This window comes from Dermacentor silvarum, chromosome 5 (genome assembly GCF_013339745.2).
Source record: "Dermacentor silvarum isolate Dsil-2018 chromosome 5, BIME_Dsil_1.4, whole genome shotgun sequence".
Taxonomy (NCBI): domain Eukaryota; kingdom Metazoa; phylum Arthropoda; class Arachnida; order Ixodida; family Ixodidae; genus Dermacentor; species Dermacentor silvarum.
In genome coordinates, this window is record NC_051158.1 from 111,840,135 (window position 1) to 112,364,093 (window position 523,959).

Sequence of the window (523,959 nt, forward strand, 5' to 3'; positions counted from 1 at the left end):
ACACAAATAATTGTTATTCCACCTCCTCCTCCTGGAACCTTCATATTGACAACACATGTTCTGCCTTTCAGAAGCTAACTTATCTGCAACACAAACTAAGAAACGCCATCTCAAACGTTAGGCTACTCATTTATCTAACTTATGTCCGGCCAAACTTGAATATTGTCACGTAGTAGTGACGCTGAAGAAAGTCGCAAAACTGTAAATGACGAATCGAACATTTTATTGGGCGAACCTGTGCCCACAAAAGCACGGTGCACTTGATGCACACGATGGGGGCGAACACAGTCGGCGGTCGTCGAAAATCTGATCAGCGGCGAAATGCGTCGGATTTTATACCTGAGTCCATCGAAGGTTCCAGATTAATCCCTGATGCCCGTGGGTCTTCCAGAAAGTTCTAGACAATTCGCGTCGGTCATACAATCAGATAACATAAGCGTCGGTGAAAACAGGCAACGGAAAGAAGCATCGATAACGTTCTGAACACTTCCGATAAGGCACGTCCTGCGCCGAGCGATAACGTTTAACATTTGTTAGCCGGTGGAAAGCGGCCACTAGTAAAAGATAAACATGTATACGCGTCAATACCCTCCCTTAAAAGCATTGTCCCGATGCTACAAACAAATGTGAAAGCGAAAACAAAACACGCGTAACAAAGAAAAAATAACACAGTAACAAGTACCAAAGTTCGTCAGCGGGCGTAGAAAGGCTTAAGACGCACCAGGTGGATGACTTCAGGTCGTGCGCGGCGCCGCTGTGATTGCGAAATGCCGTCTGGCATGACCTCATAGTCCAGTGCGCCAATACGTCGGATGATCTTCTATGGTCCGAAATAGCGACGTAACAGTTTCTCGCTAAGTCCTCGTCGGCGTATCGCAGTCCAGACCCAAACACGGTCGCCGGGCTGGTACTCGACGTACCGTCTTCGAAGATTGTAGTGTCGGCTGTCAGTCCTCTGCTGGTTCTTGATACGCAATCTGGCGAGCTGTCGACCTTCTTCGGCCCGCTGCAAATAGGTGGCAACGTCGAGATTTTCTTCGTCGGTGATGTCCGGTAGCATGGCGTCGTGCGTCGTGGCCCGGTTCCTTCCGTAGACGAGTTGAAGGGCGCCATGTGTGTTGTTTCTTGCACAGCCGTGTTGTATGCGACAGGTCACGTAGGGAAGGATGGATCCCACGTCTTGTGTTCGACGTCGACGTACATTGCCAGCATGTCGGCGATGGTCTTATTTAGGCGTTCGGTGAGGCCATTCGTCTGCGGGTGGTAGGTGGTGGTCCGGCAATGGCTTGTCTGGCTATAATTCGCAGGATGGCTTGAGTTAGTTCTGCCGTAATGGTCGTGCCTCTGTCGATGATGAGGAATTCTGGGGCACCGTGACACAGGAGGATGTTCTCAACGAAGAATCGGGCTACCTCGAAGGCACTGCCTTTGGGCAAGGCTTTTGTTTCGGCGTTTGTGGGTGAGGTAGTCCGTAGCTACGACGATCCATTTATTCCCGGACGTCGACGTCGAAAAAGGCCCCAGTAAGTCCATCCCTATCTGCTGGAACGGTCGGCGAGGTGGTTCGATCGGCTGTAGAAGTCCGGCTTTTCGTGTCGGCGGTGTTTTGCGTGGCTGACAGTCTCGGCATGTCCTTACGTAATGGGCGACGTCGGCAGAGAGGCGAGGCCAGTAGTATTTTTCTTGTATCTCGTGAGCGTGCGGGAAAAACCGAGGTGTCCTGCCGTTGGGTCGTCATGGAGAGCTTGCAGAACCTCTGGACGCAATGCTGAGGGTACCACGAGGAGGTAGTTGGCTCGGAGAGGCGAAAAGTTCTTCTTTAGGCGAATGTCGTCTTGCAAGAAAACGACGCCAATCCTCGCCTGAACACCTTGGGCACAATGACGGTCTTGCCTTCCAGGTAGTCTACAAGGCTCCTTAGTTCCAGGTCGGCTCGCTGTTGTTCGGCGAATTCATCGGCACTTATGGGTCCCAAGAAAGTGTCGTCATCCTGATCGTCCTGTGGTGGCGGTACGACGGGGGCGCGAGACAAGCAATCGGCCGTCAGAGTGCTTTCGCCCGGACTTGCAAACGACGGTAATATCGAATGCTTGAAGTCCTACACTCCATCGTGCGAGACGACCTGGAGGATCCTTCAAGTTAGCTAGCCAACACAAGGCGTGGTGGTCGCTCACAACTTTGAAGGGCTTGCCATAGAGGTAGAGGCGAAACTTTGCTGTAGCCCAGATGATGGCGAGGCACTCCTTTTCGGTTGGTGAATAATTTCTTTCCGCCTTCCATAGCGACCGGCAAGCGTAACTTACAACTCTTTCTATTCCGTCAGTCTTCTGCACAAGCACGGTGCCGAGTCCCACACTGCTTGCGTCGGTGTGCACTTCGATATCGGCATTTTCGTCGATATGTGCAAGTATTGGCGGTGATTGCAGGCGTCGCTTAGTTCTTCAAAAGCTTCGACTTGCGGCGTATCCCGCTTAACTCGAGGTCGGGCCTTCGCGAGGTACATCAGTGGCTCAGCGATCCGTGAAAAATTCTTGACGAAGGGCCTGTAATAGGCGCACAGTCCAAGAAATCTACGCACTGCCTTCTTGTCAGCGGGCGGAGGAAAGTTGGAGATGGCCGCAGTTTTCTGAGGGTCGGGGCGCACTCCAGACTTGTTGATGACGCGGCCCAAAAATAAGAGCTCCTCGTATGCGAAGTGGCACTTTTCTGGCTTTAACGTGAGTCCATGAGTCTTGATTGCTTGAAGAACTGTTTCAAGGCGCCGGAGGTGTTCCTCGAAGCTTGAGGCAAACACAACGACGTCGTCCAAATAGACGAGGCAAGTCTGCCACTACAAGCCTGCCAGTACTGTATCCATGGCACGTTGGAAAGTCACAGGTGCCGAGCAAAGACCACACGGCATGACCTTGAACTCGAACAGTCCGTCTGGTGTTATAAAGGCAGTCTTCTCCCGGTCCCTCTCGTCGACTTCGATCTGCCAGTAGCCGGTTTTGAAGTCCATCGACGAAAAATTGCCCCCCACCTCCCCGAAGGGAATCGTGAGGAAATGCGAAGGCATTTCTTGCGCCGAGAGTACACGGCGTACTAATTTCAATGGCGTAAATTAATGACGAGACGAGGATTTGTACACATTCATCAGCACCTGTTTGTGTTGTCATTGTACCTGACAGCCATAATCACAGCCTTGTGGTCACATTCGAAGGTGACCGAAACTCACGCTCATCGAAGAACGCGCCCGTTGACCAGAGACTCGCGGCACGAGGCACACACCAGGTACGACTTGAACGGCGCCAGACGAGGGTTGTCGTCACAGACGGCGATGATGGTGTCGCCGTGCTCGTCGTCGGGGCCTCCTCTTCCAAACTCGTTCCAAAGAACCCGAAGCGCGTTCAAACGTCCGAGTCCTTCTTGATGTTCCCTATCATGCTCAGATTGTTGTCGAACCACAACCGATCGCAAACCTTGCAGCTGTGACCAAAGCTGTGGTCCTCGAAGTCGCGCTTGAAAACGGGCGTCCGGCTGCGTAAACTACCGAGCACGCGCCGCCGCTTGCGTGGCGCGATCGACAGCGCGGGCGGCAGCGGGATCAGCCTGTCGTCGTTGCCGCTTGGACTCGGCCTCACGCCGCGTCACTCGAGGATCGGCGGCTCGCCGTTGACGTTTCTCCGCCGCTTCTCGAACACGAACTTCAGCGTTCTCGGCTCGCCGTTGACGTCTCACAGCGGCGTATCGAGCACACATTTCCGGATCTTCGGCTCGGCGTTTCGCAGCGGCTTCCCAAGCACGGAGTTCGGTATCGGCAGCTCGCTTCGCTCGCTTGCGTTCGGCATCACGCGCTCTTCGCTTCGCAGCCTTGTCTTCCGCTTCTTGTCCTCCGGTTGAGGATGACGTTGAAGCTACTGCAGTGACGTCACCTCCAGCGAGAGGTGTAATGCTTGGGTTGGATTGTATTACACTTCTTGCTAGGGGTACCGTTGCCGTCAGACATTCGCCTTAACCGACTTCTGCCATCGCCTTGAGAGGCGCCCAGCCAGCGAACGGTCGAGAGAGAGGCGCGCGCTTCACTCCATTTATATATACGTGCGAGCGAGCGAACGGGAGAGTGGGGCGCAGGGAGGAGAGAGAGCGAACGGCGACAGAAGGAGCGGCGAAGCACTGCACCTACCCTCTCCTACACTCTCTCCACACACGCGGGAGCTCCGCCGAGTTCCCGCGATGCGAGCGCCCTCACACGCCAGAGCGCGCTCCTCCTCTCCACTTACTCTCCGCTACTCTGCCCGCAGCACCTGCTCCGGTTGCTAGGGGCAAGGATAAGCGCGCGCGCCCGCAGCTGTTGCTATGGGAGAGGGAGTGAGAGCGGAGAGATAACACCTGCCGGCGCGCGGACACCGACAGACGCCTGACATGCCCCGACTAAGAAATGCATTCGCATTTAAAATACATTGCGTTGTAGATTCGATCCAACGCGTCGGCAATCCGTGGGAGAGGGTATACGTCCTTCTTCGTGATTTTGTTGAGGCGACGATAATCGACGCATAAACGTAGGGTTCCATCCTTCTTCTTCACTAACACCACGGGGGATGCCCACGGACTCTTGGACGGCTGGATGATGTCGTCGCGTAGCATTTCGTCGACTTGTTGCCTTATGGTTTCGCGTTCGCGCGCCGAAACTCGGTAGGGACTCTGACGGAGTGGGCGAACGTATTCGTCGTTTATGATGCGGTGCTTGGCGACAGAGGTTTGTCGAACTTTCGATGACGACGAGAAGCAGCCCTTGTATTGCAGGAGCAGAGCTTTTAGCTGTTCTTTCTTATGCATGGGGTGGTTCTGATTGACGTCGAAAGTAGGTTCAGGTACTACAGTCGTCGTTGCAGGTGCACTAGAATCCGTGAAGGCGAAAGCACTGCTTGCTTGTACTATTTCGTCGATGTAAGCGACCGTGGTGCCTTTGTTAATGTGCTTGTATTCGTGGCTGAAGTTCGTGAGCATCATTCTTGCTTTCCCTTCACGTAGCTCAGCTATGCCTCTAGCGCCGCAAATTTTACGGTCGAGCAGTAAGTGATGATCGCCCCCGATGACGCCCTCCATGTCTGCAGGCACTTCGGTACCGACGGAAATCATTACGCTGGAGCGAGGCGGAATGCTGACTTGTTCTTTTAGCATATTCAAATAATGGTAGCTGATGTTTGTATGCGGTGGTACCGCGTTGTACGTTGAAAGCGTTATCGACTTGGACCTTAAGTCGTTGACTGCACCGTGTTGGTTTAGAAAGTCCATGCCTAGGATGACATCCCTGGAGCAGTTCTGCAGGATTACGAAGCTCGCCGGGTATGTGCGGTTGTTTAGCGTGACTCGCGCTGTGCAGATTCCAGCCGGCGTTATTAGGTGGCCTCCCGCTGTCTGGATATCGGGTCCTTGCCAGCCCGTCTTCACCTTCTTTAACTTGGTGTAGAAAGCGCCATTGAAGACGGAATAGTCGGCGCCAGTGTCGACGAGAGCGGTGACGTTATGACCATCGATGAGCACGTCTAGATCGGTAGACCGGCGTGTGGCGTTGCGGTTAATTCGTGGCGTCGGATCACGGCTGCGCCGGCTTGCTCTGCTGCTGTTACGTCGCGTCGGAAGGTCTTCTTTCGGCGGCGAAGTGCTGTTAAGGCTGCTCCTAGGCGGCGTGCTGATATCTCGTCGTGATGATTCGCGAATCGTCGTCATCGTCGGCGGCGGAGGATCTTCGGCATTGCGTCGTACAGCAGCCGTACCTCCATCGATTGCTGCGTTTAGTTTCCCGGGTAAGGGCTGGGAAATCGGCCCCGGGTGGAACCTGTGTACTGACGGCGATGCGGTGAGTTGTAGCGGCCTGGTGACGGCGAGCGTGAGGGTCGTCGTGGTTGCCACTGGGCTCCGGCGAGGTAGTCAGCGATGTCGCGCGGTCGTTCACCTCGCTGTGGACGTGGCGCGTTGACGGCGAACCCTCGTAGGCCCATATCGCGGTATGGGCATCGGCGGTAGACATCACCAGCTTCCCCGCAGTGATAGCAGAGCGGGCGGTGGTCGGGAACGCGCCAAATGCCCGTCTTTCGCGGGTAGCTGCGCTGGACGACGGACGGGCGTGCTGGCGACAGCGGTGGTGGACGTCGGAACTGCGGCATTACGGGGCCCTGGCGCGAGCGCGGAGGGGCCTTGACGACGGGCGACGGCGGCGTAGGTCAGCGCTTCCGGCTGGGGTTGCGGCGATTGCGGTTGCACATCGGGAACTCCAAATGAGCGCTGAACTTCTTCTTTGATGATGTCGGCGATATAGATGCCACTTGAGGCTGCGACTTGGGGAAGAACTTCTGCAGCTCCTCGCTAAAGATCGCTCTGATGGTCTCGCGCAAGTCGTCGGTGCCAAGTGCTTGAACGTCGATGTTGTTGGCGGCCACCGTTCGGCGGTTATATTGCCTTGTCCGCATGTCGAGCGTCTGTCTTCTCAATGGTTCTGGCCTCGGAAATAAATTCAGCAACAGCCTTGGGCGGCTTGCGTATCAATCCCGCGAAGAGCTCTTGCTTGACACCCCTCATCAAGAATCGAGCTTTTTTCTCTTCTGGCATGTCGGGGTCGGCGTGCTTGAACAGGTGAGTCATCTCCTCCGTGAAAATCGTGATGTTCTCGTTGGGCAGCTGTACCCGGGCTTCTAGGAGAACTTCGGCCCTTTCCTTGCGCACAACACTTGTAACGGTCTGCAGGAAGCCGTGGCGGAACAGGTCCCGATTCTCGAACTACGTCCTGGCAGCACCTTCCAATGAGAAGAAGACGTGGCACAGCTTGTCGTCGCTGTTCCAGTTGTTAAATACAGCGACCCTTTCATACGTCTCCAGCCAGCTTTCCGGATCCTCAAATGTTGGTCCGCGGAACGTCGGTGGCTCCCGGGGGTGCTGTAAAGCCCAGACCACACGTACGCTTGCAAACGCGCGCGAGCTCGCGTCCGCGCGCCCACGCATGCACAGACGGTGCTGCACGGCTCGTACGCGTCGAAACGCGGCGCGATCTCGCTGATCAGCTCCTCTCAGTTATCGCGCGCCTGGGCTGCCTCGCGTCGGCGCGCCTGGCTACGCAGCGACGGCGCGGTACATTCAACTTAAAAGCCCTATATTTATAAAAGTAGCGCCATTCGTAGATCTTGCCGCCACCGCGCTCACCCCGGCGCTTCCTCCTCGCCCTCTCATAGCCGCCTCCTGTCGCCCCAGCCTCCTCCGCTCCCCCATTGGCCAATCCGTGTCACGTGGAAGTTCGCGTCATGCTTTTGTATATTTTATTTTTCTTTCCAGCGTGCTCCGACTGCCATTCTCGGGCCTGTGCGACGAAAGTGCTGTACGCACAAACGGATCAAACGTGTTAGGGACAATAACTTCGTTGTGATGGCATGCTGCTGCGCCTTAAGTTGCCGCAACCGACAAGGCGAGGGCAAAAGGCTTTTTTTTTTTTCTTTTTTTTACCACCCGGCGTGCGCAAACGCTTGCTGCACACTTCATATTTGCGCCGTCTCGCGTCGTCGCGTTGCTACTTCCAAAACGGCATTATTAAGACCAGTTACTGACTGACGAAGCAAAATCGCGCCTCAAAAACGTCTCCGCAGGGCGCGATCGAAGTTTTCCTCGGATTTCCTCGGGTAGCGCGTTAGCTGTCGTCTGCCACGGCAGGCCCGACGCAGGCGGTGCCACTGTCGATATCGCGCCTCGATCGCGCTGGTCGCGCCGAGCGCGATAGTGGAACGGAGGAGGAGGGAAGTGGATGGCGCAACTTTTTATATATAGGGGATTTAATTCAACTCTCAGTTAAGCAGAATTACAGCATGCAATAAAGTGTTTCTTCACTTTTTGTGCTGATCTAAAGGCTCCAAAAAGATAACAATTACGTTTATAAATATCGAAGCATTTTGAAGCACTGCCAACAACGAAATACGAAGTGGCGTCTGCCAAGGTGTAAACAAGTGAGGCCAGTGAGCGCGCGCAGTCGCGCGTATTTGTGGATGCAAACCGCCATACCTCGCTAGGCGCGGCAACCGCAAGGCGCGTAGACGCAGGCTTACGCGCGTCCGCAAGCGTACGTGTGGTCTGGGCTTAACACGATCGGTGTAGGCGCCACTGAGGCTGTCATGGTTGATGCGGTCGTTGTGGCCGTGCACTTCCTGGTCTTCTCGGGAAGAAGTCAGTACTCCGGGGGTTAGTTTTGTAGCCTGAGGTCCGTACTCCGGGGGTTAGTTTTGTAGCTTGAGGCTAGCTCGATGCTCCGGGACAACGTTGGTACTCTCTTCGGGCTTCGGGCTTGGATCACGGCTTTTCGGGGGCGCCCGCTGCATGGACACAAAAGCACCTCCACCAGATGTCACGTAGTAGTGACGCTGAAGAAAACAGTTGCAAAACTCTGAATGACGAAACGGACTTTTTCATTGGGCGTACCTGTGCCCAGAAAAGCAAGGTGCACTTGATGCACAACGATAGCGGCGCACACTGTCGGCGATCGTCGAAATCTGGTCAGCGGTGAAACGCGCCGGCTTTTATACATGAGTCAGTGAATGTTCCAGATTAATATCTGGTACCCGCAGTGTCTTCCAGAAAGTTCTAGACAATTCGCGTCGGTCATACAATGAGATAACATAAGCGTAGGTGAAAACAGGCAACGGAAAAAAAAAGCATCGATAACGTTCGAGAAACTTCCGATACAGGCGCGTCCTGCGCCGAGCGATAACGTTTAACATTTGTTAGCCGGTAGAAAGCGGCCACCGGTGAAAGGTAAACATGCATACGTGTGAATATGATTGCGTGGCATGGGATCCCTATACTAAAGTCAATGTTAACAAATTTGAGAGAATACAGAGAAAATTTGTTCGTTTTATTTACTCCAAGTTCAAAAGCTCGGATTTGCCGTCAGAGTTGATGTTGGCTAACAACACTCCTTCGCTTGAACAAAGAAGACAGAAACACAGGCTAGCTTTTTTACACAATGTAATTAATCACAAATTTACTCTTGACCCTTCAATATATGTAAGTCTTCTCTCCACAAGGTATACACGACACCATCGTCCGGATACACTGACACCTATGCTAAAATCCCTACATAAGAAAAGTACCGCCATCTACTCTTTCCTCCGCCGCCTCCTCTCCTAAAGCGCTTACTTTTTTCTTTACTTTTTGCTTGCGAAAGCCAAGTCGACGGTGGCGCACCTAGAAAGTCCACGTTGAAGCTTTCAGGCCGGGCGCGCGCCGCCGCCGCCGGCGGCGACTACGGCTGCGCAGAGGACTTTCAACATGGCTCTGAGGCGGAAAAAAAGAAAATATAAAGAAGTGAAAAGCGCGCGCTATCATCGTCCAATCGGAGATACGGGAGAGAGAGAAGCGGCGTTTATCAAAGGATGGCGGTACTTTTCTTATATAGGGACTTTAATCGATGCTAGGACAGGACAGACAGCAGTCCAGAGAAAGAAGTTCTTCTTTCCCCGCACTATTTGTGAATGGAATTCGCTGGCCGCTCCTTACAACATGTGACTGCGTTTTATGTAAGTTTTTTTATTGTTTGTTTTGTTTTGTATTTGTTGCTGCATAGAATGTGTTCTTCTTGCTGTTGAATGAGCAAGGCAAGTCGTTCAGTGTGAAACTCCCTTGCCTTTGGTGCGCAATTCCCTTGCCTTTTTGTTTTTTACATCGTTCTGTTAATTTCACCATGGATTGATTAAGGTATTGTGTTTTTATCTTTGCACGAAGTGTTTCTGCGAGCAGTATATCATTGTAATGTCTATATATATATATATACTGTTTTTTATGTATATTTGTTATGAATGTATACGAACGTATCTTGTATATGTTTTGTATTCAATGTCTGCCCGTCCTGCAAGGACCACAATGTGGTCAGCAGTATGTACTAAATAAGTAAATAAACAATTCGAATAAATGAAATAACATTATTATGTTATGCGGAAACTCAAGGAAACCACTTATCCAGCGGCCAGATTTTGGGAAAGCACGCCACGAAAAATCCCTACCAACTAGAGGCTCACAACTTTGCTGTGAAAGTAATTGTGTGATCGTGATGTCCTAAGTTTCCGATGAAACGCAAAGCCTTCTTTTGGAAAATGTGCAGTTGTTCCAAATCACCTTTGGCTGTGGTATGCCATAACAATATTCTCTTACGTAGCCGAGTATTTATCATGAGGTAGTATAGTTGGCACTTAAACAACATCGGAAGCAAAGGTTTTATTCGATTTAACCTGTGAAATATGTTCGATAGAACCGTTTTCAATTTGTTCAGAAATTATGTCCAACGTAAATAATGTCTGAAATATATACCTCCGAACATACAAGAGGTCTCTCGTTCAATCTGTTGATCTTGAAAGACCGATGTTAAATAATTGTCAGCTCATTTATTTTTAGATTTGAGTATTATGTGTTCGATTGTGTCGACGACAAGACCTAATAGTTAATCGGAAAGCCGTAAGCTTAGTTGGGTCAGCCACATATTTGCCGTATGCATGACGTAATTGATGTTGGCCCCCTGAAAGAACCCGTTGGTTTCATCGGCAAACAGCAAGTCAAGTGTGTTAGGTGTTGATGCAATTTAATTTATACGTGCCAAGAGAAGAAAAAAATCTTTAAAAAACACGCACCACTCCACTGCTGCGAAGGAGGATTACGAGCGACGCAGTTCAGCACACGGCATGGATGTGAAACAGAATTTAGAGGAAAGGTATAAGCAAATTCTACTTCTCGTGAGCGGCGACGGCGATTATTCCTAAGAAAGACACACGCACACACACTTTTATTTGGATCGGCGGTTTTGATACATCGGCGGTCTTGATCGGCATACATACGCGTGGAAGACTATCCACTATCCAGGCAGCCCGAGAAATCTAGACACGCGCGACGGGACCGCCGCGTCGCGAGAACGGAAGGGAACAAGCCACGCAAGCGCTTGGAAAAAAGTCAAAAAGAGCGCGGTGCGAGCGTACACATGGCCGACGCGGATCGCACAGCGGCAATTCTTTGAGAAACCCTTAAACCTGAGAGTGTACTCATTTTGAAAATGCTGCCTATTGACAACTAATCTGCTTAAAATGCATATACAAGTGTTGAGATGTGTAAGTTTTGCATAGAATGAAGCGATCTTGCATCAAATTCGGAAGCTCAGTTTTTGCACACGCTCATCTGTTTACGGACACTAAAAATGCAGAGAACCCTAGCCATTGACAGCTTTGCTGTAAAATGTGCCTAAATTCAAATCCTGCGGCACACCATACTGTATAAGACCTATATTCAATTTGTGCTTCCAAGATTTACGAATTGAAAACGGTTGCTTACATAACTTTTATTTATTTGAAGCCCGTAGACACGGATACCGTACTTATGATGTTTTATAGAGAGAATGTCAAGTTTGAGCGATTCTAAAGCTTTTAGAAAACCCAGGGATAAGCCAACAATATAAACTTGGTTTTCAATGGTGCCAACAATGCTTTCTTTAAAGTACCCCTAAACCACCCAGAGGTCGAAATTTAGTTGTGGTGTTGCAGTTGTGCACGAGTCTACAACGAACACGTAGCCGCGAGAATTTTTCGAAATGGAAAAACGACCCTCGCTTGTTTCGCTCTTTCCTTCGCTACGGCTGGTCTCTCCTCCTCGCCGATTGCTGCTCCAAATGTCACGTGACATACGTCATCGCCAACGCGCTTCTCAAAACACTCCCTACTTCCGGTTAAGGCACGTCCACGCTAGCCATGCTAGCAGAACATATGTGGACGACGATACAGCCTCCTGTCTGCCGCGCGAGAGGTGTCTAAAGTAGACGACAGTTCGGCCGGCTCCCCGCCCGCTGCACGATCAACGGGCCAATCGACGACCGCGAAGCTGCGCGCCTCTTCCACCGGCAACGAAAACGTCGACTGCAGCTGAGGGCACTGCTACCTAGAGCACTGCATGGGCCTGATTTTTCGGCCCGAGCCCGGCCCGGGCCCGCTTTACGAGGCCCGAGCCCAGCCCGGGCCCGTAATACAAAGCCCGAGTTCGGCCCGGGCCCGTGTTACTGAGCCCGGGCCAGGCCCGGGCCCGGGCGTTCATTACTAAGCTTAGCTAGGGCCCGCGTGTGCATGACCAGGCCCGGCCTGTAAGAAAAAAATTCCTATTTTTTACTTACAGATTGTACCGTATCTGTCAGCCTCACCTTCTCGAGGTTTAATCAGCTGCAGTATATAAGCAATAAAAGGCCGAAATCTTTGTTTCTCTCACGGGAACATCAGTAAGCAGGCCCATTGCCTGTGTTACTATTTTTCTGGTGGTGCGCATGTACTTACCTTGATTTGTACGATATGGTTCTATGATGTCATTTAGCATGCAAATATACAGGGCGTTTCATTTTAGCTGAACCAAATTTTTAAAGATTGCCTGTGACAGATAGCACAGTTACAATCCTTGATCTAAACTACTCGGTGAGGCGGCCGTTACTTCCCCGAGAAATCAAAACGCCTCATTGAAGAATTAACATAATTACGCTAATTAGCGTTTTAATTAATTATTCCATGGCACATCTTTCAATCCACTAATTATATCCGCCGAGTTCGCAAGGCGTATCCACTTGGAACGAATTCTCAGGACTAGTTTCGAGATAATAATTTTCAAAGTGTCCGACGAAATCAATCAAATCAAATCAATTTATCGTCCAGTTTACATGCTGGACGGTCATTTCGAATTAAAAGCTACATATGTAGCTTGACATGACCCGAAAGACCACACATGCAAAATAATTCACATATATTTCCAGCTATCACTGGAATTCCTCATAGACGAAATAGCTATGAATGGAAAGGCAAAAAATATTTGCGTAACGGCGAGTTAACAGAATTGGAAAAGTTTTAACAGAATGCATTTTAAACAACACTACAATAACAATACTAGCTATACAAAACAACGCAGCACCAGCTATACAACATAGCATGAGACTGAATTTTGCAAGATCAACATTTGCTAAGAAAACGAAACAGGATTTACATTATATACTCAGAACCATACAGAAAGGCAGAATAATAATCACATCAGATACATTACAAGTGACCAAAGTGTCAGCTGATTTCCTTCTTACTGAAAATACCGCCATTTTTGTATCTGTTGTAAGTGAATGGTAGGTCATGTATTAACGACTGATGCTTATAGAGTGTTCTGAAGTATGGAATTGACCATATCTCAGGATTTCTTGTGTTCGCATTAATGCGACGACGCTCTAAGGAGGCTAATTGTTTTTTGTAGTTACAAGCTAATTCTGACATGGATGGCCTAATGGATGGTAAAAACGCCTACTTGAATATTTAACATAATTACGCGAATTAATTTTTAAATTATTTTACTGCACATCTTTCAATCTACGAATTATAGCCGCTGAGTTCGCAAGGCGTATCCACTTGGAACGAATTCTCACGACTGAACCAGTTTCGAGATATTAATTTTCAATATGCCCGACAAAATTCATGGGCGTTCCAATTAACTTTTTGAGGAAAACGCTGTTTTATGCATTGAAGCAAAACGTAACTGGCCTTAGCGCTAAAATAATGCCACATTATCGACACTGGTAATAGATAGTAATAGTTGAGCGGCTCAGTGGGCCAGCGGGCCCAGCGAATGAGCGGAGACGCCAACTGCGCTGCGCGGCCCGCTGGGACATCCAGCGTGTTCACGGAGCGCGCCGCTCGCCCGCTCATTTCGTCTCTTCAGCGGAGCGTGCGCAGCGGACGAGCGTGCGAGCGTTTTCAAGAAGCGGCAGCGAACGCGAACGTTCTTTTCGCATAATATTTCTTTTCTTTTTTTAATATTTTTCTTTTCTTTTTTTTAATATTTCAAATAATATTCTTTTCGCAGTAACTTCAATTTTATTCGGCAGGTAACGCAGCAAAGTCTCTGCTTGATCGAGAGTAATTCAACCTTGTTCAACAGATGGCGCAGCAGTACTATCCGCTGAAACGAGCGGGGCGTCGCTCAGCTATTACTCTTCTTTTCATCTTGCGCTCCGCTGTCCCCTCCGCTCCATCGCTGGGCCCGCTGGCCCGCTGAGCCGCTCAACTATTACTCTCTAATAGTGCGATCGCAAAAGCGGTAACATGGAAATGGTTTGAGGAGTGGTTCTTTGTATAATTTATTTTTCCTTACGCGGAAACAATGTTCGTTTTTGCGGAAAAGGAAAAAACAAATTAGCGTAGCTTGCACTGGCTGCGCAATGCTAAAGAGACAGCGGAGATGATGGGCACCTAGCTAGTCCTGGCTTTTGGACTAGACTAAGCACTACCAAGTCATCCCCAGCATTTCCCGGAATTTATTTATTATTGATTATCGATTAGCTATTGATTCGCTATTGATTGTCTATTGCAAGATATTGTTCACGTATTTGGGATAGGCTAAGCACTGCCAAGTTATCGGAATTTATTTATTATTGATCCATTATCGATTAGCTATTGATTGGCTGCCGATTGGCTATCGTAAGGTATTGGCCACGTATTTGGGCTAGGCTAAGCACTACCAAGTCATCCCTAGCATTTTCAGGAATTTATTGATTATTGATCGATTATGAACTAGCTATTGATTGGCTATCAATTGCCTATCAATAGGCAATTAGTCCCCACTATTCTTAGCTAGACTTATCCAGGCTCAGCTTCGCTAGTTCACAGGTGTATGTGCCATTGCGCTTGGACCCTTTCTGCACTGCTGCCAGGATCGGCCCACATTTTTAGATTCAGCGGACACATTTGGCCCGGCTGAAACAGCTCCGCTATTAAAAATGAGAACTTCATCTGTTTTACTATTTTCTTTGATAAGATATAGTCATCTGATAAGATATACAGTCAAAAGAGCAGTGTGGATCTGAGAACAAACGGGGATAACCGATAATTCTAATTGATATTGAGCGGAAAAAATGGAGCTGGGCAGGCCATGTAATGCGTAGGATGGATAACCGATGGACCATTAGAGCTACAGAATGGATACCAAGAAAAGGGAAGCGCAGTCCAGGACGACAGAAAACTAGGTGGGGTGATGAAGTAAGGATCCCAGGCGCAAATTGGAATCAGCTAGCGCAAGACAAGGTTAATTGGAGATCGCATGGAGAGGCCTTCGTCTTGCAGTGGACATAAATATAGACTGATGATGATGATGATAGTCATCTTGCACGTGTCACTTCAGCTTGGCACAGAATGCATTGAACCATGCAATGCATAACGATCGCGTGTGCTCGAAGGCCTACTTAGGCCCTTCAATAAGCGGGCCCGAGTCTGGCCCGGGCCCGTGGCTTCAAGCCCGAGCCCGGCCCGGGCCCGCGGCTTTAAGCCCGGGCCCGGCCCGAGCCCGCCGACAAAACGATTCGGACGGCCCGGCCCAGGGCGCGGGCCGGGCCGGGCCCGGGCTTTCGGGCCGGCCCGGGCCCGTGCAGTGCTCTACTGCTACCGACGGGAGACGACCGGTTCGGCTGTGGACTGCTCGCATTGTAGCCGACGGCGCCGCTAATATCAGCGTATTTTTCTTCTTTGTGTACAATTATTGCGAAGAGCGATAACAACGATAATAAAATGTTGCGGCTTGTGAGCGTCGGTAATTAATTTCGAAGCGCCGTCCGCTTTAGCTTTGAAGGGAACAGGGAAAGGCCTAGCGACGATATCGGCGTCGTCGAGCGATCAGCGGCGGTGAGGCTACCGCACAAATGAGTCCCGGTCTCATCCTCTCTACGTACGGCAAAGAATTCTCATCGCTCGCGAGCAAAACCGCTGTCGAACGGCGGCCCGCGAATGGCAAACGGCGTGCGGCGAGTTAGCGTGCCGGTAACGTGGACGTGAACTCGGCGCTTCTCGGCTACCCGCTGTTGCTGCGGTGCCGGCGCGTGTTATGCGAAGCGCGCCGCTATAGACCCTGTGTTGTGCGCACGTCTGGAAAGACCAACGTCGCACTCTGTTTGCGCAGCTAATGAGACCGCTAAGCATGACTGTGTTGGAAAACGAGCGATTTGGCACTTGCGTTTCGGGCTGTAATTACCTATGCGCAAGCGCGCACAAGCGAGCAACACGGCGAGGACGAGCAGGGAGCGCGCGTCCCTGCTAGCAGACAAAGCGGAAGTCGTAGGTTCTTGTTCGACCAATGGACATCGTTTCCGCCATTGACATCACCAGATCCCCCTGCTGACATCATGACGACCGCTGGGGTTACCGGAAAGGCGAGGGGAGGAGGACGGCATTGTTTTTCTGGTTTTGTAGCGCGCCCGCGGCGCGTAGCGCTGCAGCGTTTGGCATCGTTGATCGTGAAGGCATTCTGAACTCGATGCGCCTGTTTACTTGCAATGTTCAAAAAATATCTGAGGTGGTTTAGGGGCCCTTTAATGCTCAGGAGAACGTTTTCTACCGTCTCCTTTTTTTGAAACCATACTGGTGTTCCTGTGATAAAGCATTTTAGTTCCAAAATAAGTAACAAGTCTGCTGTTGATAACACGCTCTTATGGGTAGAAGTAATATCGGTAGACAGTTGCCCAGAATATACTTCTCTCCACATATGTGTACAGCGCAGACGCGGGCAATCCTATATTTTTCACGAAATCTGCCATGTTCTATCATGCCGTTGAAAATGTGGTAGAGAGAGATAAAACATTATCCGAGAATGCTTTTACAGGCTTCCCTACGATTACGTCGTAAGCACTTCAAAAATGTATCATCCAAACTTTTGCTGATTGCTTGTACATCCCCTGGAGTTGTCCGTGGCAAACAAAGTTTAGCTGCCTTCTGTTCGATCACTGTTACATTTTCATTGTATTTGTTGGTGATTTTTTTATATTACTTAAGTTTAAAAATGACTGTTAAATTTGTCTGCCAAAATTGCGCTGGAATAGGTCATCTCATCAATTTTAAATTCTTCGGACAGCACACGTTGTTATAGCTCAATAAGAGTCCGGAAAGTAGCTATGTTTTTTTTTAATATCTTAAAAGTTCCAGTAAACTTCGCTATGTAGCATGCAGTATATTGTGTCTTTACATGGCCTGTTCATCTTTTTTCAGATTTTTTATTATTTAGTGGGCATTCCAATGTTTATCATTACTGTACAGGTGTGACAGACCTCATCGCGATTCTTTATCCCTTCTAGCAATTTTTGGTGATGCATAGTTTTCTGACGGTCATGCATACGTTTACGTTACGTTGTGGAAATGACACATTCGAGCTGTCGTGTATTTTGTGCGCATTATTCAGGTTTTTACGTTTATGAAATCTGTCCACGTGACATTGCTTAGGAGGCTACGGAATTCTCCAATGCTATTATCGATAATCAGCTTACTGGAAAAATATAGTCTGTATTTTTTTTCAGCCTGTAATTCGCAAACAGATCAAAACAAAGGCACATGCTTGCTCATTCCTGTCGCCTGTGCACAGTAATCATGTCATAGAACCCGGCAACATACAAAGTCTCAAGAAGTTGGTTAGCCATAGTGTCTGAACAGAGTTGGGTAAGGTAGAAGTCTCCTAAAGTATTTGCTGTAACAACCAGAGAACCAAAGTGTTCAAATAATCGTTCAAAAAAAAAAAGAGCTGAAGAACACGCCATTATATGGTATGGTATGGTATTATAGGTATTATGATATTATATGTACTTTGTGGTATTATATGGCACGAAAAGATGTGTTGATAAATTAGAAGCAGTACAAAGGAAAGAAATTAGATTTGTGTACATGATCGACGCCATGATTCGCCTACTGAATACCTTGCGAGAGCAGTTCTTTTCACAATAAACAAACGTGCAAAGCTCCTACGTCTCAGGTTCGTATTCCATCTCTTAAACAATTAAGTAAACGGAAATAACCGCCGACTCCTATCGTTCTCAGACACCAGGCCCACTAAAACAAATCATAGCAGACATTTCAAAGAGTATAGATTCCACAATGACAAATTTAAGTCCTCATTTTCCCACGGACAATAACAGAATGGAATGCACTACCTGAACCGGTCGTTAGTTGTAGGTGAACTAATATGTTTGTCTCCAGACTAACTAATTATATTTCTCTACTGCCTTAGCTTAAAAAATAAATGTATGTATCGGTGTTTTTCATGTCAGTGATTGTTCGTGATAAGGTTTCTTTTTTTAAATATGTTTACAGTGTTATTATTACTTTGTGTATACGAATTGCACTCATTGACATTACTTATGGGAAAGTATCTGTATTGCCTTTATTCGTTGACCACAATATTTGGAATTTTTATTATTGCTATAGCAATTATATCGGCACGCCAAAGCGGATTTCTGCCGTCGGCGTCGCCGTGAGGTTCCGTGTGACGTCAACGGCGATAAGATCGTCGCCGCGCCCCGGACGCTGTATGTGCGAGTGAAAGGGGGCGAGGGACGCGCGCTTTCACGGGGAGCGAACGCACGTCGGAGAGCAAACGCGGGTTCTGCCCCGTGCTCCCTGAAGGGCTGCAGAATTAGGCATCTCTTTATTCTTTTACAATCACCATATATAGAGAGCAAACGCGACTTTTTCCGTTGCGCGAAAGGCCGTGGGGGGACGGGAGGGAGGGAGGGAGGGAGGGGAGGCGATGTTTAGCTGCGGCACCAAATGCGTATTTATACAAAAAAATTACGCCATCTTCCCGTATGGGAACCCTGAGTAGTATGCGAAAGAGCCATGGGGTCGACTCAAGTTCCCATTAGTTTTCAGATAGGCCTGTCGCCGCTGCCGTTTCGTGACAGTGGCTCGAGCCCTTTTCTCCGCGGCGCTGTCCACGGCGCTGACACTGGCATTGACGCTGGCGCTGTCCGTGGCACTCATAGCGGCGTTGCGGGAGGAGAATGAGAGGACGAAGTGAATGATGATGAGTGGGCGAAGCACCTGGGGATCATTCGGGCAAAACACCGGAAGCGTTCTCCGGAACCAGAAGCGGAACCGCAAGTGGAAGCGGAACCGGAAGCGGAACCGGAAGTCGACGCCGCACGGCGGAGGGAGGGAGGGAGGTAGTGACATAGCCCCGAGCATAAGATGCTTCGCATCTAAAACGTTGCGAGGCGAGAAAGTGGGTAAGATTTCCGACGCAGCTCGACGAGTGTCCCGCTCTGATCTCGTCGAAAACCTCCGAGACGCCCCAGGGGCACCGGCAACAGTCACCAACGCCGCGCGCGTTCGGTGCGAACGCCGGCAAAAACCCCGACGGCGTCAACAACAGTTCTGCGCGTTGCTGGTGTCGCTGCATGTCCAAGTTTATACAGCTGATAAAACTACTATCCTTACTCCGCATAGCTCTCTACTAATTTGCTATCGCAATTGATGCTTCGCCTTTCGTGTGAAACTGCGACATTTTTAACAGAAACTGTGAACCACGTTTGATACCACTTTCACCGTTGTATTTGTGTCCCGACCCTGCTACAGCCTTATATATAAGTCGAGCAGTATGTAATAACTCAATAAATAAATAAAATAAATATTATGGGGGGGGGACGGAAAACCACCGCAACTGTAATTAAGGGTTCGAGATAGCAAAGGGATTCATAGTCATCCGTAAATATCAAGTGCTCACCTAAGACATCATATGAAGTATTCCTTGTGTAAAGTGGCACGCCTCCTCTCGGAAAATTACCGTGACACAAGGATTCGCTATGATAATTATTAAACTGCATCTGCATCAGTGACAATCCGTGCACCAAGTCTTTGTAAAATCCAGAACATCAAATACATGCCCTCACACTAACCAGTAAGAGGCAATGCCTTTTTTTGTTCCGCAAACTACGTGTATTTAGATGGGAAAACAATAACACTCCATGTCCTGTTACTACGTGGTGCGTGGCTCTGTGAAATGAGGAAGTGGCATAGTAACGGCAACTAAAAGATGGTTGATTAATAGTGGTGTAAAAAAATGTGGTTGATCCCTCTTATATAGGAATCGGTATAGAACACGAAAGTGAAACGTGTCTTCACAGAAGTAGTGTAATGTTTATTGCACATTGATATATAATGTCTATTGGTGTTTTGTGGCTAAAGCGCCCTTAGGCGTTGATGCACCCACGCTGACGCCTGGTGGCACGTCTCCTCCAACACGACTACCAACGTCGATGACCATGAGCAACCGTCGTGCATATGGAAGCTGCACTACGCTGCACACGCTAGCACAACGCGAAAGACGAAGCACGTAACTGACACACTAATACAACGCGAAAGACAAAGCACGTAACTGAATCGTCACCGAGTCAAATCAGCGCGTACAGCGCGTCGTAATTGCAGCCTCCGCGATCAACTTCAGAAACATTTTCAGAGCTAATTGCGAAGGCCACGCTCCGCTGTGCTGAGTACGGTGAACGCCACCTAGGTGGCGTTGGTAGTGCTTCTTGATGCCAGCGTCCCTTCGAATGCTGGCATCGAGGCGTCGTAGTGCTGAGACCACCGAAGCGTTCACTGTCGGTGCGCGTTAGTGTCATAATGCAGTACTTCTCTTTTCTGCTCGTAGGCGGCGGCACCGCCCCGAGCAAGAGCGCGGGTATACGGAGGAGTGTTAGATATATAAGGCACGTCTGTGTAGATCTCTGCAAATGCGTTTGTGGCGCAATGGGTTAAACGCTCGGCGATCTATCGTCGCGGACCGAGAGGTCGTGGGTTCTATTTCCAAATTTTGCATGTTTGTGGAACTTTTTCTTCTCGTTTCTTTCTTTGTATTATGTTCTATGACGTATTTCCGTGACGGAAATACGTCAGTGAAGTCTTGGTGGACCCCGGCATAAAACACTTTCGTGTTAAAATCTGCAAGCCTAGGATCAATAAAGCACTTCCTTTGCACATTTTCTTGCATGCCTTCTTCTGTACTTATTCAAACGACATGGCTGCCCTGCTTTTTTTCCTTAACAAATTTTGTCATTCCCTGTCACAAATATTGGCGTGATTTTCTCAGTTGTCCATGGTCAACCACAACCATAATTTGAGCAGTAAGGTTGTCACTGAAGCGAATGTAAGCAAGCTTACTTCGCGAAAGTTCTGTCTGTTGCAACCACTGTTCTTTCGCTGAGTGCGTCTTGAATCTCATTGGAAAATGAGATAATTTCTCTGGTTTAGAAGGCAACCTGTGTGTTGCTAAATATCCGTTGACGTAAACTCAGGCAGATTTAGTTTCCTGGTTACACCATTCACGTGGTCTAAAATTTCTTCGCCCTCATGCTGCTCTATTCCACGTATTTTCAGGTTTTGTCACCAGCTGTACTAACCAGGGTCCCTCAGCTCTCTTTCTATTTTTTTACCACTCTTCCTGTTGTGAAGTCGGCGCTTCTATTTAAAGCTGCTCTTGCCCCACTTTCAGCAATTGCGCAGTGATAAACGTCATCGTGGTACGATATCTTGAGGATAAGAAAACAAACTGGACTGCTTTTGCGACACATTGAACAGTGTGTCTTATAACGCTCAGATCATCAGTATTGTTCAGTAATTGAAGAAATAAAGTTATTTTAGTATTCACGAAGGCGAGTTTTGCCGTGATGTTAGCGTCCTGCTCGGGTTTAGCTTTCGCAGTATTGTGACTGCTCCTTAACTTTGAAACTGCACGTAGAGCATAGCCATGTTTCCTTGGTGTCATGGTTGGTTTGACTGCTATTTCTGCCACTCGTGAACAATTTCCAGTATAATATCCGAAAGCGAATTCAGAACACCTTATAGCAACTGAGCCTTTCGTGACATCCTTGTGATATGATAAGCAGATATCAGCGTTGTCCGACTTGGTGTCTCTTGAAAAAGCAATTCCACAACCACGACCTACTGTACTATTGACCAGCGAGCAGAACGCCAGCGTGCCTGTTCTAGCTCATATTTCCGCCACTACGAGCCTTATGGCGCTACTAGTTACCCCATCTGCGCCGCACGTCTGCTCGCGCCAAGCGGCGATGTTTGCGTGTTTGCGGCGATGTTGCACTTTGTACGACTAAGAAAAGGAGCAAAAGTACGTTGATTGAGCAAAATCAACAATAATGTCGCACTGCTACGTGACTTTGTGTAAATCACGGCAGGGTAAGACGCCTGGCATACACCTTACATTGAGTTCCCGCTTTACGCACCTGGGTGAAAAAATGGATCAAGGCGTGCAATTTCTAGAAAAGGTGAGGCTGCCCTAGTGTTATTTGGCGTGCCGAAAATGCAGCTGTATGCCTTAAATTGTTATACGTAGGTGTTATGTGAATACAGAGATGTGCCCGTACATTTATTGTCACTTAATGGCATTACCCGAATACCTTCGCCACCGGTATCAAATTTGCATTGCGAGCATGCGAGGCAAGGGTTGCAAAATATTTCTGCAACAAAGGCCAGAATATGACATAAAGACGGATGGTAAGATGTACTGCTTTCAATGAATGAATGAACAACTTTATTTGTCAGGATTAAAACCCTGCAGGATCTGCGGGGGTGGGATGGTGACAGAGACATCTACTCGTGGTAGAGCCCCATCACCTCCACGGTGCAGCGCAGGACGTCGTCCTGCAGACCAGGTTCGCAGCTGCCTAGGGCAGCCCCCCCCCCCCCCCCCCCAGCTTCATATACTTTAAGGCGGGGGCAGGGGGCTGGTCGAGGCATTCTAGAAATATGTCGTTGTTACAGTTAGCAAAATGGGCTGCACAAATATCATCAGTAACGGATTCGTAATCCTTTACTGCTTCCAATACTTATATATTCATTGTACCCTAGGTGCATTGTACCCTATAGGTGCCGTACCAAAAGCGAGCCGCATGTAATCAGCAAAAAGGAAGTGAAACGAAGTGCACGTAGACCCGTGAGCAAAAGTATACGAGACCAGGGGTTGCGCGATAAAGCCGATTTTTTTCCTCCGCCTGTGAACGCAACTTGAAATTGAGAACTGCAGTCCAAACTTGGCATTGCGAACTTTTCAGTGTACCCATTAATTCCAGTTTATGGTTATTAATCTACGAAGAAATTCAGTTTTTTCGGCGACCCTGTGGTCCGCATACTTTTGCTCATGGGTGTACGTTATAAAGTCGAATTTTATGCAGTAAATAAAGGGTCCTCGGTCGTATAGGTTACGCGCGTCGCAAAGCCTATCACAGAACGACAAGTTGATTATTGGTAGAAACAGATGCACCACTAATCTTCAATGAGAGTTAGGAGATTGCGGTTGATGGTGCCCACACTTGCACACTGCATGGGCCTTGGAATTGTATCGCAGATTGTAGACTTTCTTGAACAGTACAATGCTCCTTAGACACTCTCCGGGACCCAAAATATCTGTTAAAGAGTCTCGAACAAATCTAGCAACATGAAAACATTCAGCGCCAGCAAAGAAAGAAAAAAAAGAGAAAAATTAAACTGCCTTCCAAGCGACCGCTGGAAATAGTATTTATACAGGAGGGCTCTACTAAGCGCGCATAATATGGTTCGTTAAGCTCGTGCACGACAAATAGGCCCATTTCTCACTTGCACGGTCAACAACACAAAGACAGAAACGTGCGCAACGTCAGTAATTCGCTGAAGAACCGAATAGTACACCAGTCTTGGTGCAGTTGCTTCTTTTGTAAATAAACGCTTTGCAATGTTGGCTGAAGTGCAGATAAACATTCTCACTACCACAAACATTACAATAAATCAAAATATGCCTATAATTGAGCACGTTGCGCGAGTGAAGCACTTGTAGAGCGCGCCCGCGTGTGCTGTAACCATAGCCCGTCGATGCTCGGGTGGGGTAACTCGAGCGCCGCCTTAGCGGCGAACTCTGGAACGAGAACCGGCGCAGTCAGCTCCATAGAGAGCCGCCAGCTGAGCAGGTCAGTATATACAGTAGGTCGTGGCCACAACAAACGCAATATCAGCAGCAACAGTAGCGGACGGAAAGTAACTTAGTATATAGAGGATAAAATGTAGCAAATATGCGGACCAACCTGCGCATGTAAGCGGCGAAGGGTTATTTCAGTCGTTCCATCTGCCACTGCTGTTGCATGCAGTATGATAAGCCAAGTGCATCGTTATCTTATTATATTTTTGCAGCGGGTCCACGTCGCTAGTGACGTTCCAGACTGGTCAAGGGGAATCCCGGTTGTCTCAGCGGGCTGCTCTGCTGAGACAACCGGGATCGAAACCAACTGTCGGACCAACTTGGGTCGCGGGGCATGGGTCACTAGGTACTTGGCGCTCTCGAATGAACCTTTTTTCACGCCAGCGTGGCTCACTCAGAACGACGATGCCGGAGAGTTCTCGTTGCACTTAGGCAAAGAGATCGTTTCCTAGTACAAAGTATGTGCCACTGGTTATGTGCTACTAGGTATGGCACATAAGCAGTGCATCATTTATATCGAGTACACACCAATAACCTGCTAACGGCAATAGCGTCGCCCATCAATTTTAACGGATTCTGTTGTTCTGCTGTTCTGGTGGACGTTGCACTGCTGTTCCAGAGGACACGGGATCCAAGCTCGGCTGTGGCGGCCACATTTCGATGAGGCCGAACTGTACAAATGCCCGTTTACCTAGCATTGGGTGCCCGTAAATGTTTCTTCTTCGAAGAATAGATGGCCGCCGTCATTTTTATTTCAAAGGTTGTGATGGTGGTAGTCAACTAAGTTGGAGGATGAGCTCAGCTCGAGCAACGGGAAGTAGAAGTAGTAAACAATTTTATTTAGGTCCTGAGAAGCTAGGCAGTGAGGCTACTAGGTAAGTCTCTAGCCGTTGGCTAGTCCCATGTCGGAACAGAGATGCCGTGCCTCTCCACTCGTTCACGCGCCGTCTTGACAGCCAGGAGCTGGACGTCTTGTCTGGGGTCTGTGATGGCCTTCGTCCAGTCCTTCTTCTTGGTTAAAATCCGGTAACACAGGCCACTGCCAGAGCATGTGATTTAATGAGCCAAATTCAGTGCCACAATCTGGGCAGAATGGATTAATGTCGGGATGGAGCATGTTCAGAAAGCCCCCGAGACGGTTAGGACCCCGTCTGGAGCTTGCGGGGCGTGCTAGATTGTGATCTGTTGAGCTTATGGTGGGGGAAGGGAAACCTCTGCCTATCCCCTCTGTAATGTGATGTGATTTCGTGAATATTAAGGATCACTGTGGACGAGCTCGCCCGAACTCACCCGAGACACCGTCCCATTGCGCCATATTAAACCTTGCGCACGGTTGTGGGCTATCTCATTGGGGTTCAGGTGACCCGGTACTACGTCTGGTCCCATGTGAGCTGGGAACTAGATTATGTGACGAATAATGTCTGAGGTGGTTTAATGGCTGCCAGGGGGACTGCCCCTATCGATCAGGTGCCCATTAGCGTTCGTACCGGGGATAGGCATATCATCCCTAGAGTAGACTCTATCAAAATCCTAGGGCTTTTGGTGGACTCGAAGGGCTGGAATGCTAAATATATAGCCCCTCTCACCACAAAAACGGAGAATATTCTCAGATTAATTATGAGAGTGTCCAACAACAAAGACAAACGGTTAAGAACGGGCACTGAAATGGCAAACTTCGAAGAATTGGGGTTCATTAAGCGGTTTCAGCTAAGCTTGTGCAGTTGTGCCGCACCCATGCAGTTTCTAGACAAATTTCAGACCGAGAAAGTTCCTAGACAGTTCCAGACAAGCTTTCAGGCATGCGTTCGAGAACAGGGCTGCCCCTGGTCACCCATTGCTCTGGCCACCTTCCATTCGCTGGCACCACCGCAGCGGATGCATGCCGTTGTTAAAGGCATGTGTCGGATTGTGTGGCATTTTTTTCGAATGCGTCGAAATGCCAAACAAGTGTAGTGTGCCGACATGTTCCGTCAATTACGACGAATGGAAAAAGGTGCACTTTTTGTTTTTTTTTCGAAGGACCCAGAGATCCTGCACAAATAAAACCACATAATTCGAATGAATTATTTTACAGTCCTTTAAATGCATACTTCACATTGCATGCGAGATTTTTTATAACTAAAAAGCAAAGATAAAAGAAGTCTTCTCCGGTCGCGTGTTGGGTGCAAACGTCACAGTAGTGAACGCTAGGCAAATGTATCTTATATCTACCGTACCGCTCAGGCACATGATCCTGGTACGCGCAGGTGTGGACGCACTATATTCACTCGTCTTGCCAAACATCTTAACGGGACTCACGAACTCGGAATGGCCTCGAAGTCGCATTCCCAGTACCCGTATCTGCGCCCGCGCAATGCTCCGACAATAAATCCCAGGCTCAAATTGTAAGTTCTGTATAACGGGCATTTCATGTCGATTGCATGCGTATTGTACATTACGCAAGCCCATGCTTGGTAATTTTATAACAAGTGCACGCATCTTACACCGTGCGAGCGTACTTAGGAACATTTCCTCGTCTCGGTGACTTTCACCGCTTTGTGAATCATCAAACGATAATTTTACACAGTGTATCTGCCGAAAGGAGGATAAGGTCAAAAGCAAAGTTTCGCGTATTTGGAGATACATAGCTTTCGCATATATCCGGTTTCAGTATTTTGTGCACTTCTTTTTTTTTTTGCTTGTTTGCCACGCGGAATAACATCATAATGGGGCTAAATATAAGCATGCAAGCCCGTTTCTGAGAAATACTGCAACAGCGACTTATTATTCACTACGCTGTGTGTTTTAGCAAGCAGGTGTCACTTTCTATGAACACGAACATAAATTTATGTTGCACGAGTGCAGCATTTCACCTCTATGGCTTTTTCTTTTTTTCTTTTTTATCAGGTTTGTTGGTCTTTTGGATATAAGGGTACTGTAATTGCAATGTAGAAAGTGCGGCTATTTTTGACCTTCCAGAAGTTTTTGTAAACAACAAATAATTGTATCGCCATATATTCCGACTGTTGGTTGGGGATTTGCAATTCAATATTGTTACAAAGCAGCCCTGTACTGTTTCAGCCAACACTTTAAAATATATTCAAAGGTTGCCTTTAGCAGACACCACAATTCTAGTTCATGAGCCGTTCTAGTCGAAGTGGCGGACATTACTTGCCACAAAAATATTGAAATGCATGATCGAATAACTAACCAAAATTCAATAATTAGGTTTCTAACTAATCACCTCTTCGCCCATATTACAAGTTAAAAATTCTATCCGTAGATTTCGCAAGGCGGATCCACGAGAAACGAATTCTTAGGATCACACCAGTTTCAAGATATTAATTCCCTAACTTTGCGGAGAAAAGCATTGGCGTTCCAGTTCTGTGATACAATCCTTAAAACGACGTTTTGTTAAGGAATTAACTGGAACGCCAGTGCATTTCACCGCAATGTTCGGGAATTACTACCTCGAAACTGGTGTCATCCTGAGAATTCGTTTCATGTGGATCCGCCTTGTGAACTCCAAGTCTATAATTTGTAAATTGCAAATACGGGCCATAAGGTAATTATTTAAAAACTTCATTAGGAAATATTTGTTAATTAGTCAATTATGCATTTCAATTTTTTCTGCAAGTAATGTCCGCCTCTTCGAGTAGACCCGCTAATGTACTAGAATTGTGCGACCTGCCACAGGAACTTTCAAAATTTTTTGAACGTGTTCGCTAAAAGAGCTTGTATATACATCCCGATTTATAAAATATCCAGCCAATGATAAGTAATGGATGCAGTAGCACACTTCCAACTATTGTAAGTACATTAATAACGTCAAGCTTCAATAAACACCAATGTTCGGTCCGAATACACCGATTGTCTTTCCATTATAACAAGCCTATCGGTTGCCGAATGCCGTACATTAAGGCCCGAGAAAAAGTTTGGAGGACGCTTAACCTTAGCCGTTAAGAGTGGAACGCGATAGGATTCAAATATCCCTGACTGCTTCTCACGCTGCATTTATGTAACCGTAATGTTTACAGAGAAACGGAGGTGGCGAACGCTATGCACGAAGGCGAGCTTTCTAGTAAAAACGTAACTTCTGGCGTGGGTCGATCTTCTGGTACTGTTCGACACTTTTATCATGTCATTCTGAGAAGATTTAACATAAAAGGCATGCGTTCTCGGTGTTTTGTTTAATGACATTTGCTTGTGGGCGGTCCTTCTCAAAATTCCGAGGAATAACTTTTTAAAGAATTTAAGACAAGCTATGAGCAACGTTAGCGATAGAATAAGAACCTTAGTGTCGTATAGAAATTGTCGTCTGCCCCTGGCAGAATGTGTCTCTCGTAGCAATATATACGGCAATTTGCGCTCACGGGACACTATAGGGTCATTCCAAGCGAAACGTCCCAGCCCAAAAACCGACCATCGTTGATTTTCTTGAAAAAATTGGGCTGGATGGTTATTGTGTGAATAAGGTTTCACCAAAGTATTTAGATCCAAAAAAATTTTTTTGATCACGTGAGCGCTATTTGAAGTTTCCGTAAAGAAGCAATAGTTGGTTGGAGGTAAATTTTTTTTGTTCAAGTCTGAAACTAGGTGTAATAACAAAGTTTATTTTAGAGCATTCTAGGGGCATCCTTCTTTCATATAATGTGATAACTGAATGCATTTTAGAATTTATCGCGTTTACTTGGCTCACTAAAAAAGCAAGAAATGTTGCGTTCTCAGAATTTTTTTTGCATAAACTGCGCAAAATTTTCAACTATTATATTTTTTCTTCCTTTTTTGCATGTTGCTATAGTGTATGCTAAAAATAATTTGAAATTCTTAAGGCATATATTTTTTTAGAAAAACACCTCCAAAGTTGGCAAAAAGTGGATTTTTTGCGAGATTCATGCCACATTTAAGCCTTAAGGCCATCCAGATAAAAATATGTCAGATGGCTCAATATGACCACCGGCCTCTTAGCTTGTGACTTAGAAATTTTTATTCCAGTAAATTTTGTTTGAAGCGAGAAAAAATTTTTTGAAGTCAACAACCAATATCACCAGTAGGCATTGCGTACGTGCCACCGTTCCACTCGTCGTCTGCTCGTTGTCCGCTGCGCGTCGCCGTCTGCCGCCCAGCAGACGGCGGCTAGTATATGGGGTGATCATTTTTAAGATTTATTGAATTTTTAAAAATCGCCTATAGCAGATATAATTCTGGTCCTTGTGCGGGATTTTTCAGACTTGCACGAGAAATCGACACACATATTGAACTCATTAACAAACAACTGCTATTTAACTTCCTCATTAATTATTTTATGGCGCGTATTGCAATTTACGAATTGTAGCCGCCGAGCTTGAAAGACGCATCCACTTGAAATTAATTTCCACGATGACACCAATGTTGAGGTATTATTTCCTAAAGTGTGGGACGAAATAGGTGGGCTTTTGTGCTTCAATGCATAGATGAGCATTTTGTTAAATAAATCACAGTACGCCCGAAAGTCGAAGCCTTGCTTACGCTTTGCTCCGCTAACATTTCACGCCCACCGCTGGCTGCATGAACTGCGTTGATTTCGCTTATTTGACAAGCGCGTCTTGCAGAGGCATCGGCCACGCGCTCTCAGCGTAGCTGTAAAACGACAAGGGAGTGACAACTTTATTATTCGAAGGGGTGAGGGGTAAGGGAGGCTAAGCTACGTAGGTTGCCAGGCTGTGTGCTTCAGGATGACGTCTTCAGCTCGTGCTAGGACCCGTGTCTGGATGTCTCGGTCGGTGCTGGAGAGAAGTGCCTCCCGTTGTTGCGCTCTTTGGCCATACTTGCCCTTGCGCCATAAAACCCCACATGTCATCATATGGCTCGGACAAATAAAGAAAAAAGCTTTATTGATGAAAATTTGTCGCAGTTTCACCCGAAAGGCGAAGCATCAATTGCGATAGCAAATTAGTAGAGAGCTATGCTGAGTGAGGATAGTAGTTTTATCAGCTGTATAAACTTGGACATGCAGCAGCACCAACAACGTGCAGAACTGTTGTCGACGCCGTCGGCGTTTTGCCCGCGTTCGCACCGAACGCGCGCGGCGTTGGTGACTGTTGCCGGTGCCCCTGGGGGCGGCTCGGAGGTTTTCGAGATCAGAATGGGACACTCGTCGATCAGCGTCGGAAATCTTATCCACCTTGTCGCGTCGCAACGTTTTTATATAAATACGCATTTGGTGCCCCAGCTAAACGTCGCCTCCCTTCCCTCCCTCCTGTCCCCCCACGGCCTTTCACGCGACTGAAGAAGTCGCGTTTGCTCTCTATATATGGTGATTGTAAAGGAGGAAAGGGATGCTTAATTCTGCAGCCCTTCAGGGAGCAGGGGCGATATTCTGCAAGAGTCTACCTAGTGGAATGTCCATTTCGCCATTTCGGCGACCGTTGATTCGCTGCAGCTTGACGTGCAGGAAAGTGCCAGCCAGTCTCCTTCCTGCACGTCAAGCAGCAGCGAATCAACGGTCGCCGAAATGGACAGTACACTAAGTACACTAGGTAGACTGTTACAGAATACCGCCCCAGGCGCAGAACCCGCGTTTTCTCTCCGACATGCGTTCGCTCCCCGTGAAAGCGCGCGTCCTTCGCGCCCTTTAACTCGTACGTACAGCGTCCGGAGCGCGGCGACGATTTCATCGCCGTTGACGTCATATGGAACCTCACGGCGACGGCGACGACGACGCCGACGGCAGAAATCCGCTTTGGGGTGTCCATACAATTGCCATCGCAATAATAAATTGCAACACCATAGAGGCGTGGGCTAGTCAGTACATACTCGATGGGGTAACAGCGCAAAAAAACACAAGAAGGGCTGGTGTGTGTCTCCCTTCTTGTCTTCGTGTCATCTTCTTTTGCGCTGTTCCCCCAACAAGAAAGAAGCTCTCGTCTCAAATTTGTATACGGGCTCTATTCTCCACACACATGATGGCTGCACGGCCGTAATCCGCTATGTTGGCTCTCTGATTGGCTGTCGGGAAGTCACGTTTTTTGAAACTTGCGCGGGAAAGGGAGTCGTGCAAACAACGTTTATGGGCTTTCATTATGATGAAACGTAACGAGGAGCTGTAAACATTTTTGATGAATATATTTTTCCTGTTTCTGGGTCGCTGCATCCAGATGTTAACGCTTCAAAAAGAAAGGGATATTGCCGCAAAGCACCGGCAATTTTGCGTGGTGGCGGTATGAGGTAGCCGTCATATCAGCTTGTCAGTTAGTTAAAGGAACATCCGGCGAGTAGCTTCAAAGGAAGTTTGCTTGGTAACGCCAATTTAACGTAGTCTGTAGTTCCACTGAGCCGCCATTTCGGAAGTTTGCCAACATAAGCAGTCGTGCAAAGTGTGCTAATGAGCGGCCATATGCAATCGCGGACGAGCGAATTCCGTATTGCGGCATTTTCACCATCGTTTGTGGCCATGAAATTATTTTCTTCATGATTCGCCATCATTCCCATTGCATCACTATGGGGAGGTGTTGGATATTCCAAGATGTGATTTGTCTAGTATAAGCGTTTATTTGAAATATTGGTGAAATGTTACAAACCCCTTGCGAGTGACTTCACTTTTGATGGCGATTACTTTGCCCGTCGTTAAAAGCCATGACAGTGCTAGTTTTTGTTTTAGAATTGAAAAAAATACGCAAGGCGGAGTCTTGATGTTTATTGACGAATCATTATTTGGTGCGACCAAGCAGCGATGTGTACAAAGATGATGGTACAGGCGCTTGCGTCGGAAAAACAGCCGACGCAAACCATCATCTTCAATCTTAATGTTAGGTGGTAGTAGTTGTTCTTCCTCCCTCTCAAGAGTAGAGGTATTACTTCTTCACTCGAGAAGCACCGCCAGAGAGGGTCTACGCCAGTGAAGAGTACTGCCGCTAGGGATAGCATCTCATTTCATTGGCTGCCTTCCCATGTTGGAATAGCCGGTAATGAGGCAGCGGATACCCTCGCCAAAACCGCCCACCATCCTGAAGTGCCGCTCACACGAGCAGTCGCTTCCTCAGATTTTTCAAGGCAGCGCCTGAAAAAACTGCTCACAATCGTCCACCCGGATGCCAGAGTGGCAAATGGCAACGGTGCCAGGCCACTTCCAGAGTGTGGCCTTACCAGGAGGGAACGCGCAACGTTGCTTCGACTGCGCACGGGCTGTGTGTGGACGGCGGCGCGGCTGCACGCCAAGGGACGCTCCACATCACCGGCCTGCGAACGTTGTGGCGACCCCGAGACCCTCGAGCACCTTCTCTGTGCATGCCCAGCGCTGGCACAGGACCGCTCAAGGGTCATCACTGCCTACAGACAACAGGGTCTACCTGCTGCGACAACCAGCGACCTCCTGTTCCCGTCGCCTCCCCACCTCCGAGCTCTCCACAGCCTTTTGGAGTTTGTGGAACTGAACGGAATCTCCGCCCATCGCTAAGCGCTCGTCCCTAGCAGGCCATCGCCTCCATCACCAGCCTCCTCCATGATCGGATGAGACTCTTGCTGCTTCTTCTTCTCTTCCCTTCCTTTCAACATCTTTATCTCCTTTTTCCCCTTCCCCTCACGCTGCGCCGTGCTCCCTATTGGGCAGCAGAAATAAGCGTCACTTTCTTCTTCAATAAAATCACTACTACTACTACTACTCGATAAGTTCGTTGGAGGCTTCGGATGGGTGGTAGCAGACACACAGGGAGCTTCAAGACACTTCTATTTACAAGGATATTTTAAAGAAATACGCATAAATAACATGTCGCAGTTTCACCACAAAGGCGAAGCATCAATTGCGATAGCAAATTAGTAGAGAGCTATGCGGAGTAAGGATAGTAGTTTTATCAGCTGTATAAACTTGGACATGCAGCCGCACCAGCAACGCGCAGAACTGTTGTCGACGCCGTTGGGGTTTTTGCCGGCGTTCACACCGAACGCGCGGGGCGTTGGTGACTGTTGCCGGTGCCCCTGGGGGCGGCTCGGAGGTTTTCGACGAGATCAGAGCGGGACACTCGTCGAGCTGCGTCGAAAATCTCACCCACCTTCTCGCCTCGCAACGTTATTATATAAATCCGCATTTGGTGCCGCAGCTAAACGTCGCCTCCCCTCCCTCCCTCCCATCCCCCACGGCCTTTCGCGCGACGGAATAAGTCGCGTTTGCTCTCTCTATATGGTGATTGTAAAGGAGGAAAGGGACGCTTAATTCTGCAGCCCTTCACGGAGTACGGGGCAGAACGCGCATTTGCTATCCGACGTGCGTTCGCTCCCCATGAAAGCTCGCGTCCCATCGCCCCCTTTCACTCGCACATACAGCGTCTGGAGCGCGGCGACGATTTCATCGCAGTTGACGTCATGCGGAATCTCACGGCGACGGCGACGACGATGCCGATGGCAGAAATCCGCTTTGGAGTGTCCATATATTTGCTATCGCAATAAAAGAAGTGGAACTGGAACACCCATATATGGCTACCCTATATCGGCAGAGCCTATGGTGCAGAAAACCTCAAGTTTATACTCGAACGCTTGGTCGGAGTAACGTCGTCACGTTTTGCATCCCTCGGTGCTCCACCCCAAACCTGCAATGGACACTGAATCCACCCCAAGTCCAATCGCCACCGAATGGTTTTGAGGATGGTCCGCCTACACACCAATCGTCAAACGATTGGTGTGCCGGCGGACGATCGTTTTACGATCCTTGACGATCGTCAAACGATTGTCAAGGATAGTTGTGTGGGTGGTCCACGAGCTATTCAAGCATTGACTCTCGTTTACGTCCAATTGCTTTTACCGAAGTTCAAGGTGTTTGCTCTTCTCCCTAAAAGCAACTTACAAAAAACGCAACGAGGGAGGGGGACACAGACGCATAGCAATTGTAGGTTCCGTGAAAGGAAATGCATACGTAGCCTAAAGCAACAGAGCCCAACACAGTGGCAGCAATAAAATACTAAGAAGCAGAAGCACCTGCAAACTAAGTCGGCAGGTTGATTGATGTATTTTTTATGTGTTGTGTCAGCCCCGTCGCACGCTCGTACATGCGTACAACCTCCGGAACATCCGATAGCGTAGCAATTGCGGGCGATACGTCAACGAAAGCTGTCACTGCGGCACTTCGGGCTCGCGTACAGTTGGCGAGTAAGCACTTCCCGGAAGTCCTCATCTGCTCGGCACCAAACGGGTTGGCTGCCCTTAGTCTCAAAAGGGGTTCCCACGACGGTCAAAACAGCGACTGCGCGCGCAGTGAAAAACGGCTACCGCGTACGCGCATTCTGCTCCGATGAGGCACCTGGCCCGCGCGCCTCTGGACCCAGAGGCATACACTAACCTCTTAGCTTTCGCCATCGAAACCGCACAAAAGATGGTAGCGGCGCAGCACCGATTGTCAACATTCTTGAGGACAGACTTGTGCAATAATGGGCGTAGTCACGCGTCCCGGGGCCGTCGGGGTCAACAATGTGCCCCCCTCCCTCCCTCGCGTTTGCTCGGTGCCAGCCCGCTCGCAGGTACATTTGGTTACCAGCAATCGAGTTACTCCGCTCGACTCAACCTGAAAGCGAGCCGCCCAAAGATCTGCGGGACCGTGCGGCGGGGAGGATCAAGGGCAGTAAACGGTTCATGAATTGCTGCTTCTTATGGCCCTCCACGTTGCCGGTAGAATCGGCCAGTGTCATGAGCCCCGTGCCTGTCTCATTTCGCTGCTGTATACTGCGATACGCAACCTGCCGCTGACAACCAATTATCCCAATGTGTTTCGCTCGTCAACCAATGACCATCGGCCACATACCACCCGCAGTCTGTTTACCCTTTTTTGTAGCCGTTCAGCTTGGAAGGAAACGCCGATCTCAAACTTCTCAAGCTAAAATTAAAGAAATATATCGCGCTTTTCCAGCAGCAGGCTTGCAGTGGTCCTTGCGAAGTTGTTCTAACCTCGTGCGCTGTGTCCAATCCACTTCCTTGAATAAGTTTGCTTCTTTTAAAAGACGCAAAATACTCACCGGGAGCACGGTCCGGTGAATAAGTTGCATTGGGAACAACGATCGGTCCGTCTGTGACACGTTTATCACTAGGTTATAGCCGAAACTGTGTAAGCTGCCGCACGTTCGGAAAGGAGTAAGTAACCAAAATTTAGCGCGTTTCCCTCGCTAATTTTTTCGTAATCACCTTAAAAACATCAGACTAAAATTGCTGTTTGACAGCTTGTCCGAGAGAAAACAATTCATCGTCATCAGCCTATTATCTCTACTGCAGGACGAAGGCCTCTCCCTGCGAGTTCCAGTTACCTCTGTCTTGCGCTAGCTGATTCCCATTTCTACCTGCAAATTTCCTAATTTCATCACCCCGTCTACTTTTTCGCGGTCCTCGATTGCGCTTCCCTTCTCTTGGCACCCATTCTGTAACTCTAATAGTCCATCGGTTATCTATCCTACGCACCGCATGGCCTTCCCAGCTCCATGTTTTTCTCTTAATATCGATTAGAATATCGGTTATTCCCGTTTGCTCTCTGATCCACATCGCTCTCTTCCTGACTCTTATTGTTAGGCCTAGCATAGTTCGTTCCATCGCTCTTTGTGCAGTCCTTAACTTGTTCTCGAGCTTCTTTGTTAACCTCCAAGTTTCTGCCCCATATGTTAGCACCGGTAGAATGCAATGATTGTACACTTTTCTTTTCAACGACAGCGGTAAGCTCCAAGTCAGGATTTGGCAATGCCTGCCATATGTGCACCAACCCCATTTTATTGTTCTGTAAATGTCCTTCTCATGATCAGGGTCCCCTGTGAGTAATTGACCTAGATAAACATACTGATTTACAGAATAGAGAGGCTGACTGGCGATTCTGAATTCCTGTTCCCTTGCCAGGCATTGAACATTATCTTTGTCTTCTGCATTATCATTATCTTGCGGCATATTGATTTCTACCCCACTCTTATACTTTATGGATTAAAGTCCTTAATTATTTGTTGAAATTCATCCCCTGAACAGGACAGGGCAGGGCTGAACAGGACAATGTTATCTGAAAACCGAAGGTTGGTGAGATATTCGCCGCTGATCCTCTCCTAACCTTCACAGTCTAATAGCTTGAATACTTCGTCTAAACGTGCACTGAATAGCATTTGAAAGATTGTGTCTCCCTGCCTGACCCCTTTCTTGATGGGTAACATTCTAGTTTTCTTATGGAGATCAAAGGTAGCTGTAAACTCTTTGTAGATATTTGACAAAATATTCACGTATGCCTCCTGTACTCCTTGATTACGCAATGCCTCTATGACTTCTGGTCTATCTACTGAAACAAATGCCTTTTCATAACCTATGAAAGCCATATAGAGAGGTTGATTGTACTCTGCTTATTTCTAGATTACCTGGTTGATGACATGGATGTGAGCCTTTGTAGAATATCCCTTTCTGAAGCCGGCCTGTATTGTGTAAGTAAAGTGCTGCCATGATTTTATTGGAAATTATTTTGGTGAATGTTTTATACAATACTGAAACCAATTACCGCTGAGCAATTCCACAAACGCTGAAGAATAAGAAATACAAAATCGATGATCATCGTTTGGCACGAACGCACTTGCAGCATCTTTTTTTAGGTCGTGGTGAACATGGCGTATTCAACTGTCTGAAAACTTGCTTGCTTTTGATGTCATTCTCATACATTCAGCTTTCGTAACCTGTGATAATTTTTAAAAGACAGTTCGAATCACGTTCGAATAACGTTTTCAAATCCTAGCTTAAAATTAAATAATTGTTCTTTTCTTTCTTTCATTTTCTGGGAGCAGCGGTGGTTGCCGAGGGGCTAACTAAGAGGCAATGCGTCTTAAAGAGAGCCTAAAGCAAAACAATAAATGAACTTAGACTGATAAAGTATCCTTCGAAAACTCTGATGTCGTTAATTACACTGCAATAGGTCAATCATTAAAAGAGAAAATGAAGCTCCAAGTTAATTTTGTTAATTTCGCCCGCAAACCCCAACGTCGGCACTTCAGTGTGACGTCATGATTTCTAAAGTAATTTTTCGTATTTGGGCCACGCTGTCTCAGTAAAAGTTCGCAAAACTTGCCATATTCAATCTTGGGCTCCTTTATAACACAATGTAGCCAACCTTTACCGCTAAATAATTAACTGAGACATAGCAGACGCTGTCAAAATCCACGACGTCACGATGAGCGGTGCGGGAACTTCAAGTTGACGTCGCCACTCGCCTTCTGTGTTTTTCGTGTCTTTCTGGCTTACCAAGCCGCTTCTCGTGGTAAGAGTGCTGTTTTCGGTATTGTGGAAGTGTATCGTAGATACACTTCCACAATACCGTTACCACAAGAAATCTGATACTGATACACTTTCACAATACACTTTCACAAGAAATTCATTTTCTCCTTAATATCCGTTCAGGTTAATTCCATACTGAAAATATACTCGCACGGGCTCCAGCCTAAGCCGGGTCCTTGTGAAAATACTGTTAGTTATTGTAGCGAGGACTCTCCTTGGTTTCTCATCCAACCTTTTTGACACTCTTGTAGGCATGACTGGTTTAAGATCACCCGAAATGAAGATGGACCTTAATGCTTTTTTTTTCGCGTGTAATCGACCAAACCATTCAATAGACTTGTGCGCGTCTTAAAGCTTCTTATATAAAGGTCATTGGAAGCATTTCAATTGCGTTTTGACAGTATATTTAAGGAGAAATCGAAATTTTAGGGCGATTCGTCGTCCACTACGAAAAGATGACACAATGTTTGAAAGAATAGTGTGGCAACAGTTGAGACAACTGTCACCGCGAACCGGTACGTCATTTTACGGTGGTGTCAGCTTGACTACTGACTTGTGAAGTGCCCGCTGTTACATCAGCGGTCAAGAGCGTCTGTCCAAGCAACTAGACATCAATGTCATTCTTTAACTCGTCTGCCGAAGCGTACTCGTTTGTCAAGCGACTATCACTCTTAGCCGGTATTTCGTAGCAAAGCGTTATGCTTTATTCTATACTAGTCTCATCATTCACCGCTCACGGCCGGCTGATCCTGTTGATAACGGGAGAGGACCGTCGCTCTGACCACGGAGTAAGCGCGAAAAGCGCGAAAACGCATTAGCATCGGAAAAGCATCGGTACAAAATCCCGGTCCTGGTGATGTTCGTGCCAAACCACAATCGTTTAACCAGCGACCGTTGTTTGGCACGGACATCACCAGATAACAGCTTAACCAGCGATAGCAGCTTAACCTGACTATAGTGGAGAGCCAGCTAATTGCTCTAATTTGTAAGGCTTGTGCGCGCACGATGGAGGTACCGGGTTCGTCTCCTGATCGAGTTGCCGAGCGCAGTGTGAGAGAGCATTGCGCTCAGGATCAAGAAGGACGGAGCAGCAACTCAAGAGACGGCAGGCCGACCGTGATTCGACCGACGCCGAAGTCGTCGCATCTGTAGATCGCTTTTAAAGTACCGAGCGCGCCGCTGCGCAAACTACGCAGTTGCTACCAGAGTACAAGCCGAACTCCCTCCCCCCGTGCTACCTTCCCTCTTTCTTCCCTCGTGCGCGATTTGGCTCAGCGTTGCAGGCTTTCACTTGCACATACAGCACATGGCACGGGGACGATGTTATCGCCCTTGGACTTTATACGGAACATCGCGGCGGCCACGACGGCAGAAATGCGGTTGGAGTGTCCATATCATTGGTATAGCAAATATATAGACCTTTTCAGTGATTGCAAACATGGGCCCTGCACGGCTTCCAGTTTTGCCCACTGACGTAGCTGCTAAGTGTAACTGGCAAAGAAGCAACCATGCGTTAAAACATAGCAGACTAATAAGGCACGTGACCGGAAGTTTCTTGGGGGCGGCACGGTCGCTGCTGTTATCGCGAGCATGAAACCGTCTATAGAAATATCCGCAGATTGGGAAAATCTTCAGAAAATTACTTATCTGCCCCGAAAAATCTTCGAGTTTTAGCATAAACGATGCTAATGCTTATTTTACCGCTTTTATATTTCACGCTAACTTAGAGTGCATTCCACGGACGAATGGGGTCGCAAAGAAGAGGCGCATGCCATGGTGGAATGAAGCAACGTGAAAATGAGAGTAAGGACCGAAACAAAGCCCAGGGCTTACTATATCAGTCCACAACGGGAGATAACCTCAAAACGTCAAGCACGTGAAATCTCAAGGCGGACGAACGCGACGTGTTGCTAAAAAAGAATGCTGGGAAACATGCGACACAAGCATAAATTCCTATACGCGACAAACGAAAGCATGGAACAAGCCACGAACTTCTTGATCTTGGTCTAAAACAGCCTTCAAGACCAGGCCAACACACTTGTACACCATTTCGAGCACGTTTCTAGCTCTGCAAACTATTCACAGTCATAAGCGTAAGCAGATATCAGAAAGTAAGGCACTTCACCGTAAATGTAGTGGAACTGAACGATATAACCATCCTTTTATCGTTGCCAAGTTGAGAGCGTTGAACTGCTGTGAGAAATATGCACCAGGAACTGACAGAGTCAAGTATGTAATGGTAAAACATCTGTACCTTTAGACGCAGATGGAATTGTTGTCTCTATCTATACCATTCCGACAGGAGACAATGGTACTTTGTCGATGGTGGCTTGGCGTCGCATTTACGAAGCCGTTTTCTTTCCGCATCGGATGGAAGGATAGTGCTACGTGTGACCACTGCGGCAACGAGGAATCTATCGAACACGTTCTTTGTCATTGTCCCCAATACAGCGCACACATGCAGTCACTCGCGACCGCGCTAGCGCGTCTTGACGACCGGACGATTTCGGAGCAGACAGTCCTGGAATGCCGGCCTATACAGTCGTCACACAAATCAATTAAGGCACTCTTGAAGTTATTGCAGTCCAGTGGACTATCTTACGGGCTGTAGTTCTCACGGAAATTTCCAACCTCCACAATTTTACCGCGATAGTGTTAAGGGCCCCATGTCGCAGAAAATCCGGCGTCGGCAATAGGCGTCGGTGTGAAATGTCGGCGGCTGCCGGAGAAAATCGTCCCCAACCACGCAGGCCCTCCGAATATATTTAGGTACAGCCGTCATCTTTATGAAAGGCAACACGCGAGCGCGTGGCAGATAGCCTCGAAACCACATGTGGCGCGGCGCCGCGGCGAGATGTCAAACTAAAAGGAGAGAGGGGTGCCGTTCTTTCCATTTCCTGCACCCGTGATTGCAGGTTTCTTGTTTCTTTTTTTTCACTTTATCTTGTTATGGCAGACGACCGGAGAAGAGCTTTTTGTTCGTAACTGATAGGGTGATCATGCCGTAACAGCTTTGAGAGTAATCGACGAACACTGCGAGGATAGCTGAGCCTGCATAGATAAGTCACATCTGTATCTTGGGTTTTGTGCAGCTGTAAAGGAACGCCGTATAACGTATATATCAAGCTCTATTACGAAAGCATATGGCGGCCATGTTACATTTCCCATATAGCAGCACTCCGAATATAATGCAGGCTGAATTGTAATAAAAGAAAACATGAAATGGCGAACTACTGCTTTAAGCTGTGCCCATCGCTTAGTAAAAAGGCGTTTTTCCCCTTCTCCTTCGTAAAAATTAAGTTTCTAAGACGTGACCTCACCGGCACCCAGTCGCGGGATGCCATATAGCAGATCATCTAGTGGACGAAGTTAGGTGTATTATAGTAATCAGTGCGAACACAATCGCATTAAGAAATATCAAAGGAGCTAATTTATTGTGCAGATCGCTCATAAAAAAATTGGAGGACGCTTAAAGGGCAGCTGAAGCACTTAAAAAAAAAGTAAGCTTTCAACGCATTTGTACAGTTTTTCACGCCCTGAATCGGAAAATCATAGTTTAACAGGCCAGAAGTCTCCACTAGTGTTTTTAATTTCGCATGAACAAACCGCAGTGTCTGCGGGAGACGCCACGGGTCGTTAACGGGCTATGATGGCGAACACGATCGTGACTTCATCTTAGGCATCCGCGAGGAGCGTGATTCGAATAAGGCGCGCACGTGACCACTGTATCGACGTCATCCTCGCGCCCGGTATTTCGCTGCTACGCTCGGCGTGCAAAGGTGGCGGAGCTTCAACGAAAATTTAAACCTCGATCGCGGCACTAGTACGCGCCTAATCGAGAAAAATAACTGCAGGAGTTGAATTGTACTGTGTCAGCCTTCCTAACCCCCGTAAATCTTCCAATTCTAAAACTTCTTCAGTTTACCTTTAAGCTTCGCTCTTACGTGTAGAACGCGATAGCGTTATCGAGGCCCGTTCGCATCGCATTGTTCGCATACGGCAAGTAGTCTTCATTCACCGCAACACTCAACATGGGAGAGCAAGCTTACAAAGACCAAGCTTACACCGATCGCCTTAAAGTCGGTTCACTTTTAAACTGAAATGCATCGCTGGAAAGACGTTTTTCCAGGGGTAATATAAGTGGTCTTATATAAAATGTGAAGGCCCCTAGCACATTTTTTATTATTTCATTAATTGTTTGTTATTGCCCCAACGCGCGCAGGTCTGGTAGAAATGTTGGAAAAGGGGTTTGTGGTTGAGTTTCCTCGTAGCAGAATTAGGTTTTCTCGTACATTCAAATTACAATCCGACGCCGATTGGCAAATAATCCGACGGCGAATCCGACGCTGAATGGTAAGTTTACCGTGTTTCTGACAGATTTCACCGTGAGAAATTCAATTTTTGTTAACCAAAACCTTGCACCATGTGGAGGGTCTGCGCGGTCGATGTGGTTGGATGATTTTCTCCGCCACCCGCGATCTACATGCCGGTTGCCGACGCCGGATTTTCTGTGACACGGGGCCCTAAATGCTATCGCGTTAGATAACAAAACAGGCACCCATGTCTTTGAAAATTACCGATCAGGATGCATTGAATAAAATATGTAAGCACTAGTTTTGTACTAATGAAATCATTCAATGGGCACCACAAGCACAGCTCTTCGCTCGCACAAATATACCTAACAGAAGATCATCTGACGTCAACTCCTTGTAGTAGTTGTTCTATTAACGCATCATACCTCCACTGGACTGAATTACGCACTCCACCCTGGACGGCAGAGAATCATATAAAGCTTCGACGAGGGCATTGTCTTGCTATATAGACGCATCCATTCTTCCTATATTGCTTCCCAGAGTTCATTAGCATCCGCGGCATTGAATGAGCGCTTTGACAGGTTAAACTTAATGAGTCCCCACACATTCTCGATTATATTCAGATCAGCTACCTTTGGCGGCCATTCAAGGCAGTTGACTCCTCGAGCGTCCAGAAGTGTAGTGACTCGTTTGGCTGTGTGGATAGGAGAGAGGTCATGCTGATAATGATAGCAGCCACGGCCCTTCTAAGACGTACGGAATGAATACGTATTCCAATATGTCACAATACGTAGCACTGTTCAACCTCCCCTCTATCCTAACTAGAGGACAAATGCCTCGGAATGAAATTGCACCCCACACATTCACAGCGGTGCGACCACTTGCTGCCACATGCTTCAAATTCTCGAGGTTTAACCGTGTACCCTCAAGTCGCCGCACTCTCGGCTGCTGATCCCAGCGAGTCGAGAATGTCGATTCGTCTGAAAAGACTACCGACTTCCAGTCGCAGACAGTCCAAAGTCGGTGGCCATTCGCAAACCTCAGGCGAGCTATCTTCTTTTGTGCTGACAGTAGCGGCTTTTTGGCGGCGACTCGACTGTGCACTCCAGCATCGTGAAGCCTTCGTCACACCGCAGAATCACTTACACCCAAGCAAATGGTCCGTCGCAGTCTCTTCGCGCTCATGGAGGGTTCGATGTGAGCAACCGCTACGATCGATAAATCCTCACTTGCTGATGTGGCTCGGGGTCTGCTTCTGTGAACAGCATCTTTGGTGCGGCCTTCATCTTGATAGGCTTGAATGACCCTGTTGACCGTCTTGAGTGGACGTCGCACTTCAGCTGCAATTCTTCTCTGGCTGTAACCCTTAAATGAAAGTTTAACTATTTTCATCCTTTAATCATATGAAACTCTGGCCATTATGTTTTGCTATTAAACTGGCAAAAGGCAGTGGGCGTCGTTCCACGGAGATGAAAGCTCGACAAGCGGAGCGTCAGACTTAATATCAGGGAAAGAAAACTAGCCAAAGAGTAGCAATAAACAGCGCAACATTCTTTTCATACCTTTTCCTGTTACGTCGATGTCACGCCCTTCTGCGGATAGCCGACTAGGTGAAGTTACCTTTACGTAGGATGATAAGCGCGCTTATTATGACTTTAGCTTGCATAAACGGCACGCGAGATAATAAATGCAAGTCTGGTCGTGCAAGAATTCATGCTTTTCGTTAGGCTCCGACTGCTTTCGAAGCTGTGATAGCAGCAATTATTATCGCAAATAATCCTTCTTCGCTGAAATGTCCAAACAAAAGATAAATATCAAAAAGAAAGCGTAAAAAAAAGATGACACATTCGTGACGGGAGTGTAGGCAGTAGAAGGAACGGCACCACTCTCCCCTTTTATTTTCAAATGTTGCCACTGTGCCGCGCCACATGTGCGGCACGAGGCTGCCTGCCACGCGCTCGCGTGTTCCCTTTCATAAAGATAACGGCTGTACATGTATATGTCATGCCTTCTTATATGGCATGCGGTATATGCGGGTTATATTGCCACACCATTCTATCATTAATGTTGCTCATACCTTGTCTTGCATTCTTGGCAAAACTATATCGCGAAATTTAGGGAATGACAATCCACAAACAAATGTCATGAAACAAAACACCCACAGCGCATGCATCTTCTCAGACTGAAATATTAAAAGTACGAAACAAAAACGGAAACCTGAAAATTATGCGTTTTTTTTTTTTTGGCGCAGCTGCGCAATATCTCCGGGATCGCCCCAAGAGGCCGCGTTTCTACCAGAAAGCTCGCCTTCGTGCCCAGCGTTCGCTGCCACTGTTTCCCCGTAACCATTACGGTTGCTTAAACTGCAGTTGTCGGGAAGCGTGAGAAGCAGTCGGGGATCTTTGAATGCTATCGCTTTCCACTATTAAAAGCGAAGCTTTAGCGTCCTCTATATTTTTTTAATTCTTTTTATTTTTTTCGGAACTGCTTTTTCTCTCCGGTATTCTTTCCGTCTTTCATTTCCCTGTACCCTTCCCCCGGTGCAGGGTAGCAAATCAGAATCCTTTCGGGTTAACCTTTCTACCTTTGCCACCCTGTTTTTCTCTCTCTCTCTAGCGAGCTAATGGGTGTTTCACTTTTTAACCGAAATCTACTGACCCCAGCAACGCCATTGTGGCCGTGGCAATGGCAACTCATAGAATGTGATGCATTGCTTGTAGAAGTGACAAAATACGCTCCAGAAGCACATATTAGAATGCATTCTCAGAACTCTAGTCCAAGTACTCGTCCTCAGTGTTTTTCATTTACGCTTCAAAGTCGCATGCCGGGATATCTTATGCAGTTCTCGAGTCCATCCTTCTCGCAATCCGATGTACTGCACCCGGAAACAAGTATCTTTACGACTGAGGCCTAAGCACTGTTGTCAGCGGTGAAGCATATAAGGAAATCAAAACTTCAAAAACCTATTATATTTACGGGCTGCCTAAGCGTCATAAAAGCCATAATGTCACACTGTAACGGAAGCTCTATTCTGTTCTGTGTAGAGCGTATATATCTAACCAACATGCCATTACATGCTGGATACCTAGCCAAAGAGGCGTTGAGGGTAATGTGCTAGCGAACCAAACTGCCACATAAATTACATCGCAAGCTAATAAACCTACCGCTGCTGTACCTGCCACAGATCTGAAGCTTTTCTAACGAAAGAAACTGCGAAGCCACTGGCAACGCTTTTGGGACGCTGAAACAAATATGCTTCACCTGACTAAGCAAAAGTTAGGTTTTTGGCACATCACAACAAAACACGATGAACTGACGTGCAATTCTGTCGACTCAGGATAGGACACACCCATGGCACCCGTCAGCCACTAGAAGCCAGAGGTCACTCAGCCTCTAGAATGGGTAATGGAGTATGTTTATCTTGGTCAGAATCAGAATCAGTTTATTCAATACAAAAACGGGGATAATTACCCGAGAAGTATATACAGAAGGAGGTCGCGTAGTTAGAAACTGAAATGGGACCTCACAGGGACCGTGATCTCACAGGGGACCGTGATCATGCGAAGGAAATGTACAGAATAAAAAGTGTCAGCCCTTCATCTGTGGTGGAGATGGAAGACCAGCGAAGCTGTACTATGGTGGGAATTATGTATTTTCAATTATAACTATTAAGGTGTGATGGTGTAATCGTTTATTAGAACTATTAAAGAATAAAATATATATATGATTCGGCAGTTTTCATTTATTTAGTGGCTACAGTGACCATGGCCTTATGTTCGCTATGGTACACTGCCATAGGGTGTACGGCAACGGTAGGCAGGTTCTTCGTAAACACGACGTCTATACACGTCCGGTGTGTTGTAGTTGGTACCGTCAGTTCGTCGACACACGTCAACCCGAAGCGCTCGAGCATAAACGAAGTGAACCACTATACATCCGGGCGTGCAATGTCAGCGTTGAAGTCACCCGTCATTACGGTAGATCTTTCGTCATCGAACATAACCCATCCAAAGAAGTCTATCTGAATGCTTCAATATTTCTCTCTGGCGTCGCGGGTGGAACGTACACTCGGCCACAAAATATTGCGGGGGGCGCGAGCGCGTGGCGAAGCGGTCCTCCTCTCCTTCTAGCGGCGCACCCCTGGTGTCGAGACCGACGCTTGCGCGCATGGGCGTCCTTCCGTGACTGCAAGCGTGCATGTTTCCGCGCTTGTATCTTGCGCGCCGGCGATATCCGAGTGTAGCCGCGAGGTGCGCTGTGGCGACTTCGACAGCCCGCGCGGGTGCGGCCGCTTTTTGTCGAAACACGACAGGGATCACCATTTTTGTAGCGTTAGCTACACTGGCCTAGCCAAGCCCGTTTCGCGCGGCACATCAAGAGCCGTGCTGCGCATGCGCAAGGATCAGTGATGTCACACGGCTTGCGCAACGGAGCCACCGGAGCCGGCACCTCTCGCGCACTCCGCCGCCGCCGCGCGCGACTCACCGCCGCCGGTCTGCGCATTCCAGAGGAGTGACGTCGTAGCCGTGGTAGACGCACTGGCGCCGGCGCGCGCTCGCTGTGCAGTCGCCGTCTGACACTGCGCTGGAGCCGCTGCGCTTCTGACTGGCGTTTGCCAGTGTGGTATAGCCATGGAGAAGGAGAGCGCAAATGCTGCTCAACAGCGCAGAAGAACGGAGAAGCTTGACTCATCGGATCCCGAAGTAGTTGCCTGGCAATTAGCAGTTGATAGTAGGAGGAATGAACAGAAGAAGGCTATATACATGTGCCACATAATACGTATACAGCGTGTGTGTCATTGGAGCAGCAGTAAGCATGACAATCAAGCTAATCCTTGACAATCTAGGCAACCAGGAAAGCTAAGAATAATCAGCTGAACCTTTGCTAAGCTACGTATATCCTGGCATAGCCGAGCTAAGCCACTGCAACGTTTTTTTTTTTTTTGTCGCCTGTCATCTAAAGGAATACATATGGGCGAGAAGCCAGCGCAGTCTTTGCCAGCCCGTATACTAGGTTCATTAGAGTGTTTTAGCTGAGCGCTTGCTGTCCGCTCCGCTCAGACCGGCATATGCTAGCAAATGCCACACAACCGCTTAGCGGGAACGCTATTGCGCTTGCGCACAACGCTCATACCGGCAGCGGAACGAGGACCGCATCCCTCGCCCCGCTACAAAGCCGACGGAGCGGGGCGTGACAGGGTGTCTACTTGGCCTCATCGTCGTTTTGTAGCTGAGATGATAGCGCGTCGCTCGCGTCTCGGCAAGACACGCTTATCAAATGCGAAATCTATGCAGTTCCCTGCAGTATCTCAGAGCGTGAAATCTGAGCGGAGCGGAGCGTAAGCGGCGCTCTGCTAAAACTGTCTATTACTCTGCCACGCTGTTCTGCGGGAGAACGTCCCGTTCTTAAAAAAAAAAAAAGAACGAAGATTGGCCACGTAAAGGCGCATCGTCGAAAAAAAGAAATGACTTGTTGCGTTTGCGACCGGGCGAGATATATCTGTGCTCGTGTTCCGACAAAAAGCGGCCGCAGCGGTGCGGGCTGTCGAAGTCACCACAGAGCCAATCGCAAAAGGTGCACCTCGCGGCTACACTCGGATATTGCCGGCGCGCAAGGAACAAGCGCGGAAACATGCACGCTTGCAGTCACGGAAGGACGCGCATGCGCGCAAGCGTCGGTCTCGACACCAGGGGTGCGCCGCTAGAAGGAGAGGAGGAGCGCTTCGCCACACGCTCGCGCCCTCCGCAATATCTTGTGGCCGAGTGTACACGACGGCGACCACCGGACCATCGCGCACCTTGACGGCAGACGCATCGGCGCAAGCGGAGACGATTGCATTGTTCGTCAGCGGCATCTCGCATCGCTGGACTACACCAAGGAAATCGTTGCGCGCGTAGACGGCAACGTCTCCGCCCCGGCCGCCGGCGCCGATCACATTGCCGGCTCTGTCGGTCGCGTCGTATTTGGCCACCGACCTCTTGTTCGACTCCAGCTTCCGAACGACTGGATTACGTTCTGCTGCGTACGTTATGATGCGCACGCGCTTCTGGGCACGCAGTCGATCGTTGCGTTGTTCCTCCTAACAAACGGTACCCGGCCGGGCCATCGTGAGTCGTAAGCGCAACTGATAAGAGCGCTAGTGTGATGTCCACGTCACGCAACGGCAAAACGCCGTTGTCGACACTGTTAGGGGAGAGGCGGGCGAGAGCCCGGAGAGAGCCGGTGGCACAGGCGGCCGAGGCCGGCAGGGCTGCGCGCATGCGCCGCAGTGGGACAGCGCACACACACACGCAGTCATGTGTGGCAGCCGCCTTCCTCTCCCCCGCCAACGGGCCGGCGCGCCGCACCCTCCTCGCCTGCCTTCCATTAATCAGCGGGCCTGTCAATAGACGCACGCGGAGTAGCCGGAAAAGCGAGGGAAAGAGCGCGCGTCAGCAGCCGAGGCGCGCCGCCTGCCTAGCCTCGCTAGCCTCCCAGCAGGGCTAAACTGTAGTCGGGCGCAGCTTCCAGCAGGCTTGTCGTGCTAGCCTCGCACCAGGGCCCAACTCTACTCTGGGGGGGGGGGGGGGGGCGGGCACAACAGAAGTGCGATAGCGGGGGCTCACCCGGCCGTAAGGGAGGAGGGGCCGTGCGCTCAAAAAGACGACAACGCTCGAACCAATGCTGATGATGACAGTTTTTAACAGCGAAGCTGTTCTAGCTAACCGTAAAAAGTGCCGCCTGCTGCCAGAAAATCTCGCCGAGCTATGACGTCACTGCGTTGCCTGGCAACCACCTCGCGAGGCGGCGTGTGCCGCGCCTGCTCTCCGTGCCATGCACATGCTACCTTGACATGGGACGTTAAGAGAGGGAAGGATAAAATGGGCGTGGCGCGCGCAATGCTCGGGTAAGGGAAAGAGAAAATAGAGAGCTTTAGTATTGCGGAAAATGTTTGCGTTAGCGTTAGCATGTTACGCACGCTAAATCTTTGCGGAACGCTGTTCGAAAGAGTTTTAGTATAGCGTAAGACAACGATGTGCCGCTAAGCGCGAAACTTCGACGCGCCATCTAGCTGTGAGTAGTCAAAACAGCAAACTGAGCAGCTCGACAACCAAAATAGCCGTGTGGGTCCACGCCAAGCCTTGAAACGAGCCTGCATGTCAAGCGTTCGGGCCGAGGGTGCCGCCATGTTTGCAACGCTAAAAACTTAGCGAGCGTTTAGCGTCTCCGCTATATTCGAGAAATAGGGGACGCACGCTGCGCGCAAAACTGAAATAGTGTTCTGAGCATGCGCAGTCTGATCCCGCTATTGCGTTTAGCGTGCTGCCATTTCCGCAATACTAAAACTGTCTAATGAGAGCGAGAGAGAAAGACATTGTAGCAGCACCATGGAGGAAGGAAAAAGATAGGATGGAGCCTACCGCAACACGATTGACGCCGACTGTGGTGTCCCAACACGTGGTGAGAACGTCAGAGCACGGACGATACGTCAGAGCGCGCGGTAGGTTTTAGTATTCGCCGTTTATTTCTTTTTTCAATACCCACTCGAAACCACTTGGAACTCTTGAAATAAACAAAAACAAAACCACGGAAGAAAACAAACAAAAATCGTTTTCCTTCCTGCATGTGAGCAGCTGCCGGCCGAGCACGCACCGAATAAAAACTACCGATAACAAAACGTCTAGGCAAATCTCGGTTCTCCGTGATATGGACGCAAGAAGTCACGTGTTAGACCACCACTGCTGGCTACACGAAGCGTTCGCTTGCCAAGGCTGGCTGCGTGACGTAATGCTCCCTCCTATATTTTAAGCGAAGCTTTATAGGTTCACAAGTGTCACGCTGAAAAATGGGCCGATCCTGGCAATAGTGCAGAAAGGGTGCAAGCGCAATGGCACATGCCAAGGAGAAAAAAGGAAGACAAAACGAAAGAAAGAAAGAAAGAGAGAGAGCAAGAAAGAAAGAGAAAAAGAAAAAAGAGATAAAGAAAGAGAGAGAGTGTAAGGAAGAAAGAGAGACAGAGAAGGGTAGAAAGATATATATAGAGAGAGAGAGGAGAGAGAGAAAGAAAATCACCAGCCCTTCCAATAAAGAGAAAAGGGGGTAAGCAAAGGTTGTCGTCGGTGTACTTGACGTTCTACTTTCCCTTGCCTTTCCTACTCCTTTTCGTTCCCTATCGTGGTACTTTTCGTTCCCTTTCCTCTTACTTTAGTTTTCCTTGCGTGCAACTTTTCCTTGCGTTGTGTTGTACGTTTCCTTCCCTCGCTGCATACATTTAATAAACGTTTACGTTTTCTTACCGTGACATGTGCACTTTACGTTACCCTGATGAAGGTCAGATACACACCCGACAAGCTTCGCTTACCCCCATTTTCTCGACAGGGGAAGGGTTGGTGAATTTTTTCTTTCCTCCATGAGCAGCACCAACGAGGTAACCCAGAGCTGCTGCCGACGCCACCCGCATTGCCTAGCCGCGCATGCGTCGCAGCAGTAGCGATGACGTCACCTCGGGTTGCCTAGTAATCACCGGCGCAGGTGCGCGCGCGCTTCGCCCGACACAGACACGGCTCCACCGAGCACCCGCCAGCTGCGCGCTACTGCGCATGCGCCGTGACGTCATCTCAGCGTGTCGCCTGCTGCGCGCCGCCCGTACATTGTGCATACCTTTCGCCCAGTGTGCATGCGGTTGGCCTCGGAGTTTGCCATAAAAAGGGCGGCGCCTAGTGGTGCCAACTTTCGCTAGATATCGGGCGGCTGGCGTAGAACGCGTTCGGCGTCGGCGAGCAACAGCGTTCTTGGCACTGTGCCAACCTTGTTTAGCCTGCTTGCATTTCTGGCATGCAAAGAATGCTGCCGCTCGTAGGCGCCGACGCCTCCAGCGCTAGTCACGCGAAATGTCGCGTAAGGGAAGGTACCTCCGAAATTGATCGCTCGAGAATACCTTCCCGAAATGCGTAGTTAAGTGAAACTCAGTTAATACCTAGCAGTAGCAGCTAGTAAGATTTGAGGATCGACAGTTTCGCTGTGTCTAAGCTTTGCACGACCGAGTGCAAAGTTGCGCCTTTTTTTTTCTACACGCGGACACGATCCTCGCCGACTGAGCCCATAACAGCTTCGCTATAATAAAATTGGGTTGGAGCGCCTACGGCAGGCGTTGCCAAATCCTTACTGAGAGCTTACCACTGTCGTTGAAAAGAAACGTGTACAATCATTGCATTCTACCGGTGCTAACATATGGGGCAGAAACTTTGAGGTTAACAAACAAGCTCGAGAACAAGTTTAAGACCGCACAAACAGCGATGGAATGAAAAATGTTAGACCTAACGTTAAGAGACAGGAAGTGGGCTGTGTGAATCATAAAGCAAATGCAGAAAGCCGATATTCTAATTGACATTAACAGAAAGAATGGAGCTGGACAAGCCGTGTAATGCGTAGGATGGATAACCGGTGCACCATTAGAGTTGCAAAATGGATAACCAGAGAAGGGAAGCGCGGTCGAGGACGGCAGAAATCTAGGTAGGTTGATGAAGTTAGGAAATTTGCAGGCCCAAGTGGGGAATCAGCTAGCGCACGACAGGGATATTTAGAGATCGCAGGGAGAGGCGCCTTGGTCCTGCAGTGGGCATAAATATAGGCTGATGAGGGTGATGGCACCCGTAATTTTCTACTCACTGTAAATGAACCTCCAACCTGTGGTAGATGTGGTGAGAGGCTGACCATCCTGCACGTCCTCCTGGATTCTCAAGAAACCGAAGCTGAGACAAACAAACATTTCCCTCTAGCATAACGCTCTTATATCCCTCTTCATCCAGTTATGTTTCTTGGTGCAGAACCATTTTCTAACACAAACGCAGTCCTAAGTTTCTTGAATGATGTGTTACATGTTATTAACCCAATAAATTCGTAGCAAAATCTCTCGCCAGAGGATGCTTCTGTGGTACTTTTTTTGTAAAGCACATGCCTCCAAGCCCTTGAACTTCAAGGACTTTGTTAAGGCAGTAGTGCTTCTCACAAATTTTCACCACTGCCCTAATTTAGTTTATGATATCATCACAGTAATGTCACTTTTGCGTTCATAGCACACTTATTTGGTCATTGCCACAGGTTTAATACGCGTACATTTTACGCACTTCTACAACGACTGTTGTTAAAGCCCTATACAGCCACATCACCTCTACCTCGTACTTAATCGCTACATTGCAAACTCATTAACATTAATTAGCTTGGCGCTCTTTGGCCATACTTGGTCCTTGCGTCATAGAACACTAAATTCATCATCATCAACGTCAATATCTGCTAGAGGTGATTCGCGCATATTGCCCATAGAGTTACCTCGTTTCTGTACTTGGTAACAGCGTCTTTAGAATCGTGTCTGTATATTGCCTACACAAAATGTAGTAAACAGATTTATCTAACTTAATGGTAATTGAATAAATGCGTGATCATGAGTTTACACGCTACGGAGAAGCGCCATGGTATTTTTGTTGAAATGAACCCCGAAAGAATTTAGGAGTTGTCGGTTAAAGTATTCAAAGGAAGTCAGTACATTTCTAGCAGCCGCAGGGCTCAACTGCTAATGGAACCTGAGTATGTTCTATCGATATTTTTCACCGCTAGACTAAATAACGTTGTGTAGTCAACGTACAATTGAGACCACGGAGATCACGCGTGGAACCATATTTGCACTCGCTATAAATAAGAAGTTGGCCGTCACTTTAGCATACGCTAAAGAGGAGTATGGCGAAAGCTAGCACGCTCACGGAACAATAATTAAATTACTTGATATTGTCATTCGAATATGTTGTTACTTGATATTAGTTATTTTCTCTCATCAAAGATGGTTGGTTCAAGTGTCTTAATTTACGCTGCCTTAATAACCTGTGCCTCAATATAACTTCGACTTAATTAACAAGAAAGCTCGTGGGTTCGAGTGCCCTAATTAGGTCTACCTTAATTAACATCCGCCTTATTAAATTAGCCATAAATAACAGGAAAGGTTGTGTTTTTGACCATCAGTTGTGGCGCCATCAATTTTGGTGCCATAAAGACTTAATTAACACCAAAGGCCATGGGTTCAATTCCCACTAATGATCGTTGGTTTGACCATCAATAGTGGCACCATCAGTTTTGGTGCCATTACGCCGGACGGACCATTTTTCGATAACGCCGGACGGTCAATAAGGCTTTCGCCCTAGTACCTCTGCTTCTACTGTGCGCGACGTGACCTGTAGGATTCTCATAAGAGACGGAAGCGCAATTTTTTTCATTATTCATAATTTTTTATTAGGCATTATCATATGTAAGTGCCGCGAGGTGCCACTAGAAGATCGGAGCGGCCACCCAAGCTCCGTGAAGAAGTGAACGGGTGCACGAGCACGGCGGCACAAGGCGCGATCTCGCAGTGTTCGAACCAGGCGGGCAGCCGTTCCGAGCTCCTAGGGTGAACGAGGCGAGAGGTGCTGCCAGGCGAGACGTCCGTGAGAAGGTGCGGAGGATCGCGGAGCCGAGCGTGGACGAGGGCGTCCGAGGAACCAGGGCTCCTGCTGCTAGTGCTCGAGACGCTGGCTGACCCGCGGGCCGCCGGTCCCTGAGCTGCCGCACCTGAGCTGTGCCGAGCAGCGTTCGTCTGGCACAGATGTTGTGTGCTAGATGCGGTCCTCACGTGCGACCGCCGCACGTGGATTGCGAGCGGCGTACGAGCTGGGCACCGAGCCCGTATGGACGTGCGACTGTAGCACGTCGGTCGCGAGCGGCGCGTACGAGCCGGACAACGAGGCCGTGCTGCTGGACAAGGCGTTCCCTGGCTACTGCTGCTGCTGCCTCCTGAACGTGCCGAGCCCGAGAACCGTGCCGGACGGGGCCTGAACGCGTCCTCATAGCATCCGGCTCGAGCACGGGTGAACCCATAGTGCCGTGACGACAGAACCGTGAGCCTCGCACCACGGGAATGTTTCAGCCCGTTTATCCTCGTGTGCTGTGCGTGTGTGGACACACTGACTGCCGTTACGCAGATTATCAACTCTCTGTATATACATATTTTAAAGATTCTTTTTGATTGTGATAAATGCTCTCAAACGACTCTGCCTTTCTTCTGCATCACTGCGCACTAGCGAAAGTGCCGAACATTCCTAAACCCTACAGGCATAGATACCAGAAACAAAAGCAAATGGCGTCAAATAAATGCATTCAGCCCCGTTTCATGCAGCTACTTCAACAATAAATTAGCTCTGGTGTAGTTCCTTATAAATCAGGTAAAATCACCTAAGACATCGGTCTGCTAGCCTGCCGCACGTCGTCTTGCTCTTGACCCGTCTTGGATGCCCTACAATCTATTAAGGCATAAACCTAGCACGCACGTACGAGTGTCACATTATATTATCGTTATTGGCTATATTGAGCGTCTTCGGCATGTTAGTCCCAAAGCAAGGACACCGGCGTCTTGTTTTCGCCCGGCGTGATGGCCAAGCGAATCGGGCCCACGATGCGGGGCGCATCGCGGGCCCGATCTTTTGTCGAGGCGTTCTGTCCCGCTCCTGCTCTCGACGGCGCATACCCACATATCCAACGAGCCACACGTGATTTCTTTCTTACCTCACTTCTTTCTTTCTTTCTCTCTTTCTTTATTTCTTTCCTTCCTTACTTCTTTGTTTCTTGTCCCTGGCTCATACCCGCATATTCATTACGGGTATGCGCCACACGTGATTTTATTATCGTTAATCGTGAGGTAACTGACGTCAACTGACTGATGTCATTACCTATCAGTCATGTTAGTCATACATTCGTACCCTTCCATGCCAGTTTTGCTATATACCAATTGAACAGGATGCCACAAAATTGTTGCCCACTTCCGGTGTACACGCACGCGATCTCCTAGAACTTAGCGTATAGCAGCTTCACTGTAAAAATCTAGCGGGAACGGCTGCAACGCAGCTAACAAATACAACCGGATCCATTACTGCAGGTACTGCAAGACCATGACACGTGGGAATGCTCATTTTCTCTGCGAAACACAAACCAGCCCACCGGAAGTCAAAAACGTCATTTAAACACAAATCAATATTGCAACTGCCAGTACCACATGAGAAAGAAAGAAGAAAACAAAAAAAAAAGCAAAAAGCTGGTCGAATGTTTATTTAGCCGCATAAAGCAGCTGGCGTTTTACAAGCGCTTCATGCCAGTATATATAGCTTTCCACCAAGCGTTTGCTACGAATCCTGCGGCTAAGTGGGGATTTATGTAAAGGTATTATTCTTCTTTGTACAACGCGCAGGGCCTTTAGGAGTTGCCGTAGCAGCTGTTTTAGGGAAATTAGCTTAAACCAGAGTTTGCAAATTTCCAGCCAGTTTGAATACATTGAAACGCTGGTAACATGAACTCTTAGTTTTACAGAGCATATCTAGTTTGCGCCAACATATCGTTTCGGGAAGAGCCTTTTACCAAGAACAAACTCTCGCTCATCGGGAAACTCCTCGAGCAAGTCGTGCGTAATGGTGTTACTGCTGGAATACGCTGTATTCGGAGTCCTGGTGGCAGCAAACTTATCGGTGGGTCTCTATTTCTCCTTCCGGAAGAGAGGATCTTCCACTGGAGGCGGCACCACGAAGGACGAAATCTTTCTCGGAAATCGTGCACTCGGTATTCTTCCCCTTGCGGCTTCGTCGGTGGCCTCTGTCTACTCATCGCCTGCACTGGTAGCCTTCCCGGCGCACTTCTACGCCTACGGATGGCATACCGCGTTGTGCGCACTGACGCCCCTGCTCTGTTTGCCTCTGGCTACACAAGTGATTGTACCGATGCTGCATGGGCTGCAAATTACGTCAGTGTTTGAGGTGAGTACAACTTTGGACAATTACAACTTGCATCTCCGGCAGTCACGACGGGAAACGAACTGAGAAAATGTTGGAACGTGAAATGCTAGAGAAGTTCCTTGATCTAAATATATATATTTTTTCGTTCTATCGGTCTTTGTGGGGTCCTGCACTTGTTCTCGAGCTTCTTTGTTAACCTCCAAATTTCTGCCCCATATGTTATCACCGGTACAATGAAATGACAGGAAGAGAGCGGTGTGGATCAGAGAGCAAACGGGGATACTCGATATTCTAGTTGACATTAAGAGGGAAAAGTTTAGTTGGGCAGGCCTTGCAATGCGTAGGATGGAAAACCGGTGGGCCATTAGTGTTACAGAATGCATACCAAGAGAAGGGAAGCGCTGTCGAGGACGGCAGAAAAGTAGGTGGGGTGATGAAGTTACGATACTTTCAGGTGCATTTTGGAATCAGCTAGTGCTAGACAGGGGTAATTGTAGCACGGAGAGGTCTTCGCCCTGCAGTGGACATAAATATAGGCTGAGGATGAATATGATATATATATATATATATATATATATATATATATATATATATATATATATATATATATTTGGCAAGCTGGATAGGGCTGCCAAAGCTGGAAAGCCCCTGCTATTCCTGTAGCTAACCGTCCAACCGAAAAATAAATTGTCAGAACGTCAGATTCCCACCGCAGAGGATAAATAATAATACTGCGGTATCCCAAGGAACTTCGGTTGCGATTTTCGTTATGAAAACCAGAAATCTCGTGGTTCGATCGCTTCGACACATTTCGTTTATTACTCTAATATCAGTTCTAATATGCAAAGTGCCTAGGAAAATTACGTAAAGCATATTCGATACTAACTAGTAGGGTATTGAATAGTGGTGGGCGAATATTTAAACATTCGAATACGAATAAAATACCACAGACTAACTATTCGTATTCGAAAAGGAACTATTTGGTATTTTCGAGTGTTTGAAAGTAACTAAATATTTTGCAAACGAATGGCAAAGTTTGGTTGACGTTCTTTTTAGGCTAAAGAAAGTTTTGCAAATCATCAGAAGTGCGAGAACGGCACGCGTTTTCGAACCAATAGAGAAACAAAATGGGTAATGAGAGTATTGTTTTGGTTTAGCAGCGGTGGCCTGCATGACAACCTTTCGTTTAATATTGCTTCTAGTGTGTCATTCAGTGTTTTCGGCAGTCTAGTTCTGTAGTAGTTTTATTTTTTAGGCCACAACCTGTGATATTATGTTCTTGCTGCTGAAAGAATTGTGTGCCGTGGACATCTGTGAACTGGTTCCTTTACGCGTTTCAACCACACACAAGTCCTTAAACAGAATATTATTCTCGTTCGACAACTTTTGATCGTTCTTCGGCAGCAGTTTAGCGTTTTTGAAAACGTAATCATACCGCATCATTCTTTCTAGGAAAGCTGTTTTGCAACCAGGCTCTAAAGTTGTTGAAAAACTATTCGTGCAGTTTTTTGTGACAATTAGTGATCTTGCTTTATTGCGATAGCAATTATATGGACATTCCAAGCAGATTTATGCCGTCAGCGTCGGCGTCACCGTAACCGTGAGTATGCTGCGCGGTATGCTGTATGTGCGAGTGAAAGAGCGCGAGGGACGCGCGCTTTCACGGGGAGCGAAAGCATGGCGGACAGCAAACGCGACTTCTCCCGTCACACAAAAGGCCATCAGGGTACGGGAGGGAGGGAGAGCAGGCGACGTTTAGCTGCGGCACCAAATGCGTATTTATTTAAAAAAATATTGCAGTTTCACCCGAAAGGCGAAGCATCTATTGTGATAGCAAATTAGTAGAGAGCTATACGGAGTAAGGAGAGTATTTTATCAGCTGTATAAACTTGGACACGCAGCAGCACCAGCCACGCGCAGAACTGTTGTCGACGCCGTCGGCGTTTTGCCCTCGTTCGCACCGAACGCGCGCGGCGTTGGTGACTGTTGCCGGTGCATCTGAGGGCGGCTTGGAGGCTTTCGAGGAGATCAGAACGGGACACTTGTCGAGCAGCGTCGGAGAGAAAAAAAAAGTTAACGCAGTTTCACCTGAAAGGCGAAGCATCAATTGCGATAGCAAATTTGTAGAGAGCTATACGGAGTAATGATAGTAGCTTTATCAGCTGTATAAACTTGGACATGCAGCAGCACCGGCAACACGCAGATCTGATGTCGACGCCGTAGGCGTTTTGCCCGCGTTCGCACAAAATGCGTGCGGCTTTGGTGACTGTTGCCGGAGCCTCTGATATAAATAGGCACTTGGTGCCGCAGCTAAACGTTGCCTCCCTCGCGCCCTCCCTCGCGTCCCTCGCGCCCTTTCACTCGCACATACAGCGTTCGGCGGCGCGCGGCGACGATTTCATCTCCATTGACGTCATACGGAACCTCATGGCGACGGCGACGGCAGAAAATAACATTAGTCAAGAAGAAACAGGCCAACCTGGACACAGTAAAAGGTAAAAGCAGACCAATTCAGGCTGGTGCTCACAAACAAATATGCAGCTTTAGAACAGGAACAGGAAGATGAAGACAACATGGAGGTGATGAATGAAACCCTAACTATAGTTGGGTACAACTTCAGAAGACAGGAGGAGGCCCCGCCCAGTTGACCGAAGCGCAGCAGCCAATTCCTCCGCGACTAAAGAAATAGTCCCGCTCAAAACATTGTGACTGCTTCTAAAACGCGTATTTCTCGGTATAAATAAAATTTGTGCATCTTGACGAGTGATTTGGTAAAACTATCGCGATGGAAATGCTACCGCACATGCCGGATCGCGAGAGAAAAATAACTCCGTGCCTTCTACAACGCTGTGCGTCGTCTGCTACGTAGCAAGATCGACGGCTACGGGCGTAGCAGTCGCTGGCTTAATAGCATAAGATTCATATATACTTTTTGTGTGTTTGCACAACCTTATTTTTTTTATGTGTTGGGCTTATTTTTCATGATTATTATTTTTATTTTTTTTCGCGGTTGCGAACCTGCGATCTCCTGAGTTCGCGCACGATCGCGCCCGGCATTCCGTGCCGGTTTTCCACCGTGAAGCCCAGTGAGGTGACATCAGAACGCGATCCTTTGTTGCCGAACGAGCCTTGTGTCGCCTCGATGACCACACCACCAAGGAGCCTCGCCAAGAACAAGAGTGGCCGCATCCTGAACAGCAATTCACGCAACATGATCTTCCACTGCTACACATTTTGGCGTAACAGGCAACCTGAACGCAGCGTGGAGGACACGAGCAAGGTTGTCGCCGACATGCTCGGTGTCAGCGAAAGGACTGTGCTCAGGGTGAGGGAGGAAGTTAAAGCTTCGCATTTTTCGCGTGGCAAACTGACGACGCCCTCGCGAAAGTGCCCACGCAATGCGGAGAAGAGGAGACGCAGCGCGAAGTTTGACAGCTTCACGTTGTGCGCGCTGAGGTCATGTGTGCACGATTTCTTTCGCCGCAACGAGATACCGACGGTCGAGAAGATAACTACCGAGTTCTCGGAGCGTATGGAACTTCCATAACTAAGGCGGTGTACTGTGCGTCGCCTGCTTGCCGAGATCGGCTTGAAGCACGAAAAGAGAAGCCGCAACTCGCTGCTTATCGACCGCGATGACATCACCGATTGGCGGAATCGCTACCTCCGTGACGTGGAGCGCTACCAAGCGGAAGGCCGAAAGATCTTCTACCTGGACGAGACATGAGTGACGGCGGGACACACTCGGTCGATCGTGTGGACAGACACCGTGGTGCAGAAGCGCAGGACGCCTGTTCGCTCGAGCAAATGGCCTGACGACGGATCTAAAACAACCTTGTCGGAGAGGTCAGCGCCTGATCGTGACGCACATCGGCAGTGAGGATGGTTTCGTCGACGGCTGCTTGGATGTATTCAGAGGCCAAAAGACAGGCGACTACCATGAAGAAATGGACGGAAATCGCTTTGATGGCTGGTTCAATGAAGTTCTGCAGAAGTTGCCAGCTGGTAGCGTCATTGTTTTAGACAACGCACCTTACCATAGCCGGCGAGAAGAGAAATTGCCGACGACGGCATGGAAGAAGGAAAAGATACAGGAGTGGCTCACAAGCAAGAACATCACCTACGGTGAAAGGATGGTAAAGAAGCAGCTGCTTGAGCTGGTGGTATCTGTAAAGTCACGCTTTCTGAGCTACATCGTAGACAACACATCTGTAAGGGCCGGTTGCATTGTACTCAGGCTCCCGCCGTACCACTGCGAATTTAATCCCATTGAGCTTGTGTGGGCCAAGGTCAAAAATGGCATCGCTGCGGTCAACAGAGGCTTCAAGCTGTCCACGGTCGACGTCATCTTGAGCGAGAAAATCAAGCCGGTAACGGCGGAAGATTGGAGGAAGAGCATTCAGCATGTGATGGACTTGGAGGCAAAAAGTTCAGACTTGACACGTCTGGGAGTGAGCACATTCAACCCATCATCATCCAGTTGCGTGAAGATGACACTGAAGAAAGGGACTCCGACTGCGAGCTGTCTGGCATTGAGCCACTCGACGAAGCATAAAGGCTTCTTATTAACAAAAGAACAGCCCGCTACCAAAATTTTGCCGGTGGGTTCGCAACAGCCAACCATCCATTCCGTGACCTCTCAAATAAATAAGCAGTTCCATTTATGGCATATTCCTTATAATAGAAGCTCAATTCTGATAAGCAACATCCTGCACACATTGTGCTCGATTTAAGAAGTGGCATAAAAACACATTTAAATGCTGGCATATCTGAATTGAAACACTAATGTTAACCATGATTATCGCTAGCGGGCTCAAAATGCTTATTCGGGCAGCCACCGTCGAGTTTGACGTGCCCCATAGTGAAATAGCAGAAGTCAGAGCACGCTTTCTGGTTCTGTTAGCAGTCTGCACTGGAAATCACAGTCATGTCATAGCGAGTGGTGGTGAAATAGCAGCAGACAACACCAAACTGACAGCCACTGTCAGCAGCTTGAATGCCAAAGCACATTCATGTGGTTGCATTGTTTATTTTGTTATCTAGCTCACACAAGTAATGCGTTTAAGAGAACAAATATAAAACATCATTAGCTTAGTGCTCATTCAGGCAGCCACCGTCGAGTTTGACGTGCCCCATAGTGAAATAGCAGCAGTGACGGTGCAAGCCATGTGATGCTTTTAACATTTTGTATCTGTCAATGCTTCTGTTGTAACAGCTGATAGAACTTTCTTTGGTTCAAGTGTGTTAATCACGTTGCAGCAACAGCACAAGAAGCGCGGTCAGAATAGTAGGAGAAAACAAAGCGAGGTGACAGACTGAAGAGGCCAGCCATGCTATTCACAAGACTTGGTGCTTTGAATGAGACGAGTTAATGGAATTGTAAAGAAAGTCGCGGCTGGAGCATGCTTACAAGAACAAATGCAAAAATAAAAGGATAGAAATAGGAATAAATACATACACGCACGGAAGAACTCACCTATTCACACACATGAACACAAACGCGAGCGCGAAAACTAAGATCTAAAATACAAAAAAGGGCAAAATAACAAATATACACAAACACACAAGACAACACGCACATACATTTAACGCAGACGCGAGTAGAACTATTAGGAGTAAGTTCACAAGCAGCTTTGCCTACTTTGTCGTACTTTTTTTAATATACATATTGGCTCTGTTGCCTTCACTGTCATAGGAATTTTTTAGTAGCGACATATCACGACAAAGCGCAAAGCTGTGTTTTGGGAAAGCAAGTCGAGCGCTGACAGCACAGCTTGTGCGCGATTGTGTCACAGCAGGCTTTCTACAGCTGGCGCGTGCAATGAGCGAAGAGTTCTAAGCCACACAGCGACTCTAATTCATGCCAAGCTCCCTTGCAACGGCACCAGTGTGTCAGTCATAATTTTATATTAGCATTCAGGCTGACATTAAGGAAACAAACACTGCATCCAAACGCCTGAACGTTAACAATCCAATGACATTCGCTCAAGCAGCGCGTGTTAGTCACTGATTGTTAGCATTGGTGGAAAGCAATCAATCGACGGTGCTACACAACACTCGAACGACGCTGCTAGACGCTCGGCTATCTTATCACACTGCTGCCAAAGAGCGGTCGTTTGCGCGCTGAGCTGGCAGCAAGGAATGTTTGCGTTGGAAGTAGCTTTCACAAATCTTTTCTGTTGAGAAACTCGCAGGTTGGTTTCATCCGCGCACGCTTTTCTCATTTATCCTGATAATGGTTTTGCTCCATCACTTCACGACGTCCGACGAGAAACGCAGGGGCACAGTACACAAACACACCCACCGCTCACAGTAGGTACCAGACTGTGGCGAACTCTCCTTGTCGTAACTTCACTTAGGAGCAAAACAAAACACCACGGAACAAACACGTACGATGTTTGTTTGCAGCGGTATGTCGCCGCGGGATCCTGTTTCCACACGAAGCGCAGCGCAGCGCCACCGATGTTCGCTGCAATCTTTGTTCGGCGGCTCACGGCTCAGAACAAACGCACGCGGCACAAATTGTGCATCGTAAGCTCACAATATTTCCGGCATGACAGACCACCACAAACAGTTCGAGTTCACTCTGACGAAGGGAGACGCACAGATCTGACGCGACTCGGCCCAGTTCGAAGCGAGGGCGCCCATGTTAGGCATGTTCTCCGTCGGCGGGGACACCGGCCGTCCGGCTCATGACGTCACCTGAAGTGCGCGCCTATTGGTGCCGGCTCTTGTGCACCCGCCTTTGAGGGGCAAATGCCGCTGTCTTCTAAAGTTGTATCCGACTATAGGATGATCTCAGAAGCAGCAATGTAAGTGGGAGGTAGGTCACAAAGGCAACCAATAGACAAGCTCTCGCAAGTAACAAAGGACCTAATAAAGAAACGACAAAACATGAAACTGTCAAACTCAAGAGATCAGACAGAATTCGCTTAAGTGTCAAAACAGATCAACAAAAAGAAAATGTATATTCGAAATGTATATTCGAAATACAACGTGGGAAAGATTGAGGAAGCAGGAATATATGGACGCACCATGAAATCAGAAGAAAACTTGGCATAGGACAAAGCAAGATGTATGCACTGAAAGATAAGCAGGTTAATATCATCAGCAAATTCTATGACATAGTAGACGCAGCGGAAGAATTCTATACTGACCTGTACTGACCCAGAGCAGCCAAGCTACTTTCATTCTAAGTAGTGAGGAACAGGATGCACAGTCTCCTTCTATAGCTAGCCATGAAGTTAGAAGTGCCTTGAAGGACATGACCTCGGGGAAAATCTGCTGGAGAAGGTGAAATAGCAGCCGATTTAGTCAAAGATGGAGGAGATATTATGGTGGAAAAGCTTGCGGCCCTTTATACGCAATGCCTCACGACATCAAGTGTACCAGAGAGCTGGAAGAACGCCAACATTATTGTCACGAATTTCGGTGGAATAAAGACAGACAGGGACAAGTCGTACGTTAAAGACAAACATTTATAATCGTAAAAAACAAACAGCAAAGAAAACAGCACGAAGCAAACAATTTGCAAAACGAGTTCATTCCAGAAATTCCCCAGAGTCCTCAGATATTAAAATTCATAACTCCAAAATATTTACAATATGTCCCTCGACGTGGCACGTCACCTCGTCGTCGCGGCTTCCGACGACACGTCGTTGGGCCCGCCGATGCATCGTAGACTCGAAGTCGCTGTGCCCGACGTTCGGTCCACTGGTGAGCTGGTCAGGAGGTCAGGACGGTGGGGTGACCGAGGCGCCTGGATCGCCCGGTCAACTCCGCTAGCCTGCGGATCGTAGCCGCAGGGAATCCGGGAAGCGGTGCCGTCAGCCTGTAGCTGCGGCTTCCAGTGGGACGTCGTCCACTCAGCTCGCGGGTCGTGGCCGCGGCAGCTGAAGAACAGCTTCCATTGGGTTGCCGCTGTCTCCGCGATCCACCCGTCCTGTTCGGCTTCCAGCTCCTTCTGCCCCTCGCCGTCCCAGAGCGTAGCTGGGCCGTTCTCTTCTGCTACGTGTCCCTTCTCCCGTTGGCCACGTAGCTGCGCGTGCCCTTTTGCGCTTCTTCTGCCTTTCATATTGTATTCTTATTCGGACGCTCTTGTTTTCTAACTTCTTTCTTTATTTCTGCCACCGCCTCCACATGTCTTCTTGTTCTCTTCTTATCTTCTGCTTTTTCTTCTTTCTTTCTTCCTTTTGTGGCTCATGACATATGCCCACCTTCAAGAGTTTTCCATGTGAAAAACTGTTTCTTCCTTGTATACGATATTTCCGCCGGCTTCACACGTCGTTGCAGCATTAGCACCAGATGGCTTTCACCGTTTTTGTCATTTGCACCACTGGGTACCTTCCTCACACACCACTTCACTTCACTTATTCACTGCACTGTACACATAGAGTTCACTATTGCACACAAAAAAGTCATTGTCGCGCACTACTATATCACTCGTTTATGTAGCACACAGTGTTCCACTGCTTCACACCAACACTTACACCACTTAACCAACATTACTAAACCTACTACGTCCCTAAACACAGCTCCTGCAACACTGCTCACAGTTAGAAATGAGCCTTCACACGGCTATACTCATCCACTCCGCCACTATATAATCTGAAACCGGGCAAAATACTTTCCGTGGTTTTCGCAACGTAAGTCCCGTATGGTAAAAATATGCGTTTTTACACACCATTATCTGAAGTATGTTCTTATGATTTCATCTGTCACAATGCTGTCATCATGAGTCCCTTTAGGAGCACTGTTCTTCTATCCATATTTATGCATGCCGTCGTAACAATTATACTAATCCCAAAGAAGAGAGATGTTAAAGAATTGAGGAATTATGGAGCTATTAGCTTGTTTTCAGTATTGTACAAAATATTCACCCAGATAATTTTCAATAGAATTGAACACTTGACTTCAGTCAACCAAGAGAACGGCCTTGCTTCAGGAAGTAATATTCTACGATCAATCATACCCATGTCATAAACCAGGTAATAGAGAAATCTGCGGAGCACAATCAACCTCTCTATATGGCTTTCATAAATTATGAAAAAGCATTTGATTCAGTAGAGACACCAGCAGTCATACAGGCATTGCGTAATCAAGGAGTACAGGAGGCCTACATGAACATATTGGCAAATATCTACATATATTCGAAAGCTGCCTTGGTTTTCCACAACAAAGGAGAAATTTACGTATCAAGAAAGGGGTCAGGCAAGGTGACACAATCTCTCCAATACTATTCACTGCATGCTTAGAAGTATTCAAGCTTTTAGACTGGGAAGGCTTAGGAGTGAGGATCAACGGCTTATATCTCAGCAACATTCCGTTTCCAGATGATATTGTCCTATTCAGCATCAATGAGGACGAATTACAACAAATTATCGGGAACCTTAACCGAGAAACTGTACGAATGGGGTTGAAGATTAATATGCAGAAGACAAAGGTAATGTTCAATAGCCTGGCAAGGAAACAAAAATTTAGGTTCGCCAGTCAGCCTCCAGAGTCTGTAAAGGAGTACGTTTATCTAGGTCAATTACTTATGTTCATGGGAAGGAAATCTACAGAAGAATAAAATTGAGTTGGAGTGCATACGGCAGACTTCATCAAATCCTCACTGGGAGCTTACAGCTGCCATTGAAAAGATAAGTGTACAGTCATTGCATTCTACCGGTGCTAACATATCAAGCAGAGACTTGTAGGTTAACAAAGAAGCTCGAGAATAAGTTAACGACCGTACAAAGAGCGACGGAATGAAAAATGTTATGCCTAAGGTTAAGAGACAGGAAGAGAGCAGTGTGGATCAGAAATCACACTGGCTGACTGAGTGAAAAACTTTATTGGCCGAAGTATTGACAGGGAGGGTGTGGACCGATCCTTAAGGGACGTTCCTTATAAAAACTAGGTGGGCTCATTACAGGAGCCCATTGGCTATAGCCACGGCTTGGGCACGCACGACCAGGGCCTTCTGGCTCGCCAGGTCGGGCAGGGCCACCTCCCAGTCCTCCCGGGTAGGGTTGGGTATAGGGGGAGGGTGCGGCGTGCATTGGCATGCCCACACCATGTGGAAAATGTCCGAAGACTTTTCCCCACAGTGTGGATACTCCCCTGTGCATGCAGGGTCGGAATGTTTTATGACTGCCGGGCACAGCAGTGTTTTAGTATAGAGGTGAAGGAGTAAACGCTCCTCCGCCTTCGTGAGGCCCTAACAGGGCTTAGGAAAGATTGCGTGGCCGAATTGGTAATGTTGGGTGACTTCCTTAAAGGTAAAAGCCGGATTGGGTTCGGAGTCCGCATTGAGGGGAGGCGAGGGCGATGCCCGGAGTGTAACCGCGCGGGCAGCGGCGTCGGCTGCTTCGTTTCCCTCGAGACCCGTGTGCGCGGGAGTCCATATTATCGTGCGGGACGCGGGGGCCCCGAGATAATCGCTGTTTTCAAGTATGCGGTACGCAAAATAGGGTATAAAGCCCTTTTCTATGTTCATGCAGGCCCCTTGCGAGTCGGTGATGATGACCCGCGAGACCTGATCTGCGGCGGCGAGCGCGATGGCCACCTCTTCCGCATGTGTTATGTCTTGTGATTTGAACGTAAGGCCTTTCACCGCGGTCTTTTGATGGACGACTGCGGCCGTGTACCAACCCCCATGTTGTGAGCCGGAGGCGTCCACGCAGAATACTCTATGTTTGTTCCCATAGTGACGTGCCAAGGCATCCACCCGCGCGAGGCGCCGGCCACTATGGTTGTCTCGTGTCATATTGGCCGGAAGAGGGCGCGCGAGCAGGGCGCATCTCCAGATTTCGGGGATGCGCACGCGCTCTTCCGTTAGTGTTGGATGTTTGATGTGTAATCGGGCAACAAGGCGGCGACCCGACGGCGTCTTTGAGTGTCTTGTCTAGTGGTTCATCAAGTGTGCTTCTCGGAGCTCCATGAAGGTGTGGACCATTCCGAGGTCCAGGAGGCGCTGGTTGAACGTGTTGACCGGTAGGTCGAGAGCACGCTTGTAAATTTTGCGGAGAACCACCTCAAGGGTGTTCACATCAAACTTGCGAAGGTGGACGTAAGGAGTTGAGTACAAGACACGAGTGGTTACGAAAGCGTGCGCCATCCGCAAGGCTTCTTTGGACCGTAACCCCCCGCGTTTATTGGAGACCCGGCAGACCATGCGGCCCACCTGGTACCCCACGCTGCGCAGTTTGGCCAGTGTTGAGTCGACTCGGCGGTGTTTATGAATAAAGAGACCCAGTACTCTGATCTCATCGTGTTCTGGGATGGGTCCGTTTGCTAGGGACAGTTCAATTTTGGTAGTGCACTTTGGCGAGGGGTGAATGTGCACAAATTCCGATTTGGCAGGAGGGCATTGAAGGCCACAGCGGCGGGCGTAGGCGTCCACGAACTCCGCCGCTTGCTGCAGGTTGACTTCAATGTCTCCTACCGATCCGTGTTTAGTCCAGATGGTAACGTCGTCGACATACAGCGCGTGCTGTATGCCTTCTACATTCTCCAGCTGAGCCGGGAGTTTCATCATTGCCAAACTGGTCATTGACAAATTCATCATTGCCAAAGTAGAGGTGAGAGGACCGCGCCCTGCGGGGTACCTCTCGCGCCTAATTGGTAGGGGCCGTGTTCTTCATCTTGTATCCGGATATACGATTGCCGGTCGGCGTGAAATTGCCAAACGTACTGAAACGTGTTGTGTCCACAGTTGGTTTGGGAGAGGTGCGTCAGAATTATGTCATGTGTAACATTGTCGAAAGCCCCCTTCAAATCGAGGGCGAGTACTGCCTTGTCATTGAGGGAGTATTCGACGGGATTTAGAATTTCGCGGTCTAGTTGAAGGAGGACATCCTGCACGGACCGGTGCGGGCGGAACCCGAACATGGTGTCTGCGAATACGTTTTGGTTTTCCAAAAACTCGGACAGCCTATCTCGCACCATGGCCTCCATCAGCTTTCCCACACAAGACGTGAGGGAGATGGGGCGGAGGTTGTCCGTGTTTATGGCTTCGTCGGCTTTCGGAATGAAAGTGACCATGGCGGTCTTCCATTCGATTGGGATGGGTGCCTCACCGAGCCAGATTGAGTTTATGTATGCGAGGAGTGCGTCGTAGGCTGGGTCGGGAAGGTTGGCAAGTAATTTCACTGTTATTTTGTATCTTCCCGGAGCCGTTCCTCGCTTCATTTTAGTCAGGGCCGCCTTCAGGTCGTGGAGCCGGAACGGTTGATCCAGCTCCGCGTTCTCGGAACTTGCATACGAGCACGCTGGCACTCGGGGGTCATGTTGGATACAGAGGTATTGATCGCGTAGTTTTCATGCTAATTTTGAGGTGTATCCGTTGAAGCCATGGATAGCCCATCGGAGATGTTTTTGTGTCTCGGGTCGATCAAGGCGCGAAAGAGACGTCAAGTGCTCTGTCTAGCGGCCGTGTTGCATGGGGCCACCCGATTCGAATCGGCGAGCTGGGCCGCCTGTTCTGCCACTCGTTGGGTGAGCTCGGCGATGCGAATTTTAAGCTTCCGATTGTGTTTTTGGCGGCGCCATCTGCGGACGAGGCAGTGTCGCGCCTCCCAGAGGTGCTGGAGGCGGTTGTCCACCTCCGGCGTGGCCTCCGATAGTTGAACTTGAGTTTCCGTCCAACGAAGGTGTGTAACCAATTCTTGTGACCACGCGTGGTAACCTTGTTCGCGGTTAGTGGTCGAATTAGTGGCTTTGCCGGAACTTTGTCCAGTCGGGTAAGCGGGCTTGGGCGTGGGATCTTGCCAAAGGTTTGGTTCAGACGGTGGTGTTGAGTATGCAGTGGTTATTGCCGAGGGTTTCCTCGGTGTTGGCCTATTCTGCGTGTCTAATATTTTTGGATGAAGGTATACGGTCCGGACACATGTCCCGAGTTACAGAGTTACCCACCCGCGTTGCATGTGCAGGGTCCGCGTGAAGAGTCAGGCCCAGCGTGGATGCAAGTTCCGCCAGCTTGCGCCCGCGCTTCTCTTCACGCACGTACCCCCAGAGTGTGCTGTGAGCGTTGAAATCGCCCACGATCAACAGGGGGTCCCTGCCCGCAGCCTTCAGGGCACGACTGAAGAGGGCTGCGAAAGTTACATTTTTTAACTTAGGAGAACAATAGATGTTGAGTATATGTAATGGTGCGTTTTGTTTCTTAAGCGGAAGAAGGGTGACCATCACATCAGAATATTCAGCATTCAGTTCCAAATCAACCTGGTTGGCTCTATAATTTTTGTGCACGCATATACGGGAAGTGGAATGGAATGTGACATAGTTTGTAAGGGTGGCGCCGCTCCCTGGCTCCTGGAGGGCAACCACCACGGCGAGTGAAGCGAATGTTGAGAGGAAAAGCGCAAGGTTCGTCCGCTTTACGTGGAAGCGGAATCCCCGGCAGTTCCATTGGGTGATTTGGATAGGGGTGGCCGAATTGATACGGGGAGAGCGCCTAATTTGAGGGCTGCCCGACATGGTCATTGAAGTGAAAGAGCGGTTGTAGGGATGCAGCTCCCGAGCCAGCACTCGCCGGGAGGGGGACATCCTCAATTCCGGAGAGCGAGCAGTTATCCTGGTCGTCTAGTTCAGTTTCAGTGACACGACACGACGTTTTGGGATAGCGGCCAGACACGTCTTTGATAAGACCGCTGGCTCGTCGGACGCCACGCGACTATTGTGCGACGTGCTGTTCGACGATTGTGGGTATTGTTTCGGTCATTTTGGCGATCGCGGAGGTGATGGCCGCGGAAATTTGAGTTTCTAGGGCACTGAAAGAGGCGTCCATGCGGGCCTCTAGACGGGACTCAAGTGCAGCTTTCGCACTTAGGTGCCGCGGGCTCACTCTCCATAGCCTCGGGTGCGGGGGGTGAGGGGGGAGTAGTAAGCTGTCTTGATTGCGATTCTAGTAGCGCAATTTTCTTCAGCAGCATCTCAATTTGGCCCTCGAGAGCTGCTATTTTGGTTTGCTCGGCACTGCGTGCCGCAGGGGGGGGAGGAGGCAGGGGAGGACGAGGCAGTCCTGCCCGTACCGCTCACCTGCGTTACGTGTTTCACGGCGTTAGCCCAGGCACTGGCTTCGCCGCGTCGTGGCGCCGTCGACAGTTTTCCAGTGTCGCCGTGTGGTGGCGGCTGCATCGCCGTTCGTTTGCCGGCTCCTCCGGTAGATGGCGCCGGCTTCTCGCTGTTGCTGTCATCCCGGCTCGGTGACTCGCCGGCAGGGCCAAGATGACGGCTGCTGTTCTTGGCCGCGATTTTATTATTTGTCCCACCCTTTGGGGCGGCCGTCTTGTGTGTGCGGATTTTGCCGCACACTCCCGCGAACTTGTGGCGTGTCCACCGCCACAAACCGAGCACCGCGGAACACACTCGTGAGGGGCCCGCACCCCCTCCACAATGGGGGCTTGTTGCCTGCAGAGTCCGCATGTGCTCGGCTGCGTGGTGGGACAGGCATCCGCTCTATGGCCGAGGGCCCCACACAGGCCGCAGGCCGGGATCGCCCGGTAGTAGTATTGCACTGTGATGAGCATGTTCTCATAGTGCACAAAACGCGGTTTCTCCCTCCCGGCGAAGGTGACCCGAGCTCTGTTTGAGGAGCCGAATTTCCTCACCTCGACGATGGTGCCTGCTCTGCATTGCACCTGCTGCCGAAGCGATTCAGTTGTGTCCGTGTTGCCGACGGCGATGAAGCCGTGGCAAACATCGCCTCGGTGTTGTCGAAGGTATCCGTGGAGCGGAATGCCCCACTCTCGGTGTTTATGGAGAATTCCCCGAGAAGCCGATCTGCTGCCGCAGGGTTTGTGGTGTGGATCACGATGAGGTTTTGTTGACGGGACGGCATAACCGTAACCGACCTTGCCACCTCGGGCCCGAGGTAGGCTGTAAAAGCGGCGCCGTAGCGGTTTTCCAAAAATGCTTGGTGCAGCAACACATGTTCGCGTGGCTTGAGCACGACCACGAAGTCGTCCGGGTCCGGTTTTGGGAATGGGCGAGGCTGCCAGTTAGTAAGGGCCTTGCCTTTGCTTCCTGCAGCGCGCGAGGCAGGTGGCTGCGTTTTGTCGGCCGGTGTGCCGGATGCCATGGCGGCCTTGGCTTGAACAAGCGAACGGCGCGCGACCGCTTCATTGACGGATTCGTGCCGAAATTTCGGAACTGCAGAAATTTGGGCTTCCGATGTTGTAACCGTCGTCCAGCCCATGCCGTCGGGATCGTAACCCCTCTGTAATGACGTGGGGGCCGCCATTTTGCCTCGGGAGACCGGTTCAACCCCGCCGGGCGTCGGTGTTCCACGCCGTTAGGCGTAACGACGTATCGGCGTCTCCCCCGTGATCGGGTGCACTTCATCCGTACAATCTTCAAAAGTGGGCCCACCTGGTGAAATTTACCATCCTCGTGGTCCAGATGCTTTGCTGCGTCGATTGACGTGGGTCTTGTTGGGGTAGAGAGAATTGAGCCGCGGCTCCAGCCGAAAATCGACGGAGCCGATACGCCACACGTAAACAGAAGAACAAGAACGTAAACTTTATTTTCAAATCAATCAGATTTGAAACTCAACAGGGATAGCCGATATTCTAGTTGAGATTAAGAGGAAGAACTGTAACTGGGCAGGCCATGTAATGCGTAGGACGAATAAGCGGTGGACCATTAGAGTAACAGAGTGGGTACCAAGAAAAGGAAAGCTCGAGGGCGGTAGAAAACTAGGTGGATTGATGAAGTTAGGAAATTTACAGGCGCAAGCTGGAATCAGCTAGCGCAAGCCAGGGGTAATTGGAGAGCACAGGGAGAGGCCTTCGTCCTGCAGTGGGCATAAAGATAGACTGATGATGATGATAATAATGGAGTGACCGAGAATCATAGCGGGAATCCTAAGCCAAAACAAAGAGTCAGGAAAAAAATTACACCATCTTCCCGTAGGGGAACCGTGAGTAGTATGCGAAGCAGCCATAGGGTCGACCACGGCGCTGGCACTGGCATTGACGCTGGCGCTGTCCGTGGCACTCATTGCGGCGTTGCGTAGGTAAGATTTCCGACGCTGCTCGACGAATAATGGCTGATCTCGTCGAAAACCTCCGAGCCGCCCCCAGAGGCATCGGCAACAGTCACCAACGCCACGCGCGTTCAGTGCGTACGCGCATCAAACGCCGACGGCGTAGACAGCAGTTGAGCGCGTTGTGGCGCCCCCCCAGCGGAGTATGCAGCGCCTACCGTCGCGCCTCTAACCTAAGCTGCTTCGCATTATCGTGCGCGGAACCGCAGGTGTTGCCATTTGTTGCGCAATCCGGAGAGGGTAGGAGCGTCGGAGAGGAGATGAGACAAGGAGAGGAGGGGAGGAGAATGCGCATGCGCAGTGCGGGTGTGGACGCACGGCGGATGGATGGAGGGAGGGAGTGACATAGCCCCGACCATAAGCTGCTTCGTATCTAAAAATTGAGTAGACAACAATTGTCGGGTAGGCGGGATTGCTGCTGGTGAGCAGTTTCGGAAGGCGGTATACTCAGCATATTTACGGAATCTCCTTGAAAAACATTCGGTCCAAAATATTAGAATGTTCTCGTCCGTATCGAAGAAAGTAAGGAGGAAATGCAGCACTAATTTTCGGCGCAGTATTGCAGGCATGGGACCGAAAGGAAGAACATGGTCCCAATTCTAATAGTCTGACGTGACTTACATTGAGAGCATATCGCCAAGAATTGCCAGCGTTTTGCCATGCCATTTTGCAGATGGCATTTCGTAGTGGTACGGTTGATGATTCCGCATTCATCGACTAGGGCCTTCAAAGCATCTGAAAGGGAGGCGTGGCAATTAGGGCGTCGTGTTTCGTGAGGGGCACCGTTGCTGGAATGAAAATGCCGTCAGATGAACTATTTAACGTCACGAGCAGTGGCAAGTGGTAGAGCTGCTGTTTCTGCATAGCGAGTCAAGTGTTCCACAACCGTGAAAATCCAGTTGTTGCCAGCAAGATTAGATTGGTTGATTGATAACTTTATTGATAGTCCTGCAGAGCTTTCGCCGACGGGGCCTTAAGTCTCCCACGTGGGGACATCGAGGTGTTTGGAAGCGGTAATTTTATGCATGTCGATGCCAACATGACCAAATGGTCTACTCTAGCAAAGAAGGGACTGTGACCGGCAAATTTGCCTATGAGGTTATTTCCGGTTCTTGCACTGAGCACATGAAGAAATGAACTTTCGAACATAGTGATACACGACAGGTGAATAAAATTGCAGGCATAGTCAAGTGTAAGCTGGTCAAGTCAAGTGTGAACACGCTGGTATATGCGCAGTACGGTAGATGTGAAAAGCACAAATATATCGGCACAAAGATGGTGAGACACTACAAGAAGTCACTTCCGATCGTCCATGAGGTATAGTTTAAACCTGAATATTCGTAAGCTCCTGACCTTGGATTGACACGACGACGACTCGCAATGTGCTAAAGACCTGCTTTGCAAAACGAGCTTCGACATTAGCGGTTCTTTTTTTTTAAATCTTGACCTATACTCTAGTTTCGATCATCGCTCAACCAAGGGTTGGTTTTGTCGTTCTCTATATCGAACGACAAAACCAACCCTTGCTTTAATAAGCAACTTCGAACACTGCGAAATAAAAAGAAACGTTTGTACAATATTGCGAAACGTAATAATTCCGCGTCCTACTGGGATAAGTACAAGCACTGTTTACAAGCTTACTGTAAAGCATTAGGAGCAGCCAAAAAGAAATATATTCGCAAGACTTGCCCTCACTTATGACAAATAATCCAAAAAAATTCTGGCAAATAATTTCTCCCTGTAAGTCTTCTGATCACATTACAATACACGATGCAAAAGAAACTCCGCTTTCTGACGAAGATTCTGTGGTAGCCTTCAATGCATATTTCGCGTCTGTTTTCACACAGGAAGACTGTTCCAATGTGCCATTTGTTCCAGATGAACCCTTCCCTTTCATGGCTCCAATCAGCTTGACTGCTGAAGGTATCGCGAATCTCATCATAAATCATAGAGTTTTCACATCATCTGGCATTGACAACCTTAACTCTACAATACTCAAGAATACTACTGGTATTTCCAGTCGTTTTCTGTGTACTCTATTTAACCAGTCTTTATCATCAGGCGAGCTAGCTCACCCGTGGATTGGAAAATTGGTAAGGTAATTCCTCTACTTAAATCTGGTGACAGACACTCCCCCCGTAATTATCGTCCAATTTCACTAACTTGCATATGCTGCAAACTTCTTGAACACATTATAGCTTCTCATATCTACGATCACCTTGAATCAAATAACTTTATTTTCCCTAGTCAACATGGCGTCAGAAAAGGCTATTCATGTGACACTCAGTTATTCGAATACACAACTGACCTTCACTTCAGCATTAACACTAATGATCAAACCGATTGCCTCTTCCTCGATTTTGCTAAGGTGTTCGATACTGTACCTCATTGCCGTTTAATCTCCAAGTTGTCTGCCCTTTGTATAGATTCATTAACACTGTCTTGGCTTCGTAACTTCTTGTCTTCACGTCAGCAATTTACAGTGGTCAATAACATTTCGTCTAACCTTTGCGACGTCCCGTCCGGTGTCCCCCAAGGTAGTGTGCTAGGTCCATTACTTTTTTTAATATACATCAACGAATTGCCCGCTAACCTTTCATCCTCAGTTAGGTTGTTCGCTGACGACTGCGTCATCTACTGCAATATTAAATGTTTGGACGATCATTCTAAACTGCAAAATGACCTTGACTTGACCAATAGATGGTCCGTAACTTGGCAGATGTCCATTAACGCCTCAAAACGCAAGTTAATTTCGTTTAGTAGAAAGCGCACTAACTCGGTATTTCAATATTCAATTGATGATACCATAATTGCGGCTACCCCATCGAACAAATATCTCGGCGTTCACCTTTCATCGGATATATCCTGGGCAACGCATATAGCAGCTGTCTCATCGAAAGCTTCACAGTCTCTCGACTATCTGCGCAGAGACTTGCGCAACGCACCTTATGATGTACGTAAATTAGCATACCTTACTTATGTTCGCCCACAATTAGAATACGCTTCATCCACATGGTCGCCATGTCAAGATGATCTAATCCGTATGTTGGAAGGTGTTCAAAATAGGGCAGCCAGATTCATATCTGGCAACTACGACTATCATTCAAGTGTTACCCGAATAAAGCAAGACCTTGCATTTCAGTCATTGGAAGATCGCCGTGTCATCGCTCTTTTATGTCTTTTTCACAGGTACATTTATAGTAATAAATTTCACTGTTTGCTGCTTCATGTACCTGTGCGCACATCACGGCGCATTCACAATGCACTTAGTTTTGCAGGCATTTATGGTCAAAAAAAGGCATTTAACTCATCACCACTACCTCGAGCTATTGCACATTGGAGCAGTCTTCCGGATCACATTGCATCCATCTCTAATGGCGAAACATTCCTTGATAACTTGAATTCGTTGCGCATTAATATTGTAGAAAGATGTTGTACTTTGCTTTTTGTAATATTTGCATTGTTGCTTTTTTTTCTTTTGTATCTTTATTTTTTTATTTTTTTACTTGTAATTACTGTTGCCCCCCTTACTCAATGCCCTTAAATGTGCCTGTAAGGTATTTTGAATAAATAAACAAGGTCATATCGAAGGTGAAGAGGGAAGCCTTGAAGTGTGGAGGGCGAGATCAGGAAGAACTGGAGGGGTCAAAGAGAATGCTTCTCAGAATGCTAACCTAAGCATTTGTGCGCTGCTCCGGAACCAATATGAGTAGCGCAGGTGACGAAAATGTGGGGGACACTGATCTTAAAAAGGGGTCATGAAATAAAGTTGGCTTCATGGTTAAAACTACCATAGCTTGACAACGTCTGACAAATAAAAAGTGTGTAACTTGGTATCTTCTTCTAGTTGTTTGGGCACTTCGACGTCTTCGATGTCTTCTGTCGAATCTTCGACGCCCTAACCATGGATGCCAGCAAAAAAGTTGTCGCAGTTTCACCCGAAAGGCGAAGCACCAATAGCGACAGCAAATTAGTAGAGAGCTATACGGGATAAGGATAGTAGTTTTATCAGCTGTATCAACTTGGACATGCAGCAGCACCAGCAATGCGCAGAACTGTTGGCGACGCCGTAGGCGTTTTTCCCGCGTTCGCACCGAACGCGCGCGGCGTTCTTATATAAATACGTATTTGGTGCCGCAACTAAACGTCGCCTCCCCTTGCTGAAGCAAAGAATCGGCACATATAAGGGTGGGCGATGCTGTTGGAGGAGTGCTACTTGTGTCACCGATCATGGTGGGAAGTTACCCGCCCTCATTGTTTAGTGGCTATGGTGTTGGGCAGCTAAGCACGAGGTTGCGGGATCGAATCCCGGCCACGAGGGCCGCATTTCGATAGGGGCGACATGCGCAAACACCCGTTTACTTAGATTTAGGTGCACGTTAAAGAACCCCAGGTGGTCGAAATTTTCCGGAGTGCCCCACTACGGCGTGCTTCATAATCAGATCGTGGTTTTGGCACGTAATACCCCGTAATGTAATGGTGCAAGGTGGCGAAAATGCAAAAATTCCCGTGTCACGTGCATTGCAGGCAACTTAATTAATCCGGGGTTCCCCACTACAGCGTGCCCTGTAATCAAATCATGGTTTTGGCACGCAAACCCCAGAATTCAATTCAATTACCAATGTGAACTGCATGTCCTTGTGCAGTCTTGGAAATTAACTAGCTGCAATATTGTGAGCTCTGACTTGCACTTAAGTCTGCAGAACTTTATAACGAAGGCCTGAATACCGCTTTATGTACAGTGTAGAGCTTTGCGCCGACAAAAAATGAGCTGCAAGCTTTTCATCTATATGTTGGTCCAACTGCAACAATGTGTTTTCCTCATGAAAAGAGAAGCAACTTGAACTTGTCACCTTACGATTCATATTTTTTTTGCGATCATTTTCGGAGCCGGACTTGTAGGGCGTCAAGCACAGTTCGCACAGGGCCAAAACGCAGTTGCCCATAGACGCCACACGCGTCCGTGCTAGTGGCGTGGCATCCCGTGAAAGTACCTCTGAAAGTGACTGCCCGAGGATACCGCCTTAGATGACACGAACACCTGCCGTCATTGTATATTCTCGGACAACATTCTGTGGCTATGAAGGGAAAGCAACGGGCGCGTGGCTGCTGCGCATATGTTACCGCACCAAATAGGCCGGCAGCTTGTGACAGTGCTTTTGGTTGCTCGGAAGAGACGTGGAATCGACGCAGCTTCCACGTGCGACGGTTTCGCGTTTGCTGAGGCGCAGAAGGGAAAAACCGCAAAGTAAGCCAACTTTTACACTCAGTGGTGTGTTCTGACTTATGTAACTTTTACTAATAAAGTTGTAGGGGCGCGCCCTAAGCGCGCTCCCGATGGCAGCGCCAGCACCGGGTTTCGCAAGACGCGTGAAATAAACACAGATTGCACCTCTGCGTTCGTCGCGTGCTGACGTGCGTTCCGCCGCTCGTATACACGCAGCTTTCTATAGGTATCGTATATCGCGACCTAATGTGGCTCGTATTGTCCTACCGCTGACCGACATGCTCAAGTCAAATAAATCACCGTCAGCCCATCTCGTGCATCCCTTAGCCAACGCACCAATGCGGCTGATCACCGATGCTACAGTGGCTAGAATGGGGAAGTGTGACGAGCGCGCCCGCTCGGTCGTGCCGCTTTGCAGGGAACAAGGTAGATGGCGCTGCGGCCCGTATTCACGTCACGCGCTTGAAGCAGAAGCGTTGCCAAGGCGTCGGATCGCCGCGTTTCATTATTCTAATTCGCGTTTTTTTAGCTAGTGTGGTTACACATTTTGCATTTTGTAGCTCAATGATATGATATGCTAATATGGCGTGAACAGATGGCAGAAGCTTGCACGGATGCGGAATGCCCTCAACTAAACGCGATCAACACGCTGTTGGATTCTTGCGATTGCACTATTTTAGTTCACCCTTGGATTTATGAAACAACTCCTAATGAAAGGAAAGTCTGGACCACAACAATACATTTTATTGTATACTTGCCGAAACACAACTTAGAAACACACAAATACGTCGCACGGGTTGGAAAGCAGTCAAGCGTTGGACCTAATGTTTACGTCAGACGGCTAAGTTTCAGATGTTTCTTTCTCTCGCGGGAAGATGCACGCTCCTTGTTCAGGGACTTCGTGTAAAAGTGGAGGCGCGTTATGAAAAAAAACTTTATGATCTGGTTGGTTAGGCTGTCACCGTGCTGTGCACATCCAAGCACGACAGAATTCCTCTTCAGGCACGAGGTCAACTCAGCCAAGCTGTCATGATGTAGCTCATTATAGCTGAACCATGTCGTGAAAGTCATCTCAAGGGCTTCGACGAACGCGAAGAGCTGCTCCGACGGATAGAGTAGCCCACCATTGTCGCAAAAATGTGTCAGCGTAGCGAGGTCTTTGCTTGCATCCTGCGGAGCTACCAGAAGCTCATCGAAGCAGTCGCGGCAGCCGCTTTTCAGAACATTTTTCCTAGCGACATACCCGGCTATGTAATAAACAAGTCTGGCATCGCTATTCTTCGCAGCATACACATGATCAGGATCAAGCGCCGACTTTTCCAATACTCCAGAAGCTTCTTCGAGCTTGCCATTGTTAATCAGCGAGTCCACTGGCTTGGCACTACTGCCATCTCCAAGGAGAGAGGTCAGTGAACCTCCTGAACAGTTTCCACTGTTTGGGGCCTTCACCAAATCATAAAAGCTCAGGCAGTTGACCGTTATCAAAAACTGCGTTGCCGTAGGGTGATCGTTGCACCCTGAAAACTGGCGAATGACACCAAATAACTTTTCAATGCAGTCTTGGCTTAGACGGCTTGTGAGGATGAACTTGAAGTTCAGCTTTTCACTCGCATACCTCAGTAGGCCAAGGGTAGCATGCAGAGTAACTCTCAGTCCCTCGGCGGTGCTTCCTGAAATGAATCCAATTTTGGATGGCTCTAAGGAAGTTTCCCACTTGTTGAGGTATTCTAGGAACTCTTTTATGTTCGTTTCTTGAGGAGAATCTATCTTCAGTCCTTGCGATGGAATACGTGCCGTCATTGCTTCGATTAGCTTTACCATCCTGTGCACAAACGCCTGTGTTGGAGCTGGGTTGCCCCAACGCCTAGACACTTCATTCTTATAAAAAAATAGGCCACGTAGTACTTCAGCACTGAACAAATGGAAGGCTAAGTTTACCTTCATCTTCTCGAAGTTGTTTGGGTTCACATGGGAAGCGGTGATTTTAGGCATCACTTTTAGTGTGACGGCGCATTTATCTTCATCATACGCCCCTTTGATATGCTCCATGTACACAGCACCATCTGGGGTTTTGTAAGGGGCTTTTATAAAGCCATTCCTAACACACTTCATTAAATGTGGGAAGTCTGATATAAAGAAAAGGCGCCGGCCTTCCTCGACAGGATGCGGCACAGAAGACTTTATGGATGTTGAAGACCCCGATATACCAAACCTACGCCACATGGACCGATTCCATGATGCTCCATCCGACGTTATAAAATCCACTTTGAGGCCTGCTTTCTCTGTAAGCAGCACGGCTTCCACAACAATCCTTGAAAGCAGTGCAGCTTTTACATTTCCTCTGGAAGCAAAAACTCCCAGTATTTGATGCCAGGAGCCTGTCAACGGTTGAAACAAAATGACCATGCCATGATCACATGGAATGTGCTTTTCGCTGTCAGGTGTGAACGCTCCCAAATCTACAAATCCTTCTACCTTTCCTGCGGTACCAACACTCAAGCACTCTGACAACTTCATTTCGTCTATTATGAGCCCACCGTGTCGTTTGAATTCATCCATTGATTTCGTTTTCTCGGCAATCCCTGCTAACACCATGGAATTAAAGCCAAAGCCGCTCTTATACTTGCGCATGTATACTTTCAGGCACGAGCGACTCGGCAGCAGCAGTATGCCCTCCCGTCTCACGTGTTCATACAGCCTAGGGCTCTTCATTCGCATTATCATGCATTCCAATAGCCACTCTGGGTTGTACTTCATTCCCTTTGCCGACTTACGTCGTGCACCCTGAAAACATTGCATGATGGCAAGCCTTTGCTTGGGCCTGAGATCTTTTAGTCGGTTTTCAAGGACGTTTTCTTCGAGCTCCTCACTTTGCTGCTTCAGTTTCTGCATATTATCTTCATACCGCGAAAGCTTAGCCCTTAATCGTTTAAGAGCTTGTGTTTGTGTCCTCCTCCTTAATGATAGACGAACAGCTTGAGTCCGACTGCGTTGTTTCCGCGAAGATCTTTGATTGAGGAGGCCTTTCCTGAGAAGTTTACACGAAACGCATTGTTTTTTCTCTTGTGCGGTTCCATGACATTTTGAACTGGATATTTCGGTACCAGTGACAAGGTACCTCTTGTTTCCGATAGCAAACGGAAATTCTTCAACAGTTCCAGCCCCTGAGCACACGCTTAGAGCGTCTACCTGCCCTAACAGTGAGGCAGGGTCGTCACACACATCGTGCAGTATCTGTATTCCTTTCACAAACACTTCTTGCTTCACTCCGTTTTCTTCTTGTGTGAAAACAACCAACTTCCTGGCGAACAAGATGCTCTTGTCTTTTCCCGGTTCACACACGCTGTAACCAACAATCAGAGGAGATACACTGAACGTATGTTTCCCCCACGAGGGCGACGGTAAGGCGAAGTTCTCAAACGGCATGCATGAATCGCTGTTGATGTCAACACTGTCGATCGCGTTCTCAGCACTTACTGATGTGGTTGTCTCTTGTGCACGCTTCTTCCTCGGTGGGGCATGCTGTTCAGTCCTTGTGGGGCGCTTTCTCTCCGGTGGCAGCCTCTTTGAGCAATAGGCAGGTAGGTTCGGGAACCGAGTAGGAACCGCTCCCGGAAGCAGCACAGGCCTGGTTCTGTCAATGCGGATGAGCTCACCATTCACTGTGTGCTCAAAATATCTAGAAATGAACCTATCGTCGAAGTGGAGTTCGCACACTGCACAATTTTCTTCCAGTTTCTTGTCGGCGCGAGGAACAGCGCGTTGCCACTGTGCGAGCAAGGTTTGGTCCTTCGGTACACCAAACAAGGCCAGTTTATTCTTGTTAGACTTATAGCCTGTCGTACACCCAGGCACAAAACAATGACTCTGCCTCCTTGGCATGACTACAGCATGACTACACACGACGGGGGTCAAACTTGCGCGCAGAACCGTAAAAAGAACTGTACGCACGTGGCATTCACCAAAAAGAAACGGCGAGCTTTTCGGCGCGGCGGAGCTTCAGCGACGTGAATGCGGGAGCGAGCGCCCCCACGCGGTTCCCTCTTCTCCGGCTTCAGCGCCTCCCATATGAGCCGCTCGCCGGTCGTCACACTTCCCCATTCTAGCCACTGTACCGATGCTTCCTCCAACGCCATTGGTGCCATCCTTCACCAGTTCCAGCAAGACTCGTGGTGCCCGCTAGTCTTCTCCCAGAAACTAAAGCCTGCCGAAACTCGATACAGCACGTTCGACCGTGAACTTCTCGCCGTCTACCTCGGAATTGGGCATTTTCGCCATCAACTGGAAGGAAGCGTATTCCACGTGCTGACCGACCATAAGCCACTGACATTCGCTTTCCGTGGAAACCACAGTGCTCATACATCCCGGCAAATTCGGCATCTAAGCTTCATTTCGGAGTTCATTGCAGACCTAATGTACATCAAAGGCCCCGTCAACGCTACTGCCGACGCCCTTTCCCGCGTAAGTGTAGTAACATCTGATGCTGTGGAATTCAAGGCAAATGCAGAGGCACAGCGTAGTGACAGTGAACTTGGCGACTTGCGCGCAAGCTCTAGTTCTTTCTCGCTGTCTGATGTGCCGCTGCCCCTCTGCTCTGGTAAAATTGTGTGTGATATGTCTTCTGGCCGCACGCGGCCTTTTGTGCCGTCCGCATATCGTCGTCAAATCTTCACTCAGCTGCAAGAAGCAAGCCAGCCTGGCCTCCGCGCCACTCAACGCCTCATCACGTCTCGTTTTGTGTGGCCTGTCGTCAAGAAAGACGTCCGCCGCTGGGCTCGTGAGTGCTTGCAGTGCCAACATGCGAAGACAACTCGACACACCAAATCTCCCCTTCAAACCTTCCGCTCGCCAGACTGTCGCTTTGACCATGTGCGCATTGACATCGTCGGTCCACTCCCGTCTTCGCGCGGAGAGCGCTACATACTGACTTGTGTGGATCGCTATACACGCTGGTCCAAGGCATTCCCGCTTCACGGCATCACGGCATCCGCCGTAGCCTCATATTTTGTTGCCGGATGGATCTCTCGCTTCGGCTGCCCCAGTAGTGTAACTACGGACCATGGTCGTCAGTTTGAGTCCGAAATATTTAGAACACTGACACGTATCCTCGGCGTACGGCATGTCAGCACAACGGCATACCACCCCCCCTGCAAATGGAATGGTCGAACGACTGCACCGACAGTTGAAGGCTGCACTCATTGCTCGCAACACCAGAACTTCATGGGTTGACGAGCTTCCCCTCGTGATGCTCGGCATTCGCTCGGCGATTAAAGAAGACCTTGGGTGCGCTGCAGCTGAAATGGTGTATGGCACCTCCCTTCGCCTTCCCGGTGAATTCTTCGCTCCGGCTCCTGCCCCCTACCTGTCGCCGCCTGACTACACCGAGCGGCTTCGGTACCTGTGTCAACGTCTGCGACCAATGCCCGCAAGACAACCGTCCAACTACGATGTCTTCGTAAGCAGAGACCTTGCTTCATCAAATCACGTCTTTGTGCGACGCAAGGACATCCGGCCATCTTTTACTGCACCGTACGAAGGCCCTTTCAAGGTGCTTGGGCGCACCGACAAGACCTTCACTGTGACAGTAAACGGCCGCACGCACGTTGTAGCGATCGACCGCGTAAAACCTACGTACATGCGGAACTCATCTGTTTCGGTTGCGCTTCCCGAGAGTTAAACGGTTGAATCGGCGCGAAACGCACCTAATGAAACATCCTTGCCTTCCATGGGGGGAGCTTTGTAGGGGCGTGTCCAAAGAGCGCTCCCGATTGCAGCGCCAGCATAGCGTTGCGCAAGACGCGCGAAATAAACACAGATTGCGCCTGTGCGTTCGTTGCGTGCTGACGTGCGTTCCGCCGCTCGTATGCACGCGGCGTTCTATAGGCGTCGTATATCGCGACCACTATAAAAGTGTTTATGTTTTCTCTTCCCCCGCCTGAACTAACGTGTATTCAAACACGGGACTCTTTTCAGAAGCGCTCTCACTTGTGAGTGCTTTGTCTCCGTAGCTTTCCCTCCGTTGTCACAGAAAGTTGTCCGCGATATTAGTCAACTTTTTCTGCGCGCTTTATTGGCCACTCGACACATGCATATTTAATTGGTAAAATAATTTACATGGAATCCATGCTACCCCCAATACTACAAGCCCGTCTTCGTGTGATATTCTAATACATTGCGATCGCTGTTGGTGGCTGGTCCTTCGGGCGGCACTATGGTTCCTGCTCAGGTTCATAAGGGAAGCGCGCTTAGACCAGGACAGCAGCAGACCTGATTAGCTGGACTCATGTAGAATTTACTAGTGAGGTCGCCATTGTCACTCCTGAAGATTTAAATTGTATGGCTTAACCAAGGTGGCTGATATAAAATATTATAGGTAGTCTATAAAGCGGGGAAGGTAGAATTGAGTTGATAAAGGCATTGCCTGCAGACAACGCTGCAAGTAATGCCTTCTAGATTTTATTCTTTCGCGAAAGAAATTACATGGACACTGAAGGCGCATTTCTGCAGTCGCCGTCGCTGTGAGGTTCCATGTAAAGTCCAAGTGCGATCAAATCATCGCCGCGCTCCGTACAGTGTATATGCGAGTGAAAGCGTGCGAGGGTGAACGGGCAATTGCGGATCAATCTCGGGCACGCAAGGGGAAAAAGGCGGGAAGGATGCGTGCCGTCTTCCGTCGCACCCAAGGCTCCGGGGGGAATGGAGGGAGGGGGGCCTCGTTCTGCTCCGGGACGCAAGGCTTAGGGAGCAGGGAGGGGGGGGGGGGGCGGTTTCTTCGGGCAGGCGGTCGGCCGCGCCCGGCCGCCCGGGGGCGCTGTGTCTTGGAAGTCATGTACGCAGACGACATTGTGCTACTAGCGGGCAATAAAAAAGATTTACAGATACTTGCAAATATCTGTGGGAATGCAGCGACAAATCTAGGTCTGAAGTGTAGCACAGAGAAATCAGGAATTATGATCTTTAATGAAGAGACGAGTAGCTTCGTGGCGTCAATTCAACAGCAAGTAATACCCATAGTCAACCAATAGAAGTACCTCGGCGTACACATAAACGAAGGAAATAATTACTCAAGCAACCACCAAGAAAATCTGAAAATGAAGGGGAAGTGGAATGCAGCAATAAGGAAACACAGAGCACTGTGGGGCCACAATAAGTATGAGGTGGTGCTTGGAATCTGGAAAGGAGTAATGGTGCCAGCGCTAACATTCGCAAATGCCATTATATGCTTAAAACCGGATATCTTGTCGGGTTTGGAAGTTAACCAAAGATCAGTAGGCCGGTTTGCTTTGGGATCCCACGGTAATACCACAAATGAGGCAGTGCAGGGTGACATGGGTTGGGCCTCTTTTGAAGTCAGAGAAGCACAGAGCAAAATTAGTTTTGAAGACAGGCTCAGGAATATGGATGAAAATAAATGGGCGGCTAAAGTGCACAAGCATCTCTACATGAAAAGCGTGGACACAGAATTGAGGAAGAGATCAAGGAAGTTGGCAACCAAGTACAGGATAACCGAAACTGAAAATAGACAACCAGGAGTCATCAGAAAGAAAGTGAGAGAAATAGAGACAGTGAATTCGATGCAAAGAATGGAAACAAAAAGGACAATGGAGATTTACAAGAATGAGAAGAAAGAAATTCGGAGGGAAAATCTGTACTATACCACAAAAGGCAGTGCCTTGCTATTTGAGGCTCGAGCAGGTTGCCTTAGGACCAAAACATACCGGAGCAAATTTCGGAACTACATGAGGCATGTGTATGCTGCCGTAAAGATCCAGACACCATTCAGCACATCCTAATGGAATGTGACGGGATCCGCCCCGCGAGAACCCGTAGGTAACGTGCAACTCCCAGAAGCGCTTGGGTTTAAAGTGGAAGGAAACATGAACAGATCAGCCGTAGAGATAAGCAAGAGACTATTAGAGTACTGGTGGAAAAAAAAGCAGGGAAAAGATGGATACGACCAGATCTCTTAAAATCATAGGTAGTGGTACAAGGTAATTTTTTTAAAAAGAAAAAGAATAATGAGAGGTATACAAAATGCTAGATAAAGAGCATGTATAGCATACCTGATTAAATCAAGAGGCTAGGTGACTATTTGTCGCCACCCGGTTTCAAAGGGGATGCCAATAAATCAGCATCATCATCATGTGCGACGGGGACACAGTCCGGTGTGCGCTGCGTTTTCGCGGCTTAGTTCGCGTTGATACGAGACGCAGCACGAAGGTCAATTTGCTCGCTGCGGCTGCCGCGCTTCCTGACTCCAGCTTTTTGAGAGCGAGTTTCCGTCGTCATCAAGTGCGATGTGTTCATGTTTGCTTGTGCGCGCGTGACACCATGCTTGTTGATTTAGTTAGTATGCCAATGTTCGCAAGTTTATACGGCTGATGAAACTACTATGCTTACTTCGTGTACAGCTGTCCACTAATTTACTGTCTCAATCAATGCTTCGCCTTTCGTGCGAAACTGCCACTTGATTCATGGGGCTCAAACATATCCAAATATGCCTAATTATTTCTTAATGCTTTATGCTTTAAAACAATACCCATTTTTTGCAGTACATTCGTTGGCGCTTCAACAGAGCCATTTCCCTGACGGCCTGTGTCATCTATATTTTTCTTACGGTAAGTATATAAAATTATTTTCGTCACGCACAAAGTACATTGACAGGCAAGAAAAAATGAAAACAAATTTTGTCATCAGTTTTTCACTGCGTAATGCTCTTGACGATATGTCATTGAACCTTAGGATATCAACACTTCTATTGTATGAATGTTTTTACTTGTAATTCTTTCTTATCGTTGAACTTTTGTTGTAGCGGTGTTTACTAGGGTAAAAAAAATTGGCGCCACCACATTATTCTATAGCAACGCATTCATGTCGTCTTTAATTGAATAATAAGCCCCCACATCACTTTACCAAGTCTTCGTGAACTGATTATATTAATGAGATGAACTGTTTATTTCAATCAAGGGGCACAGGGGGGGGGGGGGGGGGGCGTGCTTGTTGAGTTTTGCAACTCTGCATGCACAAAACGCGAGCAGCGTACAAGAATGAAATGAATGCCAGCTTGAGAAGCGTTCGCTGGAATAAGGCCACTCACGCTCGCAAGTCGTAGGTTCGCAAGTCCTAATGCCAAGCACATCAAAAACTGATTCAAATGCTCAGCAGTTGCACAAAGACGCTCATAGATGCTCAAGGATGCTCAAAGTCGACATCCTCTTGCCAAATAAATAAACTACTGCCTGCACATTGTTCATTTTTTGTCATTCTTGTTTCAGCAAAGTATTGGCGCCATCTCCATTTTGGCAGCATCAGTGATGCTGGTCACAGGTACGTATCAAATAGTGTGGCAACCGGATTGGAGTTCAAACGGTCGGTGAAATTGGACGTAGCGCAAGAGCAAAACATAAACTGAAGTAAACTATGCTCAGTACTAGGGCCATTATACTGAGCTTATCTCAGGATGCTGGAAAACTATGTGCCTGTATGACGAATGATGATGTACGGATAAAATAATGTACAGCGAGCGGGAGCTTTTATGGCGCGTATCTCAATGATCAGCGAACAGACACACGAGAATGAGAACATTCTACTATAAATGCAACATCTAGGGGAGAAGCCGCGTCCCATCGCACAGCTGCACACCTGCGCGGGAATAAAAGTACTACATGATTTCCGAGAGGCCGCCGCAGCTGTGGTGACATCCGACATCCTCTGTTATACCGAAAATGCGTGCCACGTATGTGCAGTCTGTGGCGTCATTTCCGGGCTGGCTAAACGTACTGGTCGCTTTTACGCATGTGAGTCAAGTCGAAATCCGTGCAACTCTCGCGAAAACCATGAAAATGTAAAGGTTATATACAGACACCTGGAAAATTTTCAAGTAGGCCAAATCTGCGCACAGCTGATCTATGCGCGTGATGCCTGACCTTTGGATATAAAAATCGTCAATAATAGCGCTAGTTGATGGTCATAAGCTCAGAAACTTTGCGGTAAGAATGACTCTCCTAGCGGCCTGCAGTTACACGTATCTTGCGCCACGCAACAGACTTGAGAGCTTTCCCTTCGCGCATCTTCAAGGTAAATGTGTTCTAGAGTGTCTCTATAACTAATTCGGATAGCTGCAGTTTCCTGAATGTGCTTGAAGCCGCACCACCAACAGGTTAATCGTGTGGCTTAGGGATCCGTAGTCACAGGGTGGTTAGACGGCACGCAGTAGTGGAGAGGTGGATTGAAATTTGAACCACGTATGATTCATAATGAGAATGCAAGCCATGAGCCAATGCGACCCATCAACCCCACCGTTTTGGATTGCTGTCAACCTGGTCGTTCATAAAACACACGATCTCATGCTCCGCAGCAAAAAGCCATATTCCAAAAGTCATGACCCCGAAAGCCATAAGCATTGAGCCGCCGCAATGAATCAATGCCGGTTTTACAGAACAGATGACAGAGAGGAAATGCTCAGAACAAAGTGTGTTACCGACGAAGCCGTACGCTTAAACAAGTGCTTGTCGAAGCGCTGATGTGGAAAAAAAGGGAAAAAGAACGATGTCAGTGTTCATTTTCCGAACCAGCAACCAAGTTGTTTTTTTCTTTTTTTTATTGCGATAGCAGTGACATGTGCACTCCAGGAACATTTTCGTTGTCGCCGTGATGTCTGGTTATGTAAAGGTGTAAATAAATTTGAAGGAATAAACTGAAACGACGTCAATAGGACGCGGGAGAACGGCTAGCAGTCGGAGATCTTTAGTCAAACATAGCAACCACGAGCTCATGCAGGTAGCGATGCCGCTTAGGCACCGGCCAGTCTTGTTCGCTACAAAACATAAATTAAAGTGTCCGATGGCTGGATTAGAAGAAATGAAAGCACAAAGGCCACGCACTCATTAGGCCACGGGAGTTTGCCTCAGCAGGCGGAATTAACACACACACACGCACACATACACAAGAACAACGCACACACACAGAGAGAGATACATATGTGGACAGATCCCACAGAGATGATATTGCGCATAACTTTCTGTAAGAATGAGGTGCTATGTCGAAAATTATGGGACATCGGCTGCTAGCGCCATCTATCGATAAAGGGTGCGGAGTACAAAAGGGCCCCATCGGCGACGCCTTTCAAAATTGTCTACATCGAGAACTTCTCCATTAACTGAAGGAGCTTTGCTGACATAAATTGTGCGAATGTCTGGCTTTATGTTTGAAACTATTCCACTTGTATGGTCTTTTTATAGCACCTATTATAACTGCATAGTATTGTAATTAGAAAATTAATATGATTTTACAGTGCATACCTCCGCTCAATTCATTCTGCTGACAGAACCGCTATGATATGCCCATAGCACGCGTCAGGACGTCCCTTCTGTATAAAACTCTCGAGTTAAGAAGCATTACAGGGGCTAGTGCTATATGGGGCGTCGGTCCCTTCAGACCAGAGCTTCTATTTTTTTTTTCGAGTGCGAGATAGACCAGAAAACCTATATTCTGGAAAAGCAGGGAATTAAGGCTGCCCAGCGCGTGGATAGTGGCAAAATCAAGGACGTTTATTCCCTAATGTTGGTGCCTTTTTGGTGCATTAAAACGGCCACATTACTGGTCAGGATAAGTGGTAATGTGGCATGCATACATCGCGTGCCATGCAGAAGTGAGCGTGGTCGATTACACTGCAACACCTTCCTTCGCACGAAATTTCTCATAGAAGCAGCTCTCCAGAGCATATTGTGTTTGCAAAAAAAAATGGAAAAAAGAGAGCGTAACTGCACGCGAACGGAGAAAGGAAAGCCCATACATTGGCGCTTACATACAATTAAACTTTTTATTGGAGACACATCTAGGACCACACACATCTAGGACCACATGCAACAAACAACAAAAAGCAAGCACACCCAACTGCGATCGCGCACTCGCAGTAACCCTTTGTTTAACGATGCTCGCTAATGTACAAATAGGTGTTATTTATTATTCCATGCTATGTTCTTGTCAGCCTGCGATGGACATCTGACGCATGCAGGCTTCTCAGTTCTTTTAAATGCAACATTCATTGGTGATAAAGCTAGTACAATCGCGTTTATGCCTTGAAATGATGTTAGCATGGGTACAGCAGTCAAACAACCACAACAACGCAGGTAGATACGTGCGCGCTTCATGTTCAATGCTATGTTTTCTTGTACTTTAAGTTTTACACTGCGCACCAGTCTGACTTGGCTACGTAACTACATCCACATGACTACGGCATCCTATCCACTATGACTGTCCTACATGGCTTGAACTGGCAATTTGAGTGAAATTATTCCGCCAGCTCAGCGGCGCTGGCGTTCTGTTGCTAAGCACGAGGTCGTGGATTCAATTCCCAGCTGCGCCGACCTAGGCCGAAACGCAACAAAGCTTGCGTACTTAGTTTAGATGCACGATAAAAAACGTCATGTGGTCGAAATTATTCCGTTTCCCTCCACTACGGCGTTCCACATAATGAACTAGCCACTTTCGTGACCTCAATTATCATAATTGCATATTAATCTAGTAAGACGCAACTGGTGCACGTTGCTCGCCTTGTAAAGACTGCTGCTCTAACAAGTGCAAGATACTCGCCCAGCGTAGTTCGTCTACGCAAAATGTGGTGTTAGGCTCCTGTTCAGGAGAGTGCAACATCAAAAGTGAATCCATGGCAACAATGCGCTTGCGTGAAGAGAGACTATGTACTTTCGAAAATCATGTTTATTTCACCGTCAACAGTAACTAGGCTCGCTAAAAATGTGTATCGCAATACTGTTCAGCCTCTAGTCTAAGAGTACGAGTGCTGAAAACACAACCGTGCATTGTCTGCATGTTAGTCTACGTTCTTCAAGCACACAGAACACCGCCATTTATATTTTGTTCGCATTATTTTTCACCAAAACGACATTTTTCAGTGTTCAACGCTCCCTTGTTATGGTGCAACATTGCCATTGGACTTTCCGGAACAATTTACACAGCACTGGTATGGAAATTGTATTGTACTTGTTGCTCCGTTTGGGTGGTCATGCTGGGATGAGTTCATGAGTTCATGTGCAAAGCTCCAATAATGATTTCGAACTTTTCAAATTAGCCAACAGCGTCTCCTTGCAATCAATGACGTTCATAGAGTTCCAGTTTCGGCATTCCATAATACATTGCTGTATTTCTTTAAAGCGCTATCTCAATTTGTTATATGTTTCTATGTAGTAACCATTTTTACTTACGGAAACTTCTTAACTGCACTCTTTTTTTCCATCACTGTTTAGTGTACTGTTAAAGCAAAGTTGCATAATAATTATACAGTACCTCAGCTTCCTAAAGCACTCTCTTCTCGCAGAATTTGAATATCTATCACTGCGGATATGGTGGACATACATGAATATGAATATACTCTTTCTATAATGTTCACAATACCGGCTACCCACCATCTCCTTTATTTACATTATTTTATGGTGTCACTTCTAATGGAGTCTGTTGCACGTGCCGCGTTTTAAAGCGCGGTAGTTTCTTCTATTTTCAGACATAGTCCTGGAACCTGCTATGGCGGACCCTCATGCCTTTTTCTCTTCTAATTTAATATTGTCTGGCAAGTCTACCTATTGAGGTATTCATACTGAGTAACCTGCCAAAAGCAAATCGCCGTCATAGCTCACTGGGTGTAGCATTGCTGATCTTGAGGTTTGATCGCGGCTGTGGCAGCTGCACTTAGATGGGAACAGGATAGGAAACCGCTCGTGCACTAAGGAACTCAGGGTGGTCTACGGCGTGGCTCCTAATAAGGTTGGGGCTTCACGTAAAAAACCAGGAATCTATTTAAATTCATCCGGTCGACATTGCAGAAGAGGTAAAATCACAGAACATAATATATATATATATATATATATATATATATCATAAGAAGCCAACAAACAAGGACTCCGGTAACATTGATGCCTTCAGGTAGCATGTGGGGTTTATTGACCAGGTGCTGTTACCCAAACATCGCGTACTCGTGACGCCTGCGGCAGAAAGGATGTTCCATATCCGCCGCCAAGGTTTGCGAGTGGTGGCGCTGGCTAACACTCCCTGGATTAGTTCTAGTAGTAAAACATAAATACCCCAGAAAGTGCCCAATGGTAAGAGCATCGCGCGCGTAATGCGAAGACATGGGATCGTTCCCCACCTGCGGCCAGTTGTTTTTTCATCCACTTTCATTTCCATTAATTTATCATTTGTTAATTCAATGTGTAAGTAAAAGCAATTTCCAACACCAAGGACAACATGTAATGTTGTCCTTGGTGTCTTTGTTGTGCGCTCGGTTCCCTTTGTTCCCGGTTCCCCTCGGTTCCCTTTGTTATCGATCACACACACACACACACACACACACACACACACACACACACACACACACACACACACACATATATATATATATATATATATATATATATATAGTATATATATTGTAAAGGGTGTACTAAACAATTCCGATGGTAGTGTCTGTGCATAACCGAGAAGGCAGGTGACGCAGAGCAAGAACAGCTGGTTGCCAGAACGGCTCACACTCGTGCTACACACTGGCGATCCGGCTGGCCCACTGGTTGCACTGCAGGCATTGAACAGACGATCTGGGTGGCCTTGTCCTTGTGCTCTTCTTCTTCGTTACAATTACCCCCGGTGCAAACGCGGAGCCATTCTGGTGACTTACAACGTGGAGACGAGCGGGTCATAGAATTGTTTCAGGTGGTGAACGTGGACAACATCTCGTCCACGGCGGTGCTTCTCGGATGTCGGTGTAAGCGTCTATATGGCATATTTGATGGGAGAGGTGCGTTCGACGAAGTGGTATGGTCCATAATACTTCGAGAGAAGCTTTGTCTAAAGTCTAGGCGTGGTAGAAGGCACGGACAACAAGACAAGTGTGCCGGGAGCCAAGTTCGGGTTCGTAGTGTCGCCGTCACGATTGGCGTTTTGACGTTGTTGGCCCTCGGAGGTGAAATGTCGGGCTAATTGACAGCATTCCTCGGCGTATCGGGCGACGGCTGAAACGGGAGCACACTCTGACGCGTCTGGTGTATAAGGCAAAATAGTATCGATGGTATAGGAAGGATCGCGACCGTAGAGGAGGAAGTACGGGGCAAATCCTGTAGTACTTTGGGTAGCCGTATTGTATGCGCACGTGACAAATGGGATGATGATGTCCCAGTTTGCATGCTCCGATGAAACGTTCATGGCGAGCATATCACCAAGGGTTTGATTGAAACACTCCGTAAGCCCGTTAGTTTGAGGATGGGACGCCGTGGTGGTCCGGTAAACTATGCGGCATTGAGCAAGCACAGCTTCAACCACCTGCGACAAAAACACGCACTCTCTATCCCTCAGCAGTTCCCGAGGTGGGCCATGACGAAAAATGAAACGATGGAGCAGAAAGGATGCAATGTCACTGGTGGTTGCTGCAGGTAGAGCGGTGGTTTCAGCATAGCGTGTAAGGTGATCAACTGCGACAATAATCCATCGTTTGCCATCAGGTATTAGCGGCAGCGGCCCGTACAGGTCAATTCCCACACAGTCGAAGGCACGAACAGGGCACGGAAGCGGCTGTAATAAACCGTGGGCCGGAGGAGGCGGAGATTTGCTGCGTTGGCATTGCGGGCACGAGCGGACAAACTTTTGGACAAAAGTAAACATTCCTCGCCAGTAGTAACGTTGCCACAGGTGCTCAAACGTGTTGAAAACGCCGGCGTATGCATATTGTGGGTCAGTATGGGAAGACGCGCACATGTCGGAACACAGAGTCCTAGGGATAACTATGAGCCACTTGGGACCATCGGGCTCGTAGTTGCGTCGATAAAAGAGGTCATCCCGGTCAGCAAAATGGACAGCCTGTCGGTGCAGGGAGCGGGAGATGGGAGATGCTGTCGAGCCACAAAGGAGATCCAAAAGAGAGGCCACCCAAGGATCCTTGCGCTGTTCTGATGCGAAGGTGTCGATGTCGACCGACGACACCGTCTCAAAGGTGGAGAGGGAGGCAGTGCCAGCTGGCCGCGGAGAGCGGGACACAGCGTCAGCGTCAGTGTGCTTGCGGCCGGAGCGGTAGATGACGTGTATGTCGTATTCTTGAATGCGAAGAGCCCAGTGAGCAAGGCGTCCAGACGGGTCTTTTAAAGAGGATAACCAACAAATAGCGTGATGGTCAGTAACCACATTGAAAGGTCTGCCGTATAAACAAGGGCATCACTTTCCGAGTGCCCATACGATGGCCAGGCATTCTTTTTCTGTGACGCTGCAATTGCGTTCCGCTTTGGTCAGCGCACGACTGGCGCAAGCAACGACGTACTTGGAGGACGTCGTTGCTTGAGCCAGTCGTGCGCTCCGACGTACTCGGAGTATGTCAGAGTAGGCCAATACAACTGGCATCGGTATGCACTTCAGTTGGGGCGGTGGGGTCGTAGTGTCGCAGTATAGGCGAAGACGTCAGGAGACGGCGTAAGGTCACGAACGCGTCGTCGCATGCCGGAGACCAGGAGGATAGGTCGTTGGCGCCACTTAAGAGTTGTGTCAGAGGTGATATAATCGAGGCAAATTTGCGAACCAAGCGTCTGAAATTTTTTGAGTGTCTTAGGCTTAGGAAACTGTGCCACAGCGCGAAGATTTGATGGGTCGGGGGCAAATGCCGTCTTGGGATAGGGCGTGACCTAGAATCACGAGCTCGCGCGCGGCGAACTGGCACTTTTTCAGGTTCAGTTGCAGGCCTACGTTGGACAAGGACGTCCACACTTGTCTAAGGCGGAGAAGATGCGTGCTGAAATCAGGGACGAACACAACGATGTCGTCGAGGTAGCATAAACACGTGCTCCATTTTAGGGCGCGCAAGATATTGTCCATCATTCGTTCCAACGTAGCAGGCGCATTGCACAGGCCAAATGTCATCACATGAAATTCGTATAAACCATCCGCAATAATGAATGCGGTTTTAGGGCGATCAACTGCTGACAACGGGACCTGCCAGTAGCCCGAGCGTAAATCCAACGAAGAGAAGAATTCAGCGACTTGCAAACTGTCCAGAGCGTCGTCAATGAGCGGTAGAGGGTACACGTCTTTTCGCGTTATCTTATTAAGACGGCGATAATCGACGCAGAACCGAATGGAACAATCTTTTTTTTTTGTGACGAGAACCGCCGGTGATGCCGACTGGCTACGGGAAGGCCGAATGACGCCGTCCTGAAGCATGTCGTCGACGTGCTGACTGATCACCTGACGCTGCTTGGCTGAGACGTGGTACGCGCGCTGCCGCAATGGCGTGTTGAAGCCAGTGTCGATGTGGTGGCTGACAGTTGACGTGCGATCCAGAGTAGGCTAAGCGACATCAAAACAATAACGGAACTGGGCAAGCAGGTGAAGAAGCTGGGAGCGCTTCTCGGAAGTAAGGTCATGGGCAATGAAAGGTGTGAATAAGTCAGGTGATGGCGGAGCAGAAGTGGATCGTGCACAGACATCAGTGAGCCCTGCATGTGAAGCCTCCCGCATGTCGGTAATAAACATTTCATCAAGAGGCTGAACACGGCCAAGTGCTTCGCCGCGAAGAGCCTTCGGGCTGTAAGAAGTGGATTGCAGATAATGATCGAGCTGAAACCGGCTGAAATGTCAAGCGTGGCGAAAGGAAGGGGAACATCTTTGCTGGTTATGAAGAGTTCCGAAGGAGTGAAACCAACAGCGCCTTCATAGCGCCACAAAAGACGGGAACAACGGCAGACGCGTAAGGCGGTATGGCGATGTCTTCCCGAAAAACTAGCTTAGCGGGAGGAGAAGTGGCGCCGACGAGGGGCACGTCACAGAGAGGCGATAATTCGACTTCAGCAGGCGAGCAGTTGATGACGGCGTTATTTCGCGAAAGAAAGTCCCACCAAAGTACCACGTCGTGAAAGCATGACTGCAATACCACAAACTCCACTGTATAGAGATAGGTAGGTAGTAAACTTTAATTGATGTCCTGAAGTAGTCAACCCCCGTTTTCATGGAGGGAGGACCGCGACCCGCTCCCACGTCGGGACGGGAAGGCCAAGCCTCACGGCCGCATCGTGGGCCTTCTGGACTAACTTGAATTGGTGGAACCAGTCATGACTCTTGATCAGTGAATAAAATGTGTCTTGCGAGATCCCTTGATCCGTGTGGTGCTGTAAAGAGGGGCATTCCCAGAGCATATGGTTAAAATCGCTGTATTCGCCGCAGTCGGGACACGAAGGGGAGACCTCCGTGAAACGACTATATATCGAGAGGCTGGGATACGAGTGCGTTTGTAATAACCTAAGCGTAATCGTTGAGGCCGTGACAGGTTTCGATGGGGCAACGGAAATGCCCAGTGAGCCAGTTGATAATGAATGCTTTCTGACTTATATAGAGAACTCCCTGAATACCATCTCTAGCTGTGCATGCTGCTAAAGGCTGAACTGACTGGGTACTTGCTTTGCGAAGAGAAAACCCAGAAAGTGGCGTCGTAACTTTTCGTAAAGCGCGAGAGAGGCGTTCTTTAGGACATACACGGCTGCTCCTATTCGCCGACTCCCTTAGGACGCCGCTCCCAGCCGGAAAACTAGACGATGTAACGCCTCGAGGTGACGCTGCATTGCTCCCTACGCCGCCAAATATACTCTACTGATGTTGCCCACTCATCTGAACCTTCTTGACGTGCAAGTCGACGGTGTTTTTGTGTCTGCTATTATAGACACTGGGGCGCATTTACCGGTAATTAGCGCTGACCTTCGTAACCGGCTGACGAAAATATTCACACCCGCCACGACGCCTGTTGTCCGTGTCGCCGATGGTGGAGCAGCCCCTGTAAATGGTATGTGTGCCGCCCGTGTCTCCTTCGCCGATCGCTCCACTATCGTGCTATTCACAGTCATCGCCCACTGTCCCCACGATATCATCCTCATCTTGGACTTCCTCTCCGCGCATTCTGCTCTCATCGACTGTTCCACCAGTACTGTCCACCTTGACGTGCCTGTTCTGGATCCCGCTGAACCACACCCCAGTCGCCTCAGTTCCATTGACTTCGTTCGCTTGCCATTTGGGCAAGCGGATTATCGTTACCTTAACAGGGTTACCAAAAAGGACGTGTGTCCCCTACCTCGGATTGATGACACCTTTGACTACCTCCACGGTGCACGCTATTTCTCCTCTATTGAACTTTGCTCCGGCTACTGGCAGATTGCCGTTGTCGATCTAGACCGTGAGGAGACTGTTTTTGTTATCAATTCAAAGTGATGCCTTTCGGTCTATGTAACGCTCCTGCCACATTTGGACGCATGATGGACTGCCTTCTTCACGGTTTCAAATGGTCCACCTGCCTGTGCTTCTTGGACCACGTTATAGTATTCTCCCCAACGTTCGCTACCCACCTCGAGCGCCTCTCAGCGGTCCTAGACGTTTTATTGCGATAGCAATTATATGGACACTCGAAAGCAGATTTCTGCCGTCGGCGTCGCCGTCGCCGTCGCCGTGAGGTTCCGTATGACGTCATTTGGAGAAGAAATCGCCGCGCGCCGAACGCTGTATGTGCGAGTGAAAGGGCGCGAGGGGCGCGTCTTTCACGGGGAGTGAACGCACGGCGGAGAACAAACGCGCGTTCTGCGCCGTGCTCGCTTAAGGGCTGCAGAAGTAGGCGTCTCTGTTCTCCTTCACAATCACCATGTATGTAGAGCAAACGCGCCTTCTTCAGACGAGCGAGAGGCCGTGGGGGAGGAGGAGGGAAGGGAGGCGACGTTTAGCTGCGGAACGCAGTGCCTATTTATATCAGAGGCTCCGGCAACAGTCACCAACGCCGCACGCATTTTGAGCGAACGCGGGCAAAACGCCGATGGCGTCGACAACAGTTCTGCGTGTTGCCGATGCTGCTGCATGTCCAAGTTTATACAGCTGATAAAGCTAATATCATTACTCCGTATAGCTCTCTACAAGTTTGCTATCGCAATTGATGCTTCGCCTTTCAGGTGAAACTGCGACAACTTTTTTTTCGTCGAGCCTGTCTGCAACTCAACGCATCGAAGTGCCAATTGTCCGTCGGCAGATAACCGTCCTTGGACATCTCGTTGACACGAACGGAGTGCAACCGGACCCAGGCAAATTCCATGCTGTTACACACTTCCCTGTTCCGAAGTGTGTCAAAGATGTGCGCAGCTTCACCGGCCTTTGTTCGTACTTCCGCCGTTTCGTGAAAAATTTCGCGGCCATAGCACGACCACTAACCGAGCTCTTGAAAAAAGACGCCCCTTTCCAGTGGGGCGATAACGAGGCCTCTGCGTTTTCGCAACGATGCAGAGGACTTTATGAACGACCACATTTGGTGTTTTCTCGATCTGGCCGAGGACAGTCAAACTGCAATCCTCGTCATTGGTGACTTCAACGTGGATATATATTCAACGTAGATATATATTCAACGTGGCAGCCAAATGGCAATTGGCTGCCCTCGTTTATGCTCGTACGGTTAGGGCTACAGTGCTACACCGATACCAAGGTTCCAACGTTCATGAGGCGATCGTCTTTCGAATTTGCCTTCGCCAAGAATCTGTCTATCACCATCTCTTAACCCTTGACCGGCTACGATAGCGACCACAAAGCAATAGTAACTTGCGTGATAAAATAACAACACCAAAAGATTTATATTCTCTGTATGTATTTAAGTATTTAGATATTTGATCTAACCGCTTCGCTGGTCATCAACCTTCACATTGTGGAATGGCTCATGAATGTTTTGTTTTTGTAGTTTTTAAAGCAAAGCTTAAATGTCTCACTGATTCAACCTTGAGCGCCTAAAACACACTGCAGGAAAGCAAACTTACACAATGGAGATATCTGCGCATCTGCGCACACAATAGAAGAATGGCTGCGCATCTGCGCACGAAATAGAACAACGGCGCACGACATATATACGTAACGTAGAACACTACAGTTTACATTCGCAGTTGTACCAATAAGAACAATGGGAACTGCAAGGCCATGCTACCCAGACGAACTGTATATATCTGCATTGCGTTGCGCGCGTCACGCAATGCATTTGTGGCCGGCACCATTGGTAGGCCGCGGGTGCAGCACACGGCAGAAGACGCCGCCGTATGCGAACGTAAGCGCGAGCGCGATCGTGCCCGTAAGGCCGATCCCCTGTATCAGCAACGGCAGAGCCTCTGACCGTCTACCACAATGATCACAAGGAAATGCTGTGGAAGTGTAGAGTCGGCCGTGAATGTGTGAGTGTGTGAGTGTAATCAACGGCTACACGATCTAAAATACAGGCACTCAAACTTAACGAAATGTTTTTTTTTTCATTAAACTTCAACGTTCAAAAAATACAAACAAGCAATCAAATCACATATGCATCACATCGGGTCGCTCAGCATTTCGTGGGTTCGTTGCGTGGTGGTTGGCTTTGGGGGACATTGACTCAGTTTGCATGGGAGAAAGCTTCGCTTTCAACGACCTTTCTTTAAGAAAGCGGCTTTCATTATTCTAGCACTTGTGGAGCTATTTGCACTTGAAGAATTCCAGCTAGAATGCATACTTTTTTGCCTGCTTTTTCTGGCGTGGATCTTAATAAAACAATTATTTTATACCCTGTCTCTGCAACCTATGAGGATATTTACTGCCTAATTTCACTGAATTGAAACTAATTCTGGGGTTTCACGTGCCGAAACCACGATTTGATTACGAGGCACGCCGTAGTGGGCGACTGCGAATTAATTTTGACCACTATGAGTTCTCTAACGTAGTTAATTTTATGTGAGTGTATTGTAATGATAGTTCTGGGAGGCGTAGGAAATATAAAACAAAAACCTGGTCTTTATTATTAGATGAAATTTAACCTACGCTTCTCGTCTCAGCTTCTGCATGCCAACGTGCTATGTGATTTTTTAGGGAGGCCTTCGTGGAGTGGTGTGGACGGATTGCATGCAGTTTATTATTATCTTGGTCGCCCCTACCGCACTGTTTGCAAAGATCATGGTGGACTCACTGTCTGCAAACTCAACGGTTCAGCCACTGAGTGATCTGGACGTCGGCATGTACATCGGAGAGTAAGTACACAAGTGTAGACATATTAGCAGCACCATGAAAATGTTTTTTTTTAACATATGAATATCTTCAGTGCATGTGCGAGCACAAACATAGCAATTAGCGTGGTTTGCTCCTTAAATACAAGTCGACGCCTAATACTTGCACAGAACCTTTTGATTTATACTTCGCCTATGTTTGGGCTAGCATTGAACAAGCAAATTTTCATTGATTTTCATGGGCCGAAGACACACATTTGTGTATCGTAAAATTATTTACAATAAGTATACATTTGGGTGGAATGATTGACTGTTTGATATTAGCCTACGTGGCGTGGCATAAAAAAACGAATACGCGAATATGTGCTCCAGTAACATTTATTCTCAATCTATAGCTATTTTTATTTCGCTCGATCGCACAAGCAAGGGTGTCTAAAATCAGATATTTCACCTCCTGAAAGGAGACATGGTACTAACGCACATCTAGCTCCCACATGGCATAATGTATACGTCAGGAACATCTAAGTGGTGTGCTATAATGTCGCAGTTCTCCTTTTGCAATTAGGGGTATAAAGACTAACTACACCGCAATATTATAGCATTCTTCATTCCATCTGGTACGGATTTGCCAAAATGTTTCCAGAGGCGTCTTAGGTGATTCACTCAGTTCCTTTGGCTTTGTAATGTAATTCAGGTTGTGAACAAGTGCCTGCCATGCCTACGATCCTTAAAATTATTGTAAATTTTTTCAACTAACGCTACTGCAGTCACAAAGCCTTTACTTTTCAATGTAACTTTGTTTCTTTGTGCCTGCTTCTCTCTTGCTATATATTTAAGCTTAAACGCTGATTTACACCCAGGTGTTCACGACGTTGAAATATATCTGGCTCCTGCGATATACCAATGCGCTTCGAAACTGTTTTGACCATGCGCACGCTCAAACCTCAAAGGATGCAGCTATACTTTCTCAAACATAGATTTTGTAAAAATGTTTTGTAACTTCGGCGCGAGTCACTGCATTTAAGGCGAAAGCCTTAGATGGTTCACGAGTCGAATGAATGAATGAATAAACTTCTATTTGCCTTTTTAAGAAAGGGGAGGGGCCGGGGCGGGAGAGATGGAGGTCTGTGTGCTCCAGTCCCAGCACCTTATGTTGCCAGACCTCCGCCTACCAGTCGTGGTAGGCCTCCGCTACCTCCTCAGCCCACCTCAGGACTCGGTCCTGCAGGGTGGGATTGGAGTTGCGCAGGGCAGTCTCCCACAGCTCCGCGCTACTAATTAATGGTTTGAGGTTGTGGGGGGATATTTGATGGGGCCTTTACACATGAAACGGGAGAAATCTGCTGTCAGGACAGGGCAGAAGCGACACTTGGGTGTCGGGTATGTGTCGGGAAAGAATAAGTGCAAAGTGCGTGGGGTAAGAAAAGTGCGAGTTTGTAGTTGGCGCCACAATATTTTTCTCTGGCGCTTGCTCGACACACAGAGATGTGGATACGTTAGGCATTGGTGTTTTTAATCTGTGCAAATTTCATGCAATGTGATGAGTGTGACTTTATTGGTGTGTTGTTGGGAGTCACTGGGTTCTAGAGTAAGGCCCACATTTCCGTCCACTCAATCCGTGAATCCTCGAGCAGCGGCATGAGACGGGTCGAAAAATCCGTTGTCCGGCATTATGGTACCAAAATTCATGGTGCCACCATGGTGGGACCAACAAAGGTCGGGGGTTAAAGTGCCCTAATTAACTGTGCCTTGATTAAGATTGGGGTTATGCACTAAAAGGCACCGATGGTGGGAGTCGAAGCCACGAACTTTGGTGCGAGAAAAGATTAGGAGGCAAAAACGCATTGCAATGAGATGATGATGATGATATAAACTTTAATTTTCGAGATAGTGTTCCAGAGCGTTTGAGCTGTGGATCACTCTAGGTGGGAGGGTCCCTCGTTCCAGGAATCCTCTGGCCGCGATAGCATCCCGAGCTCTGGCGACAAGACGTCGTTGTTCGTCCAGGGCCGGGGTGGAGATCTTGGCCTCCCACGTCTCGGCGAGGAGGTTCACGTCTTCGGACGTTGTATGTTTAGTAACGGCGTCTTCGGGGCGCCACGGGAACTCTAGTAGCAAATGCGCCAGAGTGTCTGGCACGGTGCAGATCGGGCAGTTGTATGTGTGAAGTGTCGGGTGGATGCGACGCATCAAATAATATAACGAATGTCTCCTGAGCGCGCAGGCTTTTACCTTCATCCTCTTTAGCATGTGCTACAGTGACTCTAAACTATTCTCTGTAGTCACTGGGTGAAACGCGTGTGCAACGATGGATACAAGAAAATGGTGGTGCTGGAAAATGATAGCACTTCTCTCTTTCCTAAGCTGACTCCTTAGGTAGTATTTAAGTAACCTTACCAAATGTGGCGACTACTACGCACGTCACTTGAAGACTCGGTTACCGGAAATGTAGACATGAGCAGTAACAATGGTGGCATCATAGTAGAGCTCAATATTTATATCAATATTTAACCTCAATAATAATTAATTGCACTGGCATGTCACATTCTACTTAACTGCTGGTGGTTAACGGCAGAATCGCTGACGCACTGACATTCTCGCCTTCAACTGGAACACTCACGCATTGCAAAAAAGATTTCACACGCGTTATAGTTGAACGAATAGTAACAATGCCTCACTGTGAACATTGGGACAGCCGCTCATGGTGCCTTTAACATGATCTTTCATAAAGACCCATACTCTTTGTCATTATCAAACAGGATTTACAGGCGGAAATTTTAAGCGTCACAGATCAAGCAACACGCAAAAAAAAACGCCGTACAGTATCACCGCTGATGCCAAGCTTTCAGCCATCAGACAGTTGTGAAGCGTGACGTAGAACAGAACTTTCATAATCTAGCAACGTGTCCAGTTAAATGGTCAATTTATTAAAGCACGATGTTTCTGACCTGACCCGACATCTTCTTCGGGGATCAACGACTGATGGTTGTGGGGTGCAGCTTTTAGCAGTATTTCATTGTAGGGGAAGGCAATGGAGGGAGCGTTTAACTGCGGATTGTGCCTGTTGCCTTATTGAAAGTAAACAGCGCGATAAAACGCGGGAACGTTAACGAAATTCAACCGGATGGGACAACCGCTGTGCGAATATCTACACACGCGTGGAAACATTTACATGAAACCAATTTGCAAAGAAAAAGGTCCAATAAGAAAACGTGAAAGAGTTTAAGCTTAGACAGTCGCAAACGCCCGCTACGCATACTTCCACCTTCCAAGTGTCCGATTTCTTAACTGTATAAGGCAACCGACTGTTTGCTCACAGAGACGCATTGTTCCCTAGCCATCGGGGCTGCCTCGCTGATTACACGCGTTTGCTCACCCTCACATTCACAAATGACTATGGTTTGCTGGGATTGTGGGGTACACTCACGTGTGATGGCATGCAGAGCAAGAAAGCCTTCCTTTCCATATCGGAATTATTAGCGTGCTCCCGCAAGTGGTCACTGAGGCATCTGCCCATCTGGCCCACGCAGAACGCACCACAGGACAAGGGAATTCTGTGAACGACACTCTGTACGCAGTCCACGAACTGTGTTCAGTGCTTAACGAAAATTTGCCTCCTGGTTTTCTTAACAAGGCAAGCCCTTCTTGCCAACTGACACAGCTTGTTAGGAGTGCTGAAAACAACTTAAACATCTAAGCGTTGTCCTATTTTCTTAAGATGATGGGACACGCAGTGTATGCACGGTATGACGGCGTCATTGTCGCGATTATCGGCTGACATTTGTTCTCCTCCGTCACCAACGCTGCCTCGCCGTTATGTTTTACTATACATTGTCTAGCTAGTGAGACAACCAACGGCTCTGGGTAGCCTGCTCCTTTTAGAAGTTTTGCCTGCGCATAGAAAGTTCCTCCAAGGGTGTGGTGGCAGGACTTGTGTAGAGCGCTTGAGAAATATGGCTGCACAAGTGCCCTCTTTACTAATTTACAATGACCAGTTGTGAATGAAAGGCGTGGCTTCTGCGGACGAGGCTAATATAACCAGCGCGTATGGCCTGCTGCGAACACCATACTAATATATAAAAACCGAATGGAGTTCTCTTATGACATCTCTTGTGTCAACAGAGGCGAACTGAGGCTTTGCCTAATTACGTCTAGTAGCTGCGCGGCAGGAAAATTTCCGCATCACGACGAATAGCAATTCAAAAATAATCAACGTATCTGAATGCACTAATTATGGAGGAGTCCTTTAACCGATCATTCAATGCTCCATCGCATTTCGCCAAGAACAAGTTACTTAGAAACGGTGCTATGCCAGGCCCGATTGAAAGCACACTTGTCTGAATGTAAGTATTGTCATCCCATTTCACGAAAGTGGACGTGAGGTGCAACGATAAGAGATGTCAGGCAACCCACGAGAGCTCATACCAGCCTTCTTTTGGAATTGCTACACTCCGAAATTATCAATGCTTTCTTCAATATACTTCAATAAATCTTTCGGAAGTACGTAATGATGATAGAGGTCTTTTATGTCGACCGTGAAAGCTATGATGCAGCTACCTGACTGCTGCCTCAAAACTTCTGCGACCTCTCCTGAATTCTGAATCATGAAGGTGTCTTCTTCGGTGAAAAGTTTAAACTTTCTTTTGTAATAATAGCCCCAACTCACTTTGTCAGGATCTCTTTTCTGAGACAATTAATCCGAATGGTATCGCGTCCTTGTGCGTCTTGGGACAGCACTTGTCCCGTCTCGTTGCTTTTCCTCACCGTCATTTTCTGCGCTGTTTACTATTAGTATGAATCAACAATTAGCTCACGTAGCCACCTTGCTATGTCTCCTTGTGTCGTTGACTGATGCGTCGACGCCCCTTTCTTTCGCAACCTTAACATTAGCCACAACATCAAGAGAGGTTGAGGCGGTGTCGGCGCATCAGGTAGGAGCATATATTCTTGCGCCGCAGTGTCCTTTTCTCTTCTTATTCGTAGCGGTGCGCAGTACAAGGACACACACGGCGCTGAGGTTGCCTTTCGAACGTTTTATAATGTTTGGCGTGTTCCGCATGTGTCTTCACTCTAATGCAGCATTTTCGAAGGGTTCGTCTATGGCTGTTGGATGCTAATTTCAAGAAATAAAGCAGTCAAGGACCCAAGAAAACACGTTACAATCCCTAGTGAAACTAGCCAATTATCAAGGACTTTGAAATGCTGCATGCCGCAACAATCCCCCGTTAATCTTTAGGGAGTTGAGTTGGCCCCTAGTTGTGGAGATTTAATGAATCCCCTGCTCATTTGGAGACGCTAATGATTTTTTATTTATGTAACCCAGAAACCGAGCCAATTCTGTCAGAATTTCTTGCTTCGATAATAGAACCTATACGTTAGGTGCACACAGTGAATTCGTTTTGTTAGCAATGCACGGCGCAGCTTTACTAGTGCGGTGCCGTTAGATCTTTCACATTTTGTTGGTTTTTCTGTACACATAACTGTTGTTCTGTATGCAAATACAATAGCTAAGAACAAAACCTACCTCTATTATCTGTAATGTAGTCGAAACTTTCTTTTATGCGTCTTTGCGTTGCAAGATTCTTTGGAATTAGGAGGAGTTTTATACATCTATGCAGCCTTCTAACTGAAGCCCCAGTCGCAACTACACATTAGAGATTTTATATACTACCTAGCCGAATACAAAACGTCGCTACTTTTGACAGTTTCAGATTTGACTTGACCAGCGACGAAACCGTATGGTCCTGCGTAGTGGGAGCCACAACATTTGCAATATATCGACTATGTCTTGACCAAATGGTTGTACAGCGGATGATGGCATGTGCGTCAGTGAAGCAAGCTCAAAGGTATGCAATTATTGTGCTGGAATGACGAAGCTTTTCGTTTTGCAGCGTAAGCTGTTATGGGCTTATTCCAATAGCCGTTTTCCGTTAGCGATGGTGTCCGCCGCCGCCGCCGCCTCTGAGCCTCCGCCAGTATGGTGGCGCAATCTATGTAAGGCGCCTCCAAACGCAGCGTGCGCACGCGCGAACAACGAGATGTGATTCCGACGAGGTGCGCAATAAAAAAAGAACGCGATCCCCAGCCTCCGCCAGTATGGTGGCGCCATCTAGTTAAGGTACCTGCAAACGCAGCGTGCGCAGGCGCAGACGACGAGATGCGATTCAGACGAGGCGTGCAATAAACGTGATTCCGATGTGAGATGCGCGCCACGTATTCTGGATACGTCTTCGGTACACGTCATGGCATCTCCTTGCAAGGTACGAACCGCTGCTCAAGATGCAAATCGTATAGCTAAGTGTGCGGCTACAACCAGGCATCATCGGGCTCAACAGGCTGTTGTGCAGAGAGCATTACAAGCCGCAGCTAGCCGTCGACGCCGGGCAGATAGTTCAGGTTGTTCTCGTCAAAACAAGGCGAAGATACTTTGTCGTGAAGACCCTGGTGGGCGTGGTGCCGAAATTGAAGCTACTCTTGAGCCGCTCCACCAGCTTACACTGTGACCTGTGCTACATGTGCCTCGCCTGCCTGTGACTTTTTCACTTTTCTCAGCTAAAGGTTCCGCTTTAGCTCGTTCTATCTCTGAATTACAATTAAACACAGTGGCATTTCTCTCTTATTTCTTCATACGAATTCAATATTCTCGCTGAAGAGAGGAGATAATTCTTTTTTATTGGTGCACTATTTTTTTATCTTCCTTAAGATAAACTAAGGTTGATTTAGGATGTTAGTGCTCTTGCATGCATCGCATAGTCAACATGCTAATACATATGCAAGAACAACTGTTCTAAACAGATTCTCCAGTACGTCTTTGCTCCCGAAAACGGTATGTAAAATATCGTTATGCCGACGGTTAGATAATTTCCCTGTTAAACGCTGCTAAAAATTGTGGCCTCAAAAAACACTTTATTATCTTGTGCCCTTTCAGAGTTTGAAGCGAAATACTTTGTAATTGCATCGCCTCTCTATTCGGCGTAAAAGAACGACAGTAGCGGTTTCGAGTCTGTCAGGTTTCCACCAATCACAACATCAAACGAAATTAAGCTAGTTTCTTTGAAATTTTGTTTCCTGCATACTGCGACGGCTGCTTCTGATATCACCAAGGATTCAAATTTTTAATCAGAAAGATAATTACTTCACAACTTGCTGGTGAAATGCAGAACTAAAAGCTCTAAAAAAAACTAATTCTTCCCGCCAAGCAACCCTGACGATGCCCGCAACTGCATATACGTCGTCTCCGGGGTCGCTCAACAGTTCACCCCGCTATCTCCGGGATCAGCCCAGTTAATAATTTTACTATCTTTTTCACTGGCCTGATTTACTTAAAAGGGGCCGCGCCAGCAGACGTGCCAAACTACGCGAAAGAAGGCATAGAACGATCCGCTTTGTTAAAGTATTTGTGCTATTGGGGGCGTTAATTTCTCTGCCTGAGAATATGTAGATACTGTTTGTTGTTTCACCGTGTAATACCTAAAAAAAAACAGAGCCGGCAACCGGTACATCTGCACGTGTTGTATAGGTGATACATACAAGCCTATTCGTTCTATGAATGCTGCCCGTTGTACGAGACCTTCCTGTGTATGAGCTCTTCGGCAAAACAGCAACAGCAGCAACAGAAGTCGCGTCCAGCAAAGTATGACAGGGTTTTCCTACAAAGCTGCGTTTAAAAAAAGAAAATCATCTGCTGCACAGTATTTTCGAAAACTAATTGAAGCGAGCGACTGGCAAGAAATGTTTCGTTAACTACTGCGGATAATAAGAAAATTAGACGGAAAAATCTGACTAGTTCTGGAGTATAATGTTGAAAAAAATATGTTTTCCCGAATAGTCTAAAAATGGATTGCTTGCTAAAATAACAATATTTTTTTGCCTGAAGTATGTTTCTAGTGGAGATCAGAGCCATTAAAAAGGGGTATGCAGTGGTATGCACTACTGAAGACCACCAAAGTTATTGAACCTTGCCGTAGAATCGTTCAACAAAGAAGGCGCTCCACGTGTTTTTCTCTATTCTCTCTGTGTCATTGCAGAACCGTGCTCTCTGGGGCGCTCTTACTTACTCTGCCATACACTTCGTGCACTTTATTGGGGATTGCGATAACAATATGGTACAGAGGATGTGATCCAGGGCTGTCAGGTGCCATAAAGAGGATTGACCAGGTAAGCATTTTGGTGCAGCACTTTATATTGGAGTACTAATCTACTGCTCTGCAAGAGGTGGTGAACCATTTCAAATGGAAACTCTAGCAAAATATCGTTAACAAAGAATCTTCTTGGATAACAACGAAACTTTTTTTACGTGTTCTGTTCGGCACAGTGGTCGTCTCTGCCAAACGGTACGGCTGAAATGTTTTAATTTGACTAGAAATAAATTTTGCTGCGACAGCAGCAGAAATTGGGTTTCCTTGTCTGTCCGTCCATTTCATTATGCTGACAATAGCTGCTGTCATCAACGATGTTAGTTTTTGGTCGCAAGCCCGCCTCATCATCCCGAGCTTCAACATCGCCATAGCACAAACAAAAATAAATTTTTCCATGACAGCCTCCACTTGAATTCTCGTCATCGGAGTAATCTATTTCAGTATCGGACCCATTAACAACTTTGATATGATGCAATTTGTTATTTTTATTGATTGGAAAAGAGAAAAGTGGCCCCTAGAACCAATGACATTTAGGTACACACACAGTTAATACTCAGGCCGGCAAACACATGCACCTAACGAAAACATTCTTCGTGGCGGAGGTCCTTAAGCCGCATACACGCTATGCATATATGCCATGCTTTCCAGAAAAAAAGAAAACTATTTTGTTTATCACGGGGTTTCTCTATGCCCATCGCACGTCCTACTTTTCCAGAGAATATGAGACCAACTATTATGGACAGGTCACATCGCGATCTTCGGAGTTATTTAAAACCCAAGACCGAATTGAGAGGAGTGTTCCATCAATATCTTTCTTCAAGGTACTTATAAGGTCAGGATATGAAGTGTTTCATGGTCTCTTCACTTGAACTAAGCGGCAATTTGTTCACAATGGCACACAGTCACCTCTCACCTATGTCTTAACTGGGAGGGTTGCTGGGTGCACTATAAAAAAGTGGTGGAGCGCCTGGCGCCAAGTACAATCGGCGTACGCGTTTGAATACATCTTGGTATCCACATATCCAGAAGAGAAGGCAGTAATTTCCTGCAGGCGGTGCGTCAAAAAATATTCTCGACACGCTAAAACAAACGTTTATAAAAAGCAGTTTATCAACTTTTTAATAACACTCGCTAGCGACCTGTTGCACTACACAGAGGTCATTGTTGCAACCACGTCGGGAAGATATTGGACAAAATGAAGCTGCAACATCACTCGCGAGAACGTATCGTCAGCCCTAAGTAGGAAAAATAGGCTGGAGACAAGCTACGTGACAAACATCTGGACCAGGCCTAGGCAACCCCGTTCAAGAGGAAGAAAGAGATTGTCTCATTGCTTCCCAATGAGAGCTCCAAAGAGAGCTGAGGAAACACGAAGTAGCTCCTGTATCTTCAACCTCAAGCAGCAGAACAATTGAAGCACGTAGATAAAACAGGGTACAAGAAGCGTATTGCAGGCTCCAGTGTTCGACAAAAATAGAAAGATTCTGTCATGTTGAAGAGTTGTCTTTCTACTGCACTTCAAGCAATTCTGCCGTCAAATGAGAATATATGTTCTAAAACTGCGAGAGCACCACTCACAGGTATCGCAGATTGTCTTTCCGCTGAATTCCATCATGGCGGGGAGGCGTAGTATACCTAATGCTAAACAAAAATCTGGATAATTTTTCAAAAGTACCATTGCTAGCTATGCAAAAAAGTTGCGCTTTTTCTGGTGGTACCGCGCAAGGCGAGCGCTGAGCACTTAGTGCAATCTATTGCGCTCCATACGGACTCAGAGCATCGGCTGCTGTGCATGTATTTTGAAGGCCAGAACAACCAATACCGTAGCCGACGAGGATGACATTACGGGCATCGCATAAAAATTGCTGTTCACAGGATGGCATGGTGTTCACGTGCAATATTCCGTTGTCATGCTCGGGAAAAATGCGTCGGTGGCACAAATTATTCGTACAGGACAATGATGATGATCAGCCTCAAACATGGTACATACACTCAACAGCGCGTGAGACCAGGTGGTTTGTGTAAAACTCACACGAAGCATCGACGACGTCAATTCCGACTTCGACTTACCAATTTCCAGCATCCAATTACCGGCAGATGGCGGTGTCCGAGGATTGCATGCTTATCGCGAATGCTCGTCGCGGCAAGGACCATTCATCGACTTGCAGGTGTACCGTACTTTAGCATAGCGTTAGCCGAAAACCACCGACTGCTGCGTATTTGCCGCTATCGTTCAGCAAATTCACCGCGACAGCGCCGCCTCAATTCCCGCGCCCGCCGAAAAGCCGACTTATGTAGCACTGCATATAGATGGCTTGCACTGACGTCATTGTAGCCGCCATGTTGGTGCACCGACACGATGATAAACTGGGTCCGTAACGTCACGTGAAAGCTTTCAATAAGATGGATTGGACTGAAGTGCTCGTAGTCGCTAGTTCGTGCCCCGACACAGTGGTAAGGTGGGTGCGTGACGTCACGTGAATGTTGTCAATCGACCGTCAAAGTAGAAACAATGCATGAGCGCACCTGTGCTCTGCACAATAAAAATAGCATGCTGGTGCCTAAAGCGTAAAACTATTCCAGTCAGTTTTTATTGCACTCTCATGACGACAGATTTATGTAACGGCTGACGCAAGGATCAGGCGGTGACCTGCCACGTTGTCTGAACCACCATTTCAAAGGCTCTCCTGATTTATATATAGAAGGTCATGTTCATTTGCATTCAAAGCCAATAGCATTGTTTACTTTGACGGGTTTTTCTTATCTAATTGGCTGACAAAAGGCGAGGAGCACGCAGAAATGCAGATGATTTCGCGGGCCGAGCTAGGACAGTGAAAGTAGATAACCTCATGAGGAGGGTGGTGCGTACGTCCGTGATTGGCCCACTTTCCCTTGCTTAACTTGCGTTGACTGGTAGAAAATCGCGGCGGCCTGCAACGGTAGGTTAGAAATGGCACTAAAATGGGTCCTCAGCGGACAAGAGTTGGCAAAACAATGTCGTATATGTGCCTAAAGGGCTCCAGAACGTTATATTGCCACAAAAAACGAAATTTATTATACGCAAATAAGTCTATTCTCCCAGGCAGCTCTGAATAGCATGTGCCGGAGCGATCGGTGCGTAGACATCCTCGTTCCTTTCGGAACGGGGCCTTATACGGCTATATCGAAAAAAAAAAGAATCAGGCGGAATTCACTAAGCTGCGCTGTTCGTACGCAATTTCTTAGCCAAAAAGTTCCTACACTGAGATAAGGGTGCAACCGAAGAGGCAGCGCGTTTAACTTACGGCGTCGTATGAGAGTGAGGAGGAAGCAAAGCCAGGAATTAACCACAACAAATGAAGGAAGTGCGGTCAACTGATAGCACATCATGCAAATGTAGTCGAGGTTATATTCTTACCGCAAACCACTGCACGCCCCTATTCGACAGCTCCCTTTTACGGGCGTCTGCTACAGCGCCGACAAGCTCAACCATGCTCGCCCATTCACCGCACCTCCGTCAAAAAGAATTGCAGTGAAAGTGTAACGCATTCTGCTCACATTTCTGCGAGAGACAGAACTGTTCGACACATGGTGACATATTCGGCGCAGAAAGAGACGCTGAGTTGTAACAATTGCCGACCAGGTCTGCCATGCTCACTTCGCCTGAATATAGCCCTACCACCACCACCACATTACAAACCTACTAAGTGTCTTTATTGAGATACTAATTACGGAAATAAAAAAAAAACTTATCGATAACATATAGTTCGTATGGCCTCACGGCAAGGCACACTGCACCCGTAAGTTCACCTGGATGGCATGTGATGACGCGGCACACGGTTGCAGGTACGGTTCTAATGCCACGCATAGGCTCAATATCAGCTCATTTGCCAGCCCGTACCGTCTAAGGGATTGGTCTAGGACGTCGTCAAGCGCCAACCGAGGACTTATAGTGGGCTCGCTTCACATAGGATAACTGTCGAAGGCACTCAGAGCTGTTAAACAGCCCTAAAAACCTAACAAAGAAATGCAGAAAGACGCCGTTGCTATCAACACTCTCAAATTATGATAGAAAACTTCACTACGTAGCGAGGAGGACTTTATCGCCGAGGCTAGCAACACATATATCCCCATAAACCTCGTCATAGAGCACGGGCAATATACCGGATGCACAAACGCACTCCTAGACGAGGAGTTCACCGTAGCTGAAATTATGGCAGCGCTACAGAATCTCAACACTAAATCCGCACCGGGACCAGACGGGATCACCAATAGAACTCTCCGGAACCTAGACGGTCAAGCAATAGAGAACATAAACCAATATATAAACGAATGTTGGGCTGAAGGCGCCATCCCAGCACAATGGAAAGATCCTAAGGAATACTTATCCCCAAGCCCGTAAAACACCCCGATCTGTCGAACTTACGCTGCATTTCACTCACGTCCTGCGCTGGAAAGCTGATGGAACACACTTTCTTCAATACAAAGAATACAGAATACACAGAATACATCACTCCTTATATGCAGATGATATCACCATCTGGGTGTCTGAAGGTAGCGACGGAGAGATAGAGCAGAGACTCCAGGAGGCCGTCGACACGATCGAGGAGTATCTCGAAGGTACTGGCCTTGAGTGTTTGCCGGATAAATCCGAACTCCTCCTCTATCGACCCACGCTCAAAGGCAGACCACCCAAGGGTTACAACCAGATCCGAGCCTACGAAGAAATCCAAATTCGCACCAAAAACGGCAGGACTATCCCCATAGTGGAACAGTTGAGCATCCTAGGACTCATCATCGAATCCAAGGGCACCTACGTAGAAACCGTCAAGAAGCTAGTAACCAAAGTCACCAACGCAATAAGTCTGATCAAGAGAGTCACAAACACCAGAGAATGAAAGAAGCTAACGTCACCAGACTTATATATTCCTTCACCATAAGTCACATTATATACGTGGCAGCATACCTCAATTGGTATTCAGCCGAAAAAGCTAAGATCAACACTCTCATACGAAAGGCGTACAAGCAAGCTCTCGGCCTTCCAGATGGCACCAGCACCGAGCGACTACTTCAACTGGACGTACACAACACGTCAGAGGAGCTGATAGAGGCTCAACAGATTGCTCAGTTGGAGAGACTAGCCGGTTCGCGCACGGGCAGGCGTATCCTCAGCAAATTAGGAATAAGCTATTACAATCAGCAAGGATGTAAAGTGTCGGTTCCCAAGGTAATCAGGGAAAAGGTCCAGGCCCCCATTCTGCCCAAAAACATGTACCCCGAACTTGATCAGGGAAGGAGGGAAAGCAGAGCTAAAGCTCTACTCAAGGCATACGGTAGAGACAAGGAGGCATTGTTCATGGACGCAGCGGAGTAACCGAGTCACGAGTCCTACGTTGCAGTAGTAATAAACTCCGACCACGAGTGCATAAGCGCGTGATCGATACGCTCTAATAATAGTGAAATTGCAGAGAAGTAGCTATCGCTCAGGCCTTTAAATTCCCCCAAATGTAGATACGTCACCAGCGACTCGCAGTTCGCCATCAGAAACTATGCGCGAGGAACAATATCGCCCGAGGCCGCTAACATACTCCACGGGAAAGCCAGTTCATATCATCAGAGTAATTCGAAGACAGATACATTATTTGGTTCCCAGCCCACACCTCTTGTGAGTCCCCCGCTCCCAACCTCAACGAGGAAGCCCACCGCGTCGCGCGAGGTCTCATTTACCCCGCTCGCGAAGAAGCTTCCCCCAAAGGAACGGGAGGGGAGGCTTGGAAGGAGAGGGACAGAATGTTCAGATTATGCGACATCGCCCGCTTCTACCAAAACTCGAGGTGCATATTCCCACCTCCTAGCTCCAAATTAGACGGATCTCAGGCGGTTGACTGGAGGCGACTTCAAACTAGAACCTTCCCCAACCTGGTGCTCCTACATCGCATCTACCCCGAACTTGATTTGCACAAGTCCAGATGACTTGTGCAAATTAAGTAGGACAGAACACGTCACCCTAGAACACATTCTATGGGATTGCGCACATATTCAAGATAAAAATGCAGTCTCCCCAGAACAGCTTGGGGTGCGGTGGAAAGCCTCGCTGATCAGCTCAGATCTGCAAGATCAACTATGGGCCATCCAGCAAGCTCCAGAGGCGGCCGGGAGACAGGGTCTCTCTACCGCCCCTGGCGCGGCCTTGGCCCATGCCTCAATCCGCTAGTCTCAATAAATTTGTTTCACTCACTCAACCTCCACACCTGAAACTTTCGCTGCTTAACACACTTTGACATCGTATCAGCGTTGATCGCTTCTTAGCTTCTCCTCAGCTGATAAGAGACCATGACGCTTCGCGCCAAGTCAAGAGCTTTTTCTTGCAGGTTCAGGCTGCCGCATTCCGACAAAGGCGAAATGCACAAAGGGGCGCACACATCAATTTAGGACACCGGTAATAAATAATAGGCTGACGATGTCAGGGCCTGGAGCTCTTAGCTACACTGTCTGACATAGCCCAAGTGGCACCTCATAGAAGTCAAGGCTAATCAGTCAACATCACCACGATGCTCAGCACCAATGGTGCCATAAATTTACCAGCCTCATAAGAGCACACCCTCAAGTGCCCATCAGAATACTACACAGCACCGTACTTGAAGCACATAGCGGTACAACATTCCAGCTGGTTTCGGATCAAATCGATTCAACTCGTCGATCTTGTGACACCGACACACTTTGCTCAGAGCAGTCACTGCATGCCAAGGTGGGGTGGTGTTATTCAAGCGGTGCCCGGCGCCCGGCGCCCGTGTGTGTGTGTGTGTGTGTGTGTGTGTGTGTGTGTGTGTGTGTGTCTGTGTTTTGACTCATGCGGCAATTGTTCACTTCGTTCGCGAGGTGTCTGTTATTTCACACCATCACTCTTGTTCCAGCAGTCCCCATGATTTTTGTATCAATGCTGGTACGTGAGTTAATCGCTATTTCTATTGATATGTCATCGTATTGACGTCCCGATTCATAGCATTGACAGGATTGCCATCCGACGTACGCATTCCTTGGTTCACACCGTAGGCCACAGAATGAGCAACATCGTGGGTACAGACACTATGTGGCTTCAACTTAGTGCTGAAATAAAACTATGAGCTGCATAATAGAATGCTGAGGCTAACAGCACAGAAGACGACAGCGAATGGTGCAACAGCAACAATTTTTAATAATTAGAAACGTTTAGGCGTTTTTTCATTGTTTCATATCGCGTAGGGAATCATAGCCTCAGAGCTTTGGAAAAAATAATCATTCGAAGCCCGATGGCCAAGAGAAAGCTCAAACTAGAAAAAATACGTTTAAATTGCGTTCAAAACACATCAATGACAAATTTGACGGTTGTCAGGGACGAACACTACACACCACACTTACATTCGCTAACACCCAATACAGTGTCATGACGAGTATGTAAATTCAGGCTAGTGCGCGCATGAAATCCAAGCAGCCTATCAGACATTGGGCAGGAATTCGCCGCACATTACTGCCTTCCACAGCAGCGCATGCTCAAGCCATTAAGCACTGAAACAGCTCAGTGCTATGTTGAGAGGACAAATCGGAGCGCGCCACAAAAATATAAGCAGGCGCCATCCCCGGCTATCAATTGTGGCGTCTGGCCAATCAGCCGCAACAGCCCGTTCCAACGCATGCCTGTGTCAGCTCGAGCGGCGCAGATAGACAAAATTATGTTCGTAAGACTGCTACCTCCCTATCATAGAATTTTTCTCTTAAGTCGTCATCTGCGACGGCTGTTAAGGTTTTGTGAATCGACTTACGCTCTCTATTGGCGGAAGTACTGAAGTTCGCATCTGTGCTACCCTTACATATACGCATTTTTTCGACTACAGTGCTCGTGTTTGCAGCGGCGGGCATCGCAAGCTTGCTGATCTTACGAACAGTTTTAACTTTGTCCGTATGCTTTTATCGTAAGGTTTGTCTTACGCCAAAATTTTTCTTAAGTTCGATTAGTGAATTCCGCCCCAGTTTCGTTCGGCGTATTAAAGTATGTGTAACGCATAACGTCACTTTTGCGTGGTGAGTTTTTCGCGCTTTTGTGACGTCGCCGGACTAACAGGCTAAGTGGGTGCCACCCGAGAACATCTTGACCAATCTCGGAAGGCTAATGGTGAGAAAGGCGACGAATCGGAAAGAAATGTTTTTGTTTCGTTCGGTATCGTCATGCATAATCAGGGTGTGCAGGTGATATTAGGTTTCGAGGTTTTCCCATCGTCACGGTACATACAGGCGATGTGGGGGTGGCCAGAAAATATCTTGCACAATCGGGGAGGACTCATTGCACAAATAGTTAAGCAACAGTTTCGAATCGCTTTACTTCACAGCCCCCCCTAATTTCCCGCTCTGTGGGAACCCGTCTAGGTGAAGCTTGCGTTTGTGCTTGCGAGAGACCCGGCTTGTGTTTAGCAAACATTTGCAAGAATAGAGGACACGACCATGGCCCCAATGCGCTGGCGCGACCACGCGTGCGGGCAGGCCCGTCTGTTCGCTTAAAATCGGTTCACGGACGTGATCGCGCGAGAGTAATTAACGTGAATAATGACGTCGATGAAATCGCTTCGCAGCTGGCATTCACATGACAGCGATGAAAAGCGGACGACAACGGCGCACGACCTAGACCCAGTCTCGCGCTCCAATGACCCCCACTGGCACGCAGGTGCTTCGCAACGTCATGCGAGGTCCCTCCCTGCCACCGAACTAACAGCGTAAGGTACGCGTTTGCAGCGGGCATTTCGATTCATTTAGGGCCTTGGACTATGTTGAATCACATGGTCTTCGCACCACGGCGTTTCGCCGCGGTATTTCGGTATTTTCATGATAAAATTTCTAATACGATTTGCCCGCCGTATCACGAAGCGCTTTGCGGGTGCCGATATAGTGCCACGGAACGAGTACACCATCCGCCAGCTGCAATCACCATTTGATCAGTCGCATGTATGCTCCTTTATTCTCAACCAATTCGAGACCCAGCTACGACACAGCTGTGTACAGCTATGATGGAACCTCTCCATCGAAGCCGAGAGCTACCTCCACATTGTAGACCATTGCTTATTTTCACCTCCGCGATTGCCTTGAACATTTAACGAAAACTGACCAAACAGTTAGTTATTGTCTCAAATGCCATATCTATATTGTCGCGTAGTAGTCACGGTGACGAAAATGGTGCTAAAGCTGTGAATGAAGAAAGTGATTCTTTATTGGGAGATCCTGCGGCCAGCAAAGAAAGTAACGCACTTGACAACAAGAGCGGCGAGCACAATCGTCAGTCGTCGACAAAAAAAAAAAAACGATCATCGGCGATACGCGTCAGCTTTTATAGATGAGTCATCGAAAGTTCCAGTGTAATCCCCGGTGCCCGTGTGTCTTCCATAAAGTACTACCATAGAGAAAGAAATTCAACAAGAGGGGACACTCCCATTGATAGAGCCCAGCGCCCGAATTGACAGCAGCGCGCCAAGCGGTCGGCGTAGATCACTTACCGTTTCGGTTGTAGACGAGCGTATTTTGAAAGCTATAGCGAGCACGCCAGCTGCGTTTTTTTTTTTGCCCAAACGCACACGGTCTTTGTGCGGAATCGGTTTATTATTTGGTAAAAATGATTGCGAACGATCTTATCAAGTCCCATCAAATCTCTATATAAAAGCTCGTTCCGCGCTTTTTGTGCGTTCATCCAACGTTGTGACTCCATGTAAGCAGTAGTTCCCGTTTGAAGCTCCACCAGACGGCATCAGGTGAAAAAAGCAAATTACAAGCATGTTACAAGCATATAACAGCATGTTACAAGCATGTATCATTTGGTATTTAGATATAGGAATACTGCGTGTAGAGTCGAAACGTGCGAAAGCGGTCAATGGGCGGCGTTACAAACAAAATAAATTCGCTTTTACATACATGGCGTAGAAAACACCCGACTCATCCCAAACAATACCATAAAATATAAAAACATCTGATTTTCATGCAAGCATTACCCCATTTCTGGGCATTATTATTTACGGGTGACTTCGCGTTTCTAAAACTTGGCCTCGGGCGACGCGACGGTACGCTACATACACAGACGGAGGCAACAGAGGCCCCCATCCGGACCATGCTAGACGTTCGCAGAATGCCTTCTACTCGCACTCAAGACAAATGAGTGGGTGCAAAGACTGTTTTCAGTCCTTTAGAAGACGGAATTTTCGAATTACAAGTTTCTGATATGTTCCTGGGCGTTATCTTTCGCGCGTTCTGCCTGCGCCAGCAACACACTCCCATGTTATCACACTTGGCAATCGCCCATCGCGTTTTCGACAGGCGTGAGTACCGAAAGAAGGCATATGCTGTTGCGTGGCCACAAAAAACGTCACAAACTTGTCCCTCTAAGATTCATTACACGGCAAACTAACTGTCAACACGGCCGAGCTGCTTATCGCTAACTGCGCCACAGCGCGCTGCGCGGCCAGCGTGCCTCAAAAGTACCCCAAAAAGTAACGAAATTACTCTTTAGTAATGTCTGGCGTCAGAGAAAGCGGCACAAACTTCTAGTAAGATGCACTACACTGAGCACCACGACCGAGTTGTTTCTTGTTAACTGCGTCACGCTGCCTGACGGTTCCCTGTGCAGCCAGCGTGCCTCAAACGTACCCCCAAAAGTAAGGAAGTTACTCTTTAGTAATGTCTGGCGTCAGAGAAAGCGGCACAAACTTCTCCTAGTAAGATGCACTACACTGCGCACCACGACCGAGTTGGTTCTCGCTAACTGCGTCACGGAGCCTGACGGTGCCCTGTGCGGCCAGCATGCCTCAAAAGTACCCCAAAAAGTAACGAAATTACTCTTTAGTAATGTCTGGCGTCAGAGAAAGTGGCACAAACTTCTCCTAGTAAGATGCACTGCACTGCGCACCACGACAGAGTTGGTTCTCGCTAACTGCATCACGGCGCACTGTGCGGCCAGTGTGCCTCAACAGAACCAAAATAAGGTACAATAATCTCCTAGGAAGCGTCGGAACCATGTCCCAGCACAATTCGTTAACTCGAATTAACTGCGCCAGGACGGCCGAGCTGTTTTTCGCTAACTGCGTCTTAAGTCTCGGTCCCGTGCCATAAGCCTAATTGCGTCGTATACTGGGAAACAATTTCTCACTTTGCCGTACTCTAATAGTGCAGTGTTGTCTTGTCCCAGTGCAGAAGGAACGCAAGAATACGCCGGAAGCCCAATAAACCAGGTTAAATAAAAAATGTCACAGTTTCGCCCTAAGGGCGAAGCAATGAATGCGATAGCAACACAGCAATGTCATACGAAGTAAGGTGAGCGGCTTTGGCAGCAATATGAATTGTAGTAAACATGAGCTGATTAAGTAAGCAGGTGTGCTGCGGCGTAAGTAGACCGACATGAAGAGAGACTCGATGACCACGAGAAGGCGCGTGTGAAACGGTGGTGATGATGATGATGAGAAGCGCTGCCCGTGGGCTGCGCGTGCGAAGGACACACCTGTAGTGCTGCACTGCCGATCCGGGCAGCATTGCTTTTGTAGCGTGCGTTGGAAAATGTGGCCCGACTATTACTAACTGTGGTGTGAGCGCGCACAAACAAACATGAATAGATCACACTGAATGACTGCAGATAACGGCTGTCAAAACGCTCGCAGCAAGCGCATATACGCCGCAGCGTATATGCGGTCTATCGTTTCAACGGAAACTGAGCGGCGAATGCACAGCGCATAAAGGTCAGAGCCGTGTGGAGATAAGAGACGGTGTGAGCGAGCGACGAGCGCGGTTGTTGGCAGAGTAGAAGTGCGTACCCCCCCCCGCTCCCTCCAGCGCTCGCTTCCCGCTTCCTTGCTTGCGCGTGGAAGATTGAGTGCGTTCGCTCTCCGTGACAGCGTGCGTCTCCGCACGCTACCGCTCGGACATACGGCGCGCGGCGAAGATTTTATCTGTACGGAACCTCACGGCGACGGCGACGCCGGCGGCAGAAATCCGGTGGAAGTGTCCATATAATTGCTAACGCAATAAAACGCAGCAAATCGTTCTCGGCGCCACTGCAAGCTATGCTTTAAGCTTATTCTTATTGGCAATCTTCGCTCACGAAACTCGCAAGGAAATGCCTCCGCTTACTACTCATGTATGTTGTGCTTACATTTGACAGCGTTCTTGAGGTACGTACTGTCACATGTAAGAGGTCACCCGTGGCGAAAGAAGAGGACGAAGAAGTTGGCGGAGCGTTCCGAACGGCGCAAGCGCGAGGCGCACGAACCGAGGCATAGTCGAGGGATGAACGGCGCGGTCCGTTGAGTTTCGACGTGGCACCGGGTCAGGAAGGTCGCATCGCCAGCTCCGCTCTGGCGACGGGAGACTTGGGGGTCTGGTTGAGTCCGCGACGCTGGCCGTCCAAGGTGTGGCCGTCGACCTCGGCAAGTTCGGGCGAGGCTCCCGGACGGGCTGCAGCTTCTCACGGCAGGACTAGGCACCCCAGAGAGGATCCCCCTTCTGTGGCAGACCGGCACGTTCTAATCTCCTCGGGATGACACGTCGGCACTCCTGAAGAAGTTGCGACGCATCCCGACGCTAGGCCTAGGCAGGTGGGCCTAAGCAACGCCGAGCGTCATCGCTGACGAGCTGACGAGCTCATCACCGACGAACCGACGAGCTCACCGCCGAAAAAGAGACAACGCGAGTCGTCAGCACCTACGGCAGCAACTACACCCGAATGAACACGACTTGGACCCGACGTGAGGAACGTCAAGTCGGCGGCCCGTAAGAGTACACGCTTTTGATATCGACGCAGCTAGGCCGGGGCCAGGGTGGTCAGACTTTTAAGAACAAAGGCTACGACTGACCTAGAGACTTTAAGGCTGAGTGGGCTCCGAAACTGCAATCGAATATTTTCTGGTAGTTTTGCATGTAGTCAGAGCTTGATATTGTTACGCGCTATGCCGAGCATGGAAGAATGCTCCAAAAAGGCGGTGAAGACGACGATCGGAGCAGCGCTCGTGTTGTTGTTCTGCCATCTTGCCTGCAGCCGTCTCTCTTTGTATATATCGTGTAAATATAATTTTCCTATCCCTTTTGCTACTCATATCCCCGTGGCATTTTGGTGGGAGGTGCTGGGTACCCACACGGTACAACGGAGCTCCGCAGCGGCCGACGCTTGGCTTTATCGACGATGGCGGAAGAGGTCTCTACGCCCACCGAGGTGGCACAAACGACAACGGTCGTCCTGGCTCAGCTAAAGAACCCAGGCACATTCTGCGGGACTGACAACGTCGACATCGAGGACTGGCTATCCCTGTACGAGCGTGCAAGTAAGAATAATCGCTGGGATGAGACGATCATGTTGGCCAACATACTATTTTATCTCGAGGGAACCGCGAAGGTGTGGTTTCAGAATAATGAACAGGAAATTGGGAGCTGGGATGCATGCAAGGAAAAGATACGTTCCCTGTTCGGCAAGTCCACAGGGAGAAAGGCAGCAGCAAAGAAGGAGCTGGCATCTCGTGCGCAGACAGCGACAGAGTCATACCTGACTTATATACAGGACGTGCTTGCCCTTTGCCGCAAAGCCGACGACAGCATGACGGAGTCTGAGAAAGTAGGCCACGTGTTAAAAGGCATAGCAGATGATGCCTTCAACCTGCTAATCTGCAAGGACTGCGACATCATCGATGCCATCATCCAAGAGTGCAAGCGCTTTGAGGCCGCCAAAAGTCGACGCATTGCCAATAACTTCGCTCGACTTCCGAACACGGCAGCAACGTGGTCCTGCGAAGACGTACCTGAGCCGTCGGCGCCGCTCACCGTGGAACACGTGAAGAAGATCATCCGACGTGAACTTGATGCTGCGTCTCCTGCTTCTACGTGCGGCCGTACTTGTGATCATAGTTCCCAGATGGTGCCACTAGTCCAAGCTATCGTTCATCGGGAGCTCTCCAATGCTGGCCTGGACTCTGTGTGCGCCGCAGCTCCTTCGCAGCCGATCGACCGCCGTCCCTCACTTTCGCACGCCCAAGGTCAAAGGCCGCCTTTCCGTACTCGCAACCCAGCCGAATGGAGGACTGCTGATGACCGTCCAATTTGCTTTAACTGCCGTCGTATTGGACACGTGGCCCGCCATTGTAACAGCCGGTGGTATTGGTATCAGGCTCCCTATGGAAACAACCGTAACAACCGTCACCCCGACATGGATCATGGCCGATTTCAGCCCTACCACGAGCATCCCCAAACCACCGCTGAAGACCCTCCCCCCATGCCGTATCGTCGTTCGCCGTCCCCACGTGGTCACCAGTCCCGTTCGCCGTTGTCGCGTCGCCAATCGTCTCGCTCGCCCCAATTCCGCCGCCCTACGTCGCCGATTGCACGACTCCCTCGGGAAAACTAGACGATGCAGCTCCCAGAGGTGATGCTGCATCGACGACCCGCCTGCCAAATCCTCTGACCACACTGCAGACCAGACGAAACCTGATAGACGTTAAACTGGATGACGCACATGTTGTCGCTCTAGTGGACACTGGGGCTCAGATATCAGTGATGAATTCGGAGCTTCGTCGCCGCCTTAAGAAGGTCCTAACACCACCCACAGTACCGCTCATTCGTGTCGCCGATGGCGGAACGTTTCCCGTGCTAGGGATGTGCTCCGCGCGAATAAGTGTTGCCGACCGATCCACAAGCGTACTCCTTGCTGTGCTCGAGAAATGCTCCCATGACCTCATTCTCGGTATGGATTTTCTGTCTGCCCATTCTGCCCTTATTGACTGTGGAACCGGCTTGCTTCAGCTAGACCTACCGTGCTACCATGACGCTCCTACTACACGCCAGCCGCGCTTGTGCTCAGTGGATTACGTTCGGCTACCTCCTCAAGCCGTTATGTATGTGAACTTGCGGTCTTGTTCGCCCATTCCCGATGGCGATTACATTTTGACCCCGATCGTTGACGTCTTATTCGCCAAAAACGTCGCTCTTCCTCACACCCTTATCAGAGTTGCAGATAATAACACGTCTCTACCCATACTGAACTTTAGCTGGTGCACGCAACTCATCCCAAGCGGCATGACTCTAGCCCACATCTCTCCTATCGATGAGTGTGCCGTTTCTGCATTCGTCACCGACGCTTCTTTATCCTCTGCCCCTTCGTCTTTCTCGCACAATCTCGACGACGGTAATATTGACAAGATGATTGCGTCTGACCTCCTTCCTGCACAGACCGCCGATATGCGGCGCGTATTGAAGTCCTACCGCGACATCTTTGACTTCAATGACTGTCCTTTGGGGCAGACATCTGTGGTCACTCACAAGATCAATACTGGGGACGCCAGCCCAATCAGACGACGTCCCTATCGCGTGTCCCATGCCGAGCGAGAAGTGATACAGCGTGAAGTCGACAAGATGCTCACCAAGGACGTCATTGAGCCTTCATGTAGTCCAAGGGCATCACCAGTCGTCCTGGTGAAGAAGAAAGATGGCAGCTGGCGCTTCTGCGTCGACTACCGGCACCTAAACAAGGTAACGCGCAAGGACGTCTACCCTTTGCCGCGGATCGATGACGCTCTCGACTGTCTACACGGCTCTGCATACTTCTCTTCTATCGACCTGAGGTCAGGCTACTGGCAGATCTCCGTCGATGATCAAGACAGTGAAAAAACAGCATTTGTTACGCCTGATGGACTTTACCAGTTTAAGGTAATGCCCTTTGGACTGTGTAATGCATTTTTGTGAAGTTATGTGTTTAGTTTGGCGTGCCCTTAGTTTTGAGTTTCAGTTTTGTGTGTTGCGTGCTTCTACCACTCCTGTGTATGTTAAATCTTCGTTTGCCGTGCCGCCAGTCGTCTCTCTCCTCCATCGACAGTAGCGCATGCTCGCAACTCTCCGCACTCCCAAGTAAAGGTGACACGTACATGTGTTGATTTCAATAAATCTGATAAGTTCAGGATATCTATGCAGCATTTTTCTGTATGTGCGATCGAAACCTCCAATTATTAGCAATTAACGTTGGCGGGTTGACGACCAATAATCGATGAAAGTAGGTTAGTAAAATTCACTCCTAACAGACGGCAATAAACGCAATGCGTTATGGAAAATCCATGGCGCGATTCGCGAGATATATGTGCGACGCAATGGCGGTACGACGATACCACGAACTGAGAATTAGCCTGTAGTATAAGGGCGCGGAGCCGGGCGATTCCGCGCGTTTTTCTTTTTTGGCGGCGCTAGACCGTTGACAGCGTTTCTGCCGGCCAAAGCAGTTGTTGCAGCCGCGGTGATAAACAAGGAGAAAAATGCGAGGCAGGCGCGTCATTGGCATCGCGCATGCCTCGCCTATTTCAAACTGTACATGTCGCTCGTGCAGTCCCGAGCGCGACGCTCCGTTGTTCTAGACATGAGTGTTGACATCTGTACTACACAATTCGCGTCGCTGATACAATCAAATTACGTAAGCGTCGGTGACAATAGACGACGGATAGAAGCATTGATAACGTTCGAGAAACTTCCGATACTTGCAGGCGCGTCCTGCGCCGAGCGATAACGTTTAACATTTCTTAGCCGGTGAAAAGCGTTCACCGGTGAAAGATAAACAAGTACATGTGCCAACACCCTCCCCTTAAAAAGCATCTTCCCGTTACTAAAAACAAGCACGAAAGCGAAAACAAAGCCAGGCGTAATAAGGAAAAGAAACATCAACAAAGCAACGAAGTCTCTAAGTTCGTCAGCGGGCGTAGAAAGGCTTAAGACGCACCGCGTGACTGAGTTCAGGTCGTCCGTGGCGCCGCTGTGATTGCGAAATGCCGTCTGGGGCGACTTCATACTCCAGTTCGCCCATACGTCGGAAGATCTTATAGGGTCCGAAATAGCGTAGTGACAGTTTCTCGCTAAGTCCTTGTCGGCGTATTGGAGTCCAAACCGAAACATGGTCGCCGGGCGGGTACTCAACGTAGCGTCTTCGAAGATTGTAGTGTCGGCTGTCAGTCTTCTGCTGGTTCTTGATGCAGAGGATACAGATGCAGATATCGGATACTGTGAGAATTTAGATCAAAATATTTTTGCAAATATCTATGGATAACATCCCAAAATAAGACGGCATGGCCACGCTTCCAGAGCATGCATTCATGCAAACCATATGGTTGCGTTCGATAGTCGTTACGTCATCGAGGCGAAGCCCCTCCCCTGCATTGATTTGTTGTGAAAACAGTCGCACCCCACTAAAACGGATCCCCATGCAGCAAGGAAGAGTTGGCAGAGCGATGTCGTATGCATGCCGAAAGGGCTCGATAACGTTTTAACTGCCACGTAAAAAGGTTTATCTTGCGCATACAAATAGATGCTCACGGGCAAGTGTGAGGAGCGAGGGCCTGAGCGATACATGGCAGCCATCTTCTATTCCGTTCGGAACGGGGCAGTCTGTGGCTATTCAGATAACTTTTCAGTTTCGTTCGGCATATTAATGCCTTTTTTTCGCGTACACGTCACTTTGACGTGGTGAGTTTTCGCGGTTTTGTGAGGTCGCGTGACGGACAGGCGAAGTGGGTGTAGCCAGAAAACATTGCCCCAATAGCAGAGGGCTAACAGTGAAAAGGCGTCGAATCAGGAATTATTGTTTTTCTTTTCTGCGGTTTAATCATGCATAATCAGTGTGTACACGTTATAACAGATGGGGAGCTATTGCGGTTTTCGTGACGTCGCGTGACAGACAGGCGAAGTTGGGAGTGGTGCGAAAATGTTTTGACCAATCGTGGAGGCTGATTGCAGAAATTGGAATCAAAACAATTTGGAATCATTTTACGTTATAGCGCCCCAGGTTGAACGGCCTCCATGGGCGTCGTTTCTTGCGCGGCCGTGTTGTATGCGAAGGTCACGTACGGAAGGATGGCATTCTACGTCTTGTGTTCGAGTTCGACGTACATTGCCAGCATGTCGGCGATGGTCTTAGTTAGGCGCTCAGTGAGGCCATTAGTCTGCGGGATGTAGGCGGTGGTCCGGCGGTGGCTTGTCTGGCTGTATCGCAGGATGCCTTGAGTTAGATCCGCCGTAAAGGCCGTAGCTCTGTCGGTGATGAGGACCTCTGGGGCACCGTGACGCAGGAGGATGTTCTCAACGAAGAATCTGGCTACTGCGGGGGCACTGCCTTTGGGCAAGGCTTCTGTTTCGGCGTAGTGGGTGACGTAGTCCGTAGCTACGACGATCTATTTATTCCCGGACGTTGACGTCGGAAAAGGCCCCAGTAAGTCCATCCCGATCTGCTGGAACGGTCGGCGAGGTGGTTCGATCGGCTGTAGGAGTCCGCCTGGCCTTGTCGGCGGTGTTTTGCGTCGCTGAAAGTCTCGGCATGTCCTTACGTAATGGGCGACGTCGGCAGAGTGGCGAGGCCAGTTGTATTTTTCTTGTATCCTTGCGAGCGTGCGGGAAAAACTGAGGTGTCCAGCCGTTGGGTAGGTCATCGAGAGCTACCAGAACCTCTGGACTTAATGCTGAGGGTACCACGAGGAGGTAGTTTGCTCGGAGTGGCGAGAAGTTCTTCTTTAGGTGAATGTTGTTTTGCAAGAAAAACGACGGTAATCTTTGCCTGAACACCTTCCGGCACAATGACGGTCTTTCTTTCAGGTAGTCTACAAATCTCCTTAGTTCCTGGTCGGCTCGCTCATGTTCGGCGAATTCGTCGGCACTGGATCCGACTATTCCTTCTTCAGTGGCCCGTTTGCCACCAAGTTGAAGAAGGTGAAAATGGTCTGGCAAGGACCCGATATCCGGCTGGAGTCTGCCCAGCGCGAGTCACGGTTAACAACCACACTTATCCGGCGAGCTTCGTAATCCTGCAGCACTACTCCAGGGATGCTATCCTAGGCATGAACTTTCTACACCAACACGGGGCAGTCATCGACTTAAGGTCCAAGTGGATAACGCTTTTAACGCAGATGGCGATACCACCGGATACAAACATGAGTTATCATGCCTTGAATGTGCTTGAAGAACGAGTACGCGTGCCAATATCTAGCACGTTTCTGATAACTGGGCCACAGAGCCAAAGAAAGATATTCGGTTCAAACGCCCAGAGTTCTAGGACCATAAAGATCGCGTCTTGGAATGAAGCCAATGGATTTAGAAGCTCTGAGAATTGCGAAGCGTAGGAACTTCAAAAAGAAACATCTGAAGAACGCGAGCCGAGTGTTGTGCGTCACTTATGTGGTACATCAGCGAGTGGCAATGCACCGCAATCGATGGTCGCTGAATATAGTGCTTTTTCGGATGGGCTGTACTGACTACACATGTCATGAACAACCGCCATGACAAAAATTCTGGCGGAAACTATCTGTCGGTGACTGTCGACCCTAACGGAACTAGCAGTGAAACAATGTAGCAACACAGCGTACTGCCACGGCGGAAGCGTCTCAAGTATGAGGCGTGTATTTCCTCTCTCTCTCGCACTTCCGTCTGGATAAGGTGCGTCATTTAGCGGAGCGTTGCGAAGTCCGCGCGTGGCGCATGTCTGAACACATCGTCAGACCACATTTTCTGAATATGTATGACGAGAGTTCAATCCCGCTCATCGCTGCATAAATTTTAAACAATTTTTTGTCATTGAATACCAGCACAAACACAGTGGCAGATAGCCAGTTACTCAAGATGGCGGGAGAGGCTATAGATACAGGCAAACAAACCTGCCGCCAACTGGTGACGGTTGCAATGTATGCTAATTGCTTTAAAACATGTCCGACGCTTGGTTTTGAACTCGGTTCCTTCATCACAGCATACCTTTGTTCTACTCATTAGGCCATTGACTACCCAGTGACCCAAGTTGGCGTGAAAGAGGGCTCATACGGACAGACTGACAAACATGCCGAAAACATGGCCGCATTGTAAAAAAAATTAATCCCATTAACCGACGAAAACTCAAACAAATCACATAGAATAGAGAGAGGTTGCGTAGATGACCGCGGCGCTATTTCTGGTTTCGTGGCGAAAGCATGGCTTAGCGCCCAAAGCTGTTCGCTGGCACAATACGTGAACAGGAACACCACACTTTTTTTTACACATCTCGCTCAAATGTACCATTACCACCCCCCAACTCCGGATCAATCAGTTGCAATTCAGAATGCTGCAGCAAGTGACTTGAACGTGTGTGCGGAAGTGCATTGGTGGTATACGTGTGGCTGCTAACGTAAAAAAAGCAAGTTTTGATCTACCCACAAGACAAGCCGTGCTTGTAGTGTTGTATGTGGAAGCGTTAGTAATATAGTAAACATGCAGATATGGTTATGAAACGTTTTTTGCATAAAATGTCTTTTGCACTTATAGACAGCATTGTCTATAGCGTTGAAAGCCGTCAAAGTGCTAGAATTATGTAAAATGAGTGTCGTTTCATTTCGTATCGTTCATGTTGGCATTCCTTTTTAAAGTTATTATAGATTATGTGACGCCACAACTGTGAGGATCTGATATTTACATTTGTTGAAATTTCGCCAGCTATTTATTCAGCACATGTACTCCCGCTCTTGCTGCGTTTTCAATGCGAGTTGTAATCTAGACAGCCGGCTTGCACGATTCCATAACATTTCCTAATGTTTAGACTTTCTTTAAACTTCCTGCCTCGAGTCACAGCAGCAATATAATACGGAGAAATTACCAATACTGTTACGCGTTAAGGCCACGATTTCAACCTAATTCTCATTTCTAATTTTCAGATTCTACCGTACTACATTAATACTGAACTTGTAAATATACCCGGATTCGCAGGACTCTTCTTGGCTGGTGTTGTAAGCGCTGCAACAAGGTACGTAGATAAAACAGCAGACTATGCTATTCGATTATTGCAGCGGAGAGGGACACTGAAATTATTCAGAAGGCACAGTGACTCAACCGGCATTTGAGGACCCAGATAACGGGCTAAGAATGTGATAATATGGAGGCCTTGAGTACTAAGCTTCACAGTGGCACAATCTTCTGTTCCTACCTTTCTGGGCAATTAAATGCAACTTTCGTACTTGTCCTACTGATTATTGCACAGGAGAAGCGCCGTGAATTGTTCATGTCGCTTTTATTCTTTACTTCAGCCTATTGGGGCTGTGGTGTCCACAGCTCGTAAGTATGTTTTGTTATCGCTGGCATGACGTAATTTACCATGAAATTGAAGCATAATGTGTAGTTTCCCCCAAAAATTGTGGGATTATCGTCGACAATAACTGTCAATGCAAGCGACCAGCCGAACGCTGCTAGAAATATATGTGCTTTAAAAAATTAATAATACACCTGAAGCCGTATATAATGTTGCAGCTAGGACATTTAGGCAGAGACTGTTGTTTCATCGCCTAACTCTGTAGATAACAGAATCTTTCACCAGTACATTTGTAGTGGTGCCAGAGCACTCTCCCACATCCGGCACAGGTTGAGAGGGCTACCGGTCAGGAGGAACGCAGTCCTTTCGGAGTGCTCCACCACAGCATCACAACCTTCAGACGCATCAAAGCTATCATGCCCTGCTAATCGCCTACACGCACCTAACGCAAACGGATGTTCAGAGGAGGGAATGTCTACACTTGTCATTGTCGGCCATTGCCCTGCTTTCATAACTTCCGTAATAGCCCTGGTTTCTTATTGTAATTTGGCGAACTATTTGTGGTACCGTTGAAAATGTCATATGTAGAACTCAAATGTTTGTGAGAACCACGTTCATATTGTTACCTGAACGAAGGAATAAGAACTGCAGACTATTTACAAAATATATTTACAAAGGATAACTGCAGCGCTGGCCAGTTCAGCTGACAGCTCGACAGCCGGAAGCAGTTCTTCTTCATCGGGGCGCCCGCGCGCATCATCCACAAGAAACACACAATATGCATGTATCATTATCATGTGCATGTATGCATGTATGCATATCAATATGCATGTATGCAAGTTGAACGCGTCGTCCACGATCCCTTTCAGTACGTGGCAGACTTTGTCAACCTCTGCCATTTTCTCGTCGACTTTCCGGCAAAGAGCGAGCACGTCTAGTATGTACGAGACATACGATTCAGTAGAAGACTGAAATCGGGTAGCAAGCTCTTTCTTAGCAGCCAGCTCCCGACCGGTCGGATTTCCAAAGAGGTCACTGAGCTTCTCCTTGAAAGCACCCCAGCTAGAGATCTCCTCCTCGTGTGTCCGGAACCAGACACGAGGAGTTCCGCCCAAGTAGAATAGAACATTCGCTAGCATAATGGTAAGGTCCCAGCGGTTGTTTCGGCTAACACGCTCATACAGGCTGAGCCAGTCCTCAACATCGACATTATCTTGGCCGGAGACTATGCCAGGATCACGGGGACTGGCAAACGTGACGTACGTTGTTGTCGGGGTCGCATGAGTAGAGGCAGACGAGGTGTCGTCACCGGGAGCCATGGCCGAAAGCAGGGCGGTGCGGCCGCTGCGGAGCTCCGTGGCGAGGACGGGGAACGGCACTCTCCACCGAAATGCTACGAGAACGAAGGAATAAGAACTGGAGACTACAAAATAATGCTGCGGGACAGAAGAAGACCGGCACCGAAGCAGAGGTCAGCATCAGGCCGGCACCGAAGAAAAGGAAGTAGAGGTTGCTCCTCGCCATCTTGGCTGGTTGCTGCTACGCCTGTGCTACTCGCCCATTTTGTAAATATTTGTAAATAAACGTCTTCGCGCAACATTTTCTGGTGGAGGTGCTGGGTACGCTGCCTGTTCATCGCCATCACCCAAGCACGGAACTCCGAAGTGGTCGCCGCGTTGTTCCCTCGGTGATGGCCACTGAAGCACGCACCGCGCCGGAACCTACCGTGCCATCTGTCATCTTATCGCTTCCGCAAGATCCGGGCACCTTCTCTGGCACAGATAACGTGGACGTCGAGGACTGGATTTCATGGTATGAGCGTGTCAGCAAACAGAACAGATGGGACGATACGCTTATGCTGGCGAATGTGATATTTTACCTGAAAGGAACCGCGTGCGTCTGGTACGAGACGCACGAACACGATCTGACCAGCTGGGACGTTTGCAAAGAAAAACTGAATGACTTGTTCGGCAAGCCCTTGGGTCGTCAACTAGCCGCTAAAAAAGAACTTGGCTCCCGTGCGCAGTCATCTACTGAATCATACATTTCGTATATTCAGGATATTCTAGCGCTTTGCCGTAAAGTTGATGGTAACATGTCCGAAGCGGACAAGATCGGACACATACTCAAGGGAATCGCCGATGAGGCATTCAACCTCTTAGTATTCAGGAACTGCGCCACTGTGGATGCTATTGTGACAGCGTGTCGGCGATTCTAACAAGATAAATTCCGCCGTATCGCCCAGCCATTCACCAGGCTCCCCAATACTGCCGCATCGTCATCATGTATGGAACCACCACCTACGTCAGAATCGCCGGTTTCGAACACTTTGACACGGATCGTCCGTCGGGAACTAGAAGCAATGTCACCAGCCCCTCTCGTGCCCGATGTCTCGACTGCCAACCAGCCTATGATTTCATTGATTCAAGCCGTGGTTCGACAGGAGGTCGCGAATATGGGACTCTCCTCTGTGTGCGCTGTTCGCGTGCCACCAGTCGCACAAGTCACACCACCAGTTCCACAAGTCGCGCCGCGGAACCAGCCCTTTTACTCGCGATACCGCAATCCCGCTGAGTGGAGGACGCCGGATGATCGCCCAATATGTTTCGCGTGCTCTCGAGTTGGGCATATTGCGCGACACTGCTGGAGCCGTCAGACGTCACTGACTGGCTGGAGCACCCGGAACCCTCGTCCTGAAGGCTACTCCCGTACAACATCGTCGCGCTCTCCACCGACTGACACGCCCGACATCGACACTCGCACCAACGTGTACAGCAGGTCACCATCGCCGCGCGATCGCCGATCCCGCTCACCGCAAGCCCACCGATTCCTTTCGCCACAAGCCCGCCGGTTCCTGTCGCCTGCCAACTCTGGACGCTACGCATCGGAAAACTAACGAGTGCAGCGCCCGGAGGTGACGCTGCATTCTCGACCCGACCTCGAAATCCTCGTCTGACAGTTCCTACCCGCTCTAATTTGCTCGAAGTCCAACTCGACGGTGTTAGTGTTATGGCCCTTATCGACACTGGTGCACAGATCTCGGTGATGAGCTCTAGTCTTCGTGAGAAGCTCAAGAAAGTCCTGACACCCGCCATGCTACGTACAGTGAGAGCTGCCGATGGAACCTACTGTTGTTGGAACGTGTACTGCCCGCGTTACTATATCTGGCCATACAACGAGCGCTCAGTTTCTTGTGCTTGAGCTAGTGCCCATACGACGTGATCTTGGGCATTGACTTTTTGTCGACACATTCAGCCCTCGTCGACTGCGGCACCGGTGTCCTGCAACTTGAACTCCCTTCTGCCCCAGAGACTATTGCTGCTGAACCTACGCAACTGTGTTCGTCAGAGTACGTGCGATTACCGCCCCAATCCACTACTTATGTTTTTTTGACGCCCTCTCCTGCTGTCGCTGACGGGGATTACGTTGCATCCCCTATTACTGATGTTGTCTTGGCACACAATGTGACCCTACCCCACACGGTTGTCGAAATTGTCAACAACGAAGCTTATCTGCCTGTGCTGAACTTTGGCTTATCCGCCCGTGTTCTACCATCCGGAATTGCACTCGCAACGTTGGCATCCCTCAGCGACTGTCAAATATCCACGCTAACATCTGAGGCGACTTTGAGTCCGACGTGCTCAGCAGGATCCACCGGCTTGCCCACCAGTGAATTCAACAAAATGATAGCCGCGGACCTTTCACCTGCGCAGGCTGATGAGCTCTGCCGTGTGTTAGCGTCGTAGCGGGACGTTTTTGACTTCGACAACCGCCCACTTGGCCAGACAACGGCTGTCATGCACCGAATCGACACAGGCGACGCAAACCCTATTCATCGCCGTCCGTATCGTGTTTCTGCTGCCGAAAGGGCGATTATACAAACAGAAGCCGACAAGACGGCTGCAAAAGACATTATAAAACCTTCGTCTAGCCCATGGGCATCCCCAGTTGTGCTTGTCAAGAAAAAAGACGGCACCTGGCGTTTCTGTGTCGATTACAGACACCTGAACAAGATCACTAAGAAGGACGTATATCCGTTGCCACGCATAGATAATGCCCTCGATTGCCTCCACGGAGCGAGTTATTTTTCGACCATCGACCTGCGGTGTGGCTATTGGCAGGTTACCGTAGAACCTATGGACCGCGAGAAGACCGCTTTTGTGACACCCTGATGGGTTACACCAATTTAAAGTTATGCCCTTCGGCCTATTCAATGCGCCAGCCACATTTGAGCGCATGATGGATTCGCTCCTTCGTGGCTTCGACCTGCTTATGTTACCTAGATGACGTTATTGTTTTCTCAACGACATTTGACAGCTATATTCAGTGCCTGTCCGCCATCCTCCAAGTGTTCCGCAGCGCCGGTCTCCAGCTTAACTCATCCAAGTGCCATTTTGGTCGCCGCGAAATAACAGTGCTCGGCCACCTTGTTAATGGTGTAGGAATCCGACCTGACCCAGAAAAAAATCGCGCCGTGAAGCATTTCCCTGCACCTTGCTCAACCAAAGACGTTCGCTCCTTCATTGGCTTATGTTCTTACTTTCGTCGCTTTGTCAAAAATTTCGCTGACATCGCCCGTCCGCTCACCGACCTTCTCAAGAAAGATACGCCTTTCGTCTGCGGCCATCTAGAAGCTCAGGCCTTTTCTGCGCTTATCCGCCTTCTGACGACTTCTCCTCTGTTGGCGCACTTCGAGCCATCTGCTCCTACGGAAGTTCGGACGGATGCCAGTGGATACGGAATCGGAGCCGTGCTTGCCCAGCGCCAGCATGCGCAAGGACGGCTCCGATTACGACCTACAGTCTGTAGGTCGTAAGTTGGAATTCTCGTCCTGTCCACTACATTTTCAGACCATGAGTAGAGCCTGACACCGCCAAAAAATGGCTATACTAAAAAACGTGGAGCTATACTAGCCCAGGTGCAACATAATTAGGAAGTTCCACTAAGCTTCAGCGCTCTCTTCGTCTCCTTAAGCTCTTACACGCTGAGACGACAATGCCATTAACTGGAGGCGTAATTACATTAACGGCCAATAACAAAATTGTGCAATTTACGGCTCGGAATCTGAACTTGTTGCTTCCCCATCAGGTGTGTTCATGTAGGCGGAAATGGGACGCTTGCTATTCTTAGTGTACGTCAAAGACATATACCAGAGAGTCTCATCAGCAATCCGACTTTATGCAGATTATCGTTTATTATAGAGGGAAATGTTTTGTTCCAACGCTGACTCAACTTTCCAAAATAACCTGGTCAAGAACATTTTATAGTGTGATAAAGATAACTTCAAAGAAAACCCTTTGACTTTAAAACGTACCCTTGAGGCCCAAACGTAATGTGATCAAATTTACTTACTACTTAACGATGAAAACATTGCTATACTCGAAAACCTCGAAGCATTGTATCCATAAAACCTAAAATAACCCTCGTTAAAAATGTCTTGAAACGATGAACTCGAAAGCCAGCCGACATTCGCAGTTTTACTTGCAGCAACTTTCAGGGGGCACCTCAGCAAGTAAGAGCAGAGTTGTATACAACCAATGTGTCGCCCGTTCAGGAATAGGCTGCCATTATTTGGAATACCCAATCTGTAACTCAAATGATCCACCGGTTATCTACCCTACGCATTATATGGATTGCCGAGCTACATTTTTGTTATCCTAATAACAACTAGAATATCTGATAACCCCATTTACTCCTTGATCCACACCACTATCTTCTTGTCTCTCAACGTTACGCCTATACTCGCGTACAACTTTCTGTGGCAATGAAGGGAAAGCTACAGGCGCGTCTCTGCGACGCTTGTGTTACCGTGCCAAGTAGTGCGGCAGCATTTGGCAGTGCTTTTGGTTGCTCGGAACAGACGCTGAATCGACGCGGCTTCCACGTGTGATAATTTCGCGTTTGCCCAGATGCGGAAGGCAAAAGACGCAAAATAAGTAAACTATTACACTCAGCGGTGTGCTCTGTCTTGTTTAACTGTTGCTAATAAGGTGTTTATGTTTTCTGTTGCTTAGCCTAAACAAACGTGAATTAATACGCGGGACACTTCTTCAGAAGCGCTCTCACTTGTGCGCGCTTTGCCACCGTAGCTTTCCCTTCATTGCCAGTGAAAGTTGTCCGCGAGTATAAAATTATTTTCGTTGAATCACTATTTGCCCGGCTCTTAACTTCTTTTTGAGCTTCTTTGTTAACCTCCAAGTTTCTCTCCAATATGTTAGCACCGGTAGAATGCAATCATTGGTTTTTTTTTTTCTTTTCAACGGCAGGGATAAGCTAGGGATAAGCGGCAGGGATTACAGGATTTGGTAAAGCCTGCCGTATGCACTTCAACGCATTTTTATACTTTATTAAACTTCCTACTCATTATCAGGCTGCCTTGTGAGTAATTGACCTACATAAAAATACTCCTGTACGGACTCTAGAGGCGAACTGGTGATAACGAAATACTAATTTCTTGCCAGGGTATCGAACCGTAGCTTTGTCTTCTGTATATTATTCTTCAACCCCACTCTTCCACATTCTCGATTAAGGTCCTCAACCATTTTTTGCAATTTGTCCCCAGTGTTGCTGAGGGAGGCCAAGGGAAGAAAAGCGCAACCGAGGACGGCAGAAAATTGGGTGTCTGATGAAATTATGAAATTTGCACGCGCCTGTTGGAACCAGCTCGCGAAAGACGGGTAATTAAAGATCACTAGGAAAGGCCTTCGTCCTACAGTGGACAGAAAAATAGGCTGATGATTACGATGATGATGATGATGATGATGTGAAATACCTAGACTAACGTATATTGATTAACAAGTTAGAAGCTGTTGATAGTTGTGTCGCACGTTTTGCAACGAATTAATGCCGTCGCAACGTTAGCGATGTGTGAGACCAGGCTAGTTGGTAAACCATGATGGACACAGCGCTACAGCGGCGGGAGAATAGAAAGAAGGAATGAACGAGTGTGAGAGAGCTTGCCTATTTCAGCGCTTGTGTTCGTAGTTCCGTTATTTCGGTCCTCGGTCCGCTGTTGCGTAGTTTTCATAATGTAACGGGAATGTTACGGCCCTCAAAACATGTTCATCTTGGGGTCCATTGCAAGCACGTCGCCGTTTTTTTAAGATTTCCTTTCTCAACGAGTGACAACTTGGACATTGATCGTCCGAAGTTCTAGACACCTCCCAAATGCTATTCCAGTAAAAAAAAAAATAACACTGAGAACAGCAGAGAGATTCAGTTCAGCGCCGCCATATTCAAGTCATTTCTCTTCCCGCGACATCTGTATATGATACATACTCAATTTCCTGAATTGTTCACTCACTACACTACGCCCAGGGCATCTATCATTAAGCATTCCGAGATTTGACTGACACGTGTGATTGTTACTTAATGACAGTGTCGTTCCATCGTCGTATTGCTTTTTTTTTTGCTCTTTTGTACCTTATATTGCCCTCTGGGCGCAAGTAAAAAACCTAATAAAGTAAATAAATATTGTAAAGAAACAGACGGGCGGCCGTCCGCCAGGACGCCTGTTTTACTCTTATTTTTTTTTCTCATTGGCTTTTCTCGTCCATATCTATCGCACTCTGCCACACTGTTTTCTCTCAGTTCAATCTAAACAAGTACGGCGATGCCGGTTCTAACAGGAAATCACATTCTTTTATATGGTACGCTTGCATTTGTTTTTCCAGCATCTGTCTGAGCCACATTTATAGGCTGCACAGATGACGCGCCAAGTATTCGGGTGCCGGCATTCCATGATCACACAAGTCAGTCAGAGGACGTGATGATGCTTACTGTGGACTCCAGTTCGCCCCGCATAATGTCACGGAGGCGAGCATTCAAAGTAGGAACACGGGTAGCTGACTGGTAGGATGTGGCGTGTAATGACAGTTCATCGCGAATTATAGCCGTCATTAGAGTGCGTCAAAAATAAAAACAGCGCGTCACAAGGAAGAAACTACGGCTTTCTTGTTTTAGAAAACAATTGTCTTGCAGTGACGATAGCCGAGGAGAACCCCCGAGTTCACATTTTCAACTTGTTGACAAACTCTTAGGCTTGTGGCGACTGCTCATGCTCTGTCATTCTTGCTGCAAGTGTTTCGGTTTGCTAATTTTTTGCTTAAGGAATATCACCGCAAAGAAATCACTATTTTCAGTGTTGTGCATAGCGTTCCAATGCTTGTAACGCCATGCTTTTGTATACCTGCGAAGCAAGCGCGAAACTAATGAGTTTAACTGCTTCTCTGTATATGCTGCATAATAATACCGAGCTGCATAATATGCTGGAACTACTGAAGCACTGGTAAAGGACCGGAAATGTTTGGCTCACAACCGAGATGTCACTGATTCGAACTCTAGTGGTTCACATGGTTTATTTTCTGTGACAAGGTACTTTTTGATGACGGCAAGTAGGATGCGTTACCAGAAGACACGCGTGCCGTCAGAGTAGAAAAAAAAGATAGAAGCAGGAAAACCGCCTCAAGCTTTCTGCTTTCCCTCGTCGTCGCTGTATTTGCTCATCTTACCAAGATGTCTTTTTTTTTCAGCATTAGTTCTGAAGGTGAGAATTTTATGTGGCAGGTTTCCAGCATTTTGCATGCCATTCTACATGTTTACGTGTATTGTTCATGAGTGGTTCTAAAAAGTCGAACGAAATACAGCAGTTCTGTGTAAATAACTTATAATAGGTGCAAGTCTTGACAAAAAATTCTTTCCTCACATCCAGCACAATATCATCCGCGATAAATTCGCAAGCAGCAATCCTCTACATCGACGTCATCTCTCAAGGATATAAAAGAGCAGACGAGCACGTTTTGATGATTACACGCACCTCCGGTTAAGTATAGACCTCTTTTTGTCTTTGTGTCTAACTGACATATCTCTCTGAGTAATTTATTTTGTGAACAATAATTTTAATACACCATGTGAGTGTTCACGAATCAATAGCTCTTGATTTTCTATTTCATAAAGAAGCCCTCAACCACTTTTTGAACACAGTAAGAAAACGTTGCCCATCTGTCACAGATGTTGCTGTTAACATGAGAGTCAAATTAATATATCTCCCCTGCATGCAGCAGGGAATTTAAAATCTCGTCTAAAAAGAGCGAAAAATTACTTGCTCTGTAGTCCGCAATGACGTCATGCAGGGTCGTCAAAAGCAGCTGGCCCACCAACGCTATTGGCCGATTTCGCCATCGCCAGAGTATCGTCAGTAATACATATTTGGTAGTTCTGAGGCAAATGAATAGAAAAATATGTATGTCTGCGAGGTCACGCGTCAGCTGCGCGTAACCTCCGACTCGGCACCCCTGTGCTGCGCAGCGTATTTTCCCACGGCCGCCACGGTGTTTCGCGACTAGCCCTCTCGCCGCCGCAACACTGAACTTTTGGCCGGAGCTTTGCTGTGTTGCTTTCTCCGCTGTGTAGATTCCAGCGGGCTAGCTTAAACGAAAATGGAGAACAATCCTGGTGTCGGTGTGATAACTCCCCTTATAGTTGAAGGAGTCCCATCATTTTTTGCGGCATGATGTTCGTAAGACGACGTCCTTTAATAGTGAGGCCTTTATGGAATCAGCAAAAAAAAATGACTCAGGGCCCCTTTGACTAAAAAAGCACTATGAAGTGCGGCATAAGTATATCGGTTGGGCATGAGCTTATGCATTGTTTCAATCACGTATCTTTTATACTTAGAGCCCGTATTGGTCCTTATGAATGATTGAATGTACTGTGTGATGATAATTGCAAAAAACAATGCCTCACTGCAGGTACAATTCGGTGATATTCACGAAAAACCGCCATTTTTTGTTTCTTCAAGTCGACATGTACAGTCCAAGAATTAATCTAAAAATATATCGAACCACCGAACTGGAAAAATACGTATTATTTAGTGATAGCAACAGCCCTGATACATCAGATAGTGTCTCCCTTATAATTCTTCTTAATAATATCGCGATGAGAAAGTTACGGCCCGCAAATACGTTGCACAGTGCTTTTATAGGTTGGTGAATAGTGAATTCGTTCTCATTCGAAAAAGCATTCCATTGAGTGGCTTAAAATTCAATTGCATTTGGATAGAAGGGCTTCGGGAAAGCACGGGCGGACGTCGTTCAGGTCGCTGTTGAATTCGAGACCGCACTACGTAAGGCGTTATCTTCCACAGTGCTCATGTCGTGGTATCCTGGCGTCCATTTGGTTACGGCCTTTAGCGAATAAGTAGTCGACTCGGCATTTGCCCTGCTTTTTTGCTGGTACAGCCTCTCGTAGATTCCGAGTATATCAATGCTGACGAAAAAGGTACTGCTTTAGAGAACAAGGTTATATTTATAGAGTCATGCGTAGGTATACGTCACACGAGCTGAGCTCTTATGTTCAGCCATATGGCAGAATTGAAATTAATTTGCGCAGGTGTTTAAGGGTATTATAAAATTTTTACTACGTCGAAACGCGACACGACAGAAGTCCTAACTTCTGTTTGACATAATAGTTCAGCAGAAACCCGCTATGTGGAGAGAAGTAATTAAAGGAACAATGAGACATCCACCTAATCGTAGCAATTGCTACAAAGAAAAACCATACGGGTTCCTCGAAAAAAAAGCCTCGCAATTGAAGAAAAATTCGTCCTGGTCCGGTACTCAGACGCGGGACCACCGCCTTTCTGGGGCAGCCGCTCTACCATGTGAGCGAACCAGGCAGCTAGCAGATGGCAGGGCGAAGTCGGACTTATCAACAACTCGAAGCAAAGGCAAGTGTTTGACATAATAGTATAGGTTCCCCATATGGGTTTGTTTTGTAGCAATTGCTACAATTGGGGGGATGTCTCATTTTCCCTTTAATCCTATCTTCTGTTCTACGACGCTCCTCACTAAAGCGATGTCATGAACTTTATTGAGAAGGAGAGGGCAATCGACGACCTCATAGAAACTGAATGTAGTGACCATGAGCTCAGTAGGGCTTTGGAGCCCATCAGCTGATGTCACGCAGGAGAGGGAACTTGGTTGACACCGTGCTACTGCAGACCATCCGTACGAGCGCTTGGCTACGTGAAACAACCGTTTCGATGCAGCGTACCAAGCATACGCCACGTGTCAGTGTGCGTCGGTCACGCTACTGCTAGCCTATGCATTCTCTGGCTGCTCGGGCGCCTCATCTGCGTGTGGTGTCGCAATTAGCGATAGCATGGGAGGTATTGGAGCAAGTCCGCCGTTGTCAACGCCAACATGTTTCAGAGCACAGCTGTTAGGCGACCGTTCTTGAGGCGAGCGTCAGTGTTGTAACTCGTACCTGAGCGAACAAGCACAGAGAAAGATAAGAGCGAACGCCGCGTGCAGCGGGCGATGAAAAAGCGGCGAGAGCAAAGAGGCGTGAGGAGCAAAGCGGAGAGGAGGGTGCTGCGGTACAATGAGGCGGAAAGGGGAGGAGGGTATGGCGAAAGCGTACGAAGTAAAGCATATAGCGGCGACGATGGCTACGACATGGTGTCAGAGTAGCGTGAGTTGCCGTAGGGGTCTGTCGTCGGCGGCTGCTGTGAATCGCGCCCACGCATCACCGACGCACTGGCTCTCGCGATCTCCAGATTAGCGAGGAAGTCGCGTGACACTTCTCTCCCTTTTAAATGTGCCGCACGAGACAAATTGCCCGCGCCATTTCATCGCGAAATGAAAACACGTATAGAGATGCGCTCAAATTTCAAATGGAGAGTATCGTAATGGTCGGTGAAGTTTTTCTTGTAAGAAAATTCGCTTGACCGTTGTGCTCAACCAACACCACCTAAATAGCACGAGGCCTGTTCACTCCGATCTGTGACGTCAGGCTACTTGGCCAGAAATTTCCATCGCTAAGCCTGCCATGACGAAAGCGGTGACCTCAAAATCACCGCTGCTTGCTCAGTAGCATCTCTATTAGATTATATGGCTGTCGGGCCAGGTAACATGACGTCATGGATCGGAGTGAACAGGCCTTGTGTTATCTAGGTGGTGTAGGCTCAACCCACAGTGCTTGATTAAAATGCATTTATACTGCGCCTCGGTATGTATTAGCATGACATTGTACTCTATAGTGAAAGTTGCTTCGGTATGTCTTCGCCTGCAGTCAAAACTGGTCTCGATACCTGATTACTCATATCTCACGTAATTTTAAAACATGTACAATCAGGCGCGACCGCACAACACCACGGCTATAATAAAATACACGAATACTATTTGTGAAAAATCACATCGTCACACCGGCTCTCTGATTTTGTGATACTTCTTTTACGTGGGGGTGTTTTTAGGTTTGAGGCATACCCACAGTAGTGACTGAAATAATGAAACCACGCGAATTTTCGTTGTGCGACATCAGTGCTAGTGGCAAATTTTTTCATGTTATCATTGTTTCATGTTACCCGTCAACCTGTCGCACATTTTATCTCGCCGTAATTGATTATAATGAAATAGTTATTTCTCGAAGACATCATGTGGGGTCAAATTCTATTCATCAATGCAAGTAAAGCCAAGATGGAATTGCTGTTCTGTCTTTATTATTTAATAAATAATTATTGTGCATATGATAATTTCTGCATTGCATTGAAATTTCTGAAGCTGAAACGTAATTAGAAGTATCCTAGCTGGTTTTCTGATGCCAATTTATTGCAAATTTTTACAGCTGTTATTCTAGGTGTGATAATGACAGCGTACAGCTCTCTGGTTGTACACATGGGATCTTTAACTAGGGTAAGTAAATACTTCGTTTTTCAAATATTGCAGTGACGCAATAGCAACAGCATGTAGAATACCGTTGAAAAAGTAAACAGCAGAAATCAACTCTGCAATTGAATAGAACACTACACAAAGGAAGCCATAATAAATAGCGCGGTATATGATCCGCTATTTCGAAATTGCTGCCACCCTTAGGCCGGGAGCAATAACTATCGCTGCTTTTAACATGATGCTTCATTCCTCCTAAGACGTGCATCTGCAAGGTGTTAACAAAAGTAACCCGCGATTCGTTTCACGTTTCGCAATGACACACCCATAGGCGAAGCGGCGAATACGGGGAGAGCATTAGCCCCGAGCCTATTACGACATTAGAGAATGTGTAAACAGATTAGGAATATACAGGTGAGGAAGAACTACATAATAAATTCCCTCAGAAGCTCCAAACTTCAAAAATCTGTAAATTATACGGTTTATTGAAGCGCCTGCAAAATAGTGGCTACCCGACTGCTCTACTAAATACAAGACAAAAGCGGCCACGGATATAGATACACGGACATTATTCACTCGGGTGTGGGGCTTCATTGATGACCATGTCATATTATAGATAACTTATCGACACGGAAGAATTTGCTCAGCCCTCGTACAGCACGCTGGTCAGTTGCGTGTGCGCGCCCTTTTTATACAGCCAGATAGGAAATTGTGAATTGGTTGGCTTACTCAAACGGTCCGACGAAAATGGCTTTAGCAGTTCAGCAAAAAATCGTCGTCCGGTAATAGCAGGTTGACTGTTCAGTAGTGTACATTTAGCAATGGTTGTGACGGGATGCTCATGTTTCTGTGTCAAGCTGAAAGGACCAAATGGCGGTTACAGAAGAGCTGTTGTAAGAAACTAATATTCCAGACCTATATGATGCATCGGTTGACAAATATTCTATAACGTAATTTCTCTTCCAGGCTTTCGCAATGCTATACGATGTCTTGCATATTTAGTGAACATGGGAAACAACAGTACTTTTTCAACGCCTAATTATATTTATAAAACTTTGCGGAAACCCCTATTTTTTTATTAGCAACACTCATGCACGCCATCTTCAATACGTAATTTTTAATGATGTGGTAAATTTTAACAGGAAACGCCAGAGACGGAGGCAAGAGAAGGCAAAATCTCCCGCTAAATTTCAGTCTCGATATTCCATCCATTGAAGACAACCTGTATTTAGGGCTGATGAAAATGCGGCAACTGCATAATCATTTCATCAGAAAGAAGAGTTGGAGTTCGGGAAACACAATTTACAGTCGAAGCAGTCGGCAGTCGTTACCTAGAACTATTACTGGTCCGAATCGTTACATAGCGTTTCCAATTTTAGCGCCTAAATTTTGTGGCCAAAGTGACCATCCGCAGTGGCCCGTGAACAATAATTGAAATATTGTTTTCTGCCCAGTTTTCAATGCCTGTCCTAGTCCAAATCACGAATTTGTTATTTTCATTTCAGTCTTTTCGTCCTTGTTCTTTTAAAAGGTGGTTTTATAATATAACCGTTTCTACTGCTCTCTACGAGTGGCTGCTGTCATATGGCCTTTCGACTTTTAACTAGGAATGACTGGAAGCTGAGCTATTTTATAAGGATTCGTCAATTGGAAGGTTAGGCATAGATTTACCGAAGGGTATTTGTGTCAGCAATTCCTACATGTGTCCATGCTTTCTAACTGAACCTTTTAAACGGTAATTATCACTGCTCTTCTGTAATTTAGATATTCCCTTAGTGGAGCCATCTGTCAAGAGACAGCGTCTAACGCTCATGACACGTGGTTGTATACCAGGCACTGTTTTTAGCGCCAATAGAACTTTATATACTGAGGTCTGTCCCAGAATTTGGTGCAGTAGGTTTAAAAAATTTACAAGCTTTCCAAAGAAAAAATGTGCTCACTTTCAAAATACTCCCTATTACGCACACCACACCAATTCAAGCGCTTATTGTGTAGCTGTAATCAGGTTTTTGTCTTGTATGTCCTTTCTGTTAAGCGCTTCAGAGCTGATGTGCGTTCCTTTTTTATTGTCACATCCACACAACAACATTGCTGGAGCCGAACTTGCATTTGGGGAACATAAAACATTCATACAACACTAAACCCAGCGAGTATGGAGACAGTCGAGGCATATTGTTCGAAGTGAATGCCAAGAACGCTCGCACTAATAATGCAGGAGAGCTCTTCGTGTCTCTTAACGTTAGGCCTCACATTTTCCTTTTCCATCGTTCCTTGTGCGATCCTTAACTTGTGGGGTGATGAAGTTAGGAAATTTACAGGCGCAAGTTGGAATCAGCTAGCGCAAGACAGGGGTAATTGGAGATCGCAGGGAGAGGCCTTCGTCCTGCAGTGGACATAAATATAGGCTGATGATGATGATGATGATGATGATGATCATATACTACTCGACCTGCAAGCAGGCTAAGCGATATGAACTAATTACCGAGCGGCGAGTGCCGTCGTTTGCGACATTTCTCCTAACTCCTTTCTTTGGCCCGTGATACGTATGGGCTGACTCTGCACCGGCACAATGTCGTGCGATAATGCACATACTGTCATGCGGTGCAAAAGCACCGGCTTCTGTAGATTTTCACAGTTTTCGTCTTCCGAACGATATTAAAACCATGTGCTGCAAATTCACACTACTTATCACACTCTTTGCAGATACTTCTAATGGTGAACGCAGCAGTCACGGCGCCATTTGTCGGATTGTGCATTTTGGCTGTGTTGTTTCCTTTTGTTCACTGCAAGGTACGTAGGCAATTAAATAGATTTTTAATCTTGCTTTGCAACAAATACGCTACGTCACATTACTTGCATTGTGCAATGTCTTTAGGGAGGCAAAATTATGCACGTCCTTATGTCGCGAAAGTTGTCCCAAATAAATGCAGCCAGGCAATGCGACCATAACAAAGTTACAAAGCGTAGGCTATTCAGATTTGTTGCTTGACAGTGCCGGCTCGTTAGTCGTATTGTTCTTTGTCACAGTGCTTGTAGGGCTTTGTACAGCGTTTTGTGAAGTGGTAAAGAACGGTGCACACGCTTTACGAGAGGCCGCAAAACAATAGAGCCTGCTTATTTTTCATTGTTTTTTTACTGAAAGCTTGCAACCATGACTGTAGTACAGAAAAAAGAATGTTAGTGCATGCTCAACTATTCATAGCATCATTTTGGGCCCTTATTATGGCAGTGTTATTTTTCCGCTCCGGAATCATAAATGTTCCCCTGCTATGAAACAGAAGTATGATCTGAAGGAACGTAAGGGTCTTACTTTTAGCAGGATATTGCTGGCGTCCTATGAAGCTGCTATATAGAGTATCCTAGCTAAGGTTGCTTAACAAGCTGCTAAAGACACTGGAGTAATATAAACTCAATTTTCGGTCATCGGTCCTGTACCGCCACCAGGGCATAATTTTGTGCACAAATTGCCTGGTTCATTCGAGAAGTGTATTTGAAGACGTCTTTTTTTTCGCTTCAAGAACGTAACTTGCAATGGCACAGCTGTTAATGCGTCCTGAAACATCTCATTTAGTCGTTTTCAGCACTTAGTGTCTTCCATAATTATTTCTTTCTGTGCCTTCCTCAAAGTTCGTGAAATGCGAAGAGTGCCATGTTGAACTAGGCAACATCACTGACCCACAAGTGATACGAAGGAACTCACTAGGCTCATTGCCTCCCTCGGAAACTTCACACTACTTTGTCTATGCTTATCTAATGAAGATGTTTCCGTCGGCAAGCATTACACAACGCTTCGAACGTCGTCACGTCGCTGCGTCCGCATGCATGAACTGCTGTTTGCATTTCGGTACGGCTTATAGATGATGAAAAACAAGAACAAAAATCGTTCTATCAGGATAAAGTTTTGACCTTTCCGGTGCATAAACATTGACATTTTGAAATCATAATTGCGCCACCTGTTCGCCGACGCCCATGCCGGGTGTCGCCCTCTGAGCGACAAGCTATACAGAGCGAAGTTGACAAAGTGCTTGCCAAAGGGATAATTGAACACTCTTCTAGCCCGTGGGCTTCCCCGGTTGTTGTCTTGAAAAGGAAGGACAACGTCTGGCGATTCTGCGTGGACTATCGGCATCTAAACCAGATCACCAAGAAATATGTCTACCCACTTCCACGGATTGACGATGCTCTGGATTGTCTCCACGGTGCCACTTATTTTCCATCAATAGACCTTCGCTCCGCATATTGGCAAATTGCCGTGGATGAAATGGACCGTGAGAAGACCGCATTCGTCACACCTGACAGCCTGTATCAGTTTATGGCAATGTCTTTTGGCTTGTCAAATGCCCCGGCGTCCTTTGAACGCATGATGGACATGATCTTGCGTGGATTGAAATGGTCAATCTGTTTGTGCTACTTGGATGACGTTATCGTATTCTCTCCAACTTTTGCGACGGATCTTGAACAACTTTCATCTGTTCTTTCGGTTTTCGCGCCGCTGGCCTGCAGGTCAACTCGTCCATGTGCCATTTCGGTCACTGCCAAATAACCATGCTTGGACATCTCGTCGATTCGTCAGGCATTCGCCCCGACCCCTCTAAAGTTCGTGCAGTGTAGAATTTCCCTGTACCAATCTTTATCAAAGATGCTCGCAGCTTTATCGGTCTTTTTCTTCCGCCGGTTTATGAAAATTTCGCGCATGTTGCTCGTCTCCTGACTGACCTCCTCATGAAAGACGTTCCTTTCTGCTGGGACTCTCGATAAGCGTCTTCTTTCTTCCGCCTCATCACGCTTCTCACCAAACCTGCTGTTCTCGCCCATTTCGACGCCTCCACTCCGACAGAAATTCGCACTAACGCCAGTGGCTACGGCATCGGTGCAATTTTTGCCCAACACCAATATGGGCACAACCGCGTTATCGCCTACGCCAGCCGCCTCCTCTCCCCATCCGAGCGCAATTCCTCGATTACCCGAGCTGGAGTACCTGGCCCTCATTTGTGCTCGGACAAGTTCCGACCCAACATATATGGTCGCCCATTTACAGTTACAACCGATCACCACGCCCTTTGCTGGCTTTCTTCCCTCAAGGATCCCACTGGACGCCTGAGTCGCTGGGCCCTACTTCAGGAATACGCATAAACTGGGGTGTAAAAGTCGGGTCGTTTAAATCAGGACGCCGACTGCCTGTCTCGTTAACCCGTTGATGCACCGAACGTTTAAGTTGATGCACCACTGATCTGCGTTCTCTCGCTTTACGTTTTCAAAGACATTGGGGCTGAACAGCGACGCGATGAATCGTTACGGCAGCTTATAGAATGCCTGCTCTCTGACCCGTCTGACCCATCCCTTCACATTTTCGTACTGCACAATGACACCCTGTATTGCCGCAACTTGCATCCAGATGGGCCCGAGCTGCTAATCGTCATTCTGTCACATCTTCAGCAGACTGTACTGCAGAAGCTGCACGACGTCCCCACCGCTGAACACCTTCGCGTCTCTCGGACCTATGTCCGAATCCGGCAAGGATATTTCTGGCCCCGTCTCAACCGCTCCGTCCATCGCTATGTCACTGCGTGTGAGTCGTGTCACCGCCGAAAACGACCAGCTGTATATATACTGCTGGTCAGCTGTAGCCTCTGGATACACCGACCGGGCCTTTTTTTTTCGCGTAGGCGTTGATCTTCTCGGACCATTCCCTACATCAATTGACGGAAATAAGTGGATTGCCGTCGCTACGGCAATGTAGCGGCAAGTGGATTGCCGTCGCTACGGACTATGCCACCCGCTATGTCATTACAAGAGCCCTTCCCACCAGTTGCGCTACAGACGTCGCTGACTTCTTGTTTCACGACCTTATCTTACACCACGGTGCACCTCGTCAACTTCTCACCGATCGCGGACGATACCTTCTTGCCAAAGTCATCGACGACTTACTTCGATCCTTTGCTACTAAACACAAGCTTACTATAGCCTACCATCCTCAAACTAACGGCTTCACTGAACGCCTGAACCGGACAATAACTGACATGCTCGCGATGCATGTTTCCTACAGTCATCGCGGTTGGGACACTGCTCTACCATTCGTCACGTTTCCGTACAATCCCTCCCGCCGCGACACATCTGGCTACTCGCCCTTATACCTTCTATAGGGCGGTGAACCGACCTTGCCTTTCGAGACTCTACTTTCGACCAACTCGACTCGCTGACAGAGTACGCTCGTGATGTCATAACCACCGCGACCCAAGCACGCCAGATTGCCCATCTTCGTCTCTCTGCTTCACAGGCACGTCAGAAGTGCCGTCACGATCAGCACCACCGCGACGTCGAATACGAACCAGGTGCTCTTGTGCTAATTTGGTCTCCATCTCGACGTGTCAGTCTTTCGGAGAAACTCCTCTCGCGATACTACGGCCCTTATCGCATCCTGCGCCAGGTGACGCCTGTCACATATGAAGTCTCTCCACTGGATGCTACCATACCTTCACCTATATCTGACATCAAATATGTCAGCTGCAACAAACAGTTCCTTTCTGGAACCAGTGAGTTGCACCAGTAAGGTGGCCCAGTAATGTCGCAGTCTGTAATCTCGAAAGAAGAGGACATGGTTGGTGGCCTGGCAGACGATGTTTGTCGCTTCTCTGCGCAGCCGTTAACACCCATCTGTAAATACTAGTACGCTTCTTCCTTCCCGTAACAATATGTTCTAATGGATGCTCTTTCTTTTCTCTTTAAATATTGGAAAGCCATATTGGAAGAGCCTCCTGCTAAACAGGCTCCCAGCATGTGTGTTGATGATGATAATGAATAAACTTTAATTGGGCCCAAAATATATTGGTGGTGCACGCAGGCACCAGACGGGGTGGTTTTCTAGTTACGGGACCCATATGTTCCCAGCAGCTCCAGGCCTTGGTCCGTCAGTGCGAGCTGAATCGGTAGGGCGGGGCTGGATAACAAGGTCTCCCATCGCTCAAGGGGTTGGGGAATGGGGGTGTTGGCGGGAAGGGGAGGAGGGGGGTTTTGAGTTCTGTGCACTCTGCCAAGATGTGCGGCAGGGTGGCCTTTTCCAGTTTGCAAAAAGGACAGAGTGTATCGTGTTCCGCAGTGTACACGCGGTTCATCAGTACGGGATGCGTAAGCGATCCCGCCTGCGCGCGACGCAGGATGGTCTGTTGTTGCCTGGGGAGTTTGGTGTGCGGTTCTGGCAGTCTCCACCTGTCCTCTCAGTACATATGGGTAGTCTCCCGAAAGCTGGTAACCGGGTGCGGTAGCTCTTCCGGCTCGTGCTCGGCCCAGATTGACATTTCTCGGGCATGGTAGTCGGCGATAGTGTTGCCTGCTACCTGCGAGTGAGTCGGGACCCACACAAGCTATGTGGCTCTTCCCGGAGGCTTGCACTTGGATAAAATGGCTCGGGCCTCGGAGGAGATTACCCCCCTGCGGAAGCTTCCGTGTGCTGTCTTTGAGTCGGTGACCACGGTGTCCACGCTCGGCTGTGCGAGTGCGAGGGCCACGGCCCCTTCTTCGGCAACTGCGTGGTCTGTTGTTTTGAGGGACGCACTGACGACCAGCCTGTATTTTGACGTAACCACCACCGCTGCTCGGTCACTGTGTTTTCGGAGCGAGGCGGCCATGTAGAGTACCCTGCGATTCCCTTCCAGCTTCCGGGCCATAGCTTTGGCCCGCGCGGTGTGCCTCTCGTCGTTCTTGCCCGGCTTCATGTTCAGAGGAAGAGGCTTTCTCTGAATGGTCGTCTTCCAGTCTTCCGGAAAGGTCACCTTGATGGGTGCTGGCTCGATCTGCCATCCTATCATGCGTAAGACGGCTCGTCCGTGTTCCACGTGATTGAGCCGGATTCTCTGATTAGAGAGTTGGGCTTCGATGAGCTCCTCCACCGTGTTGTGGGCGCCCATGACTAGCAGTCTTTGCGTGGACAAGTATATGGGCATGCCCAGTGCTTGCTTCGTTGGCTTACGAAGCATCGTGTTTAGGGTGTCCCTATTCGCCTTCGTCAGCTGGACATACGGGGCGGAATAGGTAACCAGCGACATGACGAACGCGCGTACGAAGCGCATGGCATCGTCCTCTTTAGGGCCTCGGTTTCTGTTCGATACCCTCCGAAACATACTAAGTATCTGTTCGGTTGTAGTCTTGATCTTTGTGACCGCGGTGTGAGCGTTCCCGTCGCTCTGAAGCAGTAGGCCGAGAATCCTAATCTGCTGTGTTGGCTTGATGGCCATTCCGTCGATGGTGATGATGACGACGTTCGGCGGCAGCTCCTTCTTCGGTTTTCCCGGTTGGATCATGAGAAGCTCCGATTTCTGGGGAGCGCAGCTCAGTCCGCAGGAATTGGCGTACATGTGCACGGTTGTTGACGCCCGCTGCAAGGCTTCCTCCATCCAGGCATCGGACCCGGCTCGGGCCGTCAACACCGTAATGTCGTCGGGGTAGAACGCGCGGTCCACGCCTTCGATTTGCTTGAGTAGATCGGGCAGGGGCAGGAGGGCCAGGTTGAAGAGCAGGGGTGACAAGACCGATCCCTGAGGGGTGCCCCTATCGCCGAGCTCGACAGGGCCTGACTTCTCCTTCCCTATCCTGATGGTCGCCGTTCGGTTTGACAGAAAATCTTTTATGTAGCCGAATGTCTTTTGGTCCACACCTGGTCTTGTTTAGACTTTGCAACACGCTCGCGTGGGACACGTTGTCAAACGCTCCGTTTAGGTAGAGGGCGAGTATCCCGCGTCGCGCGTGCCTCGTTGCCTGCTTGACGACCAGTTCGTGAAGTTGGATCATCACGTCTTGGGTGCTGAGATGTTGCCTGAAGCTGTACATCGCCTCCGGCATCTGATCCGTTTCTTCGAGGTGCTTCTGCAGCCGGTGAAGGACCATGCGCTCCATCACCTTCCCCGCGCAGGACGTGAAGGAGATGAGCCGTATGTTGTCTATCGTGAGGGCCTTGCCGGGCTTTGGAATGAAGCGGACCTCGGCGTCCTTCCATTCCTTCGGCAACCGCGAGTTCTCCCAGGCTTCGTTGATATGCTCTAGGAGGCCGCGGGCCGCTGCACCGCTCATGTTACCGAGTAGTTTGTAAGTTATGGCGCCCCTGCCGGGTGCACATTTCTTGTTACTTTCATCTATCGCCGTCCACAGTTCTGTCATGGTAAACGGCCGGTCCACCTCCTCGTTGTCAGGTCCTTCGTACCTCTCCTGCACCGGGTACGGTCCTTCTCTGTCTTTAGGTACTTCGCCTTCAGGTCTTCCAGGAGTCTGCGGCCGTCTCCCTTGTACGTGTTCAATACTTTGGTAAGGTTGCGAGTGGTCGCAGTTTTGCGACTCAGCGGGCCGATCAGATGCCTCAAGAGACACCACGTCTTCCACGTGTCGTCTCGGAGGCCACACGTGAACTTCTAGGCAGCGCCACTAGGCAGCGCCACGTGTTTTGAAGCGAGCACGAGAGAGGAGCCGTGGTACCGCATAGGACGTTTCCGAAGCGTTCGCCACGCAGCGGCAGTCAGTGCATTTCAGAGGTCATGCGCAGGACTCGCGACGGTGTCGTTAGATGGCGCCGAGTGTTCTTAAGGAAGTGCGAAAGAGAAGTGCCCGCTGCAATACACGGCTAATACATAACTCCTTTCGACGGTGGCAATACGTTGTGTGGCAATATTTATTTAATTCTTAACGCATTACCGTAAACAGACATCGTGAGACGGGTTCTGCGGATTTTTACAGCGAAGCTATATTTGGGTAGGGTTCCATGCATTTTTCGTGTCCGTCAACAGATCTGCGTGTGCAAAAACTCAGCTCTCGAATTTGATGCAAAATCACTTCATTCTATGCAAAAGCGTATACGTCTCATCACCTGGATATATATCTTCAGTAGATTAGTTCTCAATAGGCACCATGTTCAAAATTCGTAGACTCTCATGTAGATAATAAGGGTTTCTCAAAGATTTGCCGCTGTGCGACCCGCGTGCGGCCATTTTACGCTCGCACCGCCCTCTCGTTGTGTCATTCCAAGCGCTTGCGTGCCTGTTTCCTTCCGCTCTCCCGGCGCGGCGGTCCCGTCGCGCGTGTCTAGTTTCCTCCGTCTCCCCGAGGTGGCGGCAGTCTTTCATGCGAACGTATGTCACCAATAAGACCTCCAATCAAAATAAAAGTGTTTGTGCGTGCGTCTTTCTTCTGGATAACCACCGTCGCTACTCACGAGAAATAAAATTTCTTCATACCTTTGATGTAAATTCTGTGTCACCTCTATAACATGTGCTAAACTGCTTAGCTGGTAATACAATTTGAAAGTAATGGATTAGCGCGTGATTTGTTTTTTTTTTCGCATTTGCCATTTTGCTATATGGCTCTGACCTTTGGTCGTGTTCTATGGACGTCCAGGTGCGAATACAAAAAAAAAGACTTTTATTTTGGTTGGTCACGGCTGTTACGACAAATATATGATAAAACGTGCAGATTTGCATACACAGAGTTCTTAATGTGAATGTACTGTGATACACTGTAAATACTATGAGGGTTAGCAAGAAGGGATATGCATTTTCAGGCTTAATTTACAGTGGCAGTTTCAAGACCCCTGTAACACTGACGACTTGTATATATTTCTAATGATGAAAATGCAGGGTGCTGGTGTGGCGACACTCTTGATGCTTGGCTACCAATTGTGGCACATGGCTGAAACGCTCAAAAGAGGAACAAGAGCTGCAAGGATTCCAGTATCTCTTGATTACTGCCCTGCAAACTACAATAGCACATTTTCACCACTTAACACTACCTCTACAGTGCCAAACCTTGAGTAAGTAAACTCGAACTCCAAGCCTCGGTCTTGTACATAACTAAATATATGCAGTAGTTTTTTAAGGAAGGAGACGTTTAAGTATTTTCTGCAGGCAAAGTACACTATTTGCCGCCAAGTGATCAAGCACTAAAGCCCAGACCACACGTACGCTTACGGACGCGCGCAAGCTCGCGTCCGTGCACCTACGCATGCGCAGACGCTGCGGCACGGCTCGTACGCGTCAAACGCGGCGCGATCTTGGTGAACAGCTCCTCTCTGTTGTCGCGCGCTTTGGCTGTCTCGCGTCGGCGCGCCTGGGTACGCAGCTAGGGCAAGGTACGCTCAACTCTGAGTCAACCAGATTCATATCATGCAAGAAAGTGCTTCTTCTTTCCTTTTTGGGCTAATCTAGCTTCTCTAAGAATATAACAATTAGGTTTATAGATATCGAAGCATTTTACAACACTGCCAATATCAAAGTACGAAGTGGCGTCTACCAAGACGTCTATGAGTGAACCCAGTGAGTGCGCGCTGTCGCGCGTCTTTGTGGATGCAAACCACCATTCCTCGCGAAGCGCGGCAGCTGCAAGGCGCGTAGGCGCGTGGACGTGTGGTCTGGGCATAATACTAGGCGAGGAACATGTTGGGCAGGATGTGGCTCCGCATGCTTGAATAACCTTACATAATAATGGAAAATAAAAAAGCGGAAGTTACCAAGAGACGGGCAACGCTGTTTGAGAACAGCTGCGCTAACGTTCACTAATTTATGACAAGCTATAGGATACCTCCTTGTGCTCTCTATATGTGGCAATATATGCGGAAGTTTCCTCAGGCTGTGCGCTTATAGGAGTGAAGGTGGTGTATAAAAAGTCTGCACTTTAGGCATACTGTTCCTTTTTCTGGAATAGCAAGTCGGCCATAGGATTCAAGCGGTACATTTTCACAGCAAATAAGAGACTGTGTTGTCTGAGCCTTATCAGGAGAATTTAGCTCGAGACCTTCTATAAAAATACATACCGAACGGATAGAAGGTCTTTCTCGGCAACCACTGAACCAAGGATTGATGTTAAAATAAAATTTATGTTACACGCAGCGCATGCAGTGTTTTATTTTTTGTCTGGGTCATAATTTTTTTGTTGTTGCAACAGGTGAAAATAAAATACTTTCAGAATGAAGGATGAAGTATAGAACACTAAATCCACCATAATAAATCACGATAACATTTTTGTTGCCTGAACCTATCCGAACATATGAAAGGGACATTATTTAATTATGTGATGCCGCTATGAGTCATGGTGCTACTTTTTCAGTGTGTGAGGGTGAGTGAAAAATGAACCTATTTTGCGCAACCTATGAATTAATGCCCCATCCATTCTGATAATGCACCATCATTTCATATTTCGCCACCAGTTTAGGTAACTGGGGAAACTGCACTGCATCAAAGTTGTTTTTCGAAATTGTATTTTTTTTCAGAAATTCTTGGCCTAAGTAATGCCTTGTCAAAAACTCAATGGAATGATTCTTGTTTTTCGCTTCATTTCACGGAACAATATTTCTCAATCAAACACTATGGTCGTCACCTAATTGAATTGCTCATCCGCCTGCAACGTACTTAGATATAAATACGCCTCTCGCCACGAGCGGAAGTGCCGTGCTAATGCTGTCGATAATAAACTTGCCAAACCGCAGCTGTCAGCTAAAACGAAATTGAGAGCGTTGAGAAAAAGAAAACGTTTTTCTTAGGCATTTTGCGTTGTTTTTTATGCAGATCAGAAGAAACGTTCTTCATCTTTCGCTTGTCATACCTCTGGAGCGGTTTCTTCGCTCTCATCGGAACTATCCTGATTGCAGTATTTATAAGTGCGGTTACAGGTAAAAAATAACGTTTCTTTTCTTTCTTCCTTCTTTTCTCTTGCGGTCGGGTGCGTCGTTGAACTTCAACGTTTCGGTTGCCGGAGTGACTCGCAAAAGAATAGTTCAGTGTTCTGTTGTAAACATTCTTGACGATTGTGTTGGAGGGGAAGTCTGGTGTCCATAACGGAACAACGGCCTCAGAACAATCAGGTGCAGTTGAACAAGGACACTATTTTGACGTCAACTGCTTGCAGTTGTATGCAGAATATAAAGCCATGTGAGTCTATATTGTATCTCCTCCCCTCATGCAACTCTTGCCGCTAAACCACTCGGCACAGGGTGGGGACAACGTTAATTTTTAGGTGAGCAGATGCAAATCTTGTTGTTATCTACGCCACCAAATTATTCGGGCGCAGTTTTTAATAATAGGCGACGAAACTAACAGATATATTGACCTGCACGAGGTCGCGGGATCGAATCCCGGGCACTGCGGCCGCATTTCAATGGGGCCGAAATGCGAAAACACCTGTGTACTTAGATTGAGGTGCACGTTAAAGAACCCCAGGTGGTCCGAATTTACGGAGTCCCGCACTACGGCGTGCCTCATAATCAGATCGTGGTGTTGGCACGTAAAACCCCATAATTTAATTTAGATATGTAGACCTTGTTGTATGCGTATGTTGTATGCGTATGTTGTACATGTTGGCTTGTGTCTAAAATGATGTTTTAGCACTTATCATATAAAGACAGAACGGAGAAAATTTGGAGGTCGCTTAAGCTACGCCTTTAAGACTGAACGCGATAGCGTTATCGGGACCCGTTTGCATCGCATCGTTCGCATACGGCAAGTAGACTTCTTTCACTGCAACACTGAACGTGGGAAAGCCAGCTTACAAAGACCACCGATCCCCTTTAGGTGGGCTTCCCTTTTAACCAGAAATGCTTTGCTGGACAGAAGTTATTCCAGGGGCAATATAAGTGGTCTTATATGAAAATGTCAAGGCCCTGGCACCTTTTTTTATTATTTTATTAATTCTTTACGATTGCCCCGACGCGCTCAGGTCTCGTAGAAATGTATAGTTTCCTCGTCGCAGAATTATGTTTTCTTGTACATTCAAATTGCAATCCCTCGCCGATTGGTAAACAATCTGATGGCGAATCCGACGGCCGAATGGTAAAGTCGCACTTTACCATTTTTCTGGCGGATTTCACTGTGAGATATTAAATTTTTGTTCACCAAAGCCTTGCACCCCATCGAGGGCCTGCGCGGTCGATGTGGTTGGATGATTCTCTCCGCCACCCGCGATCACACGCCGCTTGCCGACGCCGGAATTTCTGCGACACGGGGTCCTAAACGATATCGCGTTAAAATATCCGTTTTAAATGACATGTTGCCTTAGCGTGAATAATTCTAAGTTTATGATAATTTTCACAAGGGTACTTGTGGCGATGGAAGTATAACTCTACCCCGTAGCACGCGTGCGACGCTCTGTTAAATCAGCTGAAGTGGTAGCTCTTTCTCGGTCAACTTTCTTCGGTATGTGCATATGTACCAAATCTACCCTACCGCTCTACGACACTTGAGGAAGTTAAGAGATACCTGCAGTTATTGCTTAGTGGCGATTGTGTTGGGCTGCTAAGCACGAGGTCGCGCGATCGAATCCCGGCCACAGCTGCCGCATCTCGATGGGGGCAAATATGACAACACCCGTGTACATAGATAATGGTGCTACGTTAGATAACTCCTAGAGGTCCAAATTATTCCGCAGCCCCCCACTATGACGTGCCTCATAATCTCATAATCAGATCGTGGTTTTGGCGCGTAAATCCCATAATTTAAAGTCAAGACACCGGAAGACAGTGGTGTCGAATATTATATCGGAGTAACCGATATAATATTTCACATTAGGAGGCAGGAATGGAGCTGGGAAGGCCGTGTAGCTCGTGAGGCGGATAAGCGGGGGTCTCTTATAGTCGCAGAATGGTCGCCAAGAGAAGGGAAGCGTAGTCAGTGAGGTCAGAGGTGGTGTCAATCACGCAATAATATGGATTCCACAGTAGTGATGGTTAAAAATCACAGGCGGGAACGTCTGCTGTAATATAGTAAATAAGGTATTATAGCACTAATAAGCACGAAAACTGAGATGGAACGAGTTATCAAAATAGCATACAAATAAACAGATAGGCAGCAGTGCTGTATATGCACCTGCCGTAGGAGCTCACTTACATAGTATATTGATTAGTATATAGATTAGGGCGTCACAAAGGTACTGCGGGGCTGCCGTCATATTGGATGCAGGCAAAAAAAGTATTTGTTTCCTCAAGTGGTTATATTGTGATGCAAACGCAACGCGTGCAAAAAATTACTCAGCAAAGAATAAGGTTCAACATCTTCAGCAGTGCAGAAAAAGAGGAGAATGAACGTCATCTCTCGCGCTATTTTTACCTGCGATATGTCGAGTGTATATGTAGTGTGAGTGGATATATAGTGTGAGCGCTAACTGTGCAGTTCATCATCATCTTCATGTAAGAGGTATATGATTCCTCGGCTCCGTGGAAGCGTGTAGCGAGCTTCTGTTTCGCTACTTCGGAGCGCCCAGCAGATGTGCCAAACATCTGTCGCAGCTGCGCAGTAAATGCTGGCCAATCAGGGAAGCCGCGCTCATTGTTGAAAAGCCAAGTTTGGGCGACCTGCCTCAGGTAGAAGGCAACGGAACGTTATAAGGCCTTCAGCAAGCCCTTGGTCGTCTCCTGTTGTCCTAGTTAAAAAAAGGACGGTTCGGTACGCTTTTGCGTCGATTATAGGGCACTAAACAAAATTACCCGTAAGGATGTATATCCTATTAGGTATCCAAAGCATCGTATTGACGATGCTTTGGATACCTTACAAGGTGCCGAATACTTTTCGAGCCTCGACTTGCGTTCTGGATATTGGCAGATCCCGATGCATGAGCCCGACAAAGAGAAGACGGCGTTTGCAACACCTGATGGCCTTTTCGAATTCAACGTAATGCCTTTTCGTCTGTGCAATGCGCCAGCCACATTTGAACGAATGATCGACAGCATACCACGCGGCCTCAAATGGAAAACCTGCCTAGGTTACCTGGACGACATTGTCATCTTTTCGTCCAGCTTCTCCCAGCACCTAGAACGTTTAGACGACGTTCTCACGTGTCTAGCCAAGGCCGGTCTCCAGCTCAATACTAAGAAGTGTAGATTTGCGAGCCGCAGCATCAAAGTATTAGGTCACGTGGTCAGCAAGCACGGCATTGAGCCAGATCCCGACAAGGTCGCTGCTGTACAGCATTTCCCAACACCAACTACACCTAAAGACCTTCGCAGCTTTCTCGGATTAGCGTCGTACTTCCCCCGCTTTGTCCGTGGCTTCGCGACTATTGCAGCTCCTCTTCATAAACTCCTGACCACGACCACACCCTTTACCTGGACGGATGAATGTGAAGCCGCCTTTCAGACCCTCAAGCCATGCCTCACATCAGGACCAGTGCTTCATCACTTTGATCCCACAGCCTCTACTATCCTACACACTGACGCAAGTGGGCATGGAATAGGCGCTGTCCTGCTGCAGCGGAACCACGCGCCTGAAGAGCAAGTTATGGCCTACGCGAGTCGTACTCTTTCTCCTGCTGAGCGAAACTATACTATCACCGAACAAGAATGCCTCGCCATCCATACAAAAGTTTCGCCCCTATTTCGATGGCCGTCCAATTCACAATTGTGACTGACCACCATGCTCTGTGTTGGTTGTCCTCCCTAAAGAATCTGTCCGGACGCCTCGGCCGTTGGGTTGTGCGTTTGCAGGAGTACGACTACACTGTCACATATAGGCCTGGAAGGCAACATCAAGATGCTGACGCTTTATCTCGTTGCCCGCTGTCGCCAAATGCCCCTGCCTCACCTTCCCTCCGTTCGGCACGCCAACTTATGTAGAATCCATATTATTGAGTGATTGACACCACCTCTGACCTCACCTCTGACCAACTTCCCAGCCAACCGACCCCAACCATGTCCCCGGTACGGTTCGTGACCTCGGTTGACATTCTGTCCTCAGAAGACCTCGCCTCCCTCCAACGTGCAGATACGTACTGCCGCACAATTATCGACCGGCCTCACTGGCTTATCCCGTCCTCCCAACAGCCGTTAAGACGACAACAGGCACGGTTTGATTTTCATGATGGCTCACTATTGCGGCAAGTTTGCCACCCTACCGGTCACCGATGGGTCCCAGTCGTCCCCCGCTCACTTCGACTGCAAATTTTACAAGCTTTTCACGACGACGCAAGGGCTGGCCACTTAGGATTTCATAAAACCTACGACCGCATTAAGACTCGCTGTTTCTGGCCTGGCCTGTCTACTAGTGTTGTCAGGTACGTCAGTTCGTGTGCATCATGCCAACATCGAAAACGTTCGACCTAACTTCCCGCCGGCCCTTTAAAACCATTGCCGTGACCGTCCGCTCCCTTTGAATTCGTGGGCATCGACTTATACGGACCCCTTCCGCTTACACCCGCGGGTCACCGCTGGATTGTCACCGCCGTGGACCATCTCACTCGCTACGCTGAGACGGCAGCTCTTCCTTCTGGTGCGGCCTCTGAGGTCGCCGAGTTTGTCCTGCAAGCCATTATCTTGCGCCACGGTGCGCCTCGTGTTCTTCTAAGTGACCGTAGCAAGACATTTCTTTCCCATGTTCTTGTTGAAATCCTGCAAGCCTCAAACACCATTCATAAGACCACCTCTGCATACCATCCCCAGACCAATGGTCTTACCGAGCGTTTCCATCGAACTCTGTCCGACATGATCTCCATGTATGTGAAACCCGACCACACAAACTGGGACACTATACTTCCTTTCGTCCCGTTTGCATATAATACTGCCGTTCAACGCACAACAAACTACAGCCCCTTTTTCCTCGTGTAATGCCGTGCACCGTCTTTTGTTTTGAACACCACCTTTCTCTCTACGCCTTCTGTTCCATCCACATCTCTAAAAGAAGACTTCGCCGCCCGCGTCGCCCACTGCCGCGAAATTGCGCGCGCCCACACCGCGACCATTCAGGACAAGAGGAAAGTCCGTTGTGATGCGACCCGTCGTGTCATTTCGTTCCGACCAGGCGACGAAGTGCTCCTGTGGACACCTGTTCGAGTGCCAGGGCTCTGTGAAAAATTTCTTCACAGGTATCGCGGCCCATATACCGTGCTTGAAAGAACATCTGCCGTGAACTATCGCGCAGCTCCTGTTACCTCAGTTACTGAATGCCGTTGCCGCAGCACGGAAATTGTTCACGTCTCTCGCCTGAAGCCGTATCTTCGGCGTTCCGACCGTTTCTGACTCGCTGTCCTTACCGGCCGCTTTCGTGAGGGAGGAAGTTAGTGTGAGCGCTAACTGTGCAGTTCATCATCGTCTTCATGTGTATATACCCATCCTCATAATCATCATCATTTTGTCGGGTTGGTGTTCGTGGGCTGTCTCGCGCTCTGTGACAATAGAAGAGCTCTGCCTGCGTCCCGGGCGTCGTCTCACTATATATATATATATATATATATATATATACATAGACTACATACTGGTGTTTATTGTTCCTTTTTGGTACAGGGGAATTTAAGAACAAAAAGGAGAAAAAACTATGCAATGACGCCTTAGTGCGACTTTGGCAGAAGATCAAGAGGTACGCTTCGAAAGAGCAACGTCACGTGAGTAACAAATACCTAAGTCCATATTGTTCGTAATACCCCCACTAACCCTAGCACTTTCTATTTTTCAGATTGCAATATATAGCTGCGAAGAAAAATGTGTATCTGAACCAGAAGGCGAAAGCCTCGTGATGCATGAACGGCCGGCTAGCGCGGAGAAGAAATTGCCGGCAAACTCACCGAATTCTAGATTACTTGCTGTATAGAAAGGGAAATAAATGTTTTCTCCCCAAACGAAAATCATTTCGATGGTCAGCAAGAAAGTGTCGCCTTGCTGATACGCTGCCAAGTCACGTCTTGGAAACATCAAATATACAGGCAGAAAGTGTTGCCGCTAAGCCTCTAACACACGATTAAAAACTTGTTTCGCACTACAAAGGACATACGGACGCGCAGAATATAGGAATGAGTAGATCTCATCTTTCTGGGGTTTTACGTGTCAAAACCAGTTCTGATTATGAGGCACGCTCTAGTGGAGGGTTCCGGATTAATTTTCACCACCTCAGATGACATTTTAATGTCCACCCTTAACCCCTTCCTAATGTCATTATTCTTTAATTTACCTCTTTCTAATGTCATCATTATGTCATTTTATTGTCATCACAAAAAACTTGTAATGCCAAATTAAGTTATAAAGCTGCTTTCCAGCTGAGTCAAAGCGCACGGTACACAGTGGACTCCTTTGTCACTGCTGCGCTAGTTAACATCAGCACTATTTCAAAAGTTGTCGGGTGTTACAAAGTCGGCTTTTATTAATCATAACAATGTTTATTTTTCATCATCGCGCTCATGAAGGAAGCTGTAGGTAAAAGCTGCTCTTCGTGGAGGCAGCTTGACAAAGGCCCATAGCTACATTTGTACAGAACAGTCAGCAGCGGCAATTGCAATAAAATGCAACATACAGTAATTTCAATTAAATGCAACACACAGCAAAGCTGCTTTAAAAAATAGAGAGAAATGTCTTAGTCTCATAATCATACAAAGCGCAAGAACAAGATAGAGGTGAACGAAGAGCCAAAGTAATTAAAAAATCTAGGATATGCAGCTTGCGCAATTCGACCGGTGTACAATGAAGAAAATCTATACCAGCTTTCAACTATTTATTTAGTAATGTACGTATTATGTGAGATGGCTTATCTTCAGAATAATTTGTTTTCGGGGTTGTCACTTTCCACGGTTCTTTATTTCGTGTATAGACCTTGTAATGTTTTGCTGTACATGACAAAGGTCGTATAGAAAATGTCGATTTTTGTTCACATTGCGCCGGATCTCAGGTAAAATTACAGCCTGCTGAAAGAATTCACCCGTGTAGGCATCATACGGTAAGTTAAAAAGCATTCTGATATATTTCTTTGGCATCAGGTGTAATTTCTGCAAGTTCGTAGAAATTGTGGAGCCCCATACCAGAAAACAATAGGTGAGGATTGAATTTTAAAAAGTTGTTTATAGAGTAAAGGCTTTACTTTAAATGGCAACAATGATTTGCAGCTATACATTATTTTCTTTTTATCTTTCTCTCTTAAAATTGACCGAAATTTTAGGCCTCACTATACTATGGTCACTGCACTTTACCCTACCTAACACTTCTAGATCTTGCACTATATTCAAATCGACAGACAGTATGAAATCTATTTCATTCCTTATAACGCCATTAGGGCTTTTCCAGGTCCACTTCCTGTTGCTTCGCTTCCTGAAGAAGGTATTCATTATTCGGAGCCTATTCCTTTCCGCGAATTCTGCCAACATCTCTCCTCTAGTGTTCCTAGATTCGATGCCGTAGTTGCCAATTGCCTGCTCACCAGCCTGTTTTTCCCCCACTTTTGCATTGAAGCCGCCCATGACTACAGTATACTGAGTTTGCACCTTTCTCATTGTTAATTCAACATCTTCATAAAACTGTTATTTTTCTTCATCATTGTGACTAGAGGTTGGGGCGTAGGCTTGTACTACCTTCAGCTTTATTACGATGACTGCTACCCTCTCATTAATGCGCTAGAATTCATAAATGTTGCCCTCTATGTCATTATGGACTAGAAATGCTACACCGAATTTTCTCTTATCGGGAAGATCTCTGTAACAGAGATCTGTATAAGCCTCACCAGTTCTTCTAACCCACTAAAGCCAATAATATCCCAGGCAATGCCTGATAATTCTTCAAATAGCACCACTAAGCTAGCATCACTCGATAGGGTGCGCGTGTTGAACGTTGCCAGGTTCAGTTTCCAGTGTTGGCCTCTCCGGAGCCAGAGATTCTTAGCACCACTGCCCCGTAGCAGGTCTGACTGCCGCCTTGGTCAGGTGCTCCGCAGCCGCTGTGGACTGAGGGCCATGGGTAATTGTAGGAATCATGTGGGAGGTAATGGCCGAATACTGCACCAGGGAGGCAAATTCCTGTTCTGGTTAGGGAGTGACTTTGTCGAAGCTTAGTGGACCTTCCTAATTTGGTTCCACCTGGACTTGTGCAGCCCCACTAGCTCTCCGCGATATGTTTTTTGCTGATGTCAGGCGCCACTCCATGACTGAAAATGTACTGGACTGGAGGAGGTCTCGAACTTACGACCTTCAGATTAGAAGCCGGGTGTTCTACCTCTGTTTCGATTCCCACCACCGCCGGGCACCCATTGGTTCAATGGACACAATCGTACCCCGGCCTCGCGTTCGGCTTCCTTGAGGGGTGATACGCTTGTGAAAGGATCGTGCGCCCTGAATTCCCGTCGAAACCCTCGTGAGCACAAAAAATAAAGAATAAAATTAGTCACGAAGAAACAGGTCGACCTAGACGCAGTAAGGGTAAAAGCAGACCAATTCAAGCTGGTGCTCGCAGCTTTAGAACACGAAGTTGAAGATAACATAGAGGTAATAAATGAAACCGTAACTAGGCTGATCTCAGAACCAGCAATTGAATTGGGTGGTAAGGCACCAAGGGAACCAGTTGGTAAGCTCTCCCAAGTAACAAAGGACCTAATAAAGAAACGACAGAACTTGAAAGTGTCGAACTCGAGAGACCAGCTAAAATTCGCTCAACTGTCAAAACTGATCAACTAGAAGAAAGTAAGGGATATTCGAAATTATACCGTGGACAAAATTGACGAAGCAGTAACATATGGTCGCAGCATGAAATCAGTGAGAGAAAACTTGGCATAGGACAAGGCAAGATGTATGCACTGAAAGATAAGCAGGGTAATATGATCAGCAATTTCGATGACATAGTAAAAAAGCAACGGAAGAATTCTATACTGACCTGTACACTTCCCAGAGCATCCAAGCTACTTTCCTTCAATGTAGCGGTGAATAGCATACAGAGGCTCCTTCTATAACTAGCGTTGAAGTTAGAAGGGCCTTGCAAGACATAACCAGGGGAAAAGCTGCTGGAGAAGATTTATTCAACGATGGAGGAGGTATCACGCTTGAAAAGCTTGCCACCCTTTATACGCAAGGCCTCATGACTTCAAGTCTACCAGAGAGCTGGAAGAACGCCAACATTATAGTAATCCATAAGCAGGGAGACGTTAAAGAATTGAAGAAATATAGGCCCATTAGCTTGCTTTCAGTATTGTATAAAATATTCACCACGATCATTTTCAATAGAATCAGGGCAACACTTGACTTCAGCCAACCAAGATAACAAGCTGGCTTCAAGAAGGGATATTTTAAGATGCATCATATCCATGTCATAAATAAGGTAATGGATAAATATGCGGAGTACAACAAACCTATCTATATGGCTTTCACAGATTATGAAAAGGCATTTGATTTGGTAGAAATACCAGTAGTCATAAGGGCATTGCGTAATCATGGAGTACAGGAGGCATACGTGAATATCTTGCCAAATATCTACAAGGGTACACAGCTACCTTGGTTCTCCACAAGAAAAGTAGAATGTTACCTATCAAGGAAAGGGGTCAGGCAAGGAGACACAATCTCTCCAATGCTGTTCACTGCATGCTTAAAAGAAGTACTCAAGCTCTTAGACTTCGAAGGCTTAGGAGTGAGGATCAACGGCGAATATATCAGCAACCTTCGGTTTGCAGATGACATTGTCCTGTTCAGCAACAATGGGGACGAATTACACCAAATGATTATAATGACCGGGCCTCTAAAGCACCTCAGATATTTTTTGAACATTTCAAGTAAACACGCGCATGGAATTCCGAATCCCGTCACGATCTACGCCGCGGGCGCGCCACAAAAAAAAAAAAAAAAAACAATGCTGTCATCCTCTCCTGGCCTTTCCGGTATCCCCAGTGGTAGTCACGATGTCACCAGGGTGCATCTGGTGATGTCAACCGTGTCGACGATGTCGATTGGTCGAGCAAGAACCTACGACTTCCGGTTAGTCTACTAGCAAGTACACGCGCTCCCTGTTCTTCCTCGCTGTATTTCTCTCTTTTGCGCGCTTGCGAATCGGTAATTACAGCCCGCAACACAAGTGCCAAATCGCTCGCGTTCCAGCACAGTCGTGCTTAGCGGTCTCATTAGCTGCGCGAACATAGTGCGACAGCGTTAGCCTTTTTAGACGTACGTGCGCGCTACACGTGGTCCATAGCGGCACGCTTCGCATGAGCACGGGCCGGCACGGAAGCAACAGCGGATAGCCGAGAAGCGCTGAGTCGCGGAAGGCCCGTTCACGTTATCGGCACCGTAACTCGCCGCACGCCGTTTGCCATTCGCGGGCCGCCGTTCGACAGCGGTGTTGCTCGCGAACGGCGATATTTTCTTGCCGTAGAGAGGATAAGACCGGGACTCAATTGTGCGGCAGCCTCACCGCCGCTGATCACTCGACGGCGCCGATATCGTCGCTAGGCCCTTTTCCGGTTCCCTTCAAAGCGAAAGCAGACGGCACTTCGGAATGAATTACCGATGCTCGCGGGCTGCAATATCTTCGTGTCGTTGTTGTCGCTCTTCGCAATAATTGTACACAAAGAAGAAAAATACGTTGATATTAGGAGCGCCGTCCGTTGCAATCCGAACACAGCCGAGCCGGTCGTCTCCTGTCGGCAGCCGTGCGTTGCAGCTGAGCTGGACAAGTATCGGAGCTCTCGTTCATGTTAAACGTTTCACAGCGGATATTGTTTTCCACAAAATATGCAATTTATGCATCACTTTATTTAGCGGAAGTAATTTTGCTTGGAACAGAAGCTGCAGCCGATGTTTTGTCGTCGGCGGCGGAGGCGCGCCGCTTCGCGCGTCGTCGATTGGCCCGTCGATCGTGCAGCGGGCGGTGCGCCCGCCGAACTGCCAAATACTTTTCACACCGCTCGCGCGGCAGACGTTCTACGGCACTGGAGGTCGGTTCGCCGTCGGTATTGGGGGCTAGCTCCACCACTGGAAGAGCAGGCGCCACCATCGACATGACGTGTTATGAAGGATCACGTCCTAGGCCGAAAGTTGTCATTTTTACAAGGGGAGGGAGAGGGGGCTGGGGCCCGACCAGCTTTCCTAAACCTATCCATGTATATATATATATATAAGCTCTGCTCACAATTTTCTATTTCTCGCTTTACGGCGAAAGCCAGTATATCGACACTCCAGGCAAATTTTCGCGGTTGTCGTCGCCGTGATGTTTCGCATTAAATCCAATAGCCCTATAAATGAGCGACCCATACAATGTAGGTGCGAAAAGCACGTAACAATGAGCCGAACAGGATGGCGGCTTAATGGGCATCATATTGACGCGAGACAGAAGAAGACCGGCACCGAAGCAAAGGTCAGCATTAGGCCGGCACCGAAGAAGAGGAGGTAGAGGTTGCTCCTCGCCATCTTGGCTGGTTGCTGCTACGCCTGTGCTACTCGCCTATTTTGTAAATATTTGTAAATATACGTTTTTGTGCAACATTTTATGTTGGAGGTGCTGGGTACGCTGCCAGTTCATCCCCATCACCCAAGCACGGAACTCCGAAGTGGTCGCCGCGTTGTTCCCTCGGTGATGGCCACTGAAGCACGCACCGCGCCGGAACCTACCGTGCAGCAGCCGTCCTCGCCTTCTGTCGTCCTATCGCTTCCGCAAGATCCGGGCACCTACTCTGGCACAGATAACGTGGACGTCGAGGACTGGATTTCATGGTATGAGCGTGTCAGCAAACATAACAGATGGGACGAAACGGTTATGCTGGTGAATGTGACATTTTATCTGAAAGGAACCGCGCGCGTCTGGTACGAGACGCATGAACGCGACCTGACCAGCTGGGACGTTTGCAGCTTGTTCGGCAAGCCCTTGGGTCGTCAACTAGCCGCTAAAAAAGAACTTGGCTCCCGTGCACAGTCATCTACTGAATCATACATTTCGTATATTCAGGATATTCTAGCGCTTTGCCGTAAAGTTGACGGTAACATGTCCGAAGCGGACAAGATCGGACACATACTCAAAGGAATCGCCGATGACGCATTCAACCTCTAGGTATTCAGGAACTGCACCACCGTGGATGGTATTGTGACAGAGTGTCAGCGATTCGAACAAGATAAATCCCGCCGTATCGCCCAGCAATTCACCAGGCTCCCCAATACTGCCGCATCGTCATCATGTGAGGAACCACTACCTCCGTCACAATCGCCGGTTTCGAACACTTTGACACGGATAGTTCGTCGAGAACTAGAAGAAATGTCACCAGCGCCTGTCGTGCCCGATGTCTCGACTGCCAACCAGCCTATGGATTCATTGATTCAGGCCGCGGTTCGACAGGAGGTCGCGAATTTGGGACTCTCTTCTGTTTGCGCTGTTCGCGTGCCACCAGTCGCACCAGTCACACCACCAGTTCCACCAGTCGCGCCGCGGAACCAGCCCTTTTACTCGCGATACCGCAATCCCGCTGAGTGGAGGACGCCGGATGATCGCCCAATAAGTTTCGCGTGCTCTCGAGTTGGGCATATTGCGCGACACTGCTGGAGCCGTCAGACGTCACCGACTGGCTGGAGCACCCGGAACCCTTGTCCTGAAGGCTACTCCCGTACAACATCGTCGCGCTCTCCACCGACTGACACGCCCGACGTCGACACTGGCACCAACGTGTACATCAGGTCACCATCTGGCCCACTTGGCCAGACAACGGTTGTCATGTACCGAATCGACACAGGCGACGCAAACCCTATTCATCGCCGTCTGTATCGCGTTTCTGCTGCTTAATGGGCGATTATACAAACAGAAGTCGACCAGATGGCTGCAAAAGACATTATACAGGGTGTTTTTTTTAGCTGCACCAAATTTTTTAAATGAGAAAAATGTATATCTTGTTCACATTATCTTTACCATTCGAGTGCACCGATTGGCGGCCTCTAGACACAGAGCAATTTCCGCACATACGTGCGTAAGTAGCAAAGTTACACTAATTGACTTTCTAATTATCAACAATAAGTGGTTATAGCAAATCAGTACTTCGGGGCCCGTCCTAGACACTACCTAGCCCAACGATCAAATTTTCAATAGGGGAGTTCATGTGAGAACTAAGCGACCAATTAGTTCCCCCTGGCAGGCTCCTTGAAACCGAAAGTGGCCGCAAAAAGAGCGTCGTTGTTGTCGATGTCGCCGCCCCCTGCCTTTCGCCACGTCTCCGAGGTAGGCGCCGGTCCGGCCCGCGAGCAGCTTGCGTTATCTCCTTGCTATCTGCGGCGTTCGCTGTCGACGCTACAGACTGATATGACGCCGTGCCTGTAGTATCTAAAAGCCCAAAGAGCGGGGTTTCCGCTAAAGCGCACCGTGGCACTCGACGGAGTGACGAAGTAAATTTGGCGGCCCGCCGGCATTGAAGCGTTAGGCCAATGCCGCAAAGAGCAAGGAGATAACGCAAGCTGCTCGTTGGGCCGGGCCAGCGGTGACGTCGGACGGGACTGGACTGGACAAACTTTATTCGGGTCCTGCAGGACGCGCTTAGGGCGTAGTGGGCGTCTCCCATGTAGGGACCGACAGGGAATACCTGGCGGCCACTTCGTGGGCCTGCTGGACGGCCCATTGCTGGTCGGCGAGAAGCGAGCTTCTGAGGGACTTCTCCCACTTGTCCGAGGTAGAGTCGGGATGAGCGTTTCTACACACCCAGAGCATGTGTGTGAGTGTCGCCGTGTATCCGCACGAGGGGCACATGTCGCTGGGGTACGCGTCAGGATAGAGAACGTGGAGTTTGGTGGGGTTTGGGTACGTTTCTCTTTGTAATAAGCGTAGGTTTAGCGCTTGCGGTCTGTTAAGTTTGGGGTGTGGGGGCGGAAAGACGCGGCGTCCAAGGTAGAAGTGTTCGGTGATTTCATTATACGTAATGGGTGCATGCCGGTTGGTCTATCTCGGCGAGGTGGGGTTGCCCTGGGACGGCGCGGTCAGTAAGCGCACTTGCTGCGTCGTGGGCGATCTCGTTGAGGTTTGGCGGGGCACCCGGCACTCGTCCGAGATGGGCGGGGAACCAGATGACGGTGTGGTGCTTGAGGGTACTATTGAGGGTACTGGAGGGTACTTGAGGGTGACGTCGGAGACGTGATGAAATACTGGGGGGCGGCGACATCGACGACACAGCCGCTATTTTTGCGGCCAGTTTCAGTTTCAAGCAGCCTGCCAAGGGGACTAATTGTCGCTCAAGCAGCCTGCCAAGGGGGACTAATTCAAAATTTGATCGTTGGGCTAGGTAGTGTCGAGGACGGGCCCCAAAGTACTCGTTTGCTATAGCCACCTATTGTTGATAATTAGAAAGATAATTAGCGTAACTTCACTAATTACGCACGTAAGTGCGGAACTTGCTCTGCATCTAGAGGCCGCCAAACCGCACATTCGAATGGTAAACATAACGTGACCAAGATTTACATTTTTCTAATGTAAAAAATTTGGTGCAGATAAAAAAAAAACCCTGTAGAACCTTCGTCTAGCCCATGGGCATCCCCAGTTGTGCTTGTCAAGAAAAAAGACGGCACCTGGCGTTTCTGTGTCGATTACAGACACCTGAACAAGATCACTAAGAAGGACGTATATCCGTTGCCACGCATAGATGATGCCCTCGATTGCCTCCACGGAGCGAGTTATTTTTCGTCCATCGATCTGCGGTGTGGCTTTTGGCAGGTTGCCGTAGATTCTATGAACGGCGAGAAGACCGCTTTTGTGACACCTGACGGGTTATACCAATTTAATGTTATGCCCTTCGGCCTCTGCAATGCGCCAGCCACATTTGAGCGCATGATGGATTCGCTCCTTCGTGGCTTCAAATGGTCGACCTGCTTATGTTACCTAGATGACGTTATTGTTTTCTCAACGACATTTCAGAGCCATATTCAGCGCCTGTCCGCCATGCTCCAAGTGTTCCGCAGCGCCGGTCTCCAGCTTAACTCATCCAAGTGCCATTTTGGTCGCCGCGAAATAACAGTGCTCGGCCACCTTGTTAATGGTGTAGGAATCCGACCTGACCCAGAAAAAGTTCGCGCCGTGAAGCATTTCCCTGCACCTTGCTCAACCAAAGACGTTCGCTTCTTCATTGGCTTTTGTTCTTACTTTCATCGCTTTGTCAAAAAGTTTGCTGACATCGCCCGTCCGCTCACCGACCTTCTCAAGAAAGATACACCTTTCGTCTGGGGCCATCAGAAAAAAGCTCATGCATTTTCTGCGCTTATCCGCCTTCTGACGACTTCTCTGTTGGCGCACTTCAACCCATCTGCTCCTACGGAAGTTCGGACGAATGCCACTGGATACGGAATCGGAGCCGTCCTTGCACAGCGCCCGCATGGTCATGACTGCGTCATAGCGCACGTCAGCCGCCTGTTCTCTACCCCAAAACGAAATTACTGAATTACCGAGCGTGAATGCCTTGCCCTTGTTTGGGCAATCTCTAAATTTCGACCGTACCTCTTTGGCCGCCCATTCACGGTAGTCACTGACCACCATGCGCTCTGCTGGCTTTCCTCGCCGAAAGATCCTACAGGCCGTCTCGGACGCTGGGCTTTGCGGGTGCGTTTTCCGTCATCCACAAGTCTGGCCAATTACATCAGGACGCGGACTGCTTGTCCCGTTATCCCGTGGATCCACCCGACAGCACCAACCCTGACACCGATGCCTGTGTCCTTTCTATATCTCAGTTAATTCATTTCGGCGGCGAACAGCGGCGTGATCCGGCGTTACGTTCCATCATCAACCGTCTCAGTTCCGGACACCCTGGCGATTCACTCCGGATGTTTACCTTACATAATGGAACTTTATACCGCCACAGTGTATACTCCGAAGGCCCTGAACACTTGCTTGTGGTGCCGTCCCACATGCGTACTACTGTCCTCCAGCAGCTTCACGACGAACCTACAGCAGGTCATCTTGGTGTAACGCGCACTTATGATAGCGTGCGGCGTCGTTTCTTTTGGCCTGGGCTTTATCGCTCCCTACAGAAGTATTTCGGCCGCTGCGAACTTTGCCAGCGACGCAAGAGACCACCGACGCTTCCCGCCGGCCTTCTTCAGCCTATCGATGTCCCAGTAGAGCCGTTGTTCCGCGTCGGCCTCTATTAGCTCGGACCTTTCCCTCATCATCCCGCATCAGGGAACAAATGCGTCGCTGTCGCGACACGCTATGCCACGCGTTACGCTTTTACGCGCGCACTCCCAACCAGCTGTGCTACCGATATTGCCGACTTCCTCCTTCACGATGTAATTCTGCATCACGGAGCGCCTCGTCAACTGCTCACCGATCGCGGTCCTTACATCTTGTCCCGTGTCATCGATGACCTGCTACGCTCATGTTCTACGAAACACAAAGTCACCACCGCCTATCACCGTCAGAAAACGGCCTCACCGAACGTCTGAATCACACCATAACCGACATGCTGTCCATGTACGTTTCCGCTGACCACCGCGACTGGGATGCTACGTTACCCTTTGTCACATTTGCCTATAATTCGTCACGCCACGATAGGGCAGGTTGTTCACCGTTTTATGTTCTTTTTGGCCGGGAACCGACACTACCTATGGATACTTTACTACCAGCCGCTCCATGACAACCATCGGAGTACGCATAAGATTCCATCGAAAGGGCGCACGCTGCGCGTCATATCGCGCGCGACGACCTTCAGATGTCGTAGGTGTCACAGAAGAACCATTACGATTGTCGTCACAAGGATGTATACTACGCTCCTGTATCCTTAGTGCTCCTCTGGTCGCCAACTCGACACGTTGGTCTCTCCGCGAAGCTTCTACCATGCTACCGTGGTCCTTATCGCGTTCTGCGCCAAGTTACCGACGTGACGTAGGAGATTGCACCGGCACAGCCAATATTATCTTCTGCGCCGGTCAAGATTGACGTAGTTCATGTTGCCCGGCTGAAGCCATAACACCCGTCCGCTGATGCTGCACTCTGACCTGCCCGGATGGTGCGCGTGTTTTCGCCCGGGGGGTAATGCGCGAGACAGAAGAAGGAGAAGACCGGCACCGAAGCAGAGGTCAGCATTAGGCCAGCACCGAAGAAGAGGAGGTAGAGGTTGCTCCTCGCCATCTTTGCTGGTTGCTGCTACGCCTGTGCTACTCGCCTATTTTGTAAATGTCTGTAAATATACGTTTTTGCGCAACAATATTCCCACATGCTCAATATCCGGGTTATTTGTAGGTCACGTAATGAAACGCGAATGGGAAGGAGAGCACGCGTCTTCTCCTCTAGCCCTGCCATAGCTGTGAATGACTGTGCGAGGCTGACGTTTATGCAGCCCGCGAGTGATATCTAATTGTTGGTAATCATTGGTGGGTGCAATGATAAGGGGTGAGCAGGGATGGCTGCTAACTCCGTGCGCACTGTCTTCCTTGCCGGGCTTTTTTTCCGCGCCCTTAGTGTTGCAGAGCTAAGAGACAGAGGTCAATGCAGATCACTGACAGAGGCCGTCTGTAGTGTACATAAACATAGGGAGATAATGATCATGAATATAATTTTTGGAGTTGCGGAGAATTGCGCGGCTGCACAAATCGTTAGCCTGGACGAGCTCATGAGCTAGAATTGTGCTATCTGCCACGGGCAACCTTTAAAAATTTCCAATAGTTTTCACTGAAAAACCTTTTATATAGAATTCACAAATTAACCGAAATGATGCCAAGCCAGATTCACTCGAAATCGGAATAAATAGAAGTCTACAAGTCATGCGCAGCAGCGCTCATACTCGGACTAAAAGAAAGTAGAAACAAAGAGTGGAGTTTGGCCGGGAAGGCAAAGTAGTATTAGTGATAGCGAAGTAGAAGACAATAACACGAAGGAAGATTCATACCTTCTAAATCCGTGTAAGGATGCAACCCGTGTAAGGGCCGCACCCCCAACTTGACAGCAAATACGTATTAAAAAAGACATCCAACCGAGAAGCAATCGGGTCCGGTGCACTGATTCTGATCGGGCTCAACAGCGAATTGTCGCACGCAGCGTACTTTCGCGCGTCGCTACTGGGTATCGAGGGGGGTGATCGCGGAGGTTTACGGCGTATTCCAAACTCGTAGTTCGAAAAATGAGCTCAAATGGCCCGGCCCTATGAAAGACACGTCAAAATCGCGACAGAAAAGTGCGGCCCTTGCACGAGTCTATACGTTATTTATAGTGGTCATATAAATTGTAGTAAATATTCACCTAAAAGTAAAATAGTAAGCATAATGTAATGCACGGACCATGTAAACATGTAAATACCTCACTGGATGACCTCGAGCACTCGCTTTCAAAACGCAAGCATTATGAAGAACGCCGGCAGTGCTCGAAGAGACAGACATTACTTTCACAAAAAATTGAAATGCATATTCGACTAATGAACAAACATAAGCAATTATGTTTTTAGCGAAGTACCTTATGGCCCATGTTACAATTTACAAATTCTAACCGTGGAGTGCGGATCCACTTATAACTAATTCTCAGGCTGACACCAGTGTCGAGATATTAATTCTCTAAGTATTTGGAGAAATGCATTGGCGTGCCAGTCACTTTCTTAACACAACGTCGTTTTATGCATCGAAGCACAAAAGTATGAATAGATATATAAATTATGGGGTTTTACGTGCGAAAACGACGATCCGATTATGATACACGCCATTGTGAAGGACTGGACTGGAAAAACTTTATTTAGGCCCTGCAGGACGCGCTTAGCGCGTAGCGGGCGTCTGCCACGTAGGGAGCGACAGGGAATGACTCTGGAATAATTTAGACAACCTTACGTTCACTAACATGCACCTAAATATAAGTATACGGGTGTTCTGTCCCGCAACCTCATGCTTAACAGTCTAACACCATAGCCACTAAGCAACCACGGCGGGTAAGCAGAAAAGTGATTGGAACGCCAAAGAATTTCTCCGCGATGTTCCGGAATTAATATCTCGCAACTGGTGCCATCCTTAGAATTAGTCTCTAGTGCATCCGCCATGCGAACGCCTCGGCTATAATTTGTAAATGTAACATGGGCCATAAGTTCATATGTTAAAAACGTCATAGGTGAAGTTTGGTTAATTATTCGATTATGCATTTCCCTTCTTTGTACATGTCCGCCTCTTCGAGTAGACCGGCTCATAAACTAGAATTAAGTCGAGAGTATGACGGAAGCCCGTCTGGTCGGGATGATGCATACTTAAAAGGAAGGGATCGAGACACCGACCAAAAAAGGTTGAAATATATTTAAAATACATTAACGTTTCGGCTCCCCCACGGGAGCCTTGTTCACTATGAAACATGCGGCAGAGCTTGCGCCCTTTTTATGTGCGGCTCAAGACATGACCAAGGCATTTGGCATACATGGACGGCAGATTTCCTTCGTTGCGATTAAGAGTGTGCGCCATGGTTTGGATGATTAAAGATTCAAGTTACAGACGCGCAGAATGATTTCGTTTCCTGGCGACCACACGAGCTTTGTCCCAGTTAATCGTGTGTGACGTAGTTGCGCACTGTTCGGCTAGGGCATTCGACGCAACGTGTCGTTTTTGGACGTCATTCCTGTGCTGTTGAAGTCTTTTCTTGAAGTTGCCGGTTTCTCTGACGTAGACATAGGGACAGTCCGCACACGGGATGACGTACACCACACCTGGGAACTTGTCCTTTTCCAAAAGGTCTCTTACGCGCACGAGCTCGTGCCTGAGTTTCCGGGAGGGAACGTGCGCAGCCTGCACGTCATATATGAGCGCAGAAACGTTAATGTATTTTTAAATATATTTCAACCTTTTTTGGTTGGTGTCTCGATCCCTTCGTTTTAAGTATAAACTAGAATTGTGCTATCTGACACACGCAACCTCTAATAATGTTTTGAGAATATTTGCTGAAACAACGTGTAATTTAGGCCTCTGCATGCAAGAGGCCATGTTTCCATTCCTAATGCGTAAATGTTGTAAAAATTTAGAAGAGTTTTTTTTTCCGTTTTTGTTTTGTCGCCTATCGTCAGTATTGCCTACTGGAAAGAGAATCAATTTTGAGACACATATCACTCACGTGCTTTTCACATGCTGTTGAGAGAAGACTCTGCCGAAGGGATCATTGAAGTCTGCAGGCTTTTATCAGGATCAAAAAGCACGCAAAGTAACTTGAAGTAAGGTGAACATATATCAACATATTCATTCTTTAGGCTATCCATTTATGTGGCTACCTCCTTCTCTTTAAAAATATAGTAAACTTTGTCCTGTGTATATATTTAAATACATTGTGTCTGTGCATGGTGTTCTCAGCGGAAATTTAAAAAAAATTGTGAAGTAAGGAAACACGGATGAGGTAGCGGCCGCTGGTGCTTTTAATGCGCTTGTCTTTCTATGGCCAGAATTTGCCGAAATAAAGCGAAAGTATAAATTAAAAGCCGTGCACGGCCGCGCCGACAATGAAACAATAATGCCGTAAGCTTTTAGCCAGGACAAAAGTCAAAAGGAAGACGCATCGCAAAAAAATCCTAAAATTATGTGGTTAACAGAACTCCGGTAATGACACTTTAGGGGCGGGGGGAGGGAAGTATGCTACGTATCTCCAAAGGGGGGGGGTCTTCCCCCCCCCCCCCTGGAGCACTCCGGAGGGGGCTAGAGCCACGGAGCCCCCGCGTACTCGGCGCATATGGATCACGTGGACACTGCGGCCGCGTCGTGTGCTTCGGAAGTGCCGAAGAGAGCTGAAAACGAAAGCTGAAAAGTTCCACCTGCGCTCCGGTTCTGATTGAGTGATTTTTTCCCTCCTCGAGTGGCTGCTTGACAACACTTGTAAGCACTATAATAGGTAGTGGAGTGGCTGCCTTTGAAGGCGTCCAACATGGCAGGCTACTGCTCGGTACCGCAGCGCCGGAAGTACGCGACGGAGCCCGGTGCCAGCCTTCGCACGCACCCGCAGGCCAAGAAGCTGCGTGTACCTTGGGTTCCGGAACTTACAACCCGCAAGCAGCCATCAGCTACGACTCGGGAGTGTTGCAAGCACTTCCGCGAGGGAGATTTCTGCTACGGCGTTGGGGCTGCGATGTTCCGTGAGTAGCAGGAAGCGCGCACTGAGAAGCTCGTCCGCGCGCGCTGCCCGGTTAATGTAACAAAGCCTTGGCCTATCAACTTGTTGATGCTAGATACTGGCAAGTTCGCTGGATTGGAAGGGGAACGGTAAGAAGCACATTAAAAAAAGGCATGGCATATGCTCATGTTTGTGTTAGCACAAAACAATGAATGTACTGGATTAACAAAAAGAAGCACCGCGAAATCGCTCGCTCAGAAGACCGACAAATATAAGGTGCGACGCACCTTGAGAAATAACGCTATTGAAACGTCCAAGAATTTAAAATGAAAAAAAAAATGATTGAATCGAAGCGTTGGCACATCACGAGTCACCCTATAGCGTCGAAGTCCCTAGTTATAACGAAATTATTTTTTCACCACCTCTGATGGCATCCACGCAACAATGCTTGCTTGTGCGCTGTCAAATATTGATATGCTGCGGCCTAAAGCTCACGGCATGGTGCGAAAACGTGTTCGCAGCGAAAGCGAAACATTCTGCGCGGACTTGCATGCAGACGTGCAATCGGTCGCTGCGAACCCTTGCGATCGATGCATTGAGGCTTCATTCTGTTATGCTCCATTTGGTTATATATAAACAGCACACTATAAGAACATATTTCAGATAGCCTGCTCTCATCGATTGCCTACCATTCGCGCAACAAGCTGGTTCGGGGGACTCCATCGCGTCGACGGTGAGCAATGGGCATTCCCTTTACGTATTCGGTAAAGAGATAGCGCCTGTAAAATATTCTGTGAGTGAGTGAGTGAGTGAGTGAGTGAGTGAGTGAGTGAGTGAGTGAGTGAGTCAGTGAACTTTATTAGGTCCACAATAGACGCGAGTAAACTCGACGTCACCTGGCTGGGCCCACTCGGGGACCATCAGGTCAAACCTAATGGCCCTCTCGCGGGCCCTCTGGACTGCCAGGATTTGAGAGGTCTGATCCTGGGCCTTAATATGCATCATCATTTCCTCTTGGGTGAAAGGGGGACCGGCAGATGCGCAGCCCCACAGGACATGCTCGAAGTCCGCATAACCACCACACAGGGGGAAGTCCGGGCTTGGGAACCGTTCGGGGTAGATGGTGTGCAGTGCTGCAGGGCTTGGGTAAGTGCTGGTTTGTAGAAGTCTGAAAGTTACTGCCTGGGCCCTGCACAGTGAGGAGTGCGGCAGAGGCAGGAGTCTTCTTGATAGGTAATTGTGTTTGCATATCTCGTTGTACGAGCAGAGAGGCTCGGGTCGCCCTAGAGAGGACGCATTACCCGGCGCACGGTCAGTCAAATCTCGTGCAGCCGAGTGTGCCTCCTCGTTGGGGTTGAGCGAGGCACCTTCAATGTTTCTAAGGTGCGCAGGGAACCAGGCCAATGAGTGATCTTTGAGGTCTTTGGCGTTTTGGATGATACGTAGGGCCTGGGGAGCCACCATTCCCATCTGAAAGGCCCTGATAGCGGTCTTGGAGTCTGAATAATATGTAAAATATGTAAAATATGAAAATATGTAAATTCTGAAGAATATGTAAAATATTCTATGCGTTCTGTTTGCCGAAGGTGATTATTTTGACAGTAAGAAGCTTCCCTCGCTTGGAGAACACTTACAGAATTGACCAGGAGTACCCCCGCGTTGGGTTTTATTGAGCGCCGACAACCAAACCTCCGAGGAACGCACGAGGCGCTTCCGACAGATGGCGACTCCGTAACTCCTCGCTCCCAATATTTGCCTCTAGCGCGGACGTGCCTTAACCGGAAGTGGACAGTGTTTTGAGAAGCGCGTGGGCGACGAGGAATGTTAAGTGACAGTTGGAGGAGCACTCAGCGAGGAGAAGAGACCAGCCGACGAGGAGAGTAGCGAAGGAAAGAGCGAAACGAGCGAGGGCCATGTATCATTTCATTTCATTTTATTTCCTTAAAGACCCCACGTCGGGGTATTACATAAGGGGTGGGGTCAGTAAAACATGAATGACAATGCCATATGTGTTTATATAGAGAAAAGGTTATTTAAATTTTCAGCGAATGATGATGCACAGGTGATGTTCGATCATCAAACGCGTGTAACTCCGCTATTACGGCACCATTTCGAAAAATTCTCGGGCTGCGTGTTCGTTGTAGACTCGTGCCCAACTGCACCAACACAACTAAATTTCGACCTCTGGGTGGTTTAGGGTCCCCTTAACCGAGAAAGTGTAAGAGTGGGGTTGAAGGTGAATTTTCAGAAGACAAACCTAACGTTCGATAGCGTGGAAAAGTAACAAGAATTCAGGATCGCCAGTCAGCCTCTAGAGTCTGTAAAAGAGTACGTTTATCTAGGTCAGTTACTCAAAGGGGACCCTGATCATGAAAAAGAAAGTTACAGATATTATAAAATTGGGTGGGAGTGCATGCGGCAGGCATTGCCAATTAATGACTGGGAGCTCACCACTGTCGTTGAAAAGAAAAGTGTGCAATCATTGCACTCTACCGGTGTGATGCAGGTTCTTTTACAGCGTAAGCTGTTATGTGCTCATTCCAATAGCCGTTCCGGTTCACAATGTCGCCGCCGCCGCCGCCGTTGGACGACCCGAGCATCCGCCAATATGGTGGCACCATCTAGTTAAGGTGCCTGCAAACGCAGCATGCGCAGCCGCAGACGACGAGATGCGATTGAGACGAAGCGCGCAATCAACGCGATTCCGATGTGAGATGTGCGCCACGTATTCTGGATACCTCTTCCAGTGGTCTTGCCCTCTTCGGTACACGTCATAGCGTATCCTCGCAAGCTACGAACCGCTGCTGAAGAAACAAATCGTAGAGCTATGTGCGCGGCTACTACAACCAGGCATCAGTGGGCTCAGCAGACTGCTGTGCAGAGAGCATTACAAACCGCCGCTCGCCGTCGACGCCGGGCGGACAGTTCGGATCGTCCTCGTCCAAGCGAGGTGAATAGACTGTGTCGCGAAGACCCCTGTGTGCATGCTGCCGAAATTGGAGCTACTCTTGAGCCGCTCCACCAGCTTACGCTGTGACTGTGCTGCGTGTGCCGCACAGGCCTGTGAATTTTTGTTTAATGGTTTAGACGGTTCTCTGAGGTGGAGCCTCTGAGAGCCCAATTGAGGACAAACCTGTTTGTTGTAGAACGTACACGAACATTTATTAAAACACAAAACGAAAAGCACCCCATAAAATAAACACACAAAGAAATATCACAGCAAGAAAACCACACTTAATGTTAAGACGATATCAACACTACGCGAGTTCGCAGAGGATGAGAGGCAGCGAAACAACGAAAAACGTTGTTCCTCTCACCACAACGTCGATGGGATCGGCGGATGAACGGGCGACCTGAGTGCGGCAGCTCCAGTTTGAATAGGGAAGGCAGGCGGCTTGGCGGCACGGGCACATGGCGGCGGCGTTCTGGCCAGGCAGCTGGGCGTAGAACTCGAGCCCGTAGCCCGACTGCTCTCGTTCTCCCCACGGGCGCTGAAGCTCGCCAGCCTCGGGAAGCAGTTCACGATCGGGTAGAGTGGCGACGCCCAGGAACGGGTTTGCAGGAGGCCGCGGTCGGGTGGAGTCCTGGTGGCTCGGGTCGTCCGGAACCCGACGGCCCGTCTTCAACTCCCGGTCTGGTGGCCGGCCTTCTCCTCGCGTCGCTTCCTGGAACTCTCCCCTTTTCCTGTGCCATCGCGCCTCGCTTTTCTGGCGCTCTGGTCGACTAGTCTTTTGCTGATTGGCCGATTCAAGTTCCATGATTTCTTCTGATTGGATGCCTTTTTTCTTTTATTTTCTCTTCTTGCGCCGCGCGTTCACGTGCCGGACACTCTTCGATGTTGTCGTCTTCCATCCAGCATGGAATTCGCCTCCACACGCGCTTTCCTTGTCGTCTGCTTTTTGTTTGTCTCAGCACACCACAAAAGCCCCTTTTTGGAAAAAGTTTTTCCAAGGGAAAAACTGCCCGTCAGTGTGCGACAAGTTCACACAACGATCACTTACAACGTTCACTGTGGGTCCACCAGCTAACCTTGACCAAATCCAAACACAGCACGTTCAAGTCCCAAAGAAGGTTCACAGGGCATGCAACACATAACTCATTATTTCCGATAGAATAGGCTCAAAGAAAAGTTCAATGCACTTAAAAAGTTCTATTCGGTCCAGGATCAATGATCTCGGGATGGGAGCCGGCTGTTCATCATCTTCTCAGGTTATTTCATCCCAGATGAGACGAATTAATTGTGCGTCTCTTGGGCGTTTGAGATGACAGCACTGGAGCCTCTTTACTGCTACTTAGGAAATGTATACCTGTGGGCTCCTGATCGATCTGAGCAAAGTGCTTAACTGATTCGCTACTCTCGGCCAGAACATCATTGACATTGGATTCACCACCCTGTAGCCGCGTGCGTTGAGAACCAACTGCCTTAAGGACTGGTTCGGGTACCTTAGATAGTCGTTCTGACCTATCGGCAGAACGCGTTTCCGGCATCTCAGCGGAAATGCTTTCTGCAAGAGCTGACTCTACTGATGAGTGATCTCCTTCCTCATTATTCATTTGCGGAATGTGGAGTCGATGCATGTTTTCTCTTCTCTCTGTTTCTCTCTGTTTTTTCTGTTTTCTCTCATATGAGTTTTTGAAATTTCCGCAGCGCATTTTCTAGCGTAAACCAACCATGATAAGTTGAATGCCTTTTCACGCCTACAACTCCGAATCTTTTTCCTGAGCACGTTTCTATTAGGTGCTGAACTGCGGTGCAAGTTTCTCTTACGTGGCTTGCTTGGTTCTCTGAATCTATTATGCTCTTTTTACCGAGTACCTCGGTACTCATCTCCTTGCTGAGTATGTCTGTACTCATGTATTTTGCACATTGACCTATCAGGTCTTCCGGGATGCAGGCAGGCAAACTCACCCTCACTTCAGGTGAGCCATTTAGTGTCCGTCCAAACTGATAAGGCCACTTGTTGCCATTGCAAGTGGTACACCGGAAGAGTGGGTGAGCATCTCATCGCACGCCTCGCACTCTTCGAGGTCACTGGCCATGCGAACCTCTGCCCAATCCATCGGGCTTTCTAGAGGTATCTGTGCCTCTTAATTTGATGTGGTTTTTTCTGCACCGGTCCGCATGCGTACCTCTTTGCTGGTCTGGTCCTCTTCGAGGTCACTGCCCATGCGCACCGTCTTGCAGTCCGTCGGGCTTTGTGAGGGCATCCGAGCCTCCATTTCAAATGTGCTTTTCTTAGCACAGATGCGCATGCTTGCCTAGATTTCATTAGAAGCTGCCTGCTGCCTGCTCCCCGATCTATCCTCAGTATCCCTGAGGTTTCTGTCAAGACCTAGGTTAGTTCGTTTCCTGCCCATTTCTTTGTTGCACTCTTGTTGCGTGCCTATTTCCAACAAAATACCGTGACGGCTTTAGGGGAAATCACTAGACTGAGATTTCAAACAGCTGAACCTGGAGCTCGCATCAAATGCTTGCTCAATAGAGCTTGCATACGACTACAGCTCGCGAGTCTTTATCTGTGAGCGTGCCCTTTCCGCCTCCGCGACCTTGAGACGCAAGTGCTATACACGTGCCTGAGGCTCAAGCTGATCTCTTTTCGCTTCTCGTTCCGCAGCCCGCTTTTCTCGCTCCGCAGCCTGTTCTTCTCACGCCCGCGTCTCCTGCACGTCTAACCACGCCTCTAACTCCGCTCCTTCCAGCCCCATGCGCTCAGCTAAAGCGAACATCTCTCGCGTGCTAGCCATGATTTCAAGCTGTTAGAATGAACAAGAAAATCCAAACAAACGTCTTTGTCCTGTCGTGGATGCCAATTTGTGATTGCAGCGTTACTTCTCTTTAACTTTGCAGACGGTTGCTCAGTTGCTGAACAAAGCCCAATTGGGGACAATTAAGGACAAAGCCGCTTGTTGGGACATCGAAAATGAATACAGGTAGGCTCTGGTCAGGTGAAGTCCTGGTGGCTCGGGTCGGGAACCCGCCGGCCCGTCTTCAACTGCCGGTCCCTTGGCCGACCTGCTCCCGGTGTTGTTTCTTGGAAGTCTCCCCTTCTCCTGTGCCAGGGCGCCTCACGTTTCTGGCGCTCAGTCCGATTAGTCTTTTACTGATTGGCCACTTGAAGCTCCGTGGTTTCTTCTGATTGGATCCCTTTTAACGCGATAGCGTGAACGGCCCCGTGTCGCAGAAAATCTGGCGTCGGCGTGCGATGTCGTCGTTGGTGGCGGAGAAAATAATCCCCAACCACCCCGACCACGCAGGCCCTCCACGTGGTGCAAGGTTTTGGTGAACAAAAATTGAATTTCTCACAGTGAACTCCGTCAGAAAAATGGCGTCGGATTCGCCGTCGGATTGTCTACCATTCGGCGTGAGATTGTAATTTGAATGTACGAGAAAACCTAATTCCGCTACGAGGAAACTCAAACACAGACCCCTTTTTTTGCAGCATTTCTACCAGACCTACAGCCGTGCTCCCGGGTACTTTACTTGCGAAAATGATATCCAAATGGCGCTCACATCCTAGGCAGGTCAAATTGGGACTTCGCCTGCTAATTCATTTTGGGCACGCGCGCGCGTCGGGGCAATAGCAAGGAAGTAATAAAATAATAAAAAAGTGCTAGGGCCTTCAAATTTGAATATAAGACGACTTATATTGGCCTTGAAAAAACGTCTTCCCAGCAATGCATTTCTGTTTAGAAGTGACGCCCACTTTAAGGGGATCAGTGTAAGCTTGGTCTTTGAAAGCTGGCTTTCCCACGTTCTGTGTTGCAGTGAAGCGCTTCCGCTGAAAGAAAAATGCGATGGCAACGGGGCCCGATAACGCTATCGCATTCCACTCTCAAAAGCGAAGCTTAGTCCAATTTTTTCTTTTATTTTCTCTTCTTGCACCGCGTATTCACGTGTCGGAAGCTCTTAGATGTTGTAGTCTTCCATCCAGCACGGAATTCGCCTCCGCACGTGCTTTCCTTGTCGTCTGCTTCTTGTTTGTCTCAGTCCACCACACCATGTCGCGCACTCCGCACACCACAACCGGTTCTGACATATGGGGCAGAAACTTGGAGGTTAACAAAGAAGTTCGAGAACAAGTTAAGGACCGCACAAAGAGTGATGGAACGAAAAATGTTATGTCTAACGTTGAGAAACAGGAAGAGAGCGGTGTGGATCAGAGAGCAAACAGGGTTAGGCGATATTCTAGTTGATATTAAGAGCAAAAAATGGAGCTGGGCGGCCCATGTAATGCGTAGGATGGATAACCGGTGGTCCATTAGAGTTCCAGAATGGATAGCAAGAGAAGGGAAGTGCAGTTGAGGACGGCAGAATACTAGGTGGGGTGATGAAGTTAGGAAATTTACAGGCGCAAGTAGGATTCAGCTAGCACAAGATAGTGGTAATTGGAGATTGTAGGGAGAGGTCTTCGTCCTGCAGCGGACATAAATATAGGCTGTCGATGATGATGATGATGACTAAATTGGTCTGCTGCTCTCCAAAAAGTAGACGTGAATTCTGTAATTTCTACACTCATCTGTATAAATCATATCAAGTAATCTGGGCAGAGTCCCGACAAAGGAGCAAGGTGTCAGCTTGCCTGTCTTCTTCCGTCGTCGTAAATTCACTCGTCTAAATATTTGTCTTTAAATATACCATAACAATTTGTTTATTAGACGCATTTCATCCCCCTTGCTTCATATCAGCTGGAAGCGATCACAGTTACTAAGTAGCTGTACAACCTTGTCCCACCGATGTCCGTAACGGTTCTTTTTTCCCCGCAGGGGCGTCTGCGTAAGCAGGCGTTTGGTGTGTTGCAAAATTACGCACCCGAGCACATGAGGCTTGGAACCTCAAGCGTGTATCTTGCGCAGCTTAGCTGTGTCTGGGGAAATGGGGATCCTGGTGGTGGAGCCGATGCCGGGTTGGTGGCGGTGGTTGAGCCGATGCCTTTACGGCCCCTCGGCGGAGGCAACAAACCTCTTTGGCCTCTGCTTCACATAGACGACCCCTCCAGACTGACCCTCCTGGAGGAAATCGGAAGTCGCCTTTTCCTGTCCTCCTCTTCAATCTTCGTCTTTATCTCTCGCCTTTTCATCTTTCCAGTCCTCTTTTCACGTCTTCTTACTTCCGAATTTCCAGGCAGCAAGGGCTAACCGTGTGTAACATATCCAGTCTTGTATATACATTAGGTTATATTGGCTGTGTACTGCTGGCGCTGGCAGGCCTTGTATATACAGAATCTCGTCGCGTCCCCTTGTTGGACTCCGTGGTGGGCGGCTGGCACAGCTGCCGAAATTTAAATATTTTATGGCTTTAAGCTCATTCCCAAAACTGCCTGATCACCCTCTTTTGAAAACAGGGCGCATCGATGAATCTTTCGCCTTTTTTTGCCAAGAGCAAGGAAATCGTTCCATGGTTCCATGTGATCCATACTGAAATCCCCTAAAAGGCTGTAAGAATGCTATCTCCCTTTATTGTCGCGAAGTGCCTCACCGACACTCTGGGCCCGGATACAAAATCACAAAAATGGCCAGTGGCGACCTTGTCCTTGAAGTTCGTGACAAGCAGGCTAGGTGTCCGTCAGCAGCCCATTTTGACGATTGCCAATACACAATCAAGATCATCATCATCAACAACAGCAACAACATACCCTGCCACGGGTCAAGGTATGTGAGATGTGCGCCACGTATTCTGGATACCTCTTCGGTACCCGTAATGGCCTTTCCTCGCAAGGTACGAACCGCTGCTGAAGAAGGGAATCCTAGAGCTACGTGCGCGGCTACAACCATGTATCATCGGGCTCAGTGGAGTGCTGTGCAGAGCGCATTACAAGCTGCAGCTCGCCGTCGACGCCGGGCGGACAGTTCAGATGATTCTTGTCAATACAAGGCGAAGAAACTTTCCCTGCGAAGACACTGTTGTGCGTGGTGCCGCAATTGGAGCTACTCTTGAGCCGCTCCACCAGCTTACGCTGTCACTGTGCTGCGTGTGCCGCGCATGCCTGTGACTTTTTAAATTTTTACACTCAAATATGTACTTCATTCGGGCCGTCAGAGTATCCTAATTATTTGAATAAGTACAGGAAACATAATAAACTATTAATTAATTATTTCAATATATAACTATATAGATCAATAAATAAATCCAGCATGCTACTATTGTAATGCTACACACCAAATCCACGTAAAGGCAAGAGTTGCGTACGCACTTAGGAGAGGAGAAAATTTCACAAACGTACAGCACGGGAAAGGTACACGCCCAATAGGGAGTACGAAAAAAATTTTAAGTCAGATACAACACACATTTTAGAATATTGTAGAAGCAAAGGATCACTCAAAGCAAACTTGCAAAAAAAACAATGTGTCCAATGACAATGCGTACAATTATGTGAAATTTATCCCTGGGCTGCGTACAATTTCAAGCAATGTTTCTTTATCCATCCCCAGGGTGTCAACATTAACATCACCGAAATTTATGGCTGTGCAATACACCACTCACCATCCGTGCCAAAATTCAAGCAGGAAATCAGACGGATGCACACTGTGAGGCGTCTATGCAGTGGTGTCACGTGGGCGAAAACTATGTAAGATGCTTATTGAGGAAAGAAGGGTAGTGACCAGTAATCCATAAATCCGGTACATATCTACGTACATGCGATAATTATGTACTCTGTGTCACAGTGAAACATACTAGGGCTGGACGATTATTCATTTGAAAATTAGAAGACTTCAACTTTATTCGATGATATTTTCATTCATTGCTGAGCTTACAGACGCAATATCAGGCAGCCACTTGCATGGAGGTCCTTGTCTGCTTGCTCAGTAGCGCGAAATGTTGAGTCGCAATGCTCACAGGTCGTTTTATGGAGTTCTCAATACAACAGCCTCTCATTCACACAAGACTTGGAGCCATGGAGTGGAATTCTAGACGGTGTTATAGGTAGCTGATAGTGCATAGGGGTTGAACAATGACCCGTGAAGCGCTAAAGGTCCACGTTCGTGAAGATGTGACGGTGGATAGCCCCGCATCCTTCCAAGTGTTTTCATAAGTGCAACTCCAAACCTAATTCAGCAGAAACAGCTCAGACGACAAGATGTAACTGTACAACGAGGTTTCAGTTAGCACTACAATGGGGATACATGGCAAAACAATGTAAGCAAAGTGTTCAGGTGCCTTGGACATCTAGCATTTTGTTCATAGACGTCGAAAGTAGTACAAAGTGTTGTACACACTTTGTACAACTTTACCCACTTCAGTAGCATGGCGCATATGATCATGCAACTATCCACGAAACACCTTGAAAAGGCAATTCATTGGCCACACGGAAAGAGCATCTAAGCGTTTATAAACATTCTCATCTAAAACCAAAAGAAAACGTTAAGAACGATTTTAAATCCTTCCTTTGTTGTTGTCGCGACACTTTCTTTCAATAATGCATATTCCCAGCCAGACTGGCTTCCTTGACGCACTAGACTTCAACCACATGAAAAAAGAACAGGAGTCGTGCTTTTGCAGATTCTCGTCTATTGACACCTTCAACACAACAAAAGCTAAATAATACTGAAGTTCTTGGGCAACTGTTAATTTCGACACACAAGAAGCACCAATGTATAGGCACAATGTCTCTTTTTTGATGTTTCAATAGATTTGCGGTCAGCAGATCACACCTGGTGGGCATTCAGGGCAGGCCATTGTGCTTCGATCCTTTCAGGGAGGGGGTTACTTGAAGATGACGCCACATTGTCAGCAAAACGAGGAAGCCAGGTTTAGTTGTCGTGTAGCGACTGGATTTCCGCTCGAAGGGAGTCAACACTGTCCACTTGGCTGGAGAGGCTTTGAGCGTTGTTACGCCTGATACGCATATTTACCTCGCCCAAGTGGGCCACTTCATCGCCCAAAAATTATATAGCTTCCAGCGCGTCGAGGAGCATTTTACTTAGAGTTGTCACAAGGCAGTGAAGTCAGCCGAGGATGTAGGAGAGGTGCAGGTGGTGAGTGAGGTGCGAAGGGCGAAGAGGTGCTAATAATGCCGACGCATCATCGGCGCAAGGTCTTACAGCGGACTGCGACAATTTGCAAAGATTGTAGCAATAGGGTAGCGAGCAAGACTTCAAAAGTTAAAGCTCATCGTCCAGCCAGGTCAAATGCTTAGAGTGCGCGCGTTTGTCATAGCCAGCGCGTTAAAATGCTGCTACTTCCAGAAAAAAATACCAGAGTTGAGTAGGCGTGCGTTTACTCTGGGCGCCAAGCTGCACATATATTACTATAATAGTGAATAGTAATAATAGCAATAACCAAACAATAACTATTGATAATGCAGTCATCCACAAACATGCCATTATTTTAGGAAACGTAGATAATCAGGCATGTAATGCATATAAGAAGACTACGGAGCAGGAAGAGATCTTGTGGTAAGTAATAAGTCATCTTCATATATGAGATGTGCTGTTATTGATAGAAAAAAATTGAGATCTCTCCGCCAGCTTACGAGGTACGCATGCAATTTAAAGCAACCTTCTCACCTTGGTTTCCAGATAAAGACATCGGTGCCGACACTATCGCAATAGGGGGTAAACGCTAAACAGTAGCTTTAAATATTTGCCTGCACAAATGTTTACGTATTATTGGGCATATCAAACATTTCACCTGCTGTTTCAGAGATGCCCATTTCGTATAACAATCTGAACTGAAAAAAAAACAGTGTTGAAACCACGCACTCTATAATATCCCTTTTCTTTCGTCCTCTGAGACTGCCTTTTATTCGCGCCAAAAAAGTGTGCGTGATCGACATGGCGCAGTGCCCGCCTGACATGCTGCCACTGAGGTCTGAGCTTGGAGGTGAGCCTGCACGCTACATGCGCTGCGAGGAGGAACGGCAGGCGTAACCCTCCAGCAGTGATGTGCGTGCCAGGCGGGCGGACATTCACGGGTGAAACACAAGGACAAGCACATACATCGAATACCACCCTTTCGAGCTGAACGTCGAAACAGGTTGCCCGTTTGGGCGCGGCGGGACTGCACGCATCACTTCCAGGTCTTAACACCCCTGCGGAAACCGGGCGCCGGGTCGGGGGACCCCTGTACCCATGTTTATTGAACCGGTGGGTACCGGCCGGTGGGTTTCGAACCAGCCACCTCCCGTAGCGGTGGCGGACGCCCATACCACTGGGCCACTGCTACGGTGGAAGGGAGCGCAGTTTACGCAGTTATCTGCAGCGATACATCACTTTCGCCTTTCCTCGCCCTTGCCTACTAGCTACTGGTGCTGGAAAACTTTATCACTTTTCGTCTTTCAGTATCGGCTCCGTGTCCTTGCATGAAAGACCGGAATAGAGCTCTTCCGCCCCACGTCACGACTACTCGAGTCACGTGATTTTTGAGTACACGCGGTAGTGCTTGTTGGCAAAAAGTGCGCCGCACCCGCGTTCGCATCAGCTTACGGTTTCCTGTATCGTCGGAATTCTTTCATTTTTCTGTGTGTGTATGTGTTCAGGGCTCTTCTGCAGTGCCGGTTCGTCATGCGGGCGAATTATGGTGCGGCTTGATGTGTAAATAGTGCAAGAAAAAGCAGTAGTATGGGCATCTTTATCTTCCCAAGAGACAAGAAGTGGGGACACGCGTGGGTGCTCACAATGCGCAGCGACAAATGACAACTTCAGGCAACCGTCGCGACAAATGCACTCACATTGGAGTTCGCGTGATGAAAACATCATATGACACGTAGACAGCCGTCTATTTCAAATAATTTATTACAGTTTCTGAGGCAGCGCAGGAGCTTCATGTGGGCGAATTGGCGTAACATACTTGAAGAAAAAATAGCGGAAAGGAGCGAGGAGGAAAAGAAGACGGGTACAACAGACGGGCACTCATCTGTTGCACCTGTATTCTTTTCGTCTTCGTCTCTTTTGCGCTGTTTTTTCTTCAAGTACATTATATTGTTGTGAACAATTTTAAAAGTGGCTTGTTACTGTTGCGAACATATATTTCAACCACCTGCCGTATCGATTGGCACCACACCGACACTTTTAGTTGTTAACTAGCCACATCTGCAAGGATAGCTGACATACGCGCATTTCCCATCGCAATTTTGCTCGATCCATGCCTATGGAATTGTGATCGGGCATCTTGATCGTGATCGTAAAGGACAATCGTCTGCACCCTCAATGTTCAGTGAGCTCAATGAAATATTGTGCACATATCGCTCCATGGCAAGTTCGTACGGCTCAAGCGAGCGGTGCGATTTCATTGTTTCTGTATTGTGCCTGGTCCAAGCATGCTGCCGAGGTAAACATATGTGTCACTGAATTTCACGTTCTGCCAGACCTCGGAATCATTTTACATCCGTCTAGAGGTAAGATTCAGGGAACTACTCGTACCGCTTGTAAAGGTGAGCGCCTTTTCGGCTTGTTAACGTCCACCGGGCGTTGTAGTGTGCGCTCCCGATTGACAGGGTTACTTTTTTTATTTCGAGAGAACTGCATGGCCCATAAGCCGGAAAATCCGGCGTTGGCGTGGGCACGCGATGGTCCAAAAAGATTAGGGACCCTCGACCATTTTAATAGTTGGACCTACGACCTTTGGTGCTAGTCAAGGCACAGATAATTAAGGGAGAACCTGATTAAGGTACTCGAACCCTCGAGCGTTGGTGGGAGTTAAGCCCACGACCTTGTAATGTGCCCACCTTCTGACGTACGTCGTTGGTCATGTGACGTCATGGCGTTTCCGCTGATGTTGCCGATCGAGTCACGTGACTCCGCCACTGGCGCCACCTGACGTCACCGCGCTTCAGCTGACGTGGCCGCAATGCTTTCCCTTTAACCCACGTAGGAATAACTAAGTGCCCTTTGAATTTTTGTTGGGACAGACGAGTTCTGCATTTTCCCTCCCCAGATCTGCGCGCTACCTTGCTGTTTAAGCGTTAGGTGTAGTCACCGTGATCTTGCTTGCACCGTCATCGACATACCAGTGGTGAGTCTAAGAGACGTGTACCGGCCTGCAATCTAGTAGCTTGGCCTACCTTTTTCCGGCGTTGATATTGAGACTGCTGGATACTTCCAGTTTCGTTCTGCGCACTCGCCTGAGGTGCTAGCGTATGCCATGAGAAGTCATCGCACGCAGAGATTGTCGCCGGTGAGTCAACTGGCTGTCTTTTTTTTTTCAGGCTTCCGTATACGTCTGTGTCGTGACACGTGCCGTAGTCACCTCATCTACTGGTCTCAACAAAATCCCGAGAGGCCTCGTCAAACACGCCAATCGTCTCCGCGGAGATGATCTTCCGGTCGTCCCCTTCGCCTCGGATATCTTTCTCGCATGCTACCCGTTTCACTTACAAATTTGACTTTTTCCGTCCGAATAAAAAACAAAAGGCCTAGTCACTGTGTTCAAGGCTTGCGATCTTTCTAACGTGAAAAATGTCCTGCCTGTTTGTCCTCTTTCTGTGTTTTCAAAGGTTTCCGAAATGGTAATACATGAACAACTGTACGCATATATTATGGACAAAATTCCTCCGCTTCAACATGGGTATGTGCAAGGCAGACCACAGCCTAGTCGACACAGTCCACTTTGATTTACCGGAAGCTTTCGACAATGTATGTTATGAACACTACCCCCTTAACGTCTCAAAAGAAGGGTTTGTGATATGTCTACTGTAAGTGGACGTAAACCTTTCTAATGCAATAAACTTGGCAATGTTTTTTGTAAATTTTCCAACCCATATACACCTTTGGCGGGGAGTACTTGAAGGCTCCAATTTGGAACCACTTTTGTTTCTTGATTTTGTTAATGATTTGTTCTGTTTTTAAATTGAATCACAAACTATGACGTTTGCTGATGACTGTTTGGAAGAGTACAGTGCGTAAATGACAGCTATAAGTTGGAGGAGCACATACGTTTTTATCGATCACTGGTATATTACTAACAGACTTGAAATTACCGTGATGACAACAAGTCTGGCTTCTTTTACCAAAACACTTGTGCAGACGAATTTCATGTAAATCGATTGTCCGGTGACAGTATTCGTCGAGTGCTTGATGTCCATGACATTAGGATTTATGCACATTCAAGGTGGGATTTTCACTTTCATGCATTCTGTATTGTCACTCATGCCATTAGGCATTAAGCTTATCATCTAGATTTACAAAGAAGCTTTGCCATGCTGATTACTTAAAAAAACATTATTCTGTCCACTAGTCAGTCCGCGATTAGAGTTCGCTTCTGCTTGTGGAAGTCTAGTAGTACCCATCGAAGTAACGTAATAGAAGCCGTCCAGCATCAACTTGTTCGCACTTAATACGGCCAATCCATTCGTAGACGCCATTACTATAACTACTCAAGCCTGTTAGTTACTTCAGTATGCTATATTTTCGTGACCGGTGACTGACGCGTGATCTTGAGTTCTTGCGACAAGTGGCGCGAAGGCTGATTGACTGTCTTATGTTTCTAGCATCGTTGTAGTTTCGGTTTCTGTCACTGAAAACAGCAGCTGTTTAGACGTTTTTTACTCTTATCATTCTCTAACTTGCCCCTTGACACGGCTGCAGCAGGTTCGCAATGCAAGTTAATCTAACATGGATATTTTCCGTTGACTGTCTTTGTAAGGTTTTCGCACAGGATCGTTGACGTATTGACGTAACTGAGTTCAGCAAGTATATCATTTTAAGTTTCTTATGCAAACTCGTGTCTTGTATATTTATTTTAGCATGCGACACTGGTGGAATTGCTGTTCTGTTTTCTTATTTTATCATGGTCATACTCTTTTATATACCACTGACCTGTCGCCAAGATTTTACATTTGCGGGCAGACACTGAAATAAACAATAAATAATCATTAGACGTTGTGGCTTCGCAAAACACAACAGGAGTAGGAAGTGGCTATAAAAAATGTCACAGTCGCCCGAAAAGTGAAGCATCAATTTCGATAGCAAATTAGTAGAGAGCTATACGGATTAGGGATAGTAGTTTTATCGGCTGTATAAACTTTGACACATTCGATTACTATCTGAATTAACAAGCGTGGTGTCTGCGCGCACAAGCAAATGTGAATAGATAACACTCAATGACCGCAGACAACCTCTATCAGAGCGCTGGCTTCAGCAAGCAGCGAGCGAAGGTTCGTGCTGTCTATCGCTTCAACAGAAACTGAGCGGCGAAAGCACAGCGCATACAAGGTCAGAGCCGTGTGGAGATCGCTTTCACGATACGGGGCACGCGACAGCCTGCGGGCTATCGGCGCATAGTACAAGTACACAGTTGACAAAGTAGAAGCCGCTGCCCCTCTCCCTCCCGCGCTGCCTTCCCACTTTCCTCCTTTCGCGTGGGAGATTGAGTCGCCAGTTCCCCTTGCGCTATATGGGGAGAGAACTAGTCACACGACTTTAAAAGGATGCAAAGCCGGTAGTGTGTTGGCACAAGTCCATGCTCTATCAAACGCAAAAAACTCACACGTGTGCAAGGGAAACAGGGACCAAGCGCTACTCACGGCTGTGAAAACTTACCCAAATATTGGTTGTGGAGTAACCCTTAACTGTGGAATTGTACAAAAGTGATACCGAAGCCGGTCACTTCCGCAACCTTGTGTCATTGCTAACCGATAAGCTAATCGTATGTTTTTTCACATATCTGCTCGCAGCAACTGGCCACTTTTCATAAGAGACAAAACAATTGAAGCCCGATGCAGCGAGCAAACCAAGTTTGCCCAACCAACCATATATTGTCCGCCTATTCAACAAGCGGGAGGCCAGGTTGGTATCAGTTCTTCACAGTGCGAAAAAAAAAGAAAGAAAGCCGGATGTGGGCCCGCGCTTGCTAGCGCTGTGGCCGTGAAGTAGGAGACGACGCAGGGCACGCACCGCCCGAATGAATCTATGCGCATGCTCCGTGTTTCGAAATCTCGCCCGCAGTTAGCGCTCCGCAGACCACTGGTCATGCGCTCACGTGTTCCCTGTAAGAGTGGACCGAGCTGTACATTGATAGCATATCAACAAGAATACGGTTGTGAGTGCTCTGTCATGCTGTTAGTTTCGGAATGGTACGCTGTTGTATAGTGAACCATTCCGCATTCGTCGAGTAGTGCCTTCAGAGCATCGGTAAGAAAGGCTGGGTCTCTATCGCCCAGAAATTCGCGAGGGACACCGTGGCGCAGAACCTAATTGCATAACAGAAACGATGCAACTTCACGGGCGGTGGCAGTCGGCAGAGTGGCGGTTTCAGCATAACGGGTCAATTGATCCACTGCAAGAATAATCCAGCGGTTTCGTGCTGGAGTGCGTGGTAGCGGTCTGTATATGTCGATACAATAACAATAAAAGTGTCGACTAGGGCAGGGAAGGGGTTGTTACGGGTAGACTTGTCCAGGAGGTAAATTGCGGCGTTGGTACTGAGCAAAGGAGCGAATGAACTTGCGCACGTAGTTATATGTGCCGCGCCAATAAACTCGTAGGATTAGGCGAGCGTAGGCCTTGAACTGGTCGGCTTGCGCGCACTGTGGTTCTGCGTGGAAAGCGTCGCAGATAAGGTCACGGAGATGGCGGGGTATCACAAGAAGCCACTTGCGACCGTCAGAAAGGTAGTTACGACGATAAAGAAGACCATCGCGAATGCAGAAGCGGGTACCCTGGCGGCGAAGAGCGCGAGATGGTGAAGAGGTGGATGGATCAGAAAGGATGCTGATGAGAGCTCTGATCCACGGATCCTTGCGCTGATCGGACGGCATGTTGCGCAGTGCATAGGATATAAGTGTGGCCTCAAGGGTGGATAGGCAAGCGCTGTCAGCTCAGACCGGTGAGCGAGAAAGGGCATCAGCGTCCGTGAGTTTGCGGCCAGAACAGTAATGAACGTGGATTTCATGCTCCTGTAGCTTAAGGGCCCTGCGAGCAAGTCGGCCAGATGGGTCCTTGAGGGTGGACAGCCAACAAAGGGCGTGGTGGTCAGTGATGAAGACGAAAGTGTGACCATACAAATAAGGGCCAAATTATCGAAGTGCCCAAATAATGGCTAAAGACACTTTCTCTGTAAACGAGTAATGAGCCTCGGCTTTTGTCAGAGGTCGGCTCGAGTAGGCAAAAAAAATTTTCATCGAACCCCGCTTTCCGTTGCGCGAGTACGGCGCCGAGTTCGACGCCGCTGGCATCGGTGTGGACCTCGGTGGGGGCTGCAGGGTCGAAGAGGCGGAGTATAGGTGGCGAGCTAAGCGGGCGGCGCAATTTCTTGAAGGCGTCATCGCAGGCAGGCGACCAAGCTGAAAGTTCTATGTCGCTGTTTAAGTAGAAGGTCCGTTAGGGGTGCACTTATGGATGCGGAATTTCAAATGAAACGTCGGAAATATCAGCATAAACGAACGAAACTTTGAAGCTCCTTTAACTTCTTCGCTTTTGGAAAGTCAGCGACTGCGCGGAGTTTGACTGGACCCGGAAGAATGCCGTCTCGCCAGACAACATGACCAAGAATGGTGAGCTTTCCAGCACCAAAACGACATTTTTTTTAAAGTTGAGTTGAAATCCCGCGTCAGTGGGGCATTTCATAACATGCTCGAGACGGCTGAGGTGTATGTGGAAATCAGCAGAAAAGGCAACGACGTCATCTAGGTAGCACATACATGTGCTCCATTCGAGGCCACGTAAAATATTATCCATCATCTTCTCAAAAGTGGCTAGAGCATTACAAATGCCGAAAGGCATCATGGTATATTCGTATGCCCGTCAGGTGTCACAAATTCTGTTTTATATCAATCATGTGGTGCCATAGGAACTTGCCAGTATCCGGAACGTAAATCCAGCGACGAAAAAAAAACACCGCTCCCTGCAAACAGTCGAGGGCGTGGCCGATGCACGGTAACGGGTAAACTTCATTGCGCGTTATCTTGTTCAGACGTCAGTAGTCGACGCAAAACCGAACAGAGCCAGCCTTTTTCTTAACAAGAACGACCGGTGACGCCCAGGGAGTGTTTGAAGGTTGCAGAAAAGCGGCGCTTCAGCATGTCATCAACCTGGTCGTCTATTACACGGCGCTCCGAAGCGGATACCCAATAAGGGCGTTGTCGTAGAGGTGCATGACTGCCTGAATTTGTGTGGTGAAAAACGGTCGATGTGCGACCTAAACCGGAAGCAGGGCTGTCAAAAGAAGTGCGAAACTTCTGCAGGAGAGTAAGCAGCTGGCTTCGTTCGGAAGATTACGTTTCATTGTCGATAGAGCGGTAGAAAGCGCCGAGGAGGGACTGATAAACCGCAGGGTCACAACTAAGTGAGCTAAGGTTCGTAGGAGTAGAAGCCGCAGGACCTTCAAAGATACAAAAGGTGTCGATCGGCTGAACGAGGCCTAGGCATTCGCCATGAAATAAAGGTAAAGGGCACTCCCTGGAATTGTCGACGAGCATCTTCCTGACGCCACTGCGAAGAGTAAGGAGAGCAAAAGACAGCAGAGAACGTATGCGACGAATGAACACTTCAGAGGGCGAAAGGAGAACAGTGCCATCAGAAATAGTGGCGCATGACACAGGCAAAACTCGGGAAGAGCAAGGTGGAACATGATTGTCTTCGGACACAAACAGTTTATCATTAGAAGGGCGTTGTCAATTTCTCAAAATCGTGAAGTGCAGAAAGTTCGAGTTCGGCGTGACAACACTCAATAATGACGATGTTATTTGCAAAGAAGTCCGAGTCTTATATAATGTCATGAGAACACGAGGACAGCACGACGAATTCGACGGTATACAGAACTCTTTCAATGAAGACTTGAGTAGTATAGGCAGCGAGAGGAGTAATGTTTTGAGCGTTTGTGGTTCGAAGGGATAGGTTGGATAAAGGTGTCAGAACTTTTATGAATATGACACAGTGTTTGACGGAAATTGCGGATACTGCGGCTCCTTTACCAAAAAGTGCCAGGACGGCAATTCCTTTGAAATAAACTTTAATTACGTTGGCTGTAGAGGAACAAGGACTTGTACATTGCCACGTGTACGCAGTTCGCGCCTCGGGAACTGCGGCCATCAGTTTTCCTGCTCGGTGAGTCCGGAGATGGTGAGCGGCGGGTAGACGCGGGTGCGCGATCAGGGCAAAGGGAAGAGGTAGGAAAGCTGGAAGGTGAAGAGAAAAACTGAGCGAGGAAAGGTGGCGTTTGCCAGATCTTCGAAAACGGAAGCATGCGACGGCGGCAATGCCGCTCCACATGACCAGCACCACCACAAGCAAAACATATTGGACGGTCATCGAATGTGAGCCATTGTTGGGGGTAAGCTCCGACTCATGTCTGAGAAGTCGAAAAATGCTGTCGGTCTGGTAGAGGCATAGGAGGCGTCGAAAAGGTCATTGGTCGATGCATAGGGGGCGGTGAGAGCTTTTGTGGAGGAGGTCGGGCAACTGCTCACGCGTACGTCACAGGCGCAGTGACTGGCGTCGGATTACGGGCTGGAGGAATGGCTTGAGAAACTTGCTGCTGGATGAAGTCGCCGAGCGCAGGTGCCAAAGCGGGTGGTGGTTCTGGCACGCAAGAGATCAAAGATAGCTGGCGAGCGATCTCTGCGCGAACGAAGTCCTAAATCTTTAGAAGCAGAGTAGCATTGTGGTCTCCGCCTCCAAGGCGGGACAGAGAGTCGTAGGGCCCAGGGGGACGTCTGGTGTGAAGCCGTTGTCTGCGCAACTCTTCGTAACTGACACAATTCGATCACTTCAACGACAGTGCGAGGGCTCTTTGATAACATTTGGAACGCCTCGTCCTCAATACCCTTCATTATATCTTTGATCTTCTCCTCCTCTGACATCGACGCGTTCACCCGTTCGCAAAGGTGAACAATGTTCTCAATTGAGGTCGTGAAATTCTCTCCTATTTCGTGAGATCGCGTACGCAAGCGTTGTTCTCCACGAAGCTTTCGTACTGCTGGCCAACCGAAAACTTGGGTGAAGCTGGTCTTGAAGATCAATCACGTAGTTAGGTCGGCTTCATGGTTTAGAAACCATAGTTTCGCAGCGTCCGAGGGATAGAATGCGACGTTTGTCAACTTGGTAACATCGTCCCATTGGTTATGGGCACTAACTCGCTCATACGAGGAGATCTAATCTTCAACGTCTTTGTCATCTGTGCCGGAGAAGATAGGGGTATTTTGCTGACGCAAGACGCTGAAACAAACTAGAGTGGGCGGTGCCGTTGGAGGACTTGAAGGAGTGACGCTTGCGTCGTCGGGCATGATGCGGGGTAGAGTTCGACTCTGAAGTTCAAGGGTGGTCGAAGCCCGGCAGCTTCCACCACTTGCTAAGAGGTTTATTAGCAACGGACGCAAGCGAACGGCCAGCAGTCACAAGCGTTCGGCCAAGGACAGCAACCACGAGCGCATGCCAGTGGCGATGCTGCTGAGGCGCAGTCTACTCTTCTTCATTACATTGTAAACATTTGCATACTACGTAAATGAATAAGGATGTTGCCCCGCGCGCACAAGCAGACATAAAGATATCACACTCGATGAGCGCTGATGCTCGCTGTCGAAACGCTGGAACGAGGAAGTTCAGCAGCAGCAGCAAGCGTATGGGCCTTCGTGCTATGGCTGAACGCGAACCAAGCCTCGAAAACACAGTGCATGGCGGACTGTGTCCCCGACGCTGATGGCTCTCAAAATACAACGGCTGTAGAATGCCCCCTGCCTCCCCCCCCCCCCCCCCCCCCCCCCCACCAGAGCGTTGCGCGGGACGGAAGACGGCGCGCTTCCTTCCGGCTTTTCTCCCTTGCGTGCGCGAGATTGAGCCGCGATCGCTGGCTCACCATCCCACGCTCTCACTCGCACATACAGCATACGGCGCGCTGGTGCAATTTTTTTCGCCCTGATACTTTACACACTACCTCACGGCGACGACGCCGCCGAAATCAGAAATGCGCCAGGAGTGTCCACATAACTGCTATCGCCACAAAACAGTAAAACCGTGTGTAGCACTTTGCCAGTTCGCGGACAAGGAACGTCACGGACGGGAAGAGTTTCTGGTCGTCCAGAAACTCGATTTAGGTTGTGTCTATGCGCCCATTAGACCGACACGCGGGTGGAGAGGCCGATGTCCTCTGCGAAGTGCCTGGAAAGCCCTGCTGAGCAGTGTCCGTGCCGCAAAAGAAACACGAGGTCCTGAATTATCACCCTCCTAAAGTTGAGCCGTCGGTATGGAGAGACTATACGGTTCCTTTCGGGTTTGTGAGATGATAACTTTAGAGGAATTTGAGCCACGATTTCACCTTCCTCATAGAGAACGCATCTGGGGAAAGTCATCCGACCCTGCCAGAATAGTGTTTTCAATGTACGCACATATTCTATAGCGCTTAGCTTGCGGGAAAGGCTTTGCCTGGCGCTGGTTGCAGGCTATCCTGGACTCCGGAACACAGCAGCAGCAGAAAGCGGAAATCTGTAACGCCATACATAGAAGTGCCTGCTGCACGACAGCCTCCCGATTGTAATCACACGCCGCAAAAACATTTTATAGGTCATTCCCCAGTTCGTCCAGCAATACCGCCATGTCTTCTAATCACACCGCTTGCCACCAAATCTAACGTGGCGAAAACTTTATTCGTCAACACTTCTGTATAACTCTGCTTATCTTTGGAAAATAAAGACTAACTGTCACTACAAGCAGGGTACTTAGAGATGTTTGAACGAGTCCAGAGCGTACCCCGGCGTTGTGAGAAGTAACTGACCCCGTCTACCAGGTTCTTTGGTGTGGTCGACCCCTCCCGAATTTCACCTTTCACCTCGCAGAAGTTGCTCAACTAGGCACCAAGAGTGAGTACAGCGTTCTTCCCGCTCAGGCTAGCCAGATAAAACTATGTTCCTCGTGATTTGTGCACTGAAATATATTTTGCGGTTCTTCAGACACCAGCGGAGAGGGGGTCATGAGTGTTGTGGATTAGGTATTGTGTTAAAACGACAAGAAAGATATCCGCGCTTCATGAACGGGAAGTAAAGAGGAAGAAGGAGCGAAAGGGTACCGGAGGATTAGGTCGGTCATTTCCTCCAGAACATAAATTGCGTAGGTTGTATTTCTTACAATATGCAATATTCTCCTAAAAAAAGTGCACAACCTTGTGTATATGAATATATATTAGATATGGCGGCGAGTTTTATTGCAGACAACGTGATTCTTTTGTGCTAATTGCTTCTTTTTGGCACATAAATAAAATTTTCACAAAGAAGTTGTCCACACAGTGGACGTCCATCAGGCCAGAAGAAATTTGTGGGCCGGGCGGACTCTGCTGCAAACTATGCCAACCATTTGTTCATATTTTCCACTAATTGTCACAATGTATGTCCAAACACACACACATTTTCCACAATTGTCACAACGAATGTCCAAACACACACATAGAGTGTCATCCGTTTTTTCCAATCATAAGCTACGTCACCGTCGTGAGCTGCGTGTAACTCGCTGGAGCCGCCCAGGTGACAGGAGTGAGGTATCTTGAGCCAGGGATAATATCTCCTTTGATTTCATTACTTCGGTTCCTTAGACAGTGCCTAATAGGAGCTCCAGGATAAAGCTTAAATTGCTAAAATATCGCAGGGCACTGGTCTAATACACAGGATACCGCAGCATGGCGCGCGTAACTTTTTCCGCAAGTTTTTCTGATGGAATAAAGAACGACTTAAGTTTGCCGCTCCTGCAGTCAGGACATTTTTGCGTCGCCGGTTTTGCTAAGTAGTAGACAACTACACCTTCACTCACTGCCCAGGTGGGAGAGCATGCCCAAATATATTCTAGCAATCCTACTACGTGGAACAAAGCTTACGTTAGGATCGACATGTTATGCTGCGAGCACGTTGTGTAGGTCAGAACCCTGCGGGTAACTCAATGAGACCAGCCGCAGTGCCCAAGTGGTCTACGAACTTTTTTTTTGCTTTTCCTGCGATCGCACGCACGAATAGCGTTCGCAATGGTGGCGGGAAGACAGTATGCGTACCGGGTTGTAGACTTTATTGAAGACGTCTATACTGTCTCTGGGGAAAGATTTGAAACTATGCCACAAGCCCAAGTGGGTTACTGGACCCAGAGTGTCAAACCGAAACGTTTTTCGTTCAATTTTTTGTTCCGGTTCATGAAAAACGGTTCAGTTCCAGTTCCACATTGTAGCGAAAAAAATCGGTTCGACCCGGTTAATGTTCATTTGCATTACTGAAGATTAGTTACAGGAAAACAACAGAAATTTATTTTGTACAAAAACTCGACGCTGCTACTAAACTGCACTGATAGACAACGTCTGTTTGTTCTCAGGACCCACGTAGATAAAAAAATTAAGAAGATCAAGGCGAAAGTCTTAAGGGCCCATGTTGGCGGTGCCCTTGGTGGTCACCTTGAAGTGACCTTGACGAAATTGCGCCGTAAGAGAAAATTTCCGACGCCGCAAGGAGTAAAAACACGTCTAAACTGCTGGGATTGACGTCAGATTTCTGAGGGAAGTTTCTGTAACAAAGAAAAGTAGTAGCTTTGAAAAGAAATTTTGTTAAATTTCGGTCTGACTGGAAATTGAAACCGGGCCCCCGCGGAGCGAGACGAGCATGCTTCCCTGAAGCCAAGGTTGCTCCACGGTGGTGGCTTGGTAAAGGTGTGCCTAGTGCGTGCCTGATTGCACACGCCACGTGGTCACAGACACGCGCTTGTGCCACTTCCCGCCTGTTTTTCTTCGTCATCTTGCAGAACTGGCTCCAATGCCACTGATCATGCCAGCGTTCGCATACTGCCCCTCGCACTCGTACCACTGCTCGCGCGTTCGTCGTTGTCTTCTTCCACAGCTGGTAGGTTTTCGCCTTCACGTTTTACATACGTGTAACACTTGCTTAACATTTGAGGGAGCGAGAGGAAAATATATTGAGGACATATAGATAATCTTCCAGCCTTCTACGTTGCCCAGTGGGAAAGGGAAGAAGTGAAAATTAGGGAACGTAAGGACGAGGACCACCAGCAGGATGCGATTATATACACGTTCGCCGCCTTGAATCTATAGGCCTGCGGTAACTAAATATTCTAAGAGAGCGTTGATAGCTCGCGCCCAGTAATACTTTTTCACTGAAACGTCTGTTCCTAATTCGTGCTAACGATGAGATCAATGCCTGTCGTTCACAGTCACAATGGGAACAAGCGACAAATATACGTGATCTATTCTCTCAGGTACTTCGCACGCATAACAGTCTGCCGGGTTCGCCTGTCGGATGCGATGCAAATGGTTTCTAAACAATGAAGCCGACCTAACTCCGTGGTTGATCTTCAAGACCAGCTTCACCCAAGTTTTCGGTTGGCCAGCAGTACGAAAGCTTCGTGGAGAACGTTTGCGTACACAATCTCAAGAGATAGGAGAGAATTTCACGAGCTCAACTGAGGACATTGTTGACCTTTGCAAACGGGTGAACGCGTCAGAGGAGGAGAAGATCAAACATATATTGAAGGCTACTGAGGACGAGGCATTCCAAACGTTGTTATTGAAGAGCCCTCGCACTGTCGTCGAAGTGATCGAATTGTGTCAGTTACGACGAGTTTCGCAGAGAACGGCTTCACACCGGAGGTCCCCTTTCCCGCCGACTATCTGTCTAGCCTTGGAGTCGGCGACGACAATGCTACTCTGCTTCTAAAGATTTAGGACTTCGTTCGCGCAGAGGTCGCTCGCCAGCTATCTTTGATGTCTTGCGTGCCAGAACCACCACCAGCTTTGGCACCTGCGCTCCGCGACTTCATCCGGCAGCAAGTTTATCAAGCCATCCGACGCCAGTCACTGCACATCTCACCTACTCAGGAGTAGTTGCCCGACCTCGTCCACAAAAGCTCTCTCCGCCTCCTATGCATCGACCACCGACCTTTTCGGCACCTCCTATGCTGCTACCAGACCGACAGCATTTTTCGGCTTCTCAGACATGAGTCGGAGCTTACCCCCAACAATGGCTCACATTCGATGACCGTCCAATATGTTTTGCTTGTGGTGGTGCTGGTCATGTGGAGCGGCATTGCCGCCGTCGCATGCTTCCGTTTCCGAACATCTGGCGAGCGTCACCTCTTCCCACTCAGTTTTCCTGCTCGCCTTCCAGCTTTCCTACCTCTTCCCTTTGCCCTGATCGCGCACCCGCGTCTACCCGCCGCTCACCATCTCCGGACTCACCGAGCAGGAAAACTGATGGCCGCAGTTCCCGAGGCGCGAACTGCGTCCACGTGGCAATGTACAAGTCTTCGTTCCTCTCCAACCAACGTAATTGAAGTTTATTTCAAAGGAATTGCCGTCCTGGCACTTTTTTGTACAGGAGCCGCAGTATCCGTAATTTCCGTCAACCTCTGTGTCTAATCATAAAACTTCTGATGCATTTATCCCACCTATCCCTTCGAACCGCAAACGCTCAAAACATTACGCCTCTCGCTGCCTTTACTGCTCAAGTCTTCATTGAAAGAGTTCTGTATACAGCCGAATTCGGCGTGCTGTCCTCGTGTTCTCATGACATTATATTAGGCTCGGACTTCCTTGCAAATAACACCGTCATTATTGAGTGTTGTCACGCCGAACTCGAATTTTCTGCACTTCACGATTTTGAGACAATCGACAACGCCCTTCTAATGATAAACTGTTTGTGTCTGAAGACAATCCCGTTCCACCGTGCTCTTCCCGACTTTTGCCTGTGTCATGCGCCGCTATTTCTGATGGCACTCTTCTCCTTACGCCCTCTGAAGTGCTCATTCCTCGCAAATGTTCTCCGCTGTCCTTTGCTCTCCTTACTCTTCACAATGGCGTCACGAAGATGCTCGTCGACAATCCCACGGAGGGCCCTTCACCTTTATTTCATGGCGAATTCCTAGGCCTCGTTCAGCCGATCGACACCTTTTGTATCTTTGACGATCCTGCCGCTTCTACTGCTACGGACCTTAGCCCACTTTCTTGTGACCCTGTGGTTTATCAATCCCTCCTCGACGCTTTCTACCGCTACATCGACGATGAAACGTCATCTTCCGAACAAAGCCAGCTGCTTACGCTCCTGGGGAAGTTTCGCACTTCTTTTGACAGCCCTGCTTCCTGTTTCGGACGCACATCGACCGTTTTTCAGCAGAGAAATAAGGGCAGTCATGTACCTCTACGGCAATTGCCTTATCGTGTATCCGCTTCGGAGCGCCGTGTAATAGACGACCAGGTTGATGACATGCTGAAGCGCGGCGTTGTGCGGCCTTCCAACAGTCCGTGGGCGTTGTGCGGCCTTCCAACAGTCCGTCGGCGTCACCGGTCGTTCTTGTTAAGAAAAAAGTTGTCGCAGTTTCACCTGAAAGGCGAAGCATCAATTGCGATAGCAAATTTGTAGAGAGCTATACGGAGTAATGATATTAGCTTTATCAGCTGTATAAACTTGGACATGCAGCAGCACCGGCAACACGCAGAACTATTGTCGACGCCGTCGGCGTTTTGCCCGCGTTCGCTCAAAATGCGTGCGGCGTTGGTGACTGTTGCCGGAGCCTCTGATATAAATAGGCACTTGGTGCCGCAGCTAAACGTCGCCTCCCTTCCCTCCCCCTCCCCCCCCCCCCTCCCCCACGGCCTCTCGCGCGTCGGAAGACGGCGCGTTTGCTCTACATATATGGTGATTGTAAAGGAGGAAAGAGACGCTTACTTCTGCAGCCCTTAAGCGAGCACGGCGCAGAACGCGCTTTTGTTCGCCGTGCGTTCACTCCCCGTTTAGACGCGCGCCCCTCGCGCCCTTTCACTCGCACATACAGCGTTCGGCCAACACCCTCTAGAAAAATATGAAGGCCTTAGCTCTCTTCGCGTGACGTCACACGATGGGGCGGATTGAAAAAAAAAAGATATGGAACGCTGTTCAAGAGAGGTTGTCTCGCAGGTGCATTGCGCGGAAACATTTTTTTTTCTGCAAGAACAAGCATGCATGTATTTAAAAAAGAATAGAACGCCAGAAAACTGTAGCAGCAAAACATTTATTTACGAAGCCCAGTTTCTTTTTGTGCTGGCTTCATATTAGACGCAATGTATGCAGTTATTTGGCCTCGAGAGTTGTGGCTTTCCTTTTTTTTATTTATCGGCAGCGTCGAGAAGTTTGTCGTTCAGCTTCCTACAAAAGTTCTTTAGCAGAATGTTGGTGCTGCACCGCAGGATGTGTTTAAGCACTAATTCAACTGTGTGGCCATTCTCACACGTATCGAAGTCGGACTGCTCTTCACTAGCCAGCAAATGTAGCGTCATTTTCGTTACCACCTGGCGTTGTTCAGGCATCATAAGCAGTGCTGGCTCTGTAGCGAGCTGCTCTACTACAACGTAGCTATGAGCAACTGCGTTAAGTGCAAACATTGATGGATAAACTAAACCTCCTCGGCCCAGCTGCTTCACAAGACCATAATGTTCGTTTGTGGCAGAGACTGTGATCTTCTTGTCCACGGTCAACGAGTCCCTGCATTGCTCGCACTTCAACTTTTTAAAGGTCCCGTATACTGCATAACCTGCAACGTAGACGAGGACTGGGACGACGTCCTGCATCTTCGTAAGAGCCTGGCTGGTAACAACAACGTTGCTGCTGGGAAGCAATGCCTCGACTTGCTTTCGGACACATTCCCAGTGCTGGTCAGGGGAAACTGTAGGCAAGGTGCTCTGCAGGCGCAGCTTGTTTTCGACTTCATATATCTGCCTGATGGAGATGTGATATTGCGCACCTGCCAGCTGCCTATACTTTCCAAACCGATCTTCAAGGGAGTCTGTCTGAATCTTCCCAAAAAGGACATATGACATTCCAAGCTCTTCGAAGCTGTACGTAGCGAGCTCAACAAGCGCATAGGTGGTGTGTTCGAGAGCAGCGTGAGTCTCCTTTGTCAGAGTACCGTTGTCAAAACCTTTGTCCTTCCACTCATCCAGCCACTTCAGAAACATGTGCAAGAAGTCAATTTTTGGATCGTTATCAATGGAAAGCACTGGTTGTTGGAAGTGATCTCTAAGCCTTTCTCCCTTCCATGGAGTTTTGACGTTTACAATTTTCCACCACTTGAGTATGATCTCGACGAATGTAGCCGTGGCCTCGAAAGAGAATAGGTTGTGCTTTGCTCCAAGAGCACGTAACGCCTCTGGTAAATAGTCATTGAAGATTTGTAAAGCAAGCTTTACGTCCTGCCTTTCAAGACTCGAAGGGTAGAGGGCTTTTCTTGACAGCCCATAGCCATATTTCAACAGCTGGTCACACTCTTTGCTGTGAAGGTCCCTGATTGTTGCAAATGACGCTGTTTGCATTCGCTCTGATTCTAGTGTGTCTCCTTGGATCTCCGGGAAGTAGAAACAAATTTGGTCATTCTTCTGATTGATCCAGTTATTTCGTATGCATTTTAGAATGTGCACTGGTTCTATAACGAAGAACAGCGGCCTTGAAGGGTCTGATGGATGTTGGTACACAATTCTGTTACACGGAGGTGATTCGAAAAGTGACATCGCTTTTCTGTTGACAGAGTTGTTGTCGCTGACGACGCACATAACCCGGTACCCAATCTTTTCCAGCCCACAAATCACGTCTTTAAGCGTCTTTTGCAGGAACTCCGCCTCTACTCGGTGCACCTGCACGATGTGCGCAACTTCTTTGAATTTACACGTCACGCTGCGCACCATGAAAACGAGCGCACAGTTAGCAGCTTCATTTCTATTAATTGCAGCGCCGGTAATATTGCCTCCTTTGTAGTCAAAGTAAGGTTTTATATGTATTTCATCAACCATAACTGTGACAAAGCGCTGGTCATCTTTCAGGTCAGAAATTCTTGTTGTCATGTAGCTGAGGAATGTTTCACTCTGATGCTCTTGTTGAGGACTCATACCATAAGACGAGCACACTGATCTTATCGTCATAGGATGCGGCAAGGTGATGCTTCCATGGCTACGTATGAACGCGTATGCATGGCGCGATATAGTTAAAACAATACAGCAAAACATCATGAAATCAGCAGAGTAGCGCCTGCGCTGTTTTTTCGATAGGTGCAAGGTGACTTGCTCTTTCAGAAATTGAATACAGTTGGCGTCATCTTCTGCTTGGGACGTGCAAAGCTGATCAAGCAGTAAACAAACAGCCTCGCAAATTTCGGCGACTGAGTTGGACATCAGGTCACAGTCCCACTTCTCGATGCCTTCCAGGAGTTCCACCATACCCCTTTTACTGTTAGCGATTTCGGGAACGCAGAGATTTGCACCGAGCTTTTTTACGGCCGTTTTCATAACGTGTAGTGTCACGCTCAAATCTCCTTTCACGCAAACAGAGTATTTCAACCACGGTGCTTCATCGTCGACAATGTGAATGAGAAGAAGCCTTTCATTTCTTTCGATAACATCCCAGAACTTCATCCCTTGGCTCCTTAAGTGGTTGGCAAGTTCGCTCACACTGTTGACTTTATCCTCCTCGCGTGCTCTGATAAATGCCTCGTTGGATTCAGCGATGGCTTTCTGAAGGGCTGCATTCTCTATTCGCGCGCGCTTGGAGTCAGGATCTTCCCTCCTCGCGGTCTTTCTGGACAAGCAGCTCGAATGATTCGGGAACTTCGACGGTACAGCGTCTGGGCGAAGGCGCACATGAGATAGCGGCACTGTCATTACGCGGCCAGTTGCTTGATCTGTATGCGTCGCGTCTCGAATAATGTCCTCGTCCATGAAATGAAGTCCACATACCTAGAAAAAAAAATACGCTCCAATCAGCAAACCGACGGCTACAGGTCACACAAACATGCGGCTCATGAGCCACCTACACATGTACGTTTATATTCTTTCAATTAACTAACACCTAAATAAAAAAAAACTTACCCTGGAATGTTCGGTGACCGTGAGGTTTTCCCGTGGCACAGCGCGAATCCAAGCGTCCCTTAGAGCTTGATCTCTCGGGAACTTGAAGACGTGCACCTTCGTGTCCCCCGTGTAGTTTCCGCGGCATCGAGGTACACAGCATTTGCACGGCATCGCGGCGGGATTCTTTTCACAGCGAGGAAAACACGTCCGACTGAACAGCGAAGAGATGTACGACTGTACATACGCGCCGGGGAATGAGTTTCTGGAGACGCGCGATCAACGCGCACCAGCGCGATCCGGACGCGCGGATGCGTCGTGTCGCGGCGACGGGCAAAACCGCAAAACGCGCTCTCCGCCTCATGCGTCCGCCCCATCTGCTGACGTAGCGCGAGTGGAAAGGGAAAAGAACTAAGGCCTTCATATTTTAACACGAAAGTGTTTTATGCCGGGGTCCACCAAGACTTCACTGACGTATTTCCGTCACGGAAATACGTCATACGGAAATACGGAATGACGTTCTTACAATGTACACGAACATAATACAAAGAAAGAAACCAGAAGAAAAAGTTCCACAAACATGCAAAATTTGGAAATCGAACCCACGACCTCTCGGTCCGCGACGATAGATCGCCGAGCGTTTAACCCATTGCGCCACAAACGCATTTGCAGAGAGCTACACAGACGCGCCTTATATATCTAACACTCCTCCGTGTACCCGCGCTCTTGCTCGGGGCGGTGCCGCCGCCTACGAGCAGAAAAGAGAAGTACTGCATTATGACACTAACGCGCACCGACAGTGAACGCTTCGGTGGTCTCAGCACTACGACGCCTCGATGCCAGCATTCGAAGGGACGCTGGCATCAAGAAGCACTACCAACGCCACCTAGGTGGCGTTCACCGTACTCAGCACAGCGGAGCGTGGCCTCCGCAATTAGCTCTGAAAATGTTTCTGAAGTTGATCGCGGAGGCTGCAATTACGACGCGCTGTACGCGCTGATTTGACTCGGTGACGATTCAGTTACGTGCTTTGTCTTGCGCGTTGTATTAGTGTGTCAGTTACGTGCTTCGTCTTTCGCGTTGTGCTAGCGTGTGCAGCGTAGTGCAGCTTCCATATGCACGACGGTTGCTCATGGTCATCGACGTTGGTAGTCGTGATGGAGGAGACGTGCCACCAGGCGTCAGCGTGGGTGCATCAACGCCTAAGGGCGCTTTAGCCACAAAACACCAATAGACATTATATATCAATGTGCAATAAACATTACACTACTTCTGTGAAGACACGTTTCACTTTCGTGTTCTATACCGATTCCTATATAAGAGGGATCAACCACATTTTTTCTAGAGGGTGTTGGTTTGGCGCGCGGCGACGATTTCATCTCCATTGACGTCATACGGAACCTCACGGCGACGGCTACGGCGACGGCGACGCCGACGGCAGAAATCTGCTTGTGAGTGTCCATATAATTGCTATCGCAATAAAAGGATGACTCTATTCGGTTCTGCGTCGACTACCGACGTCTGAACTAGATAAAGCGCAATTACGTTCACCCGCTACCACGCATGGCCAAGCCCTCGACTGTTTGCAGGGAGCGGAGTTTTAAATGTGAAGCACTTTTTGCCGGCGGCTCTGTCCGTCCCTCCCGCGTCCTAGACCCCCCCCCCCCAACGTATGCGCGTACCCTCCCCCTCGCTCTCCTCTCCTACGCTTCCCCCCTTTCTCTCCTCTAGGAATTCTGTACGGAGCGGCGCCCGCGTCGCACACCCCCACAGCGCATGCGCGTCTCCTCCCACTCTCTCTCCTTTCCTACGCTCCCCCCTTTCTCTCCTCTAGAAATCCAAAGCGGCGCGCACGATAGGTGGTGCGACAGCTGCATACTCCGCTGGGGGGTGCCACGGTAGTTTTGCGGTGTGAAAATGACGGAGCGCGCGCGCCTCATTCTTTCTCGTGTACAGCGCCGCGATGAGCGCTCGGGCCGCTGCCGCGAAACCATCTCCCGCTGAAGCTAACCATCTCCCCGCTGCTTCCCATCCACACATGGTTCCCTTTAGCGCGAGATGAAGTAATTTTTTTTTCGTCACTGGATTTACATTCCGGATACTGGCAAGTTCCTTTGGCACCATCTGATCGATATAAAACAGAATTTGTGACACCTCACGAGGCATACGAATTTACCGTGACGCTTTTCGGCCTATGTAATGCTCCAGCCACTTTTGAGAGGATGATGGATAATATTTTTACGTGGCCTCAAATGGAGCACATGTCTGTGCTACCTAGATGACGTCGTTGTCTTTTCTTCTGATTTCCACATACATCTCACCCGTCGAGAGCACGTTATGAAATGCCCCACTGACGCGGGATTTCAACTCAACTTTAAAAAATATGTCGTTTTGGTGCCGGAAAGCTCACTATTCTTGATCATGTTGTCTCGCGAGACGGCATTCTTCCGGGTCGAGCCAAACTCCGCGCAGTCGCTGACTTTCCAAAAGCGAAGAAGTTAAAGGAGCTTCAAAGTTTCGTTGGTTTATGCTGATATTTCCGACGTTTCATTTGAAATTCCGCATCCATAAGTGCACCCCTAACGGACCTTCTAGTTAAACAGTGACATAGAACTTTCAGCTTGGTCGCCTGCCTGCGATGACGCCTTCAGGAAATTGCGCCGCCCGCTTAGCTCGCCACCTATACTCCGCCACTTCGACCCTGCAGCCCCCACCGACGTCCACACCGACGCCAGCGGCGTCGAACTCGGTGCCGTACTCGCGCAACGGAAAGCGGGGTTCGATGAAAATTTTTTTGCCTACTCGAGCCGAACGCTGACAAACGCCGAGGCTCATTACTCGGTTACAGAGAAAGTGTCTTTATTCAATTATTGGGCACTTGGAAAATTTCCCTCTTATTTGTATGGTCGCAATTTCGACTTCATCACTGACCAACACGCCCTTTGTTGGCTGTCCACCCTCAAGGACCCATCTGGCCGACTTGCTCGCTGGGCCCTTAAGCTACAGGAGTACGACATCCACGTTCATTACTGTTCTGGCCGCAGACACACGGACGCTGACGCCCTTTCTCGCTCACCCGGTCTGAGCTGACAGCGCTTGCCTATCCACCCTTGAGCCCACACTTATATCCTATGCACTGCGCAAGATGCCGTCCGATCAGCTCAAGGATCCGTGGATCAGTGCTCTCATCAGCCTCTTTTCTGATCCATCCACCTCTTCATCATCTCGCGCTCTTCGCCGCCAGGGTAGCCGCTTCTGCATTCGCGATGGTCTTCTTTATCGTCGTAACTACCTTTCTGACGGTCGCAAGTGGCTTCTTGTGATGCCCCGCCATCTCCGTGACCTTATCTGCGACGCTTTCCACGCAGAACCACAGTGCGCGCAAGCCGACCAGTTCAAGGCCTACGCTCGCCTAAGCCTACGATTTTATTGGCGCGGCATATATAACTACGTGCGCAAGTTCATTCGCTCCTTTGCTCGGTGCCAACGCCGAAATTTACCTCCTGTACAAGTCTACCCGTAACAACCCCTTCCCTGCACTCTGATCGTGATTGTATCGACATATACAGACCGCTACCACGCACTCCAGCACGAAACCGCTGGATTATTCTTGAGTGGATCAATTGAACCGTTTTGCTGAAACCGCCACTCTGCCGACTGCCACCGCCCGTGAAGTTGCATCGTTTCTGTTACGCAATTTCGTTCTGCGCCACGGTGCCCTTTGCAAATTTCTGAGCGATAGAGGCCGAGCCTTTCTTTCCGATGCTTTGAAGGCACTACTCGACGAATGCGGAATCGTTCACCACACAAGAACAGCGTACCATCCCCAAACTAACGGCATGACAGAGCGCTTCAACCGTACTCTTGGTGATACGCTATCAATGTACAGCTCGGTCCACCCTTAGAGGGAACACGTGAGCGCAGGGCCAGCGGTCCGCGGAGCGGTAACTGCGGGTGAGATTTCGAAACACGCAGCATGCGCATAGATTCATTCGGGCGGTGCGTGCCCTGCGTCGTCTGCTACTTCTTCACCCCAGCGGTAGCAAGCGCTGGCCCATCCGGCTTTCTTTATTTCTTTTTTTTTCGCACTGTGAAACACTGATACCAACCTGGCCTCCCGCTTGTTGAATAGGCGGACATTATATGGTTGGATAGACGTACTTGGTATGCTCGCTGCATCGGGCTTTAATTTTTTAACACGAAAGTGTTTTATGCCGGGGTCCACCAAGACTTCACTGACGTATTTCCGTCACGGAAATACGTCATACGGAAATACGGAATGACGTTCTTACAATGTACACGAACATAATACAAAGAAAGAAACCAGAAGAAAAAGTTCCACAAACATGCAAAATTTGGAAATCGAACCCACGACCTCTCGGTCCGCGACGATAGATCGCCGAGCGTTTAACCCATTGCGCCACAAACGCATTTGCAGAGAGCTACACAGACGCGCCTTATATATCTAACACTCCTCCGTGTACCCGCGCTCTTGCTCGGGGCGGTGCCGCCGCCTACGAGCAGAAAAGAGAAGTACTGCATTATGACACTAACGCGCACCGACAGTGAACGCTTCGGTGGTCTCAGCACTACGACGCCTCGATGCCAGCATTCGAAGGGACGCTGGCATCAAGAAGCACTACCAACGCCACCTAGGTGGCGTTCACCGTACTCAGCACAGCGGAGCGTGGCCTCCGCAATTAGCTCTGAAAATGTTTCTGAAGTTGATCGCGGAGGCTGCAATTACGACGCGCTGTACGCGCTGATTTGACTCGGTGACGATTCAGTTACGTGCTTTGTCTTGCGCGTTGTATTAGTGTGTCAGTTACGTGCTTCGTCTTTCGCGTTGTGCTAGCGTGTGCAGCGTAGTGCAGCTTCCATATGCACGACGGTTGCTCATGGTCATCGACGTTGGTAGTCGTGATGGAGGAGACGTGCCACCAGGCGTCAGCGTGGGTGCATCAACGCCTAAGGGCGCTTTAGCCACAAAACACCAATAGACATTATATGTCGATGTGCAATAAACATTACACTACTTCTGTGAAGACACGTTTCACTTTCGTGTTCTATACCGATTCCTATATAAGAGGGATCAACCACATTTTTTTGTCTCTTATGAAAAGTGGCCAGTTGCTGCGAGCAGTATGTGAAAAAACATACGACTAGCTTATCGGTTAGCAATGACACAAGGTTGCGGAAGTGACCGGCTTCGGTATCACTTTTGTACAATTCCACAGTTAAGGGTTACTACACAACCACTATTTGGGTAAGTTTTCTCAGCTGTGAGCAGCGCTGCGTCCCTATTTCCCTCGCACACATCTGAGTTTTTTTTTGCGTTTTTATAGAGCATGGACTTGTGCCAACACACTACCAGCTTTGCATCCTTTTAAAGCCGTGTGACTAGTTCTGTCCCCATATAGCGCAAGGGGAACTGGTGACTCAATCTCCCACGCGAAAGGAGGAAAGCGGGAAGGCAGCGCTGGAGGGAGAGCGGGAGCGGCTCCTACTTTGCCAACTGCGTACTTGTACTTTGCGCCGACAGCCCACAGGCTGTCGCGTGCCCCTTATCTTGAAAGCGATCTCCACACGGCTCTGACCTATGTATGCGCTGTGCTTTCGCCGTTCAGTTTCTGTTGAAGCGATAGACAGCACGAACCTTCGCTCGCTGCTTGCTCAAGCCAGCGCTCTGATAGAGGTTGTCTTCGGTCATCGAGTGTTATCTATTCATATTTGCTTGTGCGCGCAGACACCACGCTTGTTCATTCAGTTAGTAATCGAATGTGTCAAAGTTTACACAGCCGATAAAACTACTATCCCTACTCCGTATAGCTCTCTACTAATTTTTTATAGCCACTTCCTACTCCTGTTGTGTTTTGCGAAGCCACAACGTCTAATGATTATTTATTGTTTATTTCAGTGCCTGCCCGCAAATGTAATGTCTTGGCGACAGGTCAGTGGTATATAAAAGAGTATGACCATGATAAAATAAGAAAACAGAACAGCAATTCCACCAGTGTCGCATGCTAAAATAAATATACAAGGCACTAGTTTGTATAAGAAACTTAAAATGATATACTTGCTGAACTCAGTTACGTCAATGATCCTGTGCGTAAACCTTACAAAGACAGTCAACTGAAAATATCCATGTTAGATGAACTTGCATTTCGAACCTGCTGCAGCCGTGTCAAGGGGAAAGTTAAAGAATGATTAGATTAAAAAAACGTCTAAACACCAGCTGTTTTCAGCGACAGAAACTGAAACTTCAACGATGCTAGTTACATATGACAATCAATGAGCCTTCGCGCCACTTATCGCAAGAACTCAAGGTCACGCGCCAGTCCCCGGTCACGAGGAAAATTGCATGCTGAAGTAACTAACAGGCTTGAGTAGTCATAGTATGACGTCTACGAATGGATTTGCCGTATTAAGTACGAAGAAGTCGATGCTGGAAGGCTTCTATTAGGCTGCTTTGATGAGTACTGATAGATTTCCTCAAGTAGAAACGAACTCTAATCGCGGACTCACAGTGCACAGAACAATGTTTTTTTAAGCAATCATGATGACGAAACTTCTTTGTAAATGTAGATGTTAAGCTTAAATGCCCAATGGCATGAGTGACAATACAGAATGCATGAAAGTGAAAATCCCGCCTTGAATGTGCATAAACCCTAATGTGATGGATATCAAGCACACGACGAATACTGTCACCCGACAATCGATTCACGCGAAATTCGTCTGCACACGCGTTTTGGTAAAAGAAGCCACTCTCGTTTTCGTCGTGGTAATTTCAAGTATGTTAGTGATAAACCAGTGATCCATAAAAAAGTATGTCCTCCTGCATTTATAGCTGTCATTTACGCACTGTACTCTTCCAAACAGTCATCAGCAAACGTCATAGTTTGTGATTCAATTTAAAAACAGAACAAATCATTAACAAAATCAAGAAACAAAAGTGGTTCCAAATTGGAGCCTTCAAGTACTCCCCGCAAAAGGTGTATATGGGTTGTAAAATTTACAAAAAAAGGTTGCAAAAAAATTACGGGCTTTTACGTTCCAAAACCACGATCTGATTATGAGGCACGCCGTAGTGGGGGACTCCGGAAATTTGGGCCACCTGGGGTTCTTTAACGTGCACCTAAATCCACGTACACGGGTGTTTTCGCATTTCGCCCAAACAAAAAAAAAAAAGATTGCCAAGTTTATTATATGAGAAAGGGAGCTTTACGTCCACTTACAGCAGACCCTTCTTTTGTGACGTTAAGGGGGTAGTGTTGATACCACACATTGTCAAAAGTTTCCGGTAAATTAAAGTGGACTGTGTCGACAAGACTGTGGTCTGCCTTGCACAAACCCTAGTTGAAGCGCAGGAATTTGTCCTTAATATATGCGTACAATCTTTCCTGTATTATCATTTCGAAAACCTTTGAAAACACAGAAAGAAGAGAAACAGGCCGGACATTTTTCACGTTATCAATATCGCAAGCCTTGAACACAGGGTCTAGACCTTTTGTTTTTCATTCAGACGGAAAAAGTCAACTTTGTAAGTGAAAGGGGTAGTATGCGAGAAAGATATCTGAGGCGAAGGTGACGACCGGAAGATCATGTCCGCGGAGATGATGGACGTGTTTGACGAGGCCTCTCGGGATTTTATTGAGACCAGTAGATGAGGTGACTACGCGTCACGACACAGACGTATACGGAAGCCTGAAAAAAAAAAGACAGCCAGTTGACTCACCGACGACAATCTCTGCGTGCGATGGCTTCTCATAGCATTCGCTAGCACCTCAGGCGAGTGCGCAGAACGAAACTGGAAGTATCCAGCAGTCTCAATATCAACGCCGGAAAAAGGTAGGCCAAGCTACTAGATTGCAGGCCGGTACACGTCTCTTAGACTCGCCACTGGTATGTCGATGACGGTTCAAGCAAGATCACGGTGACTACACCTAACGCGCAAACAGCAAGGTAGCGCGCAGATCTGGGGAGGGAAAATGCAGAACTCGTCTGTCCCAACAAAAATTCTAAGGGCACTTAGTTATTCCTACGTGGGTTAAAGGGAAAGCATTGCGGCCACGTCAGCTGAAGCGCGGTGACGTCAGGTGGCGCCAGTGGCGGAGTCACGTGACTCAATAGGCAACATCAGCGGAAACGCCATGACGTCACATGACCAACCACGTACATCAGAAGGTGGGCACATTACAAGGTCGTGGGCTTAACTCCCACCAAAGCTCGAGGGTTCGAGTACCTTAATCAGGTTTTACCTTAATTATCTTTGCCTTGACTAGCACCAAAGGCCGTAGGTCCAACTATTAAAAAGGTCGAGAGTCCCTAATCTTTTTGGACCATCGCGTGGCCACGCCAACGCCGGATTTTCCGGCTTATGGGCCATGTAGTTCTTTCGAAATAAAAAAAAGTAACCCTGTCAATCGGGAGCGCACACTACAACGCCCTGTGGACGTTAACAAGCCGAAAAGGCCCTCGCATTTACAAGCGGTACGAGTAGTTCCCTGATCCATACCTCTAGACGGCTGTAAAAATGATTCCAAGGTCTGGCAGAACGTGAAATTCAGCCACACATATGTTTACCTCGGCAGCATATTTGGACCAGGCACAATACAGAAGCAATGAAATCGCACCGCTCGCTTGAGCCGTACGAACTTGCCATGAAGCGATATGCGCACAATATTTCATTGAACTCACTGAACATTGAGGGTGCAGACAATTGTGAATTACGATCACGATAAAGATCCCCGATCACAATTCCATAGGCATGGATCGAGTAAAATCGCGATGGGAAATGCACGTGTGGCAGCGATAATTACAGATCTGGCTACGTAAGAACTGAAAGTTTCGGTGTGGTGCCAATCGATACGGCAGGTGGTTGAAATGTATGTTTGCTACAGTAGCAAGCCGCTTTTCAAATTGTTCACACCAATATAATATACTTGAAGAAAAAACAGCACAAAAGAGAAGAAGACGAAAAGAATAAAGGTGCAACAGACGAGTGCCCATTTGTTGTACCCGAATTCTTTTCGTCCTCGTTCCTTTGGCGCAATTTTTTTTTCAAATATGTTACGCCAACACGCCCACATCAAGCTCCTGCCCTGCGTCAGACACTCTAATATAATATTTGAAATAGACGGCTGTCTACGTGGCATAGGATGTTTTCATCGCGTGAACTCCAATGTGAGTGCATTTGTCGCGACGGCTGCCTCATGTTGCCATTTGTCGCTGCGCATTGCGAGCACCTACTCTTGTCCCCACTTCTAGTCTCTTTGGAAGCTAAAAATGCCGATACTACTGATTTTTCTTGCACAATTTACGTATCAAGCCGCACCATAATTCGCCGGCATGACGAATCGGCTCTGCAGAAGAGCCCTAAACACATACACATACAGAAAATGAAAGAATGCCGAAGATACAGGAAACCGTAAGCTGATGCAAACGCGGCTGCAGCGTACTTTTTGCCAACAACCATTACCGCGTGTACTCGAAAATCACGTGACCGACTCGTCGTCACATGGGGCGGAAGAGGTCTATTCCGGTCGTTCATGCAAGGAAACGGAGCCGATACTGAAAGACGAAAAGTGATAAAGTTTTCCAGCACCAGTAGCTAGTAGGCAAGGGCGAGGAAAGGCGAAGGTGATGTATCGCTGCAGATAACTGCGTGAACTGCGCTCCCTTCCACCGTAGCCGTGGCCGAGTGGTATGGGCGCCGCCACGGCTACGGGAGGTGGCTGGTTCGAAACCCACCGGCCGGTACCCACCGGTTCAATAAACATGGGTACAGGGGTCCCCCGACCCGGCGCCCGGTTTCCGCAGGGGTGTTAAGACCTGGAAGTGATGCGTGGAGTCCCGCCGCGCCCAAACGGGCAACCTGTTTCGACGTTCAGCCCGAAAGGGTGGTATTCGATGTATGTGCTTGTCCTTGTGTTTCACCCGTGAATGTCCGCCCGCCTGGCACGCACATCACTGCTGGAGTGTTACGCCAGCCGTTCCTCCTCGCAGCGCATGTAGCGTGCAGGCTCACCTCCAAGTACAGACCTCAGTGGCAGCATGTCAGGCGGGCACTGCGCCATGTCGATCACGCACACTTTTTTGGCGCGAATAAAAGGCAGTCTCAGAGGACGAAAGAAAAGGGATATTATAGAGTGCGTGGTTTCAACACTGTTTTTTTTTTCAGTTCAGATTGTTATACGAAATGGGCATCTCTGAAACAGCAGGTGAAATGTTTGATATGCCCAATAATACGTAAACATTTGTGCAGGCAAATATTTAAAGCTACTGTTTAGCGTTTACCCCTTCTTGCGATAGTGTCGGCACCGATGTCTTTATCTGGAAACCAAGGTGAAAAGGTTGCTTTAAATTGCATGCGTACCTCGTAAGCTGGCGGAGAGATCTCAATTTTTTTCTATCAATAACAGCACATCTCATATATGAAGATGACTTATTACTTACCACAAGATCTCTTCCTGCTCCGTAGTCTTCTTATATGCATTACATGCCTGATTATCTACGTTTCCTAAAATAATGGCATTTTGTAGATGACTGCATTATCAATAGTTATTGTTTGGTTATTGCTATTATTACTATTCACTATTATAGTAATATATGTGCAGCTTGGCGCCCATAGTAAACGCACGCCTGCTCAACTCTGGTATTTTTTTCTGGAAGTAGCAGCATTTTAACGCGCTGGCTATGACAAACGCGCGCACTCTAAGCATTTTACCTGGCTGGACGATGAGCTTTAACTTTTGAAGTCTTGCTCGCTACCCTATTGCTACAATCTTTGCAAATTGTCGCAGTCCGCTGTAAGACCTTGCGCCGATGATGCGTCGGCATTATTAGCACCTCTTCGCCCTTCGCACCTCACTCACCACCTGCACCTCTCCTACATCCTCGGCTGACTTCACTGTCTTGTGACAACTCTAAGTAAAATGCTCCTCGACGCGCTGAAAACTATATAATTTTTGGGCGATGAAGTGGCCCACTTGTGCGAGGTAAATATGCGTATCAGGTGTCACAGCGCTCAAAGCCTCTCCAGCCAAGTGGACAGTGTTGACTCCCTTCGAGCGGAAATTCAGTGGCTACACACCAACTAAACGTGGCTTCCTCCTTTTGCTGACAACGTGGCTTCATCTTCAAATAACCCCCTCCCTGAAAGGATCGAAGCACGTTTCGACGAAATGGCCTGCCCTGAATGCCCACCAGGTGTGATCTGCGGACGGCTAATCTATCGAGACGTCAAAAAAGAGATGTTTTGCCTACATCGGTGCTTCTTATGTGTCGACATTATCAGTTGCCCAAGAACTTCAGTATTATGTAGCTTTTGTTGGGTCGAAGGTATCCTCTCAAGCTATCCATCCGCACATCAGTGGCCATCTATTTACTGTCAATGGACGAAAATGTGCAAAATCATGACTCAAGTTCTTTTTTCATGTGGTTGAAGTCGAGTGCTTCAAGGCAGCCCGTCTGGCTGGGATTATGCATTATTGCAAGAAAGGGTCGGGACAACACCCAAGGAAGGATTTAAAATCGTTCTTAACGATTTGGTTCTTAGCGAATCCACTTGGTTCTAGATGACAATGTTTTTAAACGCCTAGATGCTCTTTCCGTGTGGCCAATGCATTGCCTTTTCAAGGTGTTTCGTGGATAGTTGCATGATCATATGCGCCGTGCTACTGAAGTGGGTAATGTTGTACAAAGTGTGCACAACACTTTGTACTACTTTCGACGTCTATGAACAAACAACACTTTGTACTACTTTCGACGTCTATGTCCAAGGCGCCTGAACACTTTGCTTACATTGTTCCGCCATGTATCCCCATTGTAGTGCTAACTGAAACCTCGTTGTACAGTTACATATTGTCGTCTGACCTGTTTTTGCTGAATTAGCTTTGTACTTGTAGTTGTGAAAACACTTGGAAGGATGCGGGGCTATCCACCATCAAACCTTCACGAACAGGGACCTTTGGAGCTTCACTGCACATTTGTTCAACCCCTATACACTATCAGCTACCTATAACGCCGTCTAGAATTCCAATCCGTGGCTCCAAATGTCGCCATAACGTGTACCGAAAAGGCATCTAGAATACGTTGTGCACATCTCACATCCCTTTACCCCGGTCAGGGTATGCTGTTGTTATTAATGATGGCGATCTTGATTGTTTATTGGAATCTTCAAAATGGGCTGGTGACAGTCACCTAGCCTGCTTGAGTTAACCAGGTCCAGTTACACGCAGCACGTAATTGCTATATGAAACTTGCATGTCGAGCACGTTGGGTTCGCAGGCACCTTAACTAGATGGCACCATCATGCTGGCGGAAGCGCGGGATCGTGTAATTGCGCGCCTCATCTGAATGGCATCTCGTTGTCTGCGCCTGCGCACGCTGCATTTGCAGGCGCTTTAACTAGATGGCGCCACCATACTGGCGAAGGCTCGGGTCGTCTGGGCCTGCATGCCTGCTCATGGCGCGTTTAGAGTGCATTTTTCCGCTCCCTGATAGCAAGTGCTTGCGTGGCTCAGTGGTAAAGTATCCGACTACCGCGCAGCGGGCCTAACGTAAACGTCCACGTCGGCAGGAAAGCCCGTCTCCGAAACGCCGTACAAACGAACTTTCATTGGATTGTGTTGCCAAGTGAAACGAAACGGAAACTCGATGCACACCCCCCGCGATGCTTTCGCATCCCCCATAGTTGCCCGTAGGGTGAGATGATGTGATTTTTTTCGCATTTCCGGCGACAGCGGTTACGGTCACCAGCTGCGGCGGTGGCGATGGCAGACACCATCGCGAACAGAAACGGCTATTGGAAGGAGCCCATAACAGCTTACGCTGTAAAAGAAAGTGCAGTTAGTGAAAGCAAAACAATTTCCACGCCATCTTGCAAGGCCATGTTGAATTGTTGAGTATCACTTAGGGTAGCAATGGTTGTGGGAAAGTGGCTCATACATTGGTTAAAAAGAATCGTTACAGACAACGGTGGCGCAAGGTTGTACACCTACTTAGTAACAGTGATCGCTTCCAGCTGATATGCAGCAAGCGGGATGAAACGCGTCTAATAAAGAAATTGGTACGGTATACTTAGAGACACATATTTAGACGAGTTAATTTACGACGGCGGAAGAAGACAGTTAAGCTGATAGGTTGCTGCTGTGTCGTGACTGTGTCTGGATGACTTGAAATGATTTATACAGATGAATGTAGAAATTTACAGCACTCAAGTCCACTTTTTCGCGAGCAGCAGACCAACTTAGTCGTCATCACCATCATCATCAACAACCTATAGTTATGTCCGCTGCAGGACGAAGACCTCTCTCTACGATCTCCAATTACCCCTATCTTGTGCTAGGCGATTACCACTTGCGCCTGCAAATTTCCTAATGTCATCACCCCACCTAGTACTCTGCCGTACTCGACTGCGCTTCCCTTCTCTTGATATCCATTCTGGAACTCTAATGGACCACCGGTTATTCATCCTACGCATTAGATGGCCCGCCTAGCTTCATTTTTCCGTCCTAATGTCAAATAGAATATCGGCTAAGCCTGTTTGCTCTCTGATCCACACCCCTCTCTTCCTGTCTCTCAAAGTTAGTCCTAAAATTTTTCGTTCCATTTCTTTCCATCCCTCTTTGTGCGGTCCTTAACTTGCTCTCGAGCTTATTTGTTAACCTCCAAGTTTTTGCCCCATATGTCAGCACCGGTTGTGGTGTTCGGAGTGCGCGACATGGTGCGGTGGGTCGAGACAAACAAGAAGAAAACGACAAGGAAAGCACGCGCGGAGGTGAATTCCGTGCTGGATGGAAGATGACAACGTCGAAGAGTGTCCGGCACGTGAAGACGCCTTGCAGGAAGAGAAAATAAAAGAAAGAAATTGGAGCGCGCCTAAGCTTCGCCTTAAGAGAGTGACTCACTCGGTGAGTCATCGCGACGACTGCAACGAGCAATTCCGATGACTGCAATTCCGGGCAGCTGCGTTCGATGCTTGGTGTTCCAAAGCGCCGTCCGTGAAGATTCCACGCGGGTTTTGGTCAAGTAGCTGGCGGTTTTCCTATTGATCTTTGCTTTTTTAGCTAATTGTTTTTGACGCTTTTTTAGAATAGCTGTTAACATATTAGAGTAATTTCGTGTTCATCTGCAATGTCTCTCTCATCGACAGGCCAGGAGGCATACTCCTGGTCGGCTTCCATTCCTCCCCCTGATTTGCCTGTGGAGCTTTTCTTACGCAGTGGAACCACTAGCGTACCTGTGGCTTTAGTCCCGAGTGATGGCGGAATGATTCTCATGAAGAATCCCAAGGCGATTCAAACCGAACTGCGGATGGCCTCGGTCAATTTTCAACAGATCACCGAGGTTCGACAATTTGTCCGAGGGGGCATCCTTTGCTGCTCGCCAGACCAGGCTTGTGTACAAGATTTACTGAAGTGCAATGTTTTTGCGACACATCCGGTGAGCAGCTACATTCCTCCTCACCTCGCATGTACCAAAGGCCAAGTCCGCGGTGTTGACATAAGTCTGTGTCCCGCAGAAATTTTGGAAATGTTTTCATCGGCAGGCGTGATTTCTGTGTATCGTTGCAGTCGTGTCGCTGATAATAAGCGCATTCCCACAGAAACTGTCATTGCTACGTTTGCTGGCTCGAATCGTCCATCAGAAATCAAGGCATGGCCACTCATATACCGAGTTGAGTCTCTATCACCCCGTGTCCTTCATTATTTGAAATGCTGGCGGTTTGGACACTCCACAAAAGCTTGCAGATCAAACACACGGTGCCGTGTTTGTAGAGAAGACCATAACTCAAATGAATGTTCTTCACGTGATGAATCCTGCTGCCTTTGCAGCGGTACTCATCCTGCAGATGAGCCTAACTGCCCTGCAAGGACAAGAGAACTACAAAGCCTTGAAATAATTGATAGACGCCGATGCTCTCGTCGCGTGGCCATTGCAGAAATTCAGAGTAGGACTCAAGGATATGCTGGTATAACGGCCCGTCAAACATTAGCTCTGGATAACTCAATCTCTCAGGCTGTTGCGGCTTCCGTCGAAAAGGCGTTGGAAAAAACAATGGAACGCATTATGGTGAACCTCACTGATTCCCTTGTTCAGGCAATGTCCACACAATTCGGTCAGTGGTTTCAAATTGCTAATAAAACCAACACTGAGGGTCAGGTGCCTGCTCTACCAATAAGTCAATCTAGTCAAGTGTCGACCGCGATACCAACGATAAACAACGATGTTGCAAAGCTATCAACGTCTGAGAAAGTTGACCACACCTGCATTTCAGACACAGATGCGACCGAAAATCAAGATGTAGAAATGGACCCCCGATCACTTAAACGCACAAGATCACCGGTAAACAAAAAATCTAGCTCTCCCACCAACTCAAACGCTAAAAAGTACGTGAGAGAGACTCCTACTAAGAAACACTTCTTAAAAGAGAGCGTTTTAGACCAAGCAGTCTCTGCTGCTCTGCTTTCTTCACCATAGGAAGCTTAACAGTAATTCAGTGGAACTGTCGTTCCATACTTTCCGCTGCAACAGATTTATTATATCTTGCTTCTAGATATTCTCCAGATTTTATTATTTTACAGGAAACTTGGCTTACTGCTGATCAAAATTTTAATCTAAAAAATTTCCGATGTTTTCGATTGGATTGCCTATCCCGAGGCGGTGGTTTAGCTATCTTTGTGTCAGCAAAGATCTACCATAAAGCTACGATAGCACATCAGATAATGTCACCAGAATGTGAGATTTTAGTATTGGATATAACGCTTCCTAGTTGCACGCCTTTTTCCCTAGTTAACGCGTACTTCCCTGCAGGGGTGCAAGATACCCGTTATCTCGATACCACTATTGCTTACAGTCAGAAAAACGTCATACTGGTAGGTGACTTGAATTCCCACCATGTATCGTGGGGTTTCCGAACGGATACTTGTGGCAAAAGGTTGTGGGATTGGACTTTATCAAATCATTTCTCCTGTTTAAATTCAGGAGTACATACTTTCGTTCGCGGTCAGTCACGTTCTGCCCTAGATCTTACGTTTGCCAACTCGAGCATTTCAATCACATCCTGGAACACAGTTGACTCCGGTACTAACAGTGATCATCTTCCTATAATCTTGAACTGGTTACTCCGTCCACTTGTTTAGATAATCATGTTCGCACTTTTGTAAATTACTCAAAACTAAAAAATGTGTTAAAATCAGCTTTAATCGCTCAGGAAGGCATGGAGAAGGATATTAAGGCAATGGGCCTTTGTTCAACACTAAAACAAACATCAAAAAGTCTCAATTTGTTGTACCATCTACGAAAGGTGGTTCTTATTGTCCATGGTGGAATTCTGACTGTGAGCGAGAGTTTAGACGTCGAAAAGCTGCATGGAAAAAACTTTTATATAGCCAACGCCCTGTAAATTGGGCAGATTATACGTATGTAGCTGCTACATTTAAGCGAACAGTCCCAAAAGCTAAAGACGATTACGATTCGAAACACTACACATACCTTTCTAAGTCTAGTAATAAAAAAGCTCTGTTTAAGTTTCTTCGATCCCGTAAAGTTATACCAGCCCCAGTGAATATTCACTCAGCCGTTCTATCAACAAAGGAGTTATCAGAGTCACTTGAGAAAATTGCCAAAAGTCTAGCGCAGCGATTTACACATAAATTCCCGACAGGACTATTGAAACCTCCCTCGGGAGATGACTTTGTGGAAGTCACAATGACAGAGCTTGAAAACATAATTAGATTATTACCGGCGTCAGCCCCAGGCCCAGATGGAATTACAACACGAATGCTAAAAGTTTTGTTTGATTATGCGCCTCAAGACCTATTAAATATAGTAAATTTTTCTCTAAAAAATTCCTGGATTCCAAGAGAGTGGAGGGTAGCTAAAATTATCCCACTGTTGAAGAAAAAAGCAGCTGGACTTAACCTAGACAACATAAGGCCAATTTCTCTTACTTGCAATGTCGTAAAATTAATAGAATGGATTGTTCATGGGCGCATAACACATTATATGCAGGACCATACAATTCTCAGTCCTTGTCAGATTGGATTTCGTCCCGGGCACTCGATATGGTGCGCTCATGTAGATAGAGAGCCGCATTAAACTAGCTCGTCGCAAACGAGAGTATGCAGCTTTGGTGACGCTGGATGTGGCTAAAGCATACGACACTGTAGAATACCTTATTCTATTCAATAAACTGAAGTCTACGAATTTACCGAAGTATATTACAGCATGGATACATGAATTTATGAGAGATAGATAATTTTATTGTTATCAACACGGCATTTCGACGTCTAAATACAAGCAAACAAGAGGTGTACCACAGGGTGCCGTTCTTTCACCCATTTTGTTTAACGTGTTGCTAAGCACAATTCCTTTGTCCAGAGACGTGAACGTTTATGTTTATACGGACGATATCGCATTTTTTACATCTGCAACTAATGTACACTCACTGCACCAGTCATTGCAGAATTACCTTGGAAGGCTTGAGACATGGCTAGATGAGTTATGTATGTCATTAAATGTTAATAAAAGTGCTGTACTAGTTTTCCCGGTAACTGCACCAGTGCATATATCCCTCCAATATCACCAGGAAACCATTCCTCAAGTTGACTCGGTCAAATACCTTGGTGTCATATACGATGGAAAGCTTGTCTGGCGCACTCACATTGAACATATCGCAACAAAGGCAGAACGTGCCGTAGGTATGCTCCACCGGCTCAGTCACCGTCGCTCTGGACTACGCAGGGATACTTTAATGATGATATATAAAATGTATATTCGGCCCATATTAGAATTCGGTTGCGTGTTACTTTCCGGTGGTCCAGCCTATAAAATTAAACCTCTGATACTATTGGAAAGAAAATCTCTACGATTATGCCTTGGGCTACCTAGATTTGTTGCCAACACTGTGTTATATCAGGAAGCTAATATACCCACTCTAGATTGCAGATTCCGCATGCTTACGGTTCAGACTTTTTTAAAAATTTATGAATTTTCAAGGAGGCGTTCTCAATACATATTTGTCACTGAACCGTCTGAGTTTTTTAATGTATCGTGGTCGCGATTACACAATCCTCAGATAATATTTGTGCACGCACAATTACAACAATTGAATGTGTCACTACGTCAAGTTTGCCATTCGAATAATGCCTTAACAGACCTCAAAATTCAATTCGAGGACATATTTCCAAATCATGCTAAATTATTGCCTAGCAGACATTTAAATGGTATATTAAAAGACCAGCTAAACCAGCTAGCTACTGACAACACAATAGCTACCGACGCTTCCGTATGCAATGAGAAGGCAGGAGTGGGGATCTTCTCTGAAACTCTTCAATGGTCTTACTCTGTTCGCCTTCCCGACTTCACACCCATTTTTCAGGCAGAACTAATAGCGATTATATTAGCCCTGCGAAACATTCCCCAAAACGCTTCATCAGCTGTTATTGTGACTGACTCTCTGTCTGTATGCACAGCACTTACAGCCTCGTCAAATTCAAAAATTTTGCGAACATTTTGTTCAATGGTTCCTTCGTACTTGCGGCAAGTATACTTGCTTTGGGTACCGGGACATCGCGGTTTGCACTTGAATTAAATCGCTGATTCACTCGCACGAGCATCACCTAATGGCCCTGTCATAACTGTTTTGCCGACATCAGCATATGTCACCGCGGCTAGGTACAGAAACTTCTCTATATCGCAAAGTTCCGCAAAATCTATTTTAACATCGTCTTCTTATTTCCACCATCTTTGCTTCCCATGGAATAATAATTGGTGTACATCAAGGCAATTGGAAGTTTCCATTACAAAATCGGGATGCCATATACCGCCACTAAATTTTTACTTACACAGGTCTGGTCTCGCTGTATCCCCTTTATGTTCTTTTCGCAATGAATCCGAATCCATTGAGCATTTTTTTCCTTTCGTGCCGCCGATTTTTATGAGAAAGAAAAATCTTAGTAAGTGCATTTCGAAAACTTGGCTTATTATTAACCTCACCAACCATTCTCTCCTTTGGGGCGACTTCACTGGGACACAGTCACAGGGATGCTTTTCTTGCAGTTTTCAATTTCATTAGAGATACAAAAAGATTACCTCGCTGAATTTCTAGAATTATGAATTATTCCTATTATTTCACTTCTTTATGACAAAATTGCTTTATCTCAAAATTAAGATTAAATCTGAAATTAAGACTAAGTTTTTGTAAAATTTCTCATAAACATAGTGGAAACCGCCTGCTTCTTGGCCAATCCCCCGTGGTGGGTATGCGCCAAAGTTGAGGAAACAAGACAAGACAAGAGTGGAATGTGATAGCGTTATTGGGCCCCGTTCCCATTGCATTTTTCTTTCAGTGGAAGCGTTTCACTGCAACACAGAACGTGGGAAAGCCAGGTTACAAAGACCAAGCTTACGCTGATCCCCTTAAAGTCGGCTTAACTTTTAAACAGAAATGCATTGCTGGGAAGACGTTTTTTCAGGGGCAATATAAGTCGTCTTATATTAAAATGTGAAGGCCCTAGCACCATTTTTTATTATTAAACAAATGATTGATGTTGCCCCACCAGTTTCGACATAATAATTCCCGAACATTGCGGAGAAACGCATTGGCGTTCCAGTTACTTTTGTGCTTACCCGCCGTGGTTGCTTAGTGGCGATGGTGTTGGGCTGCTAAGCATGAGGTTGCGGGACAGAACACCCGTATACTTATATTTACGTGCACGTTAATGAACCTCAGGTGGTCTAAATTATTCCAGTCATTTCGTGTCGGTCCCTACACAAAACGACGTTTTGTGCATCGAATGTGCATCGAGTCGTCGCCCATTTCCCGGTATTTATTGAATATTTGTGGATTATCGATTAGCTATTGATTGGCTATCGCAAGGTATTGGCCCCGTATTTGGGCTAGGCTTAGCACTACCAAGTCATCCCCAGCATTTTCGGAATTTATTGATTATTGATTGATTAGATATTGATTGGCTATCTATTGGCTATCGATGACTGACTTAGCTTATAAGTAGTCACAACCATGCTTTTCTAGACTTGGCCAGGCTCAGCTTCGCGAGTTCACAGGGACATGTGCCATTGCGCTTGGGCCCTTTATGCACAGCCGCCAGGATCGGCCCACCGAGTTTTCTTGCACGCTGAACGCCAAGCTTAAACTGCTCCGCTGGTAAAAATGAGATCACAAGACCGCAACATACGAACATGAACAGCTTTAGGCACAAGGAGGCAGCTGCGTCAGTTCTCAAGTGGAGAAAACGATCGGGTCCTCAGTGAATCCGAGAGCACAACTAGAGCCCCTTGGCTACTGTCATGCTGATCCTGCAGGAGTGGCCTAAAGCTACTGCGAGTGCATTTCCAAAGGCGTTGCTGTAACGTTAACAGCGCGAGCCTGCACACGAACGCATGCCCACACCACCGCAGGCTCCCGAATATAAACAACAACAGCAAGAGTTTCGAGGAGCACCCATCGGACTGGCTCGGTGGTCACAGCAGTGATATGGGAAATACTTGGCAATGAAGACAAACAATGACAGCAGAACTCATCTCACGATGACTGTTGATGGTAACGCCTATAACAATCGAGCAATGCAGTGAAAGATAAAATTCCTGATGTCACGTTGATTTGACACGTTTAGTTGTAATAATGAGACTGCATTTATGAAATTATGATTCTGAAAGCTGAACGTAATCAGCATACCGTTAACCATTGAAAATGTTCCGAGGATGTCATCATACTTCTTGTTACAAATTACAATTTATATCTAAAATAAACCTATACATTCCTCCTTCATATAGAACATGAACGAGCACAAAATTGCAGCGAAGTGGAAGGACACTGTAGGGGTGCTCACTTAGAACTGATGCTTATAAGAAATAGCTCGTTAAAAAGAGCTCATCCGCCAAATGTATTCAAAGACGCTTATCAATCATATGGAATTTAGTTTTCTTAAGAAAACAGTCAATCATATGGAAACAGTCAATCATATGGAAAACAGACGTGTCGCTGATACACGTATCATCATTCAGAAAAATCTTTCATCAACATTCAAATTATGCATCTAGCAGCTAGCATGCGACATCTTTATCAAAGGCCAAGTGTTTTAGCGGGTTACCACCGCTCTTCCGGATCAGGTATTTCTAGGCTCTTTCGTGGGCTGATTCAAGAGATAGTGCCGCCTAGAAGTGTTGGCTGATATGTGCAAGAGTAGTCGCTGTGAAGCTCCGTGTAGTGTTTAGGACTGTTCGGCACTTTTGGTAGTATGCAGTGATGCAGACACTAATACAAATAAAACAGAATAAAACACGAATAAAAACAGAGATAGCTCCGTAAGTGTAGGCAGTAGGTACACACAAAACACATGAGGATAAACCGGCTGAAACCGTCCAGTGTTACGAGGCTCACGGTTCGGTTGTCGCGACACTGTAGATTCACCCGTGCTCGAGCCGGCTGCGAAGACGACGACGCGTTCAGTCCCCGTCCAGCACGGTTCTCTGGCACGTTACGCTCAGGAGCAGCAGCGGCAGCCGCCAGGAGACGCCTTTTCCAGCACGGCCTCGGTGCCCGGCTCCTACGCCGCTCGCGAGTCACGTGCCATGATCGCACGTCCAGCATGGCCTCGGTGCGCAGATCGCTCGGCGCTCTCAACCCACGTACGGTGGTCGCACGGGAGGGCCGCGTCTAGCTTTGCAACATCTGTTCCAGATTGTAACGCTGCTCAGCACAGCTCAGGTGCAGCAGCTCAGGGACGAGGGGCCCTCGGGTGGCATCTCGAGCACTGGCCACTGGAGCCCTGGTACCGATCGAACACCTTCGTCTTCGCTCGTGTCCGCGGTCCTCCGCGCCTGGCCCAGAATATCTCGTCTGGCAGGACATCGTTCACCCCAGGAGCTCGGAACTGCTGTCCCCCTGGTGCGAACACTGTGAAATCGCGTCTCGTGCCACCATCCTCGTGTACCTGTTCACTTCTGTCTTCTTCATGAAACTTGGGTCACTGCACCGATCTTCTCGCGGCACTTAAATCTGACGTTGTGCACCCCCCCCCCCCCCGCCTTTCCATGTGACAATCCGGATATAGATGAAAAGGGCGCTAGAGGGAAGCAATATCAGGGTGATTGTGTGATACCAACAGGCGGGTGCAATAGTACAGCAGCTTCCAGTTTTGTTTTATACGGACGACATTGTGTTGCTAGCTAAAAAGCAAAGTTATATGCAACGTCTCTTTAATACCTCTGGACAGTAAGGCAAGCACTTAGGTCTGAAATTTACCTTTAAAATCGGATGTTTTAATATTCTATGAAAACAATGACCAGGCACTGTCAATACGGGGCAAGAAAATACCTCGGGTAAAAAAATATGAATGCCTTGGTATATGTATAAACGAAGGCAATAGATCTATGGAAACACAGGCAAAAACAATAAAAGCAACGCGGAAGAGAAATGCGGCCATAATGAAACACAGAGCGCTATCGGAATAGAAGTGGTACGAGGTACACCGGTGTATGTGGAAATGTGCATTGGTTCCAGGAGTTACACTTGGGCATGCAGTTGCAGTGCAATATGGAAAAAAGTGTAGGGCTACGACAGTGTCCAGATTTTTGACAATAGGAACATTAATTCACAGTGGACGAAAAGAACTAGGCAGCTCAGCAGCAAGTATGCGACCATTATTGTGAGTAACATAGCAACAAAGAACGCCAAGATGAAAGTCAAAGGGCCTGAGGTAATCTCATGGGTGGTGGTAATGGAAAAGAAACCTGCTATGAGTAACTACTTCACAGGAAAAAAAATGAAATCAGGAAACAAACAATTTATGTTAACTTAGAGGGAAGCTATTTATTTTATGAAGTGAGAACACGATGCCCTACAACATGCACTTATAAAGCGAGATACAAGAAAGAAGAAGCATGTGCTTCCTGAGGTAGCGCTAGGAAATGATGGAGCATGTTTTATTAGAATGTGAAAATGTCCGCCTAGCCTTATATTTAGGCACCTTTGCCCTCCTTGAAGCTCTTGGGTTCAGTGAGTGCAGGGGGAAGTAAACATGTCCGCAGTACAGATTAGTAACAGGCGATTTGAAGATCGGTCGAAGAAATGTAAGGAAACGCCAAAAAACGGAGGCGTACAAAATCAAAATTTCCAATAGAGGCTGTGAAAGTCTGGTGAAATTCTTCGTTTGGTTTTAAGAGATAGGTAAGGCGATTTGCATATCGATACAGAACAGCCGCCACAGTGTGGCTGCACTGAGGAGAAGGAAGACGACGTGTTCCCGCTTGATAAAGCGGCGCAATTTTGGCCTCCGTTAGCTTCCCTGTAAATAAATTGTAAAGAGCCTTGGGCATCAGCTACACGTAACATTATTTGGTGGAGGCGGACGTTCCCCGTACCCGTCATGAGGCTTCGCAGCGGTCGCAACGGCGCCACGGCAACTTCGGTTCCGGCTGCCGGCACTTCATCTACGCTAGCGTCTCCACCTGCAGCCCCGACCTACGTCACCATCCCCCCCTCGTGATCCTGGTGTCTTCAGCGGAGTTGACAGTCCTGATGTTGACGACTGGCTCCGCTTATACGAACGTGTCAGCACCAGTCACAGGTTGGATCCGACTATTATGCTTGTCAACGTGCTTTTCTACGTCGACGAAGCTCCATGGGCATGGTTCCAGACTCACGATGAGATCTCGAGCTGGGATCTCTTGAAAGAGAAGCTCCGCGATCTTTTTGGCAATCCGTTCGGTCGCCAACTCAATGCCAAGAAGGCCCTCGCCACACGTGTGCAGACATCGACCGAGTCCTACGTGTCGTACATTCTCGACGTCTTGGCCCTTTTTGCCAAGGCTGACCCGAACATGTCAGAGGACGATAAGACTAATCACGTCCTCAAAGGCATTGCTGACGACGCCTTCGATATACTGGTGTTTACAAATGCCACCAACATCGATATGATCTCTAATGAGTGCCGACGTCTCGAGCATGCTGAAAGCCGCCGGGTATCCCAGCATATCACGCGACTTCTCAACCAAGCTGCTATGTTATCCTGTGACGACTTCTTCCACCAGCCTTCGCGATGTGATAACGCGCATCATTCGTCGTGAGGTCGAATCAGCACAACCGGCAGCCCCCTCATTTCCATCACCTGATCATTCTCCGGCGACGATCTCCTTGATACAGGCCGTCGTCCGTCAAGAGTTGTCAAACGTCAGCCTCCGTTCGTTCCATGCGCTCGGAACCTCTTTCTCTACGCACGTTCCCAACCGGCTCTGGATAGCGCAACCCGCCCGAATGGCGAACCGTGGACGACAAGCCAATCTGTTTGAACTGCCGACGCATTGCACATATCGCTCGCCATTGCCGCAGCCGCTGGACTTCTCCGACGCGCTATGCTTCTGATTACCACCCTCGTCCCTCTAGCGCGTCCTTTTCCTTCGCTCCTTCTATGCTCGACCCATCATCTTACCCTGCGGCACCTCTGACACGACCCCGCTACTCCCGCTCGCCTTCGGCCTCCCACCGCCAACCTCGTGCAACCCCCCCCCCCCCCCCCCCCGTCACGCCGTGCTCCTTCGCCGACCTACTCGCAGCACCTCCGACCAGAAAACTAGACAGTGCAGCTTCTGGAGGTGCAGCTGCATCGACGACATTGACACGAAACCCTCGCTTCACCTTACCCACGAACAAGAATCCCTTAGACGTTCTCGTCGACAATGTTGCTGTGTGCGCTTTGCTTCACACCGGGCCGCATGTGTCTATGATGAGTGCTGTTCTTCACCGTCGGCTCAAGAAATTTCTGCTGCCTGCCCCGAACCGAGCTGTACGAGTCGCCGACGGAGGAACTGTCGCTATTGTTGGCATGTGCTCTGCCCGACTCACCATTGCTGGCAGACGCACCTTCTTTCTCTTCACCGTCATCGAGCATTGCCCTCACCAACTGATTCTCGGCCTGGATTTCCTCGCCAGTCATTCTGCCCTCATTGACTGTTCGGCCGGCTGACTTTGCCTTGACTTGCCTCTTCTTGCCGACCCGGTGGACCCGCCTTCAAGCCATTTGAGCTGCATGGATTTTATTCGCCTACCGCCTCAATCTGTGACACACGTTGACTTAAGTATTTTTGCGCAACAAAAAGACATGGACGGGAGAGAAGACCATACACAACAAGCTTGGTGTGTGTGGTCTTCTCTCCCGTGCGTGTCTTTTTGTTGCGCAATAATACTTGAGTAATGGATTAGCAACTGACCCGGAATGCTGCTCTCATTAACGTCGACTTGTTTCCCCAACCAGCTGTACATGACGGCAATTACGTGGTCAAAGCAATTCCGGCCAATTTAGCCTTTGTTGGCTTTTTACATTATTAAATGACGTTTGAAATATATACCTCAGAACTTACAAGCGGTCGCTCGTTACAAGCGGTCGACATAATTGATGTTGGCCCTCTTTAAGAACACGTTGGTTTCATCGGCTTGCAGCACGTCAGTTGTATTATGTCTTGATGTAATTTCATTAATACGTGCCACGAACAAAAACAAACAAAACACGCGCCATCCCACTGCTGTGAAGGTGGAATGGCGCTTACCAGCGAAGCAGTTAAGCACACGCCACGGATGTGCCACACAGTTTAGGTCAAAGGTGTGAGCAAATTGTATGTCTCGTGAGCGGCGACGGCGGTAATCCCGAAGAAAGACACACGCACACACACTTTTATTTGGATCGGCGGTCTTTATCGGCGGCATAGATTCGCGTGGAAGACAATCACCACATCAGGCAGCCGGAGAAAACTAGACAAGCGCGACGGGACCGCCACGTTGGAAGAGCGGAAGGAAACTAGGCACGCAAGCACTTGGAATAACGACAAAAAGAGCGCGGTGCGAGCGCCCATATGGCTCACGCGGGTCGCACAGCGGCAAGTCTTTCAGAAATCCTTAAGCCTGAGGGTCTGCTCATTTTGAAATTGCGGCCTGTTGACTACTTATATACTGAAAATGGATATCGACCTAATGACACGTACAATTTCGCATAGAATGAAGCGATATTGCAACAAATTCGGGAGCTGAGTTGTTGCACAAGTTTTGACGGACAAGAAAAATGCAGAGAACCGTAGCCATAGACAACTACGCTGTAAGGTGTTCCTACATTCAAATCCTGCGGAACGTCATACTTTCAAAGATGTTCGAATTTATGTTTCCAAGATTGACGAAATGAAAACGGTTGACCACATAACCTTTGTGTGTTTGAAGCCCGTATCAACGGATGCCGTACTTATGATGTTTAATAAGAAGATGTCGCGTTGGAGCAATACAAAAGCTTTTCGAAAAGCTAAGCATAAGCCAACAATATCAATTTTGTTTTCAATGTCGGTAGCAATGCTTGCTTTATTGCTTAGGAGAACGTTTTCTACCGTCTTCTTTTTTTCGGAAACCATAGTGATGTTCCTGTGATAATACATATTAGTTCAAAAAAAGTAATAGGTCTGCTGCTGATAACACGCTCTCATGGGCAGAACAAATTTTGGTTGATAGTTGCCCAGAAAATACTTCTCTGCGCAGACCCGGGTATTCCTAAGTTTTTCGGAAAAACTGCCATGCTCTATCATGCCGTTGCGAATGTAGGAAACAGACATAAAACATTATCTGAGCATGCTATTACAGGCTTCACTGCGATTCTGTCGTAAGCACTTGAACAATGCCTCACCAAAACTTTTGCAGATTGCTTTGCTTCCCCTGGAGTCGTCCGGGACAAAACATTTAGCTGACTTCTGTTTGATCAGTGTCACATTTTGACTGTTTTTGTGAGTCATTTCTTTATATTCATCATCATCATCATCATCAGCGGCCTATATTTTATGTCCACTGCAGGACGAAGGCCTCTCCCTGCGATCTCCAATTACCCCTGTCTTGCGCTAGCGTATTCCAACTTGCGCCTGCAAATTTCCTAACTTCATCATCCCATCTGGTTTTCTGCCGACCTCAACTGCGCTTCCCTTCTCTTGGTATCCATTCTGTAACTCTAATGGTCCACCGGTTATCCATCCTACGCATTGCATGGCCTGCCCAGCTCCATTTCTTCCGCTTAATGTCAACTAGAATATCGGTTATCCCCGTTTGTTCTCTGATCCACACCGTTCTCTTCCTGTCTCTTAACGTTAGTCCTAAGATTTTTCGTTCCATCGCTCTTTGTGCTTTCCTTAACTTGTTCTCGAGCTTCTTCGTTAACCGCCAAGTTTCTGCCCCATATGTTAGCACCGGTAGAATGCAATGATTGTACACTTTTCTTTTAAACGACAGTGGTTAGCTCCCAGTCAGGATTTGGTAATGCCTGCCATATGCACTCCAACCCAATTTTATTCTTCTGTAAATTTCTTTCTCATGATCAGGGTCCCCTGTGAGTAATTGACCTAGATAAACGTACTCCTTTAGAGACTCTAGAGGCTGACGGGCGATCCTGAATTCTTGTTCCCTTGCCAGGCTATTGAACATTATCTTTGTCTTCTGCATATTAATCTTCAACCCCACTCGTACACTTTCTCGGTTAAGGTCCTCAATCATTAGCTGCAATTCGTCCCCATTGTTGCTTAATAGGACAATTTTATCGGCAAACCGAAGGTTGCTGAGATATTCGCCGTTCATTCTCACTCCTCAGCCTTCCCAGTCTAAGAGCTTGAATACTTCTACTAAACATGCAGTGAATAGCACTGGAGAGATTGGGTCTCCTTGTCTGACCCCTTTCTTGATTGGTAACTTTCTACTTGTAGAGAACCAAGGTTGCTGTCCAACCCTTGTAGATATTTGCCAATATATTCAAGTATACATTACATACTTGGTTATGTGATGCCTCCATGACTGCTGGTATCTCTACTCAATCAAATGCTTTTTCATAATCTATGAAAGCCATATAGAGATTCTGATTGTACCTGTAAAACACGTTGTGAGGCTAGATGGTGCATAGCTTTCAAAAGATGAAGCGCCAACAGTGACAGCACACTAAGAAGGAACAAAGAGAGGACAAGGCGCTACTTGCAACTGTTTATTGTAGTCAAAGGTGGTTGCATATATAGCCATGGGGAGAGGGGAACGAAAAAGGCGGAACACTGATTATATAGCCATGGGGAGAAAGGGACGAAAAAGGCTGAACACTGATTGAATGAATGCGCACACGCGAGAACACTGAAGATATGCATGAAGGGAATCGCGAATCTAAAACTTATCTAAAGCATGCTTTCATTTGTGTATATGTTCAGAGACGGGAGAGCTGACACATGTGTCCCCTGTCTTCTTAATCTGGTTGGCCTCCAACAGTTCACGCGCCTCAGCGTCTTTACATTTATACAAGATAGTTGTATCACGAAGCTTTGCTTCACATGTTTGTTTATTTTCATTGCCGCAGGCCTTGCAATGAAGAGGCAAGTTTGGGCCATAACCATAATTCAATGAAAGCATATGCTCCCGCAGGCGATCGTTAATGCATTGCCCATGTGAAGCGAGGCTTCAAGTATGACATCTCCTCCATCCTTGAATAAATCGCCTGGTATTCCATCTCCTCCAGCAGATTTTTCCCGTGGTGATGTCTTTAAAGGCCCTTCTACTTCATCGCTAGTTATAGAGGCGGCCTCTGTATCCTGTTAATCACTACTTCGAGTGAAGGCAGCTTAGCTGGTCTGGGTACTTTATAGGTCAGTTAAGAAGTCTTCCGCTGCTTTTACTATGTCATCAAAAGTGCTGATGACATTACGTTGCTTATCTTTCAGTGCATACATCTTTCCTTATTCTATGCCAAGCTTTCTTCTTACTGACTTCATGCTGCGTCCATATTTCACTGCTTCCTCAATCTTTTCCACGTTATAACTTCGGATTTCCCTTCCTTTCTTCTTGTTCATCTGTTTTGACAGTTCAGCGAATTCTATCTGATCTCTTGTGTCTGACAATTTCGTGTTTTGTTGTTTCTTTATGAGGTCCTTTGTTACTTGGGAGAGCTTACCTTGTGGTTGCCTCGGTTACCTTCCACTTCAATTGCGGCTTCTGAGATCAATCTAGTTACGGTTTCATTCATTACCTCTATGTTGTCATTATCTTCCTGTTGTAAAGCTGCATATTTGTTTGCAAGCACCTACCTGAATAGGTCTGCTTTTACCCTTACTGCATCTAGGTTCGCTTGTTTCTTCTGACTAACTTTATTATTTCTCTGTTCAAATTGAGAGAAATCCTAGACCTCAGCAACCTATGGTCACTGCACTTTACCCTACCTAACACTTTTACATCCTGCACTATGCTGGGATGGCCAGAGAGTATCAAGTCTATCTGATGCCTTGTTTTTTCATTAGGGCTTTTCCAGGTCCACTTCCTGTTGCGGCGATTCCTGAAGAAGGTATACATTATTCTGAGCCTATTCCTTTCCTCGAATTCTGCCAACATCTCTCCTCTAGTGTTCCTAGAATTGATGCCGTAGTTGCCAATTGCTTTCTCGCCAGCCTGCTTTTTCCCCACTTTTGCATTGAAGTCGCCCGTGACTACAGTATACTGAGTTTACACCTTTCTTATCGCTCATTCAACGTCTTCATAAAACTGTTCTATTTCTTCAACACCGTGACTGGAGGTTGGGGCGTAGGCTTGTACAACCTTCATTCTATACCTCCTATTCAGCTTTATGACGACGACTGCTACCCTGTTTAACGCTGTAGAATTCATCAGTGTTGCCCGCTATGTCCTTATGGACTAGAAATCATTCTCCGCATTCTCTCCTATCTGGAAGACCTCTGAAGCAGAGGACGTGGCCGTTATTAAGCACTGTAGAAGCCTCACCAGTTTTTCTCACCTCATTAAGGCCCATAATATCGCAGGCAATACCTGATAATTCTTCAAATAGCCCTGCTAAGCTAGCCTCACTCGATAGGGTGCGCGTGTTGAACGTTGCTAGGTTCAGTTGGCATTGGCGACCTGTCCGGCCCAGAGATTCTTAGCACCCTCTGCCTCGTCGCAGGTCTGACGCTGCCTTGGTTAGGTGCTCCGCAGCCGCTGGGGACTGAGGGCCATGGATAAATTGTATTACTGAAGTTTAAAATGATAGCTAAATTTGTCTGTGAGAATTGCATTTGAGTAGACCATCTCATCAACTGTCAATTATTCGGACATCACACTTTGTTGTAGCGCAATAAGGGTTCGGAAAGCAAACATGTTTTTGAGACATCTTAAAGGTTCCAGTAATATTGTCTATGTTGTACGAATTGCACTGTTTCTTCATATGCCGTTTATCTTGTTTCTTATTCTTTTAATACTCAGTGGGCATTCCAATGTTTCCACAGGTGTGACAGGTGTGACACACCTGTCACATTCCACAGGTGTGACACACTTCATCGCTATTCTTTATCCCTTCTAGCAATTTTTGGCGATCTATATTTTCCTGACGGTCTTGCATACTTATACGTTAGGTTCTGGAAAGGATACATTCGAGCAGTCGTGTATTTTGCTTAAAAATTTGTTGTGTGCATTATTCATGTTCTTACGTTTCAGAAATCTGTCAACGTGACATTGCTTAGGAGGCTACGGAATCCTACAATGCTATTATTAATAATCAGCTGACAAGACGAATATAGTCTGTATTGCTTTTTTCGGCCTGCAATTCGCAAACACATCAAAACAAAGGCAGGTGTTTGCTCATTCCTGTCGCCTTGGTACAGCAATAATGTTAAAAACCCGGCAACATGCAAAGGCTCAAGAATTTGGTTAGCCGTAGTATCTGAATAGAGTAGGGTAGGTAGAAGTCACCTAAAGTAACTGCTCTAACAACCTGAGAACCAAAGTGTTAAAATAATTGTTAAAAAAAGACCTGAACAACTCGGTAAGAAGTTGATGTGGGGAGGGAGAGGGCGGCCAACCCCCGCAACTGTAAATGAGCGGTTCGAGACACCAACGGACTCATAGTCATCCGTAAATACCAAGTGCTGACCTATGAAATCATACGAAAGTCATTTCCTTGTGTCAAGTGCAATGCCTTCTCCCCGAAAATTGCCGCAATAGAAGGATTCGCTGTGATAGTTATTAAACTGCCTCAGGATCAGTGACAATCACTGAACCAAGTCTTTGTAAAAGCCAGAAAATCAAATGCATGCCCTCACACTAACCAGTTAGAGGCAACTTCTTAGCTTACTCCGTGAACAGCGTGTATCTAGATGGGAAAACCATAACACTCCATGTCCTGTTAGTACGTGGTGCGTGGCATTGCAAAATGAGGAAGTGACATAGCAACGCCAATTAAAAGATGCTTGATTAACAGTGTTAAATAATCTGCGAGGATATGTTACATAAAGCACTGCCTTTGCACATTTTTGTAATGCCTTCTTCTGTTCTTATTCAAACGACATGTTCGCCATGCCTTTTTTTTCCTGAACAACGTTCTTTCATTTCTTGTCACAAATGTTGGCATGATTTTCTCAGTTGTACGTGGTCTAGTCAACCATAACAGTTTTGTAATTTGAGCAGTCAGTTTGTCACTGAAGCAAATGCCACAAAGCTTACTTCGCGAAAGTTCTGTATGTTGCAACCACTGTTTTTTTACTGAGCGCGCCGTGAATGTCATTTGAAAATAAAATACCTCCCCTTCTTTAGAAGGCAGCCTGTGCACTGCGTCAATATACGTGTACGTTGACGTAAATTCAGGCACATTTAGTTTCCTGACTTCACCGTTCAGGTGGTCTAAAATATTCTCATGCTCATGCTGCTCTATTCCATGTATTTTCAGCTTTTGTCACCAGTTGTACTAACCAAGGTCACTCAGCTGTTTGTTTTTACCACTCTTCCTGTTGTAAAGTCGGCGCTTCTATTTAAAGCTGCTCTTGCCCCAGTTTCAGCAACTTCCTCTGACTGCGTAGTCAACTGGACTGCCTTTGCGACACATTGAAGAGTGCCTCTTATGACACTCCGATCATCAATTTTGTTCAGCAATTGAAGAAACAATGGTATTTTCATATTCATGATGGCCAGCTTTACCGTGATATCAGTGTACTGCTCGGGTATAGCCTTCGCAGTGTTGTGACTGCTCCTTAACTTTGAAACTGCACGTAGAGCGTAGCCATGTTTCCTTGTGATCAGGTTTTGTTCTGGCTGCTGTCTCTGCCATTCGTGAGTAATTTCTAGTATATTATCCGAAAACGAATTCAGAACCCCTTATACCATCTGAGTCTGTTGTGACGGCCTCGAAACATGATAAATAGATATCAGCATTGTCCGACTTGGTGTCTCTTGAAAAAGCAATGCCACAACAAACGCAACACCAGCAGCAACAGCAGCGAAAAGAAAATAACGGCGCATATAGGGGATATAATACAGGGAACATGCGGACCAACCTGCGCATGTCAAAGGAGAAGGGTTATTTTAGTCGTTCCATCTGCCGGTCATGATGCATGCATTATGATAAGCCATGTTCATCGGTGTCTTCTTATATTTTTGCAGCGAGTACACGTTGCTAGTGACTTTCTAGACTGTGCAGTGGTATGCTCTCTGCTAACCTGTTTCATGTCAACTTGGGTCACTGCGTAGTCTATGGTATAACAGGAAGAAGGCAGAGCAGCGGGCTGTTCTGCTGGGACAACCGGGATCGAAACCAACCGTCGGACCAATTTGGGTGGCTGGGCATGGGTGAATACGTACGTGGCGCTCTCGAACGAACCTTTTTCACGCCAGCGTGATTAACTCAGAGCGACGATGCCTGCGAGTTCTCCTAGTACAAGGTATGTGCCACTAGGTTGTGTGCCACTAGCCCTTAGCCGTCCGAAACTTTTACCCACTTTCAGGCTGTTCTGGTCCGAAACTATTTTGCCAGTTTATAGCGCCGCGATGAAAAACACAAACTGTGGACGAAAAACTCCTAGGATATTTTTTTTTGCATTCTGCAGGCAACTCCTCTACCGATATTTGAGCAGTGTGTGATACCGCTCGAAGCATTCTCCTGGATGCAGGCCAGGGTTGTTACTGCAGGTTTTGCAGAATAACACAGTATCCCTCTTGCCACCGGTTGTTTTTCGATCGCTACAAGCAGCACAGTCCTTGCTGCTTCGGCCTGGGAGCTTGTTGATGAAATGGCTGCTCCCATCTAGCCTTTCCTCACACTCCTTCTGCGCAGACGGGCCCCACTTTTTGGCTCTAGCTCTCACGTCGCCCACCAGCTGTTGGAAGAGGTTGCGGCGGTACTGCAGGTGTCGCTGTTCTTTCTCAGCATGATTCCGCAGCTGTGTGCGCCTCAAGATAAACCTATTGTCAATGGAAAGCTCTAGAAGTATCACTAAATGCAACACCGTAAAACGCACGCGATGAAATAGGGATGGTCAATTAAATATTTTAATCGATTAACAATTAATCGTTCGTCGGTTTAGCCTATAATCGATTAACCGCTTTCGATGCGGAGCTTTTCGTCTATTAATCGATTAATCGACTTTTTTTCGGGCGCTTTGAAGAAGGCTGAAACACAGTTTTCTACTCACGTATATAAGTACCTATTATAACGTTTGAAAGGTGGAACCAGGATAAGAAGTACAAGTGTATAACCTTTGATAAAGAATAATGCTTAATTTCCTAAAGGCCAACTATAATTGCCACTAGTGACTAGTGAAGGTATAAACAATATACAGGGTTCCAACCACAGACGGCCTTGTAGACGAGCATCCGCCGCGGCTGTGGGAGGCAAGTGGTGCCGCCGGGTACCTACCGGTAAAATAAATACAAGCGCGCTCCCGGCCTGGTGCTCGGCCATTATGGGACCTGAACGCTTGGAAAGGGGTGTTTGACCTCAACCCGAAGGTGCCCCCACCTCAATAGGTGCTTGGGGCGCCACATGGGAAATGACCGCCATGGGAGCGGCCCAGACACTTTTTTTCCGTGCTCACGTTGGTTTCGACGGGAATTCAGGGCGCAGGCTCCTTTCCCAAGCGTATCACCCCTGAAGAAAGCAGAACGCCAGGCCGGGGTACGCTTGTACCCTTTTGAACCAGTGGGTGCCCGGCGGCGGTGGGAATCGAACCCACAGCCTCCCGCAGCCGAGGCGGGCGTTCTACCACTAGGTGTTCATATTTATGTTTTACGGAATTTTTCAAACTTGCCTATGACAGGAAGCATAATTCTTATCGTTGAGCTGGGTTATTCGAAGAAGTGGACATTAGTAGCACGAGAAACCGAAGCACATATTTGAATAATTAACAAATATTGACGAATGAACTTATTAGTTAATTAATTTACGACACATATTGCAATTTATGAATTGTAGCCGGTGAGTTTTCAAGACGCATCCACTTGAAATGAATTTCGAGGATAACACCAGTTTCAAGATAATATTTCTCAAAGTGTGGGACGAAATACATGGGTGTCCCAGTTACTTTTGTTCTTCAATGTATTTTGGTAAGAAAAGTAAGTGGAACAACAGCGTTTTTTTTTACGGCGAGTTTGATAGTGCATATCTCCAAACTGGTGTCATTCTAGAAATTCATTCTAAGGTGGATACGCCTGACAAGTGGACACGCCTGTTTTCTAATATACCAGCAGGTGGACCCGCCGTGGTTGCTCAGTTGTTATGGTGTTGGGCTGCTGAGAACGAGGTCGCGGGATCAAATACCGGCCACGGCGGCCGCATGTCGATGGGGGCGAAATGCAGAAAACACCCGTGTACTTAGATTTAGGTGCACGTTAAAGAACCCCAAGTGGTCCAAATTGTATCCCGAGTCCCCCACTACGGCGTGCCTCATAATCAGATGGTGGTTTTGGCACTTAAACCCCATAATGTTTTCTTTTTCTAATATACCAGCAGGTGTTCCTTATAGCTCAGTCCTGGGTCCACTTCTCTTTTACAGCGAAAGCTGTATATGGCTAGGCGAAACGAAAAAGCGTTCGTCCCATGTTTTAATAAACGTCTCCATTGGCTGCGCTGCCAGTTACGTCGTTCTTTACGTCGCACCCAAGCGTGCGCGCCATTGGCAGCGCCGTTAGTGACATTGTTAGCGAACGCGGTCCCGCCATTGCCACGTTGACGCTGCTCTGCCCGCAACGCCTCCTCGTCGACTCGCCGTTGTCGCATGCGTTCGATATCTCGAGTTAGCTCGACGTCGTGGATAGCAGCATCCGGCCGCCATTGGCGCTTGCGTCCCCACTTCGCGATTTCAACGTGCACGTTTCGTCGCAGCCGAAGCCAAAGTGCCGCTCGAGAAACACCCGCCGAAAACGGGCGTTGGGCCCGGCGAACGCGTTCCTGCCATCCGCCATTCCCGCCTAGAAGGCGGCGCTGCCCAGCCCGCAACGCCGCCTCCTCGGCTCGCCTTTGTCGCATGTGTTCGATATCTCGAGTTTGCTTGGCGTCGTGGTTAGCAGCATCCGCACGCCATTGGCGCTTGCGTTCCACTAGAAACACAAACATGTAACCAATAATTGAGAAACGCTTCAATACAGCTTCGCGATTAACCCGCTTATAAACACCGGGGCCGCACGTTCTAGCTTCGCTGGTTAACCATCTGTACGGAGTGCTTGGGCAGTGTTTTTTTTAATCAATATTAACGATCTTCCGAACTGCGTTCTGTGTTCTTCCATAAAGCTATTTCCCTTTCCCTTTTTTCACAAAGTTTTTTCATTTGAATACCCCTTTTAAAAGAAACCCTTCTTGCCCCTCTGTCTTATATTTCGTCCCGCACTGACCACAGCCTTAAAGTCGGGGTGGCATTGTGCCGCACAAACTGGTACAGTGCCACCCCGATTCATCCCTAGGACAAGCACGGACTGGAATCGCCTTTCCGCGTCAGTCGCACTCATCACCGACTCTAGCAACTTCAAGACCGCTGTTCGTTTACCTTTTGTTAATATTTTTGGTTTGTATTTTTGCTGCATCATTTTTTGTTTTTGACTCTACTCCTTCCTGTAACGCCTTCGGGCCTGGAAAGTGCGTGAAATAAATAAGTTCACCGGCTGCAATTGGTAAATTGCAATATGTGTCGTAAATTGAATAATTATGAAGTTATATAGTAATTATTATTAATTGAATATGTGTTTCGATTTCTCGTACCAATGCACGCCTCATCAATGATAGCAATTATGCTACCTGCCACAGGCGCTTTCTAAAATTCCGTAAAACTTAAAAATGAACACCATGCATGTTAAAAATGGCACTTACTAAGGAGGGTGCGCATTGGAAAGGATAAATTAGAAGAGAGCATCGCAGCACGACTGATATCAAGAAGTAAATGCCCAACACGTGATCGCCACATCAGAGCGCGCGGTAGGTTTAATGCTGCGTCTCTGCAGGGTGCAGCGCAGCAGCTGAACAGGTGCGCAGTGATTTGAAAGTACTGCGAACCAAACATTATCGGCTCTCAGAGTCACGTGTTGACCCTAAACGGCGAGGTAAAAAGCGAAGGAAAGGGCTTGACGGTGAGTTCGCTTGCCAAGACTTGCTGCCTCACTTAATGCTATTTCCGTAGTTTATTTCTTCGGCCCCAGGCAGCCTGTGTGACGTGTGCGTAAAGCGGGGAAGCGCTTGGCCATCTCGGCAGGCTCGTGAAAACATTCGACAGTCGCTCTCGGTCTTCGCAGCCGCGCTGTCGTTGTTCGTACTCCGCATTTACGATTTCAAAATTTTCACGCAACTTTAGTCACTGTCTGAAAAACGATTAATCGAAGTGGTTTAATCGATTAACCCGATTAAATTAAAGGTAGACATCGATGACAATTAATCTTTCTGTGGCATACCTTTAGTCGAATTATCGATTAACCGTTCATTGTTATTACCATTCCTACGATGAAAAAGTGGTCATGCTTCTCAGGGAACCGCGTGAACGTGCTGTTCAGCGTGCAAGTGAGACCGCTCTGGTATCCAGAAGCCGTGCTGAACATTGTGCTGCACCCTAGTGCAAAGAAAAGTAAACTTCAACAAACAAAGTTTATTTATCCCTCAACAGATGGCGCATCGTGTTTATTGCGCGCGAACGTGCTGTTCCGCGCGCAAGTGAGAACGCTCTGGTATCCAGAAGCCATGCTGAACTATGTGCTGCACCCTAGTGCGAAGAGAAGTAAACTTCAACAAACAAAGTTTATTTATCACTCAAGAGATGGCACAACGTGTATACAAAGAATGCGTACAAATCGCAGTGAGAAAAACCGCGTAATTTAACCCTAGAACCCCCTTGTCGGGCGACGCCCGACAGCGGACCACTACGGCCGTGTTGTGTTGTGTTGTCGGGCCTTGCCCGACAACGGACCGCAAAGGGCTAGGTATTGCACATAACCAGTGCATCATTTATATCAAGTACACACCAATAGTCTGCTAATGGCATTAACGTGAGCTATCAATTTCAACGGGTGGTTTCCCGCCGTTCTGGTGTAGCGCCCTGGACGTTGCGCTGCTATGCCAGAGGGCACAGGATCCCAGCCCAGCTGTGGCGGCCACATTTCGATGAGGGCGAACTGTAAAAATGCGCGTTTAAATGCCCACCATTGGGTGCCCGTACATGTTTCTTCTTCGAAGGACAGATGGCCACTGCCATTTTCATTTCAAAGGATGAGATGGTGGTAGTCAACCAAGAGGTAGAATGATTGTACCTCGAGCCACGGAGAGAAGTAGTAGTAGTAAACAGCTTTATTTAGGTCCTGAGAGGCTAGACAGTGGGGCTTTTACGTAGGTACCTACCCAGCCGTTCGCTATTCCCACGTCGGAACCGAGATGCCGTGGCTTTCCGCTCGCTCGCGGGCCCTCTGGACGGCCAGGAGCTGGACGTCTTGCCTGGGGTCTCTGATGGCCTTCCTCCAGTCTTCTTGGTTAAAAACTTGTAACACAAGGCACTGTCAGAGCGTATAATTTATAAATTCCGCGTCACGATCTGGGCTGCATGGATCAATGACAGGTTAGAGCATGTTCAGAATGTCCCTAGAGGGGTAGGATCCCGTCTGCAGCATGCAGGGCGTGCTAGATTGTGATCTGTTAAGCTTATGATGGGGGAAGCGAAAACTCTGCCTATCCCCTCTGTAATATGGTCTGATTTCGTGAAATGTAACTAGAGGTTCACTGTGGACGAGGTTTCCCTAACAAACCAGAGACACCGTCCCGTCGCGCCATTAGAAACCTCGCGCACGCCATGGGCCATCTCATTGGGGTTCAGGTGACCCTGTAATACCGGGTCTGGTCCCATGTGAGCTGGGAACCAGGCTATGTGATGAATAATTTCTGAGGGGGTTTTACTGGGTTTGAGGGAGGTTTGAGGTGGTCTGAGGGGTGCTAGGGGACTTATCCCACTCGATCAGGCGCCCATTATCGTTCGTACCAGGGATGGGCATACCATCCCTAGAGTAGACTCTTTTAAAATCCTAGGCCTTTTTTAGACTCGAAAGGCTGCAATGCTAAATATATAGCCCCTCTCACCATGGAAACACATAACATTCTCGGAATAATTATGAGAGTGTCCAACAACAAAGGCAAACGCTTAAGAAACTTAAGAAACGCTTAAAAAAAGGCTGGTGTTACTTTTGTTCATTAAAGGGCTTTAGCTAAGCTTGCGCACTTGTGCTGCACCCAGGCAGTTTGTAGGCAAATTTTCCACCTATAAAGTTCCTAGACAGTTCTGGGCAATCTTTCAGGCCTGCGTGCGAGAACACACGTCACGGCCCACCGGCCAAGAACAAGGCTGCCACCGGCCATGCACTGCTCTGGGCAACTTCCATTCGCTGGCATCACCGCAGCGGATGCGTGTCGTTGTTAAAAGCATGTGTGTCGGATTGTGTGGCATTTTACCAATTCGAATAAATGCCAAACAAGTGCAGAGTTCTGTCATTTTCCGCCAATTGCGACACGTACAAAAAGGCACAGGTTTTCTTTTTTCGGAGGATGGAAAGATACTGCACTTATGAAGCCACACGACTCCTTTGAATATATTGCGGCCCTTTAAATGCATACTTCACTGTGCATGCAAGCTTTTTTTATATAACTAAGAAGCAAAGATTAAATAAGTCTTCTCCTATCGCGTTTTGGTTGCAAATTTGTCAGTAGTGAAGGCTAGGCAAATGTATCTTATCATAGCTACCGTACCACTGAGGCACATAATCCTGGTAAGCACAGGTTTGGGCGTGTTATAGTCCATCGTCTTGCCTGGAACGAACATCTTGTTCCGGACTCACGAACTCGGAATGGCCTCGAATGGGCATTTCCTGTGCCGGTATCGGCGCCCAGGCAATGCGCCGACAATAAATCCTAGGCTAAAAAATAAGTTCTGTACAACACACATTTCATGGCGATTCCATGCTTATTGTAGATTACGTAAGCCCATGCCTCGCAATTTTATAATAAGTGCAAACATCTTACATCGTGCGAGCGTACTTAGGAGCATATCCTCGTCTCGGTGACTTTCGCCCCTTTGTGAATCATCAAAGGATAATTTTGCGCATTGTATCTGCAGAAAGGAAGAGGATGACAAAAGCAAAAAAAGTTTCATGTATTTGGTGATAAATAGCTGTCGCATATATCCGCTTTCAGTAGTGTGCGCAGTTGTTCACTACGCTGTGTGTTTTCGCAAGCAGGTGTCATTTTCTACGAATGCGAACAAAAATATATGTTGTACGTGTGCAGCATTTCACCTCTAGGGCTTTTCCATTTTTTCTGTATTATCACGTTTTTCGGTGTTTTGATATACGGAATCTGTAATTGCAATATAGAAAGTGCTGCTATTCTTTGACCTTCCAGAAGTCTTTGCAAACAACAAATAATTTTATCGCTATATATTCCGAGTGTTGGTTGAGGATTTGCAATTCAATAGTTTTACAAAGCAGCCCGGTAGTATACATACCGGCTGTTTCTGTGAACACTTTCAAAAATTTTTAAAGGTTGTCTTTAGCACGTAGCACAATTCTAGTTCATGAGCCGGTCTACTCGAAGTGGCGGACATCACTTGCACAAAAAATTGAAATGCGTGTTCGAATAATTACCAAAATTCACTAATTAAGTTTTGAACTAACGATCTTTTCGCCCATATTACAAATTACAAGTTCTATCTGGGGAGTGTGCCAGGCGGATTCACTTGGAACGACGAATTCTCAGGATGACACCAGTTACAAGATATTAATTGCCGAACTTTGCGGAAAAAAAGCATTGCAGTTCCAGTTACTTATGTGCTTCAATGCTTACAACCAAGTTTGGTTAAGAAAGTAAATGGAACGCGAATGCATTTCAACGCAAAGTTGGGGAATTAATATCGCGAAACTAATGTCAACCTGAGAATTCGTTCCAAGTGGATCCGCCTTGTGAACTCCAAGGCTAGGCTTTGTATATTGTAAGTATGGACCGTAAGGTATTTAGTTAAAAACTTAATTAGTGAATATTAGTTAATTAGTCGACTATTCGTTTCAATTTTTGTGCAAGTAATGTCCGTCACTTCAAGTAGACCAGCTCATGAACTAGAACTGTGCCACCTGCCACAGGCAATCTTTAAAAAAATTTTTAAAGTGTTCCCTTAAAGACCTTGCGTATACACGCCGAATAATGAAATATCTAGCCAAGGATAAGTAACAGATGTAGTAGCACATTTTCGACTATCGTAAGTATACTAATAACTTCAGGCTTCAATAAACACCAATGTTCGGTCAGAATACCCCGATTGTCTTTTTATTATAACATGCTTATCTGCTGCCGAATGCCGCACATTAAGGGCCGACAAAAAATTTGGAGGACGTTTAAACTTCGCCTTTAAGAGTGCAACGCGATAGCATTCAAAAATTTCTGGCTGTTTCTCACGCTGCCATTATGTAACCGTAATGTTTACCGAGAAACGCAAGCGGCGAACGCTAGGAACCAAGGCGAGCTTTGTAGTAGGAAAACGCGTCTTCTTGCGTGGGCCGATCTTCTGTTACTGTTTGGAACTTTTATCATTTCATTCTGAGAAGATTTAACATTAAAAAAAACACGGCATATCCACGGGGTGAATGATGATGAGTGGGCGAAGCTCCGGAGGGAATCATCGGTAAACCGTGAATCTTCCGTGTAATTCGCCCAGTCTCGCCGCACTAAATCGAACGATTGACTTCCATCAATGACACGCGCCTTATGTGACGTCATTCCTATTTTATAACAGCGCCGTTCATTATAATTGCACCATCTCCCGCTTAAGGGGACGCTAGCACAAACGCGTTAGAAACGTGCAGTACTCTAAGGGGAAGAGGCCACAGCGTCTTACGCAGCCGTTTACACATGCCGGAACGTGCAACGCGTTTGCCGACGCCATCAGCGTTTATGAATACGGGGGTAAGGCGGACAGGCCACAGCGTCTTACACCAGCTTCTTACACGGGCCGTAACGCGCTAGCACAAATGCGTTAGAAACGCGCAGTCTTTCGTTAATGTTGGGTATTTATTGCCATCTAGGTGCGTCTGTCCATGTGCGCTTCGTGGCGTAGTGGTTAGCGCCACGCGTTCAGAAGCGAGGGGTCCCTGGTTCGATTCCGCTACGGCCACAACTCTCGGAATTTTTTTTTCTCATAAAAGTAGACGTGGCTACCTACTACGACGACTACTACTACAGAGGAGGGACAGACCCACACCCTAAGGAGCTTCGCCCCTAAAAAACGCTTAACCTCGCACTCGGCCGCGCAACGCTTGAAACAGCGAAGCTAGGCGATAGTAGCCCCGCATTTTCCGGAAGTGCGTGCGAACTTTTCATCTTATTATTCATGATGATGATAATTTCTTTTCGCTCGTCTTGGACTTACGGCCGCCCACCACCCGGTCTTAGACTGGCTGACTGCACCAGGCCTGACACCAGCTGACAAGAGCCCTACCCCCGGATGGCGTGGCCACGTTCCAGCCTGCCGATTTGCTTCGCTCCTGCCACGGTGACATTTGCAGCGCAGCTTGCAACACCGACACCGCGTTTCAATGCCGACACTGCGTTCCAATGCCGACACCGCGTTGCAGGAGACCCGCTCCGTGAGTGTGTCCCTCTCTCGCTCTCATAGCGCGCAAAACCTATTCACCTCGCAGAGCACGAGCGTACGAACGCGCCAGCTGTGGACGAAGACGACGACGCTTGAACGTAATGCGTGCACTGCAGGCGTGGCTGTATAGCCGTGGTCTACAAATTGCCGTTTGTGTGCACATGCTGAAACGATTGATCACTGTTTTGTCGATTGTAGGGATGCCGTGTTCTTCTGGGACATTCTCCAAAGAACACTTAAAAAAGATTTAGACATCACACCATACAGAATTCGTTTCTTAACTTTTAAAGATTCCTGTGACAATATGACAATATTACATGTTCATAGTACTTGGTCTACATAATCTTTGGCGCAGTGGAATGTGTGACAGGCACGCTGAACCACCGCGAAGCGCTTGGTCGTTTTTTCGGGAATCTGCTGCCTACGTTCGTAGTGTGTACGCTGCTCAAGAAACAGCGCCGGACTGGATGCCTTTATTGGACGCGTGCATATGCTTGCCTGACTTTTCAATATGTACCTCTAGCGCCTTGTTTCTTGTGTTGCCGAAGAGTCTGCTCCCATGTAATAGAGAAAAAAATCACAGCATATCCACGGGGTGAATGATGATGAGTGGGCGAAGCTCCGGAGGGAATCATCGGATCTCCCGCTTAAGGGGACGCTAGCACAAACGCGTTAGCAACGTGCAGTACTCTCTAGTAAGGGGGAGCGGCCACAGCGTCTTACGCAGCCATTTACACTTGCCGGAACGTGCACCGCGTTTGCCGACGCCATCACATGACTGCTGAGAGAGTATACCCCCCGTATTCATAAACGCTCCTCGACTTGAACTTGACTTGCCACCGCTTTGGGCAGCGCGTTCGAAACGCGTTGAAGGTAAGGCGGAGAGGCCACAGCGTCTTACACCAGCTTCTTACACGGGCCGTAACGCGCTAGCACAAACGCGTTAGAAACGCGCTAGAAACGCGGCCTTTCGTTAATGTTGGGTATTTATTGCCATCGTGGTGCGCGTGTCCATGTTCGCTTCGTGGCGTAGTGGGCTAACGCCGCGGGCTCGGAAGCGAGGGGTCCCTGGTTCGATTCCGCGCTAGGGACACAACTTCGGATTTTTTTTCTAATTTTTCTCAGACTGGTTACACACTACTACTACGACGACGGGGACGGAACGGGTGCCGCTATAAGGAGCTTCGCCCCTAAAAAAAGTGGCTGTATAGCCTAATGGTTACGGCGCTCGCTTGGGAACTGGTGGTACGCGGGTTGGAATCCCACCTCGGCAAGAAAGTTTCTTTTCTTTCTTGGTAGTTTCTTGCTACGCACCGCAAAGTACGGCTCGATTAAACAGCTTCGCTGTTAAAAACGCGTGCGCTGTCGGTGTTTTCTTTAAATATTTTTTTTTAATATTTTTGTCACCACCAGTCAAAGGGGAGCGAAGAGCGCCAGGGGGAGCGGGCTTAGGTAGATACCGGGCGAGAAAGAGAGCGAGAGAAAACATTTATTGGAAATGAGGTGCAGCGACTTCCTCGTAGGATGGAGCCTTTAATTCAGGGCTCCATTTGGCAAAAGACGAAACTGCCCGTAGAAAGGCTGCTCAATCTATTCGCTAAAGTGAACAATACTCGCTAAAGAAGCGCCACCAGGCCACTTCAGAAGAACTGTATAGCAGGGCGCAGGCGCCACAAGATCTGCCTGTGCCTGCACCGAGGACAGATTCAGATTCAGATTTTATTAGTTCCAAAAAAGTTGTTACAACATCAATATTATACAGACAAGAGTCCCAGAGTGAAAGAACTGTAGTGGGACCCTTGGTAAATAATACAACGTGGTCATATCTATACACAAAAAATGAACGCTATTATAAAACAACCATCGACAGATTAAATACATTATTAGACAATTCAATTCAATTAGAAAGAACATGGTAAGAAAGCAACGCGAGAACAAGCATGGATGAAAACAACATGGATGAAACCTAAGAAGTGACATGTGAGAGAAAAGTTTTAAGATACACCGCCAGGATCGTAGCATAGTTATCGCAGGAAATGACACTTAAGTAACTTTTTGAATATTTCAAGAGAAGAGCATGATTTAATAGTTGATGGCAATTCATTCCAAAGAGAAATAGCTGTGAATGCAGATGTTTTTTTGCCGCAATCAGTGTTGCCAGGTCCAACGAAGCGGCGTAGCCAAAAGCTAGAGAAGTTGTAGCCCAATTGTAGCCAAACAGAAAAAAAGTGCAAAATGTTTCGTAGCCAAATATAGCCATTTTAGGGGCGAAGCTCCTTATAGCGGCACCCGTTCGTCCCCGTCGTAGTAGGTAGCCACGTCTAGTTTTATGAATTGCTCAATAGATGACGTTGTGTGTCCCTATATGTATGTATACCCATATATACATATATATGTATAGTATAACCGGAAGCCGACTTCCGCTTCCGGTTCCACTTCCGGTTCCGCTTCCGGTTCCACTTCCGGTTCCGTTTCCACTTCCGGTTCCGCTTCCGGTTCCGCTTCCAGAAGCCAGCTTCCGGCTTCCGGAGAACGCTTCCGGCGTTTTAGGGGCGAAGCTCCTTATAGCGGCACCCGTTCGTCCCCGTCGTAGTGTGTAACCAGTCTTAACGCTAGTACCAGATGTCGGTATAAACTAAACGTATTTATCCAGCGGCCATGCCCGAGTGATCCCCCGGTGCTTCGCCCACTCATCATCATTCACATCGTGGATATGCAGTGATTTTTTTATTTGTAATTTCATTTGTGTATATATTTTCACATTCGACTACGGCAGTCCTGTTTTGCACAACCCGTCCTAACAAAAATGCCGTGGCGCCGTGATGGTCCCCCCTTTACATCAACAACAGCAACATCATGCTTGCACAGAACACTTTTTCGTTGGCCCCGGAAGCTCTTAAGTTCCAGCGAATCGCTGCAGAGGGCTAATCAGTGCTTTTATTTTATGACAGATAGTACGAAGTTATTAATTTTAGTTATTTACAGTAATATTAACTACGAACTCTGCTTTTTAGCTGTCGTGAACACAAAATAATGTTCAGCGTCATCGATCTCTCACGTTATCGCTGCCTACGGCACAGAAGTTCAGCTGTCCAGCGATCTGCAACGATGACGTGCTCACGGCTTCTTTTTTGATGAGCTAAAGCAAGTCTTTCGCGCTATGATATCTGGCGTTATTATTGCGATGCCAATTATATGGACACTCAAAAGCAGATTTCTGCCGTCGGCGTCGCCGTCGTCGTCGCCGTGAGGTTTCGTATGACGTCAATGGAGATGAAATCGTCGCCGCGCGCCGAACGCTGTATGTGGGAGTGAAAGGGCGCGAGAGGCGCGCGCTTTCATGGGTATGAACGCACGGCGGAGAACAAACGCGTGTTCTGCGCCGTGCTCCCTTAAGGGCTGCAGAAGTAGGCGTCTCTTTCCTCCTTTACAATCACCATATATGTAGAGCAAACGCGCCTTTTTCCGACGCGCGAAAGGCCGTGGGGGAATGGGGGTGGGGGGGAGGGGGAGGGAAGGGAGGCCACGTTTAGCTGCGGCACCAAGTGCCTATTTATATCAGAGGCTCCGGCAACAGTCACCAACGCCGCACGCATTTTGAGCGAACGCGGGCAAAACGCCGACGGCGTCGACAACAGTTCTGCGTGTTGCCGGTGCTGCTGCATGTCCAAGTTTATGCAGCTGATAAAGCTAGTATCATTACTCGGTATAGCTCTCTACAAATTTGCTATCGCAATTGATGCTTCGCCTTTCAGGTGAAACTGCGACAACTTTTTTGTTTCATCGTCCTACCTTGCTTTCTCGTTTTTCTTGTTGTTTTTTTTAATTAGCTTGGCCCGGATTAGCTGGGACACACACTACCCATATAGTGTCAATTTGCATCAACCTGGCCGCCATCTAAGGTCTCTAGCACGCCAATAACATGCGTTAACAAAAGGGACAGCCAACGGATGCCACTCACTGTCTGAATCGGTGTAAGCGGAGTTTTCAAGGATTACTGCGCATACCGACACACTAGTGTAAGAAACGCGCAGTCGTTTTCGGCGACGAGCACGTCCCGAACTAAGTCGCTCGAAATGGTAAAAGCCGCGACGACGCACAAAAAGCAATGGTAAACAACAAATTGATAACAGTGGTAATGCTGTGAAAACCGGTTACTCTCAAAAAGCAAACCATGTTGATGGCGTATAAAGTTTTAGAATAGGAACCCCTAAAGTTTGAGGCCCCAAAGAGCTTTGCGGGTGTTAGCGTTGGGGCATGCAGGAATGAAGAGTTTTTGCATAGACGTTTCGCGTTTCCGGATAGCGTGTAGCGTTTTCAGCGTCATTACGGCGTCAAAGAAAAGCTGTGTCAAAGAAAAACGTGAACAACATCGCTGGTGACGTTGGGAGGCACTGAAGGCTGACCGTCTGGGGCGATCTGGTATGTCACGTCGGACAGTTGTCGTAAGATCTGGTATGGACCAGAATAACGGGAAAGTAGTTTTTCCGACAAGCCGACGCGACGTGAAGGCGTCCAGAGAAGGACAAGGGAACCACGTGAAAAATGGTGGTCTCGGTGCCGAAGGTCGTAGTGTCGCTTTTGAGTAGCTTGCGAGACTGTGAGGCGATGACAGGCGACCTCTCGGGCCTGGGCGGTTAAGGTAATAGCATCGCAAGCGTAACCAGTGCTGGATGATTGTACTGCGGGAGGTAGCAACGTGTCGAAGGGCAAGGTGGGGTCGCGGCCATGCAACAGGTAAAATGGGGAGAATCCGGCAGTATCGTGACGGGACGAGTTGTATGCGAAAGTGATGTACGGTAAAGCGACGTCCCACTAGCGGTGATCGTCGGAAACGCACAGGGCCAGCATTTCAGTTAGTGTGCGGTTGAGTCGTTCGGTGAGGCCGTTCGTTTGAGGGTGGTATGCGGTAGCGAGCTGGTGTTCTGTAGAACAGGAGTGGAGCAGATCATCGACGACCTTCGAGAGAAAGTAGCGGCCGCGATCCGTGAGTAACTGGCGAGGGGCGCCATGGTGCAGGATGACGTCGTATAGTAGGAAGTCGGCGACATCTGTAGCGCAGCTGGTTGGCATCGCTCGTGTAATGGCATATCTCGTGGCATAATCTGTTGCTACAGCGATCCATTTGTTTCCTTTCATACAAAAAGGAAAGGGGCCAAGGAGGTCAGGCCCACACGGAAGAAGGGCTCTGTAGGGATAGCAATTGGTTGAAGCAAACCAGCAGGAGGTATAGCAGGCGTCTTGCGGCGCTGACACAGGTCGCAAGAAGTGACGTAACGGCGTACAGAACGATAAATGCCGGGCCAGAAGCAGCAGCGCCGCAGGCGGTCGTAAGTACGAGTGATGCCCAGATGTCCAGCAGTAGGAGCGTCGTGAAGTTGCTGGAGCATGGCCAGTCGAAGGTGCTTTGGAACGACTAGGAGGAGCTCCGGGCCATCAGGACGAACACTACGACGGTAGAAAGTTCCATCGCGCGAGGTGAACATCCGCAGAGACGGGTCATTAGGTGAGGAGCTTAGGCATTCCATAAGTGTTCGAAGAACAGGATCTTGGCGTTGCTCGTCGCCAATATGGAGAAATCCGGAGAGGGACAGAATACTGATGCCCGAGTCTGCATCGGTATCGTTCGGTTGATCCATGGGATTGCGGGACAGGCAGTCAGCGTCTTCATGCAGGCGCCCTGACTTATACATAATAGAAAATGTATATTCTTGTAGACGCAATGCCCAACGTGCAAGTCGTCCAGTTGGGTCCTTCAAGGAGGAGAGCCAGCAGAGGGCGTGATGATCGGTTACGACGCAGAAGCTCCGACCGAAAAGGTACGGCCGAAATTTCGCGACCGCCCATACGAGCGCGAGGCATTCCCTCTCAGTGATGGAGTAAATTCGCTCGGCCGTGGAAAGAAGGCGGCTGGCGTAAGCGATGACACGGTCGTGGCCCTGTTGACGTCGAGCGAGGACAGCGCCAATGCCATAACCACTCGCGTCAGTTCGTACTTCAGTAGGCACAGAAGGGAGAAAGTGTGACAGAATCGGGGAGGTTGTAAGCCGCTCGATCAGGGTAGAGAAGAAGGCTTGCTCCTGCAGTGGTCCCCAAGAGAAAGAGGAATCTTTCTTAAGAAGGTCAGTGAGAGGGCGAGCGATGTCCGCAAATTGCTTCACAAATCGCCGGAAATAAGAGCATAAGCCCAGAAAACTACGGACATCGTTTGTTGAACAAGGTACAGGAAAATGGAGCACGGCTTGGACTTTCTGTGGATCAGGTTGGATTCCGGCGGCATTTACGAGATGGCCGAGCATGGTAATTTCACGGCGAACGAAATGGCACTTGGAGGAGTTTAGCTGAAGGCCAGCCCTGCGAAACACGGAGAGTATGGTCGTGAGGCGCCTCAGGTGGCTCTCAAAGTTCGACGAAAACGCAATCACATCGTCGAGGTAACAGAGGCATGTAGACCACTTCAAGCCGCGCAGCAGAGAGTCCATCATGAGCTCGAATGTAGCTGGCGCATTGCATAATCCAAAGGGCATGACTTTATTCGTACAGACCGTCCGGTGTGACGAAGGCGGTTTTCTCACGGTCCATCTCGTCGACGCTAATCTGCCAATAGCCGGAGCGGAGGTCAATTGATGAAAAGTATTGGGATCCGTGAAGGCAGTCAAGAGCGTCGTCAATGCGAGGCAGGGGGTAAACATCCTTCTTTGTTATCTTGTTGAGGTGACGGTAGTCAACGCAGAAGCGCCACGAGTTGTCTTTTTTCTTTACTAAGGCAACCGGTGATGCCCACGGGCTACTGGAAGGTTCAATGATGTCCTTGTCCATCATCTTGTCGACCTCTTTCTGAATTATGGCCCTTTCTGTTGCGGAGACACGATATGGCCGCCGATGAATGGGGCTGGCGTCACCGGTGTTGATGCGATGCGTGACAACAGATGTCTGACCAAGTGCACGGTCGTCCAAATCAAAGATATCCCGATAAGATGACAGGAGGTGACGAAGAGCTGTTGTTTGCTCGGAAGGAAGGTCAAGGGCGATCATCTTACAAACATCGTCCGCAGGCGTCGAGCACGAAGGAATGGGGGACAAAGGTGCGTTGGTACTCAGGAAGGATTCGGAGGCCAGAGAAGGAATCTCAAATTCTTCCAAAGGATTGATAAGTGCGACGGCAATACCGTGTGGCAGCACAAGCGTCGAAAATCCAAATTTGAGGATGGGCACCCGAGCGCAGTTTCGAGGATCCGGATTAAGGAGCTCGGTAGGGCAATATTTCGTGACAAAACCACGTAAGTAAGCGGGGACACGACGTACTCGCCATCAGTTATGGGAGGACAGGGCATCAGGAGGACATTGGTAGCCACCTGTGGAGACAGCCTTGCAGACTCAGCAGAACATAAGCGGGATGAAGCACAAGTTGTTGCGTCTGCGTCGGCAGGAAGCGGCAGATCCAGCTGTACAACACCTGCGGAGCAGTCAATTTGGTCAGAGTGTTTCGAAAGGAAGTAGAGGCCGAGAATTAGGTCTTGTGGACAGTGCTCAAGGACGATAAATAAAACAACGCTATAATGGCCCGCAATGGTCACACGTGCTGTGCACATTCCAAGAACAGGTGAAGTACTCCCATCGGCGACTCGCACAGTGCACGGTACGGCGGACGTCACAACCTTTTTGAGCCTTCGGCGGAGAGCAGCGCTCATAACTGAAAGCTGCGCTCCTGTGTCAACGAGAGATGTAACAGGAACACCATCAACTTCAATGTCCAGTAGGTTTCCACGTGTAGGCAGGGTCAACAGAGGATTTGTGGGCCGGGTCGGAGTTGCAGCTTCACCTCCGGGAGCTGCACCGCCTAGTTTCCCGAAGGGAAGCGACCGGTAGCAGATGGGGACGAAGAGCGGTGAACGAGAGGCGAACGGGACCGACGGCCTTGCGGAGACGGGGAGCGGCTGGATCTTGGTGGAGCACTGTCGGCGTTGATGTTCCTAGGCGGCGTGTAGGGCGAGAAAGTTCGATTGTCTGGTACTTGGCGGTAGTGACTCGGAGACGACCACCGAGGAGACGACGATCAGCGGTTACGGCAATGACGGGCGATGTGTCCAATACCGGAACAATTAAAACACATGGGTCTGTCATCCGCTGTGCGCCAGTCAGCGGGGTTGCGGCGGAGTGGCGGAAAGCTTTGCGTCTGGGAGCGAGCGGCCGGAGAAGTCTGGTAGGTGTTCGTATGGCGGACCGAGCAGAGAGATGGAATGCCCAAACTCGCTATTTCCTCCCGAACGACCGCTTGTATAAGCGAGATAGCGGGCACACTTTCCCGACGGTCGGAACGAATTGGAGAAGGAGCCATGGCCTCAAGCTCAAGGCGAATGATACGCGTTATATCTTCTGATCCTGTCGGCTGAACAAACCGCGGCGGTATTGGGCAGTCTGTCGAAATGTTGAGGGACGCGGCGGCCTTTCGCTTTTTCGAAGCGCCGGCACTCCTTTATAATTGCATCCACAGTGGCACAATCCTTACACATCAGGAGATTGAAGGCGTCGTCTGCAATACCTTTTAGTATGTGACCAATCTTGTCCGCCTCGGTCATGGTGTTATCAGCCTTGCGGTAGAGAGCCAGAACATCCTGTATGTACACGACATAGGATTCTGTGGACGTCTGAGCGCGGCATGCAAGTTCTTTTTTTGCTGCCAACTGACGACCGACGGATCTGCCAAACAGGTCTCGCATTTTTTTCTTTGCAGACATCTCAGCTTGTTAGGTCGGCTTCATGCGTATCGTACCATTGCTTCGCAGTTCCTGTCAGATAAAACATGAGGTTTGCTAGCATCATTGTTGGATCCCACCTGTTGTTGTCGCACACTCGTTCGTACATCGCAAGCCAGTCCTCGATGTCGGCGTTCTCTGTGCCACAAAATGTCCCCGGATCCCGTAGATGAGTGAGGATGACCGTTGGCGTGGACTGCTGAGGCGTTGCCGGTTGTGTCGGTTGATCTGCCATTGTTGCGCCAGGTAGATGACGTCCGCTGCGACGTTCCGTGATTGTACCCAGCACCTTCCACCAAAATGTTGCAGGAAGAAAGCAGGCCCACGAGTGTAGAAGAACGTATATTTACAAGCGAAGAAATATGGCGTTCAGGCAACGGCCAGAGTCTTCGTTTTCCTCTCGTTCGCGTCAACTTCTTCTTTCCCTTCACCGTAACAATATGTTTTGCCTCCTCCTCGGCCTCTTTCTGTTGTCTTCTCCAATCCTCGTCTTTAGTCTTTACCTCTTACTTTTCGACTTTCCTGTCTTCTACTCATCATCATCATCATCGTCATCGGCCTATATTTTATGTCCACTGCAGGACGAAGACCTCTCCCTGGGATCTCCAATTAGCCCTGTCTTGCGCTACGTATTCCAACTTGCGCCTGCAAATTTCCTAATTTCATCATCCCATCTGGTTTTCTGCTGACCTCAACTGCGCTTCCCTTCTCGTGGTATCCATTCTGTAACTCTAATGGTCCACCGGTTATCCATCCTACGCATTACATGGCCTGCCCAGCTCCATTTCTTCCGCTTAATGTCAACTAGAATATCGGCTATCCCCGTTTGTTCTCTGATCCACCCCGTTCTCTTCCTGTCTCTTAACGTTAGTCCTAAGATTTTTCGTTCCATCGCTCTTTGTGCGGTCCTTAACTTGTTCTCGAGCTTCTTCGTTAACCGCCAAGTTTCTGCCCCATATGTTAGCACCGGCAGAATACAATGATTGTACGCTTTTCTTTTCAACGACAGTGGTAAGCTCCCAGTCAGGATTTGGTAATGACTGCCATATGCACTCCAACCCAATTTTATTCTTCTGTAAATTTCTTTCTCGTGATCAGGGTCCCCTGTGAGTAATTGACCTAGATAAACATATTCCTTTACAGACTCTAGAGGCTGACTGGCGATCCTGAATTCTTCTTCCCTTGCCTGGCTATTGAACATTATCTTTGTCTTCTGCATATTCATCTTCAACCCAATTCTTGCACTTTCTCCACGAAGGTCCTCAATAATTTGTTGTAATTCCTCTCCATTGTTGCTCAATAGGACAATGTCATCTGCAAACCGAAGGTTGCTGAGATATTCGCCGTCGATCCGCACTCCTAATCCTTCCCAGTCTAAGAGCTTGAATACTTCTTCTAAGCATGCAGTAAATAGCATTGGAGAGATTGTGTATCCTTGCCTGACCCCTTTCTTGATAGGTAACTTTCTACTTTTCTTGTGGAGAACCAAGGTAGCTGTGGAATCCTTGTAGATATTTGCTAAGATATTCACGTATGCCTCCTCTACTCCTTGATTACGCAATGCCTCTATGACTGCTGGTATCTCTACTGAATCGAATGCCTTTTGATAATCTATGAAAGCCATATAGAGAGGTTGATTGTACTCCACCGATTTCTCGATTACCTCATTGATGGCATGGATATGGTCCATCGTAGAATATCCCTTCCTGAAGCCAGCCTGTTCTTTTGGTTGACTGAAGTCAAGTGCTGTCCTGATTCTATTGAACATTATCTTGGTGAATATTTTATACAATACCAAAAGCAAGCTAATGGGTCTGTAATTCTTCAATTCTTTAACGTCTCCCTTCTTATGAATAAGTATGATGTTGGCGTTCCTCCAGCTCTCTGGTACACTTGAAGTTGTGAGGCATTACGTAAAAGGGCCGCAAGCTTTTCAAGCATGATATCTCCTCCATCTTTGAATAAATCTACTGTTATTTCATCTTCTCCAGGCGCTTTTCCCCTGGTCATGTCTTTCAAGGCCCTTCTAACTTCATCGCTAGTTATAGAAGGAGCTTCTGTATCCGGTTCATCACTATTTCGAATGAAATTAGCTTGACTGTTTTGGCTACTGTACAGGTCAGTATAGAATTCTTCTGCTGCTTTTACTATGTCATCGAAATTGCTGATGATATTACCATGCTTATCTTTCAGTGCATACATCTTGCCTTGTCCTATGCCTCACTCTACTCACTTCTGTACAAATTTGGATCTTCCAGGCACCAAGCTTAGTCTTGTGTGAGTACCCAACCTAGGTTATGTCATATTCGGTTATAGAAGGAACGTACCGCGGGCGTTTTAGCACCTGTTTTCACAGGCCCTCCAGCATCCCCTTGTAGGGCTCCGCGGTGGGTGCTTCGATTTGCCGCCGAAAACTACACGTTCTCCTATGGCTAACTTCTTCCGCCCCACTCCCTGATCGCCCTCAAAAAAAGAGGGCGCACCGATGAAGTTTTCCAGTTTTTTGTTCGCAAGAAGAATCCTTTCCCTTTTCCGTGTCATTCACTCAGAAAAATAAGAAGAGCAAGTACGAACAATGCCGCCTTTTCTTATTTCAAAATTTCTGAGACAATTGGATCCGGTTATAATGCGTCGAAGATGGCTAGCGGCGATCTGCTGTTGGAACTCCCCGATAAAAAGCAACATGAGAAACTGCCTAATCTAGTATCATTTGGAGGTGTCGCCGTGAAAGTGACCCAGCACCGTTTTATGAAGACCACCAGTGGCGTGGTTTCAGATGCTTATCTGATGGATCTGACTGAAGCTGTACTACTAGATGGCTCAAGCGATCCTAATGTGAACAATCTCAAGAGAATTACGATGAGGCTGGAGAGAAAGGGCATCGAAACCGAGCACTTAATTCCAACCTTCGCATCAAGTATGCTGCCTGAATCAATTGAGACGGGGTACATAAAGATCCTAATCAGACCTTACATCTCCAGTCTTCTCCGATGCTTTAAATGCCAAAGATTTGGCCACTGTTCAAAAAACTGCCGAGGGCGCATGATTTGCGCTAAATGTAGTGTCAATGAGCGCACATCTGACAGATGCGACAATGTTACACAATGCCTGAACTGTGATGGGAAGCACGCCGCATACTCGCGGTCCGGCCCATCACGAGAAAAATATGGTTGATCCCTCTTTCATAGGAATTAGTAGAACATGAAATTGAAACGTGTCTTCACAGAAGCTGTTCAATGTTTATTGTACGTGAATAATTAAGCTTCAAGTAGCCATGGAGAGCGACACCATGCACACACAGGAATCATCGCCAATTGCCGCCCAAGCGAATGTTGTCCAACGACACGCGACCGGCAAAAATCCCCAGGAGACAGTGCATTGCACGCTTGGAGTGCTGGAAAATGTGCCATAAACCAGACGCGTCCGCAAACCACACAAGCGAAACTGAACAACTTGTTAGTAAATCGCTTCGTGAACTCACCATCCGCCGCAGTGAAAGACCCACGAGTGGCGGATAGTGATAGTGTTGCGGATTTGCTTGCCACGCGGCGTCCTGTTGGCGAGCGGCGTCTTGCTGCCGAGTAGCTTCGGCGAAGGTACGAGCATATTGGTCCGGCTCCATAGTTTGTAGGGCAGCCGGTTGATTTGTGACACGATCAGCTTCAGGAATGCGAGTGGCAGAGTACGCAGCGGGCGCTGTGAACGCGTGAAGGCGTTCTGCTTCACGCTGGCGTGTCTCTCACCGGACCAAAGCGAGATCCACCCGTTCATGTCATTGCCTTTATGCGGCGCTTAGCGCAGCTATTTTCCTAGTTGGTGTCATCGCAAGCGAAGCAGTAGGCGGCGTGCAAGCACTGCTGATGCATGTTGAAGCTGCACTTTTTAGGCGACGAGGCTTCACAGACTAGCCCGAAGTGAAAGACTAGCCACTTACGGAAACCGCCAAGGCCCACACCGCCTACACCAGGCTACGCCGCGTTGGAGCCTCCGCTGCGCTGAGACTACGGAAGCGCTCACTGTCGGCGCTCGTTAGTGTCATACTTCGCTTCACTGATCCTACGTGGCAGCGCTATCCCTGTGAAGAGTACATGTCAAGAGGGCAAATTTTACGCGTTCGCGCCGACGTCACATCCGTTAGAAGAAGTTAATCGAGGACCCCAGCATCTAACACTTTCGTGTTAAAAGAAAACGAAATTGTCGCAGTCAAAGGGAAAGAATATATATCATTCAAGGAGCCATGCAGCCGGGTGTGATACCTGTCAAAGCACAGCCTTGCCGAAGTGTGCGTCAGGGCACAGCGCCACAACGGCCCCCGGCGGCTGTCCGGCACCACACATTGAGCCGGCGGTGACGCCATCTGCACGCTCAACGGCTGCGGCTAGTGATGTTGCGCCGTCCCAGAAGAACGACCCAGCGACTTCCTGGCTAGTCGCCTCAATGGTCTCGTCTCTCGAGAGGAGGCCTTCATGTCAAACACAGCGCTCGCAAGAGCGCCTGTCTAGCGCCTCGCAAGAGGCGATCGACGTAAACACCAGTGAGACGGCGCCGCCAGCGCCTAAGGAGCGGCCACATTCTCGCGATAGCTCTAAACAAGAAAACTCTCATATCACAGGGCTTTACAAGGACTCTGTAAGCGGATTTGCATTCCCTAAGCACGCAGCGCAAAATTAATTTCATTATGGGCACAGAAATATTGCAATGCAACCGTTACGCGTCTTCTACAAATTCTAGATTAAGTTTAACAGCTTCTTTATAAACGAAGTTCAAACGTGCTTTGAGGCCTTTTACAGAACATCATATAACCCACTCGCAATTCACTACTACACTGTCAACTCAACACTAGCCTGGTGCTCTTGGGCCATACTTGTCCTTGCACCATAAAACCCACATATCATCATATGGCGAGGACAAATACAAGAAGTTCTCGTCTCACATTTCTACACGTGGTCTATTCTCCACACACATGACGGCTGCACGGCCTTCATCCGTATGTTGGCTGATTCAAGGTGATTGCTCCTCTCTCTAAAAACACAAAAAGAAAACGCAACAAGGGACAGGGCCACAGGTGCATAGCAATCGTAGGTTCCGCGAAAGAAAATGCATATGTAGCTTAAAGCCACAGAGCACAACACAGTGGCAGCAATAAAATACTAAGAAGCCGAAGCACCTTCAAACTAAGTTTGCAGGTTGATTGATATATTTTGTGTGTTGTGTCGCCCCGTCGCACGCTCGTACATACGTACAACCTTCGGAACATCCTATAGCGTAGCAATTGCGGGCGATACGTCAACGAAAGCTGTCACTGCGGCACTTCGGGCTCGCGTACAGTTGGCGAGTAAACACTCCCCGGAAATCCTCATCTGCTCGGCACCAAACGTGTTGGCTGCCCTTAGTCTCAAAAGGGGTTCTTATGACGGTTAAAACAGTCACTGCGCGCGCAGTGAATAACGGCTACCGCGTACGCGCAATCTGCTCCGATGATGCACCTGGCACGCGCACCTCAGGACCCAGAGGTAGACACTAACTTCTTAGCTTTCGCCGTCGAAATCACCGCACAAAAGATGGACGCGGCGCCGCGCCGATTGTCACCAATCTTGAGGACAGACTTGTGCAACAATGGGCGCAGTCACACGTCCCGGGGCCGTCGGGGTCAACAATGCGCCCACCTCCCTCCCTCGCGTTTGCTCGTTGCAGCCGGCTCGCTGGTACATTTTGGTTACCAGCAACCGAGTTGGTCCGCTCGACGCCACCTGAAAGTGAGCCGCCGAAAGATCTACGGGGCCATGCGCCGTGTAGGATCAAGGGCGTAAATGGTTCATGAATTGCTGGTTATTATGGCCCTCCACGTTGCGTGTAGAATCGGCCAGTGTCACGAGCCCTGCGCCCGTCTCACTGTGATGGCAGGTTATTTTCTTTAATGATTCTGACGGTTAACTGAGGTGGAGCCTCCGAGAACCCAATTGAGGACAAAGCTGTTTCTTGTAGAACGCACACACAAAATTTTAACAAAACTAAAAACGAGAAGAAAGCCATAAAACAAACACTCAATAAAAACAATAAGAAACACACTCGCAGCTTGAACTAATGATAGCAGTCAAGTTCAGGTCGGCCGCGATCGTGTGGGCGCACAACAGTCTCGACGCGGAGAAACAGAGACGAGCCGGTTCAAGAAGTGGCGTCGATCTCACCAAAGGTCGGTGTATTGGATCGCTGACTGAGATACCAGAACGTAGTAGCTCTGGCTTGAAGGGATAAGAAGACAGGCGGCTTGGTGGCACGGGCAGACGGCGGCGGCGTTCTGGCCGGGCAGCTGGTTGTCGAACTCGGGTCCGTAGCCCGACAGCTCACGTTCTGCCCACGGGCGCAGATGCTCGCCGGCCTCGGGCAGGCAGCAGTTGACGGTCGGGCAGAGTGGCGGCGCCTAGGGGCGGGATGACAGGAGGCCCCGGTCGGGTGAAGTCCTGGTGGCTCGGGTCCTGAACCCGGCGGTTGTGTTCAACCCCCGGTCCGGTGGCCGACCTTCTCCTGGTGCCGCTTCTGGAACTCTCCCCCTCTTCTGCCAGCGCAGCTCGCTTTTCTGCCACTCTGTCCGATTCGTCGTTTGCCCATTGGCTGCTCGAAGATCCGTGTTTTCTTGCGATTGGATGCTTTTCCTTTTATTTTCTGTTCTTGCGCCCCGCGTTCACGTGCCGGCCGTTCTTCGACGTTGTCGCCTTTCAGCCAGCACGAAATTCGCCTCGGAGCGCGCACTCCTTATCGACTGCTTCTTGTCGTCTCCAACCACCGCACCCCGTCGCGCACTTCACACACCACACTCACCTCGGCGCCGTACACTGCGATAGACACCCGCCGCTGACAACCAATTATCCCAATGTGTTTCGCTCGACAATCAAAAACCATCGGCAACATACCTGTTTACCCTTTCTTTGTAGCCGTTAACCTTGGCGGGACCAGAAGGAAGGAAACGCCAATCTCAAACTTCTCAAGCTAAAATTAAAGAAATATATCGCACTTTTCTAGCAGCAGGCTTCCAGTGGTCCTTGGTAAGTTGTTCTCACCTCGTGCACTGTGACCAATCGCATTCCTTGAATAAGTTTGCTTCTTTTAGAAGAAACAAAATGCTCACAGGAAGCACAGTTCAATAAATAATTTGCATTGGTAACAACGATCCGTCGGTCCCTGTAATGTCTATCGCTGCGTTATAGAGCAAACAGTGTAAGCCGCCGCGCTGCCGGATTGGAGGCCAAAATTTAGAGCGTTTTCCTGGATCATCCTTTCTTATACGCCTTCAAAGCATCGAAGTAAAATTTCTGTTTGACAGCTTGTACAGGAGAAATCAACTCATCGTCATTATCATCATCAGCCTATTATGTCCACTGCAGGACGATGGCCTCTCCCTGCGTTCTCCAGTTACCTCTGTGTTGTGCTAGCTCATTCCAATTTGTACCTGCACATTTCCTAATTTGATCACCCCATTTAGTTTTCTGCCGTCCTCGACTGTGCTCTAATAATAACTATAAGAATAATAACTCTAATAGTCCATCGGTTATCTACCCTACGCATTGAATGGCCTTCCCAGCTTCATTTTTTCTCCGAATCTCGATTACGTTTGCTCTCTGATCTGCACCGCTCCCTTCCTGTCTCTTAACGTTACGCCTAATATTTTTCGTTCCATTGCTCTTTGTGGTGTCCTTAACTTGGTCTCGAGCTTCCTTGTTAACTCCTAAGCTTCTGCCCCATATGTTAGCAACGATAGAATACAATGAATGTACATTGCTCTTTTCAACATCAGCGTTAAGCTCTCAGTCAGGATTTGACAAGGTCTGCCATACGCACCCCCCCCCCCACTTTTATTCCCCTGTAAATGTCCTTCTTATGAAAAGGGTCCCTTGTGGCTAATTGACCTCGATAAACGTACTGCTTTACAGACTATAGAGGCTGGCTGGCGATTCTGAATTCTCGTTCCCTTGACAGGCTATTGAACATTATCTTTGTCTTCTCCATACTATTCTTCTACCTCATTCTTGTACTTTGTCGGTTAAGGTCCTCAATTATTTGTTGTAATTCGTCCCCTGAGCAGGACAGGACAGGGCTGAACAGGACAATGTTATCTTTAAACCGAAGGTTGCTAAGAGATTCACCCTTCATCCTCACTCCTAAGCCTTCACAGCCTAATAGCTTAAATTCTTCTTCTAAACGTGCAGTGAATAGCATTGGAGAGATTGTGTCTCCCTACCTGACCCATTTCTTGATAGGAAACTTTCTATTTTTCTTGTGGAGAACAAAGGCAGCTGTGAAATCTGTAGATATTTGCTAAAATATTCACGTATGCCTCGTGTACTCCTTCATTACGCAATGCCTCTATGACTTCTGGTAGCTCTACTGAATGAAATGCCTTTCACAATATATTGTTACGGTGTAGCGAAAGAAGAAGGTGACGCGAACGAGAGGAAGACGAAGACTCTGGCCGTTGCCTGAACGCCATATTTCTTCGCTTGTAAATATACATTCTTCTACACTCGTGGGCCTGCTTTCTTCCTGCAACATTTTGGTGGAAGGTGCAGGGTACAATCACGGAACTTCGCAGCGGACGTCATCTACCTGCCGCCACAATGGCATATCAACCGACACAACCGGCAACGCCTCAGCAGTCCACGGCAACGGTCATCCTCACTCATCTGCGGGACCCGGGGAGATTTTGTGGCACGGACAACGCCGACGTCGAGGACTGGCTTGCGATGTACGAACGAGTGTGCGACAAGAACAGGTGGGATCCAACAATGATGCTAGCAAACCTCATGTTTTATCTGACAGGAACTGCGAAGCAATGGTACGATACGCATGAAGCTGACTTAACAAGCTGGGATGCCTGCAAAGAAAAAATGCGAGACCTGTTTGGCAGACCTGTCGGTCGTCAGTTGGCAGCAAAAAAAGAACTTGCATGCCGCGCTCAGACGTCCACAGAATCCTATGTCATCTACATACAGGATGTGCTGGCTCTCTGCCGCAAGGCTGATAACACCATGACCGAGGCGGACAAGATTGGTCACATACTAAAAGGTATTGCAGACGACGTCCTTCAATCTGCTGATGTGTAAGGATTGTGCCACTGTGGATGCAATTATAAAGGAGTGCGCGGCGCTTCGAACAAGCGAAAGGCCGCCGCGTCCCTCAGCATTTCGACAGACTGCCCAATACCGCCGCGACATCTTCGTGCGAAGACCCGCCGCGGTTCGTTAAGCCGACAGGAGCAGAAGATATAACGCGTATCGTTCGCGGTAAGCTTGAGGCCATGGCTCCGGCTCCAATTCGTTCTGACTGTCGGGAAAGTGTGCCCGCTATCTCGCTTTTACAAGCGGTCGTTCGGGAGGAAATAGCGAGTTTGGGCATTCCATCTCTCTGCTCGGTCCGCCATACGAACACCTACCATTACTCGGAGTTTACCACTGTCGTTGAAAAGAAAAGTGTACAATCACTGCGTTCTACCGGTGCTAACACATCGGGCAGAAACTTGGAGATTACCGAAGAAGCTCGAGAACAAGTTAAAGACCGCACAAAGAGAGATGGAAGGAAAAATGTTAGGCCTAACGTTAAGAGACACGAAGAGAGCGGTGTGGATCAAACGGAGAAAGGCGATATTCTAATTGACGTTAGGATAAAAAATGGAGCTGGATAGGCCATTTAATGCGTATGATGGACGATCGGTTGACCATTAGAGTTACAGAATGGGTGCCATGAGAAGGGAAGTGCAGTCGAGGACGGCAGAAAACTAGGTGGGGTGATAAGGTTGGGAAATTTGCAGGCGCAAGTTGGAATCAGCTACCGCAAGAGAGGGGTAATTGGGAATCGCAGGGAGAGGATATCGCCCTGCAGTGGACATAAATATAGGCTTATGATGATGATGATGATGGCACTCGAAATTTTCTACTGACTGTAAATGAACCTCAAACCTGTGGTATAGATGTGGTGAGAGGCTGACCATGCTCCACTTCCTCCAGGATTCTCCGGAAACCGAAGCTGAGAGAAAGGAACATTTCTCTCTTGCATAACGCTATTACACACCTCTCCATCCGGTTACGTTTCATGGTGCAGAACCATTTTCTAACACCAACTCAGTTCTAAGTTTCTTGAATGATGTGTTACATGTTATTAACCCAAGAAATTCGTAGCACAACCTTTCACCAGAGGATGCTTCTGCGATACTTTTTACAGCGTAAGCTGTTATGGGCTCATTCCAATAGCCGTTCCGGTTCGCAATGGTTGCCGCCGCCGCTGGGCAACCCGAGCCTCTGCCAGTATGGTGGCGCCATCTAGTTAAGGTGCCTACAAACGCCGCGTGCGCAGGCGCAGACGACAAGATGCGATTCAGACGAGGCGCGCAATCAACGCGATTCTGATGTGAGATGTGCGCCACGTAATCTGGATACCTCTTCCAGCGGCCATGCCTCTTCGGTACACGTTATGACGTCTCCTCGCAAGCTACGAACCGCTACTGAAGAAGCGAATCGTAGAGCTACGTGCGCGACTACAACCAGGCATCATGGACCGCAGCAGACTGCTGTGCAGAGAGCATTACAAGCCGTAGCTCGCCATCGACACTGGGCGGACAGTTCATATCATTCTCGTCAAAACGGGACGAAGAGACTTTGTCGCCAAGACCCTGGTGTGTGTGGTGCCGATATTGGAGCTACTATTGAGTCGTTCCACCAGCTTACGCTGTGACTGTGCTGCTTGTGCCGCGCCTGTCTTTACTTTCTGTTTAGGCACGTGCCTCCAAGCTCTTGAATTTCAAGGACTTGTTAAGTCAGTACTGCTTCTCACAAATTTTCACCACTGACAATTTAGTTTATCATATCATCCACGAGTAATGTCACTTTTGCGCTCATAGTACACTTATATAATCATTGTAATATGTTTATTAAGCGTACATTTTACGCAATTATACAACGACTGTTGTTAAGGCCCTGTACAGCCAAATCACTACTACCTCGTACTTAATCGCTACCTTACAAAGTGATTAACACTAGCTTGGCGCTCTTTGGCCATACTTGGTCCTTGCGCCAGAGAACGCCAAATTCATCATCATCACCTTGAATATCTGCTAGAGGTGATTCGCGCACATTGCCCATACGGTTACCTTGTTTCTGTGCCTAGTAACAGCGTTTTTAGAAGCATGTCTGTATATTGCGCAAACAAAATGTAGTAAACAAACTTAATAAAAAGTGGCAGTGGCTTAGCTCGGCTATGCCAGGATATACGTAGCGTTAGCAAAGGTTCAGCTGATTATTCTTAGCTTTCCTGGTTGTCTACATTGTCAAGGATTAGCTTGATTGTCATGCTTACTGCTGCTCCAATGACACACACGCGGTATACGTATTATGTGGCACATGTATATTTATATCCTGGCATAGCCGAGCTAAGCCACTGCAACGAACGCCGCTTTGCTAGACGTTCGTCCCTTTGCTCCAGTGTCTCCGCAGCACGTTTAGCCTTCTTCTGTTCATTCCTCCTACGCTCAACCGCTAATTGCCAGGCAACTACCTCGGGATCCGATGAGTCAAGCTTCTCAGTTCTGCGCTGTTTAGCAGCATTTGCGCTCTCCTTCTCCATGCCTATACCACACTGGCAAACGCCAGTCAGAAGCGCAGCGGCTCCAGCGCAGTGTCAGACGGCGACTGCACAGCGAGCGCGCGCCGGCGCCAGTGCGTCTACCACGGGTACGACGTCACTCCTCTGGAATGCGCAGACCGGCGGCGGTGAGTCGCGCGCGGCGGCGGCGGAGTGCGCGAGAGGTGCCGGCTCCGGTGGCTCCGGTGCGCAAGCCGTGTGACATCACTGATCCTTGCGCATGCGCAGCACGGCTCTTGATGTGCCGCGCGAAACGGGCTTGGCTAGGCCAGCGTAGCTAACGCTACAATAATTGAATAAATGTGTGATCTTGAGTTTACACGCTATGGAGAAGCACCATGGTATTTCGATTCGAATGAACCCCGAAATAACCAAGGAGTTGTCTGTTAAAATTATTGAAAGGAAGTCATTACATTTGCAGCAGCACCGCTTAACTGCTAATTGAACCTGAGTACGTTCTATGCGTATTTGTGACTGCTATACTATGTACCATCGTGTAGTCTACGTACAATTGAGACCCTATGGAGACTACGCGTAGAACCATGTTTGCACTTGCTATAAATAAAAAGTTGGCATTCCCTTTAGCGTATGCTAAAGAGGAGGTGGGCGAAAGCTAGCGTGCTCAGGGAACATTCATTGAATTACTTGACTTTCTCATTCGTTGATGTTGTTACTTGCTATTAATTAGTTTTCCCATCAAATATCGTGAGTTCAAGTGTCTTAGTTTACTCTACCCTAATTATCTGTGCCTGAATATAACTTCGACCTAATTAACAAGAAACGTCGTGGGTTGGATCATCAATGATCGCCCCATCAAGTTTGGTCCCAGCAGAGGTCATGGGTTCGAGTGTCTCAATTAAGTCTACCTTAATTAACTTTACCTTATTAAATTCGCACTAATTAACAAGAAAGGCCCTGTGTTCGACTCACACCGAAGGTCATGGGTTGGACCATCAGCTGTGGCGCCATTAATTTTGGTGCCATCGCATTTTGGTGCCATGACGACTTAACACCAAACGCCATGGGTTCGATTCCCACCAATGGTCGTGGGTTTCACCATCAATAGTAGCACCATCAATACTCATGCCATAACGCCTGACGGCCCTTTTTTTCGGTAACACCGGACGGTCAATAAGGCTTACGCCTTAATAGCTCTTCTTGTACTGTGCGCGGCGTGACCTGTAGGAATTTCATAACAGACGGAAGCGTAATTTTTTGTCAGTATGCTTAAATGTTTATTAGGCATGAATACCAAAAAAAGCAAATAGCGTCAAACAAATGCATTCAGTCCTGTTTCATGCAGCTACTGCAACAATGAGTAAGCTCAGGTGTAGTTCGCTATACAGCAGGTAAAGTCACCTTAGACATCCAGGCGCAGGATGGCTTGAGTTAGTTCAGCCGTGAAGGCCGTACCTCTGTCGGTGATGAGGACTTCTGGGGCACCGTGACGCAGGAGGATGTTCTCAACGAAGAATCGGGCTACCTCGGCGGCACTGCCTTTGGGCAAGGCTTTTGTTTCGGCGTAGCGGGTGAGGTAGTCCGTAGCTACGACGATCCATTTATTCCCGGACGTCGACGTCGGAAAAGGCCCCAGTAAGTCCATCCCGATCTGCTGGAACGAGCGGCGAGGTGGCTCGATCGGCTGTAGAAGTCCGGCTGGCCTTGTCGGCAGTGTTTTGCGTCGCTGACAGTCTCGGCATGTCCTTACGTAATGGGCGACGTCGGCAGAGAGGCGAGGCCAGTAGTATTTTTCTTGTATCCTCGCGAGCGTGCGGGAAAAACCGAGGTGTCCAGCCGTTGGGTCGTCATGGAGAGCTTGCAGAACCTCTGGACGCAATGCCGAGGTTACCACGAGGAGGTAGTTGGCTCGGAGAGGCGAGAAGTTCTTCTTTAGAAGAATGTCGTTTTGCAAGAAAAACGACGCCAATCCTCGCCTGAACACCTTCGGCACAATGACGGTCTTGCCTTCCAGGTAGTCTACAAGGCTCCTTAGTTCCGGGTCGGCTCGCTGTTGTTCGGCGAATTCGTTGGCACTGATGGGTCCCAAGAAAGTGTCGTCATCCGGGTCGTCCTGTGGCGGCGGTTCGACGGGGGCGCGAGACAAGCAGTCGGCGTCAGAGTGCTTTCGCCCGGTCTTGTAAACGACGGTGATGTCGAATGCTTGAAGTCTCAGACTCCATCGTGCGAGGCGATCTGAAGGATCCTTCAAGTTAGCTAGCCAACACAAGGCGTGGTGGTCGCTCACAACATTAAAGGGCCTGCCATAGAGGTAGGGGCGAAACTTTGATGTAGCCCAGATGATGGCGAGGCACTCCTTTTTTGTTGTGGAATAATTTGATTCCGCCTTCGATAGCGACCGGCAAGCGTAACTTACAACCCTTTCTAGTCCGTCAGTCCACTGCACAAGAACGGCGCCGAGTCCTACGCTGCTTGCGTCGGTGTGGACTTCGGTATCAGCGTTTTCGTAGAAATGCGCAAGTATTGGCGGCGATTGCAGGCGTCGCTTCAGTTCTTCAAATGCTTCGACTTGCGGCGTCTCCCAATTGAACTCGACGTTGGCCTTCGTGAGATACGTCAGTGGCTCAGCGATCCGTGAAAAACTCTTGACGAAGCGCCTGTAATAGGCGCACAGTCCAAGAAATCTACGCGCTGCCTTCTTGTCAGCGGGCGGAGGAAAGTTGGAGATGGCCGCAGTTTTCTCAGGGTCGGGGCGCACTCCAGACTTGTTGATTACGTGGCCCAAAAACAAGAGCTCCTCATATGCGAAGCGGCACTTTTCTGGCTTTAACGTGAGTCCGGAGGTTTTGATTGCTTGAAGAACTGTTTCAAGGCGCCGCAGGTGTTCTTCGAAGCTTGAGGCAAACACAACGACGTCGTCCAAATAGACGAGGTAAGTCTGCCACTTCAAGCCTGCCAGTACTGTATCCATGACGCGTTGGAAAGTCGCAGGTGCCGAGCAAAGACCAAACGGCATGACCTTGAACTCGAACAGTCCGTCTGGTGTTATAAAGGCAGTCTTCTCCCGGTCCCTCTCGTCGACTTCGATTTGCCAGTAGCCGGTTTTGAGGTCCATCGACGAAAAATACTTTGCGTTGTAGAGTCGATCCAAGGCGTCGTCAATCCGTGGGAGGGGGTATACGTCCTTCTTCGTGATCTTGTTGAGGTGACGATAATCGACGCAGAAACCTAGGGTTCCATCCTTCTTCTTCACTAAACACCACGGGGGACGCCCACGGACTCTTGGACGGCTGGATGATGTCGTCAGAGCCCGCGCCGAAACTCGGTACGGGCTCTGACGGAGTGGGCGGACATTTTCGTCGGTTATGATGTGGTGCTTGGCGACAGGGGTTTGTCGAACTTTTGACGACGACGAGAAGCAGTACTTGTATTGCAGGAGCAGACCTTTTAGTTGTTCTTGCTTATGCCTGGGAAGGTTCTGATTGACGTCGAAAGTTGGTTCAGGTACTACAGTCGTCGTTGCTGGTGCACTGGAATCCGTGAAGGCGAAAATACTGCTGGCTTTTACTATTTCGTCGATGTAGGCGACCGTGGTGCCTTTGTTAATGTGCTTATATTCGGGGCTGAAGTTGGTGAGCATCACCCTTGCTTTCCCTGCACGTAGCTCAGCTATGCCTCCAGCGACGCAAATTTCACGGTCGAGCAGTAAGTGATGATCGCCCTCGATGACGCCTTCCATGTCTGCAGGCACTTCGGTACCGACGGAAATCATTACGCTGGAGCGTTGCGGAACGGTGACTTGTTTTTCAAGCACATTCAAGGCATGGTAACTTATGCTTGTATCCGGTGGTATCGCGTTGTGCGTTGAAACCGTTATCAACTTCGACCTTAAGTCGATGACTGCACCGTGTTGATTTCGAAAGTCCATGCCTAGGATGACATCCCTGGAGCAGTGCTGCAGGAATACGAACCTCACCAGGTAAGTGCGGTTGTTTACCGTGATTCGCGCTGTGCAAATTCCAATCGGCGTTATTAGGTGGCCTCCAGCTGTCCGGATATCGGGTCCTTGCCAGGCTGTTTTTACCTTCTTCAACTTGGCGGCGAACGGGCCACTGAAGACGGAATAGTCGGCTCCAGTGTCGACGAGAGCAGTAACGTTATGACCATCGATTAGCACGTCTAATTCGGTAGACCGTCGTCTAGCATTACGGTTAAGTCGTGGCGTCGGATCACGGCTGCGTCGGCTTGTTCCGCTGCTGCTACGTCGCGTCGGCAGGTCTTCTTTCTGCGGCAAAGTGCTGTCAAGGCTGTTGCTAGGCGGCATGCTGATGTCTCGTCGTGATGATTCGCGAATCGTCGTCGTCGTCGTCGGCGGCGGAGGATCTTCGGCATTGCGTCGTACAGCAACCGCACCTCCATCGGTTGCTGCCTTTAGTTTCCCGGGTAAGGGCTCGGAGATCGGCCACGGGTGGGACCGGTGTACTGACGGCGATGCGGCGAGATGTAGCGGCCCGGTGACGGCGAGCGTGAGAGTCTTCGTGGTTGCCACTGGGCTCAGGCGAGGTAGTCGGCGATGTCACGTGGTCGCTCGCCAAGCTGTGGACGCGGTGCGTTGACGGCGAACCCTCGTAGGCCCATCTCGCGGTATGGGCATCGGCGGTAGACATGGCCGGCGTCCCCGCAGTGATAGCAGAGCGGGCGGTGGTCGGGGGCACGCCAAATGTCTTTCTTCCTTTGGTAGCTGCGCTGGGCTTCGGGCGGGCGTGCTGGTGGCGGCGGCGGTGGACGACGGAACTGCGGCGTTACGGGGCCCTGGCGCGAGCGCGGAGGGGGGCCTTGACGACGGGCGACGGCGGCGTAGGTCAGCGCTTCCGGCTGGGGTTGCGGTGATTCGAGAAGTCCTAGCGATTGCTGGATTTCCTCCCACACGATATCGGCGATGGAAACAACTTGAGGCTGCGACGACGGTAGCAACTTCTGCAGCTCTTCGCGTACTATCGCCCTGATGGTGTCTCGTAGGTCGTGGGAGAGTCCTTGGACTTCGGCGTACTGTGGCGTCGAACGGCGATTGTATTGCCGGTTGTGCATGTCCAGTGCTTTCTCGATTGTCGTAGCCTCCGAGAGAAAGTCTTGGACTGTCGTTGGTGGATTCCGCACAAGTCAGGCGAATAGCTCCTGCTTAACTCCCCGCATGAGCATGCGAACTTTCTTGTCTTCTGGCATAGCGGGGTCGGTGTGCCGGAATAATCGAGTCATTTCTTCAGTGTACATACTGATGCTCTCATTCGGGAGCTGTACATGGTTTTTCAGCAAGGCTGCAGCTCTTCCTTTACGGACGACGCTAGTGAAGGTGTCCAGGAATGCGGCTCGGAAGAGGTCCCAGGTTGTTTTCTCACGCTCCCTATTCTCTAACCAGGTTCTGGCGCCGTCTTCAAGCGAGAAGTAAACATGGCGCAGCTTGTCGTCGCAGTCCCACTTGTTGAACGTAGCGACCCGGTCGTATGCCTCCAACCAGCTTTTGGGGTCTTCACATGGCGAACCGCGGAAAGACGGTGGCTCCCTGGGCGGTTGCATCACGATTGCAGATCGGTTGCATCACGGCGCATGGGCTGTCATGGTAGCTGCTGCCGAGGTCGTGACTTTGGTCCTCTTGGTCTTCTCGGGAAGAACTCCGTACTCCGGCGGTTGGTTTTGTAGCCTGAGGCTAGCTCGATGCTCCGGGACAACGTTGGTACTCTCTTCGGGGTTCGGGCTTGGATCACGGCTTTTAGGGGGCGTCCGCTGCATGGACACAAAAGCACCTCCACCAGATGTCACGTAGTAGTGACGCTGAAGTAAACAGTCGTAAAACTGTATGACGAAACTGATTCTTTATTGGGCGAACCTGTGCCCACAAAAGCAAGCTACACTCAAAGCACAACGAAAGCGGCGAACACAGTCGGCGGTCGTCGAAAATCTGATCAGCGGCGAAACGCGTCGGCTTTTATACCTGAGTCATCGAAGGTTCTAGATTAATCCCTGATGCCCGCGTGTCTTCCAGAAAGTTCTAGACAATTCGCGTCGGTCACACAATCAGATAACATAAGCGTCTGTGAAAACAGGCAACGGAAAGAAGCATCGATAACGTTCTAGAAACCTCCGACACAGGCGCGTTCTGCGCCGAGCGATAACGTTTAACATTTTTAGCCGGTGGAAAGCGGCCACCGGTGAAAGATAAACATGTATACGTGTCAATATTATTGATGGCATGACCGATCAGTCATGTTAGTCATAGATGCGTACCCATCCATGCTAATTTGGTACACGAGTCATTCCACCCCAACTGTCCCAACCTTGGCGCTCGACCATCAGCGATTTCTTGGGAAAAAATTTGCAGATGCGAAAAATTTCCAAATGCGAAAAAAAAATTGCAGCACCGCTAGGAACATCTGAAGTTTTTAGAAAGCTCAAAAGTATGAGTCGTAAAACGCATTGTCAAAAAAAATTGCTCTTCATAAACTAGGCGAGGACGCGATTTTCCCTTCAGAATAAGATAGGCTTTTCACTTCAAAAAGTTTTTATCGACATTTACGTTCCAGTGATTTTTTATACTGCCCCAAATATGCGAAATTTGATTCATATTGAAATTTTTTTGTAGAAAGATAACTATTACCCAAAGGTTATCTTTGGTTGTAACTAATTGCCAGCAAGTTGTACTGTAAGCGAAAAATAATTTGGGACGGATATAACGTGAAATGGCCTGTACAGCTGGCGTCACAAAGTTGCAAAAAAGTTAGTTTTAGCCGATGTTTAGTCGTAAATTTAGCATTGAGGTGATCGGGGCAAAAATACACCAAATAGTGTATTTATTAGCAACATCCATTGTCTACAGACTGAGAAACTTTCATCAAATTACCTTTTGTTTTAAGCAAGAAAAACAATTTTGAAGTTGTGTTATACCCGTCTTTGTGCTTGCACGTGTTGCCCCTTCGTTGGTAAGCGTCCTAGCGGTAAGTAGAACTTGCACGGACGCAACATTTTCTGAGTCAATGGAGGAACATCTAGAGAAGATAATCAGCTCCTCGAGTGTACATTTCAGTGCTTTATTAGCCACTATTAGCCTAGCCAATAAAAAATGCGAGCCCCAAATAGAGCGGATTTACCCGATGCCGCCGTAAACCGACTGCCTGCATAGCGTCGTTACACGGAACCGGGAAGTTACGCTGGCGTGTACAGAGAGCAACTACGTACACTAAGCTTTAGAAATGGGCGAAAAGATTATGATTAAGAAGATAATATGTTGCTTTATTACGGTAAATCTCTAGAAAATATCAGCCAACACAATCGTGTTTTAGCAACCATGTTCCTCCTGCAAAAAACAAGTGACGGACGAAACTGTACAATGCCCCAGTAGGCAGACGTCCTAGCAGGCGTGCTCGGATCATTCCAAAGCAAGGCTGTGAAATTTTGGAATCGAGTGCTCGATATCCCCAGTGTGGCTTGCACATTGAGGAAAGGCGGTTCTTCAGTGGTATGTAGCAGTTGTGCCATTGGAGAAGCTGTATCCATGACATTACCTCTACTCGTCCCACTTTTGTGAAGACAGTTGTATTTAGTCATGAAAGCATCTACTCGTCCTTCGATACCCTGCCATGAGGGCGCTGACGAAGGTTTGTTTGTTTTTCATTCGGTGAAACCTACATTATTGAGATCAGCGCATTGCCTCATTCGGTCTGAATATAACAATTAACCACAAGAAAGACACAGATGGCGAGCAATTGAGCGCATTTATTTCTTTCCACCATCTTTTTAAATGCAGTAGTTTGAACTTGAGTATGCCAAAGCATTTAAGGACGAGTGGACATCACTCCTCTAACGCCATTGCCAAGAAGGTTGCTAACACAGGATTGTCTTGGCGGATATTTGCTACATATTTGCCGTAATAATGCAACAGATTCTCATCTTAATCACTATGTTTTCGCCCATTTCTAAATCTGTACGTAACTGCTCTCTGTACACACCGGCGTAACTTCCCGGTTCCGCGGCACGACGCTATGCAGGCCGTCGGTGTACGGCGACATCCGGTTAAATGGGCTCTATTGACCCTTTTCGCGGAGCAGTTCGTTCTCTAGAAACGAGATGACGCTTTCGGCGGCGCGCCGCACGTTGCCCCAGCTAAAGCACACAACTACGAAACCATTACCGCTTCTGCCCTGTTTCTGTGGGATCAGCTGTCGGAAATGCAACTGAGTTTTCGGTCACGCACTGTGGTCCAATCACGCTGCAAGATGTGGAGCGATGGATAGAAGACGTGTGCCGTAGTTGATTGCAAAAATAGTGACTGGCGTATTAAGGAATGAAATGAATATGTGCGACCAAGTTCACGGACCATGCATACGGACAGCCTGTGTTGCCGGCCCTTCTCGAAGCACGACTTTTCTCGTGAATAATAATAATAATAATAATAATAATAATAATAATAATAATAATAATAATAATAATAATAATAATAAAAACGAAAATAGAAACATCAGCCCTTCCACCCCGTGAATATGGTTCACCAGCGAAGTTGAAACGTGCGGCCTGGTGTGTATCACTGCATTAATCCCTAGGGTTTATTAAACTATTTCTCAATGATGCGGTTACATACACGTTCGGCTGCGACGGAGAGAACGGCGTCACTGACGGTATGCCCGCAGTCCGCCGTTGTCACTGGCGTTCGATGTCTCGAGTTTGCTCGGCGGCGTGGTTAGCAGCATTCCCCGCCATTGCCGCTTGCAATTCTTCGAAATTAAATTGCTTCAAAATTAAATCTGCCCGTTACGTAAGACAATGAATGGCTCATACTCCCGTAAGCGCGGCCTCCCCATTACGACGACAGAAGAGAAGTGAAATTCTACGCTGGAATGATTAGCGGCAACGCAGCCAGCTGTGGAAGAAGACGACGACGACGAACGCGGAAGCAGTGGCACGAGCGCGTGCCTAGCATGAGCACCATCGCAACCCGAGGAGTGCCAACGAGCCAGCTGCGGAAGAAGACAACGACGCTGGAGCCAATGCTGATGATGATAGTTTTATGTACAGAGGCGATTTCGCCTAGCCATATACGATTTTGCCTAGACATATAAAGTTTCGCTTTAAAAATTCAATCATCTGCCAGCGTTGTATCGCTAAATTCTAAAGAAAAGACTTCAACCTCGGAACGTCAGCAAGAGTGAGTACCGCTCGTTAAACAATAACAAAGGGAGTAGCACCACTTCCTGACATAGTACGTTTCGAGCACGTTATCCACACATATTTACCCCCATTTGCACGCAAACTTACGCACACTGCATCGCCAATGTATTAAGAAAATGTGAATGGGCGCACACTTGAATCAATGCGACAAAGCATAGGTGACAGTGACTACACCGACAGCATACGAATGGTCGAAGCTGGATGTTTCGTGATGGCCCACAGGAGTAAGCGAGTTACAAGCGGTAATACATATTTGCTATCAGCTATTACAAAATACAGAACAGCTACGTTCCAAGCCTTGTATACAGCAAGAACAAATCTATTGCAACTGAGCACACCCGCGAGCGATTAGTCAGGAAATAATTAGAGACTGACCGCACCGACGAACATAACTGAGTCAGGAACGTGAAAAGCCGCTGCTTCACTAAATTTGCCAAATAAAGAATGAAGAGCAAAGCACGCTAATCCTGATTCCAATCATGAGCGGAAAGTTCGGATAGATTGGAGTACATATTTAGCCCTACTTTGAGAGCAAGCACCATATACGCTGCTCGCGCCGTTTGTACAAAGCTTATATTAGCTCCGAAAGCGCTTTTACATCTCCTCTGAAGCTGTGGCCAAAGCTTCGTGCCGTCCACCCAGTCAGCGTCTACGATATCTCCCGAAATAGAGGCCTCCTGAGCCAAACCGGCGTCATGTACCACGTCATGTACATCCACTGTAAACACAGAGGCAATGGAGGCAGCTGAGGCAAGCAATGGACGCGTCACCACGTGATCAAACATGGCAGCGTCCACGGGATCGCCGCGAAAACGGTCAATTGGGTTTGCGTTTTTTATTGGCTAGGCTAATAGTGGCTAATAAAGCACTGAAATGTACACTCGAGGAGCTGATTATCTTCTCTAGATGTTCCTCCATTGACTCAGAAAATTTTGCGTCCGTGCAAGTTCTACTTACCGCTAGGACGCTTACCAACGAAGGGGCAACACGTGCAAGCACAAAGACGGGTATAACACAACTTCAAAATTGTTTTTCTTGCTTAAAACAAAATGTAATTTGATACAAGTTTCTCAATCTGTAGACAATGGATGTTGCTAATAAATACACTATTTGGCGTATTTTCGCCCCGACCACCCCAATGCTAAATTTACTACTAAACATCGGCTAAAAGTAAATTTTTTGCAGCTTTGTCGCCAGCTGTACAGGCCGTTTCACGTTATATCCGTCCCAAATTATTTTTCGCTTACAGTACAACTTGGTGGCGATTAGTTACAACCAAAGATAACCTTTGGGTAATAGTTATCTTTCTACAAAAACAATCCCAATATGGACCAAATTTTGCACATTTGGGGCCGTATAAAGAACTCCCGGGAGCGTAAAGATCGAGAAAACTTTTTTTAAGTGAAAAGCCTATCTTCATTCTCAAGGGAAAATCGCGTCCTCGCCTAGTTTATGCAGTGCAAATTTTTTGACAATGCGTTTTACGACTGATACTTTTGAGCTTTCTAAAAAAGTTCAGATGTTTCTAGCGGTGCTGAAAAATTTTTTTTTGCAAAAATGTTTCACAGGAAAATTTCTTGCTTTAAATAGACAGTCCTGAATTTATTTCAAAGAAATCGCTGATGGTCGAGCGCCAAGGTTGGGACAGTTGGCGTGGATTGACCCATATACGAAGTGAAGGAGGCCCCACAAAATTGTTTCCTATTTCCGGTGGGCACGGACGTGGTCTCCTGGAACTTAGCCCATAACAGCTTCGCTGTAAAAATCTAGCGGGAACGCCTGCAGTGCACCTAACAGATAGAACCGTACTGCAAGACCATGACACGTGGTAATGCCCCATTTCTCTACGAAACCTCGAACAAGCCTACCGGATGCTAAAAACGTCTCTAGCGGTAACAACTGCAATGCAACTAATATATAGAACCGGCTTCATTAATGCAGGTACTGCAAAACCATAACACGTGGTAATGCCCCCATTCTGTACAAAACCCCGAACAAGGCTACCGGAAGATAAAAACGTCATTCAGAGACAAATAAACATTGCACGTGCCAGTATGGCGTGAGAAAGAAAGAAGAAAACAGAAAGGCAAAAAGCTGGTCGAACCTTTATTTAGTTGCATAGAGCACCTGGCATTTTAAAAGCGCATGAACTCCAGATATATAGCGTGCCGCCAAGCGTTTGCGACGAATCCTGGGGCTAAGTGGGCATTTAAGGGAAGCGTTTAATCTTATTTTTATAAAGCTGAGGGCCTTTAGGAGTTGGATGACAGTTGTTTTAGGGTAATTACGTGAAACCAGAGTTTGCACATCGCCAGCCACACTCTGACAACATCGAAAAGCTAGTACGATGGACTCGTAGCTCTATAGAGCATATCTAATTTGAAATAGCATATCTTTTGGCAAAGATCATTTTACCAAGAACAAACTCTCGCTCATCGGGAAACTCCTCGAGCAAGTCGTGCGTAATGGTGTTACTGCTGGAATACGCTGTATTCGGAGCCTTGGTGGCAGCAAACTTATCGGTGGGTCTCTATTTCTCCTTCCGGAAGAGTGGGTCTTCCAGTGGAGGCGGAAACAAGAAGGACGAAATCTTTCTCGGAAATCGTGCACTAGGTATTCTTCCCCTTGCGGCTTCGTCGGTGGCTTCTGTCTACTCATCGCCTGCATTGGTAGCCTTCCCGGCACACTTTTACACCTACGGCTGGCATACCGCGTTGTGCGCTCTGACGCCCATGCTCTGTTTACCTCTGGCTACGCAAGTGATTGTACCGATGCTCCATGGGCTGCGAATTACGTCAGTGTTTGAGGTAAGAACAACTTTCGACCATAACAACTAACGTATCCTGCAGTCACGACGAGAAACGAACAGATGAAATGTTGCGACGTGAAATGCTAGGCAAGTTCCTTGATATACATAAGATTTGTCAAATCTAGTTAGTGCTCCCGCAAGCCCCCTGCTATCCCTCTAGCTAACCATGCAACCAAAAAATAAATTGTCACAACACCGGATTCTCATTGAAAAGGATAAATAATGTTACTGCGGATTGCCAAAGAACTTCAGGTTTTCGGGATGAAAACCAGGAATTTCGTGGTTCGTTTGATTCGACACAATTCGTTTCTCTTCTAAAATGTAAAGTGCCTAGCTTAACTATCTACAGCGGATTCAAAACTAACTGGTAGGGTATTGAATAGGGGTGGACGAATATTTGAAGACACAAATACGAATAAAATACTACACACTAACTATTCATATTCATATTCCTATTCGAAAAGGAACTGTTTGGTATTTTCGAGTGTTTGAAAGTAAATAAAATATTTTGCAACAGCCGAATGAAACATTTTGGTTGACGTTCTCTGTACGCTAACGAAAGCTTTGTAAATCATCATAAGTGCGACAACGACACACTTTTTCGAAGAAATGGAGAAACATAATAGGTAATGCGAGAATTATTACTGGTTTCGCAGCGGTAGCCTGCATGACAACCTTCCCTTTATTATTGCTTGTACTGTGTCATTTAGTGTTTTTTGCAGTCTCGTTGTGTAGCAGTTTTATCGTTGAGGCTAGAACCTGTGATATTATGTTCTCGCTGCTGAACGACTTGTGTGCCGGGGACACGTGTAAAATGACCCCCTTTTAAGTCCTTAAAAAGCATTTTGTTCTTCTTAAAGACCTTTTGATCGTTATTCCACGACAAATAACTTAGCGTTTTTGGAAACCTACTCATACAGCACCATTCTTTCTAGGAAAGCTCGTTTGGAACCAGGCTCTATTCTTGCAGTAATGACAATTAGTGATCTTATGTTTAGAACGGTTCTTTGCCCATGATAGTTCAGTGTCTTTTTTTCACTATATCAGTAAAGGAGTGGTACCTAGTTATATCAAAATAAATAACCGGCTTTAAATATAGGCGTCTGCGTTTGACTATTCGATATTTGATTGTATATTCCATACTTATTATCCGAATTTGATTCGTATTCGAAAAAGTTGACATACGCGTACTCTATTATTAAAAGTTGTGGGGCGCTCTTCGGCTCAAGAATGCCATCTTTAGAAAGTGACTTAGAAGTTCATGGTCAAGAGACAGCCACAAAATAAAAAGAAAGCTCATTTGTTAAGTAGGCGAGCTTGCCTCATGATACAGATGAACCCTGAGACAGCGTGGTTGTCAGCTGCAGTATCAGATGAGGTAAACTATCACCTTATGCAGCACTTTATCATGCCTTTTGAATTTTTGCGTTGCGGCTTTTGAAATTTGATAACGTTCTAAGTGCATCAACCACACTTACAAACTTGTACTTTTGTGAGCTAGCTGCAAAGATAGCCGCGTAATTAGCACGAGATACGACAGGTACCGAATTGACGAGAGTAATTATGCAACTGTGAGGCCACAAAAAAAAGCAAAGGTCATACAGTTAAGGAAAATAAAATGCGTGCGGCACTACATACCTAGACTGAATGTGCACATTGAATTTCATCTTCTTCATATAGGACACGTCGCATATTTGTTAAGAAATGTGGCCTTTTTGAAGTGCCATTTTCTAGCCGAAAGCCGGCGATGCGGCAGTGCATCTGTGCAACACTACATTTCGTGTCCAACATCGTTTCTTAATAAAGATAAACATTGAGCAAATGCGCAATGTTTGACCTTGCTAACATAAAATAAAGGTAATGAAATGTGGTTTAGTGCGATGGGAAACGGGGAGGCAGAGGTGGCTGGGGGCGGAGAACGGATAGCGGACGCTGATGTTAGATGTTTGCCCAAGTGCAGCAACCACGAGCTTATACCGATAACAATGCCGCTAAGGCAGAGGCCACTCTTCTTCCCTACAATCACCCTCCATCACAAAAAAAATTCCATTCTTGTGGCTTTACACGTAGACGCAAGAAATGAATCATAGTACTGCTTGATGCGCCAGACGTTGAAAAGTTCGTGGTGGCGATGCTATCATGCCTGTCGACGGTGTGCGTGGCTCCACAAGGTAACTAACGGAGGGCCTTCACTTCACAACGCGATAGCGGTTATGGTATTTAGCAGCATGTATAATAGAGAGGCCGGGAATCGTAGCGGGTATCCTATGTCAAAACAGAGCCAGGAAAAAAATTTAGTAGAAAACAGTGGTCGGGTAGACGCGATTGCTGCTGTCGAGCACTTTCGGAAGGCGGCATACGGGGCATACTTCCATATTCTCCTAAGAAAGGATTGTGTCCAAAATATTAGAATGTCCTCGTCAGTATAGAAGAAAGTAAGGGGAAATGCAGTAGAAATTTTCGGCGCAGTATTGCTGGCATGGGGCCGAAAGCAAGAGCATCGTACCAATTCGAATAGTCTGACACGACGTACTATCAGTGTCAAATGAAACGTGAACAGTGAAGCATTGGGTTACGCGCTCCGCTGTTCACGTTTCATTTGACGCTGATAGTACATTGACAGCATATCGCCAAGAATGGGTTTGCAGCGTTTTGTCATGCCGTTGTTTGGCGGATGGAATTTTGTAGTGGTACGGTGGATGATTCCGCATTCATGGACTCGGGCCTTTGAAACATCCGACAGGGATGCGTGGCAATTAGCGCTCAAGATTTCATGAGAGGCACCGTTGTGGACAAGAAAATGCCGTCAGATGAACCATTTAACGTCACGAGCAGTGGCAGGTGGTACAGCTGCTGTTTCTGCATAGCGAGTCAAGTGACCCACATCCACGATAATCCAGTTGTTACCAGAAAGATAAGATGGAAGCGGTCCGTTTATGCATGTCGATGCCAACATGACCAAAGGGTCTACTCGGGCCAAGAAGCGACTGTGACCGGCAAACTTGCCCATGAGGTTATTTCCGGCTCTGGCACTGCACACATGAACAAATAAGCTTTCGAACATAGTGATACACGCCAGGTGAATAAAATCACAGGCATAGTCAAGTGTACGCCTTGAAGACGCTGGCATTTGCGCACTGCGGTAGATATGAATAGCGGCGCATATATCGGCACAAATATGGCGAGGCACTACAAGAAGTCACTTCCTATTGTCCGAGAGGTATAGTATACACCTGAATATTCGTAAACTCCTTACCTTGACTTCACCTGACGATGACTCGAAATGCGACTCGAAAAGCGGTCTCGACGACTCCTCGAGACCGCTTTACAAAACTAGCTTCGACATTAGCAGTTCTTTTTTTTTAATCTTGACCTATACTGTAGTTTTGAATGATATAGGAGGCCATATCGATGGCAAAGAGGGTAGCCTTGAAGTGCGGAGCGCGAGATGAAGAAGAGCTGGAGAGGTCAGAGAGAATGCTTCTCAGAGCCCTAAGCTATGCAATTGTGTGCTGCGGTGGAGCCATTATGAGTAGCGCAGGTGACGAAAATGTGGGGGACGCTGGTCTTAAGGACGGGCCATGAAATAAAGTCAGTTTCGTGGTTTAAATTACCATAGCTTGACAACATCTGAGAGATTAAAAAAAGTGTGATCAACTTGGTATTGCCTTCCACTTGTTTGGGCACTTCGAAGTCTTCGATGACTTCTGTCGAATCTTGGACGTCCTTGTAATGGGCGCCAGTAAAAATGAAGAAGTCTTGCTGACGCAAAGAATCGGCACATAGAAGGGTGGGCGATGCTGTCGGAGGAATGCTACTTGTGTCCTCGGTCATGGTGGGAGGTGGCGTAAATGTAAATACGCCCACGTCACGTGCATTGGGGGCAAGTTAAATATCCCCTGGCGGTCAAAATTAATCCGCAGTCCCCTACTACAGCGTGCCTTATAATCAAGTCATGGTTTTGGCACGCAAACACCAGAATTCAATTCAATTACTAATGACCTCAAATGCATGCTTTGTGCAGTCTTGTAAATGAACTAGCTGTAATATTGTGAGCACTTACTGGTACTTAAGTTTGCAGCACTCGATACCAAAGGCATCAATGTCCGCTTTATCCACAAGGGAGAGCATCGACAAAAAAATGAGCTGCAAGCTTTTGATCTCTATACTAAATCACCTGCAACAATGTGTGTTCTTGCTCATAAAGGAGAGGCAACTTGAATCTCTCGCATTAAGATTCACATTATTTTTCTGAATAGCCAGTAGCTGCAGGGGCGGTATTTATGGGCGATCACTTTCGGAGCCGGCCATGTAGAGCGTCAAGCATAGTTCGCACAGGACCACGGCGCTGTTGCCCGTAGACGCCGCACGCGTCCGTGCTAGTGTCGTGAAATCCCGTACAAGTACCTCTGAAAGTGAACGCCCGAGGATGCCGTCTTAGATGACACGAACACCTGCGGTCATTCTATACTCGCAGACAACTTTCTGTGGCAATGAAGGGAAAGCTAGGAGCGCGTAGCACATGTGTTACCGCGCCAAGTAGCCCGGCAGTACCCCAGGTGGTCGAAATTAATCCGGAGTTATCCACTATGGTGTGCCTCATAATCAGAGCTGGTTTTGGCACGTGAAACCCAAGAAAGAAGAAGAAGAAGCGTTTGACAGTGCTTTTGGTGGCTCGGAACCGACGCTGAATCGGCGCAGCTTCCACGTGCGACGGTTTCGCGTTTGCTGAGACGCAGAAGGAAGAAACCGCAAAATAAGCAAGTTTTTACAATCAGTGGCTTGTTCTGCCTTATTTAACTGTTGCTAATGGTATGGTAAAGCTTTATTGAGATACGGATGGCTCATTGGCCTATTAAGGGTAATGGAGTTAGAGAATTGGGAGATGAGGACAGGGCCGGCCACCGAGAAATGCTCTCCCGCATGGTTACACAATGCGGAGATTCCCGATTTCGGAGCAAAGTCAAACAGCGCTCGCAGGACACTGTCAGCCTCCACCGAGGGACGGATCCAGTCCTCGAAGCTGGTCACTTGCCCCCGGTGCTTTCGTCGGAGGGCGGCATACTTTGGCAGTCCCACAGCAAGTGCCTGATGGTTTGGCACAGCTTCCGTTTTACACGCTAATAAAGTGTTTACATTTTCTCTTCCGCAGCCTAAACTAACTAACTCCTTTATGAAGCGCTCTCACTAATGAGCGATTTGTCTCCGTAGCTTTCCGTTCATTGCCACTGAAAGTTGTCCGTGATTTCAGCGAACTTTGTCCGTGTGCTTTTTTGGCCACTCGACACATGCATATTTAATTAAACAAATGTTAAATGGAGCTCATGCTACCCCAAATACTACAAGCTCGTCTTCGTGTGATATTATAATATATTGCGATCGCTGCTGGTGGCTGGTCCTTCGGGCGTCTTTCTGGTTCCGTCTCTGGTTCATAAGCGAAGCGCGCTTTAAGATCAGGACAGCACCAGACCTGATAAGCTGGAACTGTGTAGAATGTACTATTGAGGTCGACATTAACACTTCTGAGATTTCAATTGTATGGCCTAACGAAGACGGCCAATACACAATATTATAGGTAGTCTATAAAGCAGAGAATGTAGAACTGAGTTAATAATAATATAGGTGAATATGAATAATAGGAGCGCCCATCATGCTGCGATAGGAAATGAGCTTCATGATAAGACTCCATATGTTATATTTCTAATGCTTGATGGTTTACTTCGATAATTGTGCTGTTGGCAGTAACACTTTGTTGTGTGAGGTACCACAAGATATAGAAGTACCATGTCAGACGTACTTCTTTAACATTTCGAAGCATTGCCGATAATACCGGGAACGTTTTTTCACCTGCAATCCGACGCCAAATGAACGAATCACCTTTACAGTCACGCGTACCTGCGGACAACACTTCAGGCAAAGCCTTCTCTATTTCATTTTATCGCGAAGGCAATTACATGGACCCTGAAGGCACATTTCTGCCGTCGCCGTCGCTGTGAGGTTCCGTGAGGAGGATAAAATTTATCGCCGTGCGCCGTATTCTGTATGTGCGAGTGAAAGCGTGCGAGGGTGAGCGGGCGATTGCGGCTCCATCTCGGGCACGCAAGGGAAAAAAGCGGGAAGGATGCGTGCCGTCTTCCGTCGCGCCCAAGGCTCCGGGGGGGATGGAAGGAGGGAGGAAGCGTTCTGCTCCAGGCCGCAAGGGGGAGGGTAGGGAGGGGGTGGGAGCTTTTTACTCCGGGTAGCCAGTCGGCCGTGCTCGCCCGGACCGCTGTATCTTGAAAGCCATCTTCGACGGGGACACAGTCCGGTGTGCGCTGTGTTTTCGCGGCTTAGTTCACGTTGAGTGAGACGCAGCACGAAGGTCAATTCGCTCACTGCGGCGGCCGCGCTTCCTCACTCCAGCATTTTGACAGCGAATTTCCGCGGTCATCAGGTGAGATGTGTTCATGTTTACGTGTGCGCGCGTGACACCATGTTTGTTTATTTAGTTAGTATGCCAATGTTCACAAGTTTACACAGCCGAAACTACTATGCTTACTTCGTATACAGCTGTCCACTAAATTGCTTTCGCAATCAATGCTTTGCCTTTCGGGCGAAAGTGTGAGTTGATTCATTGGGCTCCATCATTTGCAAATATGGTATTTAGTTAGTATGCCAATGTTCACAAGTTTACACAGCCGAAACTACTATGCTTACTTCGTATACAGCTGTCCACTAAATTGCTTTCGCAATCAATGCTTTGCCTTTCGGGCGAAAGTGTGAGTTGATTCATTGGGCTCCATCATTTGCAAATATGGCTAAGTATTTCTTAATTTTATATGTTTTAAAACAATACCCATTTTCTGCAGTACATTCGTTGGCGCTTCAACAGAGCCATTTCCCTGACGGCCTGTGTCATCTATATTTTTCTTACGGTAAGCAAATAAAATTATTTTGACCACGCACAAAGTACATTTAAAGGCAAGAAAAAGTGAAAACAAATTTTGTCACCAGTTTTTCACGTTGTGATGCTCTTGACGATATGTGATTGAACCTTAGGAGGTCAACACCTCTATTCTATGAATGATTTACCTATCATTCTTTCTTATCGTTGAACTTTTGTTGTAGAGGCGTTTGGTACGGTACAAAATTTCGCGCCATCATATTATTCTATAACAAAGCATTCATGTTGTCCGTAATTGAATAATCAGCCCCCACATCACTTTAGCAAGTATCGCTGAACTGATTATTTCAATGAGGACCCCCCGTGCCACTTAAATTTTGCAACTCTGCATGCGAAAAACGTGAGCAGCGTACAAAAACGAACTGAATGCCAGGTTCAGAAGCGTTCGCTGGAATAAGGCTACTCACGCCCGCAAGTCGTAGGTTCGCAAGTCCTAATGCAAAGCACATCAAAAAGTGATTCAAATGCTCAGCAGTCGCTCAAAGACGCTCATAGATACTCAAAATGCCTGAAAGTCGACATCCTCTTGCCAAATAAATAAACTACTGCCCGCACATTGTTCATTTTTCGTCATTCTTGTTTCAGCAAAGTATTGGCGCCATCTCTATTCTGGCAGCATCACTGATGCTGGTCACAGGTACGTATGGAATATTGTGGCAACCGGATTGGAGTTCAAACGGTTGGTGAAAGGGGACGTATTGCATGAGTAAAATATGAACCGAAGTAAACTATGCTTTGTACTAGGGCCGTTATTCTGAGCGTATCTCGGGATGCTAGCAAACTACATGCTCGTATGACGAGTGATGATGTACGGAAGAGATAAGATACACAGAGCGGGAACTGCAAACAACGAACTCTTTTGAAACAGCGGCAGCTTTTATGGCGCGTATCTCAATGATCAACACACAGGCACACTAGAATCACAATGTTCTACTATATTCATGCAACATCTAGGGCAAAAGCGGCGTCACATCGCAAGGCTGCACACCTTTGTGGGAATAAAAGAACATGATTTCCGAGAGGCCGCTGCAGCTGTGCTGAAATACGACGTCCTCTCTAATACCGAGAATACGTGCAACGTATGTACAGTCTACAACGCCGTTTGCAGGCTCGCTTTTACGCATGTGAGTCAAGTTGACATCTGTGAAAATGTAAAGGTTAAACACAGACACCTGGAAAATTTCCCATGCAGGCCACATCGGCACACACCTCATTTATGCACGTGAGGCATGACATTTGGATGTAAAAATCGTCAATAATGGCGCTAGTTAATGGCCATCAGTTCATTTACATTGCGATAAGAATGACTCTCCTAGCGGCCTGCAGTTACACGTATCTTGCGCCACGCGACTGACTTGAGAGCTTTCCCTTCGCGCATCTTCAGGTACTCAGTCTCTATAACTAATTCGGATAGCTGCAGTTTCCTGATTATGTTTGAGCCACACCAGCGACAAGTTAATTGTGTGGATTGGGGATCCGCAGTCACATGGTGGTTTGAAGGTACGCATTAGCGGTAGTAGATTGAAATTTGAACAATGTGTGATTCATCATGAGAATTCCAGCCATGAACCAATGAGACCCATCCACCCCCCGTTTTGGATTTCGGTCGACCTGGTCCTTCTTAACAAACACTATCTCATATTCTGCAGCAAAAAAAGCGATATTCCGCACGCACAACCCAACGCACGCACAGAAACACAGACACAAATATCTGGACAGATCACATAGAGATGATATTGCGCATAACTTTCTGTAACAGTGGTGTGCTATGTAGAAAATTATGGGAGATCGGCTGCTATCGCCATTTATCGATAATGTGTCCAGAGTACAAGAGTGTCTCAATGGCTACGCCTTTCAAGACTGTCTACATCGCAAACTTCTCCATTAACTGAAGTAGCTTTGCTGATTTAAATGGTGCGAGTGGCTTACCCGCCGTAGTTGCTCAATGGCTATGGTGTTCGGCTGCTGAGCCGTTGAGCAATCCCGACCACGGTGGCTGCATTTCGACGGGGGCGAAATGCGAAAACACTCGTGTACTTAGATTTAGGTGCACGTTAAAGAACCCCAGCTGGTCCAAATTTCCCGAATCCCCCACTACGGCGTGCCTCAAATCAGAGCGTGGTTTTGGCACGTAAAACCCCATGATTTAATGTAAATGTGTGGCTTTATGTTTGTAACCCGTCCAGTTGTATGGTCCCTTTATGGCACCCATTAGAACTTCACAGTGTTGTCTTTCAAAAGTTAATATGGTTTTATAGTGCATACTGTCGTGTCCGCTGCCGTAGCGTTGATGCGGGCGAAAGACTGACGCCACTCCGATGTAGCCACGTACCCAAAAAACCCCGTGTTTATTACACAGCCGCTTTTTATCCCTTTTCCTCAGTGACGTCACAGAGCATGTGCACACGAGTGCTTGGTCAGATCAGAGATAACCGATAACACTACATCTTCGCTTTTTTTTGACAACACATAGAAAACAAATGAATCACAAAACAACCAAACAGTATGAATCATACAAATAGAATCAGTATGAACCGCAAGAGCACCGAACTGCAGTATGCAGGTCTCAACTGTAGCCGTATCGCTGCGGCGGCCTTATTTCTCTACCGTAACCTGTCATATAACCACCGGGTCTCTCGTCCTCATATGAGGCAGCATCCGGCGTTAGATTAAGCGAAGAAGGCTCTGCCGAGGCCTGGTGTTCCTCGGATTGGCCTGCAGCGTCTGTAGTCGCAGAGAAGTCATAGGATGGGTCATGCGCGCCGGTTCGCTCGCTGTACCGGACCAACGCGCGTCTGTTTCTCTCTAGTTCAATCCCCTCGTCTGTCCGCACCCGATAAGACCGAGGCTGCATGGCTGGGCTCAACACTTTCGCTGGAATTTTGCTGTCTTTTATCCATACCAGGTTTCCTGGGCCGAGTAGCGGTAGCTGCGTTACCGCATGGCGACGGTCGTAGTCGAGTCTTTGCTTATTCCGCACTGTCTTGTCTTTGTACCGGAGGCTCCTGAGACCACTCGTCATTGACGGTACTAGCTTTTTCGGGTGCACGGGAAGCGTAGAGCGCAACCGTCTGCCCATCAATAGCTGGGCTGGGCTTGTACCCAACGGACCTGGGTATTCCCTATTAGCTAGGAGGGCCAGGTAAGGGTCAACAGATTTTTCCAACATCCGTTTTACTGTTTGCACTGTACGTTCGGCCGCTCCATTTGACTGCGGGTACCTGGGGCTGGACGTCACGTGATGGAAGTCATAACTTGTCGCAAACAATGCAAATTCTTCAGAAGTGAATTGAGGACCGTTGTCCGTTACGACAAGTTCTGGAATCCCGTGTCTAGCAAATATACTCTTGATTTGCGCAATAACCGCCGCTGAGCTCGTGGAAGATACAAGGGCAAGCTCTGGATAGCGCGAAAAATAGTCCACGACTACAAGGTACGATCTCCCGTGCAAATGGAAAAGGTCAGCTCCTACCTTCAGCCAAGGCAAGCTGGGAGACTCTGACGGCATCATGGGCTCGGCTTTTTGAACGCGCAGTCTCGCGCAGTCTCGACAACTGTTTACCAGAGTTCCTAGCTCGGCGCTGAGACCGGGCCACCACACCGATTCGCGGGCCCTTGCGCGACATTTCAAATGCCCTGGTGACCAACATGCCATGAACAAAGTATTTCACTTCTTAGATTCTGAGGCACCACGAGACAAGACCCATGCAGAAGCACACCGTCACATATTGTAAGGTTTGCTCTCTCCGACCAGTAAGGGCTTAGCCAACTGCTCACTTTAGCACGACGTGGCCAGCCCTGCCTACAATACAACCGAAGTTTTTGGCAGGTTTGGTCTTTTTCTTGCGCGAACTTTATTTTGTTCCAATGGGCTGAAAATTTCAGTTCGCTGATACAGCCTTGTGCATGGCTCGATACTTCATTGCAATCTAGCTCCCCCATCTCTAAATCCGCTTCCGTGCAAGGTGCACGAGAAAGGGCGCCGGCGGTGCCAATCTGCTTTCCAGGGACATAGGAGACTGAAAGGCGCTATCGCATGAGCCTCAATCGGAATCTTTGTATTCTCGGGGGAAGCACATCAGATGTAGTGTTATCGGTTATCTCTGATCTGACCAAGCACTCGTGTGCACATGCTCTGTCACGTCACTGGGGAAAAGGGATAAAAAGCGGCTGTCTAATAAACACGGGTTTTTTGGGGTACGTGGCTACATCGGAGTGGCGTCAATCTTTCTTCACTTTCTCGTAGCTTCGAGATTCCTCTTCGGTAAGGCCGAATGTCTAAAACATTTTTCTGGCCTGCCTGCCCATGGTGTACAAAAGCGTTCGCACCTGGGCCTCCTCCGTTCTGTCGTTGAGCCCCAACGCGTAGCGGTAGTCATAGAATGACATAATCCATTCTGGCCATTCGGAAGACCGGTCGAAGTTGAAGGGTGTCGGTGGCGGGATGGCCGCCGGTGGCGGGGCTGCCGCTGGCGGAGCCGTCATCGCGCAGACTGAACGCCGGGTGAACGCCGGCAAGGCAACTAGGCTGGGGGGGGGGGGGGGTCGATCCCACTTCTGACACCATGTCGTGTCCGCTGCCGTAGCGTTGATGCGGGCGAAAGACTGACGCCACTCCGATGTAGCCACGTACCCAAAAGAAAACACCGCATATCCACGGGGTGAATGATGATGAGTGGGCGAAGCTCCGGAGGGAATCGTCGGTAAACCGTGAATCTTCCGTGTAATTCGCCCAGTCTCGCCGCACTAAATCGAACGATTGACTTCCACCAATGACACGCGCCATATGTGACGTCATTCCTATTTTATAACAGCGCCCTTCATTATAATTGCACCATCTCCCGCTTAAGGGGACGCTAGCACAAACGCGTTAGAAACGTGCAGTACTCTCTAGTAAGGGCGAGAGGCCACAGCGTCTTACGCAGCCGTTTACACATGCCGGAACGTGCACCGCGTTTGCCGACGCCATCACATGACTGCTGAGAGAGTATAACCCCCGTATTCATAAACGCTCCTCGACTTGAACTTGACTTGCCACCGCCTTCAACGCGTTTCGAACGCGCTGCCCAAGGCGGTGGCAAGTCCAGTTCAAGTCGAGGAGCGTTTATGAATACGGGGGTAAGGCAGGAGAGGCCACAGCGTCTTAGACCAGCTTCTTACACGGGCCGTAACGCGCTAGCACAAACGCGTTAGAAACGCGCAGTCTTTCGTTAATGTTGGGTATTTATTGTCATCGTGGTGCGTGTGTCCATGTGCGCTTCGTGGCGTAGTGGTTAGCGCCGCGCGTTCGGAAGCGAGGGGACCCTGGTTCGATTCCGCGCTACGGACACAACTTTCGGATTTTTTTTTCATAAAAGTAGACGTGGCTACCTACTGCTACTACATACTCCAGAGGAGGGACAGACCCACACCCTAAGGAGCTTCGCCCCTAAAATGCCGCTTTTTATCCCTTTTCCTCAGTGACGTCACAGAGCATGTGCACACGAGTGCTTGGTCAGATCAGAGATAACCGATAACACTGCACATACTTCAGCTCAATTCATTCTGTTGACAGAACCACTATGATATGTCCATAGCACATGTCAAGTTCGGTTACTTTTTGGAAATTTGGCAAAGTTCGAACGGCCCTTTTATATAAATAATCGCGGGTGAAGAAGCATTACAGGAGGCCGTGTTATATTGGGCGTCGGTTTCTTGAGAACAGAGCTTCTATTTTAGAGCGTAAGCTGTTATGGGCTAATTCTAATAGCCGTTTCTGGTCGCGATGATGCCGCCGCCGCCCCGTAACTGCTATCATCGGAAATGCGAAAAAAATACCCGCTCTCCGCCGGGACCGAACCCAGGCCCGCCGCGTGGGAGTCGGATACTTTACCACTGAGCCGCGCAAGCGCTTGCTATCAGGCAGAAGAAAAATTTTCTTTATACGCGCCCTATACGCAGGCGCAGACGACTCGAGCCTCCACCAGTATGGTGGTGCCATCTAGTTAACGTGCCTGCAACCGCCGCGTTTCAGACGCGACGTGATTCAGACGAGGTGCGCAATCAACGCTATCCCGATGTTCGATTTGTGCCACGCATGCTGGGTACCTTCAGTACCCAACATGCGTGGTACCCGCATAACGTGTACCTTCGGTACACGTTATGGCGTCTCGCAAGATACTAACCGCTGCTGATGAAACGAATCATAGAGCTACGTGCGCCGCTACATCCAGGCATCGTCGGGCTCAGCAGACTGCTGTGCAGATATCATTACAAGCCGCAGCTCGCCGTCGACGCCGGGCGGAGAGTTCATATCGTTCTCGTGAAAATCGAGGCGAAGACTGCCGTGAAGACCTTGTGCGTGGTCACGAAATTGGAGCTACTCTTGCGCCGCTCAACCATCTTACGCTGTGACTGTGCTGCGTGTGCCGCGCAGGCCTGTGACTTTATTTTTTTTTTCGAACGCGAGATAGACCAGAAAACCTATATTCTGCAAGAGCGTGGAATGAAGGCTGTCCCAACGGGTGGGTAGTGGTCAAATAATTAAGAACGTTTATTTCCTAATATTGGTGCCTTTTTGTTGCATCCAAACGGCCACATGACTGATCACGATAAATGGAAATGTGGCATAATTACACCGCGTGCCATATAAAAGTGAGCGTCGTCGATTGCACTGCAACAACTTCTTTCGCATGAAATTGCTCAAGAAAGCGGCTCTCCAAAGCGTATTGTGTTAGCAAAAAATGTAAGAGCATAACTGCACGCGAACGGAGAAAGGAAAACCCATTACTTTGGCGCTTACGTGCAGTCATGCTTTATACACAAAGTTGTACACACATATCTAGGGCCACATGCAACAAACAACAAAAAGAAACACACCCAACAGCAATTGTGCATTTGCAGTAACGCTTTATTTAGTTACGTTCGCTAATGTACATGCAAATAGTTTTTCTTTATTATTCCATGCTATGTTTTTGTCAGCCTGCGATGGACAGATGACACATGCATGCTTCTCGGTTCTTTTAAGTGTAACATTCATTGGTGGTAAAGCGAGTACCATTGTGATTATGCCTTGTAATTATGTTAGCATGGGTATAGCCGTCAAACAACCACAAAGGTGCAAGTAGATCATGTTAAATGTTCTGTTTTCGTGTACTTTCAGTTTTACACTGGTGCACCTGTCTCACTCGGCTATCTATATATAGCCGCACGACTACGGCATCCTATCTACTATGCCTGTCGTTCATGGCTTGAACTGGCAACTTGAGTGAAATTAATACGGAAGCTCAGCGGCGATAGTGTTCTGCTGCTAAGCACGTGGTCGTAGAGTCAACTCCCCGTGGCACCGACCAAGGCCTAAATGCAGCAAAGCTCGCGTGCTTAGTTCAGGTGCGCGATAAAAAACGCTGTGTGGTCGAAATTATTCCGTTGCGCTGTACAACGGCGTTCAACATAATAAACTAGGCAGTTTCGCGACCTGAATTATCATAAATATTACTCTAGTTAGACGCAACTGGTGCACGTGGCTCGCCTTGTAAAGAGTGCTGCACTAACAAACGCAAGAGACTCGCCCAGCGCAGTTCCTCTACGCACAATATGGTGTAGGCTCCAGTTCAGGAGAGTGGAAAATTAAAAAGAACTCTGGCAACAATGTGTTTGCGTGAGGATAGATTATGTACTTTCGACAATCTAGTTTACTCCAGCGTCAACAACAACTGGGCTTGGTAAAAATATGTCTCGCAATACTGTTCAGCCTGCAGTATAAGAGTGCGGGCGCTGAAAACACAACCATGCATTGTCTGCATGCTAATCTGCGTTCCTCAAGAACGCAACACACCGCCATATATATAGTGTTCGTATTAATTTTCGCCAAAACGTCATTTTGCAGTGTTCAACGCTCCTTTGTTATGGTGCAACATTGCCATTGGACTTTCCGGAACAATTTACACAGCATTGGTATGAAAATCGTATTGTACTTCTTGCTGTGTTTGGATGGTCACGCTTGGATGAGTTCACGTGCCTTACTCTAATAATGATACCGATTTTTTTAATTAGCCAACAGCATCTTATTGCAATCAATTATGTCAATAGTGTTTCAGTTTAGGCATGCAATATTACTTTGCGGTGTTCTACATAGCGCTAGCTGAATTTGTCCCCAAATGTTTCTACCTCAACAATTCTTACTTACACAAATTTGGTTAACAGCACTCTTTTTTTTTTCATCACTGTTTCGTCTACTCATCACTGTTTCGTCTTTTCATCACTGTTTCGTCTATTTATACAGTACCTCACCTTGCTAAAGCACTGTCTTTTCGCATCATCTTAATGTCTATCACTGGGCATATTGTCGACATACATGAATATGAATATACTCTTTCTATAATGTTGATAACCACCAGGCTCTGCCACCTCCTTTATTTACTTTATTTTATGGTGTCACATCTAATGGAGTCTGTTGCATGTGCCGCGTTTTAATGCGATGTATTTCCTTCTATTTTCGAACGTAGTCCTGGAATCTACTATGGCTGACCTCCATGTCTTTTTCTGTTCTAGTTTATTCTTGTCTAGCAAGTCTACCTAGTGAGGTATCCATACTGAGTAACCTGGCAAGAGCGAATCGCCGCCGTAGCTTACTGGCATTGCTGAGCTTGAGGCTTGATCGCGGCTGCGCCAGCCGCACTTAGATGGGAACGGGGTGAGAAACAGCTCGATCCACTTCCAAATAGATGCACGCTAAACAACTCAGAGTGGTATACGGCGTGGCTCCTGATAAGATTTGGGGTTTTGACACGTAAGAACCATGGATTTAGTTCAATTCATCGGGTTGACAATGCAGAAGACGTAAAGTTACAGAATTGTAACGTAATGTTACAGGACATATATATATATATATATATATATATATATATATATATGTGTGTGTGTGTGTGTGTGTGTGTGTGTGTGTGTGTGTGTGTGTGTGTGTGTGTGTGTGTGTGTGTGTGTGCGTGTTTTCGGTAACTTTACGTCTTCTGCATTGTCCATCCGATGATTTGAAGTAAATTCCTGGCTCCTGATTCTTATCAGGAGCGAAAATTGTTGAGCAACATGAAAAACGCCCGATGCAGTTTTCTGTTGCCCAATACGTGCTACATAAAAGTGTTTTTCCGAGTGTGACAGAAGCCCGTGAATACACGCAGAATTGCCGCGGGACTGGCCGCTCGAGGCACTTTGCATGTATTCGCGGGCTTCTTTCACGCTCGGAAAAACGCTTTTGTGCAGCGCGTATTGAGCAAAGCTGTATCAGGCGTTTTCCATGTTGCTCTACAATTTTCTCATTCACACTTTGATAATTAGGACAGTACTTCTTGAGTTAGGTAATTAATTACGATGACCTAATTAAATCGCAGTAACGAAAAAACTACTGGCGGCTACTCCACCGTACTGGAAACAATACGCGCTAGGTTTCCTTCGGGTAAGGCCGTTCCTCTTTTCTTAAATCGTGCTGCGTGATAGCTGGGACACCCGGTATATATATATATATATATATATATATATATATATATATAATGTGATAATTCCACTCGAATTCAGCTCAGAAGCAGGCGTGCTAAACGTTGCACCTCGGGTCGCTGTTGGCAGGACAACAAGGACATTTGCGACACTCACATTTTATCCTGCAGCTGTACGTAGGGCACATCTGCAGAGCTCGGTGACAGGTGTGTGTGTGTGTGCGTGTGTGTGTGTGTGTGTGTGCGTGCGTGCGTGCGTGCAAATTTTAACAGGTCCTGAATGCAGGAGAGGATTCCCTTCAGAACCATCATGCGTACGCCCTTTTATTAATGTTCTCTTCAAGAAATCGTACTCTTAAAGGTGACGTGGATACAAAAGTGAGGTTCACTTGTCATTTAGCTAGCAGCAGTACGAGTATGTAGGCCGCGCCAAAGCACAACAGACACCAATAACCGAAAATTGTCAAGTGTAAGGACGAACACAGCTCATAATGATAACCGGCTGTTCGCATCGCATCTGTGTAGTAGTGATGCAGAACTATCGATGGTAGTATCGATACTATCGATAGTTGAGTCACTTTCGAACTATCGATGGTAGAAAAAAAACTATCGATAGCACTAGCGATAGTATGAAACCAACAGCGCGACCTCATTGCAGCATAAACTTGGTTCCCCGTGTGCGTGGCATATTGTGGGGGTGGTAACTATGACTTCGTTATCGTGGTCTACCCGTCACCGAGCTCTGCAGATGCGCCCTACGTACAGCTGCTGGATAAAATGTTAGTGTCGCAAATTTCCTTGTTGTGCTGGCAACAGCGACCCGACATGCACCATTTAGCGCGCCTGCTTCTGAGCTGAATTCGAGTGCAATTATCACTTCAGCACGTATGCTTGCTTTGTTTCAAGGTCAGTGCTTGAACTCAATCGAAGCTGCATATACATACAGGCAAGGAACGCCCACGGTGCCCTTGGCACAGCAGCTGAGCACTATGATTTGTTCCGCGGCACAACACTACAGCGCTCTAAAAAAGTCTGCTCACGAATGTATGTACATGCGTACGTACATACGGACATACAAGGACGTACAAGCACTACCGATGGTACTATCGATGGTAACAGCGATTCAACGTGGAGGTGTCGCGCCCAGATGGCATTTGGCTGCCCTCGTTTATGCTCGTACGGTTAGGGCTACAGTGCTACACCGGTACCAAGGTTCCAACTTTCAGGAGGCGATCGTCTTTCGACTTTGCCTTCGCCAAGAATCTGTCCATCACCATCACCTAACCGGTTGACCGGCTACGATAGCGACCACAAAGCAATAGTAACTTGCATGATAAAATAAAGAACACTAACCATTTATGTTCTCTGTATGTATTTAAGTATTTAGATACTTCATCTAACAGCTTCGCTGGTCATCCACCTTCACATAGTGGAATAGCTCACGAATGTTTTGTTTTTTAGTGTTTAAAGCAATGCTTAAATGTCTCACTGATTCGTCCGTGAGCGCCTAAAACACACTGCAGGAAAGCCAACTTACACAATGGAACTATCTGCGCTTCTGCGAACGGAATAAGATGGCTGCACATCTGCGCACACAATAGAACAATGGCGCACGACATACGTATCGTAGAACACTACAGTTTACATTGGCAGTTCTACCGATGAGAACAATGGGAACTGCAACGCCACGCTACCCAGACGAACTGTATATATCTGCATTTCATTACGCGCCTCACGCAATGCATTCCCGGCCATGACCATGGGCAGGCCGTGGGTGCAGTGCACGGCAGAAGAAGCATGGTACGGGAACGTAAGCGCGAGCGCGATCGTGCCCGTAAGGCCTATCCCGTGTATCGACAATGGCAGAGCCTCTGACCATCTACCACAGTGCTCACAAGGCGATACTGTGAAAGTGTAGAGTCGTCCGTGAAAGTGTGAGTGTGTGCGTGTAATCAGCGACTACATGATCTAAAATAAAGGCTATGCAACTTAAAAAAGTTGTCGCAGTTTCACCTTAAAGGCGAAGCATCAATTGCGATAGCAAATTTGTAGAGAGCTATACGGAGTAATGATAGTAGCTTAATCAGGTGTATAAACTTGGACATGCAGCAGCACCGGCAACACGCAGAACTGTTGTCGACGCCGTCGGCATTTTGCCCGCGTTCGCTCAAAATGCGTGCGGCGTTGGTGACTGTTGCCGGAGCCTCTGATATAAATAGGCACTGGGTGCCGCAGCTAAACGTCGCCTCCCCCCCCCCCCCCCCGGCCTTTCGCGCGTCGGAAGAGGGCGTGTTTGCTCTACATATATGGTGATTGTAAAGGAGGAAAGAGACAGAGACGCCTACTTCTGCAACCCTTAAGGGAGCACGGCGCAGAACGCGTGTTTGTTCTCCGCCGTGCGTTCACTCCCCGTGAAAGCGCGCGTCCCTCGCGCCCTTGCACTCGCACATACAGCGTTCGGCGGCGCGCGACGACGATTTCATCTCCATTGACGTCATACGGAACCTCACGGCGACGGCGACGGCAACGGCGACGGCGACGCCGACGGCAGAAATCTGCTTTCGAGTGTCCATATAATTGCTATCGCAATAATAAATGTGTCTTCATTCAACTTCAACGTTCAAAATTACAATCCTAAACAAGCAATCAAATCACATATGCATCGCTTCGGGTCACTTAGCATTTCTTGGGTTCGTTGCGTGGTGTTTTGCTTTGTACTATGATTCAGTTTCCATGGGAGAAAGCTTCGCGTTCAAGCGCCTTTCTTTAAGAAAGGGACTTTGTTTTTTCTAGCACTTGTGAATCTTTTTGCACTTGAAGAATTGAAACTAGAATGCATACTTTTTGTCCGCTTTTCTGGCGTGGATCTTATACTCTTTGATGTGACAATTATCTTCTACCCTGTCTTAGTAACGTAAGAGGATGTTTGCTGCCCAATCTCACTGAAGTGAAATAAGTTCCCGCAGTAGTGGGGGACTGGATCCGAATTATTTTGAACGCCAGGATTTCTTTAACATGGCTAATTTTATGTGAATGTATTGTAATGATAGTATGGGAAGCGTAGGAAATATAAAATAACGTAGCCTTTATTATTACATGAAATTTAAACTACGCTCCTTGCCTTAGCTTCTGCCTGCTTACGTGTCATTGGGATTTTTAGGGAGGCCTTCGTGGAGTGGTGTGGACGGATTGCATACAGTTTATTATTATCCTGGTCGCCCCTACCGCACTGTTTGCAAAGATCATGGTGGATTCGCTGTCCGCAAACTCAACGGTTCAGCCACTAAGTGACATGGACGTCGGGATGTACATTGGAGAGTAAGTATGCAAGTGTAGGGATATTGACAGAATAATGAAAATGCTCTTTTTTTCAACATATCAATATCTTCAGTGTATGTGCGAGCACAAACATAGCAATTAGCGTGGTGCGGTTCTTTACTACAAGTTGACGCGTAATAGGTTGTATATAACCTTTTGATTTTTGTTTCACCTATGTTTGGGCTAGCATTGAACAAGCTAATTTTCATTGATTTTCATGAGCGCGAGAAATACATTTGTGTATCGTAAAACTATTTACAGTGAGTATACATGGCAGCAGCAGGCGGGGTTAAAAAGCACACTAACAAAGGATGAGAGAAGCCGACACAGGAGTAGCACGTACTAAACCGACAAGCCTGAACCAACTAAACCTGGAGCTAGTAACCAGGAACCAGGGCTACTATGCACGTCGATAGCATTTTTCCCCCTTCAACAGGAATACTCACGCATTGCAAAAAGAAGATTCAAAACGGGTTATAGTAGAACGAATAGTAACAATATCGCACTGCCGCGACTTCCGCTCATGGCGCCGTTAACATTATATTTCTGAAAGAGCAATACTCTCTGTTATTATCAAACAGGACTTACAGGCGAAAATGTTTTTCTGAGACAAATAATCTGAACGGTATCACGTCCTGTTGCGTCTTGGGACAGCACTTGTCCCGTCTGGTTGCTATTCCTCGCCGTGTATTTCCACGCTGTTCCCTGTCAGTATGAATCAACAATTAGCCCACCTAGTCACCTTCCTATGCCTCCTTCTGTCGTTGACTGACGCGAGGACGCCCCTTTCTTTCCCATTCTTAACACTAGCAACAACCTCAAGAGAGGTCGAGGCGGTGTCGGCGCTTCTATAGTCTCCGCGCCGTCAAGCTTGCGGCGATCGCGGCGCCATCTGTCGCAGCGCTTCCGTAACAATGAGACTGCCAAAGCACATGAGGACGGTGTCGGAGGCGCAGAATCGGTGGTGTTCGGATTTTCTCAACGTTGACAATGGCATCCTCCAACTGGACGTAGTGTAATGCGTCGATTGAAAGTGCCCGCGAAAGGAGAGCAACAAGTGCCGATACTATTGCGTTAAAAATTTCCACAGCCGCGAAGGTCAGCCGGGTGTCAAACTGTACCGATTTCCTGGCCGGCCATGGAGCAAGAACGACGAAAAAATGGATTGTTGCTGTGCGAAGAGTAAAGTAATAATTAATATAGTGTTGCGTTTTACTAGTACCATATAAACGATATACTTTGCTTAAGTTGTAACTGTTTGAGGTAGCGCAACTGCATTTACGTGTTTTGCGTCTACGGGTGGTGGTGGGAGCATTTTTGCACAGCATACTCAATAACGTAGCCCGAAACTGGACGGTTGGACAAACTGGCCAAAGTCTAGTTAACGTCCCTTCCTTTCCTTCCTCCCTTCTCTCTCTCTCTCTCTCCCTTATTCGCAAGCAAATGCGGTGTAGTTTTTTGTAGGTTGCATGTGAATTTTTGCTGCTTGGCTTGCGTGTGTGTAATCTGGGAACTAGTGACTGTGAACTAGTGAATCCTAGTGACTGTAGCAAGCAAAATGTTGATTAAGAACCTCATTTTTCTGAATAAAATGATCAACATAGATAAGCTTTTATAAAATAGAACGAAGTTTAAAAACCCAAAACTGAGCGATAAACAGATGTCACAGTGCTCTAAAATGCGTAGGTTAGATCATCTTAAGCGAAAAAAATTGATGCATATATTTATAGCTTACGAAAATTGGTTACAATGTTTGCAAGAACTGTGCAGAGGTCCCGCGAAGTCGTATATTTGATGCTACTTATTATAAACATAATTTTGTCCTTTTTAGATGTAATATTACAGTTTACACAACTGTGAAACTACTTTTCATTGCCGATTAAGAGAGTTGTGGATTTTCTAGTTTCGGTCTTGAAATGTGATTAAACTAATGTTCTTGAGCAATTGACGACATAAATAAGAAGCCTGCTTCATACAGTTACCTAATGTTAAAGTTTCTTTTAAATGTAACAAACCTCACTAAATGCAGTGCCTTGGTTGCTGCGCCCAAAGTAAGTATATAGGTGCCCCCGAACCAAAGCTTCCTCTTAAAGCATCGATGGAACGAATTTGTTGGCTTGTGCTGCTAGAATAGTTAACGAGACGTGCTACGGGCGTTGTCACTTGCCCAAATGCCAACGTAACAGACATTACACCTGTCCGGAGAAGTTCGAAGACAGAAAAGGGCCGCAGAAGCTGACACCTCACAGAGCATGCATCACAAAGCACAGTATTTTAATACCCCTTCCAGAACAATTCCGGCATTGCTCAAGCGACGATAACTTCCGTATTATTAGCTTATACAAGAAATCGTAGTTGGTGTTGTTCACTCACGCGCAAAGAAACGCCGTAATATTGATTTCCTTGTTGGGAACGGCACTTGGCGAACACGTTGATTCCGTCCACCTCGCTGAGAGACTCCACATGACTTGCTTCCCCCAACTTGTATCGAAGTGACAGTGCAGAGGGGCGAAAGTACTTCTCTGGACCCGCAATGGTACTAAAGCCACGATGCAGCACTTTTGACATAGCACTCAGCAAAACAAGAAGTGTGCAAACGCACATCTATACACGCGCGGTCTCCTAATAGTCTAAGTGGGGCTAGTGCGGAGGCCTTCCCAGTAACACGGCGCCTGCCGCGGACGGCGCTGAACGGCTCTGTGCGTCACTGGCCGGAGCCTATTGTTGCGCCGCGGTGTCCTTTTCTCTTCTTATTCGTAGTAGTGCGCAGGACATGGACACACACGGCGCTGAGGTTGCCTTTCAAATGGTTTATATTGTTTGGCGTGTTCCGTGGCCTGTTGTGCAAGTGTCTTGGCTCTGAAGCAGCATTTTCGGGCGGTTTGTCTATAGCCGTGGGATGCTATTTCAAGAAATATCAAGGTCAAGGACCCAAGAAAACAGGTTACAGTTCCTAGTGAAACTAACCTATTATCAAGGAGTTTGAAAAGTTGCACACCGCAACAATCCGTCGTTAATTCTTTAGGGAGATGGGTTCGCCACCAATCGGGGAGATTTAATGGATCCCCTGTTTATTTGGAGACGCTAGTCTTGTTTTATTTATATAACCCAGAAACCGAGCTAGGTTTTGTCAGATTTCCTCGCTTCGATAATAGAACTTATGCGATTGGTGCACACAATGAATTCATTTTGTTACCAATGCACGGCGCACCTTTACTAGTACGGTACCGTTAGACCTTTCACATTTTGTTGGTTTTTCTATACACACAACTATTTTTCTTAGAATACACATCTAATAGCTAAGAACAAAACGTACATTTGGTATCTGTAATGATCTCGACGCTTTCTTTTTATGCGTCTTTGCGTTGCAAGAATCGTTAGAGTTAAGAGGAGTTTTCTATATCTATGCAGCCTGCTCACAGAAGCCCCAGTCGCAACTTGACATTACTGCCGTAATACTCGTCTACTACCTAGTTAAACGGCAACATCGCTCTTTTGACAGTTTCAGATTCGACTTGACCAGCGACGAAAACGTATGGTCCTGTATTGTGGGAGCCACAGCATTGGCAACATATCGACTATGTCTTGACCAAATGGTTGTACAGCGCATGATTGCATGTGCATCAGTGAAGCAAGCCCAAAGGTATGCAGTTCTTGCGCTGTAATGACGAGGCGTTTTGTTTTTCACATTTCTCAGCTATAGGTTCCCCTTTAGCTCGTTCTATCTCTGAATTACAATTGCCACAGTAACATTGCTCTCTTATTTCTCCATACGAGCTCAATATTCTCGCTGAAATCAGGGGATCATTCCTCTTTGTTGAAGGACTGTCTTTTTTTATCTTCCTTCAGATAAACTAAGGTCGATTTAGCATGTTAGTGCTCTTGCATGCACCACATAGTCAAGATGCTAACACATATGCAAGAGCGACACTTCGAAACCGATTCTCCCATACGTCCTTGCTCCCGAAAACGTTTTGGAAAATATCGTTATGCAGACAGTGTGATAATTTCCCTGTTAAATGCTGTTAAAAATTGTGGCCTCAAAAAATAAACAGTTTTATTATCTTGCGCCCTTTCTGAGTTTGAAGCAAAATACTTTGTCATTGCATCGCCTTTCTATTTGGCATAAAAGAACGTAGTAATGGTTTTGAGTCTCTCAGATTTCGACCAATCACAACATCGAAGGAAAGGGAGTTTTTTTCAGAAATTTCGCAACCTACATACTGCGACAGCTATTTTCGATGTCACGAAGAATTCATAATTTTAATCAGAAATATAATAACTACATAACTTGTTGGGAAAACGAAGAACTCCAAGTTCTCAAAAAACTGTAATTCCCCCCGCCAAGCAATCCGGACGATGCCGGCGACTGCATATGCGGTGTCTCCGGGGCCGCTCAACAGTTTACCCCGCAATCGCTGGGGTCCGCCCAGTTAATGATTTCACGACCTTCTTCACAGGCCTGATTTACGAACAGACGTGCCAATCATCGCGAAAGAAGGCATAGAACGATACCCTTTGCTAAAGTATTTGTGCTATGGGGGCGTATATTTCTTGCCCTGAGAATTTGGAGATAACGTTTGTTATTTTACCATGTAATACCATAAAAATCAGAGCTGGCAACCGGTACATCTCCACGTGCTGTACAGGTTATGCACACAAGCCTATTCGTTCTATGAATGCGACCTGTTATACGAGAGCTTCCATTGTATGACCTCTTCGGCGAGACAGCAACAGCAGAAACCGAAGTTGTGTCCGTGAAAGTATGACAGGGTCTTCCTACCGAGCTGCGATATAAAAAAAAAGAAAATCACATGCTGCACAGTTTGTTTGAAAGCTTGTTGAAGTGAGAGACTTGCAACACACATTCCGTTAACTACTGCGGATAAGAAGAAAATTATGCGGCAAATTCTGACTAGTTCTGGACATGAAGAAAAAAAATGCTTTTCCTGAATAGCGAAAAAACGTTGTCCTCACTTGGCTGGCTTGCTACAACAGCAAGATTTTTTGGGGAGGAGTGGGGGGGGGCGGCTCAAGTATGTTTCTGGTGGAGATCATAGCCATTAAAAAGGGGTATGCAGTGTTATTCACCATTGAAAACCATCAAGGTTTTTGAACCTTGCCGTAGAATCGTTCAACAAAGGAGGAGCTGCACGTGTTTTCCTTTATTCTCTTTGTGTCTTTGCAGAACCGTGCTCTCTGGGGCTCTCTTACTTACTCTACCATACACTTCGTGTACTTTATTGGGGATTGCGATAACAATATGGTACAGAGGATGTGATCCAGGGCTGTCAGGTGCCATAAAAAGGATTGACCAGGTATGCATTTTGGTATAGCACTTTATATTGGACTGCTAATATAGTGCTCCGCAAGACCATTTCAAATGGAAACTCTAGCAAAATATAGTTAGCAAAGAATCTTCTTCGGTAACAACGAAACTTCTTTTATATGTTCTGTTCGGCACGATGGTCATCTCTGCCAAACGGTACGGCTGAAATTGTTTAATTTGACTAGAAATATATTTTACTGCGACAGCAGTTCATTGCTCGAAATTGGGTTTCCTTGTCTGTCCGTCCATTTCATTATGCTGACAATAGGTGCTGTCATCAACGATGTAAGTTTTTGGTCGCAAGCCCGCCTTATCATCCCGAGCTTCAACATCGCCATAGCACAAACAAAAATAAAATTTTTCCATGACAGCCTCCACTTGAATTCGAACCCATGTCATCGCAGTAATGTATATTTCAGTATCGGACCCACTACCCACTTTGATATGATTCGATCTCTTCTTTTTATTGACTGGAAAAGAGAAAAGTAGCCCCTAGAACCAATTACCTTTAGGTACACACACAGTTAATACTCAGGCCGGCAAACACATGCACCTAACGAAAACATTCTTTGTGGCGGAGGTCCTTAAGCGGCATACGCGCTACGTATATATGCCATACTTTCCAGAAAAAAAGAAAACTATTTTGTTTATCGCGGGGTTTCTCTATGCCCATCGCACGTCCTACTTTCCCAGAGAATATGAGACCAACTATTATGGACATGTCACATCGCGATCTTCGGAGTTATTTAAAACCCAAGAACGAATTGAGAGCAGTGTTCCATCAATATCTTTCTTCAAGGTTCTTATAAGATCAGGATATGAAGTGTTTCATGTTCTCTTCACGTGAACTAAGCGGCAATTTTTCACCATGGCACACAGAAACCTCTCACCTGCTACTATGTCCTAACTGGGAGGGTTGCTGGGTGCACTATAAAAAAAGTGGTGGACCGCCTGGCGCCAAGTACAATCGGCGTACGCGTTTGAATACATCTTGGTATCCACATATCCAGAAGAGAAGGCAGTAATTTCCTGCAGGCGGTGCGTCAAAAAATATTCTCGACACGCTAAAACAAACCTTTATAAAAAGCAATTTGTCAACTTTTTTTAATAACACTCGCTAGCGACATCTTGCACTACACAGAGGTCATTGTTTCAACCACGTCGGGAATATATTGGACAAAACGAAGCTGCAACATCACTCGCGAGAACGTATCGTCAGACCTACGTGGGAAAAATAGGTGGGAGACAAGCTGCAAGATAAACAACAGGACCAGGCCTGGGTAGCCCCATTCATGAGGGAGAAATATGAGCTCCAAGAGAGCTGAGGAAGCACTATCACCTGTATCTCAGGCTCCAGTAGCAGAACAATTGCAGCACGTAGATATTAGAGGGTACAAGAAGCGTATTGCATGCACCAGCATTCGATAAAATATAGAAAGATTCCGTCATTTTGAAGAGTTTCCTTTCTACTGTACTTCAAGCACTTCTGTGGTCAAATGAGAATATGTGCTCTAAAACAGCGAGAGCACCACTCACAGGTATCGCAGATTGTCTTTACGCTGAATTCCTTCATGACGGGGAGGCGTAGTGTACCTAATGCTAAACAAAAATCTGGATAATTTTTCAAAATTACCATTTCTAGCTATGCAAAAAAGTTGCACTTTTTCTGGTGGTACCGCGCAAGGGGAGCGCTGAGCAATTAGTGCAATGTATTATGCTCCACAGACTCGGAGCAGCGGCTACTGTGCATGTATATTGGAGGCGCGAACGACCAATACCTTAGCGGACGAGGATGGCATAACGGGGACCGTATAAATATTGTTATTGACAGGATGACGAACTGTTCGCGTGCAATTCTCCGTTGTCATGCTCGGGAAAACAGCGTAGGTGTCACAAATGATTCGTACAGGACAAATATGAAAATTGGCCTCAAGCATGGTACAAACACACAACAGAGCGTGACGTCAGGTGGTTGGTGTAAAACTGAAGTGAAACGTCGACAACGTCAATTCCGACATCGACTCATCAATTTCCTGCGTCCAATTAACGGCAGACGGCGGTGTCCGAGGAGTGCGTGCTTATGAAGTAGTCACTTATCGCGAATGTTCGTCACGGCAACGACCATTAATCAACTTGTAGATACAGCGTACTCTGGCATAGCGTTAAGCGAAGGCCACCGACTAATGCGTATTTGCCGCTATCGTTCAGCAAATACACTGCAGCTGTGCTGCCGCCATCCCCCTGCACGCCAAATTGTCAACCGGCAAAGTAGAAACAATGCATGTGCGCACATTTGTTCTACACAATAAAAAGTAGTATACTGGTGCCTAAACCTGAAAACTGTTGAGAACGTTTTTATTGCACTCTCTCTACGACAAATTTATGTATAGGCTGAGGCAAGGATCGGGCGGCGACCCGCCGCGTTCTCTGAACCGCCAAATCAAAATATCTCCTCATTTATAGAAGGTTACGTTTGTTTGCATTCAAAGCCAATGACATTTTTTTTTACTTTGACGGGTTTTTCTTATATAGTTGGCTGACAAAAGGCGAGCAGCACGCAAAAGTGGAGAGGAATTCGCGAGCTGAGCTAGGGCAGTGAAAGCACATTAACTCATGAGGAGGGTGGTGCCGACGTCCGTGCTTGGTCCGTTTCCCTTGCTGAACTTGCGGTGACTGATGAAAATTCGCGGTAGCCTGCAACGGAAGGTTGTAAATGCCACTAAAATGGATCATCAGCGTACAGGAGTTGCCGAAACGATGTCGCCATCATCATCATCAGCCTATATTTTATGTCCACTGCAGGACGAAGGACTCCCCCTCCGATCTGCAATTACCCCGTCTAGCGCTAGCTGATTCCAATTTGCACCTGCCAATTTCGTAACTGCATCAGCCACCTAGTTTTCTGTCATCCCCGATTGCCCTTCCCTTCTCTTGGTATCCGTTCTGTAGCTCCAAAGGACCACCGGTTTTCAAGCGAAATGTAATTTGCCCGCCGTATCTCGAAGCGCTGTGCAGCTGCCGATGGAAGGAATGCCACGGAACGAGTACACCATCCGCCAGCTAAAACCCCGATTTGATCAGTCGCGTGCATACGCCTTAACAAGAACGTGTTTATTCTTAACCAATTTGAGACCCATTTACGACACGGCAGCGCACGCCTACGATGGGACGTCTCCATCGAAGCCGAGGGCTACCTCCACATTGTGGACCATTGCTTACTTTCACCTCCGCGATAGCCTCGAACATCGAACGAAAGTTGTGAAAACAGTTCTGTTGTTGCCTCAAATTCCATATCTATACCTAACAAGTTTCTGATAACTCGGCCACGGAGCCAAAGAGAGCTATTCGGTTCAAAAGCCCAGAAGCCGATGGACTCAATCACCGCGTGCCGAAGTTACGAAAAGGAGCCGCTGTGCCGGACCGTCCGTGGGACGCCGGGCTCTTTCGGAAGCTCTATGAATTTGGAAGCATAGGCACTTGGAAACGAGGCATCTGAACAACGCGATCCGAGTCGTATTTGTGACTTATTTATTTATTTATTTGGTACCGGCATCTGAACAACGCGATCCGAGTCTTATTTGTGACTTATTTATTTATTTGGTACCTGCATCGCCTTTGCAGGCATTACTTATCTGCTACTTTAGCGAGTGACAAATGCACCGCAATCGATGGTCGCTGAATATAGTGCTTATTCGGATGGGCTGTACTGAGTACACATGTCATAAACAACCACCATGACAAAAATTCTGGCGGAAACTATCTGTCGGTGACTGTCGACCCTAACGGAACTAGCAGTGAAACAATCTAGCAACACAGCGTACTGCCACCGCAGAGAGAGAGAGAGAAACGTGGTGGGAAAGGCAGGGAGGTTAACCGGAAAAGATTCTGGCTTGCTACCCTGCACTGGGGGAAGGGGAAGGGGAAATGAAAGGCGGAAAGAATAGGGAAGAGAAAAAGCAGTCACAAAAAAAATTAAGGTATTAAAAAAAAAAGAAAAAGAAAAGGAGGAGGTTCGAAACGTCTGTGAGAACTATAGTCTGTCAGATAGTCCACTCGATCGCAAAAACTTCAAGAGTGCCTTGACTGACTTGTTGTGTGACGACTGTATAGGCCGGCGTTCCAGGACTGTCTGCTCCGAAAGCGGCCGGTCGTCAAGACGTGCCAGCGCGGTCGCGAATGACTGCCTATGTGCGCTGTATTGGGGACAGTGACAAAGTACGTGCTCGATTGTTTCCTCGTCGCCGCAGTGATCACACGCAGCACTATCCTCCCATCCGATGCGGAAAGCAAACGACTTTGTAAATGCGACACCAAGCCACAATCTGCAAAGTACTGTTGTTTCGGGTCGGGATAGTCCAGGTGGAGGTCGAAGTCGAAGACAGGGGTCCAGTCGATGCAGACGTGTGTGTTGCAAACTAGGTGTGTTCCACAACGATTGTGTGGCATCGTTTGCAAGCACTCGAAGTTTCGCAGCTGCATCTGTTCGTGACAGCGGGATTGGTTCCTGTGCGCCGTCTTCGTGAGCAGATCGAGCAGCTTCATCAGCATATTCGTTGCCCATTACGCCACAGTGGCTAGGGAGCCACTGAAAGGTGACGTCATGTCCTTGCTCGACGAGGCAATGAAGGAGCTCTCGGATTTCTAGGACTAGTTGTTCGTAGGGTCCACGGTGTAAGGCGGAAAGCAAGCAATGTAGCGCTGCCTTGGAGTCACTGAAAACACTCCATTTGTTAGGTGGTTCCTCACGAATTATGCGAAGTGCGTAGCCACCGCAGAAGCGTCTCAAGTATGAGGCGTGTATTTCCTCTCTCTCTCGCACTTTCCTCTGGATAAGGTGCGTCATTTAGCGGCGCGTCGCGAAGTCCGCGCGTGGCGCATGTCTGAACACATCGTCAGGCCACATTTTCTGAATATATATGACAAGAGTTCAATCCCGCTCATCGCTGCATAAATGTTAAAGGATTTGTTTTGTCGCTGAAGAGCCGCACATACCCGGTTGGGCATAGCCAGTTACTCAGGATGGCGTGAGAGGCTATCATCGTTATCATCATCAGCCTATATTTTTATGTCCACTGCAGGAGGAAGGCCTCTCCCTGCTATCTCCAATTACCCCTGTCTTGCGCTAGCGTATTCCAACTTGCGCCTGCAAATTTCCTAACGTCATCACCCCATCTGGTTTTCTGCCGACCTCGACTGTGCTTCCTTCTCTTGGTATCCATTCTGTGACCCTAATGGTCCACCGGTTATCCATCCTATGCATTACATGACCCCGGATTCTTTCTTATCTGGAAGACCTCTGTAGCAGAGGACGTGGCCGTTAGTCAGCATTGTGTAAGCCTCACCCGTTCTTCTAACCTCGCTAAGGCCAATAATATCCCAGGCAATGCCTGATAATTCTTCAAATAGTCCTGCTAAGCTAGCCTCACTCGAGTGGGTGCGTGTGTTGAGCGTTGCCAGGTTCAGTTTTCATTGGCGGCCTGTCCGGACCCAGAGATTCTTAGCGCCCTCTGCCGCGTAGCAGGTCTGACCGCCGCCTTGGTCAGGTGCTCCGCAGCCACTGGGGACTGAGGGCCATGGGTTAATTGTCGGAGTCATGAGGGAGGTAGTGGCCGAACACTGCAACAGGGAGGCCAATTCCTGTTCTGGTGAGGGAGTGACTTTGATGAAGCTTAGTGCGCCTTCCTAGTTTGGTTGCACCTTAACTAGTATAGCCCCACTGGCTCTCGGCAATATACTCTTTTTTTCTTGCCGGTGTCAGGCACCACTCCATGCCTTAAATTGTAGTGGTCTGGAGTAGGATGTGAACTTACGACCTTCAGATTTGAGGTCGGGTATTCTTCCTCTGATCTACGCCACCACCTTGTGAGAGGCTACAGATACAGCCAAAGAAACATGCCGCCAAGAGGTTACGGTAGTAAAAGGTGCTAATTGCTTTAAAACATGTCCTATGTTTGGTATAGAACTCGGTTCTTTCATCCCAACTGCCCTATGTTCTACTCATTAGACTATTAACTACCCAGTCACCCAAGTTGGCGTGAAAGAGGGTACACAGAGACAGACAGACAGATATGCCGCAAACATGGTCATGTTGCCAAGAAATGTTAAACCCATTACCAGACTAAAACGCAAACAAATCACATAGAGGAGAGAGATAGAGGTTGCAGAGATGACCAAGGCGCTACTTCTGATTTCCTAACGAAAGCATGGCTTTACACCCAAAACTGTTCGCCTGCACAATATGGGAACACCACATTTTGTTTTTCATATCTCGCTCAAATGTACCATTAGCAACCCCGAACTCGGGAACAATCAGCTGCAATTCAGAATGCTATGGCAAGTGACTTCAACGCGTGCGTGAAAGTGCATTGCTGGTATGTATTGTGGCTGCTAACGCAATAAGCAAGTTTCGATCTACCCGCAAGACAAGCCTTGTTTGTAGTGTATATGAAAGCGTTAGGGATATGCTAAAAATGCCGATATGGGTACAGATCTTATAGGTACGAAGCCCCTTACGTGCTCGTGCTGTCGGCGTCTGCTGTCGTAATCGTCGTCATCGTCGTAGTCACGGTAACCAAGCGGCTGATGCTCGCACTCGGCACGCGCTCGTGCCACTGCTCCTGCGTTCGTCGTCGTCTTCCACTGCTGGCTGCGTTGCGCTTATCACTCCATCATAGAATTTCACTTCTGTTCTGTCGTCCTAATAGGGAGGCCGCGTTTACGGGGTTTAGAGCTATGGCTTAAGGCAGTATGAGCCCATTAGGGGTGCATCACTGCATGCTCTGCATCTCCCAAGGTTTCACGTTAGTGGAGCTGCATTTCGCCCAATGGGTCATTCGAGCACCGTTTTTTGATTTTCGTTGTCGTTGAATCATTGGCATCCTTCGCATGAGGGTGTCAATCGCATTGTGGGAGCGGAGCCATCCTTGTAGGACGAATACGATGGGGCTTTTCCCCTGGTCATGTCTTGCAAGACCCTTCTAACTCCATTGCTAAGTATTGAAGGAACCTCTGTATCTTGTTCATCACTACTTCGAATGCAAGTAGCTCGGCTACTCTGGGTATTGCACGAGTCAGTATAGAATTATTCCACTGTTTTTACTATGTTATCAAAATTGCTGATGATACTACCCTGCTTATCGTTCAGTTCATACATCTTGCCTTGTCTTATGCCAAGTTGTTTTTTTGTGTGTGAAATGTATTTTTCACATATAGACTGCATTGGCTAAAGCGTTTAAATCCAACAAAGTGCTATAATTATGTGAAATGAGTGTCGTTTTATTTCGTATTATTGAATTTGGCATTTCTTTTTAACTTTATTACAGATGATGTAAAGGAGATGATTGCCGCGCTTCAAGAATCTCATATTTCCATTTATTGAAATTTTGCCAGCTCTTTAACCAGCACATATACTCCCGCTCTTGCCGCGTTTTGAATACGAGTTATGTAACAGCAGCCTTCCAGGATTCCATAAGATTTCCTAATGTTTGGGCTCTCTTTATTCGTCCTGCCTACGGCTACAGCACCGCTATAATATCTAATAATTACCAATCATCTTAGACCTTAAGACGGCGATTTCAACCTAATATAATTTCTAATTTTCAGATTATACCACACTACATAAATACTAAACTTGTAAATATACCCGGACTTACAGGACTCTACTTGGCTGGTGTTGTAAGCGCTGCAACAAGGTAAGGAGATAAAACAGCTGACTATGCTATTGGGTTATTGCAATGGAGAGGGACAATGAGTTTTGTTCAGATTGCACAGCCACTCCACCTGCATTTGAGGAGCAAGATGAATTACGCCATTAACTGGAGGCCTAATTACATTAATGGCCAATAATATGTAATTTACGGCCCAGAATCTGAACTTAATGCTGCCACATCAGGTGTGTCCATGTATTCGGTAATGGGGCAGCTGCTATTCTTAGTGCGCGTCAATGACATAGACCAGAGCGTCTCATCAGCAATCCGACTTTATGCAGAATATTGTGTATTATAGAGGCAATTTTTTGTGTAAAGGGTGACGCATCCTTAGAAAGTGACCTGTTCAAGAGCATTTTATAGTGTGATGATGAGAACGGTAAAGAAAACCCTTTAAATGTAAAAACGTCCCCTTGTGGCGCAAACGTACCTTGATCAAATTTAGTTACTGCTTAAAAATGAAAGCATTTCTATACTCGAAAATGTTGAAACATTGTCGTAATCTCCCTAAAAGAACCCACGTTAAATGTCTTGAAATGATGAACTCAAAAGCCAGCCGACATTCACATTCTTGTTTGTATAGCACCTTTAAGCAGCCGCCTTAGGAAGTTAGAGCAGTGTTGGCTATAACCAACGTGTGGCCCATTCTGGAATAAGCTGCGATTATTTGAAATGCCCATTCTGTAATTCAAGTGATCTACCGGTTATCTACCCTACGGCTCATATGGCCGGGCGAGCTCCACTTTTGTTATCCTAATCTCAAATGGAACATCTGCTAACCCCGTTTACTCCCTGATCCACACCACTTTCTTCCTGTCTCTCACGTTACTCCTAACATTTTTTTTCGTGCCATCACTCTTTGCGTGGTCCTTAACTTGTTCTCGAGTTCCTTTGTTAGCCTCCAAGTTTCTGTCCCATATGTTAGCACCGGTGGAATGCAATGATTGTACACTTTTCTTTTCAACGGTAGAGATAAGCTACCAGTCAGTATTCGGTAATGCCAGTCGTATGCACTCCAACGCATTTTTATTATTTTCTAAACTACCTTCTCGTGGTCAGGCTGCCCTGTTAGTGATTGACCTAAATAAACGTACTCCTCTGCAGAGTCTAGAGGCCGACTGGCGAATATGAATTCTTTTTTTTTTCTTGCCAGGCTATTGAACATTATCTTTGCCTTCTGCATATTATTATTCAACCCCACTCTTACACATTCTCGCTTAAGGATCCTCAAGCATTTTTTTGCAATTTGTAAACAGTGTTGCTGAGGGAGGCCAAGGGAAGGGAAGCGCAGTTGAGGATGGCAGAAAATTAGGTGGCTGATGAAATTATGAAATTTGCACACTCAAGTTGGAACCAGCTCGCTCAAGAAGGGTAATAAAAGATCGCTGGGGGAAGCCTTCTTCCAGCAGTGGACAGAAACATAGGCTGATGATTACTATGATGATATGGAATACATACACTAACGTATATAAACGTGATAGCGTTAAGGGCCCTGTGTCGCGTAAAATCCCGCATCGCTGTCGGTGTCGGCGTAAGCATTGGCGTCTGGAAGAAACAATCATGCTGAACCACATCATCCCGAACCAGCCCGACTGGGAGGGCCTATCGCGTGGCGCAAGGTGTTAGTGAACAAGAATTGAATTTCTCAAAGTAAAATCCGTCAGAAAATTTGTGAAGTAGGACTTAACCACAACCTACAGACGTGACAGCGTCGGATTGTAATTTGAGTATACGAGAAAAAAGCCTGATAAGCAGTCAGGAATGTTTGAATGCTATCGCGTTCAACTCTTAAAGGCGAAATTCTGATGGTGTTTCGCTGTACTTTGGTACTAGGCAACATTGAGCGGAACGTTGAAAACCGAGTCTTTCTAAGTTTTGATCGGGCCCCATGTCGCAGAAAATAAGGTGTCAGTGTCAGCGTCAACGGCGTCCAATAACGCTATCGCGTTGCACTCTTAAAGCCGAAGCTTAAGCGTACTTCAAGTTGTCCAATAACAAGTTTCCAGTGGTTGAAAATTGTGTGCCACGTTTTGCCACTAATTCATGCCGTCGTAACTTGGTAATGTGTGACACCAGCATAGTTGGTAAACCATTATAAAAACAGCGCCACAGCGGAGGGAGAATAGAAAGAAGGAATAAAGAGTGTCAGACAGCTTCCCTCTGTAAGCGCTTGTGTTCTTTCATCCATTCTTTCTGGCCTCCTTCTGCTGTTGCGCTGTTTTTATAACGTAACGGGTGTGTTACCACCCTCGAAACTTGTTTATCTCGGGGTCCATTACAAACACGTCGCCGTTTGTTCAAGCTTTCCTTTCTCAATGAGTAAGTCCATGACAACTTTGACATCTACCGGCCGAAGTACTAGAAACCTCCCACATACTGTTCCCAAAGAGAGAATAATACTGAGAACATCGGAGAGATTATGTTCAACGCCACCATATTCAAGTAATTTCTATTCCCGCGACATCTGTATGATACATACTCATTTTGCTGAATTGTTCACTTACTACACTACGTCCAGAGCATCTATCATTGAGCATTCCGAGATTTGACTGATACGTGTGATTGTTACTTAATGACAGTGTCTTCCCATCTTTGAAATAATGATGAAATAAACTTTAATTTTCGAGACGGTGTTCTCGAGCGTTTGAGCTGTAGATCACTCTAGGTGGGAGGGTCCCTCATTGCAGGAATCCTCTGGCCGCGATAGCATCCCCGGCTCTGGCGACAAGACGTCGTTGTTCGTCCAGGGCCGGGGTGGAGATCTTGGCCTCCCACGTCTCGTCGAGGAGTTTCACGTCTTCGGACGTTGTATGTTTGGTAACGGCGTCTTCGGGGTGCCACGGGCACTCGAGTAGCAAATGAGCTAGAGTGTCTGGCACGGCCCAGATCGGGCAGTTGTAGCTGTGTAGTGTCGGGTGGATGCGATGCATGAGGATCCCATGGGTGTGCGTACTGCTCTGCAGCCTTCGGAATGCGGTGCTTTCCTCTTTCGTCAGTTTTGGATGACGTGGGGGGTACACCCTGCGTCCTAGTCGGTAGTGTTGGAGGATGGCGTTATGCGTGGGGGGTATTGTCTCCGTTTCGGCTGCGTCACCAGGCGGTCGGGGGTCTCGCGAGGCGGCTTTCCATCTTTGTATTGCTTTTTTTTTCTCTTTTGTACCTTATATTGCCGTCTGGGTGCATGTAATAATCCTAATAAAGTAAATAAAAAATATTGTATAGAAACAGACAGCCGGTCATGCGCCACGATGCCCGTTTTACTCCAATTCCATTCTCATCGGCTTCCATCTTCCAGATCTCTCCAACTCGGCGAAACTGCGTTCGCTGAGTTGAATCGAAAAAAGTACAGCGCTGCCAGTTCTAACGGAGAACCGCTTCTTTTATGTGCTACACGTGCACGGAAATTTTCATTTTCCTGCGTCTCTCTGAGCGATTTTCATAGGCTGCACAGATAATGCGCCAAGTATTCGCCTGCAGGCTTTCCATGATGGTCAAAGTTAGAATATGTTAGTTCCATGATGCAAGTCAAAATTAGAATAAGTGACGGTGCTTGCCATAGACTCCAATTCGTCCCGCATAATGTCACGGGGGCCAGCACGGGTAGTGAACTGGCAGGATGAGGCTTGGAATGACAGTTCATCAAGTCAAAAAAATGAGGCGTGGAATGACAGAGTGGATCAAAAATAAAAACAGCGCGCCACAACGAAGGAACTACGGCTTTCCTTGCTTTATAAAGTACACGACTTGCAGTGGCAATAGCCGAGGGGAATCCCCGAGTTCGCATTTACAACTTGCTGACAAACTTTTAGGCTTGTGGAGGCTGTCCTTGCTCTGGCATTCCCCGCGGCAAGTTTTTCCGTTTGCTCATTTTTCGTTTCAGGAATATCACCGCAAAGAAATCGGTATTTTCAGTGTTCTGCATAGCGTTTCAATGCTTGTAACGCCAAGCTTTTGTATACCTGCGAAGCAAGCGCGAAACTGTTGAGTTTAACGGCTTCTCTGTATACTTACAGAGTTGCATAATAAGCAAGCACTGGTAAAGGGTTGAAAATGCTTGGCTCCCAACCGAGAAGTCATGATTTGAACCCTAGTGGTTTATTTTCTGTGACAATGTGCTTTTTTATGACGGAAAGTAGGATGCATTACCAGAAGACACGCGCCTGGTGATCCGAGTACAAATAAGCAGACAACCCGCCTCAAGGTATCTGGTTCTCTCGGCGTAGGCTGTATTTGTTCACCTTACCAGGATGTCTTTTTTTTTCAGCATTAGTGCTGAGGTGAAAATTGATTTGGCATGTTTCCAGTATTTTGCATGCATTTTAGCCCTTGTATTGTTCATGAGTGTTTCTAAAAAGTCAAACGAAATACAGCAGCTCTATGTGAATAAATTTTAATAGATGCAAGTCTTGACAAAAAATGCTTTCCTCCCATCCAGCACAATATCATCTGCGATAAATTCGCAAGCAGCAATCCTCTACATCGACGTCATCGCTCAAAGATATAAAAGAGCAGACGAGCACGTTTTGATGATTACACGCACCACCGGTTAAGTATAGACCTCTTTTTATCTTTGTGCCTAACTGAGATATCTCGCAGAGTAATTTATTTTGTGAACAATAATTTTAATACACCTTATGAGTGGTCACGAATCAAGAGGTCTTCATCGATTTCATAAGGAGGCCATGGACCACTTTTGAACATACAACTTGTAGTAAGGAAACGTTGCCCATCTGCAGCAGGGAATTTAAAATCTCGTCAAAAAGAGAGAGAAATCACTTGCTCTCGCTTCCGAAATGACGTTATGCAGCGTCATCGAAAGCAGCTGGCCAGCCAACGCTACTATCCGATTTTTTGATCGCTAGAGCATTCTCAGTAATACATATTTGCTAATATTGAGGTTAATAAGTGACAAACATGTATGCCTGCGATCTCGAAAAGACAGAAAAGTCACTTCATTTTTTTAACCAAGAGTGGGTGCGTCAGCTGCGCGTGCTATCCGAGACGGCACCGCTGTGTTGACTCGCGGCCGCCACTGTGTTTCGCGACTAGCCCTCTCGCCGCCAAGGTACTCAACTTTTGGCCGGGGCTCTGTTGCTTTCTCCGCTGTGTAGCTTCCAGCGCGCTAGCTGAGACGAAAAGACAGAGAAATCCGGCTATCGGTGCGATATCTCCCCTTATAATTCAAGGAGTCGAAACATTTTTGCGTCATGATATTCGGCAGACGACGTCCTTTAATAGTGAGGCTATTATTTCATTGGTTAGAAAATTGTCTCACGACAGCTTTCACGAAAAAGCACTGTGAAGTGCGGCATAAGTTTAATGGTTGGGCATGAGATTATGCATTGTTTGAATCACGTATATTTTACACTTAGTGCCGTGATTGCTCCTTATGAGTGATTGAAGTTACTATGTGACGATATTTGCACCAAAAGAAGGGTAATGCCTCATTGCAGTTACTATATGACAATATACAAGAAAAACCGCAATATTTGTTTCTTGAAGTCGACGTGCACAGTGCAAGCATTAGTCGAAAAATAATACGAACCACTGAACTGGAAAATATTACTTATTATTAACTACAGCCCTGATACATGAGCCAGTGTCTCCCTTATATTGCTACTTCATAATATCGCGATTAGGAACCTACGTCCCCCTACACGGCAAACAATCTTCATTGGTTACTCAATCGTGAAGTCGTTCTCATTTGAAAACGCGTTCCATAGAGTGGTGCAAAATGCAATTACATTTCGACAGAAGGGCTTCTTGAAAGAACGGGTGAAAGGCGTTCAGTGGCGCTGTAACGCCAAATGATTCCAAACTTTTTTGATTCCAATTTCTACAATCAGCCTCCATGATTGGTCAAAACATTTTCGGGCCAATCCCAACTTCACCTGTCTGCCACGCGATGTCATGAAAAACGCGATAGCTCCCCATCTGATATAACATGTACACACTGATTATGCATGATTAAACCACACAAAAAAATAATTATTCCTCATTCGACGTCTTTTCCCCTATTAGCCCTTTGCTCTTGGTCCAATGTTTTCTGGCTACGCCCACTTCGCCTGTCTGTCACGTGACCTCACGAAACCATGAAAACTCACCACGTCAAAGTGATGTGTACGCGAAAAAAATGCAATAATTTGCCGAACAAATCTGAAAATCTTTCTGAATAGCCACAGACTGCCCCGTTCTGAAAGGTATAGGAGATGGCTGCTCGCCGATCGCTCAGGCCCTCGGTGCTCGCACCTGCCGTTGAGCATGTATTTATTTGCGCATGATAAACCTTCTTGCATGACAGTAAAACCTTATCGAGCCCTTTCGGCATACATATGACATCGCTCTGCCAACTCTTCCTTGCTGAGGATCCGTTTTAGCGGCATTATTATCCATCCGTCGCCAGCCAACGCAAGCTAAGTAAGGCAAAGTGGACCAATCGGAGAAGCCGGCACCACCCTCTTTATGCGGTTATCTATTTTCATTGTGCTGGCTCGGCCCCATCGAAACCCTCTCCACTATAGCGTGCTCCTCGCCTCTTGTCAGCCAATTAGATAAGAAAAACCGCTGAGTGTAGACAATGTTATTGATTTTGAAAGCGAACAAAGGTGACCTCCTATAAACGAGGCGAGTGTTGATTGGGTTTTTCAGACAACGCTGCGGGTCACCACCCGATGCTTGCGTCGGTGGTTACGTAAATTTGACGCCAGGAGTTTGGAATCAAAACAGTTTGGACTCATTACACGTGATAGCGTCCCAGGTGACTGTTTAATTCGAACCGCACTACACAAGGAGCTATGTTCGACAGTGCTCACGTCGTGGTATCCTGGCGTCTATTTGGTTACGGCCTTAAGCGAATCAGTATTTGAAGGGATTTGCCAGGCTTTTTTTTTTCTGGTGAAGACTCTCGTATATTTCGCATAACTCAATGCTAATGAGAAAAAAAGTCAGACCCCTTCCACCCTGTGAAGAGGCAAGTCCAGCGAAGCTGGCACTGTGGTGGGATTTGCTATCTGGGGGCTTTAGTATATTGGGGATTTGCTATGTTGAATGTGGCTGCAAAATGCTTCGCTACCTACTCGGCAAATAGGCTTCGGTTCCGGTTCCGAATAGCACAATGGGGTATTTATTAACAATTAGACGATGGCTAAACAATGCCCGGCTCTGAAAGCACAGGCTCGGCGTCCACGGGCCACTACGTTCCTAGAACGTTGCGTGGGATGGAACGCGTCGGCGTCCACGAGCGCCGGTGTCCCTAGGGCGTTCCTCGCGCTCTTCTACGACGTTCCCAGACATGAGTCCTTGACCAAAGCTTCATCCCATTCTTCCGTTGACCTACTTTTTCTTTTCGCACACCGACATTGGTTGGTGCACCTCACGTTCCCCCCTCCAACGAGAGTATTGGACGGCGCGACTTACGTCTACTCCCATCCCCGTACTCTTTTTTATCTGCACCCTCTCATAGCAATCTCAAAGGGTCGAGCTCTTCTTTTCATCTCCTCTCGCGCTAGGTCACGTGGCTCTTCTACACGCGAACACGATCCCCTGGAACCTAGCCCTTAACAGCATCGCTGTAAAAATGCTGTCGTAGAGAACAAGGTTATGTTTAGAGAGTCATGCGTATAATATGTACTTCGTAAAAGCTGAACTTTTACAAAGTTTCCGCGGTCATCGAGTGAGATGCGTTCATGTTTGATTCTGCGCGCGTGACAGTATGCTTTTTAATTTAGTTAGTGCGCCTATATTTACAAGTTTATACGGCCGATAAAACTACGATCCTCACTTTGTATAGCTGTCCACTAATCTAGTATCGCAATTGAGATGTTGTCCTTCGGGCGAAACTGCAACTTTTTTTTTTGTTTCGTAAAAAGGCGACATTTTAACTTTGCCTAAAGTGATAATTGTTAATACCTCAACAATATACACACCGGAGTTTCACATCTTCTCCTAATCTTTCCCTCCCATATAACCTTCCCACTGTGTAGGGTAACCAACGGGGATCAGTCATGGATAACCTTCCTGCCTTTCATTTATCAATTTCTCTCTCTTTCTCTCAAGCCAGAGCCCTTCTACCTTGTTAAGAAGGAAGTACAGCGACGCTGGCGCTAGCTGCTTCACGTCGCTCTCGCGGCCATGCGCGCTTCTGTGCGCGTATCCTCTCCTTCATTTCCCGCTCTCCTTCCTCCGAGCGAACGACGCGCGTCCGTCCCATAGCGAGTCCAAACGGCAGCTGCAGATAATCGCGCTAGCGCGATCTCTACATCCCGAAACAAACGGGCACAATGATTGGTGGGGAGTCCACCGCCGAGTATCGCGACACTTGCGTAAGAGCACACGAGGTTATGTCACACGGGAGAGGGAACTATAGGAAACCTCCATGCTACGGCATGCCATCAGTACGAGTGCTGGGCGACGTGAAGCGACCGTTTCTATGCGGCATACCAAGCGTCCGCCAAGCGCCACTGTGCGTCGGCCACGTTACAGCTAGCGTATGCATTCTCTGGCAGCTTGGACGCCTTATCTGCGTGCGGTATCGCATTTAGCGGTAGTGTGCTCCCCCCTCCCCCCATTCTTGCGCCGATGTGAAGGTCGTCCTTTTTTCCTTGTAAGGATATTCCCTGGACCAGCGTGCTCTTACCGCAGTGCCTAATTAAAATGCATTTACTTCTCCTCGGCATGTGTTCGCATTCCATTGTACTCTAAAGTGAAAGCCTCTTCGGAATGTCTTCGCGCGCATTCATTCTTTTCTTCTTTCTAAAGTTTTACGTGCCAAAACCAGTTCTGATTATGAGGCACGCCGTAGTGGAGGGCTCCGGAATAATTTTGACCAGCTGGGGTTCTTTAACGTGCACTACAACGCAAGTACGCGGACATTTTTGAATTTCGCCTCCATCGAAATGCGGTCACCGCGGCCTGGATTCGATCCCGCGATCTCGTGCTCAGCAGAGCAACGCCTTAGTTGACTGAGAGACCGCGGCGCGTGACTCTTTCAAAAGTAGTCTCAATAAATAACCGATTACGCACATTTTAGATAGCTTGAAGGCACCTGCAATCAGGCGCGACCGTACAACACCACGTCTAATGCTTGTATTATACGGATATTATTTGTTAAGAATCACATCGTCACGCCCGCTATTTGACTTTGTGATATTTTTATGTAGTGGCCTTACAAGGTTTGCGGCACAAGCACAATAATAACTGAAATAATGAAACCAGGGGAATTTTTATTTTGCGCGATCGATGGCTAGTGGCTCAGTTTTTTATGTTTTCATTGATGTTTCTTATAGCGCGAGTGACTTGGTTTATGACACCACCCGTCCATCTATCGCACGTTTCAGCGCATAGTAATCAATTTTAACGAAATATTTTTTCTCGAAGACATTATTTGTGAGGTCAACACAAATTAAAGCAAAGCCAAGATGCAATTACTACTCAGTCTTTGCCGCTGAATCAATAATTCTCGTGTCCGTGGTAATTTGTGCTTGCATTGGAAATTGTGACGCGAAAATTTGAATGCACGTGTCGTAGCTGTTTTGTTTTTCTTATGCCAATTTACTGCAAATTTTTACAGCTTTTATTTTAGGTGTGATAATGACAGCGTACAGCACACTGGTTGTATACGTAGGATCATTAACTAGGGTAAGTAAATACTTCGTTTTCCAGATATTGCAGCGACACGATACCCATAACATGTAGAATACCGTTGAAAAAAGTAAACATCAGAGTGCAGAGAACATCTGCAATTGAATACGACGCTACAGAAAGGAAGTCATAATAAATAGCGCTGTAGATGATACGCTATTTCAGAATTGTTATCACCATTAGGCCTGGGGCAATAACTTTCACTGCTTTTAACATAAAGCTTATGTTGTGCCTTCTCTCTTTCTCTCCTCCTCCTCCTTAACATAACGCTTCATTCCTGCGAAGATGTACATCTGCAAGCTGTTAACAAAAGTAACTCGCGCTTCGTTTCACATTTCGCAATGACACACTCAAGGCAAAGCGACGAATATGGGGAGTGCATTACCCGCGATTATATTACATTACAGAAAGTGTGCACAGATTAGCAATACGCAAGTTTTGAAGAAGCACATAATAGATTCCCTCAAAAGCTCCACAGTCCTAAAATATGTAAATTATCTGGTTTATTGAAGCGCCTTCAAAAGACAGGCTGCCCGACTGCCCCACTCAATACAAGACACACGCTACCATGGAAATGCATACACGCAGATATGCACCGCCTATGTGGGGCTTCACTGATAGCCACGTGAAATTATAGATAACCTATCTTCCTCCGCAGAATTTCCTTAGTTCTGATACAGCAGGCTGGACAGTTGTGTGTGCGCACCAGGCGATAATTGTGAATAAAAAAATAAAAAAAATGATTATGGGGTTTCACGTGCCAAACCGCCATCTGATTATGAGGCGTACCGAATTGGCGGAATGCGGAATAATTGGGCCACCTGGAGTTCTTTAACGTGCACCTACATCTAAGTACACGAGCGTTCTCCCATTTCGCCCCAATTGATTGGCGGCCGCCGTGGCCGGGATTCGATCCCTCGACCTTGTGCTTAGCAGCCTAGCACCATAGCCACTAAGCAACCAAGGCGGGTAATTGTGAACCAGTTGGCTTACTCAAATAGTCTGATGACCATTACTTTAGCAGTTCAGCGAAAAATCGGCATCCGTTAATGGCCGGCTGGCTGTTCAGTAGTATACGTTTTGCAGTTGTTGTTACGAGGCGCTGATGTTTGTGCGTCACGCTGAAATGACCAATCGTGCAGTACCAGAACAGCTGTTGACAAAACTAATATTACTGACCTAGATGATGCATCAGTTGACAAATGTGCTGTAACGTAATATTTCTTCCAGGCCTTCGCAATGCTGTACAATGACATGGATATTTAATGAACATCGGAATTCACAGTATTTTTCAACACATAATTATGTATGTATATATATATATATATATATATATATATATATGAAACAGTGCGGGCACCCCTGTTTTTCGTTTTTTTTTTCAATGCTTACGCGCAACCTCTTCAACATGTAATTTTTAATGATGCGGTAAATGTTCATAGCAGGACACTAGAAAGAGCCGCAAGTGAATGCAGAATCTCGCGCTAAATTTCAATCTGGATATTCCATACATTGAAGACAACCTGCATTCAGGGCTGATGATAATGCGGCAATTACATAATCAGTTCATTTGCGCTGAAATGCACCTTCATTTCATTGGAAACAAGAGTTGCATTTTGGGAATCAAGGCTGACTTTGTTAATTGCGCGTCCGAAACGTTATACAGCACTTTCAATTTTAGCGCCTAAAATTTCTGGCCGAAGTGCCCATCCACAGTGGCCCGCCGACAATAATTGAAATCTTGTTTTCTATCTAGTTTAGAATGCCTTGCCTTGTCTACATCACTGATTTGTTATTTCATGTTAATATTTTCGTCATCAACAATATGGCTGTTTCTTTAGTCTCGCGCATTCTTCTAAAAGGCGCTTCTAGAACTGTTTCTACTGCTATCTACGATTGAATGCTGTCGCATAGTTCTCAATCGCCTTTGGTCCTTTAACTTGGAATGACAGGAACCTGAGCAATTTGATAAAGAGTCGCCAATTCAAAAGTTAGGCGTAGAACTAACGAAAGACATTCGCGTCGGCATTTCTTTCTTGTGTTCATGCTTTCTAACTCAACATCTTAAACCATATCTATCACTGCTCTTCTGTAACTGAGGCATTCCACCAGTGGAGCCATACGTCAGGAGAAAGTGGCTCACGATCATGACGCGTGGTTGTATATCAGGTGCTCTGTTTTTTAGCGCTAACAGAACTTTATAAATCACCTGTGGCACATCCGAGGTCTGTCCCAAAATTTCGTGCAGTAGGTTTTCAAAAAAAATAATTTAACAAGCTTTCCGACACACAAAATGTGCTCACTATTAAAATATCCCAATGAGACACAACACACGAACTCAAGCGCTAATTCCGCCCTTGGATGTCCTCACCTGTTACGCGCTCCAGAACTGATGTGGGTTCCTTTTTAATTGTCGTCAAATTCACGAAATGCTGTTGCTGGAGCCCAATTTGCACTTGGGGAACATACCAAATTCACAGAACACTAAATCCAGCCAGTATGGAGACAGTTCTGGTATATATCCATGCAGAGATATATATCCATGTAGATATATATCCATGCAGGCTATGGGCATTATTGAGATAGAGAACACAGCGCCCATCTTTCGATGAATTTGGTCGCACGTGGCGCACAGGATCTCTCACACGCTCAGACCTGCCAATGCAGAAAGCTGCATCGACCAGCTTGGCCCTAAAGTACACATTCGCGGTGCACAGCTGCATGACACTTAAGCAGTTGAATTCTACTTTGTTCTTCCGCGCTTTTCCTGCCTTTCTTCATATTGCTTTTTCAGTCCTGGCTCTGTGACTTCAGCTTCATGTCGTATAATTAAATTCAAGTCTTTTTACTGACAACAACGCCTTGAAAGAATCGTTCGCTGTTGTCTAAAGGTTTCTATTCAATGGATCATTCTTTTCAGCTCAACTATTTCTCAGGAGCCGCCGTGGTTGCTTAGTGCTTATGGTGATTGGCTGCTAAACACAAGGTGGCGGGATCGCATCCCGGCTACGGGGGCCGCATTTTGTTGGGGTCAAAATGCGAACCCGTGTACTTAGATTTACGTGGATGTTAAAGAACCCCGGGTGGTACAAATTATTCCGCAGTCCCCCATTACGGCGTGCCTCACAATTAGATGGTGATTTTAGCGCGTTATATACCACATATTAAAGAGACAATTCTCAGGAGTCAGCAGTTTTGGCACCGTCGTGTCGCATTTCCGCAAAATAATTTAATTTCCGAATTTCCTAGCCAGATCCTGTGAGCGGACACGCTTCCCAAATTAAATGCTTACAGAATCATTCTAACAGTCGCTGAGCATAGGTGAGCGCACACGATCGGTCCTTTCATCTGTGCACGAGGTGGAGTCTAGAAGAACAGTAATGCAGGGGAGTTCGAATATATCCATTCTTGCACAGCGCTCAAACCAATCAAGACTTTCGGTTGTCTTTGTTAAATTATGCGCTTTGCAAAAATAGACGAGGAGGAGGGTCGTCCTGATTGGCATCGCTCCTGGGGTCTATACAACCTTCCCGCAAACGCTTGACCTAATTGGGCATAGTTCTTTGTTTGAGGCCATCCTTGCCATACGCACTTCGTGAACTTCCGCAACATTTAGCCCAAGTTTCACAAAAAAATTGGGTATTGAGCCTTTGTACTGTTGGTTCTTCTATCTTCATTTTGACTAATATAGTAAATAGGATGCACAAAATGTGGCCTCGAAAAATTCAGCCTTGCCATAGAATGGCCTGGCTACTATTAGCGGTCCGCCTGGTTCGTTCGATTGGAGTGAGCGAGAGTGACATGGCTACTGCCCTCTTCGCCTTTGTTTGCAGGCTCACTGATAGAACTTTTGGAACAGACCTCGCACGAGAATCAGGTTTTTTTGTGCTGGATAACTCAAAGAAGCGTAAATTACATCCAAAATAAATCAATTTACGTAGTTGACAAATGTAAACAAGAACTGACTGGTCAGTTTTTTTTTACCTCATCTTTCGGACAGACGTTAAAATTTACGCACTGTAGTCACCCGATTCGCAAGACACAACTAATTGGAACAAATTTTGAAACTAGCATTATTTTCCGATGAAGCGCAAGTAAACACAGCAATAATGTAGCAATGTTCCACACTTTTTTATGCATTGGAACACAATAACTATTAAACGCCAATGGATATTGTCGAAAATTTTGGTAACACATATCTCGAATCCGGTGTCAGCCTATGAATTCGTTGCAGGTGGATATGACCTACGAAATAAGAAACTGCGAGGCCTACCTACTTCCGAAGTCGATATGCTTTGCGAAACATGCGTCGTAAAGTAACAAATGTAATAGTTAATGAGCAATGTTTTAAACATGTTTATTCGATTATTCACTTTTACTTCACGCGCAAATGATGTCCTCCTTTTAGAGAATTGTAGTGCGGCAGCACTACAATTCTGCTACATGCTACAGTCGTTTCTTTTTAAATTTTTCTAGCCTAAAAACTCTACAATAACCCTAGTGTACTCTTGCACTGCGATATATACTACTCGGCCCGCAAGCAGGCCAAGCGTTATGAACTAATTACCGAGTGAGGAGCGCCGTCATTTGCTACCTTTCTCCTAACTCGTTGGCACAATGTCGTGCGATGATCCACATGCTATCCTGCGGTGTAAACGCACCGGCTTCTGGATATTTTATCACATTTAGTCTTTCACGCGATATCCAATACCATGTGCTGCCAATTCACACTACTTATCACACTGTTTGCAGATACTTATAATGGTGAACGCAGCATTCACGGCGCCGTTTGTCGGATTGTGCATTTTGGCTGTGTTGTTTCCTTTTGTTCACTGCAAGGTACGTAGGCAGTTAAATAGTTTTTTTTTATCTTGCTTTGCTTTAAATAGGCTACGTCACATTAGTCGCATTGTGCAATGTTTTTAGGGAGGTAACATTATGTACGTCAACTGGTCCCTATGTTACGAAAGTCGTAGTCCCAAATAACTGCAGCCTGGCAATGCAACCATAACGAAGTTACAAAGTGTAGGCTATTCGTATTTCTAGCTTGACAGCACCAGCTATTTGTCGTATTGTTCTTTGTCACAGTATTTGTATGGCTCTGTATAGCGATTGCTTAAGTGGTAAAGAACGGCGTGCAGGCTTACGAGAGGCCGCAAAACAATAAAGCCTCCTTAATGTATTGTTTATTTCTACTACTGAAAACACGCAACCATGAATGTAGTACAGAATAAAATGATGTTTCTGCATGGTCATATATTTATAGTAGCATTTAGTGTCCTTATTATAGCAGTGTTATTTTTCCGCCCCGGAATCAAAAATGCTCCCCTGGTATGAAACAGAAGTGCGATTTGAAGGAAAGTAAGGGTCTCACTTTGAGCAGGATATTGCTTGCCTCCTATGAAGCTGCTATACAGGGCGTCCTTAAGATGCTGTTTAACAAGCTCCTAAAGACACTCGTGTAGTATACACTCAATTTTCGGTCATAAGTCCTGTACCGCAACCAGGGCAAATTTTTGTGTACAAATTGCCTTTCTCATTGGAGAAGTGTACTTGAAGACGTGCTTTATTTCGCTTTAAGAACGTAACTTGCAATGGCACAGTTGTTAATGCGCCCTGCGACTTCTCATTTAGTCGTGTTCAGCGCTTAGTGTTTTCCATAATTATTTCTTTCTGTGCTTTACTCGAAGTCCGTGAAATAGGAAAAGTGCGATGTTGAACTACGCAGCATCATTGGCCCGTAAGCGATACGGAGGAACTAACTAGGCTCATTGCCTCTCTCGTAAACATCATATTACTTTGTCTATACACATCAAATGACAATTTTTCTTTCAGCAAGCATTACACAACACTTTGGATCTCGTGACGTCGCTACGTCCGCATGCATGAATGAACTGGTGCTTGCATTTCGGCATGGCTTATAGATGAAGCAAAACACAAACATAAATTGTCGTATCAGGATAATTTTTAGACCTTTCCGGTGCATAAACATGAACATTTTTGAAATCATATTTGCACCGTATGAACCTACACTTACGGTCGATGCGTACATTACGTAATAGTTACCTGCCTTGTGTGCACTCGCCCATAGCGCTTTAACCGAAGTTGAATTACGTAGTATATATGACCCAGTATATGTTCTAATGAATTCATAAGCATATACCCAACCATATTGTGAACGTTCCTTCTCTTCTCGTCAAATATTGGAAAGCCATATTAGAAGAGCATCCTGCTAAACTGGTTCGCAGTATGTGTGTTCAATGTAATATGTGAATTTGTGCCATTCTCCCTTAAGCATAAATTCGTATACAAGAAAAAGTCTCGGATATGCTGAACAATGACGGAACCTTCCTTTCATGTCACGTAGAGCCAGAATACTCAACGTAGTGCTGAACGCTAACGGCTATGCCGATGTTCGGTTTAAGTGACACTTGCGCAGCGACCGCCAGCACAACAGATTGAGCGCAGCAAGGCTACGAAGGGTATTAGGAGAGTACCGCAGGCAGGTGCGTATCACGTGACTTACGTATGTTGCTGTATGCGGGCAACAGTGCGAACCAGGCTAGCACCTCCAACACTACCATTATTTCTGGAATCCAGGCCACGCAAACCTAGAAATTCAGACTCCGAACACGGGAGCTTGGCGCGCCATCCTTGCTATTTTATTTTTAGCTTTTGCAAGAGCAGTGCTGCGTGGGCTGGCAGAATCCACTCTTGCAAAAATTTTCACGTATTTCAGAGCGCTTCGAACTCATCTAAAATGTCAACTTGCTCTCAATTCATTCACTTTCTCCGCACACGGTGATTATGTTGCCCCTTCTTCACTTCTATATAGTCGTCTTCTTCATTTCTTGCCTCTTGTTCTGCTTGCATATTCGGGAACATACATGGGGGCACATACCCATAATTGTGGATTGGGCTGGTAAGGGCACATACCCACTGGCACATACTAAGTTGGCCAAGTTGTTTACATGGCAGTGCAGCACCCAGGCGTCAACTACCAGCAAGCAGTACCCACAAAATATGGGGGAAAGGCAAACAAAGCTTCTGCTGAAAATAGTATTGTTAATAGGCATGCTACACATATGGCGAAGCTGATAACCCACTATATTTTAGTCAACTAAAGGTAATGAGGTGTTCTTATAGAATTTAGGTAAAATTTCGCACGATTCACTCAGCAGAAGCAGCCCAAAATATCTCGGACAAAATAGCGGCCAAAGCAATGTTTACAATCACGTCAACTGCAGTTGTTAGTGCTTAGCATTCTTTGGCTACTTCAAAAACGTTCCAGGACCTATCTATCGATGTATGTATCTTACCGTTCTTCCGCTAACACGAGTCACTGTCTAGGCCAAGGTCTAATGGTTACAGCACCCTGCTGCTTTGCCGAGGAAAAAGACGGAACCAACCGTCTGACCAACTTGAGTCAGAGTGTGTGGCAATGTGCACATGTGCCGCTCTTCCACGGACCTTTTTTTCTGCCGACATGGGTCTATGTAGATGCAGAAGCGAGTATGTACCGCTCTTCAATGAATCGCTTTGACGCCGACTAGGAGCACAGCGCATGTGTGAATCGGTCTGTGCTGGTCTTCAATGAACCACTCTGGTGCCAACTTGGGTCACTGGGTATGGGCCAGTAGGTGTCTTCTGCTCTACAATTACAACTCAGATCCTTTAAATTTATCCGAAGCTGGGCGGAATTGAACGCACGTCACACGGATTCATCAAGGGCAACAAGCCGCTTTAACCAGCTGCAGCACAAACGTACTCGGTATGTGCCGCTTCTTATAGAACCTCTTTCACGCAAATACTTTATCGAGCTGCACCGCGAATGCACTGGGTATGTCTCCAATTAACCTGTCGCCATCATGGGTCACTCTGCATGTGCCACTGGGAGTACAGCAATCGAAGGAACATTCTCATCACTTGCAAGCGCCGGCGCGACCCACTCCTCGTCTCGGAGGCCACACGTGAACTTCTAGGCAGCGCCACCTGTTTGGAAGCGAGCACGAGAGAGGAGCCCTGCTGCCGCATGACGCGTTTCCGAGGGTTCGCCACGCAGCGGCACACAGTGCACTTCAGTAGCCATCCACAGGATTCGCGGCGGTGCCGTTAGATAGCGCCGAATGTTCTTAACGAAGCACGAAAGAGAAGTGCCCGCTGCAGTACACGGCTAATACATAACTCGTTTCAACGATGGCAATACGTTATGTCGCAATATTTATTTATTTCTTAACGCATTACCGTCAACAGACATCGCGAGACGGGTTCTGCGGATTTTTAGAGCGAAGCTGTATTTGGCTAGGGTTCCATGCATTTTTCGTGTCCGTCAACAGATCTGCGTGTGCAAAAAAGTCAGCTCTCAATTTGATGCAAAATCACTTCATTCTATGCAAAAGCGTATACGTCTCATCACCTGGATATGTATCTTCAGTAAATTAGTTATCAAGAGGCACCATTTTCCAAATGAGTAAACTTTCATGTAGATAATAAGGGTTTCTCAAAGATTTGCTGCTGTACGACCCGCGTCGGGTATGTGTACGCTCGCACCGCCCTCCCTTTGTGTCGTTCGAAGCGCTTGCTTACCTGTTTCCTTCCGCTCTCCCGGCGCGGCGGTCCCGTCGCGCGTGTCTAGTTTCCTCCCTCTCCCCGAGGTGACGGTAGTCTTTCCTGCGAACGTATGTCACCAATAAGACCACCAATAAAAATAAAAGTGTTTGTGCGTGTGTCTTTCTTCTGGATAACCGCCGTAGCTACTCACAAGAAATAAAATGTCTTCACAGCGTTGATCTAAATTCTGTGTCACCTCTATGACGTGTGCTAAACTGCTCAGCTGGTAATCCAATTTAAAAGTAGTGGAATAGCGCGTGATTTGTGATTTTTTTTTGCATTTGCCATTTTGCTATATGGCTCTGACCTTTGGTCGTGTTCTATTGACACCCAGGTGCGAATACAAAAAAAAAAGACTTCTTTTAGTTGGCCATGGCCTGTTACCACAAATATATGATAAAACATGCAGATTTGCATACACAGAGTTCTTAGCGGGAATGTACTGTGAAACACAGTAAATAGAAGGGATATGTATTTTCAGGCTTAATTTACAGTGAAAGTTTTAAGACATCTGTAACACTGACCACTTGTATATATTTGTAATGACCAAATGCAGGGTGCTGGTGGGGCGACACTCTTGATGCTTGGCTACCAATTGTGGCACATGGCTGAAACTCTCAAAAGCGGAACAAGAGCTGCAAGGCTTCCAGTATCTCTTGATTACTGCCCTGGAAACCACAGTAGCACATTTTCACCGCTTAACACTACCTTTAATGCGCCAAACCTTGAGTAAGTAAACTAAAACTTCAACCCTTGGTATTCTACTTAACTAAATATAAGCAGTAGTTTTTTTAAGGAAGGAAACGTTTAATTATTTCCTGCAGACTGAGTACACTATTTGCCAGCAAGCGATCAAGCACTAAAGCCCAGACCACGCGTACGCTTAGGGACGCCCGCAAGCTCGCGCCCGCGCGCCTACGCATGCGCAGACGCTGCGGCACGACTCATACGCGTCGCAACGCGGCGCGATCTCGCTTAACAGCTCCTGTGTTGTCGCGCGCTTAGGCTGCCTCGAGCCTGTATACGCAGCTAGAGCGAGGTACACTCAACTCTCAGTGAAACCGATTCATATCATGCAAGAAAGTGCTTCTTCTTTCCCTTTGGGCTGATCTAGCAGCTCTAAGAATATAAGATTTAGATTTATACTTATCGAAGCATTTTAAAATACTGCCAATATCAAAGTACCAAGTTGCGTCTGCCAAGGCGCCTTGTCTATGAGTGAGCCCAGTGAGCGCGCCGTGTCGCGCGTCTTTGTGGATGCACACCGCCGTTACTCTGGAGGCGCGGCAGGCTCAAGGCGCGTAGGCGCGAGCTGGCGCGCAGCAAGCGTACGTGTGGTATGGGCCTCATACTAGGCGAGAGAAAAGTTGGGCAGAATGTGGCTCCGCATGCTTGAATAACATGAAAGAATAATGGAGAAATAAAAATGCAGAAGTTACCAAGAGACGGGCAACGCTGTTTCAGAATAGCTGCGCTAAGGTTCACTAATTTATGACAAGCTATAGGATACCTCCTTGGGCTCTCTATATGTAGCAATATATGCGGAAGTTTCCTCAGGCTGTGCGCTTATAGGAGTGAAGGTGGTGTATAATATGTCTGTAGTTTTGCATACTATTCATTTTTTCTGCAATAGCAAGTCGACCATAGGATTCAAGTGGTACATTTTCCCAGCAAATAAGAGACTGTGTTGTCTGAGCCTTATCAGGGCAGTTTAGCTCGAGACCTTCTATAAAAACAGATACCGAACGGATAGAAGGTCTTTCTCGGCAACCACTGAACCAAGGATTGATGTTAAAATAAATGCGATGTTACACGCAGCGCATGCAGTGTTTTATTTTTTGTCTGGGTCATAATTTTTTTGTTGCAACAAGTGACAATAAAATACTTTCAGAATGAAGGATGAAGTATAGACTACTAAATTCGCGATAATAAATCAACGTAACATTTTTGTTTTCTGAACTTATCTGAACATGTGAAAAGGACATTATTTAATTATGTGATGCCGCTATGAATCATGGTGCTAGTTTTTCCGTGTGTGAGGGTGAGTGACAAATGAACCTATATTGCGAAATCTATGAAATAATGCGCCATTTTTTCTAATAATGCACCGTCATTTCATATTTCGCCACCCATTTAGGGAACTGGGGAAACTGCACTGCAGCAATGTGCTTTTCCAAATTTGCTTTTTTTTTCTGAAATTCTTGGCCTAAGTAATTCCTTTTCGAAAACTTTTTGGAATGATTCTTGTTTTTCTCTTCATTTCAGGGAACAATATTTCTCAATCAAAACACTATGGTCGTCATCTAATTGAATTGCTCATCCGCCTAGAAAATGTTTACACATAAATACGCCGCTCACCCCGAGCTGCAGTGCCGTGCTAACGCTGCCAAACCGCCAAACTTGCCAAACCGCAGCTGTCGGTTAAAATGAAATTGAGAGCATTCATAAAAAAGAAAACGTTATTCTAAGGCATTTTTGTGCTGTTTTTTTTTTATGCAGATCAGAAGAAACGTTCTTCATCTTGCGTCTGTCATACTTCTGGAGCAGTTTCTTCGCTCTCATCGGAACTATCCTGATTGCTGTATTTATAAGTGTGGTTACAGGTAAAAAAATTACGTTTCTTTTCTTTCTTTCTTCTCCTTTCTTGCGATCGGGTGCATCGTTGAACGGCAACGTTTTGGTTGCCGGAGTGACTCGCAAAAGAATAGTTCAGTGTTCTGTTGTAAAAATTCTTGATGATTGTGTTGGAGGGGAAGTCTGATATCCATAACGGAACAATCAGGTGCGGTTCAACAAGGACACTGTTTTAAAGTCAGTACTTGCAATTGTATGCAGGGTATGAAACCATGTACGTCTTATTTTCTGTGCTCCCCTAATTACATATTAGTCACTGAGTGCAAATCTTGTAGCAAAACCGCTAGGCACAGGGTGGCGAGAACGTTTATTTCTTGATGAGCAGATACAACCTTGTTGATGTTATCTCCGCCACTAAGTTATTATGGCGCAATTTTTAATGATACGTGACAAAAATGACAGATATATTGACCTGGTTGAATGCACATGTACATGTTGCTAGTGTCAAAAATGCCGTTTTAGCACTTACCATATAAGACCAGTACGGAACATTTTTGGAGGACGCTTAAACTTCACCTTTAAGAGTAGAATGCGATAGCGTTATCGGGACCCGTTCGCATCGCATCGTTCGCATGCGGCAAGTAGACTTCATTCACTGCAACACTGAACGCGGGAAAACCAGCTTACAAAGACCAAGCTTACACTCATCCCCTAAAGTCGGCTTCACTTTTAAACTGAAATGCGTTGCTGGAAAGGCGTTATTCTAGGGGCAATATAAGTGGTCTTATATTAAAATGTGAGGACCCTAGCACCTTTTTTTATTATTTTAATAATTGTTTCCTATGACCCCGACGCGCGCAGGTCTGGTAGAAATGTTTCCTTGCAGTAGAATTAGGTTTTCTCGTACATTGAAATTACAAACCGACGGCGAATCCGACGCCGAATGTTAAAGTCGTACTTTACCATTTTTCTGACGGATTTCACTGTGAGAAATTCAATTTTTCTTAACCAAAACCTTGCACCCTATGTAGGGCCTGTGCGGTCGATGTGGTTGGATGATTTTCTCCGCCACCCTCGATCACATGCCGGTTGCCGACGCCGGAATTTCTGCGACAGGGGGCCCTAAACGCTGTCGCGTTAAAATATCCGTGTTAAATGACATATTGGCTTAGCGTGAATAAGGTTAAATTTATGATAATGTTCACAAGGGTACCTGTGGCGATGGAAGTATAACTCGACCCCGTAGCACACGTGCGATGCTCTGTTAAATCAGCTGAAGCGGTAGCTATTTCCTGGTTCACTGTCTTCGGTATGTGCATGTGTGCCAAAGCTACCGCTTTAAGACACTTGAGGAAGTTAAGAGATACGCGCAGTTATTCCTTAGTGGCTATGGTGTTGGGCTGCTAAGCATGAGGTCGCGCTATAAAATCCCGGCCACAGCTGCCGCATCTCGATGGGGCCAAATGCAATAACACCCATCTACATTGGTTTAGGTGCACGTTAGATAAGCGCTAGAGGTCCAAATTATTCCGGACTCCCCCACTACGGCGTGCCTCATAATATAATAAGGAGATCGTGGTTCCGGCGCGTAAACCCCATAATTTAGAGTTAAGAGACCGGAAGACAGTGGTGTTGATTGCATGGCAAAACGGAGTAATCAATTTAATAGTTCACATTAGGAGGCAGGAATGGAGCTGGGAAGGCCGTGTATAGCGCGTGGGGCGGATAACCGGGGGTCTCTTAATGTTGCGGAACGGTTGCCAAGAGAAGGGAAGCGTAGTTAGTGAGGTCAGAGAATCCGGTGGTGTCAGTCACTCAGTAACATGGATTCTACACTACTGATGGTTAAAAATCACAGGTGGGACTTTCTGTTGTAATATAGTTAATAAGGTATTATAGCACTAATAAGCACGAAAACTGAGATGTAACGAGTTACCACAATAGGATAAAAATAAACAGATATGCAGCACTGCTGTATCCGCACCTGCCGTAGGAACTCACTTACGTAAACTTACATACAAAGCTACTGCACTGTTGCCGTCATATTCAATGCAGGCTAAAAAAAGTATTGTGCCCTCAACTGTGATATTGTGGGAACACAACGGTGTCAAAAAATTTACTCAGTAAAGAACACTGTTCAAAAAGCTGAGCAGTGGAGAACAAGAAGAGAAGAATAAACCTCATCTCGTGAGCTAAAGTCTATATATATATATATATATATATATATATATATATATATATATATATTTATATATATTTATTTATTTATTTATAAAGAGAGAGAGCGAAAGCAATGAGAAGCACAACTTCGTGGTTTTCTTAGGTTTATTAACACAACAGTTTTGGTAGGTGGACCGACCGAAATTTTGTAGCGTTAGCTACACTGGCCTAGCCAAGCCCATTTCGCGCGGCACATCAAGAGCCGTGCTGCGCATGCGCAAGGATCAGTAATGTCACACGGCTTGCGCACCGGAGCCACCGGAGCCGGCACCTCTCGCGCACTCCGCCGCCGCCGCGCGCGACTCACCGCCGCCGGTCTGCGCATTCCAGAGGAGTGACGTCGTAGCCGTGGTAGACGCACTGGCGCCGGCGCGCGCTCGCGGTGCAGTCGCCGTCTGACACTGCGCTGGAGCCGCTGCGCTTCTGACTGGCGTTTGCCAGTGTGGTATAGCCATAGAGAAGGAGAGCGCAAATGCTGCTCAGCAGCGCAGAAGAACGGAGAAGCTTGACTCATAAGAACAATCTTATCTTAAGAATAAGCTTAAGAATAAGCTAAGAATAATCAGCTGAACCTTTGCTAACGTTACGTATATCCTGGCATAGCCGAGCTAAGCCACTGCAACTTTTTTCTAAATACGCTCGGCCCATTGAAAAATACAGTTACAATATATATATATATATATATATATATATATATATATATATATATATACAGTGCATACTGGTGTTCATTGTATCTTTTTGGTACAGGGGAAGTTAAGAAAAAACAGCAGAAAAAACTGTGCAATGACGCCTTAGTGCGACTTTGGCAAAATATCAGGAGTTACGCTTCGAAAGAGCAACCTCACGTGAGTAACAAATACCTAAGTCCGTATTGTTCGAAATACCCCCACTAACCCTAGCACTTTCTATTTTTCAGATTGCAATATATAGCTGCGAAGAAAAATGTGTATCTGAACCAGAAGGGGAAAGCCTCGTGATGCATGGATGGCCGGCTAGCACGCAGAAGAAATTGCCGACAAGTTCACCAGATTCTAGATTACTTTCTGTTTAGAAAGGGAAATAAATGTTTCTCCCCAAACGAACCTAATTTCGATGGTCAGCAAGAAAGTTTCGCTTTGCTTATACGCCAGCTAGTGACGTCTTGGAAACATCAAATATACAGGCAGAAAGTGTTGCCGCTAAGCCTATACCATAAAATTAAAAACTTGTTTCGCACAATATAGGACATACGGACGCGCAGAACATAGGAATGTGTACATCTCATCTTCTTTCTGGGGTTTTACGTGCCATAACCAGTTCTGATTAACAGGCACGCCGTAGTGAAGGGCTCCGGTTTAATTTTGATCACCTCAGATGACATTTTAATCTCACCGGAGATTTACCTCTTCTTAATGTCATCATTAAGTAATTTTATTTTAATCACAAAATACTTGTATTGCAAAATTAAGTTATAAAGCTACTTTCCAGCTGAGTCAAAGCTCACGCTACACAGTGGACTCCTTTGCCACTGCTGTGCTAGTTAACATCAGCAATATTTCTGAAGTTGTCGGGTGTTACTAAGGCGGTCTGCTGCTAGCCAAAAAGTAGACTTGAGCGCTATAATTTCTACACTCGTCTGTAGAAATCATCTCAAGTCATCCGGACAGGCTCGACAAAGGAGAAACCTTTGAGCTTGTCTATCTTCTTTCACCGCCGTTAATTCACTAGTGTAAAAACATTTTTTCTTCAAATCTACCGTAGCAAATTCATTCAACAACAGACAACAGGTTAACAGATGTACCCGTTTGCTAAAATTTCCGTCCAGTAGTCTAAAGCGAGTGCAACTCTTGACTCCTACAGCAGCATCACCGAAACGTACTTCTCGGTGAGGCAATGCGTCGTTATCTACCTGCACTACTTGTGTTTCATGCAGTGTACGACAGGGTGCAACCATTTATAAGTATAAAAGCATCAAGGGTAAGCTAACAGGAATGTGCCGATTTAAATTACGCTCCAGTGGTATTAGCAGCCTTGAGCAGCGTTAAGAAACCTCACGAGAAACGCGACGCACGGACTGCACAAAATTAACAACAAGATCATGCGTAGCCTGGACGAAGGAGCAACGGAGAGCTTACTAAATTACGTCAACGAAAGCTGGGAGAACAACAGTATCCCAGCCGCCTAAAAGCACGTGGACACAACGATGATTCCAAAACCTGGCGAGTCGATCATGCTACAGAGCCTGCGCCCAAACTGCCTCACGTCTTGCGCGCGGAAACACTTCGGGCAAATGGTATACAATTGGTTCTCTCCCTTCCTGGAAGACGGGGTGCACCTACGAACACAACGTACGGTTTCCGGTCTCACCTCTCCGCCCAAGACGTTCTACTTCAGCTGTAACACGAAGTAATTGACGCCCTCAGCACCCCCCGCAAGAGTTCCTTCCTGGCTTTATACGTGAAGCGGGCATTCGATAACGTCTCAAACGGAGTGCTCCTAAATAGCCTACAGTTAACTAACTGGAGTAAGGACATACGACTACTTCCAGTACTTCCAGACGTGTTGAACGGCGAGCATAGGTATTTTGAACATCGGGACGAGACAGATCGAAATGCCACAGAAAGGAAACCCCAAGGAGTCGGTGATCGCCCTGTTGCTGTCCAATATAGCGATGAGGCGACTACCAAACATCTTGGGAAACATCAAGTGTATTCACCGCACCATACATGCGGACGACCTAAACATGTGGACTTGCGCGGGATTGCCGGGCGAACAACAAGACGTCCTACAAAAAGCCGTGGACAAAACCAAGTTCTACCTACACAGCTAAGGTCTCTCGTGCGTCCCAGAAAAGTCGGAGCTTCTAAATAGGAGTGCGGGAATAGTCATTTCTGAGGCCGAATCGCATATCGAATACTTTTCTAATAGTGAACAGCCGTTATCATAAATATCATAAAGCAATGTTCATATGCGAGTATTCCTAATGTGAGCAAGTTTATTTGATTAGATAGTACCGTTATGAATCGTTCTTTATTAGAAACACAAATGGAGAATTAGGGCAAACATGTAGTTTCTTCACATGCACAGAGCTCTTCAGAGAGTGCGAACGGTCGCTGTACAGCCTGTAAAGTATGGCTACCTAAGTGACATAGCCTGTTCCACTACGGAAGTTTTCATGCTTTATGTCTATACTATGCCTGAGGGGTGAAACTTTACCTTACTTTTGCACCAATTTTATTTTTATTGGGACGCAGTGGACGTTTTGAAATGTTCACAAAACATTCTAAAAATATTCTCACTTACGAATAGTGACTATGGGGCAATATTTGATTCGTTATTCGAAAGTTTCGAATATTTGCACACCCCTACTTCTAACCCTAATATAGAGGACGAGAAGGCGATCTGCCCAGGAGCCAAAAAACCCAACATTGGCCAGGAATGGACTCACTGTATACAAGGTGGACGTGCTCGGTATCCTGGACCTCACTTTCACGAAGGACAGTGGCAGTCTGGTCACCGTTGGAAAAGTTCAAGAGGCAGCTACCCAAGTCACGCACCTTGTGCGATGGGAGGCCAACAGAAAGCCTGGCCTCAGAGAGCAGATCACGCTAAGACTAGCCCTGATAATCAGCACAGTCACCTACGGCACCCCGCCCCTGGTTCTCAAAACAGCGATAGGGACAAGCTGAACACTCCATACGAGATATCTAAAAGCTGGCACAAAGTATGCAATACGCCCCCCTCCTCATCCCGCGGGTGAAAACGGCCACTGTCGGCTACACACTGGCAAATATAACAAAACAGCAGAGGGCAAGATTCTTTTCAGAATAGCGGCAATGATTGTAATGTTTTAAAGTGAAGCTTTTTTTGCCTACCATCCCAAAATTTGGCCTCGGTCTATCGGTCGAACGGTCGGTCGCTGGTCTTATCCTCACCAGGTAGATCCCACCTCACATTAAGAAACGTCGCCGTTTCACCAGAAAGGTGAAGCATCGACTGTGATAGCAAAGTAAGGAAAATTCACGAGACATTCCACTCTCTGAAGGTGCATGACCAGCGAAGCTGTATAGATGGTATATCTGAATGTACAACACAGAGATACATAAATGTTTTGGAGCTGTTTATTTTTTCATGCAAGTTATTGTTTTGTGGTCGCTAAGGTAGACTGCCAAAGGTCAGTCAGAATATCGGCTATCCCCGTTTGCTCTCTGGTCCACACCGCTCTCTTCCTAGCTATTCCTGATCCGAAGGTAAGGGTGAGAAAGTCTCTCTTGAACCTCGCGTAGACACCGTCGAACCCTCGCGCGCCTTCTTTCTGGCCAGCGTCATCGGCTCTGCGCCGTCTCTTGCGCACCACATCGCGGGCTCGTACCTCTTCTCGTGTCCCCGAGTCGCCGCGAAGCAGATGTTCCGCGGAGGGGGCGCTCTTCTTCCCGCACCACCGGCTCGCGGCGCGACATAGAGGCATGCTGGCCGCGATGATGATCTTTATTTGCACAACGGAGCCAACTGTGAAAGAAGACGATGACGAACGCACCAGCAGTGGCACAGGCGCGTTCGTGGGGTTGAGCCGAGGGGCGCCAACGAGCTGTGGAAGACGACGACAACATTCGAGCCATTACTGATGATGATAGTTTTTGTTCGTGGACAACGAACATGCCCTAGTCATATAGAGCTTTGCTGTAATAGTTGTTTTACCGGCTGTATAAACATTTAAACATTCGCTTACTGACTAAATTACCAAGCGTGGTGTCAGCGTGCACAGGCAAACATGAGCACATCCCACTCGATGACCGCGGACACTCGCAGTCAAAACGCTGGTGTAAAGAAGCGCACCCGCAGCAGCGAACGAATTGACCTTTATACTCAGTCTCAACGCAAACTAAGCCGCGAAAACAGAGCGCACGGAGGACTGTGTCCGCGACGCAGTTGGCTTTCAAGATACTGAGGCCCGGGCAGGCGCGCGCGGCCGCCCGGGCCGCCTGAAGTAGGACACCCCCCCTCTCTACCCTCCCCCTGGAGCGCTGTGCTGGATGGAAGACGACGCGCTACCTTCCCGTTTCCTTACCTTGCGCGCACGAGTGTGAAGATGGATTACCAGCGAAGCTGTTCAGCCCGCGACAAAGACATGACACAGAATTTTGAACAAACATACCAACACATTTATTTCCTTAATCGGTGGTCATCGTGACGCACATTAACTGTATTCATCGGTTGTCATTATTTGTCTTGATCGATGGTTGCGGTGTTTGATCGGTGTTTGATCGGTGCCGATTGCACTCTCGCAACTGTTCTCGATGTCGCTCTTTATAGGCGCGTTGCTCCTCGAGGACTTGGGACTATACGCGACCTCCCCATTAAGACGACACAAGTGAAATTCAAAATGGAGAACGGCAATTTGTATTTCCGGTTTTTTATATGCCACTACTACGTGAGAGTGGCAGGAAACTACATACGCAAGTGCCTGAAGCGCCGACAAAGAGAGGGCGTTGCGAACGTAGACATGGTCGTCGCGGGTCGCACAGCGGCAAATCTTTGAAAAAGCTTTATTATCTACCTGGTAGCCTAGTGATCTTCAAAATGGTGACTATTGATAACGACTCCACTAAAAATGCCTATCCGAGTGATGCCGATGAGCCATCCGTGGAAGACGACGACGACGAAGGCGCGAGCAATGGCACGAGCGTGTTCGCGCGCGAGCTGAGGTTTTACGTACGCACACGAAAAATCTGCGGAACACTAATCATAAACAGCTTCGCTGTAAAACATAACGCTGATATTGCTTATTGTTGTCAGTTTTCTTTTAGTCTTCTTTACCCTGTATGAACATGCTTACAGCAGATTCAACGTGTTTATACTGGATAACTAGAGCGAGCCGCCCAGAAGACCACAAGAAATGTAAACACACGTTCACGAACATGTGCAGCGATATATTCAAGCAAGTTGGTATGTCATGTGACATGAAAGCGTATGTGCAAGGAAGTTGGTATGTCTATGAAAAATATCACGACACATGTCAATTCTCAAGAAAGTTGTAAATAAAGTATGGCTATACTGTTTTCTTTGTAGGCTTTCGTTTTCTATTGCTAGATGAGCTGCTAAGGTCTGTGATAATATCAGAATTCATTGGGAAAAAAACCTGGCAGATCCCACGCCCTGTGGAAATCGATGTTATGCGAAGCAGTGTGCGGGGAGCCTACCATGTTAACAAAACAACCATGAGAGCACCAAAACGTAGGCGGCTCTTTGATGACCTACATAACACGCATGTTAAGAAATTCATGTCATGAGTCCTCATGAGTCCCCTTAGCTAGGCCTAAGAGACCTTAAGGCGAAAGCCTTAGGCGTGCTCATGACTATGACTTCCACCATCAACCTTTAGCCTTTCCCGTCACTTAGTACCGAACGTCAGAAACCTTTTCATTGGTTTTAGTGTTAATTTTTTTCGCTGAGTCATTGTGATTTTTGCTGAATCATGCTCATGACTATGACTTCTACAACAATCCTTTAGTGTTTCGTTCACTTAGTACCCACGTCAGAACCCATTTCAGTGGCTTCATTTTTGTTGAGTCAAGCTCAAGACTATGACTTCTACTAGCATCCTTTAATGTTTGATTCACTTAGTACCCACGTGCGAACCCATTTCAGTGGTTTTGAGTGTTAATCTTTTTCGGTGAGTCATTGTTAGACCTACATGACACGCATGTCATGGCATTTATGTCATTACCTATCACTTATGTTCGTCATACACTCCTGTAATACTATGTTAATTTTGGTACATACCAAGTTAAAGAAACGACCATTAAAGCACCAAGACGTAGGCCGCTAGATAGATGGATAGATAGGTACTGTCAAAGTAGCAAATGTTCGCCAAGAAATGCTTCGCATTTAAAAGTTTATTTCAACAAAAGACGATACGAACACTGAGTCATAATGACGGCACAATTCCACTAGGACAATATCACATACAAAGTACGGAGCACTGTATATACGGCAATCATACACCAAGAGAAGTTTATTGTCATCTCTACATTTTTACAATTGACTGGTGTAACACCATTCATTTTTATTGATATACTGGTATCTGTTTACACACTATTACACACAATTATACACTAGGCATTTGTAACATAAAACTTGATCAGTTTCGAACAGTTATACAATGTTTAGGCTATTACATTGTACTTTCGTTCAGCCTTACACATTTTTACAATGTTTAGTTTAACTCACCATACATTTAAAAATGCACTTGCAAATGGATCAGCCTTGTACTTTTATACAATGTTTAGGCTGCCCCTTATTTCTCACAAAATTGTTATTCTTTAAATGTTGTTGATGATTGATGGTTGGGGTGACATAATTCAAGTTTTTCGCTAAAGTTCAAAGACTTAAAAGCGTGTTAATATGGAATAATTGGGATTTCAACTGTGTTTTCTTTTACTATCCAAAATTTCGTATGCCATTTTTTAGGAAATTGTCTATTCCATTTTTTTTCTAGCTCTTTATTTAATATTTTGCACATCATGATTCTGGTGTTTTTTAATACCGGATACACCGCGTTTTGGGGCTTTTTTTAATTCAGCAAGCCCTCTTCTTTTCCACAAATTATTGACCCTTTTCGCGGAGCAGTTTGCTCTACAGGAACAAGATGGCGCTTTCGGCCGCGCGCCATACGTTGCCTCAGCGAATGCGCACGAATACGAAACCATTACTGCTTCTACCCTGCTACTGTGCGATCAGCTGTCGGAAATGCAACTGGGTGTGCGCTAATGCACTGTGCCCAATTCATACTGCAAAATGTGTAACGATAAAGGGAAGACGTGCGCGGTAGTTCGCTGCAAAAATAGTGATTCACATATTAATGAATGGAATCTACCTGTGTCGCCGCTAGTACATATAAGGACTGCCTGTGTTGCCACCCTTCGCGAGACACGGCTTTCCTCAAGGATAAAAAATATTCATCCACCTGCACTGTATAGCAAACCTCCAAGGAAAGGACTTCAACTCCGGAACGTCGGCACTTGGGAGTGAGTACCGCTCGTTACAAAATAAAGTAGTGCCACTTACTGGCATAGTAAGTTTCCTGCACGCTATCTACACACATCCACCCTTACTCGCACGAAAACTTACGCCCACACTATCGCCAACGTGTGAGTGAATAGGCGCACACTTGAATCAATGTGCCGAAGCATGAGTGACGGCGACTACACCGACAAGACAAGAATGTTGGAAGCTGAATGTTTCGTGACGGTCCACAGAGCAAGCGAGGGACTAGCGATAATATGTCTTTGCTACGAGCTACCGCAAAGTATCGAGCATTTAAATTCCAAGCTTTGTGCACAGCAAGAACAAATTTATCGCAGCAGAGCACACCCGCGAGTGATTACGCTGAAAATAAACAATCAGATAGTGGCCGCACCGACGAACTTTGCTGAGTCAGAAATATGACATGCCGGTGGTTAAAAATGTTTGCCAAATAAAGAACGCAGAGCACACTGATCCCGATTTAATTCATAAGCGGAAAGATTGGACAGCTTGGAATACATTTCTAGCCCCGCTTTTAGTACAAGCGCCGTATAGGCTGCTCACGCCGTTTGGACAAGGCGTAATGAGCTCTGAAAGCACTTACATGACCTCTAAAGCTGTGGCCAAAGCTTCGTGTTGTGCACGCAGTCACCGTCTACGATACGCGTCGAAACAGCGGTTTCCTGCGTCGCGCCGGCGTCACGCGCTTGCATTGTACACGCGGAGGCAACGGAGGCGGCTGAGGCAAGCAATGGATGCGTCACCACGTGATCAAACATGGCAGCGCCCACGGGAGCGCCGCGAAAAGGGTGAATACATTATTACTATGGTCAGGAATTTTTCAAAGAGGCTTTTCTTCTTCTCTTCTTTGGCTAGATTTGTTCTGAACTTGGTACTGGCTATCTTCCAAACAACTTTTGCGGAAGGGCATTCTTTGAATGCATGTCTTTGCGATTCAGGTTCCTTGCAGTTAGGACATTCCTGTGATGGTGTGATTCAGAACCGTGCAAGTCTTATTTTTGTCGGGAGAACTCCCCACCGTTTTTTCCATTCAAAGTCTTTCACTTCCTTCGGTAGTTGCGCTTGTTTCCAAAATTTTCATTTATGTGGTAGACTTTTTGGTACATCTTCCATATTCAACTCCTTCAGAGCCATTGTAGCGCTTATTTCTGCGGGTTTTATGTCTGATAATGGGGTTCTGGACCGAGTTCCTCGATCGCTCGTTTTGTGTTCACTGCTTCTTTGTAAAATTGAAGCGGGATTTCGGCTCTTGGGCCTTTCCAGATCTCTGTTGTGACAAAGCGATCAAGAGTGCTAATCCAATATCTCAGTAAAGGTTTTCCAAGGAAGTTATTCTCGTTAATCAATGATCTTACTGTTTTTGCTGCCAGAGTTCGTGCTGTTAGAGAAACGTTTGGTATCTCTAAACCCCCTCGTGATGGGGGTATTCTAGTAACTGTTTTTGTAACTGGTGCTGGTTTCTTTCCCCAAAGGAAGCTCCCTATGAGGGTAGTCAATCTGTTTGCAACCAGTCGAGGCAATTTGGCAATTCTTGCTACATAGAAGGCAGGAGAACATAGTTTTGTTTTCACTACTTCCGCCTTCTCTATTAGGCTTAAATCTTGATGGCGTGGGTTTTCGGCGACTTGGGCAGCTTTTCTTAGGGGTTCGTCCCAACTTTTTGGCGAAATGTCTCCTGGTTGAAACCACAATCCAAGAACTTTTGCAGCTTGCACAAATTGCACTTCACCAAGTGATTCTACTCTAAAATCCCCAAATCGCAGTGCTTTGCTTTTTTTGATTAATTCTTGCTGCATATATTATAGCATACTCTTCGAAGATTTGCAAGAATGTCTGATAGCTGCATTCATCTTTAATAAATAAGGATATATCATCCGCAAAGGCTGAAATTTTTATTTCCCCCAATCCTGGCAAAGGGAAACCTCTGAATCTTTTTTCTTGGTCGACTCTTCTCAGTAGCGGATCCAAAGTCAATACAAAGAGTCCTGGTGAGAGTGAACAACCTTGTCACGTACACCCCTCTCGTAACTGAGAAACAATGTGTGAGCGCGTTGTTAATTTGTATTTCACTTGTAATATCTTTATATAGTAATTCGATGATGTCTATGAAGTCCTGAGGGAAACCGAATTGTTTCATAGTCTCATATATGTAATGATAGTTCACTTTATCGTATGCTTTCTCTTGATCTATCGTGATGAAGGCACCTTTAATTTGTTTTTGTTTGACATACGTGAATATATCGCGTGTTAAAGTGAAAGACGCGAATATCGATCTCCCTGGAACTGCTGCTGCTTGTAGTTCTGATATAATAATTGGCAATACATCATTTAGTCTATTTGTTAAGATCTTTGCTACTATTTTATAGTCTGTGTTTAGTAATGTGACGGGTCTCCACCCATTCACATCTAGTAGGTCATTGTTTGGTTTAGCTAGTAGAATAATTCTTCCATTTGCGAAAGAAGGAGGTTTCTTCTTTTGAATGATAAAATTGTTTATCATTTTTACTAGTCTTTGTCCGATTATGTCGAAAAAGGTAAGGTCGAATCCTGTCAAAATACCGTCTGGTCCTGGTGCTGTTTATCGCGTCATTTTCTTGATTGTTTGAAATACTTCCTCTTTGGTGGCAGGGGCACACAGTTGATCGTGGTCTTCTCGTTGCACTTGTGGAAGGTTTTCAAATAGTCGGGTTGCATTGCTATCCTGTATGGGGTTGATTCCTTGTAACACTTTTTGAAAGTGATCAAGGAATACTTCCTTAATAGATTCTTCATTTGTGGTGATTTCACCTTTGTCTGTCCGCATTGCTTCTATTCTTCTCTTTCCTTCGGTGTCTTGGTTCAGTTCATGACCTGGTTGACTTAAGTTCGTTTGATCACATTGCTGTGATTCTGTGTGGCGTTTTCCGTTTTGTCTTATCTCTCTCAAGTGATGCTTATATTTGGCACGTAAACACTCGAGGTATTCTTGAATGCAACAAGTCTGTTCTCCTCCACGTTCTATTATACGTATTCTACGTAATATTTCATTCAGGATCTTAGTGTTCCTTCTTTTCATGTTTTTCCCAGCTTCTATTAGGATTTATTTCCATTCTTCTTTTCGATCATCCCAGTTTTCATTTGTGTCATTATTGTCTAAGCTATGCTTTAGTTTCATTTTTATGTCTTCGCATGCTGTTTGGTCATGTAATATTGATGCATCCATACGCCACATTCTTGGGGTGTGGGCTGGTCCTTCTCTTCCCTTTAGTGTAAAAATAACCGCTTTATGGTCACTAAAAGTTTTCGTTACTTCTGGGCCGCTCATAGTCTTTATTTCGTCCAGCTCTGTTAGAAGACAAGGTGACATATAAGCTCTGTCAAGTCTGCTTTCTGTTTTTCCGCATGAACGCGTGTATTCAATTGTGTTGCCATGCAACCATAACCATGCATCTGACATATTGTATGTTAACAATTTTTTTAATTCTCTCGCGTGGTAGTTTGATTTCCCCTGTCCTGGTCCGCGAATATCTCGATCGCTATCCAGGACGCAGTTGAAATCTCCAACCACCACGCAAGGTGGTTTTGTAGGCATGTAATTCCATAAAGTTTGAAAATACTCGTTAGGTAAACTCCTTTTCGGCCACCTAAGAATGTATTCACACATGTTATCCTGCCATCAGAGTCGTAGGTACAAAATGTCCCTTTCCGGTATCGGTTTGAGACGAAAATAACGCCTGTACCGCATGATCTATTGCTCGTTAGTGAAAAGAAGCCTTCTACCCCGTTGGTTTCCTTAAAAATGGCCACATTGTGTGGCGTGCGGAAGTTTGTTTCTTGTAAGAAAATAATATCAATTTCATTTTTTTGGGCTAAACTAATCAATTGTTTCTGTTTCTCTGGATTTCGGAAACCCCTAACATTAAAAGACATGCAATGAAGTCTTTCAACTATCATTTGAAGTGAGAATGACATTTAATACAGTCACACTTATTGTACGCGAGAGTTGTAATTTTAACATTAGAGATCTTAATTTAGGGTAAAAGGCTTCTCTCACTTGCTCCCCCACACTCTATATTTTTATCATTTGAACGATATGTTTTGAGCAAAGTGCTTCCACCCTTTGCTCCTGCTCGCGCATCTGTGACTTCCATGTCGCTAGCCGACGAGTCAGGCGACGGTGAATATTTTCTTTGTTTTTTTTTTTTAATTTTTTTTATTGGTATCACCATCGCTGCTGCTCGTTTCTTCCTTTGGTCGCCGAAGCGTCTTTGGGCTAACGCGTTCTTTTGATGATTTTGCTCCTCTTCTTTCTCCTTTCCTTCTGGATCTTGAGCGGTGCCTTTGCTTTCCAGATGATTGAACCCCTTGGAGTGTGTCATTATTGGATGGTCCATCTTCACTCACAGCGGTGTTTCGTTTAGGATAAGTTTGATCAATTTTTCTCGGGTTATCTTTTGGGGGGGACATCACCTGCCTTGCTTCACTGTTAGAAGTTTCACTGCTTGAAATCAATGCCGATTTTGTTGTTTTTTTCTGTTGCCTGTCTGGGCAAAGTGACTCAGGCGTGTCGTCTTCGTTTGTTTGTTTTCCTACTGCGTCTTCTGATACGCTGTTGTCTGTGTCACGGGAGGAGATTTCAGACATGTTTACTAAGGGACATTCCTTAGTTACTGCTGTATCAGATGTGTCCGCATTCTGTGTGCAGGATGCAGACAACAGTTCGCTTGTACTGGACTCTTTCGTAGCCTTGTTTGATGCTTCTTCACTGCTATCTTCATTCTGTACTGAGACATCACCATCCCAGTAATTATGAGTTTTGATTGGTGACTTTGAAACACGGGGCTGAAGCACTTGCATTTTTGGTAATGATGGCAATGGGGGAAAATATTCAATGGGGGGAAATATTTGCCTAATTGCGTGTTTCCCAATGGCGTCTGTTCTGCAAGTGGTTGTTGCCATGCAGCACCAGCATACGATTTCGCGTATGTTTTCCGCGAAAGCACGCCTTGGTACCATGGCGTACACAACACTTTCTACATTCCTCGTCACACCCGGTTTCCTCATGTCCAAACACAAAGCAACGCTTGCAGTAAGGGGCGGTACACGAAGTCGCCATATGAATATCGTTACCGCACCTCGCACAAACACGACGCATGCCGCGGTATTCGCACATTACCCTATTTCCTTGAATCGTAAGGAAATTGGGTATGGGCTTAGCCATTTCAATGCGGACAACTCTTACTCCATTCAACTTATTGTTTCTATTTGCTACCTTCGCAAAAGCAACACTTTTAACTTTGCCATAAGGTTGCAACGCATATGACAGGGTGTCGGCAGGCAAGTATACCGGAAATCGGTATACATTACCAAAAGTGACAGGCGGGCCGACAGCTTCAACTGGCACTTTCACATGATTCACCCGGAAACCTTCTGCGACCATTAGTCTCGTTGCCTGACTTGAGTTTTTTGTACATACTAGAAACTTAGAACCCCCATGTGTTGCAGTGCCAGTATGCTGTCGTCTGCAGCTGTGGCTTCAACTGCATCAATCAAATCATCAATCGAAATGTCACCATGCATCAGGCGCATTAAAAAGGAAACAGTTTTCCCTTGAGGGTGTCTCACTCATATTATCCATGGTGATGAGGAGAATGCCGCGCGGTCGCTGGCTGCGTTGCCTCGGTGTTACAGGTAGGAACTGGTAGCACTAGTTGTGTGCAGCTGGCGCGGAGCGCTGCTGCACTCTGGTGGAGCCAGGAATCAGTGAAGAGAACTGACTCTTGGGCAGGCTTGTAGGGTCTTAGCAGTTGCAGGAAGCGCCAATGAAGACCCAGACAGTGCCAGGTTCATCGGCAGCTTAGCTGAAGCCCCCAGGGAAGACCCCTGGAGTGCAGTGCAACCGAGCAGGTTGTACTCGGCAGGACCTGTGATCACAGCCAAGCAGACCACCAGCAGACCAGCAAGGAAGGTCCACGTCAGCACCACTGCAGGATCCGTGTTCTCAACCAGATAGTCCGCCAGAAACCCAGCGAGAGTCTCCAGTAAGGATCCGTCATCGTAACCAGGTAGTCCGCTGGTAACCCAGCGAGACACCCGGGGTGGGCCGATCCCGAGGGTAGTGCAAAGGAGGTCCAAGCACGGCCGGGTCCAGGTCCAGGGTCCAAGATGAGACTTGACAGGAGACTCGTTGACACTTTGATCTTAGCCAAAAGGCCGAGAAACGATCGTACACGACGATGACTCGGTGTAGCAATTTAATTTCAATCATACACGATCATGCACGGCAATCATACAGAATGATGACTCGGTGTAGTAATTCACTTACTACACCGACCCGGCATCATGTCTTGTATATTTGCAAACACTCACGCAACAATTCTGATGGTGTGCGGGTCACCGTCGTCATCGTCTTCTATGAGTAAGCACGCAACGCTCATGCAACAATTCTGATGGTGCGCGGGTAGATAGATAGATAGATACAGTTAAACTTGGATATAACGAAATTGAAAAATTCCCCCAAAAACTTTGTTATAAAGAGGATTTCCTTATATGCAAGGTCGGCACGAAAATTCGAAAAAGAAACGCTTACCGCATTTATTCGATTTTAACGCGCCCTCGATTGTAACGCGTACCTGTTTTCCACGACCAAAAGAGGAAAAAAAATCCTTTAAAGTACCGATCACCTCATGCTTTCATACAGAATACAACTATCGCTCAAGATTTACTCCCAATACACTAAAGTTGCGATGAACGAAAAAGTCCCAGTTTCGCCGGAAAGGCGAAACATCGATTGCGACAGGAAATTGGCAGGCAGGTAAGGATAGTAGTTTTATTGGCCATATAAACTTGTAACCATTCGCTGTTTAACTAAATTGGTAGACTAATGTCTACGCACACATACTACAGCACGTGGTCGAAGCTACGGAAGCTAGGCTCGAAGTGCGTAGGAGGCGGCCATATTGAAATGCCGATGGCGATATTGTAGCGCAAATTTAAGGTTGTACTCGATTCTAACGCGCAGGCAATCTTTGGACCCGTTTTATCGGGAGAGGGAAAGATCACGCCCAGGGCGGATAATGGAAATGTAAGCCTAACAGGTCACGGATCTATGACTGATGTTGACACCGGTGCTAGATGGTGTGAATAAGGCTTCGCAAAGAATTCGATGAAAATATACGCATCACTGTTCCCTAACCTACCGAGAACACTCCTTGCATTCTTTCTCACCTCAATGCGCACTCTATCTTAAGTCGAGAAATTTAATATGTACAAAAATGTTTTGTTTTATTTTACCTTATAGAACTTTAGCCTGCAGAAGCCATCAACCTAAGGGGTATTCTTTTTCCTCGATTGTATCTTCACATCCGCCAATTCCTCAACACGTGTTCCACGCTGATGCTTTCAAAGTTGTTTGCATTGAACACATCCCTGCTTTCACTTACAAACTTGGCTGGCAGATACATTGTCACCATCATCAAAATATCAAATACCCACCAGAAGCACAGGGATGAGTCTGCCATAGAAGGAGGTACCACAATTTTATATGTGTCAAACCTTTCAATTGAAAGCGACTCTGGTTTCTAATTAAGACATATGCTGTGCACCACGGTGTCTGCAACCGTCAAAGGCCTTGCTCCCGCTTCCAGAGGCTCGAGCGGTGTTAATGAATGCGTCCCGTAAGCATGTAGCTAAACAATAATGCCTTGTTAAACCTGAAGTGATCTGCCCCTAATACTCTCCTTTTCATGAATCCTAGTAGGGAAGCCATACTTCTGAAATTTCTCGTAAAAATAGAAAAAAGGGAAGACATGAAATTGTGCCTGCTTCATGTCATATTTAAAATTCATAATGACAGTACTTTGTATTTGCTCCCTTATGTTTGTGTGGTGTTAAATTATGGCAGCAGCAAACCAAGCATGACACTTTTCTTTTTATAGTCAACACAGGCAGCGTGCTGATTGCTAGTACGTTTAATTTCACTAAGCAAATGTGCAATCTCATTGTACCACTCTTTCGTGTCACGTATATATAGCTTCCGAGAGCACCCACAAAAATCAGTCACTTGTCACAGAACTAATTAGTTGTTTTTCAAAACATATTTCTATCTTTTCAATAACACATCTTCCTATGTGTATGTCTTCAGAGAGCATACTTTACCTTGACTTGCCCATCAGAGACATTAGAAAAACTACTAAGTCAGGATGACTGCAAAGAGCATTTAGGAATTTTCAGCTTAGTGTGACATACTGTCTTTCGAAAGTTTTAGTGCCATTTTGTTGTGTGGTACACCCAGTATACCTACATTTTAGCTTCCTCCTCCAAATTGCATGGCAACGGATTTTGATGCTCTGCACCCTGTGGAGTTGTGCTAAGCTGGCTCCTTGACGCCCATGTGTCCTTGCAGCTGCCTTCTTGAATTATATAAAACGGGTGCCTCAAAAATACTGTGGGCAGAAATGAACACGATGAAATCTTGTGAAGCCACATCAAGATAGTCAAGGCAAAAGGTCATTGCTTTAAAAAGAAGCCTTAGCACATAATATTTCTACTGAAAATCATTTGAACCATCTATATTACTGCAATAGTCAACTGCCAAAATATTTTTAATTTCTAGATTTAAAGAAAGTGAGAAATAACCGGCAGTTCCCTATTGAAAATTTGCCCGATGCTGGGCATGATGGAATGCATCATCCATCATCACGGTGGATTATGGTAATCGGCATGCTGGGTGATGGGTGGAATGCTGGGTGATCGGTGGAATGCCGGGCGATGGGTGGAATGCCGGGCGATGGGTGGAGTGCCGGGCGATGGGTGGAGTGCCTGGCGATGGGTGGAATACTGGGCAATGGGTGGAATGCCAGGCGATGGGTGGAATGCTGGACGATGGGTGGGATGCTGGGTATAACAATGGGTACATCAGGTCAAATGCAAGGTGTGTAATGAATCGAAGGAGCAGCCATTGCACTTAGGAAGCTCATGATGGGCTATCTTCATGCGTGCTTGAGTCTTGCAATGTGTGCAGTCCGTATCTACATGTGGCCAAGTATGCCGCTACATTTTCATGCCATAAGGAATCAATGTATAGCACCATAATATGTTCCATATATTCACACTTTATTGAAAAAATGCAATAGGTTAAGGCGATTCACGTCTTCCATACTCGCTTGCCCTCGCGCTCGCTTCTGTGAAGAAGCTCCAAAGGTGCTTCCTTACAGAAGCAAGGCAGTGCTCTGGAGGTCGTGCTGGTGGCCCCATCGGATGTTCCCCGATGTACTTCTCCAGGCAGTCTAAAAGAAGAGTGCAATAAATATAGAAATAAATTGTTTTTGAGACCATTTGCAGGAATAAGTGAATGTAGGAAATCTGCTGCAAAAGATTCAAGAAGTTTCAAATAATACAATGCAGCATATATTACACACAAATATTCTACCACGCGCGCATGGCAGAGCAGATTTATTTGCAGTGAGAATGCATGCACATGCATCACACTGTTTTGCTGAGTCGCATGGGATTTTAGTAGGTGTATGCCAAAGCCACGCCTCTTCTCATCAGGAGTTTGACTTTACTGCAAAGATTAGTCAAACGGCAGCTGCATTCAAAGCACCGTCAGGCGGACTTATTGCTTCCGATTTCGCATAATTTGTCTGCTCTTCAACCACCCAAATTTCTGTTAGATTTCGAGAGCCACGACTTGGCTAGACTGTCTCTAACGCAAGGGTGGCTTAACGGGCGTGTTGGTAAAGTTTCATCTTAGGTTAGCAGCGCGACCATCTACATGGAAGCGAGAGAAGGGATAGGAAACACCGCTGACTTATAACAATTTTATTGCGCACATAACCAAGGTTTAAATACCACGCTAAGGCACAAAAGAAAAAAACAGAAAGGTAGGACGTATTCAGGACTCGGCTTCCAACATACGATATGCAAATCATGGGGTTAAATATTGCACTTCTTTATCGCACAGTGAGAATGAAGGGGCACTGACACAGCACTCCCCAGATTTGTGAATTTCAAGCGCTTCAATAATTTCTCTAGTATGTTTTGGTTGCGACTCATTTTTTGTGTGCTATCAAATAAGGGTTTGCAACGGTGGTCTCTGCAATGAATACCGAGATGACCAGAAACGGAGTTGAAAACATCATTATTATGCTCCTTTAATCGTTCACTGAGACAGCGTCCCGTCTGACCAATGTATTCGCGGCCGCAGGAAAGAGGAATGTTGTAAACAACACCTACAGCGCACGTGACAAAGCGGTTATTATGGTTGGTTCTGCAGCAATTTTTTTTTCTTTTGGATTACAGTTGACCTGCCTGCATAAGCGTGACAGCTTATGTGGTGCCGAAAACACAACATCGACACCAGCACGCTGACCAACTTTCTTGATATTATGGGACAACGTGTGGATGTAAGGGATGACGGTGACTCTCTTCGTGGAAGTGGCACAATCTGGGTTGCTAGCTTTTTCTTGCTTTTGCAAGCTTCCGGCTACTGACGTCAGCAGACTGCCCGGGTAGCCCGATTGCTCAAGTCTCCGGACCTGTTTCCCGAAACTGGTTTCCATTAAGTGGTGACAGGACTTTGAAAAGGAATTAGTGAAGCATAGGCAAACAATTCCTTGCTTGATGAGCTTTGAATGGGCTGAGTTAAAAGGTAAAAGAGCTTTTCAAGCTCTGGGTTCATACATCCAGCACAGCTGGTTGTTCCTAAAATTGAGTCTGAGGTCTAAAAACCTAATAGAGTCGGCAACTGGCAGCTCATGGGGAAGACAAATGGATGAAGACATTCTTTAAACAGCGATAAAGCATCTCGGCAGCTAGTTTCGACAATGTCGGCGTCAGTATCTAAATTAACTAAAAGATCATCTACAAACCTAAAAGCGTTTTCCACGAAAGACAGAAGGCGTTTGGAAAGCGCACGGCGGGAAGACGTATCTAAAAAGGGGCGGGGTTTGCATCGGTTCATGCATAGCTCCCATGCTGAGTGACATCTTGCTAGCCACTCACAGCTGTGCACTTTCCAAACTCCTTCCGTCTTTCATGGAAAAAGTTTTTAGGTTTGTAGATGATTTTTGGTTCTTTTATATACTGACGCCGACACTGTCGAAAGTAGCTGCTGTGATGATTTATCGCGATTTAAAGAATGTCTTCATCCATTTGTGTTGAACCATGAGCTGCCAGTTGCCGACTGGATTAGGTTTTTAGACCTCAGACTCATTTTTAGGAACAACCAGCTGTGCTGTATGTATGAACCCAGAGCTTGCAAAGCTCTTTTACCTTTTAACTCAGCCCATTCAGAGCTCATCAAGCAAGGAATTGTTTGCCTATGCTTCACTAATTCCTTTTCAAAGTCCTGTCACCACTTAATGGAAACCAGTTTCGGGAAACAGGTCCGGAGACTTGAGCAATCGGGCTACCCGGGCAGTCTGCTGACGTCAGTAGCCGGAAGCTTGCAAAAGCAAGAAAAAGCTAGCAACCCAGATTGTGCCACTTCCACGAAGAGAGTCACCGTCATCCCTTACATCCACACGTTGTCCCATAATATCAACAAAGTTGGTCAGCGTGCTGGTGTCGATGTTGTGTTTTCGGCACCACATAAGCTGTCACGCTTATGCAGGCAGGTCAACTGTAATCCTAAAGAAAGAAAAAAATTGCTGCAGAACCAACCATAATAACCGCTTTGTCACGTGCGCTGTAGGTGTTGTTTACAACATTCCTCTTTCCTGCGACCGCGAATACATTGGTCAGACGAGACGCTGTCTCAATGAACGATTAAAGGAGCATAATAATCATGTTTTCAACTCCGTTTCTGGTCACCTCGGTATTCATTGCAGAGACCACCGTTGCAAACCCTTATTTGATAGCGCACGAATTGTCTGTCGCAACAAAAACAAACATACTAAAGAAATTATTGAAGCGCTCTAAATTCACAAATCTGGGCAGCGCTGTGTCAGTGCCCCTTCATTGTCACTGTGCGATAAAGAAGTGCAATATTCAACCTCATGATTTGCATATCGTATGTTGGAAGCTGAGCCGTGCTACCTTTCTGTTTTTTCTTTTTTGCCTTAGCGTGGTATTTAAACCTTGGTTATGTGCGCAATAAAATTGTTGTAAGTCAGCGCTCTTTCCTATCCCTTCTCTCGCTTCCATGTCGATCGTCGCGCTGCTAATCTAAGATGTCTCTAACGCATGCAGGAGACCTGCAAGGTGCTAGTTCTGTCATCTGCAACCATTAGCCTGTTGCTCGCAGTCTGTACCTTATGCAGTGGACGAGGAAGCGGGTTGTAACTTTAGCATTAGCCATGTAGGCCTAAAATTTTTTGAATGTACAAGCCGTAGTCATGGCTGGTTTCCATACTTTATTTAGCTGCAATGATTGCAACCAATGTTTTAGTGTTCTTTTGAAACCCCATATAGCTTCCTTGCTAAGCTAGCCTACATCTTCTATGTAAAAAGCCTAAGGAAGCATCTTAATATACAGAGCAATCTCTTATGCTCGTTTGTTCCTAAAAACCATTTTAGCAACAAACGGTATTTGCAGCAGACTGTTGATAGCAGTACAAAAGTTACTGGCACTTCATTCATAAAACAATTGAAACTGCGGAGAAAAACTAGGCGTTACAGCCACACTATGTTGTCATCCGTTCTAATCCAGGCTGGCAGCGAGTTCTAGAACTCTGCATGATGCCTAGCACCTTGATTTTTAGGGCACTGATGACAGGCATGAAAATTTATAGAAAGCTTCACACAGGTCAAGCTCAACTATCCATGTCATAGCGTACATGTCAATAATGTGCGAGGAGTTTTCTTTGTGTAGTAATTCTTTCCTCATCTTTATGCTCAAATAAGGCACATGTAGCCACCTGAATTTCTTGATTGCTTGTCATTGAAATCGATTATAGGGGAAACTGCAGACAACTTTCGCAAGAAATCAATATCTCGAAATTATCCTATGCTGCTTTGACAGTGCATATATACGGCTTAAGAAAAAGACATGTATAGGCACTCGCATCATTCTTTCTTTGGCATTTCTTTCCATTGTGTGTACATCAACGTTAACTCGTCCAGATGACTTTCAGATATACAGTCAAGTTTCTTAAATGAGGTGAATGTTCACGTACTCTTCACAGTAGCTAGCCACTTTCTCTGGTGTTGCCAGAAGCTTCCCAGATGCATCAGAGATAGTCCGGCAGGCCTGCCCAGTCGGGCTTCTTTCCCCAGCTTGTGTTGGTGTCCACGGGTGCTGTGCCAGACCTAATGCGCACTTGGATTCGGAGGTACACTTTAGTATGTAATGCCACTTGTTGAGTGGCATCACAAATCGCACACCAATCTGTACCTGCAACAGATAGAAAGTATATTTTTCTTTGACCAGTAATCGTAACCCTAAAACACACTTGCATAAAACAATATTGTATAGGTAAGGTCCTTTGATTTCTGATAAAACCCCATAATTTCCCATTTCTGCACCTCGAGCAAGCATAAAAATCGGGTTAAACCCACTCTTACCACGAAAATTAACCTTTCTGTAAAGCAAACTAAACTAATAAAATTTCCCCACCTTGTGGGCAGCAAGCAGTCATATTTTATACAGTTTAACCTTGCAATAAGAGAATTGATGGAGAAATAAAAAAATGGTTCATTTAGGCGCAGTACCACGCAGAGAACATTGCAAAAACTAGTGCCATCGTGGCCTCCGAGATTGTAAGCAGTGTCACACTGAGAACAGAGCACACCTGACCTGAGAGAGTCATGTGCGCCAGTCTCCAAAGGCCAACACCATTGTACAGTGCACGGCTTCGTTCTGAAGCACACTGGAGAAATGTCTTGAAAGAATGATTACTCTTGCACGGTTGAAAAAGCGTGAATTTCCTTGTGGATTCTGAAATCCACGTGCAGCACTCACTCATCTTTGCAGTTATATCGTCATAACTAAACTGGTGCAGAGGGTGCGCCAAGTCCCCGTCGCAATTACAAACTTCCGAACTTGGTGTGCACCCTCCTTTTACTCTGATCGGATTTGACATGTTTGTTTTAACAGTACAGTGCTATTGAATATGTTCATTATATGTGGACGCAGTTTGAACAGGCATGGTCAGAAAATCATAAATGCAATAAAATGCGGTCATTTTAAACCAATAATTTGTTACATCTGCAATTGTTATAAGCGAGAACTGCAGTGCACATGAACGTAAGCTGCAAGAATTTTTTGACAGCGCTCCAGTAATAGCACAAGTAAAGGCATTTGATAAGCCGCTGATAAGCCATCACTGTTTCTCACTCCTTCGCTACACTCGTTACTCGTGCCCTCATACTACACTACAAAGTGCAGCTAAAGCTACGAATTGCTGTGCACGGCAGAAGTAAGGTTCCTCCATTGTCTGCCCCTAATCACTCTCCCCTTGAAGATAGCTGAATGGAACCTTCATAAACGCTTCAGTGTTGCACATTGGGCGACCCGCCTCCGGCCTTCTGAGAACACAAAATTGACTATCATGTCGGTTCCGTCGTTCCTCGATGATAGACTGGTCGACAGCTTTTGCTCCTAATGCCGAGGTCACCTGGAGCACCCTGTTGACATCGTGATGCACGGACGCAGTGCCAGAAAGGCCAGGAGAGCAGTACATGAGTTTTTTTTTTATTTGTGGCATTCCCAGAGCACATAGCACTGCTGCATTCACCAGACTATGGTAATGGCATTCTCTACATCATGCGCACATTTGAAATACCAACTATGTCAGATGTTATGTTTAGGGGCCCTTTAAGAAATTTTCTTCAGATATATCAAGGCCGTCATATTCACCAAGGCGTTCTCAATAAACCTTCAGTTTAGACAGCAACAATTTTGTGTTGTTTCCTTAGTCCTTGATTTTCTGTGCTGTCCAAAATGCATCATTTTCAATCAATGTCTTTGTGTATCACTGTTCAAACACCATATTGTTTTTTGATAAGCTGACCTGAAATACATCTTCAATGTAAAGAAGCCTAAGGAAGTGTCTAAAAATAAAACAAAGCAATCTGTTATGCTCGTTTCTTTCTAATAAACATATTCTTGCAGCAAATTGAATTTGTAGGAGCCTGTTTGTTGGTGCCAAAACAAGAGTTACTGTCAGTTAGATTTACAAAGAAATTGAAATTGCACAGAAAGGAAAAAGCTAGTTACAGTCAATCTGTGTAGTCATCTGCTCTATTCCAAGCTGGAGGCGAGTGCTGAAACTTTGTATGATGCCTCAGTGCCTCCCTTTTTTTTGGCGTCGACAACAGGCATAATTTATCGCAGGCTTATCGGGACAAATACAGATATCCATTTTATAACTGACATGCCACTAATGTGCGAGCTGCTTTCTTTGTGTAGTAGTTCTTTCATTTATATTCTCTAATAAAATGAAATCACTGCAAGTAAGCCAAAAGTACTGATAGGACACATGTCACAAATTTCAATAATAAGACAGGTGTGCTTAGAAATCGCATGGCTCTAAATGTTGCAGATTATAACGCAGCAAATAGATCAACCACCGTCACCACATTGGAAAGACAATGGTTTAAATAGCTCCTTTTCAGACCACACAATTTGCCAAGCTGTGTCAGAACCAAATTATTTTCCTCAGAAACGTTTTTCAAGAGCATTAAGATGAATGCTGCAGCATGGAAAACTATGATCGAACCATGTCAAGTCTGCATTACACTTTTCAAGGAACGTAATGTGCTGAAAATCTCACTTGTCTTTAAGACAATAAACAGTAGGCACTGCCATCAATATTTGTTTGGCATTTTTTTGCTGTGTCAATGCTACTCATCCTAATAATTTTCTGATATACAGTACTGAATGTCTTAATCCAGGTAACTGTTCACTTACTCTTCAGAGCAGCCACTTTCTCCGGTGTTGCCGCAAGCTTTCCGGTTGAATCCAAACTGAGCGGCAGGCCTGCCCAGTCAAGCCTCTTTCACCAGCTTTTGCTGTTCACAGGTCCACATCTATTGCAAACTTGGCATCTGATGTACACTTTAAATATACTGCCACTGTTATAAGGCATCACAAAGCCTACGCCAATCTGCACCTGCAATAGATATGAAGTGTTATTTCTTTGACCGATACTCGTAACACTAAAGCACATTTGTATAAAAATATTTTGTAGGTTAGGTCCTTCGATTTCTGATAAAACCCCATGCCCTTTTTTGCACTGATGACAAGTTTCACCGTTCAAACAAATTCTCTTGTATAGCTCAATAGCTTTGGACATGGAAGGACTTGAAATGCTAGTATAGTGTATACAGGCGAGGTCAACATAAGGCGTATGAACACACCCAGACATATTGCTAACATTTAAGAACAACTTTTATTTCCAGGTACCCCATCTTGTACCTCGGCTTGTGCGTCAGAGAATACATGTATAAGTGTAATCATTAGTACAACAGCAAACAATTGCAAAAAAATGCTGACACTTGCACGGTAATCTCAGCTCATATGCAGGAATTCTGATTTTTTTTGACAACACAAAATATTTGCTAATACATACGTGACCAGCCCTGACAATCCACTCACTTATATTCTGTTGAGTCAACTCACACCCATTTCTACCTACAATACGGTACTTTCAAAACAGGAACGGCAGCCACATTTTAAGAATTGAAGGAACAACAAACCATTTGGTGCCGTTATCTTCACTTAGTTACTGTGCCCATGCAGGCTCATCCACTGTGATATATAATGCATGCTCTGCATTTGACAACACTTAACCGTTTTTTTTTTACATTTTACACTTGTGGCATTCCTGGTAAAAGCTGCCTAGTTTGGTGCATAATAGACAAAGTTGATGTCTGCTTGCTGTGCTTTTCAAGTTGTGTGAAACGCTGTGATATACGGTCTTGCAGCAACCTTTATCTTGTTAATGCTGGCACCCCCTGCCATTCAGCACACATCTGCCTCTGCAGTCGCTGGTTTAGCAGGCCTTCTGGCACCAGGAACTGACTTGGGTAGCCAACCTCGTGAAGGTTTGTCGCCTGCAACCTAAAGGTTGCGTTCATTAGTTGCTGGCATGACTTTCTTTTGCACCAAAAAATGTAGTCGATTGCAGTGCATGTGTTATATGTTCTATTCCATTAAGCTGTAGAAGAAGCTATATAGGCCAAAGGTGCTAGACTATACGAGCACAGTAAAAAAAGTAAGAAAAACGACACCAGATAGCACTTTGTCCCTTCATTGCTTCAATGTAGCTGCCATCCCCATTCTGAATGTGCTCTTATTCGATGCTGATATGGGTCGAGTTGACTCACCAGATTACAGATAAGTGGAGTTTTAGGATTGGTGATCCGTGCGTTGGTAAACACTTTAGTACACTGGCAAATAAAAAAATTGAATTACTTCATATGTGGACAGGTGGCACTACAGTTACAAGTTTTTATCCATATAGACGGTTTTCAGCAGCGGCGCACGGGCGCGGCCTTGTTTGATCACGTGATTGCGCCGGCATGACTGGCCTTGGGTTGAAGGCCAGCAACGGAGCCGTACTGCTGTAGCCGTGGGCGACGGTGCGGCAAGCGGCGTTGTTTCGGGTCCACCGATGGACAGCGGCTGGATCGACGACACAAAGCTCTGGCCCATGGTTCAACGATCATGTAAGTGAACCATTGTTTGTCATTTTAAGGTTGTATGTGCTCGCGCCGGAGCGCTCTGCCACTCGATCATCGTGCATGCGCGTCGCTCATTCGCGCCGAGCGATTCGAGCTCATGGAGGCTTCTTGTGCGGCGTTCACGTCAGTTCGCTAGTTCTTTTTCTTTTTGTGGTTAGTGCGGTGTACTTAAGCTACGATCTGAGCTGTTTGAAGAGGTTGCCCAGCCTCTCGCGCTTTGCTTGACGGCCTCGATTGTGTATGCTTGAGCGCCGAGTGAAAAATCCGTGTCCGCTTGTGTGTTGACGTCTCGCTCGCTGGTATTTTAGCTTCCCACATACGTTGAGGTAAGCGTTTGCCTCGATACTGGTGCACTGATCTCTGCAGAATTCACCAGTGCGGCGGGCACGCAATAGTTTCGCGTAGTTGACTTCAGAGCGGCAGATCGTGTTTGTTGGATGTACTAACTGAATGCCCCCGAACGAGTGTTGTTTCATAGTAAAACCCCTGTCACACGGGCACGTTCGATCACAATTGAGCCTCGATCTGAATCCGCAAATCGATCCGCAAATCGTAATCGAAGTGTCCGATTTCGATCGGAGACCGACGTAAGCAGCTTCTAGCTCAGTGTTGCAGAAAACGAGGTACAACGAGAAAGAAAGAGATCCGAAGAAATAACCCTCTAAAAAGGCCGTTTTATTTTTTATGCACGTATAATTTTGAAAATCTGTGTGCTGCGTCGACGCCATGCACGTAGTTCTGAGATTTGCAGACGATCAGAATCGGCGGACGTGGCACGTCGTTTACCTAAAGTACTGAATGAAAAAGTAATTTTTCTGAAAATTGATTTGTACGTGCCTTTACTACCTATTAGGCACGTTTATTATTTGCTTCGGACTTAGTTACACTTAAAGCGTTAGAGCCCAAACAACACGATCCTGATCCTTGGACTGTGTAGTAGCGATCATTTTCGATTGCGATCGAAAGTCCGAGCCGGATCGAGGCTCGATCGCGATCGAAAGTGGCCATGTGACAGGGGCATAACTTTGGCTAGCTTAACTCAAGCGTTTTATAAATTAGAGCTCCCGTTTCAACTTTTCAAACTCTTCATAGGAGAGCAACACCAGCTTAGTAATCAAATATGTATGAATTATTGAAACTCCGGAACTATAATTTATAAATCCAAACGATCAGTTTAATATAGACTGTATCTATCGTGTTATTTTAGTTCTTTCAAACATCTGCAGATGTCTTGAGGAGTAAATAAAAAATCAGCTTTCTTTCATTGCCATTTTTTTTTCATTCCCGCAGTACATACAAATGTTTCTCCCCTATTTCAGTTGTCTACGACTACATGGTCAAGGCAATCGACCAAGATGGGAAGCCTGCACTGGACTACAGGGGGTTTGCAGAGGGCATCAACCTTTTTGACAGTGGCAATGTTGGGAAAGCTTTGTGTCAATCCAAGGATGGCATCTGCAGCATAAAGCTGTGTTCCAAGAGATAGTCCTTGGTTGGACGCCCACCAACAAAGTGAATAGAACATAGCTGAAAGAAAAGGGTGATTCATGTAATATTTACAATGGTTTGCTTTTATTTGAACGTAAGAATAAAGGAGTCCACATAAATAAAAAGCACGCACATGGGTAACGCATTCAGTTCTTATTGCAAACTGCAGCAAATGTGACAAAAAAAAGGCAATAGCAATGTGCTGCCAATGTCTTTTCCATAATCACAAATAATGTCATAATTTCATAGTGTCAAATAATGCCACAATTTCGCGATGTCAAAAGAGGCTATGAAAATTAAAGTAAGTAATATATATATATATATATATATATATATATATATATATATATATATATTGTTGAGCTTGTTTTTCTCTCCTTGAGAAAATCGGCGCATGGAAAACGGCCTCGGGCACGGGCAGTCTTGATGCAGCTGTGGCGCGTGTATATCACACACCGACGTGTTCCACAGCTTAATGTCGCCATCACAGTTTTTGCATCCGACTACAGCACACGTTTTCCCTCTTAATCTCCACGTGGAGCAGAATATTGTTCGACGTTTGACAAACTGCGCTTGTTAAACGCCGCTGGCTACGCTTTCGCGACTGAACAATTGTAGTTTCGTTTGCGCGCCCAAGGCCAGAGATGTCCAACACGCCCGGCGCTCCGGTGGCGCCATCTGATTTCAGTTGCACAAACCGGCTGCTGCAAATCGTCTATATACCATCGCTTCGTTTTGATCAGCTTATTGAAACCACACTGACACACTTGTCTATGACTTGTTATCCAGTGCACCTCTAAATTTTTTTAGTTTTTGCATTTTTCCAAAACCTGGCGGTACTAAACAATGGAGTGCATGTGCATTTCTTACAAGAGCTGCTAAATAGCTAGCGAAACTAGGGAATGTTAATGACAGAGCGAGACAGCCCAAAAACAATGTAAAAATGGGTATGGTAGCCACTTAGCTACCCTTTAATAAATGCGCTTGTCGTCCACTGTTTAACAGCACCAGGTTCCTGAAAAATCCCAATGCGAAACAAATTAATTTTAACAATGTATTGTATAGCAACAGCGAAAGATGTGTGCCAGGACGGCATAACTTTGTCTATAAAAAGATGTTATTTCAGGTTAAACACTTGTATTTGTAGCGCCTTCTGTGAGCATGCCAGACAGTGCGGCTGGTTTTCTTCATTGCTGTTGACATTATCATAAGCGCTCAGTGTTTGTTCTAAAAAAAGCTGTGATGCGAAAAACCACAACTTAGTTCTCTTCGCATGTGTCAAAGATTACATTAACAAATAGAAATTATATTTGGACTGGCTGGTATAAATTCATGGTACCATGGCACCAAGCTGAACACAATAAGAGGAATATCTTCTACGTGTGCTCCACTTCTCATGCAAAAAAACAATGAAAGATTGCACAGACATTTTATGCCTCAGAAAGCATCAACTTTTTGTGTGCCTGCCAGTGAAACTTTCATTTATACTACACCTATCAATAGTCTAACATTTATTTGAGATGCCACCGAATAGTTAAGAGACTGACAATGCCACGGGATAATGTACAGCCATGTGTAACACTCAAAGCAACAACAGCGAAAAACAGTGTGAGTCACACCTATTTCTAGCTTTGCAATAAGTAGCAATTTCATTTGCTCTTGAAGAAGCATATATAATATCTACTGCACAGGACAATGAGGCCCACATAACAGATGGAAGTTAGTGACAAGAGCATATGCACACTTTATTTCTTGAGTTTACTCAGTTCTAGCATAAATTGAATTGCGAACAGGAATTAATATTTGTTACGCATAATTACATAGATGTGCAACATGTAATCACACTGTAGCTGGTTTCAAAGCATGGAGTAGTCTCAAGTGCATGTTTTGGAGTCTAAATTACAGCGCTGTTACAAGTTCAGCTAAACTGGAAATGAACCACTTTCAAGTAGTTTCAGAATTGGTTGCATTTGAATTCTTATGGTAGATATATTCTGTATATTCAGTAAGTTTTTCATTCCAAATCAGTACTTGTGCCTGTTCCCTTGTTTCAAGAAAATTTTTAAACTGCGCGAAGACAAGACGTGAACAGAAACATTGAAGCTCACACACCTTTCTGTTCACGCTGTGTTTTCTTTGCACAGTATAAAATTTTTGCTGAATGTATGAACCGACTAGCCCAACAACATGCCTTACTTCCCTTGTATATGCATCACAGTTGCAATTCATTCAGCCCGACCACACGAGATGTCACACTGAAATTCCAGAAATCAATTTTACGACTACGATAATGACAAAATGATTTAACAACAAAGCCTAGACTTACCTACTTATATGTCTCTTCACTCAGCCATAGGTCAGTGCTGCTCACAGATATTAATCACCAGCGTCATCAGCAGAGGAAGAGGCTGAAAAAAACAGGCTTTCTGAAAGTACAGAAATACAGGACAGGCTCTGAAACTATGTCGAGTGACACAACAGATGCTAGTCAATTTAGAGGTTCTTACATACAAAACGATACAGTTTCACACAGACAACTGTTGCACTGAAGAAGAGATGACACTGTGACAAACACAAGGACTACTTAGCACTTGTGCACTATCTACCAATCAGCTGATAAGTTTATTATGAGAAAATAAAGACTGAAAGGACCCCAACTGATCCCACTAATGAGGTGCACCTACTGACACATTAAAGTAGCCACTCCAGAGTCTGAGATTTCAGGAAGAAAATGTGTTTCTGAAGTTATTGAGGTGTTACCTGAAGTGTAATAAGCGTACAATAATTTTTTTCCATGTGATGTTCTATTCACAGTCACGGTTCAAAGAATCTGCTAAGCCACCTTTGGTATTATGCATGTTCAATTTCTTGAACTTTTTGAAAATTTGCAGTTTTTTCAGTATTTATGCTTTCTACAGGTCTGTTTACGTCCGACCAAGTAGTACCAGCTACAGCATGCTTGCTCTGAGTGTGGCAGTAGTGATGAGTTATGCCAAGACAATTCCAGCTGACCTGCCTTGGATTCAAAGCGGTTTAATTCAAAAAACAATTATGGGGTTTTTCAATGCGAAAACCACCATCTGATTACCAGGTACGCCGTAGGGGCCTCAGGAATAATTTGGACCACCTGAGGTTCTTTTAACGGGCACCTAAATTTAGGTGCACGGGTGTTTTTTTACATTTTCCCCCCATCGAAATGCGGCCGCCATAGCCGGGATTTGATCCCGCGGCCACGTGCTTAGCAGCCCAACACTATAGCCACTAAGCAACCACGTCAGGTGGCGGTTTAATTCTAAGCACGCTTGACCACATACATAATGCCTAACCACATATATAATGTGCGACAAGTTCTAGATCACACAACTCTGCCCAATTTCTTGCTCCATGCAGGCGAAAATTCAAATTTACGACACCACTATCAGAGGAACTAGAGCAGGTGCTTTATAATTCCTGCCAGTGATATGCAGATTTGCCTTTATTATTTCACTTTAAGAACAAGCGAAATGCATGTAAATGGTTTCTTGGTGAACCCATTGCCACATAAAGAAAGCAGCAGACGTCTTCCACATTCTACGTAGTGCACCAAATGGCAACTAATAATCTCAAGCTCAGGTGTACCTTCAAGGCATGGGCACAAATACAGTGCAGGAAGCTTACTGCCCATTCGAAGCCTACATGTGCCATATTTTACAAACAGCTTGATATAAAATATGCAATTGGAACATTATTGCCTCTTCCATATTGAAAGTATTATGAAATGCCTTTGGACCTGTTGCACAGAATCAAAATTTTCACATTGAAACTTTCTCTCTAATAAAAAAAATAAAGCTTGTACAAATCAGTGCATACATTTATTAAGAAAGAAATGGCAACTGTTCTACAGTGTTCCGCCGATAAGCACTGCAAACCACCACTCAGGCTCGCAAGCCAACAATTTGCCATTGCATTTGTCCCACCCTTCTTGTAAAATGAATGGAAAACTGCTACGCAAATAGAACGAGAACACAGCTGTGTATTTCAGGCACAGTTTTCTTGCAGTCCTGTACGAACTACCTCGGTTTAACAGCCCTTTTCAGTGTAAAATGAAATCGGGAAAAACGTAATTAAAGAGAAGCATTTTCTGTGACTGCGTAAATTCGCCGAGGATACTGTAATATGAAGTTCTCTCAATATGCATCAGCTATCAACTTCCGTGTCACGCTACACAAATAATCTTTTAAATCTATTCCTTAAACGCCGATAATTAAAAGTGCAACCGTGCACACTCATCACAGCTGCGTACAAACAAAATGCGCCGCAAAACAAACACTTCTAAATGCAACGTAATTTGTCTTACGGTATCGACTCTCGCTTCGCAGAACACCGCGGTGGCTGCAGATATTTTTTAGCGCTGTAGCTCGGACGTATTCATACCGACGTTTCGGCTTCGTTACGAGTCAATACAGCGTTTAACGCAAACCGCAAATTTAAAATGCACGGTGATCATCTTGCCGGCGGAATATTTTTGCGTCTAATACTGTGAAAATTTTACGAGTGGTAGTGCGCACGTCTTATCTCACTACCAGCGCTATGTATTAGTAGCGACTAATCTCTACAAATGTAGTGCGCAAGCAGATTCAACGCCACTGCAACTGCATTCGGTACCACGCTGTTCGATTTCCAGGGAAGCAATGCATAAAGCAATGATAACGCGCAACGTAAGAAGGATAGCATGCACGGCTACCTACCTTTGGCACGAAAAACACGCGTCCGTCCGTCTTGTGGCGATGTGCCGAGCTGCCGATTGCCGGGCGTCCATTGGTCTCGGGGCAATGTGCCGACTTCCCGATGTGCCCGGACTTCAAAGCATTTCTCCTCGCCACAGAGCGCGTTGTCGACAAGGAACTTCGGCACTGCTTTTCACTGTTGTGCGGAAGCATTTGAAGACGGTATCCTCCAAGATTACGAATCACGTCCGTCCGCAAATCAAACAAAGGGATCACCGAGGTTGCGTTGCACTAGGTTGCTGCTGAATTAGTTCCTCGCGTATGACGCATCATATCCGGCCCAGAAGTTCCTCCTTCGTTAATGAGCGCAATATAAAAGCGTCATGACGAGGTAGTACAAGAAAAAGTCACTAAACGACGACTGCATCACCACAGAGATACGCACGCAGCATAACACGACAGCATGTCTGTAAACAGCGATAGTGACGACTGAAACATGTTCAGGCCGCTGTGCCTGAACATGTTTCAGTTTCGACTTCAAAATATCACCTGCTAATTCACTTTTGTGGATGGTGCCAGGAACAGCTCAGAATAATGCTCTAACGCTCAATGTAAAAGCAACGTGATATCTTAGTCTATCGGTTCACCATTCAATATTGATTGTACACTATGCAATCAGTATTGGAGGGGTAGAGGGGCTATCTTGGTATCCAGGTTCAGTCCGAACTGTAGGCTTTCGTTACTAAATTTTTGTTTATTTTGGCGTTTTCTGACGCCAGTTCTCATGCATTTTGCGTAAATTTTGCTCGAACCTTTCGTCTGTAAAGTTAAACGCTTACAGTGAGACTTAAAATCCTCTTTCAATCCAGGTTCTAAACGAGCGAGCGAGCCGCCAGCCTTTCTTGTAGGGTCCTGAATATTTCGCAGCGCCGGTTCGAAAATAGATTGTGCGCTAACCGCTGCACTCTTCGTGCTCAAATTTTGCAGAATGATCGCATTGTGAGTCTGCTTCGTTTGGTATAACACTTACTGCAGTAATTGCCTGGTTTGTAAGAAAAAAAATGCAAATTTGCCTTCATTTATGGCAATGCGAGCTGATCCACCGACGAGCTAGCATAAACTTGTGTCGCCGCTTGCCGGAAGCTGCAGAAAGCAGCTGGTTAAGGCGGTTTGCCGCCTGTTGCTCGCTCCTAGAACACGCGGCTAACCTGGCTGACCGGCTGCTTTCTGCAGCTGCCGGCAGGCGGCGACACAACTTTATGTTAGCGCCGTCGGTGGAACAGCTCGCATTCCCCTAAGTGAAGGCAAATTTGCATTTATTTTTCTTTAAAACCAGGCAGATAACTCCGGCAAGTGTTATACTAACGGAAGCAGACCCCAAAATACGATCGTTCTGCAAAATATGAGCTAGAAGAGTGCGGCGGTGAGCGCAAAGCCTTTTTTTTTCGAACAAGCGCTGCGAAATATTCAGGACCGTGTATGTTGCCGTGGAGCGCGTCTTCTTGATTACCGCAGCCCGGTGTCATTTGCCCAACCTTATGCTTCTCGATCGAGCAGCCGTAGATTTGCATGCCAATCGCCGCCGCAACTCGACACGATATACAAAGAAACACGATTGCTGTTTCCGTGGGTTGTATACATGCTGTGTATGATCAGGCGCGTTATTCTGGCGGCGATCCGCTCGATCCCAGAAAACGCAGCTCTTTAGCAATGGGGGTAAAGTTCGTGGCAAGGCTGCCAGCAGTAGTGATTCCACTTAAGGGCAAATTACAGTGCAAAGTACGAGTCCACCGTAACAGTGACGGTATTAACCAACGCATGCAATTATCAACCAAGCTGCGTGTCACACTCCCTCCATGTCGCGTCGCTTGCAGCCATCGCTCGCACGTATATGTGGTTTCTCCTGTGGTGTCACCAGCAAAGCAACCGGCTTGAGCGTTAGCGATCTCTTTGGCGTTGCTTGTCGACGTCGCGCGCATATCGTGCGACAAGGGTGAATCGTGCCCATTTCCATGCCAAGAATGCAGGGGACGCAAACAGCTGTTAGTGGCGTCACAAGTTCATTATTGAAGCTTTTAGGTTCGGCGCTTCGGCATAGTCAATTAGTTGACATTTTCGTTAACGGGAACAGGGCATTTACATATCTTCCACCACTTCAGAAGTCATTAAGTTTCTCACTGTCTGTTGTGTTTTTTGCGAGAAAGTACCCAGATGCATTAGTAATTAATTTAATGGGAATATCCCAGAGTCATGGATCGCAACAATTAGGTGATTTTCTCGAATACAGTATCACTGTATTCGAGAAAATATCGTGCGTACGTTCCAGCAATCAATAGCTTAATTGAAATACGGAAACATATCTTGTTATTACATTCACCGTGACCACTAGAGCAAAAGCTACCAGGCGCATATGTATATATATACCGGGTGCTGAAAATTAAACTTTAAGGAATTTTTAAAAATGGCCTGTGGCAGGTAGCATAATTCTTATCGCTGAGCTGGGTTGTTCGAAGAGGCGAACATTAGCAGCACGAGAAATCGAAACACATATTCAACTAATTATTTAAAATTTACTTACGAACTTCTTAGTTAATTACTTTACGGCACACATTGCAATTTACGAATTGTAACCAGTGAGTTTGCAAGACACTTCCACTTGAAATGAATTTCCAGGATGACACCAGTTTCCCAAACTGTGGGACGAAAAACATGGGCGTTCCAGTTACTTTTGTGCTTCCATGTATAAAACACCATTTTGGTAAAAAAGTAGAATAACAGTGCATTTTTACAGCGAGTTCGATGGCACATCTCCAAACTGGTGTCATTCTGGAAGTTAATTCCAAGTGGATACGTCTGACAAACTCACCAGCTACAATTTGTACATGGCAATATATGTCGTAAAGTAATTCACTAAGAAGTTCATTAGCGAAAATTTATTAATTATAGTTGAATATGTTTCCATTTATCGTGCTACTAATGTCGGCCTCATCGAATAACCCAGCTCAATGATAAGAATTATGCTACCTGCCACAGCATAACTTCTAACAATTCCATAAAACATAAAAATGAACACCCTGTGTAGCATTAGGGAATATGTAAATATACTTAATCTTGCAAAAATGCAAGCACTTTCCCAGCTGTTTGGCAGAGAAGGCAGTCGTGAAAGACACTTGACTTTCCTGATACACACTCTTCTGAATCATACGCTAATCAGAATCAGTTTCAAGACCATTCCACAGGCGGTTTCCCTTGAGAAACAACCTAATCTTTATTTAGTAAAGAAAGGGGATGCAACCACCCTTCAAGTAAAAACCAGGCATCACTCTCAAAATTTGGATACTGGCAAGAACATTGAGCTTAACATGATGAAGGTCCAAAGAAGCTGTGACTGAACAAGTTCAATCTAACTGATGATAGAAAATAAACAACTTCGAATGTTGATTTAACTGCTTAAAGTGCAACACTGATACTTGAACAGAAGATTTGAACTTTTTGTGCAAGTATATGTCCGCCTCTTCGAGTAGACTACATCATGGACTGGAATTGTGCTATCTGCCACAGGAAACCTAAATATTTATATCTTAATCATTATTATCTCCAAACTGGTGTCATCCTGATAATTCGTGGATCCGCCTTGCGAACTCAACGGCTAGAAATTGTAAATTGGAATATGGGACAATAGGTAATTAGTTAGAAACTTCATTAGTGATTTTTTCTTAATTGTATTGTTGATTATGCATTTATTTTTTGCGAATAATGTCCGCCTCTTCGAGTGGACCAGCTCATTAACTGGAATTGTGCTATCTACCACAGGCAACCTTTAAACATTTTTGAAAGTGTTCGCTCTAACACCCTGTATAGTCACCCAGTGTCCTCCCATCATCCACCCAGTACACCCACCAATCACCCAGCATGCACACCATTAACCCAACATCCAACCAGTACACCCATCATTCACCCATCATTTGCACAGGCCGTCCAGTATGTATTCCACCGTCCACCCAGTACACCCACCATTGAGACGATTCACCCAGTAGGTATTGCACCGTCTACCCAGCATCTACCAGCTCTATCTATATCGCCCACTATACACCCAGCATGCCCACGATGAGTTCCATCATGCCCAGCAATTTATCCAGCATGCCCCGCACATTTCCCGCCATGCCCAGCATAGAACTAATGATGGGCAATGCTAGGATTTTCAAAAGGGTTAGGTCTCAGTTCAGCATAAATGTTACAATACTGCTAAATAATGGAATATTTGTCATTGTTGGCACAATTCATAAACGCTTTCCCTCTTTTGGGGAGAGACCATAAGTATGGATAGATGCTGGGCAGTGGTGGCATGGTGGGCATCTAATTTCTGATGTTATCAACTCATATAATTCCTGAGGAGAATTCTGGCTATTTAACTCATCTAAATCAAAAGAAATCAGCCGCCAAAGCAAAAGGAACATAACGAATGGAGTTAAGTAAAGGGTAAAGACTATACTCGGCGTACACAAGTGGACAATAATAAAGCAAATGTGGTGCTAGAAGAATTAGGGGAGATGACATGGCGAGGTGTTAAACCACCTTCAAAGGAACCCTCCAAACTTAGGAGGCCCAATTCTATTCTGTATACTCGGCTTATGCTGCACTTGAAGCCGAACTACAATGTGAAGCACTCATATCTGCAGTCATTTAAATGTGAACAGTGGACCATGTAGTTTTTGTGTACCCTACCAAAAAGCAAACAGCGCAAAGCTGTATGACGAACTCAGATGTGTCACAAACACCGCTTCTGACACATCCTGGGCACGTGCCCTGTGTGCAGCCTCCCCCCCCCCCTCGCACACTCTATCTGGTAATGCCACTGCGCACGCCATCATTTGCAGATAAGCAATAAGCGCCGTGTCACATTCGCACCGGGCTCGAACACCGCAACACCAGACACAAAGTCAGACGTAAATTCCCACGATTTTATTGCATGAGCCAAAAGATCGAGCTCCATCATATGCAGCCCAAAACAATTTTATGCGCTAAACTGACCTCACGCACAGTGCAGTTTCTAACTGGCACTAGCGCTGCACTTAACTTGAGTGGCTGCAGATTACCCATGGGCGAAAGACACTGTCAAGCACGCGCCTAACATACCGAAACATGCTGCCAGCGAGTTAACGCCTTTAGTTTATTTATTTATTTTATTGTATTGTTACTGTAAGCCTTGACAGGCTCTCACAGGAGTGGGAACAAAAAAAAAACCTAGAGATTGCTAACTTTACTTATGTAACTCCTTAGTTAAACAGCGCTGCGCACACAGTAGACTGCCAAACTAAATAAATTCAAACACATGAAACGCACGCTAAGCACGCTCCGTACGGGCGCCGAATAATGTGCTGGTAAACAAATGTTTTGATGCGACCCCGCGCAACAGTTCTTGTTGAAGACACCATGGTTGACTCAGCGTTCGCGATTTTCAAAGCTCTTGCGGATAGCGGTTTTTTCGACTGACATCGAATGAAGCGGCACACATACCTAGTCGGTTGTCAAACACGGCGGCTATACTTCGCGATGAATGCCTGGCGATAGCATGTCATATACGCAGAATGTGCCACGTAAGTTAGAAATCACTTACAGTGGAGGACTTGTTCTTCAATCCAACGAACGATAAACCATTGCCCTCTTTTCGCGGCGGCTAAAGATGGCTAACACAAGATCACTATTGCATGGCCTTGGCGCCTGCCGCCTGCCCGCTGTATACATACGGATCGTCTTTCTCCGGTGCTGTGATGTTCCGCGATGTCGTGCGGGCACGCGGTGGCACAAGTCCGAATGAAAAAATAGTGCGCTGATTACCGCACCTGTTTGCGCTCTGGATGTCTGTTCTCTTAGACGAAAAACGGTGTGTTCTTTGCTCTACGTGCGTGAGCGATAGATCGCCAAGTTCGGACCAGCCTCCTGCAGTTTAAGCAAATGTATACGCTATGTTTTGCTTTCTGTTGCCGCAAGAGTAAAACAGACATTCTACTATCTCTCAGAAGGGCACAGTATACAGAACATTTCACTGTCTCCCTGCGGACAGAGTGAGCAATGCATTTCACTCCACCCAACATTTTGCGACAGTAAAACAATGCCTCGAAGAGTAAATCTGCCCCTATACTCCTGCGATACTCTGCCTAGTTTTTAGAGTGTAGCATTACTTCACTATGAAGTTATTGTAGTGGGAATGGGCGTAGTTTACGCGCCTGGTGTTGAATTAAACACCGGCTGTATTGAAGTCACTAAGAATAAGTATTTGGTGCTCTAAATACTCGCCAACAACATTTTCAATAGCAGTGATGACCTCATGTGCCTTTACATGATTCAAGTGGCACATAAAAACATCTAAGTATTTGCTTTCTACAACGCTCCCCACCTACTTCTGTCGATACTTGTTGCTATGTATGCTATGTATTATTGCTATGTTTAACATAGTTAGTAGCTTTGAACAGCGATTATGACACCGCTGCCTGCTTGTTTGGTTCGAGACAAGACTCTGTCACTGCGAGTAACATCGTAATTAAGCAGGAACAGGTCAGACAAAAAAGATGTAAATGAACAATCAGGTTTCAATTAGCACAACAATGTTGAAACATGGGGCAACAATGTTAGCAAAGTGTTCAGGCACCTTAGTACCTCCAGACGCCTTGGCTCGGGCATTTTGGCCATAGATGTCCAAATTACACATTTTGTACACCTTTACCCACTTCAGAAGCGTGGCACATATCATGATGCAACTATCCACAAAACACCGTGAAAAACCAATCTATTGGCCACACCGAAAGAGCACCTGGGCATTTAAAAGAATTGTCGCCTACAACCAAATGGGAAAATGTTGACGATTTTAAATCCTTCGTTGGTTGGTGTCCTGGCCTTTTCTTTCAAGAATGCATAATCTCAACTACAGGCTTCTGTGACGCACTCGACTTCAACCACATCCAAAAAAGAATAGGAGTCAGAATAGATGGTCAGTGATGTGTGCAGGGATAGCTCGAGAGGACACCTTCCAAACTAATGAATACGTAATTTTTTAGGCAACTGGTAATGTCGACTTGCAAGAAGCACTGATGGAGAAACCACCTCTCCTTTTCGTCGTCCCAATGGATTTGCGGTCGGCACAGACGAGGGTGTAGGAGAGGTGCAGGTGGGTGAGCCAGGTCCGAAGCGCGAAGAGGTGTTAACAATGCCGGCGCATTACTATCGCTAGGTCTTACACCGGATTGCAACAGTTTGCACAGATTGTAGCAATAAAATAGCGAGCCAGGCTACAAAAGTTAAAGCTCATCGTCCTGTCAGGTCAAACGCTAGAGTGCGCGCGTTTGTCACAGCCAGCGCATAAAAATGCTCCTACTTCCAGAAAAAAATTCGACTGCTGAGTAGGCATGCGGTTACTGTGGGCACCAAGGCTGAACGTCTAATTACTCTAATAGTGAATAGTAATAATAAAGTAACTGTTAATATTGCAGTCATCTACAAGCATGCAATTATTGAAGGGCACCTTTACAATTAGCACTGTAATGTATATAAGAAGACTAGAGAGCAGGAATACATCTTGTGGTAAGTGTTAAGTCACTCTTCATGTATCAGATTTGCTGTTATTGACCGGAAAAAATTGAGATCTCCCTGCCCGCTTCATAGGTACACGTGGAATTTAAGGCAATGTTTTCACCTTGGCTTCCGGATGATTAAATCGGTGCCGGCACTATTGCAACTGGGGATAAGTGCTAAACTGTAGCTTTAAAATATATGCCTGCAAAAATGTTTATGTATTATGGGGCCTATGAAGCCTCTCCCCTGCTGTTCGGGAGTATCCCGATTTTGTAAAACATTCTGAAGTGCGAAAAAAATAGTATTGAATGCAAGTACTCTAAAAAAAACCTTTTTATTTGTCCTCTGAGACTGCCTTCTATTCGCGCCAAAAAAGCGTGCGTGATCGACATGGCGCAGTGCCCACCTGACATGCTGCCACTGAGTTCTGAGCTTGGAGGTGAGCCTGCACGCTACATGCGCTGCGAGGAGGAACGGCTGGCGTAACACTCCAGCAGGGATGTGCGTGCCAGGCGGGTGGACATTGACGGGTGAAACACAAGGACAAACACATACATCGAATACCACCCTTTCGGGCTGAAGCGTCGAAACAGGTTGCCCGGTTGGGCGCGGCGGGACTCCACGCATCACTTCCAGGTCTTAACACCCCTGCGGAAACCGGGCGCCGGGTCAGGGGACCCCTGTACCCATGTTTATTGAACCGGTGGGTACCGGCCGGTGGGTTTCGAACCAGCCACCTCCCGTCGCCGTGGCTGACGCCCAAAGCACTCGGCCACGGCTACGGTGGAAGGGAGCGCAGTTCACGCAGTTATCTGCAGCGATACATCACTTTCGCGTTTCCTCGCCCTTGCCTACTAGCTACTGGTGCTGGAAAAACTAAAATTTCTTTCTTTCAGTATCAGCTCAGCTGCTTGCATGAACTACCGGAATCGACCTCTTCCGCCCCACGTCACTACGAGTCGGTCATGTGATTTTCGAATACACGTGGGAGCGCTTGTTGGCAAAAACAGCGCTGGGCACTCGCGTTCGCATCAGCTTGCGGTTTCCTGTATCGTCGGCGTTCTTTCTTTTTTCTGTGGGTGCGTGTGTGTGTTTAGTGCTCGTCCGCCGAGCAGGTTCGTCATGCTGGCGAGTTATTGTGCGACTTGATGCGTAAATCGTGCAAGATAAAGCAGTAGTATTGGCATTTAAGCTTCCCAAGAAGACGAGAAGTGGGGACAAACGTGGGTGTTCACAATGTGCAGCGACAAATGGCAACTTGAGGCAAACGCCGCGACAAATGCAGTCAAGTTGGAGTTCACGTGGTCTAAACAGCATATAACACGAATACAGCCGTCCATTTGAAATATTGTATTAGATTGGTGTGAACAACCTGAAAAGCGATTTGGACTGTAGCGAACGAACATTTCAATCTCCTCCGCATGGATTGGTACCACACAGACACTTTCAGTTGTACTCTAGCCAGATGTGGTAGAATTGCTGCCACATGTGCTTTTCCCATCGCGATTTTGCTCGATCCGGGCTTGATCATGATCGGGCATCATGGTCGTAAATGACAATTGTCTGCACCCTCAATGTTTAGTGACCTCAACGAAATATTCTGTGCATTTCCCTCCATGGCAAGTCCTTACGCCTCAAGCGAGTGGTGCGTTTTCATTGCTCCTGTGTTGTGCTTGGTAGGGACGTGCTCCGGAGGTAAACATATGTGTCGGTGAATTTCACGTCGGGACACACATTGGAATCATTTTTCGAGCGGTCTATGCGGAAAGCATTAGCGTACTATTCGTATCGCTTGTAAAGGCGAGGGCCTTTGCGGCTTGTTAACTTCCACTGGGCTTACGTACGGCTCATTGAAATCATGCGATTTCATTGCTTCTGTATTGTGCCTGGTCCAAACATCCTGCCGAGGTAAACATATGTGTCGCTGAATTTCACGTTCTGTCAGACCTCGGAATACTTTTTACAGCCGTCCAAAGGTAAGGATCAGGGAACTACTAGTACCGCTTGTAAAGGCGAGGGCATTTTCGGCTTGTTAACTTCCAGAGGGCGTTGTAGTGTGCGCTCAACATTGGCGGGGTTACTTTTTTAAGGCGAAAGAACTATATGGCCCATGAGGCGGCAAATCCGGCGTTAGCGTGACCACACGATGATAGAAAAAGGCTAGGGACCCTCGAACTTTGGTAATAGTAGAACCCATGACCTTTGGTCCTAATTAACGCAAGGTTATTAGGATTTAGTTAATTAAAGCACTCGAACGATACCTTTGGTGAGAGTTCAAACCACGGCCTTAGGTGTTAATGAAGGCGAATCTCATTGTCACAGAGCGGCATAGTTTCGAGTCGTCGACACGCCGATTGACGGGCGTCAGGGACGTCGTGGTCCAATCACCCCCACTAAGCCTAGCGATTTCTATTTTTCAGATTCAAATATATAGCTACGAAGAAAATTGTCTATGCAAACCAGAAGGCGAAAGCCTCGTGATGCATGAATGGCCGGCTAGCACGGAGAAGAAATTGCCGACAAGTTCACCGAATTCTAGATTACTTGCTGTATAGAAAAGGAAATAAATGTTTTCTCCCAGAACGAACATAATTTCGATGGTCAGCAAGAAAGTTTCGCTTTGCTTATACGCCGCCTAGTGACGTCTTGGAAGCATCAAACATGCAGGCAGAAAGTGTTGCCGCTAAGCCTCTACCATAAAATTAAACACTTGTTTCGCACAATAAATGACATACGGACGCTCAGAACATAGGAATGGGTACATCTCATCTTTCTGGGGTTTTACGTGCCAAAACCAGTTCTGATTAAGAGGCACGCCGTAGTGGAGGGCTACGCATTAATTTTCACCGCCTCAGATGACATTTTATAGTCACCAGATATTTACCCCTTCTTCATGTCATCGTTAAGTACTTTTACTGTCATCACAAAATACTTGTATTGCAAAACTAAGTTATAAAGCTGCTTTCCAGCTGAGTCAAAGTGCATGGTACGCAGTGCATTCCTTTGTCACTGCTGCGCCAGTGACCATCAGCAATATTTCTTAAGTTGTCGGGTGTTACCAAGGCGGTCTGCTGCTCGCCAAAAAGTAGACTTGAGTGCTGTAATTTCTACACTGATCTGTATAAATCATCTCAAGTCATCTGGACAGTCACAAGAACGGAGAAACCTTTCAGCATGTCTGTCTTCTTCCTCCGCCGTTCATTCACTCGTCTAAATATTTTTGTCTTCAAATCTACCGTGACAAATCGCCCGATAGACGCTTTTTCATCCCCCTTGCTGCATATCAGCTGGAAGCGATCCCCGTCACAAGCACGTTTACCATCTTGTCCAAGCAGGTTTACCTACCGATGTCCCTAACGATTCTGTTGCACTGGTCAGAACCGACGTATAGAGCCACTTTCCCACAACCATTGCTGCCATAAGTGATGCTCAACCATACAATATGACCTTGCAAAATGCCGTATAACTTTTTTGCCATCACCAACTGCGTTTTTTATTTTCTTCACTCATTTCTGCAGTTCATTCGGGCTGTCAGAATATCCTAATGAACTAACTAAACAAGTACAGGAAACATGATAAACTATTTATTAATTCAATCAAAAGAAACATTGATCAATAAATAAATCCAGGCGTGCTACTACTGCAATGATACTGACCAAATCCACGTAAAGGCAGGAGTTAAGTACACACCAGTATAGGAGGAAAAAAACTTGATAAAAGTACAGCACGGGAAAGGTATATGACCAATAGGGAGAAGCAAAAAAATAAATGAGGCCCAACACACATCTTAGAATATGGTGGAAGCGAAGGTTTCGTCAAACCATATTTGCACTAATAACAATCAATCTAATGGCAATGCGTAAAATTGTGTTAAATTTCTGCGTGTGCTGCGTGCCATTTCAAACAATGTTTCTTTATCTATCCCAAACGGGTCAACATTAATATCATATAATATTTATGGCTGTGCAATACACCACTCACAATCTGTTGTGAACTCTTTAGGCACAGAGAAATCCGGTACATATCTAGCTACATGTGAGGATAATGGACGTCTTGTGGCACAGTGAAACAGACTAGGACTTGGCCATTACTCGATTCATTTTAAAATTCCTCAACTAAAGCTTTATTTGTTGGTATTTTTTTGTAGCGAGCAATCGGCTGAGGTCGCAGACGCAAAATCTGGCAACCGCCGTCATGAAGCTCCTTGCTCTGCTTGCTCAAAGCGAGAAAGGCAACGATCGCTTGAGCCGCGAAGTTCAAGGGTCGTTTTATGGGCTTCTCAGCACAAAAGCCACCTACAGCCACAGCACTTGGAGCCTGCGGTGGCGAATTGTAGACGGTGCCATAGGTAGTTGATAGTGCATAGGGGTTGAACAAATGTCCAGTGACGCGCTGAAGGTGCCCGTTGGTGAAAGATCGACGGTGGATAGCACTGCACCCTTTCAAGTGTTTTCACAAGTGCAAGCCCAAAGCTAGTGGGCCACCCCTCGCGTAGTGCGCAAGTGAACCATTAAGTATCATGGCTTCGCAATAAATGCAACACAAAAGCTTTCTTCATTCAACAACAGACAACAGGTGAAAGGAGGTACCCGCTTGCAAAAATGTCCGCCCAGTAGTTTAAAGCGAGTGCAACTCTTGACTACTATACAGCAGCATCACGGAAACATACTTCTCGGCGATGCAATGCGTCGTTATCTACCGGCGCCACTGATGTTTCATCCAGTGTACGACAGGGTGCAAGCATGTATAAGTATAAAAGCATGAAGGGTAAGCTAACAGGAATGTGTCGATTTAAATTACACTCCATTGGTCTTAGCAGCCTTGAGCAGCGTTAAGAAACCTCACGAGAAACGCGACGCCCGGACTGAACAAAATTAACAAGATCCTGCGTAGCCTGGACGAAGGAGCAACGGAGAGCTTACTAAATTACGTCAACGAAAGCTGGGAGAACATCAGTATCCCAGCCGCCTAAAAGCACGTGGACATAACGATGATTCGAAAACCTGGCAAGTCGATAATGCTACACAGCCTGCGCCCAATCTGTCTCACGTCGTTCGCGCGAAACACTTCGGGCAAATGGTCCACAATCGGTTCTCTCTCTACCTGGAAGAAGGGATGCACCTACGAACACAACGTACGGTTTCCGGTCTGACCTCTCCGGCCAAAACGTTCTACTTCAGCTGTAAGACGAAGTAATCGACGCCCTCAGCACCCCCCGCAAGAGTTCCTTCCTTGCTTTATACGTGAAGCGGGCATTCGATAACGTCTCCGACGGAGTGCTGTTAAATAGCCTACAGTTAACTAACTGGGGACTAAGGACATACGACTACGTCCGGTACTTCCAGACGGGTTGAACGGCGACAATAGGCCTTTTGAACATCGGGACCAGAAAGATCTAAATGCCGCAGAAAGGAACCCCCCAGGAGTCAGTGATCGCCCTGTTGCTGTCCAATATAGCGATGAGGCGACCACCAAACATCTTGGGAAACATCAAGAGTACTCGCCGCGCCATTCATGCGGACGAACTAAACATGTGGACTTGCGCGGGATTGCCGGGCGAACAACAAGACGTCCTACAAAAAGCCGTGGACAAAACCAAGTTCTACCTACACAGCTAAGGTCTCTCGTGCGCCCCGAAAAAGTCGGAGCTTCTAAATAGGAGTGTGGGACTAGTGATTTCTGAGGCCAAATCGCATATCGAATACTTTTCTAACAGTGAACAGCCGTTATCATAAATAATATACAGCAATGTTCAGATCCCAGTATTCCTAATGTGAGCAAGTTTTTTTGGATTAGATAATACGTTATAAATCGTTCTTTATCAGAAACACAAATGGAGAATTGGGGCAAACATGTAGTTTCTTCACATGCACAGGGATCTTCAGAGAGTGCGAACAGTCGCTGTACAGCCTGTAAAGTATGGCTACCTAAGTGACATAGCCTGTTCCACTACTCAAGTTTTCATGTTTTAAGTCTATACTATGCCTGCGGGGGTGAAACTTTGCCATACTTTTGCACCAATTTTATGTTTAATGACACGCAGTGGACGTTTTGAAATATTCACAAATTATTCGAAAAATATTCGCATTTACGTATAGTGACTATAGGGCACTATTAGATTCGTTATTCGAAAGTTTTGAATATTTGCACACCCCTACTTCTAACCATGATATAGAGGACGAGAGGGCGTCCTGCCCAGGAGACAAAAAACCCAACATTGGCCAGGAATAGACGGTGGCAGTCTGGCCACCGTTGGAAAAGTCCAAGAGGCAGCTACCCAAGTCACGCACCTTGTACGATGGGAGGGCAACAGAAAGCATGGCCTCAGAGAATAGGACACCCTAAGACTAGCCCTGATAATCAGCACAGTCACCTACGGCACCCCTCCTCTGGGTCTCAAAACAGTGATAGGGACAAGCTGACCACTCTCATACGAGAGATATAAAAGCTGGCACAAAATATGCAATACGCCCCCCTCCTCATGCCACGGGTGAAAACGGCGACTGTCGGCTACACACTGGGCCTCTTCGATTATGCGTCTCTGACAGTCCCGGACTGTCCGAAGGCTGCATATGCAACGCTCATTGGCTGAAAGCACCGTCTCGGGCAGTCCGGGACTGTCAGGAACGGATAAACGAAGAGGCCCACTGGCAAATCTAACCAAACAGCGGGGGGCAAGATTTCTTTCAGAATAGCGGCAATTATAGTAATGTTTTAAAGTGAAGCTGTTTTTGCCTACCATCCTAAGGTTTCGCCTCGGTGTATCGGTCGAACCGTCGGTCATTGTTCTGATTCTCATCAGATAGATCCCACCGCACAGTTAAGAAACGTCGCCGTTTCGGCCGAAAGGTGAAGCATCGACTGTGATAGCAAAGTAAGGAAAATTCACGTGTCATTCCACTCTGTGAAGGTTCATGACCAGCGAAGCTGTATAGATGGTATATCTGAATGTACAACACAGAGATACATAAATGTTTTGGTGCTGTTTATTTTTTCGTGTAAGTTCCTATTGCTTTGTGGTCGCTATGGCAGACTTCCAAATGTGCGGTTTAATGTCAATTAGAATATCGGCTATCCCCATTTGCTCTATGGTCCACACCGCTCTCTTCCTGTCTCTTCCTGATCCGAAGGTACGGGCGAGAATGCCTCTCTTGAACCTCGCGTAGGCACCGTCGAACCCTGGCGCGCCTTCGTTGCGGCCAGCATCATCGGCTCTGCGCCGTCTCTTGCGCACCGCATCGCGGGCTCGTACCTGTTCTCGGGTCCCCGAGTCCGCCGCGACGAAGACGTTCCGCGAAGCGGGCGCGCTCTTCTTCCCGCACCGGCGGCTCGCGGCGCGATATAGAGGCTTGCTCGCCGCGTGGCGGTGTGGTTCTTCTCGGGACGGCGAGTCGGTAGCGCGATGCCGACGGTCACATTCCCGCCGCTGCTCTCGGCGTCATTCCTCGTAAGATAGCTGTTCTTCTGGCGGCTGTCCCATAGCGATGGCGGAGCTAAAGTGAGAACACAACTTCATCTGCTGGAATCTATGACATTGCACGCATGCTCGCGTGTACTATACGGGCAAATACGCTCGAGCAGATGTCTTTTCAAGGATACAGGTGGCAGCTAAAGCGCGCTTCGATGCGATGGAAACAGATACGATGATGATCGTTTTGCACAACGGAGCAAGCTGTGAAAGAAGACGATGACGAACGCACCAGCAGTGGCACAAGCGCGTTCGCGGTGTTGCGCCGAGGGGCGCCAACGAGCTGTGGAATACGACGACAACATTCGAGCACATTACTGATGATGATAGCTTTTTTTCGCGGACAACGGCCATGCCCAAATCATATACAGCTTTGCTGTAATAGTAGTTTTACCGGCGGTATAAACTTTTAAACATTCTCTTACTGACTAAATTACCAAGCATGGTGTCAGCGCGCACTGGCAAACATGAGCACATCCCACTCGATGACCGCCGACGCTTGCTGTCAAAACGCTGGTGTGAAGAAGCGCGGCCGCAGCAGCGAACGAAGTGACTTTCGTACTGCGTCTCAACGCGAACTAAGCCGCGAAAACACAGCGCACGGCGGACTGTGTCCCCGACGCAGTTGGCTTTCAAGATACTCAGGCCCGGGCAGGCTCGCGCGGCCGCCCGGGCCGCCTGAAGTAGGACACCCCCCTCTCTACCCTCCCCCCGGAGCGCTGTGCGGGATGGAAGACGACGCGCTACCTTCCCGCTTTCTTACCTTGCGCGCACGAGTGCGAAGGTGGATGACCAGCGAAGCTGTTCAGCACGCGACAAAGACATGACACAGAATTTTGAATCAAAGATATCAACACATTTATTCCCTTAATCGGTGGTCATCGTGACGCACATTAATTGTATTCAGCGGTTGTCATTATTTGTCTTGATCGATGGTTGCGGTGTTTGATCGGTGTTTGATCGGTGCCGATTGCACTCTCGCAACTGTTCTCGATGTCGCTCTTTATAGGCCCGTTGCTCCTCGAGGACTTGGGACTATACGCGGCCTCCCCATTACGACAGAAGTAAAATTCAAGATGGAGAACCGCAACTTGTATTTGTGGTTTCTTAGATGCCGCTACTACGTGAGAGTGGCAGGAAATTACATACGCAAGTGCCTGAAGCGCCGACAAAGAGACTGCTGTGTGAACGTAGACATGGCCGACGCGGGTCGTACAGCGGCAAATCTTTGAAAAAGCTTTATTATCTAGCTGGGAGTCTACTGATCTTCAACATGGTGACTATTGATAACTACTTCACTCAAAATGCATACCCGAGGGACGCCGACGAGCCAGCTGTGGAAGACGACGACGACGAAGGCGTGAGCATTGGCACGAGCGCGTTCGCGCGGGACCTGAGGTTTTGCGTACGCACACAAAAATCTCCGGAACACTAGTCATAAACAGCTTCGCTGTAAAACTTGCAGCGGTTATTGCTTATTGTTGTCAGTTTTTTGTAGTTTTATTTATCGATGTATGAACATGCTTACAGCAGATTCAACGCGTTTATACTGGATAACTAGAGCGAGCCGCCCAGAAGACCGCAAGAAATGTGAACACACGTTCACGAACATGTGCAGCGATATATTCAAGCAAGTTGGTACGTCATGTGACATGAAAGCGTATGTGCAAGGAAGTTGGTGTCTCTATGAAAAATATCACGACACATGTCAATTCTAGAGAAAGTTGTAAATAAAGATATGGCTATCCTGCTTTCTTTGTAGGCTTTCGTTTTCTATTGATATAGGAGTTGCTAATGTCTGTGACAATATCAGAACTTATTGGAAAAAAAGCTGGCAGATTCCACGCCCTGAGGGAATCGATGTTATGCCAACAGTGTGCGGGGAGCCTACCAAGTTAACGAAACGACCATGAGAGCGCCAAGATGTAGGCGGCTCTTTCATGACCTGCATGACACGCGTGTCAAGAAATTCATGTCCTGAGACCTCAAGAGCCCCTTTAGCTAGGCCTAAGAGACCTTAAGACGAAAGCCTTAGTCGTGCTCATGACTATGTCTTCGACCATCAACCTTTAGTCTTTTCCGTCACTTAGTACCACCTCCGAACCCATTCCATTGGTTCTTTTGTGTTAATCTTTTTTCGCTGAGTCATTCTTATACTTGCTGAGTCATGGTCATGACTATGACTTCTACCACAATCCTTTAATGTTTCCTTATTAGTACCCACGTCAGAACTCACTTCAGTGGCTTTTGAGGGTTATACCCGTGTCACACGGGGAAAGTAAAGTGCACTTTGAGCCAGTGCACTTCGCAGCTAGTGTCATTCGCAGGCTGCTACACGGGAAAGCTTAGTGACACTCACAGCAAAGCGCACTCGCCGGCGAGTGTGTTCGGCGAACTCACTTCGCGGCGGAGAAGTGTGTAGCCTCGTTAGCAATGAGTAGAGAGAGAGACAGAGAGCAAGGAGAGGAAAGGCAGGGAGGTCAACCAGAAGAGCGTCCGGTTTGCTACCCTGCACTAGGGGTGAGGGAAAGGGGGAATAGAAAGAATAAAATAGGGAGAGAATGACTAGAATAGGGGAGAAAAAATTGACGTAGACGTCTTGTCGACGCTTAAAGCAAATGTATCGGCGTCTTCTACTTTGTTGTAGAGCAGGTAAACACGCGGACACACAGAAAGAAAGCGCACATTTCCTAGCCGTACGCTTTCTGATATCGCGTTTCGACTGCATGCAGTGGTGGATGCCAAGACGCAGCCAAGCTGTTAAGGTGGGACTAAAGTCCCTATATAAGAAAAGTACCGCCATCCTTTGATAAACGCCGCTTCCCTCTGTCCTGTATCTCCGATTGGACGATGATAGCGCGTGCTTTTCACTTCTTTATATTTTCTTTTTTTCCGCCTCAAAGCCATGTTGAAAGTCCTCTGCGCAGCCGCAGTCGCCAGCGGCGGCGGCAGCGGCGGCGGCGGCGGCGGCGGCGCGCGCCCGGCCTGAAAGCTTCAACGTGGACTTTCTAGGCGCGCCACCGTCAACTTGGCTTTCGCAAGCAAAAAGTAAAGAAAAAAGCAAGCGCTTTAGGAGAGGAGGCGGCGGAGGAAAGAGTAGATGGCGGTACTTTTCTTATATGGGGACTTTAGGCGGGACTTGTGTTTGGCGCCCTCCGAAATTTACATGATATGACATTTGGGCCGGTATTTTGTAGCGATGCCTTTCTGATGCTATTGCCTTTTCGCGCTTTTCGCGCTTAGTAAGTGATTACACCGACGGTCTGTTCACGTTATCAACGGGATCAGCCGGCCGTGAGCGGCGGATGATAAGACTAGTATAGAATAAGGTATAAGGTGTCTACAAAATATCGGCCCTGGTACCGCCTTTGCGCAAGCCGGCTATATGCGTTATTTTGCGCATTTGTCTGCCTGAATTTTGTTCTCCGTATATTCACAACTCATTCAAGACTCGGAGGCAACTTGCTGTAACGCATTTATTAGCGAATGAGTAGCGGGATCGCTAAAATAGAGCTGTTCAGTGCTGTATGCGAATACTTGTTCTTTGCTTACGTTTGCTTGTAGACTCATAAAGCGGAAGGATACAGGAACGGGGTCAGGGGCCATAGCCTGGCCTTATTATTGGGACCTGCACCGGTTCCTCGCTTCACTGCGGTTGCACGACGACAGCCTTGCGCAGGAGAGCACGTGCACTGAAGGTTCTTCCCATGCACAAGAGGTGACTGGGCAGACACCCTTCGCAATTTACTTGCTTGATACGTGAGTAAATTCGGAAAGTTCTATATTGATCTTGCTCGATTTGGCTGCTTCTTTATTGTCATTAAAATATATTGCACAAGAATAGAGACAAACAGATATTTGCAGGGATTTATATCCCCGCCTAATGTGCACTCGTCGCCCACTTGTGTACAAATACTGCATGTAAGGAAACATTGCGCGCGTTAAGTTAAGGCGCTCGAGCGCGCTCTATCCAGCAGAGCGCGCTCTTTTAAACTTAACGGCTAAAAAGCGACTTCCGGTGCGTGATTACGGAGCGCGCTCTACGCGCTCCACCCTTTAAACGTTGCGCGAGAGCGCGCGCTGCTACGGCTTCCGGAAAAATGACGCGTTTCCGACTCTTTCCACTTATGCAAGTTCGTGCTCCTTGCCCACTCGTTCCTGCCGCCGCTGCGCAGCCGGGCGTCTGCTCTATAGGCATGATCGGGAACTTCGCGTGTTGGCGCGGTTTGAGCTTATCACGAACCGAAAATGACGGCCCGATCATTACTTGCCAGACGCTCAGGTACGTAACCGAACAGTCGCAGTTGGGCGCCTTTTTGTCGCTACGTTCATGTGTATCACTTCTTCAGAGCCTCATGTTATCATGTAAGACGTTGGGGGCACTGCTCTTTGAATTTTGTGTCCGTGTATCTGGGCACAAGGTTGATCACATAATCCTGGATGCCTCGGATCATAAGGCTTTCTGTCCTCTTGCGATCGGCGATGAGTCATCAGTCAGCATACCGCGGAGCAGAAATAAATCCTCTGATAGGGTACCTTTGAGAACAGCACGAACAGCTTGCATCGCATACATAAGCCGCTGCTGCTGCGTCCGTCGCCGCGCGTCAAGTTCTTCTAGCTCTTCATCGTCGATCAACAACTGCAGGAGGGTGTTTATCGGCGGCGCCATCTTCAAATAGCGCGCACAATGCGATAGCGGTCGCGGAAGCAACGTAACATTCGCCAGACGGCGCGTTCGTGCGCACAAAAGCAGTCGGCGAAAATCGCCGTTAAGCTCCGAAGGCGTCGCACTCGAGCGCACTCGAGCGTGCTCCTTTGGAGTTCGGAGCGCGCTAACTTAACGCGCCCATTGTTAACTGCCCGTGATACAAATTATTACGGTAATACTGAGCCATTTCAGAAAGTGGCCTTATTTAAATCATTATTATTGAGAAACAGGAAAAAAGCTGCTACATGAGGAAATGCTGTCACCCCCAGCATACACCCATAACTGATCTTGCCGCTACCGCATACTGATGCCGAAAATCATGTATCAGAGTATGCAGCTAGGTAACAGCCACTTTGGCTGCAGAGGTAAAAATCCTACGTTCCTTAAACATCACTGTTATTACTACTTGCAATATTCAGCATGCGAAATTGGCAGGTAAATTTATAAACGCTGTCCCCGAAGTAGTTTCTTACAGCAAAAACAAAAAGCCACTGTACTTATTTCATATCATGCTCACTTTGCCACCGGTGCTTCTTCATGTGGTAAGGATGTGCACTTCATGTTCTTTGCAGATTCTGAACGGGATTGTGTGTTGTGAAGTAGATAAGCCTGACAATGCCGTTGATGAATGCTCAACACCGCTATGCATGGTAACACCACCGCCGAGTAGTTCACCAGGAGCATACAGCTCACTGCCATCTACCCCCTCCATGGCATCGCCCACCCCCAGCTGCGAAGATGAATTCCATCACCAGCAGGAGACAAAAGCTGCTAAGCGAAAGCGGCAGTCAGCCACGAATACACTACTGACGCAGCTTCCGCAGGAGCAGCGCCAGCTTCGCCTTTCGCTTCAGTCAAGGCGAGACCGGGAAATCAAACTGAAGGAAGAGCAACTAAAGCTTTTGCAGCAGTTTTCTAAAACTTACTATAAACTTCTCACCATAATAAGTGACATGGCAAAGAAATAAATGCTGTGTGAAGCCATGGTGGATACAAGTGTAGATGTTTTATTGCGCACAAGAACACACATTAGCCGTGACATATATATCATGAGCTGCCGCGAGCATCTGCATGCCTGTTGGCGCTTCGAGCAACGCAAGTTTATATTTCAAGTGGGTTAAATTGCTCATAATGAATGGGACACTCGTTTCGCAAAGTATTTTGCAAATGCATTCCTTGCCTTTTTGCCCCTTCCGTTCGAGCTTGGGTGTTGTGGGAAGGTTGCAGATAAAGAGCAGAAAGTTGTTTTGCTTCCTGCTCCCATGCCTGTTTGACGTTGTCCTGGAAATTCTCACAGATGTTGTGCAAAGTGCAAGCATCCCTTATTGCTCTCTTTGAGTTTTGCAGGCGACATTCCATCCTTTTCGCGACAAAGCGGAAACGTGATTTCATCCTTCCGAAAGTGTTTTATACTATCCTTCTCGTTCTTGAAAGATTATAAGTGAACACACGTTCAGCAGTTCCATTCCCGCGGATTCGCAAATGGCTCCATGAGGTGTTCTGTCAAAGGAAACGCCTGATCTATTAAAATGATTGGAGCAACACGAGTGTCCTCAATGTTTGACTGCGGATACTTCAAATGTGCACTCTCAACTATTTCTTTTGGTCCTGCACCAGCATACACGCTGGCGTCGTGGCATCTCCCAGTGTTTCCAACGCGGATGTACCGGAACCGGTACCTGTGGTCTACTAATGTCAGAAGCGTATTGCTGTACCTGTGTGGGAAAGGAAGGTGTGTAAGTATTGCACCTAAATGTTCAGTAATCAGAAAAGAGAATTTATAGCTTACTACTAATAGTAGGCACTAGAAAAATTACTGCTGAACTCACACAATCAGTAAACATAACTTCGTTTACAATACAGAGTAGACATCGTAAAGGACAACTTGTACTTTAGTGTAAACACTATGTGCATGAATATTAACTATACTTCCACACGAAGAGTAAACGTCATTTGCAAAATAACCTATAATAGACATAGCACGAATAGCACAGAAGCATGCGGTATACTACGTTACGAAGGGGTCCATTCGGGCCAAATGAATGCTGTCAAAAGCAAAAATTATGTGATTTCATAGCAACGTCCAAGTAAGCATAGCACGCATTTTTTTAAAACAAGGGAATATTCAAGTTTGCCGCTGTAATTGCTTCCTTCCGTGGGACCAGCAAACTTGCACTATTTATAACATACCATCTCTTGTAATTGTAGTAGTCCGCTGCGTGTTCCTTTTAGTGGTGATATGGCGAAGTGACAGCCATCGAGGGCACCAACAGCTTGTGGGAATCCAGTCACGGCGAAGAACTCTCTGACGTCATCGTCCATTTGGTCCCGACGGACCATGCAGAGCCATTGGCCTTCAAGCTGCTCAATAACAGCCGCACAGAACTGCCTCCACAACAAGTTCACTGTTGAACGACCGACAGCAAATAATTGTGCAATCGTTCTGTCCTCCGCAGATGAACACAACCGGTACAGTCCAATGGCCACTCTTCTCCAGAGAGATGGATTGTCGCATGTTTGTGTTGAACCGATTCAGAACACATGCCAGCGACTCGACAAGGAACCTGAAAGTGCTGGGCCAAACACAAAATGTCCGTCTAAAATGAAAATAGGTCAGGTTAGGCAACGTGTCCTCAAACCTGCGTTCATTCCTTTCAAAAGTCCATGCCAAGCGGCGCACACAGGGCAAACTTTCAGCGATGACGGCGGCGAGAGTCAACGAGTTCACAAGTAGCTGGTCCTCGATGTCCCTTGATATGTCCGCTTCTCTCTCAATTTCAGCTTCAACCATCATGTACGCGTGAAAGCGCGTCACTCGCCAACGAATACGCGTTGCCACGGCACGCTTCACACGCTCGCGATCCGTTCCCTGCGGGCGCTACAACAGAATCCGCTTTTTTCTCAGCTCGCTTTGGATGCGATGAGTCTTGTCTTGGCTCGTGATGAATAATCTTGCTATTGGGGCTGCAATGAATTACTTCACTTGCACTTAGGTGGATTGCACTTAGTTGACTTAGGTGAAAATGTTGTTTCTAACAATAAAAAGTTGTCGCAGTTTCACCCGAAAGGCGAAACATCAATTGTGATAGCAAATTAGTAGAGAGCTGTACGGAGTAAGGATAGTAGTTTTATTAGCTGTATAAACTTGGACCTGCAGCAGCAACGGCAACACGCAGAACTGTTGTCGACGCCGTCCGCGTTTTGCCCGCGTTCGCATCAAACGCGTGCCGCGTTGGTGACTGTTGCCGGTGGCTCTGGGGGCGGCTCGGAGGTTTTTGGACGAGATCAGAACGGGACACTCGTCGAGCAGCGTCGGAAGTTTTTACCACCTTATCGTCTCGCAACGTTTTTATATAAACAGGCATTTGGTCCCGCAGCTAAACGTCGCTCGTAAAATATATTTTGTAATGTGGAGTCACAGAGAGCAGCTACAATGTGGTTTGGGGGCGGAGATTATTGTACAAAATGTCGACAAAACGTTTGTCGACGAGTATTCCAGCCATAATTCTTCGTGTGCCACCTGCCGCGACAACCCTTGTCCACGACTTGACACATACGCGAGCAAATAATGCCTGTTTTCGCTCTACGTTATACCCCAACATCAAAAGGAGATGACAATACTGCAACATATGAGCATGAACAGTTTGATGCACAAGGGGGCAGTAGCATCAGTTCTCATGTAGAGGATGCGATAGGGTGGTCAGTGAATTCAAGAGAACACCTGAAGCCCCTCGGCTCCTATCATGCTGGCCCAGCAGGAGGTGCCTAAAACTAATTTGAGTAAATATCCGAAGGGGCTGCATAAAGTCAACAGAGCATGCCTGGACACGAACGCATGGCTACGCTTACTACCGCACTTTCCAGAATATAAACGCGAACAGCAAGAGTACTTCGAGATGACCTCATTGGACTCTCTCATCATAGCATCCAGTAAATGCTTGACAAGGAAGAAAAATCATAAACAATTCCACTGTTTGAAAGTGGATGACCAGCGAAGCTGTTTAGCAAACGACACAGACATGACACAAATTTTTTAAGAAAGGTACGGACGTCTTTATTGTTTCGATCGGTGGTACTCGTTATGAAAGGTACGCGCACGCATTTATTGTCCTGACTGGTGGTCATTACTTGTCTTCATCGGTGGACAATTGGTGTTTGCGGCCCTCCGGCGCCTATTGCACTCTGGAATTTGTTCTCGCCGTCGGTCTTCGTAGGCGCATTGCTCTTCGGAAGTCCGGACAAGGTAAAGAAGGAACTTGATGATCTCAGCACGGAATTACTTGGGTCGCTCTTTGCAGAAGTCGAGAGGGACATTCAGAGTGCAGGCATTTCACAACGAGTATTGCCACCATGCTTTGTTACATGTGCGTGCTCCGCCATCCATGAGATCCCTTTCTCCTGCAGGTACATCTACTTCAGGTAGAGTGGGAAGCATTTTAATAAGTGCCTTAGCAAACAGTGCAATATTAAGGCAGCAATGTGCTCGCAGTTAGCACAGCACTGCTGGGCCTGTAAATGCCAGCCACTGATCAAGAAGGTGCAGGTGCTGCACTGGCATCGTGACCTGGTGACAAGAGAAATTATAGGAGCATTCATTATAACGAAGAATGAAGTTGAAACATACAGCTATACGTTGCCTGCTGCTTGTTTGAACGTATTTTTTCACATTATCTTGTCAGTTGTCAGTTGTTTTTGTTTGACAACAAACGTGCACCATTACCAACAAACGTGCACCAGCATGTCAACTATAAATGTGGACAGCAACTCAAATAAACTCGTCAGTTGAAGATCAGTGCCATGCTCCTGTTGTGTCTGTCTCAGTCCGTGTTTATTGTGCTGTTGTTAAATATAACCCAGTACTAACTATCCGAGTTTACTATTCTGAACCTATTTTGCTTATTCTGCTGTCGTCAGTAATACAATTATTCGAATTGTTGACCCACTCTCCGCTTTGATGCTATTACATTGATCGCAAAAATAACTAAAATTAAATTTACAATATTAGTGTTTGTGTGGCCAAGTGAATATAAAATTGCAAGGAGCACTAGAATTACACTTTTGCGCGTCACATTTCCTGGCTTATTTGGTAGCTTTTCGCTCCGTAATATGGTATGAACGCAGCACTTCTCATGAGCAGCTGGCGTAATTAGGTGATCATTTATTGTGACCAGTTAAAAATTCATTATAACTGAAGTGTGGCATTGATTAGCACGGGATACAAAAATCAAATGGGATGAATTTGTTGCATCAAAGGCTACTGAAGCATAGCACAGGCAGGGGAGTGCACAAGGAACAAAAACAAAGAAGCAAATCATAAATCGGGAAGGGCACCATCCTGTCTTACATGTCCTTTATATGACCATTGATATTGCATACGGCTATGCTCATACTTGCGAAACGAACCAACTACCTGGTAAAAGTACACTAAAGCAAAATAAAATTGTGGTGACGGAATCTTGTCGCTCCCTTAAACAGGTATATTTGTGACTGGGCAGACAAATACAGTGCTGCGAAGCCACATCATAACTGTTGTCAAAAGATGGGTGTGCTCTGGCAACTCAGTTCTTAGGTTGTACATTGTGCAATTTATTTCCTTTGACAAGAAAAAACCTGATCCTCTATTGACATTATTCACGGGACAAAGAATGCCTTTCTAGCGTTCTTCTTGTATTGTCTTAAATGCTCAATGCAGTTTGTTTTGGAGCATAGTCTCTTCATCGTCAAAGCAGATACTTCATCGCCCTTTGAGAAAGAAGTTACCGGTGGAGCGAGCGGACGCATCTCCCCTCGGCTCCGGTTGCGAATGCCAATTTTGACCGGTCAACGGCCTCGAATGTTCCTGAGATGCACGGATTCTCATCCGCGAAGTTTACCTGAACATTTCGACACCTGGTTCACCAAGGTGGGCTCGTGTTTCATCAGTTTTAGAAGACTTTTCGCTGCACCGGCGAGCTAAGCCTAGGCGAGGTTAGGCCTAGTCGTCCCGCCTACGGCGCTCGCACGACAGCTGCGAGATGCCACAGCAGATTTCCATGGAAGGGGACGACATCACCCGTGAGGAATTACAAGGAAACGGATGGTTCTCGTTCTCAAAAGACGGCAAGAATTGCGAGAGAAATCACACGCAGCCCGCCAGCCGCGAAAGCAACGAGGCGCAAAAGCGAAGCCTAACGCTACTCTACGACACGTCGCAGCTGCGAGCCGGCTGCCGGCGATGCCACGCAGTCACAATCGAGTCATCGTACGTCCGGGCGGCGGCCTCAACGTGCAAGCCTGCAGCCCGCACAGGATTCTCGCCGCACTAACCATCGCAGCTCAGCTAGCGCCGTTGGTAATGGAGGAGGACATTATTTGTCCAAACTCGATGCAGAACATTTTTGTCGTCAGTACGCCCAGCGCTACTAATGCAGCAGCGTACAGTCCAGTAACCGAGATCATCCTCACCGACCAGAAACACCCTGTCACGGCCTACCTCTCACCTGCCGGTATAGCGAGCCGAGGCGTCATTCGCGGCGTCGACACTGACTTCGACGACGCTGCACTGAACCGCATGCTAATTCAACCACGCAACCCAAGCCTACTGGGAGCTTGCCGCATCAAGAACACTGCAACGGTGATTCTGATCTTCAAGAGGCTCAAAGTGCCCAACTATGTCTACTGCGGCCAGGTCATCAACCGCTGCACGTTGTACAAGCGTCAAATCGACACCTGCCGCAACTTCGGCCAAGTGGGCCACCGCCAGGACGTGTGCCCCACTCCTTCAACCAAGGTATGTGAACAATGCGGACACTTACCAACGGACAACCCAGACGTGTGCAGCCAACCAGTGTGTGCCTTATGTGGCGAAGGACACCGCACGGGTGACCGCGAATGCCGACATCGCAACCAGCTGCCTTACCTGTTGCGCCACCGTCGTCAGCGCCGTCGCCGACGAAAGCACGACCAGCAGCAAACACCCACCCCAGGACCCAGCCAGGTTCCTGCCAAGACTACCGAACCCCAAGGACCTCTCCCAGACCCACGAACTCCTACCCCCCCTGACAAGCCTACCTGGGCCGACAAACTGCAGGCAAAGGTGAGACCCGCGCAGCGCAGCGTCAGGGACACTTGCCACAGCAACCTGACCCAGAGCTAGCGCAGCTAAAGCGCATGTATGCGGAGCAGGCTAAAGAAATCCAATCTCTTAAAGAGCTTAGAAACACAACAGGCCCCCTCATCGCGCGAAGCGTTAGCAGCGGCCCCGTCTCGATACGCGGCGCTAAGAAACGAGCAGGCCTTACTTCTCAGGCCGAAGAGCAATCCGAGTTTGAATGGTTTACAGCTAGCATATGCGCGATACTAGAAAAGTACCGCGCGGAGACCATGGCCGAGTATGGCGCTTTCAACGCTAAACTCGAGAGCATGCAAAAGCAACTTAACGAGCTGGCTACATGGCCCGCACAAATGGACGCGAAGACTAAGGTGTTGGAGGAGGACCCGGCACGCGGAAAGCACGCTGGGCTAATTATTAGGCCTTAAAATGGCGTCGTCACAATCATTCACAATTTGGCAATGGAACACTATAGTACCCTCCGCACGCGGAGAGAAACGTTACAACAATTCATTGGCTCTATAACCCAACGACCGGCCGTCATTCTCCTGCAGGAAACGCGTATCGACCGATTCGCTCTTCGTGGATACAGAGTGGAGGCCGTCTGTGGGAACAAAGCTCGAGGCATAGCCACCGGTGTGGCTAAGCCTTATGCTTACACGACACATGCAATACGTCCACACTTCAAAATAGAGCATCAGATGATAGAAATCATCCCCAGCGATCACATTAAGCAATCTATATTTATCCTTAACGTGTACAGTTCACCTTCACACAGTACAGAAACATTCACCACACTAGTAACTAAAGCGACAAAGATAGCAGGCAACCATCCCCTCATCATCGCGGGGGACTTCAAAGCCTCCCACGTAGACTGGGGATACAATCGCACAACACAGAAAGGACGCCACTTACAAGCGCTCATCACTGAACACAATCTAGTGTTACTTAACGACCTCTCTACCCCCACACACATAGGTAACTCACTCATCCCCTGACCTGACCCTAGTACGCAACGTATCGAATCCCCCATGGGTTAACCTGCAAGCTAACCTAGGTAGCGATCACTTTATCTGTAGCACTACATTCAATATAAGCAGCCCCGAGCCCAGACACTTTAAAATAGTAGACTGGGACTTCTTTAGGCAAATTCGAAAACAAGACACCAACCATTACTCTTCCCTCGCTGAACACTTTACGAGACTACAGCGGGACGTAAAACAAGCTACCAAAAACATCTCTACAACACGCAACGTCGACCACATGGACAGCCACCTCGCACATCTCCAGGAGGCTCCCAAAGTCTTCAAGAAAGATGGAGAACGCAAAAGGACAATCGTAGACTACGAAAAAGAATTGCATTGCTCAACCGACAAATCGAAGACTACAGCCAGACACTAGCACGCCAACAGTCGAATGAGGTGTGCAATTCGCTCGACGCACGCATGAGAAAAGGTCTAAAATGGGACCTTCTCAGGCACCTGCTCGGCGACAAGCCCACCAAGTCAGAGCAACGACTAACCCTAGATAGACTGTTACACAAAGCGCGAGGGCAGCAACTTACAGATGCGCAGATTTAAGGAGCTACAGCAGCCCGGTATCTATGCACAGAACCTAGCTCGCATGAAGACTACCCACTTTACGCGGGCGCCACTCACGACCCATTTGAGGAGGCTATAACCAGCGCTGAAATACGCGCGCTATTAGCAGAGCTCAACACTAAGTCAGCCCCGGGTCCTGACGGAGTCACCAACAAGCTACTCGGCAACCTGGCTGACAATGACATTGACTCACTAGCCACCCACATGAATGAGGCTTGGGAGCAAGGGAGCGTCCCGCCAGAATGGAGGGCCGCGACCGTCATTCTTATTCCCAAACCAAACAAACCCCTGGAGCTTGACTCTCTAAGACCCATTTTCCTCACATCTTGTGGGTAAGGTCATGGAGCACGTCATTATCCGCCGAGTCACAAAACATGCAGAGCAAGAGCACTTCTTCCCATTCAATCAAGTCGGGTGCAGGCCGGCTATGGCTACGCAGGACGTACTCCTCATGCTGCAGGAGACGTTACTTAGAGTAAGGAGCAAAGACCTCAAAGCAATTCTACCTCTCGGCTTAGAGAAAGCTTTCGATACCGTAAGCCACGCTCATATACTACACGAGATTCAGGAGGCAGGCCTAGGTCGCCGCTTATACGAATACGTCCGCTCTTTCCTAAAAGCCAGAACGGCTACACTTAAAGTTGGAGATCTCAACTCAAACACCTACAACCTAGGCCCGCGCGGCACCCCGCAAGGGTCGGTGCTCTGACCGTTTCTTTTCAATTTAGCCCTCAGACAACTTTCGCAAAAGCTGAAACACATCGAACGAATAGAGCACGCGTTCTACGCCGACGATATTACAATTTCGCGCAATGGTGGCAGCGGCAGAAAAATCGAAGCAAGCCTTCAGGAAGGAATCAATACAGTACAAAACTTCTTAAAGCCCACGGGCCTCAGACTCTCGGCAGCTAAGTCCGAGTTGCTGCTTCTGCCACCGCAACACGGCCGCAACAACGGCGAACCAACTATACACCTCTTCACAACGGACGGCTCGGATATCCCGATAGTGTCGTCGGTTCGAATTCTGGGCGTTACCCTGCAGGAGAATGGCAAAAACGACTTAACAATCACACATCTAACCAAAAAAGCTGAGGCAGTCATTCACCTCGCCCGACGCGTCGCTAACAGACACGCGGGACTCACAGAAGAGAGCTTACTACGCATCTTTCACGCGTTCTCAATGTGCCACGTTCACTACGTTGCCTGCGCTCACCCGTGGAGCAAAGGCGATGAAACTAAAGTGGACAACCTCATCCGAAAATGTACGAAACGAATACTTGGTCTACCCATGACGGCAAGCACGCAGCGCCTGATAGGCCTTGGGGTACATAATACGTTCAATGAAATCACAGAAGCACAAATAATGTCCCAGCCCATACGCCTATTCTCTACAGCTGCGGGCCGGGAACTCCTCGCACACATAAGTCTTCCTATCCCAACTCAAGTCAATGATCCAACACCATTTCCGCAACACCTTCGTGCTAAAATCACAGTACTACCCTTCCCCAGGAATACAAACCTACTTTGTGGCTGCGGTGGTCGCCCCTGACGGGACAGCCCTCAATTCTCTTACTATACAAACAAAGAAAGCCTGCGAGGCCGCACAAGCAGCCATTGCGCTTGCTCTAGCCCTCCCTCAGCGCGCCACAATATTTACCGACTCCAAACACGCTGCACTGGCATACCGCCGCGGTACACTATGCCAGGCGGCCTTAAGCATTCTAGTATTCGCTCAAATAAACGTAGACAAGCACATCTATTGGTACCCCGGGGCATGAAGGCCTCAACGTTCAACCAGGGATCCCCAACGGTAATGAGCTGGCCCATAGCCTCGCGCGAGAACTTACGCGCCGCGCGGGTACGCGGGCCGACTCACCGGCCGGGAGCCCCACACGCACCGGGAGCCACTCCTCTCCTATCACGAGATTTGCTCGCACTATAAGTTATCGTGAAAGGAATTCTCACCTCACCCAACACCAAATAAAGCACAACAATTAACGCTTAGACTGCTGCAAACGCACGGTTACCCCAACCCCTATATATGCAGCAAATACCTCCCAGATATAAGGCCAGAATGCCCTAAGTGCCAAAATCCAAACTGCGGCTTAGATCACAGGCTGTGGCAGTGTCCCGCGCTAAACGCTTGCTTAGGGTCCCCTGCCACCGATGACGACTGGATCAACCACCTCAGGAGCCCCGACAGAGCCCTTCAACACCAGGCCTTCCAGAAGGCCCAACAGGTGGCTGGGGAGCTCCGACTCCCAGTTAGAGCACTGCACGGGCTCGGGCTTACCCGAAAGCCCGGGCCGGGCCGGGTAGAGCAGTTTTTTCAGGGGCTCGGGCCAGGCTCGGGCACGGCATGTGCTTTTTGACCCGGGCCCGGGCCGGGCTCGGGTTTTTTGACGCGGGCCCGGGCCGGGCTCGGGCTTTCTGCGAGTTATTCTCGGGCTTCTCAACTCTGAAAAACATGTATTTTTCGGTCTCGGGCCGGGTTCGGGCCGGTTTCGAGCCGGGCTCGGGCCGGGCTCGGGCTTAAGGTAAAGGGGTGGCGGGCCGGGCCGGGCGGGTAACGTAGATTATATCCGGGCCGGGGCCGGGCCCGGGTCTCGCCATAAAAGTTTTGATCGGGCTCGGGCGGGCCGCCCAATGTAAAAACGGGCCCGGGCCGGGCCCGGGCCGCAAAAATCGGCCCGTGCAGTGCTCTACTCCCAGTCCCCACATGGGCGGAGCCACCGGGCCGGCCCCCGTAAGGGGTGCCCAGGCCCCTTCAGGACCTTTAATAAAGTTAATTCTCTCTCTCTCTCATCGCCCTTTGAGCGGATATTAACTAAGTTTACTGTGTCACGCTAGGGAAATTTAGTTATTTAGGTACAGAAAAATTGGAGTTTCATTCCATAGGTTCAGGGATTTTACATATAGTAATCACGTTTATCGCTTGGCTATTCCCACTATAACTAAGCTCACAAGGGGAAGGTGTCACACATAGCACTGACTTTCAACTTGTGTATTAGACATCTTTTCTTTAACAAGAGCATAAAGCAGGCATTGCAGTTTCTTACTTCAGATCGTTTACTGTTCTTTCGTAAACTAAGAGCACAAGTTGTAAGCCTTGCACACACAGGTTGAAGGAACACAGGATGTGTTCAGTGGGCGTAGAGCTATACTCTGCATTGGCAGAATCAGTTCTTCCAGTTGTCATTCAAGATTTCTAAAATGTTCAACAAGTGCGTTTTTGGTCGGATAATAGAAATGTAAGCTTAATAGGTCACGGATCTTTGACTGATGTTGACACCCATGCTAGATGGCGTGCATAAGACTTCGCAAAGAATTCGATGAAAATATAGGCAACACTGATCTCTAACCTACCGAGAAGACCCCTTGCATTCTTTCTCACCTCAATGTGCACTCTAAAGTCTGAAAATTTGTTATGTACAAAAATGTTTTATTTCATTTTACATTATAGAACTTTTGCCTGCAGAAGACATACACCTAGGGGGTTTTCTTCTTCCTCGATTGTATCTTCACATGCGCCAATTAGGTCAACAAGTGTTCCACGCTGATGCTTTCACAGTTCATTGCATTGAACACATCCCTACTTACAAACTTGGCTGGCAGGTACATTGTCACCATCATCAAGATATCAAACACCCGCCAAAGCACAGAGATGAGTCTCCCACACAAGGAGGTAGCACAATTTTATGTGTCAAATAATCTTTCAATTGAAAGCCACTCTGCAGTTTCTAATTAAGACGTAGGGTGTGCAGAAAGTGTCTGCAACCGCCAAACGCCTTGCTCCCACTTCCAGACTCTCGAGCGGTTTTTATGAACTGGTCCTGTGAGCATGTAGGTAAACAATAATGCCTTCTTAAACCTGAAGTGATCTGCCCCTAATACTCGCCTTTTCATGAACCCTAGCAGGGAAGCCATACTTATGAAATTTCTCGTAAAATTAGAAAAAAGGAAGACATGAAAATGTGCCTGCTTCATTTCATCATTTAAAATTCAGAATGACAGTAGTTTGTATTTGCTCCCTTATATTTGCGTGGTGTTAAATTATGGCAGCAGCAAACCAAGCATGAGATTTTTCTTCTTATAGTCAACACAGGCAGCATGCTCATTGCAAGTACACTTAATTTCACTAAGCAAATATGCAATCTCATTGTACCACTCTTTTTTGTCACGTGGATATAGCTTCTGAGAGCCCAGACCGAAATCAGTCACTTGTCACTGAACTAATTAGTTGTTTTTGAAAACATATTTCCAACTTTTCAATGACACATCTTCCTATGTGTATGTCTTCAGAGAGCATACTTTATCTTGACTTGCCCATCAGAGACATTACAGAAACTACTAAGTCAGGATGACTGCCAAGAGCATTTAGGAATTTTCTGCTTAGTGTGACATACTGTCTTTCGAAAATTTTAGTGCCATTTATTTACGTGGTACACCCAGTATACCTATCTACATTTTAGCTTTCTCGTCCAAACTGCATGCCAACGCATTTTGATGCCTTGGAGACCGCTCCTCTGCACCCTGTGGAGTCGTGATAAGCTGGATCCTTGACACCCATGTGTCCTTGCAGCCGTTTTCTTGAATTATATAAAACGGGTGCCTGAAAAATACTATGGGCAGAAATGAACACGATGAAATATTGTAAAACCACATCAAGATAGTCAAAGCAAAAGGTCATTGCAATAAAAAGAAGCCTTAGCACATAGTATTTCTACTGAAAATCACTTGGAACATCTATATTACTGAATAGTCAACTGCCGAAATAATTTCAATTTCTAGATTTAAATCTATAACTTAAGACGCATCACCAACAAACACGCGGGCATGCGCGAAGTCAACGTCATACGACTTATACAAGCCTTCGTTATTTCTCAAATAGCATACACGGCAGCGTTTCACAACTGGACGGTTGCGGAAAGAAACAAGCTCAACGCCCTCATACGCAAGGCATAAAAATGTGCGTTGGGACTTGCGCCCGGAGTGAGCACCACCAAGCTCCTGGAACTAGGCTTGCACAACACGCTCGAGGAACTCGTGGACGCTGTGGAGGCGCAACAAGTGTCCCAACTAGAGCACCTATCCAAGACCCGCCCGGGCAGGCACGTGCTCGAAAAGCTCGGCATTACATACCACACGCAGCACGGCATCAAAGTGGAAATTCCAAGAACCACGCGCGAGCAACTATACGTGCCCCCATTGCCTCGCAACATGCACCCCCAACACCACACGGGGAGACGTAAAGCCACGGCACAACACATGAACCAAAGTTACTCCAACGACAAGGAGGCAGTCTTCACCGACGCAGCCCGTTATCGAGACAGGATGAGTTTCGTGGCGGTAGTTACTAGCCACCGAGGTAACCACCTCACGAGCGTCACCGTGAACACGGCATATGCCGAAGCGGCAGAGGAAGCGGCCATAGCACTGGCCCTCACACAAACCAAGGCTACATACGTGATCTGGGATTCGCAAACGGCAATTCGCAATTTTGCAAATGGGCGCATATCGCAAGATGCGTATGACATACTCAAGCGACATCCCATACACCAGGGAGAGGCCGACGTCGATAACCGAAGGCACTTGCTATGGATCCCGGCACACACTGGACTGAGCACCCCCAACGAAGCGGCTCACCACGTTGCTCGAGGCCTGACTCACCGAGCATCATCGGAGGAACAGCCCCCGCGGGGTACTGCAAACGTCTGGGCGTGGGAGGATCGTTTGACCAGGTTCCACGGCATCACGACACACTACCAGTTACAGAGACGCGTATACCCATTCCCTCACGCTAGGTTAAACAGGACGCAAGCAGTGCACTACAGGCAATTACAAACTCATTCTTACATAAACCCAAGACTCATGCACGCCATGTATCCAGACATGTACACTACAAACAGATGCACATCCTGTGGCGAGGTTGCCACACTTAATCACATGTTATGGGAATGTCAAGACATAACAAACAATTCGGGCAGTGCCGACACCTCCGCCTCTTCCACCGCCAGCCTCCGCTCGCGTTGGAAGACCGCATTGCTCAGCTCGAACCTGACAGTACAGCTCTGGGCCGTCCAGCGAGCCGAGGAAGCCGCTTCGAGACAAGGTCTCGGAACCGCGTCCGCGGCGGCTGCCCAGACCCACTAAAAATACGCCGGACTCAAATCTTATCGATTTGATAATAAAGTTTGCGTTCTTCTTCTTCTAGATTTAAAGAAAAAAAGAAATAACCGGCAGTTAGTTCTCAGTCCAGCACCAATGTTACAATACTTCTGCTCAAAAATAGAGTGTTGGTCATTGTTGGCACACTTAATGAACGCTTCGCCTCCTCTGGGGAGAGAGCTTAAGTATGGATAGATGCTGGGCAGTGATGGTATGGTGGGCATCTAATTTCTGATGTTTTCAACTCTAATTCCTGAGGAGAATTCTGGTTCTTTAGATCATCTAAAACAAAAGAAATCAGCCGCCAAAGCAAAGGGACTACAACGAGTGGAGTTAAGAAAACTGTAAAGACTATACTCGGCGTACACCATTGGCCAATAATGAAGCAAATGTGGTGCTAGAAGAATTAGGGGAGATGACATGACGAGGTGTTAAACCACCTTTAAAGGAACCCTCCAAACTTATGAGGCCCAATTCTGTTCTGTATACTCTGCTTATGCTGCACTTGTAGCTGAACCACAATATGAAGAACTCATATCTGCAGTAATTTAAATGTGAACAGTGGAACGTGTAGTTTTTGTGTAGCCTACCAAAAAGCAAACAGCGCAAAGCTGAATGACGAACTCAGATGTGTCACAAAGACCACTTGTGACACATCCTGGGCACGTGCCCAGTGTGCAGCCCCCCCCCCCCCTCTCACTCTCTCGTAATGCCCCTGCTCACGTAATAATTTGCGGAGAAGCCATAAGCGCCATGTCACATTCGCACCGGGCTCGAAAACCGCAACACGAGGCACAAAGTCAGACGTAAATTCACACGATTTTAATGCATCAGCAAAAAGAGGTCCATCATATTCAGCCCAAAACAATATTACGCGCTAAACTGACCTCACTCAGAGTGCAGTTTCTAACTGGCACTAGCGCTGCACGTAACTTTAGTGGCCGCAGATTACCCATGGCCAGTCAGTTAACGCCTTTAGTTTATTTATTTATTTTATTGTATTATTACCGTAAGCCTTGACAGGCTCTTACAGGAGTGGGAACAAAAATAACAAAAAGTACAGATTGCTAACTTTCGTTTTGTAACTCCTCAGATAAACAGCGCTGCGCACACAGCAGACTGGCAAACTAAATAAATTCAAACACATAGAACGCACGCTAAGCACGCTCCGTATGGGCGCCGAATCATGTGCTGGTAAACAAACCTTTTGACGCGGCCCCGCGCCTCAGTTCTTGTTGAACACACCATGGTTCCCTTAGCGTTGGCGATTTTCAAAGCTCTTGGGGAAAGCGGCTTTTTCGATTGACATCGAATGAAGCGGCACGCGTACCTAGTCGGTTGTCAATCGCGGCGGCTATACTTCGCGATGAATGCCTGACGATAGCATGTCATATACGCAGATTGTGCCACGTAAGTTAGAAATCACTTACAGGGGAGGACTTGTTCTTCAATCCAACTAACGATGAACTACTGCCCTCTTTTCGCGGCGGCTAAAGATGGCTAACACAAGACCTCTCTTGCATGGCCTTGGCGCCTGATGCCTGCCCGCTGTGTACATACGGATAGGCTTTCTCCGGTGCTGTGCTGTTCCGCGATGTAGTGCGGGCGCGCGGTGGCGCTAGTCCGAATAAAAAAATAGTGCGCTGATCTCCACACCCGTTTGCGCTCTGGATGTCTGTTCTTAGACAAAAAACGGTGTGTTCTTTCCTCTACTTGCGTGAGTGATAGATCTCCATGTTCGGACCAGCCTCCTGCAGTTTAAGCAAAAGTATACGCTATGTTTTGCTTTCTGTTGTCGCAAGAGTAGAACAGACATTCTACTATCTCTCAGTAGGGCACAGTATAAAGAACATTTTACTGTCTCCCTGCGGACAGAGTGAGCAATGCATTTCACTCCACCCAACATTTTGCGAGAGTAAAAAAATGTGTTGAAGAGTAAATCTGCCCCTATACTCCTGCGATACTCCCCCTAGTTTTTAGAGTGTAGCATTACTTCACTATGAAATTATTGTAGTAGGAATAAGCGTAGTTGACACAACTGGTGTTGACTGAAACACCGGCTGTATTGAAGTCACCAAGAATAAGTATTTGGTGCTCTAAATACTCGCTAACAACATTTTCAAAAGAGGTGATCACCTCATGTGCCTTTACATGATTCAAGTGGCACATAAAAACATATAAATATTTGCTCTCTACAACGCTCCCCACTTACTTCTGTCCATACTTATTGCTATGTATTTTCTATGTGGTGGCGTTTAACATAGTGGCTTTGAACAGCGATTCTGACACCGCCGCCTGTTTGTTTGGATTGAGACAAGACTCTGTCACTGCGTGTAACATCGTAATTCAGCAGGAACAGGTCAGACAAAAAGATGTAAATGTACAAAAAGGTTTCAATTAGCACAACAATGTTGAAACATGGGGAAACATTGTTAGCAAAGTGTTCAGGCGCCTTAGTACCTCGAGGCGCCTTGGCTCGAGCATTTTGCCCATAGATGTCCAAAATACACATTTTGTACAACTTTACCCACTTCAGAAGCGTGGCACATATCATGATGCAACTATCCACAAAACACCGTGAAAAAGCAACCTATCGGCCACACGGCAAGAGCACCTGGGCGTTTAAAGGAATTGTCGCCTACAACCAAATGGGAAAATGTTGACGATTTTAAATCCTTCCTTGGTTGGTGTCCTGAACTTTTCTTTCAAGAATGCATAATCTCAACCAGACGGGCTTCTGTGACGCACTCGACTTCAACCACATCGAAAAAAAATAGGAGTCAGAATAGATGGTCAGTGATGTGTGCAGGGATAGCTCGAGAGGACACCTTCCAAACTAATGAATACGTAATTTTTTAGGCAACTGGTAATGTCGACTTGCAAGAAGCACTGATGGAGGGACCACTTCTCGTTTTTGTCGTCCCAATGAATTTGCGGTCGGCACAGACAAGGGTGTAGGAGATGTGAAGGTGGGTGAGCCAGGTCCGAATCGCCAACAATGCCGGCGCATTACCATCGCTAGGTCTTACACCGGTTTGCAACAGCTTGCACAGATTGTAGCAAAAGAATAGCGAGCCAGACTACAAACGTTAAAGCTCATCGTCCTGTGAGGTCAAACGCTAGAGTGCGCGCGTTTGTCACAGCCAACGCATAAAAATGCGACTACTTCCACAAAAAAAATTCGACAGCTGAGTAGGCATGCATTTACTGTGGGCACCAAGGATGCACGTCTAATTACTATAATAGTGAATAGTAATAATAGCAATAACAATATAACTGTTAATATTGCAGTCATCTACAAGCATGCAATTATTAAAGGGCACCTTTACAATTAGCACTGTAATGTATATCAGAAGACTAGAGAGCAGGAATACATCTTTTGGTAAGTCTTAAGTCACTATTCATCTATCAGATTAGCGGTTATTCACCGGAAAAAAATGAGATCTCTCCGCCAGTTTCCGAGGTACACATGCATTCTAAAGCAACCTTTTCACCTTGGTTTCCACATAAAGAAATATGTGCCGACACTATCGCAATAGGGTTTAAACACTAAACAATAGCTTTTAAATATTTGCCTGCACAAATGTTTACGTATTATTGGGCATATCAAACATTTCTCCTGCTGTTTGAGAGATACCCATTTCGTATAACGTTCTGAAGTAAAAAAGAAAAACATTGTTGAAACCGCGCACTCTATAATATCCCTTTTCTTTCGTCCTCTGAGACAGCCTTCTATTCGCGACGAAAAAAGTGTGCGTGATCGACATGGCGCAGTGCCCGCCTGACATGCTGCCACTGAGGTCTGAGCTTGGAGGTGAGCCTGCACGCAACATGCGCTGCGAGGAGGAACGGCTGGCGTAACACTCCAGCAGTGATGTGCGCGCTAGGCGGGTGGACATTGACGGGTGAAATACAAGGACAAACACATACATCGAATACCACCCTTTCGGGCTGAAGCGTCGAAACAGGTTGCCCGGTTGGGCGCGGCGGGACTCCACGCATCACTTCCAGGTCTTAACACCCCTGCGGAAACCGGGCGCCGGGTCGGGGGACCCCTGTACCCATGTTTATTGAACCGGTGGGTACCGGCCGGTGGGTTTCGAACCAGCCACCTCCCGTAGCCGTGACGAACGCCCATACCACTCGGCCACGGCTACGGTGGAAGGGACCGCAGTTAAGGTAGTTATCTGCAGCGATACATCACCTTCGCCTGTCCTCGCCCTTGCCTACTAGCCACTGGTGCTGAAAAAACTTTATCACTTTTTGTCTTTCCGTATCAGGTCCGTTTCCTTGCATGAACTACCAGAATAGACTGCTTCCACCCCATGTCACGACGAGACCATCACGTGATTTTCGAGTGCACGCGGTAGCCCTTGTTGGCAAAAAGTGCGCTGCATCCTCGTTCACATCAGCTTACGGTTTCCTGTATCGTCAGCGTTCTTTCATTTTTCTGTGTGTGTATGTGTTTAGGGCTCTTCTGCAGTGCGGGTATGTCATGCCGGCGAATTATCGTGCGGCTTGATGCGTAAATTGTGCAAGAAAAAGCAGTAGTATTTGAATTTTTAGCTTCCCAAGGGACGAGAAGTGGGGGCAAGAGTGGGTGCTCGCAATGCGGAGCGACAAATGGCAACCTGAGGTAACCGTTGCGACAAATGCACTCACATTGAAGTTCACCTGATAAAAACATTATATGACACGTATACAGCCGTCCATTTGAAATATTGTATTAGATTGGGGTGAACAACCTGAAAAGCGATTTGCTACTGTAGCGAACAAACATTTCAACCTCCTCCGCATCGATTGGTACCACACAGACACTTTCAGTTGTACCCTAGCCAGATGTGGAAGAATTGCTGCCACACCTGCATTTCCCATCGCGATTTCGCGCGATCCGGGTCTATTGAATCGTGATCGGGCTTCTTGATCGTAAATGACTATTGTCTGCTTCTCCATGTTTAGTGAGCTCAACGAAATATTCCGTGCATGTTCCTTAATGATTAAGACAGAGATTGACGCCAACCAAATAAGGGAATTTATTAGCCCTGCGTTACGGGCTAATAAATTCCCCTTATTTGGGTGGCGTCAATCTCTAAGTGTTATTCAATTTTCCCAACCAGAGAGACCATTCTGTCGAAATGTTTGGCTTCATGAACCTTCTTGGCAAGTCCTTACGCCTCAAGCGAGCAGTGCGATACATTGCTCCTGTGTTGTGCTTGGTAAAGGCATGGTGCCGAGGTAAACATATGTGTCGCTGAATTTCACGTTGGGCCACACGTCGGGATTATTTTTCCAGCCGTCTATAAGGAAAGGATTAGGGTACTACTCGTACCGCTTGTAAAGGCGAGCGCCTTTTCGGCTTGTTCACTTCCACTGGGCTTTGAAGTGTGCGCTCTACATTGACAGGGTTACTTTTTTAATGCGAAAGAACTATATGTCCCATGAGGCGGCAAATCCGGCGTTGGCGTGACCACACGATGGTCTAAAAAGGCTAGAGACCCTCGACCTTTGGTGATAGTCGAACGCACAACCTTTCGTGTTAATTAACGCAACGTTAATTAAGGAGGAGGAAAACACTTCAATTTGTTGATTTGGCTTAGTGAGGGGTGGCTACCAGGTTATGCCTCTTTTGATGGCTCGAAGTTGAAACTCCAGGTTCGGTTTCATAAGTATCGCTTCCCACGCTTCAGGCGAGGGAGCGGCCAGGAGATCTGGTGGGGGGGGGGGGATCCTCTCTGCAGTCCCAGAGAATATGATTTAAGGAGGCTATAGACTCACATAATGAGCAGCGTGGGTCTGTCTAGTCAGGGTAAAAGTGTGCGTATATTTGTGGGCTGTGTAAGGAGTGCGTTTCGAGTCGGCGCCAGGTGACTTCTTGTCCTTTGGTGAGCTTGGGATGAGGTGAGGGGTTGGGTCCGTCTTGCGAGGCGGTAGTATTGGGCAATATCGTGGTATGTGGTGAGTGGCACGCTGACCAGGTCCCCTGGGTCAGAGACGGAACCCACCGCTCGGCTGACGAATCCTCGAACACACTGGTGGGCCGCCTCGTTCGCCGGGTTCCCTGCGTGACCCGGGACCCATATCACTTCAATTGGGGTGAGTTCTTCTTCACTATCTTGTTGTTTAGGGGAGAGTAGGGGATGCAGTATTAGTAGCGTGGCTGGGACCATGATTCCAAGTGCAAAGTTGGATATGGCGGTCTTTGAGTCACTGATTACAGTGACTGATCCGGCTGCTGCAGCGAGGGCAATGGCCGCCTGTTCTGCCTCCGCCGAGTTGAGGGCACGCACAGAACAGGCCGTCTTGATTGGTGGTAAATTGGTTGTTGTCGTTTTTGTTGATGATCTTGGGGAGGCTAATTACGCTAATTGCGTACGTGTTATGTGGCAAGGAATAATGAGCAGCGTCGACGTATGCTGCTTCCGATTTGCACCCGTGGGTTTTGTACAAGGCTTAAGCTCTTGCTTTTCGTCTGCGGTCGTGATGACCTGCCAGCATGTTCTTTGGCAGTGGCTTGATGATGAACCTCTTTCTTATGTTGGGGAATGGTGGCAGGATCGCTGTGCGTTGGAGATACTCTGTGCCCGATGCGGTCAAGGATCCAACGGCCTGTTTTGCTTCCCTGTAGTCGGTGAATGTGTGCCATGTGGTGTGCTTCTAGAAGCTCTTCCACGGTATTGTGCAAGCCTAGGCTTAGGAGGTGCTCGGTAGGGGTGGTACGGATGAGCCCCAGTGCACATTTGTACACTTTGTGAATGAGGCGGTCCAGTTTTGCTCTTTCAGGTTGGAGTAGATGTAGGTAGGGAAGCGCGTAGGTGAACCTGGAGCTGACAAAGGAGTGGATGATTTGGAGTAGCTCCTTCTCCTTCATACCTTGCTTGCGTGCCCTCACTCGGGTGATTAAATGGACCGTCTGATTCACCGCTATGGTGAGACGATCAATGGTGATGTTGTTGTGGTGATTCTTTTGTAAAAAAAGGCCCAGGACCCTCATATGATCCGTGTGAGGTATTGCAGTGTTGTTGACGTACACTTTAATGTTCGGTAGTGGGGTTTTTATTCTGCGCCGGTCTGGGGGTCGCAGTATTAGTATCTCCGATTTGCTCTGTGAGCACTCTAAACCCGCGGCAGTCGCATGCTGGACGACCGTGTCGGCTGCCTTCTGCAGGGTCTCTTCGACTTGTCCGTCGGATCCCGTGGTCGTCCAGAGCGTAATGTTGTCGGCGTCGAGAGTGAGTCGCAGGCCGGGTATCGTGTCGAGTTTGGATGGTAGTGACTTCATTGCGAGATTAAATAGCAAATGTGATAGAACAGCTCCTTGAGGAGTGCCGCGATCTCCGAGATTGATCGGTATGGAGAGTAGATTGCCCACGAGAGTTCGGCCGTACGGTTGGATAGAAAAGCACATATGTAATTGTACGTACGTTCTCCCGGTTGCAACTCGGCCAAGCTGTTTACTATGGCCGTGTGCTTCACGTTATCAAATGCTTTGTGAAGGTCTAGGCCGAGTAAGGCTTTGGTGCTTGTACCACTCTTTGGTCTTAGGAGATCATGGTGCAGTTGGATGAGGGCATCCTGGGCGGATAGGTGAGCTCGGAAGCCTAGCATAGTGGAGGGAAGTAAGTTGTGCTCTACGGTGTTGTTTTGTAGATGGAAGAACACGACGTGTTCCATTAGCTTGCACAAGCAAAAGGTCAGGGATATGGGTCGAAGATTTCCGAGGTCGAGTTTCTTGCCTGGTTTCTGTATAAAGGTGACTCTGGCGTGTTTCCATTGCGGGGGTAATTGTCCGGATTTCCAGCATTTGTTCATGTACTTGGTGATGGCCCCTACCGACTTTGAATCGACGTTTCGCAGCGTCTTGTTGATCACACCATCGGGGCTGGGCGCCGATGTTGTACGCAACTTGTGGAGCGCGGCGCCGACCTCTGCCTCCGAGATGTCGGCATCCAGTACTTGGTTGGGGATTCCAGTGTATTGTGGCAGTTGTACTGTTGTTGCATTAGTGCTGCTGCTCTTCAGATTCTTGTGGGAGGTATTGATGTACCGGTTGGCGAGCTCCTCCAGCAGCTCTTCGTTGGTACCCGGAAATTGGTGGATTATACGCTCGAATTCCTTGCGTACTGCCGACTTAGAACTACCGGGGTCAATGAGGTGTCGCAGCAGATGCCACGCTTTCTTACAGCCCATCTGGCCATTCAGGCTGTTGAAAATTTGGCGCATTGCTGGCGTTCGAGTGTGGCACTGCGGGCTTCAATGTCAGGCTCGAGTTCCGCGATGTGACGGCGAAGCTTCTTGTTGTGCCGTTGACGCCGCCACCTGCGCATGAGGCGTTCGTGCGCTTTCCACATGTGGAGGAGGCGGGAATCTGCCATCGGCAATCGGTTCACACGAATTTCGTGTGAACCGAATGTCGGGTGATAGTACTAGTCGTGTGCTTGATGTCCATGACATTGGGGTTTATGCACAGTCAGGGCTGGATTATCACTTTCATGCATCCTGTATTGTCACTCATGCCATGAGGAATTTAAGCTTAATATCTAGATTTACAAAAAAGTTTCGCCATCCTAATTGTTGAAAAACATTGCTCTGCGCACTAGTCAGACCGCGATTAGAATTTGCTTCTACTGTGTGGAAGTATATTAGTAACCATCAAAGTAGCTAAGTAGAAGCCGTCCAGCGCCGATTCGTTCGCACTTACTACGACACGTATATTCGTAAACGCCGATAATATGACTACTGAAGCTTGTTAATTGACTTTAGTATGCCTTCTTTACGTGACCGGGGTCTCGCGCGTGATCTAAAGTTCTTGCGACAAGTGTCGCGAAGGCTGATTGATTGTAATATGTTACTAGCATCGTTGCAGTTTTGGTTTTGTCACTGAAAACCAGGAGGTGTGTAGACGTGCTTTTCCCTAAGTATGTTCTATCTTGTCACATGGAGAAGGCAATGGAGCACGTGGTCCTCACAAGGCTGACCAACTACCTCGAGGACCGCGACCTGCTCCCCCAGACGATGTTGGGATTCAGGAGAAACTCTCTCCGCAGGACGTGATGCTACAGATCAAACACCAGGTCATAAACAGCCCGACCAGATCCACCAAGGTCATACTCGACCTGTACCTGAAGAAGGTCTTTGACAACGTAACGCACGCAACCGTACTGCCCAAACTGGAGGAACTCGGCCTTGGCAAACGAACGTACAATTACTTTCGAGACTTTATGACGAACAGAAAGGCCAAGCTTACTCTCGGGGAGCTTTCTTCCGAACAAATAGAGTTGGGTGGTGCCGGCAATCCCAAGGGATCGGTGATATCGCCCATGCTTTTCAACCTAGCTCTCGTGGGGTTGCCGCCGAAGCTAAACGAAATCGAAGGGCTCAGTCACAGCCTCTACGCCGACGACAATACGTTGTGGGTTACCGAGGGCTGCGACGGCCAGATAGAACACACGTTGCAACGTGCTATCGATACGGTCGAACAATACTTGGGGAACACCGGACTGACCTGCTCCGCAGAAAAGTCCGAACTGTTTACAGACCTACGCGAAGAGGTCGCAAGCCGAACAGCGAGACTAACGACGAGGACCTCGGTAGGGACATACGACTAACGACGTCCGACGGGCGCCCCGTACCAAGAGTAGATAGCATGCGGGTTCTGGACTTACACATCGCGGCCAATGGACATAATGGCGAGACCATCAGGAGACTGGAAGGCACGCTCGCACAGACCGTCAGGTTAGTGAGATGCATATCGAACAGACACAGTAGGATGAATTTTCATTCGAAGTAGTGATGAAAAGGATACAGAGGCTCCTTCTATAACTAGCTACGAAGTTAAAAGGGCCTTGCAAGACATGACCAGGGGAAAAGCTGCTGGAGAAGATGGAATATCAGTCAATTTATTAAAAGATGAAGGAGATATCATGCTTGAAAAGCTTGCGGCCCTTTATACGCAATGCCTCTCGACATGAAATGTACCAGAAAGCTGGAAGAACGCCAACATTATACTTATTCATAAGAAGGGAGACGTTAAAGAATTATAGAATTATAGGCCCGTTAGCTTGCTTTAGGTATTGTATAAGATATTCACCAAGATAATTTCCAATAGAATCACGCCAACCCTTGACTTCAGCCGACCAAGAGACCACGCTGGCTTCAGGAAGAGATATTCTACGATGGATCATATGCATGTCATAAATCAGGTAATAGAGAAATATGTGGAGTACAATCAACCTCTCAATATGGCTTTCATAGATTATGAAAAAGCATTTGATTCAGTAGAGATACCAGCAGTCATCGAGCCATTGCGTAATCAAGGAGTACAGGAGGCATACGTGAATATCTTGGCAAATATCTACGAGGATTACACCGCAACTTTATTCTCCACAAGAAAAGTAGAAAGATACCTATCAAGAAAGAGGTCAGGCAAGGAGACACAATCTCTCCAATGCTATTCACTGTATGCTTAGAAGAAGTATTCAATATCTTGGGCTGGGAAGGCTTAGGAGTATGAATCAACGGCGAATACCTCAGCAACCTTCGGTTTGCAGATGACATTGTCCTATTTAGCAATAAGGGGGACGAATTACAACAAATGATTAAGGACCTTAACCGAGAAAGTGTAAGAGTGGGGTTGAAGATTAATATGCAGAAGACAAATATAATGATCAATATCCTCGCAAGGGCACAAGAATTCAGGATCGCTAGTCAGGCTCTTGAGGCTGTAAAAGAGTACGTTTATCTAAGTCGATTATTCACAGGGGACCCTGATCATGAGAAAGAAATTTACAGGAGAATAAAGTTGGGTTGAAGTGCATACGGCAGGCATGGCCAAATCATGAATGGGCGCTTACCACTGTCATTGAAAAGAAAAGTGTTCAATCTTTGCATTCTACCGGTGCTAGCATATGGGGCAGAAACATGGAGGTTAACAAAGAAGCTCGAGAACAAGTTAAGGACCGCACAAAGAGCGATGGAACGGAAAATGTTAGGCCTAACGTTAAGAGACAGGAAGAGAGCGGTGTGGGTCAGAGTACAAACGGGGATAGCCGATATTGTAGTTAACATTAAGCGGAAGAAATGGAGCTGGGCAGGCCATGTAATGCGTAGGATGGATAACCGGTGGATCATTAGAGTCACAGAATGGATACCAAGAGAAGAGAAGCACAGTCGAGGACGGCAGAAGACTAGGTGGGGTGATGGAGTTAGGAAATTTGCAGGCGCTAGTTGGAATCAGCTAGCGCAAGACAGGGGTAATTGGAGATCACAGGGAGAGGCCTTCGTCCTGCACTGGACATGAATAGGCTGCTGATGATGATATTGATGATGAAGATGACATTTCTCCTTACACGTCCCCCTTCCACTTGCTCCCCGGATGCATGCCGCAATTCTGTGGCGGGGCGAGTGTCCCTGCTCTTACTGCGCTGCCACCCGACTCCGCACTACACGGCGCCCTCCTCCTGTTCTCCCAGTGGAATTCGTTCGCCATTAGTGTGGTTGACAACTCGCCCAGGAGGGCAATTTCTTCGCCGGGCTGCAGTTATTCGAGATTCTCTCCGTCGGTGACGTGTGGCAGCATGGTGTCAGAGTCGTGGTCAGGTTCATGCCGTAAACCAGCTTGAACCGCGTGATGTGTGCTTTGTCTTGCACTGCTGTGTTCTAAGGGAAGGTTGTACACAGAAGGATGGCATTCCACGTCTCATGTTCGGCGTCGACGTACATCGCCAACTTGTCGGCGAGCGTCTTGTTCAGGTGTTCCGTTACACAATTCGTCTGCGGGTAGTAGGTGGCTGTCTTCCGATGATTTCGCTGGCTATATAGCAGGATTGCTTGAGTAAGTTAAGCTGTAAAAACCGTTCCCCTGTCGATATTGAAGTCTTCTGGCACACCATGACGTGTTCTTGACGAAGGTTTTCGCTATTTCCGTACTTCAACCGGAAAGCTGAGATAATTTGTAGTCACGGCCTTCTATACTGGGGTCATCGCTTTATCGTGCTCAAAAGAGGGAAAGCGGCAATGTTACATCTGCTGCATGCTACCCAGCAAGGTATTTTCTCAAAGAAGCAGCTAGGCCGCTCCCTGCTGTGGTATGCCCGCATCGATAACGAGATTGAGAATATGGTTAAGTCCTGTCCCAGCTGCGTACCACCTGCGCCCATGCCCCCCCCCCCCCAAAAAAAAAATCCCCTGTCGCATGGCCAGAAACGGGCGAGTGTTCGTCGAGGCTGCATATCAACTTTGTGGGTCCGATCGATGGACACATGCTGCGGATCGTTACCAATTCTCATAGGAAATGGATAGAAGCAGTACCCCTGAAAAGATCCACAACGCACGCCATTGTAGAAGCCCTGCGTACCTTTTTCGGTACCTTCGGATTGCCCCGGATGCTTGTATTTGATAATGGCCCGCAATTTACAAGTGCTGAATTTCAGGAGTTTATGGAGCTGAATAACAGAACACACCTCCGGACAGCATCGTAATTCATCTGCAGTCCAACAGACTCGCGGAACTGGCCGTGCGCATGGTTAAAGATTTTTTGAGGAAGAATATCTATGGGTCGTTGAAAACACCCTTGGCAAGGATCCTGAACTCGTAGCGAAGGACGCCGCAGGCCGGGCAAAGTACCCCAGCGAAACTCCTAATGGGCTACGAGCTTCGTTCCAGACTGGACAACGCAGTGGCGCCACCAGGGCCTCTCGCCCAGCAGTCACCAGTTGACCGGCCCGATCTCGGTGTCTTGCAGCGGGGGAACCAGTCTGGGTAAAGAACTTCGGGCGAGGCGAGCCATGGATCCCAGCCCGAGTCACGTCGTCGGACGGCACTCGCATGGTGAACGCCGATGGCCCTGAGGGGGACAACATTCGTCGACACGTCGACCAAATCAAGCCACGGGTGGGGGAAGAAGACCTGGACTACGGAGCCTGTGACCGTGAGCACCAAGAAGCTACCGCCAGCCCCCAAGTCATTGGCCCACCAGGGCAAGAGCCTGAAATAAGCGACGCCGCCACGAGCAGCTCGACACCAGCGATACGCCGGTAGGGCCGGACACGAAAACCCCCAGACCGATATGCACCGTAGGTTGAACGAGATGCTGCATCTGTATGCCATCACGTGAGCATACTGCTGTGGTTATCGCCGCTGTTTCCTCTTCCCCACCTTGCCTCTCTAACCGTCTTGCACAACGCTTATATTAACATGCATCAGAGAAATAAACATTGTCTTGGCCCAGCCACCACCCGTGCATCATGTGTATTCTTCAGTTTCAGTCGTCGGTTGCAAGGCCTTGTTCCAGAGCTTACCCTCCTGCAGGAACCTTCGTCCAGGCGCTTCGTCCAGGCGCGGAACCTTCGTCGGATGGCCGACGCCAGCCCGCCACAGGATCCCGAAAACATCCGCCTTTCCAGCCCGCCACAGGTAGCACTTATTCATCCACGGATTCCGGATCACCTTCACGGTGCTACCTTTGAAGACGTCGAAGACTGGCTTGACCTGTTTGAGCGCGTCGCCAAGATCAGTGACTGGAGTTCAATACAAAAGCTCACCAATGTCTATTTTGCTCTTGGCGTTAGCGCTCGTATGTGGTGTGAAAGTCGAGAAGCCAGACTACCGACGTGGAGTAACTTCCGCCAGGAGCTCCTAGACATACAGCAGCTCATAGACCGCGCCCAGCATCTGAGTTACTGGTTCAGAAACGCCCAAAAACCGTCGCAATGTTCGCCGAGGACATGGCCCGTCTGTGTCGTAGAGCCGAACCAAACATGACAGATGATAAGAAGTTACGCTACCTCATGTGCGGCGTGAACGAGCAGTTGTTCGCCGGTCGGATGCACAATCTATAAAGTACCGTGGCTCATTTTATCACGAAGAGGATGTCGTCGCGCATGTCCCTTGGAACCACCAGGAGGTAAGCACGGCTGGTCGAACGAGCATTCTTCTTATAAAGCACGTTATCTCGCAGACAGAAGGACGTCAGCGAGCGGGACAGATGGCGTGGTATGGTTGTGTCGCGACCCTCTAAATGATCGGTGATTGGTCGAATCTCAGCGTCGTCACGCTGCCGTCTGCTCAAGTCCGACGAACTAATGGCGCCCACGAAGCCATCATCATCCTCTGTTTCCTGACTGGCAGGATCAATGGTTGCACGGGACAGCGTGTCAGCGTCTTCATGCTTACGGCCACACTTATAAACGATGGTGATGTCAAATTCCTGTAGCCGCAAGCTCCACCATGCCAGTCGTCCTGAAGGGTCGCGCATGCTTGCCAACCAACAGAGGGCATGGTGGTCCGTCACTACTTTGAAGGGACGACCATAGAGATAGGGGCGAAACTTGATGATCGCCCACACGACCGCGAGGCACTCTTTCTCCGTAGTCGAATAATTAGCCTCGGCACGGGACAGGGAGCGGCTGGCATATGCTATAACTCTTTCCACTCCATCTTGAAGCTGGACGAGCACTGCGCCAAGGCCAATGCTACTGGCGTCGGTATGCACCTTAGTATCAGCATCATCGTAAAAATGTGCAAGAACGGGTGCTGACTGAAGGCGCTGTCGTAATTCAGCAAAAGCCGCCTGTTGCTCATTATGGCACACAAATGGCGTATCGTCTCTTGTAAGGCGTGTCAGGGGTTCCGCTATCGTCCAAAAGCCTTTAATAAACCGGCGATAGTAGGCGCACAAACCCAGGAAGCGCCAGACGGCCTTCTTATCGGCAGGAGCTGGAAACGCGGCCACAGCGGCAAGCTTGTCTGGATCGGGTCGGACCCCTTTGGCGCTTACTACATGCCCGAGGAACTTGAGCTCTTCGTAACCAAAGTGGCACTTTTCGGGCTTAAGTGTGAGGTCTGCCGATCGGATGGCTTCTAGCACACTCCGTAGGCGGTGAAGATGCTGCTCGAACGTTTCAGAGAAGATGACCACATCATCCAGGTACACAGGACAGGCCTTGCACTTCAGTCCAGTAAGGACAGTGTCCATCATTCGCTGGAAAGTAGCCGGGGCTGAACACAAGCCAAAAGGAAGCAGTCGAAATACTTAGAGCCCATCTGGAGTCACAAAGGCTGTTTTCTCGCAGTCGCGTTCGTCTACCTCGATTTGCCAGTACCCGCTTTTTAAATGGAGAGAAGATAAATAGTGGGCACGCAGTAGTCTACCTAACGATAGACTCTAACGAGATATCAAAGAAGATATCTAACGAGTGAAAGCAGTGCAATGGGTGCAATGGGAACAGAAGAGCTGTCGAGGACGGCAAAATATTAGGTGGGGTAATGAAATTAGAAACTTTGCAAGTGCTAGTTGAAATCAGCTAGCGCAAGACAGGGGTAACTAGAGATAATTCGGAGACGCCTTCGTCCTGCACTGGACATACAAGTAGGCTGATGATTATGACTAGTCAAAGACAAAGGCACACCTTGAGAAAAGTATATGTATATATGTATATTGTAAAGATGAAGAGATACACTTGGGCTCGGGTGCTCGGACAGCGAGCTAGGGCGAGAGAAGACGACGAGGCAGAGAATAGAAAAGCCGGCCCAGTGAACAGGTGTTGTCTTTGTTTGCTCCTTTACATTGGCGCAGTCGAGAATGAACCTACCTAAGGCGTTCCAGCCTTAAGTGTTTCCTTGCGCGGTTCTTCGTCGTGCCGGGTCCCTCCTGCCCAGCAACGCCGTACACGCTTCCTCAGATATGAAGCCCGCCACCCTACCACCGTCGCAAGTACCCACTTCCAGGGATGTTTCGATAACCTCGTCCACACCATCGCCAAGTTGACACAACAGCTCCAGGTTATGACGGCCGCCTTCACATCCGTCAGCGGTTGCGTTCTGTCTGGGAACTCCGTCCACGCTCCGCTGCGGAGGGTTTTTGTGGAAATACCAGCGTTCTGCGGCTTTCAAGACGACGTCAATTTTTGGGTTGAAACTATCAATGCCTTGGGTGATCGTCTTGCTTGGCCAACTTCTTTCTTCGACTTTCTACGACTTTCTTCCCGCAACATTTTGGTGGAATTGCTGGGTACACTCATGGAACTTCGTAGCGAACGGCATCTACCTGCCGCCACAATGGCAGATCAACCGACACAACCGACAACGCCTCAGCAGTCCGTGCCAACGGTCATCTTCACTCATCCGGGTGACCCGGGGACATTTTGTGGCACGGACAGCGCTGACGTCGAGGACTGGCTTGCGAAGTACGAGCGAGTGTGCGAGAACAACCGGTGGGATCCAACAATGATGCTAGCGAACCTGATATTTTATGAGAGTAACTGCGAAGCAATGGTACGATACACATGAAGCTGACCTGAATAGCTGGGATGTCTGCAAAGAAAAAATGCGAGACCTGTTTGGCAGACCTCTCGTTCATCAGTTGGCAGCAAAAAAAAAAAAAGAACTTGCGTGCCGCGCTCAGACGTCAACAGAATCCTATGTCGTGTACATACAGGATGTGCTGGCCCCCTGGCGCAAGGCTGAAAACAACATGACCGAGGCAGACAAGTTTGGTCACATTCTAAAAGGTATTGCCGATGATGCCTTCAATTTCCTGATGTGTAAGGATTGTGCCACTGTGGATGCAAATATAAAGGAGTGCCGGCGCTTCGAACAAGCGAATGGCCGCTGCGTCGCTCAAACTTTCGACGGATTGCCCAATACGGCCGCGACATTTTCGTGCGAAGACCCGCCGCGGTTCGCTCAGCCGACAGGACCGGAACAGAGAACGCGCATCGTTCGCCGTGAGCTTGAGGCCATCGCTCCGGCTCCAGTTCGTTCGACTGTCTGAAAAGCGTGCCTGCCATTTCGCCTATACAAGCGGGCGTTCGGGAGGAAATAGCAATTTTGGACATTCCATCTCTCTGCTTGGTCCGCCGCATGAACACCAACCAGATTTCTCGGGCCGCTCGCTACCAGAAGCAAAGCTTTCCGCCTCTCCATCGCAACCCAGCTGACAGGCGCACAGCGGATGATAGGCCCATCTGTTTTAATTGTTCCCGTATTGGACACATCGCCCGTCATTGCCGCAACCGCTGGTCGTCGCCTCCTCGGTTGTCGTCTCCGAGTCACTACCATCAAGTGCCAGACAATCGCACTTTCTCGCCCTACACGCCGACCAGGAGCATCAACGCCGACAGTGCTCCACCAAGATCCAGCCGCTCCCCGTCTCCGCAAGGTCGTCGGTGCCGTTTGCCTCTCGTTCCCCGTTCTTCATCCCCGTTTGCAACCGGTCGCTTCCCTTCGGGAAACTAGGCGGTGCAGCTCCCGGAGGTGAAGCTGCAACTCCGACCATTGACCCTGCCTACACGTGGAAGCCTACTGGACATTGCTGTTGATGGTATTCCTGTTACATTTCTCGTTGACACAGGAGCGCAGCTGTCAATTATGACCGCTGCTCTCCGCTGAAAGCTCAAGAAGGTTCTGACGCCCGCCGTACCGTGCACTGTGCGAGTCGCCGATGGCAGTACTTCGCCTCTTCTTGGAATTTGCACAGCACGTGCAACCATTCGGGGCCATTATATCGCTGTTTTATTTATTGTCCTTGAGAACTGTCCGCGTGACCTAATTCTCGGCCTTGACTTTCTTTCGAAACACTCTACCCAAATACACTGCTCCGCAAGTGCTGTACAGTCCGATCTGCCGTTTCTTGCCGACGCAACAACTTGTGCTTCACACCTCTTAGGTTCTGCTGAGTTTGCAAGGCTGTCTCCACAGGCGGCTACAAATGTCATCCTGACGCCCTGTCCTCACGTACCTGAGGGCGAGTATGTCGTGTCGCCGCCTACTGACGTGGTTTTGTCGCGCAATATTGTCCTACCGAGCGCCATAATCGGGAACCTGGAAAACTGCGCTCCCGTTCCCATCCTCAATTTTGGATTTTCGACGCATGTGCTGGCACACGGTGTCGCCATAGCGCATATCACTCCTTTGGAAGAATTTGAGATCTCTTCTTTGGCCTCTGAATCCTTCCTCAGTACCAACGGTACTTTGTTACCCACTCCTTCTTGCTCGACGCCTGCGGACGATGTTTGTAAGACGATTGCCCCTGACCTTCCTTTCGAGCAAACAACAGCTCTTCGTCACCTTCTGTCATCTTCTCGGGATATCTTCGATTTGGGCGACCGTCGACTTCGCCAGACATCTGTTGTCACGCATCGCATCAACACCGGTGACGCCAGTCCTATTCATAGGCGGCCATATCGTGTCTCCGCAACAGAAAGGGCGATCATACAGAAGGAGGTCGACAAGATGATGGACAAGGACATCATTGAACCTCCCAGTAGCCCGTGGGCAATACCAGTTGTCTTAGTAAAGAAAAATGAGAATTCGTGGCGCTTCTATTTTGACTACCGCCACCTCAACCGTATATATATATATATATATATGTCGTATCATGAGAACTCTTGACGCTCTCCAGAGAGGGCGCCACAGACCTCTTGGGACCCCCACCGCTAGGAAGGCTGGGACGGCTACAGTCGGCTCGCGGAGAGGATAAAGACAAATATGGCGTAACAATAAACGTATCATTCTTTCGTTCTCGTAAAACCTGACGTCTCTCGGTCTCCCTCCAACCCCTCGACAACACGACATGGTGGCAGCGGTGAACAAGAGGTGGCCTAGCACCCGCTGAGAGCCACGAAACGACCAACATGCCATACGGAAGGGAAAATGATGCTCAACAAGCAGCGGCAGCGGGCCGGCAAAATGGCGCGAACTTTTTCAACCCGTTCGCCGTCGAACTGCCGGAGAAGTTGGATTTCTGAGACCCGAATGACTGGAAACTTTGGGTCGCAAGGTGGGAACGCTATCGCATTGTGTCAGGACTTCACCTTCGTGATGTAGAAACACAGGTGAACTCGGGTGAACTCGTATGTGTATGCGATGGGGAAGGAAGCCGAAGACGTATTGGCGTCACTAAGGCTGACAGCCGCCGACCTCGCGGACTACGAAACAGTGAAACGCAAGTTCGAGGGACACTTCATACCATGCACAAACGTCATTTTCGAGAGGAACAAGTTCAACCGCCGAAAGCAGGAAGCGAATGAGTCGGTCGAATCGTTTATCACAGACCTGCACAACCTCGCTGAAACGTGTGAATACGATTAACTGAAAGACGACCTCATTCGTGACCGGGTGGTTGTTGGAATTTTGGACCTCGGTCTAAGTGAAAACGGCAACTAGACTCGAAACTCACACTTCAGTCGGCAATGAAAATTGCACGGAACTCCGAAATCGTCAAGAAGCAACAGAACGAGCTACACAACAGAACGGAACACGTTGCTGCGGTCGAGGAGCTGCGACGGTCAAAAGATCGCCGGAACCATGGAGGCACGCAGCGGAAACCAGCCAAACCTCCAGTGGTGCACTTCGCGGGACGAAATTTGTGCAAGTGGTGCGGCAGTACACAGCAGCACTCGACGAAGCAGTGTCCAGCCTTCGGAAAGCTGTGCAACAACTGTAGAAAAACTGGTCACTATGTAACAGTATGCTTGTCGGGACGCCAGCAACCGACAGGGCAAAGGGCGTTTGGATCCAGCACCAGGAAATTAGGGACAGCAAACACGGAGGAAGTGTTTTTTCGTGAGGTCAGCGAGGCAGACACCCTGTAACCTTGGTTCATCATTGCACTTGTGAACAGTCGTCCTGTTCACTTCAAAGTCGAGACAGGAGCAGACTTCAGTGTAATCCCTGCTTCGCAGTATGACAGCAGCCGCATGCAGACCCTGAAAACTCCAGACAAAAGACTTTTCGGACGTGGCAGAACACCTATCAAAACAAAGGGAATGTTCAGTGCAACAATCGCATGGCAAGGCAAGTCTGTTCAGCAACAGGTTTTTGTAGTGGAAGGCTTGCAGACAGCTCTATTGCGACGACCAGCCATACGTGCTCTCGACATACTGTCACACCTGGAGGCAGTTGAGGCCAACAAACAAATCGCAGCAAGAAACATGGTGTCGCCCGAGGCAAGACCAGAGTTCTGCCAAGTCTTCACAGGACTTGGTAAAATGAAAACTGTCTACAAGTTGACACTCAAAGCAAATGCTACGCCTTATGCAGTGACAACGCCTCGACGAGTGGCTGTTCCACTCCAGCCTAAAGTCGAACAAGAACTACAGAGAATGAAGGATCTTGGAGTGTTCCAGCAGGTTTACCATGCGACACCCTGGTGTGCACCTATGGTCATTGCATTGAAACCGAATGGAGAGATCAGAATCTGCATTGAATACACTGAATTGAACCGCCAGCTGATCCGGGAAAGGGTCATCATGCCTACAGTTGAATAAAACTTGGCGAAGCTGGTCAATGCAAAAGTTTTCAGCAAGCTCGATGCAAATTCTGGCTACTGGCAGACGCCCCTCGCACCAGAGTCCCAAGACTTGACCACATTTGTAACGCCATTTGGAAGATTTCAAATCCTGCGATTACCTTTTGGCATTGCGACAGCGCCAGAGTTTTTTCAGCTAGAAATGCTTCGCATTCTTGAGGGACTCCCTGGAATAGCATGCCACCAGGATGACGTCGATGTTTTTGGGAAGAACAAGGCGGAGCATAACACAAGCCTCACAGCAGTGCTTCAGAGGCTCAAGGACGCAGGAATGACTTTAAATCCACGCAAGGGTGAATTCACCAAAAAAGCGTCAAGTTTCTCGGGCACATCTTGAATGAAGCGGGCATCGCTGCTGACCAGGAGAAAACTGAAGCCTTCAGAAAGATGCCACCGCCAGAGAACACCACCGAGTTCAGGTCGTTCCTGGGCATGATAAACCAGCTGGCAAAATTTCTCCCGGGACTGGCCGAGAAGACAAAACCGTTGTGAGGGCTTCTGCTGGATAAAGCAGTTTGGGTTTGGCACCAGACTCAACAAGAAGCCTTCGATCGAGTCAAGGATGACCTGACGACAACACCAGTGTTGTCTACTACGATCCACAAAGGCCTCTGACAATATCAGCTGATGCCTCCTCCTATGGCTTGGGGGCTGTTCTGCTCCAAACAAATGACGACGGCAAGCGGCAGCCAGTGGCATACGCTTCCAGGGCAATGACACCTACAGAGCAAAAGTATGCTCAGGTGGAGAAGGAGGCACTTGCCATAACATGGGCATGTGAACGTTTCAGGATGTATGTGCTCGGTCTGCAGTTCAACATAGAGACTGATCACAAACCATTGGTGTCTTTGTTCTCAACAAAATGCATTGACGAAATGACACCTCGACTGCAGCGCTTTCGCATGCGTGTGCTTGAGTATGACTTCACGATTTCACACATACCAGGAAAGGACATGCACACAGCTGATGTTTAGTCGCGCAAACCGCTGCAGTGCTCCAGCAAACACCTTGCATCCGTCATAGAAGAGTATGAACTTCTAACCATTGAGCAGCTGCCAGCATCAACTGAGATGCTGAACAGGACCAAGGTTGAGCTGCAAAAAGATGCAACATCACTGGTCATGCACTACTGCACTACCAAATGGCCAAAAACAGAAATGCTGGAACCTGAGGTGCGCAAGTATGCAAATGTGGCCGATGAACTGTCTGTCGTACAGGATCGTACAGGGGACAAAGATAGTCTTTCCCCCTTCGTTACGTAAAGAAGTTCTACAGCGACTACACACAGGCGTTGTGAGATGCCGAGCACGAGCACTGGAGTCTTCGTGGTGGCCAGCAATCAGCCACGACGTTGAAACGTGCGTGATCAGATGCCCAACGTGCATAATGCACCGTTCTCTGGCAAATGAACAGTTGCTTCAGACACCGCTCCCAGAACGTCCGTGGCAAGTGGTCGGCACAGACTTGTTCCACCACGAAGGGAGGAACTACATAGTAGCTGTTGACTACTACTCAAGGTTTTTTGAACTGGAAGTGCTTTGTGGAACCCAAACCAAACATGTTGTTCAGTTCCTTAGTAATTTGTTCGCTCGCTATGGAATTCCGGACATTTTGAGGCCCGACAATGGCCCGCAGTACAGCTGACTCGAGTTCCTGCAATTTATGAGCAGTAAGGGTGTAAGAAAGGTGACCTCCATCCCACATTACGCACAAAGCAATGGCGAAGCTGAGAGAGCTGTCCAGACTGCCAAGAACATCATCCGCAAATTCCACGAATGTTGCGGAAGGCCTTCTTGCCCACAGAGCTACACCTGGACCCGAGGGTTACTCGCCAGCTGAGCTTCTCATGGGCCGCAAGCTCAAAACAAACGTCCCTACTCTGCCTGGATCACTTGAGCTCAAGTGGGAATACCAGCATCAGTTCAGGCAAAACAATGCGGTCATTCGTGAGCGAGAAGCCAAACACTACAACAGGAGGCGTAAAACAAGAGACAGGCCACCGCTACAGCCAGGTACAGTTGTCCAGATCAGACATAGGAGTCAACAACAATGAATCATCTTTGGAGATTCAAATGCAACGAGATATTATGTTGTGTAAACGGCCAAAGGAAGCGTCCGTCGCACAAAAGCACATCTGCAAGAGGTGCCAGAAGTTGCACCACCGAACCAAGCAGAAACGGGCTGTTCAGAAGAAGCCAACTACACCACCCGCAGTGGCCGAGCCATTAGACCACCGCAACGCCTGAACCAATGAGCAAGCAGAGGGCTTCTCTTTTCAAAAGGGGAAGGTGTCGTGTCATGGGAACTCTTGACGCTTTCCAGAGAGGGCGCGACATACCTGGTGGGACCCCCACCGCTAGGAAGGCTGGGACGGCTACAGTCGGCCGGCGGGGAGGAGAAAGAGAAACATGGCGTAACAATAAACGTATCATTCGTTCGTTCACGTAAAACCTGAAGTCTCTCGGTCTTCCTCCAATCCCTCGACGACAATATATATATATATATATATATATATATATATATACATACATATGAATACATATAAACGTAGTGTCACGTACTCGCGACGCCTGCGGTGGAATGGGTGTTCCACATCCGCCGCCTAGGTATGGAAGTGGTGGCACTGGCTAACACTCCCAGGGTTAGTTCTCGTTTATGTATATACAAAACTTTCCCCGTAAAGTTCCGAAGCTGAGTCCATTAAAAATGTGTTTAACATTCCAATCATTTGTGCAGCACCCCTTCGAAATAGTCTCCCTTGCAGTCTATACACAGCTTCCAACGCTACTTGAGGTCTTGGAAACAGTTGGCAGACTCTTCTTTTGGCACGGCTGTCAGCTCTTTTGTCGTGGCATCTTGAATGGCCTCCACGCTCCCCATCCAGCTACCTTTTAGGGCTCTCTTCACACGAGGAAACAGGAAACAATCGCATGGGGAGAGGTCAGGTGAGTATGGTGGATGGGGAAGCACAGTAATGCTGTGCTTGGCGAAAAATTTTGTCACGCTGAGAGCAGTGTGCGGCCTTGCGTTATCATGGAGAAGGCTCCATTGTCCAGATGCCCATAAGTCAGGGCGCCGGCGTCGCAGTGCATAACGCATGTGTTGGAGCACACGGATATAAAACTCCTGATTCACCGTCTGCCTTTGTGGGACGAACTCGTGGTGTATGACACCTCTGGCATCTACAACTACCAGCGTCGTCTGGCAACTAGCAGCGTCGTCTTTGTTTTGGTTTTCTGTCGCCGCACCTTTCTCGACGCCGGAGAGCTTCTGGACCGCCATTCGGCGCTCTGCCTCTTTGTTTGAGGATTGTATTGAAAACACCATGTTTCGTCGTCAGCAATGATGCTGTCGACGAATGTAGCATCCTTCTCTGCCTCGGAGAGCAAATCAGCGCTCACTGATGCCCGCGTGTCCTTGTTGTCCTGTGTGAGGGAGTGTGGCACACGTCTGGCATTCAGCTTTCGTTTCTCCAAGTTCTCACGCAAAATTTGTTGGCATGTTGTCTTACTAATGTCGAGAGCATCCGATAGCATGCGGACTGTAATGGTGCGGTCTTGCTGTACGATCTTCCTGCTCCGAGCCACGTTGTTTTCATTCCGTGAGGTTGTAGGGCACCCCTGCCTTGTGTCGTCTTTCACAGACGTTCTCCCCGAAACGAACCTCTTGTGCCACTGGAAAACTCGCGCCCGCTATAATGTCTCGTTGCCGTAAGCGTCACGAAGGAGGTCATACGTCTGTGTGGCTATCTTGCCAAGCTTCACATAGAATTTTATGTTTACAGGCTGTTCGAGGTGGACGTCCATCTCTCCACATCCACTCACAGTAGAATGCGCAGATGACTAGTGACAACGTATTTTTCTACATGTAGTGCCGTCTAGCGGCTGCTACAGCAATTAACATAAATAACTCAGGTTAGCCCGAAAAGATGGCGCTAGACATACGCACCAACATTCTTTTGGGGAATCACTTCAAGAGAAGAAAATAAATCAGTCTCGAAACTTTACGGACAAAGGATGTAGATACATACGCAGCATCACATACTCGTGAAGCCTGCGGCACAAAGGGTGTTCCACATCCGCCGCCTTGGTTTGTGAGTGGTGGCACTGGCTAACACTCCCAGGGTTAGTTCTAGTTGTAAAACATAGAGAGAGAGGGAGACAGAAGAAAGGAGAAAGGCAGGGAGGTTAACCAGATGGGAAGATACGGTTTGCTACCCTACGCTAGGGAGAGAGGGGAGGGGGAGGTAAAGTGGCAGGAAAGTAGAGATAGAGAAAGAAAGGAGCTCATATACACAATAACAATCGGTCACAGGTGGCACAGCACAGTAGCACTTGCAGCACTATAAACATCTGTCCGGGCTACAGCCGCCTGTCTAAGTCTGTTGCCCTTAGAAACTGCAGCAGTGCCCTCGTCGCCCTCCGCTGCGATGGCTTGTGATCTCGGCATTCTAAAATAAGTTCCTCTGTTAGAGGTCTATGGTCAAAACCCGCTATCGCGTGTACGAGCGATTGTCTCTGTAAATTGTAGCGAGGACAGTCACACAGAAGGTGCTGAAGAGTCTCCTCGCTACCACAGTCATCACACGAGGCGTCGTCGGCCCATCCGATTCGGAACGCAAAAGATTTAGTCTCCTGCCGCAAAAGACTCCTAGCCATATTCGAAAAAGTTGGGTAGATTCTCTGACGGCAGAGTCCAGTTGCGATGCAAAGGCGTAGAGAGGAGTCTAAATTGTGCAGCCGGTTGCTTTGAAAACGTCCTGCGTTCCACGGGGAGAACGTGATATCCCGGGTGACCATTCGAAGTTTTCGAGCGGAATCTGTCCTTGATAACGGTATTGGTTCCTCTTCATCGCCTTGAAGAGCCGACCGAGCAGCGTTATCGGCGTGTTCGTTTCCTATGATGCCGCAGTGACTTGGAAGCCACTCAAATGTCACGTGGTGTCCTTTCTCAGTCAAGGCATGGATTAATGTGTGGTCCACGTCGCAGGGCTGATAGCAAAGACTGCAGTGCTGCCTTCGAGTCACTAAATATTGACCATCTTCGAGGTTGTTCTTGGCTGACGAGACGAAGTGCAGCGCGAAGAGCTGCACGTTCCGTAGCCGTCGATGTCGTTGGGTGACACGTCTTGAAACTGATGGTGGTGGCTTTCGCTGGGAATACCACGGCTCCAGAGGAACACTGGAGAGTTGCCGATCCGTCAGTATAAATATGTACGTGGTCAGCGTACCTTTCGTGCAAAAGGAGCAGAGTGAGTTGTTTAAGAGCAGGTGATGACAGCTCAGATTTCTTTCTGATTCTTGGTATGATGAGGTGCACTGCAGGTCGACCCAAACACCATGGAGGAATCGATGGCTTAGTGGGGGAGAGGCCTGGGGAGAGGAGTTGTGGGGGAGAAGCCTGATGGAAGGCGAGTGTAATACTCCGAAATCAGAGTGCAAAATGATGCCTGCGGCCTTTCTGACGGTAGTGTTGCCAGATGATGGGAACGGGCCCGCGCAAAGTGCCTAATGTGCACTCTCAACACTTCCACCGCAATGTGCGTTTGTATGGTTTGGTCCCGCGCGATTGCAATAGTCGCCACTGTTGATGTGCATTTCGGCAAACCAAGACAAACCCTTAGAGCCCGAGCTTGAAAAACATAAATACTCCAGAAAGTGAATGGGAAAACGGCGCCGCGGTAGCTCAATGGTAAGAGTATCGCCGATGTAATGCGAAGACGTGGGATTGTTCCCCACCTGCGGCCAGTTGTTTTTGCACCCATTTTCGTTTTCACTAATTTAGCATTTCTTTAATTCAATTAGTAAGTACATTTAATTTCCCCTATATTGTCCTTGGTGTCATTGTTGGCTTCTTATGATATCATATATATATACATATATATATATATAGAAGAAAAACCGCCGGTCAGCCAGGCGCATCTCCAGCATATTATATACGAGGAAGTGCCGGTCAGTCAGGCGCATAACCAACGCTTTACGCACGGGGCCGGTTATGACTGCAGCACAGAGTTTGACCTATCGCTCCTTGCGTACCTTATCAATAAACATCTTGACAATTTGTGGATGTTGCGGGATACGACTCCATCGAGGCTGGAACTTCGAAGCCGAACCCCTCAATAATCTCGGCCCATGCCGGACGATTTAGTCCAGCCATCTCGATAATCTAGTTCAACAAGCTTAATCTAGCTCAACAAGCTGCAGCCACGGCGCCACCTGTCATCTATCCCGGCGTACAGCCTCAGCGGTATCCTGCGATTTTCGCGGGTACCGGAGATCACGACGTCAAGGACTGGCTCGCCTCGTACAAAAGTGTCAGCGCGCACAACCACGGGTAGGATACGGCAAAGGTAAACAACGTAATTTTCTACTGGAAGAACGTTGAACATTTGTGGTAGCGTAACCACGAATCCGACATGCGGACATGGTCGGTGTTCAAGACCAACTTCACGGAAGTGTTCGGTCGTCCTGGTGTCCGTAAACTGCAGGCCGAACAACACCTGCGCGGACGCGCCCAGAAACCATGTGAGAACTTCGCCAGCTACATCGAAGGCGTCGTTAATCTGTGCAACAGAATGGAAGCTACGATGCCAGAAGCCAACGAGATCAGCCATTTCCTCAAGGAAATTGAGGACGACGCCTTCCAGTTGTTGGTCGCCCGAAACCCGACCACAGTGTCTGTCGTCATTGCGCTGTGCTAGAGTTACGACGAACTCCGAATGCAGCGAGTGATTACGCGACATCCGCCCTCAAAATTCGCCTCTGTCTCATGTCTGACGCTAGGTGCTGAAGAATCGCCTCTAATGCACCTGATAAAGTCCGAACTTAGGGTGCCTTGCGTGGCTTTTATATTGGGGAATTACTCAGCATTCTTGCACGACCTGGGCACAACTTTTCTCAATACGCAAAGGTGTTCTCATCCGCTGGTTGCTAGCACCGTGCCTCATGCAGCCTGTAGAGATTAATATGGCATTATTAAAAAAAATACAGAGGAAATAGCGTGATCTCAAGCTGCAGGTTTGACGTATCTCCTATTGCGCTCAAACGTACTTCAATGACCATTTCGCTTCAGCTTTACGTATTCTAAATCTATTACCACAATATGCGTAGCGTCCCAATGGAAAGCGAAAAATATCGTCTCCCCTTACCCCTTGCCCAGTGCTGGGTACCAAACTGGATATCTATCTCCCTGCCTTTCGCATCTCATTTATCTCCCTCATTCTAGCCTACAAGTGAGGCTCACAAGCGCAGTGAATGACTGCGCTCCTATTTTAATAACGTTAATTCGACATGTGTTGTAGTATCACGTTAATTTATTTCAGCAATAATTCAACATATAGCAGCAAATAACCTACAGTGTAATGAACAGCAAGATTTTCGGAAAGGGCCATCCCGTAAAACACGTTAAGTTTTGTAACAATTTAGTATGTAAAGCGGATGACGATGGTCAAATTGTCAGTATAGTACAACAAAAACATTTTGATAGATTCGATAAATGAATAAAGTAACACCATTAGTTCATTTTAATTCAATAGAGAACGCACCGAGGACTACCGACAGTAAGCCCGATAATTGTGCTTGCACCGGACAACATATCAAACGGACAATGTAAACCTGCTCAGGATATTGCGTGTTGTGAAATTTTCTTCACCGAAGTTGAAAGTGTACACAATAATTAAAATACATAAATGGCAGCTGCGGATCTTAAGAAAAGTCGCGCAACGTTTCTTCTACACACTTGCAATGAACTGATGGGACATATTCGATATATGTACACGGAGTTTCAGCTAAGTCGGGCCAAACAATGAATAATGCACGTGTGAGTTACGAGAATGCGACCAACTTGGTATTCTTCCCTGTCTTCTTGATCAATTCAAAGCATTTTTCACTGTGAGCTTGGGTAATTAATTAAAACCATTAACTAACCAAATCCTAAATCTTTGATTTAAACGCAAAGTCTTCAAAGTAGAAGATGTAGAGCTCATTGAGAAATTTCCAAATTATTTTATTTTTTCGTTATAGTAGCTGATATGTTTTTAGTTTTTCCCTGCTGCAAAGAGAGAAGGCGAGATTTGAAAACATACAACGTGACTGTATACGCGCTCACGCGCAGAGGCATTAGTGTCCTCAAACATGCGCCAACGAGTGATTGGTGCTGCACGCAGACCGAAGACGCGAAAAGGCCTTGAGCAACAAAGATGGATCGAATGCCATGGTCTTGGTTTCCCCCTTTTCCCAAAATATCTTATTGTTTGAAGCGATGGAATATGTGATAAATAACGCTTGGAAATTCTTGAAGCTTCGTAATGGGTGAGGAGGATTTGGCGGTGGATGGCGATGTATCGGAGATGACGGGTGTGGTCATGGCCTTTCGTTTTCTTCTTGCTGCCTGTTCATGCCTTCGGTATGCGTGCAGCGTCCATCCTTTGTTAATAGTAGCATATTTTAGGGAAATATTGTGGGTGCGCGTAAGCGTGTAGTCACGTGGTATTTTTTTCAATCTCGTGCGCTTTCCTTGCAGCCCGGAAAATTAAAACCACAGCTGCTAACGTCACGGAAAGAAATTATTTGTATACTTTTCAACAGGCTCTACAATTTCTGCATTGAATATTTTGCGTTTAAATCGATGCTCTAAACGTTGGTTCAATAATTGTCGGTAATTATTCCCCTAAGCTCATACTAAAATTACTGAGTTGCTCAGAAGGACAGCGAGCAATAACAAGTTGGTCTCGTTCTCGTAATTAACAGGTGGGTTTTTTAAAGCTCGGCCCGACTTAGCTGCAACCCCCTGAATTGTGCTCTAGTAATGTAGGCCACGTCCTGACCTACAGCGTAGTTGCGAGACTCCTGTATGTTGAAATTCACTCAGATATAAAATACAACTGCCTTTCTAATCCGGCAATTAATGAAAAGCGCACTTCAACGAATCAACGACACCACGCTGATATCTTTTGTGACGGAGTAGGTCCATACGGTTTGAAAGGCAGTCGTAAGAAAGCCCTGCTTTAGAACCGAAACCTACACCGAACTTCCCTTCTAATGGACGCACGCTTCGGATGATGGGACGAGATCTGAAAGCTAATGTTATCATTACGCGCTATGAACAGTACCTCATAAGGAAATTTTATTGACACAGCGTCAATAAAATTTGAAATATGCTGTAATATTATTTTTCGTTTAACCTATTGCTGACCTAACAGCCTTTACCTAATATCCAGTGTGTTCCCGGATCTTCCGCTTCTCGAACAGTATCAGACAAGTGCAGGAGGAGACACGTGAATAAAGATGAAAACAGCCGCTATGCCTGTACCTGATACCTGGCGAGCAGCTTCGATATTCCGTGCCCTACTTAAGAAGGCTGACGGTGCTTTGTAACAACGTCAACAGATGGCGATTGGCTATGAACTCGCATAACCCTAAAATAAAAGGCAAAGCACAAACATGTTCGGTAAAATTTTTAAACGTATCTTTCTTTGCCAGGCCCGTGTCCATTTCGCGTCGGTCACAATCTCGATGGCTGTATTTGTGAATGTACAGAGGCTGAGCAGCCTTGTCTAGAACGCGGGAACGGCTGCTTCCGGGGCTCTCAGGAGCCAGACAGCGACGTCTAACGGTGGTTGCTGGGCCCAAACGTGCCCAGCACCTACCGTTAGATGTCGGCCCCCGCAGCTAGCATTAGACTTCGTTGGCTGGCTCCGGAGAGCCGCCGTTCCCGCGTTCTAGACAAGGCTGCTCATCTCTGTACTATATATTAACATCTCCCAAGCTCGTCTACGTGACGTAGAAGAGTTAGCATTGGCAGGGCCTGCGCACAGCTGAGATGGAATGAAGATGAAGCGATTCCCAAGAGCGGAAAGGGCTTCCAAGAGGGCGAGTGTGGTTTAGCGTTGTTGATAGCTACTTCAACAGCACGTTATCTCACCGTAGCCGTGGCCCAGTGATTTGGGCGTCCGCCATGGCTACGGGAGGTGGCTGGTTCGAAACCCACCGTTCGACACCCACCGGTTCATTATTGATGGGTACAGGTGTCCCCCTACCCGGCGCCCGGTATTGTTCGGGGTTAGTAAACGCCTGGGAGTTGCTGCGCGGTGTCCCGCCGCCCCCTAAGGGGCAAACCGGTTTCGAACACAAGCCCGCAAGGGTGGTTCTATGTTCATGTCTGTGTTTGTCTTTGTGTTCACCCCTATATGTTCACCGGCCTAGCCTGCACAGTTCTCACGCCAGCAGTTACTCCTGGCCGAACTTGTCGCATGCGGTCAACCTCTTACCCGAATTAATTTGGTTGCAGATCATGCGGGTATACTGCAGCCTCCGCGCAGCCTCTTTTTTTTTTAAAAAAGAAAAGCACTAAGGGGTCAGAACTGGTTTTACACAACATATTGTAGGCTAGTTTCTGATTTGCTCAGTAACTGTTTGCGCTCGTACACTGCCATGAATTGTCCTTGCAGTAAATGTTGCTTGTATATTATTAAATTAACGAGGTTTCCTACATCGCTTTTTATTGCGATAGCAATTATATGGACACTTCAACCGGATTTCTGCCGTCGCCGTCGCCGTGAGGTTCGGTATAGATTCCAAGGGCGATAAAATCGTCGCCGCGCGCCGTGTGCGCGAGCGAAAGCGCGCGGGGGACGCGCGCTATCACGGAGGGCGAACGCACGGCGGAAAGCAAACGCGACCGTCCCGCGAAAGGCCGTTGGGGTATGGGAGGGAGGGAGGCGAGGCGGCGCTGTGCTCCGGCGCCAAAGGCGTATCTTACCACTCAATCTCCCACGCGAAAGCAAGAAACGGGAAGAGGGGGGGGGAGAGGGGCAGCCTTTCCTCTGCCAACAACTTCTCTGTCCGGCGGTCGCCCGCACCGTCTCTTATCTCCACACGGCTCTGACCTTTGTATGGGCTGTGCATTTGCCGCTCAGTTTCCGTTGAAGCGATAGACCGCGCGAACTTGCGCTTGCTGCCAGCGTTTTGACAGTCGTTGGCTGCGGTCATTCAGTGTGATCTATTCATGTTTGCTTGTGCACGCTCACACCACGATTGTTAATTCAGTTAGTAAGCCAATGTGTCCAAGTTTATGCAGCCGATAAAACTACTATCCCTATTCCGAATAGCGCTCTACTAATTTGCTATCGCAATCGATGCTTCGCCTTTCGGGCGAAACTGCGACATTGGTTTATGCGACTATCGTTGATTTTATGCTTCAGCCGTTTTGAACATATATATATATATATATATATATATATATATATATATGCCCTGACGAAGGCCGGACCCCGGCCGAAACGTTGGAAATAAAGTATCGTTGTGTTCGTACGTCCGTCCTCAACCTACAAGTTCTTATATATAGTCAAGAGTTCGACGAAAGCTCGTCTGGTCAGGTAGCATGTTGAGTTAATGAAAATTACGGTCACTGACCAAGTCAAAAAAGTGTTTTGACGTTTCGGAACCTGTACAGGTTCCTTGTTCACAATGCAGCGGACGTAGCATCGTTGTCCAGTTAAATAAGCAGTATATGACGTAATGAACGGGCATAAACTTGAGGCATGTTTCCATCTGTCCTGTTAATGGTATCTGGCGTCGTCTGTATCAGCAGAGATTCTAGCAGTAGTCTCGTTGTCGGATTTTTCTCTTTAGCCATGATTGCAGCATCTTCCCAAGCGATAGAGTGCTGACTCTTGTGCACATGCTCCGCCAGTGCGTTGTACACGTGGCGGTGATTTTGAACATCGCGCTTGTGCTCTTTCAGTCGTCGAATGAAGTTTCCTGTTTCGCCAATATAACAAAAGTTGCAGTCTTGGCACGGGATCTTATAGATTACCCCCGGGAACTTTTCGTCTTGTAAGCGGTCCTTCACGTTGACAACTTTGCTGCGGAGCCTTGTTAGATGGCACATGCGCAATGCGTAAGTCATATTTTGAAAATATCCTTGAAAGCGCTTCGCTGATACCCGGTATGTAGGGAATGCTGGCCCGTTTTTGATAAGCTCGTTTCTCGGATGGCTGAGGATTCAGCACCCGTTTTTCGATTCTGCGAACAAAAGCAGCCGAATAGCCGTTATTGGACAGTTCTTGGCGTACCGTAAGAAGTTCTCTTTGGAGTTCTTCTTCACTGGAGCATAAGTGGGTGGCCCGATGGATCAAAGATGACACGACAGAAGTCTTGTGCCCAGTTGGGTGACATGACGCAAAGTGGAGGAACGTATACCGTATTAACTAAGGACCCCACAAGCAGTATTCAAAGCAAACTGCAGAAGACGCTGTCCACTGTCTTCCCGCCAGCCTGCCCTGAGCACAAGAAGTTGTACTATCGGTTATTGTGCACCAATGGTTCAGCCCCTGCGATCTACGGTCTCCCGAAAGTGCACAAAACAGGCGTACCTCTTCGGCCAATAGTCGACTTCACTCGTTCACCGCTCTACAAGCTATCTGGGTATCTGCACCAAGTACTCAGCCCCCTAACCGGCCACACCACAACAACACGTTGAGAACGCTTCAGCATTCGTGGAAACTGTGCGTGACCTTCATCTCAGTGATGACGATGTGATGGTGTCGTTTGACGTAACCTCCCTATTTACGAGTGTTCCTATCGACTTGGCCGTCGAGACCTGCAAAGAAGCCCTTTCCAAGGACGCCAACCTTGCTGACCGGACACCCCTGCATCCTTCAGAGCTGTGTGAACTGCTTCATTTGTGCTTAAGTAACACGTACTTTACTTACAACTCTAAAATATACAAGCAGACACAGGGGACTGCTATGGGGGCATCAGTATCCGTTACAACCGCAAACCTTGTAATGGAAGCACTGGAGAAAGAAGTTCTAAGAGAGTTCAAGCCTGCACCGAAAGTTTTTCTGCGCTATGTGGACGACTGCTTTTGTATCCTGCACAAAGGCGACGTCGACCAGTTGCTACAAAGCCTCAACTCCATACAACCGACCATACAATTTACTCTGGAACCCGCCGCGGTTGCTCAGTGGCTATGGTGTTGGGCTGCTGAGCACGAGGTCGCGGGATCGAATCCCGGCCACGGCGGCCGCATTTCGATGGGGGCGAAATGCGAAAACACCCGTGTACTTAGATTTAGGTGCACGTTAAAGAACCCCAGGTGGTCCAAATTTCCGGAGTCCCCCACTACGGCGTGCCTCATAATCAGAACTGGTTTTGGCACGTAAAACCCCATAATTTAATTTTTAATTTACTCTGGAGCTAGAAGAAAACGGCAAGCTGCCTTTCCTCGACGTACTCGTACGTCGTTCCGACGGCGGCCTATCCTTTTCCGTTTATCGTAAAATGACCCATACCGGTCGCTACCTCCACTTTGCGTCATGTCACCCAACTGGGCACAAGACTTCTGTCGTGTCATCTTTGATCCATCGGGCCACCCACTTATGCTCCAGTGAAGAAGAACTCCAAAGAGAACTTCTTACGGTACGCCAAGAACTGTCCAATAACGGCTATTCGGCTGCTTTTGTTCGCACAATCGAAAAACGGGTGCTGAATCCTCAGCCATCCGAGAAACGAGCTTATCAAAAACGGGCCAGCATTCCCTACATACCGGGTATCAGCGAAGCGCTTTCAAGGATATTTTCAAAATATGACTTACGCATTGCGCATGTGCCATCTAACAAGCTCCGCAGCAAAGTTGTCAACGTGAAGGACCGCTTACAAGACGAAAAGTTCCCGGGGGTAATCTATAAGATCCCGTGCCAAGACTGCAACTTTTGTTATATTGGCGAAACAGGAAACTTCATTCGACGACTGAAAGAGCACAAGCGCGATGTTCAAAATCACCGCCACGTGTACAACGCACTGGCGGAGCATGTGCACAAGAGTCAGCACTCTATCGCTTGGGAAGATGCTGCAGTCATGGCTAAAGAGAAAAATCCGACAACGAGACTACTGCTAGAATCTCTGCTGATGCAGACGACGCCAGATACCGGTAACAGGACAGATGGAAACATGCCTCAAGTTTATGCCCGTTCATTACGTCATATACTGCATATTTAACTGGACAACGATGCTACGTCCGCTGCATTGTGAACAAGGAACCTGTACAGGTTCCGAAACGTCAAAACACTTTTTTGACTTGGTCAGTGACCGTAATTTTCATTAACTCAAGTTCTTATATATATATATATATATATATATATATATATAGTTCAAAAAATACAAACACGTAGGAAAAGCATAACAGGACTTTACTGACGATTCGGCCGGGCGCCGGCCTTCATCAAGAGTGATGCATATATATATATATATATATATATATATATATATATATATATATATATAGCTCCATTTTCCAATGCGCCAGGCGTATTTACAAAAATGAGGATCAGAACTTCACGGTTATCTTGGGTATATATACCCAACAGTTTCGGTCGGTCCCTTGAGAAAGGTCGGTCCACCGAGCGAGACTGTTGGGTAAATACAACCATAGTCCCTCAATACTTTTTCTGGTCACGAAACTCCGCCGTCACTCTATGGGAGAGCTTGATATGTCACATGAAGCCGCCGCGCAGCGGCGCAACCGCAGCTGAAAGGCCACCTTTGTCCGTGTTAAACCCGGAGAGACTGCAGATGCGGCCGGCGTGAGCTGAAAGTTAGGACGCGCACTTTATATTTGTATGTGTGTGTGTGTGTGTGTGTGTGTGTGCGTACGTGCGTCTGTTTGTGCTCTTGTTTGTGCGTGCGCGTGTATGCGTGTGCGTGTGTGTGCGCGAGTGTGTGTGCGTGCGTGCGCGTGCGTGTGTGTGTGTGTGCGTGCGTGCGTGCGTGCGTGTGCATGTGTGTGTGTGTGTGTGTGTGCGTGTGTGTGTGTGTGTGTGCGTGCGTGCGTGCGCGTACGCGTGCATGATACTACATTTGCTTCAAATAAAGCTCGCGATTCAAATATTATGCGTCGCAGTTCGCCAAGGAGGTGTGGTACTGAGTGCTACGGACCGTCAATCCTGATCACTCTGCTCGTGCAAGTTAGAGATTAATAAGCGCAGTGCTGGGTTAGTCGGGCATAGTAATCCGTTTGCGTTTTATAGTGTATATTGACAACGAAATTCGGGTTTGGAAACTCTGTCTCGCATTTGGAATTATACGCACGAAAAGTAGCAAAGCTTGCAATACATGAAAATGACAATACTTTCCTTCAAGCAAGCGTTTCATTCACGGCTACGATCTGCCGATGTACCTCTTCCAAGCTAATTCTGACGTTCTAGAACATTTAATTGTACGTGAGATTAGAATCTGTCACCATCGCCAGAACGGCTCGAGTGCAATCGGAATTAGATAACAGCACACGACCTTGAAGTCAGTCGTAGTTTCAACTGGCCACGCCACGCCGCTAATGTCTTCTTCTTTGTACAACGCATAAAAGTCGCTCAAATGTTTTCATCGAAGCCGGTTGGGCCAACTAACGACAGATTTCTCAGTAAGAAGAATTCTATGCGCGTCGTCTGCTGACACGCGGAGCCGCCAGCTGACTTCGAGATTTACTTTTTGTACGTGCCTTGCTTTCGGTTAGAAAACACTTTGAGATATTCAAGTTTGGATACTGTAACTGCATACGAGAAAGTAGAATGTAAATAAAATCGAAAAGAAGACGGACTTTCCGCCGCAACGTGACCAGAGAAGAAAAAATACCGCCGCCGCCCGCGGCGGCCGCTCGCCTAGATGGCCTTTCTTAGGGCGCCTCGATGCCAGCGCTTCTTGCAGGGTGGGGACAGCCTTCGAACTGCCCCGCGCCGCCGCTCTGGCTTTTCGGAGCCATGTTGGATCTTTTGCGCCGGCTGCCGAGCTGAACGGACGCGCGCTCCAATTGCTTTCTTAGTGGCGTTGTGGTGCGAGAGCTCGTGTTTTGTGTAGTCTTTTGTGATGCTCGCGGTTGATAACGAAACATGACCGGCTGCTTTGTCGCTCTGTGCACTGGATCGACCGCGAAAGAGCCGCGGGTATTTTATTACCCCCGCGACGTTGAACGAAGGAAGGAAAGGGCAGCGCAAGTAAAACGTGACGGCTGGGTACCGACGGACACAACGAAGATATGCGAGTGAGGATCATGATTTTGTTAAGGATAATTTTCCTTTGTAATCCTTTTCATTTTCACAGAGAAGTTGCTTGTACATGTTGGCGTGCCTTTTCTAGTGATTATAAGGGTCATCATAAGGGTCATTTGGGTCATCAAGACAGTGATGCGTATGTTTCTCTCTCAACGCATCACAATTTTGATGATCCAAATATAATCTCACGATCAGAAAGGGAGCAGTCTACCTGATTGGAGCAGTATATCTTTATTTGGGGTTTTGCTAAGCTGCGCTCCCCAACACCCCAACGACCGCCGATTCGCGTCGGCGCCCGGTACCGCGGCTACCGCCGCGGCACCGGGGTACAAACGCGAGCAGTATCCCCTTGTTTACACCACCACAGTTCACCGAGATCAAAAGCCGTCATGCCACACCACCACTACTGCAAGGATTTCCGCCACTAGAACAATTGATACAATAAGAAAGCACGGCCGGCGTGGGCCAGACACCGCCAGACATTCACCGCGCCCTAAACGATTCGCTCCCTACACACGTAGGAGCTGCGCTCGGCAAGGTCGCTGCGCCCTGTCCCGGAGATGAGAGCCACGCTCAGTAACTAGCAGCCGCCGCGCGGCCGTGCAGACCAATGCCTCAAAAGTCGCTAAGCGATTATGTCCTTAGGCACCTAGGAGCTCCACGATTGCCATGACAACACTTGTTAAGCGGAAGTCACGTGACCCGCAGTGCCACGCTCCCGCTGTATCTACTAGCAATTCTAAAGTCGCGACCCGGCGTTCGTCGTCACGCAACTCCGCCGCAGCAAATCGCGAAGCGCCAAACGCGCTCGCCCGAATCCGGTGAGATCTGGCTTGCGCCGGCGCCCCCCCCCCCCCGCCCCCTCCTCCTCCCGTGCATTAAGGAAGCTCCTCCCGCACTAAATTTCCAGCACTGAGCGCACGGCTACACTCTAGCACGGCTAAAGATACGTGGCGCCACACCTTTGCGCAGCAGAATACTGTTGAACACATTACGCCACTATTTGCGGGATTGACCGATAATATATTTATTACTCTAGCAAATATGCGGAAATTAGAGGAGCGTTAGCGCTGCAGCCGTCGCCTTGCTGTTCAGCTATCGACGGCGAATGAGAAGCCCTATGCGGCGCCACGGCCGTGTTAAGCTTGAACGAGCAAAATAATGCTTTTTTTTTCTTTCGCACACAGTTCGTTCTTCCAGGCTGCCAAGCAGATAATGCTTCAAATAGCCTTCTCAATAAAACTAAAGGGAGCGACATTCTTTTATCTTGCATCTGCGGTGAGGAACCTGAGAGGCGGCAGAAGGTCTGCGTCTTCGAATTGGTTGAGAGCCATCAGGTGATATTTACCGCGTCCTTGTCTTTGTTTTGTTTTTCTTTTTTCCGCCTCTCGATGCAATCGCCACCATGACAGTTGGTCGTCGAGCTGCTGGGGCGCGGTCTTCGCAAGGGCTTTGATGTGTTTTGGTTAAGTTTCCGGGCTACCCGCGTCAATGAAGAAGTCTGTTATTGTGATTTATGTCAGGGATTGCTTTTAAGTGTGCTCAAGATACAATAGTGCGCGAACAGAGCTTTTCTTCCTTGTTCACGGGCTACGAAACTCAGGCATGGTTAAGCTTAACCATGGGTAGACTTGTGCGAGACTTGCTTTCTCGATACCGGTGTCACATGTTCACTTCTGATCGCAATCAGGACCGATTCGGATTGGGCTTGATCCGCATCGAGTTTGCTACACGGTCATATGCGATCGCAATCTTGCGAGATCCGGATCCAGGCGATCGCGATTACAAGGTGAAGTTTCCTCTCTCTAGTGCACTGTTCTGAAAACGCTAAAAACATCTGGTGAAGGCAGCTCAAACGACGTTTAAAAACATTTTATAAGCAATCGTAAGTTGTAAAATTGAAATATTATCCAAATTTATCCATATTTGGCAAATGTGGATTTGTAGCCAAGGCATTATGCAGTTCTGAGAGTTGACGATCAGCAGACGATAACTCGAACCGGATCGTTCTACCTTGTAGGAGTGACCACTGTTGATCGCGATCAAGAAATCCGATCTGGACCGCGCCCGGTCGCGATCAGAAGTGTACGTGTGACACCGGTATATCAGTTTTCTTTTTTGCGACGCATAGTCAAGCACCATCTGTTGGTATATATTGTTACGCGAACGAAGGATTATGCACTGTAGACCATCTACAATGTATATTTACAAAAGGCAAATGCAGCGCTGACCAGTTCAGCTGACAGGTCGAGAGCAAGGAGCAGTTCCGCTTCGTCGGGGCACCAGCGCGCATCGTTCACAAGAAACACGCAGTATGCATGTAGCATTATCCCCGGCGGCAGAAGCACCATCCCGGTTCGTCTAAGTAGCGGTGGTAAAAGGAGGGTAGTAGGGTTTTAGGCGTGCGATATGCACAACGTCAGGGTAATTCGAGGCAGATGACGCACTGGTACTGACAGGGGCGATTTAATACATAACTAGAGTCACGGCACGCAGCACTCGATATCGGCCTGTGTACCGAGACAGGAGTTTTTCTGACAGGCCAACGTGACGAGTCGGGGACCAAGGGAGTACCAGAGATCCAGGCGAAAAGCGGACGTCTCTGTGTTGGCCATCGTACGAACGTCATTGGTTCTCTTGGGAGGTCAGGGGGCGAGCGCGGGCACTGTCGCGTGCTTGGGCTGCCCTGGTGATTGCGTCAAGTGCATATTCGTTGGTCTCTGTTGCGGCGGATGAAAGTGATGTGTCCATTGGCAATGTGAGTTCTCGGCCGAACAACAGAAACAACGGGGAATAACCGGCAGTGTCCTCACGCGAAGAATTGCAAGCAAATGTGACATAGGGTAGGGCAAGGTCCCAATCAGTAGGCTCGGACGAGACATACTTTGCAAACATGTCTGTCAGGGTTCGATCTAGACGCTCCCTGAGACTATTAGTTTGTGGATGATAAGACGTAGTCAGCTTGTGCCTGGTTCAGTAGGACTGCAGGATGTCAGCTATGGCTTTAGAAATTAAAGTCCGACCACGGTCAGTGAGCAGTTTGTGTGGAGCTCCATGCTGCTGAATCACGTCGCGTAAAATAAAATCGGCGACATCTGTGGCGCAGCTTGTTGGAAGCGCTCTGGTGATGGAGTAGCGCGTGACGTAATCTGTCGCCACAGCGACCCACTTGTTGCCAGGCGTTGATAGAGGGAAAGGGCCAAGTAAGTAAGCCGCGAAATAACGGCTCCGAAGGAATGTCGAGCGGTTTAAGGCACCCGGCTGGGACCGTCGATGGTGCTTTGCGGCTCTGACATTTCTCACACGCCGCAACGTATTTCCGGACGGAGCGGCCAAGGCCTGGCCAAAAGAAGCGTCACCGAATCCGGTCGTAGGTGCGGAAGACGCCGAGTGGACTACACACCTACAGGCGAACGACAGCAACAATATATCGCTCCAACGTATCGACCAGTCGGTGGTACAGATCGGACGTCTTCTCAAGCGAGTTTCGAACAAGCACCGAGGTAAGCGAGAGTCCAACCTCCTGCGCCTCGTCCAAGCCTTCATCTGCTCCCGCATCACCTACTTCGCACCTTACTTACGTCTCATCCGCGCCGAAAGCAAATGGCTAGAGGCGTCACTTCGAAAAGCATACAAGACGGCCCTGGGTCTTCCCTTGTCCACAGATACTCCCAATCTTATGGCTCTCGGCATCTACAACACCGTGAGCGAACTGATCTAAGCTGTCCTGACCGCCCAATACGAACGGTTGTCACTCACACACGCTGGCCGCGCGGTACTGCAGCAAGTTGGGATCTCACCAACAAGGGCGGCCCCCAATTATATTGACCCCACACCAGAATATCGTCAAAATCTCCGCATCCCTCCCATTCTCAAACGGATGCATCCGGAACACCACGCCGAGAGACGGGCCGATCGTGCACGTCAATTAGAGAAACGCGTCTGCGGACATCCGAATGTCACGTATACGGACGCCATTTACAAGCCCTCGCAACCAGCGATGGAGGCGGCAGCCCTCGCCTCGCACCGTAGCTGGTACACAGCCTGCAGGATTCGCAACGCAGAAATAGTCACCGCAGCAGAGGAGGTTACCATTGCGCTTGCGCTAAGTGATCCTATTACCAAAGTCGTCATAAGCGATTCTCAACAGGCGATCCGCCACTACGATGTCGGCCGTATCTCTCGCCCGGCATCACTTTCTACTCGCCCCTCCTCCACATCCCGCTTACTCCTGTGGGCTCCAGCCTACGAGTCGCTAAGCGGAAACGTCCAGGTGCATACACTTGCTCAAGATCTTAGCTGCCGAGCCGAGTGTAGGATCCACCGCCCCGATTCCCCTGACACCACTATCTCGCACGATTCTCTACTCACCACTTACACGGACATCCTCCAGTACTACCGACTCGGAAGATGCATATATGATCTCGCACACCGTGATCTAACAAGGCGCGAGGCCGTCCAATGGCACAAACTACAAACAGGCAGCTTCCCACACCCCCTCTTATACAGTAAAATCTTTCCGCATCAAATAACGCCTGGGTGCAAACACTGCTCAGCTCCGGCCACTCTCATACACATGGCGTGGACTTGTACGCATTACAACACACACAACACAAACACCCCAGAGTCGTGGGAGTCCCTCCTACGTACCTCCGAGCCAGCAGACCAACGCCGACTCATCGCCGCGTAATCCCAAGGGATTCCCGCCGACCTCCTCCAAGCCAGCGCAACGAGTCCTTGAACCAGTGGCGCACCGACGGGGGCGGGGGGGGGGGGTTTCGGGGGTTGTAACCCCCCCCCCCTGAGGCCGACTTAACCCTCCTCTTTTGTTTAACCCCTTTTCTTTCCTTGCGCAATTAGTACTGCAACTTAGGTATAAGACGCGTAATCGTCTGCACACTCACAAAAAGCGCATTTTTTGACAATTTCCCGTGAAGAAATTGAAATTAGTGCTATTTCGATGGTATTGGCAAACTGTCAACCCCCCCCCCCCCCTGGCAGAGATTCTAGGTACGCTACTGCCATGGACTCGTCCCCTCTTTTTGGGCAAAATAAAGAATTCACCACCGCCAGGCCGAGGTGACCTGCCGTTGGCAAATCATGAAGTTCTTGGAGAACAGCTGAACGTAGGTGCTTAGGAATGACGAGGAGTAGGGCAGGACCGTCGGGGCTTACGTTGTGGTGGTATAACACACCATCCCGGAGAACAAAGAAGTGAAGAGACGAATCAGAGGACGAAGATTCCAAGCGATCAATCATGGCGCGCAAGGTGGCATCACGGCGTTGCTCGTCGGCGACGTGTAGCATCGGAGAAACGGAGAAAACGCAAGCGTCGGCGTCAGAGTTGGCGGGTGGTTAGTCCATTGGGTAGCGTGACAAACCGTCTGCGTCCTGATTAAGGCACTTGCATACTACTGCATAGGAATGTTCTTGTAGCCGCAGAGCCCAGCGACCAAGCCGGCCTGTAGGATCATTAAGTAAGGAAAGCCAGCAGAGCGCGTGGTGGTCCGTGATTACAGAGAAGTGCGTTCCATACAAGTACGGACGGAATTTGGAAACCGCCCAGACGAGAGCCAGGCATTCACGATCTGTAATCGAATAGTTGCGCTCCGCAGCTTTGAGGAGGCGGCTAGCCTAGGCGATAGCACGATCACGTCCCCATTGGCGTTGGGCTAAGACGGATCCGATACCGTGACCACTGGCATCGGTACGGACCTCTGTAGGAGAGGACGGGTCAAAGTGGGACAGTATAGGTGGCGTGGCGAGAATGTTGGTCAGGTGGGCAAAACGTGGCAGCGTGAGCGGGACCCCACGTAAACGGCACGTCCTTCTTCACAAGATCAGTAAGTGGTCGGGCAATCGGTGCAAAGTGTTAAACGAACCGTCGGAAGTAGGAGCAGAGTCCTACAAAACTTCGCACATCTTTGACAGACTGAGGTACAGGAAACGACGTGACAGCGCGAATTTTCTCCGGGTCTAGTTGAATACCGGAAGCGTCGACGGGGTGGCCCAGCACTGTAATCTGTTGACGACCGAATTGACAATTCGAGGAATTTAGTTCGAGCCCAGCCTCACCGAAGACCTGAAGAACAGCTGGTAAGCGCTCAAGGTGTGTCTCAAATGTAGGCGAAACTACGAGAACGTCGTCTAGGTAGCAGAGGCATGTTGACCATTTGAACCCTTGAAGCAAAGAGTCCATCATACGTTTTAACGTGGCTGGGGCGTTGCATAGACCGAATGGCATAACTTGGAATTGATATAGACCATCAGGGGTGATAAACGCAGTCTTCCCTTGGTACTTTTCATCCACAGAAATTTGGCAATAACCATATCGACGGAAAAAGCAGGTTGGTGAGCAAGCAATGGGCAACTACGGCATCGATTCTAGGGATGCAAGAGAAGAGATGTTAGTAGAATTCGCGGAAAGGAATAGGCTCCGAGTAATGAATACCTACTTCAGGATGCGCAGCAACAGGAAGTGGACCTGGAAAAGCCCTAATGGAGAAACAAGGAATGAAATAGATTTCACACTCTCTGCCGATCCAAGCATGGTGCAGGATGTAGAAGTGTTAGGTAAGGTAAAGTGCAGTGACCATAGGTTAGTGAGGTCCAGGATTTTGCTCAATTTGAAGAGAGAAAGAATGAAATTAGTCAAGAGGAAACCGACCGACCTAGAGGCAGTAAGGATAACGGCAGGCCAATTCAGGCTGGTGCTCGCAAACAAATACGCAGCTTTAGGAAAGGAAGACAAAGACAACATAGAGGTAATGAATGAAACCGTAACTAAGTTGATCTAAGAAGCAGCAATTGAAGTGGGAGGTAAGGCACCAATGCAACCAGATGGTAAGCTCTCCCAAGAAGCAAAGGACCTAATAAAGAAACGACAAAACATGAAGGTGTCCAACTCAAGAGATCAGATAGAATTCGCTGAACTGTCAAAACTGATCGACAGGAAGAAATTAAGGGATATTGAAATTATAACGTGGGAAAGATTGAGGAAGCAGTAAAATACGGACCCAGCATTAAATCAGTAAGAAGAAAGCTTGGCATAGGACAAGGCAAGATGTATGCACTGAGAGATAAGCATAGTAATATCAGCAATTTTGATGCCATAGTAAAAGCAGCGGAAGTATTCTATACTGACCTGTACAGTGCCCAAAAGTGCCAAGCTATTTTCATTCGAAATAGTGATGAACCAGTTAAGAGGCTCCTAGCTTCTATAACTAGCGACGAAGTTAGAAGGGCCTTGAAAGACAAGACCAGGGAAAAAGCTGCTGGAGAAGATGGAATAACAGTACATTTATTCAAAGATGGAGGAGATATTATGCTTGAAAAGCTTGTGGCCCTTTATACCCAATGCCTCACAACTTCAAGTGTACCAGAGAGCTGGAAGAACGTCAACATTATACTAATCCATAAGAAGGGATACGTTAAAGAATTGAAGAACTATAGACCCATTAGCTTGCTTTCAATATTGTATAAAATAATCACGAAGATAATTTCCAGTAGAATCGGGGCAACACTTGACTTCAGCCAACCAAGAGAACAGGCTGTCCTCAGGAAGGGATATTCTACGATGCATCATATCCATGTCATCAATCAGGTAATCGAGAAATCTGCGGAGTACAATCAACCTGTCTATATGGCTTTCATAGATTATGAAAAGGCATTTGATTCAGTAGAGATACCAGCAGTCATAGAGGCATTGCGTAATCAAGGAATACAGGAGGCATACGTGAATATGTTCTCGCCTGAAGCTAGGGGCACTGCGGTGCACAAGGGCTACATAAGCGCTGTATATACTGTACTTAGCAAACATCTACATCTTAGCAAACATCTACATTGATTCCACAGCTACCTTGGTTCTCCACAAGCAAAGAAGAAAGTTACCTATCAAGAAAGGGGTCAGGCAAGGAGACACAATCTCTCCAATGCTATTCACTGCATGCTTAGAGGTATTCAAGCTCTTAGACTGGGAAGGCTTAGGAGTGAGGATCAACGGCGAATATATCAGCAACCTTCGGTTAGCAGATGACATTGTCCTATTCAGCAACAATACAGACGAATTAAAGCAAATGATTGAGGACCTTAATCGAGAAAGTGTAAGAATTGGGTTGAATATGAATATGCAGAAGACAAAGATGATCTTCAATAGCCTGGCAAGGGAACAAGAATTCAGGATTGCCAGTCAGCCTCTAGAGTCTGTAAAGGAGTACCTTTATCTCGGTCAATTACTCACAGGGGACCCTGATCATAAGAAAGAAATTTACACAACATTAAAATTGGGTTGGAGTGCATACGGCAGGCATTGCTAAATCCTGACTGGGAGCTTAACCACTATCGTTGAAAAGTGTGCAATCATTACATTCTAGCGGTGCTAACATATATTGGGCAGAAACTTGGAGGTTAACAAAGAAGCTCGAGAACAAGTTAAGGACCCCACAAAGTGCGATGGAACGAAAAATCTTAGGACTAACGTTAAGAGACAGGAAGAGAGCGGTGTGGATCAGAGAACAAACGGGGATAGCCGATATTCTAGTTGACATTAAGCGGAAGAAATGGAGCTGGGCAGGCCATGTAATGCGTAGGATGGGTAACCGGTGGACCATTAGGATTACAGAATGGATACAAAGAGAAGGGAAGCGCAGTCGAGGTCGGCAGAAAACCAGATGGGCTGATGAAGTTAGGAAATTTGCAGGCGCAAGTTGGAATACGCTAGCGCAAGACAGGGGTAATTGGAGATCGCAAGGAGAGGCCTTCGTCCTGCAATGGACATAAAATATAGGTTGATGATGATGATGACTACCGCTGCTCACTATACGCTACAGAAAGTGCCAAAAATCTTCCATGGTTCCATCCTTAAGGACGTCGAAGACTGGTTATCTCAGTTTGAACGCGTTGCTGATTTCAATGCGTGGACCGATGCGAACAAGCTGAAGAATGTGTACTTTAGCCTGGAGGATGGCGCTCGTACCTTGTACGAGAACCGTGAACCCTTCTCGTCGTGGAGCGACTTTTGCCGTCATCTGGGTACAAGTTATACCATGCTGATTGCTGTGAATTCGCCGAGCGGGACATTCAGTCGCGCATCCAAATGCCGAACGAAAGCGTGATGTACGCTGAGGACATGACGCGGTTCTTTCGTCGAGCTGACCCGGACATGGCGCAAGATAGCAAGCTCCTCCACTTAGTGCGAGGGCTTAAGGAGCAGCTTTTCGCTGGCCTCGTTCGGAGTCTCCCAACGATTGTGGCGGAGTTCTTAACGGAAGCCACGACAATGGAAAAAGTGCTTCAGCAGCGGTCAGCAGTATACGACCGGCAAATCAGCGTCACGTCATCGATGGATCAGACTGGAGTTGCCGGAGGTAGCATCAACATCGACTCCCTCTGCGACCTCATCCGATCAGTGGTACGCGACAAGCTGCAAAGAATTCACTGCCCGCCTCAACCTACTGCGGGATCTATATCCAGCCTCATCAGGAACGAGGTACAACATGATCTGCAAGTGCCGCTTGACAGTGAGGTCACACCACCTGTGCCGACAGAGCTTCGGCGCGCATCATATGCGGAAGCTACGAGCCGGTATATTCCTGCTTCACCGCGCTTCGTGCGCCCCACGCCTCACGATACACTTCCATCAGTGCAACCAATCCAGCACTTGAGAACGGACAACCACTTCAAAGAAAATCGGACGTCTGGCGCACACCGGACAGGCCACCGCTGTGTTATCACTGTGGTGAAGCCGGATACGTATACCGTGAATGCCCATATCGCCGCCTTGGACTTCAGGGTTTTGCCGTCAACTCTCCAAGGCGAAGATTCGGCGAAAGACCAAGAGCCATTGAATACTTGTCTCAACAGCGCATGCCACTGCCCTTCTGTAGCACGTGACAACGTATGTATATATATATACACATTCGTTTGGGAAGGCAGTAAGTACTGTTTCTGCCTAGTACATGCTAATAAACGATTAATATTGTAATGAAGAAGAAACACATGTACTTGACCGTGAACATATACAACAGATATTCACTTAAAACATGGTTCATTTGGCAATGACGCGTTAGTCACCGTATAGATATCAGAACCCATCTGTATCGAGAGAAATAATAGAAATAAAACAATCAAATAAACCAGAATTAAGCCAAGAAGAATATTAACAAGAAGAATATTTTTCTACCACATTGTCTTGTGTCTGCTGCTCAGCGTCGATCTAAATTATGTGTTGTCAACCCTTCAGGCGAAAACGCAGTGGTACCTGCTGGCATGAAGCTTGCTTCCTTCAAAGAGCACAGATCGACGCCAGTCGCCGTGTTCGCGGATGCTCCACATACACGAGTTGACGTCTGCTCGGAAGACTCGAAGATTCTGCCGATGATCAGCAAGTCGATCAGCATGAATCAGCGCCGTACATTGGTGAACGTCTTGACTAAGCACAATTAAGCATCTTCGACTTCGCCCAGGGGGATAACGCGCCGTCCATTCCTGCGTCTTGAAGCAAGCACAGAATTAACACGGGGTCGGCGCAGCTTGTTCGACACAAACCCTATCAAGTATCACCGTCAGAGGGCAACGTTATCAACGAACAGGTTCACGAAATGCTACAGAAAGGAGTAATTCAGGAATCATCCAGTCCGTGGGCTGCTCCAGTTATACTTGTGAAAAAGAAAGACGGTACTTGGAGATTTTGTGTGGACTACCGCCGTCTCAATTCCATTATATTACCAAGAAAGACGTTTACTCTCTTCCAAGGATTGATGACGCATTGTATTGCCTTCATTCAGCATCCTACTTTTCTTCTGTAGATTTGCGTACGGGGTACTGGCAAATCCCAATGCACCCGGCGGATAAAGAAAGAAACGGCCTTTATAACCTCGGATGGCCTTTTTGAGTTGAACATCATGCCGTTTAGGCTTTGCAACGCACCCGCGACTTTCGAAAGATTTATGGACACCGTTCTTCGAGGCCTGAAATGGCATATTTGCATGTGTTACTTAGACGACGTTGTCATCTTTGGAAGCACTTTTGAAGAGCACAACAGGCGCATGGGAGTCGTGTTAGACTGCATTGAACACGCCGGCCTAGTACTCAGTTTTAAGAAATGTCACTTCGGTGAGCGGTAGACATTGGTGCTTGGAAATCTTGTAGACAAGGATGGTATCAGGTCTGACCCACAAAAGACATCGTATGTTGAAGCGTTTAAGCTTCCTTGGTCTGTTAAGGAGCTTCGTAGCTTCCTAGGCCTCTGCTCTTATTTCCACCGATATATACCTGCTTTTGCCGATGTCGCCTATCCCCTGACTTGTCTTCTGCATAAGGACGCCGTTTTTCAGTGGACTCACGAGTGCGAAGCTTCTTTTCGTCAACTGAAGTTCTTACTGACGGCGGGTCCCATCCTTCGGCATTTCGACCCAGCCGCACCGACAGAGATCCACACCGATGCGAGTGGCGTGGGGTTCGGTGGAGTCCTCGTTCAGCGATGCGGCCGGAACGAGCACGTAATTGCGTATACGAGTTGTACGTTAAGTAAGCCTGAAAGCAATTACACCGCTACGGAACAAGAATGTCTAGCAGTCATTTTTGCTGTGCAACGTTTTCGCTCGAACGTGTATCGACGCCCATTCACAATCGTCAGCAATCATCATTTGTTGTGCTGGCTTGTCAATCTTCGTGATCCCTCTGGTCGACTCGCGCGCTTGGCTCTACGTCTCCAGGAGTACAACTTCACACTTTCACATAAGAGTGGTCGCCGACACGCTGATGCTGACTGCCTTTCGCGAATGCCGCTAAACACCACACTTTGTGATGCCGATAACTTTGATCATGTTATTGCTTCTTTCGCACCTGCATTTCCGGATAAACAGACCTTCGAGAAGGAGCAGCGAGAAGACTCCAGCTTAGAGCCGCTCTTTAACGCTGCGCATGACTCCACAACAAACCGAGGATATTGTGTTAGTGATGGCCTCCTCTACAAGAGGAATTTCGCAACCTCTGGTGCCCGCTTCCTTCTTGTAGTTCCGGAGAAGCTACGCTCCACAATTTTGCAGGTTATGCACGACGATCCTACCACCGGACATCTAGAAGCAGCGCGTACATTTCAACGTGCCCAAGATTGGTTTTACTGGCCCCGAATGCGCCGGTCGACTAAAATGTACGTGGCCAGTTGCGCTCAGTGTCAGGCCCACAAACACCTAACTAGGACGCCAGCCGGCCTCCTAGAACCACTGACGCCTCCGAGCTCTCCTTTCGAGCAAGTCGGAATTGATCTCATGGGTCCCTTTCCTCGATTATCGAAAGAGAACCGTTGGATCATCGTATATGTGCCGACCATCTTACCCGGTACTGCGAGACGGCTGCTTTGCCTTCTGCCACCGCCAGCCAAGTTTCCTTTTTTCTGTTGCAATCGATCATTCTCCGTTACGGTCCTCCTCGAATAGTCATCAGTGACCGCGGCCGCCACTTTACTGCACATGTCATGGAAGAGCTTCTTCGATTATGCGCTTCCAACTTTCACCACTCGACACCGTATCACCCGCAAACAAATGGGCTGACCGAGCGTATCAACCTACACTGGTGAGCAGTGTTGTCCATGTACGTGGCATCGAACCATAAAAACTGGAACGACATTTTGCCTTTCATTACATATGCTTTTAACACAGCAACGCACGAGCCTACTGGCCACAACCCGTTTTTCCTGCTCTACGCTCGTCCGCGCGCCCCGTCACACACTCGAAACTATATTTTCTTTCTCCACCCACGACGATCTCACCATCGCCGAGACTCTGTGTCTCGCTGAAGAAGCTCGGCATTTGGCCGGCATACGTACTCTGGCTTCGAAAGACCGGTCCAAAGCACGGTACGACAGGCGCCATCGGGATGTCACCTATTCTCCAGGGGATCTAGTCTGGCTATGGTGTCGATGCGCAAACGTGGCCTGTGTCAGAAACTTCTCGCCAACTATACTGGCCCGTACGTTATTGCTGACCAGCTCAGTGAAGTGAATTGTCGACTGGCGCGTCTCACCGCAACTGGACGGCGCTCCGCCAAGACTGAGGTTGTGCATGTTGCTCGTCTCAAGCCCTTCGCACCGAGAACTTAACTGACTTGCCCGGCGGGCTTCGTCTAGGAGGGGAGAAATATTACAGTCAATGTATACATTGAAATGTTGTTGGCATATTGTTGAGGAATTGTTGATACAATATCCTTTCAATAATGCCTCAATAGTTACTGAACGTACACAACAATACCTCAACAATAAAGTTGTTGAGCGCTTCACAACAGTAAAGTCATTGACTAATTGTTGTTGACATATTGTTGAATAATGTTGAGTACTATTGAGAATTGTTGAGCAATATTAACATTGAATGCACATCTGAAACACACACACGTAGACATGTATGTGTTTTACACATATATACTGTTTTATTGTTCACGTAATCACCACTAAATATATAGAGGGTCACATAACTTGAACCAAAGGCCTCTCTCTCTCGAGTCGTAACTGGGGGAGCTTGTGGCAAGACGACGCTGCCGCAGGCGTACCGCTTCGTTTGCCCTAAATTCAGGGTCGGAGGCTCTTCGCTGACGTTTCGCCTGGACTTCGGAAGCCGTCACGCTAGAATCAGCATGCTAGAGTCGGACGACAAGCTTCGCTTACTATAATCGGACAAGCTTTGCTTACCTAAGATATGCCTTTTCTTACGTAAGATGCTTACGGCGACAAGCTTTGCTTTCAGATGTATATTCAATGTCAATATTGTTCAACCATTCTCAATAATACTCAACATTATTCAACAATATGTCAACAACAATTAGTCAATGACTTTACTGTTGTGAACCGATTATTAACGGTTCTACTGTTGTAGGACGCGATTATTAACGGGAGAAGTCTGCTCTAAGACTGTATGGGCCTATGAACCGAAACTGAAACTTTTCGCATAAGCCAGGAGCGCGAACTGGTGTCCGGAGTTGCACTTCATCGCACTGGCGGAAAACCACTGTGCGGTGGGATGCGTCATAGAGGTTCTTGCGGTCATGTTGCCTTGCTTCAGTGTTGATGCGGGCGAGCTGGCGACAGTGGAGGAGGTGTGATATATATTGTTCACAAGAGGGTGCAGCTGGAGTGACCGGGACGGAGAAGAAAGACACGTCAAGAAAAGAAGAGGGCGAACGGCCATATACGAGGTAGAGCGGCGAGTAACCTGTTGTGCGTTGTGCGGCGGTACTGTACGCAAAAGTCACGAATGGCAAAATTGCGTCCCAGTTGGTGTGGTCCGGTTGAATGTACATGGCTATCATGTCGGAGAGCGTGCGATGAAGGCGCTCAGTCAAGCCGTCGGTTTGAGGGTGGTAACTGGAGGTTGTCTTGTGGGTGGTCCCGGAGGCTCGGAGCAATTCGTCTACAATTTGTGAAAGGAAAGGCTTTCCAGGGTCGCTAAGGATGACACGAGGAGCACCGTGACGCAGGATTAATGCTTGAAGTATAAACGCAGCCACTTCAAAAGCTGACGCCGAAGTCACGCAAGCTGTTTCGACGTAACGTGTCAAGTGGTCGACGGCTGTCACTATCCATCGATTGCCGGTGAGAGTCGGGGGAAGGGGACCATACAGGTCAATGCCAACGACTTCGAATGGTGCCGATGGACACGGGAGTGGTTGGAGCTCTCCGCTTTGACCAGATGTTCGTAGCTTTCGAAGCTGGCAAATGGCGCAGGAAGCGACGTATCGCGCTACACTTGTGGATAAGCCAGACCAGTAGAAGAGACCTTTGATGCGGTCGTACGTTTTCTTCTAGGTAGAACAGTCACCCAGCGTTGACTGTCAGGGTGATAGATATGGCGGTACAGGGCGCAGTTTTCGAGCTTCAATTGCGTCAGCTGTGGACGAAAGCGGGCGTTGGGCGGGCGCGAAGTTCCCTGAAGGCGGTCTATGATGCGTCGAAAGTAGGAGTCAGCGAGTTGGTGAGATATGAGTGATCCATGGTCATCCGAAGGAGTCTGGTCAATAGCGGTTAAAGACAACACATGCGGGGAAGAACGGTCCGAAAGCCTGTCGCGCAAGGTAGGAGCGGAACCACGGCATGGCGTCGTAGGAAGGGAGCAGCGAGAAAGCGCATCTGCGTCCTGATGCTTTTTACCGCACTTGTAGATAATAGTGAAGTCGTATTTTTGAAGACGCATAATGCAGCGACCGAGGCGTCCAGACAAGTTCTTGAGCGTGGAAAGCCAACATAAGGCATGGTGGTCCGTAACAATGGTAAAATGGCGGCCATGAAGATAAGGTCGAAACTTCTCTACCGACCAAACGACAGCGAGGCACTCCTTCTAAGTGATGGCATAATCCTTCTCGGTGTGCGTCAGTACGCGGCTTGCGTAGGCGACGACCCTCTCACGTAAAGACTCATCTCGCTGTAGTAGAATACGACCGATGCCATGACCAAACATTAAAATTAAATTATGGGGTTTTACGTGCCAAAACCAGTTCTGATTATGAGGCACGCCGTTGTGGCCATGACCACTAGCGTCCGTATGTAGGAGTGTGGGTGCGGTTTCATCGAAATGGCGAAGTACTCGTTCAGATGTGTGGGAGTTTTTCAGATGGGTAAACGCTGATTCGCATTCGGGAGACCACTCAAAGGGAACAGCCGACCCGAGTAATTTGTGCAGAGGGGCAGCTATTGAGGCGAAGTCACGTATGAAGCGGCGAAAATAAGAAGCGAGGCCAAGGAAACTGGGCAAATCTTTGGTCCGTTCGGGGCGAGGGAAGTAAAGAACCGCTGAAACCTTATCGGGATCAGGACGAATGCCGTCCTTGCTCGCAATGTGACCCAAGACCTTAATTGTCGTGCGGGCAAAACGGCACTTTTTCGTGTTCAGCTTTAGGCCAGCGTAGGCAAGGCGCGTGAGAACTTCGTCCAGTCGTTGCAGGTGTTGAGAGAAGGTGGAAGTGAAAACAACAATATCGTCGAGATAACACAAGCAAGTCTTCCACTTTAGGCCACGCAGAATGGTGTCAATCATGCGCTCGAATGTTACGGGTGGATTGCAGAGGCCGAATGGCATTACATCGAACTCGTAGAGCCCATCTGGTGTTGAAAACGTTGTTTTTTATCGTCCTCATGCATAGGTATCTGCCAGTAGCCTGAACGCAGATCAAGACTCGAGAAATACTCGGCATTCTGCAGTGAATCCAAGGCATCGTCTATGCACGGCATAGGGTACACATCCTTGCGCGTGATCTTGTTGAGTTCCCGGTAAACAACGCAAAACCGAACAGAGCCGTCTTTTTTCCGAACTAGAACGACGGGGAATGACCAAGGACTAGAGGAGGTGCGTATTATCCAGCGTTGCAATATGTAGTCGACGTTTTCCTCAATGACTTTTCGCTCGGCGAGAGAGACACGATATGGTCGATGGCGAACAATGGACCCGCCATCTGTTTCTATCCGATGCGTGATGACGGAAGTCTGTCCCAATGAAGTGGCATGTGCGTCAAACGAAGTTTCATACTTTTTCAGCAAAGCAAGCAACTGCTGTGACTGTGAAGAGGTCAGGTCGGAACTGATGGTAGCTTCAAGGGCAGAGAGAGAGGCGGAACGTCCAACAGAAGGAGCTTCAGAGGAAGCCACTTCAACAGAAACAACAGAGAGATGCTCGGATTTATTGATGCAAGCCAACGTAGTGCCCTTAGGGATCAGAATTTTTTCGGATGTCGGGTTGGTAGCGCAGACGAATGTGGAGCCATTCTCAAACCGGACCAGCTCCGATGCAAAGACTATCCCTCTGCTGAGACAGTGCGCAGATGGTCGTACGAACACGCCACCATGGTTAATGACATCCGACGATATTCCAACATTTCTCTGATGACAAGGAAGTAGCTCGGTGTCTTCTGCAGCAAGCAAACGAAGTGGTGCGTTATCTGTATGAAGCGAATAGGCGATGTCGGTCATGTGGAGAACACGTTTCCGACAGCAGATAGAAGCGGACGCCGTAGAAAGAAAATCCCATCCTAATATCAGCTGCTGGGTACAGGAACTGCAGCACTGCGAATTGTACATAATGTAGAATTCCATCAATGTAGACACGAACAGTGCACATGGCGGAAGGTGGAATCGCGTTCCCTTGAGCAGCGAGTAGCGTAGGTCCATCATAAGGACTGGTAACTTTCCTGAGGCGCAAACACAAATCACGGTGAATAATTGACAAACTTGCTCCAGGGTCTATTAAGGCTTCCACGTGTACTCCTTCTACGAAACCAGATAGCATGTTATGCGGACGCGCTGGAGGAATTTCTGTCCTGTTGAGCAATCCAGGTTTTCCTCCAAAAGCTGCATAATTTAGTTTTCCGGTCGACGGCCGGCGAATGGAGAGGCTGGTCGAAGTGGCGAGGTAGATCGACGAAGGGGTGACGGCGAGCGGCGTCTGGCAGGACGGGAGCTAGAAGGCGTCGCGGAGGTTGCAGGTGGTGACGGCGAGCGGTCGGAACGCGGCGCATAAGGACGGCGTTGAAAAGAGGCCCCAGCACAAAAGTCGTCCCGTTCGTAGGTGTCAAATCCGCGCCGCTCGTCTTGCTGCCGCTTGTGACAGAAACGTGCGATGTGGCCACGATATCCACAGTAGTAACATATAGGTCGGGTTGGACGCCATGGCGGAAAATAAGGTTGGTTTGGTGTGCTGGTAGACATCGAAGCCAAGTGTTTCTGCGTTGGTTTCGGAGGCATCGATGGCATGAAGGCTGCGGCAACTGCGGCTACCTGCGCGTACGTTGGTGGGGGCCTAGGGACTAGAGGGTCCGTATACGCAGTACCCGCCATAGACGCCAGCTCCTCCTTGACAACGTCGCGCAAAGTGGTACTGGGGGCGTGGGCAGGAATGGGACCTGCCGAGAAGCCAAGGGACTACAGCTATTCGCGTATGATTGCGCGGACCATTGCGCGCAACGAGGAATCGGTGGTAGGGTTGTTGTCAGGGGTGTCCGGGGGCGGCAATCGGGCAGATTCGAGTTGGTCGAGGCGCTGGCACGTAGCCACAATATCAGCGACGGTAGCCGGGTCATTGATGGCCAACGCATTGAAGGCGAGAGGCCCAATGCCTTTGAGTACGTGGCGTACTCTGTCTGATTCGGCCATGGAAGCGTTGACGCGTGGACAGAGAGCGAATTCCCACAATATATATATATATATATATATATATATATATATATATATATATATATATATATAACACTTGCACTTGAAGACATGGCGTGGGACCCCGAAGGATTGTTGGAAGAATTGCCTTATATTGAACTATCGATAATACTGCTTCAACTTACCGGCGAAAGTGTATCATCGTTTTTAAAACGAAGCTTTACATGGCTCGCCGAAATCGCCTGTCCACAGAAAACTGTCATCATCAGAATTGGCTCGAGCGTCGTCGTCTTCTTCCGCAGCTGGCTGCATTGCCACTCATCATTCCAGCGTACGATTTCACTTCTGTCGTCGTAATGGGGAGGCCGCGTTTACGGGGGTATGAGCCATTGCTTAAGGAGGTATGATCCATTCATTCTCTTACGTAACGGACAGATTTAATTTTGAAGCAACTAATTTTCGAAGTATCGCATGCGGCAATCTCGGGCGAATGCTGCTAACCGAACGTGCGTGTAACCTAATAATTGAGGAATACTTTAATCAACCCTCTGGATTAAGCCAGTAATGAACAGCGTGGCCGCACGTTTCAGTTTCGCTGAATAACCATCTTCACGCAGTGCAAGGGCCAGTGTTTTTTTTTTTCTTTTTTCTTTTTTATTGCTGCGAGTCCGAGTACAACCGCTACTACGGATGACTGCTATTGATTCTGATTTCCAGTGAATCCGGCTTTGTCTCATTTGGGTTACTGCATGAGTGAATTATATGTATTCGTGACCTCTGCATACAAGTGGCGATGTTCCCATTCGTAATAAATTTTGTGCATTATTAAAAGAGCTTTCTTTTTTTTTCACGAGTCGTCAGCATTGCTTACTAGAAAGAGGAGAAGCAATACTGAGACCCATATCATTGACTTCCATTTGAGACGCTGCTGATAAAATACTGTGCCTAAGGGGTCACTTAAGTATTCAGGTTTCCTACAGCGTAAAAGAAAGCACGCACAGAAATTTAAAACGAGGTGAACATATAGCGCAACATGTTCATTCTCTAGGCATAGGCTATCGATACCACTAAAATAATAGTCACTTCATTCATTCATTAATTAATTCATTCATTCATTTTATTTGTTCTTCACAACATCACGTACACATCGTGAAAGGGGCCAAGAATAAAAGCCGTTCCATTACGGCTTGAAAAAATCTTGGTCCCCTTCGCATTTGCGGCAACGAAGCAACACAGGAAGAAACGGTAAAAATAAAACAATAACATGACATTTTTACAAATTACACGGTGTGAAGGTACAAGTAGAACTGAAGTAACACATTCAATACATCGATTTTCTGACGAAAAAGTGTATATATGTGCTGTGTTTTAGGAACATGCGTATGTGAGTTAATAAAACGACGCTTTCAGTCTGCAGAAGTTTAGGTCTAGAACTTTTATTTATGCTTTCATATATGCATTTAGCCGTCGAAGCAGATAATTCCTTAGCATGTGAAATCCGTAATTAGTGCGACATTTTAAAACTTTTCAGTGTCAGTCTTTGTTGTGTTATAGGTCGTGTTGCCTAGTAATTTTGGATTAGATATGTCTAGAAACCGAATAACCGTTTCACGGAGCAGCAAAAGGTTGGGCATCGGAAGTGGGCATCGGAGTTAAACAACCGAACAGCTCGCCGTTTCAATACCGCCGGCTTTTCTATATCAGTTTATTACCATTTCCCCATACTAAGAGGCAGTAGCTAAGATGTATGTGTACAAACGAAAAGTACAGTTGTCTGAGACGCCTGACAGGCACAGAGTATCGGATCCGTCATAGTAAGCCAACAGGTCGTGAAACCTTATTGCGGACTTTATTTAAGTTTATACGAAATGTTGCACTCAGAAACAAATGGCTTGAGACATGTTAAGTTGTGATCCACAATGTGAAATGTTTACGTCGTATTTGATTTCCTTATTCTTGGAATAAAGAAACTGTAAACTTATTATTTTTTTCATGTTTAAGTCAACCTTATTTAGATATAGCCACTCGCTAGGTTCTCGTAACCAAGGACTTGCGGTAACTTCTAGTTCCTGAAGGTCTACTCCGAAACAAAAATACATTAGTGTCATCAGCGTACATAACGATTTCATCTGTTAGAGGAAAATTTATTATGTAATTTATATATATAATAAACAATAACGGCCGTAAAATGGAACCGTGTGGTCCCCTATATTTATTTACGCTATATTCAGAACTGCATCCTCGCAAGGAAGTATACTGGAATGGAGATTCAAAGCAGCTATAAATAAGTTCTATTGCTATGCCTCGAACGCCATATATTTGGAGTTTCTCTAGTAATATGTTATGTTTTACGCAATCACAGGCCTTGCCAAAGTCTAAGAATACGAGTATACCAATGGTAAGCTTTTTTTCTTCAATATTATTTACAATCGTATTTTGATGCTTATTAATGCCATTTCGGTTGACTTATCATAAATCCATATTGCTTATCCGAAATAACACCTTTATCCAGCAAAAAAAGTATTCAGACGCTTATATATAATACGTGCAGCCACTTTGGGAAATACAAGTAATACCGAAATTGATGTATAGTTATTTAGGTCATTGTGTTTCCCACCCTTAACGATCACAGCAACACGAGCTATCTTGATTTTTTCACGAAACTGTCCACTGGATAATATACTACTAAAAATCTTCCAACGGACCACAGATTATGTGAGCAACTGCTTTTACTAGGTTGCGCTTTATTGTCATCCTCCCCAGCGGCTGATTTGTCACTCGAAGAATTAAGAAAGGAAACATTTGGCTTTCAGTCGTAGGCGTAAAAAAAAAATAGTCTCGCTGACATGATGATTATTATAACTTGCAATATTAGGTTCCGGGCAAAAATCAGCTGTAGATGTTGAAGCACCGGTATTGACAAATTGATTATTAAATAAATTAGCTGTATTGTTACTATAGTACCTATCACCGTTTACAACAATTTCATGTGACACACTCGGTAAAGATGACCCTGTTTGATTGAGGTATGTGCTCCACATTCTACGGCTAAATAAATAAATGCGCCTTCGTTTCCTTATAAAGAAGATTTGGGTTGAGGCAGACACAATTTATTTTGTAAGCAATCGGTAGTGTTTACCTAGAACTATCAATGGTCAGAAACGTTACATGGCGCTTCCAATTTTAACGCCTAAAATTTATGGCCAAAGTCACCATCCGCAGTGGTCCGTCGTCAAAATATTGTTTTCTGTCAAGGTTTCAATGCCTTGCCTTGTCTACCTCACTGGTTTATTATTTTCATTTTATTATTTTCGTCGTCGATGACATGGCTGTTTCTTTAGTTTTGTGCGTTCTTCGAAACAGTGGTTTTGGAACCGTTTCCACTGGTCTCTACGATTGGCTGCTGTAGTATAGTTCTCAATGGTCTTTAGACTTTTAACTTGGAATGACAGGAAGCTGAGCGATTTTATAGAGATTCGCGAATTGAAAGGTCAGGCATAGAACTAACGAAAGGCATTTGCCTCAGCATTACTTTCTTGTCTCCATGCTTTCTAACTCAACCTTTTAAACCCTATCTATCACTGCTCTTACTTCTGCAACTGAGACATTCCCTACGTGGAGCCATCTGTCATGAGAAAGCGGTTCACGCTCACGAGAGATGGGTAAATACAAGGCTCATTTCTTTGGAGCTAATAGAACTCATCCCATTTGGCATATATAGAACTCATCCCATTTGGCAACCCCATTTGGCATATATGACGTCTGTCCCAGAAGTTAGTGCAGTATAGGTTAAAAAATTATTTTGCAAACTTTCCGACACAAAAAAAGTGCTCACTTTCAAAATACTCACTATTAGACACACCACAGCAATTCAAGCGCGTCTACTGTAGCTGGACGCACTCTTGGGTGTCCTCTTCTGTTTAACGCTTCAGAACTGTTTTTTTTTTAATTGTCGTCTCATACACAAAATAATGCCGCTGGAGCCAACTTTGCATTTGGCGAACATAAGAAACGTCGCAGCGACTGTGGAGACAGTTGAGGCATATTGTAAGTTCGTGCCAACAACGTGCTTGCTATCAATGCACAGAGCGTATGGGGCATTATTGTGGTGGAGAACCCAGCGTCCATTTTTCGATAAATTTGTTCGCACGCGGCACACACGATATCTCAGGCGCTTCGAGGCCTGTCAATGCAGAAAGCTGTATCGACAAGTTTCGCCCTTAAGTACACATTCCCGGAGCACGACGGCATAGCAATTCAGCAGCACCATGAGCATGAAGTTGACTTTTGCTTTCTTTTACCGTGCTGTTTTGGCCTTACCCCATCTTTCTTTTTGAAGTCCTTGCTCTGTGACTTCAGCTTGATGTGGTATATGTGAATTCAAGTATTGTCAGCGGGTGACAACCTCTTAAAGGAATTATTTGCTGTTGTCTGAAGCTTTCCATTCACGGCGACCTTCTTTTCGTCTCAACTATTGCTGAGGAGTCACCAGTTTTGGCAGCATCGTGTCGCGAATAATTTAATTTCCAAATTTCCTGGCAAAATCTGTGAGCGCACACCCAAAAATCAGTTTTTTTTAGCTGGATTACTCGAAGAGGTATACATTACATGCAAAAGAAACCAAAATACATATTTGACAACTGAACACAAAAATTTATCAGTAAGATTTTTAACTGATCTCTCGGACAGATGTGGCAATTTACTGTACTATAGTCACTGAGTTTCTATCCCTTACAAAAAATTCTAGTAACTTTCAATTAAATTTTTTTAGACAAATGTTACTAAAACCTACCAACGGTCTATTGAAAGTTCTGAAACCGTTTATAAACTTCCTCAATACTTCATACCAACATCCTGTCGACTATTGGCCACCGATACTCAATTAAAATTTTATTTACAAACTTTCCTTAAACGATGAATGAACATCCTTCAAACATTAAAAGCAGGGTATCTTTTTACTTCTTAGAAACATCCTAGTAACAGTTTTCCTACTTTTTGCTGTTCGCCCTAGAAACATCCTTGTAACTTTTTTCCAGCATTCTGTTGCTTGACCTAGAAACATCCTAGTAACTTTTTCCCTACTTTTTGCTGTTCGCCCTAGAAACATCCTTGTAACTTTTTTTCTAACTTTCTGTTGCTTGCTCTAGAAACATTCTTGTAACATTTTTCCAACTTTCTGTTGCTCGCTCTAGAAACATCCTTGTAACTTTTTTCCAAATTTCTGTTGCTTGACTTAGAAACGTCCTAGTAACTTTTTTCCTACTTTTTGCTGTTCGCCCTAGAAACATCCTTGTAACTTTTTTCTAACTTTCTGTTGCTTGCTCTAGAAATATTCTTGTAACTTGTTTCCAACTTTCTGTAACTCGCCCTAGAAACATACTGGTGACATTTATCCACTTTTTCCAGCATTTTTTAAAATTGTCTGGTACTGTTCTGATGCAACCTTGTACATATAAAGGTATGTACGTGTTGGCGAAACACACCAATCTTTTCAAACACTGATGTTTATTTTCCAACCCTTTCATACATGCCCTCAGAAACCACAAGCAAGCAGTGACTATAATGTGGTCTTGACATCTCCCGTGTTCTTGATATCCCTCTTGCTGCAAGCCTAAAGGAGGAAAAATGCAATAATAGTTAGCCTTATGAATTGTATCTGGACGAGATAGCATGATGCAGTCATCCACAAGAATTTGACTTCAAATGACCCACAATCAAAAGGAAGATTTCAACTGACTGCCTTGCCACACATACTTAGAATGGCATTCACACCTCTGGGGTGCAAAGCTTCTTTTTGGATGACGTCCTGGTGGGTATTGGAACGCCACCCAAAAAATGACTGAAGTATTGCTGAAGCAGAACTGCTGCACATAATATGCATGTGTTACATGTAGGAATCGTACACTTGTGTAAAGTAGCTGTAAATCAGTTGCAGTAAAGATAGTCAAAGTTTTTAGAACGGCTTCCGCGAGATATGCCGAACTCAATAATAGGATGACATGTGTAATGCACTTTTTGCCTAAACCATGTCTTAGGCGGTAGAAAACATTTTTATAGACCCTCTAGTGTGCATTATTCACAGTTTGAAAACTCAATTTGGTAAAACCACAACAAATTATAATATTAAAAAGTGACTATTTCAATATTTCCACCAAGTACAGGGTAGCTTGAGCATGAAGCAAGCTTCCTTGTGACATCTAAGTAAATCCGAGGTAGTGAGCATGTGGTACCACAAACCACAGATGCACACATGTTCTGGGCAGTAGTCAGCACTGTTACCATGTCACTGGAAGCTTGTGTATTAGGCAGCTGACAAGTAATATGAAAGAAAAAGTAAAAAGGATTGTTTGCATTTCAGATAAGTGACAGCAAAGAACAAGCTTTATCCAATGTCAACTGTAGAAGGGCAGAGACACGCTGAAAAAAAGCCAATGTAAAGGCGAACGCTCAGCGTTCAGCTGCACTGTCGTGGCTTGCAACTACTGCCCACAAAAAAAAGTGCCAATGTAACGATGAACACTCAGCGTTCAGCTGCACTGTCGGGGTGGCTTGCAACTATACTGCACTGTGCGGATTGTTGTGATTTAGCAGTTTGCGTTACCACCTCAAATTTCTATAAAATACAAAGGAGACCAGCTTCCTGCTTGAAGCCAACCTGCACTTCGGGTGCATATTGAACTTGTCACATTAAAAGGTTATAGGTTTGTTATATGCTTGAGGAATTACCTGCTCATACAGTGGCTAGGGATTCAGCAGCTACATAATAAAGAAAATCTTGCTTTTTGTATGCTAATTTTAAGAGATGAAGTACGGTACGCAATACATAAGTGTGACCGATTAGAGGGAACAATATAGGCGCACAGGCAATAGTGTGAGAAGTGAGCTTCACAATACTGCATAATAAAATTGATAAAAAGATAAACATTTCGAGACCTCATGCTTCTCAACGATTATCTTAAAAAGGCAATCTGACTAGATTAATATACAGTCTGTACAGAGTATATCATGCAGTTACTCAAGTCAGAGTTATATTTAGCTCAGAGGAGGCTAGTTAAAGGTAAGTTCATTAAACTGAGGGCCCTCCAGATGACCAAAAGTGAAATGCAAGTGATTTGCCACTAGAAATCATGAAAATGGCCCACACAGTAAAGTGATTGCATATTACAGAAACATATCCTACAACACACAAGGCAATGACAGTTTTGTACGCACCTTTGTAAAAGCACGCAGATCAGGTGCTTTATAGTGGTGCTCTCCAGCTTGCAGCAGTGCTGCAGGTTCCTGTGGGATGCCTCCAGAATCCGCATAGCCTTCAACTGCAATGAATTTATTGCAATGTGAATCTGGAAACCTGTCATATCAGTGTAATACTGAATTGCAAAGAGCCTCACACTAGCAGCTACATTAATGTGCGTCTCGTACGAATCTCTCCGTTATATCTCAGGAGGTTACACGGTTATGTTGTAACAAGTGCGATTCAATGTTGGAATGCAGCAAACATAAGACTACCAGGAAAATCACCGAAACTCAAATATTTAATAAAGCAAAAAGAGCATTGGATTATGAAAAAAAAATATTGAGCACATGAAAAGTCTTTTGAACCCTAGGCCGTGTTTGTATAGCTATGGTATTCCTTCTCGCTCTTCGTCAGATGTTTGACCGACGCGCCGCCCGTGTTATGAACTGGAATAGCCGGCCGTTCACGGTGGGTGGTAAGAATGACGTAGGATACAGCGCAAAGTATCGCCACGAAATCGCAGCCCTTACTGTATTACTGCAAGGCACAGTCATTACCTATGACTGGAAGAGCTGGCATACTGTTCTTTAGATGAATATGTATAGTAAAAGCCAGTGTCTGATTGAGAGGTCTCGATTAAAAAGAAACCTCGTCACTGCAATATCGGCGTATATCTGCCTCGCAATATAGAACACGACAGGTTCTATAGTTCAATATAGAATATACACAGGTTCTCGCGACGCGGGCCTTCAAAGTGAACTGTATACAAAAAAAGTCTTCATACAAGCTAATATGTGCGCAAGCGTTAAACATAGCTATCCTGTGCCAACGCGTGAAGCCCATGACACATCGACGTGTACACACCTGCAGTGTACTCGCGGAAATGATTATATAAGGAATAATTTTCTGCCGGGAAACTACCCAACAAACAGTACCTTTCAGTGTTTCCATAATTGTGTTCCCATTCAGTCAGAGCAATCAGACGGGGTAGCATACTTCACAGGAAAATGCAAGTACGCGTTAACATCAACAGAAGCTTTCGTAAAATTGCTTACTAAATGTGCACAGAAACATGGACAACTTACGCTCAGAATGCGCTCTGCTCTAGTTACACAAAGCTCATTACATGAACCATAAGCTACAACAACGCGCACAAGCGCCAAACTTGCTTACCTTTCAAGACGTAGTCAGCAAACACTCCTCCGTCCCACAGGTACCGTGGCACCAACTCTCTTTCGGGCGCAAACACTGTAGAGATGCCGATGAACTACAGCACCACGAACGCACAACCTACAACAAATTCTTCCATACACTGTGATGAAGCCCCAGTACCAGGCTTTTCACGAGAGAGCGCAGGCAGGCGGGAACAAAAGCAGCTCGGACGGGCGCTGTAAGACACTGTTGACACTGGCGTATCGCTCGAAACACACGGCGAACACACGGTGTTTCACGAGTCCAGAGGTTGTGCGATTGTTAATGCACACGATAAGAAGCACATTTTGCCTAGGCACTTCTAATATAAAATTCAACTACCGCCTCACTGCAACAAGCACTCGCGCACAGCCAACGTGGTTCATAAACTACAGCAACTTGGATTGGATTGGATTTATTGAACGAAACACTGCAGCAGCGCCACACTGCGGTTAACAAAAAGAACCTGCCTCCCCGATTCGCATCGCTTCAGGAGCATAACCTTCGAGATTCGCATTTGTCACTCAAGGGAAGTCGTAGCTGAAGCATGAGCCAATCCACGCGCCGCCCGTGCGGCTCCGTCTGCTTGAAATGACGGACAGTCTACGGGCTAATGTGACACTTACCGAGCACATATCCGTGATCACCGCCCACATACACGTTAATTATGGCGCCAAGTGTAATGTTTTCGAGAATATGTGCCCTCATCTTGAATTGGTGAGACCACATTTCCTCTTAGCGTCAGGAATAAAGGTAACAAAACGTGGCGATGGCTGGCGTGCTACTGCAGCTGAAGCTTCGGCTGAAGTGCAACAGGCGTACTGCTTGCACGCACGTGTAAACAAACAGATACGGCCATGCCAAGTACACAACTGACTACTCAGTAAACTGACAATCGTAAATTATTCACTTGTGTGCCTTAGCAAGCATTTACGGAATCCTTGCTGCCGTATGAATCCCGCCAATATATTGACACGTATACATGTTTATCTTTCACCGGTGGCCGCTTTCCACCGGCTAACAAGTGTTAAACGTTATCGCTCGGCGCAGGACGCGCCTGCATCGGAAGCTTCTAGAACGTTATCGATGCTTCTTTCCATTGCCTGTTTTCACCGACGCTTATGTTATCTGATGGCATGTATAACCGACGCGAATTGTCTAGAACTTTCTGGAAGACCAGCGGGCATCAGGGATTAATCTGGAACCTTCGATGACTCAGGTATAAAAGCCGACGCGTTTCGCCGCTGATGAGATTTCGACGACCGCCGACTGTGTTCGCCGCTTTCGTTGTGCTTCGAGTGTAGCTTACTTTTGTGGGCACAGGTTCGCCCAATAATGAATTAGTTTCGTCATACACAGTTTTACGACTGTTGACTTCAGCGTCACTACTACGTGACAATATCAATACAACAATCACCCGCAGCTTTGAAAAGAAAGGCTCTTTTAACAGTAACCGCAGGTACTGCATTTGCGAGAGTTTTCTGTATAGTTTGCATAAAGTCGTAAAGGAAAGGTTTCTTAAGAAGCCGAATTCCGAAAAAAAGGTAAGCGTCGTGAAAACAAATAAATGGCCTTACGACATGTCAGAAAGTCTAGGCATTGTATAGTTCCTGCTAGTGCTACTGTAATATGGGAGTAGTGGTACCGTCTCTGCCTCACACGCAGAGGTCCCGTGTTCGAGTACCAGTCAGTGTAGAACAACCTTTTTTTTTGAAGTAGGAAAGCGTTATATACAATTTCAATGGGACAGGCTAAGATATTTTACCTTAGCTTCTGCTAATTATATATGCACGCATAATAACAAAAATTATTCTGTCTCCTCGCTTTCTCTTAAACTGCAGGAAGCAATTGTCAGTATGGCACTTAGTTTATTCGTACTAATTATTGTATTACCGATATTGCATGTTATGCTTCTTTATTGCGGTGTTAAATGAGCAAATGAATGAAACAATTAAATACAGTTGTTATAATTTTCTTTACACAAAAGTAAAGACAGAGCCTACCAACTTTCCTTAAACTTCCTTTAAACTTTCTTCAAACGAACTTGCTTCAAGTGAAAAGAAGAACGGAACCTATCAACTTTCTTTAATGTTGCTTTAAACAAGCTTTCTTCAAACGAAAATAAAAACAGAGCCTACCAACTTCTTGTAAACTTTCTTTGAACAAACTTCCTACAAACGAAAGTTAAAACAGAGCCTAAAAATTTTCTTTAAACAAACTTTCTTCAAACCGAAGTAAGGACAGATCCTACCAACTTTCTCGTAACATGTGTTAATAGAAAGTAAAAGTACATAGAGTGTACTAAAGTTGATAGAAAGTTCGTAAGAGTTCTAAAGAAAGTAAGGAAGTATTTTTGTATGGGATGGCACAAGCCATTTGAGCAAATATTGCAGCTAGCAATAAAGTCCAAAAAAGCGCAGGTAAACACAGCTGTAATGTCGCAATGTTCCACTAAATTTTCAAACAAAACGTCTTTTTATGCAATGGAACACAAAAACTATTTAAAGGCTACGGCATATTGTCAAAAATTTTATGGACACCTTTCTCGAATGAGCCTAAGAATTCCTTCCAGGTGGATAAGCCCTACGAACTACGAAACTGTGTGACATACCTACTTCCGAAGTTGATAGGCTTGGAAAAACATTCGAAAACAATTGAAAAGTTTAATAATTAATTAGGAGGAATTATTTATTATTAGCCGAATGCATTAAAAGATTAATCTGAGTGCCTCCAAGTGACGGCAAACATTACTTTGGTTCGGTCAAGCCGCGCGGCAATCTGAATTTTTTTAAAGTTTGGCCCAAGTTACGTGAAAGGCCCTGTATGCTACTTGGCCTGCAAGCAGGCTAAGCGATCAGAAGTAACAACCGGACAAGGAGCGCTGTCGGCTGCGACCTTTCTCATAATTCGTTTTGTTGGCCCGGGATACAATCTGCTCACTCTGCAACCGCACAACGTCTTGTGATGATCCACGTGCGGTCTTGCGTTGTAATAGCGCCGGCTTCTCGTTATTTTCTCAGTTTTAGTCTTCCGTGCGATATTTCTCATTCCACGTGCTGCTAATACACACTGATTATCACTCTTCGCAGACTCTTTTAATGGTGAACACGGGAGTCACGGCGCCATATGTCGGATTGTGAATCTTGAGTGTGTTGTTTCCTTTTGTTCACCGCAAGGTACGTAAGCAACTCCATCCATATTTTTCAATCTTTCTTTGCATTATATGCGCTACGTCATATTCCTACCATTGTGCAATGACTTTACGGAGGTAACATTATCTACGTCAACTGACCCCTATATTACAAAAGTCGTAGGCCCAAATAAATGCAGCCTGAGAAAGCGATCATAGCAAAGTTACAAAGTGTAGGCTGTTCAGATTTGCTGCTTGACAGTACCAGCTATTTGTCGTATTGTTCATTGTTACAGTACTTGTAGGGCTCTGAACAGCAATTGGTGAAGTGGCAAAGAACGGCGCACATGCTTACGAGAGGCCACAAAACAATAAAGGCTGCATAATGTTTTTCTATTTTTCTTACTAAAAGCATACAACCATGACTGCAGTACAGGGTAAAACGATGTTTCTGCACAATCAAAATATTTCAGCATCATTTTGTGTCCTTGTTATGGCAGCGTTATCCTCCCGCCTCGGAATCACAAATATTCCCCTGGCATAAAACAGAAGTGTGATCTGCAGCAACGTAAGAGTCTTAATTTTTTAAGAAGGATATTGGCTTGATGCCTATGAAGCTGCTAATAGAGAGTGTCCTACATAAGGCTTAGCAAGCTGCTAAATACACTTGCATAATTTACTATCATCAGTGTTTCAATCAGACCTGTACCGCCACCAGGACAAACTTCTGTGCACAAATACCTGGCTCATTAGCGAAGTGTATTTGAAGACGCCTCTTTTTTGCTTTCACATTACGAGTGTCGCTTGGAATAGCACAGCAGTTAATGCGTCGTAGAACATCTCAGTAAGTCGTTTTCAGCGATCAATGTCTTGCATAATTATTTTCTTCTGTGCTTTACTCCAAGAGCGCTAAATACGAACAGTGTCATGTATTATGCGTCCGCGCGATGCAACATACAACAGGACCCCCTAAGTGATATGAAAGAATTAACTATACATTGCTTTACTCGGAAAATTCATACTACTTTATGTATCCAGCTATAAAGACGATGTTTCCTTTGGCAAGCATCACACAGCGCCTTGTATATTGTGATGTCACTGCGTACACATCCATGAACTGGTGCTAGAATTTAAGCATGGCTTATAGATGGTGCAAAACGTGAACAAAACTCATTGCATGAGAATAAACTTTTGACCTATTCGATGCATAAACATGAATATTGCATGACAATACACATTACAACGGGGGTAAACAAACACAACTGCACGCATCGCACTTGGATAACGTTGAATCACCCGCTTAACTAGGGATTGGCTTCACATCGATTGCAGGATGCGCGTTGGATCTGCATTTCAGTCCGTAGAATTCGCAATTTTTAAATTTTTTATGAGCTAGTATGGACATTCTTGAAATCATAGTTGAACTCATTGAACATCCACTTAGGAGCAGTGTGTACATTACGTAATAAAACCCCGCCTTATGTGCACTCGCACATAACACTGTACACTAAGTCCCATTAGTATTTACGACACAGCATACGCTCTAATGAATTCATAAGCGTACGCACAACCTTCCTGTGGACGTTATTTCTTTTCTCCTCAAATATCTGAAGGTCATATGGGAAGAGCTTCCTGCTAAAGAGGCCCCCAGCATTTGTGTTCTTTGTAATTTGTGGACTTGTGGATTGCAAATTTGTGGATTGTGAACTCGTGTACACGCGAAAGTCTTGGGAATGCTGAGCAATGATCGAGCATTCGTGTCATGCCACGTAGAGCCAGTATACAAAAGGAAGCGCTGAACGGGAACGACTGTGGAGATGTTCGGCTTAAGCTACACTTGCGCAGCGACCGCCACCACAACCGATTAAACGCAGCGAGGCTACGTAAGCTATTCAGCAGCGTATCGCAACCGGTTGCGTGTATGGGGCATTAGTGCAAGAAAGGCTAGCACCTTCAACACTGCCAATAATTCTGGAATTCAGGTTGCGCTGATCTCGAAATCTAGACTCCACGCACAGGAGCTTGATGCATCAACCCGGTTATGTTTAGCTTTCGCAAGAGCAGTACTGCGTGGGCAGGCAGGATCCGCTCGTGTAAAGAATTAGCGGATCCCACTTGTATGAATGGTGAGCGGAGTAACTTTTTTTTTTGATGTTCGCGGAAATTGGAAAACGCCTCGAAGTCATCTAAAATTTCAACCTTGCGCTCAATTCGTTCACTTTCTCCCCACACGGTGAATCTGTTGTCAGTCCTTCAGTTCTCTACAGTCGACTTCCTCATTTTTCATTCGAAAGCATTACTATATAGCTCATGAAGCTGAAAATTCGGCGGCGTGGCTGGAGATGCTGCAAAAGGCACGTGGTCACATCCACTCATCGGGAAGCACACTGCACGTGCGCTGCTAGGTTCCTTCAAGCTCTACCAGATGGCGCTCACCTCCGGGCATCCCAGAAAATACCGTTTGCATAGAATGGGAAGGGACGAGGATGGAGGATAAAGTTGATGTCAACAAAGGACTGAGACAGGGTTGCTCTTAATCCCGGCTGCTGTTTATGATGTACGAGGTAAGGATAGAAAGGGTGCTAGAAGAAATCAATATCGGGTTTAACCTCTCATACAAACAAGCCGGCTCAACAGTTGAGTAGCAGCTTCTAAGTTTATTTTATGCGGACGACATTGTGTTGCTTGCTAACAAGCAAAGTGACAAGCAACGTCTGGCTGATATCTGTCGAGAGAATGTGAGAATTTAGGATTAAGATTTAGCGTTAAAAAATCAGGTTATATGGCATTCCATGCAAACAGTGAACAGACAGTTTTCATACACGGGCAGGAAATACCTCGGGTAAAAGAATACATATAGCTTGGTGTATGGATAAACGAAGGCGCTAGATATCTGAAGACACAGGAAAAAACCACAATAGCAAAATTGAAGAGAAATGCGGCCATAATGAAGCACAGAGTGCTATGGGGATACAATAGGTACGAGGTGCTCTGGAGTATGTGGAAAGGGGTAATGGCGCCAGGGATTACATTTGGAAATGCAGTACGCAAGGATGAGAGGGTCGTGATGCGGCTTGAGGCGGCTGACATGGACCGTCTCGCCACTGAAACGGCGCTTGTCCGAGGAGGGCTTGACCGGCTCAATGACAAAAGTGACGGGAGAACGGCGCTCGATGACGCGGTAGGGCCCGTGGTACTTGGCAGCAAACTTGAGAGTGAGGCCGGGAGAGTTGAAAGGTATTCGGAGCCAGACGAGGGATCCAACGGCAAAACTCTACACATGCTCATCGGTGTCGCGGCGATCTTTCTGGAGGGCTTGGCTGTCGGACGTGAACGAGCGGGCCAGCTGACGACACTCCTCTGCATGCTGGGCGACGTCAGAAATTGTACTGACTTCGGAGGCGTCCGGGTGGTACGGTAATATTGTGTCAAGTGTGGGGGATGGTTCACGGCCATATAAAAGAAAGAATGGTGAAAAGCCCATCGTAGACTGTCGCGGTGTTATACGCATAAGTCACGAAGGGGAGAACGACGTCCCAATTGGAATGATCAGAATCAATGTACATCGACAGCATGCCACCGAGCGTGCGGTTGAAATGTTCCGTGAGCCCATTCGTTTGAGGGTGGTAGGTAGTTGATGTGTGATGAACAATACGACACGAGCGGAGCAGCTCTTGTATCACGTTGGACAAAAACACACGGCCTCTGTCGCTCAGCAGTTCCCGTGGGGCACCATGACGGAGTATGAAATGGCGCAATATGAAGGAAGCCACGTCACGAGCACCAGCCGCAGGGAGTGGAGCTGTTTCGGCGTATCGCGTGAGGTGGTCCACCGCGACAATTATCCAGCAATTGCCAGCAACAGAGCACGGATGCGGTTCATAAAGGTCGATTCCAATGCGTTCAAAACGGCGGGCAGGACATGGTAAAGGCTGCAGCTGACCGGGTGTATGCTTAAACGTTTTCAGTTGTTGATATGCGGAACAAGTCCGTATATATTTATGGACAAATGTGTACATCCCACGCCAGTAGCAGCATTGGCGGAGCCGTTGATACGTTTTCAGCCCGCCAGCATGAACATGTTGCGGATCAGCATGGAAGTATGCACACATGCACATCGGCTCACAAGTGCTTGGGTATGACCAGCAGCCATTTACGTCCGTCCTCCAGGTAGTTGCGGCGGTATAAAAGTGCATCGCGTATTGCGAAATGCATGGCTTGTCGACGAAGGGCATGGGGTTGGCTAGCGGGTGTAGAGGCGCAGAGAACTTTTAAGAGGGTCGCGATCCATAGGTCCTTGCGCTGTTCCGAAGGCATGTCGGTGATGGTGCGAGCATTCAGGTAAAAGTCGACCGCTGAAGGAGGCCCTGCTTCGGATTTGACGGGTGAACGAGAGAGCGCATCCGCGTCAGAATGCTTGCGCCCGGATCGGTAAACGACGCGAATGCCGAATTCTTGAATACGAACAGCCCATCGACCAAGACGACCAGAAGGATCTTTGAGGGAAGCCAGCCAGCAGAGTTGGTTACAACGTGGAAAGGCCTGCCGTACAAATAGGGGCGATATTTTCCTAACGCCCATACAATCGCGAGGCACTCTTTTTCGGTGACTGAATAATTCGCTTCCGCATTGGTGTCAGCGCGGCTTGAATAAGCCACAACCTACTCATGGAAGCCGGGCTTGCGTTGCGCGAGAACTGCACCAAGACCGATACCATTGGCGTCAGTATGTATTTCGGTTGGCGCAGCTGGGGTCGGCGTAGCACGGGGCCGAAGTAAGTAGATGTCGCAGAGTCGCAAATGCGTCGTCGCAGGCCGGTGTCCAGTGGGAAAGGTCGCTGGCGCCGGCGAGGAGCTTCGTAAGCGGTGCGATGATGGAGGCGAAATTTCGGACGAAGCGACGAAAATAGGAGGCCAAGCCGACAAAGCTTCGAAGCTCTTTGAGGGTAGAAGGCTGCGGAAGCTCGGCAAACAGCACGTAGTTTGTCCGGGTCAGGCAGAAGGCCATCTTTGGAGATGACTTGCCGAGGATGGTGAGCCGGCGAGTCCCAAAGTGACATTTCTTCAGGTTGAGTTGAAGGCATGCGTTTGTAAGGCAGCGTAGAGTTGTGCGTAAACGAGAGACAGATCTGTAGCGAAATCGGAAGAGAACACAACGACGTCATCCAGATAGCACAGACATATCTTCTATTTCAGACCGCGTAAAATGCTGGCCATCATCCGTTCGAATGTTTCGGGCGCATTGTGAAGTCCGAACGGCATCACGGTAAATTCATACAGGCCATCCGGTGTGACGAATGCTGTCTTGGGACGATCACACTCCGCCATAGGGACCTGCCAATATTCCGATCGCAAGTCGAGGGAAGAAAAAAATTCGGCACCTTGAAGGCAATCGAGGGCGTCGTCTATTCGAGGAAGAGAATAGATGTCTTTGCGAGTTGAGGCGTCGGTAGTCCACACGGAATCTAATAGAGCCATCTTTCTTTTTGACCAGTAGAACAGGAAAGAGCCAGGTGCAGCAAGAAGGCGTAATAACTCCGCGCTGAAGCATGTCGTCAACCTGCTCCGTAATGACACGACGTTCCGCAGGTGACACACGGTAGGGGCGCTGTCGCAAAGTAGCGTGAGGCCCAGTGTCAGTCGTGTGAACAACCGCATTAGTTCATCCTAGTGATGCTTGCGGTAAGTCGAACGAAGCGTGGAGCTCGTGTAGAAGGGCGATAAGCTGCGTCCATGCAGCTGGATCGAGATCGATGTCGATGGAACGGTGAAAAGAATCCGAGAGCACGGCGTCGGACGCAAGGTGAGGGGTCAGGTGGTTTAGCGGATGCTGAGTCTCAGGCTCAAAGGTGTCAAGGAGTACGATAACAGCAGCGTCTACAGGCTGAACGTGGACAAGCGTTTCATTTCAGTACAAAGTCAGAGGGCTTGAGTTGGGGTTGCAAACAAGTCGTTCTGGATTGTCCTGATGAAGCGCGAGGATGGCAAAAGGCAGTGACGTATTGAGGCGGCGACGAAACAAGTCAGATGGCGTGAAATGAATGGTGGCACAGGAAAGGGCGGCACAGGAAACGAGAACAATGACGGCACTCTGAGGTGGCAGGTCAATATCGGCGGTGACGACAAGCTTTCTATCCCCAGGACCGGCCACATGGGTGGATGGCGTCTCAGCAAACACAGCGAGCTCTACCTGAGCACGAGCGCAGTCGATAACAGCGTGGTTACGGGACAAAAAATCCCACCCGAGGATCAGGTCATGGCAACACGGGGCCAGCACAAGGAACTGAACGCTATCGATAACGTCTTGTATGAGAACCATGGCCGTACATGCTGCAGCGGGTTCAATATATTGCGCGCTCGCAGTACGGAGAGAAAAACCCTTATTTTACGGATAGAACTGCAAAATGTATGGCTCATTACAGAAATAGCGGCGCCAGTGTCCACAAGCACAAGAGTTCGTACACCGTCAACAAACACTTCCATAACATTGGCGGGGGACAAGCGAGGAGTTAGACAGATGGACGACGGCGCAGCTCGTGCCTCAGAAGCTGCGGTAGTCAGTTTTCTGCCTCAACAGTATTGGACCGGCGACGCATAGGCGAAAGAGAACGGTGGCGCGGTGAGGGGGACCGACGAGCAGCAAAAGGTTGGGCATCGGAAGTGGACTGGTGATCACGGGCGTATGTTTCAGGCTCTCGTTCAGCCTGCGTGCGATAGGGAGGTCTGAAGGAGTAGTCAGGATATCTCGGCGTACTCGTGGTCGCCGCGAAGCGTCGGCGACAGAAGCGCGCAACATGACCCGGAATTCCGCAAGCGTAGCAGATCGGGCGGTTGTCTGCAGTGCGCGAAGGATTTGCGTACTGTGGCTGTGCCCCGAAAAGCGACGTCGCTGGTGGTCGAATTGGTCGTTGAGGGGTCAGTACTGGTTGAGGACGTGGCTTCATGACGGCATCCGCATACGTCAGAGGCGCGGCAACAGGAGTTGGCGGAGCCGCAGGCGACACCACAAATGAAAGCGGCGCGGTGACAGCAGTCGGCTGAAAGGGAGACGGCAAAGCCTCGGTGACCTGCTCCTGTATCACCTGTCGGATGGTTGGAGTCAGACAGGGCGTAAGGCACTTGCGCGGTCGGAAAAAATGAAAGCTGTCGAGCGACTTCCTCACGCACAAGCTCCTTAATCTGAGACAGGAGCGCCGTGTGGTCGCCGCCGATGGTCAACGCAGCGAGGGAATCATCTGTTGATGTCAGCCACCGAGCTAGGACGCGCTGCTTGCGTAGTTCCTCGAAGCTCTGGTAACGAGTTCAGACATGGTGCGTGGGTCCTTGGCCAGCAACATCTGAAAGGCGTCGTCGGCTATGCCTTTCATGATGTGCTTTATCCTGTCTTGCTCAATCATAGAAGGATTCACGCGCTTGCACAAGTCAATGACGTCTTCAATATAGCTCGTGAAGTTCTCGCCCTGCTGCTGCGCACGCCCGCGTAGACGCTGTACAGCGCGAAGCTTGAGCACTGCGGGGCGACCGAACACTTCCGCGAAGCTCGTCTTTAAAGTGGTCCAAGTGGCGAAGTCCGACTCATGGTTACGAAACCAGAGGTTTGCGACGTCTGTTAGGTAGAACAGGACGTTGCGTAGTTTCGTAGCGTCGTCCCACTTGTTGTGTGCGCTCACCCTTTCAAACGACGACAGCCAATCTTCTACCTCATGGTCATCGGTGCCACTAAAGAAAGCGGGATCACGCTGGCGCTGCACGCTTGACACGATGACCGACGGAGATTGGGCCGTGCCCTGCTGGGTGGCGTCATCAGGCATTGTCGGAGCAGCGGTTCGCAAGGTCCGGCTTCGGAGTTCCAGGTATGAAGAGGGTATCCAGCGCCTCCACCACTTTGACAAGGAGATTTACTGACGGCAAGCGGCAGGAGAAAAACTCGGCGCCAACAGCTCGTGATCTGCGCTCACGCCCTACATCTATATGTGATCGCCCCACTACTGCTTGCTCCCTTTTCTTCACTACACAACAGCAAACACAGGCAGAGAGTGTTGCCGTTAGGCCTGTAACATGAAATTATAAACGTCTTGGTCACACCAATGGTCATACGGAAGCGCAGAACAAATGAAGGGGTATATCTCGGATGAAATTTTAATGTCATCACAAAATACTTGTTAGGAAAAGTTATGTGATAAAGCTGCTTTCCAGCTGAGTGAAACCTCATGTTACGCAGTGGAGCGGCCGTGACAGTGTGCTCCTTTGTCACTGCTGCGCTGGTTAACATAAGCAATATTGCAGAAGTTGTCGGGTGTTACTAAGGCGGTCTGCTGCTCGCGTAAAAGTAAACGAGTGCTGTACTCATATGAGTACTCATCTGTACAGATCATCTCAAGTCATCCGGACAGCTTCACGAAAAAGAAGAAAACTTCAAACTTTCCTGTCTTTTTCCGCCACTGTCAATTCATTTGTCTAAATTTTTTCTTCAAATCTACCTTAACCACTCCTTCGAGAGACGCTTTTTCATTCCCTTTGCTGCATAAATGCTGGAAGGGATCACTGTTACAGAGTAGGCTTACTATCTTGTTTAACCAATGTCTGTAACGATTCATCTGTCCTGGGAAGAAGCGTCGTATAGAGCCACTTTCCCGCCACCACTGCCGCTGTAAGTGATGCTCAAAAATTCAAGATGTCCTTCCAAGTGCCGTGTAATTGATTTTTTAGTTTGGTGCCACAAATTGCATTTACTTTCTACACTCATTTCTGTAGTTCGTTCGGGCCATCAGATTACCTTAATCAAAACTGAATAAATACTAAAAAATTATTTAACTATTTATCTATTCAATATATAAATATCATCATTCGCCATCATCATTATCAGCCTATATCTATGTCCACTGTAGGACGAAGGCCTCTCTCAGCGTCCGCCAATCGCCCCTGTCTTGCGCTAGCTGATTCCAACTTGCGCCTGCGAATTTCCTAACTTCATCACTCCACCTAGTTTTCTGCCGTCCTCGACGGCGTGTCCCTTCTCTTGGTGTCCATTCTGTTGTTGATCGATAAATATATTGATTAACAAATAAAAACCTAGAGTGCCACTAATGAAATGATACCTACCCAATCCACGTAAAGATAAAGGTTCCGTACACACTGGTGTGGAGAACATTTCAGACATATATAGCACTGGAAAGCTACATCACCAAGGCGGAGTAGAAAAAAATATTAAAGAAGATGCAACACATAAGTCAGAATACATTAAAAGTGAAGGTTAGCCAAACCGCTTGCAATAAAACCAATCCATGTAAAGGCAATGCTTAGAAGTCAGTTTTCTTTCTCCCTGTGCTGCATGCAGTTTCATGAAATATTTCTTTATCCACCCTAAAGGCGCTAACATTAACGTCATAGAATTGTTATGACTGTGCCACTCACAGTCTTTGCCGCACACAGTTTGTGCCTCTCACAGTTTGTGCCGAATTTCGAGCAGCAAATCAGGTGGGTGCACGTGGGAGAAAATGATGTGTGATGCTTATCGAGGTGAGAACGGTGATGACCGACGTATATACAGAGAAATGCGAAACATAACTTTCTACATGTGAAGATTATGCACCTCTTGTGTTAGAGTGAAACATACTCGGGCTGGGCACTTACTTGATTCAGTTTTAAATTACTCGACTAAAGCTTTATTCGTTGATATTTTCTTTGATAGCGAGCAATCGGGTAAGGTTACAGACACAAAATCAGGCAACCGCCTGCTTGGAGGTCCCTGCTCTGCTTGCTCAGATGCGAGAAATGAAACGATCGCATGATCCTCTTTGTTCACGGCTCGTTTATGGGCTTCTCAGCACAAGATCCACCCACACCTATAGCACTTGGAGCCAGCGTGCATGAAATGGAGACGGTGCCATAGGTAGCTGATAGTGCATAGACGTTTAACAAATGTCCAGTGACGCGCTAAGTGTCGCCCGTTAGTGAAGGGTCAACGGTAGATAGCGCCGCACCTTTCCAAGTGGTTTCACGAATTCATGTTCAAACTAGTGCGGCCACCCCGTGTAGTGCGCCAATGAACCGGTAAATATCCTTGCTTCAGCATGAATGCAGCAATAAATCTCTATTCATTGAACCACAGAAAACAGGCGAACAGATCGTTTGCTAAAACTGTCCGTTCTTCACCTTTTCTGGAGTTTTACGTGCCAAAACCAGTTCTAATTATGAGGCACGCTGTAGTGGAGGGCTCCGGATTAATTTTGACCACCTGGGGTTCTTTAACGTGCACTACAACGCAAGCACACGGGGGTTTTTGCATTTCACCTCCATGGAAATGCGGCCGCCGCGGCCAGGATTCGATCGCGCGATCTCGTGCTCAGCAGCGCAACGCCTTAGCTAACTGAGCAACCGCGGCGGGTTAAAACTTTCCGTCCAGTCGACTAAAAGCAAATGCAACTCTTGACTCTTACAGCAGCGCCGCCTAAATTTTCTTCTCGGTGGTGCAATGCGTGTTTATCTACCCCCGCCATTGGTGTTTCATCCATTGTATAACAGGGTGCAGGTATGGACAAGTATAGAAGTATGAAGGGGAAGGGAAAAGGAAAGCGTCAATTTAAATTTAGCTCCAGTGTTAAAGCTGCTAAGATTTCACGAGAGACATGATGCCCCGACTGTACAAAATTAAATGCAAGACCATGCGAATCCTGGGCGAAGGGGCAACGGAGAGATTACTAATATTACGTCAACTAAAGCTGGGAGAGCAGCAGTATACCATCCTCCTAAAAGCACGTGGAATTAAATATGATTCCGAAGCCCGGCAAGCCCATAATTATACAGAACCTGCGCCCCATCTCCCTGACGTCCTGCGCGCGGGAACTATTTGAGCACATGGTCCGCAATCGGTTCTCTCCCTACCTGGAGGAATAGCTGCACCTACGAACACTATGCTCGGTTTCCGGCCTCACCTCTCCAACCCAGCACTTCACGACTTCAGCTGAAAAAAAGAAGTAATCGACCGCCTCAGCACCCACCACAAGAGTTCCATCCTGCCTTTAGATGTAAAGGCGGCCTTCGACAAAGTCTCCCATGGAGCTGTGCTAAATTCCCTACAACTTACCACCTGTGGACGAAGGACACACAACTATGTCCGGCACTTCTAGACGGGTCGACGGACGCCCACAGGCCTTGTGAACATCAGGGCAGGAAAGATCCAAATACCATCGAATGGAACCCCCCGGCGTCAGTGATCTCCTAGTTGCTGTTCAATAGAGCGATGAGGGGACTAGCGAACATCTTCGCAAACATTAGGGTTGTTCAGTGCATCATATACGCGGACGACCTGACCCTGTGGACGTGCGACGTGCGCGGTATCGCCGGATGAACAACAAGACGCCCGAGAAGAAGCGGTTTCCAAGACCGAGTGCTGCTTACCCGATTGGCAAGACCGAATGTGCCCCGGAAAAGTCCGAGCTTCTAATTCCAAAAAAAAAAGAATGAGAGGGCGACCTGCCCAGCAGACAAAAGACTCAACTTTGACCATTACTGGAGTCACCACGCACAATGTGGACGTATACTGCATTCGTGACCTCACTTTCAAGAAGGACGGTGGCGGTCTCGCCATCATTGAAAAGCTCCATGGAGTAGCTACCCCAGTCACGCACATTGTACGAAGGGTGACCAACATATAGCATGACCTTAATGAGCAGGACACACTCACACTAGACCTGATAATGAACAGGGTCACCTACGGCACCGTGCACCTGGGTATCAAGAATAATGAGAGAGAAAAGCTGACCACTCACATACGAGAGATGTACAAGCTGTCACTGGGGCTTCCGACAACGACATTGACAGTGAAGCTACTCAGGCTGGGAACCCACAATACTTGGGAGGAAGTAGCCGAAGCCCAAATAACGAGTCAGAACGAGAGACTCAAGCTTACCACCACGGGCAGGGACACCTACACACTTAAAGACGGATCCCGTAGCAAATAATGTTCCCTCCACCCCAGAGAGACAAGATCATGGTGACCAGCCTCCCAAGAAACATGCTTCCGGAACACAACGAGAAAAGCAGGCATGCAAGAGGACAAGCTCAACGCAAGGCCTGCGAAGGACTGAGAAGAGGAGTAGAAATTAAATACACCGACACCGCAAAATAAATGAACTAGGCTGCACACGCTGTGAGCGTGATCAAAGGCCAGGGAGAAGTCGCAGTGGCCTCGGCGAACACTCGAAACGTTGACTCAGCGGTAGAAACGGCAATAGCCCTGGCCGCCGCGACGAACAAGCGAGAAGAACACATCGCCGTTATCGCGGGCTTGCAAACAGGATGCAGGACCTTCCAAGCAGGCCGAATATCCAAGAAAACCCTCAAGGAACATCGAAATACTCAAAAAAGAACTTTCCACTGGGATGGAGATGGAAGACCAGCGAAGCTGTACTATGGTGGGAATTATGTATTTCCAATTATGACTATTAAGATGTGATGGTGTAATTGGTTATTTGAACTATTAAAGAATGAGAAATATATATGATCCGATGGCTTTCATTTATTTAGTGACCACAGGGACCATGGCCTTACGGTCGCTACGGTACACCACCATAGAGTGTGCGGCAAAGGTTGGCACATTCTTCATAAACACTTCACCAACGCCGGGCGCGTTCGGTGCGAACGCGGGCGAAACACCGCCGCCGTTAACAGTTGTGCGCCTAGTTTGTGTGAACGCACACAACCACTGTCAAAGCGCTGGCTACGTGTCGGAACGGCTCAACGCCGTTGTCGACACTGGTAAGGGAGAAGCGGGCGAGAGCCCAGAGAGAGTCCGCGGCACAGGCGGCAGAGGCAACGTGGCGTTGGCAGAGGCCGGCAGGGCTGCGTGCATGCGCCGCAGTGGCAGAGCGGGCACGCACACGCACAGTCTAGGGTGCCTCGATGCCCTCCTCGCCCACCACTACCCTTCTACTGGGAAGCCGCGTTTGCTGACACATGCCGCATATGGTTAATGAGACTTTTTTTCTATTACCGGACGCGACCATCGAAGAGTGAGCCCTTAACAGCTTCCCTGTAAATTGTTCATTGTCTCGGCCTCAGGACACGAGTCCCTGGCAGGTAGTCTAGCGGCTCACGCCGCTGCCAGAGAACACGTCCTCAGGGCTATCCGACCGGGTTCACGAGCCCCCGTCGACCTACACGAAGACAGCCCGAAAGAACACATGACATCCTGAACAAATAGAGACTGTGTAGAATGAACTACCACCCCTAGGCCCTAAGTTTACCAGAGAAGAGGCGGTGATGTTCCGGAAATTGCACACTGGCACATTCCAGCACGGCTGACAAGCTGCGTCACCAGGGACTAGGCATCCAGCGGTAAGCTATCGGCTTAATGCCACTGTATCCTGGATTAGGGACACCGCCCACCTCGTAAGAGGGTATACCGGTGGCTCAGAAATATAATTAGTTTATTCCGCCTCCTCCAGCGGTAAAGTTAGTGGAACTAGGCACGTTTTCGCTAATATGATAAAATATTCTGGCGGAACTCATCTGCCGACTACTCCACTGTAAATAGCACGGTGGGGGGGGGGGGGGGCAATTATATGCAATATGCCCCCTCCTCTCCCCACTTGTGAAAGCTGCAACTGTAGGCTACTCACTGCAAATCTTTCAAAAATCATGCACCATTCCACTACTGTGAAGGTGCATTACCAGCGAAGCAGTTTAGCACGCGACATGGAGGTGACACAGGATTTAGATCAAATGTATGAGCCAATTGTATTTCTCTTGCGTGGTGACGGCGGTGATGCCGCAGAAAGACACGCGCATGCACTTTAATGTTGATCGGTGGTCTTGAGCGGCGGCATACATTTGCATGGAGGACTACCGCTACCTCGGGGAGCCGGAGGAAACTAGACACACGCGACGGGACCGCCACATCGGCAGAGGGGAAGGAAACTAGGCACGCAAGCGCTTGGAACGACGACAAAGAGAGGACGGTGCGAGCGTAAACATGGTCGACGCGGGTCGCACGGTGGCAAATCCTTAGGAGACCCCTTTTATCTACCTGAGAGTCCACTGCTTTTGAAAATGGGTTAAGTGTGGGACCGGACTAGTTGGTATTCCATATTGCTACGACCATCGAAAAAATAGATACAAAATACAAAAAGAGGCGACGAGGACAAGCGCTTGTAGCGCCTCTTCTTGTAGTTCATGTCTGTTTTTGCGATGGTCCTATGAATTTGAAAATGGGGCCTATTTATAACTAATCTACTCAAAATGCATATCCAGGCGATAAGACGTATAGGAGCTCTTTTTCATACAATGAAGTAATTTTGCATCACATTCGGGAACTGAGTTCTCGCACACGCAGATCTGTTGACGGACACGAAAATGCATATAATCCTATCCATACGCAGCTCCGCTGTAAAAAAAAATGTGGTTGATCCCTCTTATATAGGAATCGGTATAGAACACGAAAGTGAAACGTGTCTTCACAGAAGTAGTGTAATGTTTATTGCACATTGATATATAATGTCTATTGCTGTTTTGTGGCTAAAGCGCCCTTAGGCGTTGATGCACCCACGCTGACGCCTGGTGGCACGTCTCCTCCATCACGACTACCAACGTCGATGACCATGAGCAACCGTCGTGCATATGGAAGCTGCACTACGCTGCACACGCTAGCACAACGCGAAAGACGAAGCACGTAACTGACACACTAATACAACGCGCAAGACAAAGCACGTAACTGAATCGTCACCGAGTCAAATCAGCGCGTACAGCGCGTCGTAATTGCAGCCTCCGCGATCAACTTCAGAAACATTTTCAGAGCTAATTGCGGAGGCCACGCTCCGCTGTGCTGAGTACGGTGAACGCCACCTAGGTGGCGTTGGTAGTGCTTCTTGATGCCAGCGTCCCTTCGAATGCTGGCATCGAGGCGTCGTAGTGCTGAGACCACCGAAGCGTTCACTGTCGGTGCGCGTTAAGGCCGGAATACATGAAGCGAATAACCGGCGTCCGAGCGAAGAACTTCGTCGGGCGGCGAACGTCCGACGGCCGGCGTCAAGAAATTTGCCGTCCGCAGCCGATCTGCCTGTCCAAACATTTTCGTCGGGTGAACGCCGCCGCCGGAAGCGTCTAGCGCGCAGCGGTGGACGACAGCCAATCAGGAGGCACTAGTTCCGGTCGCAATGCATGCTGGTGTTTCGCGCGCGCGCGCCTTTTCGCGTCGTCTGCAATCGCGTTGGTGTTGCCGTGTCTGCATGTCTCTGCACCGATTGAGTAGTTCCTAGTATGATCTCTCAGGAATCGCGTTGTATTTGTACATCCCATATCCGCTGATCTGCGAGGAAACAGACAAGCAGTGCAAGCTCTCTACAACAACCTTCAACAGAAATCTTCTGATCTCAGAGGCCACATGCTGTCGTCATGCCTATCTCCCGACTTCCCCGATAGATGGCGCTGGCATCGGATATTTCTTTCGCTAGGCTTAGACGCGTTCGAAACGAGAAGCGATCTCGAAAACTACTCAAGGTTATCCATAATACTCTGTCGTCGAAGCGGCCTGAGACTAAGCGAAAGCCGTTTACGCAGTCATTTGCTTCCAACTAAGTGAATTCTACAAGGACAACGCCAAATTCAGTTCGAAGCGGGCGGCCGGGACCGCCGCCAACACGGCGGCCAACGCGCGGCGGCGTTCGCCGCATGTATTGCAACACAGCAAACATCCTGCGTCGTGTCGCCGCGTCGTTACTTGACGCGTGAAGTTCGTCGAGAAAGTTCGCTCCATGTATCCCGGGCTTTAGTGTCATAATGCAGTACTTCTCTTTTCTGCTCGTAGGCGGCGGCACCGCCCCGAGCAAGAGCGCGGGTACACGGAGGAGTGTTAGATATATAAGGCGCGTCTGTGTAGCTCTCTGCAAATGCGTTTGTGGCGCAATGGGTTAAACGCTCGGCGATCTATCGTCGCGGACCGAGAGGTCGTGGGTTCGATTCCTAAATTTTGCATGTTTGTGGAACTTTTTCTTCTGGTTTCTTTCTTTGTATTATGTTCTATGACGTATTTCCGTGACGGAAATACGTCAGTGAAGTCTTGGTGGACCCCGGAATAAAACACTTTCGTGTTAAAAGAAGCGCGTCTGGCCCCTGGATTCGTACTTTGGGCCCCCAGCGAACTAGGCCCCCAGCGAACTAGCCCGACGCTCTAAAGATTTGGCCATAATGACACGTACACTTCTCTGGTACCAACGCCAAATAGCTCTTTCATATGGTCGCCACGTGTTGATTGTAATGCTGATTTCCATACTTTGGCAAATACCCAGAACGGGGTATGTCAAAGAAGCCTGCCGCACAAATCGTGCACACAACTAACGCGTTCAGATCATGGCTGTGTGTTGAGGGTTGTAATTTACATACTATAGCACGTACACAAAACGCGAGATCGACCAAGAAACGTGTACGCGTGTTGATTGCCATAATGATTTCCATACAATAGAACATGGCCAAAACGGGGGATCGGCGAAGAAGCTTGTGCGCGGGTTCACTATGACGATAATAATTTCCATACAATAGCATTACCCACAACGTATACAGGGCAAGTCAAGAAGCGGGTGGTACAATGAAACACACCCACAAAGCGGACGATAATGTCGCATATGCCCGCAAGGGGGCATTAACCAAGAAGTGGGCGATGCAATGGCCCATGCCTACAGCAAGGAATCGGCAAAAATGCATATCGACATGTTGATTATGGTGGTGATGAAGTGCACGCAGAGAACCACGTGGGCATACGCGACTCCTGGGGAACCAACCAGAGGGTACGGTATTCTACACCGACGCCGCTCTCACCCACTGAGCTCTAGGTAGTGATTGACGACTTGCACAAACAACCTGGTAAATTCCTTCGGCATTCCGACACGCGTTCCGACGAACGGGGAGACGGCAGCCATCGCCTTTGCAATTCAACAGGTACACACACCTACACCCTAACACGTACCATACAGTTACGGACTCCCAAACTGCAAGCTGGACGTGCCATAGCTGCGCGGTTGCACACCGCAGTTCCCACCGAATTCTTGTCTCCCGCGCACCGACGTCATACGACAGCACACACGACATTCGTTTCGTGTGGACGCCTGGTCATCCCACAATGGCGGGCAATGAAAGCGCTCCTGCGGACGCTCGCAGTCTCACCCTCCAATAGGCTTCGCGCTGTGAGGCGACCAACCCAGACCGGGCTCTCCCGCTGTTCACATACCGCGACTTCACCAGACATTAGACTATTCAATGTACCACCGTCCCACCACCCAATGATTCCTCTACACAAACGGAGGCTACGGCTCTAGCAACCACTGCCTACTCCTCATCTACCCGACACGTCAACCAGAATCCTACTCGGGCTGCCGTCCCTCCCTGACTACGTATCATTTGACAGCGAATATCATAGAGCTTGCTCTTCCCACCTGCCGTACGCCGTTTCCTCCACACATGCTGCAGCAACGGGAGATTGTAAGCCGGAATGCCCCTCGATTTCCCCACAAACACCGTCACAGGCGCCCAAGACAGATGCCTCTTCCCCAATAACCATTTCCTTTTATTGCAATAGCAATTATATGGGCACTCCAAGCGCATTTTGGCCCTTGTCATCGTCGCCGTGAGGTTCCGCATAAAATCCAATGGCGATAAAACTGTCGCCGCGCGCCGTACGCTGTGTGTGCAAGTGAAAGCTTGCGAGGGTGAGCCGGCAACCGCAGTTTAATCTCGCGCACGCGGGAGAGGGAGCCGGCCGGAAGCGCGTGCGGTCTTCCTTCGCGCGCGAGGCACGGGGAGCAGGCGACGGAGACGGGGGAGGGGAGGGGGGGGGGGTACGTTCTGCTCTTGCGGCTGCTGCTCACGGAGCTGCCGCGCAGGCGCCTATCTTGAAAGCGATCTGCGATCTGGCCGAAGTGTGCGCCCGCGGGAGCCTCATCTTCAAAGCGATCTGCGATGGGTACAAAGTGCATGTGCCGAGTGCTGGTAGCGTCCTATGCGCTGTGCTTTCGACGTTTAGTTAGCGTTGAAGCGACAGCCAGCGCGAAGGTCAATTTGCTCGCTGCCGCTGGCGCGCTTTCTCTAGCGTTTTGATGAGTTTCCGCGCTCATCGATCGACATGTGTTCATGTTTAAAGGCCAACCTCCATGGAGCGAAAAAGCGACGAAATTTCGGCGGCGGCCGCTAGGCGACGGCCGCCCGCCGCCCGACGTCAAAAAAATGACTGTTCGCCGCCGATCCACTCTCTCCAGATATTCGCCGCCCAGCGAACCGCCGCCTCCGGAAGTCGTCGCGCGCGGCGGAGAGCGTGGACCAATCGGACCACAGCGCAGAGGTTGACTTCCGTCGGGCGCCCGTCGACGGGAGTTCCGGTTGTTGACGTTTGGCTACTGTTCGGCTGTTTCCTACCTTCGTTTCAAACGCTCGTTTTCCAGCGCTGTTTCACCTCCTTGTTGGTTGTTCTGCCTCAATGTTCTAGTTAATGGGTCACTGCATGTTTGCCATGTTTGTAGTACTCCATGTAGTTAGAGGCGTCGCTTCCCGATGATGTTCTGCCCATGCATACCCGCAACATGATGCCTTGCGTACCGCCGTGTTTCGGAAAGATGTTTGATTGAAGTTTGCAGGGCGTATTTCACTGGCACATCCGAAAAAAAAAAACGCGAGCTGAAGAATCGCGTAGGTGCGGCATATGGGCGGCTCGTTATTTTAAGCGACAAAAGAGCCTTCTCGCAAGCCACGTACGTAAAACATGGCGGCGGACCCCGCTGCCCGCTTCGAATTGAATTTAGCGTGGCTTTTGTAGAATTTGCTTCGTTCGTAGCGAATGACTCCGTAGACGGCTTTCGCTTAGTCTCAGGCCGCTTAGACGACAGTGTATTATGGATAACCTTGTCGAGTTTTCGCGATCGCTTCCCGTTTCAAACGACATGAAACCTAACGAGGGACCTTCGAGATATGTAAGCGCCACCTATCGGTGAAGTCGAGAGATAGGCGTGCTGATGGCATATGGCCTCTGAGTTCGGAAGATAGCGCAGGCCAACTAAAACTGTAATAAACGTGCGCTGCTTAGCGTACGCTGTACTTTAGCGTATAGTGTACGCTATTAGTTGCGTACGCTATACTAAAACTGTCTAATAGCTTTCCGTGTTTCCTCGATGGCAGGGCAGGCTCGAAGGCGGAAGCTGACGGGAGAAAAAACTCAGGTCCGCGCGAGCGGAGAGAGCCGTAAACAAACACGGGGTGACAGACGAGAAATAAGTATCGGCGAAATACCGACGTGCCACGGTATTCACAAAATAAAAAAGAAAAGTTACAGTCTAAATAGATGCCGGCTAACAGCGAGCACTTATTGAACGCACTTTTTCAGGTCGGGCTCCTTATTTTACGTGTAAAAACATTGATTTATGCGCTGTTTTGCCTTCTGCTTTCATTCGCCAACGTCGCTTTTGTAGCCTATCTTGTCTGACCACAATGACTCCTCGCGGGCTGCGTCGACCGCATTGTCGGCGGCGTTCGCCGGCTCTTGCTTGCATGGAGTGTGGTGTGACGAATTCGCGACGGCGCTTCGCGCTGGATTTTTCGTCACGTGAAATTCGTCGCGAAAGTTCGCTGCATGCAGGTTGGCCTTAACTTGCGCGTGTGGCACCGTGCTTGTTTATTTAGTTAGTAAGCGAATATTTACAACTTTATACGGCCGATAAAACTACTATCCTTACTTCGTACAGCTGTCTATTAATCTGCTATCGCAATCGATGCTTCGCGTTTCAGGCGAAACTGCGACTTTTTTTCAATAAAGTTTGCTCTCTTGCTCTCCTTCTCACCATCTGGTCCTGCGGCGCGCTTCGTCCTTAAAGAGGCTAGCATTGAGTAAGCGCACGCAAGCTTATGTGCGAGGCTGACAAAGCTTCAACGCTGTGTACGTAAGGGTCACTTAATATACCACGCGACACGGACCAAAAGAAGGCTTGCGAACAGAAAAATACGTGACTTGACTCTTTGTACAGGTGCGCACTTGCCTCATCTTCGAATTTTTCTGGGCCTTCTGCTCCAGCACATAAGACAGACTATTAATCTGGAATAATCCGCCAATATGTCGACTCCGGACCTGAAGCAAAATAAATGTTTAACTCTCCCTCTCTCTATGAAATATGCAGTTTCTTGAGCTCCTCTCGGTGGTTGATGCTTTCGAGGTGGTTGTGGCACTGAACGACCCAGAAATACTATGTACCACGCTTGCGGGATGACCAAGGTGTGCTTGCCATCGTGGAAGCGCAACCACATGTACCACGCTCCTAAACGCAAACGGGCTTTTCCTGTCGCTCCGACGGGAAAGAATGCGACCATCGATATTAGGATCTGCCAGCTAGGGGAGCAATTGGCGCTGGTGGTGTGGATGGAAACTTCTGTTGCCTAACCTATCGAACCTGCACAAAGAGTGCTATAAAGTTCTCATTAGGCGGCGAATGCGCCGCACAACTCAGTTGGACGAGAGAACGGTCCGTTTGTTATGGTGCCCAGATCCACGCAAACGACCACGCAAACAACCACGCAAACGAGCGCAAGAGACAAAACCACCACTACAAATGCTGAGGGGGCTATGCAGTGCATTATTTATGGTTCGGATGCTTGTTTTGAGCTTGTTCTTTATTTAAACGTATGTTGTTCTGTGTGTTGTCCGGGTGACTTCAATTAATGTATCCACTATTCGCTACTAAACAAAGCTGGTTTTATATAAAACCCTTAGTCGCCCCGGTATGAATACGCATCTGTGGACTGGTACCCATAAAAATACTGAGAAATATTTTCACTTGAATCTACAAAGATTAACTATTTATTTCATCTTTTGCAATTGCGACCGAGGTTCTTCGCCGACACAGACACAGCCCAAGGGCGGGGTTTGCGAGGCCTCCCCCAGACGCACACCCCAGAGGGAAAGCCGGGCGCCAGGCCAGGGTCACGTCTGTACCCGTTTTATGACCGGTTGGGTCTCCGGCGGTGGGTTTCGAACGAACCACCTCCCGCAGCCGAGGTGGACGCCCTAACCACTAGACCACGGCTGCGGGAGATTGGAGGGAAACCTCCAATCACTCTTGCTGCGCAATCTTATTGAATCTCCAAACATTCTGGCTTTTGCGACTGCTCCCCTTATCCAACTCGCGAATGAAAGTTGTACCCGCACTTCTCATACCTTTAACCTAACTCATTTCTTTTGTACAAAATTAACGCATTAAAATACAGTATTTTTCTCCGTACAGTAGAACACCGGAATTCATTGTTTCGTACTATTCGTTCCTTGTCATTAGGAGTTTTCAGCCGCCAAAGGGTCGCCAGAATACCCTCCCAACGGCTGTACTTATCCGTGGCCCCCAGCAAGAGCATTGCAGAAACTAGCGCTTCCCCTTGTACTAACGTGCAACCGTACAGGGAAGTAGATAGAATGGTAGAGAGGAGGTAGGGAGAGCAAGCAGAGAATGGTCATAGCCGACGCAGTCACGAAACGAGTGAATAACAGCCTTGTCACTCTTCGCTCGCAGTCCCCTCCCCCCCCCCTCCCATACAGAGGGGAGGGCGGGACAGTGGTTGCGGACAAGCAGGATCATTTTATCTTCGAGGTACGGTACGGTACGTTTCTGCTATGTCTGAAAATGAAATACCGTGCAAATTTGAGAAGTGGACAACTGACGCTGGGCGTACAGGCGATAAGCCGCATCAAAGCACCGTAGCGTCCACGTGACACTAAGGAAGCGGCCACCCGTAAAATGAACACCTCGGTGCCCGCCACGGTAGCTTTGTGGCTATTGCGTCGCTCGAGCTCCGCGGTTCGACCCCGACCGCGGAAGCCGCATTTTGATGAGGTCGAAATACAAACATACTCGTGTATTGCGTTTGTGGTTCTGTCCATATACGGCCCCATAATTGAAACAAAGTTTGCGACTTCTGGCATAATGCAATGAGCCGTATGAGGCAATGAAAATGCAAAACATCTTGGAAGTTATGAACGATGGCGCACAACAACGCCTGAAGCAAACCCATCTCGTTGTGTGCTCTGTGTACAACGCAGACAAAAAACAGTGGTGCGCTCAAGGTAACCTTTAATGACAACTCACCACTCTCGTATTGCATTAAACGCTGATGAAATTAAACATTCGCCGTCAACATCACCACAAATTATTGTCAATCAAGACAAGGAGCACTCAAATTTTCGCTTACATCCATTCCCATTGGGCACAGGATCGGCATGATTTTATTTTTATTCTCTGTTTGTTCGCTTGTCTATGGTAACTATTACAAGTAATATTTATATTGCTTTCGTTTGCCTTTCTTTTGCTGCCTCACTTCTATCTTGCCCACTCCTGGTATAGCCCTAAAAATGGCTGCAGTATGTATAAACAAAAGAAATAATTACCCGAAAGTGGTTCAGGTATCTTAACAGTGATAATTGCATCATAATGTGTAAAATAAAGTAATCAATAAAACTTACCTACAATTTTTGGTTAGTTGTGCGCATCATAAATAACTACGAAGAAAGAACACAATCTTTCGGAGCAGCATTACATCTTCGTTACGCAAACTGCGTCTAAAGGTTACTGTGATGAGTTTAAAAAATACTACTTATAAACTGTAGATTATTCATCTCTCATAAACGTGTGCTTCAGCATTTTCACCCTGAAAGTATTAAGCTAAAACTTGAAAGTCTATGTAGCTAAACTAAACCCACTTTACTAGTAAGCGACTGAATTATGGCTGCGGGTTTTCATAGGACCCATTAGCTTCCATTGCAAAATTGTAGTCGAGCCCTTGTGAAAACACTCGCAGTTTCCCGCGGAGAGCAAAAGCCGTAAACTCAGGTTTTCATTGTTTGGTCGCAACAATCGTTAAATCGGATACAGCGCAAGCGTACATTTGAACAATGGTCCTACTGTGACGGCAATCTCCCCGGCTGGTAGGCGACTGTTCTAATAGAGACGTTGCCACATGTTCTCAACGAAAGAGGAAATAGGTCGAGTGCTTCTTGGACCACCAAAGTGCCACTAGAAGAAAGTTTCTGCAAGGTAAGTAATGCATGCCTTTTTCCATTCATATTAGCTAAATATTAACGATTGTACAATAATGGCAATCCTAAATTCAGCGCATAAATAAGCTCATAATTTATGCCTAAATAAGCTATTGCAGAATGAATTCGAACACTTGTGTCATTGAATAAGGTTGCTTTGAGGGCACTGCAGTTATGTTTAGTTCATGTGTACGTTCAATACTACACCTATTGAAATAGAAGCGTACTGCGCAAATTTGCCCTGCCACGGCTGCAAAGGCACTCTCGATTGAAGGATTAATATATAGAAAAACATGAGACGTATATCGCTAAATGAGCTTATTACCCATCTATTATTGGCCTAGTGTTACAGTCTTCGACGTAGCTTTCTACCGCTATGCGAACTATGGTGGCTTCTTGTAAAATGTCTACCGTTATTATCAAGCACCGCTCCCGGAGGCTATGTTGGCCGCAAAGAGGGCTCAGCGGGATCTGAGGCTGCTAAGAAGGGTGAAAGCGATCGTAATTAAAATAGATTACAAAAAAATGAAAGTCGCTATTTACCGAAAAAAGGTCGTCAACGCTTCGTTTCATTCATTCGCTCATTTCTATAAATAGTGACCTTGCTCTCGTCGACAGTAATTGGTCCTAGTTTGCTAGGCTTGCATGTTTTGATATCTACAGATTATCCCTAAGGAGCAATCGCGAGTACAACAATATATGGTTCCTTTCTGGGCAAAACTCTCTTTACGGTGTCTTGGAGTACTGTTAAAGCGCATACAGGCAAGGACACAAGAAGGCATATAAAATGCACAGACACCTGCGTCCTATACTCTGTTTGTGCTGCAGTAGTACGAGAAGCCCGCATTTTATCACTAGTTGATTTCCTTTTACGGGGCTAGAGCCAGCGAGAATTTCTAGGTGCGGTTAGTTATCCATAGAGTTCCTTTCCTTCATTTGATATACGTATTTAAAAATGTAGATTGCATGTTTAATTATTCACTGCAATTATGTTATTACTCTTATAGGCAAATCTTTCTGCATTGGCATGTCATCCTGCTTTTTACTGGTCAGTGAAACCTTGCAACACTATAACGTCTCAATTACTTTGCTCTTTTTGATCGACTTTTACAGTTAAGCCTGTGTAACCTGATCTCGAATTTTTAGGCCTTCATTCTCAGTCATAAATTAGGTTTTTCGTTGTTTCGAACATGTGAATGTTCATGCCACTTTTAGAATATGCTAAAGGCAGCGTTCAGCAGCCATGCCTTTTACAGATTTCTTTTCTAATCCTGTACCGTCTAAGAAACGTGTTCAGAAATTTCCAGATATATAAGCCGCCAGAAAAAGCACTACTAAGGCTTCGTTGGCACGGCGCATTGATTGTGTCGAAACAAAACAATTCCATGTAGACTTAAAAGTCAGCAGTCGTTGGTCAATACCAGTCCTTAGACTTCTAAATTGATGCTGGTGTCAAGGAAACAATCCTTCCAAAAAACATTCCTTCGTAAAAAGCCTTTTGCTTGCTCTCGTGTGAAAATCTTTGACCAGGAATGGTAGTCCCGAAGATTCATATCATATTCCTTCACAAAACAATATTTCATTATGTGTAAGACTTAGAAGAGGTGTGCACTCTTGCTTGGCAAACAAACAAAAACATTTCGAATTTGGAAACTTGTGAGCATCGTTGCCGAGAATGCCGGAAAAGAAAGTAGAAAACGAACCACACAACGTATTACTACAATTTGATCCACATGTGGCACGCCACCTGTTTATGAGCCAACTATGTGGCCAGTACCAATGTTAGCCGACCCAAAGCTCTCAGGAGTCGTGAAACTCTGCTTGGACGTTCCAGAACTGAACCCCAACTTTCTGAGACTAGTATGTCCTCTCCTCCAAAGAGGACAACCACTCACTTTTTTTTACAGGTACAGGGCGCTTTAAGTATTGGGAGTTAAAACTGGAATTTGGCAAATGCTGCATACTGAAAGTTTTGAAAGGTGACGACATAAACCTCTTCTTTTCGATGCTCTAAATTCAACCGGTTACCATTTGCAAGTGCCATGAGCATTTGATTACCTTAAGAAACAAGTCTTATTTGAAAATTATCTTAAGTTGTTTTGAATACCGCTTCTAGGAGCGCAATGAAAGTTCTTGGCGCATCGTCACATCTTCGGGCCTTTTGAGTTCTCCATAATAATTATTTAGGCAATGAAAAACATGTTTATTATAGTGCCCAGGAACAACTACTTAGCTTTTGTAATGGTACACTTAAAAAGTTATACGCAAGACTGGAAATATATGTGTGATATACAAAACAATTAACGGGAGCGAAACGAACAAAGAAAAGGAAAACTAGGAGGAGGGCATAACAGGGAGTTAATTATAAGGCATGATTGTCTCCTAATGTACAGAAAACTAGCAATGAACTCTGAAATGTGTTCATAAAGGCAGAATATTTATTGTGTTTTTGAAGTTGAATCACAGGACCATGTCTACATTCTTCCTATAATAATAAAATATTATTAGTATTGTGAGTAATACTTTATTGATATTGATAAATATTTTATCTGCAGCAAAAGCTTCCACTCAGCAATGCCCTTAGCGAAAGGGGGTGTGCGAAATGTCTTAATAATATGACAGATTTTGCGATACATTCCCCTGTTCTTGTATTTTGCTGTTCAATGTTGGCCCGAGAAAAGTGCACAGGTTTTTTTGTTTACTCAAGGAGGTTCGACATCCCCTTGTTTTAAGAATTGCCTATCATCGGCTACGGGCCGTCAAAACCGTTGACACAGAAGCATCCGGGAGCAGCAACTTCGCGTTCGCGTCGATATGTTACCGTATTTTGGGATAGTAATATAAAGCTTATTATTAAGAAAATGTAAGTACAGCGTAATAGTGAGGCTCAGTGAGCTTACGATTCGTGTGCTAGCCCGGGTAGTCCTAGGGAACAAGCTTCATCCAGAAAATGAAAAAAGACTTGCATTAAGAAATAAATCGCTGAATTACTTAATTGCAATGTAATCAAGGCAAGAAAAAGAAAGTAAAACAATGCTGAGGATGAAATCAGAGGTTTGGAACATAATCTTACGTTTCCTGTTATTTCAAATTGCCACACCATACTCTGATAATCCTACGGAAATGAATGATTCATTTTACCACCTCAATATACTTTCATGTGGCGAGTAGACGCCCTTGGGCGCACTGTTTTGTGGATTTCATTGTTTTTTAGATGTGGTTCTCAACTAATACGGACCTGTTTTATTTACAACAGAAGTTTATCGTAAATGAGGGTTAGCAAGCAGAGTAGAAGAGTGTCAGGTAAGCCGCGTAATTGAAATACAAACCGTGCGTAAGAGATAGAAAATGGCGAAGTCAGTCTGAATCCTTTTTCGACAAGATAAAGCTGCTTTATATGTTATACTTGTACAAACCAGACACCGCAGGTACCCTTGAGGCACACATGGCGCCATCATTGTGGTTTATCCTGTGCCTCCACTTGGCTCTCGATGCCATGCCACTAGCTCAAGGTGACCAGTGGGGGGCTACGAACATCATCTTTGAAGAAGTCAGGGGCAGAATGTACGCTGGTCAAGTGAACTCTATACTCACAAGAGCGATGAACAGGGTGGCGCTAGCAGAGTGGAACTACGTAACGAACCTTACGGAGTACAACAAGCACAAAAAAGTAAGTCATTTACACGTATCCTATAACGCTCATTCTATGACCATGTTCATGATGTTGCGGTCTCAAGTTAAGCGCTCATCATTGCCGTAAAGTACGACAGGTTAGAAGATTCCACACCTTTAACATAGTTTGTGGGGGCAAAGGCGGCAAAATCTTGCAAGCTACGAACTCATTACAAGTACATTCTTACCAACATCGATTACAAAAATTTCTAGACAAGGAGTAAATTTTTCTAGAGCGCTTCACGGTGCTAAGCTACATTACATTTATACAGGCGCTCATTTCTGACGGGAAACTGCCAATGTGAGAATGCTTGTTTCTATGGAACATACGCGCATTCACTCACACGTGCACCTCGTTTTATATGATGATAAGTGGTCGTACAGTGGGACCACTCAAGCTCATTTTTCGAAAAAGGTGAGAACTACCATGCTGTTTCCAAATAGATAAGGCGAGAATGCATTTCGCCACGAGTTGAACATGTTGAAAAGAAAGCTGTTCCTCAGCTTGTTTCGGATTTCAATAATTTAATTTGCAATGTAGTTCATGTAAAGGCGATTCTGGCGATACGCACATTTAATGAAATATGCATCCTTAGAATACTTCCGCTGTTTGCGTGCCTATCTATCTAAGCGTCTAAACATTTTCCCGGCAGCCTTGATTACTGAGTGTTCCATAGTGTAATAGGTAGAACACCAGGCTGCTGTGCTGGGCGAATCTGGTTCGAAACCAACCGTGGAATCAACCTGTGCCACTCGATATTCCGTAGTACAATATGTAGAACATCGAGCTGTTATGCTGGGAGAACCGGGTTTGATGCCAACCATCAGGTCAAGCTGGGTCACTCTAGTGTAATATGTACAACACCAGGCTGCTGCGCTGGAAGAACCGGATTCAAAACCGAGCATCGGATCAACCTGTGCCACTGGGCAGTCCATGGTGTAATATGTAGAACACTGGGATACTGTGCCGTAAAAACCATGTTCAAAACCTGCCGTCAAACCAACCTGTTCCACTAGGTAGTCCATACCATAATATGTAGAACATGGGGTGGCTGTGTTAGGAGAACCGCGCTCGAAACCAACCGTCGCTATACGCTATACCAATCTGGTTCACTGGGTATTCCATGGTGTTGTAGGAGGCAGCGCGAAGAGCTGGCCACCCCAGATGCTGTTTATTTACCCTCCCTGCCTTCTGCCTTTTTCTCTTTCCTCCTTTCCTAGGCTGGCCAGCCATGATGCTCATGTATCGAGGGAGCGGCAGATACACGCGGCCGCTCAGGCCTACCGCGCCAGCGCGTTCGTATCTCGCGCTACATGCACGTCAGCTGTCTTGTTCTCCACGGGCTCTAGGGGCGACAGTCGGGCCACTACCGGGCGTCCCTCCTGCACGGAGGCGCGCGTATAGAAATGCGAGAGACTGCAAGCCTATCTACATGAGCAACCCGCAGCGTCCTTTATGAAGTCCAGTTAAAGTCTGTATTGCGGCAAAGTGCACAAATAGCTTTCTGGTAGTCGCGGCTGAAATTGTCGCAGGGGACGAGTGTTGCCCGAAAGAAGTTTCACTAGGAGGGGGAAGGAGATAACCGCCTCTGTCATAGGTTACATATATTTCATTGCAAGACAGAGGGCTGCGTCGGGATGCCTGTAGTGGAAGCAAAAAGATGCGCCTGTGAGCTGCGCGCCTGTGAGCAGACGGTGCCGCAGGAAGACCAAATCTGGACACGGGGCGCCTTGTCTTCTGCGCTGAGGACGTCGTCTTGCGTTGTCGATGTCTGTGAGCCCAGTGCGGCGCAACACTAAGAGTAGACTTGTGCCGTATTGGTCGGTTCTTGCGCATGTGGAGGGTTAAGACCGTTGAAGAGAACGACGCCGAAGACGAAGGCGAACGGCGTGCGGCGATGGCAGTGGCAGAGAACTGTGTGTGGCTTTGCATTGTTGCACTTGCAAAATAATGTTGCCTGGTCATTCCAGGTGCGGGTACGGTTGTGCAGGGCAACGTATCGTGGCCACCAGCAAGATAATGACCTGGAGATTGATGGAGACGTTTCTTGCGTAATTTGGCCGGGCTTTCGTCAGAGGGACTACGGAAAGCAGATGCTGTGGTTGTTGGTAGTGTCGGGTTCACGTAATCAGATAGAGATGTACCAGGCAGCAGCGGCTGCGTACGTTGTGAGGGAGGCTCAGCCACAGTGATGCCGTAGTGTGAAATCATGACCTGCCGCAGGTTCTCGTAGATGTTCGAGCCTGGTAGAAGTCTGAGTTCCGAAAGAAGACAGCCTGGCAGCTCATGACTTGCGTGCAGGTTGCAAAAGTGCTAGTCACTCAGGTTGTTGACGCAGAAGTGATCCTTGAGCTGAAGGAACCAGAAGGAAGAGCTGCTCCTGCAAACCTTTTGTAGGCCAGGCCTCCGCCGAAGATGTGAGCACACTGTATCGGAAGACTCGCCTGCTGCTGCTTGCGTTCAAATCTGAGATGTCGGTTGCATCAGGGTTGTGGCGGTCGCTCTAGGCATCGCGAAGGTTGTGCCTGTGGCGCCGCTGTGCCTGCGACAGTAAAATTGGCGTCTAGTGCAGCCATTGCGAGAGCCTCTGAATCGGTGATGAGTTAGGTGCCCCGGAACGGAGGGAGGATAGCTTGCGGGAACGTCCGAGGAAAGACAATCGTGGGCCGCAGAGGTGCCGAAAGCGCTTGCGTCTCTCCCAGCGAATTTACTGGGAAGAGTCCTCACGCAGGTGCCTTTGAGAAGGGAAGGATGATAACGGAATGAGTAGAAGTTTGATGTATTATGTAGAACATCGGACTGCTGTGCTGGGAGAAGCGGATTGAGCACCAGCCATCGGAACGACCTGCGTCACTGGGTAGCCCACAGTGTGATATCTAGAACACCGGGCTGCAGTTCTGGGAGAGTGGGTTCCAAAGCAAGCGTCTGATCAACCTAGGTCACTGGGCAGTCTAGTGTGTATTATGCAGAACGTCGGGCTATTGTGCTAGGAGAACATGTTTAGACAGCAGCCATGGGACCAACTTGGGGTGAATGGGTATGGGACATTGAGCATATGCGGCTCTTCAATGATCCTCTTTAACGCAAATTTAGGTCACTTAATATGTGCCGCTCTTTAGTGGCAAAAATCTATTAATATTTCACTGGTGCGGGCGGAATCAAACGCGCCTCATATACATGGCGACCGTCCTCTCGTAATACATGGGTATTTATGCGAAGCGTGCCAGAAAGTTTCGAGATTTTCGATATATTCGCTGTCAAACTTGCCCTAAAATGCACTGTCGTTCGGCTCATCTTTTAACAAAATGCGTTTTTTTTTCACTGAAGCAATAAAGTAATTAGAAGAACAATAGAGTTATTCGCAAAAATTGGGAATTCTTATCTGGAAACTGGTGTCTGACAATTCAAGTTGATTTGCTTTAGGAACTTCGCTACAATTTGTACACTGCAATGCACCGTAATGTAATTAGTCACAAATCGAATAAGGGATTTTTAGCAACAGCTCAAATATGCATTTGATTCCCTGTGCAAGTAAATGTCCACCTCAATGATTAATCTAGCTCAAGGACTACAATGGTATTATCAGCCACAGCAGAACTGCACATTTTTTTCGCAGCCTTCGCGAAAAAGGCACCCGGTATATTCACACGTGCCACAGGCGGGCTTCGCGTTGGTGCCACTAGATGCCGAAGGCTTGGGTTCTGAAACCCAAACCCAAAATTGATTTTAAAGAACGACTGAGGAAAATGGAAGAAAGTAGATGGGGTGCAAGAGTATTCAGGTATTTGTACAGGCAAAACATTGGCTCACAGTGGAGGAAAAGAACTAGGAAGCTTACCAGCAAATATGCGACCGGTATGGCCAGCAACATGGCAACAAAGAACGTCAAACGCAAAGTGAGAGAGGCTGAGACAAGGTTATGGGTGGCTGCAATGGAAAAGAAACCTGCTATGACTAACTACCTCAAAGGAAAAGGGGAAATCAGGAAAGAAACAATTTATGATAACTCAAAGGGAAGCTCCTTACTTTTCGAAGCGAGATCAGGATGCCTTAGAACGCGCAGTTATAAAGCGAAGTACACCAAGGACGGAGCCGCATGTGCTTGCTGTGGTAAAGCTCGAGAAACGGTGGAACATGTTTTATAGGAATGTGAAGAAATCTACCCAGCTGCAAGTCTAGGCTCATCTGACCTCCTTGAAGTCCTTGGGTTCAGGGATAGCACGGGCAAAGTAAACATGTCAGCTGTAGAGATTAGCAAGAGGCGGTTGGAGATTTGGTGGCAGAAAAGTAGGGAGACCACAAACAAGGGAGACGCACAGAAACAGATTTCCCAGTAATGGTTCAAAAAGGTTGATGCCTGGAATTCTTTGTATTTGTGTGTTTCTCAAAATTAAAGGTAGGACATTAGGCAAGATAACGCAACCCACCACCCCGTTTCAAAGGGGAAGACGCTCATAGCATCCATCCATCCATCCATCCAAACCTGTTATTAGGTGTCAATGTTTGAATGTCACAAGGGTTCAATTACCGCCCTTTCTGTAAAATTTTAACGGCGATAACATTGGAGTTCGCAGACGTAACGTATCCCGTGGAAGTTCAATGGATGAGTGGCGGGAAAGCTTTGTCTCGTTTCTTTCATCTTACAGAAGTAATAAATAGTTCCTTGGATAGAAGCTTCCCTGCAAAGCACTTCTTTCCCCTTTAGGAGTACTCTGGAAATTGGTCTTTACAGATGATTTATTGGACTGTATGAATACGCTTAATGTGAAACTGCAAACACACCTCATTCATGACTTGTACACGGACATAATTGACTTCAAGTCAAATCTACCGTATTGTTATTTGTTTTCTTTATCTTTGTTTGAAAGGCCGGCGTAAAGCCAGGAGTGGAAGCATTTGCACTGCTTTTCAACGATTACTGCAGGAACTGATACAGCATTTCCTTCTTTATTTGCTATACGAATCCTCCACGACCCTCACAGACAAGTTTGCGTGCGATTCTCTGACCTTGATGCCAGGAAGCAGTAATTACAAATGGTGAAAAATTTGTTTAGTTGTGAGTGGATGCGCTGTCAGATTTTTTTTTTCATTTAGAAGTAATTGAACAGCAGTCAAACGGACGTTTCGAAGTGCAAGTACAAAGAATGAAATGTAATAAACAGCTATAAACTACTAGGCGGTGTACAGTTACCCAACTTCAAGCAATTTGCCCCCGAGTACATGTCATCTTTTCGCACTAGCAACCTTTGTAAGGAAGCTGCCTTTGTAAAATGGGAAGGTGACATACAGCGCTAATTTCTCTGACTAAACCTGAATTATCTGCTTATTATTGGCTCATCAGGCTTTGAGCCACAGTTCACTGAAATAATAAATCGAAAGGAGATCTTGCATTCATATTATCACCCGTCTTACGTCTTTACAACGGAACGCAGTTCTTACGTATTCAAATAGGGTTTAATATGTCTTGTGTGGCCTCTATGTGTCATCACATGCTTTCCATTTGTGCATATGTTAGTATTGCAAAAATGTAAATATGTCTGTGCAGTTATTTAATTATTTTCTCCCCTTCCAAATTTTTTGGACGAGACTTCTACTTCACATTTATCTGTTGGCATGATTATCACTTCGATACTTCTGTTCATCAGCTACTCCTGCTTTATTTTGATGGAATTTGCGTCCGTACCACTCAGGTAGTGCAGTCTGTCATATACGGTACGTAGTAGTCAGCGGCCGCAATTGTTGTTAGTCAAAAATTTAAACCCCTCACAAAAATGTAATATTTGCTTTGCGACCAAATAAATATTCTGCTTCGTACCTTGTTTTAGTGCTGTCCGACGTTTTCAATGTCTTATGTGCCATTTTGATTCATCTCCTGTTCGCTGTAAATAGTGTTAGGTTCCCATGCACTCTAGAATACCTTTAATGATGCACGATGTACTCTATGTCTCAAATATACGATGTTATGTTGATTATGCAAGCAGGGAGTTCGCGCTTGTAACAACGTGGCTCAGATAGTTCTTATGCCCAGATTCAAAACGTGCCATGAAAAACTTTCTACATTGTACGGCTCGATGATTGGGTCTATTAGCTGTCGAGTAATTTCATAGTCACTCAGTCGTACTTATTATTTTTTTCCAATGTGATTGGTTCAACCGCGCAAGAAAATTAGATTAGCTTGCGAAGCGAAAATGCTAATGGCCCCTGTACCTAATTCTTGAAGGATCATAAATTCATACCTACTCGCTCAACTCTAATTACCTCTATGCAAATAGAATACCGTAAACTATAGCAATCAAGGCTACATGGCTGTGGTCCCAGAGAATAGAAAGAAGAAAGCTTGGGTTGCTTTTCAAACGTGTATCCCAATAAGATTTCCAAATCTAATTTTATTAAAATAGGCCTAAACTCCAACCTACGCAAGTTGTCGGTTCTAGGAACTACTTAAAAGTGAACATTGTCAATGATAAAATAGCGCAACACACAACACAGTTACAAAGACGAAATAATACGATCTCTCTGTGTCCTGGAAATTCAGCTAACTTATTCAAGCTAATTCAGCTTGAAGGATCATAAATTCATACCGACTCGCTCAACTCTAATTACCTCTATACAAATAGCATACCGTAAACTATAGCAATCAGGGCTACATGGCTGTGGTCCCCGAGAATAGAAAGAAGAATACTTGGGCTGCTTTTCAAACGTGTATCCCAATAAGATTTCTAAATCTACTTTTATTAAAATAGGCCTAAACTCCAATCTGCGCAAGTTGTCTGTTCTGGGAACTATTGAAATGTCAACATTGTCAATGATAAAATAGCGCTACACATAACACAGTTACAAAGACGAAACAATACGATCTCTCTGTGTCCTGGAAATTCAGCTAATTTATTATCGTCACTGCTAGACCAACTATCCTACGCTTTTACTCTATTCAAACTTGAGCACTATGCACAAAATGCCACGCTGAATCTACGATTCGACGTTTCGTTTTGTGAAGTTACGTGGCTGTGAAGCCACGCACCTAGCACCCCTCGACGGAGCTGCCATTGGGCGCGATGCCACGGCGCGAGCGCACCTCGACGGAGCAGAGAGAGAGAGAGAGACTGTGAAAAGTAAGAGGCGCAATTTTCTGCAACGCTTCAGGGAGCACTACTTAGCGCTTTGGGGAAGAGGAGGGGGGTATGAAGAAGAAAAAGACAGAGTATGTAGAGGCATTGAAAGAGCCCTTGGCTGTCAGCGGTAGACAGGCGGCGCATTTACAAGTTACACGCCAGCCCCGCTTCCTCCAGGGCAAAAAATAAATTCTGGGGATTTAGGTGTCAAAAACACAATCTGATTATCAGGCGTGTCATTGCTGGGGGACTTCGGGTTAATTTTGACCACCTGGGGTTTTTTACCATGCACCTAATGCAAGCTACAAGGGCGTTTTTGTATTTCGTCCCCATCTAAATGCGGCCGCCGCGGACTGGATTTGATTACGTGGCTTCGTGCTAAGCAGCGCAACGCCGTAGTCGCTAAGCCACCATGGCGAGTGTGTTCTCCAGGAACGTGAGACGGTGCCTGAAGGCGGAGCTGTGATGTTCCGGCCGGGGAACAGAAGTTGTGATTATGAGACCGCAGGGAGCCCCAGGCGTCGAAATGAAGCGTAGAGAGAATCTCTCTCTTTGGAGAAAGCGGGACTGAAACAAAGAAGATGCCGATTGTTTCGGCCTCGTCGCAAGCTAAGGAGGCTGTGGGTGTATCCTGTCGGCGCTGTAGCAGCAGCAGGTGCAGGGGCGACGTTTTTGCTTCAGCTAGCGTGACAGTGTTGTGTGAGGTTTCTGGCAAGCCAAGAATCATCCGGATGGCTTTCCCATGCTGTAGCTCGAGGAGGTCCGCGTGAGCCCGTCGTTGGGCCATGAGGGGCAGCGTATGACCAAGTCTTGACGTAGCTTCGGCGGCGTATTGAAGGATACCCCCCTGTGGTGTGCATTCTTTGCCGCGGAGTAGCAAACGGCCAACCACCTTTTGAACATTCAGCACTTGGGCGATGAGGGCCTTGGCGACTGCGCCCACTAGAGTCGGTGGCCTATCTGTAGGCCCAAGTAGGCCACAGCCCACTTCCATGGTGTGCAGTTGCCACCCAGGACCATCGGAATTGCTCGACGACGTATGGCGAGGCTGGGGATACGGAGTGGCCCACTGTCGGAAAGTAGGAAACAAGTTCTCCATGGCTCGCTGCAAGCAGGACGGAATGGCTGGAACACTACTAGTGGGACCCCGCGTCCACAGAGCTACGTCATCGGCGTAGACGGAGATGTAGACGCGCGGCCGGAGGTATGCTAAAACGGCAGGACGCAGCGATGCTAGCGCCAAGTTGCAACCATTTCGGATTTGCGGCCACGAGTGACAGAAGCTTGACTTGTGCCTTCTCCTGTTATAGATCGACTAATCTTGCCCCGCGCAAGCTGCTCGTTGCCGCCCGGAATCAGCAGATCAACGAAAGAACCATCATCTCATCCAGCCAGTTCAACGCACCGGAGAAGATTGTGACACATCCCGTGACGTCACATGGTTGCAGCGCCACCTAAAGCCTTATAAACGCCGGACAGACGGGTTCCACCTGGGATTTGCGGCCACGAGTGACAGAAGCTTGACTTGTGCCTTCTCCTGTTATAGGTAGGCTGTCTATCTAGTCAGACAATTTGCTTATAATTTTTGTGGCTGTGAATCCCCGCACTTTTTGCTTCTAGTGTAACAATGGGTGTTGACCTGTGTACTTACCGTGCTCGAATCGGCACGTTCTTTGCGTGCAGCGCACCTAGAGGCTTCAGCCATGCTCGTTTTGGTGCTAAACTAACTGTAATAAGCACATCTTGCCCTAGGCCTTCTTTGCTCTTACTTTCAACGTGCCTCGCCTTGCTCTTGCTCTGCGCGGGGGACGTGGAAGCTAATCCGGGCCCTAAAACTGAGGATGTGCTCACCCTCGTAAAAGAATGCCACGACGAAACAACAAAAACCTTGAGTGATATCAAGCAGGATGTGAGTGCCTTGAAGACTCGGGTTTCCACTATTGAAAAAACTTTGAACAGCGTGTCTAAGTTTAAAGACAACTTCGACGCTGTTACTGAATCTGTGAATGAAGTGAAATCAAATCTATGCAAGACAAGTCGACAGTTGGTTGATGTGGTTGACGACATGAACAATAGAATGAGGAGGAACAACCTTATCATCAAAGGCCTTCCTGAAGGCGATCACGAAGGTTACACTGAAACAGAACAAATCGTCAAGAATCTGTTCACTAATCACCTCAAAATCACAGCTGGGGATATTGAACGGGCACACCTCTTTGGCCAGCGTTGTCCCGGTTTTCAGCGTCCAATCATTGTTAAGTTTCTAAACTTTAAATCCAAAATAGATGCCCTGCGCAACTCATACAAGCTTAAAAACCTGGAGTCACCAAAAGTTTGGCTTGAAGAAGATTTTTCGCCAAGTGTTCATTTGCACGAAAAAAGCTGCGGGAGTTCGCCAAGAGCAATCGCACAGACAACGAACGGTTTTCTGTGCGCTTTAACAAACTTCATCTACAAGGCAAGGTTTACCATTTCGACTCCGCCAGGGGCGTGGTAGGCTCAAGCTTCAGGACTTGAACGACCTGCCGAATGATGTACAGCGGCACAGCATAAGGCTCCTTCACCCATAGATTCATTTTCGATGTTATTGGCTAACTTTCGTAGCATATACCATAAGACTGACATTTTAAAAGCCATCGTGCACACGTGTTCTGCAGATATAATTATCGGCACCGAAACGTGGCTTTCGGAGGACGTCGCTAGCAGCGAGCTTTCGTTACCATCCTCATTCGTTATTTTCCGCAAAGACAGAATCGACTGCCGAGGTGGCGGTGTAGTTATTGCGATTAACGAATTATACCACCCCTCTCTTATCCCAGTAGACTCTCCTCTCGAAATAGTTTGGGCCTCTTGTCACATTGGTCACATCGCTTGTGTCATTGGCGCGTGTTATCGACCCCCCGACAGCAATTCAGAGTTCACAGATCTTCTGAGCGATGCCATTGACCAAGTCATGCACAAATTTCCGAATTCTCCTTTCTTCTTAGGCGGTGATTTCAATTATCCAGAAATCGACTGGTCCACTCTGTCTACCCATAATCATAATAATCGGCCTGAATGTATTCGCTTTCTTCAGTTGATTCTTTATCAAAACTTAACACAACTTGTACATGAACCTACGCGGAAGGATAGCGTTTTAGATCTAGTTCTAACTAACAGTCCTGAAATTGCTAACACACGCGTACTCGAGGAAATCAGCGATCATAGGGCTGTCCATTGCTTGGTTTCACTTCCACCTGCAAACAAATCAAAAACTAAAAAACAACTACTGAACTACACGCGTGCCGACATAACGAAGTTGAACAGTATGCTACAGGATTTTGCAGCCGATTTTTACGAGTACTTTGACGACCGTACAACTTATGAAAACTGGTGCCTGTTTCGGAACAAACTAAAAGAAATTGAAGCTGCTTGCGTGCCTAAAGTAACTATAACTTCTAGAACAGATGACCCATGGTTCACGCGAGACGTGAAACGTTCCCTTAACAAGAAGAAAAGGATTTACAGGAAAGCGAGTCGCTCAAACTGTCCTCAAGACTGGGCAGCCTACGAAAACTATTGCTGTTTTAACACAAAGTGTCATTCTCCAAGCTAAAGACAAATACTTTAATGATACGCTCCCTAACCTTATGAAAACGGACCCCAAAAAATTTTGGAATATCGTGAACCCTAAAAGTATCCATTCATTACCGGTATTGACGAGGGAAGACGGCAGCACTTTAGCGGTTGAACAGTGTGCCGAAAAATTTAATAAACACTTCACTGAAGTATTCACTAACGAACTTCCACTGAATGATTCGCTGTCATTGTCGCAGCTGACCTTTCGCACCATTTCCCAGCAATCCTAATTACAGAACACGGCGTTGCTAGCGCCATCAATCGGCTTCCTCACAAAACCAGTCCCGGACCAGATGGCATCAGCGCCAAACTACTTAAATTAACCTGCCACCATTCAGCTAACCTGCTCGCATCAATCTTCCAGCAATCCCTTATTCTGGCTGTATACCGGACGACTGGAAATCTCCATATGTAGTTCCTATATTCAAATCTGGCTGCAGAAATCACCCTAACAACTACAGGCCGATTTCACTTACGTCCATTTCGTGTAAGGTACTTGAGCACATCATATATTCACAGTGATGGGTCATCTGAGCCGTAACAATTTACTTCTCAACACCCAGCATGGTTTCCGCGAAAAATTATCATGCCAGACACAACTATTCGAACTTGTGACAGACCTGCACACAGCCCTACATATGTCCGCCTACATCGATGCCATTTTCATAGACTTTCAAAGGCTTTCGACCGTGTTGCTCATAATCGACTAATGTTAAAAATACGTAGTCTGGGTCTCGACGAGAGAACGACTGCTTGGATCCAGGAATTTCTAAACAGTCGGTGTCAGTCAGTTAAACTGAAGGATTACGTATCTAAACCGACACGAGTAACATCTGGGGTACCGCAAGGGAGTGTGCTGGGTCCTCTCCTATTTTTAGTATACATAAATGACATAGCCTCTAACATAAGTTCGTCAATCCGTCTTTTCGCAGACGATTGTGTTATTTATAAGAAAATAACTTGCATGGCCGACGTCGCAGAACTACAATCTGATCTCTCAAGGTTAAAGGAATGGTGCAGTAATTGGCAAATGGAAATTAATGTCGAAAAAACCAAACACTTAAAATTTACTAACATTTCTTCTGCATGTTCAAACTCTTATAAAGTAAATGACATAGTAATAGAAAAAGTCACGTCATTTAAGTACCTGGGCGTCATACTTACTTCCGATTTAAGCTGGGCTGCCCACATCGAGCATGTTACCAATAAGGCTTTCAAGAAGCTCGGCCTACTTAAACGACGTTTGCATTTCAGTAATAAAGATACAAGACTGCACGCTTTCAAATCATTGATTCGGCCCTCTCTAGAATATGCTTCTATCATATGGCATCCTCACCTGACAGGTCTGAGTAACATGCTCGAAATGGTACAGAACAAAGCCGCGCGGTTTGTCACGTCATCCTACTCACGTTTCATAAGCGTTTCATCACTGAAAGCTGAACTTGATCTAGCTACGCTTGTCATGCGAAGGCGACATGCTCGACTTCGTTTTTTTACTCACTTTACCACAGCAACACAACGTTCGCCCAATCGCACATTTTTCCAGCCCCTCATACTTCAACCCGTCTCGATCATGCGCACAAAGTATCACCCATTTTCGCCCGCACGAAGAAGTACCAAAATTCGCCTTTAGTATTGTGCATAAACGCATGGAACTCCCTGCCGTCCAAAATAGCCGAGATATCAGATGCTTCAATGTTTCACTCTTCGCTGCTGGGTTACTTACAAATGGAAAACATTCCTAACCTGTATCTGCCTGTCTTTGTTTCATATGCGGAACTTGTACGCTATATTTATGCAGTCTTCTTTCCAATGTATTGATGATCAGTGGTTTAATGGCCATGTAACAAATCGCTGTGTACTCGTTATCAATGTATTTCGTAGATTATTTTTTTTCTGTGCTATTCTGGACACCGTGGTTCAAATGAACATGCTCTTTCTTTTCCTGTTTTGTATTAAGTATTGTTGTATTCTATTGATATTGTTTATACATTATATTTATGTACTCACCTGAAATCCCCCCCCCTATGTAATGCCCACTAGGGCCTTTAGGGTATTGAAATAAATAAAATAAAATAAAATAAAGGGGCTCAGAACGAATCCCTATGGCACTCCTCAACAAACAGCTCGTGGGTAGCTCACAGCACCCCCCCCCCCCCCCTCGTAACCACGAGGTTAGGGCAAGCTATGAAAAGCGCTTTCTACGTCGAGAAGCACAAGGACTGCCACTTCGCCAGATCCGCTGGTGTCATCCAGGTATGATACGATGTCTACGATGGAGTCCGCAGTACGCCGGAGACGGCAGAACCCAGTCTGCTGTTCCGGAAATAAGTCGAGAACTCATGAGATCCACTCAACGCGCGCCAATGCTACAAGCTCCAACACCTCGCAGGTCGCTGAGATGAGGGAGACGGGGCTGTAGGAGGTGAGCGCCTTGGCAGACTTTCTCGGCTTCAAGACAGGCACAATGACAGTCATGAGCCATTTCTCTGCAAGACAGTCAGGCCACCAGGTGTCGTTGAAGTAGTCTAGCAGCCGGTCATGGTCAGGGTGAGCCAAGAGCTCGTGGTGAGTTATCGGCTCGTCGCCCACAGGGCTGCAATCTGCTCTGTTGTCCATGAAGGGTTCTGGCTCCGTAGGCAACAAGCTCACCTGGCTAAATGGAACACCTCCTTTGCAGTAGAGCGTCAGGTGTTGCGTGAGCGGAGAGGGCATAGCCGCGGCGCCAGATCGGGAAGCCTTTGTTATCCGCGTGTTCCTTGGCCGCGCGAGCTCTCGCATGCGTTCTACGTGCGCCTCGGTAAGGTCAAAGAACACGCCCTCGCTTGCCCGCTAGGAGCTCATAACTTGAACGATCGCTCAGCGGCGTTCAATTGGACATTAATGCTTTGGCATTCACAACTCGTAACAAGTGCTTAGGTGTCCTCGAATTTTACTATTTCAAATCGGCGTAGCCATGGAGACTTGGCGGTAAAAGCGAAATTCTAACATGGAATATTTACTTCGCAGTTTTTGTGGATGCTATTCCAGGAGCGAAACGCCAAATAATTAAACTAAAAGAGTATTTAAAGGATGCACGTCAATTAATTTGTGTGAAATTTTCAGTCTTCCCTTAGAGTTGCTTAAGTCTACCAATTTATTTCACGGCATTTATCGCAGTGAAACACTTGTAGCGGGCGACAATCAGGCCGCCAGCGAAGGCGTGTGGAGAATCCTGGGCTATAGAATAGCAGATAGAAAAACACGGACAAATGTGGACAGAGGAACGAACGCACGTGCCATCTTGTGTCTTTTTGTGTGTTGTTTTCTCCTGTTCCAGGCAGCGCTATTCCTTTGCAACATTATGTACAACAATCGAGACCACGCTGTCAATGCGCATTGCAATTTTTTGTCAAAATATGTATTGTAACATTATATAATATTACACTTTCGTGTCGTACATTTACCTTCTCTCCCTCCTAACTAGGTAGCCGAGTCTATTGCCTTGAGGAAGCTGCAAAAGAAGATATCGGAGCACGCGGCGCAATTCAGGTGGACTGAATTCAGAGACCCACTGACGAGAAGAATTTTTGAGCAACTGTCATCTCTTGGCGCTTCCGTTCTGCCGCATCAAAAAGAAGACGAGGTGACTTGGACGCGCTACTTGATAACAAATTTCACCGCAATTAGAGAAAGAAAATTTAATATAGATTCGTCTGTGTCTGTAATCGTGTCTACGGAGCTACTATTTTTGTGTTCAAATACAAAGTTATTCGCTTCGAAGGCGGTAATTGCTGAATCTAATCTTCTAGCCTGCTTGATTGACTGTTGTTACTGTCTATTTTTTTAATTTAGCGTTTTGCGTTGACTATGCATCTATTTCAATTTCTGATGCACTCTACAATTGTTTTACTGTAGTGTCACAACTTTCGAATCGCGAATTCCTCTCGGCCCGTATTCCAAAATACCTTTTACACAAATTTTGTTCCTAGAGAACATTGCAGCCAATCCTCATGTTGGACACAACATTTAGAGAAAGTGGGCGGCTTATGAGGAGGAGCACTTACGAGAGCGAAACGCTTTGTGAATACGGCCCCTCATCCTTGTCCGTTTATCTTACCCACCCGATTTCTGGCCAATCCCCAAATGTGGTGAGGCGCTTGAAACCTGTCGTACAGGAACAGCAGCAAGACATTTCAAACAGTACAACTGGTATGTTGTTCAACTCACTTGCAAATATGGCAAGTATTTTCAGCTGTATAAATATAATAAAAATCATAAGATAATATTATTATTGCGACGAGGTTTGATGTTGACAACGTTGCTGGAACGCCATGCATAGGAAGGCACTGCAAGGGTTGTCCGTAGCATGGGGCTCACTCGCGATCACGGAACGGTCCATCGTCTTCAGCTTCAGTCGGTACATACGCAGGGGCGCCTCGGCTTCATTACAATATTAATATTTATTGCATACTTTCATATCCTGGTTACATATGCAGCTCGCAAAAGCTATATTCGACAAGTACGAGGCTGGGCAGTCGGCAGGTAGAATGAATACGCATAGACAAGGACTTAATTATGAATGAAAATAATAAGTAAACAGAAATAAACTTATCTACAAGCTAATAAAGTATTGGTCACAGTGGCATTTACCAAACATGCATATGAATGCAAGGTAGAAAAAAAGAAAACAGGTATCTCAACAAAGTCGACGTCACTATCAGTAGAGACACAACAGGTTGCAAAAGTGACCAAATATGGGGGCGGGGAAAGCGTAGCGAATCAGTAGCCCCTCCCCTGTCGAGGAGATGGCGGTACGCGAAGCTTGTCGTGTGTTTTTTCGGTGTTCCTGCTAATTAATTGCACTGACGAGTACCACGCTGGCCTGTAACAACAACAGGTCACACGCACTGCTGCTTGCTCCGAAGTTCCGGTTGAGAGACTCACGTTCAAACCAGGCCGTCCCAACAGGCCAGTTGAAGCTAGTGTTGCCAAGGCTTGCACCACCGTTGTCGGGTTCCTGAAGGGCTAGACGACGCTGACGTTTGGCCTCAACATCGCGCTTTCTTCAATTCGAAGTCGGTGGCTCTTCGCTGACGTTTCGCCTGGGCTTCGGAAGCCCTCACGCTAGAACCGGCACGTCGACAACGAGCCCTTTCCCGAGCGCGTTCATTATGGATGGATTTCGATGAAATTTCTTCAAAATTATATCTGTCCGTTACGTAAGACAATGAATGGCGCATACCCCCTTTAGCAATGGATCATACCCCCGTAACGCGGCCTCCCCATTACGACGACTGAAGTGAAGTGAAACTCTACGCTGGAATGATTAGCGGCAATGCAGCCATCTGTGGAAGCATATGACGACGACGAATGTGGGAGCAGTGGCATGAGCGCGAGCCGGGCATGAGCCACCTCGGCAGCTCTGAGAGCAGCTGGTTTTTTTAGCGTTCCATCGCCGGCGCATGCTAGCGTATACAAGCTTCGCTTAAATAGCTGTTTTTAGAAAGGATAGAATAGGAATAAACTTTATTTGTCGAAAGGACTGAGTTATTTGTATATAGCACACTGATTTTCACTAACTTGAAAATTCTGCGTATTGGGCCCTGTAGAATACATTTGGAAACCGTTTTCTTTCATTTCAGATGACGAAGTTGATTGCTGAGATGCAGGGGCATCATGCTTCAGCGAAAGTTTGTCCACGGTTTAGAAACACATTTCAACAATGTCACTTATCTCTGGATCCAGGTGAGCTTCCGAGCTGTTTTGTAACAAGTGTAACCAATTTTAAATGCTGGTTATTGCACCTGGCTTTACAATACCATGCTACGCTGTGAAACTAAAGTCTTCGTTTTACGTTAATTATATTTCAGAAATCATAAATATTATGAGAACGTCGAGAAATTACTGCGAGCTGTTGCACGTTTGGGACGAGTGGCGTAAGGTGGTAGGAAAGCCTATGAAAGAGAAGTTCCTGCGTTACGTACAACTCCAAAATGAAGCTGCCATTCTCAGCGGTGAGCCACTTTTTCATTTTTGCTGTCAGCGGTTCCAAACAGCACAGGACTGCAAATCCAACCCACGGGCACGCATTACACGAGTAGTTACTTCACAGATTGGACTGTGTGTTATAAAACATGGGGTGCTTTTTGTTGATTTTATTCGATGACTCATTTGCTTCACAACCCGGGAACTTAAGATTACTGATTGCACATCCATTCTGAGCTGTAAGGAGCCAAGGACTACGTTTCGTAATTCCATATCATTGCTTCACAAATTGATTACCAGGTGAGAAGGAATCCGAGAAGTGCCCCGGGAGTGCACAGAAATGCTCTGTAGGCGTGTGCTATGAAGTGGGACAAGTATACAATTTTCTTTTCTCTTCAGGGAGGCGGGAGGGGGGGGGGGGGGTCAGTGGTTGATCTACGTACTTTAAAAGTTTATTTCACCAATTGTGCATACATGTGTGTTAAATGTTTGCCGCTGCAGGACAACGCGATGCCAGTGTCTCGTGGCTAGGGGCCTATGACGACGATAACTTCGAGAAGAAACTGGAACACTTATGGGCACAGATAAAGCCACTGTACCTGCATCTCCACGCGTACGTGCGTTCGAAGTTGCGTAATGTGTACGGCCGTCACAGAATATCAAAATTTGGACCTATTCCTGCTCACCTTCTTGGTAAGTGTTCATTTAGTGTTTCTTCGCTGTAAATACGCGATCTCATGAAATTTAATGCACCGGGAAAAAATATCGCGATAGGAATTGATTGATGATCGTAGCCATCGATATTTTATGGTGCCTACAATGTAATGTTCTGAAATCTTGCTGTTTTATCACTGATGATAAGCCTCTTCATTCTCCAGCTTTTTGTAAATGTGGACTGTCGTTGAAGTAACACATTTTTGGGGGAATACGACGTGCATGGCACGAAAATTGTTTCGAGCCTTCAGACTGAATGCAACCTCTTCAAGAGATAGTTTCGTTAAATAAGGAATCTAGTTTAAAGCGTACAAAAATGTCTGATGATACTGACATAACTGTTGGTACAAGATGTTACACCCTCAAGTAATATAAACTGTTTCATATATAACACAAAGAGGTCTTATTTTATGCTCAAAGCGGCACCGCAGTGTAGACTTGATAAAAGAATATTTTCGCAGTGCGAAGACCCTGTACTTTCTATTCAGCCATCAGTTGGTTTCGTTAGAGAAATTGAGGTTAAAACTTCCTTGGTTACAGCATCTTTCTTGGTTTATTCCACGCCAACAAATACAAGAAAAATAGCGAAGCCTACCAACTAAATAAAATAGTGACCACGAGGATAATAACAACACATATATGAACGCCATACTAGATAATTTACTCGATAAAGAACGTATGTGCGTGCCGCTAGCAAAATGCACCGCTTGCAGGAGGCCAAAGAGTCTCGGGCCACACTCGGGCGATCTCGACGCGAAGTCACGTGACTCGTCCGGTAGCGCTGACAGCGCTTGCCACGTGAAGAAAGTTCTCCACGTGAAGAAAGTTCTCCCTTTTCCGCAAACTTGGTGGCGCGCGCGGCCAGGCATTTCCTGCGCGGGCGACCACATTGGGGCATGAATTTCCACAATGTAGGGCGCAGAAAACGCTACATGACGTGCACCTGGTGTTAGGCGCAAGGTGACGAACAACGTCGCAGAGAGTGATAGCCAGGTGGGGGAGGAAGCCACGAGGTGATCAGCGGCGAAGCGCGGAGGGGTGACAAATAAGAGGCGGGACGGGCTCGATTGGCAGAGCAAGTTATGCTGACGGCGCCGAGATCTGTGATGGCCACTGAATAAATGGTGAAGTCGAAGTCGCTGGTAACAGAGAACGGCGCCGGGCAGATGGCCTCAGGACTGGTTCACTGGTAAGCGTCAGTGAAAATGTTGCAGGTAGGGACCTTTACTGCCGCTCGTGGAGTAGTATGACGAGCCGTGGCCGGGATCTGGGCGGATCGGCACAGGGATGTTTTAGGTAGCGGGCACTGAGGTAGCCAGTGCAATCGTATAGTCTGCGCTGCCTGTCGTCGTTGTATCGACAGATGCCGGTGGTGCATCATTTTGTTCGAGCACGTCAGAAGAAACCTGTGGTGACGTGTCTTGGGCTGGTCGCTTTACGGGAAGGAGTTACTTGTGAAAGAAACCTATGGAAGCGGGTGGTAACGGGCAATGTAGTGCGCTAGCAAAGCGGAACGGAGGTCGCCGTAGGGATGCGGGCTGGCGGATTGGGCGGCGAATGAGGCCGACGTGTTTCACTGGTTGTGCCATGGCATCGGTATGCTCAAAGACCTCGTCCAGCGAGGCGAACCTTCGTCCTTTAGCCGGTGCAACAGTAGAAATGGCGCTAACAGCCACGAAAGGTTCATTGCTGTGGGCGGCTATGCGGACGGCGTCTTCCACCGGGCCGCAATCATTAGGACGACGCTAGGGCAGCCGACGTAGCGTGCCGTGAACCTCCCACTTACTCACGCGATTTTTGTTAAGGAAATGCACATATACGCCCATAGAAGGAATAGACGCCTTTTCCGGGGGTTGTCTATGCCTCTAAACATTTTGGCGCCGACACTTGGCGGAATAGAACCTGCGCCACGTGGAGGCATTACGTTGGTGCCGCAATGTGACGCAGCATGTGCAATAACAAACACGAGAGAGTAGCCCGGCTGCATGCACGATTCGGCTGAGGCCGTGCACTCTGTCACTACATTGTATCAATGCGAATCGCATTACCTTGGGAATGCATCATGATGGGTCCTGCTGGATTTTTTCGGGAAGAAAAAAGCGAAGTACCCAGCAAAACGGTGGCTGTGGCTTGCAGCCTGGCCTACAGCGAGAGCGCGTTCTGTCTGTTCGGGGCTCAAACAACATGCAGATGCTCGGCGCTGATGATAATGGTGCGTGAGGAGGTTTCGAGGTAATGACGTTACACAAGCAATACCGAAATTAATATTCTAGCTGTAAATATATTAGTGTGCCGTTTGGCTGTTGGGTATCCTATTCGATATTCAATACTTACCAGTCGTATTCGATTCATATTCGAAAAAGTTGACATTCGGCCACTGCAAATTATTACACAAATGCGACGACGACACTTCGGTAGCCAACATTCACTACGGACCTCGACAGATTCTACTCTGCGCATGACACGTCCGTCATCATTATTTCATTTATTCCAACTTAAAGACCTTTAGGCATTACATAAGATGCCGTCATCACTAGTTCCATTTCCATCCAGGCTAAGCACGCTCTACCCCTCGGACTAAAATTAAGCCAAGGACAAAGAGGGTGGGAAGAGTACCTCTGCTGATACTCTGCCTGGACTCCTAGGGCATCCTATATCCTGTGACAAGCTATTCACAGCGATATCGTAGAATACCCCATCTGTTCGCAATAAATTGAGCAAGACCAGCAAGTTATTGTAATGCTACAGTCACTGTTTGGTGCTCTTGCTATACTCTTTACTTAGCTGCAGACGGCATCAGTTTGGTGCACCTTGTAAATAATTACAGCACGCCCTCCCTCCAGCCCATTTAATGGGCCCTTTCGTTCGCCGTTGTCACAAACTCAAATAATTTTTGACATTCCGGTGGAATGTTAGAGGCTTCAGGCTGCGTATTTCATCCTTCTATCAGCACGTCCTCCCAACTATCTCCCATCCTCCCATCCTTCTATCAGCACGTTTTGATCCCAACTTCTGTACTTTCAATGGACTATCCGGTTACAAATGTTTGTGGCAAACACAGCAATGTCGCCATTTGTATCCGCAATTGCATCACGTGGCTTCTCCTTGCGCTGCAGCCGTGTAGTGAGCACCGATGTCAAACCCGGAAGGCAACACGCGAACTGTTGCACATCCTGAAGTCGATGGACCTCAGTGATGAATGCAAGACTCGATGTGCACCTCTGTATTAAGCTGGCGAACCATTTATTTCCTGCCATTTACCCCATTTCGTTCTGGAACCCGTTTCCTCCAGCACGACGCGCTTCAGGTTTACCTGCCTGACTTTATTTTATTTCTATCTTACTCACTCCCTTTGATAGTGAAAGTGCAAGATGTGTAACAAACCCATTCTGTGTGTTACACTGGCTCTGAGATTATTCCTGCTAAATACGACTGAGACGTGCAATTATACAAACGCCCGAGGTGCAATAACGCCGTCGTCGCGCTGTCACACTGGCGGTGCATGCGCGGCTATAGCACGCGGAAGCTTAGAGGTTCTGCAGAGACGCGTAGTGAGTTGGGCTACAAAAACAACTAAGCGAAGTGAACCCACCGTCATATCTACGCTCAATCACCTCAGTTGTGGAGCAATGGAAGCGTTCAGCATTCCGCCGCTGGCATCGGCGCTGTGCACACGCACACTGTAAGCACACTAGTGTTCCTGCTAAGCTCAGGCGTGTATCCTCTGGTCTTAACATAAATTGTCAAGCTAACGTTATTCCATAATGATGTGAAGCATTCCTTGCCTAATTCCAAGCTGTTCCCAGTGGGTAGGTGAGTTCTCCCACCTCGTTTGGGGCCTCTTTAATAAAACTGAATGCATGGCCGACGCTGCCATAGAACGTCTGACTTCCAGCACAGCCGCACGCAGCTCTTCTTTCGTAGAAAAGCCAGCCACCTTTTTGAACTCTTTGGCGCGTGCGTCCAGTATTAGGCTTCTTGCATTGTTCCCTCGTCACAGCTAAATCAGAGCCACACGCAGTGTTAGACGGACTGGCTTCGGAATCGGCCCGCATTCGCCAGTTGTTTTGTCGTAGCAGCTAACGCTAGCATAAGCTTTGGGACATTGTCCTGTCTTCGTGAATATCACGGGTGGAACAGGTTTTAGCCTTTCTTCGCTCAATTGCAAATAATATCACCATTTTGCCAAAGACCACATTACATACGCATAGGCACATACGAATACTTAGCACTAACTCACAAATGACGTTAAAATAAATGTTTACCTCGCTTACAGCCATCCAGTCGCTATGTAGAACCCAACAATCGCCATGCTGTAAAGTCGCGTCAAATGGCTAGAGCAGAACTCATGCCGTCCATGCCATACAGTCGTCGTCACCGTCGTCGTGGCCTTGCGCTGCTGTCGACGTACAGGATTGCTCGCTATACACAAATAAATTGGTTCAACTGGTGACGTTGGAAATAACCCCAAGCGATGCTGGATGGCCAGCTGTCGCTAAAACACTTCGCATAGCATCGATTTCCACACTGCGTGAAATCCCCACGCTTTCTCATTTGGCACTGAATAGCGCCTACCGCTTCCCGTCGATTTCAGCTCGTGCACCATCGAAGTGCAATGCCTGCAACACCACGGTCGGCATTCTGAGATGCCTGGTAGCTGCTTAGGCGTTGTTTCTGCTGCCGAGCAGGAGTTGCGTTGCGTCCTCCGTCGCTGCAAAATTCCTAACCCTTCTTTATTTAGAACAGAGTGCAACGAGAGTCCAATTCAAGGGCAAGGATAAACGTTGCTATTGCTGTGAATACTTCCCCCCTTTGAGCAAAGTCACCATTTCGTTTTAATTCCCTGGCTCACGCGGACGGAACGGCAGCGGCGTGACGCAGAAGATGCAAGTTTTTCGTCAGCAGCTGATTGCAATGTCCCCTAAGGCCGAGATCCCTGTTTCTATACCAGGAAAATGTATATTTCAATTTTCTACACGCAAAAGAAGCCTTTTGTTGAAGGGATCGTTCATTTCTTAAGGTGTCGCAAAAATGACGCAAAGAGAGTATTTTCATCTGTTTCATTATTATTTTCATTTTTGTTGAATGACGTTAAAAAGTATTCCCCTTTGTACTGTTTCATGCAATGTGCGATGAGCAATGACCATTGAGCTACGACTGCTTTTTTTCTATGTGAGGAAAATTTGCATTCTATACACGCAAGTGAACGTGTTTGAAGAAGCAATTGTTAAATTTTTCAAGTGTTATTATTTTCATTATTGCGGAATGACGTACATTAAGTATTTCCAATTGTGCTCAGTTTTATTGCTATATCGGGCTCTTCTGCTCTGTTTAGTTAGAATTGTAACCTTATTTTCCCCCAAAACGAACACGTTTTGTTTACGATGATAGTTATTGACAGTTCTCAGTATGAAGATAACTGATGTAACAAAAGAACCATGGTACTGTGGCACCACATCACCGCAAACACGAACTCCGTGGTGGCTTAGCGGCTGTGGTATTTATGCTGCTAAGCACGAGGTCGCCGGATCAAATCCAAGTCGTGGCGGCCGCATTTCATTGCGGGCGCAATGCAAAAACGCTCGTGTCCCGTACACTGGTCGTGCGTTAAATATCCCCAGGTGGTCGAAATTTCCGGACTCCCCCACTACCGCGTGCCTCATAATCATATCGTGCTTTTGGCACGTGAAACCCCAAAATTCAGTTTAACTACAAACATCTGCCCATCGACATAAACGAACACAACTACTTATGACTACCTTTAATGACATAATTTCGCACACGCAACTACATTTGATCTCTAGGTAATGCGAAGCCTTCATGACCCGTAGAGAACGGTTGCATCAATAACGTCAATGTTGTGCAGCGAATGGTTATGTACAGGCTATATACTGTATGTTCTATATATATATATATATATATATATATATATATATATATAATTATACATATATATATATATATATATATATTATAATTAAGACAGTGTTTGTAATGAAAAGATATAAGATTGGAAGCGAACTAAAAACCAGTGGCAGGTAACCAGTGGCCCCAATGGGTTGACCAAGTGCGCGTATCCAGTCGTCCCTGTGACACATTTCAATCGCCACTATTACTGAGATCGGCCGACGAGAGCGCTGAGATAGGCTGTACAATCACCGGGATCGGCCTATGTAAACACCACGATTCACCTCCCGCCTGCCCACACGCTAGCGAAAGAGTGACTTCCCTCAGAGAAGAATGCTTCTCATTAAAAGTTTGCATTTTTATTGTTTACTGCACTAAAGCCACATGCTTCAATGTCACGGCCCCAAACTGTCTTGTTTGCAGACATGAACGGACATGAGTACGGTCTGCAGTATCTTCAACGACGGCGTTGAAAATACTTGCAGAACTCTGCAGCAAAAACATTCTTTCAGCAAAAAACATTCTGCAGCAAAAATGTGAACACATTTCCGACCAGGGTCGGAAATGTGTTCACATTTAGCACATCACTGGCCTATATCACTGGCCCCAACAAATATGTACCAATATTTAAAACTGTGCAAATATCACGTTGCTGGACAGAACCAAGGTAATGTCGTCTCCCTAGATTCTAATTTCGTATGCTTAGATTATTTTACATTCCGCCTAATGATATAATTAGCCTAAATAATTCATCAACTTCTCAGATATAATGAGATGAAAAGGATCAATGAGAAAATCGTAGAGCAACATGTAAAACTCGCGATATAGCTTTCTGTTGCTCAATACGTGCTACATAAATGTGTTTTTCCGAGCATGAAAGAAGCTCGCGAATGCACGCAAGATATCCGCACCACTGACCGCTCAAGCCACTCTGGGAAAAACACTTTTATCTAGCCCATATTACACCACAGAAAGCTACATCGGGAGTTTTTCATGTTGCTCTACAATTTTGCTTAAAAAACGCTAATATTTGAGAAATTGAATAATTATTTAGGACTAATGTAATTATGCGGATGCAAAAAGTAATCTAAGTAGCTCCGAGTGAGGGCAAACAACATTACATTGGTTCTATACAGCTACGTGGCATTTGCATATTTTTTAATATTGGTGCATAATAATAGTTGAGGACACCCTGGATATATAGTTTATCTTTCCTCTTGGCTGAACCTGAATATTTGATCGCCAGAGGTAAGCGGTGGAAAACGGCACCATAAACGATATGACAATATACTATATATGTAGTTTTTACATATTTTAGTTACTACTACCGCCTCTATTTCTCGACAACTCATTGGAGAAAATAGCATAATCTGCTCGATGAATGGGGCCTCGTTTTCTCATGTGACGCGTTGACCACGCAGTTTATTGAATAATAATAATAATTCGATAGCACCATCAAACGAATACGTCTCTGCCTTCACTTATACCGCGAGATTCGTGCTCTCTACGCAGGTCACATCCATGCCCAGCGCTGGTCTGGAATAACGGAAATCACTATGCCATATCCAAATAAACCAGCCATCAATGTCACAAATGCCATGTTGGAAATGGTGTGTAAGATATTTTGAAATCAATTAGCCCGTAAATCGAAACATGAACGGTAGTATTATTTCCCACATATACTGGAAAGCCACACTCAGGGTTAAGGCATAGAATGCGCTTGCAAATTCTAATATGATATTGCAGTCTTTTTTTAACGGCTTGTAAGTACCGCTATCACAAAATGCACAGTACCTTTCGGTTTATGAAAGCCATTTCGTAGTGCATCTGACACTGCGAGAGGTAAGGAAGAGGGTAATTTAGGTATATGAGTCGAGTTGAAGATATATGCAAAGTGTCTTTTAAATATCTAAAATTTATTAAAATTTCCTGTGGCACGTACCACAGTTATAGTCTTCGCGCTGGATTTATTAAAGACAAGGGCATTACTTGAACATTAAATTTAAATGCTTAAGCAGACAATCGACAAGCATTTACTAAATGTCATTTTAGCTAATAACCTTAAGCCCATCTTGCAATCTGCGAATTGTAACAGGTGAGTTTTCAAGGCGTCTCCACTCGGAATGAATTTTCAACATGCCAGCAGTTTCTAGATATTCGTTCTCACAGTGTGCGCTGAAATACGTAGGCGTTACGGATATTTTTATGCTTCACTGCATCAAACGCTGTTTTGTTAAAAACTGAAGTGGAACGCCATTTCATTTTTACCGGAAGTTTGACGCAGTCGAGGACGGCAAAAAACTAGGTGGGATGATGAAGTTCGGAAATTTGCAGGCACAAGTTGGAATCAGCTAGCTCAAGACAGGGGTCCACTTTACGTCCACTGCAGGCCTTCGTCCTGCAGTGGACATAAATATAGGCTGGTGATGATGATGTCAAAACTGGTTTCATCCTCAAAATTCATTCCAACTGGATGTGCCTTCTAGACAACTTCCCGTTTGTATTCGTAAACTTGGATGTTTGTAATATTGTAAATATTGAACACCTAATTAGTGAATTTGTGTTAATCAGATGGATAATTGTTTTGATTTCTCGTGCCAATAATGCTCGACTCTTGGCGTAAACCAGCTGAAAATAATGGAACTGTTTCATCAGCCACATTCATTTCTCAAAAACCAACTAGAATAATAAAAGAATCATTTATGTTATTTGATACACATATTGTTTTGAAGATGTGTTGCCATGTAAACTGAGAAGCTTTAGTTAAAAATACAGGAAACATTATTGTAACCGGCCACCATAGAAATATCAGCAATAAAACAAAGGAACCCACACGTCACCAGCTGTACGAAGGATAATGAAGTGCTGGGTTGCAATATCTAAGCTCAGTGATTCACTATCGCACATTGTTTTAAAGGAGCGTAAGCATGGTGAGACTGACCAAACAATACATTGCTTTGCCGAAATCGCTGTAGGCTGCATGCAACGAAACATGCTTATTTATTAACTGATAAAAAATGTGCAGCCACGTTATCCTGCAGTTTTATTGCGATAGCAATTATATGGACACTCAAAAGCAGATTTCTGCCGTCGGCGTCGCCGTCGCCGTCGCCGTGAGGTTCCGCATGACGTCAATGGAGATGAAATCGTCGCCGCGCGCCGCCGAACGCCGTATGTGCGAGTGAAAGGGCGCGAGGGGCGCGCGCTTTCACGGGGAGTGAACGCACGGCGGAGAACAAACGCGCGTTCTGCGCCGTGCTCCCTTAAGGGCTGCACAAGTAGGCGTCTCTTTCCTCCTCTACAATCACCATATATGTAGAGCAAACGCGCCTTCTTCCGACGCGCGAGGTGCCGTGGGGGAGGGGAGGGGGAGGGAAGGGAGGCGACGTTTAGCAGCGGCACCAAGTGCATATTTATATCAGAGGCTCCGGCAACAGTCACCAACGCCGCACGCATTTTGAGCGAACGCGTGCAAAACGCCGACGGCGTCGACAACAGTTCTGCGTGTGGCCGGTGCTGCTGCATGTCCAAGTTTATACAGCTGATAAAGCTAATATCATTACTCTGTATAGCTCTCTACAAATTTGCTATCGCAATTGATGCTTCGCCTTTTAGGTGAAACTGCGACACCTTTTTTTGATAAAAAACCGGAGTGTCCTCTGCGACACCCGACTAGGCCTATCGTCGGCGGTGAGGAGCGAGCAGGCCCAGGCCTCGCTCGTACGTGTGTGCGGCAGTATGCCCGCTATGGAGACAGTCGTGGAGGGAGAGGACATCTCCCGAGAAGAAGCGAATCGCCCGGGCTGGACGACGGCCATGGGCAGAAACAAGAAGGTCAAACCGGGACCGACCGTTCCGGACCGAGGCAACGAGGAACGAGCAGAGACGAAGGGCGGCCGCCGCACGGCCCGCCCGCAGAGCGCGGTCAAGCGCCTCGTCGCCGCATCGAGACTCCCCCGGCTACCGAAGGATCACATTCGCATCATAGTGAGGCTGAGAGACGGCCTCAACGTGAAAAAAGTGAGTCAAATTCGCCTAGCGCAAGCGCTAGCAATGGCGGCCTCGCTCACGCCGAACGAGACCGAGGAAGACATCGTTTGCCCGAACGCAACCCAGAACATTCTCGTCGTGTCCACGCCGACCGAGAAGAACGCGAACGCATACGCCGGAGTTCACCAGCTTCACCTAAGAGAAGGCGCATTCAAAGTGGCCGCATAAATTGCGGCGGCGGACAACACGTGCAAAGGGGTCGTCAGAGGAGTGGACCCCGAAATCAACGAGGCCCAGCTTCAGGCCATGATCGTGAATCAAAGAAATCCCAAGGTCTTGGAAGCCAAGCGGATCAAAAACACCCCGACGGTGGTAGTGCTCTTCGACGGCATGAAAGTGCCGGACTATGTCATGTGTGGCGTAAGCCTAATACGCTGCACGCTATACAGGCGGCAGAACGACGTGTGCTACGGGTGCGGTGACTTGGGCCGCAGAGTCGACGCTTGCCCAAATGCTGACAAGAAGAGGTGCCGCGGCTGCGGAGGCAACGACCCGGCCGAAGACCACCAGTGCTCGCCCAAGTGCGCCCTCTGCGGGGGCCCACACCCGACGGTTGACGGCAAGTGCAAGCAACGATACCAAGTTCCTTACGTCGTGCGGCGCAGGAGGCGCCGACGCAGAAAGGCGAAGAAACGGCAGCTGCAACGTCAGCCACAACTGCTGGAGAGCAGGTCACGCGATGCCAGCGTGGCAAGCGCCCCCAGACGGGGACGTTCGACAACGCCGACACGACGACAGCGCAGCCGATCGAGAGGTCGCTCACGCTCCAGGGGGCGCTCCCGCTCCCAAGTACGCATTCAAGAGGGGCCGACCTAGGCGGACCGGGTCAAGCTAAAGCCGCAGCCGAAACCATAACCAAAGGTAACGCAGGTAGCATTGCCAAAGCATAACAGGGAAGACCCTAGAATAGCTCAACTTGCGGAAGAAAACGCGCGCCTCAAGGCGGAGATTCAGCAAATGAGGGCGGATTTCTAATCGTTTCGGAAACAAGGTTCCACTCCCCAGCTAGTCGAACAACAGCAGCAGCAGGTGTCGCAAAATACACCTACCCCCGCAAGGGGAGCAGTCGGTTCGCTCGGTCAAACGCAGGGCCCCTCCTCTGATGGAGGAGGGAAACCTGGCGGAACCAGAGTCCAGTAGCATCCTATTGGGAATTCAGTAGTCGATTAGCTCTTTGCAGCTAATGGTCCAACAACTAGCGGAAAGCATGGTAGCGCTCGCGGCAAGAGTGACACGTATCGAAGCACACATGGCACCTACAGGTGCTAAACAAATCCAAGGTGTCAATCATGGCGAACAACTCAACTAGAGAGCTGGTCGTGTGGCAGTGGAATTGCGCTAGCTTCAAAAAGCGCAAGGCTCCGCTGCTGCAGTTCCTTGCCTCACAGGCGGACAAACCGCACGTCATAATCTTACAAGAAACTTTGCGTAGCGAGGTGAGCCTGCCCGGATACCGGGTCGGCTCGTTGAAATTCGAACAGGGTAAACGCGGAGTGGCGACCCTCGTCGCGAACAAATGCTCTTTCCAGGAACGAGATTTGAAATTAGGCAACGTGAAAGCGGAGGCAACCGCGATCGAAATCATACCGAACGGTTGGCTGAAAAACAGCGTATTCGTAGTGAACGCCTACAGCTCGCCCTCTGACCACAGACAGTCGTTCGCATCGATAATAACGAAGGCGACCTCAATGGCCAGGGGGTCCCCACTAATAGTGGCTGGAGATTTTAACGCGCCCCACGAAGCCTGGGGTTACGCATGGCCAATGCCCAAGGGAGAGCGGCTATTGGAGGCAGTCACTAAGTGCTCGCTAGAGCTGGTGACGGACCCCCGCTATCCGACTCGACTAGGCACGTCGGTGGCGCGGGATGCGACGCCCGACCTGACCTTCGTCAAAAACGTGCGAGGGGCCGAATGGCGAAACCTGCATGAGAACCTCGGCAGCGACCACTACATTCTGGCGGTGACGATCCCCATCAGGGCGGCACCACCGAGAGAATTTAAGGTCACCGACTGGGACGCCTTCCGCAAAATAAGGAAGGAAGACACAAGCGAATACGCGGACCTAGACAGCCTCTTCCGAAGGCTCAAAGAGGACGTTAGCACGACGACGAGGGTCGTCCAAACCGAACTGAACGTGGAAAGGATGGATGCGAGATTGGCACACCTATTAGAGGCAAAGAATTCCATCACGGTCAGGTGGAAAACGCAAAGACTTAATCGCAGACTGCGAAAGAAAATAGCTGCACTAAATAGGGAAATCGAAGCGCACTCGATCGAGCTTTCCAAGCAACAGTGGAACGAGGTGTGCGCGTCGGTAGACGGACAAATGCGAGCCGGAGGCAAATGGAACCTCCTAAAGAAACTCTTAGACGACAGGCAATCCAAATGTAATCAGAGATTGGCAATCGATAGGATTTTAAACAAGGAAAAGCAGCAGGGCAAAACGGAGAGCGAGCTCCTAAAGGAGCTGGCGGAGACGTATTTGCCACTGAGCCCGTCGGGCGACAGCGACTGTCCACAATACGCTGGCGCAGAGGTCGGAGAACTCGACGCACCCTTCACGGAATCAGAAATTTGGGATGCCTTACAAGGCCTCAACGGACGCTCGGCGACGGGCCCGGATGGGGTCTCGAACAAACTGTTGAGAAACCTAGACGGAAAGTCGGTCGAGAAGCTCACTG

General features: G+C 47.4%; 1 protein-coding gene and 2 long non-coding RNA genes across 4 annotated transcripts in view; 1 reads left to right on the top strand and 2 right to left on the bottom strand.

Moving 5' to 3' along the window:
• The first annotated feature begins 54,551 nt into the window (after window positions 1-54,551).
• On the top strand, window positions 54,552-376,672 carry LOC119452554 (sodium-coupled monocarboxylate transporter 1-like). The gene is made up of 16 exons (XM_049668027.1): window positions 54,552-55,117; window positions 84,906-84,971; window positions 85,629-85,680; window positions 89,268-89,335; window positions 98,239-98,396; window positions 104,078-104,218; window positions 106,400-106,529; window positions 127,174-127,262; window positions 136,255-136,364; window positions 140,169-140,236; window positions 142,913-142,999; window positions 150,826-150,998; window positions 152,749-152,852; window positions 158,445-158,517; window positions 335,543-335,567; window positions 376,538-376,672. The coding sequence occupies exons 1-16, from the start codon at window positions 54,776-54,778 to the stop codon at window positions 376,670-376,672; spliced, it is 1,821 nt and encodes a 606-aa protein (XP_049523984.1). The 5' UTR covers window positions 54,552-54,775.
• Window positions 358,685-367,006, bottom strand: LOC125945956 (uncharacterized). The gene is made up of 3 exons (XR_007467261.1): window positions 366,570-367,006; window positions 364,165-364,250; window positions 358,685-358,775 (listed from the first exon to the last, which is right to left on the bottom strand). It is a non-coding gene; the product is annotated as an uncharacterized LOC125945956 (long non-coding RNA).
• Window positions 376,673-461,119: 84,447 nt separating the features above from the next.
• LOC125945955 (uncharacterized) overlaps window positions 461,120-523,959 on the bottom strand; it is a 163,298-nt gene continuing 100,458 nt past the window's right edge. Inside the window, exons 1-3 of one of the 2 annotated variants that reach the window (XR_007467258.1) lie at window positions 464,040-464,393; window positions 462,842-462,945; window positions 461,120-461,240 (exon numbers count right to left, since the gene is read on the bottom strand). This is a non-coding gene — a long non-coding RNA (uncharacterized LOC125945955). Of the gene's footprint in view, window positions 461,241-462,841; window positions 462,946-464,039; window positions 464,394-523,959 lie in introns of those variants that run through there. The other variant, XR_007467260.1, reaches the window with a different exon arrangement.

Coding starts and splice junctions, on each gene's coding strand:
- LOC119452554 (XM_049668027.1), top strand. CDS start 54,776: ATGGTGTTACTGCTGGAATACGCTGTATTCGGAGTCCTGGTGGCAGCA. Junction 143,000..150,825: donor TTCCTTTTGTTCACTGCAAG/GTACGTAGGCAA, acceptor ATGAAAATGCAG/GGTGCTGGTGTGGCGACACT. Junction 150,999..152,748: donor TCTACAGTGCCAAACCTTGA/GTAAGTAAACTC, acceptor TTTTTTATGCAG/ATCAGAAGAAACGTTCTTCA.